We start from the raw sequence: 576,716 nt of genomic DNA, 5'->3' as shown, positions 1-576,716 counted from the left end.
CAGGAGCCGCGGGTTCAGGTTCGATCCCTCCCTGGGTCGGGAAGATCTCTTGCAGGAGGAAAGGGCAGCATACTCCAGTGTTCTTGCCTGGAGAATCCCTCGAACAGAGCCTGGCGGGCTACAGTCCATGAGGTCACAAAGAGACAGAACTGAGCGATGAGCACAGCCCATCAGTTTCCCTGTAATACTGAATCAATAAATACTGTTAAAGACACTTCTTTGCCGGTCGTTGGACAACTGTTGGCCAGTTGTTGGGCCAACTGTCTTTGCTCAGACAGCAGCATCCTGCATATGTCTTTTCCATATTTTACAGATAAAAGGAAGAAAGCATAAGCCTTGATTGCCTTTGCTGCTGCTCTGCTTTTGTTTTGATTCTTTTTTTACGGCAAAAAAATTGTAGCTGCTTTCAACTTAAAGGTTTTTGTAACAAGTATATGGGAAAATAGCATTTCATTCTGTCGTTTATGTTTAGAAATGCATCCAGTTTGGAGATGTGCAAAATATTCCAATAAATTAAAATTGCACTTTTTTGCTAGGTTTTGTGTTTTACTAGTTTTTACTAGTTGCTGTGTGTCTGGAATCACAGTCCTCCCCCCCAACCCCCCCACCCCCCCACCCCCACCAAGAAATACCTTTTTTTGAAGAAAATAAAAGAAATAAGGTGGAAATGGCATTGGTTTATTTTTTTTAAGGCGCATTTCTTGATTGACTTATTTTCAGTTTTGTATATATATGCTAATAAAAAAACCAAAGTAATGGATTTCTGGAATAAGAATAAGAACAATCCCCTGCCCCTCAAATTAGTGAGTTTCTGAAAAACTAACGTAGCCTGTGATTTTACCTGTTAACTAACTAGCTGATCGTTACAACGTATGTTTGTCTTCACTGATTTTTAAGCGCAACTCATTGTACTTAATCATTGTCTAAGATTGTTTGAGCATTTGCTCCTTGACCCAATTTTTTCTCCTCGAGAGAAGATAATTTTTTAGAAGAGAAACCGCATGAACTGCCATCGAGTTAAACAAGTTCTGTGTGCAGTAAGTTGTTATTGGAGCCATCCACCCCAGAAGTGTCTGTTCTGTAAGGGTGTGTGTTTGGAGGCCTCCCTTTGGAGAACAGAGGTTCCTTTGCTGGGACGTAGTTTACAGCTGATGGAGAAGGAGTAAGCAGAGGAGAAATGATGATGAATGCCTGCCTGTTGCCACGGAAACCTCTCTCCAAAGGGCTCACACTAACAGAAACAAAGGCCAGTTGAAAAGGCAGCGGCCTCAGCCTGGACCAGGTGAGCCTGCCGCCCCGCACCACCCTGGCAGGGCCTGCAGAAGCCCAGGCCGTCCCCGCGCTGGCAGCCGGGGTGGTCGTCTGTGTGCAGAACTGAAAGCAAACAAGGGCAAGCTGGAGCCAGATGTGGGGGCTTCCCGGTTCACTGACGGCTCCTGGGGTCCTCGGAGTCAGAGCAACCAACGTGTGTTCCTGCTTTTCACCAGGAAACATGGAGACTGGAGACCCAAGGGCTCTGATGAGCCCCTGGTCCCCAAGATGGTCTCTTTGAGTCAAAGAGACCAGGTTTGCTCTTCTCCAAGACTCATAAGAAAAGGCAAATATCTTTGATGTACAACAGCATCCGTTTGTTAAGTTACTCAGTCGTGTCCAACTCTTCGTGACTCCATGGATTGCAGCCCACCAAGCTCCTCTGTCCGTGGGATTTCCCAGACAAGGATTCTGGCCAGGGGGTTTTTCTGACCCAGGAATCAAACCTGTATCTCCTGCATATAAGCATCTGTTACTTCATCTAAAATTAGTATAAGTGAAGTGAAGTCACTCAGTCATGTCCTGCTCTTTGCGACCCCATGGACTGTAGCCCACCAGGCTCCTCTGTCCATGGGATTTTCCAGGCAAGAATACTGGAGTGGGTTGCCATTACCTTCTGCAAATTAGTATAGTGAAGCTGCTAAGTCAACGGCTGGCTCCACCTTGTGGCCTAAGATCCATTCGTACATTTTCCATGAGATCCTTTCTAAGCCCTAATCCGTGAATGGGTTTCTACAGGTTGTGGCATCAACTCTTTCTACTTAGTGGAGAGAATTTTTGTTATTACTGCTATAGAAAAATAGAAATAGAATTCTTGTTTTCCAAAGCATCTAATTTGATCTTGTCCTCTTCTCCACCCAGCTCTAAAATCAATAGTTTTATTTTATTTTTTTAATTTTTATATTTTGCTCAAACCACTTGGCATGTAGGATCCTAGTTTCCTGATCAGGGAAGGAACCTGTGACTCGATGATTGGAAGCGTGGACTCTTACTCGCTGGATCACCAGGGACGTCCCCCTTTGCTTTTTCTGTTGTTGTTTTTAATTTGACTGAATAACTTCACCTTTATGTCCTCATTTCTAAAAGTATATCCCGGGTTGTATGAAATTCAAAAGTATAATTATTATTGACTATAGAAACAAACTGACGTGTACACATAGTTCACTTTCCAAGTGGGCCCTGATCTTACCTTTGAGCCCTGAACACTTTATTGATGTTCCCAGTCAAAATGAAACCAAATTTTGTTTTCCCTCACCGAGAGTCTGTTGACTGAAGCCACTAAATCACCCTGTTTCTGACCTCTGCTCGAAGTTCAAACCCTTTTTCACAGCCATTAACTTTCTCCGCATCCCACCAAGCACATGTGCTCTCTGTGGCTTAATCTCTTCCATCCTGGATGGCTGAGCCGCCTTCCTTCCATCTGATGTGGGCTTTGCTTCTGCCTGAAAACCTCATCCATGGAACCTTATTGGCTCATTGTGTTTACCTATGAGATAATTCAGAATAATTTTTCCCCCCCAGACTTTCCTGTTTGCGTAGAGATTAAAATAAGAGATAGCAAGATTGCTGGTGGTTCCGTGGCAAAGAATCTGCCTGCAATGCCGGAGGTGCAAGAGACCTGGGTTCGATCCCTGGGTGGGGAAGATCCCCTGGAGAAGGAAATGGCAGCCTACTCCAGTATTCTTGCCTGCGAAATCCCATGGACAGCTGACCCTGGTGGGCTACAGTCCATGGGTTGCAAAGAATCGGACACCACCAAACTATTTAGCACACATGCAAGACTGGAATGATGTGTTTACAGGAACATCCTCTCAAGTAGGCCTTAGTGCACATATACCTCCACCCCATATTTCTTCCTTGGTTCATTGCTTAGTCACTCGTTTACGTCCGACTCTTTGCCACCCCGTGGACTGCAGCACCCCAGGCTCCTCTGTCCTCCACCATCTCCTGGAGTTTGCTCAAATTCATGTCCGCTGAGTGGGTGATGCTATCCAACCGTCTCATCCTCTGTTGTCCCCTTCTGCCATTACCGTCAATCTTTCCCAGCATCAGGGTCTTGTCCTATGAGTCCGCCTTCACATGAGTCAAATTCACATATGAGAGTCACTGACAGTCAGTGGAATCCACATGCCTCTTGATTAACACACATCTTCACTGTTCTGAATCACTGCACTGCGTCAAGGGCCGTGCTTGCAGGTATAAGCTGGAAAGGGGTGAAGAATGAACTAAGAAATTGGAGACATAAGCTAAATCTTTTTTTGCCTATTACAAACTGCATCTTGTAATTCTGATTTGCAATCCTTATTCCGCCTATTTTTGAAAATAAGACTGAAGCTATTGTGTATTGCTTATCGCTAGACCCTAAGTGCTGAGATATTCATCTCCTTGCTTCAGTTCTCACAAATGTGATGAGGGCAACTATTATCCCATTCACCGGATGAGCAAACAGAGGCATGATGTTTCAGGAAAATTAATTACCCTCCCCTCTTGTCTTTTTCGGTCTTTCTGCTGATATAGAAACTACTAGGATATTCAGAAGGCATAGAATATCCATTTTGTGTTTCTTTGGAGAAAATAAAACCTTATTTTAACCATGATTCTTTTAGGTTCAAAATGATTTCTTTCAGTCTCTTAATGCTTTAGTTAGATTATGGGTTGCTACATTTGACCTTGGGCTTCGCAGGAGGTGCTGGTGGTAAAGAATCTGCCTGCAATGGAGGAGATGCGGGCTGGATCCCTGGGTGGGGAAGATTCCCTGGAGGAGGAAATGGCAGCCCACTCCAGTATTCTTGCCTGGAGACTCCCATGCACAGAGGAGCCTGGCGGTATGCAGTCCAGAGGGTCGCAAAGAGTTGGACTCAGCATTCATGCACATTTGACCTTTGCATTTAAAAGGGGACAGCCTGCAGCTTCTCTGCCTCCTTCCTTCCACAGTGTAGCATGTGGGGACTTCTCTGGCGTGCGGTGGTTGAGACTTTCCCTTCCAAAGCAGCAGGTGTGGGTTCAAACCCTGGTCAGGGAACTCAGATCCCACATGCCTGGAGGCCAAAAATCAAAACATAAGACAGAAACAGTGTTGTAACGAATTCAATACAGACTTTTTTAAAATGGTCCATACTAAAAAAAAAAACAAAACCAAAAAACCAAAAAACCTGTAATATGTATAGAAACGTTTAAAAAATGTGTGAAGAGGCAGATGACTTTTGAAATCTCCTTGACTCTATCTGTTCCCCGAGCAAAAATGCAATTGTTATTGATTCTCAGCTGATGCTTGAAAAATTCAATTTCTCCAAATTAATTCTCTTTCTAATTGGAGGTTCCAGCTGCCATTGGACTGAATTTTCCTGTTGTTTACTTGTCCCAAAGTCTCTGTAAAAGGTTTTATTTCTCTAGGCAACCAGCTGGTTTTTCACATAGATAAGGTCAATTAATTTGACCTTTGTTTCAATATGAAATGCATAATAAAAGCTGGTGCCCCACAGACCGGATGTAGCCTTTCAAAAAAAAAAAGCTACTTGCCAGGACAGGGAACAATAATTTATGACCTCATAAACCCCAGTTGCAAGGCTTGTTGCTGAGCACGGCAATGACAAGGGGCCTGTGTGTCTTTATTTATTTATTTTTATTCTGTGTGATAGAAAGCTGGAAACCAGAACCGAGCACCTGCACCTTGAGGGCGGGGAAATGGCAGAGGCAAAACCCAGGACTGTGGTTTCTTTAAGGATCAAGGACGCTGTTTGAATTTTTGTTTCCCTTAGCTTGTTTTCTCCTGACAAAAATTCCTACATACAGGCTCAGAGTGTATTATTGCCTTCTGACTGTTAAGATCTCGTCATCAAAATGTATTGTGATTCTGAGAGATGTGCAAGCTCATTACCAAGCGAAGTTGAAAGCAGAACATTTAAACTGGTATCTACAGTCAATACCAAAATGATTAGTGCTTGTAGTTTGATGGATGGATCTCTCCCAGAAGCTGATTCTAACAAATTTGGGAGGATGTGAGCTTTCTGACTTTTGTCTTCCTTTAACTGTGTTAACCACTATTCTGTATGCCATTAGCGATGTTCATATGGGATATGTTAAGAGTGTTTATTACTTCGTATGAATCTATCATGCTTGGCATTTGTGTCTAATTTTGTTCCACATTTCATACAACCCTGGATGAATCCATTTTGGCTAAATCTTTGATCACATGTCTGATTAAGTCCTAGAAATGGGCTCAGTCGAGACATAAATTAAGAGCTTCCCAGGTGGCTCAGTGGTAAAGAATCTGCCTGCCAAGCAGGAGGTGTGGGTTCAAGCCTTGGGTCAAGAAGATCCCCTGGAGAAAGAAACAGCAACCTACTCCATTATTCTTGCCAGATGGGCTATCCAGTCCATGGGGTCGCAAGAGCTGTACATGACGTTGTGACTGAACAACCACAAGAGAGACAATTTTAATTAAAAAAAATAATAATTTAAATTTTAGTTTAAAAAAAGAGACAATTTTAAATCTGTCAATTAACGCTTTTCTCATTAATTCCTCATCTCCAGTCACGATGTATTTAGTGATCCATTATTTTAATTGTTCTTTTGAATAAGCCCTTTTGGGTACCTTAAATTTTGGTTAAAGGATACTGTAGATAAACATTCACTGCTTGAGATATGTGTGTGCACGGTCAGTCGCTTGGTTGTGTTTGACCCTTTGTGGCCCAATTTCATTCCTTCTTATGGCTGAGTAGTAGCCCATTGTGTATACATACTAATGAGAACTAACTCTACAGCTCAGGGAACTCTGCCTAGAGCTCTGTAGTGACATAAATGGGAGAGAAACTTTAAAAAGAGGGGGTACATGCATACATAGAGCTGATTCACTTTGCTGTGCAGTGGAAAGTAATATAACATTGTAAAGCAACTATTCTTTAATGAAAATTAATTTAAAAAGAAGATATTGTGTCTTGGTGTGAGCAGTTTGAAGCATTTATCCTAGGAAAACCATCCTGGCTATTTTTGCAGAAAATAACATATATGCATATAAAATGAATGTATATTTTCCCAGAGTTTCTCATATATGAATAGCTAATTGGTACCACACGTTCTGTCTGCAACCAATCTTTAATTTTTTTCACCCACAGACTAACAATGATTATTTTTGGTTAATGTTTTTTCTGTGATGCTAAATTTTCTCATTTTTCAAAATTTCAAAAGACAAAAATGGTTCTGTCTTTAAAAGTCATCAACAAATGTTCTATTGCAATATCTACGATGATTCAGTATTTCGTCTTTGTTCGGTCACTAAATTGTGTCCAACTCATTGTGACCCCATGGACTGCGGCACACCAGGCTTCCCTGTCCTTCACTATCTCCTAGAATTTGCTCAGACTCATGTCCATTGAGTCGCTGATGCCATCCAACCACCTCTTCCTCTGTTGCCCCTTCTCTTCCTACCCTCACTCTTTTCCAACATCAGGGTCTTTCCTATGAGTTGGGTTTTTCCATCAATTAGCCAAAGTGTTGGAGCTTCAGCTTTAGCATCAGCCCTTCCAATGATTATTCAGGGCTGATTTCTTTTAGGATTGACTGGTTTGATTTTCTTCCAGCCCAAGGGACTCTCAAGAGTCTTCTTCAGCCACACTTCCAAAGCATCAATTCTTTTTTGCTCAACTTTTTTTATGGTCCAACTCTCATATCTGTACATGACTACTGGGAAAATCATAGCTTTGACTATTTCATCACTAAAGAGGAAGAAGTCGTTTTTTCCATATGTTCCAGGGTTCCCCATAGCCCCTTGCCATCAAGACCTGGACCTAGGATTAATGTTGTTAATATTATATTTCAAATGTGCTATTAGTTAAATAGATGCTTTGTTGACTGTCTTAAGAACCTAACCACAATTTATATCATTGTTTCCATTGGGAAAACCATATTCCAAGTTTCAAAAAGCTGACATAAAAACAAATCCAAAACAGCTTGTTTGTACGTTGAAGATCATCTGTATATATTTTTTTTCTTCTAATTTTTACTACTGAAAACTAGTTGTTGCCCTGAAGTCATTAATTGCCTGACAATATAACACATCCAATACTGGAAACTGTGGTCTGGACCGGTTTTGACCTCTAGCTAAGAAAGGCTTTATCTAGATTTTTGTCCCACATAGAGTATTTTTATTTTCCCTATGGGAATTTCTTTATTAATTTACTTTTAAAGTTGTCAATCGAAACCACAAATTTACTGATGTAGGTTTGAACTGTGTCTGACAGAAATCAGGGAAATCATCTTGAAGACTATTAAATTATCATTCTGATGATTTTTTTCTGTTGGATTGCAACAAAACCTCAGAATAGCTGTCTTCTCTCTCTCCAAAACTCCTATTATATTGATCTCCAGAGAACTAGCTAGCTAAAAAAAAAGAAAGAAAGGCTATTATCAGACTGCCTGAATAGATCCTATTGCAGCAAATCTCACCAAAATATTGTCAAGTGTGTTCCAGGCATAAAGCTCAGGTAATAAGCTGAGTTTCTACCTGTCTGTGTCCAGACTCTCCTCTCTGATTCTCAGTGGTACCTGGGTCAGGTCAAGAAGAAGAGGTTAAGGTATATGGCGCTGAAAGAGAGAGTGAAGCCTATAGAAGCTTTGTGAGCTTCAGGAACATGAGGCTGTCAGTTGTATATGCAGCAAAATTCTCACGACCCCAAAGCTGAACTCTGCAAATAGGCTTGGCATCCAACTCCTGCCTGCAGAAAATAAAGAGAAAAAGAAAGGGGGAAAAAAAAAAAAGACCCTTGCTCTGTTCCAACCCACACACGAATGCATACACATATGACGTGCACGTGCTGCTTAACTAGGTAAGGATGCACGTAACTGGCCTTTTCCATGATGCATAACAGAACCTCGAGCAACCGACCACCGGCTGGAAACAGTCTTCTTTCCTTTGAATTTTGCTTCTCAACAGGGCTTGTAACATCCCGACTACACTGTGCCGGGCTGAGTGATGTAATTCTTTGTGTTGCCGGACCGTCGGCACCTCTGTGTCTATTTCTATGGTCAGTCCTATAAAGTCCCTAATGTGTGAGGACGAAAGGTAACTTACGATGTTACATAGAGCATGTTTATGTATTAGTTGGTCTGAGCCTTAGCCCAGCTAACTTTCTCCTTTGAAATCTAGTTTATTGTTTGTTTGCTTTGCGTTTCTTTCCCTTAAAACTGTCAAAAGAGTGGTACTTGCTTCTGTCCATAGTTGCGTACATCGAAAGGCATGCACACCAAATGACCGTACACATTTGGAAAGCTTAGCTCAATGCCAGACTCCAACCAAGTGTACAATCTACATATTAAATCTAATAATTAGCACAGTTGTTATCATTATTAAGAGGATATAGGGCTTCCCAGGTGGTGCTAGTGGTAAGAACCCGCCTGCCAATGCAGGAGACATAAGAGACGAGAGTTTGATCCTCTGGGTGGCAAGATCCCCTGGAGGAAGCAACCCACTCCAATATTCTTGCCTGAAGAATCCCACGGACAGAGGAGCCTGGTGGGCTACAGTCCACGGGGTTGCAAAAGAGTCAGACATGAATTAATGACTAAATAACAGCTGCCCTCATACATTCCATCATTAGAGATTTTAACCCCTGTCCTTGGGTATTGCAAGAATGGAAGTTTTCATCAAATAGTTTGGAATGTACTTTCAGATATGATTGCTGTCGCATCTTCCATAATTTTTTTATCATATTACATTAAATGCATTTTACTGCTGGTCAGTAAATTATGGGAGAAGGCAATGGCAGCCCACTCCAGTGCTCTTGCCTGGAAAATCCCATGGACAGGGGAGCCTGGTGGGATGCAGTCCATGGGGTCGCGAAGAGTCGGACACACCTGAGCGACTTCACATTCACTTTTCATTTTCATGATTGGAGAAGGAAATGGCAACCCACTCCAGTGTTCTTGCCTGGAGACTCCCAGGGATGGGGGAGCCTGGTGGGCTGCCTGCCGTCTATGGGGCCGCACGGAGTCGGACACGACTGAAGCGACTCAGCAGCAGCAGCAGCAAATTGTATGGTGCTGCGCAATGGTGATGGCACCAAGCGCAAATGAATGACTGAGAAATTCCATACAGGAATGTGAGCCAGTATCTGTCTGGCATTTTATGTGAAGGGTCTTATGCACTTTAAGTGTGAATTATTTTCATTTCATGATGTCTTTCTGTTTTTCATCAATAAAGTGGTTAAAGCCCATGGGTAAACACCTTGGAAATTTCTGTATAACACAATTAATATGCTCTAGCCAGTAACACCGGAGAAGGCAAGGGCACCCCTTTCCATTTCAAGACAATAGATTCGAACCTTGATCAGCCTTTTCCTTCCTCAAATAACTAAACCTCCCATGTGTATCATTTTCTAATATTTTCTGGACTAGAAAGTGGCTTCGTCATTCCTTGGCCCAGTCTATTTGTTGTCTGAATGCTTTCTCTCCTCTCTTGGAACTTCCTTCAAGTTTTTGCTTTCCTTGACTTTGCTTTGTTTCAACCATCTAAATGCCTTTTCTTTCTTTATTTTTTAAAACATTTTTAAAATTCATTTAAAAATTGTTTTTGGCTGCACATCATGGCATGTGGGACCTTCGTTCCCCAACCAGGGGTTGAGCCCACACCCGCTGCACTGGAATCACAGAGTCTTGGCCACCGCTAGACTGCCGGCACGCCTCTGAATGTCTTTTCAAATGTCCTCTGAAGTAGACTCACTTCATGCTAGATTTCAAAATAAGGCTGCAAGCTTCCTGTGCCCGCTTTCCTCACGTGCTGCAAATTGATCTTCAGAAAATTGTCCCTTACAGCCCAGCTTTGAACTTGTGACAAAATATTGTTCTTTCTGTCCACACAGGTCTGCTAATTCCTTACCAAATTTTTGTATGATAGACTTCTGTGTTGTTGATTTCCAGAATCACAAACAAGCCTAATAAAGACATGCAAATATGCGTATTTACCTCCCCTACTTTTTTCTCGTCAGATATTTTTGCAACTTGATAGATAAATCCATTGCCTCCTCTGTTCATTTCATCCCAAAATCTCAAGGACATTTATTAAATTTAGATTTGTAAGGCTTTTCTGCTAGAATTTATTGTTCTCTTTATATCACTACTATTATATTTTTATCTACTGGGTTTTTTTTGTTGTTTGTTTCCCATGAAATACAGACAAACATAGGAGATGCTTATTGAACAAATGAATAAGAATTGATGGCTTCCACCAGTCACTTTATTACAGAAATCAGTTAAAGAGTGTGACACGATAAAGGCGGGTATCTATGAAGAATTATTAAGGGAAATTCTTATTTTTTAATTTTATTGGAGTATAGATGATTTACAATGTTGTGTTAATTTCTGCTATACAGCAAAGTGATTCAAATATACTTTATATATATTCTTTTTAATATTCATTTCCATTGTAATAAGAACAACTAGACAAGTAAGTACAGGAAAATGTGGCTTTTAAAGGATAGCCAATATTAATAGATTATACAATATTCTAGGTGTAGTAATGAACTGATAGAACTTTTCTAAGCTCAAGGACTTAAAGGAAAAGCAATATTAATGAATGAACAGATGAACAATCTCAAGAGGGAAATTCAAACTAAAAAAAGAAAACGGTGGACTTTTGAGCAACAATTTTTAAAAAATCCAACATCTACAATGAAAAAAGATCACTGAGTCACTTAAGAGTAAGTCTAAATATTGATCAACAGAAAATGTCTGTTTTAAAAATCAGAGGGAAAAAGAAAGGAAGAAAATTAACAGAGCCTCTCTGTGCGGTGCTTAGTCACTCAGTGGTGTCTGACTCTGTGACCCACGGACTGTAGCCCACTAGGCTCCTCTCCCCATGGAGATTCTCCAGGCAGGAACACTGGAGTGGGCTGCCATGTCCTCCTCCAGGGGATCTTCCCCAACCAGGGATCAAACCCAGGTCTCCCACACTGCAGGCAGATTCTCCACCATCTGAGCCACCAGGGGAAGTCTAGTGAGCAAAATGGTGCAGAGCCTCAGGGACATGTGTAAAATTACAAAGTGGTTCCAACACACAGGTAAGGACGTTTTTAAAGAAATTTCCCACCCTTCTGGGTAAAAAAAGAAAAAATTGTATATCCAAGGAGTTTAATGTATACTGAGTAGAAAAAAGTACCGAAAGGACTATATTTAAGTATATCCAAATCATAGTACTCAAAAACTAAGACAAAGAGAAACTTTAGAATCGGCCAGAGCAAAAGAGAGAATTCCTTTGGGGATTTGGTTTTATTGTAAGGAGTCAACTGATTTCTCATCAGTGTGCTAGAAGACAATGAAATAACATCTTTAAAATGATGGGGTAAGAAAAGGCTGACCTAGAATTCTATTTCCACTGAAAGTCCCCTTCCAAACTGATGAAGAAATAGAGACAATTCCATCCAAACAAAGGCAGAGAGAATTAATTGCCATCAACATTTTAAGGATGTTGAAAGGGTTTCTTCAGGCTGAAGAAAAATATGGCTGGATGAAAACAATGAGAAATAGCACTGTGCCTCAAAACTCACAGTCTGGTGTAGGGGAATTATCAAAAGCAGGCCTGGGAGCCAAGTCCAGCCTGCTGACTGTGTGTGTGGAGTTTACTGGACCAGCGCCACACCTACTCATTTGCATACTGTCTATGGCTCCTTTTGTGCTAAAATTACAGAGTTGAGTTGTGACAGAGATCTTATCTGGCACTTGAGAGGAACAAACAAAAAACAAAACAAGTCTTATCATAGAGAATGAAAAGCAGAGACCATGATAAAAGCATAGTATGGGCAAAGTCCAAGATCATATAGCCCACGTTTATGCAAAGAGGAAAGCCAGGGTTTAATTAAAAAAATAAAAGCTACATGGAGCTTTTCACCGGTTAACTGAGAGACTGAAAAAGTGAAAATGCATGCATGTTAGTGAGGCCACTGACCAGGGTCCACACGTCCACCAGGACAGGAGAACTGCTAATTGTTCATTGATGCCCTCCAGGACTGGATTCAAGAGATGGTATTAATACAAAAAGCATGGTTCTATTGATTTTATTGGTTTTTCCAATTCACTTCAGGGCAAGTTGGATTTTGAATTTATAATTCCCTTGTCTGCACAAACCCTGTAAATAAATAGAGCGCTTGTGGGTGGTTTATCCTGCGATCAGCTTTTATAAGGCTTATTTCCGTAAAGCATTAATTCCTAAAATTTCCTTCGCAGAGTGGAGGTTTGCTGCCAAATCTGTCTGGCTATTAGACTTATAACGGCACAGGTGGGAGTTTAGGGAAATAAACAGTCCCCATAAGGACCTGTTGATAAATTTGAGCTCTGACTTTTCCATCCTTCATAGTCGCTCTCATTTCTGTATCTTTGCACATCTGTGACACTGGATTTTGGCCCAGAGGAAGAACACACAGTTGAGATGAAGAGAGAGTGCCAAGGATGCTGAATATTCGGAGAAGATGGGATGCAGATGAACATCTGTGCAGAGAAAAGAAAGCCAAGGACGATATTCCTCAACGTGGAAATAACTATACAGAATACTACCCTATAAAAGCTCCCTCTTCTGTTTTGCCACAAGCGTTTCCCTTAAAAAAAAAAAAAAAGTTTCTTTCTGTCTTTTGCATCGAAGTTATTTATTTGCCCACGCCTCTGCAGGTGTGTGTTTTGTTTTGGTTTACCAATTCGAAGTCACAAGCACACTTCCTAGGATGTGTATCCATGTTTAAAGTGGGCTTGACAGTCCGATTTTTGTACTGACAGGCACACAATAAAAATCATGTACTGTTACTAGTTTTCTAGGCAGAATCATTTCATCACAATTATCTTCAAATCTCCAGTGTTCTGTGCCCTCAAAACCAATTGTCTTTCTTTTCATAATTAAGTTGAAGTGACAGTGGATGACAGCTGCAATTGGCTTCATTTGGGAGGCGAGCTCTCCTTTCAGCGTCACCATGGAATCACGCTGGCTGTGTGTCAGAATGCTTAAGCCTTTGAATGTAACCAAATTTGTATAGTCAGACAAGGTGCACGTTTATAGGCAAACACACATTTTGTGTGTGTCTATAACATTGTATGTTTTTCTACAAAGTTCTGATAGCTTAAGCAAGCTTTGTAAAAGACATCTCCAAAATATTGAATAGAGGCAAAGGGGGTTTCCTACGAAGGAGCTTTGTTCCATGTTGGCCGCAGTTTTCTGTAAAGGGCTTGATAATAAGTATTTTTGGTTTTGTGAGCCATATGGTCTCTGTTGCAGCTATTCAACTCCGCCCTTCGAGTGTGAAAGCAGACACAATCCACAAGTGAATAGGCATCGGTCTGGGCCAGTGAAACTATTGCTAAAAACAGGGAGCAGGGAGAATTTGGTGCCTGGGCTGCCCTAAACAGTTATTCAACATATTTTATTTATAGCAGAGTGTGTCCTGGTGGCTCAGACAGTAAAGAATCTGCCTGCAATGCAAGAAACTTGGGTTTGATGCCTGGGTGGAGAAGATCCCCTGGAGAAGGAAATGACAGCCCACTCCAGTGTTCTCACCTGGAGAATCCCTTGAACAGAGGAGCCTCGTGGGCTGCAGTCCCTGGGATCACAGGGTCAGATACGACTAAGCAAGTAACACTTTATGCACCATTTTAATTTAAGTTCTTATTCCCTTTCTGACTATTATAAAGTATCACTAGAAATAGAGAGTGGATGTGGTTTATAAAGAAGAGTTTGGGGGTTATTTATGATATCGAACAACCCAACGTGTATTTTATATAGATATAACAAGTGATGTTTACATGGAGTGTAAGACAAGACTTCCGTGTCATTTACTCATTTGAGTCTCGTAATAATCCCCTGACTTAGAAAGGACGGGTCTCTGTCTTAAGGCCCATAAAGCTTGAAAAGGGGGCTTCCCTGGTGGTCCAGTGGTAAAGAATCCGCTTGCCGGTGCAGAGGACACAGGTTTGATCCCTGATCTGGCATAATCCCACAGGCCAAGGAGCAACTAAGCCCGAGCACCGCAAATATTGAGCCTGTGCTCAAGAGCCCGGGAGCCACAGCCCCTGAGTCCACACGGCCTACAGGTCTCAACAAGAGGGACCACTGCGGTAAGAAGCCCCCAGAGCACAACCGGAGAGGAGCCCTGCTCGCCACAACTAGAGAAAAGCCCACACGGCACTGCCAACAATAAAATAAATAAGTGAAATTTTAAAAGCTTTTTAAAGGCTCAATGGCTCACCCCATATCAGAAATGCAAAGCATAGAATCAGGTTTTGAAAGCTTCCATTTGGGTACTAAAGTTTTTCTTTGGAGCAGCAGGCCGTTTGGGGAGCTGATTTTTGGTGATATTTTGATTGCATGGAAGTGGCCCTAATTCAGCTCTTGATTTGCAATTACTGTTAGCAGTGAAAAAGAAAGTAAATATTTTCTGTATCATCAAATCAATGGAGGCAGCAAGAATGAATCATGCAAGAAAAAAATGGAAACAAGCGTCAAATACTGATGTTTTCCTTAATAACAGTGTTTCTTTGCCTGAATTGTAGACGTAATTGCCTCCATGAGCCACGTGGCTTCCTCTCAGAGACAACACCTTAATAGCCTTTTATGTGAAACTCTGAAACTTCAAAGAGTCTGAAATGATTCACTCCTAGCCAGCTGGCATTAGCACAACCTGTTATGTATGCTTCGGCTTCTGTACAATTTAACTGTTATAACTTTTGTTACAAAAAAAGCTGAAAAAAGAGATAAAGTCCTACATCAGGATTTTTGATACAGACACTGAGCCATCGACGAAGGAAACCGTGTTTGTGGATTATGTCCATAGCTCTCCTGACGGCCTAAGAACTAATCACCTTATAACATTACCATCTAATATAACCATCCATATTGATGGGTTTTCTCCAACACGGGCAAAATGTTTTGGAGAAGCTGTCTGAATATCTTTACCACATTGGTCTAAGATCACAGGGTTTACAATTTCCACTCTTTTTTTTTTTTTTTTTTTAAGGATTCTTTTAGAGAAAACCAAGTTAAACTATTTCACAGTTGTATATATATATAAGATCTGAGACTGCTGGCCATTTATAAAGGCTTTGGTGATGCTAAACCATGTAAATATTACGATGAAAGCTCTTCATTACTCTAAAGTTAGGTGAAAAAGACCTGTATGGGAAAATGTAGGCAGTTGGGGACACAGTTCCTCACACTGCAGAGATGGTACCACTGACATGTAAAATGAAAAGGCGATCTAACAGGTAGAGGTTTTCCTCTGCACACCCATGTCCAGGGTGAGGACTGGGGCTGAATGAAGGGTAGATCTTGTATTTCCATAAATATCAAGGCAAAATCGGTCCCCTTTTGGACATAAAACAGTCATGTTATTCAAGGAAGCAAATTTCATTTCTCAACCTATTTAAGAACAACTGAGGGTGGGAGAGGCTCAAGAGGGAAGGGACGTATGTACACATATGCATACGATTCCTGTGCTGCAGAAGCTAACACAATGGTGTGAAACAATTATGCTCCAATTAAACATAAATTAAAAAACACACATTATGTGTTAGCTCCTTAATTTGAGTCGCTGGCCTTCTCATCTACTGAGATTGATAAAAGTGAAGAAATGGGTTCCTTATCTGAAAAGAGTGTGCATTACTTTATTTCACTCAAAGGTTAATGGAAATAGTTGGAAAGTAGTGCCATCCACATTTCATTTCCCTGCATTCATCTACAATCAATGAAATGCCGAAACTGCTTACAATAATATCATCCCTTCAGAACACTTTTCTGTTTTTAATGATCTCTGAGAGTCTCTAAATTATTTTTAAAAGTGAAGTCTGTAGCTAGGGTAGTCAGGATTAGAGTAAGTCAGTTCTGGCCAGCACCATAAAATCATCACGTGTAAACGTCAAAACAAGGTCCAGTAGTGATGGGTATGGCGTGGGCGTTATGTACTAGGGCCAATACAGACGGACACAGCTGAGAAAGTCCTTTAACAAAAGGCTGTCAGATATGATTTACTGAGCTGGCCTCTGTGGGGCAGGCCTCACTGAGCACTCTGAAAACAAGCTTTCTATAGTGGCAGACTTTTCCGTAATCCAACAAAGACGCAGAATTATAGGCAGTTCATAAAAGTGATGTCTTTTCTTTAGTCCTAACAGGGTCTCTCAACAGGGGAGGCAAAACCAATGAAGTGCAAAATATAATATGAAGTCAATTTCCCTTCTCACACAACCCTGAAAATAAGAAAAGATTCTTGTTTTCCCGGGGCTGCTGAAAATCTGAACGTCTTCTGGGTGGCTGGAGGAGAAGACCAAGAGTGTTTAATAATATTTTTTAGCTTAATTAGTTTAGGCATTTCATTTGCAGAAAGATTTAGGGCACGTTTCATCTGTTTAGAAGATCACAGAAGTCTGGGTAAGATCGTTTTTCCAGATATAGGGTGAGGTAGTTTGAGAGAGGGGTTATGCTTAATGAGATCCACTTTCAAAAAAATTTATATTCGTGGCTGGAGAGAAGAACCAATTCTATGATGCAGGACCAAATCTAAGCACTTAATTTCTGAACACAGTGATGTGAGACTTGAGTGACTCTGCTTCACAGCAGAGATGGGTGATAAATACATTTAACGGAATTTAATTGTTTATAAACTATGCTACTTCTGAATATGTGGCTATACTTGATATTCACATGAAGTGAATATGAATCCAATTTATGTATATAAACACATGTGTATATATACATGTTCATATATGTAACTATGTACATAGCTACAACTCTGGTGATGTTGGAAAACATAAATGTCATTAAAAACTCTGAATATTCTCATTATAAGAATATAGGACACAGACAATGAAGAGTTCCTTGTTAGCAGACTATTGAGGTTTGAAAGGTTTATCTTACTTTGCTATATAATAGGGCGCATTTTACTTCAATTATATGCCCTAGTTCTTATAATGTATGTCCAACTCTGCAACTGCAAATGAAAATTCCTCTATATCTCTTCTGAGAAATTTTATTTACAAGTTGTAAATTAGCTTGCGCCATCCCTTTGTACTTACTTGTGACATTAGATTTTTTCCAGTTTTTTTTAATGTGACAGTTTATTCAGTAATATAGATAATATCACTTGTTTTTACTTGTGTGCAAGTGGATAATTCTGTTTTAAATAGTCAACACGCATTAATTTTTAGCTTTTTATTTTACGTTGATACATAGTCATAGTTCAGCTGGTAAAGAATCTGCCTGCGATACAGGAGACCCTGGTTCAATCCCTGGGTTGGGAAGATCCCCTGCACAAGGGATAGGCTACCCACTCCAGTATTCTTGGGCTTCCCTGGTGGCTCAGATGGTAAAGAATCTGCCTACAGTGTGGGAGACCTGGGTTTGATCCCTGGGTTGGGAAGATCCCCTGGAGGAGGGCATAGCAACCCACTCCAGTATTCTTGCCTGGAGAATCCCCGTGAACAGAGAAGCCTGGCGGCTGCAGTCCATCGGGTTGCAAAGAGTCGGAGACGACTGAGAGGCTGAGCAGGCACACAGCCGATTAACAACGTTGTGGCGGTTTCAGGCGCACAGCAAAGCGACCCAGCCATGTACATGCACCCATTCTCCCCCAAGCCTCCCTCCCATCACGGCTACCACAGCGCATTGTGCTTCACAGGATGTCCTTGATTATTCATTTCAAACAGAGCAGTGTGTACATGCCCATCCCAGACGCCCTACCTACCCCTTCCCTGCCGTGCTTCTCCCCGTAAATTCACTCTCTCTGAGTCTCTTCCTGTTTTGTCAGTAAGTTCATTTGTATGATTTTTTTTATATATTCCACATGTAAGCGGTGTCAGACAATGTTTCTCCTTCTCTGTCTGACTTCACTCGGTGTGACTGTTTCTCAGTCCATCCATGCTGCTGCAAATGGCATTATTTCATTCTTTCTAACCCTGAGTAATAATATTCCATTGCCATCACTTCATGGCAAATAGATGGAGAAACAAGGGAAACAGTGAGAGACGTTATTTTGGGGGGTTTCAAAATCACTGCAGATGGTGACTGCAGCCTTGAAATTAAAAGACGCATGCTCCTTGGAAGAAAAGCTATGACCAAACTAGACAGCATATTAAAAAGCAGAGACATGACTTTGCTGATAAAGGTCCCTCTAGTTACATCTATGGTTTTTCCAGTAGTCATGTATGGATGTGAGAGTTGGACTATAAAGAAAGCTGAGCACTGAAGGACTGATGCTTTTGAACTGTGGTGTTGGAGAAGACTCTTGAGAGTCCCTTGGACTGCAAGGAGATCCAACCAGTCCATCCTAAAGGGAAATCAGTCTTGAATATTCATTGGAAGGACTGATGCTGAAGCTGAAACTCCAATACTCTGGCCACCCGATGTAAAGAACTGACTCATTTGAAAACACCCTGATGCTGGGAAAGATTGAGGGCAGGAAGAGAAGGGTATGACAGAGGATGAGATGGTTGGATGGCATCACCATCTTGACGGACATGAGTTTGAGTAAACTCCAGGAGTTGGTGACGGACAGGGAAGCCAGGTGTGCTGCCATCCACTGGGTCTCAAAGAGTCTGACACGACTGAACGACTGAGCTGGATATTCCACTGTACCCATACCGCATCTTTGTTATTCAGATGGATAACTCGTAAAACTGTATCAACTGAGACCTCCAAGAAACAGACATCAAGATGGAATGAGTAAGAAAACATTTCCTGAAGAAACACTTCTGAAGGATAAGATGGAGAAGAACTAGAGTAAGCAAACCCAGGTCTGGCATCTGTGAAAGAAGAGAGAAGAGGGAGGAAGACCCCAGGCGGCACTGCGCATTGCAGAACGGCTCAGCCAGGCTGGAGGGCGCTCCAGAAGGAAGACCACCTCTAAGAGAGCCCTGTGTTCAACAAGGAGGTCTGAGCTCTGATACCCGGGCTGTACTGAGGCATTTTCTGTGATAAACCCGGACGGGACATGACCTGTATCCCCACGCTGTATTGGCAAGACTACCAGCCACCTATCTGCTTTTTTGCCCACCCATATGATTCTGAGTAAGTTCTCTCTTGAGGTACAATCAGAGCCTTATACTTCTTTGTTTGCCACATACTTGGAAATCTCTTCTGTGAAATATTATGGCGTATTGATGTGGTCAAAATGATGAAGAATTTCTCAAATAATCATACTGCGAGTGTGCTTCCAACACATTCAGTTCTAACAGAGATAAGAGAGCACATTGCTATGCAAGACTTATTCACTGAAAACTCTGACATCAAAAACATCGAAACAATTTTATCCATCGGTGGTTTGTTTTTCTTAACACAGGGAAAGAACGTTAATTCCGCTTTAGCAGCAAGAACCCTTGGATCATCTTGAGGCAGATTGGAGTTCAGTGGGGTCACACTTTTATAAATACTAGTATAGGTTGTCTGTGTGGATGCTCAATCACGTCCAACTTTTTGCAGTCCCATGGACTGCAGCCCACCAGGCTCCTCTGTCCATGGGATTTCCCATGCAAGAACATTGCAGTGGGTTGCCATTTCCTCCTCCAGGGGATCTTTCTGACCCAGGGATCAAACCTGCATCTGCTGAATTGGAAGGCTGGTTCTTTTTTTTTTTAATATAAATTTATTTATTTTAATTGGAGGTTAATTACTTTACAAGGTTCTTTACCACTGAGTCCCTGGGGAAGCCCAGTATAGGTTACAAGTATCCCTTAAAAAATTAAATTCATGATTAAAAAAAATTGATACGTATTATGGTACCTGGGCTGATTGCGTTCTTCCGGGGAGTAATCCGCAACAAAAGTATAAAGAAATGTGTTCTTCCGGGGAGTAATCCGCAACAAAAGTATAAAGAAATGTGTCGTCACCATCTCTTTATTTCTCTTTCTAAACATGCTAAATTTTTTCATTCAACTCCAGTTCTCTGGGGTTGCTTTTTATCTCCTGCTGCTTCCAATCACTCAAAATGGTTTCCTCTACCAGATTCTACAGTCCCATCTTACATTTCACTTATTAAGAGCCTCTCTTCCTTCCACACCTCCCAGCTGAATGTGTTGAAATCATAAGGTGTATTTATTGCTGTTACTCGCTAAGTCACCTTTGATTCTTTGTGGCCCCATGGACTGTAGCACACCAGGCTCCTCTGTCCTCCACTGCCTCCCGAAGTTTGCTCAAACTCACGTCCATTGAGTCGGTGATGCCATCCAACCATCTCATCCTCTGCTGGCTCCTTCTCCTTTTGCCTTCAGTCTTTCCCAGCATTAGGGCTTTCTCCAGTGAGTCAGCTACCTAACATTCCAGGTTCCTATGCAATATTGTTTTTTACAGCATCAGACTTTACTTTCACCCCCAGGCACATCCACAACTCAGCATCCTTTCCACTTTGGCCCCGCCGCTTCATTCTTTCTGGAGCTGTTTCTCCACACTTTTCTAGTGAAATATTACACACCTTCTGACTTGGGGGGCCCATCTTCCAGGGTCATACTTTTTTGCCTTTTTGTACTTTCCCTGGGGTTCTCCAGGCAAAAACACTGGAGTAAGTTGCCATATTCAGTTCAGTTCAGTCGCTCAGTCATGTCCGACTCTTTGCGACCTCATGAATCGCAGCACGCCAGGCCTCCCTGTCCATCACCATCTCCCAGAGTTCACTCAGACTCGCGTCCATCGAGTCAGTGATGCCATCCAGCCATCTCATCCTCGGTCGTCCCCTTCTCCTCCTGCCCCCAATCCCTCCCAGCATCAGAGTCTTTTCTAATGAGTCAACTCTTCGCATGAGGTGGCCAAAGTACTGGAGCTTCAGCTTTAGCATCATTCCTTCCAAAGAAATCCCAGGGTTGATCTCCTTCAGAATGGACTGGTTCGATCTCCTTGCAGTCCAAGGGACCCTCAAGAGTCTTCTCCATAGACCCAAAAGAAAAGACCTCTCCAGCATACCTCCAAGAATGAGAGCTCATGACACGGGTACCCGAGATGTCAGGGTATCGTATACTGTGGTTGCCAGCACTCCAAGCCTGAGACGTGTCAAGTGCTTCATGGAGAACCAGACTCAGAACTTAGATTTATTTAGAATATTAACTGAGACCAAGGACGTCCCCTCCTGAGTATTGTCACCCAGTCCCACTTCTCGTAAGAGAGACTTTGCTTCGATCGGTTTGTCCAAAGCTGGGCAGGGTTTTGGGCTGAGTCACTGCCACGTGGCTGCCCTACTGGATGTCTGACTTCTCCATTGAGAGAACGCCGTGAGCCCCACTTTCTGGACCAGTCAGCAGCAGCTATGCCAGCAGGGTTATTTTCTCATAGCACTCATGGAATGAGAGCTGCTTTCTCCATAGAGAACCTCACGGGGCTGCTTGCTGCAGAAGAAGGCAATTAGAATTTTATGGACTCTCCGGTACAAGTGTTAATGTTTGATAAAACCTAACTTTGTTACTCCTTGCACTTTACTGCATTTCATCGTTGTCTCAAAGCCTGTAACTCAAAGAGCTAGACTTGTCTATAGTCACTGAGCTCTTTTTCACTTTAAACAATGCTGTGAGTTCCTCTTTTGCAAAAGTCCAGACTCGCTCATCAACCACTGGCTACATGCCCTGGACTGATCACTGCACTTTTTTTTTTTTTTGTTTTGTAACTGAAGTGAACTCTGTCTTCTCGTCTTTTCATGGACTTTAACTTCTGTTTCCAGTGCATGATCATCATTTTTTAATGACAACTTGGCTCTCAATTCAGGTCGCTGTGTGATTACTCAGGACACCAGATTCTTTGCAGCTCCTATGTGGCTCAGAACCATGAACCAGGAAGGGTGCAAGACTGCGCCTGCCAATACAGGAGCCCAATAAAGTTAATTGTTTCTCCGTTAGGCACTTCGCTAGTGCGCTGAACACATGGAACCGATTATCTGGCACTGCAATGTTGTTAAATAAAATGTGCAAAAAAGAAAATACAATTATTGCTAAAGTAAAAACATACCACCAGGGGTTATTAAAAGAAAATCAAGATGTTTTACATTTTGAGGATGCTTCGCTGCTACATGTGGCGTTTGGGGAAAAGCGATTCTCTCCAAGATACTGCAGGGCCAGCGTTAAACTTTACTTTCTGCTCCCTTATCTTCCAGTTGCTTGAAATAAATGAACGCAGACTTTTGCATTCTCAAGGAAACATTTTAAAAAATTAAAGGCGTATTTTGCAACGTTGGAATAAAAATCACTCACTTAAAACATTCATCTTTTACAAGATGTAGGATGATTCTTTCAGTTAAGAACAGACTTACTTCTATCAGCCTTCTGGGCAGGTCTGAAGTGCTTTTGAACTCTGTCGATTCACCAGTGGAGATCATCTCCCAAAGTAACTACATTCTGGTATAGAAAATAAATTACTTGGGTAGCATGGAAAAAAAAAAATAACTCTAATCCTGCTTAGGTCTGCTTAGGTGAACCATGGGGACTTAATAAATACAATGTGTTTATAAGATGAAGAGTCATAATCAGCTTCCATTTACCTTCGAGGTTTTCTCATTTCTCACCAACACTTTAAAATAATAACATTATATTGCCTAAATGGAATGCAGTTACAGTTACAAGGAGCATTTTAAAATTGTTTTACTTGTATTGTGATCGTAGCTATTTAGCCAATGTCCCTTAGAGATACGAGAGTGTTTTGTCAGATTTGGATTTTGTTATGAATGGTCTTTAAATAATCAAACCATATACATTTGTGTTGATTTGAATTTTGTGTGTATCAGTCGCTCAGTCATGTCTGACTCTTTGCAACCCCGTGGACTGAAACTGACCAGGCTCCTGTGTCCATGGGATTTTCTAGGCAAGAATACTGGAAAGTTAGTCACTCAGTTGTGCCCGACAGTTTGGGACCTCATGCATGTACTGTAGCCCAACAGGCTCCTCGGTCCATGGGATTCTCCAGGCAAGTATACTGGAGGGGGTTGCCATTTCCTTCTCCAGGGGAATCTTCCCAACCTAGGGGTCAAACCCAGGTCTCCTGCATTGCAGGCAAATGCTTTACCATCTGAGCCACCAGGAAAGCCCTTGAATTTTGTATGAATGGCCTTTAAATAATCAAACTGCACACATTTCAGTTGATTATTTAAGGGCCATTCATACAAAATTCAAAATCTAAAAAAACATTCTTGTATAACAGAAGGCAAACAGAGAAGGGGGCGGCAGAGGATGAGATGGCTGGATGGTATCACCGACTCAATGGACATGAATTTGAGCAAACTCCTGGAGATAGTGGAGGACAGGGGAGCCAGGTGTGCTGCAGTCCATGGTGTCACAAAGAGTCGGACACGACTTAGTGACTGAACAACAATGCATTTCAGGAAAACACTATGTTAACGCATTCGACATTACAGACCAATTCACATATTAGCCTAAAAAACGTGAGGACCCAAAAATTTTCATTTTAAAACTTTGGATTTTGTTTTCTGTGTCTTCAACTAAACAAGACGGTTGTTAAATTTTTTTTCCTCTAAAGTGCCTCAAATCAATTAAAGTATTATTAAAGCAGATCTGAATAAACCCATGTAGCTATGAACTGTCCTATTATAAAATATGGATTTGTCTTCTTTGCTAATCAAAGACCCACACATTTTGGACTTAATATCGATGGTAATAATTGATTTTGCTCGGTTTTCTGATGCTGGGAGGGATTGGGGGCAGGAGGAGAAGGGGACAACAGAGGATGAGATGGCTGGATGGCATCACTGATTCGATGGACGTTAGTCTGAGTGAACTCCGGGAGTTGGACATGGACAGGGAGTCCTGGCGTGCTGCAATTCATGGGGTTGCAAAGAGTCAGACACGACTGAGCAACTCAACTGAACTGAACTGAACTTCTTATGAGTAACTAGAATTGTCAACCTTGAGAGTGACTGGAATTTTCAGGCTAGACCATCTGTCGCTCAAAATGGTCATCGTACTTTCATTGCAAGTGGGCTCTTGCAACTTATACTTTCTAAATGTAACACTTTTCAACTAATTATTAGTTCTATACTTTGGCTATTCTGTAGCTCTCTAACATACTAAAAGAATCCTCAAGTAGGAAAGAGCCTTAGAATGAACAGAAACAGATTATTTTTTCTTTTCTGATGAGCGGAATTGGGAGGTTAAACCATCATAAATCACTAAAGATAATCTTCTTGGAGGCAGAACTATTGACCCAAAGTGCCCTGGCCATGTTTAACTAGAAAAATGTTGTTATTCAGTCGCTAAGTTGTGTCTGACTTTTTGCGACCCCATGGACTGCAGCAGGCCAGGCTTCCCTGTCCTTCACTATCTCCAGGAGCTTGCTCAAACCATGTCCATTACGTCAGTCTGTCCAACCTTCTCATCCTCTGTCACCCACTTCTCCTGCCTGCAATCTCGTCGGCTCTTCGAATCAGGAGGGCAAAGTGTTGGAGCTTCAGCTTTGGCACCAGTCCTTCCAGTGAGTATTCAGGGTTGATTTCCTTTAGGGTTGACTAGTTTGATCTCCTTACTGTCCAAGGGTCTCTCCAGAGTCTTCTCCCGCTGCATGGCATGGTTTAAATGATGTGAAATGCAACGCTGCTGCCTTTCCAAGAGGAAGTAATTTAGGGTAATGGCTTTAACTCCCTTTAGCTAAAAGTGCAGCTAGTGGCCAGCAATTTAAAAAAGACTTTGTTACCATTGAGAGGCAAGTCCATAAATTTCAATGAAATGACTGTCCACTATGGATAACTCTGATTTCTTTGAGACTTTGATGGGTAGAGAGAAAAGATGACTTGGCTACTATTAATAAGCATTTGTAGAATATAGAAACAGTTGTTATGAATCATGAAGCCAGAGGCTATTTGAAGGGAGATCTGAAGATAGTTATAGAATACCACAAGTGACATAACTAGCTTTTGGCAACTTTTTAGAAAACTTTGCAGAGAGATATTATATGTTTAGTAGGTTAACTAAATCATCCAAATTACTCTTTTTATTCGTGTTACAAGTAATATAATATAACTACCCTATATTTTATAGATTTGGCATAATCAACATGATTTAATATACTTACATTCACATGTATGCCCGCTTTTCTACTCATTTCAGGTACATTTAAAAGAAGTTAAATTTTGATGTTTAACATGTAAACAGTTTTTAAATTTAATTTTTCTTTTATATAGGACTATAGTTGATTTACAACATTGTATAACATAAAACATATGAAAACTGTGACATTGAAGATAAGATTTTCTCTTAAAAAACAAAGTCAATCTTTACTGTCCAACATTAAAATTCTTTCTATCAAGCAAAAAATGAATACATTTACTTAAGACATTTTCCTGTGTGGCTGCCATGATTTTCAGATTTTTCCCAGGAAAAAAATATAATTACAGATAATTACTGGAAATCTCAATATATGAACCAATTCTTTTATAAATATATTTAATAAATTTGATGTTTATAACTTGTTCTTATTATTGAATCATTCGTTGGAAGTTGTGAGGTCACTTTGATTAACTGGGACATCTCTGAACTCATGGCTTATAAATGGCAGTGGCAATTTTACTTATACACCAATCTGCTGTGACTCCTGTGTTTTTACTTGGCTTTACACTATCCAGGCAGCTTGGTTTATTAAACCAAATAATATATGGTTGCAGATTTAAATTACTACTCTGCAATTTCAGGAAAACATCACACAATAGATATTTCATTAGAGGATTTTTACCAGGATGCATTCAATCTACAGCACAAGTAATCATGTTTCAAAGAGCAAACATTTTGTATATCACACACCTGTTTTTGACAGTGTTAAAGGTGGTTAGCTTGTAAATCGTGTATATTTTAAAAATGCTGACTCGTGTGTTTGCAAAATCATTGACGCATCTTCTCTGTAAAAACGTCATGGTTCTCTTGAACACAGCATCTTCATAACCACAGTGTCCTTTGGAGAAGAATCTTATTAATTATCACAAGAATAATGCTAGTGTCGTCCTTGACATTTATAATATAGTTAATGAAAGCACACAAGAAAATAATTTAGGAATACATGAATGCATCTGAAGTTTATTTGTGAACAGCAGAAGATCTCTCAGTAATAGTGTGGTAACACATAGGAGCATATGTCTCTTAAAGAAAAAATATCCAGAGTTTGGTGGAGCAGTTCATTCCCAAGTGTGGCTGCTTGTGTTACTAATTTTTCATCGGGTAAGAAGGAGACAGGGGTTTGGAGGGGTCCATGGCTGTTAAGTTTTAAGGACACTTTCTGACATTGTGATTGCTGCACCTACTCACACCCCATTAATCAGAAATAAGTAACATGACCACGCGTAATTGCAGGGCCTCTGGGGACTGTGATCTTTATCTGGGCACTCAGAACTTTCTATTCTTTTTTTTTTTTAATTCATCAGATTCTTTTTTTTTAAAGCTTTATTGAAGTATAGTCGCTGTACAAGGTTGTATCAGTTTCTGCTGTACCGCAAAGTGAATCAGCTGTACCTACATATCCCCTCCTTTTAGGATTTCCTTCCCATTAAGGTCACCACAGAATGTGAGCAGAGTTCTTTGTGCTCTGCAGTAGGGTCTTATCAATTATGTATTATATATAGTATCAGCGGTGTTATATGTTAACCCCTGTCTCCCAGTTCATCCCACAACCCCCTTTCCCGCTTGGTATCCATATACTTGGTCTCTATATATGCGTCTATTTCTGCTTTGCAAATAAGATCATCTATACTGATTTTCTTCTAGATTGCACATATGTGGGTTAATGTACGATATTTGTTTTCTCTTTCTGACTTCACTGTCTATGCCTCTAGGTCCACCCAAGAACTTTCTATTCTTCTAAGGGAAGAAGGAAAGAGCAATATTCCAGGGAGTCAGAACAAGCTAATTATATATTTTTTCGCATGCCACCTGTTGCTCTAAATCATGGCACATTTAGTTTACATTTGGAGTCTGTATTCTTACAAAACCACCCCAACTCTGTCCTTCGGATCTTCGCACCAGAATTGTTACGGGTTTTCTAAGGAAGTTTTAGCCGCCCACTCTCAACCGCAATTCGACCCAGAAAGATCATGTTTTCAGCTGGGAGCAGTGAATTTGGAAGACTTTTAATGCCGTTGATTTGTCTGCCTCACTCATCTTTGTCCTGTTTCGGTCATTCTTCAGTGTCTCCTAGTAATTATTTTTCGCATTTCATCTAGAATTTATCCTTGTCCATGTGAAGTTCGTCCTAGAAAGAAGCTTGTTAATTATGCGTGCATATGTGCTGACTTGCTCAGTATTGGCAGTCCCTTTTGCAACCCTAGGGACTGTAACCCACCAGACTCCTTTGTCTATGGGATTCTCCAGGCAAGCAGAATGCAGTCGGTGGCCACGCCCTCCTCCAGGGGAGCTTCCGACCCAGGGACTGAGTGTGCACTGGGAGGCGGTTTCCTGACTGCTGGTGCACCAGCGAAGTGCCCCTTCACTAGCCACAACTAGACTTGAAACCTCATGGAAGTATTTCTCTTGATGTGCACATGGCTGGTCTCTTCCTGCCATTCAGATTCAACACAAACGTCCCCTCTGTGAGAAGGCTTTTCCTGAATGTAAAGCAGCCTTCAGTCTTACAGAAAAGCAGCTGGAGTGTCAGTGAGACCTTCTCCAACTGTGAAATCTGGAAACACACTGCTGTCTTACTACACACACAGGTACACACACACACATCTACAGTGAGTATTCGTCCCATTTTGCCTGGGATAATCTCAGATTATTATTCTTGGTTTTTCTTTCTTTTTGAAAGTAAACTTTTCTCTAACATTTAATCTGGCTGTGCTGGGTGGCTCGTGGGGATTTGTTGTGGCCTGTGGGATCTAGTTCTCTGACCAGGAATTGAGTTCAGGCCCTCGGCACTGGGAGGGTGGGGGATCTTAGCCACTGGATCACTAGGGAGGTCCCAGATTATTCTCGTCATGACATCAGGACTAGTAATATTTCCTATTGCTGTCAAAATTCTCCAGATTGGTCTAAAAATTATATGGTGAGGTTAAAAATCCCTATTATACTGCTTCGTATTTCTTGCTATCACAAATTTGTTTTTTAGTCACTAAGTCATGTCCAAGTCTTTATGACCCCATTTACTGTAGCCTCCTAGGCTGCTCTGTCCATGGGATTTCCCAGGCAAGAATATGGAATGGGCAGCTGTTGTGCCTATGCATATATATATATATATATATATATATATTTAATATATTATATAAGATATAGTTCTATACATTAAAGCATATGCCTGTCTCCCCATACTAGGATATAATCCTATGAGGGTAGATCTTTTCTGTCTCATTCCCTGTTATATTCAGGACAGTTATAAGCACAAGGAGGAAGCTCAATAAATGTTCAGGAAGGAGCAAACGAACAAATCACTTTCTTTCGTCTACCCTGACAATGTAAGTTACATGATCCTGAGACCTGATACTTACATGTCTCCAATTTATCCCCTCTTCCTGGTTACAGTCGGCCTTCAGTACATTCATTCACTAACCTTACAACATACAGGGCTTCCCAGGCAGTGCAGCGGTAAAGAATCTGCCTGCCAACGCAGGAGACACTGGAGACGTGGTTTCAATCCCTGGGTGGGGAATATCCCCTGGAGGAGGAAATGGCAACCCACTCCAGTATTCCTGCCTGGGAAGTCCCATGGACGGAGGAGCCTGGCGGGCTGCAGTCCCCGGGGTTGCAAAGAGTCAGACACAACGGAGCACACACAGCAACACAACAACTCACAACACAGAGTTAATGCTCTTTCCCCTGAAATTGTCGACCAGAGACAGCAGATTCAAAAGCAGAGCCGTTGCTTTGCCGACTAAGGTCCGTCTAGTCAAGGCTATGGTTTTTCCTGTGGTCATGTATGGATGTGAGAGTTGGACTGTGAAGAAGGCTGAGCACTGAAGAATGGATGCTTTTGAACTGTGGTGTTGGAGAAGATTCTTGAGAGTCCCTTGGACTGCAGGGAGATCCAACCAGTCCATTCTGAAGGAGATCAGCCCTCGGATTTCTTTGGAAGGAATGATGCTAAAGCTGAAACTCCAGTACTTTGGCCGCCTCATGCAAAGAGTTGACTCATTGGAAAAGACTCTGATGCTGGGAGGGATTGGGGGCAGGAGGAGAAGGGGACGACCGAGGATGAGATGGCTGGATGGCATCGCTGACTCGATGGACGTGAGTCTGAGTGAACTCTGGGAGTTGGTGATGGACAGAGAAACCGGTGTCCTGCGATTCATGGGGTCGCAAAGAGTTGGACGTGACTGAGCAACTGAACTGAACTGAACTGATTGTCATTGCTGTAGGATTTGGGGAAGAAAATTAGACAAACACAATGTGTTCAGTCTATCATCCTGACTTAAAAAGTCGTACTGCTTTCCCCCCCCTCCCCCCGCCATATACTTGGTTGCTTTTTGCTCTGCTCATCCCCATGTGTCTCTACTTGTAAAGTAGTGGGGAATTATATAAAGTGGTTTTTTTTTTTTTTTTTTTGGTCACAGTGATCAAAGATTCTTGGGGCAGCCCTCATTATCTGTCAGGCCAGGCATCTGTGATTAAGAACAGGTGCAGCCAACCCCTTGCTTGACCTACCAGCTCTGCTGGCATCAAATGAAAACCAGGAGTCAGTTTTCTGGGGGATCTTCCCCTCCCTCCCAATTCTCTCTTGCTATAGAACTTGCCAACATATCGGCAAGGATATGAGTTTGTGGCTGACCAGTGGTCCCACATCCTGCCTTTGCCCCCACAAACTTTGCAGCTCTGAGATAGGAGATTTTGATGTGGTTCCACTGGAGTCCTATCGTTCATGTAATTTCAATTTAATCAGCTGCCTTACAGTCAGTGAATTATGGGGTCACTGATGTATCCTTTATTATTTTTCTATGATCAAGTAATTCTTTGAAATTGCTCTACAAGGATGGTCTTACCTTCCTTCTAAATTAGACACCAATGCTCCCTTCTCAATTTTTTGCCTCCTCCTTTAGTTATTATACTTGTAGGCTGAGTTAAAGATGGAGCTTAACATTTCTGCCCAAATCACCACCTCACAGAGACGTTCAGATAGATTCACATGATCAATAAGCTTTTTTCATAATCAGCTCAGATATTGCTTTATCCACCATGACTTTGTTTTATAGTTGTATCCTAAATTGCAGTGGAGGGTGAGGGGGTTCAGTGTCTGCCTGCATGATGTTTGGGTGAGTTCTAAGAGATTTTAATGATAGAAGGAAGTCTAGTCTAACAGGCAAAATGTGATTTCTCATTGCTGAAGGCAAGAGACAGTAAGAGATGGTCGGATTCTGCTGTCTGCACCAAAGTCTCAACTCCAAAGTGTGCCCAAAAGGACAAAAGTGAAAAGCGAAAGTGAACGTCGCTCAGTGGTGTCCAGCTCTTTGCGACCCCGTGGACTATGCAGTCCATGGAATTCTCCAGGCCAGAACACTGGAGAGGGTAGCCTCTCCCTTCTCCAGGGGGTCTTCCCAACCCAAAGGGAACTCTCAAGGAGAGAGAAGTCCAGAAATGTTGTATTATTTGGAGAAGGAGACGCAAGCTAGTTTCACGATTGTCAATAGAGAGCAAGGGACAAGTTTCTGAGCTGAATTATTGGAAAGAGAATCGATTGCGAAAGAGGAGATACAGATACCAGGCCGTATGGATGTGGTGGACAAGGAGAAGGAGAGCTGGAAACGACACCAGCTTATCTATCATTTGCTTGTTGCTGTGGTTCAGCCAGTAAGTCGTGTCCGACCTTTTGCCACCCATGGACCCCAGCATGCCAGGCCCCTCTGCCTTCCACTATCTCCCAAAGTGTGCTCAAATCCATGTTCTTTATAACATCAACAAACTGAAATTGTGAAACCACCAACCTTGTGGAAAGCATCATTACAAATACGGCTTTGTTGGTGAAGTATTTAATTAAAATTTATTAACTGGGTTCCGGTATGTTTACACCAAATATGTTTTGACTTCTTTACACCTAGGTTAGTAACGTTCACCTTATTCTGGGTGATCTTTATTATAAAAACTCAAATTCCATTGTCAGATCAATAAAATTCTTTAAAAGTGTAGTTAGGCACTCTACCTAATCACTTTTCATGAGACAAAGTAGAGATTCCCCAACAGACAGAGAGCGAACTGTCCCCAGTTGCATTCCTCTTTTGAAGGAAAGATTCCCAGCAAACATTTGGAAGAAATGCCTGTGCCTTCCTGGGGCAGGCAGCTGGGAAGAGGAAAGGGTAATACAGAAATGATTAAGGGGACCGTCCCGGTCAGTCCTGTTCTTCAGTTGCCTTGATTGAAGGCATGAAGTTTTATTTTCTAACTTCTCCCTTGCCCTTCCAGAGTTGAGGGTGCTCACTCCAGGGCTTGAGCAGAAGTGCCCCGGGGAACCTTGGTGCAAAGGTTTGAAATCACAGCTGGGTTTGATTAGAGGGATTGGGCGAGATCAGTGCCTGATTAACTCTCAGCTGCTCTCGGCTTCCTCAGTTCCTGCAGGAGAATTAATCCGTAGGTTCGAGTAAATGTTGGGTTTTAATGGATACCAGATACATGGAGCCCACCCAGACCACCAAGACCCAGCAGTCCCTTCCCTCACGTTTATATTGTGCAAATGAGCTCATTGCTCCTTAACCCAGTGGCCGAAATAACCCTGTCTCGCTGCGTTTCTCCCACGCTGGTCTCTTTATTATTCCTCCTGTTCTAGGGAAGTGTAGGTCCTTTAGGGTAAGGTGCAGGTCTTAGCTTTTGCATTTTTAGAATGTGAATTTAATTCCGTTAGGAGGAGTTAGTTCCGTTCACTCAGAAGAGTTTGTTGGCTGAATAACGATGCGTTCTACACCCTTTCTCTTACTTCGCGTTCAGGGCACATGAAATTATACCAGCTCTATAGTGAGCACTCTGCACTCTCCACTTCTATTGTAAGATGACTTTATGCCATCCTGCTTAAGGATTCTTGGATTAGAGATGTGTGCTTAGTACCATAAATTGTCATCATCATCTGGATAACATTGAAAGCTCATTAAATATTTTTACAAGAACTCATGTTTTGCGATCCTTACAACCTTGACTTTTGTTGATCAATTTCCTAGCAAAGAGAGGTTCTTTGTCTAACTGCTTCCTTGCTAACTGAATATTCTTATACTTGTGAATCAAGGAATTCACTCAAAAGAGAAAACTCAGCACAAAAGTGACCCACACAGATTTGTTTAAACTTCAAGAGACTTCTATCTTTCTGATAGATTATTATCATAGCACTGACCTGTGAGACCCACCCTGTTAAGATCAGAGACATGTAAATAAAAATAAAGCATTCATCAACATAAATAAATCAAATGGGAATTTCCCTAACTAGCGTGTAACTCGTTTCCTTTTGTAGAGTCTCATTGCAGGAAGTAGCAGGAAAAAAAGCCGAGAGAACTCAAAGTTTCATTTAATGCTTATGTGTTTCTCTGAAATTTTAATTTAACTAAATGAAAGAGGTAAATTTTCTATGGGTGACTTCTTTAATTACTGTGATCAATTTTAGATTTATGTCTGTCAGATTTATATGTTAGTTTATTCTTTTCCAACAATTGCTTTGCTCAACTGATGCGTTGGCAGAGCTAAATATTTCTTCTAAACTGTAAGAAAGTTCTATGTTGCTGGCAGCAGCTTCTGTGTCAGACTTCTCCTTCATCAATATCACATGAACTTAATGCATATATTTATATATCTCTATTTATATCTATACCATGGTTATTTCCCTCTCTCAGGAGCCGTCAGTTCAGTCAGTTCAGTCACTCAGTCATGTCCGACTCTTTGCGATCCCATGAATCGTGGCACACCAGGCCTCCCTGTCCATCACCAACTCCTGGAGTTCACTCAGACTCACATCCATCGAGTCAGTGATGCCATCCAGCCATCTCATCCTCGGTCGTCCCCTTCTCCTCCTGCCCCCAATCCCTCCCAGCATCAGAGTCTTTTCCAATGAGTCAACTCTTTGCATGAGGTGGCCAAAGTACTGGAGTTTCAGCTTTAGGATCATTCCTTCTAAAGAAGCCTTACCTCAGTTGAATTGACCTATTCATTTTCCTCTATTAATGTGGTATTTTTTCACATTTCAGTTCAGTTCAGTCGCTCAGTCATGTCTGACTCTTTGCAACCCCATGGACTGCAGCACGCCAGGCATCCCTGTCCATCACCAACTCCCACAGTTTACTCAAACTCATGGCCATTGAGTTAGTGATGCCATCTAACCATCTCATCCTCTGTCATCCCCTTCTCCTCCTGCCTTCAATCTTTCCGAGCATCAGGGTCTTTTCCAATGAGTCAGTTCTTTGCATCAGGTGGCCAGAGTATTGGAGTTTCAGCTTCAACATCAGTCCTTCCAATGAATATTCAGGACTGATTTCCTTTAGGATGGACTGGTTGGATCTCCTTGCAATCCAAGGGACTCTCAAGAGTCTTCTCCAGCACCACAGTTCAAAAGCATCAGTTCTCCAGTGCTCAGCTTTCTTTATAGTCCAACTCTCACATCCATACATGACTACTGGAAAAACCATAGCTTTCACTAGCGGGACCTTTGTTGGTGAAGTAACGTCTTTGCTTTTTAATATGCTGTCTAGGTTGGTCATAACTTTCCTTCCAAGGAGTAAGCGTCTTTTAATTTCATGGCTGCAGTCACCATCTGCAGTGATTTTGGAGCCCCCCCAAAATAAAGTCTGACACTGTTTCCACTGTTTCCCCATCTATTTCCCATGAAGTGATGGGATGAGATGCCATGATCTCAGTTTTCTGAATGTTGAGTTTTAAGCCAACATTTTCACTCTCCTCTTTCACTTTCATCAAGAGGCTCTTTAGTCCTTCACTTTCTGCCATAAGGATGGTGTCATCTGCATATCAGAGGTTATTGATATTTCTCTCAGCAATCTTAATTTCAGCTTGTGCTTCATTCAGTCCAGCATTTCACAATATGTACTCTAAATATAATTTAAATAAGCAGGGTGACAATATACCTACTTGACGTACTCCTTTCCCGATTTGGAACCAGTCTGTTGTTCCATGTCCGGTTCTGACTATTGCTTCCTGACCTGCATACAGATTTCTCAGGAGGCAGGTCAGGTGGTCTGGTGTTCCCATCTCTTTCACAATTTTCCACAGTCTGTGGTGATCCACACAGTCAAAGGCTTTGGCATAGTCAATAAAACAGAAGTAGATGTTTTTTTGGAACGCTCTTGCTTTTTCAATGATCCACCGGATGTTGGGAATTTGATTTCTCTTTCTTCTGCCTTTTCTAAATCCAGTTTGAACATCTGGAAGTTCACCATTCATGTACTGTTGAAGCCTGACTTGGAGAATTTTGAGCATTACTTTGCTAGTGTCTGAGATGAATGCAGTTGTGCGGTAGTTTGAACATTCTTTGGCATTGCCTTTCTTTGACATTAGGATGAAAACTGACCTTTTCCAGTCCTGTGGCCACTGCTGAGTTTTCCAAACTTGCTGGCATATTGAGTGCAGTGCTTTCACAGCATCATCTTCCAGGATTTGAAATAGCTCCACTGGAATTCCATCACCTCCACTAGCTTTGTTTGTAGAGATGGTTCCTAAGGCCCACTTGACTTCACATTCCTGGTTGTCTGGCTCTAGGTGAGTGATCACACCATCATGGTTATCTGGGTCATGAAGATCTTTTTGGCACAGTTCTTCTGTGTATTCTTTCTACCCCTTCTTAATATCTTCTGCTTCTGTTAGGTCCATAACACTTCTGCCCCTTATTGTGCTCATTTTTGCATGAAATATTCCCTTGGTATCTCTGATTTTCTTGAAGAGAAGAGATCTCTAGTCTTTCCCGCTCCATTGTTTTCCTCTGTTTCTTTGCACTGATCCCTGAGGAAGGCTTTCTTTTATCTCCTTGATAGTCCTTGGAACTCTGCATTCAGGTGGATATATCTTTCCTTTTCTCCTTTGCCTTTCGCTTCTCTTCTTTTCATAGCTATTTGTAAGGCCTCCTCAGACAAACATTTTGCCTTTTTCCATTTCTCTTTCTTGGAAATGGTTTTGATCACTGCCTCCTGTACAATGTCATGAACCTTCGTCCATAGTTCTTCAGGCACTCTGTCTATCAGATCTAATCCCTTGAATCTATTTCTCACTTCCACTGTATAATTGTAAGGGATTTGTTTTAAGGGATATCTGAATGGTCTAGTGGTTTTCTCTACTTTCTTCATTTAAGTCTGAATTTGGTAATAAGGGGTTCATGATCTGAGCCACCAGTCAGCTCCTAGTCTTGTTTTTGCTGACTGTATAGAGCTTCTCCATCTTTGGCTGCAAAGAATATAACCAATCTGATTTCGGTGTTGGCCATATGGTGATGTCCATGTATAGAGTCTTCTCTTGTGTTGTTGGAAGAGGGTGTTTGCTATGACCAGTGCATTCTCTTGGCAAAACTCTGTTAGCCTTTGCCCTGTTTCTTTCTGTACTCCAAGGCTGAATGTTCCTGTTACTCCAGGTGTCTCTTGACTTCCTACTTTGCATCTCATCCCCTGTATTCACCTTTGTCCTTGCTCAAGTCCACCTCCCCCTAACATGCCCCACCCCTGCTACTTGCTACATCCTGGGGGATCCCCTGGCTCTGCATTAAGAACCATATTATTCACAGGATTCTTCTTGATTTTTCACCCGTGGTTTACTCTCTCTCCTTCATTCCTGTATAGCATTTTGTTTTAATCACATATTCAGCACTCAATGGATTCTTGGGTTAATATTTACTATTTTGTGAAGTTAGTCTTGCTGTAAGTACTCGAGGTAGGTGGTATACTTTTAAAAAATTACATCTTTTTCATACAAAATAAGATTTTTTGATTGGCGTATATACTGCTGCTGCTGCTGCTAGCATGTGTAAACGGAGAGCTAGTGGGAAGCTGCTGTGTAGCCCCGGGAGCTCAGCTCAGTGCTCGGTGATGATCTAGAGGGGTGGGTGGGGGGTGAGAGGGAGGTTCAGGAGGGAGGGGATATATGTCTACATGAAGCTGACTCATACTGTTATAGAGCACAACCTCGGACAACATTGTAGAGCAATTATGTTCCAATAAAAACAGTATTTTTACAAATATTTGCAAAGAATGATGCTGGTGGCGCACACAAGAGAAACAGTATAGCGTCATTTACATTTTCTTTGACTCAGAACAATAACTCGCAAAATCTTACATGTTTAGGAAAAACACCGTTTGTTCATATCTGTAAATACTGCTGCCTGGAGTTCCGGAAATGCAATGATAGGTGATAAGTGGAGATTATAAGCTTCCCATCAGATTGCAAGTTCCTTTAAAATGGCCACCATATCTGGTTACTACTGTATTCCAGTGTATGGTGTAATATAAGCACATAGTTGGTGGTCAGTAACTACTTCTGAATGAACCAAATAAATGAACAAGTGAAATAATCTAGATAAAGCATAAAAGCCAACTTTCACGTGTTTCTTAAGATTACTTATGATGAATAGGAACAGTGGTTGCAAGAATGGAATGGCTACCAATATTCTGATACTGAGAATCGTCCAGATAAATGTCTAGAAGTAATTTAACCTTGCTTTTCTCAACAAAGTGAATGTGTGAATATCTTTTAAATACACTGAGAATTAGATAAAAGTGAAAAAAAAAATCTCTAGGTATTAACCTCTTTGCAGCTCAACTTGGCTGACATTTCACCTTTGCTAAGCTTATCAGGATTTCGAACATGTTAGAAAATTAATGTTTCCAAGGCCATTAAATCCACCTCACTTACTCAGTAGTTGAAGCCGATCACTAAGGTTAGTAAGTGAAATTCTCTCTGAGTAGAAGTTTCCCTGTTTTTTTTTTTTCCGATTTTCTTTCCCATCTGTGGCCTTTCACAGACTGAGGGAATCGCTGACAGCGCCTGAAAGACTAAAGCCCAGGACAGACTGAGTGTGTAAGAAACCAAGGACTTGGGCGATTAAGAGGAGCAGTGTGCACTCCTTGCTGCATAAGCCTTTGCTGGTGACGAGACCTTCAGCACAGGGGCTCGCCTGGCGACTAAGCAAGTAAAGAACCCACCTGCAATGCAGGACCCACAAGAGACGCGGGTGACCCCTGAGTCGGGAAGATCCCCTGCAGGAGGCTTGGCAACCCACTCTAGTGTTCTTGCCTGGAGGATTCCCTGGACAGCGGAGCCTGGTGGGCTGTGGTCCATGGCGCAGCAAAGAGTCAAATGTGGCTGGAGCTACACGCAGGCACGCACGAGCCCTTTAGCACAGACGCGCTTTCTCCTCCGATCTAGACTTAGCTTACTTCTGAAACTTGACCTCTATTTCTTTCTCTTATTAAAAATTCTATCTTCCACATGCAACTGATCTCATCTGCTATTGGGAGAACCCACTGAATTCACTCTCATTAAAGCATAGGCGTCTGGTCATACCTTCTAGAAGACAGTGTTTAAAAGTTGTGCTGGCTCAAATATAAATCTATGCACTGGACTTTATTCACGGCTTTCCAAAAAGTTAGAGTAAAAGCAAAATAGCAAGCTCCTTCTAGAAATATTCTATCGCAGTTTTAAAGTGTTGGGCTAATTAAAATGTTTGTCTATACACTGGACTGTCTTCAAGATTTTCCAAAAAACTAGATTAAAAGCAAAACAACAGGCACTCCAGAAATATAACAGACAGTATTTTTTTTAAGAAGCTAATTACTAGGAATTGCTGGAGAATCACAGGGACGGGGGAGCCTGGTGGGCTGCCGTCTATGGGGTCGCACAGAGTCGGACACGACTGAAGCGACTTAGCAGCAGCAACTTAAGTAGGCATCATTTACAAAGTGGCTTCTTTATTTTAAATATTTGTACTTATTTATTTGGCAGGACTGGGGCTTAGTTTGTTGCATGGGATCTTTGGTCTCCACTGCAGCATGTGGGATCTACAGTGGGTGGCTTGTGACCTCTCAGCTGGGACTTGCAAGGTCCAGTCCGCTGACCAGGGGTCAGACCCAGGCCCCCTGCACTGAGAGTGTGGACTCTTCGCCACTGGGCCACCATGAAGGCCCAGTCTCCTCTAATTCCTTCATTGTCCCCCTCGGGGGTCACCTTTTCTACAACGTCTCCCTTTCTGTGTGTCTTGAAACCAGCAGACCAAACCTTATCCTCATAGCGTGCATGCTCCGGGTCCCATCATGATGAGAGGAATGAGACAAAGGGAACTTTTTGACAACAGAAATGATCACTCACTTTGCTTTATGCCCGTGTGTTGGGACAGTGGAGTGTCTGCGCATGAGAAGGTCGGGACAAAGGACAGACAGAAAGGGCAGAGTGATAGGCAGACGCACTACGGATCTTTACTCTCTGGGGGAGCTTCCGGAATACAGGTCCCACACGATCCTCCTGCCGATGCCATCCATCACTCATCATTAAATGAATAAGCTATGACAGAAGGTATATGAATAATATGAACCACAGCCTCCTAGAAAAGCAGTCAGGATTTCTGAGATCTTTCATAGGTGTCACCCCAGAAGTCAAGCAATACAAGCACCACATAAAATTGTTACCCAGAAAATTAACTCTAAAGGAAAGTCACTTTAAGGAGAAAGATACTAAAAAGAAGATGCTTTAAAAGCCAGGAAATGATATTGAGACTCAAGTTTCCAGTTTGGAGAAGGGGGTGTGTGCATGCCCAGTCGCTCAGTCATGTCCCACTCTTGCAACCCCTTTTACTGTAGCCCACCAGGCTCCTCTGCCCATGGGATTTCCCAGGCAAGAATACTGCTGTGGGTTGCCATTTCCTGCTGGAGGAGATCTTCCCGACCTAGGGTTCGAACCCATGCCTCTGGCATCTCCTGCACTGGCAGGTGGGTTCTCTGCGACTGGGAAGACAAGATTCTCTACCCCGGAAGCCTTGGAGAGAAGCAAAGACATGCAGATGAAGCCTTTGCTATTGTCTGAATCTAAAGGTATTTTTCAGAAGCCTTGGAAATAAAAACCAGTTATCAATAAGCCATTTTTGAGAAAAGATGGCGTCTGTCACTACTTTCTAAAGAACTACAGTCTGCTAACAAGATTATGTAAGAAAAGATCAGCTGAATCATCTGAGTCCCATTGGAAGCTGTCAGCTTTGATGATGAGGAAGGACCCCTTTGTCTTGCTGGAAACACTGTATTTACATTCATCATTGACTTGGCCTCACGACTCCCGTTTTATTTATTTCCCCAGGTATGAGCCTTCCGGCTCCTCTGTGTCTTATTCCTCATTAGACACACTCGGGGTAGTGGGCAAGCAGTGATCTTTTTATAGGAATCAGGGTCTGGCATGAATGTGTCCGGGGTTGGAATCCCTTTCTCTTGCCCTAGGATCAGCCAACCAGGCAATCGGCACCCCACTGCCAGAGACGGGCTCTGCTGGAGGCAGCGCCTGGAAGGAAGGGGGCTATCTTTGCACTCGAGTGTGTCCTTGCTGTTCTTCCCTGCTGTTCAGCTCCAGGTTTCAGAGGCTACCGACCTGGGAGCTTTCATCAGCCTGCAGCCCGCTTTTAAGAACAACAAACGCAGGGCATCTGCGGACGTGTTCGCCCACGTCTGGAGCTCTGACAAATGGCTCCTCGCGGTTCTGCCTGGCGAGGTCCACCGGCGCTTCATGGGCCATATCTCCTCCCCTGCAGCCGTCCTGGAGGCAAAACCAAACATCGCCTTCTGGAGGGAAACCGGCAAATAAAAACAAAGGAACCCGCCTCCCTCCAGCCCCATCCCCCACCCCGGGGAGGTCTGCTGGAGCCCAGAGCTCCCTTTAATGTTCTGTTTTACAGCCTTCCGTGCTGGGTTCTTTGGGTAGGCACCAGGCTCACGGTGGGTCAGCTCTTCCGTTCATCATCTCCGAGCGCTCTGTTCCTAGGGTTCCAGCCCATGGACGCCTTTCTCGGCTTGCAGCCTTGCTCGGTGCAACAAACAGACTGCAGACTACTTACCTCACGCGTCAGGTATTGCTAGCCTCGAACCGGGGGCCTCTGGCGTGACTGATTCAGGGAGGCCAGCACCGCCCAACTCCGGGTGCCCTTCTGCCATGGACGTGACTTCAGATCGAGCGCGATCATGGTGGTTTGAACTGATCTGATTGAATCGTCTGTCTAGAGACTGACATGATGGCTGGACTTCAATGGGAGCAGTCAGCGTCCTGAAGGCAATGTTTCCTTCTGGGAGTTTCGTTTCCTTCAGGGAGTTTCTGAGTCAAGATCAAGTGCAGGGAAGGTCTTTGGATGACCTTGCACGCTCACTTTCTGGGGATTCACAAAGCATCTATTTCTATGGCTATTTCTCCTCATCCACCAATATGTGTATTTCTCAAGTTCTCCCTCCTTACCAAAGTGTACTTGGTCACATGGATCTTCTTGAGTCAAATTCTCTCCCTACACTCTTCTTTTGGAATGACTCAAGTCATTTCTCACTTTTCTGGAAGCTCTGCTTCCTACAGAGTCAACACCCAGAAGATCAGCTTTCCACGTCCTCCGCTTATTTCAATGTGTTACTTTCCTCTCACAGGTGAGGCAATATGCTGAGAGCATCCAGTCCAGCAATTTCCCAATGCAAGTTGAGCTGGAGAGAGGGAGAATTTATAAATGTTGTACGTGCTTATCTGATCAAATTTTTGGAATAACTACTGAGGATCCCAGAGAAAAAGAATTCTCAGGTTTGTGTCAGGTAACATTCTGGATATCACGTGAGCCCAGAACAAACAAGCATCAGTGTGAAAGAGTTCCAGAGGTCAAGTTCTCATGACTGAAGACTGAGACAGGGAGAATATTCTCAATTCCTCTAGTCCAGTGACTCAGCCGGGGAGATTTTTGCCCCCCGGGGACATAAAACATCCAGAGACATTTTTAAGGCTTGAAGTTGCTAATGACTCTAGCGTGCAGAGGCCAGGAAAGCTGCTAAACATCTCAGGGTGGATGACTAATAGCACTTCCTCACCCCCCAAACAAAGAACTGTCCGGCCCCAAATATCAACAATGCCAAGTCTGAGAAGCTCTGTTCCAGCCTTTACCAATACTCAGCTCAGTGCTTCAATCATAATAAAAGAGAGTAAATAATAAATGTGCTCCCCTGATAGTTCAGTAGTAAAGAATCTGCCTGACACAACTTATAAACAATGAAAACTTAACAACAAATAATAAATAAATTGCAAGATAGAATTAAGGTTTGGGGAATAAAGACAGGAATGAATTCAGTGTTCTGAATTAGAATGGGTGCTTCATTATGCTCCCTGTAGGTATGTGTTAGTTGCTCAGTGTGTCCAGCTCTTGGTGACCTCATGGACTGTAGCCCGCCAGGCTCTTCTGTCCATGGAATTTTCCAGGCAAGAATACTGGAGTGGGTAGCCACTCCCTCCTACAGGGGATCTTCCCAGCTCAGGGATGGGACCCAGGTCTCCTGAATTCAATCTGCTCACTAGCACTCCCTTATCAATCTCTTTGATGCTCAGCTGTGCCTGTCCGCCTGGACTTATTATTTCTTCCTGCCGGCTCCCACGTCCTGGGACTGGCCTGCTGCAGCCTGGTTCTGCTGGTTCTTCTTGCCCGGGGCCCATGCCTGCTTAGCCCTCAGTCTCCACCTTGACAGCTTGCAGACCCAGAAGACCAGAGAAGCAGGATCCATAGACAGTCTGGAATCAGAAACAGCAAGGGTCACCACCACTTATTCTAAACACTGAAGTCGCTTGATGAATTTCGGCAACTTTCCCATTTTATGCCAGATCCTGTTGATACAAGTGCTATTGCTGTAATGAAGTTAAACTCAATATATTTTTTCCTCTCGTTATAACTGGCAATACTTTTGCAAGTTCCCAGCTACCGTGGAATCCATTTGGAGCAGGCTAAGAAAGCAAACAAGCTCCAGTATGAAATGTAATTGTGGTCACCACATGCCAAAAAGGTTAGCTACTCAGCTTCTCTCGTGAGCTCTACTCCGGTTAACAGACACTCGCTTTTGCTTCAACCAAGTATATTTCACCAATAGGAAATGGAGACAATTATCTGGACATTTTATATAAAGAAAAATGGTTTTTCCTGGAAACACTCAGATTATAGAGACAAAGTGATTCTTAAACGATGTTGCCAGAAGGTGTATCAACATGTTCAGATTATTTATCAGAAGGACATGGAAATCCACTCTACGCCCAGATTTGGAAATGTGACCAGACACAGTTAATGAGTGTTTGCATGCTATAGGCTGATTGTATTTTTGTGTGTGTGTGTCAATAAAAACCTTAGGCATATCAGCACAGATACATTTACATTCAAGTTTTCAAACACTGGTATTTCATTTCAATATAGCTTATGTTAGAGAATTTTCAGATATCAGCATATATATGGGGCATTTGAACTTTTTTATAATTTTAAAAAGAAGTATTTAATTAATTTTTTAAGTTCTTTTAAAAAAATTATTGAAGTATAGTTGATTTACAATGTTGTGTTAATTTCTGCTGTATAGCAAAGTGATTCAGTTATACACACACACAGGTATGTATCTATACATGTATCCCTCTTCCTATTCTTTCTATTATGGTTTATCTCGGGATGTTGAATACAGTTCCCTGTAGGCCTTGTCATTTATCCATCCTGCATATAAGAGTTTGCGTCTTATCCCCAGCTTCCAGTCCTTCCCTCCTCCTCTCCCCTTCCCTCTAGGCAACCCCTGATGAAATTCTTCTTTTTAATCTAGCTACAGATTTTGGTAGTGAGTCTCTTGATAATAGCAGGCACAGCTAATTTGTCCTGGAACTCATGGGGATAATGATGCTGGTTTATGACCTGATTGCACAGATAGGAAAAGAGGCTTCACTTAATATTAGAAAGAACATGAAACCCCGTAAGTTCACTAAGATCATAGAAAAATCTTAAGCAGATGTTAGGAAGTTTGAACACATTTGACGTTGTGAGATAGCCCTAAACCTTTAGCGATAAATGCGGGTTTCTATTTTCACCAGTTTCCACTTACCACCAGTTTAAAATTCTGTGTCTGTCCCTCCAGTTATCCATTCATTTAACCAGCTCCATGAGAGTATAATTTATTTCTAAAATGTATAGTTCTCCCTCAGCCTGACAAAAGCAAATCGTCAACTGGTTTAAGGTCCTCTAAAAATCATACATCGGTAACTGGGTAACGTTCGGGCATCTCACCTAAGTTTAGATGTGTTGGTATAAATACTATGTTGTATCAGTAGATGGACGTCTTTGGTCACTTTATAAAAATATTTAGATGTGACATCCTGAAGAAAATGCTTCCATGGGTAGAGAAAATACTCTGGGGAAAAAAAAAGGAAGCCTTAAGGTCCTTACAGTCACTGCAAGTTTCTTAGTCATACTCCATTCATCTTGCAAGTCAACTATGTTTGTACAAACGAAAGCACACGTTTTATTTAAGTAGGCCAATTTGCAAAAAGCCCTGTAGTACATCCATAACCTACTATAAACATGAACACACAGAGTCCTTTTATACTTATTGTTTTTTTATATTTTTATTTCATATCAAGGATTTCCACTGACATCTTGGCAGTCTGAGAATTGGAATGAGCGGTAAAGATGTAACAGGCAGTAGCTTTTAGCTCATTGGCTGAAGGAAAATCTTGCATAAGTGATCCAACCCAATGAATCCTAATTTAAGAAATTTCATCTACCTCCATTTTTACTAGTGGAATAAACAACATCAATAATAATTGAACAAGGGCTACGGTTTTGGACACTTATGTTTTAGCTGGGTGGAAGCTTGTTAAGAAAAACGGACTTTCTATTCCAGCCCAACACAGCACATTTCCACCTCCAAATGCTCTTTACTAGAATTTCCACAATTATGTGAGGAAACAAAGGATTCTGAGATGCATATAGTGTGGTTGTAAATTCACATTTTTCTTGATACTTAACTATTAGTCTCCATTCAAAGATTCTCCCACCTCAAAACTAGCATCTGTTCCTGTCCTGCTTGCCAACATTTTTTTTTTTCCCAGAAAGTCACTCAGAGCTGTTTAAAGCATCCGCAGGATGGCTGGACCATGAAATCTTTCATCTTACACAGGATCTGTAGCTTATAACTTGCTAACTGATCATATCTTGGTCTCACCTGGTTTACAATGGTCTTTCCCAGGTAATTCTATCTCTGGAAGGAAAAATTAGATTTCGTCTCCCAATGTCTTCAAATTGTGTCTGGGTGTACTTACTGAGACCAGAGATCGGTTTATTGACCTACGGAGACCAGAGCAAGGTCACTGTTAATATTGTACCAGAAGAAAACCTAATGCTGTTTCCTAACCTTCTGCCAGGGAAGAAGCACGCACTTGGAATAGCTAGCCTAAGTTATTTGAAAACCCTGCCTCCTTTTGGAAAAGGAAAGCAAGCAAAGGTTTTTCATGCTCAACCATCATGCAGGCCATCTTCAAATAGGAAATCAGCATTAGGTAGAACCCAGAACTTTCCAGTAATTTTAGTAACACACAGAAAAGGGGATAGTCCCTGGCAATTCAGTGGTTCAGCCTTCACCTTCCCCCACAGGGGGTGTGGGTTTGATTCCTGGTCGGGGACCTAAGACCCCATATGCCTCCCGCCCCAAAAAAACAAAACATAAAAGAAGCAATATTGCAACAAATTCAATAAAGACTTTAAAAAGTGATCTACATTAAAAAACCTCTTTAAAAAACATACTGCAATGATGTGCGGTGGGGGTGGGGGTAAGTAAATTAAAATCAATTTTGTGGGTTTTTTTTACTCCTAAATTCTCTCATCACTGGCTATTCCAGAAGTGGCTGTGAATCATGCTTCTAGAAAGAGGCATTGATAACTCATATCCATGTTATCTTGGGAGGAGAAGAGAAATATCTGGCTTTCAAATGGATAGGGGTCTTGGGGTAAGAAAGCAGATGAATTTCCTTTCTTGGAATCCCAAGTACACACCCTGCTTAAGAGGAAGCCTGCATTTCTCTTTTTCACTTTGTATGAAAAAGTCTTTTCCCTCGAGCCCTGTGGTGAAGTTGAGGCAGTCAGGGTCCCCAGCCTGCATTCCCAAACTCTTCCCCCTTTACCCCGACGCCGCTCCCTTGCTCCCAACGACTCGCACATCCGTTGTTTTACCACACAGCGCATTTGATCCCCTGTGGAAGATGAATGGCTTTGACTAAGAAAATTAAACAATGGCAGAACTAAAGTGCAGCACAGACCAAACCTGAGTGCCCTGCAGAATTTCCTCCCTTTCGTCCCGTTGCCGAAAGCAGCTCTGGCCTCTTCTGCTATCCATGTGTATTTGCTGGAGCTCTGTAAAACCACTGGTGTTACTCTTTAGAAATTCAAAATTATGGCCATTTGTCTGTCGTAGTTTTCTTTTTAGTAAGAAGCAGCCGCCATGTGCGAATAGCCCACAGGATACAGAATGTGTAAATCTGGGGTGGTGCCTTGATTCTGTCGCACGACTGTCTGATCCTAGCTCCCAGATCTGTGACTGCAGAATATTGGTTTCTTACATGCACAGCGGAAGCAATAATTGGCTTGTTTTGACCCTTAGGATAGTTGGAAAGATATAAAAATGTGTTTTATATAAAAGCAATTAGACAAATTTACAATGGACTAAACATAAGAGGAATTAGACTGATAAATCTCAGTGCAAACTTAACTTATTAAGTACATGTGAGTTGAGAACAAGCAGAAAAATATTACCAAAGTCTCTTTCAGTGTTTTCTGGAATATGAATTAATCAGTGCAGAGATAGACGTGCTGTGCTCAGTGGCTCAGCCGTGTCCGATTCTTTGCAAATTTTAACTGGCAAATAACATTTCTGAGTGACTGTTGCTACAATGACATTTCAGATTTCTATCTTGAGATATAACTTGAGTGAGGACCAAATCCTTATTGCATACAAAAATATTTTGTCACCAATTTCCATCATCCAGAAGCTACAATCATTAATATACTCAATGGCTCAACAACTAATAAAGTTTCTGGAAAGCTACTGAGGATTCTCCACTGCTTGGTCTCAGAGGTAGAGGTTAAATCATATTCAGCTAGAATGCCAGGATGAATTGTAGTGCCTGGAGAGGGTATCACAGCTTCCACAGTAGGAAGCTGAGGGTAATGGCAAGTTGACCTGAATGATCCTCTCTGCAGCCCAGCCACGAGCTAGCTCTCTAGGGAAAGCAGCAGGGCTGCTAATCTGCAAATTCCCCAGACATCTGGAGCCTTAGAGCCTCCTGTTTCTCAAGTTAGCATCCCTGAAAATGCAAAGTTGATCTCTTCCAAATCTATCCAATGGCCCTTGTCCCTTCCCACATCCCCTGGACGCTGGCAAGGAGGCAGGGATTTAGTGTCCACACACAACCTAACAACCCATGGTGAGTCCAGGTGCGCCCAGTCTAGACAAATGTCTCATGGAATGAGGAAGGCCTACAGTGGACAATTCGCCCTACTTGCCTGGGGCCTGTACATTTCTGCTTTTAGTTTTACCGTGTGTTTGGGATATTTGCTCTTTTGTTTGTTTGATTGGGAAGGTGCAGTCCATCCTGAGTCCACAACCTTCAAGAAGCAGCCAGAGGGTTCAACCATCCCAGGGATGAGAGAAACACCCTTAGGATTGTCAGTGGGTCATATGGCCTCACTTAAATTGACTTATTTATGTACGTGGATCCTCCTTCCTTGGTGGCTCAGAAGGTAAATAATCTTCCTGCAATGCAGGAGACACAGGATAGGAGGGTTCGATCCCTGAGTCAGGAAGATCCCCTGGAGAAGGAAATGGCAACCCACCCCAGTACTCTTGCCTAGAAAGACCCGTGGACAGAGGAGTCTGGTGAGCTACACAGTCCATGGGGTTGCGAAGAGCTAGACATGACTGAGCGACTAACACTTCCTCACCAGGCCGACCTGGGGAGTGTGAGGTATTCCCAGGGACGTGGGGTAGTAGCCTGACCACATGTGCTGGGTGGGTTTCCGGGGAGTCGGTGTCCTGCTCACATACTGCTGAAGACCTGAGGAGATGCACGCACTGCGAACAAGACCCCTGGGCGGTGGGAGCCCTGGGGAATTTCAGCTACAGCCACTTTCTGCTCCCTGGGCTGGGCTGGGGTTCGGGTAGTGTTGGCACTTGCAGGCTGCTGCCGTAGAAGGGGGACCGCAGAGCTGAGGGAGCTGGAAGGGAGCTGGAAGGGAGTCCAGGTCTGGAAAGATGGGGGAGCGGGTCAAGGATGCAGAATGACACCCGCTCCAGAGTTCTCTCCTGGAGAAGCCCATGGACAGAGGGGCCTGGAGGGCTGCAGTCCATGGGGTCTCAAAGGGTCAGACACGACTGAGCAACTGACTCTACACTTCTTGGCAGAAAGGACTGAAAAGGGGGACGTCGAAGCCATTAAAAGGAAGCAGAACCCTGGGGGAAATGCGCTAACCAACGGCCCTTATGGAGACGAAGAGGAGGACGACGACGGAGAGAGAGAGGAAGACAGTCTGCGAGCGGTCTCAGTGTTTAAGAGATCAGGCTCAAGAGGCTGTCGAGGGGTGTTTCTGGAAGAAAAGGGCTAACTGCTAGATCCCGAGGATTTGACCCGTGATAAACCGCGTTTGCTGCGTTGACTCCAGCTTCCGAGATTAAGGAGCTGAGGTGACTGTGTTCCTTGAAGAGGAAGCTCTTCTGCTTCCTTGTCGAGGTTGTTCATCAAGTGCCAGCTGACCGATGCTGATGGGATGGAGCTGTAGGCGGGGACTAGTGAGGTACCCCCAGGGCCCAGGGAGCCGCAGGACTTAAAAGGTGTGAAACTGGAGAAGCCCGGCACGTGCGGCTTTCTTCCCATCCTCCGTCGAGGGGGACTGGGACCGTGGGAAGCACGGCCACCCTTGTGCTGTTACCATGCGGGCTGTGTGGTTGCGTCTCTCTCTGTTCTCAGAAACTAAATATGAATGTTCTCATTCATTTGGCACTGACTGAAGCCTATGACATCTCCTGGGTCTGATTGCCAATTTGAACCTGGAACTACCGATGATCTGATGGCTCTAACTGAGAATAGTGATGTTAAGGAAAAAAAAAAAAAAGACCTGCAAACTTCTCAAATCAGGCCAGGGGTGATAGGGAAGCAGAACAATATTGAGACTATCTTGGCTGCATCATCATAGAGTCTGCATAGTTCAGATGGGTACACAGATAGAAAATCCAGAGAAAGACAAGTACGTGCTTAACATGAAATGAGTGGTTCAGAGCTTCTGGGATGAAGAATATTTAGCATGTGAATTCCCAGAAACAACGCAACGTACTTTATGTCTCTATATCCTACGGGGAAGGAAGTGAGAACAAGAGTTGCCAACATGAAAGTGTCCCACCTAAATACTGGTGACACGGTGTAAATTTTTCCTAGTGTTTTCCTAGTATCCTGAAGAATCTATATGAATACAAAAATAATAGAAATTCATAACTTACTCAAACACGTGTGGTTTGGTGGTTTGGGGGTTGGATAAAACCTCACTTTCCATAGAAGTAACTTAGGTTAAAAGGGATTTAAATGACTGTGAGCAGCACACTGGGTCCCGTTGCTTTCGGGGTCTCTTGCTAGTTGTTCGTTTATAGCCCATCTCCACAGATATTCTGTAAGCTGTGTTTTGAAAGCAGTCTCCTCTGACCATTGGTTTAAGGGAAATAAAGCATGGTGGTGATTCAGGAGGCTCTTTGATAAATGTCAGTGGAATGACTTAATAAAGCCAAAGATAAGCAACATAGGCAAAATCCAGCATTTCGATAGTGACAGGAAGATGGAGCAGATGACAAGAAGGCTATACAAGTAATTCAGACAGAATCAGGCGGTGAGTATTAACGGGACAATGGCATTCAATCAGGCAATTACACAGCTTGGGTCGGTTCAGTCAGTTCAGTCGCTCAGTCGTGTCTAACTCTTTGTGACCCCATGAATCGCAGCACGCCAGGCCTCCCTGTCCATCACCAGCTCCCAGAGTTTACGCAAATTCACATCCATTGAGTCAGCAATGCCATCCAGCCATCTCATCCTTGGTCGTCCCCTTCTCCTCCTGCCCCCAATCCCTCCCAGCATCAGAGTCTTTTCCAATGAGTCCACTCTTCGCATGAGGTGCCCAAAGTACTGGAGTTTCAGCTTTAGCATCAGTCCTTCCAAAAGAAATCCCAGGGCTGATCTCCTTTAGAATGGACTGGTTGGATCTCCTTGCAGTCCAAGGGACTCTCAAGAGTCTTCTCCAACACCACAGTTCAAAAGCATCAATTCTTTGGTGCTCAGCTTTCTTCACAGTCCAACTCTCACATCCATACATGACCACAGGAAAAACCATAGCCTTGACTAGATGGACCTTTGTTGGCAAAGTAATGTCTTTGCTTTTTACTATGCTATCTAGGTTGGTCATAACTTTCCTTCCAAGGAGTAAGCATCTTTTAATTTCATGGCTGCAATCACCATCTGCAGTGGTTTTGGAGCCCAAAATAATATAGTATGATGCTGTTTCCACTGGTTCCCCATCTATTTCCCATGAAGGGATGGGACCAGATGCCATGATCTTCGTTTTCTGAATGTTGAGCTTTAAGCCAACTTTTTCGCTCTCCTCTTTCACTTTCATCAAGAGGCGTTTTAGTTCCTCTTCGCTTTCTGCCGTAAGGGTGGTGTCATCTGCATATCTGAGGTTACTGATGTTTCTCTGGTAGATTCGAATAAAGAATCGAGTTGGTGTTTTCAGTTTAATTCTCTGTGTTGTAAGATCAACTCATCCGTTTCTGACTTATTTCAGACAGACTCTAGGTCCGTCCACGTCTCTAAAAATGACCCGTTCGCATCCCTTTCTGTGGCTGAGTAGTATTCCACTGTGTATATGCACCACACCCTCCTTATCCGTCCATCTGCTGACGGGCTTCTAGGTCGCCTCCCCGTCTTGCGATCGCAAATAGTACTGCAGTGAGTACTGGGGCGCGTGTGTCTTTTTGAATCGCGTTTTTCTCCGGGTACCCACCCAGCAGTGGGAGGGCTGGGTCATACGCTGGTTCTGTTTTCAGTTACTGTTCTCCATAGCGACTGTGTCAACTTACATTCGCATCAAGAGTACAGGAGAGCTCCCTTTTCTTCACATCCTCTCCAGTATTTACCGTTAGTAGATGTTTTCAGCCACAGCAGTTCTGACTAGTGTGAGGTGATACCTCACCGCAGTTTTGATCTGTGTTTCTCTGATAATGAGTGACGTTGAACCTATTTTCAGGGCAGGAATACCGATGCGGATGTAGAAAGTAGACTTGTGCACATGGGGAGGGGCAGAGTGTCATGAACTTGGAGAGTGGCATTCACGTGCACACGCGGCCGTGCGTAAAACAGCTAGTGCCAAGGTGCTGGAGGGCACAGGGGGCTCAGCCTGGAGCTCTACAGTGACCTGAAGGGCGGGAGGGAAGACACAAAGGGAGGGTGCGTGTGCACACCTATGGCTGACTCGCTTTGTTGTACAACAGAAACTAACACGACATTATAAAGCAATTATACTCCAACTGAAAAAATAAAAATAAAAAGATCAACTCATCTGGAGGAGATGTACTTGGAATCTAATCTGATCTCTAGGATGGCTAATAATGACCTCAGGTTTCCAGGGAAGGCCAGTTGAATAAGTACCTTTCACTCAAAAATCTCTCATCAGAAAGGAGCTTCAGACTCGTGAGAAGAATCTTAAACATTCCTGAAATGATATCCTTTTTTCTACTAACGAACAATCGCTTTTAATTATGAGAAATTTGAGATACGTAAAGGTAACAAGCCCTTGACACCAATTCGTTTTGTGGAGTAATCTGTACTGGTGTTCACAAGTTATGTAATACACAAAAGCAGCTTAGTGTTTCAGATGATTCCATAGACTAGCCTTGGAATTCCAATGTAAAATAAATAATTGTGTGGCTGACCTTAGAACCAGGTTTTGGTTTTTTTTTTTTTAATGGATTCATCTCTCTATTCAAAAGCAAAAACATAAGCAAATGTTTATTTGTGGAAGTCATTTTTCGGTCAGTGACGCCACTGGACGGCAATTACAAGGACTATGTGAAATAAATAATTCACTAATTCCTTGTTTCAGGAGAAGAGACAGGGAAAAGGTCACAATTACCGAGATAGCTGGAATCTGATGTTTGGAGACTATCAACTTAGTAACTTTCTGTTAAAGTTGCAGCCTTGGTATTTCTAAAACTGTCCTGATTCCTAACATTTTCACAGATTCAGGCTTATAGTAGTAGAAAGAAAAACAAACCAAAAAAAACCCAGAAACAAACAAACAAAATCCTTTGTATCTCTTATACTAGAGACGGCGGTCTTGAAAAGATACATGGAGCTGGAAAAAGCCTCCTGGATACTGGAAGAGGAGCAAATAGCTCAGTGAAAATATTTTAAAAAAGAGATTCTGCAGAGAAATGAGGCCAAAAATAGCTAAGGATACCCTCTCAGAGTTTGAGAAAAGGATGGAGGCATGAAAACTGGAAAATAAAGGGGCGGGACAGACATGAGGAGAGCAGATGCAAGAACCTCAATGGCAGAAGCAGAGAGCACGCAAAGCAAGAAGAGTAGCCGAAGCAAAACAGGCAGAACCCCGCGGGAGAAATCACAGGCAGCACAGAAAGCAGACCTCCAAGCTGAGGATGAGCGCGCTCTCCCACAGCAGAGGGCTACAGCAGAGTCTAAGGAGAGGTGATGGAGAGTTGAAGCAGCAAAATTCACGTGTGAATGTATATACAGATTTTAAACTGAAATATAGAGGGGGAAATAGTCTACAAGCATGCAAGCGTATGAGAGATTCAAAACAAAAGACTGCCAATAAATGAAAACACAAAACTAGTTGAAATACGATTTCTTTTCCCAGAACTAAATTTTCGGGGATAATGAAATGCATTCTAAAGATGTTGAAGAGGTAAAGAAAGAAGCCCGATAATTTTTTTATTCAGTTAAATATTGCTTAGGTAGAATGTAAACATTTTAATATTTTAGAAACGCATTTCAGAATTACAAAGGGTCAGAGAATGTATAATACCTAATTACCTTTCTTGAAGGAAACAAACGATCTCGTGATGGGAAATTTATGATAAAGAAATGATGAAAAATGAAACCATTAGAATATAATGTTAATGTCATTACGACACTCTACGAGGGCATAGAACTAATCAAAGAATATGCAAAATCAAGATGTTTTCTGGAAGAAAAAGAAAATTAATGCTTACTAAAGTTCATAGAATTTTTTTTTTCATAACAGAATATAAATAGTTCTATCCTCATGAAACACAGAGAAGGAGACATTCATACCCCATTGGACTAACCTGACTGTTCATGCTCACACGAGAAAATCCAGCTCTGATTAGGTGGACAAGGGATTTATTGCAAGGCTTTTTGTCAGCTGTCATGAATGGCAGGGAAACTGTAGGGCAGGGTTCAGGCAGAGGCAGGCATATCACACTCTGGAAGGATGACTTATATGCTTTCACAAGAACCATCATCCTGGGAAACTTGCCAGCTTGGTTGGAATCAGGGATTCTAATACCCTGACCAATGGAGGGGTCTTACTTATACTGTAGTACCAATGGGAATAAGTCCTCTTGAAACTGCCCCTGGAAGCTTGACCAAATGTGCAAAGATTCCCAGTGGAACTCCTGACTCTCTAAACCTAGGATCTCTGCCCACTCTTAGCTTAAAGAAGATCCTTCTCTTGGCCCCACCTCCTGGTGACGGGGATGCCTGTACTTTGTAAACGATGAAAGGACAAATGTTACCGCAGGAAAAGGCACACACACAAGTGTAAATGGACATCCTCCCATTTTTTGGTGGACTGTGAATTCGAGCTCTGAAAGGAAATCTGAAGAGCCCAGCACTAGGGGCTTCCCGGGTGGCTGCTGCTAAGTCGCTTCAGTCGTGTCCGACTGTGCGACCCCATAGACGGCAGCCCACCAGGCTCCCCCAGCCCTGGGATTCTCCAGGCAGGAACACTGGAGGGGATTGCCATTTCCTTCTCCCAGGTGGCACTAGTGGTAAAGAATCCACCTGCCAGTGCAGGAGACATAATAGACATGTGTTTGATCCTGGGTCTGGAAGATCTCCTGAAGGAGGGTGTGGCAACCCACTCCAGTATTCTTGCCTGGGAAGTCCCATGGGCACAGGAGCCTGGTGGACTATAGCGCATGGGGTCACAAAGAGTTAGACACAGTAGAAGTGACTGAGAACACACCCATTCATGTGGTATCTATCTATCTATCTATCTATAAATATATACGTTTTAACCTCTGAGCCACCAGGGAAGTCCATATATATATATAAAATAGATCAGTTCAGTTCAGTCACTCAGTTGTGTCCGACTCTTTACAACCCTATGGACTGCAGTGCACCAGGCCTCCCTGTCCGTCACCAACTCCTGCAGCTTTGCTCAAACTCATGTCCATTGAGTCAGTGATGTCATCCAGCCATCTCATCTTCTGTCGTTCCCTTCCCCCGGCTTCAATCTATCCCAGCATCAGGATCTTTTCAAATGAGTCAATTCTTTGCATCCGGTATTGGATGCAAGTATTGGAGTTTCAGCTTTAACATCAGTCCTTCCAATGAACATTCAAGACTGATTTCCTTTAGGATTGACTGGTTGGATCTCCTTGCAGTCCAAGGGACTCTCAAGAGTCTTCTCCAACACCACAGTTCAAAAGCATCAATTCTTTGGCACTCAGTTTTCTTTATAGTCCAACTCTCACATCCATACATGACTACTGGAAAAACCATAGCTTTGACTAGACAGACCTTTGCTGGTAAAGTAACGTCTCTGCTTTTTAATATACTGTCTAGGTTGGTCATAGCTTTTCTTCCACAGAGCAAGTGTCTTTTAATTTCACGGCTGCAGTCACCATCTGCAGTGATTTTGGAGCCCCCAAAATAAAGTCTCTTACTCTTTCCCTTGTTTCCGCATCTATTTGCTATGAAGCGATGGGACTGCATGCCATGATCTTCGTTTTTTGAATGTTGAGCTTTAAGCCAACTTTTTCACCCCTCTTCATTTTCTGCCATAAGGGTGTTGTCATCTGCATATCTGAGGTTATTGATATTTCTCCCGGCAATCTTGATTCCAGCTTGTGCTTCATCCAGCCCAGCGTTTCTCATGATATACTCTGAATATAAGTTAAATAAGCAAGGTGACAATATACAGCCTTGACGTACTCCTTTCCCAATTTGGAACCAGTCTGTTGTTCCATGTCCAGTTCTAACTGTTGCTTCTTGACCTGCACACAGATTTCTCAGGAGGCAGGCCAGGTGGTCTGGTATTCCCATCTCTTTCAGAATTTCCCACATTTTTTTGTGATCCACACAGTCAAAGGCTTTGGTGTAGTCAATGAAGTACATGTAGAATATAATGTACATGTTATATATGTGTGTGTGTGTAATAGGAAGTGGACGTAAATCAATAGATTTCTTCACAGAGGTAAATACTGGGGGGAAAACAGTGGTTAACGGAGTGCATTTTAAAGATGTTCAAGGAGAAGAGAAAGAAGTCCAGTGATTTTCTATTCAGTTATACTATTGCTTAGGTATAGTGAAAACATTTAAATAGTTTCAGAAATGCAAAGACCATAACTATATTATATATGTAAATATATAATATGTTCTATGTGCGTATATATATGGTGTATGTTTTAAGCATTTTATACATGTATTTTTTGATGCAAGGCTTCAGAAGAGTGAAAGGTGACCGCTATTCTAGGCGCGACAGTAAGACTAAGGTCTCTTATTCTCTCTGCAGAGTATCCTGCTGCTCTGCCCTAGGACCACAGTCACACGTACATTCGGCTTAAAAACCAAACACAGGGCTGCAAACACGAGCACTTATGTCTCTAATATAATGAGGCTTCAGATTCAGGATAAACTAACATGACTCTCTTCTCAGCGAGTTTCACCTAAATGTCAAAAGTTGTGTGCCAGGACCAGCTCCAAATATTTTCCTTGCCACCCTGATCTGGCCTCCAGACAAGAACATAACTTATAGAGGTTCCAGTCGCAGTGAATTTAAAGTGGATCACTTTTATTTTTATAAGGATTTCCCTGCCAAGTTCTAAACCCTGGCAAGTTCGGTGAGCACGCTTAAGATGGCACGCAGGTAAGGGTTGTTGGAGTCCTCACGGACTTCAGCTTCTCAACACTTTCAGACACTTAAAATGGCCGTGATTTTCTACCTTTTCAGATCATATTTTGATTCCGCTGCTGCATCTTCAACTTTGAGGATATCAAGATAGCATTCCTCTAATTATTTTTCTATTATTCAGAAAACTTTGCAGTCATGCTACACCTTATTTCTTGTTCTTCGATGAGCAATCTCAGAGAATCTGACCTCCAGGATTTATTTATTCTTTTCAAATGTAGATTTTATCCTGATGCCGAAAACTTGAAACAAAGTCAGTGTGGAAAGTTGTAATGCTTTTGATTGTTACTGTGAAAACACATCAATTATATCAACTCGTATGAGGGCTATAGGACCCGACATGCTTATCTAGAGGAATGATGTTTCATTGATGAGGCTGATTATGGTTTGCTGTTTTTGTTGTTCAGATGCTAAGTCATGTCTGACCCTTTGCGACCCCATGGACTGTAGCATGACAGGCTTCCCTGTCCTTCACTGTCTCTTGCAGTTTGCTCAAACTCATGTCCACTTAGTTGGTGATGCCATCCAACCATCTCATCCTTTATCATCCCCTTCTCCTCCTGCTCTCAGTCTTTCCTAGCATCAGGATCTTTTCTCATGAGTCGGCCCTTCACATCATGTGGCCAAAGGATTGGAGCTTCAACATCAGTCCTTCCAGTGAATATTCGGGGTTGATTTCCTTTACAATTGACTGGTTTGATCTCCTTGCCATCCAAGGGAGTCTCAAGAGTCTTCTCCAGCACCAAAGTTCAGCATCAATTTTTTGGTGCTCAGGTTCTTTGATGGTCCGGCTCTCACATCTGTACATGACTAGTAGAAAACCCATAGCTTTGACTATACAGACTACAGAGGAGGTTACCACAGAAAAATTGATATGGAGCGAAACACAAGGAAAGGGGAAACAGGTTTGCAATATTCAATGAGGTGGTTATGAAGGTCTTGCCCTGAACTTAACTTTACCACATGGACCTGAGGAAGGTTCAGCAGGATAACTGCGATGTCTGGTCCGAGGAAATAGGCGTGGAAATATTAGAATGAACAGCCTGTGAGAAGACCATTTCCAAGCATCAGGACTAGGGGGGCAGCGGGATGAACAGAGGAGGGTAAGTGATGATGGTGGGGTTGCGCCTGAAAGAGCACCAACATTCCCTGACTCAGAAGAGGTCATGCGACTCCAAGACCAAGGAACATGGTACAGATGGCTCTTGTGCTCAACTCAGCAGAGAAGGGGCCTCAAGACACAAAGGTATCTATGAGCTGTTATATCCACGTGAATAGAAAGATGCCTTGAGTTCAGCGGTGGTTACTAAACATGCATGGCAATCGTTTCAAGCAAGTCCATGTATGCAAAGATGCAAAGAAGACAGGAAATAGTTTTCCAGATTCTCATAATAGTTTGAATATAGATTCTGAGGCACAAGAAGGGCCGTGCTGGTTGGCTATACCTAACGGAGAACAGTGAGGCTTGAAGAAAATGCCAGAGAGAGACAGCCCTGGTGGTTTCCCCCAGAACGGGAGGAAGTCAAGATTGTACATGAAATTGCAGTTCAGATCTATAAAAAGGGAAGCAGACAGCAGGGTCTCCACTTGCAATTTGGTAGCAACGCTTCCTCTCGGCCAAGAGTGCCAATGTACCAACTCATCTCCCCTGTATAGCCGGTGTCAGTCAATAGCTGTTGAATCAATTAACCTGGTTTTGTCATACCGGGCCAAAGTTCTTCAGGACACTGAGTTCCACACGACATGCAAGCTCATCTCATCTACCCTTCTCTTAACAGCTCTAGACAGAAGTCTTCCATTAAGAAGGAAGACTTTGCCCAGTTGGCAGCACCTAGTAGCTTTCTTTTCAGTTTTATAAGCCCGTGATCCATCTTTATCCTCCTCTGCATGAGGAAGTTGTGATTGACTATAGACTGCTTACCTGACGGAGAAATGTGTTCTTTTTTTTTTAATTTTAATTTTTTTATTTTAATGGTCTGTCAGCTAATCCATGCCAACTTTATGGACTGCAACCATGCCAAGCCTTGCTCTCCTGATAACAAGTCCTGTATAATAAGAAAGGACAGAACTAGTATTTCCTAGATTTAGATGTTTCAATAACAATGCTCTATGATCGTATTTATCACTCATCACTGCTCTTTGAAGCAGGATCTTTACAAGATAATGAGGCTGAAGAAAGCCAAGACTATACTACTTATACTATAGAATGATATCAGCCTGATTTGAAAAATCTGTGCCCTTTTCATCTCATCAGGTTCATATTGTTGCCATGCCCCAAACTGAGTCCCTCTATCTTGACTGAACTGGGATTTTACCCGGTTGCTTCCTTTCATTTTTTGCCTCTATCACTGTAATATCGCAACTTAGAAAACTTCTCCACTTGTTTCATGCAAAGCAGAAGCTGGAGGCAGGAGACAGCTGGACATCAACATACGTCCAACTCCCACTTGGGGGTAGGCTAAGAGAGGCGCCTTTCATGCACCACCTTACATCCCCTTTACAATCCTGTGGGTTAAGTGTCCTTACGACATTGACACATTGTTACGTGAAGATCAGAGACAGAATAACTCCTGTGCATATAATTGTGTTAGGGCTAATGACTGGCAGGTCTGAGCGTGGACAGAAGTCCATCTGCTCTCAAAACCCTTGAAATTAATTTTTTTCTATGTTACCGCCTTGCTTATATGCTTCAGCTTTTCTGCTTGAATTCTCCCCCTTTTCTGAAGACTTCACTACTTAAAAATTTTTTTATATTTTATTGGACTATAGTTTCTTTACCATGATGTGTTAATTTCTGCTGTGCAGTAAAGTGATTCGGTTATACACAGGCACACACACCAGTTAGATTTTATTTGAAAACACCATCTATATTTGCTTTTTATTCCACTAAAGTCTTTGTACGTACCTTCAACTCTTTGGTACACAGAGCAATGTTGGAATTCAAACATTAAAAAAATTATATTTATTTGCTTTTTAAATAGCAATTTTTAAATTCTAATGGCTCACCATCAAGACAGCATTCTCCCAGATTTATATTTTAGAGTGGATAACATCACAAAGTGTTTTTATGAATATGTATTCACATCATACAAATAACTATATAAATGTATATGTTTATACAACTATATATAAAATTATATTTATATATGTCTATATGTACTCATCGTTATATTTTATATTAGGCTTGTGTACATATATGTAAATATAATCTTACCTGTCTTCCAGATATTTTAATTTGCCTTGCACAAATATTTTTTAGCAAAACAGGAACTTTTATAATGTTACAAAAATAAAATAAATTTACATGTAAAATTTCAGTTTTATAATTTTACATTTAATGTAGCCAACTGAAAATTTATGTTAGCTATTCTGTCCAACAAATTTTGATTTTTTTTTAACAAATTTTATTAATAGGTTGGTTTCATGGTCTATTTCAGGAACCAACCTGAAGAAATATAAAGGTAAGATAAATGGACCTAATTAGTTAAAATGATATATTCTGTCCTTTGAAAGAAGAGTTGAATATGCACTTTATCTCATCCCACTTAATAACATAAACAGACATAACCGAACACTTTAGTAAAATAACACCCTTGCCAATTCATTATCCAGAACACAAACTTAAATCTTGTTTATTTTTCAGGTTTATATGCAAATTGATTTTTCAAAGAGTGATTTTTCATTCCTAATAATATTTTAATTTGTTTTCCACAAAATCTGGGGGCTCTGTAATACAAAGGAATAGTTCATCTTATCTTATCCTGAGGAAATTTCAGAAATTTAAATAAAGGAGCCTCAAGCATTTGAGCTAAATTTACCTACTTTCAGAGCAAAAGTTAAAGTCGGAATAACCTCAGAGCATTTTTTTGTTTCCCATAGCTGCTGCTATTGGGCAGACTTATAAAACGAACTATAGAAAAAAGAAATGCCTCCTGAACACTTCATCTAATATGTAGAAATTTATTAAGACTCATTAAGCATTTAGCATCCAAGATGAGTTCTTCAAGGAAAAATGGCAAGGCTCCACTCCAGAGGGGGACAAAAAAGGATTCTTTTCACCCTGCTTAAAAAAACCCCCAAACACCAGTATTTACTCTAATAAAATGCACTCCATAATTTACAGTTTCCTCACAGTCAGATCTTAAATGAATCAACATGTAAAATAGGTGAAAATATTTCTCCACGAATATTTACTTACATAGTTTCTAAGGGTGAGGTCATAAATACCACTTTATGCAGAAAGAAACTGTTAATTTCACTATGTTCTCACAATTTAAAAAGAAAAGTCATATGACAAAGACAATTTGAACATTTTTTAAATTGCTTTTTTTTTTCTTTGTCTTTGCTTGGCTCTGTATTTTAAATTAATCAAAAGAAATAAAAAGAAGAACCAGAGAAAAGCAAGACATTATGACAGGATGATTTTATTTTATGTATGAGTCTAAATGAGATTTTCGAAAACGGAGACGGTATTCTTTAAATGGATCTGTGTGGTCAGAGACCATTAGCCAAGGTTGGAAGATTCCGTAGGGAACCTGAGGCCAGACGTTTCAACCCCACCGGACTGAGTCCACTGTTTGTCTTTCTGCATGGAGAATTAATAAATGTATCAATCTCCTACCGGCGGCCCTGAACTAGGGAACATGAAGGAAACAGTAAGTGGGAAAAAAATTGCACGTGGGCTTTTTCCTCCCCCTGCCTCCTGATGGTCTCTTCTGCGTGTTGAACTTATTTTTCCTTCAGGTTTTTCATAGTCTTCTTTTTTCCCTTGTTATTAGTTATGTCTCAGCATTTCTGACTCCTTTGCACTTTGTCTGCCTGGAAATGATGTCTTGCAACCTGGACAGGGCCGTAATTTAAAGGAACTGGCCACCTTTGCATACCTTCTGTTCAGAAGATCAGTCAGTGGCCTTGATGCGTCAGATTTCATTAAATGACTTTAGTTTCAGGGAAAAGAAAAAAAAAATTAAATGGAAAGTTAAGGAAACTGCAGTCAGGAAACGTGCAGGGTGCCAACAGCCTTAGAGCGTGGGATTCCAAAAGTCATTTCAACATTTCTGAACTGATAAGCGAATTAATTATTAAAACAGAAACGTTCTTAGGATACCGATGACCAAGGTTATAAATACACTTCTTCACAATTCCTCTTTCTTCCCTTTTCTGTTCTGTAACTGCTGAGTGTTGCCTTCAGATTGTACCAAGGTGATTCTAAGGAGCCAGTTACAAAGGTCTTAAATCAGAGGGGCTAATAAGAAATGTAAACTGCATTAAAAATGGTTACGGGAATTTTTTAACATTTAAATGTTCGCTTTAGACCAACTGGTTTAAAACTCTGTTGAAGTGAAATTTAGAAACAGAGGGATAAGGAGTGTCTACATGCTTTTCTTTTTGAATTTCCTTCCCTTCCTTCTGCTTAAAAATACAATAGTTGCTGGTCTACAGCTAATTTTGCAAATGGCTGGTGTGTAAAGATGGTGAAAATACAACAAACCACGCAAAATTAAACAGCTCCGTGAATTGCCTGTTGACAAAACAAGTTTATTTGTGTGGGTTTGTATCCTTCAAGGTGTGAAAGAGTCCTGCCTTAGGGATTCTATGTTTCTTTAGTCAAATGTAATGATTAGTCATCGAGATGTAAAGACATAGGTGTCAGACAGAAACAGGGGAAAGCAGAGCCAATTAGAGAGCTGAGCTTCACTGCAACAGAAAGTACTGTTTCTAAGTTCTGTTCTTACTCTGAAGAGAGGTTACGCAAGCTGAGAATCATAGTTGGAGCCTGGAGTTCACATTTGTTGAAAAGATTAAGGGAGTTTTTTAAAGCACACAGATAGGACTTTTTGTTGTTCAGGCACTAAGTCATATCTGACAGTTTGTGACCCCACGGACAGCAATGTGCCAGGTTCCTCTGTCCTCCACTATCTCCTGGAAATTGCTTACATTCATATCCATTGAGTTGGTGATGCCATCCGCCACCTCATCGCCTGCTGCCCTCTTCCCCTTTTGCCTTCAGTTTTCCCCAGCATCAGGGTCTTTTCCAACGAGGCATCTCTTCGCATCAGGTGGCCAAAGTATTGGAGCTTCAGCTTCAGCATCAGCCTTCCGATGAGCATTCAGGTTGATTTCCTTTAGGATGAACTGGTTTGATCTTGCAGGTCCACGGGACTCTCCAAATCTTCTCTAGCACCACAATTCAAATAGAGAAGACTTTTCAGTTTTATATTCTTAGCATTATTGTGACTTAAACAGGTGTATTTAACCTTCTAATTTCACGTGTCAAATAATTGGAGAGATGCTGGCCCACATGTACTATTGCAAGATAAACTAAAGGTTTAAGACACAAATTAAAAGGAGGGAACGCTTTTTAGCCAATATCTCACTAAAAACACAACGTATGAACCCAAGAGGAGACACATAGTTTGGTTATGCATTAAAATCACCCCAAAAGAAGTAGCGTCTGTTAGGATCTGTTTACTTCCTGTGTGGACACCATTCTCGGCACATGCTCATTCCCAACGATGCGTGGCAACTGTAATTATTTACCTGTTCTTCCTCTACACAGACACTGAAACTAGTTTTTGCCCTTCTCTGCTGTTTTGTGAAATCAAAATTCTAACATACTCTTCCTTCTGTGGCTCAGCCTATACCAATAGAAGAAATGAGAGATTTTGTGTATCAGCCCACTAATTCCGTTCACCCAATTTCAGGAAGCCGTAAAATTTCCCCACTTTTCAGAAATGGTCAAAAGCCCCATTACACCCATTATTTTAGTCAACATCTATTAAGCGTTTGCTATGGGACAAACGTTGCTCTATAAATTGATTATGGCTTGAGTTGTCTCAATAATTAATTTTAAGTTTTAAAAAGTGTATGTATTCTGACTCCAACATCTCTGGTTACTAAGCAAAGATGAATAGACAGTTAAGGAAATTCAAAGAACAATGAGTTTGAAGAGGAAAAGCAGGCTTAGTGCTAGTTTAGGCTTGAGCTAAGCCATTTCGGGTGCCCCGTCTCACCCAGGTTGATGTAAACACATCTGTGTGTCAGGATGCGCGTTGGCACGTTTCTTACTATTAACAAAAGTGAGGAAAGTGGACTTCGGCGTGTTCCTAAGTACATTTCTGTATCCTCAGCCTATGATTGCCTTCTGGAGGCTGAACGTGGAGGTTGTAGCTGACCAGCACCTACAGTCTTTTGCATTTCACTCCAGAGCAGAGAGGACAGTGCATCTGCTGACAACTTTTTCTTCCTTGAGATCTTTAGATTCATGTTTTATTTGACTATATATTTGAGTGTGCCACTGCTTTCTAAATAATCCATGATTAAACAAGCCCCCTTTAATGTAGCTTTTCATGCTTTTTACCTCTTGTTTTTCACTGATCTTGGAACATTGTTTCATCATGCATGGATAAACAATATTTGTAAGAGGTGGTTTTACTGAGATGTTGTCCCAGGCCACTATGTTCTAATCACAGTTTACACAAATCCGCTCATTGAATCCGCACAACATCTAACTACATACGAGGTCACTACTATATCCTGGTTAATTAAGTAAGAGATTTGCTTAAGATCCTACAGTGGATCTGAGGATACCAGACATATTTGATCATTAGATGCTACTGTCTTTAATAGTTAATACATATTGACACATTTCCATGCTAAGCTCTCTATGACGAAAATGAAAGTGTTACTCTCTCAGTCAAGTCCGACTCTTTGCAAAGCTATGGACTGTCGCCCGCCTCTGGAATTCTCCTGGCAAGAATACTGGAGTGGGTAGACATTCCCTTCTCCAGCAGATATTCCCAACCCAGGGATCGAACCCAAGTTTCCTGCATTGCCGGCTGATTCTTTACCAGCTGAGCTACCAGTCAAGCTGAGCTGCATCGACATCAATCTATTTCTCATAAGGTTCCTTTTTGTTAGACGCTGCTATAATCACTCATGAAAATGAGAAAAGTTAGGCAACACAGGTGAGGAAGGTCATTTAGCTAGCAAGCGGTTAAGGCACAACTTGAGCCTGAGTGAACTGCCTCCAGTGTTTGTTGCCTTGCTCCATCTGCTCTGCCAGAATAAACAACAAAGGGAAAATCTAATTGAATTGCTCAGAAATCTTGTTTATGTCATCATTTCTACTTCAGTATTAAAAATGGAAAATCTATTTTTTAGAATGAATAATGCTGTTCTCCATAGAGAGAACCTCCGTGTGATTGTAGGTCAGTTTGTTTCATTTAAGAAACCCCCCATGGGAACACTGGGCAAAGGGGCAAACATAGAAATCCTGCACAGGATTTTAAGATCTGTATTGTGCTTAACAAGGAAACAAGCCTGGTGCTTCTCAGTCAGTGTCTCCTTTCTATCCCTATACTCATCACAAAAGAAAATTTCGAGATGAGATTATCTAACGCATCGGATCGACTGCCAAAGAAACCTAGCACTCGGATGATGAAGGCAAGTCTGCTCTTCACATCCCAGAAAAGAAGCAAGCAAACAAATCAACATCTAAGGAAAGACTGGATGTTTCATAGGAAGGACGAACGAGTTACTCAAAGAAACCAGATGAAGAGATTCTAGAATCGTAATTCACAAGCTCCAGAAAGGGTCTCGGAATTGAACGCCAGTGTCCTGAGAAACCCACTCCGTTCCCCGTGCCGCAACCCTCCCCTCTCACCCTCCTGTCTGCGGGCTTTCTGATACCCAAGGGCAGCCGTGTTTTCTTTCTCTTGGCATCTTGTAGGTTGAACATTCATCTGCTGGGGCACATCGAGGTGATTTGCCAAATAACTCCTTTTGGCCAGAAGAATGTGCTGGGTTATTATTCCTTGGTCCAAATGAGCCAGACTGACTGTCTGCATGGTGGGAACATGCCAGATAATTACTTTAACCATGTCTTTCCCTTTAGCTGTGTATACATGGTCCTCGCAGTCTAGATAAACTTGGTTAAACCTCATACTGAATAATTACTGGCAAGTGGCCATGTGCTCAGAGTAATTTAATGTTTCATCTCTGGTTTCTACAGGGTGCTAGTGACAAAAGCAGGTTTTGTTTATACGTATGGTAGAAAGATTTTCTTTTCATAATTCGAAAGAAAATCTCCCCAGAAAGGAGCAGTCGTTGAAAAAAAAATTGGTTTTGATTTCAGGTTTTCCTCAAGAATCACAAACACAGTACTAAGAAAAAGCTGATGTAGTTTAGCTTTTAGAAATAGAAAGACGCTGAGAAAGGTGACCCCCAACCCTACTGTCCTGCAGGCCAACTGATGTTTACTACATTGAAATTAACATCTGATGTAATATTATTCTTCCTTTTGAAAGTGAGGACCCGTGTTGCTCTTTTATTACAGAAGATAAAGATAAGATTCCCCATGACTTGCTTACTCTTTCGCTCTCAGAGTAGCAGGAAAAGCCCGAGAATGGGAGGTGGAAAAGAAGGGATCCAAGTTCTGACTGTGTTGTGTGTTGGTTTCAGAACCAGATGCAAGAAATGGAACATGTCTCTCCCCTTTTCCTTGTGAAAACGAGTATAATACCAACCTAATCTCGCAAAGTACGGCTTCCCCGGTGGCTCAGCAGTAAAGAGTGCTCCACCTTGCAGTTTAGGAGACAGGGGTTTGATCCCTGGATTGGGAAGATCCCTTGGAGAAGGAAATGGCAACCCACTCCATTATTCTTGCCTGGGAGATCTCATGGACAGAGGAGCCTGTCCGACTATAGTCCACGGGGTCACAAAGAGTCAGACACGAGTGAGCAACTAAACAACAACAAGTCTTGCACAGCACGCTTAGGAGGCTTGAGTTAAGGCTCACGGGACGTGATTTTATAAATTGTAAAGCGCCCTAACTAAGTGACAGGAACTTGGTTTGAGATTTGCAGACACGCACACAAGACAAGAACTAAACCCAAACACGTTGTGTTGGGGTAACGATGGGTTAGGATGGTGAGGAGATGTCCGTGAAGAGACAGGCAACCCTGGGGACAATTAAATCGTGAAGAAAACCACCCTCACGCAGAGCCATCGTTTCCTGTCCTCAACCCCCACAGAAGGAATCCAGGAGTTCTGAAAAGCAGAGGGAGAAACATGACGGGGAAACGAACTCACAGTGTGTTTACCAAGCTTTGAAACTGTTCATGCTCTCGGATCAAGAACTTTCCTTCTAGGACGTCTCCTGAGTACACTATGGTGAACAGTACTTTTTAAATTTAGCAATGTTTGGCATATCATATTTAAGGTGTACGACGTATTTATGCATTGCATTTTTATATTGTGACCCCGTCGTCACTGTAGCCACAGTCATCACCTCTCCCGAATCATGTGATTAGCGTTTCTTTTCTATGTGGTGAGAATAACTGAGAGCTAGTCTCTTAGCAAGTTTCAAGGCTATGACGCAGTGCTCATGTCTATATTCTCTAAGCTGTGTTTCACATCTTTTCATGCTGTTGTTCAGTCACTTAGTTGTGTCCCACTCTTTGCGACCCGACAGACTACAGGCCCCTCTGTCCACAGGATTCTCCAGGCAAGAATACTGGAGTGGGCTGCCACCTCCTCCTCCAGGGGATCTTCCTGACCCAGGGGTCGAACCCGTGTCTCTTATGTCTCCTGCGTTGGCAGGTGGGTTCTTTACCACTAGTACCACTTGGGAAGCCCCCCAAAGTAAAGAATAAGTTTTAGTTAATCTGGTGTTTTGATGGGTGCAATAGTCTCTTACAAACTACTACTTCCTATTGTAAATGGAACTCCAAAAATAAGGAAAGATTTAAAAATTTCTCTCTTCGTTGCTTCCTAGTATGATGAGTTTCCTATGTTCCTCCCCTATTGGATTGCATGTGCCCTGAAACCATACATTCATGCATGCATGCATTTATCCTTCCAGGTGTTCTTTGCCAAATAATCACCCACTGCAAATTGCTAGACTTTATGGGGCTTCCACAGCTGCGGCAAACCTGTGTCCTGCCCTTAGAAATCCGCAGAGTTGTTTGGGCCGGCGATGAGCACTTGATTCAGTCCAAAGCAAAATAAATCTATCCTGAGACACCTACAAATGAAGCTGAAATAGACTCTCTTTGCTTATGCTTTTTGATCGGCTATGCTCCCACTTTCTCTGTGAATATGTCAGCATTGAAGTTGTGAGCAAACATCTCCCACTTTCCAAACAAGATAGAGAAGAAAGATTAAACAGAGAGGATTTCAGTTAAAAGAAGGGTTGACGTTAGCCTTCTGGAACAGGACTCCGGTCCTCCTCAAACAGGAACACAAGCTAGCACCCAGGGGGACCTCACTCAATATCTTGGGACTGAATAGAGGGATTTCATGGAGACATTAGTCCTAAAGGAAATCAACCCTGAATAGTCACTGGGAGGACTGATGCTCAAGTTGAAGCGCCAGTACTTTGGCTACCTGTTGTGAAGCACCAACTCATTGGAAAAGACCCTGATGCTGGGAAACATTGAAAGCAAAAAGAGAATTGGGCAACATAGGATTAGATGGTTGGGTGGCTTCACCGACTCAATGGACGTGAGTTTGAGCAAACTCCAGGAGACGGTGAAGGGCAGGGGAGGCTGGTGTGCTGCAGTCCACTGGGTGGCAAAGAGTCAGACATGACTTAGTGACTGAGCAACAGCGGCATATGGAGAGATAACCAAGCCAAGATATGAAGGCAGGACGAAGGGATTTATCTGAAGATGATGCTTTGTTCTGTTTCTTTTCGGAGCAAAGGCTGAATGAAGGAGAGGAGGAGAGAGAAGAGAGGGAGCATCGGGTCATGAGTGAACACCTTGAGGGCAATGGCAACGTGCCGTCAACATTTGGACGCTGAGTCCCGAGGCCAGGTACGCATTCCTGTTAAAGAAGTTGGAGTGTTCAGCTCTCTAACGGTGTTCTCTGCTGGCTCTCGTTTTCCTGCAACGGATGCTTTTCCTGCTCACCTCGCAGGTATAGGAGATAATGGTTTATGAGATTGTCTTGAAACTTGTCTACAGATCATTTAATACAGTGTAGCATGCACTGGAGGTGGTCTGATTCACTACCTCCAACGGTGATAGGCCATTAGTGTTGAGTTTTCATCCACCCTCTTTTCTTAATAACTAAGCACTCTTAGCTCTGGCAGAATGAGGACCTTACTGAGTAGACTTGGGTAAAATTTTCCATAAACATTAGCAAATTCTTGGCAGCCAGCCACCATAGGGATGTATATATTTGTATTTATTTATATACATGTATATATGTATATGGGGCTTCCCTGGTGGCTCAGTGGTAAAGAACCTGCCTGCCAATGCAGGATATATGGGTTGATCCCTGGTCAGGAAGATCTCCCGGAGGAGGAGATGGCAACTCACTCCAGTATTCTTGTCTGGAGAATTCTATGGACAGAGGAGCCTGGCAGGCTACAGTCCAGGAGGTAGGAAAGAGTTACATACAACTAAGTGACTGACAATTCCACACATATATACATGTATATGTATTCTTCTCTATCATACAAATCCTTGCAAAACATTTAGATTTCTACTCCAAATGTTAATAACAAATCTAAAAAAAAGAAAACAACACAAACTTCTATAACATTTTCTTTTTGCTTGAAATAGAATCTTTAGCACTGATGATCTCCACATAAAACTTCATGGAAAAAAGTTTAATTATTCAGTAATGAATTGGAGATACTTAGAGGGCTTCCCTGGTGGCTCAGATGGTAAAGAATCCACCTGCAATGCAGGAGACCTGGGTTCCATCCCTGGGTTGGGAAGATCCCCTTGAAGAGGGAATGGAACCCACTCCAGTATTCTTGCCTGGAGAATCCCATAGACAGAGGAGCCTGGCGGGCTTCAGTTCATGGGGTTGCAAAGAGTCAGACACAGCTGAGTGAGTAAGCAGACCACAGCACAGTGCAAATCAAAAGGAGAAGAGTGTAGAGGACAGAATCTGTCCCCTCCTTGCAAGCCTGTGGATTTGCTCTATTTTGTTAGGCTTATTTGTAATTCTCCATGTAGCCACACAGAATTTGAATTTCATGGAAATTCCTTATGGATCCTTATAATGGTCCTGCTGTCTGTCTAAATTTTAAAGGATAAGCATTTTCATTTACTTTTTTTATTGTTGTTGGTTTGACTGTTTTCCTAAGTATTTAGTGGGAAATTAGAATCGTTTGCACAAAGTTCTTCTTAGCCTGGCCTCATGTGAGACTAAGAGTGTACTGTTCAGGTCTTAATATCCTTTTTTTCTGTTGTTTGTTTCTCCCCTTTTATCTTTCCATTGGATGCCAACCCAAGATCAGAATGTTTTGCCAACATCTGTTTATTGTTTTATTTAAACATAAGGACCATAGGCCCATACACAGGCGCATTGTTTACAGGTTTACATAGAGCCCGCAGATGACTTCCTCACCTTTATTCTTGATGATTTGGCCTCAAACCCATCTTTTATAATCAATTCTTTTTTTTTTTTTTTTGCCTTCAAAGACAAACATGTTTCTAAGCGGTACTGGCTGGATGAAACAGAATTTCAAACAAGCCAGTGATTTTTTAAATTTATCTTCAGAACTAACAAACAAGTCCCATGGCTTATACGAATGTCTTTACGACAAAGCCAGAAGGGTGCTAGCTAAATTACATCTACCACTGACTCTGAGGAGTGGGAAGGAAATCCTGGCATGCTTCTGGAATCATGTGGGTAATTATAAATACGTCAGGAGGTTTTCGCCCTCTGCCTAATGTGTTGATAAATGAATCCAGTGCCAGGCGTTTTGGTTTGAACTTTTAAGTAGCTCCACAATAGGCGTTTCATGGTGGTGGCAGGTTATGTTTCAAGTGTGAGTAAAATAATTTTAGAGCAAAGTTGCAGAGCTGTCTACATCCCATTCCAAATCAGTGCCATTTATCTGTAAACAGACTCACTTTTCTGGTCTGTTCATTTTATTATGAGTTTCCTGAACTATCCTCAAACCTACATCTTTCATCCATGCTCAGTCAATAACAAATTTGTAGGATGAATCGTTAGATGAGATGAAAGCTAGAATTATCAAGGAAGGCAGGGTCCTTTTCTGTGATACTTGGGTCAAATTAGACATGTACATTTCAACATTATCCAGTAAGGTGGGACTAGCGGTCCTAATTCAGTTAGGCAATTCTGATTCATATAAATTTTCCACATTATTTGAGTAGTAAAGATGGCATAGATTTGTCTTTGCACAAATCAGTTAAAGTAGCACATTAAATTAATTATTTCATTGCACCTCCCACAACACACCACTCTATAACTCAATAGTATGGTTATTATTTTAAAGACAGAAAATATATTAGATGAAACAAAAATTATAAAGAGCTTTAATTTATGTTTATTTTTTCCCTTTTTTTGCAGATAGCTGGATGGTACATATTTGGGGAAAAATCATATGCTACTCAACTTCAGTATCTTTTTTTTTAAATTAAAACAAACCGCTTTCCCTGGAACTTTAAATTATAAAGTTTTAGCTCCTAAGCCACTAATGTGTTATCATAGACATTTAAAATACTCCTATTGCTATGATATTTTGGCTTCTGGAAAATGCAGACAGTCCTGAGTTAACCAAAAATTTACACTGCAAATATTTTTACAAAATTAAGGATAGCCCTTTTGAATAATTTGATGATCGTTATTAAATCTCCCACCCATATTTGTTATGGAATTGGATGTTGTTTATGTATGTGGGTTTTTTAAAGTGTCTTTTACTCTCCATAAACTAAACTATGCTGTTGGATGTTGAAATATATATTTACTTGTGTATCAAGGATCACCATAAACCTTTTGTTTTATAGCAGAAATAACGGCTCTGACTTACTTCTTTCAAGATCATACATCTGATACATGCTAAGTCACTCCAGTCATGTCCAACTCTGTGACCCTATGGATTGTGTAGCCCACCAGGCTCCTCTGTTCATGGGATTCTCCAGGCAAGAATACTGGAGTGGGTTGCTAGGCCCTCCCAGAGAATCTTCCCAACTCTGGGGTCGAACCCTATCGTGTCTCTTACAGCGCCTGCACTGGCAGGCAGGTTCTTTACTGCTAGCGCCACCTGGGAAGACCCTTCAAGGAACTTCATGGAGACTTTGCCAGTCATCTCATCTAAGTGGTGCGTCTCTGCTCAGACAGCTGGTAAGGAGTACAGCTGGTCAATTTTGACTCAAGAACCCAGCAGAGGTAGCTTAATCTAATTTAATCTAAAATTGACAGACTTGGAAAGGAGTAAAGGGGGAAAAAAAAAACACAACCAGCTGCATCCATACCCCAACAATTTCCATTCTTCCAGGTAGTAGAGATTTTAGAGTCAGAAACAACCGAATTCAAACATCAGTTTAGTAGCAGTGTGACCTAGGGCTAGTTCTGAGACCTTGCTGAGAGACTTCACTTAGTCTCTTGAAAAATGGAGCAGATGGTACCAATGAACCTATTTCCAGGGCAGGAATAGACACACAGACAGAAAGTAGGGATCTGTGGCCACAGCAGGGCAAGTAAAGGGTGGGACAAATTGAGAGAGAGCAGTATTGACGGGTATACACTGCCAGGTGTCAGACGGAGCTGAGGGGAGCTGCCGTGCACACAGGGAGGCCAGCATGGTGCTCTGGTGGACCTAGGGGTGGCATGGGGGCGGTGAGCAGCGGGGCTCAAGAGGGAGGGGCTGTGTGCATCCACATGGCTGAGTCTGGTGCACAGCAGACATGCACACAGTATTGTAAAGCAACTACCCTCCAACCAGTGGTGCTCAAACAGTAAAGCGTCTACCTGCAATGCAGGAGACCCAGGTTCAGTCCCTGAGTTGGGAAGATCTCCTGGAGAAGGAAATGGCAACCCACTCCAGTATTCTTGCCTGGAAAATTCCATGGACGGAGGAGCCTGGCAGGCTACAGTCCATGGGTTTGCAAAGAGTTGAACATGACTGAGTGACTTCACTTTCACTTTCACTTTATAGTCCAATTTTAAGAAATCCTATGATAAACCATTATGGAAAAGAATATATATATATATATATATATAAAACAAATCACTTTTTGTGCAACAGGAATTAACAACACTGTAAATCAACTATACTTCAATTTAAAAAAATAAGAAAAGAAAACAAAAAAGTGGGGTGGAAAAAGTCTAATTGTTTAATGATGCAATCTATGTTTGCAAAGCCGCTGGTATAAAGTGAATGTGGAATAAATGATGTATGTTTTTTCTCACACCTAAGCTTCTCATTCTCATGTTATGGGACATTTTTTTGGATTTTGGTCGAAAAGTTTGATATCTGTTGCAGATTGTCACAGGAGAAAGAAATGAAGAGTTACCCTGGGTTCCCATGTGAGGATGGTTTAACCTCTGAGGGGCTGCCTGGCAATGCCTAGAGACGGTAGTATTTAGAATTCAGAGAGGCTCCTAAACATCCTACAATGCACAGGGTGGACCTTACAATAGTGAATTTCCTGGTCCCCAAAATGAATAGAGCTGAGGTTGAGAAGTCCTGGAATACGCTGAAAAAATCCCAAACTTCTTCACCTCAAATACCTGATTATAAAAATGAATTCTCAATGCTCATACGATAAATTCAGTTGAAATTATGATGTGTATTTAATTATATTCAATTAGACTTATATGACTGTTTGCATTAAAAAAGGTTTGGAGGTATACTGTTTAATTTTCTTATATCTTATATCACACTTCTTACCTTTTTTAAAAACTTTCTATTTTGTATTGGAGAAGAGTTGATTAATGGGCTTCACTGTCGGCTCAGATGGTAAAGAATATGCCTGCAATGCTGGAGACCCAGGTTTGATCCCTAGGTTGGGAAGATGCCCTGGAAAAGGGAGTGGTTACCCACTCCAGTAGAACCTGGAAAATCCCATGGACAGAGGAGCCTGGCGCAGTCCACAGGATCACAAAAAGTTGGGTACAACTAGGCGACTAACGCATTCACTTTCTTCATAGTCGATTAACAACACGATAATTTCAGGTGAAAATTGAAGGGACTCAGCCTCACATATGCAAGTATCTCCCAAAGGTCTCCCCCAAATTCCCCTCCCATCCAGGCTGCCGCATAACACTAAGCAGAGCTCCCCATGTTACGCAGTAGGTCCTTGTTAGTGATTCATTTTAAATACAGTGATGTGTATCACCTTTAAAAAATACAGTTACAATATATTACATATAGAAATGTAGAATGGGATTATAAACACCCTAGTCCAAGAAATATTTGTAAAATTTAACTTGTAGACTCTATTAGTTCACCTAGTTATTATTGACTTTATCCACTTGGGAATGTATCTTTATTAGATTATATATCTATATTACATACATTATTGCATTACATATCTATAGACTTATAGATCTATAGATAGATATCAGAATAAGCCAGCAATGCTAACACAATACATTCTCAATATACCTTAACATGATTCTAATGAAAAAAATTCTTGCCACACATATTTGTGCTAGTTTTAAAAATTAAAACAAAAAAAAATCTTTTCAAGTATTTGAAATTCTGCTCTTGAAGGAAATGCCTACAAAACCCATTTTTTGACATTTTCTATATTCTTCTTACACAGGAAACCACGTAGAATTTACAAGATTTACTCCATGTATCTGAAACAAAATACATTTTGTTTCTTAAGATTTCTTTGAAAGATATTTGTTTTCAAGATGTTTGCTATCACTTGTGAGTAAAATAAAATACAGAGGATTTTCATATGCAGACCTTTGGTCCTGCCGGCTCCCAACCGAAGCATTAGATGGTTCAGGAAGAACTTTTCTTTGCAGGCTTATTAAACGTCAATCCAGCCTGGTCTCTTTGAAGGCTACAGAGATTGATGACAAATTTCCTAAACGTGCTGTGGATTTACAGTGTGGAGAATCTTTCTCCATAGTACATGCATGCCTGCATGCTCAGTCCTGTCTGACTCTTTGCGACCCCATGGACCATAGCCCGCAGGCTCCTCTGTCCATGGGAGTCTCCAGGCAAGAATAACGGAGTGCACTGCCATTTTCTCCTCTAGGGGATCTTCCCGACCCAGGGATCAAACCCAGGTCTTCCGCATTGGCAGGCGAGTTATTTACCCCTGAGCCAGCTGGAAAGCGCTTCATAGGACAGACTCAAGAGTTGAGAATATTTTTCTCAAAAAAAAAAGGAAAGAAAAATATCTTTTCCTTTGGTTGAAAGGTTTGAGATTCCAAGCCTACTATTTCAACATTGGCAAAGTATGCTATTAATTAGAGTTAAGATAAAAAGAGTAGATGAATACCTCACCTTTGATCTGAGACTTCAGTGTTGTCCTATTAGGGAATGTTCACAGCCTCCTACAAGGATGCCAAACCTTAGACCTTAAATCTGATCACTTATCAAGACCTACTGATTGATCTTTTAATGACTTCTTAAATTTGTATACCTGTCTCTATCGCTCTGATGACTGTCTTTCTTTTGTAAAATACTGTAAAAAACATTTCAGATGCACCCCTTGCAAATAGTCACGTGATCTTTAAGACCATCATCAAACCACCAACCAGCTAACCGCCCCAAAACATAAATATGGCGGTGTCACCCTTCCATTCCTCCTGGCATAGGTCTTCCAGTGGGACCCTCTCTTCTGCAAGTGCATGCCAACTGCCTTAATGTCACAAAACGATGTCATTGAGTTGTGGCTGTAACTGTTCTTGGTTTCTCTTCCATTGTTCCTTCCTTCTCTCCCTCCTTCTCTTCCTCCTTTCTATCTTTCTTTTCTGTCTCTCTCAGTCTCTCTCATATAGCTCCTCGCTCTAGGACCCTTCCCCGACACCTCCACCTCCAGGTCATCACAGAGCGCCGAGCTGGGCCCCGTGATCTCTACAGCAGCTTCCCACTAGCCGTCTATTTCACACATGATAGTGTGTGTGTGGGAGGAGAAAATGGCAACCCACTCCAGTATTCTTGCCTGGAGAATTCCAGGGACAGAGGAGCCTGGCGGGCTGCCGTCCACGGGGCCGCACAGAGTCGGACACGGCTGAAGCGACTTAGCGTGCGTGCATGCATTGGAAAAGGAAATGGCAACCCACTCCAGTATTCTTGCTTGGAGAATCCCATGGATGGAGGAGCCTGGTGGGCTACACAGTCCACAGGGTCGCACAGAGTCGGACACGGCTGGAGCGACGCAGCAGCAGCAGCAGCAGTGTGGATACGTCAGTGCTCCTTTCTCAAGTCTGCACACACTCCCTCCCCCTGCTCCAGCGTCCACAGGTCCATTCCTATGTCTGTCTGTCTGCCGCCCTCCAAACAGGCTCATCTCTACCATTTCCTGCATTCCACATGCGTGCGTTCGCATATGATATTTGTTTTCCTGGCTGACTTCACTCTGTAAGATAGACTTTAGGTCCATCCGCATCCCTACGAACGACCCAGTTTCGTCCCTTTTTATGGCTAGGTATCATTCCATTGAGTACATGTATCATATCCTCTTTACCCATTCCTCTGTTGATGGGCATTTAGGTGGCTTCCACGTCCTGTTGCGAATCGTGCTGCAGTGAATATTGGGGTGCCTGTATCTTTTTGAATTAGGTTTTTCTCAGGGTATGTGCCCGGGAGTGGATTGCTGAGTCATATGGCAGTTCTGCTGTTAGTTTTTAAAGGAACCTCCGTACTCTTCTCCATACTGGCTCTAGTCTTGAACTCAAAGACAGCGGGGAAGCTGTCCAGTACCTAAGCCTGGAGACTGACTCACAGGGTTTGAATTCTATTACTGCCAGGCATACCTGGCTCTGTTACCAGCAGGTAGCCCAACCTGTGTCTCAGTTTTACAGTTGTAGAAAAGGAGCAATAATAAATTCTAAGAGTTTTACAGGAATGCTTGACATGTGAAAAAAGAAAGAAAAAAAAAAAGGACGCCTTGACGTATAATTCTACTTCCTTTCTTGCTAGAAATATCATCGTCACTCACCCTTGTCCTTTAAAAACATAACACTGCTTTTCAAAGAATGTATAACCGCCAAAGTCGAAAATCCCCATATCACCAGCCGTAAGCTACTGACATTCCAATCCTTCACTTCCAAGGACTTGTTCTTTTTCAGTATTTCAAAGCTAGAAATAAGCCCTACTTTTACGTGCACTCGTGGCCTTTTGGAGACTGGTTCCTTAATCCTTATTTTTCTACCTCAAGTTCTCACACGCCCACACACCAAGACACACATGTCTTTTCTCCTATTCTTTAGGTGTAGCTTCTTATCAAATGCAGCTCAGCACCAAATCACAATTTCCAAGCAAAATGAGATCAAGAAAAGGGACCTTTCGAAAAACATTGGATTGTGTGCTTACAGAAATACCACCTGACATTTCATTATTAATCAAATCCATTTGCATGCCACTAATACTCTGTAGACTCTTAGGAGAACTGGTACTAATTCTGTCTTTCGGAGCTTGTGAATTTCATAAGACCCTGTTGGCCCAAGTGCAGGGACTGAATCTGAAAATGTGCGTGTTTCATGTAGCTTGTATTGTGAGGAAACACTTGCATAGCCTGAAAATCCTTCGAGAAATTAAATATTATCTTAAGAAATCCTAATTAACTTAATCTCCAACTCCATCTTCACTTTCTTTTTCTGTGACTTCACTTGAGCCTGGCCTGCCTGTGACCTGGAGCACACTGACTTCACATTAGATTAAATGTGACTAAACCTCAAAAAAAAATAACCTTTTAATTATCTTTTAAACTCTATAAAGAGAATTCGCTGTTAAGTGTGACATCATCCAATCACACTAATTTTATTTCTGTGCTGCACTAATTTATCTTAGTTTACACGGATAACCGACCAGATGTTGAAGCATTAACATGGGGTTATCTCTGTACATTTCTATTCATACAAAGAGGTTAAAGCCAAAGAACACTTGAAAGTTTCCTGCACAGTTTTGAATTTATTAATCCCGTCTTTATTTTATGGTATGTTGGAAAGAATGCCCAAAGTAACCATCTGGTTGGCATAATAACAAAGATTCTGAGGGAGCAAAAGGTACTTTAGAGACACCATATGAGAGGTCATCTTTAAAGTTACTGACATAAGGCCGAAGCAGTCTCACAGTGACACCCCCGTGTTGCACTACGGCCCCCGTTTCTGTTGTGAAGGACGTTCAGTGTTGCCATTCTTCAGTGGCTCAGGCGTGTCTGACTCTCTGCAGCCCCACGGGCTGTGGCCCGCCAGGCTCCTCTGTCCATGGGGTTCTCCAGGCAAGAACACTGGAGTGGGCGCCATTGCCTTCTGCAGGGGATCTTCCCCACCCAGGGACCGAACCTGCGTCTCTTTCATTGGTAGGTGAATTCTTTCAACACTGAGCCACCAGGAAAGCCCAATATGGTTAATGCTGCATTTCGAAACTTGGTACTCGATTTTTCCCTGGAGATCAAGCATGGATTGAAAATGAAGTTGAGGTGGACCAGCTTCAAAATGGCAAACGTAAGAGTCTCAGCTTTGAGGTTTTCTGTTTTCATCATCCCTACCGTATGTGAAAGCAGAATTCTCACAGATTTCCCTTACTATCAATGAATTGTTCAATCCATGTTCATCGGTTCACATATACATATACACATACACACACACACATACATACACACACATACATACGCACACACATACACACACACATACATACACACACACACATACATGGGCTTCCCTGGTGTCTCAGATGGTAAAAAATCTGCCTGCAATGTAGGAGATCCAGGTTAATTCCTGGGTTGGGAAAATCCCCTGGAGAAGGCAATGGCAACCCACTCCAGTATTTTGGCTGGGAGAATCCCATGGACAGAGGAGCCTGAAGGGCTAAATGGGGTTGCAAAGAGTTGGGCATGACTGAGAAAATCACACACACACACACAGACACACACACATATTACTACAAGAAACATAGCTGAAGTACAATCTTTAAACATATAAAAATCTGTTTGATTTTTTTCAATAATGATTGAAAGATAAATAAAGTGAACAGAGAAAGTTGATTATTTGACTATATGCTTAAATAATATTTTCCAGTCTCTGGACTGGTCATGGAGGGTAAATATAAAAGAATCATATTTAAATTATTCAAAAACTGTCAAGCGAGAAGCTGTGGCTACTTCCTATAGAATAACGTTGACTGCCATGGGGCTAGGAAGTGTAGGGCCATTTATTCTGGCTGCACTGGCCTCAGATGTCTTGCAGGAGAGAACGGCCTCCGACTTGTGCTCTGAGTGTGGTGGGAGGTTGGTTCTCTGGATGAGGAACGCAGCAGGTTCACAAAGGTGGCAAGAGGTTTGGTGTGACGGCTGGTCCAGAGAGGCCAGAGACGAGAGCTGCGTGATCGCACTCCCCATCAACTTGGGAAGCACGTACTCTCGGGCTGGCCAGAAACATCCTTAGGTTTTTCCATCAGAGAATACAAAAACCCCAGACAAATGTTTTGGCCAATCCGATATGAGTGATACTCTCAAAACAACACAGATCTGTGCTTTTAACACATAATTCATATGGGATATTGAACGGAAGAAAGGGGAGAGACCAACTTTCAGAATATCCGAGGCTGAGCTGATGGTCCCAGCTACTGCCCCTAACCTTGTTTGCTGTCACACCCGTGACCAGAGTTAACAATTCGAGCACACGCCCCAGACAGGCCTACTTTTTTGTACTGGACTTCCCTTGTGGCTCACATGTGTCTGTGTGAGTGTGTACACACACAGAGAACACATACATGTGGGTGTCACTCAGTTGTGCCCGACTCTTTGCGACCCCATGGACTATAGCCCGCCTGGCTCTTCTGTCCATAGGACTTTCCAGCAAGAATAATGGAGTGGGTTGTCACTTCCTCCTCCAGGGGATCCTCCCGACTGAGGGATCGACCCTGGGTCTTTCCGCATCTCCTGTACTGGCAGACAGCTTCTCTACCACTGAGTCGCCTGGGAAGCCCTAACACATACATAGACACGCACATATAGACATGCAGATATAGACATGCATATCTATATATATAATTGCTTCAGTACATGATGTAAACCGTAAAACACACATAGACGTAGAAATATAAAGATGAAATCAATTTTAGAGCAAGGCTTCTCGTTGAGCCCCTGAGATGCTTCTGAGCATCCCCTGGGGTATGCACACCATTCCCTGGTCACCCCTGGGCTCAGTAATAAATAACAAAAGTAATGAGGGCTATAAATAAGACAGGGAAAGGGATTGATGCCAAAGTCATTGCAGATGACACGATTACAGTTGCAGATTGTAGATTGATGGCAGATTAAATGCAGGAGCCCAAAATGGATAAATAGGTCAAGATCTCAAAACTGAAGATGGGAGAGGCGGCAGTGAAAAACCAGAGCGAGCACATTCAGAAACTCCCTCCTTCATAAAAGCTGCAAGAACACTGGCAACCGTTGTCAGGATAAACTTTTGCCAAACTCTGGAAATGAACCAGAAGCTTGTAGCTATCAGCTATCTGAAGTTAGCTATCAAAACCAGTCGCTAAATCATGTCCGACTCTTTGAAACCCCAAGGACTGCAGCACGTCAGGCTCCTCTATCCTCCAGTGTCTCCTGGAGTTTGCTCAAATTCACGTCCATTTGCAGAGAATTCATGTCATTCATGCAGAGATCTGGACAATGGTTATTAAAAGATAAGGAGAAAATCTCAGACAGAGTAGTAAGTCTTGTGGCCTTTGAACTCATCATTTGTTGCCAATTCCGACGCCCCCAGTGTGGGAGCTCTTCTCTCCCTGGATTTCCTAGTGACTGACGACACTGGGGGAGCTCTGCTGAGCCACACTTTCCCAAGCGAAGGTGCGAAACTATCTCTGTGACTGCTCTTCTGCTGCTGCGTCTCCGCCTCTTTTTGCACTGGAAATATTGAGATTTCTCAAGATTGTGATTGATCATGCCAGCTTAAACAAACAAAAAGATCAGTAAGACAAAACATGCATTTTTAATTAATGTCCAGTCCAGAGACAGAGGTAGATGATAATATATATTTTTGAAATCTCCGCATCCTTTGAAGCCTTTTTTGTGAATTCATAACATGATTTTCTCCTCCATCCATGGGATTTTCCAGGCAAGAGTACTGGAGTGGGGTGCCATTGCCTTCTCCATCTTTCAAGAATAAAGAATGCTAAAATAATTTAATATGGACTTCCCTGGCAGTCTAATGGCTAAGAAAGCATGCATCCGGTGCAGTGGGCCTGGGTTCGGTCCCTGGTCAGAGAACTAAGATCCTACAGTTCAAGCAGTATAGCCAAACAATAAAAAATATACCCGTGGTGGATTCATGTGGATGTATGGCAAAACCAATACAGCATTGTAAAGTAATTAGCCTCCGATTAAAATAAATACATTTAAATTAAAAATAAATAAATAAATAAAAATTGAGATCAGCTACACTTTTAAAAATTAATTAATTAATAAAAACCACCTACTCCTGAATTTCCAAGACACTTAATTGTATCTTTTTCATGTTCTAAATTGTATTTTATATATGTATCCAAATCTTCTTTTTATGTTTATAGTGTAAATCATTTGAGGGTAAAAGGCACATTAGATTCATATGCTAGCTTCCTATACCCCTCATTTTGAGCATCTATTATATGAAATCAAGTCATTTGTTTGGCACCTGGTTTCTTTGACAAAATATAAACTTTATAAGCTTACGGCTGTGTCTCTTATTGATCCTTGAATCTCCATCAGCTGGAATAGAATACAAATATTAAGTGCCTCAAAGCTATTTTTTAAATAGCTATTTTTTTCAAAGCTATTTTTTCTGTGTGTATACATATTTTTTTCAGACAAAGCCTATTGAAAACCTACAATTTGCCTGGGTCTGAGTCAAGGCTATGATTTTTCCTGTGGTCATGTATGGATGTGAAAGTTGGACTGTGAAGAAGGCTGAGCACCGAAGAATTGATGCTTTTGAACTGTGGTGTTGGAGAAGACTCTTGAGAGTTCCTTGGACTGCAAGGAGATCCAGCCAGTCCATTCTGAAAGAGATCAGCCCTGGGATTTCTTTGGAAGGAATGATGCTAAAGCTGAAACTCCAGTACTTTGGCCACCTCATGTGAAGAGTTGACTCATTGGAAAAGACTGTGATGCTGGGAGGGATTGGGGGCAGGAGGAGAAGGGGACGACAGAGGATGAGATGGCTGGATGGCATCACTGACTCGATGGATGTGAATTTGAGTGAATTCCAGGAGTTGGTGATGGACAGGGAGGCCTGGCGTGCTGCGATTCATGGGGTCACAGAGAGTCGGACACGACTGAGCGACTGAACTGAACTGAACTGAACTGAAGACCGATTATTGTTATCATTTAAAGCACTAAGTGAGGAACCTGACCACTGGCATAACACCCCTCTCACGGGTATCAGAACACCAAAATCCAATAGGAGAAAAACAGATGCACACACCGTGGTCTCCACGGTGCCAAAGACCGTTTCTGGAAGGTAAGCCATCAACCCGAGGTTTTCAATGAAAGATTATTCACTCTGGGAGCTCAGTTCCTGCATTATTCATGCCATTCTGCATGCAGCTAGATTTATGTGTCAGGAAAAACATACAAATGGAATCCGATTTACTTGCACAAGTTCCTGGACCGTTTGATTTATGTTTGAGTAAATAAAGACATATGTCTTATAGGCATTGGCTTCACTTCTCTTTAGAAATGGAAGTGCGGCGCTTCACATTCTTTTCTTGGCATGCAGAGGCTCCTGAAGTTTTGCGAGCAATGTAACCTCAAGTCGTACACTTTCAATTTTCAGCTGCATTCATTTTCCTCTTGGGTCTGCATTCTGCACTTCCAGAAGCAAGACGTGGAAAGTCTGCAATTCGGCAATGTAGGAAAAGGTTCAAGAGTTCCTGATGTAGGTACAAATCATAGGAGCTACTATCCAACAAAGTCCTTGGGTAATCTAAAAAATTCATTATCAGTCTTTCTCAAAGATGTCAAGGTCATGGAAAGCAAAAAAAAAAAAAAAAAGACTGAGAAACCATCAGGGAATAAGCAGACACGGCAACTAAATGCAGCGTGGTGTCATGAAGTGGACCTGGAAACAGAAAAAAATGGAAGCAGTGATGGCATTCAAATAAAGTCTGGTGTTTAGCAAATAGTTATATACCAGTGTTGGTGTTTTAGATTGACAAATACGTGAGGGTATTAAGATATGGTAACATTAGAAGTGGAGAAGGAAATGGCAACCCACTCCTGTATTCCATCCTGGAAAATCCCATGGACAGAGGATCCTGGTGGGCTATGGTCCTTGAAGTTGCAAGGAGCTGGACACAACTGAGCGACTGAATACACACACACACAAGACTAGGGATAACTTTAGGAAGTATATGCCATCCGTGCTTCTGTTTAAAATTAGGCTGAATTCTGTTAAATGAAGTGACGCTTGACAAAACAACCTTGGGTTTTGTAAATCTAGCTGAGAATCTACGGCTGGATGGAGAATAAATAGTGAAATATATATTTTTATTCACTAAATATAATACCAAAGGGCTTCCCTGGTGGCTCAGATGATAAAGAATCCTCCTGCACTGCAGGAGGCCTGGTTTCAATCCTGGGTTGGGAAGATTCCCTGAAGGAGAGCATGGCAACCCACTCCAGTGTTAGTGCCTGGAGAATCCCCATGGACAGAGGAGCCTCGTGGGCCGCAGTCCATGGGGCCACAGAGAATCAGACACGACTGAGAAACTAGCACAAACATAAACAATAATACCAGAACAATCATTTAAAAATCAGAGATCTCTACTAAAGGAATATAAACATACTGCACATTCGGTCAGTAGCTATTTGTCATATTCCCTCAATGTTTAATGAAATCCATGAAATTAGCATGAATACATATCAAGATATTTTGCAAAATGTTTCTAAAATACCAGTTTGGGTTGTACTTGAAAATATTTTTTAAAACCTTGGTCATTCTAAGTCCTGAATGTCTAGCATACGTCACAGAGCGACTAGTGACATGTGTCTGCAAATACCCAAAAAAAGGATAAGTTCAGTCAGATTTGTGTGTAAAATCTGTGATAAAATATAACGAATTTAGTGTTAGAGGCATGTGTTTCTGCCTCATAGCTTATTGGCATGTCAAGAAAGGACTAGGATTTAAACTTTCCAAATTATATCTGAAAAGAAATTGAATCCTACAGTTTAAGTTAGAAAATAGTATAATTTTGGTCTAGACCTTAGTTGCTTTTGTCATCCCAAGTGTTCTTGCAAAATAAGATCTGTGCACCTATTATACAGTTTAACATAAATTTCTCCAGATTTTATAATAAATATTTTGGAAACCAAATATCTGCACATGACAATTAGGTTGTGTTTGCAGGAACTGAAAGCTTTTCCCTGCTCTTTAAAACTCCACTCATGAAATGCTGAAATGCTATCTCTCTTATCTATATATATGTGTGTGTATGTGTGTGTGTGTGTATATATATATACAGTTCAGTCACTCAGTCATGTCCAACTCTTTGCGACCCCATGGACCGCAGCACGCCGGGCTTCCCTGTCCATCACCAACTCCCAGAGCTTACTCAAACTCATATCCATTGAATTGGTGATGCCATCCAACCATTTCATCCTCTGTTGTCCCCTTCTCCTCCTGACTTCAGTTTTTCCCAGCATCAGGGTCTTTTCCAATGAGTCAGTTCTTCGCATCAGGTGGCCAAAGTATTGGAGGTTCCGCTTCAGCATCAGTCCTTCCAATGAATATTCAGGACTGATTTCCTTTAGGATGGACTGGTTGGATCTCTTTGCAGTCCAAGGGACTCTCAAGAGTCTTCTCCAATGTATGTATAAAATTGCTTCAGTCTTGTCCAACTCTTTGCGACCCTATGGACCATAAACCACTTGGCTCCTCTGTCCATGGGATTCTCCAGGAAACAATACTGAAATGGGCTGCCATCTCCGCCTCAGGGGCTAACCCTTGTCTCAGGCATCTCTGCATTACCAACTGGTTTCTTTACCACTAGTGCAGCCTGAGAAGCCGTGGGTCACATTTGAAACCAAACCATAATCAACTGAAAAATACGCTTTGTAATTACACTATACCAAAATACAGTACTGTAAGCTCTGTACAGTTGAAACAATACATTATATCATAGCTTAGGAACATTAATGCAAAGCTATTTAAAATCACCTGAATTCAGAATCATGAGAGTCTTCCTAAAATGGCATATGAGCTTTTGAAATGTTATACTCTTTAGCACTTTTGGGTTCCTTTCCTGCATTTTCTTGGACTGAATGTGCTGAAAATGCTTGGTAGAAAATAATAATACTTGTAGTTGTAACTGCATGATATTTACAATAATAATATAAAAGGAGGACCAAGTTATTAGCCCTCTTTAACAAATGCGATGGAAAGATACACAGAGCATAAGAGACACACTGAAGACAGGCCCCTTACGTAGCTGAAAGATGCAGGGTACATTGCTGATCTAAGTCTCTTAGAGAGTCTTAGAAAGTCTTAGGAGAGCTGAGAAAGTCTGAGCATTTCCATTTCACTTTCTTTAAATTATCATTTGAACATGTTCTCATCCATGAATGTACACCTCATCTGAATTATATCTGGAAAACTAGAGACTATAAAGTTTTGAACATCATGACATAAATGTTTGCTAAAATACGCATGGCATGTGAAGTGAAATTTGCAGCCCTGATTTTTAAACGGATTTCACCATTTTGTGTACACTCTTATTGCTTCGGTTATATAATCCCATGATTTTAATACATGAATGTTCCGTGAAAACATACAGGGTAAGCTTTCTTTCATTTATGTTCCAATTTATTGTACTACCTAAAACTCGCTGGATTCAATCTTCAGGCAAAACTTTAAAACATAGAACTACGAGAAGAAGTTGGAACAGGACCTAATGAAGTATCTTTGGGGGAACTTAAATCCTAGGAGAATACTTTGCTCAAAATCTGGGCTTTCTATTTCTCTCATTAAGCAAGTCACGGCCTCCTTCCAGGAGCTCATTTTAATTCTACGACAGATGCTCGTGTTCACTTTCCTAGGGGAGCGGTACGGCAGCTTCTAATGCTTCCAGTTTTGGAGCTGTTGTTTAGACACTGAGTTGCGTCTGTCTCTTTGTGACCCCATAGACTGTCGCCCACCAGGCTCTTCTGTCCATGGGATTCTCCAGGCAAGAATACTTGCCAACCAAAAGTGCAGTGGGTTACTATTTCCTTCTCCAGGGGATCTTCCAGACCCAGGGATTGACCCTGAGTCTCCTGCCCTGCAGGCAAACTCTTTACAACTGAGGCACCAGGGAATTCCTGCCTTTTGTATTCGTGAGGAATACGTGCCTCCTCACAATGTGGGATATTGCGATTGAAGTCAGTGAAGTGGCAGCCTTCACTTTTTCCTCCTAATTCAGCCACTCACGTTTATGTTCGTGGGTGGAGAGCCCACCAGTGGACTCCCGAATCTTCTGGCAGCTTCACAGCCTTCTCGTGGTTTTGTTTCTTTCCTCAGAGTCCTTCCTTAAAGGAAGCTGGCTGTCCTGAAACCAGGCTTTTGAGAATTTCTTTTCTGACATGCGCTCCCCACCAGACAATGCTGTCTGTGGCGCTTTGTGAATTTCAGGGTCACTCCTGCTCTCTTCTGGCTGTGAAAGGTTGGAGGTGCCTGATGCTCAGGCATGAAGCGTTTGGAATCTATTTCATTCCACTGAACCCACTTTATTCAGATGTGAGGAGTTCCTTCCTTCACTAGAATAAGACTCCCTCCAACAGTGGTCTGAAGAATGTTCCATATGTATTTTCCATCTACTTAGAATTGGCAAAGGAAAAGCAGGAAGTTCTCCTGGCGGGCTCTCAGGAGGTTAGCATACACTTATTAAAATCGGAGTTTTATAAAGCTCAGTGATACCCTTTATGCTTGAAAATACAGGCAGAGAGTATTGGCCTCCTAATCATAAAGGCAATTAAAGTCATAGATGATCGCCAATACAATAGGTAGTTTGCAGTATTTTTTTAAATAAATGCTTCTATTTGGGAACTGTCATGCAATTTCAAATGAAAGCAAGAAATGTCTAATGATCATGTCTAATATCATGTCTAATGATATTCTGTGAATGTGAACTCCTCAAAAATTAGATAATAAATGTGAATGTGTGAATTATGCACTTTTCCCTGACTAGATAAGGTTTTTTATTGGCTCATAAGGCAAGTATTTATGGAGTGCTTCTCATGTGTCGTATTCTTTACTGGATAACGTGGATTTAAAAAGCGTAGAATAATGCAATAATTTTGCTCTTACAGAAAGCATGGAGGAAGACAAAGATTCAAAAGAATTATTATTCTAAATGTTTAAGTGGAATGTGAAGATGTGGATGGACTATTAGAAAAACCACGGGGAAGGACAAAGGGGGTTAGACAGAAATCTAAACAACAGGAGGGTCTTACGGGAGATGTCACTTGGACTGCTTGAAAAAAGTATCGGAATTAGCCAGATGACAGGACAAAGGCATTCCTGCAAAAAAGAAAAAAGCAAAGTCAGGCAAGAAATCAAAACACAGACATGAGAAATCGCATACTGTGTATAAAGAGAGAGAGTGCGCAGCGTTTCTGGAGGACACATCTGAGGCGGGGACTGGCGGGGATTGAGACTAGAGAGCTGGGGAGAAGCCAGTGTTTATCTTTCTTTTTATGGGAACCATATCTGAGGGGAAGCTACTGATGCATTTTAGGTGGTAAACTGTCATTTCAGTCGGTTCACCTTAATGTCTCCATGGAGAATCGATTTAAAGGGAGCAAAGACTTTCGAGGGGAGGAGAAGAAAGTGAGCAGGCTACTACTGTTCACGAAGCCAAGGAAGGCGGGACAGAGCTGGGACCTAAGAGGTCTGAATGGTTTCCACTTGCAGATCCCAGGGAAGCAGGGTGGACGTTTGCAGCTAAGGATCCAACAACTAAAACCCAATCAGCCCGGATTTTCACTTATGCAGGTCTCTCCACACCCCAGGGGTCTGGAGACTCAGGTCTCTGAGCTCCACCTGCCTCCAAACGGAAACCCTTTGCACCTAACATCCCTCCCTAATTCCTAGCACTTTTTAAAATTTATTTTTTAATTGGAGGATAATTGTTTTACAGTGCTGTGGTGGTTTCCTTTTCTGCCATTTTGTAGAAATGGAGTAATCCTGTAGAAATAGGAGTAATCTTTCCTAGGGTCGCCTAAAAAAATGTCACTGAAATAATTCTAGTCACAGATGGCCTCAAGCCACATATTCCACTTCCTTTTAAACATGAAAAATTCCCTTGTGTGTGTGTGTGTGTGTGTGTGTGTGTGTTTGGGAAAAGGGAAAACAGACTGAACTGTGGCTGAAGCTCCTCATATATGTCGCTCATTTAGAATATATGCCTCTTTCTGACGCACATTAAATCTGGGAGGTCTGGAATTCTATGTCTGCGATGATGCCTGCAGTTTCTCTCTCATTCGTCTTTCAGAGTTTGGTTTCCTTCTAGAGTCTGACCTTCATTTGTTCCGCCACCACTGTCTTTTCTGGGGTTTCTCTTCCGTTTCATCTGCAGAATGACTCCCATATCTATAACCGTACTTTGCCTTTGACTTGCCTGTTCTAATCGTGTATCAAACATCTGTCCTTGGTAGCATTTCTAAAACTAAGCAATTCTTTTTCTTTTCAGACCCCTTGTCTTCTCCACCCAAAGCAGGGTTCCAACTGTTATTTGCTGACCTGTCTCCTGGTGGCTTAGATGGTAAAGAATTTTCTTGCAGCGCAGAAGATGTGGGTTTGATCTCTGGGTCAGAAGACAGCCCCTGAAGAGGGGCATGGCCACGTGGCCAGTATTCTTGCCTGGAGAATTCCATGGATGGAAGAGCCCGGTGGGCTTACAGTCCATGGGGTTGCAAAGAGTTGGATATGACTGAGCAACTACCTTTTTGCTGTAACTGGGTCCATAAACTGTCCTTCCATGTCTTTCTGCCTCTCAGAGTAACATCTTTCAGTTGTTGCCTGATGTCCTGAGCATAAAATCTTCATTTTCTGCAGCGGTACGGGCTTATCATGAATTCACCTGAGTGTTCCTCCAGCCCTACTCCTTCACATCCCTTTTCCACCATTGTGTAGTGTTAACTTCGCCAGAGGTGACTGCATCTCAGAGCTGAGGAAGCTTGGGTTCAGGGCCTCTCGTTAACACAGAGACTTGCCTGGTCATATGCTTTTGTAGTTTTCAGAAATAAATTATTTCAGCTGCATTTGCTTATGACACTGGTCTTTCCATTCTCCAGTTTCCACTCTGCCACAGACTCCGTTCCCCTGATGAGTGGCACTGACTGATCAAGGGCATTTGGTGGATCTGGCTAAGGAGGAGGGAAATCTGGGATGAATGCCCACTTAATTTTAGCTTGTTGGGTGTATTGGTAGAGCGCACAGCCACTCACATGTATATTTACAAGGTTCTAGGTGCCAGGCTATACCGATGGCCCCAACAAAGCGTCCGCCAAACATCGTAACTCATCAGGGATCACGATAAAGACACGGGACCAGAGGTCAGATGAAGATCTGAATGAACCCTGTGGCGCCCAAAAATGAGAGAATGTAGGTGTGTGTGTGCTCACTCAGGTCTGAGTCTTCGTGACCCCGTGGACTGTAGCCTGCCAAGCTCCTCTGGTCATGGAATTCTCCAGGCAAGAAAGCTAGAGCAGGTTGCCATTTCCTCCTCCAGGGGATTTTCCCAACCCAGAGACTGATCCCAAGTCTCTTAGGAATGGACCTGCATCTCCTGCATCTCCCATAATGAGAGTAAATACTTCTACTTTCACAGAGACTATATGTGGAAAGTTCTTTCATACTTCATGGCCCTCGTGAAAAAAAAATTGACAGGTGATTTCTACAATTTGACAAATTAGCTAGAAATTACAGGAACCTCTCTGTATAACTGATTCACTTTGCTGTACAGCTGTAACTAACATGGCATTATAAATCAACTATACCTCAATAAAAGCTTTAAAAAAAATTACAGGATGTCAACAATAAGTTGTGAGGCATAAAGAAACTTCTATAACCTGTCTGAAAAAAAATCAACCATAATAAAGGAATGAATGAACTATATTTTAATTCCCCCTTACAGAAACTACTTTTTAGAGGTTTGATATATTATGGATAAGCTATCAAAAATCGGTAGCCAAAAATAGGTAGGGCTTCCCTGGTTTCTTAGTGGTAAAGAATCTGCCTGAAACTCAGGAGACGCAGCTTCGATCCTAGGGATAGGGTTGGGAAGATCCCCTGTTGGAGGGCATGGCAACCCACTCTAGTATTCTTTCCCGAAAAGCCCCATGGGCAGAGGAACCTGGTGGGCTGCAGTCCCTGAGAATGCAAGAGAGCTGGACACAACTGAGTGAGCACGAAAGGCGCTATAGACGTACATTCACGCTGAATATTTTGGGGGTTGTGATATTTTTGAGTCTTTTACAATCTATACTCTGTGTTTCCTTTCTCCTACCTATGTGTTAATATTCAGAGTCTACCTCGGCAGGTTAGTGGAACACTTGGGCTCCCAGTATGGACTCAATACCCACCACACAGCAGTCTGAAAGCACTCACCAGCGATTCGCCCCATAAAATATGGACTAGAAGGTAATTCTAAGAGGGAATGAGAGTTCCCTCTCTATATTTCAAAGGACGGTGTAAAATGACATATATTTTCACATACCACTTCAACTTTCAAACTGTGCATAAAAAATACCAGAGAAAGTATTCACTGAAAATTGTGTAAAAAGGAAAGTGTGTGTGTGCTCAGTCATGTCCTGCTCTTTGCGACCGCATGGACTGTAGCCTGCCAGGCTCCTCTCATCCTGGGATTTCCCACGCAAGAATACTGGAGTGGTTGCAATGTCCTCCTCCAGGGGCTCTTTCTGACCCAGGGATCAAACCTGCGTCTCTTGCACTGCAGGCAGATTCTTTACCACTGAGCCAACGGGGAAGCCTAAACAGGAGTGTAATATATTTCATACCCAAATAATGGCAGAGATATGAGAGGTCTGGTCATATCCCCCACTCCTGAGAGTAATATTGAATCTAGTGCGAAAAGGAGGAGACCCAAGTACCTGATGAAGGCAGAAGAGCAAATAGAAAAAATAGACTGGAACAGCATACGATTATTTGGAAAGTTGATCTTTTCTAAAATAAAACGTGAATGAAATGATAGATACATGCAGTCTCTGATGTGTACATGTACATACATCCGTATCGGGGATTCTCAGGTAGCTCAGTGGTGAAGAACTCATCTGTAAATCCCTGGGTCGCGGAGATGCCCTGGAGAAGGAAATGGCAAAACACTCCAGTGTTCTTGCCTGGAGAGTCCCAGGGACAGAGGAGCCTGGTGGGCTAAGTTCACAGAGTCACAGAGAGCCAGACATGACTGAAGCAACTAACACACACACACACACACACACACACACACACACACACACACAGCCCTCCTTCCTCTGGCGATGTGATATAAAAATTAAGAAAAACTTATTCCTGGGACTTCCCTGGTGGTCCAGTGGTTAAGACTTCACCTTCCAATGCAGGGGATATGGGTTCAATCCCTGGTTAGGGAGTGAAGATCCCACATGCCTCACAGTCAAAATACCAAAACGCACAGTAGAAGCAATTGTGTAACAAAGTCAATAAAAACTTCAAAATGGTCCACAGTAGAAAGCAACAGCAGCAACAACAACAACCCCTCATTCTCGCTGTGTGAGCACCTCCTTTCTTAGTGATTTTCTAAATGCGTAATAGTTTATTACTGGGCTCCGTTTTTCCCATTTGGTCATTAGAATGATCTACTTTACGCTGGTATAGTATTTTGCAGGTATCATTTTTCTTCTCCTCCTCCTGTTTCTTTTTCTGCTTCATCTTCTAAGCTCCATAATAACCTCTGTCCACATTTGTGACTTTTAGAGAGAGCCAAAATGGATAGCAAAGGAAAACATCATAAATTCATTATGAAATTCTACTCTGTGTATTTTTTATGTATTCTCCAGCTTGCAAAGAGTATATTAATGGGGATTTCTAATTTTGTTCTTCAGAATGAAACAGTGTTGAGTACTTGAATTTCTGGACTCCTCATACATTTTTCAAGCTTCACGCTATCCATGTTGTATGTTGAAAGACACCTTTTACTTCAGTAAGTCAACTAATATTGCGGAAAGCAGTGGATCTTTTTTTTTTTTTTTTCCTGTCTTGACAGAAGACACTGATACTTTATTTCCCAGATTTCTCTGATCAGATTGGACCTTTACTTATTGTCCCTCTAATGATTGTCTAGGAAGTTCAGTAACAATCACTGCCTTACGTTGTGTCTGACTTTTTTGTGACCCCGTGGACTGTAGTGCCCTTTTCCTGCTGCCCTCAGTCTTTCCCAGCATCAAAGTCTTTGTCAATGAGTCGGTTCTTCACATCAGGTGGCCAAAGTATTGGAGCTTCAGCTTCAGTCTTTCCAATGAATATTGAGAGTTGATTTCCTTTAAGATTGACTGGTTTGATCTCTTTGCTTCCAAGGGACTGTGAAGGGTCTTCTCCAGCACCACAGTTTGGAGGTATCAATTCTTTGGCGCTCAGCCTTCTTTATGGTCCAACCCTCACATTTGTACCTGACTACTGGGAAAACCATAGCTTTGATTTCACAGACCTTTGTATGAAAAGAATGCAAATGAATAAAAAAAAGCATCAGAAACAGCAACGTCTCATTCCTGAACCCACCAGGGCTCTCTACCAAGTCACGGGCTCTTCTCATTAAAATCTGCCATGAAAATGAAGAAAACAGAACAACAGGGAAACATTATGTCACATGTGACGTTTCTCTTCAAGTCTCTTGTGAGTCTATCTACCAGCAGGCACCGGGCATCACAGAGAAAAGTAGAAGTGCAAGCGTTAATCGCTTAGTCGTGTCCGACTCTTGCGACCCCATGGACTCTAGCACGCCGGGCTCCTCTGTCCGTGGGATTATCCAGGCAAGAATACTGGAGGGGATCTTCCCGACCCAGGGATTGAACCTGGGTCTTCTGTATTGCAGGCAGATTCTTTACCGTTTGAGCCACTAGGGAAACCTATTATATAGAGGTCACTACAATTTCAACTTTTAAAGGAACTGAGTCCTCACTTCACCTTCATGCCAAGACCCCCAAATTTAATTATACCAAGTGCAGCTCATCAAGAACAGTTTTAAAATGCAACCATCAAGCACAAGCAAGTGGAAAAACTAGAGCATTTTTGTTTGTAATTACAGATGACTCTGCAGCCAGATCGGTTGCCCTTCTTAAATGGAAAAAGGGGTTTCATGGAAAACCCGCTTCCATAAGTTTAAAATCAAATTTGTGGAGACTTTATTAGGGAAAACCAAAACAACTTTCCATTTCTGGTTTAAAACCTAGAGCCAAATATCCTACACTAACAAGTTAGGCTAGAGAGAGGGAAGCAGATGGAGCTTTAAGAAATAATGTTTTTGATAAAAAGACAGACGTCAATTGGCTATTTAGTTTTAACTGTTGTGGGTCTTTGATATGACCTCATGGGATACAGCCCATTGAGCGATTCTATGACGACATAAGAAAGTCATCTTATTCCAAGCAGTAGCCGCTCCGAATTTTCATCCCGAGTTAACCACAGTTTTTAATGTTCCATTCGTCCAGGGAAAGGCTCACACTCAGAAACGCATCAGCGAACTCTACAGACGAAGGCCTCATCCATCTTGTTTGACTTCTCATTCTGGGCCGAAGGTCAGACAACTGTATTTTATCAAAACCGACTCTCCATGCTCACTCGATCAGCATAGAGATCATACCTAATGCAATGGGTGCCATGTTTTGCAATAGCCAAGCTCCTTTTCTCATCATCAAAAGCAATCGACTAAAGTTAAACCTCGTTTCTACTTCAACCATTCGACTCCTGCCTAGGCCAGGCTTCAAGACAGGAAGAAAAGCGATTACTAATAGAGGCCAGCTATCTACAGGTTCTGTCTAGTTTAGGTAAATGACAAATACTCTTGGGCCGTATCTGTGTTGCCAACATTGTTTCCATGCTTCATTCTCGCTGAAGGGATGAGTGCTGTGACGTACCAGTCAAAATGCGAGATGATGTATTTATTGAAGACGCTGATTTTCACTGTGGGATATTGGTAAACCTTAAATATCTCAGATCTAATGGAAATCTTCCCAGTACGGTGTCCAACACAATGAAAAAATTAAGGGAGGATGTGAAGAAACCAGTACTGAGCCTGGCTTTACACTAATCGCCAAACCACTTAAGGTAGGAAAAGAGTAATAATCCAACATGCAGATTTATATCTTCCTTAGGAAGCAGGGCAAACATCTCTTCAAGGTTACAGCCCTGATAAATGATACTTTGAATGTATTCACATTTACAGCTGAAAACTGATAAATGCTTAAGAAGATGAAACCTTTCTTCTAAGGAACAGCAGTCTGAATTCCTTCCCCATCAAAGGAAAATATAATAGCTGGAAACTAAGATGTTTTCTATAAAAGCTTATGTCATTTTCACTTTCTTTTTTTCAAAGTTGTTAAACGATATTGACTTTTCCATTCAACAAGAGGAGCCTTGGAGCACATTTTAATACCTTAAGGATGTGGTCAAATTCTCGAGTGCTTTACAGTATAAAATCACACTTGAGGGAGACGTAAGTCCTAAAACTCATGATGGATATAAAGGAAGGACCAGGAAATTTCATAAGCACGTCTCTTACTCATCTCTAGGGACAGCCACTCCCTTCACTTCATTCGAGTGTTTGGTTCAGGTTGCTGACATCATTCTCACAGACGACCACCTCCTGGCTGGCACCCCAGCCTCCAGCAGCACCCCTGAAAAGCCTTCATGCATGCTTGCACCATCAATATCTTGAACCAACTGGAACATGAACATGTCTGTAGTCAGTTGAAAACCCTTCAACAAGTCAGAAAGGCAGCTGAAGCAGAAAGTCCCACCCGGGTGTGAGCATTGTGGACAGTGCCTTGGGTGACTTCCAATTTTATCTTCCACTATTAGCCTTTCCCGTGCCCTGACACACTACCATCGCTTTTTCTTTGCCTGTGTATTTTGGGCTGTGCTGTAGACAGTGACTTCCAATTTTATCTTCCACTGTTAGCCTTTCCCGTGCCCTGACACACTGCCATCGCTTTTGTTTGCCTGTGTATTTTGGGCTGTGCTGGGTCTTTGCCCCGCGTGGACTCTTCTCTAGTTGCAGGGAATGGGGCGGCTCTCTAGCCACGATGCGGGGGTGTCTCCTGCTGCCGAGCACAGCCTCTAGGCACGTGGCCTCCAGGAGTTGTGGCTCGTGGGCTCTAGAGCACAGTCTCAATGGTTGTGGCTCACAGGCTGAGCTGTTCCGAGGCAGGTGGGATCTTCCAGATCAGGGATTGAACGCGTGTCTCCTGAGTTGGCAGGCGGATTCTGTATCACTGAGCCACCAGGGAACCCCATCATCTCTTAACATGCAACGTGTAGGGGCTTAAGGACATCATGTTCATTCATACGTACCTGCCTTCACTACTCTCTCTTCTGCCGGGAAGACGCCCCTCCCCTCCTCCAATCACCAGTCTTCTTCGTATGGTTGAAAATGGTTATTGTTCAGAAGTAAGACAGACAGGGCATCCATGGATTTATGAGCCTTTTTATCTGACCCACTCTTTCTCCTCTAGACCACCTCTATACCTTAACTGTACCTTTATAATATTACTATACGTGTTCATGCTTCAGGCTTTTAATTAGAGTAGCCCGTACCCAGGTGTGAGTTCTACTTATTTTGGTACACGTGTGATGCTCCAACAGTAGGTTGTTCAAAATGGTCCGAATCCTGTACAATTATTGGCTAGTCATTAATTTTTCTACAGATTTTGTCACTCCACCCTTAACAGAGTAACTAAATTCTGATATCCTCCTGGATGACATGTGAGATATCCCTTTGACATGGTTCACTGATACATGTATTCTTGGGTGAGTGTCACACGTTTTAAAACAATATAGGTTAGTGGGACTTCTCTGGTGATCTAGCGGTCCAGATTTCACCTTCTAGTGCACAAGGTGTCGGTTTGATCCCCCGTCAGGGAGTTAAGATCCCGCATGCTTAGGGGCCAGAAAACAAAAACATAAAAAATTATTGTGACAGATTCAATAAAGACTTAAAAAACAATATAAGCCATAGTTTAATAATATGTTGTTATATCTCCTAGGACAGATACTCCTTAACTTGTAGATGTATTGCTATCCGTCCTAAACAGGATACCCTGTTTTCTGACTATTTGGAGCTAGTCTACATTCTTCTAGATCCTTAAGGAGCACCTTGGAGAAAAAGAAGGAAAGTTATTTTTTTCCTTTTCCATGTTCTTTATTAGATATAGCATCTATATAGTAGCTTACAAAACCCAGCTCTTTGAACAAATTAGTATCATTCTAGATTCTAGCATGATGTTACCTTTTGGGTTTAATTTTTTTAGTACTACTGAAAGTTTTCAATATGTCTAAACTATAATTAATTTGTTATGGGTACATGGAGAAAGTTGACCCAGAGAGCCTTATTTAGGTATATCGTTCATTGCAAAGGTTGGTCAAAACCCACAAAGAATTATATGTTAGGAACAAAGTAATTCAGATTGCTTAGAACAGAGCAGGAGAAAGATAAAGCATGTCCGCTTGGGAAAGAAATTGGTTGCAATCTCTTAAGAGTCACGAATTTAGATATTCTCAAGCCAATAAGCTAGCTGTTCATTTTGCTTTTCAAGTGCCTGTGAAATACTATGAAAATCATAAAGTGTTCTATATCAAAACAAATTTTGAAATATAAATTTTGAATCACAGAATTCATGAGGTTCTAATGAGTGCTAGCCATCTGAAATCCTTTTTTCTTTTTTCAGCTTCAGATATTCCCCTTCCCCTTTTTCTTTGATCTGAGTCCGTACATGTCTGATTAGCACTGAAGTTGTGGGTCCATTTCTTCAGGGTCTGATTTCTCATGCTCAATTTGCTGATGTTGAAATGTCTCGTATTCTACTGGGCACAAATATTCCAAACATTACTCACAGAAATTAAAGGAAAGTGGATCATATTGGAATGGAATTATTCATTCAATTCAATGCTGTCTAACATGGCTAATTCCATGCGGGAGTCTTAAGTTTAAATAAACTTTCCACGGCAATCTATTTTCTGAGGACTTTTGCTTTGTTTGAATTCTTTTATAGAAGGACATTTTCTTCCATATGTTTATTCTTACAGACAAATACAGGAAAAAGCCCACTTGCTCTTGTTGACCTTTCTGCTTAGCAGCTATGACTTTCCTTAGCTCAGAGGTAATTCTTTATTCAAGAGGGCCTTATTTAGAACACATGATAGGCATTCAGCGTTTTCCAGTAGCCTCTGAACAGCACAGAGTATTTATTTACATTGTATAAAATTAGAGGAAATGGAGGGGGTATGCATTTGAACTAGAGGCAACAGGCTAATTCTCTTTATGGAGAGATTTCAGTCAATGTCACTTTAGGGGGGACAAAAAAAAAACAGAACTCGCATTACAGACATTTTAAACAATACAGATTTTTGTTACCTAACAACGAAATAGATCATGTTGTCTTCTAAATGAATTCAGGGCCTTTTTTGTGCCTTGTCTAGGGGTACATTTTGATCCCTGTCTTAGCAGACCGTGACCTACGGAGTCATCTTTGCTGGAACAGTGCAAATGAAAACCACTTTTGGGAAAATATTAATTAAAAAGGACTTATATGTAGCTCTTTGTGAGTTTACATATTTACAAACAGATCTTTAATTTTAAAAGATCAGCTGACAAACAACTCACATACCCGATACAAGTGGAATGTGCGCAAGACTGGTTTAGATAAATACAGACTAAAAACTGTTACTCTTTCTATTGCTTAAAAACTGTGAAACTGACTCATTTAACTTGAGTTTAATTGGACTTGAGAGCAAATTTACTAGCAGAGAACAACTAAGCTTGGATCCGGAAAAAATGCTGCAAATAACGTGCTCTTCATATGCAACATGAAAAAGTAATATTTTAACCAAAAGGGCAAAAATACTTTACAGCATCTACTTTGGGGATGTCAATTAAGTTAAAAAATGATAAATACTCCAATACAATATTGTAAAGGAATTAGCCTCCAATTAAAATAAATAAATTTATATTTTAAAAATGATAAATACTAATCAAGGATATAAAAGCAATTATAGAAATAAAAGCAAAATGATTTGGATTTGGTACAGCTACCAAAATGGTTGAATATATCTCCATCCTGAGAAGATCTTAGGGAGAAAAAATATGTAGTCTATTATATTCATGTGGACCCTGCAAGTAGGCTTGAGAGATCATAATATGAAGTCCCATTCAACTTGGTTAATTTCCAAAGTAGTTGCTCAACATAGCCAAATTCTTATTGTATAAGCTCTTCTTAGAAGACATTTTATACATAATTTCGCACAAATCTATATTAAAGATAGTCTATTTAATTTATTAAATTAAGTCTTTATTAAATTAAAGATAGTCTATTTAATTTATTAAATTTATTAATTAAGCTCAAAGAAGAACCATTGTAAGAAAAAATAATACTGAAGCATTGTTATGTTCACCTGTACACACTCCACAACATTAAAATCCAGAAAAACAGCTTTGCTAATATAACTGAGTAAAGATTCCTAATAAAATAATTATTTTAAAATATGTTTAAAAGTCAGAGTGGCTTATATATTAAAATATAATTTTGAAATATCTCCATGAGTCTGTACTCTTTACAAGAATTCCCACTAAATATAAAAAGCAACTCTTACATACACGTTTTTGACAGAAGTTAGATACAGCAATTAATTTGTATGTTACACATTTGTTTATTTTCTAAATTTGTACATTTACACATTTATATAGGCATGTAATAATATGTGTGTACATATACATGTGTGTGTATCAGTACACATTTAGTGGTATTTATCTCTAGATAGCATGCTTATTGATGCTGTTGTTCAGTTGCTAAGTCATGTTTGACTCTTTGCAACCCCATGGACTGCAGCACGCCAGGCTTCCCTGTCCTTCACAATCTCCTGGAGTATGCTCAAACTTATGTCCGTTGAGTCAGTGATGCCATCCAACCATCTCATCCTCTGTTTACCCCTTCTCCTCCTGTCCTCACTCTTTCCCAGCATCAGGGTCTTTTCCAATGAGTCAGCTCTTCGCATCAGGTGGCCAAAGTATTGGAGCTTCAGCTTTAGCATCAGTTCTTCCAATAAATATTCAGGTTTGATTTCCTTTAGAATTGACTTATTTGATCTCCTTGCTGTCCAAGGGACTCTCAAGAGTCTTCTCCAGCACCACAGCTTGAAAGCATCAATTCTTCCATATAATCTTATATATATATATATATATATTATATATATATATAATCTTATATGTATATATACATAATTAGTTGTGGCATGCTGAATTTAGTTTCCTGACCAGGGGTTTAAACTCAGGCCCCCTGCACTGGGAACATAGAGTCTTAACCACTGGACTACCAGAGAAGTCCTGACAATAAAACTATATATATACATCGTTAGCACACACACACACACACACACACACAGACACACACACACACACATATATATACACACACAAATATTAAAGCAAAATCTTCCAAATTTTGAAAAACTGTTGAAGTATTTTTATGTTATAGAAGAAACAGTTGTTTCTCTCCAATAGAAACCCAATGGATGGCTCTTCTTCAAAAGTTATAGGGATCATGGTCAGAAGTCCCAAGAAAAGGCTGAAATCTGTGTAGAGATATAATGTCAAGTTGACATGGCAATGGGTCTGTTGATATTAGCCTGGCTAATCATTTTGCTAATTGGCCAGCCCATCCGGCAGCTTTGCAAAGTCCTATCAGATTTCACTTTAACTACTCACCCAGATGATGTTTGACTCAAATGTATTACTTTATATCAACACACGGAAAGCCTGTAAAAATAACACCACATGTGGTGCTGCTTCTCTTTAATAAGTGTCCTCCTCAATTTTCCCTGTTATAATAGAGATTTTCACACTGAAAAATTACAGGTTATTTAAAGGATATCAGTTGAAAATGCACCCATAAGAGTCTGGAATTAAATGCAGCTACTGGCACGATTCTTAGTATCATTAACCTGTCAGCTGTCTTTAAGAAACTCCATTCACATGGACCTACGCCTGATTTCCTGTTAAAGAAGCCCCGTGGCTTTTCTGTCTGCTCCCTTCATACAAGTAATGTGGCTTCATCTCAAAAACAAATGCGTAGTTTTAAATAAATTCATTCCGTTTCTTCCTTTGTCAGTATTTATAAATCAGATGCTTGTGGATGTTTTCACGGGGCAGATGATAAACAGGATTATTTTGTTTCAGCTGAAACTCTGAGTTATTTTGATGAAGCGATAGATAGGGTCACGTCAAAGAGGCTGCAGAAGTTTTAAGAAGCAGAACCACTTAACTGGCTGATGGCTTCCATCCATTTCTTCCTGTTATTGGTGATTTTCATCTTCAAAGTTAAAAAAACAGATTGCAGAGTCATCATTGTAGATGCGGGTCAGTAATTAAAGCCAGTAGAGTGTCTGCCAGCTGCAGAAGATGCTACCCAAAGCAAGGAATTCTGCAGTAGATTTAAAGAAAATGATAAGAATCAGTGTACATGTTTCCGATCAGTTTGATTATTGTAACACCAAAACAAGTAGGTGTTTTCCTTAAGACAAAGAAGTCTTATAACTAGGAATGAGGTTTTACAAGTGTTCACAAGATTATGAAAAAGAGTGAACCCTTCAAACTTGAGTTGTTTGGAGGTAGTTAATATGAGTTATTGCATTTTTTGGCTAGGTTACTTACTATTTCTTAGGAACAAAGTTACTCTTGAGAGAACATTTTGTTTAAGGATGGCCGAGGATCTCTTGTCTTTTAGTTGGCTGGAATATCTATCAGGTTACTCTCTGATTTAAACTGCTGATCAAAATTCCTGCCATGTGGATCGGTTAAGTCGGAATCAGGAAAAAGATCTGCTCCATTTTCTTTATTTCTCCTGCTTAATCTCTGCTAGGTGTGCAAACAGCCACAGAAATAAATAATGGAAAGACAATCTGGCTGAAGCCGAACATCTTGGAAAAAAGCTTATCCACGTGTAAAAATACATAATCCTAAAGAACGGCTTTCGGTTTTGAATATGTGGATTGGATTGAAGAGAACATGGAAACAGATTGTTCAACTTGTTGCTCAGTCGTGTCTGACTCTCTGTGACCCCATGGACTGTATAGCCCACTAGGCCCCTCTGTCCATGGGATTCTCCCAGGAATACTGGAGCGGGTGGCCATTCCCATCTCCAGAGGATCTTCCCAATCCAGGGATCAAACCTGGGTCTCCTGCCTTGCTGGCAGGTTCTTTACCATCTGAGCCACCAGGGAAGCCTCCTATTATGTCTGTATACATTGGACTGGTCGAGGAGTCTTTTGGGGCTTTCCTTGAGATGCTATGGAAAAGCCCAAAGGAATTGTTTGGCCGGCCTGGTGTGCTCGTAAGCGCTCTGTCATCTCCCCTTTCCGTCCTCGCTTCTGTTGTTTCCTCTGCCTGCATTTCCCTCCTCCTTCCCCATTCACTCTGTTCTCAGCAAGTCCATCCGTGTGACTCTGCATTCTCCATCCAACTCAGCTCAGTCCCCTCCAATGAGACCCCTGCCTGCATCCTTCCCACTTCTGACCCTCGGGCTGGCAGCAGGGCCTTCTCTGCGCTCTTCACGTCAGGAGCCTCACCTGCTTCTCAGAGACTCACACACCCTTACCTTACTAAGAGTATTTGTAACACTGCCTTTGGAGACCCAGGTTGGATGCATGGGTGGGATCCATCCCTGGAGTAGGAGATGGCAGCCCACTCCAGGGTTCTTGCCTGGGAAATCCCATGGGCAGAGGAGCCTGGCGGGCTGCAGTCCGTGGGGTTGCAAAGAGTTGGACACGACTGGGCGACTAGCACTCTCTTCTGAGAGCTGACTTTCTCTCCCCTTTTAAATTCTTAAGAATGACTTTCATCTTAGAATCACTATTGCCCAAAATAGTACATGTCTTCCAAATAATAGGTCATAAATAAATGATCAAAGCATTGAATCAGAACCCGATTATTTGGGACAACTTTTCAAAATTTAAACATTAATTTTGTTGCTGTTCAGCTGCTCAATCGTGTCCAACTCTTTGTGGCCTCCATGGGCTGCAGCACACCAGGCTTCCCTGTCCTTCACTGTCTCCTGGAGTTTACTCATGTGCATTGAGCCGGTGATGCTAACCATCTCATCCTCTACAGTCCCCTTTTCCTCCCGCCTTCAATCTTTCCCAGCATCATGGTCTTTTCCAATGGGTTGGCTGTTTACATCAGGTGGCCAAAGTATCGAGCTTCAGCTTCAGCGTCAGTCCTTCCAATGTATATTCAGAGTTGATCACCTTTAGAATTGACTGGTTTGACCTCCTTGCTAAGGGGACTCTCAAGAGTCTTCTCCAGCACCACAACTGGAAAGCATCAATTCTTCGGCGCTCAGCCTTCTTTATGGTCCAGCTCTACGGCATTTACCAGCAGCCAGCATCAGTAGTTTGTTTTCATTTTCTGGCCCATCGGAATATTTAGGGTGGAAGGTCTGTGACAATGGGGTTCTTATTGATCGTAACTGCTGTCTTCTTACTGCCCAGCGTTACTTATTGAATAAAATGGATCTCTAAATAGATATCACTTCTTTCTTTTTGTTCATGTGCCTAGAACATAAAGGGCTGCTGAAAGCAAAGGTGGTTTCCTTAAATATATGTATAGTCAATGATATAAGTGGACCATATAGTATAGGGTTTTGCTCCAAGCTTTACAGCAAAAATCAATAGCACATCATCAGTGACTCCAGTTAAATATAAGTTGAAAAAGAAGAAAAACTTGTTTTTAGCACCTAATTCAAATTTGGGGGAAAAAAGCACCGTCCTGTGAATACGTATTATAATTTGGTTGAAACTGATCCGGAGTGGATTTGAGGTGCATTAGAGGCGTTCGGAATTGAACAGAAGGGTCTGTAAAGATAATATATGATTCTAGCCTTCCTTGCCTCCCCCAAATTGAGAGTGTGCTCTCCGCTATCCTCCTCTGGGAAAGGAGACTTACTCAGAGGAAGGGGCGGGCCTGCATTTGATTGTTCAGCTGTATATCAACTGGCTTGAGTTCGGCAGAGGTCTCTGCCATTTTGCATTTGATCCTCCAGAAAATCACGACCCAAATATCCTACAACAGGGATCAGGCTTCGATTTAAGTGCTGCGCCCCTAGCATGCTTGTGTTCTAGTCATTTAGAAAAGTGTGATTAAAAACCATTATGTGCCCTAACAGATGTGACCTTAAAGAGTTTAAAAAAAAAAAAAAAAGGTGCAAAGCAATAGTGGTTAGACTAACACCAGGAAAGTATTATAGGAACTGAACCACACTGAATACTTCTCATTGATTACTACCTTCTGTTTCAAGAAAAACACCCTGATGTTTCAGAACAAGCTGGAGCATTCCTAAATCAGCTCCCTGCTCTCCTGGTTCTAATGAGGCAGAAATTAAACGTCAATGGTTTCTGAATGTTAAACGCTCTTCACCGAAGAGCATTATTGGATTGTTACCATCTCCATTTCCTCTTCGCTCTGATAATTTAATCCATGTGCCAGGAAAACACGAAACAAACACGAGAAAACCATGGCAACCATTTAGAAAAGGAGATTCCCTTGTCTGAGAATCTTTCTCTACAAATAGTAAAGTGTGCTTAGCAATCTTGGGGAAATAAGCTGGCTGGTTTTGATGAAACGTAGTGCTCCTCAGAGTGGACCGGGTCTTGCTAAACTCCCTGAGAGTTCACAAAAGCATCTCAAAGTTTTTGTCTTTAATATAATTTACTATGTCTTGTTCACGTACGCTGCCTCTGAGCTACCAGTGGTAGAGCACGTGATATAAGCTGTCAGTACCACAGAGAGCTTTTCTGAAAGCAGTCATCTCTTCTGTTTGTAAAGATTGATAGACTATTCTGCTCTTTGTTCTTGTTTTCATGTCCTACTTATAACCAATGATATAAATTCATAAGAAATCTCCCAAGCAAACGATTGAGTCTGTCAACGTTGGAATTAGACAGAAAGTAATATTAGGCACAAGATATACTTGCCCAAAAAGAGTATTAGCAATACACGTGTTTCACTGATATTGATAGTGAAATTAGATTAAGCTCTTTTTTTTTTTTTTTGGATTATGAGCCTGAAAACAATATTTTAACTTCAACTTTATTGTTTCTTTATAGAGAAAGATAGTTTAGAAGCAATAGTACAACGAAATAGGGCATGTTCGAAATGGCAGCTTTGAGTGCCTGGTATTGTAAAGAATGAAACAGAGCAAATGAATCCTAAATAATTATGGTTTTATAAATTGCCCAACATATTGTTAAATTCTAAGTACTATTGAGATATTATCCAGTGAGAAGATATTTTATTTTTTAAAAAGATTTTTTCGTTGCTGTTGACCAGTTTTAAAGTCTTTATTGAATCGTTACAGCATTGTTTCTGCTTTGTGTTTTGGTTTTTGGCTGCAAGGCCTCTGGGGCTCCCTGACCAGGGATCTAATTTGCACCCTCTATTGAAAGACAATTCTCAACCACTGGACCTCCAGGGAAGTCCTGGGAAGGTATATACACATACACACACACACACACACACACACATGCATATATATATAATGTTTTTTGAAAAATACTGCTATGATCATCTTTTTTAAAACATTATTTTAATTGGAGGATAATTACAGTACTGTGGTGGTTTTTTGCCATACACCAACAAGAAGATATTTTATAATAAAAAAACTTTTTTAGGTTAAAAAATTCTGTTAATGGTCTTCAATAAAGAAGACCTGTGTAAAAAGGGCGGTGAGATATTAGGATGAGCTCTACCCAACTCCTGTAAATTTGAGTTTGCTGTTTGACATCACCCCATGCCCACCCCCCACCCCCAACAAACAAAATTACCTGCCCTTTCAAGTAATGGCCAAATTAAAAATTAAAGTTGGCGTAATGATAGTCTGCCATGATATGTAGATTTAACTATTTAAATGGCATATATTCTGAGGGTGGAAGAGCCTTGCCCCCCAGCTCTGCCTCAGGGGCATCTATCAGAGGCCTGGGGGGCGTCTCCGGGGCTGAAACGCAAGCACTGGATCACTTAGCAACACCCAGTTATCACAGACTGATCAGGGAGCACCAAAGAGCCAAAGATGGTGTCCCAGAAACAGGAAGCTAAAGCACTGACCCCAGATCACCGTGTACAAGAACATGTGCTCAGTTGTGGTCAACTCTTCGGGACCCCATGGACTGTAGCCCGCCGGGACCCCATGGACCGTAGCCTGCCAGGCTCCTCTGTCCATGGGATTTTCCAGACAATAACACTGGAGTGCGTTGCCACTTCCTTCTCCAGGGGATCTTCCCGACCCAGGGATTGAACCCATATCTCCTGCATTGCAGGCAGATTCTTTACCTGTTGAGTCATTAGTATAGCCCACAAGAAAATACTTTCCATTGGATTTCTATGTCCACAACTTCACCACACCTGGGGCTCTAAGAAAAGCTGGCAAAAGTGTATGATTTCATTAGTAGTTATACGTAGCTCGAATAAAAAAATGGAGTGGTCAAACTAACTCACTTACACTCAGTATCCAGAAATGATTCAAGGTGATGCTAAGATTTCTAAGGATGCCAGAGCAATATAGGTGAATATGGCACTCATAAGGAGGGTTTGTTTGTTTGTTTGTTTTTTGAAACAGTAGACTTGTCATGAGTTAAGAAAGATGACAAGGCTCGTGATAACTTCGTTATAATCCAGAGACATTGATGCCAATACATAGGGCTGAATGAGGACATAAATTTGGAAGGCACTCATGTTTAATCTGGCCTAACAAATTTGTTCTTGGAATCCTACATTTAAGAATATGCTCTTTTCCTACCAAATTTGTATTTCGTATCTATATAAGGGGTATAAGCGTTACCTGAAAGGTCTAAAATATCCTCAGTAAAACAATTGACTGAGGCTTTTTGATGGGGAGGGGGAGAAGAGATTTTGATGAGAAAATGGGAAAAATAGAGGAAGATGAGGGCAGTGAAGCGGTTGTGGCGGGAAAAGGCTGTGTCTCAATCCTGCTGTATTTTCCCTGGCAAGTCACCTCCTCTGCTGAACCCTCAGTTTCTTCACGTGTGAAATGGAGCTAATGATAATGACTTGCTGAACTAGTAACAAGATCATATGAGATGATGCTTTCAAGGGCCAAATGCAGTGTCTGGCTTGAAAGAATTGGTTTCAGAAAGTTCCTCTAGAAAAATCATCATCTCTCTTGACTGAAATGAAGGAAGAGCATTTTTAGTATTATGGTCTCATTATCTGGTGGTGGCTTAGTCACTAAGCCATGTCTGATTTTTGCAACTCCAGACTGTAGGCTGCCAGGCTCCTCTGTCTGCGGGATTTCCCAGGCAAGAATACTGGAGTGGGTTGCCATTTCCTTCTTCAGGGGGTCTACCCAACCCAGGGCTTGAACTTGTGTCTTCTACATTGTAGGCAAATTCTTTACTGCTGAGCTATCAGGGAAGCCCTTCTCATTATCTGTTGGGTCCAGTTTTAGTTGGAAACAGCATGCACCTAGACACTAATGTAGTTTCGACACCGAGAATCCATGTGCTCACAAGACCAAGATGGACAAATAGGGCAAGAAAGAAAATGACCTGTATCAGCTTTAGGGACAGCCCAGCACAGAAATTCCCCAGTTTTTACAGGAACTGGTAGCACTCTGCTTTTATATCCTGACTTCCCTGGTGGCTCAGATGGTAAAGCGTCTGTCTACAATGTGGGAGACCTGGGTTCGATCCCTGGGTCAGGAAGATTCTCTGGAGAAGGAAATGGTAACCCACTCCAGTACTCATGCTCAGAAAATCCCATGGATGGAGGAGCCTGATGTCCATGGGGTCGCGAAGAGTCGGACACGACTTTTATATGCTAGAACTCCTGAAAGGAATGGATCAGCAATATGGTAGACAATGAGTTATCATCAAGTACCGTCAGCACATGGGGTGAAGTTTAGGATTATATTTAGACATATCTCTAGAACAGGAGAATGACAAAGTAGGGGGAGAAACTAAAAACTCTTCCATTCTAACCTAGCTCTTCCAAGTCACAGCTTGATCAAAATTTCTTAGAAATTCGCTGCTGCATGAAGCAGTGTTCTATAAGGTAGTGAAAAGTTTCTGCTCCTGCCCAGGCTGTGAAGTCTTGACTATATAGTTAGAATATATCATTATAGTTCATAGATTACTAAGTTAGATGTAGGAGGAAAAAAAAAAAAAACACTTGTGCAAAGACAACTTCTAGGTTAATCATAGAAAAAAGATATGATTTATTTATCTTCTTTCTTTAATAATTATTAGAGATCTTGGAAGCCTTTTATTGGTGGATTTTCTCTTATTCTGTTTTATAACAGACACCAAATAAAATGCTTTCCCATTTGACAACAAGTTGGATTTTTAAACAAATTGATTTAGGTAAATTTCAGTAAAAATATTTTTAGAATATTCATGAATTCTGATCTCACACATTTTTGAACAATAATATTTGTATTTGAATCAATTTTATCAGCTTTGTAGTAACTATCAATCTTTATGTCATAATAAATATTTAAAATTGCACATGAGGTTAGACATTTTTACACTTATAGAATATTATTGACAATGTCTCAATTTACATATCGACCTCATTAACCATATATATGAAAGGCATATGCTTGTAGGGACACACGATAGTCTGTATTATAACTCACAACTTAGGAGTTAGCCTTTTCTTTAAAACTAAATACATCAGTATCTTTTTCCTGTAACAATGACAATACTGGTATATGATATGTCAATTATATTCTTGTATAGCTTCAAGTGTACTAACGACTTACAGGGGTAAATACATTTTTGCTAAATATATTCTCACTCTTTTCTTCTTTGTTGTATTTCAGTTAAATGGGGGAATAAAATAGTTTCACTAGATGTGAAACTAGTTTTTCAGACCAAGATTTCATATTATTGAAAGAGTTTTCAATATTTTAGGAAATTTTACACAAAGAGGCATATAATGACGAAGCTTTTAAAGAAGTCTTTATTATTAAAATGCGTGTCATCATAAACGATTAAACTTATATTGCAATATTTAAGCACTATAAATAAATTCAAACTCTGGTCCCCTTATGTATTTAATATGATAAGTATTGTTTGAAAATACTTTACAGAAAAATGGTTAAAAATAATTTGTTATAAATTAAAATATTTAACAGCCATGATGGGATCAAATATGGGGCTTCAATTATTATTTTGTTCTTTAAATAAATAAATTGAACTGATTACAATATTTCATGTATTTCAATGTGACAGATGACTTCATGGGACACAGCAGGAAACCAAGTTAATTTTCCATCAATTGCACTGCCGAAGAGCGCCCTACTCTAATATTTTGGCTTTAGGACATTAGACTTATTTCTAGCAGAATACTGGAGTGGAACTATTCAGTACTGACACGGTCATTCATTTCTGTCTCAGGACCTAGGTACATTTTAATAGATGGGATGAGAGAGAAAGGGCTGTTTTGTCTCTCCAGGAATGGCTAAACCAGATGTTGAAAAGGGAGGAGAGATTTTCAGATTTTGGCTGAAAAGCACCATCCAACGAATGAAAAGCTGACATCCAATCAGTAACAATACTTCCAGCCAGATAGCTCTGCGCCCTTTCGCGTCCACCTCTGGCCACTTCTTTCCTCCTCTCCGAGGTGACTTTTCCAGGTCACTTCTTGTTGTATATTTGTGGAGGATTTGCACTAGAGGCGTGCAGAACACCATCTGCTGTGCAGATCAAAGGCATTCATCTCCAAAGTTCCTCCATGGAATAAGGGTCAATGTTGGGAAATTTATCACTGAAAGCTACTCAAAAATGAATTGCAGATTTTAATAAATTGTAATTTTTCAAAGAATTCAGTCTCTATGATTGCTAAAAAAAAATTAAAAAAAATACTGTGGTATTAGTTTCCCTAAATTATTATATTTTCCACTTGCCCTATTTCAAAGACGATTTTGAAAAGTGTTTCATTCCTAGTAGGCAAAAGCTTTTCTAAGTACTATTTACTCATAAAAAGATAAAAATCTAAGCTGCTTTCCAAGATATGTTTTTGAATGAAGCTGCCTTTTAGGAAACTCAGTCTTTAACTCCACATATTTTCAAAATATCGTATGGTCAGAAGATTTATATTAAAAGTTGGGAATTCCAAAAACTAAGAAACTGAACCCCAAATTGCTGATCTTAGAAGGCAGTCCAGCTGAACTTTCACAGTAATCCGACAGAGGGCAGTGGAATTCCACAGATCAACGTGATGGCGCTCCTGAAAACTAGATTCCCCAGAATGTAAATCTCCAAAGAGAAATGTGTCTTAGCACAGCTACCTCAGGAAAAGAGGAATTATTGCACTTAATTAAAGTGTATTGCCACCATATGTGGCCCCTCCTCCCACCTCTACTTTTTGGATTCATTAGTGATTAAAAAAAAAAAAAAAAAATCAGAGACCAGTAAGGGCAATATTCCCATAGAGTCTGCAATTTAACCCCTAAACATTAAGCCTATAAAAATTACACTTAAACAAAAAGCAAATAAAAGTCTTTCAAATGAGACAATTTGTATTTATTATCTCTAGAATTCAAAGAAACGTCATTGGATGGTTTTTATCAATATTTTCCAGTGACAGCTGTATGTTTTTATGTCATATTTACACAATTTTTGAAAGCAGAAAACATCTGCTTATTTTTGCCAATGCAGTGAGGGTAAAAATGAAAATATTTTACCTCCCCTAAATAGATAGAGAAATCATAATTTTACATGTGTGAGTCTCCGTATACCTTAAAGTTCTCAATTTTTGAATAAAATATATCCATTAAAGTAGAAAATGAAACCTTTTTGTCATGGCTTGAATACCTATAAAAGAAATTAAGCTCTTTGGGAAAATATCACATCCCGAAGCTTCTGATTTTGAGGAGCATTTTAAGATTTTCCCACTTTACTCCCTTCGTTTGCCAGGATCCTACTTGTGTGGGTCCGTGTCCTTGCTGGTTTCCAACTCGAGTTTTCACTTAAACCCTTCAGAACATGCTTGGAGTAGAAATACATATATATCACTTTCATAGTTCAATCTGTTCTAGAATTAGCACCTCAAATCTTGATATTTTTATGTTCTAACTAAATATTTTTCTTCATTTTTAAGATTATAGCATTTTTTTAAAACATCAATTTATTTTCCCATTGTAAAATAATAAGCATTGATTGCAGACCATTCAGAAAATATGAACACAAATATAAAATAATTTTAAAATGACCCATAATCCTACCTCCCAGATATACGCTGAGTGCTCATTTTTTCCCATATGTGTTCACATGAACCGCATATACATTTCATCTGTGCCAATATATATCTTTCACACATATCAATATCTATATTTTACATATAGTATGTATATAGTATGTACATGTACTATTTCCCTGGTGGTTCAGATGGATACTTCATTAGATCATTCAGAATTATACGTTTAGTAACTAATTTTAAATGCTAGTTACACAAAGCTTGGGCTTCCCAGCTGGGGCAGTGGTAAAGAATCTGCCTGCTAGTGCAGGAGACGTGGGTTTGATCGCTGGACACAACTCAGCAACTAAACAACAACATCTAACAAAAATGTTACCTAGCTGGAATAAGAAATATGAATGTTAAGAAGAGTTTTCTCTTGGAGGGAAAGAGTTAGCTATATATCTCTATAAATACCTATTTCTATGTATTTTACATACCTTGCAGTTTTAAAAGGATTTTTTTAATAATTTGGGGCATAAGTAGAAATTATAAGGGCATTCATATTCTAACATTATATATGAGAAAATTTAGAAGTGGCTGAAGTATTGATAAGTATTTATCACAATATTGATAAAGTTACTAGACCACGTGCCCAGAGCCAGAGGAGGACTGAAACTTGTTTTTTGAGGTACACATTGCCCACTCCACCCCCAGGCGATGTGTGTTCATCCTACTAAAGTCTTTGCATATGTGTTTCTCAGAGATGGCCTAAACTATACTTAATATATAAATATATCCTATATAATATACATGCATATATATACACATGTATGAGAGCATATATATATATATATATAGACACACGCATACACACAGAGAAATACAAAGAGCGTATAGAGAGGGTATACAAGTGAAAACATCCAACTATATATACACTGGACTATTTTCATCTCATAATTAGCCTGAGAAAAATAAATAACAGCTTGCAGAATCTTGCATTTCTTTATACTCTGGCCTATGGATTTCTCTTTGAGACAAAGAAAACATTTTCAGCCTTAATCGCAGCCCCGAGTAAATGGAAGCATTCCTGCATATTTGAATTTCACAGGTTTTGTATTTCACACTGGGAGTCAGGCTTTCACAGTTTTTTAACTACCTTAAAACCTTGTTAACTTTCAGCTGAAATTGCTGTTTAACAATGTTCTGTTCTTGTGGGAATACAGGATCTTTGAGAAAGCAGTTTCAGGGCCTCTAGTCTGAGAGCGAGCTAAACCTAAACTTGGGTAGAAACGGTGCTAGCAGGTAAGAGTGACTTCAGCTTGAAGGGCAAGAGACATACAGAGACAGATGGTGAGATGGAACCAAGATGAGTTTCCCTTCAAATAGGAACTGTCCGTCTCATGCTTCCCTCCCGGAGGAGGCGATGGCACCCACTCCAGTGCTCTTGCCTGGAAAATCCCATGGACAGAGGAGCCTGGTGGGCTGCAGCCCATGGGGTCATGAAGAGTCAGACACGACTGAAGTGACTTAGCAGCAGCTGTAGTCCCGGAGAAGGTGATGGCACCCACTCCAGTGCTCTTGCCTGGAAAATCCCATGGACGGAGGAGCCTGGTGGGCTGCAGTCCATGGGGTCGCTAAGAGTCAGACATGACTGAGTGACTTCACTTTCACTTTTCACTTCCATGCATTGGAGAAGGAAATGGCAACCCACTCCAGTGCTCTTGCCTGGAAAATCCCATGGACGGAGGAGCCTGGTGGGCTGCAGTCCATGGAGTCTTGAAGAGTCAGACACGACTGAGCGTCTTCACTTTCACTTTTCACTTTCATGCATTGGAGAAGGAAATGGCAACCCACTCCAGTGTTCTTGCCTGGAGAATCCCAGGGACAGGGGAGCCTGGTGGGCTGCCGTCTCTGGAGTCACACAGAGTCGGACACGACTGAAGCGACTTAGCAGCAGCAGCAGCTCTTGCTGTAGACTGCAGGGTAGACCAGATGCCTGGAACGGCTTTGTTCTGCTTCCATCCTGTGAGGAAAGGGTAGCAATTTATGGGTGATACCTGGGTAATCCATACTCTCTACCTGCTCCCACCTGGTGCTTCTTCCCTGGACAACAGAGCAGAAGAGAGAGCCTGAGTCTGAGACAGAGTTAGCCCTCAGCTGGGACCTAAGATGGAGCATGCTGTGCTGTGCTGAGTTGCTTCATTTGCACCTGACTTTTTTGCAGTCCGTTGGATGGTAGCCCTCCAGGCTCCTCTGTCCGTGGGATTCTCCAGGCAGGAACACTGGAGTGGGTTGCCATGCCCTCCTCCAGGGCATCTTCCCGACCCAGGAATAGAACCCGCATCTCTTATGTCTCCTGCATTGGTTGGCGGACTGTTTACCACTAGTTTCCCTGAAGATTTGAATAGTCTATAGGCGAAGAAAGGGGTTGAGGCTGTTTCTCTTTGAAGTCCACCAAAGGGGAAAACAAGGGTAGAGGGAAGACTGGTCAGAAACCAGAACAGTTTAGGACTTGTGATCAGGGATCACTTAATAGATCCTGAGAGTAGAATATCCTAGGCTCTAAGGATATTGTTTATAGATTTTTAAAAGAAGTGTGTCATGCTCTTTCCTCCAAACCACTTCTTCTAAACCAACTCCCAAGCGGCAGTTGGCAACGTCTGGAGACATGTTTGATTGCCACAGCTGGGGGAAGGGGTATCTCGGGTCTCTAGTGGGTGGAGGACAAGGATGCTGCAAAGCCTCCTACAATGAACAGGACGACCCTCTTCATGGATCCCAGCCTTGTTGTGAAAAAAGGGCTTTCATAACTCAGTTAAGCTGTGAGTCAGGCTGTGCAGGGCCAGCCAAGTCAGATGGGTCACAGTGAAGGGTTCTGACAAAACGAGGTCCACTGGAGGAGGGAAGGGCACCCCACTGCAGTATTCTTGCCTTGAGAAATCCATGAACAGTACGAAAAGGCAAAGAGTTATGACATCAGAAGATGAGCCCCCCAGGTCAGAAGGTGTCCAGTATGATGCCGGGGAGGAGCGGAGGATAGTCACTGCTAGCTCCAGAAGAGTGAAGCAGTGAGGCCGGAGTGGAACCGACGCTCAGGTGTGGCTGTGTCTGGTGCTGAGAGCAAAGTCTGATGCTGTAAAGAGCAATATTGCATAGGAACCTGGAATGTTAGGTCCACGAATCAAGGCAAATTGGACGTGGTCAAGCAGAAGATGGCAAGATTGAACACTGACATCTTAGGAATCAGTGAACTAAAAGGGACAGGAATGGGTGAATTTAATTCAAATGACCATTTTATTCACTCCTGTGGGCAAGAATCCCTTAGAAGAAATGGCATAGCCCTCACAGTCAACAACAAAGAATTATCCAGGCCCAATTACAGTGCCAAAGCTGAGATCCCTTGCTTTGAGCCCACTTTTCAGATCATATGACAATGTCTGGTAATTAAAGTGCAGAAATTATGTCAAAATGGAATTATCTAACTTCAACCAACAGGATGACCCAACATATAACTTCATAGAATTATAATGTGAGCATCACAAGCCTGAGATTATTTAACCTTGTGAATAGTCTGAGCAAGGAGACCAAACCAGACAGTCCTACAGGAAATCAACCCTGAACATTCATTGGAAGAACTGTTATTGAAGCTGATGCAAAGAGCCGATTCAATGGGAAAGACAGTGATGCTGGGAAAGATTGAGGGCAGGAGGAGAAGGGGACAACAGAGGATGAGAGGGCTGGATGGCATCACTGACTCAATGGACATGAGTTTGAGCAAACTCTGGGAGATGGTGAAGGATAGGGAAGCTTGGCATGCCACAGTCCGTGGGGTCACAGAGAGTTGGACGTGACTTAGCGACTGAACAAAAATAGTCTAAGCAGAGTCATTTTTGCATTTGTTATTTCTGTGTGCATTTCAGGACTTTTATCATTCACAGAGAACACTGTAAATAGGGGTCGAGGTTACCAATTTCCCTAAAAATAAATAAAGCAAAATAATAGACATTTCAAACTAAGGAAAGGGGGAAAAAAGTTGTAGAAATATTGAGGAAAATGTAAGCGTGCCTGGTAATGTAATATAGCTTTTTTTTTTTTTTTTTGTAAGTACGTATTGAACTGTAAAGAAAAAGGCGTCCGGTTGGTCAGAACTGTCCTGCATTCCTCATCAGAGGCTTCCCCTCCTAGAAAGCTTTCTAGACTCCTAAGAAACAGACACGGCGGGGTGTGAAACTGTCAAAGCCAGACAAAGGGCTTCCAAGGGGCCTGGCCTTGCATTAGGAGGCCCTGGCTCTCCATCTCAGAATGGAGCTTGCCGGGGATGAAGTCTGTTTTTTTTCTCCAACTTGGCAGCAGCTGACCAGTAAAATTCGGGCTTTGCCGGAAGTCTTAGCTCCAGCGGTGGCAAGGGTTAATATCCAGCCCACCACCGCATTTTGCACAATCTCCCGGGAGATCTCTCAATGGATTTCCACTGCCACTGGAAATAATGGAGCGCAGCTGTGGCAGCCGTGGTAACACTTGATATTCCCGCCGCAAGCGAGCCAGCGCTTTCAGTGGAAATGAGAAAAATCACTAACGCTGGGCTTAGGGGTACATGGTGCCCCGGGGTCAAAGTTCCTCAGTTGCCACCTCAAAGGACCTCTCACCCCAGGTTGCTTCTGGATGGGGTCCTGGGTCCATCGTCTCATCATTTGAGGGAAAATATACCCAGGCAGGCAGGCAGGGAGGCAAAAGCCTGGGAAGAGCCCCTGGGAAGTGGAGATCCCCGGATGGGTGCATAGGAAATTGATGCCTGGTTTTCACAGAGCAGTTTTCATCTACTTAAAGGGAATCTACGGGTATTCTTTCAAAGTCAAGGAATAAATGCTCAAATGTGTCCTGTGATTTAAATGTAGTTAAAATGTTTCTCCATTCCCTGGGCCTCCAAACCTCTCTTCATCCATCGTGCCTCGGGCCAAGAGTCAATTGTAACAGATACCATTCTCTTGGAATCAAACTCTGAAAGGCAGGAATAGCTGGTGAAAACGCCTCCAGAGAAAGACGGCAGATCATTATTTAGAAAAATTCTGACAAGGGATGCTTCCTAAGATTCAGCAGCTGGGTATCCTCCCTGCTCGGATCGTCTGATAAATCGGCATCGACTCAGACAGGCGCTCATTCACTGATTCAGTGACTTTGCTCAGTCTTTCCTTCACCATTCATTCATTCACTAGGGAGTTTCATTACAGTGAAAAGGGGCAGAGAAAGCTTCTGACGCAGACATCGGAAGGGGGACGGAGAGCGCCCCACTTGCTGGTCTAAGCAAGGGAGTCGCATACTTTAAAAATCAGTTATTACAATGAATCTGAAGAATGTCTCAAGGCTGTAAAGATCTTACCAGACCCACTCCCGTAATTTACATTTTAAGATAACAGGGTCAGCCAGAATGTTTTCAGAAAGGAGAAACTGTCCTCAAGTAGGATGCATTGTTGTTACATAATCCTTAGTACGGAGTTTAAACTGAGTTGTTGGTTGTGTAATCATCAGTTCCCAGCTTAAAGAAAAAAACATTTTATGTGACTAAGACTAAGGAATGTAGGGGGAAAAAAAAAAAAAAGACGTTTGTCCTTTCCTCTTTCTTGAGAATTCCAGACCCCGCTCTCCTCCTCGGGGACCCAGACTTCTTATCAACCTGCCTAGGAAGTGACTCTCTCATTCCCCTGTTTTCTTTTAGGAGAATTATGTGGCCATTAATTTTTAATTTTATATTAGAGCCGATTTACAATGTTGTGTTGGTTTCAAGCGTATAGCAAAGTGATTCAGTTATACATTTCCGTATATCCATTCTTTTTCTTTTTCCATGTGGGTTATTACAGATTATTGAGAGAGTTCCCTGTGCTATGCAGGAGGTCCTTGTTGATGATCTAGTTTATATATAATGGTGTGTAGCTGTTCATCCCAAACTCCTAGCTTATCCTTCGCCCCCACTGCTGGTAACCTTAAAGTTTATTTTCAAAGTCTGTGAGTCTGTTCCTGTTTTGTAAGTTTGTAATGGTGTGATTTTTTTTTAGATTCCCCATGTGAGCAACATGGCCTATTTGTCTTTCTCTGTCTGACTAGCGTCACTAGTGTGATCATCTCCAGGCTCGCCCATGTCGCTGCCAGGCGCACGGTTCTGTTCCTCTTTGTGGCTGAGGAGTCTTCCATTGCGGTTTACGTGCCACCTCTTTGCTGTCTGTTCCCCTGTATGGACATCTGGGTGGTTTCCATCACTTGGATATTGTCAACAGTGCTTCTGTGATGTATCTTCTCAAATCACGGTCGCCTTGTTCCATGCCAGACTTTTGCCAAGCACAGTGCAATGTCGACGGCTTGATGTCGTTTGTAGGGCGCATGCTCACCATTCCCATCAACCACCCTGGAGAAGCAATCTCTCAGGCTTTCCAGACCCTGCAGTGATTTCAAACAAGACCAAAATTCACCCCACTGCACTGCTGCATTGCAAATCTAAATATATATAGAAAACCCAGGCTTCCCTGGTGGCTCAGTGGTAAAGAATCTGCCTGCAATGCAGGAGACCTGGGTTTGATCCCTGGGTTGGGAAGATCCCCCAGAGGAGGAAATGGCAACCCACTCCAATATTCTTGCCCAGAAAAATCCCACAGCCTTTGGAGCTTGGCAGGTTGCAGTCCATGGGGTCGCAAAGAGTCAGATACGACGGAGCGACTATACAGCAATAACAACATAGCAAGTGCGTGCTACTCCATATGACATGTTCTGAACGCTGGGTATTCTGTGCCTATAGAACGTGTATCTAGATGTATGTAGATAAGAGAGCTTTGTGAGACTTTCCCAGGAACCCGCAGTCCTCAGCAACGCTGAAAATGGAGTGGGACAGAATTTTAAAGTATCAGGAAGCACCGGGGCTACTTGATGATGTCATAGAGGTCCCTGGAGAAAATGTGATCATTAAGTGGCTTGCATGTGGTGATAAGAAGCCACTAAAATAAACAGAACTTCTCTGTAATTACTAAATTTCCCAGAAAAACAATTAGAGTGCTTGAGATATTCTGCGTCTGTCTTCCACCGAGTTAAAAGTTTCCGTACTGCCCATTTTTTGAAAAGTGCTTGTTGAAACTGTGCAGCCTAACCCAAAAGAAAAGAATCAGAGGCCTCTCTGGAGGATCTGACAGCAATTTTTGCTGGGTTTAATTTTATTTTAAACAGTTGGGAGTTCTGAAATGAAATGGAATTAATGGACTTATTCTATGTGGAAAACGTGATAGCTTTCAAATCCTTTTGCATGATGTAAGTTCTGAGTTGTAACACTAAAACAGCAACTTTGTATTACAGTCAGTCATATACATGGATGTGAGGTATGCTATGTATACATATTATATAACAGAGTAGTTTATGTGTGTGAGTATAAACATATACACTTATTGTGTGTAAGAGCTTCCAGGGGGCACTGTGGTAAAGAATCTGCTGGGTCAAGAAGATCCTCTGGAGAAGGAAATGGCAACCCACTCCAGTATTCTTGCTGGGAGAATCCCATGGACAGAGGAGCCTGGTGGGCTACAGTCCTTGGGGTCGCAAAGAGTCAGACATGGCTGAGAACACATACACGTATCGTGTATAAACTATCATAACAATTCATTGTCACACTTCCTGCCTTAACAGCCAAGCTCTTAGCAGCTAGAATTCCATGATTAGAAATATGTCCCCATATCATCAAATCCTTATGAAGATATTGGAATGGTAAACCTGAAAGCTTTCCCTGAAGTATATTTTCATGTGAATTAAATATAAAATAAAAAAAATTATATAGATGTAATTTGTATCTTTAAATCAAGACTAAGATGACTGTGGCAAAGAGATGCAGACTTGAGAAGTTAGGAAGGGATAATCGAAGGCATGTAAATCAAAGACACAATCCATGAAATTCACAAGGAAATGGCAACCCACTCCAGTACTCTTGCCTGGAAAAATCCCATAAACAGAGGAGCCTGGCAAGCTACAGGCCAGGGGTTCCCAAAAAGTCGGACACAAGTAAGCATGCACACACACTAGAGCACATCTTTCTGGAAGACAGGTCGAGTTTGTCTTTATCGAAGTAGCATCGAGATTCTCTGACTCGGTGCAGATGCTGAATAAAATTTGTGAGAGGCACAGGCAGAAAGGTGAGTGAAGGGGTCATTTGACTGTGATTTGTGGCATGCCTGACCAGAAAGAAGATGTGCTTATGCTTCCCTAGCATTTCTGGCATCCAAGAGGCCTGCTTATAGCACTTCATACGTCTTGAAGGATCCAGAAGATGGAAGAGATGACCATTCTCCAAGGCTGTCAGGGAGGAATGTCTGGAAAGCTCCCATTTTATAAATAATCTACCAAATTTAAACCTTGTTCAAATGTTTATAACGGAGAACATGTTTTTAGTGGTTGCCAGAGAGCAAGGACTTCTAGCATCTATTAATATTCTGCCAACTTCTGGTTACTAAATTTATCATCAGGGATGGATGCTATTTTCTGCATCATATAGAATTTTCTGTTAAAACTGAAACTAAATTTGGAGAAATAACATACAGAATTATGTGTAGGCTTCACTCATATGTGATAAAAATAAATACTGGCATGCATGTACTCACGTACTTAATGGGGGTCATTTTTTTTTTTTAATGTGGATTGACCTCTATTATTTTCACTACTGGAGGTGGGCAGAAGTGTTGATAATTTTGAAATGATCTATGGTTCTCTTCAGAATGCAGTTTTAACCTTTACATTGTATAAGTTTGTATTGCCTTTAAAGGGGCTTCCCAGGTGGCTCAAGTGGCAAAGAATTCACCTGCCAGGCAAGAGAAGCACCTTTGCTCCCTGGGTCAGGAAGATCCCCTGGAGGAATAAATGGCAACTCACTCCAGTACTCTTGCCTGGAGAATTCCATGGACAAAGGAGCCTGGTGGGCTACGGTCCATGGGGTCGCAAAGGTTCAGACACGACTGAAGCGAGAGAGCACACAGCCATTGCTTTTGAAACCAACTTTAGTCAAAGTGATGAAGTTACTTTTGAAGACCGAATTCCAAGTGAAGCTGATCATTTTAAAGATCCACCTCCTAACTCTTCCCCTAAATACCCGAACCTGTTGCATGTTGAGCATAGGGAACATCTTTTCCCCTCGGAATATTACGCAGCATCCATTTAGGACTCTGATTCTTCTTAAAATTAAGACATTAAAAGGTCTTGGTTTTATGGGAATGCCTTCATATCTTTAGGTAAAATACAGCTAAATGAAATACAAGGGGATGTTGACAAAAACAAGTCCCAGAGAAGGGGCATGATTACATAGTCTCTGTCTTTGCTAATCTCACTGAACTGAGAGCAGCTGCAGACCTCCTGTGGGAACCAGCAAGGCTGCCTGGCAGCTGGGAAGCACCTGTTGGGCTGGTGGTCGCGGCTGTGCCCATTCTGATTGGACAGAGTGTCTGTTGCTGATTGGCTGTTGCCCACGCTCTACCAGTTCTTAAATACTCTCAACACCAATGCTGGGCACAGTAGCCATTCTGTGTTCTTGATACTTGTACATTTCCTCTGTGTCCTGAACAAGCTTCCCTGTATCAGAATTTGATTGAATGAAGGTTATGTTTGGCCAGTTCCGGTATGGAGGGGAGAAGGGTGCAATGCACTATGGAATAGGTTAGATGCTCTAATTTTAGAATACTTTAAAAGAAGGCAGGTGGAACGGCAAATGACTGATGAACATATGTACGTTGTCAGTCAGGCAGGCAATCCATTCATTACGTAGCTCCTTGGCAACTTGATGCTATTGATGGCTTGGAAAAGCGAGGACACCCACAGGGAGTTAATATACTTTATTTAACTACGGATTTTCATTTTTACAAAGCATCCTTTTTTTTATCCTCATCTATATTTGCAAAGAGCCCATGAATGGGATAAGAATGAAGACACTTACTCCTAGCTTCACTTCCTACTCTTGTCAGAAATATTGTCAGGAAAAACAAGGAGGCATGCAGTTGCCTGAGATGGAGTGGTGACACCTCTACGTAGAACTGAATCCACCCCTATCTGACATTGGCCATTCGCTCGAACAAATAAACGGGTAATGGCACTTCACAACTCTTTTATTCTCAAAAGTCAGGCTGTGAAGGTACTCTTCGTGGCTAGACACAGCTGGAAATGATTGGGAAACAGAGTACAGTGCAAAAGAGTTTTAAAAAACCACATGGTCTCAATGATATTTTCGTAGTGCTCCAAGCAATTTTCTTCCACCATCAAATGGTTTCAAGACGCTCCAGCTCAAAATTACCTACAAAACGTAAATGCCAAAAAAAAAAAGAGAGAGAGAGAGAGGGTAAACTGCAATGCATTAGGACAAAACAATCCAGTAACCCCAGAGGAAATTCCTTGTCAAAATTGTGAATGGGACACGCTGTGGTACAGACAGCCACTGCCCAAACTTTCATCCAAATGGGCTGTGACTTGCCCGCCACAGTACAGAGGGTAGTGATTCACACATGATGCTGAGAAAGGCCCTGAGTCACCTGCCTCTGTGTATTTCTGCAGATGGCAATAGGGCGGAGTTCTCAAACGAGTCGAGGAAGGTGTTCCTATAGGTGAACAACGGTTTACTGTGAGAACATTTGTGATACGGAAAGTCTTCGCTTTAGGTATTTCGGAGTTAATAGACATGTTAGTCGAAGAAAGACTCATAACACCTTTCCCCACAGAATGTTCTACCAGGAACCAGCTACCTGCTCATAATCAAAAGTCTTACCACTAATTTGTGTCCCTGATTTTGCTCATGATTCTTCGCGACATGACTTCTATTGAATTTGATTCTCCAGGGGCTTGATGCCATATATTTCTGACTTTATGTTTTTCTAAATACAGAATGAAATGATGTCATGAGATGATATGTCCTTCTTTCTTTAGCTAATTAAATATGTTGGCGGTGGTAGTGGTTTAGTCACTAAGTCGTGTCCAACTCAGGCTTCTCCGTCCATGGGACTCTCCAGGCAAGAATACTGGAGTGGGATGCCATTTCCTTCTCCAGGGGACCTGCCCGACCCAGGGACTGAACCCCTGTTTCCTGCATTGGCAGGTGGATTCTTTACCATCTGAGTCACCAGGGAAGCCCAATTTATTTAACCTACGGCATGCAAATAACTTTTCTAAGCTCTTTACATGAAAAATTCACTTACGTTTCAGAAAAATAATTTATTATTCCCATCTCACAAACGAAAGCATCACATTTCAGACACACTCAGCAGATAGCACAAGATGATAAAATTTGTTGTTAGCTGAACTGGGATTTTTCATTTCCAGTCTCTTTTCAAATACATGAAAAATAGACTTGTCAGAAAAGAGTGAAACTAGCATCAGAGCTAATTATTTCTCATCTTAAGACACCATAAGCATGCACTGTTGGAAACACATCACGACAGCCAAGTATCAAACTATAAATATTTTCCTAAATTAAAGCGTCTTGTTTTGCTATGATGCAAGCAGAATGGGTATTTGCAACAGGACAAAAAATTATATAAGGGGAAATTATTAAGATGTAAGACACCCAGAAACCATCAGGAGATGTGTAGAATGTGTGAGGATGTTGGTGACGCTTCGCAGGAGCCCACATGGATACAGCCGGAAAGCTTTGCTGGATTTTCTTCCTCTGGGCAGGTGCTAATGAAGCGCTTTGTAGACCTCTTCCTAAGAGCTCATAGGCATCTGTACAGTCATAATCTGGGGCTTCCTGGGCCGTGCCAGTGGTAAAGAACCCACCTGCAAGTGCAAGAGACGTAGGAGAGGTGGGTTTAACCCCTGGGTTGGGAAGGTCCTCTGAGAAAGATCTTTGGGAAGACAGAATTTGCAAAAAGAGAAAAGAAGTTGCCAGACTCTGTTAGCTTGAGATAACATTTTATTGACTCCTCACCCTATTACAAGGGAGGGCATAGCAACCCACTCTAGTATTCTTGCCTGGGGAATCTCATGGACAGAGGAGCCTGGCAGGCTATAGTCCATGGGGTTGAAAGAGTCGGATATGACTGAAATGACTGAGCATAGCACATAGTCATATTCTACTTACTTTAGTTTTCAAAGACAGTTAAGAGCAATTTTTAACTCCATGGAAAAGCTAGTTCTCTGTACTCTCAACACTTTGGAGAAGAGTGATGAAGTACCAACAATGGGCAAACTACAGTCTCCAGGTAATTTTGATCCTTTTCCTGTTGTTTTAAATAAAGTTTTATTGAAAAACTGCTCTAGGCTTATTTATTTATGGATTGCCTATGGTGGCTTTCACCCTGCAACAGCAGGGCAAAGCATCTGCTTTGCTCTGGTCCTAAAGGGACCATCTGGCTGCAAAGCCAAAAATATTTACAGTCTGACGCTTTACAGGAAAGTTTTGCCAACTCCTGACCTGGATGATTGCGGCATATGTTTTAAAAAAAAGAAAGAAAGAAAGAAGAAAGGAGATAAAGACTATTGAGCCCTTAGCCTTAGTAGACACAGAGAGACAGAGCTGAAATTTCATGCTCCTTCCCAGACACTGGCCCCAGTGGCATGCCATCTGTCACGGTACCATCATGACATTATTGCAGAGGACATCTATTTGGCCTAATTGCAGTAACGCCACAGACAGAATTTGCAAAAAAGAAAACAGAAGTTGCCAGACTCTGTTAGTTTGAGATAGCATTTTATTGACTCCTCACCCTGTTACAGGATTTCAGCTCCCTTACTTCATCTCTGCCCAGTCAAACTCCGTCAATGTTTTTAATAAGAGGCAATTATTTTTATAGGATTTTAAACAAATCTCTGTGGCATTCAAATATTTTTTTCAAAACTGTCATAGATATTATATTTTAGTACAGAATCAGTGTTGAGTTAGCTCTTTCACAGAAAAGATGTTAAAATAATTGAAATCACGGGGAGGAATCACTAGTAGAGATATACGCCTGATGTGTGTAGGGTAGGCATCAGCTCTTACTGTTTAAATTGTGGCACAGAAAAGTTGACTAATGTGGGCATAGGAGAGGCTTTATGTTTAGCTGTGGATACACATTCTAGAGCACATTCTAGAAGCATTCTAGAACTTGGCTGGGGAACTTTGAAACAAGAATGGCAAGGATGATCCAGAACTTCACAGCCTCTTACTGCTGAATGCCACGAGACAGCTCAACATTCTGATAATTTAGCTACACATCAGCTCAGGGAAATTCCTGGGGAGTGATAAAATTACACTGGCCTGTAATTATTTGTCAAATTTGGTTGCTACATATATCAAAACTTTGTACAGCTCAAATCATAGGTCTTCAAGTATCGGCAAGACAAACATTTGCTATAACGTAGCTTGGTCTATTACTAAGATGTCAGACATGTTTCTGGGCTGCCCAGGTGGCTCAGTGGTAAAGAATCCACCTGCAATGCAGGAGACCTTGGTTCAATCCCTGGGTCTGGAAGATTCCCTGGAGAAGGAAATGGCAACTCACTCCAGTATTCTTGCCTGGAGAATCCCATGGGCAGAGAAGTTTGGCGCGCCACTGTCCGCGGGGTTTCAGAATGAGTCAGACACGGCTGAATGGCGAAGCAAGAAGGACATGTCCCTAAAATAAGTCAAAGCAGAACCTGTAAAGTACTGGGAAATAATGGATTGACATGCTTAACCTATAATTGCTTTCTGCTATCTAACCACTATTTCATGTAACTTGGGGACCCCAGGTATTTTTTTTTAACAAAAGGACTGTTCTAAAAGGCAGTGGGCACATTACTATCACTCAGGAAACCAAGCAGAAAATTAAGTTACTTTAGTTTGTCTTTTTGAGCTATTAACCTCTCATTCACCTATTTAGGCATAAAACTACCCCGATCATCAGTGAGACACACAAATACATGTAATTTTATTCTTTAAATGTAAGTTGTACTGACAGGAGGTTGCATCCTTTTATTTTCTGATGAGATTAAAATTACCTCATATAAGACTATCGAAGCACAAAGGTGAATACACAAAAAATACACATCCCGATAAATGCTTTTATTCAAATACGGTGCTTCTCTTTATTTGTAAATACTGATTAAATAATTGGAGGGGAAAAGATAATATAGAGAGTCTGTCCATGTTTTTGTGTCTTTGAAGACACACTGACAAATTAAGCAACAACATTTGAGACTTTGAATGAGCATCATTTAAAAATCTGTCCATTTTCCAGAAACTAATATGCTGAGTTTTGCCAACCTCTGGTTAGACATTTCATTGACCACCCAGACCAAAGGCAATTTATGTGAGCCTTCTAAGGTACACCCATCCATTAAGAGCCCACAAAACAAAATGCCAAGTAACGCATCCCAGTCCGAGTGGGTGCTGTCATACCCTAGAAATTACTCAATGAGTCGTCTATTTCTGGCTTTGTGAGTGAGCAATTCTCAGCTGCTCTTACTCTTAAAATAGGAAGGAATTTTCCACACCCAGAATCCAGTTGCTCTGCAGGGGATTCTCTCTGTGACTCGACTCCACGCTCTGCCCTCATCTCTCTTCACCTGGACCCGATCTCACAGCGTGGCTTTACCTGAGTTCCTTGGGCCTTTAGCGTCGGGTTGGGTTTGGTCAATAGGCAGCATTGACAGGAGAAGAGTGTAAAGAGAGAGACAGGCGTGTTTATTTCTTGATTGCTCTCGGCTGGGCTGCAATATTGGTGATACATATCTATGTCCCCTACCTATGGCCACAGCTGCTTTGGGATCGCCCCTCTGCTGGGGCTACTGTGCCTGCCAGGTTTCAGGCAATGCCTTGCTCTTGCTTTGCCCTTTCAAGCGCGGAGGTGGGAACCCCTGAGTAGTATTGCTCATCCATAAGTGTTTCAGCACTCCTCAATGGTCCCTGTCCCTCTTCCCACCCCATCTGTAAATAGATGCTCCCTTTTATATCTAGCTTTATTGAAGTATAATGGACAAAGGAAAATTGTATATATCTAAGGTATACAGCAGGCTTCCCAGGCAGCTCAGATGGTAAAGAATCCACCTGCCAATGCAGGAGACATGGGTTAGATCCCTGGGTCAGGAAGATGCCCTGGAGAAGGAAATGGCAACCCACTCCAGCATTCTTGCCTAGGGAATCCCATGGACAGAGGAGCCTGGTGGGCTACAGTCCATGGGGTCACAAAAGAGTTGGACACAGCTCAGTGACTAAGTAACAGCAAAGGTGTACAGCAGGACGGTTTGATGTATGTATATGTTGTGAAATGATCACCACAACGAGGTAATTAACACATTCATCATCTCAGATATTTACCCATCTGTGTGTGGTGAAAACGTATAAGATTGATCCTCTCAGCAAATTTCAAGCATATAATACAGTATTGAGAGCTATAGTCACCATGGTGCGTATTGGATCTCTAGACCTTGTACATTTTTTAAAGATTTTTTTAAGTGTGGACCATTTGAAGACTCTTTGTTGAATTTGTTGCAGTCTTGCTTCTGGTTTTTTTTTGGTGTTTTGGCCAGGAAGCATGTGGGGACTTAGCTCCTGGACTAGGGCTTGAACCCACACCCCCCGCATTGGAAGGTGAAGTCTTAAGGACTGGACCACCAGGAACGTCCCAGAACATACGCATTTTATAACTGCAAGTTTGAACCTTTGACCAACGTTTTCCCTATTTCCTTCACTCCGCCTCCAAGCCCCTGGCAATCATTGTCCAAACATCTAAAAGCTTTGATGATTTTAGATTCTACATGTAAATGAGATCATGTAGTATTTGCCTCTGTCTTTCTCTGTCTGTCCTCCAAGGTAATCATATTTTTGGAAGCGGCATGATTTCCTTGTTTTTAATGACTGAATAATATCTCACTTTCTTATGCAGGTATATGGATAAGATAGCCCACTTTATATACAGCCCACTTTCTTAATGCATTATTCACTGATGAACACAGATTGTTTCTGTATCTTGGCTGGTGTGAATAATGTGGCAGTGAAGATGGGGTGCCGGTGTCTCTTTGAGGCACTGAGGTCATTACTTTCAGAGTCGCACCAAGAAGTGGGAATCCTGGGGTCAGGTGGTAGTATTAACAAGGGCATGAAGAAAAGGGACCTTCACGAACAATGGACGTGAATATAGAGTTGCACAGCCACTGTGGAAAACAGTAAGGAGAGTCCTCAAAAAATTTAAAAACAGAACTGCCCTGTAACCTGACAATAACCCTTCCTCTCCGAATCCTTTGCATGGATCTTCTCTTAAAGTGAGGACGTGTCTGAAACAGGTATGCCCTTCTGACAATATGCTGCTACAGATTATCCACAAAGCTAATTTGCTTTCAACAGTTTATCAGTGAAGATTGAATAGAAAATAGAAAAATAAAGAGAAGAAATATGATAGGTTAATTCTTACAGGAATTTAGTTAAAATGGAAGCTCTTCAGGGTGCTGGCGGGGCTACTTCTGTGGCGTTAATTAGGGATGGCCAAGGGTCCAGGTCCTGTCTCTCAGTATATTTTGGAGTCTTCTGCCAAAGATTTGACCTCAGTTTCTAATGCTGCTGCTGCTAAGTCGCCTCAGTCATGTCCGACTCTGTACGACCCCATAGACGGCAGCCCACCAGGCTCCCCGATCCCTGGGATTCTCCAGGCAAGAACACTGGAGTGGGTTGCCATTTCCTTCTCCAACGCATGAAAGTGAAAAGTGAAAGTGAAGTCGCTCAGTCGTGTCTGACTCTTCGAGACCCCATGGACTGCAGCCTACCAGGCTCCTCCATCCATGGGATTTTCTAGGCAAGAGTCCTGGGGTGGGTCCCCACTGGCTTCTCCAGCAGTATCTAATAAGTCTCTTTAAAGGTCACAAAAGCCAGTAACATAACCACAGGACAACACTATCTTTTGCCCTTGATGTGTGTGGAGTAACTGAAAGACACTTCGCTCTTTCAAGATTCGTTTTCTTGCAAATCATCAGCATCTTCAGCTGGCTGACACTGCTAAAACTGTATTTTGAAATTTAAAGCTGAAAAGCAATTTCTTTATTCTAGGCTATATTTTTCTTTTTCTTGAAACTATTTAAGTCATCATATTAGCAAGCCGTGAGCAACTGTGGACGATTAGGAATTACCTGGAAGAAATGCATTCATTATAAGTATAGATAACTTCTTTACACCTAGATAAGCGAGTGAGCTATCTGTATCTATTTCACAGGTACTCAGACGCTCAGTTGTGTCCAACTCCTCGGGACTGTAGTTCAGCAGGTTCCTCTGTCCATGGGATTCTCCAGGTAGGAATACTGGAGAGGGTGGCCATTCCTTTCTCCCGGGGGTCTTCCTAACCCAGGGATCAAATCCACATCTCTGGCATTGGCAGGCGGGCTCTTTCCCATGACCGCCTTGGGAAGGCCACCTATTTCATGTAGGTCAATGTTTATATTGATAAAACATCCCTGTGTATGGAAGCATGCTCTCCATCTATAACATAGGATATAGCTATGGAATGCTATAAATAATGCTATTTTATTGAGAACAGTGGTATAATAATAACAATGGGGCTTTCCTGGTGGCTAAGTGGCTTAGAATTTGCCTGCCAGTACAGCATATGTGGGTTCGATCCCTGGGTTGAGAAGATCCCCTGGAAGAGGGCATGGCAGCCCACTGCAGTGTTCTTGCTTTGGAGAGTCCCATGGACAGAGGAGCCTGGTGGGCTACAGTCCACGGGATCGCAAAGAGTCAGACACGGCTGAGCTATAAATAACAGCAACAAAGTATAATAATAAAGTTGAGTGGAAGTGGGCCAGATCCATCTGTCTTTTTACCTTGCATGCAGGGATAACCGTGCAGTGATAGATGTCAATATTATAAATAATTGAAAAGTCTCCTATGACAACCACGTAAGTCAGTTTCACTAATAACTGGGTTGATCTGTTACTTTCTCTATAAATGTCTCTCTCCAACTGCAGCATAAAATAGTTATAGCTATTCACTGCGAAACACCATTGTAGATATTTTGCCATCCAGAAACCCACGCTGAATGCGATTCTTCTTGAAAATCAATGGAGATGTGCTGCATGGAAACTGAAAGAGGAAGGGTGGACGGTTTGATAGCAGAGCAGTTGTCACTGTGGTAAGAATGTATGAAAACCAAGCAGAGAATTTGCGCTTATTACATTAGTCACCCATCCACCGCTAAAAGCAAAATGGTTACAAATGGGTTTCATCAAATATTATACCTCCGATTATTCTTCGTCCCAACCTTAAAAAAGGCTGACTTACCCAATCAATTTGCAATGTCTGCGTTATTAGGAACATATTCTCTTCATACCACTGAGAAAAGCATCTGTAGATCAGGTTCTCATGCCAGACCGTTGCCTCTGGCCAAACCTTTCTTCTTAACAACATAAAAAGTAAAAAATGCAGCAAACAGTGAGTCCCAGAAAATTCGGTTTGAATGCCCAGCATTCCTTTAATAGGAATTGCAGGTAGGATTTCATCTGTGTTGGTCAGGGTTTCAGGGTAGCAGGTAGGCTGGAGCGCTAACTGCCAGATTTCTGTGAGTAATTCAATTGGCATGGAATAAATTCGGTTATATTTTCGACTGCTTGGTATTTCAAGGTTTTTAAAACTATTTTTTTTTCCATTGCGGCGGTGGTGGCGGTGACGGAGGGTTAGTCGCTAAATCTTGTCCAACGCTCTGCAGAGATGGACCCAAATATAAAGCGAGGCAGTGTGGCAGTTTTACCCACTAATGGCTCATCCTCCATATCATAATCATTATAATATCTCCCGCTTTGAAAAACTAGCTTATTTTTGGTTACATGTGGGGAGTTGAATCCACGTATTTATAATTTCTTACCCCCAAAGCTGCACAAATAAGAGTAAGGAATAAAAAAGGCATCAGCTGTGGAGTCCAGGCAACAACATACTTTCCTGCGATGATGCCTGCTTCCTGTATGCATAACACGGACAGTCTCCCCACGTTGCTTCAAGGATGGTCTCCGTGACCAATTTGTTGTTCTTGTTCCAATGCTAAGCCCTGTCTGACTCTTTGTGACCCCCGAGGACTGCAGCACGCCCCGCTCCTCTGTCCTCCACTGTCTCCTGGAGTTTGCTCAGATTCATATCCATTGAGTTAGTGATGCTATCTAACCATCTCATTCTCTGCCGCCCCCTTCTCCTTTTGCCTTCAATCCTTCCCAGCATCTGGGTCTTTTCCAATGAGTGGGCTTTTTGCATCAAGTTACCAAAGTATTGGAGCTTCAGCATTTGTCCTTCCGATGAATGTTCAGAGTTGATTTCCTTTAGGATTGACTGGTTTGAACCAGTTTCTTGGGGTCCAAGAAACTCTCAAAAGTCTTCTTCAGCACAACAATTTGAAAGCATCAGTTCTTTGGTGTTCAGCCTTCTTTATGGCAAAAGTGAAGTCTATGACCTGTGACCAGTTTAGTTCAGCTGCTCAGTCGTGTCCAGCTCTGTGATCCGTGGACTGCAGCACACCAGGCTTCCCTGTCCATCACCAGCTACCAGAGCTTGCTCAAACTCTTGTCCATTGACCCAGTGATGTCATATAACCATCTCATTCTCTGTTGTCCCCTTCTCCTCCTGCTTTCAATCTTTCCCAGCATCAGGACCTTTTCCAATGAGGCAGTTCTTTGCACCAGGTGGCCAAAGTATTGAAGTTTCAGCTTCAGCACCAGTCCTTCCAATGAATATTCAGGACTGATCTCCTTTAGGATGGACTGACTGCAGTCCAAGGACTCTCAAGAGTCTTCTTCAGCACCACAGTTTGAAAGCATCAATTCTTCATTGTTCAGCCTTCTTTGTGGCAAAAGTGAAGTGTATGACCTGTGATCAGTTCAGTCCAGTTGCTCAGTCGTGTCCAACTCTTTGTGATCCGTGGACTGCAGCACGCCAGGCTTCCCTGTCCATCACCAACTACCAGAGCTTGCTCAAACTCCTGTCCATTGAGTCGGTGATGCCATCCAACCATCTCATCCTCTGTCATCCCCTTCTCCTCCTGCCCCCAAATCCCTCCCAGCATCAGGGTCTTTTCCAATGAGTCAACTCTTCACATGAGGTGGCCAAAGTATTAGAGTTTCGGCTTCAGCATCAGTCCTTCCAATGAACACCCAAGACTGATCTCCTTTAGGATGGACTGATTGGATCTCCTCACAGTCCAAGGACTCTCAAGACTCTTCTCTAACACCACAGTTTAAAAGCACCAATTATTTGGCACTCAACTTTTTTTATGGTCCAACTCTCACATCCATGCATGACTACTGGAAAAACCAGAGCTTTGACTAGACGGGCCTTTGTTGGCAAAGTCATGTCTCTGCTTTTCAATATGCTGTCCACGTAGGTCACCTGTCATATTAGGTTATAAAAGAACGTTGCTTTCCTCTCTGTCTCTCCATCCTTCTCCCCATCTCCTAGCACTTTCTCTCTCATCTCTCATTCTGATGAACAATCCAATAGAGAGACTTCTGTAACCTTCTGACCAACAGTGAGTATAGCCTCCAGCTACATGAGTGCTCTTGAAATGGATTTTCAACCTGTTTGAGTCTTTAGATTACAGCAGCCCCAGATGAAAGCTTGAGAGCAGTCTCACAGGAGATTCTAAGCTAGCACCACCCAACCAAGCCTCTCCCGGATTCCTGAGCCTCAGAACCTGTGAGATATGACATTTCATCAGCTGAGTTTAAGGTCCTTTGTTACACAGCAATAGATAACTAAAACATACATCTACAATAAACAAGAAATCAGGAGGGCTTTCCACAGACAGTAGATAGGGAAAATAACAGAAATGCAAGTGCTAAATAGAGATGTTTGCAGAAGAAGTTATGAATGAGGGCCCATTTAATTCATGTCAGAGCTCTGCAGAAAGACTCCAAAATTGGAGTCACACAATAGCAAAGAAGATAGAGCAAGAGGGTAAAAATAGGAGAATTACATACAGGTATGTATAACAAATGGGCTTCCCAGGTGGCTCAGTGGTAAAGAACCCCCCTGCCCATGCCGAAGACATGAGACACCAGTTCCATCCGTGGGTCTGGAAGATCCCCTGAAGGAGGGCATGGCAACCCACTCCAGTATTCTTCCCTGGAGAATCCCATGGACAGGGGACCCTGGCAGGCTACAGTCCGTAGAGGTGCAAAGAGTCAGACACAACTGAATTGACTTAGCACCTATGCACATGTATAAGAAACAGCCAGCTACCTAGATGAGAGAGAGACGCTTCATCAGAGACCTGCAGATTGTGGGGACAGCCACAGTGGAAGGTTGGTTCAGGGTGATGACCCTGAAACAGGAAGGTCAAGGGAAAGTTCATGCATCAGGCAATCAGACTGTTGCCCCCTTTCGGACTCTTAACTCCAGCACATGTGATAGAAGACCAGGTACTTGCTGACGCAGGTGGGGAAGTTTTAGATTCTTTCCAGGGAACTGCTCCCCACCCACCGCACCTCCTACCCACACACTCAGAGAGAGGGAGAGACAGAGAGAGAAGGGGAGAGAAGAAGGGAGAGAGAGGAGAGGAAAGAGAAAAAGGGATCAAATCTACTGTTTGCCAACAAAACAGCAGAGGGGCTTCCCTGGTGGGTCAGCTGCAAAGAATTCGCCTGCAATACCGGGGACTAGGTTGGATCCCTGGGTCAGAAAGATCCCCTGGAGGAGGGCATGACAACCCACTCCAGTATTCTAGCCTGAGAATCCCATGGACAGAGGAGCCTGGTGGGCTACAGTCCACGGGGTCGCAAGAGTCGGACAGACCTAGAGAAAGAGCACAACAGTCAGCAGAACCCCTCCAGTCATCTTAAAGGAATACCCACCAGCTGACAAAGCCCCCGTCACAAGCACTGAACTGCCACTCAGCTTTTCAATGCTTTACCCTTTAGCATAAATGAAAAGTACTTTTCACCAGACCCTGGAAGAAAGCCTAAACACCTAAAAACACAGAGATTAAAAAAAAAAAAAGAGGTGAAGAATAACTCAGTGGAAATGGGTACAATTCAGGGATTAGATTAAAACTTTAAACATACACAATTTATAAAGTTAAATTTACAAGAGGATATAAGGTATTGAATCCATGTGCAAGAACAGGGTGGAAGAAATAAGAAAGAGAAAAATAGTTTTCGGAAATAAACATGAATCACACTTCTTGAAAATAAATAGGATGAAAAGATCACTTAGAGGCACGGGTCAGAGAGGAGAAACTTTTTAAATGATCCGCACTCACAGAGGAAAGATACGAAAGTTAGTTGGTACATGAGGTCTTCAGTCCAGCTAATTACAGCCTCAGGAAGGAAAGAAAAAGCAATTTTAGGGAAATAAATGATCAAAGATCTTTTAGTAAAAAAAAAAAAAAAAATAGAATATTTACCATAACAAAACTTAAAATCTTGTGTTGAAAGTAACCATCCACTGATAGGCGAAAAATAAGGGGTACAATAAAAAGCCAGTGTGACTGACAAATACTTTCAAATGGAAATTAAGGTAAAGGGCTCATTGATACCTGATCATATTTCTATTTTATTTTTTTCAAAATGGCAAGCCTATTTATAGCCAATTATCTATTTCCTTACACAATTAGGCCTAATTATTATTTATATGTTTGCCTTGTTTTCAATCATTTTCCGGATTTAGCCCACGCGCCACCTTTCTTTAAAACTCAAGCAGCCACTATTTGTTTTGTTTCTGGTTTTGCCACCCATGCGCTGAGCACAAGTGTTTAGGGTCTGGCCGTGTATACTTAGGTCCAGTTTTTCATCAGCCAAGTGGTAAAAGTTATTTTCATATTGGGAAAAACATTGGAATATGCAACATGGGATGCAAAATATCCCTCCCCACTCATTTACTTATGTATTTTTTTCCTCCCTAAAGTATAGTACATGCCTAATGCCTTCTCACATGTATTAATTTAATGAAATGCCTCTTTACAAGGATTGCTTGCTAATGATAGGATTTGAGTTGTGGCAAAGCAGTATTTAGGGTATTTATTTTTAAACAGGGATAATAGGTGTATTTATGGACAGATGGTCCCATTTCCCTTAGAGACATGGACATTTTTTTGAAGGTTATTTTCTGGCAAGTACAAGCTTCTTCCCGGGTGTAGAACCATTCAAAGTGAAACTAATCGCAACTCACATTTAACATCCCAAATATTTGCATTCACAGTAATGTATTTTTTAAAAAGCAAAGACTAGTAGTCCATGTGGTTAGAAGTCTATAAGCTACGCCTGGAGTGGAAGGGAAAAATATATGTTATATTTACATATGTAACTTTTGATATGTTTATATTAAGTATTTCATAACTGAAAGAGTCAGAGCAGGAGTTTATACTTTTTAAAATAGTATAAAGACCAGTGGCAGAGACAAAGTATCTATTTCTGTCTTGCCTCTAAAGAAAGCAGAATTAATCTTCCAGGAGACATTTATTAACCGAGAGGATGATTTCACAACGTGGATTCCACCTGATGTACTTTTCAGTTTAATCTGTGTTTAATTCTGACCTTGGCGACACTACCTCATAAGGGGTAGACCAACAGCGTGAAAATGAAAAGAGTCTCTGAATATTTTTACTGGGGATGACCGCCTTGGGCAGGGAAAAGCCATAATGCTAAGGTCAGCGGTGAGACATTGACTTGGCCAACTTTCACCAACTTAACCAAGCGTGAAAACAGGTCTGTAGCCAAGTCCGTTGTGGTGGGCAAAGGAAAGCTGGAAGAGGCTTTGAATGAGCAACAGTTGGTTAGCGCATTGTGTTTATGAGAATAAGATCATGGGCTTAATCCCAGCCTCGGCCAGTGAACATCATTTATTTCCATGACCACCTACTGAACCACTTAGCCTTGCCAACAATATCAGAAATGCTCACATTTGGTTACCAGGACAGTTGGGCAAGAAGCCTCTCAGTACAAGTCTACTCAAGGCTGTGGGATAAAAAGACTCCGCTGACACAGTCGGTGTGATTATATTTGCATAATCCACATTGTAAAATTTATTTTTAATTGGAGGATATTTGCTTTGCAATGTTGTGTTGGCTTCTGGTATACAACCGATTGGAATCGATTGGTTATACAGCAACGTGAATCGGCTTTAAGGATATATATCCCCTCCTTCTAGAGCCCCCCCATCCCACTAACCCTAGATCATCACGGAGCTGAGCTCCGCCACACAGCGCCTTCCCTCGAGCTCTCTATTTCGCACGCGAGAGTGAATATGTGTCGGTGCTGCCATCTCCATTCCTCCGCCCTCCCCTTCCTCTGCTGAGTCCGCGAGTCGGTTATTGCGTTCTTGTTAATGTCCGGCTGAATCAGGGTGTGTAGGAGGATCCAATTTTTCAAACTCCTCACACTCATGATGATTTTCAGAAACAACAGGATATGACTCACAGGGGTATACCTTCTCCTCCACTTCCCTGATATTTACATCATAAGATAAAGGGCCAGAGGAGAAGCTTGGCGATATTAGGTTCCTTTCAACCAAATAATAAAAGAGCAATTTGCAAGCCCTGGCATCATTTTCAGAGCCCATGCAGAGACAAACATGAGTTGACGACCACAGCAGTTCCTGGTAGTTTCTTTGCTGAAAAATGGTGGTGATGAAGGTGGTGCAGATGCAGTTGTGGCCGTGATTAGAAATGAAAATAATGGTGGTTTTGGTGCTGGGATGGGTGGTGGAGGTGCAGTGGAGATGAGGATGTGGGGGAGGATGGTGGAGGTCCCTGCGGTGAATCAGAGGCCCGGATGCTGGGTGGAGTGGTGCTGGTGTAGATGGTAGTGAAGAGGTTACGGTGATATAATTATGGGAGATGAAGGTGTTAACGGCGTAGCAGAGATGATGGAAGAGTCTTTGATGTTAGAAGTGATGGTGGAGTGGAGACAGTGCTGGACACGGAAGTGTTTGGGTTGGAAGTGGTGGACCTGATGGGTGGGATGAGTTGCTGCCTTTATCTGAGCATCTCTTTTCCATGAGAAAAAGAGAAAAGGAAAAAAAATCACTGTTCAAACTCAATTTTCTGTTTCTGCTGTAACAGATCACCACAAACTCTGCCTCCTAAAACATTTATCGTCTCACCTTCCATCCTTCAGACGTCCAGACTGACTCTTCTTGGCTCCTCTGTTTCAGGTCTCGAAAGTCCGAAATCAAGGTGTCAGTTATCTCAGCTCTTAGAGGGCTGCTGTTGGAAGAGTCTTGTCGCAGCTCACTCAGGTTCCTTGCAGATGATGGTCCGAGGTCTCCATCCCATTACTGGCTTTCAGTGAGGGCTGGTCTTTGCTCCTGGAGACGGCTCCCCTCCAGCCTTGGTCAATTCCTGCCTACTCTCAATCACTCTGCTCCGCTTCTGCTGTATTTCTCTGCTTGGTTCTTCTGCCATCTTCTTTGGCTGAAAGGGCTCGTCTGATTCCAAGGACAGGGAAGCCTGGTATACTGAGTGCTAAAGTCCATGGGGTCGAAAAGAGCTGGACATGACCTAGCGACTGAACAATCAGAGGCAGTAAGTCGCCTACAAACGGACCTCCAAGTTCCAAGCTCTCAAAGATTCAAACGTGCATTCCGCCGTCAGGCATGGGGGAAGCTGCAGCCTGCCCTCCGTCTCCTGCTGCTGACAATCCTTCAGCTCTGCCATCTCCCACCGCCTCTCCTGCTCCAGCCAGTGGCTCTTCCTGCCTGTTCACGTGATGATACCAGCCGCTCCGTGTTAGCCACTGTGCTCTTCTAGCGCTTTCCAAGGTGCTGTACCGCAAGATTTAAAATGTTTTCTTATGTTGTGTCTTTCATGTATTATTTGTGTGAAAACTATTATAAACCTATTACAATGCAGTTCCATAGAGCCCGAGGTGTTCGTTGAGCACCTAGGCTGACTTCGCTGGACTTATGAGCAAACTGGACTTAGGAACTTGCTCCTGGAATAGAACTCATTCGCATCTGGGGGACTCACTGCAATCTAAGATTGTCACTCCTTTTTAAGATCAGCTGATTATTATCTTTAGCTACACTTGCACATTTCTTCACAGTAGTAACTAACCTGGGTCATTGTTTGGTTGACTAACAAGAGACAAGAGACTTGGGGTTAAATCTTGAGAATTCTGCTGTATACATACAATCTCCAGGACCTCCTCTCAGTTTAATGGGTCTTCCGTTTGCCAAATTGACTGGAAATTAGAAAGTGAAAAAGTGAAGTCACTCAGTCGTGTCTGACTCTTTGCGACCCCATAGACTGTAGCCTACCAGGCTCCTCTGTCCATGGGATTTTCTAGGCAATAGTACTAGAATGGGTTGCCATTTTCTTCTCCAGGGGATCTTCCCAAGCCGGGGCTCGAACCCGGGTCTCCTGCATTGTAGACAGACGACTGGAAATTAGGTGAGCTAAATTTTCATTGAACACTAAAAAATAAAGTCTCCCCAGTTTTGTAATAGTCGAGTTAGCCATCTCGCCCGAATTTTACTTACCTAGTATCTCCCTGACTGATATTATCCCTGATACTGTGCTTGATTTAGAGTTTTCTCTAAAATAGGTCAAGCAGTAATAATTCTGTCATTATTATCTTGGTAAATCTTATGCCAAGCAGGAGATGAGAGTTTGATCGCTGGAGTGGGAGATGGCAACCCACTCCGCTATTCTTGCCTGGGAAATCCCACAGGCAGAGGAGCCCGGGGGAATACGTGTCACAAAGCAGAGGGACAGGATTTAGCAACTAAGCAACAATCTATATACTTGGCATTTGGTTGGCTCATCGAGTTTTCCTCTGGACTGAGCCCCTAGAATCCTTGCTGCACATTGTCACTGCCTTCAACCAACTTGTTATAGTTGCCAAGTTTCAGAAGTACCACCTGCCATCAGAATATTCTCTATGCTGTGGATCTCATGAATTTGATTTCCTTTCACATAATTATTTCACTCAGTAAAGGCGAGCATTTCTAAGCTGCTCACCCACCTTGATTTAATATTCATGATGTTCTAAGATACAGCCTATTGATAAATTCACAATGCATAGACGAGTTTATGGATGGTGTTGGTGTTAAATTGCTGAGTTGTGTCTGCCATGGACTGTAGCCTGCCAGCCTCCTCTTTCAAGGGATTCTGCAGGCAAGAATACTAGAGTGGGTGGCCGTTACCTTCTCCAGGGACTCTTCCAAACCCAGGATCGAACCCGGGTCTTCTGCATTGCAGGCAGATTCTTTACCGTCTGAGCCACCGGGGAACCAGGACCATAAAAATCTCCAGTTTCTCCAGTCTGGGCTTCAGCCGAGAGGAGAGCTCCTGCCACACCAGGTGGGGCACAGGGGCACAGGGGCACAGGAATGCTGCAGGAAGAGCTGAGGGTGAAGCTGATGCTGGTGCCAAGCATATCTGTGTTAGGTTTCTTTCCTTTGGGCAGTCTGGATAATTCTTGTTCTGTACTTGACTTGGGTTATAAGAAGGCTTTCTATATGCTCACACACAAATCCTCACTGCACCCAGAGAGATAAGCGCACCAGGTTCTGGAAGAAGAAAAGCCGTCCCATGCATTTTTCATGAGAAAAATTTCAGTAAAGTGAAATAAGTCGGTGCCCCAAACACTATGCCAACACATGACAAGAAAGCCTGTTTCCATTTGGGTGGTATAAACAGCACAGCTTAGATTCCTACATTCCAAGGCCGCCAGCCAGTCCTTCCAGTTAATCTATTTTCTGAAAATGTTCAATCAACAACAACAACAACAACTGTTTGAAGAACTACCTGGGAAACACATGTCATTGAACATTTTTTATTTAAAAGAATATTTTGAAAAGGACCTACTGTACAGCATAGGAACTCTACTCAATATTTTGGAATAACCTATATGGGAAAAGAATCTGAAAAGGAAGACGTGTGTGTATAGGCGTATAGGATGCAAAGAAGAAGAAATATATATATATATAACTGAATCATTTTGCTGTACATCTGAAACTACTATAACATTGTACATCAATTATACTCCAATAAATTTTTAAACAAAAACATTTTAAAAATGATTTTGAAAAGCAATCACTACCATATATAGAATTTCAGTTTAAAGAGGCAGAGTTCATTGGGACTCTGACCCAAATTATCTCAGTTATTTATATGTCACCAATACCATATATAGCCATAAAGTTGGGGAAAAAATGGTACATCCTTAATTTTTTGGAAGAAGAACCAGCCTTCCGTTCCTACTAAACATTGTATATAATCCTATAATCCTCCAAATGTACTGAGGAGACAAAATTTCAAAACAAGTGAGTAAATAATAATTGGACATGGAAGACAGAACCTACATATAAAACATCTTCTAATGTCAGCTAATGTTCTTCTACAGAAAAGTCGGAATTTTCACAATGTGGTCTCTGGATCAACAATAACCACATCACTTGGGAATCTGTTAGTGCGCAGATTCTAGGTGCCTTTCCCCAGACCTATCGAATTGGAAACTTTAGGTTTGGGGCACAGTAATGTGTATTTTAACAAGGTTTTAAGGTGATTCTGATCCAAGCCAGAGTTGGAGAACCAGACTCAGCAGTCATATTTAGTGACGAAATAATAATCTCGGAATTCAGAACAGTCTGGAGCACAGTGTGCCCCGTGGCAGAGAGACCACGATGCTGCTCATTTTTTGCTTTATGTGAACAGTTTTGTTGTTGTTCAGTCACTCATTCATGTCAGACTCCGCGACTCCATGGACTGCAGAATCCAAGGCTCTTCTGTCCTCCACTATCTCCTGGAGTTTGCTCAGATTCGTGTCCATTGAATCAGTGATGTGATCAACCATCTCATCCTCTGTCACCCTCTTCTCCTCCTGCCCTCAATCTTTCCCAGCCTCAGGGTCTTTTTCAAGAGTTGGCTCTTCACTTCAGGTGGCCAGGGTATTGGAGCTTTAGCATCAGTCCTTCCAGTGAACACCCAGGACTGATTTCCTTTAGGATTGACTGGTTTGATCTCCTTGCTGTCCAAGGGACTCTCAAGGGTCTTCTCCAGTACCACAGTTTGAAAGCATCGGTTCTTCAACATTCAGCCTTCTTTATGGTCCAACTCTTATATCTGTACATGACTACTGGAAACATCATATGCATAAATAGAAAAAGAAAGAAAAGAGAGAGACGGAGGAGACAGAGAAAGAATACAGGCTTTTAACAGTATTACAGGCTATTTGTTTCTGCCATGAGACTTTTAGTTTTTGTCCCCAAGATTTCTCCATTGAAAATGCTTTCAATTGGTCATTAGAACTATGTTTAAAGAGAAAAACGAGAGGTATCCTAGGACATATCACGCGCCATTTAGACACTGTGCCAAGTTCTAGGGAAGCAACAGACAAAGCCGACATCGCCCCGTGTGCACAGATGTGCGTGACTGGCACTGTTCTCTTCACAGTGTGTGGAAGCTGTCATCACGCAGCTTATAACCACATTTTCACCTGCTCTCACCGTAGGTGTTTTTAGCTGCTGGCACACAGCTGACTAAGACTCGGGGAGCCCCTGGCTGAAAGGGATGAGGCCATGGGCCCAGAGTCGGGGGGTACTTTCTTGCTCACGTTCCTTCTGGAAGTCGAGAGCCGCTCTTTTTAAAATTGCAACTGTCCTGGGTCTTGTGGCTGCGCATGGCCTTTCTCTAGTTGCAGTACGGAGCTTCCCAGTGCGGCGGTTTCTCTTCCTGTGGAGCACAGGCTCTGTGGCGTGAGGGCTTCAGCCACTGTGGTATAAGGGCTTAGCTGCTCTGGGCATGTAGGATCTTACCTCCCTGACCAGTGAGTGATGGAACCCACGTCCCCTGCACTGGCAGGCGGATTCTTAACCACTGGACCACCAGGGAAATCCTAGGGTCTCTCTCAGTCTGGTTTGCCGATGGAAATATCTATGGCTTCTTTGTTAGAATATTCAATATTTGACTTTTTAAAAAATCACTGAGATGATGAATGCCTATGTTTCAGGCAGTATCTTGAAACCATCATTGGAGAGTTACAGAAATCAGACAGGTCTTTCTGACTGTGTGACCCGGTTCTACGCTGGAATGGCCAAGGAATTCAGAAGCAAATTCTGTCTTCTGGAGTGTATATGTTGTTTTTTTATCACTGCTGTAACAAAGCGCCAGAAACTTGGTCCCTTAAAAACCACACTAATTGATTCTCTGTGTGTTCTGGAGGTCAGAATTTCCAAATTCAAGGAGCTGGTGAGGCTGCGCTCCTTCTGAAGGCTCCTTGCATTCTCTAAGCTCTTAGACGCCGCTTACTGTCCAGGGTCTGTGGCCTCTCCCAGTTGATCTGACTTCTGTTTCCATTGACAAATCTCCTTTTACTCTCTCCTGCCTCCCTCTTAACCTGTAAGGACCACGGTGACTACACTCTGCCCACTTAATCCAAGAGAATCTCCTCGTCTCAGTGCCTTGAACTTAATCACACATGTGAAGTCCCTTTGCCACGTCAGGCACATACCCACAGGTTGTGGGGGTCCACATAAGCATTTTGGGGGAGTCATTATTCTGCTCATCATACAGAGGAGGGAAGTTTTCACCATGGAGCGAGACTGTCCTTTATCCACGTAGCAAAAGAATATTGAGCTCCTACAGTTCTTGTCACATTTGCAAATGATGGAGAGACAGATTCCAAGGCGTCCATAAATATTACCATCGACAATGACATGGTCCACACAATGTGCTTACCAAGCTTATTTGCCAGTTGTAAGTTGAATTTACAAACCCTTGTGCATTAAAGAAAACAACCCCCATACAGGTGGTGCTAGAGATAAAGAACCCACCTGTCGTTGCAGGAAACAGAAGAGACACGGGTCAGATTCCTGGGTCAGGAAGATCCCCTGGAGAAGGAAATGGCAACCCAATGCAGTATTCTTGCCTGGAGAATCCCATTGACAGAGGAGCCTGGCAGGCTACGGTCCACTGGGTTGCAAACTTGGACACAACTAAAGAGACTTAGCACAGCACAGTTACTTACTATAAAAGTTATGCATAGGAATTAAATATTACCGTAAATATTAAAAACGGAGATCATAAAAGAATGAGTTCCTTGGATACTTGCATGTATTTTCATTTCTGCTTTTGCAAAATCGGACCTTTAGGCACATTGTCATTCCGTTCCTGTGAGGTCTTTTCTGATAATATCACTAATTTACTAAATTCCACACAATCATAAACTATTACACAATTTGTCCAGTATTATTGGGCTTCCCTGGTGGCTCAGAGGTTAAAGCGTCTGCCTCCAATGTGGGAGACCCGGGTTCGATCCCTGGGTCGGGAAAATCCCCTGGAGAAGGAAATGGCAATCCACTCCAATATTCTTGCCTGGAGAATCCCATGGACGGAGAAGCCTGGTAGGTTACAGTCCACGGGGTCGCAAAGAGTTGGACACGACTGAGCGACTTCACCTTACCAGTATTATTGAAAGTGTAGGGTTTCCATGGTGGCTCAGATGGTAAAGAATCTGCCTGAAATGCAGGACAGCTGGGTTCAATTCCTGGGTTGGGAAGATCCCCTGGAGAAAGGCATGGCAACCCACGCCAGTGTGCTTACCCAGGGAAACTTGTGGACAGAGGAGCCTGGCGGGCTACAGTCCATGGGGTCACAAAGACTTGGACACTTTTGAACGGCTAACGTTGAAGATGTAGGTTGCCTGAATCTTCGATTACATAAAAGTTTGTATGTTGAGCATTCTAGCGGGTAATATCCATCTGTACATATTCATGACTATTGCCAGGAAGTGAAATAACTAGGACAGAGAATGGCTGAATATTTTTAAAATACTTACCTTTCTAATTGGCGGCATCAACTGCCTTAAAATCAAGCACAGGTAATAATAGAAATATAATGTTTGGGGCTGCCACAGTTTAAAAACAATTTTCCCCATCATTTCTTTGGAGATAGATAGAAATCTCATCGTCAGATGCATTACTTTTGGAACAGAACAGCTATAGTTTATTTAAAGAGACGGTCATTAAGCATATCTAGGTCATAGGTCTTTAAGAAGCCTTCATTTAAAATGTATGGCATGGCTTAGAAGACAAATTTATGGTTATCAAAGGGGACAGATCGCAGAAAGATAAATTAGAAGTTTGAGATTAACATATACACACTACTATATAAAAAGTAGGTAATCCACAAGGACCTACTGCGTAGCACAGGGAACTCTACTCAATAATCTGCAATAACTTATATGGGAAAAGAATCTAGAAAAGGATGGATATATATGTGTGTATGTACATATACACACACGTAACTGAATCACTTTGCTGACCATCTGAAACTGACACAGCATTGTAAATCAACTAGACTCCAATATAAAATAAAATAACATAAATAATGTACGCCATTATAATGTAATTTCATCTCTATGAATCAAGACTACTATATTTTGCTATGGGTAGAGACAGCTCTCAGTGGTGAATATATCAGACTGGGAAAGGTGGATAATCCGGGAATCACCAACAAAAATCGTGAGCTGCTTAAAGACAGATGAAACCTTATTACAGGAAAATATTTACGGCGGGGGCGGGGGGGGGGGGGGGGGCGGGGGGGGGGGGGGGGGGGGGGGGGGGGTGGCAGATTTGCATGTGTGCCTGCTAAGTTGTCTCAGTTGGGTCTGACTCTGCGCAACCCTATGGACTGTAGCTCACCAGGCTCCTCTGTCCACGGGCTTCTCCAGGGAAGAATACTGGAGTGGGTTGCCATTCCCTCCTTCAGGCATAGGGGAGGTTATAAAGGCGTAAAAATTAAAGTGTGTTCATCGACGTAGTCCAATTGTGATTTGTCCCTACTCCGCTATAGATTTCCATACCTGCAAGAAACGGTGGGGGAAGCTTTTTGTGACCTTGACGCTTATTATCATTGAATGCTGACACCTTGGAAATCATTTGGATGACTTCTGTTGCAAATTACAGATAAAATTAATAACAGCTTACTTTATTACCACATTCCAGATAAAATGCCAAACGCACATATAAAACATTAACAGGGTTCCTGATGGCATTTTTAGGGAGGAGAGATGCCCATTCTGCAAGTGTAAAACTGAGGCTGGAAGTCTTAACAGATTTATAACTTGAAGATGGTCACAGAGTAAATAAACATTTGCTTGTGTCTGAATAGCACCAAAATCTACCATCTTAGCAGGTTCATTTGACTTTAGGAATGTAAACACAGAAGTATGTAGAAAGGAAGATTTTGAAATTAAGTTAATTATGAAATAATTTTTGAAACTATTTGAGTAATGCCATACTCACAAGAGAAACAAACCAATATCTTTTTATGTCACGTGAAATCAACATTTAAAGAAACACGAAATTTTGCAAAAGCTAAGTCTCTGTGTGTGCGTGTGTGAGTATATAGAGTCTTGTACACAGCAGTGGTCTTGAAATGGTAGAGTCGTAAGTGATTTAACTTTACTTCATGATTTTGCTTTTTTTATAATGAAGATAGTCTGTTTTATAAATTTCTTCTGTAATAATAAACAAAATGCATAACCATTTACTTAAAAAAAAACAGAAAATGGGGTAGCTGACTAAAAGTTTTATTGAATTTTCCACAAATTTACACTAGAAAAAGTGATCATTTTTCTTATTAATAGTGCAGATACGGTGTTAGACATAAATACATTTCATGCCGTTTTTAATTTGTGAGGCAAAAGCAATATACAGTATCTAAGGAGAAGTACGATAGTTCAGTCCATGACATCCTTTACCTCTCTCCCGAAACAGGTAGCAAATACTCAAGCGTGGGAATGAAACATAAACTTACGCTGAATTCTTGTTACTGAACTCAATAAGCCTTTTGGATTCTGCCACCAAAGATTTAAATGACTAAATATTTTGCAACAATCAACATACATTGATATCTGATTCTCAGAGACCCCAGGGTATTTTTTAGCACGAGTCACCTGTTCCCTTTGCTTGGCCCAGCAATAAACTTTTCTCTGTTCAGAACGGAAAAAAAAAAAAAAAAAAAAGGCCTGATTCTCTCAACTTTAATCTCACACATATGGCCGTTGCAAATGGATGACAACATGTTATTTTCAGTCAAATCATAAAAGACCTTGGGATCTAGCAGGTTTTTGGAGCAACTAGAAATGGCAACATAAACTGAAGCCCTAGGCTTCCTTGATTGCCCTTGAACATTATAGCGGTCTCAAGCTCGGGACCTGAAAATCGCTTGCAATGAATTCAATTCAATTTATTTAATCCGTGAACTCTCAGAGTTAATACAGGTAATGTTATTCGCTTTCAGTGAGCCGTTTAATATAATGAAGGAGTGCTTTTATAATACCTAATTAATTTTTGCCCTCAGCCCACCAATTGATGAATAACCCAGGGGAATGGACAGTCAGCCTCCTTCTCCTTCCAAATAATTGCTACCCAGGTAGGAATGTCATGTGCAAAGTCAGCATTGTTAAATCGTAACAAATCTGAGTAAATGATGATGACCTTAAAGAGTCAAACAACTTTCAATTCCTATTGATTAATTAGAGAAATGTGTATCAAAGCCACTGCAAATCTCCCTTAAATAAATGTCGGCATGGAGAAGGGAGCTGTGATTTTTATTGAGACTACTTCGACTATCCAAACAAATGTTTCTTTTCTGAGCAAGCAGAATATAATATAGGCTTGTGCAAGATGACTAGCTGCTATATTTAACTCAGACAAACGCATAACAAATCACTATTCTGCCGTGAGAAGGCACACTTCATAGGCTCCTTCTTTTTTTTCTTCTCCTTTCTTTCATTGGGGCTTGGATATAAGACCACAGCCATCTAAATAATCCTCCAGAAATAAACCAATGAAATGGTGAGTCTGACAACAGACACAGTATTATACCTGCAGCTGTGAAATGTTTCCATAGTCCAACCACCTTTCCAGTAAAAATTTTATCCCGGGGGAAAGTCAGCAACTAAGATTTTAACTACTTTTCTGCAATAGAAAAGTTTGGAGCAATTGAGCCTTCATAAATTTCAATATTTATGGCCTTTATTTTTCTTGTGGAATTACCCACCCATCAGGTATATTGTGAAAATACTACTACGGTATTACTATGCTCCCATACAAATTCTTAAAAAAAAAAAAAAATCAGATGATGAACAATGAGACTACCTCCTAAGAAAGCACAGAATTCCAAAGCTATTTTTACTTGTTTTCTATATTACTTGCTATGTTCAGAATTGCTGAATGACTGTTCCAATTATATGAATATTGGAAACTTAAAAAGTTTCTAGATACTTTGGCCAACTACCTGAACTGCGCACAGTCACTAACCAGCCTGCTCTGTTCTGATGGAATTCTAAAAGGTTAGAACACTTGGATTTTGCTTACTTCCTGCTCGCTTTGCAGAAACAGCATTTATTTCTGCACAGCCACTGAATTTATGAACATATTTCCAATGGATACCAAGCTAATATTGGGGTTATGACACGGTGAACTTTGCTTTGTGGCCCAGGAATCTACACAAGTATTGGAAGGAAAGATGATTTGCAATAAATAACAAGCGACCTCTGGAACTTTGGTGAGAATATAGCTACAACTGTCGAAAGGAATATATGCATTATTGATCCATATTTAAGATGTGTGAGCCCCCATCTACTAGTTTCAGTAATCCAATCATATACATGTATGTGTGGCAAAGATATATGTATGATGATGTGCACCACAGCATTATTTGTAACGGCAAAGAGTAACCATATATGAGAGGATTATCAAAAGGAAAACATTTACAATCTTTGCTTATCCTGAGTTCTACCAGAGAACACAGCCTGAGGAAATGGCTTGCCTGCAGATTTATTTGTGGAACTGATTCCAATCAATGGGATTAGAAACATGGAAATGATTTAAAAAAAAAAAAAAAAGGAGACAGATTATTTCTTTTGGTGGGGGCAAGACAAAACCAATTCTTTGTTTTCATCTTTCCTCAAAATTAGTGCATTTTTTAATGGAAAGGCATTTTATTTTTGTGCTCCGTCAGAGTTACTATTTTTTTTTTAACTTACTGGCGTATAGTTGCTTTAGCATGTACAGCAACGTGAATCAGCCATGCTTACACACACCTCCCCTCTTTTTGCATTTCCTTCCAATTTAGATCACCACAGAGAACTGAGTTCCCTGTGCTATTCAGTAGGGTCTCAATAGTTTTCTGTTTTATACATAGTATCAATAGTGTATATACATCAGTCCCCGTCTCTCAATTCATCCAAGACATTTTATTTTCAATACAGAAGTGTGTGCATGTCAATCCCAAACTCCCCATCTATCCCCACTCCCATCCTGCCGGCAACCATAAGTTCATTCTCTAAGTCTGAGTCTCTGCTTTGTAAATAATTTGTATATTATTTTCTTTTTTTAGATTCCACATATAAGTGATATCGTATGATATTTGTCTTTGTCTGACTCACTGTTTCTAAAATATGTTACTGAACTTGCCATTTGCAGGCAACCGTGTATCAACCCTGCCTGGGTACCCTCTGAAGAAAGGGGTACAATTAGCCTTGGCATTATTTCCTGGGGGTTGGAGTCTGGTATTTGTGGCCTCCAATATTTATGAGTTTCTCTCTGGGGTCTCAGGTTCCTTGCACCTTTACGTTTTTGTGTAAGAATTTCAGAGCAGTTGCCAAAAAATCAAAGGGCAGAAAGGGAAAATCATACAGGGCAGCCAAGCTAAGGTGAAGCCAGGCTCAACCTGGGAACCACAGAAGCCGGTCCAGCCCTGTTACCACTGCCACCCACGGATGGCCTGTGTTCCCTTTCATCTTCATTCAGTTGACGGTTCAGCGGCCTTTTGATTTTCCTTTGACCTATCCATTCTTTAGGTGCGTTATTTAACTCCCTGTTTTGGGATTTCCCAGATATCTTTCTGCTTACTGATTTTTAGTTGGATTGCATTATGGGGAGAAATCATGCTTTGTATGATTTCAACACTTTCAAAAAATCATTTCATATGAGGATATAGTTGATTTACAATGCTGTGTTAGTTTCAGGCGTAGCTGAGTATTTCAGTTATGCGTACACGTGAGGGGATGCGTGCATGCTCAGTCGTGGGCGACTCTTTCCAAAACTCTGGACTGTAGCCCTCCAGACTCCTCTGTCCATGGGGTTCTCCAGGCAATATCCTGGAGTGGGTTGCCATGCTCTTCTCCAGGGGATCTTCCCTACCGTGGGATCAAACCCACGTCTCTTGCTTCTGCCGCATCGGCAGGTGGGTTCTTCACCGCTTTCACCACTTGGGCTGACCTGCATGTCCAAACATCCATTCTTTTCCAGATTCTTCTCTCATGGGAGTTATTGCGGAGTATTGACTAGGACTCCCCGTCTGGTAGGCCTTGTGCGTTATCTGTTTTTTGTATAGTAGTGGGTATCCCTTTAAACCGCTGAGTTTGTTTGTTGGTGAGGGCTGTAGCCTATCATGGTGAGTCATCCTTGGGCATTTGAATGTGTATTCTGTGTACCAGGTGGAATGGTCTCTAGATGCCAATTCAGGTCAAGTTGGATGATGACGCTGCTCAGGTCTTGATGTCCTTTTGGGTAATCTGTTTAATTCATTATTAAATCCTGAGAGAGGAATGGGTAAGTCTGCAGTTATAATCATAGCTCTCTCTCTTTCTCCTATCAGGATTTGCTTCATGTATTTGGAAATGTGTGTGTGTGTGTGTGTGTGTGTGTGTGTGTGTGTGTGTGTGTGTGTACACACAGTGATTTTATGCCTATTCTTTCCACCTCTGCTTCCATGCAGTTCCTGGTTACATGTTCGTTGATGTCATTCATTCTCAACGTTCTTTCTTTTAATAAATTAAATATCACCAGTCTGATGGTTATTATTTTGGAGTAAACTAAAAGCCCACTTATTATGAACACACTTGATTTATTATAGCTTGAGAAACAATTATGATAAAAGATGGCTTTCCTTACCTTAATTCTCACCATTAGCAGCTTCAGATACATTTTGGTGAACAAAACAAGGAGTAAATAAATAGTAGGGTAACTTTCCTTCGGATTTAGGGAAAAGATGAGCTTTCTTTCAGTTCACATTTCACACTTTGCCATGTTTCTTCTTATACCTGTTTATATATTTGTGAGCTGGCAGACTGGGGCTTCAGGGTGAAATATTTTGCTATGGAAAATTTTCCTCTGTGCAAATCCATATGGCTTAGTTAACATAGTTATTGAGTTAAATTTGCATACTGACTGGGACATTGAAGACTTTTTCTAAAAATTCCATTGGCAAGTGTGTTTGGGTGTCCTGCAGACACATAAAAAAGAATCTGGAGTGTCACCAAGCCTAATGAATAGCTCTGCCAGGTGTCACCGTAGCATGGAAGCCATGTGCTCCAAGCCAAGGAGGGAGTGTGCCTGGCCTCTGAGCTCAGTTGGCACCCTCTTAAGAGACTTAAGAATTTGACGGATATAGAAAGATGTAAACGGACCTTCTGAGTTATTCCAGAAGATAGTGAAAATGATCCAAGGAAGGCATTCTTATCATGTTGATGTAAAATATTCATGGCCTTAGAGGTCGTGTAAGAACACACTGGAACAACTGCCATTTACAGATATGAACAACTGCTTTTTACAGATATAAGAGGAGAAAGGTCCAATGTAAAAACATAATAAGCTTTTTGGACACCACGGTGCGGCTTTGGAACATCCAATTGTCAAGTCTTTAGAAAGAGGGTGGCGTCAGGTACAGAGTTTAGGGTTAAGAACCACCTCCTCTGGACTTCCCAGGTGGCACTGTGGGAGTCGGCCTGCCAATGCAGGAGACACAAGAGAGGCAGGTTCGATCCCCGGGTCGGGAAGATCCCCCAGAGTGGGAAATGACAACCCACTCCAGTGCGCTTGCCTGGGAAATCCCACGGGCAGAGTAGCCTGGCGGGCTACAATCCACAGGGTCACCAGAGCCTGACACCACTGACTCGTTGACACCACTTCACCCCACATCTGAGGAACGGAAGACGGTTCACGTCCTAATTTTTTTCTGGATCAAGGCGAGATCTGCTCCTTAGAAAAAAATTCAGAGAAAGAGAGAATGGGGAATTTTCTGGAAACTAATGAGCCCTGGAGACACAGCTCTCCTCGTTCAACTGACTTTGCCACACAAGATCAGACTGGCAGAACATTAATATAAACTTTATTTGCTAGGACTGACTCTGCACACACTGCATATTTCCTGCTGGAGTGTGTGTAAGTGTAGGTATAAATGGATGTACTTTTCCCTAACACTTCGCATTCAGAGGCTTAAAAATGCCTGGATAAAATGCAGTCTTTCTTTCTAAAGAAACTGATTTATGTGGATGCTGCTTTACAACTCCCAACCGTATTCATAAAGTAAAATATGTTCTAAATCTTGCAGCAATGACTGTGCAGCCCATACTGCCATTCTTTAGTCTACAGGAGTTAGGTGGTAATTAAGTATTTGACTCTGCACTAATAAGGTGTGGACATTATCCTGTTTGTGTGGAAAGAGGTCTATGATATTTCCTTTAGAAGATACTCTTAATGTTACATTTAGATTATTTTAGATCATATAAACAGATAACAAATATAGTCTTTAAACAAACACTTTTTGTTTCTTCTTTTTATTATGACAAATAACTGCCTTAACAATTTTTCTCTTCCCTGAAGAGATGTGATGTTTTCATTTTTAAAGACATGGTCATTCTGGGAAATTCCTGGAATGATGTGGAGGCTGAGAACGTGTTCAGGCATGGGTCTTGAGTGATGTGAAGACACGTGAAGTGAAAGTCGCTCAGTCGTGTCCCACACTGTGAGACCCCATGCACCGTAGCCCGCCAGGCTCCATGGGCTTCTCCAGGCAAGAATACTGGAGTGGGGAGCCACTCCCTTCTCCAAGGGATCTTCCCGACCCAGGGACCGACCCCGGGTTTTCTGCAGCGGCAGGTGGGTTCTTTACTGTCTGAGCCATCAGGGAAGCCTGGCAGCCTCAGGGATTCCCAGGTGGTACCAGTGATAAAGAGTCTGCCAGTCACTGCAGGAGAGATGCGAGACAAGGGTTTCATCCCTGGAGAAGGAAATGGCAACACACTCCAGTAGTCTTGCTTGGAAACTTCCATGGGCAGAGGAGCCCAAGCCACAGGGCTGCAAGGAGTCAGATAAGCCAGAGCATGCACAGTCAGTGTGGATATATGAAGGCCACAGTTTAATCATTTTGAAGTAGATTTTTGAGTATTTTTCAATGAAAACTTCTCCTTATAATTGGAAATTGCAAGGTTAGTGATGAGCAAGGATATGAAATAAACAAGAAAAAAGAAAAAAACAGCCAAACCATCTAATGAAATGTCAAGTTGGTCCTGTAGCTAGTTTTGCACAATTTAATTGAAGATTTGTTGTTACAGTTAATAAATGTTATTTGTATCCCTTTAGGAGGTAAGTGAATAGGTTTTTTTATTTTGAAAAAAAGTAAAAGATTGAGTAAAACTGAAGCAAGAATGACTATCTTTCCTGGGAGCATTCCATAGACAGATTAACTCTTGGAGAGTATGAACCGCTACACACACCGAAATACATGGATGATCAAAAAGCAACATCATACTAGGAGCATTCCATAGACAGCATTAACTCTTGGAGAGTATGAACCACTATTCACACCAAAATACATGGACGATCAAAAAGCAACGTCATACTAGGAGCATTCCATAGACAGCATTAACTCTTGGAGAGTATGAACCGCTATACACACCAAAATACATGGACGATCAAAAAGCAACGTCATACTATAGTAACACTTTAGAATTGAGTCTTCTAATCCCCTTTTCTAGAAATGGACACTTCCTGTCCCCCATGACCATCACAGGCACTACTGCCATGAAAGGACCTGCGGTCGTGCCTTTCAGCAGCAGCTGGTGGTCCTGGGGTGGTCGTGCCGCCCAAGCCTGGCCAATGGGATGCTTTCTTTGTCAGCAGAAAATAGCCATCAGTTATCCTCCAGGTGAACAAAGTTCCAAAAGAACAGGATATTGTACTGATCTTGAGTCTTCAGAAAAGCAGCGCCATTAGCATAGATAGTTATATAGACAAACAGATGGACAGACAGATAAAGTGAGAATTATCAGAAGGAGTTGTTGATTCACATGACTGTGGAGGCTGAGAAGTCCTAAGAGCTTCAGTCAGGAAGATGCAGACCCGCAGGAGCTGATGCTAAAGTTCCAACCTGAACCTAAGTCTGGAGACCGGAGCGGACTGATGTACGAGCACCAAGACGGTCAAGCAGAGAGAGTGAATTTTCCTTTGTTCAGCCTTTTCTGTTCTGTTCAGACTTTTGAAGGAGTGGATGAGGACATCCATGCTGGGGAGGGTTACCTACTCTATTCAGTCTATCTATTCAAATGTGAATTTCATCTAGAACTATCCCCATAGACACACTCAGAAATGCTGTTTAAACAAATATCTGAGCTTGAAACTAACACAGCTTTGTAAAGTAACTATTTGTTGTTGTTGTCTTATCGATAATTCATGTTTGATTCTTTGTGACCCCATGGACTGTAGCCCAACAGGCTCCTCTGTCCATGGAATTTCCCAGACAAGAATACTGGAGTGGGTAGCCATTTCCTTCTCCAAGGGATCTGCCTGACCCTGGGATTGAATCTACATCTCCTGCACTGGCAGGCATGCTCCTTACCACTGAGCCACCAGGGAAGCCTTATACATTAACTATACCTCAATAAAAAAGAAAGAAAGAGGGAAGGAGGAAGATGCAAAAACAAAAGAAATTCTGAAAAAAAAAAAAAAAAGACACCTGAAGTCTTCAATTAAATAAATTAAAAAATCTGAGCATCTCATAGCCCAGGCAGGTTGACACATAAAATTCACTCTCACAAGTACTATGGGATGAGGTAATATAAGTGATCCTTTCCCCTGAAAGGAGACAGGTAATCCCTCTGCAGGTGGAAGGGTGAAGCTGTCACAAGGAGAAAAGCAGGCAACTAAGGGAGCAAAAGGGGTCGAGAGACACACAAACCCTGATCTCAGATGCTCCTGAGACACTCTTTCCCAGGGTGTAAGTGCCCTAAGAAAGAACATCTCAGGGGCCATTGATTTTAATTCACATCTTTTATTTAGTAACTTGAGTTTGCTTTCAACTGCTTGGGCACCAACGTACAAAGTCATACTAACGGCTGAGTCTGATGGAAAGAATGTTCAGTCGGGAGGTGGCACGCTGGTTTTATCCCTTCGGGTACCACAAATTGTCTGAACTTGGGGAAGGCAATTCCCTCCTGGACTTCAGAGATCTTATCTCCAGGGTACTCACTGACTCATTTTTTTAAACAAACAGTGACCTCAAGCTACGTGCTAGGCACCTGTGGAGACACACATCTTACGGTGGTAAACAGAGAGGAAAACATGATTATACAATTTACATGAACTTCAGGGCAGAGTTTGATGCTGGTCTCTCTGACTCACACTTTTCAACACCCCAGTACAATACTCACACGAACTGATAGTAATTTAAGGCCCCATATTTTCCCCATTATAGCTGGTCTTTTTATCCATAGCAAAATAGGGTATTCCCGCCAATAATTATTCAAACGTAAGAAGATATCTGAGGGCCATATTTATACACAGAAATATAAATTATATCCACCCATAGGTCATTTAAAATATGCTTTCACTTTAACATTACATCTGGAGGTCACTTTGTGAAAATAAAATAACTGTTGATTTATGGGTCTTAATAAGAGTCTGGTCCTTTCTTATAATAGAAGCGTTATTTATGTTGTTCCTGTTAAGACAGGAAAGTTTCTCCATGGGGGAGGAAGCCACTGATTTCCCTTTGGGGGTCTTAAAAGTGATTTTCTATTTCACAAGCTAGAAAGAAAACCCCATGTGTCCTCTGCTTTATGGATCCAAGGCTGATCTTCCCCACTAAGCCCACTCATTCCCGCTCTGATTTGTGCCCATGAATCTTCCCTTGACCCCTTCAACCCTGAGATCTCACGCTGCTCTGAGCTCACCGCGTCAACTTGCCTTTCAACAGTGGAACTGGGAGGGAGCCCAGGATGAAAGCAGATAACAGGGTTTCAGGAACAGAGAAACTGAGGCTCACCTGAGCGGAGGGATTGAGGAAGCCTTGAAGGTGAAGGTCAGGGGGTCAGAAAAACAGAAGCTTTCTGAAAAGGAGGAGAAGATGGAGTCAAGCACAGGGTGCTGATTCGTGTGTCATTTGCTCAGTCGCGTCCAACCCTCTGTGACCCTGTGGACGACATAGTCAGCCAGGCTCCATTGTCCATGGAATTTTCCAGGCAAGTGGAGTTGCCATTTCTTTCTCCAGGGGATCTTCTCGATCCAGGGATTGAACCTGCGTCTCCCACATTGCAGGCAGATTCTTTACTCGATTCCAGCCTTCTGGAAGCTGGTGATGAACAGACTGCTCACACTGAGTCACTTGTGCTTACTCCTGCGCAGAGAAAAATACTTGCTGGTTTTGCCATCTTGAAGCAAGCGGGTAGTAGAGAGGGAGAGATGGCAGGGTATGGAATCCTTACTTTCCCACGGAGTTCTTTTTTGTTATTACTATTATTTTAATTAGTTTAGAATTTGCTTTTATAATATACTCATTGTAAATTAATGCCATACCATAATGGCTTCCGTGGTGGCTCAGATGGTAAATAATCTGCCTGCAATGGAGGAGACCAGCATTCCATCCCTAGGTTGGGAAGATCCCCTAGAGAAGGGAACGGCTACCCACTCTAGTATTCTTGACTGGAAAATCCCATGAACAGAGGAGCCTGGTGGGCTATATTCCATGGGGTTGCAAAGAGTTAGACATGACTGAGCGACTAACACTTTCATAAGTGTAGAGTATTCATTAATGTTTGATTAGTCAATCAGCTTCAAAGGTCTCAGTGGCTTACCCCACTAATCCCATCTCTCAGTGGCTTATAACCGCTACCAGTCAGGACTTGCTCACAGGTGGGCTCTGGATGCACAGGGAGCCAGCGGGGTCTGGCTCTGTACGGCCAGATGGGTTCACCTTGGCCCCACAGGTCTGCTCATTCTCTTCCTACCAGCACGTTCCCCTTCGACTCTTGGTGGATCTTAGAGGCACACCTGGGCAGGCCAGACCATAAGCGTGTGTGTTAAGCCTTGGTATACGTTGCACATTTGCCATCATTCCATTGGCGAAAGCAAGCCACAGGGTCACATGTCCAGGCCCCCCAGGAGCGGGTGAGGAGAGTTCCTCTTTCATAAGAAGGCTCCGCAGTTATATGATGATATTGTTGTGATGAAGGGGTAAGGAAATGACAAGAATCTAATCAATCACATAGAGCTAACGTAGCACCAAATGCTTATAAGAAAAATCAGCATTTCCCCCTAGAATCTTGCTCCCAAGAGGCAAATATTTTCTATTTTTTTGACGTTTGCCTTCACCTACCTATCAGTTAACGTCTATCTGTAATACTATTTTATAATTCATATAAATTGGTATTAATACACATCTATCAATTTCGCATGCATTCTTGGTAGCTCAGTGATGTCCACCTCTTCGTAACTCCGTGGACTGCAGCCCACCAGGCTCCCCTGTCCGAGGAATTTTCCAGGCAAGAACACTGGAGTGGATTGCCATTTTATCAATGTGAGGCATGATCAAGCTCCTGTAACAATAGATGAGAATTTGGCTTTGTTGCATATTTACCCATGTTTTTCCTTCTCACATCATATCAATATAATGTTACCACAATTTGGGGGTTTAATCTGTTTATCATCAGCGTTTGCATTATGTTATAGATGTAATTCAGTACTTATGTAATATTTTTAATTTCCTACAGTTAACAATTTTATCTCTGCTTCAATCTCTTCATCCTGCTACTGCTGCTGCTAAGTCGCTTCAGTCGTGTCTGACTCTGTGCGACCCGTAGACGGCAGCCCACCAGGCTCCCCGTTCCTAGGATTCTCCAGGCAAGAACACTGGAGTGGGTTGCCATCTCCTTCTCCAATCCATGAAAGTGAAAAGTGAAAGTGAAATCGCTCAGTCGTGCGCAACTCTTAGCGACCCCACGGACTGCAACCTACCAGGCTCCTCCATCCATGGGATTTTCCGGGCAAGAGTACTGGAGTGGGGTGCCATTGCCTTCTCTGTCAATCTCTTCATACCTATTAATATTTCTATTTGCCAGTGTTCCTAAAGACCTGCTAGATACCTGTCACTAGTTGTTTTTTCAGCAGTCAAGCACAGATCCTAACACCGTGCTATTACACCCCCTGCCCCCGGCGCATGCACCCTGACCCTTCCCCCATCTGCTTTTCGGGTCCTTCTCTCGTCTGCGCCAATCCCCTCTACACCTGATGCAAGCTGTCATTCTTCGGCTTTCTTTACTTCTCTGCTTGAGATGTGCTGATTATTCTTTTAAACCATTTTATTCGTTTTGGGCTGGACTGGGTCTTCGTTGCAGCATGGACTTTTGTCTGGTCGTCTAGCCCTGATACGCGGCTCCCGTTGCGGTGGGGTCTCTCGCTGCGGAGCACCGGCTCCAGAGTGCGCGGTCCTGGGTGCCCGGCGCACCCCCTCGCGGAGAGCAGACGCCCTGAGCGACGCACCGGAGCGCGTAACGGAGCTGAGCCGTCCAATGTTTGGCTCTGGAGGGAGAGTTCGAGCCACGTACCCGAAGATCTAAACTAGAAGTTAAAATGTTACAAAAGCTAAAAATAAAAATGCAGTAGAAAGGCCTTTGAACAACGTGCATTTATTTCCAACTAACCCTTCTTCTTTGTCTGAGACACAATCTTAATTTAAAAAAACATGGTTACTCCATACTGTCAAGGGTCAAGAGTTTTTAGTAAGTCAGTAATTTGAGCAAAGTGTCTAAATGATGCCAATTACAAATCTTAGACTGAACCATCAATGAAATTAGATATGTATACATAATATGTTAATATACATTAGTATTATATATATGCGTATATACATTACACTATATATGTAATATTAATTAGAGCAGGAATAACATGCTTTATCGTTGTTATTTACTATGTAATGATTTTAAAGCAGAGAAACCCTGCTTTATGGTGAGAGAGAGAAAATAAGATTCTATCCATATGCTAAAAATTTCTCAAGTTTTTTTCTTTTTTTTTTTTTTGAATAAAGTCATGATGAGATTGAAGCCAGACACTACTGCTTCCTTCTAATAAATAACTTAGGAGAAATTAAATGGAAGACTGTCTTGGTATAAAAAAAATCCAAACATACAAAAGGCAGGGAGGATGGATCTGAGACTTCGGGCCAAGATAAGACTCGGGATTGATACCGAGTGCGCCAAGCCAGCTTTCCTTTTGTGTCCACAACAGAAACACTTGGGAGAATCTGCGAACGAGATACAGCAGGCGGGGCATCCAGTGGACAATGGAGCCGCTTCTCCGTCAGGCAGAGCTTGTCAGCGATATTTCAGGCAGCGGCTCGGGAGAGGGTATCAGCCGCAGACACGCTGTGTGGGGAGTGAAGGCAAGCAGAGGAGAAGGCGGCCGATTGATAGCCTCCCCAGCGAGGCCGCTTCCCCCAGCGCGCAGATAAACGCCGCTGCTGGAAACGCTAACTTGTCGTACACTTTCTGTTGCTGAAGTGGTATTGACAATGTACATCTACTCCATCCATTCCTACGCGGTTTGGCTGCCCTGGCAGAAAATCCACGTAAGAATGGCTTAAATGCGCTGCATTAAGTAAGCGTCATAGAGAGGAGAGAGGGGAGATAGAAGGAGAGGTGATCTGAGTCCTACGACTGCCACCAAGTCACTTCAGTCGTGTCTGACTCTGCGACCCCATAGATGGCAGCCCACCAAGCAGAGGAAGAGAAATCTACCAGCAAGTATCAAATAGGGAATAAGATATACTCCTTGAGTGAAAGGCCTGGGTCTGAAGATGTGTGAGTGTGATTCACCGGGAAAAATTAATTAAAATAGACCAATATATGCCACTTGACCCTAAAAGATGGGAAAGGAGTCCAAAAGTATCAAGTAAACAATATAAATAAATGTTCTTATTAGAAAAGAAGAGGGCTTCCCTGGTGGGTCAGATGTTAAATAATCGGCCTGCAATGAAGTCGACCTGGGTTCTACCCCTGGGTCAGGAAGATCCCCTGGAGAAGGAAATGGTAACCCACTCCAGTATTCTTGCCTGGAGAACTCCATGGACAGAGGAGCCCGGCAGGCTAGAGTCCATGAGGTCAGAAAGACTGGTAAGGACACGACTGAGTGACTAATACCACTCCTATTACCTGTATCACTTACTTATGTTTTTTAGAAGCAAGAGTGAACACAATAAATTTTTTAAAATAGACATCAGACTCATATTTTAAAACTACATTAAGCCAATTATTTTGCCACTAGCTCTGGGAAAGTGAGATGAAAGAAAGAGAACAGAGCCTGCAAACAGACTGATCGGTTGTGTTCAGTTTGCTAACTCGTGTCTGACTCTTTGTGACCCCATGGACTGCAGCACACCAGGCTTCCCTGTCCTTCACAACTCCTGGAGTTTGCTCAAACTCACGTCCATTGAGTTGGTGGTGTTATCTAACCATCTCATCCCCTGCCACCTCCTTCTCTTTTTGCCTTCAATCTTTCCCAGGATCAGGGTCTTTTCCCGTGAGTTGGCTACAAGTAATTGACTGATGTATAATAATGAGTTTTAGCCATGATTGAAGCTTTATAGGTGCCTTCCTTCAGCAGGCCTGTGATTCCAAGGCAGTCTGACTTGAGGATTCTTAACGAAAATCTTCTCAGTGCTTTTGACACACAAAGACCCCACCTCTATTTGTCAAATGCTTTAATTTTGGTGCAAAAGTAAGATATCTAAATGGTCAGCCTGCTGATTTGTTGATAATTTTACATCCTTGATGTCAGGTTTTACGATCTGACCATCCGGAGTTCAGGGCACAATCTGAAGACGTCAAAACAGTGGAGGCACCGGACGCCGGCAGTCACCTGATATATTTCTTCTCTTCTTTTTTGCTTTTTGTTCAGGTTGATGGAAAAATGTAAATATAGGTTTGGGTATCAGGATGTTAGTACAACCCCAGGGGGAAAGGAGAGTTTTCTTTGTAACGTGGCAGGCCTGCGATGGCCGCTTCTGACATCATGGGTATTTTTAATGAAATATTAATGACTCTTGATTTTAATAGGAATTTCAGCACAACCTAAATTAAGCCGTTGGAAAAGGGATATGGTCCCGTTAAGAACAGTAAAACCGTAAGCCCCCTTCCTGAAGAGTAGCTGTGGGCAGTTAAAGTGACAATCAATTTAACCAGGCCATGTTGCTTTGTAAGTCTCTGAAGTGTGAAGTCCCAGCATGCCTGATGTATTTCATTTTAATTTCCTTTTGGACAGAGCTGTGGGTAGTGGGGAACCTCACATACAAAAAGAAAAAAAAAAATTGTCCAGAAGAGGAGGAAATTATTTAACCCTTTCCAAAAAGCTATGTGATGTATTTAGCTAAAGCGAAGAAAAAATAAGCAAGATTAGATTTCTCCTTTGGTTGTTAAAGAAAAATCAAAGTGGAGTAAGTGTTATAAATAATGATGACTGATCTTCTAGGTAATTTCCAAAGGAAACCCTAATATGCTCTCTCGGCACTTATGCTGAGTGTTTTTTTAGAGAGAAACTGGATGGTTCAAAAATAAATCTTCTTTTGCCCTTTCTATATAGGAAGATTTAAATCATCTAATTTCATATGATTTTCATCTGTCATTGGGATTAGATCTCTAAATGGTGATCTTCTGACCATGTTACATTCGAGAAGTCAGGCCTCAAGATCTGGCCTTTGGAGACAGCTCAGCTTAGATGTTTATAAGATGATGTGGCCTTGTCAACTTTTATCAAAGTTGGGTGCATAAAATGCCAGATAAATCAGAAGGATTCTTCTTAAATTACAGACATTTCTTACTCACTGGATGCTCACCACTTACAGAAGTTTCTTTGAGTCTGTTTTTGTTCCACAGCAGCGGGAGGGAAGACAGCAATTGTGCAGTGGAATGCGAAAGGCTGACTTGGGACTCGGGAGTCTGGAGAGCTAAATTTGACTTCTATTGGTTTTGACATACATTTATAATTTGATATTGTTAAATCATTTGCTGTTCCTAGGTTTCATTTCTGGTACTCTTCATGAAATACTGGGATGCACCTTGAACTCACGGCACCCTTTGCGATTTTTCATGTGTTCTAATACCAATGTGAATTTAAGTATAATACTGTCTATTCAAAAAAAGCAACTATTGCTAGATGTGTCATCTTTTTATCTCAATATAAGTTTAAAGGTGGCTACCTATATCGACAGGAATAGATTCAGCGAAGGGTTATTTGAATACCCAGGATAAAGACGGACACTGTTTTGTGTCCTTTGTAAAGAATGACAAGCATGGCCACTTTCTTTCAATAAGAAAAGCATGGACTGACACATGATTTAATAAAATGCTATGAAATTAATGCTCCTGAAGCACAGAGTTCTGACACTATTCCTCACCCTGGTCAAAAATATCTGATGAGTCCCAAGTATGGTCAGACTCAAGATCAGGTTTCTTTCTTAGGCTGACCTTCACAGCCTCCCAAGATTTGCATTTGACCTGCCTTCCCAAATTCCTATCCCAATGCTGCCAAACTGGACCCCCCTCTCTAGTCTTGCTCCTGCTCTTTCCTCTTTCTGGGTTTCTCTATCCCTAATAGTGACCATCAGAAGTTACCCAACTCTGAAGGTCTAAAGCAAAGGTCATCCCCCAAGCCGGCCTGTTGATGGCACTTAATCTTTTCCTCCTGGGTTCTCATAGTAGCTGAGTTTAGTGACCATTAAGGCAGACTTCAAGCACTACCTTTACTAATTTCAAGTGAGTGACTGCACTTATTCCCCTGAATTGTGACTTATCATAAAGGTAAGAAGCGTGTCTTCCATGGAGATTTTTGAGATTTAAGTTTAAATGATAGGACATGTTGCAGACTTTGGCCACAGTAGGTATACGGTTCCTTCTATTTCTCCTGTTGTCTCAATTATATCATTTACTGCCTTTTGATTTACAAATATATAAAGCAGATCATCATTACATATAAGCTGAGCACTGAAGAATCGATGCTTTTGAACTGTGGTGTTGGAGAAGACTCTTGAGAGTCCCTTGGACTGCAAGGAGATCCAACCAGTCCATTCTGAAGGAGATCAGTCCTGGGTGTTCTTTGGAAGGAATGATGCTAAAGCTGAAACTCCAGTACTTTGGCCACCTCATGCAAAGAGTTGACTCACTGGAAAAGACTGTGATGCTGGGAGGGATTGGGGGCAGGAGGAGAAGAGGACAGCAGAGGATGAGATGGCTGGATGGCATCACCAACTCGATGGACGTGAGTTTGAGTGAACTCCACGAGTTGGTGATGGACAAGGAGGCCTGGCGTGCTGTGATTCCTGGGGTCGCAAAGAGTCAGACACGACTGAGTGACTGAACTGAGCTGAGAGTGTGTTTAAAGTGTTAGTTGCTCAGTCATGTCCCATTCGTTGCAACCCCATGGACTGCAGCCTGCCAGGCTCCTCTGTCCATGGAGATTTGCCAGCCAGGAATACTGGAGTGAGTTGCTATTTCCTCCTCCAGGGGATCCTCCTGACTCAGGGATTGAACCCAGGTCTCCCACAGTGCAAGTAAGTTCTGTACCATCTATAGATATTTCCTTACTAAACTGAGCGGTAAACAGACACACTAACTTTTCGGTATGCCAGGCATCGTCTTCCCCATTTTACAGAATCAGTAGGGACCAGAGCCTCCCTGGGAGCAGCATGTGAACCCCGGATCTCAAGGTTTAATCAATCCGGCTCTCTTGTCCAGGATCTAAATCTTGAGCAAAGAAGACAAAGTAGAGGAAAAGGTTAAAATTCACATGCAGAAGTATCGGGGTTGCTGTCCTTTTGCCACAGCATTCCTGCCAGAATGTCTCTCCTAAAAGATCGTTGGACAGCTTCCTGCTTCTTGAATGCCTGACGTAGCGTCCTTCTGGTCTGTTTTCCAAGCCTGTTTCTCTAACTTCCCATCAATTTCTCAACCTCTAATCTTCTACCCTCTGTGCTTAAGAAAGCCAGCGCAGGTTTTGTTTCTTGCAAGAGAAAGTACTTTACTCTATTTGTAGACCTCAGAGTTATTGAAGGTGGTAACAAGGGAGTGATTTGATTTCCTGGTTTCATTTTTTTTAATGAGCTGGATTACTTCTATAATAGTAATTCAACAACAGTGGTCAGATTTTTATACTTTTATAGAAAAATCTGCCCACGATTCAGTTGCCCCAAGGACCGCTATTATTATTATTTTTTTAATGTGTAGTTTTGAATGTGCTGGGTCTTCTTTGCTGAGAGAGCTTTTCTCTAGTTGCAGTGAATGGAGATACTTACTCTGACGTGTGGGTTTTTCACTGCAGTGGTTTGTCTTGCGGTGCATGAGGTCTAGGGGGTGCAGGCTTTAGCAGCTGCAGCTCCTGGGCTCCAGAGCACAGGCTCAGAAGCTGTGGTGCACAGCTTAGCTGCTCCGCAGCGTGTGGGATCTTCCCAGCTCAGAAACTGAACCTGTGTCTCCTGCATTGGCAGGCCGATTCTTTACCAATTGAGCCACATGGGAAGTCCTAAGTGATGGTCTTTTGAGAGGTCTTTCACAGTCAGCTAGTCTGGCTACATACCTTCTCCAATACATAGATCTCTACAGGTGTCACCTTCAAATTAAGAAATCCTATCTCAGAAGTCTCCTAAAAAATCCCCCTAAGAACCTGATGTCTCCTTGGCCACCTGCCCACTCCTAAACCATTGCAGTGAAACAAGACGGAGAGTATTATGACGATTCGCATGAATTCTTGGAATTATCCAGACCTGTGAACTTGAGTTAGGGAGAGGATAGCTTTCCAAGCACAGGCCTTTGATTTGAAAGCCATGAATCCCTTTCAATACTCTCCTTGAATGCCTAAGGCTGCAGGTAGGTCTCCTGACCCTCGGTCTGGTCTCCTTGCTCATGGAACAGAATAATTCTCAGGAATGCAGGGTGTCTCTCCATTTCCTGCCTTGGGTTTACCATCAGCCCCAAACTCTTCAGTCTGCCCAGCCTTCCCAGGCGGGCCCTTCCCTGTGCTGAAGTCGTCCTTTGGTTCATCTTGCTGTCCGCAGTTGAAGGTTTTCTCTGATTGACAGCATGTCACATCCTCAGGAGACGTTAGGATCCTCTGAGCAGAAACTATATGGATTGTCTTTATCACTGAACCCCCACATTCCGCCTAGAGTCTGACTCATGGTGGGTGCTAAGGAGGGGAAAGAATTTGACCAACTGGATCTTTTCAAAAGATTCACACCAAGTGCCTTAGTTTCTGAGAAGACTTCTCGTACCTAACCATGCATCTAAGGCTGTCATGGGAGACGGCGATGGCACTCACTCCAGTCCTCCTGCCTGGAGAATCCCATGGGCAGAGGAGCCTGGGGGGCTGCAGTCCATGGGGTCGCGACTGAGCGACTTCACTTTCACTTTCCACTTTGATGCATTGGAGAAGGAAATGGCAACCCACCCCAGTGTTCTTGCCTGGAGAATCCCAGGGACAGCGGAGCCTGGTGGGCTGCCGTCTACGGGGTCGCACAGAGTCTGACACGACTGAAGTGACTTAGCAGCAGCAGCAGCAAGGCTGTCATAATAATACATGCAGAAGCCTATTCTTCTAGCAATCACTTTCCCAACTATATTGAGAATTACTTGAGGCAAACTTTTTCCTTTGGTGGCAAATCTTATTCTTTGTAACCTTAAGAATAAACACCATGCCTGATGCATAGGTAGTAACTGCCGACCACCCCCCCTGTAATAAATTATATTATTACATTATATAAAATGCATTATTAATAAAATATAATGTATTAGTACATTATATTACATTATAATAAAATATACCATGTTATCACATTATATATCATATATTAATGACAAAATATATTATTATACTATATGTAATGTATTAATAAAATATGATGTTTGTTCCATTACTACATTGTACACATTGTAATATACATTGTATACATTGTATGTAATGTGTTAATAAAATATGTTTGTTCCATTGTTACATTGTATACATTGTAATATACAGAATATGCCTTGTAATATACATTGTATGTCATGTGTTAATGATACAATATAATGTAGTATTACATTATCACATATATGCTGTATACACACAGAGAGTGTAAGCCAGTTGACTAGCCCTGACTTTCTGGCAGCTTTCATATTTCCAGATGCCTGAAAAAATTCCTGGCAAATCAGAGCCCCCAGAACCATCCTGTCCTGAGGCTTAGGCATTCTGCTCGTGGTTAAGGCATTCGGGGCACTGCCAGTCAGAACCACCGAGCTACACTTTACTCTCCTAGAGGACCTGTCTCCTCCTGCCCGTGGTCTGCACCTCCGGCTGGCACAGACCATGAGTGATAAGGGAAAAGCATCCGGATGCTTGACCCTTACCCGTCGCCCTTTGCATTTCCAGGACAACATGTATATTGCAGCTGCTCACACACAAAGCTTCTTTTTCATTTTAGAGGGGTTGGGCTTCCCCAGTGGCTCAGCCAGTAAAGGATCCATCTGCAGTGCAGGAAACACAGGAAGACATGGGTTTGATTCCTGGGTCTGGAAGATCCCTGGGAGGAGGGCATGGTAACCCACTCCAGTTTTCTTGCCTGGAAAATTCCATGGCTAGAGAAGCCTGGAGGGCTACAGTCCGTGGGGTCACAAAAGTTGAACATAACCTAGCAACTAAACAAGGACAAGAGTGGAAAAAGGGTGTTTTCAGCACTTCGTTTCTTTGGGGAAAGGTTTCAGTATATCGTAAAAGAATCTTACATTTAACTTTACCCTGAATATGTCAATCTAGAATATTTATGAAAAACAGTCTAATGCATTTGAAATGGAATATACAATTAGAAGCTAATTTTTTAGTCTGTTTTACCTTGTGGCTTTAAACAAATAATCGTGAAGTAAATGATTCTTCATAATGGCCACACAATCGCATGCTATGCATTTTGCTTCTTTGTTAACCCTGGACCCCTGTTCTTGAAATGGAAAGTTAAGCTGACATTTTTGCAAGAGTTTTTTTTTTTTTTTTTTTTGCTTTTTTATAGTCTAAAGGTTAATGAGCTGTGGTGTGGTTTAGTGCAGCGTGTGCTAAGCTAGCACCTAATATGTTAAGTTGGGTGTGATTCAAGCCTTCCAAGGAGCGCCGTCTCTGACACTGCAGGTGGGGGAGGGGAGGACAGAAGGAAGAAGCCGGCACCGTGGTGCCCTGGTCCTGCTCCAGGAAGGTGTCCTGGTGGGTGTGCACGCTCCTGGGGACTTTCTATACATGCTGTTCTCAGGGGGCGCATAAAACATCCCACATTCCATTTCGAGAGGCGCTGGGTTATAGGTTATTGACCAGTTTAGGGATTTATAGCTGTAGTCAGTCATTGTTAAGGAAAAATGGCTTGACGATTTTATTATAGCAGAGGCCTGCTGGAAAAGTTAAATATAGATTTACCTAAGAACTGACTTGATCTTAGCAATAATAGGTATGTCTCTGTGTGTGTATAATTATGTGTAGATATTTTAGTACAGTCCATGCTTTCTTTTTCCTAGAGGAGAATTATAACATGAATTCTTACATACACATCGCATGAATAAACATACAGTATACTGTTTCATAAGAATATACAGATTACTGGAACTAAAACGCCGACAAATAAGTCCTTTCCAAACAGTGAGAATTAGTTCATTTGTTTTCAGATTTCAGAGCAGCAGCAGGAGAAAAGGAAAGGAACAGCCTAGGGGTGTGAGCTGCTATTTACTGTGAAAGTGTTAGTCATTCAATCATGTCTGACACTTTGCGACCCCATGGACCCTGCCGGGCTCCTCTGTCCACGCGATTCTCCAGCAAGAATACTGGAGTGGGTAGCCATGCCCTCCTCCCAACCCAGGGATCGAACCCAGGTCTCCTGGGTTGCAGGTGGATTCTTTACTGTCTGAGCCACCAGGGAAGCCCAATTTATGTGACTATTTACTAATGGATTTCAAATCCCATAACTTCCCTGCCCTCCACCACTGAGAACACAGACACCCACAACAGTTAGTAGTTAAGATCTGAGCAAATTAATCACCTACTTTTTTAATCCATGGGTTTCTTAAAAAGACAGAGATTTAATGATCACTCTGATTCTTTCTGATGCCTCATCCCAGAAGAACTCATAGATCGAGATTTAGTATGAAGATTCAGTTTGACGCTTTTATGGAATGATACAGAATATAGCTTGTCTTCATGCTTTGCATTTCTGCTCAGCAGTCACTTTCTCAAAAGGATCTCTCTGAATCTCTTCACTTGACCTCTTTCAGTCACTTCTGATTTCATCATCATCTTAGGTTCTTCCTTTCATTTCTGACTTTAGGAAACAACTGCAACCATTTGTCACTTGCCTGCTGTTGGTCTTCCCCAGAAGGGCCGTGGTTCTGCTTGTGCTGTTCACCTATATACCCACAAAATAAAGCTGGTCTCACAGGAGGGACTCGGGACACTTTCTGGCAGTGAAATTCAGCACAGCGTACTTTACAATGGGAGGCATGTATCTTTCTTTGCTTGGCAAAGCTATCTGTTAGATACAAAGCGCCACTGATTCTCACTCTTCCCAGACATGTGTGTTTGCTCTCGGCCGCGCTGGCCCTTCACCGCTGTGCGGGCTTTCTGCAGCTGCAGCCAGCGGGAGGGGTTCTCCAGCCGCGGTGGGCAGGCTCCTTGCTGCGGCGACTTCTCCTGTGGAGCGCAGGCTCACGGTGCGGGGCCTTCAGTACTTGCTGCTCTGTGGCTTGGTCCTTGTGGTGCCCTGGGCCGAGTTGCCCTGTGACACGTGGAATCTTCCTGGACCACGGATGGAACGCCTGTCCCCTGCATGGGCAGGAGGATTCTTAACCACCTGAACACCAGGGAAAACTCTCCCCAGGCTTTTTTTATAGCCACGTGGTTCCTGATGGTCTGTCTCACTTTTACTGCTTCCAGTTTTCGCTCCGTCTGGGGGATGAGGATGAGCAGTGGGCTAGTCAGGGTTCTGTATCTGAATGATTTGATGCTGCACATCAAATCAACATAATCAAAATAAAATATTCGCTCTATGGGCTCAGTGGCAGGATGGGGATGGCAGACCAAAGAGTAAATGAACCTAAGGTCGATTAATAGTTATTATTTAATATGAAAAAAGACAAAAGTTATCAACAAAGAAAAGCATCAACAGAGGCTTAGGGACCTGTAGGGGGCTTCCCTGGTGGCTCAGTGGTAAAGAATCTGCCTGCTAATGAAGGAGACACAGTTTCGATCTCTGGGTTGGAAAGATCCCCTGGAGAAGGAAATGGCAACCCACTCCAGTATTCTTGCCTGGAGAATCCCATGGACAGAGGAGCCTGGCTGGGTGCGGTCCACAGGGTCACAAAGAATAGGACATGACTTAGCAACTGAACAGCTAAGCAACAAGGGACCTGTAGGACAGTATCAGAAATATTCATATTTCTCTTTGGTGAGTACACATATGGAAAACAGTAGAATAGTACTATATGGTTTAAAAACCTGAATGGATATTGAAAGATATGTCATTACTTATGTTATTAACTTAACTGAACTGATTGTCTGTGAAAACAATCCATAGGGTTTCTAGAAGTTCCAGAAGCTCATATTGTAATATTTAAAAAGTTAAAGATGCAATCCACAGTAACATTATTGTGAAGAACCAGGAAGATATCAATGACCTGCAGGGGAATAAACGGAGGATGCTAATGTTGGAATTATCAGACAGTTCATAACAACTAGCATAATAAAGGCTCTAGGAAGTAAGACAAAATGCCCTTGAAATGAAAAGTCTCAGCAGGGATACAGAAGATATTAAAAAGAGCCACATAAAAAAATTAGAATCTAAAAGTAAAGTTATTAAAAATTTTTTTAATCTATAGCAAAATGGAAATAACAGTGGAAAGATCACGTGAATATACATCAATAGAGAATTTCCATTCTGAACAACAGACAAAGAAATTGGAAAAAAGAAAAATGAACAGAGTCTCAGATATCTGGGGAATAATTCCAAAAGTCTGAGTCATGATGTCAGCGTTCTAGAAAGAATGTGGCACAGAAAAATGAAAAAGCAATGGCTGAATACTTTGCAAATTTTGAAAAAGATGTAAATTTTCTGAATCAAGAAGCTCAGGAAATCTTAAACAGAATTAGCTAAAAAAAAAAAAAAAAGCCCTCACCTTGACACACACACATCATAATCAAACTGATAAACATCACCAAAAATTTTGACAGAAGCCAGAGAGGGTAAAATGAAAAGGAAAATTACGTTTAGGGAAATAACCATTTAAAAGACTATAGGTTTCTCATCAGAAAAATAAAACTAGAGAAACTGTATTTTATTCATGTTTCCTAAAATAAGGGATTGATACATAGTATTATAATGAAAGTATATTTTGGGAAAGACAAAGCAAAGGAAAATCCCCTCTGTGATAGGAAATATAACCAAAGCATCATATTTTTAGTATTCTTTGAGATCAGGGGTTATAAGGAAACGAACATAGAAAACGTGAAACTTCTGGTTTTTCTTTTTTTCCCTAATTAAGGTAAAATTTAATCTCTATGTGAAATCTGTAGACTTTTCTTTTTCTCATCTAAAACTGCATGGACCAGCATTACATGTACTAGTCTAATATTCTCAATGCCCACCGTTTACGTCAAAATTGGAGACTTTATTGAGGAGGAACACTTTGCTATACGGTCGTATCCCATAATAGTTTCTAATCAACAAGCAGTTACTGTTTGTAGAGATTGACTAAACAACAGAAAGGACAAAATGCCTAATGAAAAATTTATGATACAGATTATAGGGCCTTTCAATATTCTCTGCATTTTCTGTGTTGAAAGTAAACACAGAAGGGGGGGGCGGTGGTCAGAGATAATGGAACTATAGAATTCATATTTCTCTTCCCATATGTATATATAGCTTCAGATTGGCCCCAGGAATAAAAATCTCCTAATCACGCCATGAGGCTGGCAGAAACTGCCTTCAATATTCCCCCTGCAGGAATATATTGAATATACTGAGGGCTTAGCTGATGGGTTCTGACACTAAGTCCAGGGAGACGGCATCAGAACTGAATCCAAACGCTAGACCCCAGCCGCTGCTGGGGAACCGCTGGAGTGTGGAAAACCAGATCGAGTCCGAAGAACTATGGTGGGAGAGGAAAGAAACCACTGACGGGGCTTCCCTTGTGGTCCAGGGGTTAATTTCCTCATTATTGTCCAGATTGATATTTTTGTCTAATGAAATAAAAGAAATAATTGAAATAATTGTATCATAATAAAGTTTTTTTTAATGTGTAAAAAGAGACAGTTCAATGCTATTTAAAAAAAAAAGTCTGTATCTTTCATTATTTCCTTGCAAAAACAAACTAAGAGTATTGTGAGGCAGTAACGGAGGAAGGAGCGTGTTTTCCAGCCTCCCGGCCGAGCGGCTGCCGCCCTGTGTCTTCTGTCTCACCGATTTCCTGAACGTGGGTGGAAAATCCTACTCGCCAAGTATCACTCGAGCCTTCTGCCTTCCCGGCCTACTCTCAGGTTGGTCATTGGGGGAATTGCCAGATGGGGAGGACCCTTTCAAGTCCATCACCCCTTTCCGAGCCCTTCAACACCTTCCCATGGCTGGTGGGGGTTTCACAGGTTCTGACATGATTGCAATGATTCAGCAAGCTCTTTGAATTGCGTTCAGGAAGGGAATACTATTCTTTTCCTAATTCTCCTAGGAATTCACCTTTCCTTCCTGAAATACAGACCGAAAAAAAAAAAAAAAAGCCAAAATATTGCTTGCAGTAAATTCTATAAAATAATCTTCATGGAGTTAAAATGCCAATATTTTCGAAGTCTGATTTCGTAGCCATAAAACAGAAGTAGGCCAGCGGGTCATCAGCCAGTCCAGAGTGAAAAGCGTTTGCTGCACAACCACAGAAACGTGGAGGAAACGAAAAATAATCGGTGAAAATGATTCGGATTCTGACAGTAGTCTGAAGTGGGGGTGGCTTGGCGGACTGAGGGCTTAGCCGATGGGTTCTGACGCTAAGTCCAGGGAGACAGAGTCAGAGCTGAATCCAAACGCAAGACCCCAGCCGCTGCTGGGGAACCGCTGGAGTGTGGAAAACCAGATCGAGTCCAAAGAACTGTGGTGGGAGAGGAAAGAAAACACTGACGGGGCTTCCCTTGTGGTCCAGGGGTTAAGGATCTGCCTGCCAATACAGGGGACACGGGTTCTGATCCCCGATCAGCAGGCTAAGATCCCACCGGCAGCTAAACCTGTGCTGAGCCCGTGTGTCTAGAGCGCATGCTCCGCAGCATAGAAGACTCTGCAATGGGCCACAGCTGGAGAGCAGCTCTCGCTTCATGCAACTAGAGAAGAGCCCGCAGCAACAAAGACCCAGCACAGCCAAAGATAGACAAATGCATAACAATTATTTTTAAAAAGAAAACGATTACGCTTTCAACTGCCAATCAAGCTTGAGTGTTAGATGTGAAAGATAAAATCCAAAGTCTTTAAGAAGGGTAATTTTTCTTGTATTTTTATTTATGTCACACACACACACTCTCTCTCATATCCTTATATGATCTACAGATGAGGCAACATAAGACAGATTTGAATTCTTAGATGTTTTGCTTAGGGTTTGGCTGCACAAGTGTGTGTAAAAAAAGTTTGAATATAATAATAGTCTGTTATTAAGGGAATCAGCCAAAGGTGCAGAAGCTTCGTGGCCTGTGCCTGGTTTCATAATCACTGTTTAGTCTATGAAGTTTCAAGTTAAAATTAGCGTCATTTTCTTTTTCATATACAGACATGACATTATTGTGTACAAACACAGCATCATCATTTCACAAGTAAAAATAACTCAGTAAATAGATAAATGCAAATTTGAAAAACATATTGAAGAATAAGCAAAGGACACACCAATAATATCAAAAGAAATCAGTCTGGCTACATAAGAAATTTTCCAATATGGGCCACATTTATACCAGACAGGTTTTAAAGCTCTCATAGCTGTAAGACGGTTAGGAAGGTATTTATGTGAGGAGCATAATGACTAAATAAGCTCGACATTTTCTTGTAAGGAAAATAGAAAGCTTGTAAAGCCATGCGTGCTCCATGGAGCTTGGTCTCAAAGCTGTGTCACGACGGCTCCGTCCAAGCCACCAAAAGCAATTTCAAAATATATAAATTTCACAGAACAACCTGTAAATCACCAGTAATTGGGACCATGCATGATTTTGAGTTTTAAGTCCTATGTTGTAACACGTATTGTTGACTGTTTAATGCATGCAGTGGCATACGTGTGAAATATAAATAGCACAAGGAAGAATTTGATTTTACTTTATTTAAAATTGTACAAGAGAGACGGGAGAAAATAATTCCATGCCTATGCAGCTTGACTCCCTTCAAATTTGATAAGTGTGTTCTTTGAAGCTAGTAAAATTCAAATCCTTCACCGCTGGTTTTTAAGAGAATGAAATGAACAGATAATCCTTGGGAAAACGGCCTACCATCAAATTCTGCGTCCATAACGCACTTCCCTTTCCCGGTACAGCCGACATTCCGCTTTTCCACTCCACTGAAATGAGACCTCCAGCCATCACACCTGCAGGGCTCTCTGTTTTCATCCTCCCCCACTTCCCTCCAAAGGAGTCCTGAATCTCCTCTGGAGGAAAGAGTGGTTCAGGACAGTGTGCTCTGTCCTCAGAAGGGGGTAAAAATCCACCCAGGGACCCTCGTGAACCCAGAGACTGTCATACAGAGAGACGGACTTCATAAAGAGGAAAACAAGGTGTACGAAAGCCTGTATGCTGAATATAGAGGAGCGGTAGGCATGGACCCATTTGCAGGGCAGGAACTGCAGACATAGAGAATGGGCTCATGGACGGGAAGTGGGGAGGAGAGGCTGGGGGGACGGAGAGAGCAGCCAATACACCGCCGTGTATTCACCACCACGTGTAAGATAGACGGCTAGTGGGAAGCTGCTGTGAGACACGGGGAGCTCGGCCCGGGGCTCCGTGATGACCTAAGGGGTGGGCTGGGGGGAGGGAGGTCCCCGAGGGAGGGGGTGTCTGTGTCCACACGGCGCAGTCCCTTCGTTGTACACCGGAAACGAACACAATATTGCAAAGCAACTGTATGCCGACTCCTTTAGAAATGAATGTATTTTATCCTATAACGTTAACTGAGAACAACAGAAAGAATCAAATAAGGAAGAAAGAAACTCACGTTCCATGCGTACTCGGTGTGCTTCTTGTTTCAGACCACACAGATGGCCATTTTCATTAGTCAGAAATGACTGACTATTGGGTCTCTCCTGCAGCTCAGCCTGACACAGTGAGGTCCACAGAGGAGCGAGAGGCTCTGCACACCTTTGGTCGTCTACAGAAAGAAAGGAGAAACACGGGCTAAAGGCACCATCATAGAATCCAGTTTTCTTAGTCCATCGGTCTATAATTCTCACCCTTTGCTTGCGCACTGTGAAATGTTGATGCTATTCATCTCCACCGTGAGATAATTTCTTATGACCCAGAGACTCTCCACATGAGGTTGAGGCCACGTTTGTTGCCTGTCCTAATCAAGAAATCTCATCAAAACCTTGCCCAATACTCTGTAATAACCTATATGGGAAAAGAATCTGAAAAAGAGTATACATGGATGAATCACTGTGCTATACACCCAAAACTAACACAGTGCTGCAAAAACAGCTCAGAAAGTGAAAGTGTGAGCCGCTCAGTCTGGTCTGACTCTTCAGGACCCCATGGACTGTAGCCCCCAGGCTCCTCTGTCCATGGGCTTCTCCAGGCAGGAACATTGCAGTGGGTTGCCATTTCCTTCTCCAGGGGATCTTCCCGACCCAGGTACTGAAGCCCTGTCTCTTATGCTTCCTGCATTGGCAGCTGGGTTCTTTACTCTCTGAGTACCAAGGAAGCCTGAAACAACTATATTTTCATACAAAATAAAAATTAAATTAAAAAAAAAAGAAAGCCAATCAACTGATGGTTTTGAGACCCACATTCATCAGCAACAACCTACACAGACCTCCCTGCTCTAACCCATACTCGTAACATTTTCCACTGCACACTCTGGAACCTTTATTTTTCTTATTTCTTTCCTTTCATCATTTTAACAGGAGCTGCGCATGCTTGGCTATCTAAGCCGAATAGTGGCTTGTTTTCTGTAGTGTTTTTATTTCATTTATACCATAGAAAACATCGTGATCATGCCTTAATGCCAGTGCAATGATGTCAAAGGCTAAGCTGAGAAAAGAAACCAAGAGACGTCATGAACTTTATCACCTGGAAAAAGACAGGCTGATTGTTGTTTGCAGCTTAACATTGGTTATTAATAACAAGGGGAGTCCTTAGAAATGTGTGTAAAACTCCTTTCACACATGCCTAATAATTATAGAGATTATTCCAAAAGGGGGAAAAATTACCTTCACCGCCGGGCTTCCAAAAAAATAAGCAGAAGTGGATTAATGTAATTGCTTTAATCAACAACATCCAGCCCAGAGCTTCCAAGTGTGCAGAATTAATCATCTTATTGTAAGATTCATTAGAAAGTAATGGGCATGGTGAGAATGTTGCACAGCTGGGAATAATTTCATTCCATTAAAAATAAAAATAAATACACCTCGGAAAAGCCTATTTTGACAATATTTTGCTCCATGCCTTGTCTTAAAAACAAGGATTTGTTCACTCATGTACTGCCTAACACCAGCATTGGTTTTCCAGTAGAGTATGAGGATGACAAGATTCAGCAGCACAGTCTATTTCAGCAACATCCCTTCCCCTTAAAGAGCCTCTCAGTCCTGGTTGCTGGTCAGTAAAAGCATGAACACCTTTATTATTCTTCACTCCATAAGGATGATGCTTTCAATAAACTAGTTTATCATTTTTCGAACCTAAAATCCAGTTAGCAGTGTATGGATTGAAAGCTTGAAAATTATGTTTTGAACATATTTTCCAAGTACAATTAAATGGTTAAAAACGAAGTACTATTCACTGCGGGTGGGGGGACGGGAAGGAAGGAAATTAGCAATAGTAGAAGGGGGTCAGTTGTATCATTTAAATAATCCTTATTAAACAACCATTAACTCTAGCTTCCTGAAGACAATCAAGTATGAAATCATTCCTTATGGAATGTCTTTAGGCGTTTCCAAAAATGCATCATCGTCTGGGCGTACGTTGGAGAGTTGCGATTCAACGTGAAATTGAAAACGACATGCGACGGCTCCAGCACATTATCTCGGGGGAAGGCTTCTGTTTTATTCTGTCTTGGTCAGTGGTCACGAAGTCCGAGGATCCCTGGGCCTTGCTAGTCATTAGATTTGATCCCCTGAGGACTCTAGTTTTAAAGAAGAGAGCTGATATTTTTAAAAATAATTTTTGTTTACTCTTGGCTGTGAGGGGTCTTCGTCGCTGCGGCGACTTCCCTAGTTGCCCTGAGCCAGGGCTGCCCTCGAGCTGCGGTGCCCCGGCCTCTCCTATTGCAGAGCTTGGGCGCCAGGCCCCTGGGCTGCAATAGCTGCCTCACGCGGGGTCAGCACGTGCTCAGTTGCTCAGAGGCAGAGAGTTGATATTAATGTAACCTTTGATGATGACTTCCCAACTAGATCTTTCGACTCTAATATACATTATTATACGTGACATATATTATCATTATAATTACATATAATATTGATATATTATTATCATGTGACAGTCTTTGGTTATCTACGTGTGGTATCAGAGATGATGATGGATGTAATTAATAAACACAAGTAGTAAAACTTTAGGCAGCAGGTTCTGAACTAGGTGACCCGAGAACCCTTTGCCTTTGCCTTTGTTTCCTTGCCATCTGCAGATGCACGTATGCTGATTAGCTTCAGTCGCGTCTGACTCCGTTGTGACCCAGTAGACTGTAGCCCTCCAGGCTCCTCTGTCCATGGCATTCTCTAGACAAGAATCCTGGAGGGGGTTGCCATGCCCTCCTCCAGGGGATCTTCCACCATTCAGAAATTCTCTTTTTGTGTGTGTAACATACCCCATCCGGTGAGATGAAAGTTTGAAATAAAGCTAAAAGTCATCTTTTGTACCTTAGACATCTCCCTTGAGCATTTCCCGACCTTGCCCACTGGTTTATCAAATATTCTTCCAACCTAAAGGAGGGAAAAAAAATTCTCTCGCTGAGAAAATGACATTTTTCAGCACTGTTACATGATGAATGAGTCTAGAAATTTCATTTGAATGGTACGGTGGCGGTCTCCAGCTCTGATTAGAATCACCTGAGATGCTTTCAAAACACATTCCCCTGGGACTCTCCTGAATTTCAGGATCTCCAAGGGCATATTAGCAACTCGGAGTGTGTTTCATCTGCCCCAGGTGAATCTGAGGAGGCGCAAATATGGAAACTACTAATCTATGGAAAAGCCTGTACTATATTCTCATGACCTGCCATTTACCAATATTTTACCAAAATAGTCCAGCAAGAACCAGAAGCTGGCCACATGGAGAAGGTATTGATGATACTGTTGGGGCTTCCCTGGTGTCTCAGAAGGTAAAGCGTCTGCCTGCAATGCAGGAGACCTGGGTTCGATTTCTGAGTTGGTAAGATCCCCTGGAGAAGGAAATGGCAATCCACTCCAGCACTCTTGCCTGGAAAATCCCATGGATGGAGGAGCCTGATAGGCTACAGTCCAGGGGGTCGCAAAGAGTCGGACACGACTGAGTGACTTCACTTTCACTTTCTTCCTCTTACACTTCCAATAATTTCTGCTGTTGTTCAGTTGCTTGGTCGTGTCTGACGCTTTGCAACCCCGTTAACTGCAGCACTCCAGGCTTCCCTGCCCTTCACCATCTCCTGGAGTTTGCTCAAACTCATGTCCACTGAGTCAATGACGCCATCCAACCATCTCATCCTCTGTCGTCCCCTTCTCCTCCTGCCTTCAGTCTTTCCCAGCGTCAGGGTCTTTTCCAGTGAACTGGCTCTTTGCATCAGGTGGCCCAAGTACTGCAACTTCAGCATCAGCCCTTCCAATGAGTATTCAGGGTTGATTTCCTTTAGGATTGACTGGTTTGATCTCCTTGCTGTCCGTGGGATTCTCAAAAGCCTTCTCCAGCATGATTTCTGTATATACCTTAAGACGACAGACACAAAACTTAAAACAAGCATCTTTCAGCAGAAGCAGAAGCAGTTAAGGAAATACTTATCTAGGGTTCCCTGTCCCAAACCCACGTGTCTTCTTGGTAGGGTATGCTAAGTACTGCAGGAGCTTGAGCTGATTCTCAAGCTACTGATAAGGAAGACATTTTATCAAGTTTTGTCATAACAGTGAAAATGAAGGATCAGCCAGTATAAACGTCTTTCTTTGATTCCTGGTAAATTTGCTAATAATAGAAAATTTTAATAACTCTCAATAAAATCTGTTAAGGAATTCACAACATTTATGTGAATCTTGGGTCATACAAATATGGGGAAACAATTCATTTTATCTAGAGCTAAACTGCTAAAACTCTATAATTTTTTCAAAATAAAAATCAACATTTCTGCCAATCACGCTGTGTCATTTGATATCTCCCCTTGAAACTGAATATTTGGAAACAAACGCTGAATTTGTAAACATAAATTGTGTGCTTACCAGTAACAGGGATCAAATATTACAGCACAAATTCTATAATTTATTCAAAAAAATATATGTGTTTATTGGAGTGGAATGGAATCAGATTAAAGTTTTCAGGATTTATTTGTTAAATTGATGTTTTTTGTGTGTTCAAATGAAATACAATTTGGCAGGGATTTCTATTCCATTAATTTAATTTTTAGTATATGTGAATTCAAGTTCCATCTGTGTAGTTGAAGACTTTATGTTAATTCAAAGTTATTGCCTTTATAACAAGCAAGGTGTTAGTTCCATATCATTAATATTTTAATTAGAATCCAACTCAGTGTATGTTTCCAGCACTTGGTGGTTAACAAAATGTTTTCATATCTACACTATTTCTTTGATAGCAATTTTATTCACATTTTAGTATTTCTCAAATAATAGGATTAATCTCAAAATCAGTACGCTTACTTAGTGTGCAAAAGGATGCTCTTTATTCAAAAGATTTCTACATGCCTTATTATAATCCATGGCGTGTTACAGTCAAGCAAGTAGGGTGTGAAGGGCTTCCCTGGCGGCTCAAAAGGTAAAGAATCTGCCTGCAATGCAGGAGACCTGGGTTCGATCCCTCCATCATGAAGATCCCCTGGACAAGGAAATGGCAACCTACTCCAGTATCCTTGCCTGGAAAATCCTATGGACAGAGGAGCCTGGTAGGCAAGAGTCCATGGGGTTGCAAAGAGTCAAACATGACTGGGCAACTAACACACACACGTAAGTAGGGTATGATTTCAGTTGACCTTTCTTTTCCAAAGTTTGAGATGTATTTTATTTTTGCCTGTGTTGGGTCTCTGTTGCTGCGCGTGGGCACTCCCCAGCGGTGGAGAGATTGGGGGCTTCTGGTTGTTGCCGGGCACAGGCTTCTATCCTTGCGGGGGCTCTCTTGCGGTGGAGCACAGACTCTAGAACACAGGTTCAAGTAGCTGTAGGACACGGCTTAGTTGCTCCTTGGTGCATGGGGTCTTCCTGGACCAGGAATCCAACCCACGTTCCCTGCACTGGCAAGTGAATTCTCAACCACGAGCCAACAGGGAAGTCCTCAGCCGATTCTGAAGACAGTGCACCAGGGAAGCCCGTAGAACGTTGACAGGGTTTCTATTCTCCTCATCTAAGCGACAAGGAAACCACTCCGTAAGTGAATTTGTTAAGATTCACCTCCCCGTGGACTGTTTTGCTGCTGAAGTTATTATACGCCAACATGTACACTTCTAGCAACAAAAACGTATTCAGTCTGTCTCAGGACAAGAGCATACAGACAAAAGGACAGGGTGGCCTGCAGTACAGTTCTCTAGCAAAACTTTCCAAGAGGAGATAGAACATGCTCAGTTTCAAGGATTCGAGGCGAGCCACGCGGTAGGCTCCCTGCCAGGCAAAGCCAACTCCGGTCCTCTCCCTGTCTTTGTTTGCTAAGAACACTACCTGCCTAATACCCCGTGATAATCTCTGGCCCGTGAAACCTGCCAGGCTCTGCCTGTTTCCCTCATCCTGGTGATGACAGCTTCCAGCTGGACACCTGATCAATCATACCTGTCATTGGCCTCCACGTCCAGGGCATGATGGCTTTTGTTTGTTTGTTTTCCTCGCTTGCTCCGAGGCTTTATTGGCAGGCTTCCTTGCTTGTCCATTAAAAGCCAAATGTGAGGGTAGTGAACTCCACCATCTGGGAAGGAGGGAGAGGGTCTGGCACATCTCAGGAGCCCTTGTTGTATGGAGGCTCCCGGGGGCTGCAGAAGTGTTTGAGCTGCATTTGGTAGTAATGGGGGTAGGGTGGGGGGGTGGCTTTTGGGGGTTTAGGGTTTTTTTTTGTTTGTTTGTTTCCTGATCTCTTTATAAAGTTAACCTGGCTCAAATGCTAAGAAAAAATAGGATATCTCTGAGAAGACTCCTTCTGTAATAAAATTTTTGTCGACTTTGATCATTTGAATGGGTACTTCTATCAAGGCTTTTTTCAAAATGCAAGGAGCTTTCTTTGGCTCCTGGGAGGAAAGTATTACAGTATGTATTTATTTATTCAGTGACATAAAACACGTCTCCATTTAGCCTTTTCTTTTTTAAGCTTCGAAATGAGAGTTTTAACAGCAAGCAGGAACTAGAAGTCTTTATCAGTTGGTACTTGGCGAACACTACATGTAAACACAGCTATCTGTTCGCTTAAAGGCATAGATTTTTACCTTTTTAGAGCATCTTGAACAAGAGATCCCGAAGAAGTCATTCCCACCCAATTTCTTTGATACACTTTTCTTGTCTGTTTATTTGCCAAACCAAGTTACCACTTACAGGGTATGTTTCATTTCTCCAGTGCGTCTCCAGCACCCTACACGGTATACTTTCTGCAGGAGCACAGGGGAAAAATCAGGATCCATGCAGTACTCATTGCAATTTGAAGGCCAACATTGGTATTGCTGTGAGTGGGAAATCAGGACATTAGAAAACAGCGTTTATCCCATTGTGAGCACAGGGGTGTCCAAATGTTTTGCGACCCCACGGACTGTAGCCCGCCAGGCTCCTCTGCCCATGGGATTTCCCAGGCGAGAACACTGGAGTGGGTTGCCATTTCCTTCTCCAGGGGATCTTCCTGACCCAGGGATTGAATCCGCATCTCCTTCGTCTCTGCATTGGCAGGTCAATACTTTACTACTGGGCCATCAGGTTGCATGAGTTTACAAATCATTGCAGAACAGACATGCATGGCAAGGGCCCAGTCCGTATGGAATCACGCAGAAGGAACAATCTTCCCCTTCCAGAAAATGATGTTTTAAAATGTAAGAAGGGCAATTACAAACACAAAACCTGTGCTCCAGAGTGACGAACAGAACATCCCAGGAAATACGTACCTTGGGATTGCTTCTGGTGGTAAACATGATAGTTGTGTTTTGGAGAGGGGCCCTGCTGAGGATGAAACCAGCTCAGAGTGTGTCCTTTCTCCCGTAATTGAAAAAAAAAAAAAAGAATACTGAATCATAAGCATATGCTCAATTCCCCTGGAAGCCGGGTCAGCCTTTAAAAAGAAAAAAAGCATCAGGAGAAGCTGCTAGAATGTCCGCACTCTCCCTCCCCAGTCACCACCGCTGTGTAAAAAACGTGCTTCTCTTTCAGACTTCATTGTAGAACTGAAGTGTAACACTGCTATTACTTACATAGCCGTGTATATGCCTGTGTGGGGGGGACGCAGGTGGGTAGGTGATGAACTACCAAAATTATTAAACTGCTCGATTATTTGACAAAAGCAGGTGGGCAGTATGTTATGGCTGGAGTCCATTATAGTTATACAAGGAGATGGGTCGTGTTGTAGTAAAACTTGGACATTTCTGAACCCATTATTGTCTATGATTGAGGCTTCCTTCACCTAAGTATAAGAGGTATATTTTCATCATTACTACAGGAAATGGCATGCTTTTTTTCCATGCGTTTCTAATGCTACCACAATCTTCATCTAATAGGACCCGGAAATGAGATTTAAAATAAAACAAGATTGTATTTTCTTAGTATAAAATTTGTACTCCTGTGGGTGGCAACAAAAGTCAATAATTTTGAGCATGATAGTAACGTGATCAGAGGCTGGCACAGTAGACAGACAGGAAGCATGGTCGGCACGAGTCTATAGAGGTTTGTGAATAGCACTAATTTTTCTTTTCTTTTTTTTTTTTTTTAAGGAACAAAGTTGCAATGACCCATGCAAGAGATTTGCTCTGTGGCCGTGATAATATAATGGGGTTTATCTTCCAAAAATAGCTGAGACTTTAGGATAAAACTCCTCCAGGTTCTTAGAGAAAGGATATACGAGTTTGTGGTGTCTTTCTCTGGACACATTTAGATTTGATTTTTGTTTTAAACATGACTTTCTCCCTGATGTTCTCGGCCAGCCAGCCAAATCTGGGCTTTATCTTCTTGTTCTGCTAAAATGCTTGGACCAGGCCTCTCAAAATAACTTCCTGTCTGGCTTGTTTAAAACATACCTCTTCACTGTCTCTGAGCTGAGCTGAAGGGCGGATGTGAAGTCAACAAGTATAAGGTGAAAATAAATAACCATCCAGTTCAAACAAGCCAGTTGCTCAGTCCATCGTTTCTGGCCCCCATTCAAGCTGTACCCAACCGAGTTCCTGAGACATCTTATTATCACACGTCTTTACAGTTATCCCTTCAAAGGAGATCTTGTTTTGAAGTCCAAAACATCGGGCATACTAAAATGACTCAGGTATTAGCATGTATCGATAGTCCACGGTGTCCTTCTGAAAGATGTAAACTCAGGTATCTAATCAATAAAATAATTTTGAGTCTTTGAACTGGTTCCAGGTCAATTTTTCTTGGCAGTTTTTTGGCTTCCTGAATTATCCTGACCCAAGCCATGAATAATGATCTAAAATTGCACAATATACAGAAACCATCTGTTCGATGGGAACAAAAGGGTGATGTCATGGGGCCATTACTAACCTCGATTTCATGTCCTGCCAGTGCTGACGTCACTGACTTGGTAACACGCTGGCAGACTCCAGTCTGTTCAGGATGCGTAGGTTCAAGGAGGAAACTGCACCACTGAAGGGAAACGGACTTCTCAGTTTTCCCTGAACTGGGGCTGGGCTAGCAAGAAATTGTAAGAGCTGACCCTGGAATGACTGGAATGAACTCCATCGTAGCGACATGTGTATTAGAGTTCCTGAATGTGCCCCGTCTTATATGCATTTGTCAAACAAAGTCTCTGATCTTCTAAAAAGGAAGATATTGCCTAAATTTTCATGGGAATTAAATACAACAACTGCATGGAAAAAAGATGATAAGTAGTCTTGCCGCAAGTTTCCAGAAGAAAACCTGGGAATCAAACTGAATGAGCTTGTGAGATAGATTAACAATGTACAAACTACAAGTTATACATATTTAACCACCCCTATTTCATCTTTGTGTGTTAGTTGCGAAGTCCTGTCTGACTCTTTGCGACTCCATGGACTGTATGTAGCCCACCACGCTCCTCTTTCCGTGGGATTTCCCGGGCAAGAATACTGGAGTGGATAGCTATTTCCTTCTCCAGAGGATCTTCCCGACCCAGGGATGGAACCAGGGTTTCCCTCACTGCAGGCAGGTTCTTTACCATCTGAGTCACCAGGGAATCCCAGCTAACCCCTAGTTCGTATATATATATATATGAACCATAGGTGATCATTCACCTGCACTCAATTGTGAGTCCTTAGGTAAATCTCAGAAGTGCACAAAAGCATTATGCGTGTGTGCTCAGGTATGTCTGACTCTAGGCGGCCCCATGGACTGCAGCCCACCGGGCTCCACTGCCCTCGGGATTCTCCAGGCAAGAATACTGGAGTGGGTTGCCATTTCCTCCTCCAGGGGATCTTCCTGACCCAGGAACTGAACCCTCCTATCTTCCATCTCCTTCAGCACCAGGCAGATTCGTTACCACCCGTGAAGCCTGCACAAATCATTACTAACTTAGAATTACCTACGGCATTGTATATTTCCTTTTAAAGCATCATGTAAATATTTTTAATTTCAATTTTCCCTTGATTTTTAAGTACAAAAAGTTCACACTTGTATAATTACATAAATGACATACAATGTTCTTTTAAGATAATATTGCTTTCCACTAGAATCCAGGGAAGAGAAGGAATCTGCAGGTCTGAGCAGACAAAGAAACAGATGCTATCCCCCCATTTCAAACATTTGGGGAGAAAATGTTAAATTTTATTAGTAATTATAGAATTTTCCCCAAATAAATCACTTTCATATAAACTTTGGAGAGTAGAGATTGAAGGGCTTACATTTTTATTATGAAACCGTAGAACAAAAACATATCTGGAGGGTGCACTTTATGAGATTAAGGGGAATTGGTAAACAATTGTAAACTAATACCAAGACCCAGAGGGGACACTCAAGGAAGTTTTCTTGATTGCAGCCCACTTAATTAGAGTGGCTGCTCTTAAAATAAGTGCAATTTTGCCAATGGGAAGTGTGTTTTCTGGTGACCGATAGAAACCCTGATGAGTCCCAGCCAGGACACCATGACAAAGACACAAGATAACCGGGCTCTCCTTTCAGCAAGCACGTGTTTTCAATTGGATGTCTCCGGGACCATGAGCTTTCTTGCCGCTAGTCCCCGGCGAAAGGCATTGTGGGAAATGTAGTCTTCGGCCATCCGTCTCCCCTGTCTTTGAAGACCTGAGTGGACCGGGAGCACGGTGGCCGTTTTGGGGGTGATGATGACATCGGGGGAAGCAGAGAGTTAGGGAGGGATGCATACGAAATGTCCCTTTCCCATCCCAAGGCACACACGGACGTTTAAATGCTACACTTATCTCATTTCGTAAACTCCAACTGGAGGAGAAATATTCACCAGACAGGTCGTAAATCATGCCCACAGACAGGTGCAATAAATACCAATGTCAAAAAGTTACAAAGTAAAGTTATATTGTTTTGACAAGGTTTCCAGATGCGCTGACAACTGGGCACATAAATGGCTTCTTTTCTGAGAGTCCATATTGCTGGTCCACGGGTTGGGAGAAAGAGCCCAGGCAATCCCAAGAAGAACAGTATCCCAGAATTTTAGCGCTTGTCATCCTTACAGTATGCAAGGGGGTGAGGAATAAAGATTCCTCATCTGTAGAGAGAAGTCATCATATGTTGAAATGTTATCTGCGGAAAAAGCACTTAACTGGGGAATTCCCTGGTGGTCCAGGGGGGGAAAAAAAACATCGAACACAAAGGCAAATACCACAGGGAAGATATTGGATAAGTTTATAATGCTCTCTGTGGAAGAATTACTTGTAAATCAAATTATTATGTTACTTATATGAATACACACATTTATGCATATTTAAATATATTAAGTATTTATGGTTTAATGAAATAACCAGTGACCCTTTCATAAATGATTTATTTAGTTCTTTTTTATCACTTGTGTAAATTTAGATTTTTACATTCTTAATTGAAAATCATTTAATTTGAATTGTATTCTTTCTTCTAAAAAGCAGTTTGATTAATCAAATTTGACTTCAAGTAAGTTTTTGCATTCTAGTATTCTTAACAGATGTATTGGCTGTAACAGAGATTTTATTAAAATGACAGACATTACATAGTTTTACATGTTAACATCTACCTGAAATTCAAGATACCTAGGTTTGATCCCTGGGTCAGGAAGATCCCTGGAGAAGGGGATGGATAACCACTCCAGTATTCTTGCCTTAGAAATCCTATGGACAGAGGAGCCCAGTGGGCTACAGTCCATGGGGTCACAAAGAGTCAGACAGGACTGAGAGACTGAACCTCTACCAGCCCCACCACACATGAGCACAGAAGGATCCCACTCTCTCTTCTTTTAAATTTGCTTCTTTCTCGGGCATATTTGCAATGGAAAAGAAAACTGTTAATCATTTAGCAAGCAACTGAAATTTTTACTTAGGGTCACTATAGACATATCCAGCTACTGGAAATGGATTAAAGGTCATAAGTAATTAACCAACAAGTTCACCTTCCTTAAATACTTTCATTCAAGATAAATAAAGAATTGGGGTAAAGTTACCAGAACTTCCAGTGACAATAATAATCGTTTAAAGTATACATCCCTGTGCATGGACGTGCTGAGTTTGCTCCTAAATGATTCAGTTGCAGAGTTAGTTCTGTTTTAATGAGCGCTCGGGCATGCCTGACTCTTTGTGACCCCGTGGACTGTAGTCCGCCAGGCTCCTCTGTCCACGGGATTCCCCAGGCAAGAATATTGCAGCGGGTTACCATTTCCTCCTTCAGGGGGCCTTCCCGACACAGGGGTCTAGCGTGCCTCTCTTGCATCTCCTGAACTGGCAGGAGGATTTTTTAACCCTAGCGCCACCTGGGAAGCCCCCAGTGATTTTTACTTGTTAGGTCAATTTGTGTAAATCAAGCCTACTGTTCACATACTGTAAATCAGGTGGGGATGAGTCCATGATTGGCCAAATGCATGATAACTGAGTTCCAGCTTTGTATTAGACCCGAATAAAACGAAGGGCAAGTGCAACCTCATCTTAAAAATGTTTCCTTGGATGAATTTAGATTGACAGGGGATCTTACATCTATCTTTTGATTCCTCGCCAGTTTCTAATCACGCAAGACTGAGCCTGGAAGTTTCAAAACCTTTTATAAACTTCCAACTTCCAACTGCTTAAAAAAGCCAACTCAAAATCGTGTATGTGATCCCTCAAGAAATGACTCCACAATGGCAATTTAGCTCTTTATTCCTAGGTTAAAATGCTTCTTTCTCCTCACTCTCTTATAGAAAAGAAACACGACATGAATGTATTTCTGAATATGCTTGATATTTCAAAGGGAGGTGTCAGTTATATAATTTTGTATTTATTCCTTGGGATTCCAGGGAATTATGTATCTCTGTTGAAACACGAATGCTTTTGCTGGGCTGTGTTGGTGAGTTGGGCTCCTGACCTGGGGGAGCAGAAGTGGGGAGGGGAGGGCCTGGTAGCAGCATCCTGTAAACCAGACCCTGAGCTGCCCTGGAAAGGAATGCGCGGCCATAAATGAAGGCACTTGGAGGGCAGAGGTCACGGTGTGTAATTAGCACAGGCCATTTAAGGAAGAATAAGAAAATAATGTTTTACAAGCTGGTAGAAAGAGAAGCAAATAATCATTTAAATGTTCCAATTGTGAGTTCCGTCTGTGTGTGTGGTTTATTTTATAAGCAGCTCTCTTTACTGGTAATGGAGAGGCAGGCCGTGCTGGAAAACAGTCTTGTTGGGACCTTGCGATACTACCCGGCACTCTCCTTGAGCTTGCTTGTATGATTTGTTTCCAGCGCTCTGCTTTCTTTATATATTTTTTTATCTTACTCTAAAACTCATTCTGGCCGTGGAGAAATGATAAGTGGAATGAAAATAAAATATGGACGCTTCTTTAGACAATGGGAGATCTTTTGGACCAGTTTCTAGAACGGAAGGCATGTTGGATTCTGGTTTATAAAAATGAGGCATTCAGAAAGGAAGATGAAAAGCTTTTCCTCTGGACAACCCAGCCACCTAATGCTTAAGTGACTCATTGATGTCACTTGAGGGTATATCTAGTTGCCCATTTCATTAAAAACAAATGAAATGAATTTTAATATTGCAACTGACTTATGGTTTCATATAGGAAGTGACTTCTGTGTACAAGCAGAGGTGATGTAAAGGGCATGAGAAGTGAATGTTTTAAGTGCAGGGGTTTAATTGCACAGAAAAATAGAAACATAAAGCCAACCCTTTCCCTTTTCTTCTTGTCATTAAGATCGGAGTAGTGAAACTTCCCTACATAAATGTAAACTGAAAGCAAATCTGGCAGCTAAGGTAATAAAGACACTGATCTACTTACAGCAGATGGCTGAGTATGAGTATTATCACTCCCTTTGAAATCTGATGCAAAATAACAGTGTGATGTCTTATCCTGAACTTGTCGTAAGACAATGACTCTCCATTGTACTCCAGCTGTAGGACTGGTCAACCCATGGTTACTTCTATGTCAAGTGCAAGGTACGTGTTAACATCATTGGATTTTTGAAACATTCTTTCCCCATTATTACCAGGGATGATGCAATCTTTGATCAAAAAAAAAAATTGATGATGTTAGAATATCTTACTGGTAAAGATGCCAGGAGTTTATCAAGATGTGAATCTGGGAACTGGTTTTCATTCTTTGTTTCCAATAGTGGGCAGTAAAAAAGAACAAGTTAATGGAGTGAAACGTGATCTCTTGCCTGCTAAATTCCAAGGAAACAACGTGATATTTAATTACTAACAGATATTGAGCCTTTTGTCACTGATTTTTATTTTGTCTCTATTTTTTTCCATTTTTCAGTTTTTTTTTGTTTTTTATTTTTGTCTCGTTTCATTTTTAAGTTAGAACTTGCATGAAGACAACATACAATCATAGGACCCGAGGGCATAACACAGAAGAGTCACTTAGAAAGGCCATTCTTTGCACTGGGGCAATAGTCCCCATATTCCTATCATGGATACAAATAAATCGCCAAACACTGGACAGCGGGTTATGCTTAAATTGCCTCTGGTATGAGACTGGATTCTTATTTAATTTAGCATTTTATTTTCATTGGAATTCATAAATTTGTGTTAAATGATGTATTCGGATGTTTTTAATTCCCTAACATTTAAAAACAAATAAAGGATGCACGGATTTCACGTGCATGTTTTAAAGAACTTAATTTGAGCTGCACTCAATCCGAAGTAATAAACTTAATTGTGGCTTCACTGTATATGCTCTTGTTATTAATTCCACAAGATCCCTGCCACTCTCTTAAGCTTTAACTTCATCTGAGAAGAGGAAAAATTCAGGAAATTGACCACACAGTTGATTGGGACCACACAAATTGTCCATTAATTATTCTGTAAATACTTCAAATAGTTAGTTAAGTCTGTTTTCCCCAGCAAGATAGTAAACTCCTCGAGGACAAGAATTATTAACTTCTAAAATTTCCTAGCCATATCTATAGTCAAAGCTGAAGATATCATAGGTATTTATTAGTAGTTTTTAACAGTTAAGGTTTTCTCTCTCAGGAGTGAGGAATTCCAAAAAAGGAGAAACAAAAGAGTAAGGAATCCGTTGTTGTGCGCTTCTTTGGACATAATAAAACATGGAGGATCTTGATAAATTCAACAGGTGTTCCTTTTGTGTCTGGAAAAAAATATAAACAGCTGAGCTCCAGTTTTAACAACTATTGTTTCATTATACGAAGAAAGCAATGGCAGCCCACTCCAGTACTCTTGCCTGGAAAATCCCAAGGGTGGAGGAGCCTGGTAGGCTGCAGTCCATGGGGTTGCTAAGAGTCGGACACGACTGAGCGACTTCACTTTCACTTTTCACCTTCATGCATTGGAGAAGGCAATGGCAACCCACTCCAGTGTTCTTGCCTGGAGAATCCCAGGGACAGGGGAGCCTCGTGGGCTGGCGTCTATGGGGTCGCACAGAATCGGACACGACTGAAGCAATTTAGTAGCAGTAGCAGCAGCAGCTTCATTATAAAAGCAACATATATTCTTTGAGAAAACATTAAAATAAAAACATATAGCAAGATAAATGAAAATTATCTGTACATGCAACACCAGATAAATAGGCCAATTAATTCATACATATACATTTACATGTAATTTGTAGATTTTATAAATGGCCAGTCACACTGGATATATAGTTTTAGCAGCTTGCTCTGTTCACATACATGAAATTTATTGGCAATTTTCTCAGTGAATGAAATATCCTATAAAATACTTTAAATGGATTTATTTTCTATAATAAATTAATATGATCATTATTCATTTAGTTTCCAATTATAATTTTTTTTTTACTTTTCATACTGGTATTTCAGTAAGGAATAGAGAGTCATAATCAGAAAAGACATTATCTGTATTTACTTTTTTGATGACTTCACTTTGGTAAATTTTAAGAAGTAGAATAACTCAAAAGGATGATCATTTTTATTACTTTGGGTGTATTATACCAATTGTTGTGAATGGTACCCTTTTCTGAAGACCTTAATAAGTAAAGCATGTCTTTTGTGGTCTCACCCCTTTTCTGTTCCACATATTCACAGAGCCTGGTCATTATCTTCTGCTATTTAATACCAAAGGAATTCCTGCAAGGCATCTGCCTTTCTCAGTTAATTCTTGCCCTTTGCAGCTTTTTTCTTTTCTTTTCCTTTTTTTTTTTTTTAGGATTTAATCACCTAGAACACCAGGTCCCTACAGAGAACTTGAACATTTGCTTTTAATCAAAAGACAAAGTTTATGTTAAACTCGGTAAACAAAATCAGGGACTTGTATAAATAACAATTTGTGCATATCATTTTCATTTTTGCTAACACTGTGACTCTGGTGTTGACCTTCCGCCAGGTTGTGAAACTCACAGGGCAAAGTGCAGAGTTCAGAAGTGGCTATTTGCCTCCAGGTTTATTGAAAATAAAACATCAGCGGAAGTCCGCTGAAGTAATTTGAGGAAACATTTTTTTTTCCCTTTTAGGAAGGATATCATTATTTGGTCTCTAAGGTTAAATCTGCTTAGAGGAAAAAAAGAGTGAAAACAGGCTTGAAACACTAGAAAGCTGACAGAAAACATCTATAGAATGATGTGACTTAATGCGGGCATGCAAAATTTCCAAGGAACTACTTTTCTGGTTCTATTTTGAACATCCCTTTATCCGCTCATCATCCAAATATTGAAGCTTTAACTCGTGTTGCCAATCACGCAGCATGTGGGCAGAAAGCAGTTGTCAACTGCATGGATGAAGGAAGGAAACATGCTTAAAATGATATTTGAAATACATTTGAAAAGACAGTTTTTTAAAAAATCAGCACAGTTGATAGAGTATCATTATGTGGTAAACACAAAACCGATTTTTCTTTTGCACTTCCCAAATTTTTGCTTTCACGCAAGCTCTTGTTGAGACGGCTTTCACACTCAAACAAAACAAGTGCACTACAGGCAGAGCTGTTTTTAATTTTGAAAGGTAACTGAAAACATTCCGAAAAGTTCTCCAGTGTTGGAGACTTGAAACTGTTGTACCTTAAGATCTGCAAGGCATTTATTAGAAAGTGTCCACCCGACTTATGAGAACTTTAACAGTCTCCCTCAGGTCAGACTGCAAATTAAGCCAGGAGTCAAGAACTTCAGTAATCTTTTACCAGCGTCAGGCAGTAGATCCTGGTTATTTTCAACCAAATTAGACATCATTTTGGATGTTTATTCTCCCAATTAGCTGCTTTTCCCCCCCTAATCCTTCTAAGTTTCTTTATGATTTTATTTTAAAATTCCCTTAGTTTCTGATTACTACGGTGACTTAAGCATGGTCTATTGGAAACCTTCAAATGCATAAAAGAAGAACACAAAATCATTTATGTAATAAGATTCCAGTGAACACACAGCCCCAAGCAATCTGAATGCTTATGGAAGAGCATGAAAATAGATCCAGAAAATTAAGCTAAAAGGTGGAGAATATACAAACGACGTTAAGCTGTGCTTTCGCAAACCTCGTCTAAGTGTTTAAGGTCTTGGCTTTTCTGGAGCTTACAGTCTAATGATGGAAAGCGTAAAACAAATAAGTAATCAAATAACTAGAAAAAATTTCAGATACCATTAAGAGTCTTGAGCCAATAAAACAAGGCAACGAGAGGTGATGAGGTGTCCTTTAGAAAGGAGGGTCAGGAAAGACCTCACTTAGGAGCTGGTAGCTGAAGGCCCTGGGACTTCCCAGGTGGTGCTAGAGGTAAAGAATCTTCCTCTTGATGCAAGAGACATAAGAGATGTGGGTTCCATCCGGGTTGGGAAGATCCCGGGCCTGGCACCCCACTCCAGTATTCTTTCCTGGAGAATCCCGTGGATTCTGGAGCATGGCAGGCTACAGTCCACGGTGTTGCAAAGAGACACGATTGAGCATCTGAGCAGAAGCGCAAGCTGAGGGTCCAGAAGGTGACTGCACGACAAATAGGAAGCTCCGAGTCCTGATGTTAGGACAGGATTTTGACGGTTGCTTTGTTTCTCCCTTTGGGAAACAGAAGGAAGTTTGGGATTTCTGGGATGGGGCATGTAGAATGGAATGCAGGCAGGGGCTAGAAGGTGCATCAGTGCAATGGAAGCTGTGGCTGCCTTGGAGGGAGAGCACCATGGTGGCCCTCCAACCCTCCCTCCAGCTGCGGCGTCGAGTGTCGGTTACGGGAAACTGACAAGGAGCTGGTCATTACAGTATCGACTGCGAAGCAAGTAGAAGAGGATGAAAGGAGTAGTTGCTTAAATGAGATTTTTAAAAGTCTAATTTTCTTGTATGTAATAGCAAGCAATTTAGTGTCAAAATGGTATACCCTTGCATATGGGACCCAGGCTGCTCCCAGATTTCCACTCTGCCATCATTAATGAGTGCAAAGATGGAAGAAAACAGAAAGAGAGGTCCCCTCTGAAAGCGCATAGGTCACTATCTTCTACCCTTGATCAGAAATGAGTCGCGAGTCTAAGCTGTCTGTGAGGGGGGTCGTGATTGACAGGCACGCATTACCATGTGTAAAACAGCTAGTGGGAAGTTTCTGAGTAGCACAGGGAACTCAGCTCACCTGGGTGCTCTGTGATGACCGAGAGGGGTGGGCTGGGGTAGGAGGGAGGCCTGAGAGGGAAGGGGTATATGTGCACTTAGAGCTGATCCATGTCGTTGTGCAGCAGAAACTAGCACAGCATCGTAAAGCAGTTATATCCCAATTAAAAAAAAAAAAATCAGTCTGATGTTCCCGCCATCATTATACCGTATGGAGAAGACAAGGCTGGGATTAAAGGCAAATATGCTAAGAAGGGACACCCCAGGCCTCAGTGGTAGAGAATCCACCTGCCCATGCAGGAGACATGGGTTTGATCCCGGGTCAGGAAGATGCCCTGGAGAAGGAAATCACAACCCACTCCAGTATTCTTGCCTCAAGAAATCTCATGGACGGAGGGGCCTGGAGGGTATTGTCCGTGGTGGGATCCTAGAGTCAGACATGACTTCGTGACTAAACAGCAGCATCGTGCTAAGAGCAGTGGAGCTAAAGCAAGGAAATCCTTGAGTTCCTGAGCTGCCCCTCCAGAGGACACATCCTATCTTGGGAATTCTTGTCACATGAGATAACAAGCCCTCTATAGCTCATCCACTGTGAGCTGGGTCTTCGATAACTTGCAGGCAGTAGACTCCTCTGTGATAAGTCTCTGGAGAAGCAGAGTTAGTCTGTCCGTGAGATGAGCTTTTCTTTTACTATCAGGGAACCTAGAGCAGTAAAGCTGGCCCATTTCTTCCTCAAAGCATGAGATGATAACAGCAGTTGTGCCTTCATGGAACCAGTAGAAAGTTGAGAAAAATCTGTAGAATCAGGCTCAGGTCTGCAAATTCAGAGATTGGTGTCTGGCTTATCTACGTCACCCAGACATACACAGAAATCACTGTGATGCTCCTGGGTTGGCGGGGTCGCGCTTTGATTTTGCCCTGAAAGCTCTTCTGTACGGTGTCATTCTCAGTGACTGGAGTTCTCCAGACAGGGACTTCAGTTCTGAGCAGTGGTTCACGTATGGCTTAATCTCACTGAGATTCAGCTTTTCTTGTGAAACATGAGGATTGCTTAATGAGACTGCCTATCTTGTTGCTTTATAATAAGATTGTTGTTAAAGTTGCAAAGTCGTGTCCAACTCTTTCTGACTGCATGGACTGCAACAGGCTGGGCCTCCTTGTCCTTCACCATCTCCCAAAGTTTGCTCAAACTCATGTCCCTTGATCCGGTGATACCATCCAACCATCTCATCCTCTGTCACCCACTTCTCCTGCCCTCAGTCTCTCCCAGCATCAGGGTCTTTTCCAGTGAGTCAGCTTTTCACATCAGGTGGCCAAACTATTGGAGCTTCAGCATCAGTCCTTCCGATGAATATTCAGGGTTGATTTCCTTTAGGATCGACTGGTTTGATTTCCTTCCGGTTTAAGGGACTTTCAAGAGTCTTCTATAGCACCACAATTCAAAAGCTTCAATTCTTGGACACTCAGCCTTCTTAATGATACAGCTCTCACATCTGTACATGACTACTGGAAAAATCATAGCTTTGACTATACAGACCTTTATCTGCAAAGTGGTTAATAATATGATTAAGAGTTTACATTTATGGAGGTTGGTGCAAACACTGTTCCAAGAGGTTTACCAACGTCGCCTCCTAAAGAGGGAAGTGTACATATCACCCCCCACTGCATAGATGAAAACTCAGAAAAGGCTGAATAGAGGAAGCTGCTTCAGTCTCCTCAGCCAGCAAGAGCCAGAGCTCAGCTCCGACTGACTCCACGTCTCCTGGCTCTGTGGCGTTTGTTTTCTGCCCCTTCTCCGTTTAAATGAAATATTGCCTGCAGAGTGTTTGGCACAGACATACGCAATACATGTCACTTATTATTTTTATTTTGCATTTTCCCATCACTTTATTTTGACTTCAGTGTGGGAGAAGTGATTATCCAAAGATGTGAGCTATCCAAGGATTGTGATTGTCAGAAGCAGAGGATATATTAGATTTTTCCGAGTGGGAGTAGGGTTAGAGTCCCAGCCCTTGAACCGGTCCAAAGCAAGAAACAAATGTCCCAAAGCCTTCCCGGTGCCACATCTGTTTTTATTTTTCAGTTTATCAGCCTGCAGTTTCATGACAGGATTTCACAATATTCGGCTCCCCTGGTGACTTGTAGGATATCAAGAAGGGAGAGAAGAAAGCGATGCTTTCAGCCAACTTCAGCTTTTCCTTCCTTAAGGCTGAAGATAAGCCCTGGCTGGACACCGTGCGGGTGGTTGAGAAGGCCGATTCTTGCGTCTCCCTGTTATCAGCAGGAAGGGGAAGCTGGCTTTCCCAGTGCCCGGTGCTGTCGATGGTCCTCGTCTTGCAGGCTCTGGATGGTGGGTGTGAAGATAAGACCAGCGCGCGGCTGAGCATCACCCGGATAGAGCACCCTTCTCCCCTGGGGAGCAGGTGTGGGCATCCTTGGGAAGCAATATCTAGGTCAAAACGAGCTGCTCTTTCATAAACGAGTAGGGAATAGCTTCTGGCCTACGATTCCTTATAAACCATATTCCATTTCTACAAACTGTAGCAAACACCACGCCAGTGCCTCTAGGAGTCAACAAGCTCTCATCAGGGAGAAGCATTTTCAGGGAAGGGAGAGGGGGTCAAGGATACACTGAGACCTTGGGATTGACATATATGCATTGCTATATTTCACACTGATAACCAACGAGGACTTACTATAAAAATTTTTTTAATTAAAAGAGAAGAAGCCTAACAAGCATTTTTATCCTTGTTGTTAGTCTCGAAGTCCTGTTAGACTCTTTGAAACCCCATGGACTGTATGTAGCCTGCCAGGCTCCTCTGTCCACTGGATTTATCAGGCAAGAATAGTGGAGTGTGTTGCCATTTCCTCCTCCAGGGGATCTTCCCTATGCAGGGGTCAAACCTGTGTCTCCTGAATTGGCAGGAGGAGTCTTAATTGTTGAGCCACCGGGGACACCTGCACTTTGGTCCTAGCAAGGGACAGTTTCAATCACTGCTGTGATCTCTGTGGGACAAAGGCACAGTAAGGGATAATCTCAGTGTTGCAAATGGTGATCAGCACATAAGCATGGATTTGTTCTCAGTTTGTCTCCATGACCGAATAACTTTTTTCTACTTACCGAGCGAAAGAAATGTATATTTAATAAAAAGCCTATTTGTGTTTCTATCTAGACCTCTCATGGGCTTCCCTGGTGGCTCAGACGATAAAGAATCTGCCTGCAATGCAGGAGACATGGGTTGGATCCCTGGGTTGGGAAGATCCGCTGGAGAATGGACTGGAAACTCACTCCAGTGTTCTGGCCTGGAAAATCGCATGGACAGAGGGGTCTTATGGGCTAGTGTCCACTGGACTGCAAAGAGTTAGACACGATTGAGCGACTAACACACACACAGAACTCTTTATAGCCCTCTTCATATATATGTATGTATGTATGTACGCATGGATGTGTGTATGTATGTGGTTGTGAACATATGTGTGTGTATACAAAAAAAAAAAAAAAAAACCTTTCAGCAAACTTGAGAGGTGAAGCTCATCCCCCTTTGCACTCTCACGAGTGCCTGCCAACTGCTGACGGCAGTTCTTTCCTAAACTGGGAAAGATCAAGTCCAGATGTTTGCCTTCGTCGGCAGGAGACCGCAGCACCGTCTCTCTTCCCAGGAAAGCCACCGGACCAAATAAGAAGTGACTCTAGCAACCGTTCTCCCAAGTTGCCTCTGGAGTTCAAAAGTACAGGGGTTCATTGAGCTGGTCCTCCCAGGAGGGACACGCAGAGATCTGGAGATTTTGCAGAACGGCCAGCAATCAGGTGTTCAACAGCCACCCATGCCGGGATGGTAGTCTGTGATTACTTGAAACACTGTCAAGATGCAAGCCAGGTTTAGGTGTGTCTTGTGCTGTGATGTAGAGGCAATGACCTGGTCGACTCTACGCAGGGTTACCCAAATAGCCTGGATGTTTGAGATGCATGAGGTCAATTTGGATACAAGATGGTCAACAGGCTTGCATGGCTCTCTTCATTTAGTGGGCTTCCCTGATGGTTCAGACAGTAAAGCGACTGCCTGCAATGCAGGAGACCAGGGTTCGATTCCTGGGTCAGGAAGATCCCCTGGAGAAGGAAATGGCAATCCACTCCAGCACTCTTGCCTGGAAAATCCCATGGACGGAGGAGCCTGATAGGCTACAGTCCATGGGGCCGCATAGAGTCAGACATGACTGAGCGACTTCATTCACTCCACTTCATTTAGTATGTAAACAGGAAGATGAATTGCCTAGTGGGGTTGGCGATCAATGGGGAAACTTGACTGTGAACTTTACTCTGAGCTAGCCTGCCTGACTGCTAAAATGGCTTTTGGCTTCTCCTTGCTCTAGCACGGACCTCTGCCTCTGGCAGGCATAGTCCTGTACCAGCACGCACCTAGTCATGGCCAGCGGCCCTAGGAAGGAAGCAACTTTTGATAACTGCTCACGTAGGATGGAGGAGGAAATGGCACCCCACTCCACTATGCTTGCCTGGAAAATCCCATGGGCATAGGAGCCTGGTAGGCTGCAGTCCACGGGATCAGAGTCGGACACAACTGAGCGACTTCTATCTCTCTGTCATCTAGGACGGGAGCTCTCTTTGAGACTGCTTCTTTATGATTCTGTGCATTTACAGATAGACGCCTGCAGTTTCTCTTCTCTATAGTTTATAGGCAGAAGACATCTGCTGTTTGTAATTTTGAAGGACTGGTTGTCGTGGCAGGTATACGTCATTCGTGATCGTCCATCCCACCAGCTGGCAAACTCCAGTCCAACGCGGGGCCATGTCTGGCCCATAGCATATTTTTGGGGGGGGCTTCCAAGTGTCACAGTGGTAAAGAACCCACCCGCCTGCCAGTGCAGAAAGCACCAGAGACGCGGGTGTGATCCCTGGGTCAGGAAGATGCCCTGGAGTAGGAAATGGCAACCTGCCTCAGTACTGCCTGGAGAATCCCATGCACAGAGGAGCCTGGCACAGTCCATGGGGTCACAAGAGGTTCAGACATGACTTAGTGACCTTCTGCTCTCATCGGAAGAACTCCTTTCGCTCCAGTTCCAGGTCTGGCAGGGGGATTTCTGTGCTACACATGAGGTTGCTTCATAGATTTTCTGATATCTAATTAGAATTCAGCTTTTTCGATCTTGCTAAGTCAGTTATCATGACCCTATCTTATTTTTATACCATTGTATATTTTTATAACATTGTAACACTGTTCTCTCAGGACACAGTCTGCTTATTTTTGTGAGATTTGAGTTTTTTTTCTCTTCTATTCCCTTAAATTATTTTACAGGGGCTTTTGGAAAGGAATATAGTATATGTATGCATTCTTCCCTCCATATTTAAGCAGATTTAGCCTCCACTTGTAATGGTTTTCATGCAGAGGAAACTTACAGGGGCAGAAACATTTGAAATCTGAACCAGGGAGCAGACAGAGGCCATGGCAGAGCCTTAAGAGCCGTGTTTCTTATGCAGATATTGCTGCAGGCAGCCTTAAGTGAAATAAGAAATCTATAAACAAAATGCACACTGCCAAAACAGTAATGCAAACCACATTTTCATTATAATAAAATGACAATGGTAATTATACATTCCTTTGCTATGTGGATTTTATCCCAAATTGTAGATGATAGCTAAAATGAAGTAGAATTAAATTCTGGCATTCACTCAGAAGTTTCCTATAAAGAAACACAGGTTTACTGTTTCGGGACTCACTTCCCCTCCATGATAGTGGGAGAGACACTTAATGAAAATGATTAAACTTTCTGATTTCGTACCTTCAGTGACAACCCCCAGCTTTGCAAATCTGTCGTTTGTGGAAAGAAAATATGAGCTCGTTTCAGTGTGTCAGTATAAAAAAAAATCATCTGTCTGCTTTGGTTGGTAGAATTATTGCCAAGTTTCACGTCTAAGTGTTTAAAATGTTCTGCGCATACACACGTCTTCTATATACAGTGAGGTAAAAAAGAAATGTTAGTCAATTACATCAATTCAGGCAGGTCTCCAAACTAAATCAACAAGTATCGAAGGAATTTAAGATCTCACTAATCCTCACCTTGCAAATCCTCTGATGGTAGAATGACCAAGTTTTTACTTTTCTTTAAATAACTGTTGTAGTTGCAGCCATTGGCTAATCCTAGCAAACAAAACCACACATCTCACTGAAGGAGTTTTTTGTACACAGTTCTGGATAAGAAATGCCGGATTAAATTTTCTCTGACAGAGCTAAGTTGATTGATTGTAGATTTGCTAGTTTCTGAAATAAGAGAATAGAGAGAGGAAGGAAGTAATTTAAGGACATGATTTCTAATTTGTAAAGTCCATTTATAATATTCTTAGGGGTAATTTGCTGATGACAGTAAAGCTTAAGGAGATAGATCAAGCTAATTCATTAGCTGCTCTATCTTCTTGGAAGGGATTAGAGATGGGGGAGAAATTGGTCTGTAGAATTTCAAGCACCAGGGGATTTTGCAGACGTGGTCTGTGGACAGAACTAACAAACCAAATTGATACATCATTTGGCTGAATCATGTATTTCAGTCTCAATAGGATAATCAAAGTCACTGTTCCAGGAACAATTTTTTTCCCCCAAATAATACTAATAATAACCACTGACTTGCATTAATCACTTGCCATGTGTTAGGTTATTTTATAGGCATTTTAGAAGTTTATCTCTTTTTATCTTTACTACAAAAGAGGAAAATTTTACTATTTCCCTGCCTCTTATGAGAAAATTGAAAGATTAAGAAACTTGGTCACGTGTCAGAAGGCAAAGCCATGATTCAAATCTAACCAGCCTGACCTCAGAACCAAATTTCATTTTCATTTATAAGCACACGGACTTAATTAAATGTTGTGTTTCCTCATTCCTATTCTGTCAAGAAATTAAAAATATTTTTCAGTGTATAAAGACAACAGAGTTATTTTGTCATGTAAAATAGCACAAAAATAAATAGAGAGTGGGAGAATAAATTTAAAATATGTTAAGAGGCAGGGACTGTTATTATAATAATTATATTCAAAACCACTTTTTCATTTTTGTCAGTTTGGCCCAAAGCAAGTTATTTAACCCCTTTATTTTATTATTTTAATCTTTTTAAACTCCAGTTTGCTCATCTCTACTTTCATAAGAATTGTAAGGATCGATGCCATAAGGTAGCTGAAGTGAAGAAGTGAGAGTGTTAGCTGCTCAGTTGTGTCCGACTCTTTGTGACCCCACGGACTGTAGCCTGCTGGGCGTCTCTGTCCAGGGATTTCCCAGGAGAAAACACTGGAGGGGTTGCCATTTCTTCCTCCAGGGGATCTTCTCGACCCAGCGATCGAATCCTGGTCTCCTGCATTGCAGGCAGGGTTTTACCATCTGAGCCACCAGGGAAGACTGTCATCAGTTAAGTACATGAGTCTAACATAGAGCCTGCTCGGGGATCAACACAAGGCAGTGACTGAATTATTAATGTTAGGGTTAGACTGGCCTCTCCAATCAGATGAAATTGATTGGCTGTAAACTATGATAAACAAACAAATTGATTGGATATAAACTGTGAAGAACTAAAGAGCCCCTTGATGAAGATGGAAGAGAAGTGAAAAAGCCGGCTTAAAACTCAACATTAAGAAAACTAAGATCATGGCATCCAGTCCCATCACTTCATGGCAAATAGATGGGGAAACAGTAGAAACAGTGACAGACTTTATTTTGGGGGGGCTCCAAAATTACTGCAGATGGTGACTGCAGCCATGAAATTAAAAGATGCTTACTCTTTGGAAGAAAAGTTCTGACTAACCTAGATAGCATATTAAAAAGCAGAGACATGACTTTGCCAGCAAAGGTCCATCTAGTCAAGGCGATGGTTTTTCCAGTAGTCATGTATGGAGGTGAGAGTTATGAAGAAAGCTGAGCACCGAAGAATTGATGCTTTGGAACTGTGGTGTTGGAGAAGACTCTCCAGAGTCCCTTGGACTGCAAGGAGATCCAACGAGTCCTGCTGCTGCTGCTAAGTCGCTTCAGTTGTGTCCGACTCTGTGCGACCCCATAGATAGCAGCCCACCAGGCTCCCCCTTCCCTGGGATTCTCCAGGCAAGAATACTGGAGTGGCTTGCCGTTTCCTTCTCCAATGCATGAAAATGAAAATTCAAAGTGAAGTCGCTCAGTCGTGTCTGACTCTTAGTGACCTCATGGACTTCAGCCTACCAGGCTCCTCCATCCATGGGATTTTCCAGCAAGAGTACTGGAATGGGGTGCCATCATTGCCTTCTCTGCCAACCAGTCCATCCTAAAGGAAATCAGTCCCAAATATTGATTGGAAGGACTGATGCTGAAGCTGCAACCCCAATACTTTGGCCACCTGATGGGAAGAACTGACTCATTTGAAAAGACCCTGATGCTGGGAAAGATTGAAGGCGGGAGGAGAAGGGGTCGACAGATGAGATGGTTGGATGGCACCACTGACTCAGCGGACATGAGTCTGAGTAAACTCTAGGAGTTAGTGATGGACAGGGAGGCCTGGCATGTTGCAGTCCATGGGGTTGCAAAAGAGTTGGACACAACTGAGCGACTGAACTGAACTGAACTGAATGAAAAACAATCTTTTTTTTTTTTTTAATTTGCTTTTGCGATCTCAAGGAGGACTTTGGAGACCCCGTAGCCCTGCCTCAGGAAGGGTGGCCCACGCGCAGCAGTGGCAGTGGCCCTGGGGGCCCCTTAGAGGGGCAGACAGACCATCCACACCTCCGACCACAGGAGGGTTTCTGCTTCTGAGCACAGTCCCCTGTTGGGTCATAACCACTTTGAGAAGTACTGGTTTGTACAACTGGATAATTAATTGAAGGTATGGATTAAAAGAACAGAGGAATGGGGTAAGAATGCTAGATTTTGAATCAGATTATTGCAGACCAGAGAGTCAGAGAAATTTTGTTTCACCATGTGCTTTGTTGTTTGATTTATTTAGAAGCCAAGAGAGGCAGAAGGGCCAAGGGAGAGGAGAGGCTGTTGGGGAATGGGGTATTCCTGGGATGGAGCCTGGCCCCTGAGGTCTGCAACTCAGGAGGAAGGGGCTGAAGAGTAAGGAGGGGGGCAGCCGTCTGATGCAGCAGGAGGGCTCCCCTTCAAGGGATTGGAGAAGGGACATGGGTGCCGTTCACCCTGGGGCATCAGGGCAGGAAGCTGAAGTTCCCGAGCCAGAGGCAGGACACCTAGTGAGACGGAGGGAGAGAGCAAGCTTGTGGAAGACGGGACAGTTTAGGGGAGCTGGGACGCAGGGGCAGGGGTGACCGCAGGAACACAGGCAGCCTGGTGACCAGCGAGGACTAAGATACTGGCCACAGAGATGCTCAGCCCCACGGCCTGCGAGGCCTGAGAGAAAGGTGGGCCTAAGAGAGATACTTTGCCAGGCTTCTATGTAAGGAAAACCGGAATCTCTCTCTCCCAACGCTTGAAGATCCAGGGCGAAGGGGATGCACGGGCCGCGGGTTCCGAGCTGTGTGGTGCGGGGGTAGGATGCGAGGTGGTGAGTGGTGGCGTTGAAGGGGACCTGATAGGGATAGACGGAGTCGCGCGCATCGAAACAGGGACATGAGTATAGGAGGGAAGAGGTAACCCAAGGCTCATGGCTCGCGACAGGAGCCATACACGTCTCCCGGCTGAACACTGGGCGTGCTGGAGATTCTGCCACGTGTGTTTGGCAAAAACCAACTTTGAAACAAAAGGAAGCGGAAGAAGAGAGGAGGCCTAACTGCTTTCTGTGTTAGAAGGTCAGGTTCTACAGTTGAGAGAGCACACCCTCCAGGTCCCCTGTGGTTTTATACCAGGTAGGAGTCCGTGTCCTAGCGAAGGCGCGACGCATTCAGTGGACTCCAGCCAGCCGTCTGGGGTGTGTGCCCCTGTGATGGGCAGGGATGTGTGTGGGTGGCGGCCCCCCTCTTTTCACAATTCTATTTGCCCCCTTTTTATAATGAAACCATAGTATAAGGCTCACTGCATCAAAGCAGAAACTGATAGAATGGGAGAAGCAGATCAGTGGCCAAATAATCTTTCTGAAAAGGAAAAGGGCTAGGGGGAAGGAAAAAAAAAATCAAAATCAATACAAAAACAAAAAAACAAAGCCTGTTTACCAGAGGGTTTTCAAAGATGAGGCAGAATATATCAAGCTCAGAAACTCCCACCATGAAAACAAACTGTCTCCTCTAGCTTAAGTTTCTATCAATTAAACATATATATATGTATATATATACACACACATATTATTAAATGGGGCTTCCCAGGTGGCCCCAGCAGTAAAGAACCCACCTCCCTGTGCAGGAGACACAAGAGACAGGGATTCAATCCCTGGGTCGGGAAGGGCCCCTCGAGGAGGGCACGGCACCCCACTCCAGGGTTCTTACCTGGAGAATCCCATGGACAGAGGCGCCTGATGAGCTGGACATGACTGAAGTGACTTAGCACACATCCGCACACATAAATATTCTCTTAACAAGTCTTTCCAGAATGTTCAAAGACAAACCGAAGCAGGCACAACATAGAGAGAGATTTACAGCTGTTACCAGATGGGGGCATTGTAGGGGGTCTGCTTCAGGGTGTCTCACGTTACGAGTCCATTCTAAGCCCAAGCGGATGCCATGGTTTTAAAGCCAGCACATCTCAGTTATGGGAGATCCATCCTCTTACACACTCATCTGACATAGGATCTGTGTGTGTACACACACACACACACACACACACACACACGAGCATATACACACATGTGTTGCTTAAGTCCTCATCCAACTCAAGTGCCAAAGAACAGAGACTTTCAGCACATTTTTCTCCAAGCAGGGTTTCTAAGTACACTTGGCTGAAGCACCTTATACAATATGGAACACATCACTGATCATGAAAATGTGACCTGGGATGAAAGCAGAGGGGATGGAAATGAAGGAATTCATTTAAGGGGACATATTTATAAACGGGCAAACGCAGAAGGGGTGGCAGAGTATAAGATGGTTAGATAGCATCATCAACTCAGTGGGCATCAGCTTGAGAAAAATGGGAGTCAGTGGAGGATAGAGAGCCTGGCAGGCTACAGTCCATGAGGTTGCAAAGCATTGGACACGACTAAACAACAACTATTTGTAAGTAACTGTCCGTGTTCAGGGGTGGGCAGGTGAGGCGCAGGCAATAGAGAGTGGAGGGGTCCCCGGAGGGCGCCAGCCTGGCGGTGCCCCGCACTGCAGGGCAGGGCTCTGTCTTGTAGAAGGATGGAGGTCACAGTGAGAGAGGCAGGAGCAAACGCTTCACATAAAATCCCATTTATGCTTAATTATGTGCTCACTTGTGCACACACGTGCCTTAAGTCACATATTAAAACACTGACTAAGGAAAATAAACCTTTTAGGAGACCACTTGGCCAGAACTACAGGGACGCATTATTCTGCCACAAGTCAGAGTAGCCGTGTTTCAACAGTGTTTCGAACCCTGATCTAATTGGATCAGTTTAGGAGGCTGAGTGATGCTGCTCTGATGACCTGAAAGCCAGATACCGACCAGCCGCCTCAGCCAAGTCGTTTGCACCAGATGTGGTGAGCCGGAAGGGCAGCGCTCGAAGAGCCTTCTGTGTTGCCAACTTCTCAGAGTTGTCACTGGCTTGGACCCTTTATTTCTACAGAATTGTTCTGTGGCTTAGCAAGTCTCTGCGAAGCCCTTGTTGTTGGGAGAGTTGCCAGAGAAGAAATGGAAATGCAAGAACAGCAGTCTGGAGGCTCTGCCTTTTAGGATTTGGGCCAATGTATTTCTGAAGGTAGTATGCTGAGTTAGAACACGCAGCAAGCCACCTAGCGCTGAGCCTGGACCTGGGAACCCAGTGAGTAACCAGTGGGAATGAACACGTGAGGAGAAGAGAGGGCGATATCTCCACGGTGTGATGTGGCTAACGAGTCAGCATTCGAGAAGTTTCCAGGATGGAAACCTCGAGGTTTTGTGGGCGTACAGGTTGCCCAGCCCCTAATTCACTATTTTAATAGGAAATGTTACAGGGGCTGGGGCTTCCCTGATGGTTTAGTGGGTAAAGAATCCACCTGCAATGCAGGAGACCTGGGTTCAATCCCTGGGCCGAGAAGCTCCCCTGGAGGAGGAAATGGCAACCCATCCCAGTGCTCCTGCCTGGAGAATTCCATGGACAGAGGAGCCTGGAGGGCTACGCAGTCCACAGGGTTGTGAAGAATCAGACACGACCGAGTGAACAAACACACACACACACATCACACAGCCTGTGCACACGCTGTCAACTTATTAGATTCTCAAATGGCCATCCGTCTCTGCAGTGAAAGTGGGAAAGAAGTGAACGTGAAATTCACTCAGTCCTGTCCGACTCTTTGCGGCCCTATGGACTGTAGTCCATGGAATTCTCCCGGCCAGAATCATGGAGTGGTCTCTGCAGTGGATGAATATAATACTTTGTGTATTGTGGGAACAAACCTATCCGCCAGCAAGAGTGCGACAGTGAATGAGTGTGTTGGAATCTATTTGAAAACCTATGTATCAGACAGCCAGTCATCTATCTATGATGATTTATGTTGGAAGTCCAGTGGTTAAGAGTCTGCCTTGGAATGCACAGGGCATGGGTTCGATCCCTGGTCAGGAAGCTAAGATCCTACATGCTTCGGGTCAGTTAAGCCCATGAGCCACAACCACTGAGCCCACGTGTCACAACTAGAGAGAGGCCTGCACGGCCCGACAAAAGGTCTGCGTGCTGCACCTGAGGCCCAGCACAACCAAGGTGAGTGACTGACGAATGGTAAACAAACGTTTGTTTCAGTTATCCGAGTTATAACTCTGAAGTCAGTCCATGCATATCTTTTTTTTTTTTTTTAATTCATCCATTTTATGGCCTTCAGTGATGCTGTAGACAATTTCTCAGTTCAGAAAGAGGAGGTGAACCTCTTGTTGGTCTGATTGTTTGCTCCTCGGTCACGGTTTCTCTACTTAATTTTAACCTGAAGGCATTTCACAAAATTATCTAGTTACCCGTTGCATCTGACATGATGCCTGGAGCTATATGTGATTAAATTAGAAGTGAGCTTAGAGTCAGAACTGTAAAAAACAGGGGTAATATTCCAGGTTGAACTCCTCTCCCCGAGGTCCCCACGGCCGCAGGACATCCAGTAGAATTCCCATTTTACCCTGAGTGTCAGGCTCCATTAATCCCTGGATCTCAGAGTGTATCTGACAAGGGTGATGTGGCACATTATAAGATAAAATTTCTCAAGCTCTGCCCATATGTTAGTGATACAGGCAATCGAAGTGTCTGATATATAGAGCATACGTACATTTCCTGCATTGCATATTCTTCCAAATATTTGCTCTTGGCATTGGAAGGTGTCCTCTTGACACAGGCAAGTCATTCATTAAGCTGTCAGCACCTTGCTGCCCTGCTCCCACGGAGAGCCCATTTCTCTGTGTTTCTATTTCTTCCCGGATGACCTGCTCACTCATCAGGAGCCGAGTGGTTGCTCTCATAACGGGTGCAACTGAGTTGTTCGCGTCAGCATATGTAAACCAAAGCTCCGCTTCCTCATTTCCAGCGCTCCAACACTTGCCTGGTGGAGGGTACTAATGGGCTGGAAAACCATCGTAGATTCATGAGAGTTACGTCCCTGTCAATAAGATGCAGTTCTTGGCTGAGACATCTAAGGAAAGAGCATTAAAAGCAAAGGAGCGGAGCAAACAAGGAACAGAAAAAAAAAATGTGATGAATTATAAACACTGTTTGAAAATCTGAAAAGGAATTAAGGAAGGCAGTAAGATACCCAGACCTATACATCATAACTATTTGGAACAGGTTATATGGGAAATTACAAAAACACATTTAACCTAAAACAAAAGCATCTAATATGGCATAGACATGGAACATAAAAAGTGATGGAAATAAATTCCTGAAAAATTACAGCTAAGCTCTATTGACTTCTATCTCTAATTTTACTGTTTCTATTTTAAGAGGGCTTCTGTTTATGATACATTTACTAGTCACTCAAGAATTAAGAAGAGGAAAAAAAAAGAATTACAATGATAATTTGTTTGCTGTTCAAAATCTTAGACACTATTTTCTAAAATATCCAAGTCCTTTCTCTATTTTCCTTCTTGATCTGTTGCCTAATTCATGATTATTTTTATTCTAGAGAACAGAAAATGGGGGAAAGGAAAAGAGGGGAAACAATTTGGCCAACTTAACTCGAAATTAACAACTTTGATTTAAGCATCGCAGAAAGTAAATGAAAATCACTAACTTCAATGAGTTCCATAAATAATCTGCACTTTTCAGTTAACTTTGCACTCTGCATGATAAGCTCTAATAGAAATTAAAATATTTGTGATAAAATATGAGACGAACACGGTCTCACACCATCGTTCTTGGCCTGGCTTTATTATTATGGGACGGAGCTGTTAAAACATTGTTATACAGGATTTAATATTCTGAGCTTATTCTGACATAGAACTGAAAAAGACTACCTCACTCATCAATTAAGTCACTGCATATTTTGTGATTTATACTTCACCCTACTTGAACGGTAGTCCTCACTTAGGTGAAATATTCTCCTCCCCAGGATTATAGAAGAGGCACGTGGGGAAAAAAAACTAATTACCCCTAACGTCCATGACAAAAGCACCAGACAGAGCCGTCTTGAGCCTAGAAACACAAATGAAAACAGTGAGACTCAAATGTAATTGCTGTACTAATTTATCTAGCTAGCGCTGGTTTCCTATAGAATAACATTGGCATTGCTAAACTATTATGGGCCACATAAAATTTCCATTCCCCTCCCCCCACTGTTTTACAAGAGAAACGATTTCACTTTTTGGATCAAGGTACTATAAAAATCACTGTTCCATTGTGTTATTATGTATGGATGGTCCCCAACTTAGAGTTGCTTGACTTACAATTTTCTGACATTATAATGATGGTAAAGCAACACGCATTCTATAGAAACCATATTTCGATTTTGAATTTTGATCTGCCTTCTTTAGGTAAAGAATGGTGTCTGGTTTTATCCATCACCAAACTTCTGGTACTTAGCTAATTACGTAAAACATGGTAGAGACACGGTAACATTCTCATCAGATGTATTATTTAAAAAAGAAAGAGCAAGAGTTTTAGGTATTTCTACAGCTCAAAAATTGTTTACAAAATTGATTTTTGCTCTAACATTGAATCTGCCTTAAACAATAGTTCTTCCAGGAGCTATAAGTTTGATCGCCAGATTCTAAGCAGAAACCAGTGCAAGTAACGTGATAGTTAAGGAGTCTGTCGGTCAGTTAATTGCTCTGGTCTCTCTGACCAACCCTGTAATTATGGTCAGTACACGGTATAGACTTCCCAACAAATTCCAGTTTCAGAATCCTTCCTATTGTTCCCCAAAATACAGTTGACAAATATGTCAACTGTATATGCCTTTTTTTTTTTTACTTTGGGAAATATGACCATTGTCCGCACCCCCCCCCCCAGAAAAAAAGTTTGCAGGCTAAAATGTCATCTAAAAACATTTACAAAGCTGTGCCTTATCTCATGGAAATTAGGATAAGTCCAAGAAGATATGATAATACCAAGGGATGAGAATTTAAATAGTTTAGTCAAGGTATTTGTGTGTGCATGTGCTCAGCTGTGTCCGACTCTTTGAGATCCCACGACTGACTGGAGCCCGCCAGGCTCCTCTGTCCATGGGACTCTCCAGGCAAGAACACTGCAGTGGGCTGCCATTTCCTCCTCCAGGGGATCTCCCCAACCCAGGGACTGATCCCAAGTCTCCAGCAATGCAGGCATATTCTTTACTGTCTGAGCCACCAGGGAAGCCCAGTGATGATGGTTTCAGTCAACTTTATACGTGGTTGATTTTTTGGGGGGGGAGTCGGGGCGGGGGGCAGGCCATGCAGCTTGCAGGATTGTAGTTCCTGGACCCAGGATTGAACCAAGGCCCTCGACAGTGAAAGCGCAGAGTCCTAACCACTGGACTGGGAGGAAATCCCCAGCTGTTCTTCATATATACATCGAAACTACTCTCTGACTTTGGTTGGACTCACAAATCCATCAGCTTTGTCTACCTGAAAATGGCTGAGGTTCCGAGCGTCAGGGTTAGCAAATAATAAATCTATTTTCTCAGGTTTATCAGTCTGCAGCTGGGGAAATACTGGCAGCCAGAACCACCGAGCAGTCTGCTCAAGAGACAGGAATCTACATGCGACCGTTTATTTCAATGGCAGCTGTTGGAATAATTGGGCTTCCCAGGCAGCAGTAGCGGTGAAGAACCCGCCTGCCAGTGCAGGAGACAGAAGAGACTCGGGTTCGATTGCTGGGTCAAGAAGAATCCCTGGAGGTGGGCATGGCCATGCACTCCAGCGTTCTTGCCTGGAGAAACCATGGAAAAAAAGAGCCTGGTGGGTTTCAGGCCATTGGGTTGCAAAGAGTCGGACACAACTGAAGCAACTTAGCACGCATGCACATTGGAATTTTCTGGGGGTCTGCTTTTCTTTAAGGGTTAACTGACTTATGAGTGTTTTTCACAAACACGTGCTTTTTTTCTCTATAAGCTGCCTGGGTAGCTTGGTAAGTAGAGGGTCAATATAAACAGCATTCCAAAGAAACCTGTCAAATAACACTCAGCAAAGTAAAAATGTCACAAAATATAACTTCTTCATAAACAACAGCCAGCCACACACAAAAATGAGTCCCTGACTCGTGACAGATTCAGAAACTAAAAATTATACAAGTTCAGAATATCTGTTTTGGAGTTTTTTTTATGATTCAGTCAGGGAGATATATCTTTCTGTCTATAGACCCACTCCCTTCCTCATTAAAAAAAAAAAGGAAAGAAAAAAATATATAATCATAGATGTGCAAATATTTAATAATATCCCTTGTGTTACAAGAGTCATCTAGCTATAACATTCAAAATTCTTAAACAAAAATAATACCCAAGTATCACCTTTGACATCTTAGAGTTTGTTTTCACTTGGGGGGTGGTCACAAATCACTTACCCCCCCAAAAAAAGAAAACTCTATGAGAGGGTAACCGGGTTCTGGAAACCTTAGAATTCTTAGTTTAAAATTCTATGTGCTTCTTATGCAATAACACACCATATTTACTTAAGGAGGAGTTATTCCTGGAGAATGTTCACATCCAAATTTTTAGGTTGAATGAAAGCAGGAGCCAAACAAAGTTGGCAATTCGGTGAACAAAGTCTCTGGTTTAAAAGTGGCCTCTGTCTAGAAGGCCTGGACGAAGCTTCTCCCAACCCCCCACTAAAAGGACCGGTGTAAAGACAGGAAAGATTGAAATGCCTGACCGCATAAGCTGAGACTGACGGACAACAGAGGCCTGAGCCCAGAAGGAGTTTTCAGTGAGTGTGAGTCAGACGGACCTGAGCGCATCGGCCAGTTGTGTCCTCTGAGGGGACGGACCGTGGGACAGAAGGAGAGGCCGTGGGAAATGCAAACAGGGTTCACACCCCCTCCCCCAGCCTCAGGCGGAGAAGCCGGGTCTACGCTGCTGACCGGGAGTCTCTTTCAATTGTTCTGGCTTTCTCGCTTCGCTCCCTCCTCAGCCCATTCATTCTGTATGTTCTTCTGGAAACTGAAGCTCCAAAACCAGGCGCATAATAAGAGACAGCAGAGCAAGAGAAGAAGGGGCTGGTGGTGCAACGCTGAGTCCTTGGCCACGTAGAGCCACAAATAGAACACAGCCCACGGTGGACTGCAATTGTCCATAAAAAGATGCTAGGAGCTCTGTCCATCCCCAGCACTTTGGCTGCGGAACTGAAGACAAGTTTTGCTCAGCAAACAAACGAGGAGTGAAAGGTCTTATATCTGGCCATTGAGCGCTGCACTCTGAACACCGCTTCTCAATACATGCTTGTTCACTGGGTGATTAAGAAAAGAACACTGATGCTAGTCACAACAGCGGTTGCTAAACACTTCCTGTGCTTAGAAACTTTTAATCATTCAATCCTCAAAAATCCCTAGGAGGTGCTTTAAATGATTATCCCCATTTCTCTGATGAGACAACCAATTCTGGCTGAAATCAATTTGTGCAAAGTTATACAGTAGTAGGCTTCCCAGGTGGCTCAGTGGTAAAGAGCCTGTCTGCCAATGCAGGAGAGGCAGATTTGATCCCTGGGTGGGGATGATCCCCTGGAGGAAGAAATGGCAACCCATTCCAGTATTTTTGCCTGGGAAATCCCAAGGACAGAGGAGCCTGGAGGGCTACAGTGCATAGAGTCACAAAGAGTTGGGCAGGACGGAAGTGGCTTAGTACACACACCCACATACAGAGGGGAGTGATGAAGCTACCGTTTCAATCCAGGGATGTCTTCCTCTTCAATAGAGTTAAAGTCGTCTCACAGGGAACCACAGAATGGACATGGAGATGGAATTCATGTTATTTCCTAATGTTCTTTGCATGGATATTTTCCGCCGTGGTATAAGGTGTTAAGTGCTTTCCAGATGGTGCAGTGGTGAAGAATCTGCCTGCTGACGCAGGAGACGCAGGTTCCATCCCCGTGTCTGGAAAATCCCTTGGAGAAGGGAATGGCTACCCACTCCAGTATTCCTGCCTGGAGAATTCCACGGACAGAAGGGCAAAGAGTCAGACACGACTGAGTGAGGAGCACGTTCACTTTCACAGTTAAGACACAAACTATCCAGATCTACCCGGACGGCAGCATAAAGTCCCTGCTGTAGAACAGCAAGCGAGTCTACAGTAAGGCAACGGAGAGGACAGAGGCGTTGTGGAAAACTTCACAGAAGACCAGGCGATTGAGCTGGACTCGGAGAACAGGCGGGACGGCCGTAGGCGGAAGGGGGAGCTGATGAATGCTGCAGCTGTGGCCCGTCCTGAGAGACAGCTCGGAGGTGAAAAAGCACAGCGGAGGTCCTGGAAGGGCGACAGGTGTGTGCCGGGCAGGAGCAGAGGTAGATTCCGAGGAGCAGGACCCCGGGCCAGAGGCAGAAGGCCAGGTCTGGAGGCCAGGCCAGCAGATCTGACTTCAGGCAGGAAGCAAAAGTTAGAAGAGCCCCAGGAGATGAGTCAACCAGATTTTATCAACAACCCTTAAGGGGCTAGATCCCCCGAGAGTTCTGAAGCTTGTATGTATAATTTCCCTGATTGCTTTTGGAGTCAAGAAACTTTTGATGTTATATGTACTTCTGCTTATACCATTTCATAAAACAAGATATTCTGAAAAGAGCATTTGTTATTCTCGAAAAGAACACCTCAGTTCTGTTTAGTCTCTCAGTCGTGTCCAACTCTTTGTGACCCCATGGACTGCAGCACGCCAGGCTTCCCTGTCCAGACTCATGTCCATTGAGTCAGTGATGCCATCCAACCATCTCATCGTCTGTTGTCCCCTTCTCCTCCTGCCTTCAGTCTTTCCCAGCATCAGGGTCTTTTCCAATGAGTCAGTTCTTCGCATCAGGTGGCCAAAGTATTGGAGTTTCAGCTTTAGCATCAGTCCTTCCAAAGAAGGATTGATCTCCTTCAGAATGGACTGGTTGGATCTCCTTGCAGCCCAAGGGACTCTCAAGAGTCTTCTCCAACACCACAGTTCAAAAGCATCAATTCTTCGGTGCTCAGCTTTCTTCACAGTCCAACTCTCACATCCATACATGACCACTGGAAAAACCATAGCCTTGACTAGAGAGACCTTTGTTGGCAAAGCAATGTCTCTGCTTTTTAATATGCTGTCTAGGTTGGTCATAACTAAACAATATAAATAATGCTACAGGCTCAGAGAACTATAGGATGTTTTTACACTTGTGCATATTTATTCTCTCTCCCAAATTAAGGAGCTCTTTGCATGAAGTGAAAAAAAAAATGGAAAAACCAAGGCAATGCTTTGTAACGTTAATGATATCAATACAATTCTCTGACATAACGATCTGATTTTTCTTTGAGTTGGGCTTCCCTGATGGCTCCGTGTTAAAGAATCCACCTGCCAATGCAGGAGACGCCATGGGTTCGCTCCCTGGGTTGGGAAGATCCCGTGGAGGAAGAAATCGCAACCTACTTCAGCATTCTTGCCTGGGAAATCTCATGGACAGAGGAGCCTTGTGGGCTGCAGTCCATGGGTCTGCAAAGAGTCGGACACAACTGAGGGACTAAACAGCAGCAACGGCAAAATCTACTCGCTGCTCAGAGAGAAGCACCCTGATTTCCTAATTGAAATTGACCAAATGTAATCTGATGCTCTGCGTTTAGTCTTGCCCCTCACTCCTATCATCAGATGCGATCCTCTGTGTGTGTGCTTCCACCGACAAAGTATGTATTCAAAAATAAACAAACTAGAACAAAAGGCTTGATTGCCTCACTTCAACTGAGACATTAGGAAACCAAATACACATAAAGGGTTAGATTCCCCAATGAGAGGGCAAACAGTCTCACTGAGTCTTCCCCTCGTGATTTCACCAAACGCCAGGCTGACCTTAGAAATCAACACAATCACAATGAAAGACAGCACGTATTCCCTGTGTAATCAGTGGTTTATTAGCTAATAAATGATTTAATCTAACTTCTACGTTCAGACGCCACCAGGAACAGGCCTCCCATTGTCCCGCAGGACATTGTGTGCTAAGATGCACTATTCCTTTAAAACTTCCAAAATAAAAGAGGCAAACGCCAGCTTTCAGGCCAGACAAGAAGCCTGTGAAACTTCAGACAGTTTTCATCACAGCTGGCCAGGCCTGGGCAGTTTCAGACAAAGGACTTCCGCCTTTATCTGGCCCTTATTTTGATGTCTCATTCAGCTGAAGATAAAAGGAAAGATGTCCTTTGAAATTTAACCATTAGGGGAGCAAAGAAATCCACACGCAAATGTCACCCATACACGATTTCGAGATGAAATCCACATTTGTCATTGCGAACTTAGAGCTTGTTGACATTTTTTTTCCTCCCAGAGTAGTCGGATACAAAACTCTGGATGAAATATGACTGCTGGATTCAGTCCAATCGGAGATTTTTAACTTGTACATCTTATTTACAAAAAGCAAAGACAGAGGGGGGTTAAAAAAAAATATATATATATATATATATACGCACACACACATATACACACACAGAAAGACTAGTAAACAAGATAAAATACAAAATGAAGAATGGGATATTATGAAACACTTTAGGTTTCAACAGTCTAGAAGGCTAGGGAGACTTCGTATCTGTATTTTCAAAAATCTTATCAATTTGTCTTAAGCAAATGAGCTGGCTCCTTAGAAAGAGCGACAGACGGTTCTAAAGAAGCTTGCATGTATATAGGTGACTGGCTTGAGAGAAGATGGACACGGTGAGGAATTGCTCTCTATAGAGAGGGCTTCCCTGGGAGTTCAGATGGTAAAGAGCTCACCTGCAATGCAAGAGACCTGGATTTGATCCCTGGGTCGGGAAGATCCCCTGGAGGAGGAAATGGCAACCCACTCCAGTATTTTTGCCTGGGGGATCCCATGGACAGAGGAGACTGGCGGGCTACAGTCCATGGGGTCACAAAGAGTTGAACACGACTGAGAGGCTAACACTTTCACCTCTGTGCATAGAGAAAATTTTGCAACCTGCAAAGTATTAATTGGATACATTTTCAAACTTAGAATAACTGTGTATGTGTCTTCCATGTGTCTCCTCATGATCCTGATTCAGGGATAGTTTCCCAAAGTCGTGATTTCAAATAGTTTGTGTGATTTTCGGGGAATGTTACGTGTGTTAAGGAAATGACTTCTCACTGCCCCAACCCCCAGGTTTTCAATGTACAAATCCATCTCTGAAGGAAAAGGGTGATTAGGGACCTGGCGGGGCTTCCCAGGCAGCCCTGCGCTGTGCTGTGCGTAGTTGCTCAGTCCTGCCCGACTCTTTGCGACCTAATGGCCTGCAGCCCGCCAGGCTCCTCTGTCCATGGGATTCTCCAGGCAAGAAGACTGGAGTGGGGTGCCCTGCCCTTTGAACCTGCCTGCCAATGCAGGAGACATAAGCTACACGGGCTCGATCCCTGGGTTGGGAAGACCCCCTGGAGAAGGGCAGGGCAACTCACTCCAGTATTCTTAGTTGCTCAGTTGTGTCTATTTGCAGCTCCATGGACTGTAGCCCACCAGGCTACAGGCCCTCTGTCTACGGCATTTCCCAGGCAAGAATACTGGAGTGGGTAGCCATTTCCTTCCCCACGGCATCTTCCCGACCCAGGGATGGAACTTGGGTCTCCTACATTGCAGGCGGATTCTTTATCAACTCAGCCATCAGGAAAACCCAGGAATGTGGGAATACCAGGATACAATTTGTGCTTGAAGGATTAACAGTTTCTTGGAGCAAAGTGAACAAAAAGTATCATCAATTATGGTGACTAGAGCAGAAAAGCTCAGAAATGAGTCATTTAAGACCACTTGAGATAAGTATATGTTGAGGAGGAAGGCGTCTTGGAATTCTTCCAGAGTGGAACACTTCAGTGGAATTTTGAAGGAAACGTAGGAGATAGGCCAGCCTGAAAAAATATTCTATGATTATTTTAAAAGGAATTTAATGATTAGTTCAAATATTACACCAAATGATATTTAAATCCAATGGTGAATTAAGTGATTTCAGATGTCAATTTAAATTCATGGTTTAAAAGTTCTGACCTTAAACCAGGTATAAAAGTCAAAATGAATCGAAGACTTAAGTGTACGATCAAAAATTATATGGTATCCGTAGTATGCATGAGATGTGTGCGTGTGTATCTGTGTGTGTCTGTGTCTGTGTGTGTGTGTGTGCGTGTGTATCTGTGTGTGTGTGTGCGTGTGTATCTGTGTGTGTGTGTGCGTGTGTATCTGTGTGTGTGTGTGTGTGTGTGTCTGTGTGTGTGTGTGTGTGTATAGTGCAGCGGCTATAGAAAATAGCAGTGGAAATTCATCTGCAAATTAAAACAGAATTACCCTGTGATCCAGCCATTCCACTTCCGGGTATATACACAAAAGAATTAAAATTGAAAACAGGATCTTGACTAGCTATTTGTACACCCTTTTTCTTTAGCAGCATTATTGACAATAGCTGAAAGATGAAAACAACTCACCTCCATTAATGAATAAATGTACGAATAAAACGTGATCTATGCGTACAATGGAGTACCATTCAGCCTTAACGAGGAAGTGAATTCAGACATGCTACATACAAGATAAATAAACCTGGAGGACATTACGCTAAGTGAAATTAATAAATCCGTCCACAACACGATGAATCCTATAGTTTTCCAGTCATACGAGGTACTTAGCAGTCAATTCATAGAGAAAGAGAGTAAGAGCGGTGTTGTGAGGAGGCGGAGTGAAGGAGGTGGGGAGTTAGGGTCCGGTGGGAGCCAGGTCTCAGTTAAGAGATCCCGGGATGGATGGTGGTGATGGCTGAACGACGTTGTGGCTGAACTTAGTGCCGCTGAGCTGCACAGTTTTAAACGGCTAATACGGTAAATGTATGGTGCACGTGGGCCTGCTAAGTTGCTTCAGTCTGGTCTGACACTTTGCGACCCTGTGGACTGTAGCCCGCCAGGTTCCTCTGCTCATGGGATTCTCCAGGCAAGAACACGGGAGTGGGCTGCCAGGCCCTCCTCCAGGGGGTCTTCCTGACCCGGAGAGTGAACCCGCGTCTCTTGCATCTCGGCAAGGGCAGGCGGGTTCCTTACCGATAGCGCCACCTGGAAGCCCAAATGGATGTTGCTTCACCGCAGTTTCCCATTCTACAAGATAATCTATGGCTAAAAGCTATGTTGGAAGGTTTCACATGACTGTTTTGTTTTGTTTTCCCACTTAGTTTGCCTCCAAAGCTACATTTTGTGGCAAGAAATTCACAGTGGTTAATGACAGATTTGTCCACATAGGACCTTTCCTGTATATCCTTAAATCCTCACAGAACTGCAGTGTGATCTGGGGAAGATAAAGGGCTTACCTATATATATATACGCTCCCGAGGCTTCAGAATCCAAGAAGAGGGTCCAGTCCAGTTAGGATGTATCATAACAGATTTAGTCTGTTGAGCCCTGCCCGAATGTCAATAACTCCGCCAAGAGCTTTCCATGCATTACCGCATTTGGTTACTACTGTCTTTTTCCTGTGTGTGCTACAAAGAGTATCTTTAAAAATATTGTACAGCTTCAATACCCTTTGGGCTTCCCAGGTGGCTCAAGTGGTAAAGAATCTGCCTACCAGAGCAAGAGTGGCAGGAGACGCGGGTTTGATCCCTGGGTCGGGAAGATCCCCTGGAGGAAGAAATGGCAACCCACTCCAGTATTCTTTCCTGGGAAATCTCATGGACAGAGGAGCCTGGCAGGCTGCAGTCCATGGGGTCACCAAGAGTCAGATACGACTTAGTAACTGAGCACTCACACACTCACACAGCACTTTTTTGTTTGGAAAAAAAAAAAAAAGTTAAATGTATGTGTCTTTCCAATGAGTTAATAGAAACTCTAAATTTCTCATTCGTCTGGAAGACCACACTAGGACTACATCATAGCGTAATAAAGTGGAAGCTCTTTTTAAGGAAATGGATTGTGATTTATCTGAATTCAGATGCTTTAGGAATTGATAGGAAAATCTGACTGTGGTTGACAAAGGCAGTGAAACAAAGAATACCAGGCATATTTCAGTTCTTCCGTCATGGAAGCCTCGTTACAGAAAGCTTAGCATATGCGAACCCTCAAGCCTGAGACCACAGAAAAATGAATTAAAATCAAAATGTCTATTTGAGTTTGGTCATGTAAGCAATCAAGCTTCTTTAGTTATCCTTCGGAGAACCACAGTTTTGTATTGACTATGGGCTACTCACACTTTAACTAATGTCCAAGTATATTATTATATAGGGATAACAAAGGAGAACTTGTTAGTCAGCAGTTAGCTGGTTATGATTGGATGAAATTACACTATTTATTTTCAAGTAATATAAGACAGAGGGGACAATGGACAAATTATATTGAGGTTGAAATATAATGGACAAATGGTACCTGTAATCCTGGTGGCAAGAGGTGAAGTCTAATTCGCCTGGTAAAATGATGGAAAATCGCTCAGTGAATGAGTATGACGGCTTAGGATTTATACAATAGATTCCAGGCGTCCCTGGTGGCTCAGTGGTAAAGAATCCGCCTGTCAATGCAGGAGACACAAGTTCGATCCCTGGCTCGGGAAGATCCCCTGGGGGAGGAAATGGCAACCCATGCCAGTATCTTGCCTGGAAAATCCCATGGACAGAGGAGCCCAGCGGGCTATAGTCCATGGGGTTGCAAAGAGTTGGACAGGACTCAGTGACTTAACAACAACCATAAAACAACTGCAACAATACGTGAGTACATTGAGTAGTCTAAGGATTTTGACTGTACAACAGCGCAACTTCCCATTCTGAGCCCTGAGCCTTACTCTTTCAGTTTTCCTAGAACACTTTTTTTTTTAATTGGAGGAAAATTGCTTTGCAGTGTTGTGTTGGTTTTTGCCAGACAACAAGGCAAATCAGCCATAGGGATGCATATGTCCCCTCCCTCCTGCGTGCCCCAGTGCGCTTTTCTAGAGCACTCTCAATCCCAGTGTCCAGGTTGCCTCTGACACAAATCACATCTGTCACCTGAGCATTATGCAACTTTAGTTACGGGCGTAACTGAACTGAAATCAAAAGCTCTCTCCTTGATTTTTTTTTTTTAAACATACTCCTCAAAGATGAAACGGTATTTCTTCACTCATTGTGAAAGACATGGCTCCTGATCCCAGTTCTCAACATGGAATCTTACTGATCAGTTCAGTTCAGTTGCTCAGTCGTGTCCGACTCTTTGCGACCCCATGAATCGCAGCACGCCAGGCCTCCCTGTCCATCACCATCTCCCGGAGTTCACTCAGACTCACGTCCATCGAGTCCGTGATGCCATCCAGCCATCTCATCCTGGGTCGTCCCCTTTTCCTCCTGCCCTCAATCCCTCCCAGCATCAGAGTCTGTTCCAGTGAGTCAACTCTCCGCATGAGGTGGCCAAAGTACTAGAGCTTCAGCTTTAGCATCATTCCTTCCAAAGAAATCCCAGGGTTGATCTCCTTCAGAATGGACTGGTTGGATCTCCTTGCAGTCCAAGGGACCCTCAAGAGTCTTCTCCAACACCACAGTTCAAGCGCACCAATTCTTCGGTGCTCAGCCTTCTTCACAGTCCAACTCTCACATCCATATATGACTACTAGAAAAACCATAGCCTTGACTAGATGGACCTTAGTCGGCAAAGTAATGTCTCTGCTTTTGAATATACTATCTAGGTTGGTCATACTTTTCTTCCAAGGAGTAAGCGTCTTTTAATTTCATGGCTGCAGTCACCATCTGCAGTGATTTTGGAGCCCCCCCCCCAAATAAAAGTCTGACACTGTTTCCACTGTTTCCCATATATTTCCCATGAAGTGATGGGACCGGATGCCATAACCTTCGTTTTCTGAATGTTGAGCTTTAAGCCAACTTTTTCACTCTCCTCTTTCACTTTCATCAAGAGGCTTTTTAGCTCCTCTTCACTTTCTGCCATAAGGGTGGTGTCATCTGCATATCTGAGGTTATTGATATTTCTCCCGGCAATCTTGATTCCAGCTTGTGTTTCTTCCAGTCCAGCGTTTCTCATGAAGTACTCTGCATATAAGTTAAATAAGCAGGGTGACAATATGCAGCCTTGACATACTCCTTTTCCTATTTGGAACCAGTCTGTTGTTCCATGTCCAGTTCTAACTCTTGCTTCCTGACCTGCATACAGATTTCTCAAGAGGCAGGTCAGGTGGTCTGGTATTCCCATCTCTTTCAGAATTTTCCACAGTTTATTGTGATCCACACAGGCAAAGGCTTTGGCATAGTCAATAAAGCAGAAATAGATGTTTTTCTGGAACTCTCTTGCTTTTTCCATGATCCAGCAGATGTTGGCAATTTGATCTCTGGTTCCTCTGCCTTTTCTAAAACTAGCTTGAATATCAGGAGTTCACGGTTCACGTATTGCTGAAGTCTGGCTTGGAGAATTTTAAGCATTACTTTGCTAGCATGTGAGATGAGTGCAATTGTGCGGTAGTTTGAGCATTCTTTGGCATTGCCTTTCTTTGGGATTGGAATGAAAACTGACCTTTTCCAGTCCTGTGGCCACTGCTGAGTTTTCTAAATCTGCTGGCATATTGAGTGCAGCACTTTCACAGCATCATCTTTCAGGATTTGAAACAGCTCAACTGGAATTCCATCACCTCCACTAGCTTTGTTTGTAGTGATGCTTTCTAAGGCCCACTTGACTTCACATTCTAAGATGTCTGGCTCTAGATTAGTGATCACATCATCATGATTATCTGGGTCGTGAGGTAAGGAGATACCCCTTGTCCAAGTTAAGGAACAGCAGCTGTGCTTTGCTGGAACAGCTGTGAAGAGATACCCCATGCCAAGGTAAGAGAAACCCAAGTAAGATGGTAGGTGTTGCAAGAGGGCATCAGAGGGCAGACACACTGAAACCATACTCACAGAAAACTAGTCAATCTAATCACACTAGGACCACAGCCTTGTCTAACTCAATGAAACCAAGCCATGCCTGTGGGGCAACCCAAGACAGGCGTGTCATGGTGGAGAGGCCTGACAGAATGTGGTCCACTGGAGAAGGGAATGGCAAGCCACTTCAGTATTCTTGCCTTGAGAACCCCATGAACAGTATGAAAAGGCAAAATGATAGGATACCAAAAGAGGAACTCCCCAGGTCATTAGGTGCCCAATATGCTACTGGAAATCAGTGGAGAAATAACTCCAGAAAGAATGAAGGGATGGAGCCAAAGCAAAAACAATACCCAGTTCTGGATGTGACTGGTGATAGAAGCAATATCCGATGCTATAAAGAGCAATACTGCATAGGAACCTGGAATGTCAGGTCCATGAATCAAGGCAAATTGGAAGTGGTCAAACAAGAGATGGCAAGGGTGAGTGTCGACATTCTAGGAATCAGCGAACTAAAATGGACTGGAATGGGTGAATTTAACTCAGATGACCATTATATCTACTACTGTGGGCAGGAATCCCTCAGAAGAAATGGAGTAGCCATCGTGGTCAACAAAAGAGTCCGAAATGCAGTACTTGGATGCAATCTCAAAAATGACAGAATGATCTCTGTTCATCTCCAAGGCAAACTGTTCAGTATCACAGTTATCCAAGTCTATCACCCAACCAGTAACGCTGAATAAACTGAAGTTGAATGGTTTTATGAAGACCTACAAGATCTTTTAGAACTAACACCCAAAAAAAGATGTCCTTTTCATTATAGGGGACTGGAATGCAAAAGTAGGAAGTCAAGAAACACCTGGAGTAACAGGCAAACTTGGCCTTGGAATGCGGAATGAAGCAGGGCAAAGACTAATAGAGTTTTGCCAAGAAAATGCACTGGTCATAGCAAACACCCTCTTCCAACAACACAAGAGAAGACTCTACACATGGACATCACCAGATGGTCAACACTGAAATCAGATTGATTATATTGTTTGCAGCCAAAGATGGAGAAGCTCTATACAATCAACAAAAACAAGACCGGGAGCTGACTGTGGCTCAGATCATGAACTCCTTATTGCCAAATTCAGACTTAAATTGAAGAAAGTAGGGAAAACCACTAGACCATTTAGGTATGACCTAAATCAAATCCCTTATGATTATACAGTGGAAGTGAGAAATAGATTTAAGGGTCTAGATCTGATAGATAGAGTGCCTGATGAACTCTGGAATGAGGTTCATGACATTGTACAGGAGACAGGGATCAAGACCATCCCCATGGAAAAGAAATGCAAAAAAGCAACATGGCTGTCTGGGGAGGCCTTACAAATAGCTGTGAAACGAAGAGAGGCGAAAAGCAAAGGAGAAAAGGAATAATATAAGCATCTGAATGCAGAGTTCCAAAGAATAGCAAGAAGGGATAAGAAAGCCTTCTTCAGTGATCAATGCAAAGAAATAGAGGAAAAGAACAGAATGGGAAAGACCAGAGTTCTCTTCAAGAAAATTAGAGATACCAAGGGAACATCCTACTGATAACAATTATAAAACCCCATATATTCTACTAGGGAAGACTCTTTAAATCATCACTTGGAGAAATATCACCCTCATTTACTTATTGTTGAAAAATCTCAGAGGCTTTAATCCAAAAGGCTATGTTAATTCTCCTTTTGAAGAGGATACCAAAAGCCTCTTTTGGAGGTAAGGAACTGACAAGCACCAGGGTTTGCCTTGTGGCTCAGATGGTAAAGAACCCGCCTGCCATGCAAGAGACCTGGATTCTATTCAAGGGTCAGGAAGACCCCCTGGAGAAAGCAATGGCAACCCACTCCAGTATTCTTGCCTGGAGAATTCCATAGACAGAAGAGCCTGGCAGGCTGCAGTCCATGGGGTTGCAAAGAGTTGGACACAACTAAGTGACTATCACTTCACTTCAGGGAAATGTAAAGTTTTTTTTTTTTTAATCAAGGAACTTCCTTAATTGTGAAGTTAACTTTCATGATCACTTCTTGGCTGGTTTTGTCTCAAAACCATGATCCAGATCCTACCCATTAAAGATGGTAACAATTTAATTAAAACCAAGTTCTACGCTCTGTGGGGTCCAGTGTGCAAGAGAGAGGGCTGTCTACCATTTTGCTATGAATTCTGATAATCTATGCCAGATATACATATATAGTCCTGGGATAACCCCATTATAAAACTTCTCGTCTACAAAACCAGCAGAAAGCTTGTCAAAATAAATCTTAACTTCTGACCGTGGTAGAAGACCTACTACGGGGTATTAACAGAGTCAGAACTGTCAGTCATCCCTGGTCTTGACGTGTGTGTTATGAATTCCAACTCCGGTGGCATGAACTGGGGATAAAAACCATTGTAAGCTGTGCGAGTCCAAAACACACAAACGCAGAGTGAAATCTATTTGGGGCTGAAATGACGTTACCTCTGTCTCAGATGGGTTTTCTTTCCTCCCCTCCCCCTCACCACCCCTTTTGAAAGGTGATGCTTTTATTAGATTGTTTCTGCTGCCAAAAGACACAGCTACTGTCTGCCTGGATTTGCTGCTTTCCTCTCGAAATAAAATAAATAGAGGAAAAAAGCCTAAATCTTTTAAACCAAGCAAATGGGAATCTTTTTTATTTGCCCCCCTGTCAAGTCTGGGTCACATAACAGATGATATATACTGCATTCATGCATACAATGGGCATATAAGGACAGGAGGGGCATCTTAAAACCAGCAAGTGTTGCCTATGGGTGTATGGATGAAAGGGAAATGGTACTTAACAAGCCTGGACAATGTATTAAAAAGCAGAGACGTCGCTTTGCCAACAAAGGTCCCTATCGTCAAAGCTCTGGTTTTTCCAGTCATCAGGTATGGATGTGAGAGCTGGACCATCAGGAAGGCTGAGCTCCTTTTGCCTGGCTTTCTGAGCACTGGGCATTGAGCTGGGCTGACCAACTAAGCAGCAACAGCTTTTCACACTAACACCACTCTCTGCTTTGCCTGCTTCTGCCCTTGACTTTTCACCAATGAACAGCAACTTTGCACTGAACTTCAGTTCACGGTGCATTATGAATTCTTTATTGTCTGCGTGAAAATTACTTAGGATTTTGGACCTGCCGTGTGCCGGGTACATTCAGAGGCCATGAATTTTATCTGATCTTTAAAATATGGCATTGTGGTGAGGTGACTGCTCGGATGGCAGAGCTGAAGAATAAACCTGGGTTTCATGGATTCCAAACACTCTCTCGACTAAGCAGTGCTGCTTCCCACGTGACTTGTTTTTTGAAGGGCTCTTCCTCATGAAACAGAAATTAGTGTCATTAACCTGCCCAGTTAAGCACACTCTTCCAGTTGTGGGATTCATTGCCACTAGCGTTCCTCCCTCTTATGACCCAGGAGAATGGTCTGCCCAGGTTCAAGGTGCCCTCTGTGTATCCTGGAATAGATTCTTTTCTGTGAGGAAAGAGAATTCTCTCCAAAGAGCTGAAAAGTGGAGCTTTATCCTCACAGGCGTTTAGGTGTTTTTGTCACCGACATTATGCCAAGTGTCTCCCCAAAACTTCTTTCAAAGCACTTAGTTACCCTACCAGTAAGACTGAGACAGGGCTTCCCTGGTGGCCCAGTGATAAAGAACCCACTTGCCAGTGCAGAGGACACAGGTTCGAGCCCTGGTCTGGGAAGGTCCCACATGCTGCCGGGCAAATAAGAGCCGGAGGCGCAGCCCCTGAGGACCTAGGGCCCTCGAGCCCGTGCTCTGAGTTAAGAGGAGTCACTGCAGTGAGGGCCCGAGCTCCAGGACTGCAGAGCCAAGGGCTCGCCACAGACAGAGAAGGCCTGTGCCAAGCGCCGGAGACCCCGCACAGCCGAGGATAAGCATCGTCTTTAAGCATTTTTTAGAGAGACCGAGATCAAGCTTAATGCATTCGGACAGTTGTGCTGGACTTGGAGCTGCTTGGCCTGAGAACAGGCTTATTCAGTTTCTCACCCCATCTCAGCTCTTCCGGTGCTTTTTCAAAAAAGAGCTGCCCCGTGTGGAAACAGCAGGAACGGTGGGCTCTATCACAACGAGAGACACACAGGATAGGAGAGGTTCGATCTGAGACAGAGCACAGAGGAAAACCTAGAGCGACGGTCATTTGGCAACCCTCAATTCCTTGAGAGGACGGGCTTAGCGTTCCTGATGATCCACACCCCAGACCGGAAGCCTTGCAGATTTCCTTTCCTCCTTCCCCTTCCCTTCCTCCCTGGGGCCTCTCTCTCCATCTCTGCACCTCCCTCTTTCCTCCTCTGTCTCTCTCTAACACACACACACACACACACACACACACACACACACACACAGCCTCATGACAGTCTTCAATATATTCCAGTTGGCTCCAGGCTCCTATGAATTACATGTTTATTTTGTCTTCTTGACTGATATTTCCTCATGTCTGAGTATTGTGCCTCTAGGAAGGAAAACTCTTTTTAAAGGAGAGCTTTTCTAAACTTCTTGCCAAAAATAAAGTGGCTTAAAAGGAAGGTACATAGGGCTCTTCCTTTGAAAAGCGAGTAATTTCGAACAATTTTGTTTATAACAATTGCTATTTTCAAGCAAATTTTCTAAGGGATTGAATCAGATCAGAAAAGACAAACGGAAGTGACCGTGCCCGCGGAGTGTCTAGTCAGGTGAAGGCTGTGGTCCCACTGGGCTCCCGGGCATCACTGCTCTCCCAGGCATTCCTCATCAATTCTGCACCCCTGCGGAAAGCTAGAATATGGATTTCAAGTCATCAGCGTGGATGGCTGTCTCCTGCACCCCTCCCCACCTTTCTGCCAGCAGGGTTATGAGCTGGTGACCTCTTTACCTGCCTCACGTGCCAGGGTCACCTGCCTGGGATGCCGGTCCCTGCCGTCACGCCCTCCTCCAGACCAGCTCACGTCACTTCAGCTCTGAAACCTGACCCCATCCCCTCCTCGCAGGAAGAAATCACTCCCTGCTCCCGGAACACGTCCTGATGACATTCTATCTGTCAGTGTGGTGTAATTCTTTGCTTATTGATCTGTCTGCTTTCCTCGGTGTGAGCAAGTGCCGACTCCTCATTCACGCTGTGTCTCCGGCACCACACACGCTGCCTGGCCGACGCAGGGGCTCTGTGAACACCTGTGCTGTGCCCAGCAAAATTCATGACCTTAAACGTGTCTTTAAATGATATAAATGTGGCACGGGGACTTTTGGCTGGAACTGCGATTGACAGGTCCGATCACAGAGCCCACAGGTACTTCCTATAGATGTTTGCAGAAATTTTTTCTCCTCTGCTTAATGGAAAACCACCGTAAAATATGTATTATATAAAACTGGATAAAAATTTTTGTTGTATAAAATTTTAAGCTCATACTTCAGAGTGCAGTAGTTTGCAAAGTATGAGCGTCAGGTGAATGAAACAAATATTACAATAAATATTACCTCATTTGCTCTAGATTCTTTGCCTTGGGAAAAACAATAATTAAGTCCTTAAGGCCTTTAGCTGTGGTAGGTGCAGCTAGTGATAAAGAACCCGCCTGCCAATACAGGAGAGGAAAGAGACACTGGTTTGATCCCTGGGTTGGGAAGATCCCCTGGAGGAGGGCATGGCAACCCACTCAGTTTTCTTGCCTGGAGAATCCCATGGACAGAGGAGCCCGGTGGGCTACAGTCCATAGGGTTGCAGAGTTGGACACGACTGAAACGAGCAAGCACACATACATTGTTCTAAGTACTTTAATGCAAGATCTCATTTGATCCGCAGAACTTTAAAAAAATTTACTATTGTTATCTCCCATTTATAAACAAGCTGCTGATGCTGCTAAATCACTTCAGTCCTGTCCATCTGTGTGCGACCCCATAGACAGCAGCCCACCAGGCTCCCCCGTCCCTGGGATTCTCCAGGCAAGAATACTGGAGTGGGTTGCCATTGCCTTCTCCAATGCATGAAAGTGAAAAGTGAAAGTGAAGTTGCTCAGTCGGGTCCAACTCTTAGCGATCCTGTAGGTTGCAGCCTACCAGGCTCCTCCGTCCATGGGATTTTCCAGGCAAGAGTACTGGAGTGGGGTGCCATCCCCTTTTCCGTTATAAACAAGCATAGACTATTAAACACGAGTAAAGACCCTGCAGGGAGCTTTACGTCACTGGCGATTAACACCCGCGGTGGGAAAAACAAGAGGCAAGGAGAGAGGAATCATGAAAATTACATCTTACGTGTCCGTAGCCCAAGGGTCAATTGAGTGCTTCTTCTGCTCCTATTTGATCCCTAAATGGTACTTGCTTTATTCACATTTATCTTTCAAAATATGTGTGTGCCCACTGAATACTGCTCATAATAATATTGCTCTCTTTTTTTGAACAAAAATATAAGTATGGTGAAAGTTTACTAATGTTTTTAACTCGTGTGGAATTCAGTATTATGCAAATGGATTGGATTGGGTTTTGGGTCATCTTGAAACCAGATATGTTTATGGGATAAAAAGTTTAGATAATTAAAAGGACAACTGAAGTATTCTTAAAATATAATTTACTCGTGTATAACTGATATGTTCTAGTTTATTTAAGAGGATGTTTTATCTGTTTAAGCATACCTGGTGGTACTGCTGCATGAGGGGTAAATGACTAATGTCTGTTCCTGAAATTGCATATTCCTAAAAGTAATACATCATCCATTTGAAAATATGATTTATGATTGAAATTTCCAGTTATTTCTCCCTCTTTAATTTCCCTGTAATTATGTGGATTTTTTTTTTTTACCTAGTTTATTTTCAGAGTTCCATCTGATTTGTAGTTCAGTTCTTTTTTGAAAAAACAATTGAATCCAAGGGAAACTACTTTCAGAGGTTTTAGAGGCAGGCTATTTAGGGAGCCCTGACAGATGAGTAATCATAAATATCAGTGAAATTTTGTTGGAGTCTGTCTTCTCTGAACATTTGGAAAATGTCAGTTTTTCTTCTACATTTTTGCTAGATTAGGCATTGCGGCTCCAAGCAATTGGGCTATTAAATGGCATGGGAAATAGATCTCTTGAAAAGAGAGGTGTCAGAAATTTGGGTCCAGAAAAACTGTCATGGATTACATGGACCATGAATTCAAACTATAAATTTGTGACCAAAAGTAGGGTCTGACTGCTTGCCACTAAAAAGCCAGTAAGGAGACCAGGTTGGTGGAGAGGAAAGTTGGCTTTATTTCGGATGCCTGCAACTGGGAGTGGGGTGGGCATTGGACTCCTGTCCAAAGGCCAGTTCCCCCCACCCCGACTCCCCAGACGCACACACAAACTGACAATCAGTGGGCAGTAGCTGGTATACACCCAGGGATGGGGCTGAATGCAGAAACAGCGCACTCAGGTCTGACGGTCATCTTGAAATTGGCCATCGGTGGTCTGACCAGCATCATCTTGATTGTTTCAAGAATGGTTAATTTTCAGTTCCAGGATCGGTTTGCTCCCACTTCCTTGAGGCCAGTTCTCAGAACTGTGGCAGCTGATGTCATGGCTAAGTCTGGGCATCACGCAGTTAACTTCTTCCACCTGGCGTGGTTTCCAATAATAGAAAACAGCTCGCAAGATATGGCTCAGAATATTATCTACAGCCCTCAAGGAGGGACCAAGGACCTTGACTTTGCTTAATGACTAAACTATTATTTGGTCTCGTTTGACTGTTTCCCCTTGTCTCTGCATGTTCTCACTTCTCTGATTAAATTTACTCTTCAGCTGAAGCTTTTCCATCAACAAAAGGCAGGTGGGGGACGCGGGGTGGGTTCAGGGACCACGGGGTCCTGCTCTGCTTCAGATTCGCCTGACCTGCACCTGCCGCATCTCTTTGGTGATGTAGCTTCATCCTCTGTGATTTCCTTTTGGCTTTTGGTAGAGCAATTGCAATTCCAAAATGCATAAATGCTGTTCTTAGCAGATCAATACCTCTTTAATTGGAGAAGGAAATGGCAACCCACTCCAGTGTTCTTGCCTGGAGAATCCCAGGGACAGAGGAGCCTGGTGGGCTGCCATCTATGGGGTCGCACAGAGTCAGACATGACTGAAGTGACTTAGCAGCAGCAGCCTCTTTAATATGAGTCTTTTCTGAAATTCTTTGAGGTAGATCCAGTTCTATATATTTTTTTCAAAGTACCTTTATCTTTAAGCAGGGTAACAATTTCTGAGGAATTGAATTCTGTTTTATCAGTCTTAATAGGTGGCACTAGTGGTAAAGAACTGGCTGCAGGAGACGTAAGAGTCGCGGCTTTGATCCCTGGGTCGGGAAGATCCCCTGGAGGAAGGCATGGCAACCCACTGCAGTATTCTTGCCTGGAGAATCCCATGGACAGAGGAGCCTGGTGGGCTACAGTCCATAGAGAAGCAAAGAATTGGACACAAATGAAGTGCCTTAGCATGCACATTCAACTTTATCAGCATCCTTCACCCTTTTTAAAAATGGAGAATACAGCTAACTGGAAGGGACTTCCTCGCTGCCTTCAGGCATGGTGAGTGACACAGACCTCTGCTTCAAGCTGTAGCAATGCCATTTAATAGTAAGTACAAGCCTCCTGGTCAGAGTTGAGTGCAGAACATTTCATGAATAAGTCAAAGAATCTAGTTTAGACTGATGGCTAGAGCCTCACAGTTCCCAAAGCAATCAGGAAAAAAAAAAAAAGAAAGAAACCAACCTACGTCAGAGTCTAATATTTATTGGGAACATGACACCCATGTGGTCACTTCTGCTTGTTTACTGTTGAAACACAGTTTACTAAAATGCAAAATTGCTAAATTTCTTTTACGTGGCTAGTCACAAAGCTGAAAGGGAAAAGAGAGACAGGAATGAAAAGGCAGCAGAAACTTGGAGAAAATAAATTAAAAAACCAAAAGTATATAAACAACAGTGCTTAGAATTTATTTTTATAGAGGTACACTGGTTTGTAACATTCTGTATGTTTCCTGCGTACGACATTACGTTTCTACTTCTGTGTTGCCCTACAGCAGTGAAAGCCTTTCAGTCGTGTCCGACTCTTTGAGACCCCAGCGACTACACAGTCCATGGAATTCTCCAGGCCAGAATACTGGAGTGGGTTCTCTTTCCCACCTCCAGGGGATCTTTCCAAACCAGGGATCGAACCCAGGTCCCCTACCATTGCAGGCAGATTTTTACCAGCTGAGCCACCAAGGAAGCCCAAGAATACTGGGGTGGGTAGCCTATCCCTTCTCCAGGGGGTCTTCTCAAATCAGGGATTGAACCCAGATCTCCTGCATTGCAGGCAGATTCTTTACCAGCTGAGCCACAAGAGAAGCTCTACAGCAGGCTCACCACCAAAAGTTTGGTTCCTGTCTGCCGCCACAGAGTAAATCCACTTGACCCACTTTGCCTGACCCTCACCCTTGCCCTCTGGCCACCACCGCCGTCCTCTCTGTTATGTGTGTGCTCATTTGCATCCGACTCACTGCGACCCCATGGACTGCAGCCCACCAGGCCCCTCTGTCCATGGGATTCTCCAGGCAAGAACACTGGAGTGGGTTGTCATGCCCTCCTCCAGAGGATCTTCCTGACCCAGGGATCGAGCCCGCATCTCCTGTGTCTCTGGCACGGCAGGCGGATCTTTATCTGCCCAGCCATGGGGGAAGCCATTTCAAAAGCTAATGTGACCAAAACCAAAACAAAACAAAAAAGCTGCTGTGACTTAGACTATCCTTCCAGTCCAGTTCCATTCAGCCGCTCAGTCATGTCTGACTCTGCCACCCCATGAATCCCAGCACGCCAGGGCTCCCTGTCCATCACCAACTCCCGGAGTTCACTCAAACTCAGGTCCATCGAGTCGGTGATGCCATCCAGCCATCTCATCCTCTGTCGTCCCCTTCTCCTCCTGCCCTCAATCCATCCCAGCATCAGGGTCTTTTCCAATGAGTCAGCTCAGCTCTTTGCATCAGGTGGCCAAAGTTTTGGAGTTTCAGCTTCAACATCAGTCCTTCCAATGAACACCCAGAACTGATCTCCTTTAGGATGGACTGGTTGGATCTCCTTGCAGTTCAAGGGACTCTCAAGAGCCTTCTCCAACACCACAGTTCAAAAGCATCAATTCTTTAGCACTCAGCTTTCTTTATAGTAGAAGAATAATATCTAGGGGCTAGAGAGATAACCCTTGAGATTTATGCTATATTGGTCTAATCACACCAAATTTGTTTCAAAACTCCCTCCCTTACATGGAAAAATACTCTCTCAGAGAGAGAGAGACACCACTGAGTTCCCTATAAGTAATGAGAAAATTGATATTTAACCTGGATAAGAAAAAGCAGCAAAACCTTGAGAATGTAAGCCAGTATGGACATGCTCCTATGCAAAATTTTAGATTTTTTTTAGTATTATTTAATAGGAAAAGGAGTACGTCAAGGCTGTATATTATTACCCTGCTTATTTAACTTATATGCAGAGTACATCATGAGAAACGCTGGGCTGGAAGAAGCACAAGCTGGAATCAAGATTGCTGGGAGAAATATCAATAACCTCAGATATGCAGATGACACCACCCTTATGGCAGAAAGTGACTGCTACTGCTGCTGCTAAGTCACTTCAGTCGTGTCCGACTCTGTGTGACCCCATAGATGGCAGCCCATCAGGCTCCCCCGTCCCTGAGATTCTCCAGGCAAGAACACTGGAGTGGGTTGCTGTTTCCTTCTCCAATGCATGAAAGTGAAAAGTGAAAGTGAAGTCACTCAGTCATGTCCAACTCTTAGCAACCCCATGGACTGCAGCCTACCAGGCTCCTCCATCCATGGGATTTCCCAGGCAGGAGTACTGGAGTGGGGTGCCATTGTCTTCTCTGGGCAGAAAGTGAAGAGGAGTTAAAAAGCCTCTTGATGACAGTGAAAGAGGAGAGTGAAAAAGTTGGCTTAAAGCTCAACATTCAGAAAACTAAGATCGTGGCATCTGGTCCCATCACTTCATGGGAAATAGATGGGGAAACAGTGGAAACAGGGTCAGACTTTATTTTGGGGGGCTCCAAAACCACTGCAGATGGTGATTGCAGCCATGAAATTAAAATACGCTTACTCCTTGGAAGGAAAGTTATGACCAACCTAGATAGCATATTAAAAAGCAGAGATATTTCTTTGCCAACTAAGGTCCATCTAGTCAAGGCTATGGTTTTTCCAGTGGTCATGTATGGATGTGAGAGTTGGACTGTGAAGAAAGCTGAGTGCCGAAGAACTGATGCTTTTGAACTGTGGTGTTGGAGAAGACTCCTGAGAGTCCCTTGGACTGCAAGGAGATCCAACCAGTTCATCCTAAAGGAGATCAGTCCTGGGTGTTCTGTGGATGGAATGATGCTAAAGCTGAAACTTCAGTACTTTGGCCACCTCATGCGAAGAGTTGACTCACTGGAAAAGACTCTGATGCTGGGAGGGATTGGGGGCAGGAGGAGAAGGGGACGACAGAGGATGAGATGGCTGGATGGCATCACTGACTCGATGGACGTGAGTCTGAGTGAACTCTGGGAGTTGGTGATGGACAGGGAGGCCTGGTGTGCTGCAATTCATGGGGTCGCAAAGAGTCGGACACGACTGAGCGACTGAACTGAACCTGCTGACTTATTAATGACTAAACAAAACCAATGTAGGAAAGTTACCGGATGAAGATATTTTCATTTAGCAGAAAAAATTTAATAGGTAGATTGGGCTCTTCTAGTGGTAAAAACAATGTCTATTACTATTCAATTCTAATTACTATCAATGAATATTCCAATTACTATTGAAGCATTAATTATTAGTACAATGTAAATTCCCCCGGCAAATGTGTGTATGATGCCTGGAGGATTCTGGCACTGAATAAAAACTGGACTAAATGATAACAATGAAAGGGAGAGTGTTAGTTTCTCAGTAGTGTCCTATTCTTTGTGACCCACGTAGCCCCCAGGCTCCTCTGGAACAGCCATTGTTTAATAAGAACAAATGCTGTTGTCATTGGTACACCTCAGAAGTATTTCACCAAAGTTTGTGGTATTAATCCTATCCCACAGCTGAAAAATAGAAGGTCAAGAATGTTACATGGCTTCCAAATTCCTGGGGAAAGTATTAGCAGATGACGAATCCAGTATTCCATGGAAACCTTCATGCCTGCAAAGTCTCTGTTTTACCCCATGCTCTGATGCGACCTGATGGTCTGATACAATCTGACCTATGGACAGTATCTTTTTCACCAACTAAACTGTTTCCCTCCTGTTTGTGCTGTGCCTGAAAGCCTGTCCTTATCCTCTCCATGGATTCTCCAGGCAAGGATACTGGACCACTCCATTTGATAGGCTCTTTTCCAGGGGATCTTCCCGAGGATCTGGGATTCTTCACCGCTGAGACAGCTGGGAAGCGCTTAGACACGCTAAAGACCCTTCTTAATTAAGCTTCTGAAGGGCTGCGTGAGGAGCCTCTGCCTCGGTCACCGTCTTAGTCCCCTCCTCAGCCCCGCCTTCCCTGCCATCCGCCTTGCTGGCTGGGCATATCTGCATCATTTCGTTTTCAGCTCAAGCATCGTCCTCCTTCTCCACGACAGTCATACTTCATTTGCTCTCTGTTAACAGTCGTTTTTTTTTTTCTCCTTGACTTTTTTCTCCTTGCTTCCTGGAGCAGCCCTTCCCTTGATTCAGATCTGGAGGAACTGAAGACTGCAGAAGCTTCTGTTCTTTCCCCTGCATCTCTGCCCTTTTCCTGGTATTCCAATGCATTTTAATTTACGTTTCTATTATTACGAGTGAAATTACACAGCTTTTATTCGTGTATGCATCATTTGATTAGCTTTCCTCTGTGAACTGCCTGTCTGTATATTTTTGTCCTTTTCCTTTTGGATTACTTAAAATTTAATTTATTTTTAATTGGAGGATAATTGCCTTACAATTTTATATCGGCTTCTGCCGTAGGTCCGTGTGAGTCAGCCATAGGTATACACACGTCCCCTCCGAGTGAAGTAAGTCAGAGAGAGAAAATCAAATATTGTGTATTAACGAGTATATATGGAATCTAGAAAGATGGTACTGATGAACCTATTTATTTGCAAGGGGGCAATGGAAATATAGAAATAGAGAGCAGACTTGTGGACACAGTGTGGGAAGGAGAGGGTGGGATGAATCGAGATACTAGCATGGAGACATATACATCACCACATGTCACATAGACAGCCGGTGGGGATGTGCTATGGATCTAGGGAGCTCAGCCTGGCACTTTGTGGCCACCCAGAGGGGTGGGGTGTGATGGGAGGTGGGAGAGAGGGTCTCTGTATTTCTGTAGTCAGGAATACAGCTGATCCACGAATTACAGATTCCCTTGTTCATTCTTTCTCTCAGTTTCCCTATGGTCTCAATAAAAGAATAAATTCTTTAGAGAAAGGGTTATATCTGTAAATGTATTATTCAAAAATTGGGCTTACAATGGAACTTAAAATATTATTTCTTTCCTCGTCTTATGTATTTGTGGGTGCTTATATTTGATGCGAATAACCTCACAGGTCTATTAAATGTTGCTCTCAATTCTTATGGAACTATCATCAACTGACTGCTTTTCTCCTAAATAGTATCCAATATAGATTTATATTTACATAACTGGCTAAATGAAAGGAATTGACTAATTCCAGATTTTCTTCTAAATTTTATCTGTAAGTGGGAGAGTCTTCTTTATTTAAGTCTTTTGTTACCCCAAATCAGCAAACACACAGTAAAACTGAAAAAGAACAAAACAAAAATCACTGACTATTTAACACTGGCAAAAATGATAGACACAATTTATTGAGGAATTATTATGTGTAGATTTCAACCACTCAGGGCACGTATCTCTAAAGAGTGTCTTTCTAACACGTCTGCGCAAACCTTTAGTCAGCACACATTAGTTCAAGATGTTTACCACGATGACAAAACTTCCCAACTTTTAGGAACATTTCGGCTCGTAGCCTTATGTCACGTTCTCCCTACAGGGTTGAAAAAAAGGTATCCAAACGCTAACCTTACTTTTATGGAATCTCGCTTTTCTCTGGTCGATACAGATACTTGCAGGAGTACAAACGTGTGTAGCTGCCTAACAAACAGTAAAAGTGGACACTTTTTTTTTTTTTTTACATTTACGTATTCAGCATTTTGCTCATAACCTAGGGTCGGTAGAGGTCACGCAACCTCTCTGTGAAATGCGGCTTCATTTTGGGTGCAGGGCACTTTTCCTGATGCTGGAGGACAGTGTCACTGGGTTGCATGCTGCCTGCAGAACGTGCAGGCTCCAAGTGAACGTGGAAAGAACCGTGGTACCAACAGCCACCATGAATTTACCCTTGACTTCAGATCGCCGGCGTGCCCTTCAAAAGAGAAATACTGCTGAGAGTTTGCCAAATGCACAAAACGCTGCTTGCTTTCACCATTTTGCAAGCAAAGCAAACAGAGCTTGAACCTCCTTTGAAACCTCTTTTTTTTTTTCACGTTAAGAGGCGCCACACGAACAGAACGTGCCATAAATAATGCGTGCTAACATTTTCCAAAAAAACTGGACATCAATTAATGCTAATTTATGAGGAAACTTCTTTGGAAGAGCGTAGTCCAGACTCATAACTACTGAAAAGACTCATTAATATAAATGTTGAGCGAGTTTTCTTAAGGGGAGGGGGGCAAGGTAAATGCATATCATTACTTTGAAAGCTCGTAATTTATTGAAAATTCAGTGCAAAGGAAACTTTACACTGTATGTTTCCAAAAGTAATGTCATTAATCAAGAAAATAAAACAAGGGTGAGGATGTGATCTAAAGACATGCGATGAAAATCCAGCTGAAGAACACCTAACATGTCCTGCTACATGTCAGGCATTCGAGATACACTTTTGGCTTAATTTTTTCCGAACAGTACTACTGGACAGATCACATTATTTTTTCCATTTTACAGTTGAGAAATCTAAAAAAACAAGCAGTTTGTGTTACTTGCTACAAGCCACAAAACTGACAACCAGTAAAAGTTAGATTCAGAACCTCATCGCTTAAACTAAATGCCGCACTTCATTACACCGCCTTTGACGACTATCAGATAAATGTACGGGAAAATTTAAGTAGACTTGAGAAGTGCTTCATCCTATAGGACCTTTGGAAATAAAATCAAGTTATTTTTTCCATAAGTCAAACTATATATATATCTATACCCAGATTATTTGTGTGTACTAAATTGACCAATTTTACATTTGAGAAAATGAGGGGTTTTTTTCTACTTTTTGATCTTAACCATGGTGACAAAATAATTAGCAGCCCCTACCTTTTCCTGAATTTGTCTCTAACATTTTAAGAGGTTCTGGTAGTATTTATGAGTTGGCTGGAAATTGAACATTCTACTCTTGAGGTACTTGATTCTCTTATCTTTGCCGAAGATAAGTGGAAAATAAGTGGTCATATCTTTACTGAAATGAAAGTGAGAAAATTGTCATCTTTATTTGGTTTCCAGGAAGTGTGTGTTTATATGCACATGGGCATGTATAGATATATATCTTCATGTCAGTAGCCAAGGCAATGTATGGATCCTTTTAGAACAGCAGTTTTCAAACTTGACCTGCTTCAGAATCATCTCGAAGGCTTGCTAAGGCACAGACCAATGGGCTCTCGGGTTTTATTTCATCAGGTCCGGAGAAGCACCTGTGTGTTTGCATTTCTGACAAGTTTCCAAGAGCTGCTTCTGGTGCTGGTCGAGGGACCCCACTTTGAGAACCGCTGCACAGAGGACATGGTATTACTGAAATGTACGTAGGCCTGTGATGCACTTTGGTGATGGCAGTTCATAATCAAATAATAAGGTTATGTGTTGTTTGATCAATGAATAAACCATATTAAGTATTTTCTAAGTGATCCATTAATAATTGTTATATTCAGCTCATAAACTAAAAGATTAACATTGAAAAATGATTTTTCACCAACTGTTGAATAGCTTCGGACTTTCTAAATCTTTCTGTATCTACCAGGCACTTTTTGAGTTAAACAGGGAGAGAAGAACTAACCCTCAGGGCTATTCATTCCTGAATATTTCCGTAGGAATTGAGAAGCTTCCAACTTGTTTAAACTGAAACAGGGGATCTCATTAAAAACCTACCACACTCAGCATACAATATTAAAGGAGTTCGATTTGAATGATTAAATATTTATAGCTTATCAGTGAGAAAATACTGCTGTGATTCAAGGCAAGCAAAGTAAGTACCTACTCACCGAGGAAACAGAAGGGAGAAAGAGAGACAAAGTTGAAAAAAAGATGTCATTTTAAATTGTGAAAGAAGAAATCTTATCTGTGTTTTCCCAATACTTCACTTTCAGAAAAAGCCCTCTTCACCTATTCAGTGATAGGCTGTAGGCAAAATTAGGTCTGAAATAACGCCAAAGTTTACCTAAAATTGGTTTCTAAAAAGAAACACTGTTTATCATATCCTCCCAGTTCTAAGGGAAACATGTGTGTGTCAGTCCATAAGGTCCTCTAAAGCTAAAGAAATGAGCAGGAGTTCAACATGCAAAATTCAGGGCATGAAACTGTGTGAAATGTTTCTCAATTATTTCCAGAATAACATTTAACGTGTTCTAGAGCTAGCGCATTAAACGCACAGCCAAGAAACCTTCCGAGCCTACGCTGTTTTTCATTTGGTTGTATTATAAGTGTATGAGACACATGTTGGGAATATATTTCATATTCTGCATTTGTAAAATATCAAATTTATATCAGCAGAAACCGCAAAGGCAGCCCAGGAGCTGCTCCCAGAGCAAGGTCGTTTTGCAATCAAGCTTTTAACACCATATTATCATTGTAAAGAACAAATCCCCTGGTTGAAATGAGGAAAATGACTTTCACAAATCGTGGCAATTTTCTCTGTATTTATTACACCGGACTCAAAACATATACTCAACAAGAGTTTGTCTCAAGTTTCTACTTGGTGGAATATGCACCGTGCTGAAAGTGTATATTACAAATAAAATTAATTCAATTTGGTTATTTTATCCCACTTCATAGCAGAGATATATTTTTGTGAGAGTCTTGAAGTTGATTCCAACGTATCGGCGTGTGGCGATTCTTCACGCTGTGCGTGTGCTACATTGGGTCAGGTGTGTCTGACTCTTTGTCACCCCGTGGACTGTGGCCCCCCAGGCTCCTCTTTCCATGGGATTTCCCAGGCAAGAACACTGGAGTGGGTTGCTGTGCCTTCCTCTGGGGATTGTCCCAACTCCGGGATCGAACCTGCATCTCCTTACGTCTGCTGCAATGGCAGGCAGGTTCTTTATCACTAGCGCCACCTGGGAAGCCCAATAGGTAAGAACAGAAATTCTGCAATGTATATAGGTTTCTCAGAAAATACTTTATTGACATTTCATCTAGGACTTAGCATAGAATAGCTAAAGAGCTACCGAGGAAGGAAATTATTCTTCTCGTGAACTAAATAAATGTATTTGCAAACATCATTCTTCAGTCCCAGATGAAATATTGATAAAATATTTTCTGAGAAAATTATATATGTTACAGATTTTTTTTAATCTATTTTATTTTGACTGTACCGGGTCTCAGTCGCCACATGTGGGGTCTCGTTTCCTGACCAGGGACCGAAGCCGAGCTGCCTGCACTGGGAGGGCAGCATCTAAGCCCCTGGGCCATGAGGGAGGTCCTGAGTGTTATAGAATTCACCTTGTATCCCTAAACTAGGAAGCCTTTCCTTCGATGTCTTATTATATAAATGTGTGTGTGTTAATCGCTCAGTCGTGTTAGACTCTTAGCATCCCTGTGGACTGCGGCCCACCAGGCTCCTCTGTCCATGGAAGTCTCCAGGCAACCACACTCGAGTGGGTTGCCATTTCTCCTCCAGGGGCTCTTCCCAACCAAGCAACTGAACCCAGGTTTTCTGCACTGCAGGCAGATTTTTTGCCACCTGAGCCATCAGGGAAGCCCGTTCCATAAGTATACTTGGCAGTATACTAACAATTGAGTCTTACTATAGCTATACATGGGATGGATTTGTGTTACACCAACATGATTTGTCTTACATTGAATTCTTCTCTAATACTAAGTACTTTTAAGTAAGAGGAGCTGGGTTCTACTATTTTACGGTCACATTTACAAATCCTTGATTATGTAGTCGCGTCCCTGAGCTGACAGAACTGCCCAGTTTAGAACACTTTTCATTTGCGTTGATTTCACAGTTACACCTAAAATGTCCATCTAAGCTCACTCCGCACTGGTCCACGTACAACTGTCTGTAGGCATGCGCCTTCCCTTGGGATTAAGCTTCAAAAAAGGAATCTATCTGATGAGTATGTCTCTGTGCTTCCTATGCAGAGCCAGTCAGTTACTGAGCTTCTCTTTTCCTGCATTTTCTCATGTGGCAAATAGGGGTGGTAGTAATATGTACCTCCTCATTTTGTGTGAGGGCTTAATGAATTACTCTATGTGATGTGCTGACAATAACAGTCATTGTAACCCTAGCGATCACCTATGTATTGGGACCCTGCATAGGCGATCCCTGGTATCATCACTCCTGGATGCTTCCTCTGTGCCTGCCTGAATACATTATGTACTTACGACGTATAGAGGACGTCCCTGGTGGCACAGTGGATAGGGATCCACCTACCAATGCAGGGAACACGGGTTCGGTCCCTGGTCGGGGAAGATCCCACATGCTGTGGAACAAGGGCTCTAGGGCCCGTGAGCAGCAATTACCAAGCCCATGTGCCATAACTATGGATGCCCGTGTGCCTAAAGCCCGTGCTCTGTGACAGAGAGGCCACCGCGGTGAGGAGCCCCCACGTGCCACAACCAGAGAAAGCCCTTGAGCAGCAACTCAGAAGATAAATAAATAAACTTGTTTGTTCAAAAAGACGTGTAGCGTAAATTAATAGACAAAATAACAAAGTGTCTCCTTTGAGTCCCTCATAGCTTTTGTTTGGACCTTTCTAATCGAAAAAGCAAGAGAGTTCCAGAAAAACATCTATTTCTGCTTTATTGACTATGCCAAAGCCTTTGACTGTGTGGAGCACAATAAACTGTGGAAAATTCTGAAAGAGATGGGAATACAGACCACCTGACCTGCCTCTTGAGAAATCTGTATGCAGGTCAGGAAGCAAGAGTTAGAACTGGACATGGAACAACAGACTGGTTCCAAATAGGAAAAGGAGTACGTCAAGTGTGTGTATTGTCACCCTGCTTATTCAACTTCTGTGCAGAACGTGTCATGAGAAACGCTGGGCTGGAAGAAGCACAAGCTGGAATCAAGATTGCCGGAAGAAATATCAATAACCTCAGATATGCAGATGACACCACCCTTATGGCAGAAAGTGAAGAGGAACTAAAAGCCTCTTGATGAAAGTGAAAGAGAAGAGTGAAAAAGCTGGCTTAAAGCTCAACATTCAGAAAACGAAGATCATGGCATCTGATCCCACCACTTCATAGGAAATATATGGGGAAACAGTGGAAACAGTGTCAGACTTTATTTTGGGGGGCTCCAAAATCACTGGAGATGGTGACTGCAGCCATGAAATTAAAAGATGCTTACTCCTTGGAAGGAAAGTTATGACCAACCTAGATAGCACATTAAAAAGCAGAGATATTACTTTGCCAACAAAGGTCCATCTAGTCAAGGCTATGGTTTTTCCAGTGGTCATGTATGGATGTGAGAGTTGGACTGTGAAGAAAGCTGAGTGCCGAAGAACTGATGCTTTTGAACTGTGGTGTTGGAGAAGACTCTTGAGAGTCCATTGGACTGCAAGGAGATCCAACCAGTCTATCCTAAAGGAGACCAGTCCTGGGTGTACATTGGAAGGACTGATGCTGAGGCTGAAACTCCAATACGTTGGCCACCTCATGCAAAGAGTTGACTCATTGGAAAAGACTCTGATGCTGGGAGGGATTGGGGGCAGGAGGAGAAGGGGATGACAGAGGATGGGATGGTTGGATGGCATCACCAACTCTGTGCACATGAGTTTGGGTGAACTCCGGGAGTTGGTGATGGACAGGTTCATGGGGTTGCAAAGAGTTGGACACGACTGAGCGACTGAACTGAACTGAATTGAACTGAACTGAACAGGGTACATTAATACTGTATTCTGTATATTCTGTATTGTATTAAAACACCCGCTCTCACAGTAGGTTTCCCCTACACTACTCGGGGGCAGGGAGTATGTCTTACCGCATTTGTGTTCCCTCAGTGACAGAGACCATGCCTGAAACACAGGATGTATCTATTCTGAGCATGTGTGGAGTGAATGAATAGCAACAGTGGCGCCCAGATAAATTGAGATGCTTGGCCTATCAGTTACTGATTTTTAAAATTTATTTGTTACGTATTTCTGGAGGAGCTAGTCTGTGGATGACATTTTGCTGAATGTAATACAAGAATGCATCGCAGTCCCTTACTTCCAAAAAATTATAAATTGATAGGGAAGGCAAAATAACCCAAAGTACTTATACATGGGTAACAGCTGACTCACCAGACAGTATTATCAGAAAGGCTGGGAGATTCCAGTGGAGGAAGACATTGCTCCCGGGTCTGGGGGAGCCAAAGAGGCATCACACGTCTCTATAGTAACCGCCCCGTTGAGCCGCGTTTCAGAAAACAGCACTTACCACTAGATTTTCTCCACTGGCTCTGTTAAATGGGCATTTATGGTGTTTCATCATGAATTCAACTTGTGGCTGTCTCCACCCAGCCCCACTAAACCACCTATGAATTCAATCAAACTGGTGAAATGAATTAAACAAAATTCATGGGCTTTGGCGGGGGGGATTCTTGCAGGCTGGTTGGGCTGCTAGTAGCTGTTGGATGGCTTTGGGGCTACATATTAGGAAGCCAAGGATTTAACGAAACTGTTTAATCTCATCAGCACATCAACACTGAAAAAAGCATTCCCAGCTCTCAGTAGGCAAGTTGTTGTGTTCCATGGCAAACACTAACCACAGGGAAAGCATATCTGATGAAGAGCCAGGAGCAAATACCACTAACTGCTGTATCTCCCATGAAGAAGGGATTGATCATTTTGAATGTCCTGATCTGTCAAAAACAAAACAAAACAAAAAACGCTAATCAGATAGGCATGTGTAGACTCAGCATTGGCTACGGGAAGCTACTTTGGGTGTGTGTGTGTTTCCATTTTATTTCTAGCAAGTAAACTTGGTAGAAATGGCTTGACCCGATTGTGACTGTACCTGGCAGGATGTGTTAGAGTTCACAAATTTCTAATCAGAGTGGAGGATCCAGGGACCCATGCCAGCTGGGGCCTGAGGCATCCTGCAATTAACGTTGTCAAGCGTTCCCGCCTGTAAACAGTTACCTCACCTCACCTCCGAGCTCGGGGACGTGTTTGCACAGGACAGCCAGCCGGCGGCCGCAGCCTGACAGCTTAGCCAGAATCCTGACTCCTGGTCTGGAAGTCATTTTCTACCACGTGCATGTTTCAATAAATCTGCAAAATAACTTAACCAGGGAGACCCAGGGTGATTTTTTCTCCTTTGGTTTTTCTCCCCACCCCCGCCCAGCTAAGCTGTAAAACTAAGTCCCCTTTATCACAAAAGTCTCCACTGTGTAATCCAATTGACTCTCAGATTCTGCTTGCACAGGAGTCCATCTCTTCCTGCACCGCTAAATCGGCTCAGCTGCTCCGGGTTTGGGTCTGGTGGGGGAGAGTGGCTTCATCTGTCGGCGACTTTGTCACGAAATGTGGGGACTGGGGCAACAGTTTAGGGCATTAGCAGAGTTTACTAGCTACAGAAGTTATCTCAGTAGTTTTTCTTTTTTTTAATTTGGTCTCTAGTCAGCTTTTCCAGGAAAAATCTATTGAGACCTAGATTTATTGCATCTTTTGTATTATATGTAAAAATATAAATTATAGATAAACACTTATATATACAGGGTATAATGGTATTAGCAGAAATAGTGGCTCACTGGAAGGACTGATGTTGAAGCTGAAATTCCAATACTTTGGCCACCTGATGCAAAGAGCTGACTCATTTGAAAAGACCCTGATGCTGGGAAAGATTGAAGGCAGGAAGAGAAGGGGACGACAGAGGATGAGATGGCTGGATGGCATCACCGACTCAGTGGACATGGGTTTGGGTGGACTCCGGGAGTTGGTGATGGACAGGGAGGCCTGGCGTGCTGTGGTTCATGGGGTAGCAGAGTGGGACATGACTGAGCGACTGAACTGAACTAAAGTGGCTCAGATGGCAGAGTCTTCCCACAATGCAGACCTGGGTTTGATCCCTGGTCTAGGAAGATCCCCTAGAGAAGGGAATGGCAACCCACTTCACTATTCTTGCCTGGAAAATCCCATGGACAGAGGAGCCTGGCAGGCCTCAATCCATGGGGTCACAAAGAGTCAGACATGACTGAGCAACTAACACACTCATAATGGTACATATAATACTATATTTATATAATACAAATTATATATAAAATATGTATACATTATATATAATGAATAATATATAATAGGTGTTATACTAATGTATAAAATAATATTTATGTCATACAATAAATATTTCTATAATATGATATGTAATCTATATTTTATATACTATTTCAATAATGAATTGCTCTTTAACCTATGTTGTAGTTCGGTTGCCCATTCGTATCGGACTCTCTGCGACCCCATGGACTGCAGCATACCGAGATTCCCTGTCCTTCACCATCTCCCAAAGCTCGCTCAAACTCATGTCGATTGAGACGGTGCTGCCATGTAACCATCTTATCCTCTGTTGTCCCCTCCTGCCTTCAATCTTTCCCAGCATCAGTGTCTTTTCCAATAAGTCAGTTCTGTGCATCAGGTGGCCAAAGCTTCAGAATTAGTGCTTCCAATGAATATTCAGGACTGATTTCCTTTAGGATTGACTTATTTGATCTCCTTGCCATCCAAGGGACTCTCAAGAGTCTTCTCCAATACCACAGTTCAAAAGCATCAATTCTTCGGCACTCAGCTTTCTTTACGGTCCAACTCACATCCATACATGACTACTGGAAAAACCATAGCCTTGACTAGATGGAACTTTGTCGGCAAAGTAATATCTCTGCTTTTATATACACTCTCCAAGTTTGTCATAACTTTTCTTCCAAGAATCAAGCATCTTTTAATTTTATGGCTGCAGTCACCATCTGCAGTGATTTCTGAGCCCCAAAATAAACTCTGTCACTGTTTCCATTGTTTCCCCATCTATTTGCTATGAAGTAATGGAACTGGATGCCATGATTTTAGTTTACTGAATGTTAACTTTTAAGCCAGCTTTTTCCCTCTCCTCTTTCACCTTCATCAAGAGGCTCTTTAGTTCCTATTCACTTACTGCCCTAAGGGTCGTGTCATCTGCATATCTGAGGTTATTGATATTTCTCCCAGCAATCTTGATTCTAGCTTGTGCTTCATCCAGCCCAGCATTTCTCATGACACACTCTGCATATAAGTTAAATAAGCAGGGTGACAAGATACAGCCTTGACATACTCCTTTCCCAATTTGGAACCAATCCATTGTTCCATGCCTGGTTCTAACTGTTGCTTCTAGACCTGCGTACAGATTTCTCAGGAGGCAGGTCAGGTGGTCTGGTATTCCCATCTCTTGAAGAACTTTCTACAGTTTGTGGTGATCCACACAGTCAAAGGCTTTAGCGTCATCAATGAAAAAGTAGATGTTTTTTTCTGAAATTCTCTTACTTTTTGTATGAAACAATGGATATTGGCAATTTGATTTCTGGTTCCTCTGCTTTTTCTAAATCCATCTTGAACATTTGAAACTTCTCAGTTCACATACTGTAGAAGCCTAGTTTGGAGAATTTGGAGCATTACTTTACTAGCGTGTGAGATGAGTGCAATTGTGCAGCAGTTTGAGCATTCTTTGGCATTGCCTTTCTTAGGGATTGGAATGAAAATTGACCTTTTACAGTCCTGTGGTCACTGCTGAGTTTTCCAAATTTGCTGGCATATTGAGTGCAGCACTTTCACAGCATCGTATTTTAGGATTTGAAATAGCTCAACCAGAATTCTATCACCTCCACTAGCTTTGTTTGTAGTGACGCTTCCTAAGGCCCACTTGACTTCTTATTCCAGGACGTTTAGCTCTAGGTGAGTGATCTCACCATCACGATTATTTGGGTTCATTAAGATCTTTTTGGTATAGTTCTTCTTCTTTCTATAGTCTCAAATTTTCCTGAAGAGATTTCTAATCTTTCCCATTCTATTGTTTTCCTCTATTTCTTTGCACTGATCACTGAGGAAAGCTTTCTTATCTCTCCTTGCTTTTCTTTGGAACTCTGCATTCGGATGGATATATCTTTCCTTTCTCCTTTGCCTTTAGCTACTCTTCTTTTCTCAGCTATTTGTAAGGCCTCCTCAGACAACCATTTTGCCTTTTTGCGTTTGTTTTTCTTGGGGATAGTCTTGATCACTGCCTCCTGTACCATGTCATGAACCTACATCCATAGTTCTTCAGGCACTCTATCTATCAGATCTAGGCCCTTAAATCTATTTCTCACTTCCACTGTATAATCATAAGGGATTTGATTTAGGTCATACCTGAATGGTCTAGTGGTTTTCCCTATTTTCTTCAATTTAAGTCTGAATTTGGCAATAAGGAGTTCATGATCTGAGCCACAGTCAGCTCCAGGTCTTGTTTTGTCGACTGTATAGAGCGTCTCCATCTTTGGCTGCAAAGAATATAATCAATCTGATTTCGGTGTTGACCATTTGGTGATGTCCATGTGTAGAGTTGTCTCTTATGTTGTAGGTGGAGGGTGTTTGCTATCACCAGTGTGTTCTCTTGGCAAAATTCTGTTAGCATTTGCCCTGCTTTATTTGGTACTCCAAGGCCAAAAAATTGCCTGATAATCCAGGTATCTCTTGAATTCTTGATTTTGCTTTCTGGTCCCCAATGATGAAAAGGACTTTTTTTTAAAAAATGTTAATTCTAGAAGGTTTTATAGATCTTCATAAAACCATTTAACTTCAGCTTTTTTTGGCATTAGTGGTTGAGACATGGGTTTGGATTACTATAATATTGAATGGTTTGCCGTAGAAACAGAGCATTCTGTTGTTTTTGAGACTGTACTCAAGTACTGAATTTTGGACTCTTGTTGACTGTGAGGGCTACTCTATTTATTGCCCATGGTAATAGAATTAAATTAAATTTGCCCATTCCTGTCCATTTTAGTTCACTGATTCCTAAAATGTCGATATTCACCTTGTCATCCCCTGTTTGACCACTTCCAATTTGCCTTGATTCATGGACTGAACATTTCCGTTTTCTATGCTTCGTATTGTCCTTTACAGCATCAGACTTGATTTTAACCAAAAAATGTATTTGATATATATAATATGTGATCTTATAATATATATATGTAGAATATACTATTTTAATAATGAGGTTACTGAGTAGTTAGGTTAAAATGGAAACAGTATTGTTTAAAAAGTCTGTGTGTATGTTTTTGGAGGATGGTAAATCTTCTAAAGTCAATGAATATTGCATGCATGTTTATGGGTGTGTGTGTCTCTGAGGGTCTGTGCCACTTTTAACAGAGCAACACACAAAGTAAGATAGCCCACCAGCAGTCTCTTACATGGATTCAGGTGGAAGAGTTACAGTTTGTCTTTAAGGAGAACTTCGATTTACCTTTTCCCAAATGATCCTTCCCTTCAACTAGCCTTTTCTTTGGTTGCCTATAGTACAAGCTGGGGGTGCTAGGATAAATTTTAAGGAACCTAGATTTTAATCCTCACCATATGACTAACTAGCTGTGTGACTGGGTAAGACATTGAATCTTTGTGGGTCTATGTTTCAATAACATGGCAAATGTCATAATTGTCTTACTTCCTCATGGTTTTTTTTTTTTGGCTTGAGTAAATAAAAGTATGTGTGCTGTATGTTGGTTCCATCCCTGGGTCAGGAGGCTCCCCTGGAGGAGGACATGGCAGCTCATTTCAGTGTTCTGGCCTAGAGAACTCCAAGGACAGAGGAGCCTGGCGGGGCGCAGTCCATGGGTCGCAAGGAATCGGACGGGACTGACACGACTTAGGAAACGTGCATTTGGACCTATTGCGATACTGCTAAAGTGACTGTGATCATCGCAACTACAATCTCGTGGTCATTATCATTTTCCTTTTTATGTCCCTTGTCTTGGTTGTCCTTTTTGTTTTTTAACACTTTATTAATCTATCTCTGACTATTCATACTCTTTCCTTAAAGCTAGAGGTTGGTAAGTTTTTCTATAATAAGTTAGACAGTAAATATTCTGACCTTTGAAAGCGATAGTCTCTGTTGTAAGCACTCAATTACTGCATGAAAGCAGCTAGAGATAATAGTATAAAAAGAAAAAAAAAGTGTGCTTGTTCCAATAAAACTATATCTGGACACTGCAAATTTAATTTTATGTACATTTCATGTTACGGAATCTTGTTCTTTCAATGTATTTTCAACCATTTAAAAACATAGAGGAATGGCGTGGAATTAAGAGATAAAAACCAAAGTATTTATAAACAAAGGAGCAGCTGGTCTGAGTGCAGTGGTGTTTAAAATTAATTGATCACAGCCAGTTACAGAGTCTTTGTTCCTTCTCCATTCCGTCTGTTTCACCTGACTAGAAAAAATAAATAAAATAAACAAACGAGCAAAAAGGAGACATTGTACAACACAGGCAAATATAGCTGTTGTTTTGTAGTAACTTTAAATGGAGTATAATCTATAAAAATATTGAGTCATTACGCTGCACGCCTAATACTAATAGAACACTGTTAATTCAAGTGAAAATGAAAGTGAAGTCGCTCAGTCATGTCCGACTCTTTGCGACCCCATGGACTGTAGCCTACCAGGCTCCTCGGTCCATGGAATTTTCCAGGCAAGAGTACTGGAGTGGGTTGCCATTTCCTTCTCCAGGGGATCTTCCCAACCCAGGGCTCAAACCCGGGTGTCCCGCATTGTAGACAGATGCTTTACCATCAGAGCCACCAGGGAAGACACTGTTAATTAACTATACTTTAATTAAAATATAAAAATTAATACCAAAGCATCAAAAATATTTGAAAAACAAGAGCATAAAGGAAGGCATTCTTAGCATTTGCTAAGAATCTGCCAAGGCTTCTCCTGCAGGCCAGTTTGCTGACTTTTGCTGTAAGCAGAGACCTAAGCTCACCCCCATTCTCCAGGTGAGAAGGCTGATTCTTGGCTTAGAGGAAGGGTACTAGCAGTCAGAGATACATTAGGAAAGAGGTCACCCTAACCCCAAGTTTCACTAATTTGAGTGCCAGGGAGAAAAAATAAATTGGTGTTTTAGAAACATATTCAATAACGTGTATTTCTTTTGAACTGGGACAGTAAGAGCGCAAACTGCTGGCTTTCCACCCCTTTCCATTCACCTCACTGTTAACAGCCGACTCTGGCACCACTGATGCTATACTGTTTTAGAGGGAAAAGCTAAGCCGGAAGTCACTTAAATCCTCACTCTCTCTCGTTTCACATACAGGCCGGCTGCTGCTCCCCTGAGTAGAATAATTTGCTCAAAATGAGCGCAGAGCCAAATTAGAACTCATAAGACCCAAGAAGGAGCTCTTTTCACTAAAATCATGGTTTTACTATAATTGTTCCTAAAAGTTCAACCAAAACCAAAACAGAACCAAAGAAACAGGCTCTGGGACTCTTCAATCATTCTCGTTTACGATTCATGACTGAGTTAGCGCTCCCTCGTGTTAGTGGTACATGACCATCGTGTTATGTGGTTGATGCTTTTGAACTGTGGGTTGGAGAAGACTCTTGAGAGTCCCTTGGACTGCAAGGAGATCAAAAATCAATCCTAAAGGAAATCAGTCCTGAATATTCATTGGGAGGACTGATGCTGAAGCTCCAATACTTTGGCCACCTGTTGCAAAAAGCCAACTCATTGGAAAAGACCCTGATGCTGGGAAAGCGGGAGGGCAGGGGGAGAAGGGGGCGACAGAGGACGAGATGGTTGGATGACATCACCGACTCAATGGACATGAATCTGAGTAAACTCCGGGAGAGAGTGGAGGACAGAGGAGCCTGGTGTGCTGCGGTCCATGGGGTCGCAGAGAGTCAGACACAAGTTAGTGACTGAACAACAACAACAAAAAGAGCTATGTGAGTAAGTGCACAGGGCACACTGAGCACCGCCAGGTTCCAGGTAAAGCTTTAGGACAAGCCCGTGCTGACTAGTAGCTGGATTTGACCGCTCTTTCTGTTTATATCATAGGCATTGTTCAACGACTGCTAATAATCTTTAGGTTATTATCTTCAGAACATTTGCACCAGCAGACAGGGCAACATGGGAGTTTGTTTCTTGATTTGGCCAAAGGGATCCATCCACAGTCGACTTTCCAATCAAGCCTGGGACCAGGTCTCACCAAGAGCTCACAGTTTCACCATCGCCTAGGGCCACATTGAAAAATCCTGCAGTTTCTCATTCTCACGCAAACAGACACCGGAATGGAAGGGTGGCGCATACATTATCCACAGCTGTCTGCTACAAACGCTGCTCAGTTTCATGCTTTTAGGACAAATTCCAGGCAAAGGGCCACTGGGAGAGGCCCCGTTCCTCAGTAGCCTATGCCCAACTCTGTCAGTTAGGCGGCAGAATAATTTCTTTCATAAGGGCTGTCCCAGCCAAAGAAAATACACCCATGCCCTGAGGCATGGGATCTCTGAAGGGAAGGGACTGTGTTCTGCATTATACTCCAAGGGGAGCTGACCTGGGATCAGATGCCTTAAGACCTGGAAAGCAGCGAGACAGGAGTATATCAAAGATGGACTTTATCATTCGGTACGGTCGGAAAATCAGTTTTCTATGTATGGAACCGTGGCGTGGATAGAGTCCGCCTCACTCACTCCAGTTCTCTTTTCCCCGTGGTGTAAATTAGAAGGACTGGGTTTGCGTTTGGGTATCAACGCTAAAGAAACAAGCACCCCAGAGTTGGAGCCAATCAGTGAAGAGGATGGAAAAACAAGCCTCCTTTAGAGAAGAAATGGAAAGATGTCATTTATATGCACAGATTAAATTAGCAAAAAAATATAGGCTCATGCAAGATCCCTGCTGTGTTTCCTTATGCATCTAATGGAAAAATTGTTACTGGTCCAGGATTTTATTATTATTATTATTATTTGAAATGCCACCTTAGGAAAAAAAGGAAAAAAAAATCTTTCCATTTGATACCCACCTTACTAGGAGAGGCTCGGTACAAAAATAAATAGTTGAAAATGTGCTGTGACTGAAATAGTGTTAGCCAAATTAATGCTAAATTTCCATCTGGACCTCAGCATGCTACCACCCAGAAATATTTTCTGGATCTCATTTCTATCCAGCTTTTTTTATTTTTTTGTCTTTTTTTCTTTCTTTCTTTCTATTTTTTGGTTAAGATTCTCTCCCTTTGGTAATCCCCTGCTGCAAGACTGGTTGGTTGGTTTTGCCATTGTTATAAGACAAAAGGCTCCTTCCGTAGCCTTAGGTAGACCTCTGTGCTGTGCTTAGTCGCTCAGTCGTGTCCGACTCTTTGCAACCCCACGGACTGTAGCCCACCAGGCCCCCTGGTCCATGGGGATTCTCCAGGCAAGCATACTGGCGTGGGTTGCCATGCCCTCCTCCAGGGGACTCTTCTCAACCCAGGGACTGAACCCAAGTCTCCTACATCACAGGCAGATTCTTTACCAGCTGAGCCACCAGGGAAGCCCATTCGTTCACCTCTAGGAGGCAGGTACATTATCATATGATTCCACTTGAAGGGCACACCTCAGTAGGTGGTCTTTCCCCCAGGAGGTTTCCGGGCATTTCAGCTGATTCATTCCTGGCTAGGACTTAAGGAAGCAGAGCCTTGGAGGCACAGCACATTTTCCTCTGCGTTTTCTCATCACAGCCTTCCCTTGTGGCTCAGCTCGTGAAGAATCCGCCTGCAATTCGGGAGACCTGGGTTTGATCCCTGGGTTGGGAAGATCCCCTGGAGAAGGGAAAGGCTACCCACTTCAGTGTTCCGGCCTGGAGAATTCCATGGACTCTATAGTCCATAGGGTCTCAAAGAGTTGGAGTGACTTTCACATGCTTATCATCCTTTACACATTGTCTTAATTCTGATTTTAATGCAGAAACACATGTGGAACCAAATACTGCCCCACATAGAAAGGCTGGACAAATTAAGCAGCGAAAGTGTACAATATTTTCATGTTTTGAAATATTCTTGTTTCTGACAGTTCCCAAAGCCTTGGTACGTTGAAGAATTCGTGTCAATTATCCAAGCTTCTTTGGAATGAATTAAATCCTTACTGTTTCAAGGGGTGGGAATAAAAACAGAGGAGAATTCCGAAAGTCTAGGCCCTCTTCCAATTTTAATTATGAATCCATTCTATGAGTTTTAATTATGAAACCATTCTACAAGTCATACAACTCTCTGGGTCTTTAGTTCTTTGTTTAAAAAAAAAATGCAAGTAATAATAGCTATCCTGCCAATGTCCTGGTTATACTGAAGCAGATTCTTGACTAGCTGCAAATAACCTTTGGGAGCATTAAAAATGATCTATAATCACAGAACTTCTTTTTGTCAGGAAGCTCAGCACAAATTATTTTATAGCTTACAAAACTGTCATTAGAAAATTCAAACTAAAACACATTGGGCATCTCTTCTATGTTAGGCACCGTGCTTGGCAATTTATAAATCTCATCTCAAACCCTCATAAAGTCCTTGAAGTTATGCATTTTATCCTTTATTCCCTTCTTTCCAGAAGGGAATCTCAGAGAGCTGAAGCGACTTCTCTATAACTGTGTTCCTGAGAAATAGTGAAGTTGTATCTGACCCCAGTGCTGGCTGGTCCCAAACCCTGGGTCCTAAGCACCACCTAGTATAGGCACATATTGCTGGAACAAGACCTTGTTTCATTCACTTTATGTCAGTTTTAAAGTGTCAAACAAAACTCAAAAGATGGAGAGGCCTCTTTTCTATTGGACCTGAAGTAAGGTAGGATCTGGAACTGGGGGGCTCAGGACCTGTCCACTGTGGTTCTTAGCTGCATAGTCCAGAGTAGGGGTCCACAAGCGTTCTGGCATCAGGGACCGGTTTCACGGTAGACAATTTTTCCATGGACCAGGGTTGCAGTGGGGGCGGGGGGAAGATTCTGGAATGATTCAAGCACGTTCCATTTCTTGGGCAGTTTCTTCCTATGCTTATTACATCAGCTCCACCTCAGGTCATCGGGCATCAGATTTCAGAGGCTGGGGACCCCTGGTCAAGAATAAGTGCTCATGGGCAATGTGTGTGTGTGTGTGTGTGTGTGTGTGTGTGTGTGTGTGTGTGTGGTGTTAGTAGATAATGAAAATAAAATGCTAGAAGTATATTTATCTGCTCTACTTACAATTTTTTAATGCTCGGGCATACCTATTGCTACTTTCATTTTTCTTACTAAGTGCTGAGTTTTATGCTAGGCTCTGCAGAGCGAACCAACCTTGGTCTCTCTTCTCACAGATCTGAGAGTCCAGGTGAAGGGCAGGTGACAGGGTTTTTTTGCTCAGTCAGAACACAGGATTGTAGCATAGTCTAGGATGATAATGAGGGATCAAGGAAGAAGCGGGTTCCCATAAAAGATATTTAGAAGGCAAAGCCCATTGATTATGGTTTCAATACAGAAGGGCAGGGACAAGGGAAGGGAGGGGTATCCAAGATGACTGACAAATTTTAAGGCTTGTAACTCAGAAAAAGGCCTCCAGAGGACGGTGGCAATTTCTCTGTCAGAGAATCGCAGTGAGGATTATGGTAACGAAATGGGAGATTTATCCCAATCTGGTGACACCTATGGAAATTCCATAAATGGGTTCAATAAGTGCTAGATTACTTCTCCCATAGACCATGTATTATCAACAAACGAGCAAGTCTTCCTATTTACTCCAGGGAAGCCTGGCGTGCTGCAGTCTGTGGGGTCACAGAGAGTTGGACACGACTCAGCAGCTGAACAACAACACAAATCACACGTGTATGTCCTTATTAGAAGTTTCCCCACCAGCACCCTGCCCTCCATACTACCTTAGCAGGAGCAGAAATAGGTGAGCTGACTTCATTCTCTGACCCCTTGCACTGGGTAAGGGTTCAGTCAAAGGCGCTAACGAGTTAGAGAAATGGCCTGGAAGCAACAGATGGAAGGAGAAGGACAAGAGAGGGAGCAGAAATCAAAGACTCTGTGTCCTACTCCTTACTTGGGATTCGCATTTTGCTTATATTTGTAAAGATTTAAAACAACATTTTAAAGAGACAGTGGAAAAAATAAATAATAAAAGAAGGTCGCTACCACTGCACAATGTATAAAGAATTCCTACTGAATCTCTATCCACTTATCTTCCAGCCTGTCCCTTGCAATATCATTTTTTACTAACATTGCCTTGCTCATGTTTATTATTAGACAAGGATCTTAGTGGTTGATGGTTGGAGATGTGGCAATTTGTGGAAGGGGGTATCATTTTAGGAATTAGGATTTCATTGGAAAATATGCCATAAAGCTCTTGACTTCCAGAACAAACAGGACAGTGGAGGAAAAGGCCCGGGTCCTATGAGAAACGAGCGCTACAGCTGAGTTGAATATGGAGACTAAATAAATGGCAACTGAAGGGACGAGTTAAACCATTTAGCTCTGAAAATTTGTTAACGTCTCATAAGACTTCCCAGTGAAAGGTCACAGAACATCAAATTAAAATAGATTTCATCCGTTTGAATTCCCATAACAAAAACATTAGTCATAGGCTAAGATGTCAGTATCTGGAAGTGAACAACCAGGGGCTTCCGGATGGCCCAGTGGTTAAGACTGTCTGCTTCCCCTGCAAGGGCACAGGATTGATCCCTGGTCAGAGAACTAAGATCCCACCTGCCGCACAGCCAGAACGATGATAATAAAGAGAAACCAAACTTGAATTTGAGGTTCACAGCAATTTTCTACCGATCATACTCCTTCCCTTCCCACTCTTCACTATCTTATTTTTAAATCTTACTTATGTTATTTATTACTGTTATCTATCTTCAGTCAAGGTGATGGTTTTTCCTGTGGTCATGTATGGATGTGAGAGTTGGACTGTGAAGAAGGCTGAGCACCGAAGAATTGATGCTTTTGAACTGTGGTGTTGGAGAAGACTCCTGAGAGTCCTTTGGGCTGCAAGGAGATCCAACCAGTCCATTCTGAAGGAGATCAGCCCTGGGATTTCTTTGGAAGGAATGATGCTAAAGCTGAAGCTCCAGTACTTTGGACACCTCATGCGAAGAGTTGACTCATTGGAAAAGACTCTGATGCTGGGAGGGATTGGGGGCAAGAGGAGAAGGGGATGACCAAGGATGAGATGGCTGGATGGCATCACGGACTCGATGGATGTGAGTCTGAGTGAACTCCGGGAGATGGTGATGGACAGGGAGGCCTGGTGTGCTGCGATTCATGGGGTAGCAAAGAGTCAGACACAACTGAGTGACTGAACTGAACTGAACTGATCTTCAGTTACTAGCTTAGTTTCTGTCTTTTTTATTTTATCAGTTCTCATAACTGAAAAAGCAAAAGTTAATAACTGAAAATTAAATCTGGATTATTTCTCATTTCAACCTGTATTTACTTTTTGACACACGTTTGTGAGGCTTTGAAGTTCAAGTTAGGACTACATATTTCATGTTTCCAGGGTGGGTCAAGAGTAATTTAGATGAATGATCGAGCTGAGAAGGAGACGTGATTTTTCTTCACAGAATTTAAATTAAATAAGAAAGCTCCTCTTCGGGTAGGATGTGCACACGGCGCGTTCAGGTACCGGTGCTGAGAGAGGCTGAAGGCACAGGGAAGAAGCCCTTTCTGACCTAGGCTGGTGGGTCGACCAGAGCCACGGGGTGGAGATCTGAGTCTGCAGATAAGCTCCCTTGTTGCCTGAACACCCACAAAGCAACATTCAATGGTCTCACTAATAGATCCTGAAACCACAAAGCTGGGGAGTTAATCAAAAGGCCCTTCAGCAAGTTTAAACTGAGGGAGGGGCCGGGTCTGTGCGCTGCCTTTTCACACATTCCTCAGGTTACAAGCTGACGCAAAACTGACATTTATGTTTCTCTAAAGAGGTCTTATTATCACTAGCTTGGTATCAGCCAACTGACAGAAAAGCGAAATTCACCTTCTGAATTACCTAGCAGCTACTTTTCAACACTTAATCTTTTGCATTTCCTTTGGCCCCAGTGAAATGAGCAAAAACTGACTCGTTGGGCGAGCTGGCTTCTGCATCAGTGTATCTATTGCTCAGGGAATAGAAGTGAAAGACACAAAACAGTTAAAAGGCTGAGACTTCTGTCTTCTTTAGCAATGATGACTAAGCAATACGGCCAACCTGGGTCAGCTGGACCAATGTTTCAGTGACCCACCCTGATTTGCAGTTTTTAAAATGCATTGGAATATACTCAAGATCTTTTTTTGCAACAAACTACTGATGCTTAGGGGAAAAAATACATAGATTTTTATAAGGTTTTAGAAGCTTCATCTTAACATTCAATGGCAACATAGAACTTGATATTTTTATGTGATTTTGGTTCTTCTTGGTTCCAAGTGAGGGTACTGGCTCTCTCTTAACATTTCAAAATGAGTACTAGGCCAAGAAGGTTATTTACAGCCAAGCTCTGACTATGTTTACACTCAGACTTCTATCAGAGGAAATTTTCTAGAAATTTCCATGTCTCACTTTCTCTGGACCATGGGGATAAGAGAGAAGGTTTTAATGGTAAATTTGAACATATCATGATTTGAAGGAGAATTCTATATATGATGATCAAATATTGCATTCTTTACACACACACACACAGATAAACACACACATGATTTACCCTGGCAACAAGTCTAGTATCAACGTGGGTATAGTATAGTGGCATAACTTATTTTTGAAGTTGTAAACAATAGGAAAATCATCATAATAATTATTATTCTTTGAGTAAATAGTCGCACCCTTCTTCTGCCATGAGCACATTTTTAATCCTTTCCGGTCACTGTCCTTCTTTGAGTTCTTTTCAGCTTGTTCGAAGAGTTCCCCCATTCTCTAATGAAGGCTGAATGACATACACCCGGCCACCTTGCTTTGGACACTGGGAGAAAATGACTGAGATGCACAGTGGGCATGCAATTATTAAGTGTGATTGTGTCCACATGTCAGCGTTTTGAAATGATGTAATCATTTCAAGTCCCGGACAGTGTATTAAAATTTAGACATATTCAGACAACCAGATGACTGGTTATGTTAATTTTGTACCTGTCCTTTTGGTACCTCATGGGGAAACTTCTGCCTCAAGTGTGATGTATCCTAGGGCTGCCGAAACGCACTGATGTGTGATCACTCAAGAATGATAGGGATGATTCTCGGACATCAAAGAAGTCCTTAAAAATGTTTTAAGACCTAGGTCATACGGAAATCAAAATCTAAAATCAGCAAATTTTAGAGTAAAATTCAAGAAGTAAGAACTCCCACATTATAATTCCAGCAATAATAAATTCCATAATAAAAATAAACCCAATTTTATAAAAATATATTTTGAGGGTAATATTTATGCAGTGTTGGCTTTGGGTGACTTCTTTTCGGCATTTAGTTTCTCTGTAACTTAGTCTAGATGATAGGAATGCTGAAGGAAAATAGTGTATTTCTTTAATGACACGATTTAAATACACAATGCCACATGAGTCGTGCTGACATATATTCTTGCGCTGATTCCATGAAATCTGAAAGTGAAACGAGCATAGTTGATTTACAGGTAGACTCTATCTTTCATTGCTGTTTGGTTGCTGCGTTATGTCCGACTCTTTGCAATCCTATGGACTGTAGCCCGCCAGGCTCCTCTGTCCATGGGATTTCCCAGGCAAGAACACTGGAGTGGGTTGCCTTTTCCAAGACTCTGTCTTTAAGGGCAGGGGGAGAAAAGGGAAGCTGCTGACCTCGGCAGCCTTTGTGGCATCTCTTCTGAGTGTCTTCTACTTTGCTACAACAGAGCGTTCCAGTTCCTGTTCCATCAATGATGTTCTTGCTCTAAAGCTTTACTCTGTGTTGTTTTTCTCTCCACGTACGACCTCCACCTCTCTGCTTTAACTGGTCACTTTTGGAGGAGATGGAGGTTAGAAGATGTTTTTAATTGGACGGGGGAAAGGTGGTTTCAATTTAATGAGTAAGCTTCATTTTTACACGCTTTTTCCTTCTCAAAATTGACATTCAAAATGAGTTTGGTTTTAGCCACACAGTTGTCTTCTCACCCTTTCCTCACACCTGCCAGGGAGCAGATAAAGGTGTGAGAAATGCGAGTCCGCCCTGGTCATGCAGTTTTAACACATGGTTTCGGTAATAGGTGTCGAACAGTGTCGTGATTGTAAGAAAGAAAACCAGGCCTGCTTCATCTTCGTGTCTGAGCGCTCGCACTGTCTTTGGCTTGTCATACATGTCTCTTGCCAGCATTTCCTTTGTAGCGTTTAGTTCTGTGAAGAAGACAATACATTCCTACTAGCAGCTAAGGTTTTAAGAGTCATTATTGTTTTATGTGTAATGCTTGGGGCAAAAACTACAAAATAGTTCATAGTTCAAACCGAGTCATTTGTGCAGGCTTAGTAGCTCAGTCGTGTCTGACTCTGCAACTCAGAGGACTGCAGCCTGTCAAGTTCCTTTGTCCATGGAATTCTCCAGGCAAGCATGCTGGAGAGAGTCGCCCTTCCCTTCTGCAGGGGATCTTCGCCACACAGGGACTGAACCCAGGTCTCTCGCACTGCAGGTGGACTCTTTAACATCTGAGCCGCCCTGGAAGCCGTCGTCATTACTATGATGCTAGCATGACCAGAGTCTGCTGGCCCTGTCAAAGCTTTTAATTTGAAGATGATCTTTAAAATGACTTCCAAAGTAATTTAGACAGGTTTATTAACACGTTTAGAAAGCAACCCAATATTTATTCTATTTTCTTGGGTGAAGTACACAGTGAAAAATAACCCGCCATGCCAATTACCCTCCTGCAATAACCTTAAGAGCTTGAGAGGCGAGTGTCACAGCCCCAGTCTCGGATCCAATTCCGATCCCAAGTTCATGTGTTTTTGTGAGAGGCGTGTGGAAAGAACAAACAGATGTTGCACCGTGGAGCGGTCCTGAGTTCCTAGCAGTCTGTGAACTTTCTTTTGAGCTTGTAGCTCAAAATTGTTATGCTACTATGGCAGCTCAGAAATCGTGTATCCGGGAGAAGGCCACTGTGTGTACACACATTCAGCCACAGCCATCTATCCGGCTGTAACTGTTCCACATTCTGTTCACTGTTTCATCTCAGTCTGTTGAACTGAATCCTGCCGTGGTAACTTTCACACTTTTTCTATCTTTCAGAGCCAGTCTCTAAGGTTAGGAAGCAAGGGGAGCTACCTGCGGGGGTGGAGGGGCAGAGCGTTTGTAGAAACGCGGGTTTGAGAGAGGAACTTGGCATCTCTGAGGGGACTTGTGTGTCGAAGGGGGGATCTCCAAAGTGGAGAACAGCGGTGAGCAGTGTGATGCTCGGGAGAACAGGAAGAAGACAGAATGCGTGCTCAGGCTCCTCTCATTTATAAATGAATAAGTGAATGTTTGTTCATATTGAATACACGACTGAATACGAATGTCTTCCCGTATCACGTGTCACTGTTGCTTATAATATATAGATTGCATGAGGGCAGGGGGCTTTCCTGGTGGCTCAGTGGTAAGAAATCTGCCTGCAGTACAGGATACTTGGGTTCGATCCCTGGGTCGGGAAGATCCCCTGGAGGAGGGAATGGCAGCCCACTCCAGTGTTCTTGCCTGGAGAGCCCCATGGACAGAGGCGCCTGGCGGGTTACAGTCCCTGGCGTCTCCAAGAGTCGGCCACGACTGAGCAACTAAGCAGCAACAGCATGAAGGCAGAGCAGACAATCCCAGGTCCTGTGCAAAGCACGTCCTAAGGCAAGAGCCTGGGTTCCCCAGAGCAGAAGCCTTATCAGCCACTTTCTGAGGACACAGCAGTCAGCAAAGCGGTCAGAGTCCCAGGGACGTGGGAGATCTGTTCTGCAGTAGACAAATGGCTTATGAATACATACGTGTGCAAACATTAGTTGGCCAGTGACGACATGCCGAGTATGTGGAATAAGGAATGCTGTGGAAGGGAGGGTGTGGACCGTCAGTACAGCCCTGTGCAAAATTTAAGTACGACCTGTGTAGACAAAATGGGTTGTAGCACCCCTAGAAAAGAATGGGGCAAAGAACACGTGTTCTCTGCATGTTCAAGGGTGTGCAAGGGGGGGGAGGGGGGTTGAGCTGAGAAGAGACCTGATCTGCCTTAAAATGCAACTAACTCCTATTATGGTGTGACCAGCAGACGCTAGGGGGACAGCGAGGAGACTGACTGCCTAGCTGGCTATCGCTGTAAGACAAGAGGGTTGACTGGGAGGAGGGCCAGAGAGACTGCTGTGATGGTGAGGGGATTGCTCAGATTGTAGAAATAGGATGTCTTGAAGGTTGAGTAAAATAAAAGATTTATCGGTGGATAGGATATGGCTTGTGAAATTAAAAAAAGAAGAAACAGTCTCCATGGATTTCAGAACAAAGGGATGGTTACAGGTGCATTTACAGATGCGGTCACAAGTGAGGGAGGAGCTATGGGAAGAGGAGATGCCTAATAGAGAGGCGGGGATCAAGCCAGTGTTTGTCTAGAATTATTTGAGGGAACTAGGCTTGAGATGGAAATGTTTAAGTCGTCAGTGTGTGGATGGAAAACCACGAGCATGGACGCGATCAATCAAGGCACAGCTCAGAGACACTCATGTGTCGTCCCAGACAGTCTCCATGAAGAGAATACTGCAATACGGTGAGCCCCAGGAACTTTTCTGGTTTCTTAGTGCATAGAAAAGTTATGTCTAAAGTCTATTAAATACGCAACAGCTTATGTCTAAAAATACAATGTACCTATCTTAATTAAAAAGTACTTTAGGGAGTCCCTGGTGGTCCAGTGGTTAAGAATCTGCCTGCCAATGTTGGGGACACTGGTTTGATCCCTGGTCCAGGAGGATCCCACGTGCCGTGAGGCGACTGAGCCTGAGAACGGCAACTCCTGAAGCCCAGGGGCCCTAGAGCCTGAGCTCCACAACCGGAGAAGCTGCTGGAATGAGAAGCCCGTCTCCTCACCTGGAGAGCGGCCCCCGCTTGCTGCAACTAGAGGAGGCCTGCGCGCAGCAGTGAAGGCTCAGTGCGGCCAACAAGAAACGCGCACATCCTTCTTTTTTTAAGGAAAGTTTTACTGAAAACTGCTAACCGTCATCTAACCATGCAAGGTCGCCACAAACTCTCAGTTTGCAAAAAGCTGCAATAAAGCAAGGTGTGATAAAATGAGGACTACCTGGGGAGAAACAGTCAGGCACATCTGACTGGGTGATGGTCTGCTCTGTCATGAAGAGGCTGAGAGGACCTGCCCATTCAGAGACGCGCCGAGTCCTCTTCTTATTAGCAGGGCCCCTGCAGAGCACCTGTGCTCAGATGCAGAGAACTTTTCACAGGTGGCGATAGACACCATCACTTTGCTCTCATTAAACACATTATTTGCAGTCTAGCTCATATTAACATATTAGAGAGAACAAAAAGATTTTTATGTGTGAGCTGTTAATACTTAAAGTATAAACTTTTTAGAGATTTCGCTCATATTCTGTGTTTATATATCTTTTTTCATTTTGAGTGTATTTAATACAGTCTTTGCAAATAAATGGGACTTCCCAGGTGGCACTAGTGGTAAGGTACCCGCCTGCCAACGCAGGAGACATAAGAGACCCGGGTTTGATCCCTGGGTGGGGAAGATCCCCTGGAGGAGGAATACTCCAGTATTCTTGCCTGGAGAATCCCGTGGACAGAGGAACCTGGCGGGCTACAGTCCACAGGGTTGCAAACAGCCGGACACAACTGAAGCAAAAAAATACAGATATGTTAATATTTTAATTAGCAAAAATGTGGGCTTCCCTGGTGACTCAGTTATAAAGAATCTGCCTGTCAATGCAGAAGACATGGGTTCAGTCCCTGGGTTGGGAAGATCCCCTGGAGCAGGAAATGGCAACCCACTCCAGTATCCTGGCATGGAGAATCCCATGGACAGAGGAGCCTGGTGGGCGACAGTCCATTGGGCTGCGAAGAGTTGAACAAGAATTAGTCAGTAAACAACAACAAACAGAAATGTATTGAAAATAATCTTAAAACTGTTATTGACAGAGGTGCGTCGCTGGGGTATGGAGATCACAAATATAGAAAATAAACGATGTGGGGGAGATGGGGAGGCAGTGTGTGAAGTTCAATTAAAAAAAAATTAAAAGCTAAGAATTTAACTCTTGAAAGTAAAGGAAACCAATTCAAATAAGTCTTTTAAGACCTGCTAGAGACTTTAGATTTAATCTCATCCAGAATGGGGAGACAGTGGAGGTTTGAAGAAATGGCTGATAGAAACTCATTTTGGTTTTGACAGCATTGCTCTCCTGGAGAAAAGTTTTGAGGCTTTTATGGCCGTAGAGGAGAGAGAGAAAACAGAGGAAAGAGAGTCAGAGAGAGAGAATGGCGATGAGAAGGACCAGAATTTGGAAGGTAAATCATATTTGGGGAAAAAAAAAAAAGGTGGATTAAAGAAGACTTTAGATGATGGAGGTGATATTTCTTAGGATAAATACTATCAAGAAAGAGAATAATTTGACAGGAAGCTGTGGAAGAGGTAGGGAAGAGGGAAATGACTCATTCATTTTGGATCCATGCAGTTCAGAATTCCTGAGGCCAAGCCCAGTCATTTTATAACCAGCACTCTGTTTTTGGAGGGTACGTCTACAGCCCCAGAGAGAGTTCTAATATAGAGATGTTGGATTCATTCATTTAATCCAAAAGATTGCATTCAGATCCTATCCTGAAAGTTGGCATATGTCTTTCCTGTTCATGTTTCATATCTCTCCGCACACCTATTCCATAAAGAGCAATAGCAAGGCTTTGATTTTTAAAACAGTTTACATAAACGGCACCATGCACATGTATACTTCCTGCAGCAAGATGCTTGTTTATACTTGATACCATGCTGACATATTGATCGAACTCTGATTTGGCAAACCATGGCTCAATACTGATCGAACTCAATACTGGTCGAACTCAATACTGATCGAACTCAGACTTGGCAAACCATGGCTTAATGGACCCAAATGTGGCCCATTCCCATTTTGAGCAACTCTGGTGGCTCAGACAGTACAGAATCTGCCTGCAAAGCTGGAGACCCGGGTTTGATCTCTGGGTCAGGAAGATCCCCTAGAGAAGAAAATGGCAACCCACTCCAGTATTCGTGCCTGGGAAATCTTATGGACAGAGGAGCCTGGTGGGCTGCAGTTCATGCGGTTGCAGAGAGTCGGATACAACTGAGCAACTCACACTTTAAGGGTTTGTTGTTTTTTTTTTTTCCACCTGTGACAATTTGTAATCAGTTTGATGCTATACAACACTTTCAGTTAGGTGAAATTTTATCCCCATAAAGGGAATCCTATTCTTCTTGTTAATATACCTATGTTACAAAAAAAATACACTCAATTTTTATTACTATGTTTTGAATTTCAACAATAAAGAACAGGTGAAAATGTCTATTTTCCCTTGCTATATAAATATGGCATAATATTCTCAACTTACACCATGGCTTGCAAAGTTCAAAAGAGTAAACTTGATTTAGCTAATTTATTAATTTTGACAATTACTATTTTGTTCATTTTATAAGTACACTACAATTTACATATTAATTTATAACTTAAATCCCATTGTTTTATATTTTTGTTATTAGGAGCAATACTTAAAATCTATCTTTGTGAGAGTGTCTTCATAAACATGGATGAAATTTTCTCTGTGTGTGAACCTAAATGTGGTATTATTAGCTTAGAGTTTGAGTCTATCTTCTCCTTTATTACATATTGCCTACAAAGAGGTTTAGTGAAAGTCACTCAGTCGTGTCTGACTCTTGCAACCCCATGGACTGTAGCCCGCAAGGTTCCTCTGTCCATGGGATTCTCCAGGCAAGAATACTGGAGTAGGTTGCCATTTCCTTTCTCCAGGGGATCTTCCCGATCCAGGAATCGAACCCATGTCTTCTGCATTGCAGGTAGATTCTTTACTGACTGAGCTAGGAGGGAAGCCCCTACAAAGAGGTTTGGCCAAACCTAATCAGCAGTATGAGAAGTTTTAGTCAGTACGCTAAGCAATATCCTTAAGTTTTCTTAAATTTTCTCCAGTGTATTTATTTTACCAGTGTATATTTTTATCTGAACCATGGATGACTTAGAAACACGTCTTCTAGTTTCTAAAACCTGCTGTCAAACCTATCATTCTCTTTCTAGTGGGCCGACACTTTGATTAAACATCTATCTAAATGAGACTGATGTATAGATGCCTAGGGCACAGTAAGCAGTCCAGTTTTACAAACGTCCCATCTATAAAGCATTTGCATTTCATAAATGCATTGTGTCTTGTGCTACAAGCGATTGCATCAGTCTTTCGAATGATTTGTTATTGCTGCACAAAGGCATACCTGTTTGCACATTAAGTTTCTCCTTGGTCTTCCTTCAGCAACTGCTTTAAACATTTGAGCCTATATTTTTACACATGTATAAAGTTAGTATTTCTTTAACTTCATGGTAAATTGCTCTGTTATCATTAAATCATGACTCTCTTTTTACCCCAAAAACTACTTGTTGATGGTGACCTACCAGCTTTCTTTTGGTTGTTAATTTCCAGTTATATTTAAACCTGCATCTTTATTTCTATCCCGTGTTTTCTATCTTCCTGTGACAGGATGCTTGATGCTTGCCTCTCAGAGAGTGCATAATGAGGAGGTCGCTTGATTATTCCAGTTAAAAATCAGTTCTTTTGCAGAAGAGTGAATTTTGTTTGTAGGTAAAATGTTTGCTGACATGCTTGAAGATACTTAAATCATCATACAATGCATTGTCTATTTACCATAATTATTTTGCTTCTCTCTTTTTTTTTTTTCTCTTTCTTGGCTTTTGAAAGTAAGCCCATTTTACTCCCCTAATTCTCTTGAATGTATTCTTTTAATTTTCATTCTTAGGTGCCTGCTTTTAAGTTTTAAAAATAATGAATAGGCTGTATATACGGAATATAGATTTATAAAATAATTGAGCAGTTAAGACAAAGAGTTCCACATACCTACTTTAACCTCCAACCCCATCATGCAGTTTCCTTCATTTTAAAAAATCTGCCCTAATATGTCATCTCCATTACAGCTAATGAACAGACATTGTTACACTGTTATTTGCTGAAGCCCACAGTTTGTGTGAAGGTTCACTCTTTGTGTTCTAGTGCTGTGGGCTTTGGCAAACGCACAGTGAAGCCACCTCTGCATTTTCATCAGGAGAGTTTCATCGGAGCTGCACATATTGATCCCTATTAACAGGAGGTGACATAACCACAGGGCGGGCTACACAGTCATCAGAAAAGAGCGGACTATTGATAGGTGCAGCGATGAATCTCAAATGCATGCAGTGTGTGGCATAAAGGCTACGCACTACACAATTAATCTGAACGGCATTCTGGAAAAAGCAAAACTATACCAAATAGGGACGGTATCAACAACTGCAATAACTGAGGGTGAGGAAATGAGCTGAGTACTAAGGTACAGAGCAAAGGAACTCTTTACACCACGGAAGCACTGTACTTACTGTTTTTATTTATTTTTGGTGATAGTTATATGAGTCTTTTGGAGAAGGGAAAGGCTACCCACTCCAGTATTCTGGCCTGGAGAATTCCATGGACACAGTCCATGGGGTCGTAAAGGGTCAGACATGACTGAGCGATTTTCACTTTCACTTTCATATGGGTCTTTACTTTTGTCAAATTTTGTACAATTGTATAACCAACGCAGTGAATTTTACTGCATATAAATTTAAAAATAAAATAACACCATGCTTCTTTATTATCACGTGATATTGCCAGTCTCCTATCCTTTTATCATTAAAAATGAATGCTGCCTCCATGGGCGGCTGGATTTTGTAGTTTGCGGTCCTGTTTTTCCACAGAGCATCAGATACTAGTCACCCAATGAGTCAAGCATTAGAGAGACGGTCTGGTCTGCAATCATCCTTTTCTGTTCTAAACAGATTTTATGTTCCTCAAATCCTTCCCTAAGATGGATGACTCCAATAATTCTTTGCCTCCCTTGTCTTCCCATTTCCAGTAACACTGACAAGTTGGGTTTTCCTATGCCTGCCCCACCCTCTGGCAAAGACAACGTCCTGGTGGGAGTTGGGAGGTGGGAGTCAGCTCCTTGGTCTGAGGATGGGATGCTCCCACCCACCACTGTATATTGACACTTGATGTGCTCTGGCCATAAATCACTTGATGACATCACATTGTTGCTATAAATCTGTGAACAAATAAGCTATCCTTCCATTAGGGGACATAAAACGGTCCATTTTCAGACTCGGTCTACGTACTGTTTATGGGTTGCTTGCTGCTTTCAGGGTTTTTACAAGAGAACATCCACTGTTTCTTTCTGGCCCTACTCCAGAGAACGATGTTAACACTGCCCATTTTCCAAGAGCTTTGGTGGGACGGCTGCAGAACACAGCCACAGTTTCCATCAGGGACCTGCGCGACGTTTTAGTCTCCATTTCCCAGACAAATTAAACCCACTGTTTTATGAGTTTCTTCAAAGGGGCTACACAGTAGCTCATTTTGCTGAATATGGATACTGCCCCTCAGAAAACAAATCATATGATAACAGAGCCTAGAGCTTACAGATTCTAGAGCATGTTAATTACTACCTCAGGGGCCGGCCCTAAATTACTTGACTTCCTTAGGGAAAGTTGGCCGGTGGGCTAGGCTATGACATTGGAAACCATCACAAGCTCAAAGGGTTTACCTGTCTGGAGGGTGGGGAGGGAAGGAGTATTGAATCTCCAAGCACTAAGGAGCTGCTGCTGCTGCTGCTGCTGCTAAGTCGCTTTGGGAACACATTTTTATGTCATTTATTTCTTCATTTCTTTATTTGAACCAGAAAATGATACTCGAGGGTCAACAGCCTTAACACTCAGGTCTGTAATGTTCCTTCATGTTTTTAAAGTCAGGAATTTGGTTTAGGATTCTAATCAGAAATAAGTTGGGGTGACAATGAAAAACGGTTCAATTTTGCTCTAACAAACGGATATAGAGATAGATCAGCATATATGTATCTGCCTGTATGTGCTCCATCACTTCAGTTGTGTCCAACTCTTTGCAACCCCATGGATTATAGCCCTCCAGGCTCCTCTGTCCATGGGATTTTCCCAGCAAGAACACTGGAGTGGGTTGTCCTATCCTCCTCCAGGGTAAATCTTCCTAGCCCAGGGATCAAACCTGAACCTCCTATATCTCCAGAACTGCAGGCAAATTCGTTACCTGCTGAACCATCAGGGAAGCCCTGGGCTAAAAAGAAGTGATTCAAAACTTTGTTTGCATATTTTTGTTTCTCCACATGTATATACTTATATTTATGACCTGTGTGTATATGTAGATGTAGGTATCGGTTCTTATTAGCCCATTGGGTTATTACTGACGGGTCATCCAAGCCTGTCTCTGGCTTTTCTCTGTTTCGTTCTCCTTGTTACCCAAATTGCATTATTTTAGGTGCAACAGGTTTTGCATGGTGGTTTGCGTATTTCTATAACTCAAGTTTCAACTTTTGTTTAACAAAAAGCAATTATATAAACACTAATTTGCCAAATTCATTTATGACATGACAGGCATTGCCTTAAGTGTGGGGCATATGTTTTCTCATTTTAAACCACAGCTACTCTGTGGCGCGTGGCCCATCATTATTATTATTCTCAGTTCACATGTTAGGAAAATGAGCTTCAGAAAACTGGATCCCAGTTTTTTTATAAGAAAGGATCCTGATTGTCAGTCAATGCAGCCTGACTCCAGGGAAGTTGCTCAGTCGTGTCTGACTCTTTGCGACCCCATGGACTATACAGTCCATGGCATTCTCCAGGCCAGAAGACTGGAGTGGGTAGCTTACCGCTTCTTCAGAGGATCTTCCCGATCCAGAAATCGAACTGGAGTCTCCTGCATTCCAGGCGGATTCTTAGCCAACTGAGCTATCAGGGAAGCCCATGACTCCAGGGAATCTACTTTCAAAATCAACTCAATACTGACCTTGCTTACTAGCAATATAAACAAGAGGAGTGGGAATGTTGCTACGGATAAGAAAAGATCCTTACTGTGTTTAGAAAAGAGAATATGTAAGACTTTACCTTCGACAGTTTTTTTTCCTTAATTAAAGGTCAATAACATAAGATACTTTGCTTGGTATTTGATAAATCAAATCACAGAGTTCAAGATCAATGCACTGTATACTGGTGAGTGATGGATGAATGGGCTATTTGAGACTCAGTGGAAATTCCACCTACTATTCAAAGGATGATGAAATTATGTAGGTTTCGAAATTATAATGCCACAATCCTGTAAAAATATCACCCCGGGGCTGACCTGACTAGGTGATGATTAGGTAAAGCTTTTTGGGGGGTTTACCTTAACTTTAATTACTAGTCCTAGGATATTTTAGGAATTTCTGACCCACAGATTATCTGAGGCCATACTTGTTTATTATTAAGAAAATTAACTCAGTGGGCAGTCACACAGGGAGCAAGACACTGCGCATTAAGCTCTGAACATCAGAGGCAACCCATGTACACTGATTTCAGGGAAAGATATTCACCAGCAAACACTCAGGACTGATAAAGAAATCAGGGGCTTGTGCCAAATGGGAGTCAGAGCTATGGAAGTCAAGTTTATTCCAAAGTTGCGTGTGTGCTAAGTAGCGTCAGTCATGTCTGAGTCTTGCAACCCCATGCACTGGAGCTCGTCAAGCTCCTCTATCCATGGAATTCTCCAGGCAAGAATCCTGGAGTGGGGTGACTTTTCCTCCTCCAGGGGATCTTCCCAACCCAGGGATAGAAGCCATGTCTCTTGCATCTCCTGCACTGGTAGGCAAGCTATTTACCACTAGCATCACCTAGGAAGCTCTTATTCCGAGGCTGAAAGATACTAAATCATTAATTAATGAATACACTATTAGGTCAAGTGTGACTGTCAGATTCTGAGGGCAGAGAGTTTCCAGGTCTCCAAGAAGAATAAAGACAATGATTAAAATCTTCTTTCAATGCTGTAAAATTTGATGCCCAAGGTGAGGAAAAAGAAAACTAGATCCAAATTAAAGAGTTCCGCTCATGTCTGTAAACCTCCAGGGACATGACATATATCTTGAAATTTCACTATGATCTGTGATCAGAGGAGCATTCAGGCTTTATGAAAAGAGAGTGAGGTGCAGTTACGCCCAGAAACAAGAGTCCCCCTCTTCCTAGAAAAAGTGTGAGTCTAAAACTTGAGGATGCAAATCTGAGTATCTGTGCAACATCTAGGCATTTAAGTGTAAAGAATATATATATATATATATATATATATATATATATATATGTTTAAAGATATATTTCTTTAATGAACAGAAAGCATCAATGACATCATTATATATATTCTATATGAAAAGTAATTGGTGCTTTTTGTTCACAGTGATACATAGTGAGAAAGCTCTCGTGGACTTCCCTGGTGGTCCAGTGGGCAGAATCCACCTGCCTGTGAGAGGGGCATGAGTTCGATCCCTGATCCGAGAAAATTCCACATGCCGTGGAGCGACTGAGTTCATGTGCCACAGCTACCGAACCTGCGCTCTAGAGCCCACACTCCTCAAGGGGAGCCACCGCGATGAGAAGCCCGCAGCAACAGAGGCCCAGCACAGAAATAAACAAACAAACAAACAAACATCATGAACCACCCGGAGAATCTGACAAGAGTTACTGACCATCTCCTCAGAAAAGGGATTCACAAACATACTTCTTACACAATTCTCTTTCATTGATTGGAGATATTCAAGAAGAATCCTGCAATAGGCCCATTTAAAATCTCTATTTGGCTCTTTCTTTTCTTGCAAATGATCCCTCTGTATTAGTCAGGGTTCTCCAGGGAAACCAAACCAGTAGGAAATTGATTGATTAATCTATTTATTAAGGACGAGATTAGCTCACAGGATTATGGAGGCTGAGAAGCCCAGTAATCTGCTATCTGCAAGCTGAATACTCTGAAAAGCCAGCGGTGTGGCTCCTGTCTGAGTCCAAAAGCCCGAGGGTTCGAGTCCTAGTCAGAGGGCAGGAGACTGGCGTCTCACCCTAAGAAGGCAGGCACGGAGAAGTAGAGGTAACTACCTCCTCCCTCCACCTTTGACCCCATTCAGGTCCCCAGTGGACTGACTGATACCCACCCACACTGGGGAGGGCCACCTGCTTTACTGAATCCACATGCTAATCTTATCCGGAAACACCCTGTCAGACACTCCCAGAAATAATGATTAACCAGCCATCCAAGCATCCCCTGACCCAGTCAAGTTGACCCAGTAAAGTGAACTAACACACCCCGCTGCTCAAATAATTTTGTATTTTTTGTTGATTTTATTTGTTTCTAGCAATAAAACTGCTTTTTATAGGTTCAAGGCCAGCATGGCTTATGCGAAGAAGTAAAAATTGGTAAAAGGGCTTCCGAGGTGGCTCAGTGGTAAAAAAAAAAAAAAAAAAGTCCACATCCCATCCCAATTCAGGAGACGGGTTTGATCCCTGGGTCGGGAAGATCCCCTGGAGGAGAAACTGGCCACCCATTCTGGTATTCCTGCCTGGAAAATCCAGTGGGACAGAGGAGCCTGTCGGGCTACAGTCTATGGGGTCTCAAAGGAGTCGAACAAGACTTAGCGACTAAATATCAGCAGCAACAAAAATCGGTCAGTACATAATCCAGTTAAGGTCCTTCATCATCTAAGCCCATCGAGCTCATCTTCCGGATGCAGGAATGTGAGCCGATTATTTGAATTTCCAACTCTCAGTCTCCTTGTTCATAAAGGGAGGATTAACTTCCTCACGGGTTTCAGTTAAGTCTGCGTGATATAAATCTGATACGGAGCAAATTTCCTTGGTACGTCCTAGGTACTGAATACATAGAGTCCAAACTTCAGTGCCAGTGTGTATGTGTGTGCATACCCATTGGAAAGCCTATCCGCCTCGTGAGGATATTAAAAATAATTATTTAAAATTCCATCAAACACAATCTCCTTGCAAATCTGCACTAGAGAATCCCTGAGACATTTGACTGCCCCTTGGGAAGAGACGATGGCGATGGTGGTAGTTCTACGGGTGGGGGCATATTCCCTCTGCAAATAATTGAGGTAGAAACGCCCTCTTTGTTCAACACACATAGTCCGCTACCAGCAGCCAAAACAAAAAACAGACCGAGGAGTTTCTAAGTAAGAGGGACTCCTAACGGGCGAGTTGGCCCAGACGTGCAAGCACACGTGTGTTTGTTGATGAATGAAAAGTTAAAGAAAAGAAAAAGCGTGTGAAAGGAACGTTTGAGAAAGTATGCGAGCGAAACTGCCCTATTTTCAGTATCAAGTGATCCATTAAGCTAACAACAAACATAGCAACAGAAAAGATGCCCAGAGATCAACGGGCTGAAAGCGCTCGGCTGTGACGGTCCCTGCAAACGGACTGGAGGTCAGGACGCTTCCCGGTGGATACAGCCATGAGCAGCTGATCCCAGGACTTGCCCTCTGTGGGGACCCCATCACAGGATTTCCAACTCAAATTGATGAAGGGGGAAAAAAGTTATCACCCTGTTTTACTTGTGTGCTTTCCACGTGGACGGCATTCTAAAGTCACACCATAGCAATGATGTCGTGGGTGCCTGTACTCAAAGGGAAGCATCTATCGGCAAAAACCACTCCATACTCTATTACTACAATTATCTCTGCATGCTCAGCCGCTCAGCTGTGTCCTACTTTTTGTGACCCCATGGACTGTAGCCTCCCCATGCTCCTCTATCCGTGGGATTTCCCAGGCAAGAATACTGGAGTGGGTTGCCATTTCCTTCTCCAGAGGATCTTCCCAACCCAGGGACCCAACCTGTGTCTTCTGTGTTGGCAGGTGGATTCTTTACCACCGAGCCACCTGGGGAACCCATAGTTATCTGTGTGTGTGTGTATGTGTGTTAAGTCATTCAGTTGTGTCTGACTCTTTGTGACCTCATGGACCGTAGCCAGGCTCCTCTGTCCATGGGATTTTCCAGGCAAGAATGCTGGAGTGGGTTGCCATTTCCTTCTCCAGGGGATCTTCCTGACCCAGGGATCAAATCTGGTCTCCCACATTGCAGGCAGGCTCTTTACAGCCTGAACCACTAGGGAAGCCTAATTATCTCTAAGTAGGTACATTTCTGGGGACCCAGAAGAATTGTCTTTTGTTGAGCTTTAAATTCAGATTCCATTCTGACAGGTCCCTTGTGTTGGGTGTCCATCTTTAAATTAAGATTGAAGTTAGCCCTTTGGGAGAGGCGTTTGCAATATTTGTGGAAAAAGGTTGGAATGCTAGAGAAATTACAATGGCTGTTCAGTAGCTCATCAAATACCTGCCAGCCTAAATATGCGATAGTTTTGCATATTTAATTTTGCCAGCCTAAATAGCCAAATAGCTTTTTTTTTTCTTCCTGAGGCTTCATTTGGCTTCAATCTCATTCCAAGACCACAGTCTGTCGACAGAGAAGCTCTCTATACCAAGCATCAGTGAGGGAACATAATTACTACTAAAACTGAAGCAGGCACCATGAAATCTTTTCATTTCAATGTGGAAATACAAGATGAAGAGTTTAATATTAACTCAATCAGTCAGCTTCAATTAGGGCGCTGTGTGTTATAGTTAATGGAATTAAGATCACTAATACAGCTCCTTGAAACACAAGTGAAGTATTATAGTTACTCCTGAGTAGACATATTCTCAACGACTTGATTATATTTATGTGTTTTCTTGCAAACTCTGGTGGTATTTCTCAAGATTTTTAGGTGTCAACATATGGTTTCAATTTCTCTGAAATATATAGCATAGCTTGTTCTCAGAGAAAACGCTGCCAAACAGTACTTGTAAATGGATCTTTAGGTAAAACTTAACATCTCCATCTTTCCTATAAGGCTTCTTGGCTACCACCAGTGTGACCACCTCATATGGAAAAATCCTACCCAAATGAAACTTTCTCAACTGAAACAGGAAACACCTTTCCCTTTCTTATGGACATGAACGCATACTACAAAGAGGCTTCTCAGACACATCCAGTGGTAAAGAAGCCGCCTGTCAGTACAGGATTCATAAGAGATTCAGGTTCGATCCTTGGGTCAGGAAGATCTCTCTCCTGGAGTAGGAAATGGAAACCTGCTCCAGGATTCTTGCCTGAAAAATTCTCTTTTCAGAGGAGTCTGGCAGGCTATGGTCCACGGGGTTGCAAAGAGTCAGGCATGACTGAGTATCTGAACACACTACAACAGAATTTTTGCCCATCAGGAAGATAAAAATATAGACATGCTAAGCTACTGGAAGTTGCTGCCATTTGTGATCAATTTCATAACAATTCAAAGTAAAGGAATCCGGCCGCCAAAATTAACAAAACAGAATAGTTTCAGTAGAAGAAAATGTTTAGTCATTCTAAAATCTCTGTGGAATGCCGCTGCTTCAAACACACACAAAAAAAAAACTGGAAGAAAAAAAAAAAAAGAAGTTGCATTCTATTTCTAATAAAATATTGCCAGAAATTGTGATAACGCTGTATTTCCCGCCGGACTAAATATTTATACAGAATTGTTTATCTTTAAGGTACATTTCAAATTCACTCTGTGCATTTACTTAATACACATTCAAAGCTTTCTGTTTATCTTCAGTGTGTGTATGTGTGCATGCCTGTGTGTGTACACAAATATACATAACATGAGTATTTATCTGTTTTCAAAAGAATAAAACTCTGGAATGTAAATTTAAAAATTTAGTTTGACATTTGTATGTTTTGTCTGTGTTATAACCCAAATCCAAATGGTGTATGGGTCCATTTTTATACCTAATAGCATGCTGTAGATATTTTCCTGTGTTATAAATTCTCACGGAATATGGAGCCGGCTCGCTTCACTGGTTTTGGATGGCATGTCTCAGTATAATCTGTGCATGCCCATTGCTGATGAAGACGCACCATGGTCCGTATAGAGAAAGATTTTTAACTTCTGCTTCTTACATGAATGAGAAGATGAAGTTGGGGAGTAAAGGGGTGGGGGAGGCTGTTTGTGAAAATTTCCCTAGGTTCCGAATGACGATCTTGAAGCTATAAACAATGCAGCAGTCCGTTAAACCGTATCCCTGAATTATTCGGGATTCACATGCTCGGCCGCCTTCACACTGTTATCATTTTGTCTCAGACCAATGGCGTTTATAAAATACGTAAGTAGAGACAGACTAAATAGAAGTGGACAGCGCTGTGCTTCAGTGAGAACAGTATGCGTTCGGTGCATTTCCAGCCCCAAGATCAGGACCATGTTGGGGAAAACTAACTCCACTAACTTCAACTAGTTTAGCAAGTTCTTTCGTCCGATTATCAACATAAATGCGAGAATAGGGAGAAAAACGTGGCAAAACACAGAGAAGCAAAGATGATCAAATTAAGACTTCCGTAAGTCACTGCCCAGAAATATGAGACTATTCATATATGATTTTATCTTTTTTTAAAGAAAACACTGAACAGATACTGTACATAGTTTGCTGAAAGACAAAGATGGCTCAAGATCATCTTTCCAGTACATATTTTTCAAATCTCTCTCTCTTTACAGCATCTTGTTGAAATAAATTACAGCTGCTACATTTCTGGAACACACCAAATTGTAGATGCAAAAACTGTTGAACTTTTAACTTATTTCCAGTCTAATAGTCCTTGTTCTGATTTTTAAGTACTTGCAGTAGAGAAGACAACTAGGTATTGAATGCTTCCTACGGATCCAACACAGAGCTAGCTGCCCTGCATGGAAAATCTGGTCCAGAGTTTGGCAAACTATATTTTGCAGTCAGCCCCAGCCCACTGCCCGTTCTTGTATATAAAGTTTTATTGGGACACAGTCATGCCCATTTGATTCCATACGCTTTCAGACACTTTCCCCCTGTGATGGCAGAGTTGAGTAGTTGCAGCAAACACAACATGGGCTACGGAGCCTAAATTTTTATGTGTTTTAACCTCTGATACGAGCCTAGTAGATGATGGAGAAGTCTTATAACTGCTGTTTCCAAACTGGTAGCTATATTCCACATGAGATGACTGAGAACCTGAAGTCTGGTAGTGTGACTGAGGAGCAGACTCTCTAATCGTGTTTAAATTTGATTAGTTTAAAATTTAACAGAAACGGCTATCTGTGACTAGTGGCTATTGCACTGGATAGCAGCCCTCTACAAGGCCTGGTCTGCAATAACCCAAAGCCTTTACTTCTGATGTGCAATTTGTGATAATTTCTGGAAGGCTGAAGACTTAGCACCTCAAAAGTTAGTAGCTCTATCTTTTCTGGTTGCATTAAAAATGTTGTACTTTAGCAATATATGGAAAGTTATCAAAGCACTTCTTATTTTCATAAAGAAAGCTACTTCCGATAATCCCATGAAAGCTAGACAGATCTAAAATCTTTCCCTCTGAACAAAATCAGAAAGTTATATTTTGCAACAGACGAATAGACTGTTCTTCCGTTGTTACTGTTATCCCAATTTAGTTATTTAATAGTATAACTGAGACACAAAGAGAGCAATAAACCATCCAAATCTCTGGGTTTCCTGTGAAATAACAAGCATAAAAACATGAGAATCCTTATCCATTCTCTCTACAAAACCACGGTGATCATCTTATAAGAAAAAAGCTTGAGTTTACACCATGTTGCAAAAATGATGTGCATTTAGAAACGATATGTTTAGTATTGAATGGTGGTCTTTTCCCAGCTTAGTTATATGCCATCAACTATCTCTAGAGACGCCAGCCAGGGGTAGCAGCTGCCACTCCCAGTCTTGAACTAGAAATATAGTTTGTTCTAACCATTTAAAACACTTTTGTGAACTCCTAAAATTGCTCCAGGTCCTGGTATCTTGGCTCTTCTCCCCTCATAAGTCATGGGTCACGAGAAGTAGGAACTGCCTTTTGGTGAGAACTTTAGGTGTCTTGGCCCTCCAACATTCTTTCCTGTCATTAGTAATCAATTCCTGATTGTAATTCCTGACAGTAATCAATTTTAAAAAAGCTGTAAGGTACAATTTATGTCTACACACTAGCGTTAGTGCTCAGGTGCTCAGTCGTTACCGGGTCTTTGGGACCCTGTGGACTGTAGTTATATTTTGCAACAGACAGAGACTGATTTAACTTAATCATACATAAATCTGTAGAGTTCCTTGGCCTTGGATATATCTGCACATGTGTGTACATCTCAGTTTAAAATTTAACTGATCCTTTAAAGAGAAAACATTTCAAAAGGTTAGGTAACCAATGGAAATTAATTAATTATGATGAATGGTAATTAATGTGCAATTGATGCTGTTGCTTCCAGAGAACAAGAGTGATGGCTAGAAAGGCATTAAACGGAGACTGGGGTGGGTTGGACAATGAGGAACCATTAGAAGCATGTGGTTATTAAGATTAAACTTGACAAAATTTAATTAGAATAGAATTGCTTTACAGAGAAGGAAATGGCAACTCACTCCAGTATTCTTGCCTGGAAAATTCCATGGACAGAGGAGGCTTCCAGGCTACAGTCCATGGGGTCACAAGAGTCAGACATGACTAATCACACACACACACATAATTGCTTTACAATGTTGGGTAGTCTCTGCTGTACAACAACATGAATCAGCTATAAGTATACATATTCTCTCCCTCTTAAGCCTCTCTCGTATCCCCCATCCCACCCCTCTAGGTCATCACAGAGCACAGAGCTGAGCTCCCAGCAGCTTCCCATTAGCTGTCCATTTCACACATGAGTGAGGCCTTCCCGATGGCTCAGTGGGTAAAAATCTCCCTGAAAAGCGGGAGACACAGGAAATGCAGGCGGCGTGGGTTCTCCTCCCTGGGCTGGGAAGATCCCCTGGAGGAGGGCAGGACAACCCACTCCAGTGTTCTTGCCTGGAGAATCCCATGGACAGAGGAGCCTGGTGGGCTACAGTCCACAGGGTCCCAAAGACCCGGTAACGACTGAGCACCTGAGCACTAACGCTAGTGTGTAGGCATAGAGACATTGATCCGCGTATCAGTGCGGCTCAACTTTCTGTAGGGCTTCCCAGCTGGCAGTGGCGGTAGAGAGCCACCTGCCAATGCTCGGTGCGTCCTCCCACCACTAGGGAAGCATCTTCAGAGCTCTTGTCTGTCTTTCAACACTGAAGAATCAACTACCAGATGCTGGGGAGGTGCTATGCAAGCCAGGAGGGAGCTGCCCAGCTGCGGAAGCCAGGCTGGGATTCAGGTCTGAGCTCTGGTTCTGACTGCGTGGCGATGTGCCTTGGGCACAGTAACTACACTTACAGGGCCCGTGTTTTCATCTGTGAAATTCCCACAGTTAATTCATGACAGCTTTCAGAAAATATCTTGGTGGATGGTAAGAACGGCTTTAGCGTTAGCTCTTGCTAACAGGAACCCATCCAGGGGCAGATGGATGATGGGGGAGGCCCTGTCCTGGGGGAGTTGGCGGGACACTCAGGCTTCCCTTCTGTCCTGTCTGTGATAACTTCAGCGGAAGGTAGTAGCTCTTTGGGCTGTTGTTGAGAATTCTAGTTTTTATCCAAAAGAGATTCCCAAACGTAGAGGGGGCACACTGTCCTATGTATCAAGCATTTTCATCCCTGGCCTAATAAGATAAGGAAACAGCAAAATCAGCATATTAATGAGTTAATTTTGCAGACTAGTGATCTCTCTTACAACATAGCTGCATAGCTGAGTGTAACTTAATATCTTTCATTCACAGGGTTTATCTCTTGAGTTATTTGCAAAGACCACTTGGACTACCACTTATTCCATTTCTTGATATATTTTCCTCCCAGCCAAAACACTGTGCTTTTCAATTTCACAAAACAGAATTCAGAAATTGTAAAGGAGACTTACAGCACGATAATTGGGAAGGGTGAGTGTATTTTGGAAGAAGGATCATCTTTCGTTAGGACCATCTATTCTTAGTTGGCTCTCCAAAGTTCTGTTCGTCATGTATTTCGTTGTAAATATACCTGGCTTTCTAATGACTTGAAAGCCTGTTTCTATTTGCTTCAAGGCAAACAAATGTTTTGTAAATGAAGAACGACCAAAATGGCCTAATCCATCACCCTAGCCAATAACAAATGTCCTCTCTGGATAGCCATTTACAAAATTACTGACAATACAAATCTTGATCCGACCAAAAAAAAGAAAAATCTGTAAGGTACAATTCTTTTAACTTAAATTAATCATACATAAATCTGTAGAGTCCCTTGGCCTTGAATATATGCACATGTGTGTGCATCTTTGTCCATCGTGGGCACACCTCTGTATTTCATTGTCATACAGCTAAATGTATGTTGGAGCTATATCGTTCTGAGTTTACTTGAATTATAGCAAGGAAATAAATTAAGCTAAATAGCTTAGAGCAAGGGGCTTAACTTTCATTTTTTTCTATCCTTTTCCATTTTAAAAAAACCAGTAGAATTGGAAAATTCTTACCATAAAGTTAGTATTTATATAAGTGGATTGTCTCCATAGATAACTAAACAGTTAAATAAATCACTTGAAACCTCAGATGCGTTCTTTAACTTCAAAAACAGCATTTAACTTACAGTTTGCAGCTAATTCATTAGTGTTGCCTTTCCCAGTTTAGCAAAATAACTGTGAGCTGTCAACATTCACTTTACCCATGAGGTACAGATATGCTTGAATTAGACTGTACTTTGATTTTTATTAAATGCAGCTTAATGATAAGTTATTTTCACAAAAAAATATGTGTTATATGAATTTTTAGAGGCAGAGTTAACTTGATATGGTTTTCGGAGCCAATATTTACAGATGATAAAAACGTAAGTTCCGGTTTATCTAATATACCAGTACCAAAGTGTAGAAATAATCGAACAGATTGTCACACAAATCAATTTCATTTGAGAGAGTTTTCATTCTTTTCTGTTGATTTTCTAGCTTATAGTCATCCCCTCAAAGCATGGAGAGGTGGGGGTGGGGCAGACAGAACTGTGCAATTTTAATCTAAAGTCAAGTGCTGTTAACATCGACGCATATCTCTTTATAGTAACTGACTCACTGCGCTTTTACATAATCAGTGTGAGACTGGATATAATTTCCTGTGGTGTTTTTATTTCCTTAACTCTGTGTTAGAGCAAGTGACAACCGAGTTTGTAAAGAGGACTCTGATGACTCTGCGTGATCTCACTGGCCCACAGCGGGGCCACGCGGCTTTCTGCATCAGGGGCCACTTTATCGGTATGCTCTGTATGGGGCCCTCTGGTCTCCTTCCTGACTGTGCAGCTCCAACGTCATGGGGCCGAAGCGGTCTGACTACCTATAGACAAGTGGGCTTCCCTGCTGGCTCAGACCTAAAGATTCGCCTGCCGCACGGGAGGCCCGGGTTCAATCCCTGGGTCAACAAGATCCCCTGGAGGAGGAAATGGCAGCCCATTCCAGGATTCTTGGCCTGGGGAAACCCCATGGACAGAGGAGCCTGCCTGGCTACAGTCCATGGAGTTGCAAAGAGTCAGATATGATTGAGCAACTTTCACTCACCTACAAACAAATAGATAGGGTTTGAGGGGCTGGACTGATGTTGAAACTCTAATACTTTGGCCATCTGATACAAAGAGCTGCCTCATTTGAAAATACCCTGATGATGGGAAAGATTGAGGGCAGGAGGAGAAGGGGACGACAGAGAATGAGATGGTTGGATGGCATCACCAACTCAACGGACATGGGTCTGGATGGACTTCGGGAGTTGGTGATGGACAGGGAGGCCTGGTGTGCTGCGGTTCATGGGGTCACAAGGAGTCAGACACGACTGAGCGACTGAACTGAGCTGAACTGGTGGTCCAGTGGCCAAGACTCTGTGTTTCCAAGGCAGGGGGCCTGGGGTTCGATCCCTGGTCAGAGCACCAGATGCTCTATGCCACAACTACAGATCCTGCTGCTGCAGCAAAGATCTCACAGGCTACAGCCAAGACCTTGAGCAGCCAAATAAATGCATAATTAATACTTTAAAAAACTAATGTGGTTGTGTCCTAATAAAACCTTATTCATAAATACTGAATTTTGAATTTTGCGTATTAGTCATGTGTTACAAAAGAGGAGTCATCTTTTTATGTTTCCCCCAACCATTTAAAAATGTAAAAACCAGTCTAGACTCACAGGCCGTACAAAAGACAGAGGCCAGCTGGATCTGGCGTCTGGACCTTTGTTTGATGATTCTGGGTCTACAGCCTTCTCTCACCTGCAGTATTTCTGTGTCTCCCCTAGGATGAGCGCTCCTAGGACAGCTGGGCCTTTGTTTATCTATTCTGATTCTGCATGGAACCTTCTTATAGTATCTGAGATGAGTGTCAAGAGTGTTGGTGGCTACTTTGGGGGTGAAAGGGTTAGCCCCTCAGTCATGTCTGACTCTTTGTGACACCATGGACTGTAGCCCACCAGGCTCCTCTGTCCATAGAGAATCTCCAGGCAAGAACTGGAGTCAGTTGCCATGCCCTCCTCCAAAGTATCTTCCCAACTCAGGGATCAAACCCAGATCTCTGGCACTGCAGGCAGATTCTTTACCAGCTGAGCCAGCAGGGAAGCCCTGGTCAGATACTTGATGCAGAAAGTGTGCCACTAAAAACTCCCCAATACGACTCAGCATATGCAATATTCAATTAACTACTTATTTTTCCAAAGCAATAAAATAGCAATGGCAATTATCTTCTTAGAAAGAATGATGACCACGTGGCAGGAATATTATCCCATGCTAGTCTGGCAATAGCACTGCGACCTAGGTCTGAGAATATTGATTTTAGAGATGAGGAAACTGAAACTTAAGAGATTTTAAGTAACTTAGATCACATCGTCAATGCATCGTCAATGCATGTAAAAATCTGAACTTGGGCCAGCCTGACCCACTTTGTATTCTTACACCATTAGGTCAAAGAGATCAGACTTGAGCATTTATCACAGCCGCTTAAAGATCAGATGAGCAGGATTCCGTTCGTGGCAACATTTCATTTTCTAGCAAAATACATGGCAAACACATAAATGATGAAGTCAGTTTCCCAATATGTGCAAAGATTCCTGTTTAGTGGTCGTACGCTGTTTTCACTGGTTCCCGCAATATTTTCAAAGTGTTAACATTCAACCTCATTGCAAAGATCTGTCCTGAAGAGGCGATTCAGCGGGAGAACCTGAATCACTCTTCCTTTCCCCTCTGGTGTTAAGAGCCAAACTCGAACATTCTCTTTTAGATTTGCTAAGAGGAAGGGGAAAAAAAAAACTCCCCATGAGAGCACGCTGAGACAACGTGATTTGCATATCTTAACAGCCTCCAAGAGTGGCCTGCAAGCGGAGAACAGTTGAAGGCTATTGAGTTCCTTTGACACAGGATAACCAGCGGAAATCACCGCCCATGTTAATTTGAAACAGAATGAGATGGCAACACTGAGGTGCCTTGAGGAAGGGCACAAAGAGGGCCTTCTCCGGTCCTCGAGGTGCTGACAGTGTGGGTGAGGGTCCATCCTGTGCAGCTGAGGGGGGCAGCCGCACATCCTGAGTCTCCACACCTGGATGGGGTGGGGGGGGGACCCGGCGAGAAGTCTCCCCCAGCCGCGTTCTCACAGGGACGCTGCAAACCCCCCAGGGCATCTGCAGCCGGCGCTCAGGAGCCCAGTGCAAGAAGAGAAAATCCCTTTTCAGAAGGCTCGTTTATCAACGCAAATAAAAGTTAAGCTATTTAATAAATCCTCTCCACGGTCCCGTGTTGGAGAGATCTATTTTTGCATCATAGCTCTTTCTAGGGACTTGGAAGCTATTTTCTTTTTTGCCGTCAACCTGCTTGGAATTCCAAGTACAATCTGAGAACAGACAGGCATCAGTTCCTATGTAAACTATTTGACCATTCCTCGTGGAAATTCATTTTCTATTTGCTTCCCCATTGCAAATATCATCTCGGCTGGATCCATAGGTAATTCCAGACGGAATTCATGGAGAACTCTACAGAGCGGCGCTAGTGGTAAAGAATCTGCCTGACAATGCAAGAGACGAAAGACATGCTTGGGGTTCGACCTCTGGCTCGGGAAGATCCCCTAGAGAAGGGCAGGGCAACCCACTCCAGTAGCCTTGCCTGGAGATTCCCATGACAGAGGATCCTGGTGGGCTACAGTTCATGTGGTCGCAGAGAGCCGGACGTGATTGATTGCACACACACACACATACACACATTAACATTTGATAAAACATAGGATCTATCTACTTTTCTCAGATAGTGACCTGTGACTGCCCTCCAACATAATCCGATTCAGTGTATCCATTAAACTGGAGATCAAGGTAGCAAAGATGTATGATTAAAGTACTGACTCAGGGAAGAGAAAAGAATTCTTTCCAAGTGATGAGAGGCATCCTGGGGAGAAAGTACAGGAAAGAAAACTATTTCAGAGCAGGGTTTGTTATCCTGTAACCTGTGACATACAGCCTCTTAACACATAGGACCAGCAGGAGGTTAAACAGAATAAAAATGGCATCCAGCATTGTGGAGGTGTGCGGTGCAAAGCCATGTGTAACAAAATAATATATTACTCAGGTTCAGATGCACTGCCTTGGAAGCTACCTTAAAACCTTTTTTAGTCAAAGGTGAAAGAAAAGAAATAAAGAGAAAAAGGAAAGAAACACATGTAAATTAAAAAAAAAAACTTTTTAGAAAAATGTGAGATAAGAATAATGAAGGGAAACTAGTTCCCTCTGGTTGTATCATGAATTCCTAGCCTATACAATTGATATAGATTAAAAGACTAAAGAAAAAAAAAGAAAAGAAAAAATCCTGGCTCTCACCCTGGAAGCACTTTTAACTTGTTTCAGGATCGAGTGATATGAACTGATAATCCGACATGGAAGAGCATCTCTAACTGGAAGAAACATCCGGGACTTTCCTGGTGGTCCAGAGGCTAAGATGCAATGCAGGGGACTCGGGATAGATCCCTGGTCAGGGAACTAGATCCCAGGTGTGGCGACTAAGAGTTCACGTGCTGCAACTAAAGATCCCGCCTGCCGCAAGAAAGACGGAAGGTCCCTAGTGCCGAAACCAAGGCCTGGTGCAGAATAAATCGAAAATAATAAGAGAAGGTAGCATCAGCTTCAGGGGCCATGATATTAAACACTCTTCAGAGAAAGGAAACTTCTCTACCCGGGACCTGATAACTCTAGAGGACTGACCCGAGCCTCAGTGGTAGGATGGAACTTGTGTCGACAGACAGGAATTGGGGAGAAGTCCAGAAAAGGAATCCTCCTAAGATAAGATTTCCAGAAGGAGAGGAATAAAACACCTGTCTGAGTCTGGCTACTGCAGGAGGCAGAAGGGGATCAGGTCCTGTAGCTTGATGAGGAAGGAGCTGGAGCTTTGTAAACCCCAAGAACGGAGGAGACGCACTGAAAGGCTGCTGTTGGTGCTTGCATTTTCCTCTCAAAGTGCTCAGCTTCAAGGAAAAGTTTAAGACAGGTTAATGCATGCTGAAGAAAGATAAATCCCCCCATCCACTGAATCTTCCCAGAGATCTCACGTGGCAGGCATGTTCAGAGACTGACAGTGACCTTCCCTTGCTTCTACCATCAGTCACATCCACAACTGGGTGTTGTTTTGGCTTTATTTTGGGGGGCTCCCAAATCACTGCAAATGGTGATTGCAGCCATGAAATTAAAAGACGCTTACTCCTTGGAAGGAAAGCTATGACCAACCTAGACAGCATATTAAAAAGCAGAGACATTACTTTGTCAACAAAAGTCCATCTAGTCAAGAATATGGTTTTTCCAGTGGTCATGTATGGATGTGAGAGTTGGACTGTGAAGAAAGATGAGCCCCGAAGAATTGATGCTTTTGAACTGTGGTGTTGGAGAAGGCTCTTAAAAGCCCCTTGGACTGCAAGGAGATCCAACCAGTCCATCCTAAAGGAGATCAGTCCTGGGTGTTCATTGAAAGGACTGATGTTGAAGCTGAAACTCCAATACTTTGGCCACCTGATGTGAAGAGTTGACTCATTGGAAAAGCCCCTGATGCTGGGGAAAGATTGAAGGCGGGAGGAGAAGGGGTTGACAGAGGATGAAATGATTGGATGGCATCACCGACTCAATGGACATGAGCTTGGGTAAACTCCAGGAGTTGCTGATGGACAGGCAGGCCTGGCGTGCTGCAGTCCATGGGGTCGTAAAGAGTCGGACACGACTGAGGACTGAACTGAACGGAGTGACCTTCCCAACGATGGAGCTTAAGGTGGCACTTCTAGACAAAGGAGAAACCCCAGGATTTGACCCCAGGTCTCATTCCCAAACTATTCTGAGGTGTGGAGAACAATGGAAAATACGCTTAGATAACCCATGCTGCTGTTATTCCTCCCCAGTCTTTTTATCATTGACACATCACGCTCTGTACGCATGGGCTGTGTGCATGTCGACTTCATATACTTACATACCGCAAAACAATGACAGCCTTGTGGTGAGCTGACACCACCGTCTCACAAAATCCCCACTTCCTTCTGCGGTGAGGACATTTAAGATCTGCCCTGAAAGGAGTCATTTTTGAAGCATTTGATAAACATGAACATGTTTTTAAAATTCAGTGAAAACTCTGCATGTTCATATATGGTGCAACACCATAGCTTTGATTCTGCAGACAATTTGGCTGCCTGATGCGAAGAGCTGACTCATCGGGAAAAAAAAAAAAACACCTGATACTGGGAAAGATTGAGGGCAGGTAGAGAAGGGAGAAACAGAGGATGAGATGGTTGGGTGGCATCACCCACTCAATGGACATGAATCTGAGCAAACCTTGGGAGACAGTGAAGGACAGGAAAGCCTGTCAGGATACAGTCCATGTAATCCAAAAGGATTGGACATGAGTTAGTCACTAAAACAACAATCACCTAATACTTTTGGGTTTCTCAATTACCACAAAATCGTTTTGGGGACTGAAATAGAAAAAAAAATAATTAAAGGAAAAAAAAGAAAGTGTTGCCGGGCTTTGTACTGAACGGAATTATGCCACCCCATCTGTCCAGCTGAAATCTAAACTCAGAATTACTGTTGTGCATAAAATGAAAACATTAACTTTTAATTAGTTGGCTAAAAGAAAATGCCACAGCATGGGAAAATGAAACTTCGCAAAAATAAGGATTAGATTAGAAGTGTGGGTTAGCACCCATGGCTTCAGTGGTTCCTGTGAGCTCCGACAGCTCTCAAATTGCTTAAGTAGTTAGTAAGGTGACTGTAACATTGACCAGCAAATGACATAAATCCAGAATTAATTATAAAGACTTAAATAAGTGAAAAGAAAGGGGTTCCCTGGACCCGGCTTTATTGTGAGATGTTGACATAATGAAATTTTAATCAATGTGTTTCGTTAAGGAAGAATTAATTGCATATCATATTGCAAAAAATGGAGGACAATCGTAAAGTCTTCTGACTTCAGACTACTATTAAACTGGATCACTTGTATCTCGATTTTCTGAGAAAATGTATTTAGTTTGGGGTTTTATCAAGCCTGTTTTCAAGGTGTGATGTTGACTAAAACTAAGCAATCCTTACGAGCTCTCCCAAACGACCTCTTTCTTTTTGGGAGGGAACTGTCCATCTTCCCATCTCTACAACTCCTGAAACACTGTTCTCCCGTCTAATTTGGAGAAAGTTGGTATTTATGGATTATTTTTAATTTATAAAGTGAGGAGGGGTGCTCTGGGCTTTCTTGATGACTCAGAGGTAAAGAATCCGCCTGCCAGTGCACGAGACTCAGGTTCAGCCCCTGGGTCGGGAAGATCCCCTGGAGAAGGGAATGACAGCGCCTCCACTATTCTTGCCTGGAGAATCCCAAGGACAGAGGAGCTTAGCGGCTGCCGTACACGCGGCCACAGAGTCGGGCGTGACTTAGCGACTAGAAAACAACAACAAGAAAAAGGCCAGAGACAGCACAACTTGGCGCCAGCCCCTTTGCCCTGAGCCTGCCAGCCTTTGTCAAAGGATCCAAGTCTAAGTCTGCTCAGCTGCTTACCTGCCTCACCCCTTTCTGCTACAGTGACAATAAAGGCTCTGGTCCAAGCTTTCCCCAAACTCTACCTGCCTCCCGATGGACCTCCTTGCTTTCCCATATGGTGTGAACCACGGCATCTGCGCCCTCCTGTTGAGAGCTGTGGGTAACCAACTATCTCTGCAGCAACAATCTTCTCCTATGTATTGGACTCACCACACCTGAATATAGACCAAATCCTAGGAACGTTACAAGACGGGTATCCAGGGTGGACCCAAAGTCCTCTGGTTGCATGAATTTCCCCTGACCCCTTTTTTAAATCCAAAGGGCATTTTCTTCCCCTTTACTTTTAATTTTAAAAAACACTAAAAGCTTCATAGGAAATTACAAAGAAAATGTACAGGGAAGTCTCAAACAACTTTCTCCCAGCCTCCTCCAATATCTGTACCTCCTAAAATTAGAATTCAGTATCACAAAGTAGGAAATTGACATTGGTACAACCTACAGAACCTTACACTTAACTGTTTATATATTTAATTGTGTGTGTGTGTGTGTGTGTGTGTGTGTGTGTGTGTAGCTCTGTTCAATTTTATCACATCTGCAGCATGGTGGGCAGGTTGATGATTGTTGGAACTCTGATACTAATATATCTGTGTCAGCCAGCCAGTTTGTTGTCCTCCTTGTTACTGTTGAATAGTATTCACAAGTATAGATGCACTATAGTTTGTTTAGCCATTTATCTACTGACAAACATCTGGGTCATCTCCTGGGTAGGGTCACTAGGAGTAAAACTGTGAACATTTGTGGACGGGTTTCTGAGTGATACACTGCTGGCTCCCATGAAACACACCTCCTGATATTCACACCCTTATGCAGTCCCTCCCCTTAAATGTGGGTGAGATCTGAGGATGACAGCAATCAGTACAAAGTGGCAGACGTAACACGATTAGCCCTGAGCCTAACCTTTAGGAAGCGTTTGCTCTGGAAGAGCCTGAGAACTCAGTGCTACAAGGAGACCCAAGCTAGTCACACAGAGAGCATTTAGGGGAGAAGAACCAAGAAATTGATTCAGACGTGAACCAACTGGCTGGCGGACACAGATATATTAATATCAGAGTTCCAACAATCATCAACCTGCCTACTATGCAAGTGAGCCGGCTTGGAAGTGCATGCATAAATCTCACTTCAGTTCAGTCGTTCAGTCATGTCCGACTCTTTGCAACCCCATGAATTGCAGCACGCCAGGCCTCCCTGTCCATCACCAACTCCCGGAGTTCACTCAAACTCATGTCCATCGAGTCGGTGATGCCATCCAGCCATCTCAGCCTCTGTCGTCCCCTTGTCCTCCTGCCTCCAATCCTTCCCAGCATCAGAGTCTTTTCCAATGAGTCGACTCCTCGCATGAGGTGGCGAAAGTATTGAAGTTTAAGCTTTAGCATTATTCCTTCCAAAGAACGCCCAGGACTGATCTCCTTTAGAATGGACTGGTTGGATCTCCTTGCAGTCCAAGGGACTCTCAAGAGTCTTCTCCAACACCACAATTCAAAAGCATCAATTCTTCGGGGCATAAACCTCAGTGATGCCATTGAAGCTGATGAGCTGTGGTTGAAAGCTTTGGCCAAATGGCAGAATCATGACCACATAAAGAAAATGGCTATTGTTTTAAGCTGGTAAGTTTTCGGTGAGTTTGTCCTTCCAAGACTACGTGTGGTTGTCGTGGCAGTGGCCCCACGCACGGCAGCCCACCAGGCTCCTCTGTCCGTGGGATTCTCCAGGCAAGAATAGTGGCATGGGTGGCCATTTCCTTCTCCAGGGGATCTTCCTGATTCTGGAACTGAACCCAGGTCTCCTGCATTGCAGGCAGATACTTTACTGACTGAAAGTGAAGTTGCTCAGTCGTGTCCGACTCTTTGCGACCCTGTGGACTGTAGGGAATCCTTAAATAAGTCTGTATAGCAATATATAATTGGAGCAGAAATATGCATCCTGGTATAAGTAGGTCCTGAATACACATTAGGTTTTTTTTTTTATTAATTTGCTAAAATACAGCTCTCAACTATCTGCATTTAAATAGGCAAAGTAGAACTGTATATATACATATATATATATATATATTTTAGCTAGTCATTTATTTGAGATGCTTCTTTAAAAAAAAAAATTGGCTGTGGGATCCTAGTTGCCCTACTAGGGATTGAACCCATGCCCCCCTGCAGTGGAAGCGTGGAATCTCAGCCGATGGACCTCCAGGGAAGTCCCCTAACGCCTTTATACAGCGTGTGTATATTGGATTCAGATATTCTAGAAATGCTCTGAACCTGGAATCAGAATATCCAAGACCAATAGTGTTTTGAAACATCACATGGACGATGGTTAGAACAAAAAAGAAAAACTGCTATAAAATTATTTTGCCTGCTGTAAAGCATTAAACAATTATAAGGTATTTTTGCAGTGGCTCACAAGCAATGTAGCTGTCTATTGATAAATAGGTACAAAGAAAATATAGATGTTAACTACATCTTTAAGGAACACTGAATTTATCCCACTGTTGTCTTTAGTATCAAACTCACATAGTATGTTCAGATAGGATAGAGTCTACTGTAGTTTCACTAACCTGCGTAGAGACCCTGGTTTTAGTAAGTTGAACATGTAATAAACTTCATACGAAAATGCCATTGACTAGAATACTGCTGACAATTTGGATTCAGTAAAGCATCACCTTCCAATTCATAATGTCATTTCATTTCATTATACAATTTTGCTTAGCAACTACAGCGCCAAACAGGAGAAAAGAAAAATGAAGCTTGATTGCCCAAACACTGTCAGCAACTGGTTCTAGTCATCTGCCTTTCTCTCTCTCTCTTTTTTTTTTTTTTGACCTACAAATGAGAAGTTGTGACTTGACAACATCTGATGTGGCCGCAGACACACACTTCCAAATTTGTTTGTTTCTGAGCTATTTTTGGCCTTCTTTCGTCATGGAGTCCAAATTAAGTGTTGGTTAATGTGGTTACATTTTACTGGAGCTACTAAAATAAGGTTACATAAAGCAGAAAATGGAAATTAAAGTTTACAACAAGCTTCATTCTGCTTTCTTTCTTTGAAGCCCAGTGGAAAGTATGACAGCCTTGTACATTCAAGTCTTTGCATACTATTAAGCTAAAAAAAATAAAATTATAAAGAACATGACAGGCTGAGAGGAAAAAGTACAAACCAGAACAAATTCTAGCTGTAGATTATTTCCCAAAGATGTTCTCCATCAAGGCCCATGGAGAAAAGCATCACAAATTCTGCCCAAAATCATACTTCCCTAAGGTCCCCAAACCTGGAAAATTAAAAAAAAATAAAGAAAGAAAGAATTTCTTTGGGTTTAATGCACACTAGATAATCAATTTATGGCTGATTTTTTTTTCTTACTTAATTGTCCAGTTGTTTTACTTACCCATCACCTGTGTTTACTAAGTCCTCAGAGCAGATTAAAAGCAAGTCAGTTACAAAACACAAATGGAAATGTTTGATCCCACTGGATCTGAAATCCATTTCAGAGAAACACAGGCTACCACATACATATTATTTGGACTATTCCTTAATCTAAGGTTCATGACTAGGACCATTTCTATACAGCACTCTCCTGAAAATCACACAGCTGAAAGGTTATTTTTGTTGTTGCTGTTTTTTTTTTTTTTTTTTTTTTACTTAGCTTTGGTCCTATAATTTAACGTGTCTCCTAGAGGACTTCAAGCTAGAAACTGTTTTTACTCTGATTTACATTGACTATAAAAACGAGACTGTTATAGGGAAGAGGTTGAAAAATTATTTGAATTAGAAAAAAAAGTTCTAACTCAGTGCACATTTGAGACCATCTTGCAAAGCCTCCAGTGATGAAAGTGCTTGCTAACATGAAAGTGTTAGTCACTCAGTCATGCCCAATTCTGCAACCCCATGGACGATAGGTGCCGCCCCCCACCTCCGGCTCCTCTGTCCATGGGATTCCCCAGGCAAGAATACGCGAGAGAGCTGCCATTTTCTCCTCCAGGAGATATTCCCGACCCAGGGATAGAACTTGGGTCTCCCACATTTTGAGCAGTGTCTTTGCCATCTCTGGGAAGCCCCATATTTAAGCTACCCTCTGTTAATCAACCCACTTTCTGAACATATGAATTGTATCACCATCAAGGCTAAGTAGAGAAATAGTTAGATATATTTATAACTTAGAGAAAAAAGGTTTTGATGGCACATGCTTAAGCATGTGGGATAGAGAGGGTGGTGATGATAAAAATTATTCAACTAATTGTCTAATTTCTTCATTTTATAATTCTCCAAAAATAAAATAATTTCTGCATATGTGGGTAGCACCACTAAACCACAGTTTCTCCAACTCTGACCAAAAAAAGATACATCTCAAATTACCATATTAAAACTATAAATAGCAGTGAAATTAAGACAGGAAATCTTTGCATCTACATCCCTCATAGATTAGGAGTATAAATGGGACTTTCATCCTAAAAAAATGTGTCTAGATCTAAGCTATATATTAAAAGATAGTTTAGATTCTCTCTTTGATCAAAAGTTTTTCAGTGACCAAGTGCTGCACACAGAATGTTACAGGCAGTATGTTAGTACAGAGAGTGGGTTTGAGTACTTGGCAACTAAATAGTCAAAATTCAGATACGTTTATTTAATTTAATAAAACTGTTTAGTTGGAGGGGGAGAAAAAAGCCAACTTTTGAAGAGCAAAACCTATTTTGGCTTAACTTTAAAAAACAACTGTAAAAAATTAGTTGTAATACTTTCATCCATGGTTTTCAGCCTTAAATATTGCGGCTCCATCCCTAAGACGGTTAAAAACCAGAAACTAAAACAAACAAAGAGAAACGACTCACCTGAATTTTCTTCTAATCCTTTAGTAATTTTATTTTCTACCATTTACCTTATTATACCTGGAACTTCACCTTAGGAAACTTCAGTTTTATTCATCTTTTAAGCAGTTTTCCTAACACTATAATCAAATAAAACACTATTTCCTCGGTGTTTTTGAAGGGCCACTTTTCCTACAAACCACTTCACTGTATCTAATGCCTCTCTTGCATCAGCACGTCTTTCAGCCCATCTTATACTCTGCTCACTGCTGCAGCCACCAGCGGACGACGATCGGACTGTAGCAGGCTTCCTCTGAAACAACCCCCGCCCTTTCAGCCCTGGGACTTTCTCAGCCACAGTTGCATAGAATGTTCAGGGAAACCACTCAGCCACTGCAACACAGCTCACATCTGGGCCACCAAGTGAACAGTACCCTTGACCGAGGGTAACCCCTGACCAGTGCCTGGGACGGGAGACTGTATGAACACACAGCTCTTCTGTCCCTCCGTGAAGACTCTGTATTCTCTGTGGCTCCTTGGAGCGTCCCCAGTGGGACCGCGTCCCAGGCTCCTACCTGTGGCGTTGCCTGGACAGAGCATCTCTCGATCGGCTCACCCCTGCCCTGCTTTCAGCCTTCCCAGTGGTCTGCCCCACCCTCAGAACTGTACCAGATGCAACAAGCTATCCGGATCAGGACATGCATCTCAGATTCTGGTTTTAAAGCAACAAGCTAAGACGATCATCATTTATTCTTGATCCTATTTCTTGAAGGTACTCTGTACCATTAATCTACCTTTCATGTTTTTATATTTTAATACCTGGAGAGACGAGTGTACATATGCTGTTCTTTGCTTGAAAAGTACCCTTGACTGTTCTCGTGGATTTATCTTTTCCAGGTCAACTTTGAACCATCTTGGCAGTTTCAAAGTCCTCTTGCCTGGAGAATCCCACGGATAGAGGTGCCTGGTGGGCTACAGTCTGTTGGGTTGTAAAGAGTCAGACACAACTGAGTGACTAACACTTTCACAAGGCCCTGTTAATTTTTCAAATTAGAAATAAATTGTACACTTTTATTCAATTTCATATTCCTCCAAGTATCAGCTGTACAGATTTGTGCTTTTTCCTTCTTTAAGATGCAAAATCTTTTATAAACTAAGCAATATAATTCTTCCTTCACTGAGTTGATATAAATGTAATTGAGATACAGACACACACTAAGCATTATAGAGAAGCAGACACACAGGAAACCCTAGTCAATCGATGGATTGTATCTAAGCTGATATCACTGTAATATTAAGCCTCCTGATTTATAAAGGTAGCATATTTATTAGTCAAAGTCCATCTGATACCCCATGGCAAAGTCTAGTAGTTTTCTTATCAGTCCTACATTTTTTTCCCTGCAATTGTTCTAAGAACTTTTTGACATTTTAATGGCAATTTTGGATGGAATCACTTTAATTTCATGTTTAACCTATTAAAACTAACAGGTTATATTTATTAGTCAAGTCTATAGGAGCCTTGATGCTGAATGTTTTAGAGATACTCTTCACTTATTCTTAAAATAGTTACTTGAAATGGGAACTATTACTGGTTGCATTTTAGAGATAAATAAAAAGACACAGAAAGGGTGAACATATTCACTTAGCTAGTAAGTGACTAATCTCAAATTTAATGTGAGGCCAGTTTTGATTTTTAGGAAAGCAACTCGTCTCTCTGTATTAATTTTATAGCTAGCTGCCAACAACATACACCCATTACTTCTAATTATGTTTGTGGGTTTTCTTGCTTTCTTTTATAGACAACTATATTAATTCCAGCTAGTGATAAACCTGCTTTTGCTTTCCTAATATTTGTCTTGCTGATGTCCCTTTTGAACGAATAGAGCTTTGATGCATTAAACATAGTTGTTTTTAAACTCATTTCATGTTAACAGAAATAAAAGACAAATGTCCTGGGGACAGGCTGTCCTCTACATTTCCAAATCAAAAATATTTTGGTAAATTTGTTTGCCAAACCCTCAAGGCCTAGGAATCCCCCATCTTTTCTTTTAAAAATAGGATACCGCTACCCCTGCATAAGTGTCCCAACCTCACTGGGGAGACGCATTCTGATGTTTGGCTTGTAAGGGCGAGCACTGGTCTGCTCAGGAGCGTACAGCAGCGGGAGGTGTTTGGGGTTCAGGCTAACCACCTTTCTCACCCAGGACACCACATTTCCCTCAGGGCTTCCCTCCAGACGCCTCACACAAACCAAAAGACTCAGAAGCCCGGAGGCCAGGTTCTGAGCGAAAAGTTTGTCTCCAGGGGCACAGGACTAAAAGGTGACTTAAATTTTCCTATTCGTATTTCAGCTTCTTTTCCCTTCAAGTTCATAGACTGGGGCACTGAAATCAAGTCTCTGCACGGTGGGAGCTCCTTTGAATGAGACTTGGTGATTCATAAGACCCGGGGCCTGGAGCCAACGGGCCAGCCCTTGGGTAGTCATCAGTTTGCCTCCTAGGAGCCGGGAAGAGGGGAAAAGAGCCCGCACACGTCAGGAAGGGGCAGCTCTGTCCTCAGAGGCCGGTCAGATGGGAGAAAGAAACCGCACCGGCCAGAGGTGACTCCAGCAGCCCATCAAGGGCATGCTACGGCTGTCTGATTAAACGGTTTCCCCAGGGATCATGTGTGTGTGTGTGCTGGATTAGACTGAGATCCCAGCGTCTCTGTCACTCATTTCCGCAGTATTCTAGTGTATTTCCTTGAAGACCTTTCTCAAACCTGTATAGTGAGTGTTTCTACACGAGCAAGAAGGTGAAAGAGTTTATGCAGTTTTAAAACAAGACTTTTTTTTCCTCATTAAACGTTATTGAGAGAAATAGGACAGGGAGTGTATTATGTAAACCTCTCCCAATTAAGAAAAAGAATTCCCACTATGTACTGGGCATCTGTTCAAAGATAGGAGATATATATTATGGCATTATATATATATATATATATATATATGCACACACACATATAGTTATGGTTATTGTTATATATGTACCTTACTGTGCTTCCTTTTTGTCCACGTCCACATCTGTAAGATGCATGCATTTCTTATCAGGTTAATGGATTGCTGTAAATATTAGGAACATATTTTGTATGTTTGTGTACATATGTACACACATTGTTGCTGTTGTTCAGTCACTAAGTCACGCGTGGCTCTTTGCGACTCCGAGAACTGTAGCTCGCCAGGCTCCTCAGTCTATAGCGTTTCCAGGCAAGAATATTGGAGTGGGTTTCCATTTCCTTCTCCTATATACATATATGTGTGTGTGTGTGTGTGTACACTTATATGTATATATACGAGACAGCATATGTGTGGGTGTGTATGTATGTGTATATATATATGAGAGACAGCCTATTATAGTACTAGGGTTTTATATATATATGTGAAGAATATTATTACTATTATTATTAAAAAGCTAATGAAATGCTCTCTAATTCGAGCTTTTATTCTTTAAACTAAGACAAGCTGCTTCTACTTTTTATATATATAGAACATTCTTCCTATATATATAAAACCCTAACACCATAACAGCCTCTGATTTATCAGTCTTGAAATAAACACTGTATACAGTGTCCGAACTGGCCCGGGGCCGGCACTCTCCCTAAGACAGGAGAAACTCGGATCTGTAAACACACACGTGTGGCAACAGAGCATTTTCATCACGTGTAACAAAAAAGACACTCACGAAACCACTCAACTCTTGGACTGAAAGTCCCGAGACCCGGAGCAGTGCTTGCTTCTCTGAAAGTAGGCTATCCGACCGCTCTCTCTGGGAGGTCAGAAAAGACAAGGAAGGCTTCAGAATGAACCAGGGAGACCAAGGGGAAAAGCAAACGGGCGAGGGGAGCTAGAAGGCTCCATGAAGAGTCTAAGGGACGTGAGTGCCCGGGTGAGCCACGACGCAGAGGCAGCCATGCGGCTTTTATAGGGGAAACGATGTTTCAAAGAAATTAAATATAGAAGCGGCTCGTCTCGGTTTAGAGAATAACAGCCCAAATTAAAGAGCGTTTCATTAGCTTTTTAAGTGGAGTGACTCAATAAATGACTTGTTTTAAAAACACAGACGTCCAATTAACCTGGCTCCTGAGACTGACAGGCAAGGAGCCACGCCTCTTAGGAGGGCCGCTTCCCTCCAGGATCCTGGAACGGATCCTCGGCGGGTCCTGCGAGCACACACCCGTGTTTCGGGTGGTGCGCGCGCGCGCGCACACACACACACACACACACACACGCTCAGACGCACACCTAGAATATTCAACTGCCCCGCCTTCAACAGTGGGGTACTGATTAGAAGTCCCCCGAGGGTGGTGGGTGGAAGTGAGCTGGTCGTGGAGGACGAGGGCACGGCCGTGGGGGAGAGACGCCCAGTGTCCACACCGCCTGCCTCCGGCCCCCCTCCACCTGCGGTTTCTGTCTCCCCGCAGCGCCCGGTTACCTGCGGAAATGGCCTGGCTCCGCCGTGAGCACCGGGCCGCCTCCCGGAGCCCCTGCCTAGCGGAGTGGAGCCGGAGGGTTGATCCTCCAGCCCCCATACACAGCTCTCCTTTCACCACCTTCCGTTTATACAAAGACTGGCTTATCCCAATTTTTTTTTTTTCTGTTGCCTTTGCAATGAAAAGCTCTCCACGCGCAGCCTAATAAAGTTCTGTGCCCACCCCACCCCCATCCCCCAGACCTCTGCCAAAAAAAAGAAAGAAGGGAGACTTAAACCTGGAACTCATTTAGCTAAAGAGACTTTAGTTAACAAGAAAGTTACCCATCACGAACTGCAGCTAACACCTCCCGTGATCCTAAATCCATTACCTGGAGACTTAGCCCAGGCTGAGCTTGATTTTATGAACTGTGAGATTGCAATGTTGAAAGTCTGCAAATTGGACATAAATTGGACGCAAAAGGCTAGGGGAGCCAAGTGATTTTCTTTCTAATGGAGCAGCAGGCTTCAGTTCTCAGCAGAGATGCCTGAGATCTGGACCAAGGACAAGGATGCCAGCCTGAGTCTCTACCTGTCAATCCAGGATTTCCCTCCTGGCAGAAAGGGTTTTCTCTGACTTAAGCCAGCTCCATCTAGAACTGCCTCTATACTGCCGTCTGAATTGCTCTTAATCGCAGTCAAGTATGTGACCAAGGAGTATTTGCACACACAAACACACACACAAGCTCTGAGATCACTAACAGAAAATGCCTTTTCTTACGCACCTTGCTGCTGACTGCCAGCAGTGTCCTGGGATGCTGGTGACTGATCCGTTAGGATCCAGTCGGAAATAGGAACCCACTCCAGTATTGTTGTCTGGAGAATCCCGTGGACAGAGGAGCCTGGCAGGCTACATACAGTCCATGGAGTTTCAAAGAGTCAGACATGACTGAACACACACACACACACTTGGCATCCTGCTACAATCGAGGGAGGACAGTTGGTGTCATGAATAGTGAAATCATTGGCTTTGGCCTAAGGAACACAGAGACCAACTTCAGAGTCACTGTGATCACCTCCAGTCAATTTAAGCATTTCCAAATGCTGTGTGTTTTTCTCTATTTTCATGTATTAATTCAATTATTTTTAGACTGTAAAAGGACCCAAGGATGGTCCAGAGATCAAGTCTGGGAAAGCACACAGGTGTCATCACAGAAGAGGACGGCCAGGTATAACAACCCTACGTCGAGATGAAACATGAAAACCCAGGGACAAAAGAGTAACTCAACTGTGGATTGAAAACTAAGTGAAAATCTGGGCTTCAGAACCGACTCGTGACGCTCTGAATGGATGGTGGTGTTGGCCTGAGGCAGGTACCCCAGATAGGAGAAAGGGTTTTAGAATAAGCAGTAGCAGAAAACTTTGCGAAATGTCCATTTGAATGGCATGGGCAGGAGCTGCTCTGCTTCGGGGAAGAGAGGGAGGAGAAATTGTGTCTGAAAGTGGCCAAACCCAGACGACAGCCTGGGTATGGTTTAGAAGCGTCCACGTCCGTATGGTTCAGGATTAAACCATAAGGAATGGCTTATTCCACATAGAGCCATAGAACTTTCTGGAATATTCTGAACACGGGAAGTGCACCATGAACTAGTGTGCAGAAAATGTGCTCTAAACAACAATAGCATACACCTCAGGGTCTCAAGTGCATCAGTTAATTATAGTTCCCTCAAGCGATGGCGTACAGTACAATGTTATAGACAAAAGAACTACATCGAGAATTTTTTAAATGTAGATGTTTTGAAAATTTTGAAATTTGTGTATAACATACTATTATTAAAATTCAAAGACAAAAACAAAAGCAAGAATGGGTTCACATATATCAACTTCCTGATGATAATTCCCTGCTGCTGCTGCTGCTAAGTCGCTTCAGTCGTGTCTGACTGTGTGTGACCCCAGAGACGGCAGCCCACCAGGCTCCCCCGTCCCTGGGATTCTCCAGGCAAGAATACTGGCGTGGGTTGCCATTTCCTTCTCCAATGCATGAAAGTGAAAAGTGAAAGTGAAGTCACTCAGTCGTGTCCGACTCTTAGCGACCCTATGGACTGCAGCCTACCAGGCTCCTCGGTCCAAAAGATTTTCCAGGCAAGAGTACTGGAGTAGGGTGCCATTGCCTGCTCCAGATAATTCCCTACGGGGAAATAAGAGGAGCAGAGATGTACTATGCTATATAATGATTTATATCGTTTTATTTTTAAAATAGAAGAAGTGTAAAATGGGGATCTCAAGCAAATATGGCAAAGTATTAACATATCTTTTATCTGGGTCAGAGATGCTTAGATGTCAGCATTTTCTGAATTTTCCACAGTATTTAAATATTTTGCAATTTTTAAAGGGCCAGTTCCCCTATCTCTTTCCCTCCACACACGCACTCAATCCTTCAGCTCCGGGCTTCCCTGCTGGTCCAGTGGTTAAGAGTCCGCCTTGCAGTACAGGGGACATCGGTTCGATTCCTGGTTCAGGAAGATCCCACATGCCACGGGGCAACTAAGCACTGCAACGAAGACCCAGCACAGCCACCAAAATAAAGAAATAAATCTTAAAACTTCAGCTCCTTCGAAAGCTGAGTCAAGTATTTCTCACAGTCTCGGGGAGCAGGTCACACTTGGCCACAAATAAACGCGGGTGTATCCCAGCCCAACAGCAGGGCCCCAGGTCCTCCCCCAGTCACCGTGTGCCACTAACCGCCATCACAGAGCAAGGTGTCTCCTGATCTCTGACAGCACTTTCTTTTAGAGAAAAGCTACCCTGCAGCACACTTGGAGTTCCATGGAAAGAAACCACCCTCTGAGTCCTGTGGGCTGCAGAGAACCGGGGACAAGTAGCCTTTCCCCTGTCGGGCTCCCCACAGTTTGCAGCGTATCAATCGATGCTTGTTTGGCTCCGAAGACGGACGGGAACTTCCATATAAAGTTTCTCCTCACTTTAGCCCAACAGCTTTCCTCTGGATGAACACTCGAAAGCCAGGAGAATATTCATAGTTTCCCAGGTGAACTCAGAACCATCCCTCCCCTCTGACACCTCAGGATTTAGTACCCGACGGAGCATTCCTTTTCAATTCTCTTTTTCGCCCTCAAGATGACTTTCTCCCAAAGGCTTCCCGAGCCCTCGTACAGATAAACATCTTGTCGTAACTGTCCATCAGTTTGAACGCCCAGCCCAGACAGGGTTTAGGCTCAAACTGGGTTCTCCGCTACCCCGGGAAGTTTATTCTGGCAGGAGAATGTGGGCCAGGCTGGAACAGGAAGAAGCTGGAGTCAGGGAGACCGGGGAAGAGGCAGCTGCTGCTGGGAGCATGCGGGCTGACGTCTATTTTCACATGTCATCATTTACAGCAGGCATCGTTCGTGATGGGTTGGGGACGCGCTGCGAAAACTGTCTTATGAAGTTATACACAGCAATGGGGTTTATCTCCAACTCTTCAAATCTGAAAAATCAGCATGTTGGAAAACTGAGTCTTCTTGTAAATATCACATTAGGTCACCTGACGTTTCCTAATTTACAACTGTGGCCCTAAACTGAATCTCTCAGGAAGATCAGGGAGGGATGAGGAAAGAAAAGGGGAAATAATTAGTCCTGCAGACATTTGATGAGTACTGCCTTTAAATATGCCTTTGTATGTCTGTGTGAGTGCTCATTCACGTCCGACTCTCTGCGACCCCGTGGACTGTAGCCCGCCAGGCTCCTCTGTCCATGGGATTCTCCAGGCCAGAATACTAGAGTGCGTTCCCATTTCCTCCTCCAGGGGATCTTCCTGACCCAGGGATTGAACCTGTGTCTTCTGCTTTGGCAGGCAGAATCTCTATCATGGAGCCACCTGGGAAACCCCATGCCTTTGTATATTTAATGCACTTACCTCTTTATCCTGCCCAGAATTGCTACGTATAAAATTCTGTGTGTCAGCACATGAACAGAAACAGCTATGGGACATATTTTTAGAATTACTGTCCAGGCTGCCTTCTCTTTATCAGTTATGAAAATTTTGAGTTCTAAAAGCAAACTGCCTACAGGCCATACAGTGGAGCCTTGTTGATCATGAATGGTTCTGGACCAGCTACCAAGAAGGTGAAGACAAGATCAGAAATGAGTAGCATTTCAATATTGCCTTGAAGTATATAAATAGATCTATTCGATTAGCTCCCATTATTCAAAAGCTAATGTTTTAAATGAGAGGCATTTTTTTTCCTCAGTACCACCTGTAGATGTGTTCTGTTTCTATAGCTTTGGATATTTGCAGAATTTGCCTGCAAATTTGTGTCACCAGAGTATGTCAAGGAAAAATAAATCAGACACCGAATAGAATCCAGCACAGCATCTCTCTGAAATTACTCTGCTTGTTGTTAGGTGACTGGTAAAAATTCAGTCTTAGCAGGACGGGATCAGAAGAATAACCTTTTATCTAGAATATAAGTTCTCAAACAACCACAGTGGGAAAGGCTGAGACGGACAAGACAGGACCATGTAGTTGATTTCAGTCTTAGCCTTATTACTGCAGAGAACACAGGCCAAACAACGCTAGGCCCTCATTCGGCTAATTCCTGCGGAGCAGAATACGAGAGAAGACCTTTTTTTTTTTTTTTTCACAGTTTTCAATTACTGTCACTATGACCACTAAAAAAATAAGACGACACTTCAAAATGGTCTTGCCATGCCATTTGGATCATACCATTTTTGGGAAGGCCCAGGTTTCTAATAAGATGTGTTTTCTTTTTAACCCTTAGAGAAATGGAAGAACTTCAGTCTCGTGGAAAGAGAATAACCCTCAGTCACTTCTCCCTTTGATGCCGACTTAGGCAGGTCAATCTGGAAGGACAAATGCCTGCTGACATCTTCATGGGAAGGCAAGAGAAATCCTTGTTGATGACAGCGTGATTCATCTGAATTTCTTTGTCTTTCAAACCCAGTTGGAAGCAAAAGCAGAACCAGGAGCATGGGATTCTTCAGTCCATTTATAACCTAATCAGAAAACTGCTCAGCTCATCTCTCCCCTATTTACAAGGTAAAATAGTATCCCATCCTTACATAGGGAATTTTAAGGAATTAACTGTTGCGGGAGGTCAATGTCATAAATAATTTAATTAAGTTTCTTAACAAGCACTGGATAATTACCTAAACGACTGCCAGCTACAATAATGATAAAAGGGAAACCCAGTCCTTTGCTCCAGGGTGTAAGCTGAGCAGCAGTGGGGACATGAGCAGGCACTTCCCTCTGTGTATTTATTTATCATATTTACTGGACCCTCCCACTGCAGAGAAGCCTGAGGGCTGAGTTAGGAATGGCCAAATGGGGTGGAATGGAAGGCATATTTTTAATCTACCGATTTATTTTTCTTTCTGCATCTGACAAGGACACGTAATTACAGGAAAGGCTGCCAGTCAGCAGCAGTCCTGTCGCTTAAGCCACATTGCGGGCTGCTGTGTATGTATATATGGGTTTTTCATTGCCCTAAAAGCCCTCGGGACGAACCTCCATGAGCAAGATGTGTACCTGACTGGGGTGTTACTGGCTTTTTGTTGTCACACTATGAGCTGTACTTTCTGGCTAAAGGAAGAGAACTTAAAAAGTCAAACATGAACGTGTATAAAAAGGGAAAAATAAGCTGTTTTTCTGACCCTATCCTCTGTTTTCCAGCCATATATTTTGAGGGCTTTAGGTAATATGATGGTGTTGCGTGATTGTTCACTTTGCAGCTGAAATTCAGAAAACATGAGCAGGGACTGCGTGCCCTCCTAGGAGAGGAGGAGACAATACCCAGGTGCAGAAACGCATTTTCTGAGGTTAGATAATTTTGCAAGAAGGGTTTATTATATTCTCTGGACTCCAGAATGCAGGGATGTCTTACTGTCAGGGGAGAAGCCAGCGTGGGGTACAGGTGGTCCAGGGTGTCATCTGAGCTACACTGGGGTGCGTGTCGAGTTTGAAAGGGAGGTCCCCACAAGGATGCCTTAGAGCACTGACCTCTTGGGACTGCAGGAATGTATTAAGAAAAAAAAAAAAGTCAATCAGAGAAGTTTCCTGGGGCCAAAGCCGCAGAGTTTAAACTAGAGCTCAGAATTCTGAAGGCCACCACGCTTTGGAACTTTATCAGGTATCTGTGATGACATGAGTGCAAACACCCAAGTCTAAGATAAGTCACCCGAATTTCTCCTTATGATTTTCTACTGCCCTGACTTGATTCTCATTTCTACAAAGGGAATCACCAAATAACACCGCCAATCCCTATACAGCATTTTTTTAATTTTAAATTTTTATCATTTGTTTAAAAAATGTTGACCATGTTGTGTGGAATGTGGGATCTTAGTTCCCCGAACAGGGTTTGGACTTGTGCCCCTTGCATTGGAAGTATAATTGCCCCCAATAGAACCTGCATTTTTTTTAAATTAAAGAGTATTTGCATGCATGCTTAGTCTCTAAGTCAGGTCCAACTCTTTGCAATTTATGGACTCTACCCTACCAGGCTCCTCTGTCCATGGGATTCTCCAGGCAAGAATACTGGAGTGGGTTGCCATTTCCTTCTGTAGAGGATCTTCCCAACCCAGAGAGCAAACACATCTCCTGCGTATCCTGAACAGGTAAGCAGATTCTTTATCACTGGGCCTATAATTTGGGGGAAAATTACTTAAAAATAATATTTTCAAATATCAATGCTAAGAGTGGTGGGAAACGCACTTGAGTCTCATGGTGAATTGCAGACTCGGTGTTCCTTAAAAACAGGTCAAACTATATCATCTGTTTCAAAATATCTTTCAAATTAATTACATATTCTGAGCATTTCAGCATATCATGTTTTTTTCTGTAACATAGATTTTACTGTGAATATTACTTTAGTTTACCAGGTATACTTTTTGTTTAGGATGACATGTCGGTTTTCTGAATGTGACTGTATGCATTGCTATTGTTATGTTCTAGAAAGATAAAATCTAGAATGCAGATTACAGAATCAAGTGAGCATCTATAAGACCTTTGATGAATACTTAAAAATTACCCACTAGACTTGGACTGCAAGGAGATCCAATCAGTCCATCTTAAGGGAAACCAGTCCTGAATATTCATTGGAAGGACTGATGTTGAAGCTGAAACTCCAACACTTTGGCCACCTGATGCTTTGACCCTGATGCTGGGAAAGAGTGAAGGTGGGAGGAGAAGGGGACGACAGAGGATGAGATGGTTGGATGGCATCAGCGACTCAATGGACATGAGTCTGAGTAAACTCCGAGAGTTGGTGATGGTCAGGGAAGCCTGCTGTGCTGCAGCCCAGGGGGTCGCAGAGAGTCAGACACAGCACAATGAGGCCTACGTATCAGTACCAGGCCGGTGACCCATTCCTTAACTAAGCATTCGGAAGGAATTACGAATGATCTGGAACTAAACTACTGGTGTTAAAGATTATTCATGAGCATTTTGTTTTTAAATTCACAGTTACATTTTCATTCATTCAGCTAATTATGCACTATGTGGAAACAAACAGGATATTCACTTAAGGCCAGACTTGCGTGTAGAAAAATCTTCAAAAGCCAAAGTAAGTACCTCTTGTAGGGAAATCATGAAGGAGCCAGGTTTGCAAGAGACTGCTTTTCTTCAGGTCGGTGTTTTGAAACACTCAGTTTTGAAAGTGACATAAATAGTTCCTTCCATGGAAATAAGGAGAGATGAGAGTTAAGCACGAAGGTGAAATGAGAAAGATGGCTTCTCCTCGTCAAACTTCATGATACAGGGCATTCGTTGTGGCCCAGTGGCTTAGACTCACACTCCCAACACAGGAAGCCCAGGGTTTGATCCCTGGTCAGGGAGCTAGATCCCACACGCTGCATCAAAGACCCAGTGCAGCCAAATAAACAAAGCTAAAAAGAAAAGCTTCATGGTATGGCTTATAGACGAGGACCTGAGGCATTCTACCTGCTCCATTGCTGTGGCCATGTTACAAAAGACCCTCCAGAGACGAGATGGAAACAGTCCGAGGAGTATCCTCTGTCTAGACTCACTCCAGCATCTTCTGCCCTCTCCTTTTTATAACCCGTTCGTGTGAATCGCTGTTAACTGATCGTGCACGGTCAAGTGGGGGCTAGTTCAAGACGATCCCTCCCCTCGGAGCAAACGTGCGTATATTCAAAGGACGAAGAAGACAAGACATTCCTCCTTTCCCGTCTGCGGCGGAGGGGACCTCCCACAGGGAGGACGGCTCTGCCACTTCAGCTGTCCTCTTGGAAGTGGGGTCTTGTCCCCTCAGATACTAGCTCGGTACTCTGAATGCTAGTGCCTTACTTGCAGAGTAATTTATTTTGTGGATTATTGAATCTGGTGCATTTTCTATTCGCAGTACTGCTTTAGGAGAGATCAAACAGAGGAGGGAAAGAGAAAAAAAAACAACCTCCTTTGAGTGAGTAACAGAATTAACACACACTGGATCCTTTGAGAAGTGGGGGTGCAATTTGTTCAGAGCGTAGTCCCCCAGAATTTTGAAAAGGAGAAGAGAAACACTAAGATATTTTCCGTGAGGGAGCATGTTAATTTTTGGTTTGTAATTAATTTAGGATCACTAACATTACATGTAGGGGGAAAAAGGCAAGATCACCCCACAGCACCTCAGTACTCCCGTGGAGGCATATCCAAAATAAATGCTGTCCCATGATGCTGTACCATGAAATACATTTCTAAGAAACTCTTGGCTCCCTTTCCCTGAGTTTCCGACAACGTCTGCTCAAGAAACTCTTCAATGAAACCACACAGGTACAGCCTCGGGGCCGGGGCGGAGGGGGGGACAACTTTACAGCCCCAAAGAGTATTTTCCAGTCAGTTAGCTGGATGTATCCACATTTTTCATATTAGCCAAGAAATGTCTGGAAAAGCATAGGGATTCCTTCCAATACGTGGACATATTTGTCTGAGATTGTATCCTGATTTCACTTTGTCTCTTTCTGTATTTCTCTTTGTCTGTCTTTCTCCTCTGTCCCCTCCCTCTTTTAAATCAGTGTCTCCTATACCTCTTGAAGGGAAACATTCCTTTGAAGCAGGCAACGGACTCACCCATATTTCAGGATCCTAGAGCATTTATCTTAGTTCTGTATCAAGTCATTTAAATAAATTATTTAACAACTCTGAGTCTATTGTTATTATGAATTTTTTACATAGATTATACTTTGGCCACCTGATGCAAAGAGCGGGCTCACTGAAAAATTCCCTGATGCTGGGAAAGATTGAAGGCAAAAGGAGAAGGGGGGTGGCAGAGGATGAGATGGTTGGATGGCACCACTGACTTATTGGACATAAATTTGAGAAAACTCCAGGAGATAGTGGAGGACAGAGGAGCTTAGAATGCTATAGTCCATGGGGTACAAAGAGTCAGACATGACTTAGTAACTCAACAACAACATCATTTAATAGAAGCGATTATGCAGGGAAAGGGCATAAAACATATATTAGAAATACAGATATTTCCCTCCTCGGAAGGAAAAACAAGCAGATCTTCCTTAGCAAGAAAGAATTATTTCTCAGATATTTTTAGTTCGACTGGTCAGGAGAAAAACAAAAGAACACAAATCAAACGTGTTCAAGTAATTATATTTTAAAAATTAAAAAAATCATGTACAGAACCATTTTCATAAAAATGAATCACAAAAGAAATAATACTGGCAACACTATGCTGTGACCTCACTCTATATACCGTAGTACTGCCCTGGCTCTGGGCTTCGGGGTCTCCACCCTTCGGAATAGTTTGTAAGCAGCACCCAGCCATGATATACCAGGTGGCGGACCATCTGATACCCTGTTCCTGCTTCCCATTTTGAGGTATTTTCTAGCTCCTAGTCAGGTGTGGGGTTGACCAGAAACCCCTAAGGAGTCATGCAGGGGTTTGGGTGTGGGTCACAATGAATCTAGAAGAACAGCCAAGAGGGTCTTTGTATCTGGATCACTATCTTTTTTCTTTTTTGACTGCTCCATGCAGCTCATGCGATCTTAGTTTCCCGACCAGGGATTGAACCTGGGCCTTCGGCAGTGAGAATGAGGAGTGCTAACCACTGGACAACCAAGAATTCCCAGAAATCACTTTTATTAATTTCTGCACCTGTTATCATTCTTCACAACTTTGCTATCCATATAGATGGATAACCAACGGTCTATCAGTTCTTTTATCTCAATAGAGTCTACAGTGTCTCTTCATTCATCTGACTTAAGTGATTGTTTGTTTCCAAGGCAGACCAAAGTCTCTGTCATTATCAGGAACTGCACCAATTCTAACATCTTAATTTCCAACGCTGCTGTCTTTGACCATCCATTAACAACTACAACCACATCTACCAGTCTACCCGCATCCACACCACATGTGATTCATCTCTCTTTAAAATATACAAATTGTTCTTGTTCTTTTTTGAAGGCCATTTATATACTCTGAGTCTATTCTCCCCTGGGGCTTCCGTGGTGTCTAAGTGTTAAGGAACCCACCTGCTAATGCAGGAGACTCAGGTTTGATCCCTGGGTTGGGAAGATTCCCCAGAGATGGAAATGGTACCCACTTCAGTATTCCTGTCTGAGAAACCCCATGGACAGAGGAGCCTGATGGTCTATAGTCCATGGAGTTGAAAAAGAGTTGGATATGAATTAGTGACTAAACAACAACAGTTCCCCTCTGACTCCTGAAATTTCTTCCTTTCTCCCTTGCTTTACCTGCTGATCAGTGTGACGAATCATTCCCATCAGTGCGCAAATGAGCCTCAATCTCACCTGCAGTTAGTTTCATTTCTCCATCCACCGTCTGCATCCGTACTTTCTCAGCTACTACTCTGTCTTGGATCATTCCACCTGGAACCTCCATCCCCATCGCTGAACAAGTGTTTCTCATACTAATGTTAAAACAACGTCAGTCTTTTGAAGGATGATGCCTGAATTCTTGGTCTTCATTTTAAGCCACCTTTCGGCATCAGTGGACACAGCAAACCCACTTTCTTTCCTGAAATTTTTGTTCTCTAGATTTCTTCAAAATGCAGCACTCACTTAGTTTTATTTTCAACTTTTCTTATCACCTTTTCTTCCTCTTTCTACTTGTTCCTTCTCTCCTATTTGGGCTTCCCTGGTAGCTCAGCTGGCAAAGAATCTGACTGCAATGCAGGAGACCCCAGTTCGGTTCCTGGGTCAGGAAGATCCCCTGGAGAAGGGATAGGCTACCCACTCCATTGTTCTTGAGCTTCCCTGGTGGCTCAGATGGTAAGGAATCCACCCAAAATGCAGAAGGTAGGGTTTGATCCCTGGGTTGGGAAGATCCCCTGGGGGAGGGCATGGCCACCCACTCCAGTATTCTTGCCTGGAGAATTCCATGGACAGAGGAGCCTGGCAGGCAACAGTCCATGGGGTCACAGAGTCAGACATGACTGAGGACTTCCACTTTCTGACCTCAAAATATCAGAAATCCCTACAACTCTGTCCTCAAATTTCCCTTCTTTTTCAGCTTTACCTATTTCTTAGGAGATTCCACTACTATCCTGGTTTTAAATACTTGTTGTTGTTTAACTGCTAAGTTGTGTCCAACTCTTTGCTACCCCATGGACTGTAGCCCACAAGGCTCCTCTGTCTAAGGGATTTTCCAGGCAAGAGTACTAGAGTGGATCATCACTTCCTGTGGCCTGAACTCTAAAGAGTATCCAAGTTTCATCACTACACCTGCCTCCTGAGCTCAAGAAGTACTTTTTCAGATTGCCTACTGGACAGCTACACTGGAATACCGACTGTTACATCAACAGAACGTGGCCAAGGAACAACAGTTTTGATTTCCCCACATGCTCTTATTCCAAAGTTTTATACTTTTCAGAAAATAATGTCACTTATACCATGTCATTTAGAAATAAGACCTAAGAATTTTCCTGGTTCTGCTTTCTTCTTTGTGCAAACCATCTCCTCCTCTAGGAAGGCATGTCAACTCTGCCTTCAAAGTACTTTATACATCCAAACACTCCTTACCATCACGGCGCTAAAACTGCAAGGTCAGAGCAGCCTGAACGACCCTGGTAACTTTCTCACTGGTCCCTCCTGTTACCTGGTCTTGTCTTCTATGCAGTGATCACCATCCTCTCTGGGGTGAGGGAGAATGATGAATTCTTTCCAAACTGAGAGCTTTATCATCCCTTCCCCAGCTTGAAACTTTCTAATTGTTGGCAACAAGACTGTCCAAACATCTCAGCATGGATTACAAGTCCCTGGATGGTCTGAAATTTGCCTACCTACCTGACTTCTGCGATCTCAGTTCTTTCCATCTTCCCATTGTAGCCTATGTTACCCCGCTTTCCTTCTGTCTCAATGTGGACATTACTTATTACTGTCTCAGGACTTCCGGTCGCTATTTCTCTGCTCAGGGCATTCTATTCTCTGAGATTTCCTGGACTTTTCACCTTTGAGCTCTCAGATCCTAAGAAACCTCCTGGGTGATTCCCTTCCTGACACCTCAGATAAATGGATGTCTTATCTGTATCTCACCATCCTGATTTTTCACTCCTCCTTCTTCTTAATAGTACATATCAACATGGGAGTTATCTTACTCATTTTGTGTTCATTTTTAGCATTTCCCCTTAAACCCAACTAGAATGCAAGCTATTAGAATGCTTTGTTCACTGTGGCATCCCGAAACCTAGTATGGAAATTATTTTAACTTAAAAAAAAAAAAGAACTTGTTAAATTTGTTCACTGGACTAGCAACACCCACCTCCACTGAGATGCAAACTGCCAAGCACGCTTAACAAATTCTAGCAAATGTCAATTCATGCTCAGCTGATGACAGATGAATGATGAATAACCAAACAGGCCACTGCTTCGGACCGTTTTCCATAGATTAGTGCAGGACATCTCTACGGCAGAGGGCAGACTGTGCCGGGCCAGACACTGGGACAGTCTGGTCAAGTCCAGCTGAGGTCCCTGGGTTTCCTTCCCACCCTGGGCCGCGCTGATGGCAGTAGTGCCTGTTTGTGGGGACCACAGTGCCTCTGGGGTCCTTGGAAAGCCACTGGGTCATATGAAAGGCTCCTCTGTCCCTCCTCTCCCGAGGGTCCATCTTTAATTTAGAAGAAAAGAAAATGACAGCTCTCTTCCTTGGCTGTATGAAAATTTATGGGGCCGTTGGTTTCCAGGCTGCAGCTCCGGCCGGGCACTGCTCTGATGATGTACGGCTGCGACGTGCCGCCAGGGCAGCTGGGCCCGGGTGATGCATGGCGGCAACGGGCCATCCGTCAGACGTCAGGGCCCCGCAGCTGCCCCACCCGGCTCGCCTGTCCACTCCGGCGGGGAGTCCTGGCTCCAAACATGCCCCGAGCTCCCGCTGCACTCCCACGATCACCGCGTCCACCACCTATGTCTTATGGCTGGAGGCAGGGAAGAAAGAGATGTTAGTAGCAGACTCGAGTGGAAGAGCATCTGAAGGCTCCATCTGTTCTGATGCCACAAGCTGCGGCAGAAGGCGAAGGTGTTCTGCGTGCCGCGGCAAGGTAGGCATTGTGGGAATGCGTTAGGCTGCCCAGGTGGCACTGTGGTCAAAAACCCGCCTGGCAACGCAAGAATAGCAAGAGACGTGGGTTTGATTCCTGGGTCAGGAAGATCCCCTGGAGGAGGGCATGAAAACCCACCCAGTATTCTTGCCTGGAGATTCCCACGGACAGAGGAGTCTGACGGGCTATAGTCCACAGGGCCGCAAAGACTCAGACACGACTTAAGCGACTTAGCATGCACGCACTGTTCATACATGTTGATGCTACTTTCTGTTTGCGCCACTCTCTCCTTCCCCCACTGCGTCCACCAACACAACGCTGCAAAGCAATTTTCCTCCAGCTAAAGAATACATCAAAGAAAAAGAATTTGGTACTATTCATTCGGATAGCCATTCTTTGAAGGATTGCACAGGCATTGACCACTTTCATCTCTGACATGCTGATAAGGGGGATGGTGCTATTCTCACTCATTTCACAGATAAGGAAGCTGCGGTGCACTAAGATGAATTTGCCCACGGTCACCCAGCTCCGCAGAGGAGACAGGACCTGGGCCAAGTCTACGTCTGAGACCCTCGCTCTCAAACACTCTGTCACGCTGTATACACTCTCACATATGATGCTAGTGGTTCTTCATAGAGGTTATACGCACCGCTGGCTTCTAGGACCAAAGAAATACATAGACACAGTCAGGAATTTCACTCCATTGTTGTAATTTGCTTGTCAGTAAGACCCCGATGCTGGGAAAGATTGAGCGCAAGAGGAGAAGGGGGTGACGGAGGGTGAGATGGTTGGATGGCATCACGGACTCAGTGGACCCGAGTCTGAGCAAACTGGGAGATAGTGAAGGACAAGGAAGCCTGGCGTGCCGTAGCCCATGGGGTCGCAGAGTCTGACAGGACTGAGCAACTGAACAACAGCAGCAAAGAGCTGCTGCCATTGATGATGACGCCATTTAAGGACTGCTTGTTAGCTTCCGGGGTATGCATTGCTTATATTAGATAGGTCTCCCCACCTTGCAATATAGTGTATTTCTTTTTGGTTTTGACCAAATGGGTAGAAAGGTACATTAAAAACTTTAAAGATTTTTTCAAAGGAGGCCTTTGACAGGGGAATAAACAGGGAAGACCAGATCAGGGACAGCTCTAAATTGAAAAAGTGAATGAGTGACTGCAAACAATTTCAGTAGAATAGTTGAAATGCCACAATTTAAAGAAATCAACTTAGTTACAATCAATTCAGATGTCACAAAAACAATCTATAGCATCTGTCTAATTTTTTTTGTTCCTACTGAAAATTGAAGTTTTATGGGAGAGAAAAAACCCCTTGCAGATTCATATTCTTTATAATTCTTAGCATCCAATTAAAACAGGTTTGTTCAAGGAAGAAACAAATGGTATTTTGTACTTCCCCAAGAATAAAAACTTCTGGTTTGTGAACTATACTGTGAAGAGAATGAAGATAAACCACAGACAAGCTTATATTTGTAAGGTACATATTTGATTAAAAATGTGTACGCAAAATGTGTAAAGAACTCTTAACCTCAACAATAAGAAAACAATCCAATTTTAAAAATGGGCCAAAGATCTGAACAGACACCTTACTGAAGAGATATACAGTTGGAAGAGAGCTATGAAAATATACTCAGCATCATCTGTTTTAACAGAAATGCAAATGAAGATACAAGATACACTGCACTCATATTGTTATTGTTGCTAAATATGTCCACCTCTTTTGCAACCCCATAGACTGTAGCCCCCCCAGGCTCCTCTGTCTATGGGATTTCCTAGGCAAGAATAGTGGAGTGGGTTGCTATTTCTCTCTCCAGGAGATCTTTCAAACCCAGGGCTCGAACCCGAGTCTCTCGCATTAGCAGGTGGATTCTTTACCATCTGAGCCCCCTGGGCCCAATACACACCAACGAGAGTGGTTAAAATTCAACAACCACCACCACCACATTCTGATAATGCCAGTGCTGGCAAGGGTAAAGAACAATAGAAGCTCTCATGCTCAGTGAGATACAAAGCGATACAGCCACTCGGGAATATAATTTGGCAATTTCTTATACAACTAAATAAAACCTTAACCTACGGTGCACGAATCACGCGCCTATGTAATTGCCCAACTGACTTAAAGCTTGTATCTATACAAAGCACGCACAAGCATGGGAACAGCAGACGTCTTCACTGAGCAGAATATCCATACTGTGTAGTGTAAGGAAAGTGTTAGTTGCTAAGTTGTGCCAGACTCTTTGCGACCCCATGGACTGTAGCCCACCAGGCTCCTCTGTCCATGGAACTCTCCAGGCAAGAATACTGGAGTGGGTAGCCATGCCCTCCTCCAGGGGATCTTCCCCACCCAGGGACTGAACCCCGGCCCCCCGCATAGATTCCTCACCATCTGAGCCATATCCATATAAGGGAACACTATTCACTAAAGAAAAAGAAGGCGCAATCAAACCACGGGACGACAGAAATGACTTTTAAATGCCAATTGCTAAGTGAAGAAACCCAGTCTGTAAAGCTTACACACTCTATTTCCATTTATATGATGTTCCAGAAATGACAAAGCTAAAAAGACACTGAGCTAATGTCAGACAGAGAAAGAAAAATATACGATATTGCTTATAGGGGGAATTAAAAAAACAATGATACAAATCTGTGTGTTCTGTTGCTTGGCCCATGGAATCCTCAGATGGTTTCTGGGTCCCCAGGGAACAGTGTCACCCCAAGAAGACCAGCTCTGCATTTGAAAAATATTTAAACAACTCTGCCTGAAACCGTGCCCACTGCTGGTGCTAGTACCATGTGGTGGAAAAGATGAAAATTCAGCCTCAGTTTCCTCAAGCAGGGCTTTTCCCAAGGAAGCAGGGCTAGCCGGCTTCTCACCTCTGGGATGTTGTGGGCTCCCAGGCTGAACATCCCCCTCCCTGCCTGCAGGCCAGGCCTTTTATTCCGGGCCCAATACGAGGGAGGCCGGCAATCAATAAGCTGGCTCTCCGTCTGCCTTTGACAGAGGAGACACCAGGCTGACACCAGCCAGTCTGGAATCAGCTGTTTCCCGGCCTTTGATCTCCTGTCTGAGCCCCCTGAGTGTCTGCTCGGGCTCAGATACGGCCCTGTGCTGGTGTGTCCCCCGAGGCCCATTGTAGCCATTGTGTCTGAGGAGGGGGTCACCTGTCAAGGACGGGTTACAACCCCTCCTGGACTTCGGGAAGTCTTTTTGATGCGGGCAGATGATAATGAGAGTCTAATTGAGTGATTAACTACCTTCACGGACTCAGAGGCTTTAATGACACCTCCACATTGGGGTCTGGGCTTCCCAGCAGGCCCCCGGTTTGTAACTGTAGGGCCATGATATTGCAATTATAAGCCTTTCCTTTAACCAGCAGGGATTTAACAAATGGACTTGGTTAATCACAGCTAGATGGCCCTGGCATCTGACTTTGTGGCGCAAAACATGTTACAAATTCCAGCACAGGCTCGAATCAGGACTGTGGACCGTCTCAGGTCCATCCATGGTTCCATACATAACGTGAAAACTGAGTTTTGGAAGAACTGGGCAATTTAACCAAAGTCAGCTTCCATAGAGTAAAATCATCTGAAAAATAAGAACTGGTTTTTAAGAGTGGCCATGCCTATCTGCCTAGATATACTGTCTTTAATTAACTGGGTCTGCAGCGCTTATTAATGCCATGTTAAAAGGAACCAGTCTCAGCGGGTTCTCACAGTGGGAGAGATAGCCAGGGCTTTCAATTTACAAGGTCTTATTACAAAAGTGCCCTGCTGTTTTGGTCCGTGGTCTTTCTGCCTGGGAGCAATTTAATGATCTGCTCTAGAGCAGAGAAATGGTCGGAGAGAAAATGTGCGGCGTTGTGCGTTAGTGATCAAATACCCAACAGAGTTCACAATAGTAACCAGACACTTCCTTTCCATATCAGAGTAGAACAGGGACAATGACACCAATGCATTTGATTTGGAAAAGCCTAATTGAACAAATAGGTAGTCCTCCGTGAATGTTTGTTGATAACATGAGGCTAGTATCAGCACGAGGCCAACACAAATGTAACAGGTGATGGGGACAATGAAAAAGAAAAAAGAAGCAAGAGAGAAAGTAGCAACGGATAAGACTGTGACTCGGACGTGGAGGTCCCTTAGGAACGTACTCTCCGTGGATGCAGTATCATTTGAGAAGCATTTGTAATGCTTATGATGGGTTCTACTGTCTCCGCTGGGAGACAGCTCTCCACACAGCTCTTGGTGCTAGTGAGGCATTCACTCATTTCCCTTCCTTGATTCATTCAAGAAACTGTGACTAATCGGTCATAACTTAGCAGGCATGGTTGTACTTTGTTGATCACAGTTTGCAAGCGTTAGTCACTGAGCCCATGTTCAGCTCTTCGCAGCGCCATTGACTGTAGACCATCAGGCCCCTCTGTCCGTGGGATTCTCTAGGGATGAAGCTTGTTTCTCCTGCATTGCAGGCGGATTCCTCACCCGGTGAGCCACCAGGGAAGCCCTTATCACATTTTTGTGACCTCGATTTCCCCGACCTAAGATGTAAAAGGCCTGAAAAAAATCCCTGGTGAATGAACAAAGAACTTATGGACTGAAAGACGCCTAATGTGGTTCCCATGGGAAGCACAGACATAAAACAAATATCTGTGGTACAAAGGGATTAAAAAAATATAATGGAAATGTGTACACAGTGTTGGGGGGCCATGGAAGAAAGGCTTCACAGCTCTGTTTAATTGAGGTGAAGTAAGAAAACCTAGAAGGTGTGAGATTTCAGCGGAATGTGCTTTGGTGAGGGCATTGTCAGAGTGGGGAAAGTTGGAATTTGGGAGGAGCTTTGAGAATCTGCTCTTTTAAAATGCAGGTACTAAAACCAATACAATTAAAATAAGTACATTTATATTAAAAAAAAAACAAACAAACATGGGAAGCTTCCATTTTACAGATCAGGAAAAGGCCTTAATTTCCAAAGGAATTAAGATAAACTAAATGGCATGAGAACAGTTTCAGAATCTTACGTTTTCGGTCCTCACACTGTGGGTATCCCTTCACTCTAAAGCTTTGTCTTATCTTAGAATAACAGGAAGATAGGTAACCCAAGCGGCTGTTTACACTTGGAAATTTAAGGAAACACTGAAAATTTAACTCTCTTCTCTTATCTGGGCTACACTTTCATCACTAGAATTCTTCTTTCTTCCAATAAAAGTGAAAATGTTGTCAGGCATGTTCCTACAACAGTTCAGAATGACTTTGAAGTTTCCTCTGGGTGGGTCCTAATATCACAGCCTGCCTTCTCAGATTAACCTCTTCTGACCTTTGAACACAGCCTTGAGCCCTAAAATGTCAAGCTTCTCTTTAGACCAATGGCTTCAGGCTGCATCAACTAGAAACTTCCCTCATGCTCAATTCAAGAATTCTGCTTTATTACACTCATACTATATTTTAAACCCTGAGTACTCGTTGGAAGGACTGATGCTGAAGCTCCAGTAGTTTGGCCACCTGCACGGAGAAGATTTTGGTAAGAGTCCCAAAGCCAGACCACCTTCAAATCATAGACCTGCTGAATAAATGCACGTATAAAACTTCACTCCTGGCTAGAACTCATTATTATTCCTTGGTCAATTACCTGCAGCTGACTCACTGGAAAAGACTCTGATACTAGGACAGATTGAAGGCAAAAGGAGAAGGGGTTGGCAGGGGATGAGATGGTTAGATAGCATCACCGACTGAAAGGCTATGAATCTGAGCAAACTCTGGGAGACAGTGAAGGACAGAGAAGCCTGGAATGCCGCAGCCCATGGGGTCACAAAGAGCCAGACATGACGTAGTGACTGGACAACAACAAAGGGCAGATTCTGGACACTGAGATGTCAAACTTCCTGAGTTCATTGAACTCTGCATTGTCAGACCTTTGTCCGAAATGATTAAAAAGCATTACACACTACGTAAGACAGAAAATATGGAGAAAAAACACTTCTTCTCCACAAGAATAGACATTGCACACTTCTGGCTGGAGAATGAGTATCTCTAACATGTTTGGATGAACTAGACCACTTGATATTTCAGCCCATGAAAATACAGCAAGGCACTACACACTGGCGGGTCACTCACCACGAAGTGCAAGCATTTCTCCTGGAATAAAGAAGCTGAAGTCCACCAGCAAGGTTGCCACTAATCTGGGTCAGGTCCGATCGCAATATGGCGGAATGTGGTTTGCTTTATTTGGCTGGGAGCATTTCTCTGTAACCTGAGGATTCATTAGTTTGAAATGCTGGCCTTATGCCTCTTTCCAAGGCCATTTTAGATGCAAATTGTACCCCAGACATCATTTTTAAGTGACAGGGAAAATCTCTGGAGATAACAAGAATCAGTCTGAGAAATTTATGGACACGTTGCATTTTCTAATCCTTCTTGATGAATAACTCAGTTTCCAGCCAGGGTTTGAACTTGAGAGTTGATAAAGCATCAGTTTAAGCTGCTGGCTACTAAATCAACCTAAGCGATGGCTTAATCAGCCTTTCTACTCCCTCCACTACCTTCCCACAGAATTCCATCAGATTTCTCCTGCGCCAGGGCAGCGAGAGGCAGACACCGTGCAGGCCACGTGTAGCCGTTGTTTAGCATGGGGAGAGAGTTGGCCACCGGGGTGCTTCAGTACTACCATCAAGGGCAGTGGTGCACTTCAGAGCAAGACTGAAACCTTGACCTGGAGACTGCCGCAGTTTAGAGAGGAGGAGAGTCGTGACAAAATGGGGAGGAGACAGCTAAGGACTTGGATCATTTATGGAGAAGGTGCCTTTGGTGATACTGTGTCCTTATCTGGCCTTCTAACCCATAATGGGAATAAATGCCTAGGCTAAAAGCAATGCAGATTGGAGGGGCAGTATATAGACCCTTTGGAGAGGGGGAAAAACAGGAGGGTAGGGTGGGTCCTCTTTAGTTACCCTCTCCAGAATTATCACCTTCCTCTCCAGAATTATCTTCTTCTCCTGGGCAAATTGAGAAACGGTTCCACTTTTCTGAAGTCAAAATTTTGGCATGTAGATTTAAGTGTAGGTTTGGCTTCCCAAGTGGCTCAGTGATAAAGAATCCACTTCCCAATACAGGAGACACAGGAGGTGTGCATTTGACCCCTGGTTCTGGAGGATCCCCTGGAGAGGGAAATGGCAACCCACTCCAGTATTCTTGCCTGAAAAGCTCCACAGACAAGAGGAGGCTGGCAGGCTCCAGTCATCAGGTCACAAAGAGTCAAACATGCCTGAGCAGGCTCACATGATGTGTTTTATTGAGAAATCTCTCTCGCCACTGACTGATGACTCCGTGTGGCAGTTTGTCTTATTAAAACTGTTGTCTATAAACATGTTCAGTTGCTCATCAAGTCACACTCTTTTGCAACCCCATGGACTGTAGCCCACCAGACTCCTCTTGTCCATAGAATTTTTCAGGCAAGGATATTGCACTGGAGTGCCATTTCCTTCTCCAGGGTCTTCCTGACTCAGGGATTGAACTAGCGTCTCTTGAGTCTCCTGCACTGGCCACCTGGGAATAAGCATGTATTTTAAATATAATTTTTTTTTAAAAGAAAAAGAGTGCATGCAGCGTTTAACTGAGTAGGTGTCTTTTTGCACCTATAGTCATGAAGAAGCATGGATCTACTCTGGCTCTTCTGAAGCTATGTGTGGATAAATTGACATTAATGAGTCTGCACTCACTTTCTAAGCCAGATTCTAGAAGAATGTGGAGATGAAGGCTGTCTGAGCTGAGAGATGGGTCACTGTGATGAGATCCACATCTTAGGGTTCGAGGTGTGAGTTTCTCAATGTTGTTTCTTAGGGTATGAGTGGTTGTCAGGAAAAGTCTGTCAGTGAAGAGAAGGCATGGTTAACTACTTGACTAGGCAGAGATCCACCACAAGGGGAGAGGAAATCTGCTTTTGTAGTGAGGATCAGTGCTTCCACACATCCTCTATCATGCTCCAGCTCAGTCGTGTCTGACTCTTCGTGACCCCATGGACTGTAGCCCGCCAAGCTCCTCTGTCTGTGGGATTTTCCGGGCAAGAATACTGGAATGGGCTGTCCTTTCCTACTCCAGGGATCTTCCAGACCCAGGGGCCGAACCCTCATCTCTTGTGTCTCCTGCATTGGCAGGCAGGTTCTTTACTGCTGTGCCAGTTGGGAAGCCCCTCTACGTCCTCTATAAGAGGTATTTTGGGTTTCCTAAGCCTTACTACCAAAGTGTGGTCCCCGGGCCAGTGGGACCAGGACCCTCTGGGAGCTTTCCCAAAATGCACAGTCTTAGGTCTCTTCTTACTACAGAAAAACCTGCAGCTTAACAAGGTTTTCAAGCAACCCATTTGGGTCTTACAGCGTGAGAAGCACTCTTCTGCAAGAAAGCTCCACCTAAAGGTAATGCTTTTCTTCCTCAGGGGTCAGCCCCAGGTCTTTGGCCAAATCTGCCTCCGTGGAAGATAAACAAACTATATATTGTCATTTAAATTTTGCAAACGTCTTCTCCTGTACCTGAGGCAGACATTGTGTTTCTAAATGATTCAGAAGAACTGAGGCCATTTTCCCTCTTTCCCTGCTCTGTCCCTTCCTCTTGCCCCCTTTCTTCTCCATGAATGTTTCCCTTTCTCTCTCTTCCTCTCCCTCCCCTCTCTTCTCTTCCTCCTCTTTGTTCTTCCCTCCCGATCCCTTGAATCCATCAGTCCACAGACCTTCAGTATTTCAGTGTGAAGACATCACTGTGTTCTCTCACAGGTTTAAGAGCCTCTATGGAAGTCCAGGGCTGGGAATCTGTGTCGCCAGGCAGGAGTGTGATGTTTCACTGGCAGACTGAGTAACAAAATGCCAGCGCTGACCCTTCGCTGGACAGTGTCCTCAAGTCTCCACCAACCAAAACTAAAGCAACGGGTCTGTCATAGAAAAGTATGTACTTTTTCACCATTGAAAATTTAACATTTCTGTTTAGGTTGTATTAAGGTTTCCCTCAGTGGACTTACAAAAGCAAAACTTACTTTTCATCATTTTTGGGGGAATATACTTAACTAGATACAAGGAACTTTGTGGCCAGGTGTGAGTTTGTTTAATAAACCAAAAACTTGCTCTAAACCCAAGTTCCTTTTTTTAGCAGATTTAAAATAAATTACTGAATAAAGACATGTTTACTTTTAGCCAACTGCTATACTAAGAGAGAGATATATAATAGGTTTTTCTAGTAACAATTTTTTGCATTTTCAGGTATACATTTAGATCAGTACTGTTTCATTTCAAACTCAGGGAAAAATCTGTGATTATAGATATGAAGTGGTTTCTCTGAAGCTTTAAAAAATATTTTCTTCCAAACTATTTTACACATCTAAATTTAGAGCGTAAATGATCAAAACTTTCCTTTTGATGCCAAAGGGGAAACACTTGGTGTAAAGCAAGGCAAATTAGAGATACTCAGAGTCAAACTGAATTTCCAAATAACAGTAAACAACAATCTTATGATAAATAAAATGTTGTAATCTGAGTTCTGCTAGTATTATGTTCTATAGGGTGAGAATAACAACAGTATTCTTGGATGTAAAATAATCCTATAGGTTCTAGAGATAACTGAATTAAAAAAAATCTAGAAGGAATAAGAAGCCCATCTCTGTTTCTGATATATATATATATACACACACATATATATATGTTGCCATTTCAATGGCACCCCTCTCCAGTACTCTTGCCTGGAAAATCCCATGGACGGAGGAGCCTGGAAGGCTGCAATCCATGGGGCCGCTAGGAATAGGACACGACTGAGCGACTTCACTTTCGTGCATTGGAGAAGGAAATGGCGACCCACTCCAGTGTTCTTGCCCGCAGAATCCCAGGGACAGGGGAGCCTGGTGGGCTGCCGTCTCTGGGGCCGCACAGAGTCGGACACGACTGAAGTGACTTGGCAGCAGCAGCGGCAGCTATGATAAACGGCACAGGAACAGATCTAGAATGAGAAATGCCCATGTGGTGAAACGGCAATTCGTATAAGCTTTGTCCATGTCATGTCTCTATCTCTATCTATCTATCTGTCTATCTATCTCGTATCTATTTATTTCTAGGAGCCACAATTAGGTTATCTTAGTCACCTGGAAATAAAATTGACTGTATGTTCTTTGTGTGTACAAATATATTGCCACAAAAGAAACTTTCTTTTGATCGGTGTTATGTGCTTAAATAAACTAAACTTGGAGAAAATGGGCTTCCCCGGTGGGCTTCCCAGTATTCTTGCCTGGAAAATCTCAGGGACAGAGGATTCTGGTGGGCTACAGTTCACTGTGTCGCAAAGAGTCAAACACAGCTGAGCGCGTACACCACACACACACACACACACACACACACACACACACACACACACACACACGAGAAAATAGCTACTGAAGACACATTTATGATTATTGGGCTAGTTCTTCTACATACGGTATTAATTTTAAAATTATTGTTTACGTTACATTACACAATCAATAACGCTCACTGGAGAGCATTCTACAGTATGGAAGTGCCGGACTCTCTAGATTCGGAAGTATGGCTATAAAAATAAAGTACTGACTTTAGAAAGTTACTTTGAGAAACGGAGACAGAAAGAAAGAGAGGGAAGGGAGAGACATGGATTTGAGTGGAACAGAGCTCCACAGATTCAGTGTGATCAAATATCATCTAAGCGTTCATGTTCCCTCCTTATCCCCAAACGCCCCTGCCACTCCAAAGCTTCACCAAGCCCAATCTTTAAACTTCTAACCAACAGGATAATTAGGCTGCTTTTCTCCAAGAAATGTTAATAAGGAAACAGATATTAATACCCCAAACTGACAGAAGTTCTTCCACAAATTAAAGCAATGGGAGCAATCCATCAGCAGAGGAAAAGCTGTGAAAATAAACAGAAGTGGAATATTCAGATTTCAGTTTGTTGGAGTGAGGAGCAAGGACTTTGGAAAATTCTAGAATACTGAATTTTACTAGGACTTGTGAATTCAGCTAGAAATCCAGAATTAGAGACCCAGGGCTAACGGGAAGGTTTGGAAGCTTCTCCATATTGGGAAGCAGGGCACGCCGGAGGCTGGGTTGCCTCATCCAGGACCGTGCTGTTGATTCTGTGTCAGGAACACACGGGAGGAAAAGAGAAGTTGATGAAATGGTTGTGGAACAAACTGGCTCATAGCTTTTTGAAATAGAGGATTCATGCGCCACCTTTTAGTCATTTCTGGCTTTTCAGTTTCTGGGCAAATATGAATAATCCCATAGAGAGTACACAAAGTAATAAATGTTATGAAGGCCTGCCTGGAGATTGTGGTTGGTCTGCGGGATGCTGGCAGCCCTGTGGCCCCACCTGGAAGTGCTTCCTGAGCAGCTACTCCTCCCTCGGCTGCCGCCCACGCCGGGGCGCCTCCTGCCTGCTGCCCGCGGCTCAGAAGCACTTCCGGGGCACCAGAGATCGCAGGAAGCACTTCTTGCTCCGGAGATGCTCTGCGCTGGTCTGGCAGCTTCAGGAGGGTTGGCCCAAGACACAGTGGTCTTCTTTGTATCTTGACCCCTCTTCAGCGTCTCTTCTTCGTTGAAGGGTGACTATCTTGCTTGAGAAAGTATATCCCAGAGGCAAAGGGTGTAACAGGAGTAAATTTCATGGGTTTTGTTTGCTTGCTTCTTATTGCTTTCTTTTGTTTTAATGGGATAGTTGCAGTATAAAGTTGAACCCTGCAGTGGAGAGTTCTGTACTAGGTCACGGGATAAAAGAGTTCATGAGGAATAGCGGGTCAGTGGTGTCGGACTCCTTGCACCTCCATGCACTGTAGCCCACCAGGCTCCTCTGTCCGTGGGATTTCCCAGGCAAGAATACTGGAGTGGGTTGCCATTTCCTTCTCCAGGGGATCTTCCTGACCCAGGGGTAGAACCCAAGTCCCCTGCATTGGCAGGTGAATTTTTTTACCACCGAGCCACCGGGGAAGCATTAGATGCATTAGGATTAGTCCTCCAAACTCTTCCTTTCATCATCTGTCGAGTTTATTCGAGTTTATGTGTATGTGTGTCTTGCTTGACTTTTTCCTCTGGGTTTATTCTTAAAATGACACCTTCCTTCGTCACTTACTCGTTTGCCCCTGACAGTGAAGTGGATACATGTGTCACGGATAAATTGGAATCAGGGGATAGCCTGGGTTGGTATTAAGAATAAACGCACAGTTTAACAAACTGACCCAGAAACAGCTGGCTGATTGGCACTACAAAGACACGGATGAAGTAATACCATCAAAATACCTGCCATCTTCGTGAGCCCTCCTCGCACTGAAGATGTGGTATCAAGTCTCTGGTCCATCGCTTTGCCCCCAGACCATGGGTAGCTTCAGAAAAGAACATATTGAAGTGACTTGTCTCTTTCTAAATATATCTTAAAAAATAAACTCTGGTCCAGATATTCTGTTTAAGCTTGAGGACCATTTTGTCAGGAAATGTATAGTCCGTGTTACACTTAACAGGAGAGTGTTTATCCAAAGAGTCAATACGGATGAGTAATCTCACACTCAAATGCCAGTTCTCTGGAGGTGGGTGTCCCATAAACAGCCAGACACTTTGAACTTATGGTTTTTACTTTAGGTCACCCCACAACCACTAAATCAACACACCGCTGTGGCGTTCTTCACTGCTAAACCCAAACACACCCACCTCATGGAAACTTACCATGGAAAAATGAGAAAGGAAAGCATAATATCTTCCTAGAGAAAACTCATCTCCATCTCCTGCATATTGATTAATCTTTTCCTGCAAAATGGGAAATTGCACCAGCACACTGGTCCTAGGCAGGGCCACCAGTTCTGGAGAGTCAGTGAGTTGCTCTGCAAATGGCATCTGCACCTACAAGCTCTGGAATCCGCCTGCCAGTGCAAGAGATACAGGAGACGCAGGTTCAATTCCTGGGTTGGGAAGATGCCCTGGAGGAGGAAATGGCGATCCAATCCAGTCTTCTTGTCTGGAAGAGTCCATGGACAGAGCAGCCTGGCAGGTTATACAGTCCATAGGATTGCAGAAAGAGCGGGCCCAACTGAGGGACTAGGCAGCCACAAAGTTTTCTGAGAGTGACCTGCTCGGGAGACATGACAACGTTGACGCTTGCTGAAAAAGATGATTATTTGAAAGAAAAGATTTCAAAACTTCTGCTCACTTTTCTCGCTTCTCATATATATACCTCCGTTGTGCATGCGTGCTCAGTTGCTTCTGACTTTTTGCAACTCCATGGACTGTAGCCCACCAGGCTCCTCTGTCCATGGCATTTTCAGGGCAGGAATACTGGAGTATGTTGCCATTTTCTTCTCCAGAGGATCTTCCCGACCCAGGGATCGAACCTGCATCTCCTGCATTGGCAAGTGGATTCCTAACCACTGGGCCACCAGGGAAAACCATATATCGGTTACAATACATTAATTCTTCTCTCATCAACTTTCTCTACTAGACCATATGCAGCTTGAAGGCCAGGGTCTTAGTTTTTCAGTCCTGACTCCTAACACCAGACTCTTACCACACGGTTAGCACTCAACAAGTGTTTTATTGAATAAAAGAATGACTATTGTTTCATCATTTCAACCTCTTTAACACACAATAACGGCAGTGGTTTTATATTTGAGGACAGCTGATCTTCAGTTTAAGGCTTCCCCTTAATACTTGTGTACCGTAGAGCAATTTATATAAACTCTGGTCTCACAGTCTGGCTTTTTGTGGTACGTTTTGGGTATGTTTTTTTGCCTCTAGAGCACTGGTAATAAAATATTGTAAGAAATATTGGAGGAATGAGAAGAGGGTGACAGAGGATGAAATGATTAGACAGCATGACTGATTCAATGGACATGAATGTGGGCAAAGTCCGGGAGACAGGGAAGGACAGGAAAGCCTGGCCTGTTACAGCTCATGGGGTCGCAAAGTTGGACACGACTTAGTGACTGAACAACAACGTCTTTACTCAGAACATAGTACTCTGGAAGCATTTACTAAAATGCGGCTATTCCTTTAAAATTGTTTTATTGCCATGAGTATTTGGCTTTAGGTTATTCAGAGTGCCAACTCTATGCATCAAATATAGAAAGCAAATCTCCATGAAAATAGTTTGGTAAATGTGGCAAGTTTTCATATCCCGAGGAGATAGTGTTAAAATCTGAAGTAATGTTTGGTCTAAGTAAGATGAGCGATGGGAATATTGGAGTAGAGCGCAGAATTTAACCCCTGCCCTTAGCATGGGAAAACTTGGGCATAGCTGAGAAAGTGAAAAGTGAAAATGAAGTCGCTCAGTCAGGTCCCACTCTTTGCGACCCCATGGACGGTAGCCGGCCAGGCTCCTCTATCCCTGGGATTCTCCAGGCAAGAATACTGGAGTGGGTTGCCATTTCCTTCTCCAGGGGAACTTCCCGACCCAGGGATCGAACCCTGGTCTCCCACAGGCAGACTCTTTACTGTCTGAGCCACCAGGGAAGCCCACAGAGCTGATATTGCATTTTATTTGTATGCAATGATTTTATCTGTACATTCCACATGATGAGTTAAAGCAGTTAATTGGATTTTTTAGAACTTAAGCTGAACTAAGAGAAAGATAAAGAGAAGAGAGATAGAGAAGGATTTTAAAGCTTGAATTATTGCGATTTATTGCTTCTCAACTGCCACGTCCCTGATCTGTTTAAAGTAAACTGTTATGAGTAATAAAGAAGTTTGTGAAGGATTTATTGTGGAAATATATGACTTAAGTAATCTTAAAAAGTTCTACTGAAGCATGTCTAAAAAGTGTTTCCCTGCATCACTTTTTATAGATACCTAAAATAAACTCCTTTTTAAAATTAATTAATTTAATTTCACTAGTCCTTCTCCATAGGCTGTATTCCAAAGCCCTGATTCCAGATGATAAGACCGATGTTTGGTTTTGGTAGTCAACTTTTTCTACCTTGTTTTATCTGTTGATTTAGTTGAAGGAACTCTAAGACACAGACCAGGCTTTCCAGGTGGTTCAGTGGTGAAGAATCTGCCTACCAAAGCAGGAGACTCAGATTCATTCCCTGGGTCAGGAAGATCCCCTGGAGAAGGGAATGGCAACCCACTCCAGTACTCTTGCCTGGGAAATCCAATGGACAGAGGAGCCTGGCGGGCTACAGTCCATGGGGTCGCGAAGAGTCTGACGAGACTTAGCAGTTGAGAACACACACAAGACACACACAAGCTGCCACACTTCCTAGCTTGGATGAGATTCAAGGCTAAACAGGGATAAAACAGGGGTAATCATGTAGAACACGGGGATCATGTGTCAAACAGGGGTAATCATGCCTCGTCATGAGGTTGTTAGGAGAATAAACTATTTACAGACCAAACTTACCCAGCTGCTTCTAAGGAAGTTGCCATCGATATTAATAAAAAGTGAATGGCTTGTAATACAGATCTTCTCAGGAAATGAACTCTAATCTGTTCTTGACCAGGTCTCTCATTATGGCCCTGGAACATTTCTTATCCATCATCAATGGATGACTGGATAAAAGAGATGCGGAATAAATACTGGAATCTTATTCAGTTCCATAAAAGAAGGAAATCCTGCCATTTATAACAGCATGAATGGACCTTCGGGGCATTGTTCTAAGTGAGAGAAGTCATACAGAGACTAACCTAAGCATTCATATCACTTATGAATGGAAAAGGGACAGTTGCTCAGTTGTGTCCGACTCTTTGCGACCCCCACGGACAGTCCACGGAATTCTCCAGGCCAGAATAATGTCACTTTGCGTGGAACTGTTAGGGGAAGCACGCTGATTGAAACCGCCCACCCTGGCCAGGCACCATAGTGACCATTTGCATGAGCTGTTTTATGACAGGAGATCCTGATAAGGAATACGGAACTAATGAGCCACCACCAACCTGAAGAGTTCGGGAAAGGTCGAAAGGAGACACTGCATGTCTGTCCACTTCCCGGAATCCCTCTCGCTAGCATCCATCTCGGCTGAGAGACACATGCACCACCAGGAAAGACTGAATTAGAATGATTGGCCAAAGACCACTCGGAAACTAATCCCATCACCATAAAACCCAAGACTGTGAGCCACGCGGCAGAGCAGTTCTCCTGGGTTTCCTCACCCTACTGCTCTCCACCCGGGTGCCCCTTCCCAGTAAAATCTCTTGCTTTGTCAGCACATGTGTCTCCTAGGACAATTCATTTCTGAGTGTTAGACAAGAGCCCAGTTTTGGGCCCTGGAAGGGGTCCCTCTTCCTGCAAATAGAACTAAATAAGCCGAATTCATAAAACAGAAAGTGGGTTGTTACCAGCTGGTGGATGGGAGAATTTGGGAGTTTGGGCCAAATGGAAGAAACTTTCAGTTAGAAGGTCAAAGCATTATGATTATAGTCAGCAATACTGCATCATATATTTTAAATATGCTAACAGACTAGATCTTAAATGCTGTCACCATAAAAGAGAAATAATCATTGTGTGACTAGACAGAGGTAATAGGTAATGCTATGATGGTAGTCGTATTGCAATATATATATATATAAATGTCAAACCTATTTGTACACCTTAAGCTAACACAGAGCTAAATGTTAATTATGTCTCAATTTTTTAAGGAAAGTCTTTATATGGAAACTGAATTCTCTCTAGATACAAATGTTCAAGTTCAAAGATTTTTCTTCTAGACATTTTCCCATCACTCATTTTTAAAAAGGTTTTTTTTTATGTGGATCATTTGCAATCTTTATTAATTTAGTTATAATATTGCTTCTGTGTTATGTTTCAGTTTTTTGGCCACAAGGCATGTGGGATCTTAGCACCCAGACCAAGGATCAAACCTGCACCCCCTGCACTGGAAGAAAATCTCTCAACCACTGGACCGCCAGGGAAGTCTCCCATCACTCGTTTTTAGAGATACTTAAAATAACCTGCATATCTCTTCTTTCTAGAAACAACTTCATCCTCTAAGAATAACCATTCTTTGAAACTTCTCTCCCCTCATTCATTCATGTGTTCACAGACAGAAAGGCTCTGTTCAGGACTGAATCACATTAAAGAAGGGGCCAAGAGCAACAGTTATTTGCATTGTATTTGCAAACAAAGATACCTGGGAATTTTTAGCTCCCTTCGATTACCATGCTTATTTAGTCAACAAGGAAACTAAGGAGCATTTTGTTTTCAAGTGTTCAATAAATACTTGACCACTGGTTACCAGAGGTTCAGTCACGGTGCAAAAAAAGAGATCGATGTTGTAACATGGCCAGTGAACGAAGACTTGGGTGGACGTTTATTGACATAGCGCTCTTTTGGTTTAGAAGGGACTTGAGATGATTGCGTGTACTCTTTTAACAAGCAGGCTGGTGTTCTGTACTACTTCAATGAAACACATATTTTTCTAGCTGAAAATAATTTAGTATCCCTATTTAAATCCATATTGCTAGTTATGTATATATAACGTGTTCTCAGTTGCTCAGTAGTGTCTGACTCTTTGCAGCCCCATGGATTGCATCCTGCCAGCCTGCTCTGTCCATGGAATTTTCCAGGCAAAAATACTGGAGTGGGTTGCCATTTCCTACTTTAGGTGATCTTCCTGACCCAGGGATCAAATCAGTATCTCTTGTGCCTCTTGCATTGCAGGCAGATTCTATACCACTGTGCCAATTGGGAAGCTATATATATATATATATATATAGTTACAATATAGTTATAATATATAGTTATATAGATATAATAAAGTTATATATAACATATAAAAATATATAGTATAGTTATATATAATATATATAAACTATAATATTATTATATTATAACTATATTGCTATTATATAATTATATATATTATATATATAACTGTCAATTTTAATCAGATGGTGCTACATATGCCTGACCAAAGATGATTAGAAATAATTTAATCTTAAATAACATTTTCATAGAGTTCATGATTTCCCATGTTATGCCCAAGGTCCCAATCCCCAGAACTGAGAGAATAAGACATCCACAGCAATGCAAACGCAAAAAGGGAATTTTATTGCTATCTCGAGCCAGGACCCAAGTTTCATCCAATGCAATGGAGTGGAACAAGGGCCCTGAGCCCTGAATTACAGCAGTATTTATAAGGTTAAGGCAAAGACAGGGAGTTGACAGGGGCGGATTGGTTGCAAGGGTTCCTTAGCATCTGCTAATTGGCTAGATTTTTGCGTGTGGGCTTTCTCAGGGGGGTTTTCATCCTCGTCCTGATAGGCCTGGATCTGGCTACAGGGAGTATACTGATTGGTCAAGTTCTGGTGCCGGCGGAGGATGATCTCAGCTCCTCCTTGGCAATAAACTCAGCCCCTCTGTAAAGGAGATTTAGGCCTACCTTGGCCCCCCTGAAGCCTGTTGTGGCGCCTGCTTGGTCCTAATACCCACACCTCAGGTCTAATTATAAACTCTGAGATAAATTAATTAATTAGGTAAATTAGATGAAATGGACAATTTCTTTGAGATCACAAACTGTTTAACTGATTGAAGAAGAGAATCTGAATATACCTACAAAGTAAAGAGATTTAATAAAAAATCTTCCCTCAGTTAAATGTCCAGGTCCAGAGAACTTCACAGGTGAGTTCTACCAAACATGGAAAGAAGAATTCACACCATACTGCACAAACTCTTCTAAAAAAAGAAAAATGAAGAGAACAATTCTAAACTTGTTACTCCAGGCTGATTTTACCCTTACACCGAACCCAGACAAACCACGACAAGAAAACTACAGACCAACACTTTTCACGAATCCCAATATGAAAATCCTCAACAACGTGCTAGCAAACTGAATCTAGTACTGTATTAAAAAAAAAAAAAAACCTATATATACAGTGAACTTGACAGATTTACCCAGGAATGTAAGGTTGGGTCAACACAAGACTGTCAATCAATTAAATACCCTATACTAATAGAATGAAGGAAAAAGAACACATAATCGCCTCAGTAAATACAGAGAGAATAATTGACTAAATCCTCATCCTTTAATGAGAAAAGTATGCTACAAACACCAGGATTTTGAGGAAACTCTTTCAAACCAGTAATCTGTAAAATGATCACAGCTAGCATCATATTTAATGGTGAAAGAATGAAACCCTTTCTCGTAAGATCAGGAATAAGCTGAGGACATTTGCTCTCACCACTTCTATTCAACATTACACTGGAATTTCTAGCCAGGGTAATTAGGCAAGTAATTGAAATAAAGACCATTCAGATCAGAAAGAAAGAAGCAAAACTTCCTCTATTTGCAGATAATGTGAGCTTGGATATAGAAAATCCCAAAGAATAAGTGGAAATATTCTTAACACTAATAAAAGAGCTCAGTAAGTTGCAAGGTATACAGATCAATATTTAAAAATCAATTTTATTTTTCAACTCTAGCAATAAAAGTCTGAAATTAAATTTTAAAAATTTCATGTACAAAAACATCCAAAAGAATAAAATACACAGGGATAAATTTAGCAAAGAAGTCTTTGTATTGCTAAAACTGAAAAAAAAAACTTATACTGTGAAAACTAAAATAAAAATATTGCTGAAAGAAATTAAAGAAAATATAAATAAAAGGGAAACAACCCAAATTCATGAATCAGAACACTTATTATGGTTATTTTGTTAAAACGAAAATATGTTCCACAGTGTTCTACAGGTTCAATACAATCCTCATCAAAATCCCAGAATTTTTTTTTTGGCCAAAAATGATAAGCCATTTCGTATGGAAATTCAATGATAGCCAAACACAACTAGGAAAAAAACCAAAGTTGGTGGATTCCCGTTTAGATTCATGCTAAACTTAATTCAGAGCTGGAGTAATGAAGACTGCGGTGCTTTCTCCAGGAAGGACGCGTAGATCAGTGCAAGAGCACGAAGGGTCCAGTGATACGCTCCCATTTACAGTCACTTGATTTTTAACAAGGGTGCCAAGACAATCCAATATGGAAAGAATAGTCTTTTCAACAAAGAGTGCTGGGACAATTAGGTAGTCTCATGAAAAACTGAAATTGAACACTTTCCTCACTTACATGTAAATTAACTACTGGAATTATTTAAACTTAAATGCAAGAGCTAAAACTATAAAAGTGTTATTAGAGAGCACAGGAGTAAATCTTTATGACTTGGGTTTCACAAAGCTTTCTTAGATATGATTACAAAACCACAGTGATGAAAGGAAAAAAAAAAAAGATAAATTGCACTTCACCAAAAATGAAACTTGAACATTCCCTGATTCTGGGAATGATTGAAGGCAAAAGGAGAAGAAAGTGGCAGAGGATGAGACGGCTACGTTGCATCAGTGACTCAGTGGACAAGAATCTGAGCAAACTCCAGGAGATACTGAAGGACAGGGAAGCCAGGCATGCTGCAATCCATGGGCTTGCAAAGAGTTGGAGACAACTTAGAGGTTGAACAATAACAATGTTCCAAAGATATCACTGAGAAATTAAAACACAAGTCATAGAATTACATTTGCAAACCGTATCTCTGAAAAGGAAATTAAATCTAGAAGCCAACACAATATTGTAAATCAATCTTCCCCCAATTTTTAAAAAATAATACAAAAAATCGACTTTATAAAAAATCTTACAACCCAACAATAAAAAATATTCACTTCAGTTCATTCCCTCAGCTGTTTCTGACTCCTTGTGACCCCATGGACTACAGCATGTGAGGCCTCCCTGTCCATCACCAACATCTGGAGCATGCTCAGATTCACGTCCATCCAGTCGGTGATGCCATCCAACCATCTCATCCTCTGTCATCCCCTTCTCCTCCCACCTTCAGTCTTTCCCAGCATCAGGGTCTAGTCCAATGAGTCAGTTCTTCACATCAGGTGGCCAAAGTATAGGAGATTCAGCTTTAGCATCAGTCCTTCCAATGAATATTCAGGACTGATTTCCTTTAGGATGGAGCAGTTTATCTCCTTGCAGTCCAAGGGACTCTCAAGAGTCTTCTCCAGCACCACAGTTCAAAAGCATCAATCCTTTGGTGCTCAGCTTTCTTTATAGTCCAACTCTCACATCCATACATGACTACTGGAAAAACCATAGCTTTGCCTAGATGGACCTTTGTTGGCAAAGTACTGTCTCTGCTTTTTAATATGCTGTCTAGGTTTGTCATAGCTTTTCTTCCAAGGAGCAAGCGTCTTCTAATTTTATGGCTGCAGTCACCATCTGCAGTTATTTTGGAGCCCAAGAAAATAAAGTCTCTCACTGTTTCCATGGTTTTCCCATCTATTTGCCAAGAAGTGATGGGACTGGATGCCATGATCTTAGTTTTTTGAATGTTGAGTTTTAAGCTAGCTTTTTCACTCTCCTCTTTCACTTTCATCAAGAGGCTCTTTAGTTCTTATATTCTGCCATAAGGGTGGTCTCATCTGCATATCCGAGGTTATAGATATTTTTCCCATCAATCTTGATTCCAGCTTGTGCTTCATCCAGCCCAGTATTTTGCATGATAAGTTAAATAAATAGGGTGACAATATACAGCCTTGACATACTCTTTTCCCAATTTGGAACCAGACTCTTGTTCCATGTCCAGTTCTAACTGTTGCTTCCTGACCTGCATACAGATTTCTCAGGAGGCAGGTCAGGTGGTCTTGTATTCCCATCTCTTTCAGAATTTTCCACAGTTTGTGGTGATCCACACAGTCAAAGGCTTTGGAGTAGTCAATAAAGCAGGAACAGATGTTTTCCTGGAACTATTATGCTTCTTCGATGATCTAGCGGATGTTGACAATTTGATCTCTGGTTCCTCTGCCTTTTCTAAATGCAGCTTGAACTTCTGGAATTTTGCAGTTCACGTACTGTTGAAGCCTGGCTTGGAGAATTTTGAGCATTACTTCGCTAGCATGTGAGATGAGTGCTGAGTTTCCCAAATTTGCTGGCATATTGAGTGCAACACTTTCACAGCATTATCTTTTAGGATTTGAAAGAGCACTACTGGAATTTTATGACCTCCACTAGCTTTGTTTGTAGCGATGCTTCCTAAGGCCCACTTACTTTGCATTCCAGGACGTCTGGCTCTGGGTGAGTGATCACACTATCATGGTTATCTGGGTCATGAAGATCTTTTTTGCATAGTTCTGTGTATTCTTGCCACCTCTTCTGAATATCTTCTGCTTCTGTTAGTTCCATACAGTTTATTTTCCTTATTGTGCCCATCTTTGCATGAAATGCTCCCTTGGTATCTCAAGTTTCCCTTGTAGCTCAGCTAGCAAAGAAACCACCTGCAGTGCAGGAGACCTGGGTTTGATCCCTGAGTTGGGAAGATCCCCTGGAGAAGGGAAAGGCTCCCCACTGTAGTATTCTGGCCTAGAGCATTCTATGGACTCTTTAGTTCATGGGGTCGCAAAGAGTCAGACATGACTGAGCAACTTTCAGTCACACACACACACACACACACACACACACACACACACAAACATATATAAGTATATTATATATATATATATATATATATATACACATATATATAAGTCCAATAAGCACATGAAGGTGTTAGTTGCTCAGTTGTGTCCAACTCTTCGTGATCCCACGGATTGTAGCCCACCAGGCTCCTCTGTCCATGGGATTCTTCAATCAAGAATACTGGAGTGGGTAGCTATTCCATTATCCAGGGGATCTTCCCAATACAGGGATTGAACCTGGGTCTCCTGCATTGAAGGCAGATTCTTTCCATCTGAGCCACCAGGAAGCACATTAAAAGATGCTCAATATCACTGTAGGTAATGGATGTGGACAGATATTGCCCTAAGATATGTGAAAGTCACTCAGTCGTGTCAGGCTCTTGAGACCCCATCAACTGTAGCCTGCCAGGTACCTCTGTCCATGGAATTTTCCAGGCAAGAATACTGAAGTGGGTTGCCATTCCCTATTCTAAGATATGCAAGATGTGCAAATGGAAAATAATCCCATGGAGAGATTCTCAGTGTCATTCACGTCAGTCCAGTTCAGTTGCTCAGTCATGTCAGACTCTTTGCGACCCCATGAATCCTAGCATGACAGGCCTCCCTGTCCATCACCAACTCCCAGAGTTCACCCAAACTCATGTGCATCGAGTCAGTGATGCCATCCAGCCATCTCATCCTCTGTCGTCCCCTTCTCCTCCTGCCCCCAATCCCTCCCAGCATCAGGGTCTTTTCCAATGAGTCAACTCTTCGCATGAGGTGGCCAAAGTGTTGGAGTTTCAGCCTCAGCATCAGTTCTTCCAATGAACACCCAGGACTGGTGTCCTTTAGGATGGACTGGTTGGATCTCCTTGCAGTCCAAGGGACTCATTAACCATTAGCAAAATGCAAATCAAAACCACAATTATATATCACAATTTAATAACATTTTACACACATCAGGATGGTTATAATGAAAAACAACAACAATAAAAAAAAAAAAACAGTGCTTGTGAAAATGTGGAAAAATCAGAACGCTTATACACTGCTAGAGAGAATGCAAAATGGTAATATCACTTTGTAAAACATTTGACAGATTTTCCAAACTGTAAATACAGAGTTACCACATGACCCAGAAATTCCATTCCTAGATACAGACTCTGGAGAAATGAAACCTTATGCCCACAGAAAAACTTGTATACAAATTTTTATAGCAGCTGTATTTATAATAGCTAGAAAGTGAAAACAACTCAAATATCCATCAACTGATGAGTGAATAAATAAAAGGCAACACATGGACGCCATGGGATATTATTTGGCAATATAAACCTATGAAGAACCTACATATACTTAACATATATAAATATAAAAAACCCCTATGCTAAGCTAAATAAGCCAGTCACAAAAGACCACAAATTGTATGATTCCATTTACTTTTAAAAGAAAAGCAATGATAAACTTCAGTTTGACCTATGCTGGATTTATCATGCATTCTGATATTTGAATGTATAGCATTTCACTGTATGTACCTCTGAGAAACAGAATTAAAGATGTACTAAATTCTATTGCCACAGTTTCAGTGATTAAATGAATGTGTCCTTTTAGAGTAATAATTTTCACTTAAGGAAGATGCAAAATTAGGGTTAATCTAGTATTCTAAGTGGTAAAATTAAAGCCTGCACTTTGTTAGATTTTGTAGAGTGGTACCATTCTTTAAAAATTCTGAGCATCTGGTATAAAACCCAAATACATCCCTTTCTTGAAATCCACGAAAATCTTATTTCTTCTGGGAGGAGCTCACAGCATTTACCAGGGTGAATGACGAAAGTGCTCCTTACTTTGGGTTGTAAATTCTTCCCAGATCTTATTCCTCTTTGACTAGAGAAACCAGTCCGGACATAATTCACTGAACAGTTTATTTCCTTCACCAGCATTTGGAAACATATACTATGAGTCACTGTCGGAACTTGGTGCTACAGATGAAATATTTGGTAGACAGAGAGCTAAAAGAATTAACAGTGGGGTAGGGGAACTAGATGAGTATAGACTGAAGATTACTCTGCTTTCAAACTGTGATGGAGAAGACTCTGAAGAATCCCTTGGACTGTAAGAAGATCAAGTCAAAAAGCACATGCTAGAATTTGGCAAGAGCCATTTCATGGAGGTTCCGGAATGAGGCTGGGTGGCTGGGTGTGGAGTGAGTGGGTTGGTAGGAGAATCTATGTAGACAGTGAAGAAGCATCATTCAGAAAGATTCACGAGAAATAAGGTGGTAGGCTTATTTCTCTAGTGTTCAACTGCTTCCCTGATGGGTCAGTTGGTAAAGAATCCACCCGCAACGTGGGAAACCTGGGTTTGATCCCTGGGTTGGGAAGATCCCCTGGAGAAGGGAACGGCTACACCTGGAGAATTCCACGGACTGTGTAGTCCATGGGGTCACAAAGAGTTGGACACAAATAAATGACTTTGACTTTCACTTCAAGGTGGTCAGAGGAAGTAGTTGCAGACAATTTCCTTCCTTTTTTAAAAGAATTTCAGGGAATTCCCTGGTGATCTGGTGGTTAGGACTGTGCTCTCAGTGCCAGGGGCCCAGGTTCAATCCCTGGTCCGGGAACTAAGATTCTGCACGCCATGCGGTAAGGCCAAAAACTAAAAAGAAAAAAAGGATTTTATGGACAATTGGTAAGAAGTTGCTGTCTAACACAGGAAGCCCAGGCTGGTGCTCTGTGATGACCTAGAAGGGTAGGATAGGGAGGAGGGAGGGAGGCTCACAGGGGAGCGTGTAGATAGTATAATTATGGCTGATTCTTGGTGTGTGTGGCAGAAACCAACACACCCTTGCAAAATTTAAAAAAAAAAAAAACCATTGAAAAAAAAGGGAAGACTCTTAATGGGATATTTAGATTGTTTTCTGGTCTAGAGGAAGGAAATTGTCTGGGGAATGAGCACTGTGGTTTCAAAACATGGAAGAAACAGCGGAGAGTGGTCAAGAAATGTCACAGTACCCAGGAAGAAGAATTGGATTCGGGCAGAAGAGGGACTCGTCTTTCCTGGAGGAGGAGGATGGATGGAAAGAGAGATAACTGACGGAGACTGCTCCTGCTTTCCTCTGGAAATCCCGAACAGCTAAGAGACAACTTTGCCGGCCAATAATTGATGGTGCCATGTCGACGTGCCTGCATCTGGCAGGAACAGCACATGATTTAGGACAGGGGGCCTGCCTCCCCGTCTGCTTTGGGGCCATTAGTTGGGGAAAAAAATAGGCTTGGCGAGTCAAGGAGGGAGCGGGGGCAGATGGACTCGCCCTGGGTCCAATCTCACTGCATTTTTATTCTCTGTGGAAAAGAACAGATGTTCCTTTTTCGTTGAGAGAGGCCATGCTTCCTCCTCAACTTCATTTTTAACAGGAGGTTTCGAGAGAGGCCACCCACGGCTCTGAGCTTTCCCACTGAGAGGAAAAATAAATGCCAAGCCCATGTGCACTGAGCAAAGAGGAGCAGCTAAAAAAAAAAAAAAAAAAATCCAGGTCTATAGCCAGTCCTGCTTGGCTGGGCGACTGGCAAAGATTCAGTTTACCAAGCCTTCATATTATTATTTTTTTAACCATTAATAGTTCATTACCACTGATAGTAGGCATCCTAAAAACTAGTTAATAATAGTCCAGTTTACTAAGCCCAGAACATCTGAAAAGTTCTTAGAAAAATATACCATTGATATCAAAACAGATGATGTTGAACATGTGATATATAGTGTATATATATATATATGTATATACATACTTATATATAGTGAGTATATGTTGCAAGCATATGTTATAAATAAGATTTATAAATAAGATATATAGTATATAAGTTATAAATGAGATTATAACACTCAGGTCAGATTTATATGATGATGGAGATGGTGTAGAAACAGTCAAAAATTGTGAGTACTATCAGTTGGGGACCACAGGTTTGTCTCATAAGGAAGGAGGTCCCAAGAACCTCTGGAGTGAGAAAAAATAATTAGGTTGTAACACAGGTGGCTGACTTCTCCAAATATAGTGTTGTGTGACTTTTCAAAGCTATTTAACATTTCTGTGTATCATTTGCTTTGACCCTAGAATGCTTTGTCTAAAAGCACATTCTTTATAGGGTTAAATACATATATACATACCTTGAGCATGTTTGTATACTATGTTTAATATTATTTTATTATTATCTGTTTTACACTATCTTTATTTATTGTTTATGTTTTAATCCATCAAGGCCCTGACAGGAAAGGGAATTTCCATATGATTCAGATACAGACACTTTAAAGAAAGTGTTACTTAGATAAAGGTGAGTTAAGGACCCATAAGGGCTTTCCAGGTGGCTTGGTGGTAAAGAATCCGCCAGCCAATGCAGGAAACTCGGGTTAGATCCCTGGGTCGGGAAGAGCCCCTGCAGGAGGAAATGGCAACCCACTCCAGTGTTCTTGCCTGGGAAATCCCGTGGACAGAGGAGCCTGGCGGGAAACAGTCCGTGGGGTCACAAAAGAGTCCGACATGACCTAGTGTCTAAACAACAACAGTAAGGACACCTAAAGGGATGGTAAAGTGTGAAGAGACTTCGTAACTGTGGGAAGCCAAGACCACCCAAGGGGCAGAGGAAGAAAATAGTGCTATCAGAGGCAGGAGTGATCTGCAACTACTGGGACCCTGGGAAAGGGAATCCCCGAGTGAAAAGGAACACCCGGGGGCCGGGGGGCGGGTCACTGGTCATGAAGGCACGCAGCCCCTGCTAGGGACTGGACATCCAGACAGGAAGGAAACAGAGAAGTCTCTGATCTTTTCTTTCACCCCGAATCCATTTTAGATGCCTGCCGTTGGCCGAAATTGACAGAGTCCAACCGACAAAGGGAATGCTGATACTTTCTGCGAAGGTCCAAACTCCAGGGCACAGAGCAGGACAAAGGAGAGGCTGGAAGGGACCGCAATCAAAATGACACTGCGTAAAAACACTAAAGATGGTTCCTAGAAAACGCTTCAGGCCTAACTGGGGTGGGGGCAGAACTCAGTCATGTTCCAAGCTTCATGACCCCATGGAGTGTAGCCCTCCAAGCTGCTCTGTCCGTGGCATTTTCCAGGCAAGAATACTGGAGTAGGCTGCTATTTGCTACTCCAGGGGATCTTCCTGACCCAGGGATCGAACCCTAATCTCTTGCACCTTCTGCGTTGGCAGACAGATGCTTTTTCACTGAGCCACCTGGGAAGCCCAAGCTTAATAGTATTAGCTAAAATCATTGTGTGATATGTATATAGGCTTTTCTGATAGCTCAGTTGGTAACGAATCCACCTGCAGTGCAGGAGACCCCAGTTCAATTCCTGGGTTGGGAAGATCCACTGGAGAAGGGAGAGACTACCCACTTTTATATATATATATATATATAGGTTAGCACATATATATATATGCTTCTCAAGTAGCACTAGATGTAAAGAACTCTGCTATCAATGCAGCAGATGCAAGAGACAGCAGCCCCTGGGTGGGGAAGACCCCTCGGAGGAGGAAATGGCAATCCACTCCAGTGTTCTTGCCTGGGAAATCCCATGGACAGAGGAATCTGGTGGGCTACAGTCCCTAGGATTTCACAGAGATGGACACAACTGAAGTGCCTTAGCACATACATGTATATGTATATTTTTTCACATGGAGAATCTACGTTATGTATGTGTCTAGCGCTTATCTTCAAGGTTTATTCAGAGTTGATGGAAGAGACAGATTTTAAATACTTGTGATACAAAGGGATATATTATATTTGGGAAGGCATATATCCAGCCCTTTAGGATATTCAAAAATCACCTAGTTAATTATCGAGAATTTACTAAGAAGAGTTGGAGAAGATTTTACGTAAGGCAGTTTGCCACAGCAGCCTGCGATCAATGTTCCGACCTATCGATTTAATAACTGATGAACTGGGTGCAGTTTCCAACAGAGATTCCAATAGAACGCACATTACGAAAATACTGGAAATAATAGAATAAAAAGACTACTGAATGTAGAGTGAGAAAAGCTATCCTCTTTATGTGTTGACTTAAACTCTTACATTTTGCTTAACTTAAAATCAGCGCTATCTAAATGGCTATTTTTCAAATTCCTTGGGCTACTGATTGTTTTCCTGTGTACTACTGATCATCAATAGACAAAAAAAGGTTTCTTTACCCCTGCTTAAGCTAGAATGATTGCAAAATACAGACAGCAGATAACTACTCAAATAATATTCAGTGTGTAACTTTTATGCTTATCACTAGACCCAATTTCACTGACATAAAAAACTGCTAGAACTTATATTTAAAGATGTCTGAGATTTAAATAATAGAGAGTAAAGATAACCAGAGGTAAATTCATACAAGTTCTTTTAGTGACAGAGAAAATGGGACCCTAGGAAGCCAAAGATTCAGTGACATGTAAATATTTAGAGGCGTATCTTGAAGCCAGGTTTCATCATTCTTACATCAACGGTGAAATACAGATGAATAATTTTCCTCTGATGCATCTCCAACTTTCTTATCCATTATTTCTCAATGTTTTCTTGTTGGAAAGCACAGGCTTATCCTTTCAGTTCCTGAAAGTCTCACTGCATCTACATCGTCAGTTAACTCCAGCCCTGAATCTTCTGGATTTCTGTACTCTGCTCCTTCAAGGCTACACCGCGTCCAGTTTGCACGGAGACGCAGAGCGGATATGAATGGCCAACATAGTCTATGCATGCTTGCAGGGGAGTTAGTGGAGGGTTAAAAAGTCAGTGTGGCACTCAAGTTAAAACATGTGTTAGGTTTGGATGGAAGATGAGACCCTGAAAGGAGTCTTAGTGTATTAGACCACCCTTTGGCAGTTTCTGGAGAGTAGAGAGAAGTGTTTGGGATATCAGTTTAATCTTGAGATTCTGATTAGTGCTGTACCAGGAGTTCCAAAGGAGAACGGACGACAAAGGCCAAGCCCTTACATCTCAGGGCACATCCTGTTGCATATCTGATATTAGCATGTCTGCTGGGGACTTCCCTGGTGGCTCAGTGGTCAAGAACCCGCCTGCCAGTGCAGGAGACACGGGTTTGATCCCTGATCCGGGAAGACCCCCACATGCAGAGAAGCGAAGAAGCCCGTACGCCGTAACCATTAGGTTTGAAGATCTGCAGCTTCTAACAGTGTCCGGTTCTTTGTACTCCTTTGCACTGTAGCTTGCCAGGCCCCTCTGCCCATGGGCTTTTTTGGGCAAGAACACTGGAGTGGGTTGCCATTTCTTCCTCCAGGGGATCTTCCCAACCCAGTGATCAAACCCTTGTCTCCTATGCCTCCTGCCCTGCAGCCCGATTCTTGACCCGCCGAGCCGTCAGGTAAGCCCATGGCTCTCATAGCTACTTCCTCCTCTGCATCAGTCTTTTATTTCAGGTCTTCACTATTTCTTCCCCAAAATAAGGAAATCGTCTCCTGTCTTTAATTTAAATTTTAGGAAGGTATTCTCTGGTGGCTCAGACCGTAAAGAATCTGCCTTCAATGCAGGAGACTTGGGTTTGATCCCTGGGCTGGGCAGATCCCCTGGAGAAGGAAATGGAACCCACTCCAGCATTCGTGTCTGGGAAATCCCATGGACAGAGGAGCCTGGGGGACGACTATCCAAGGAGCCACAACGGGTCAGACCCCACTGAGCGACTAACACTTTCACTTCACTCAGCATTTTGTGCCTGCAATGCCTCTTTCTGAAAGCTCCTGCTGTTTTTTCTGCTTCATTTCTACAAACGTACTGGGGAAGCATCTTCTCCAGAATGCCTCCCTGCGACTCCCATGCCGAATTCGATTCTTCTTTTCTGCTTTTTTCCTTACTATTTCTTGCCTCGCTATCACTTACAGCACTGCATTTCAACGACTGGATTAATCCTTTGCCTTTTCCACTAAAAGGTGAAATCCTCCAAGTCCTTGCCTACAGTTGTCACGTCTGCATGTTAAACACTGAGCGGAGGAGAGTCTGGCATCAAGCAGATGGTCTGTGTACATTTACTGACTAAACCAGACTACTGTAATCCCAGATAAGAAGTACAGAATGTATCATAATCGCAGGTTATTATTCTGAGGTTCAAGTCAGCAGCTGGAGAAAGCAAGCTGATTTGCTAACAAGGTCTTATTTATTATTATGCTGCCAAGGTTAATTTTATATGTTTGCTTACATCCAAGTTATTGTGCTTCGGATAGAATGGTGACCTGCCGTTTGGATTTCACATATTTTGCTTTTCACAGCAGGGAATGGTACTAAGTCAGCATTTTTATGTCCTAGACTACCTTCGAGGCATAAGGTCTTACTTAAAATAATAAATGATCAGCCTTCAAGAGTCAATTAGAATCAGAATCATAACAATTTCTTTCTGGAAAGGACAGTCTTAAGAGACGTGTATTTCAACTGCAGTTGAACTGACTCATGAATTTGATAATTGTTCCTCCTGCTGTGAAAGTTCGCTTCCATTCTGCTCTCAGCCCAACATGCACAGTCTTCTGCAACTGTAGAATCCGTTGAAATCTCCACAACTGTTATATAAAAACACGTCTTTGTTTAGCAACTTTCGCAGTCATTCAGAAACAGTCTGGAAACTATAAAATTTCGTCAAATGAACATTTCAAGGATGGAAGTCATGTTATTGTTTTTCTTCAAACATATTGTTTTTAGCCTAGAGCAAAAGTAAACTTTCAGGGGTCCCTGCAGGGTTGTCTGACGCGAGGTGTTCCTTGAGCTGAAGGTGTGTCTGCCAAGTGGGAAAGGGCCAGGGGGGCTTCTTCACAGATATGTGTGCAGTGCCTTTCCAGACCGGTTGCTATCTCGGGGGATGTTAGTGCTGGGTCCTGGGAAATGGCTGCCCTTTGAAAAGATTCCTGTGTGAGATTTATACATCTCACATCTATACATGTGTAGATGTAGAAACACATGTACCCCTTCACGGATCACAGCCTTGTCATGCCAAAGGGGCTGCAGTAACTCAGCGACGCCAGGAGCCTTGCCGTGCAGGGCCACCCAAGAAGGATGGGCCACAGTGGAGAGTTCTGACAACACGAGGTCCCCTGGAGGAGGGCAGGGCAACCCACTCCAGTGTTCTGGCCTCGAGAACCCCATAAACAGTACAGAAAGGCAAAGAGATATGATACTGGAAGTTGAGCCCCCCAGGTCAGAAGGTGTCCAGTATGATACTAGGGGAAGAGCAGAGGGTACTTACTGCTGGCTCCAGAAAGAAGGAAGCGGCAGGCCAGAGTGGAAGCGACGCGCAATTGTGGCTGTGTCTGGTGCTGAGAGTAAAGTCCGTTGTAGCTCAGTCATGCATATATATATACATACACATATTATGTGGAGCTTCCCAGGTGGCGCTAGTGGTAAAGAACGCGTCTGCCAATGCAGGAAACGTAAGAGATGCGGGTTCAATCCGTGGGTGGGGAAGATCCCTGGAGGAGGGCACACACACCCACTCCATTACTCTTGCCTGAAGAACCCCATGGACACAGGAGCCTGACGGGCTATAGCCCATGGGGTCGCAAAGTAAGACACGATTTAGTGACTATACAACAAACGGCAACAATAATAATCTACGGCATTTATCTGACGTGAAATACATTAAAATGATTTCTTTCACTCCAAACCCAATGCTATCATCATGCATGCTTTTACAGGGGCCTGACTCCTCTAGTGCTTCCCCCCTGCCAGGCATGTACGCGCGCACACACACACACACACACACACACACTGGGAGAATATTCTTTATAACCCTCTGCTCAAAGGGTGCAGGGCTGCTCAGAATCACATCACAGATGAAGCAGAGAAATTCAGTTTAAGGCCTACCTCTCATGAAGAGCACCTCAATTTGGGAAGTTTAAAAAAAAAATGTTGGAACCAAGATGGGAGAGGGGAAATTCATCAGGACGCTGCCGTATCCTGGATTCTTCACTCCACTTTGAAAGCAGATCCACTGGCCTGGAGCTTAGGCTGCACAGGAAGTAGTGGGCAATTACTTGGGCCGCGTGACCGAGGTGGACAGTGAATCCGGACGATGCCCCAGCTCTCCTCCTACGCGCCCCTCCGCCCACAAGGGCCCCGTGTTTTGTCTACACTGACTCTTGCAAATTTAGCCCAGGTATGCTGTTTCAGGAGCTGCGCAGCTACTACAGTTTGAGGCCTGTCTTTTGGCTTTGCAGAGCGCAGTGTCTCGGTAAATTAAAAAACGCTTAAGTGTCTCCTGGAGGCTGTCAGACGCCAGAGGGAGTTAAGGCTCTCCTTCAGCAGTGATGATCCGTGTGTTTGGTTTTTAAAAGGCTCTCATGAAACACTAAAGTGGGGAAAGAAATACTTTTTTTTAAGGTACATGGTGAATATATAGACTATTTATTTGGTAGCATTTTTTATGACATTTCACCGCCCTTGCTTTCTTTTTGCATTACTTTGTGAACGTGAACAACGTAGTTGATGTAAAAATGATGGAAATTTCCAACGTGCAGAAGTCCTGACTTTCTTACTGCAAGTGAGTTTGTTTTCAGATTTAGGCAGAAAGAAGAAATTCCTCTCTTCTTTCTTAAATTTAAGCAGACTGTTCCTAAGTGCGTTTCTAAAAAGCCTACAGAGGTGAAACTAGGCCACAGTAGGGACATTGGCTCCAGGAAAAACAGTCTGATTTACACTTGGATGCAGTTATTTCAACTTTGCAAGTAATGTAATCTTAGGGAGACCTCGGTTCCAAAAATATGACAATGTATTAAGTAGAAAATCAAACTTCACAGGATCATTTTATTTCCATTAAATTCCACTATGAATGTCACAGAAGGCAATTTTTGGGTTTTATTATTGTTAATTCCAAATATAATAAATATTCGTCTCAATCTGAGTTGATTTATTATCATTTAAAATAGTAGACTATTTGAACCTTTCGCTATATAGAAGGTACCATAGGATTTGGTCCAAACTACTGTGTGTGTGTGTGTTTTTTAATTTCTCTTTTGCTAAACGTGGCATGGACTAAATTCTTAGAAAGCAGACATTATAGACATAACATTTTTTGAGGAAACAATAATAATTCAACTTGCAGTTATTAAAGACGATATCAGAAATTTCAGTTTTGCGAAAAACAATAATAATACATGTACAGCTATTAGGGAATCCCATTAGTATGTACTATGCGTGCTTACCATTTTCTATTTTGTTCATGTTCTGTTGAACTGTTCTTTTTCAAGCTTATAATTTCCCCACGATTAGGCCTTTTTAAACGTGATATAACATTTTCCAATCAACTACTGACTGAAATGTGCTATCATAACTAAATTTAAATAGACTTTTGAGTCTAAACAGCCTAATGCCTGTCAATTTCCTACAAGAATGCAGTGGTGATTATCTTTAACATACTCAGAAAAGGCTAACAAGACACCTGAACTCTGTTATCACCAGGAGGGAGGCAGAACCTAATGTTAGGATCACAGATGGTGGAGACCAGGGGTCGTGCATCCTCCTTGAAGTAGGATTCAAGTTACTGGCCTCCTACTTATTATCTCTTTGACTTTGGCCGACCTATTACACAGGTTCACATCTCATCATCTGTATCAAATTACCTCGACTTCTCATTTTTATCAGCCGTTCACAACAGAGTGAGACCATAGACATGCGAGGATTATCAGAATTCATGACAGTTAATTCTCCGATCTGTGTCTGGCCTATAATGTTGTAAAGGTTGCCATTATTATTTTTAGATATTGGCTAATTCATTTCACTGTGGGCAGGAGAGGAAAAAGGGGTGTAGGAGGCAGGAAGCTGAGACAGTGGTGTTTATTAGCGGAGCAGTATCTAACATAGAAAAGGTCAGGGCTTCCCTGCTGGTCCAGTGGCTAAGAATCCACCTGCCAGTGCAGGGGATATGGGGTCAATCCCTGGTCTGGGAAGATCCTACATGTCGCAGAGCAAGGAAGCCCATGCGCCCCCGCACTGAAGTTCGTGCCCTGAAGTTCGTGCCCTAGAGCCCGTGCCCTGCAACAAGAGAGGCCACCGAAATGAGAAACCACCGCAACTAGAGAGTAGGCCCCTGCTCTCCACAACTAGGGTTTCAGGTCGCTCTAGTGGTAAAGAACCCGCCTGCCAGTGCAGGAGACATAGGCGGTGAGGGTTTGGTGCCTGGGTGGGGAAGATCCCCTGGAGGAGGGCAGCAACCACTCCAGTATCCTTGTCTGGAGAATCCCCATGGACAGAGGAGCCTGGGGGCTGCAGTTCATGGGGTCACACAGAGCAGGACACGACTGAAGTGACTTAGCACACACACACACACCACAACTAGAGAGAGCCCACAGGCATCAGTGAAGACCCAGCACAGCCAAAAATAAATAAATTTAAAAATAAGATTAAAAGGTCAACGTCAGCCTCATTTTAATTAGGTTATCTTAACTTGGTTGACGTGTGGAGCTGGGGATAAGAAACAAACACCCAATCCAAACCCTACCAAGAAGGTAGTGAGCCCTTCTCATGATATAGGCTGAATGTGAAGGTGAATCAGTGAAGCCTCCTGAAAGTTAAAAATAGGTCTCAACACAAAGAAACATCTTAGGGTTTAAAATAATCCCCGGGCTCAGATCAGTACTTATGCATCATGTTAAGTATCTGCACTGTTGCTCTCAACACCTTTCTAAGTTTGTTATAATTTACATTCAGGAAACTTCTTTGCATTCAGATTCAGCATCCTTTCAACACACGCACAAAAAGAGAAAGGAACACAGAATGCGAGCTTAAATGAAATGTGTCACCGTTCTTGCTAATGTTGACGGAAGAACCGTTTGCAGAAAGTGCTTTATAATAACTTCAGTGTTTCAGCTGTGGTAACCTCAGTTCATATAAGAGTCCGTTATAGCCATGATTTAAAGCATCAGTGCTCCTTACCGTGGTGGAGGCGGGGGGAGCATCTTTGCCAAAGCAAGTCTTAAGGGCTAGTATGTGCTAAGTTGCTTCAGTTACGTCTGACTCTCTGCAATCCCAAGGACTGTTACCCACCAGGCTCCTCTGTCCATGGGATTCTCCAGGCAAGATCACTAGAGTGGGCTGCCATGCCCTCCTCCAGGGAATCTTCCCAACCGAGGGGTCGAACCCGTGTCTCTTACATCGCCTGCTTTAGCAGGTGGGTTCTTTGCCACTGGCACCACCTGGGAAGCCCTTAAGGGTTAGTGAGTCTGCCATTTAATTGTCCTCAATCTGCTTTATCAATCGCCTATAAGTCTCTTTCTCTTGGCCGGATATGATTAATGTCAGCATGCATCAGCACCAGGGACTCTGCCTTCTCTACTGAGCTTCCCTTAAGAGGATCACCTACCATGGGGAACAATAAAAGATAGCTGGGGCTTTTAGAAAAATAGGTAGAGGTGGGGAGAAAATCCATCTACTTCATTACTAAACCCCAAATAAATAGATGGCCTTCCTAGCGGCGCCCTTGGAGCCCTAATGTGATACAAATTGATCGACATAGGTTTTCCCCGTAGAGAACCGTGAACGATTCAGCTCGCAAGAGCCAAAGACGGAGTTAAACCTCTTAAAATATCACACCCTTGGTGCTTCAACCATTTTCCTTTGTTGCTCTTTAATTTGAGACATTTGTCAAGGAAAGAAAATATATGTCTTCTGGGAATTCCCTTGTGGAGTTACAGAGGACGCAAATCTGGCCTGAGATACGGTGAGCTTTCCAAGAATGTCAAAACTCACACGGTTGCTTTTCTCATTTATTGCCCAGTTTTTCAGCTGGAGCTGCAATATGGTCCCTGCCTCCATCTGACAATGGATGTGTACCGACTGTGAGGAAAACTTGGCCCATGTGCTTTAGACACCTTAGGGCTGCTGCTGAAACCAAAAGGCTAAATTTTAATTCCCCCAAGGGTTTAAAAAGGACATGGAGAAAACAACAGCAAAAAAAAAAAAAAAAAAAGAGCTTGGACTTGTCATCAGGAAGAAGGAAATTAATGAATCTTGTGGCTTGTTTTGCTTGCTTATCCAGAAGAATGAGATCCTTCGCTGGGATTTCTTATTCAGCTTTATGTTGTTTGGAGCAAACCCATTTCTATTCCAGAACCTCAGTATCCTCCTCTGTTATGTGAAAAGATCAGAGTATACAACTTCTAAGGTCTTTTTCTGAGTCTGTGGTTTTTATTATTTAATGTAGTTTGGAGACACTTCAGTCCTGAAAATTAGCAAACAGAAAATGCCAAACAAGAAAACCTATGAAACATTTAACTTTCTTAGCGACTTATAAGAAAACCAAAATGGCAGGCATAGAAGATGCCAAAACTTCGTTATGTTTTTAGTGATGCATTTTAACTAAATTTCTTCGTTCCAGCAGTCTTTACCTAAAGAAATCTGTGCCTAGGTCACAGTATCTCAAGTTACAAATGGATCGTTTGGCCCTACTTCTTTATTTCACAGAAGAGGAAGATGCCGGCTAAATTTCAGAGCTCCCACACTACAGGAGATACTGAGAGGTGAAGAATAATGGTAAAGATGGGGTTAGAGTGCTTCCGGAGCATGTGTGTTCACACACAGACTCTACGCAAACCGTAATTATCAAAATGCTTCTGAGCAAAAGTACAAAGCTGAAAAGCATTTATACCCTTTCCTTTCAAGGGACTTCGATATGAGGGCTATGATATATACATGCACGCATATTCAGCCATCTCCAGCTCTTTGTGGCCCCATGGACTGTAGCCCCCCAGGCTCCTCTGTCCATGGGATTTTCTAGGCAAGCATACTGGAATGGGTTGCCATTTCCTACTTCAGGGGAATCTTCCTGACTCAGGGATTGAACCTATATCTCTTGTGTCTCCTGCAATGCAGGTGGTCCTTAACCACTGCTGATATACACGTGTATTCAATACACGGAGTTACGTCATGAGAACAAACAATGTCGAAAACAGGAAATGCCACTTCCCAAGGCGAGAGTCCAGGAGGCTTCTGCAGAGGCTGCCATTTGAGACGGGTCGTAATACACAGGGCGTGTTCATGTTTTAAAGTCATTTTGGGAGGAGAAAACAGAGTCCATCCACGTACTCATCCATTCATTTATTTACTCTTTCATCGAACAGGTACTACGCAATGATGATAGAGGAGGCACTGAGTTTGATCCCAGACCACAAGATCAAATAAGATAAGATCTTTGTCATGGACAGAGGAGCCTGGTAGGCTACAGTTCACTGGGTTGCAAAGAGTCGGACACGACTGAGAGACTTCACTTTCACTTTCTTCTGTCCTGAGGAGATGGTACTTACTTGAGAACCAGCTGGGCAACCAGTTCATCTCTGTCGTAGAATATGTGAATGGGAAGAGGACATTAGATGAGAAGGCGGGTTGGGATTTGATCATGGGAGGGCTTGAACCCCAGCCTGACAAACAGGTTGTCCGAGGTTTCTGAGCACATCTGGGATGTAACCTGATCACAAGGCGGCTTAAAGAAAAGAGAGCATGTGGCTATAAGCAGCGCTGACAGAGGAAAGTAAAGCAGAGAGAACTCACAAGGGAAAAAGAAAAACCAACAAACGCAGGTTAGCTGGAAAAGACACACATACCCCAGTGCCCACGGCGGTACCATTCACAATAGCTAGGACATGGAAGCAACTTGGATGTCTCTCCACAGACGGATGGATAACGAAGATGTGGTACAAAGGAGTATTACTCACCATAAAAAGAACGAATTTGAGTTACTTCTATTGAGATGGATGAACCTAGAGCCTGTTATAGAGAGTGAAGCAAGTCAGAAGTGCAAGTATCGTACATTAACGCATATATATGGAATCCAGCAAAATGGTGCTGATGAACCTATTTGCGGGGAAGGACTGGAGATTCAGATATAGAGAGATGGACTTGTGGGCACAGTGGGGGAAGGAAAGAGCGGGACAAATGGAGAAAGCAGCATCCAGATACACACACTAGGTGTGTCAGTAACTCAGTCACGTCCGACTCTCTGCGACCCCACGGACTGCAGCCTGCCAGGCTCCCCTGTCCACGACCATGTGTGAACTAGATAGCTGATGGGAAGCTGCTGTATAACACAAGGAGCTTAGCTTGGTGCTCTGTGATGACCTAGAGGGCTGGGGTGATGGGAGGGGAGGGAGGGGATATGTGTATAATTATGGCTGATTCGCGTTGTTGCCAGGCAGCAGCCGACACAGCATTGTAAAGCAATTGTCTCAGTTAAAAAATAGATTAAAAAAATAAAATCCACTACCACATACACAAAAAGAGGCTGACTTCAGTGCCTCTGTTTGCAAAGCCCGACTCAGATCATTTCCCTGAATTCCACAACCGGCATTTCTTCCGAAACGCTTTTCCTGGAGGGTTTAATCACTTTAAAAAGGCAAATGCTTGAAATCTCAGGGAGACCTGGAAGGACCAGGTCGGGGAGGGGGACAGGGAGGCCCGGAGCAGTACAGGGACTTGTCCCAAAAAGCCGTGAGGTGAGTCAGAGGGGAGTCAGGGAGGTTCGGTGAGTCACCGCGCCCAGCTCCCGCTGACCAGGGCTAAAGCTCCTCCCTAGCAACAGAGGCGAGACTTACCCACTCCCAACTGGCTCTCTCTGCGTCCCTGGCCTCCACTAACGCAGGACTCTGTCCTTCCGTGCTTTAGTTCCACAGCCCAGGATAAGCTCTGATGGACAATTCTGGGCAAGGTGGAGAAGGGGTAGCAGTGGTTCGCCCTGGAATACTGCGTCCGGCCGCCCAGAGCAGGTAGCAGGGCCAGAGCTGGGAACGGGGTCCGCGGGTTCCCAGGAGTTAGAAGTGGGGGCCACTCTTCACACAGCCAAGAGAAGAAGACCGGATCCCAGGGGTCAAGCGAGAGGCTGGGAGTGTCTCTCTCTGCCTTAATAACCCCTTCCGCTCAGGGACAGTAAACCAGGGTGGACAGCAGCTAGATTAAGCTCCAGATGGTCCGAGGAGCCTGTTGACGTTGTCATGGACGCTCATTTGTTTGTTTGTAAAAATACACATGCTCCCTACCAACTCCCCATCTCTGAGACTAATTTACCCTCTCTGGTGAAGAGGATGCTATTTACTGGGTTTATTTGAAATCCCCAAAATCAACCGATACTCGCCCTGGAGGGAAACCACTGTTTGAAAATGCCAAATTTGTGGTAGTGGCTGAAGCAGTAAATATTCATTCTTCCTTAAATTGACTTGTTCTTGTCATCTTTTTTCCCTCAGGTCTTAGAATCTTCTTTTCCTGTTAGTCACGTAGGCCTTGTGGAAATTATTGTCAGAATCATATTTTAGTATGCTTTTGAGCACATGATATTAAAAACAGACTTTGGTCATTAATTGTGTAGTGATATAAGTACTCCTTGTACAGATTCTGTGGGCATTCCATGGAGTTTCAAGGTAAAGGTATATTTACAAGCGTCTGGGAGAAATGAGTAATAATACATTTTTTTCTTATGAAAATACCAACGTGGGGAAGCCGATGGGCTCAGTAACTCTTCATAGTGGAAGGTGCATTAATCCAGTTTTTACACTTGCATGGGCAAAATATTGCATTTCAAAATTTAAATTTCATTTAAGGGCTTCCCTGGTGGCTCAGAGTCAAAATCGTGAGACGCTATTCTGTGGAGGGATGTGAGCATAAGTGAAAAAAATGTAAATCAATGCAAAATATATGATCACGAAAGTCAGGACAGCGTTGCCTGTCATGGTGGATCGGGAGTGGATTTTGCTCAGAGAGAGCACACAGGCGTCGGGGGTCCTGTTATTGTTCAGGGGCTCAGTTGTGTCTGACTCTCTGTGACCCCAAGGACTGCAGCACGCCAGGCTCCTCCGTCCTCCACTCTCTCCCTGACTTTGCTTCAGTTCATGGCCACTGAGTCGGTGATGCCATCCAACCATCGCTCATCCTCTGTCACCACCCGTCTCCCTTTGCCTTCAACCTTCCCCAGCATCAGGGTCCTTTCTAGTGAGTCCACTCTTCGCATCAGGTGGCCGAAGGCCTAGGAACTGGCAATGTTCTAATTTTTGACCTAGGTGGTGGTTACACAGATGTCTGCTGTATTATATTGTTAAAATCTCCAAGTATGTTTTATGCAGTTTTCTGTATGTATATTATAGCTCACACACACAAAAAAGAAACACTTTAAAAACTTGAATGGTACTAGATGACTTCATAATGAAAACCAGCTGTCTGCCACTCCACGGGTCCTCATCTTTAACTCCTGGCTCAATAGTTAAAGCCACTCTAGCTGTTTCTGATGGTATTGATCTTCGTATGTCTAAGGCAGATGCTTACATATCTATAATGAATAATTTTTAAAATCTTGCCCATTTTTCTTTTCATTTTTCTCTACAGCTGATGGAGAATTAACTCAGGTACTTATCACTCAACACACGGGGGATGGGTGGAGCCCCTCCACCCTCCTTTCCACTCCCCCAGTTTTTCGGTTAAATTAGTATTCAGTGCACATCTTTCTGTGACTAAGCATTTTTGTTTATATTATAGCTGAGCCACACAGTGCTTTAAGACTGCCTGCCATTCCGTCCTGTGCATTTTTATGTTTTCACGATAGCTGTTGTTCAGTCAGTCAGTCGTGTCTGACTCTTTGCGACCCCATGGACGGAAGCCCGCTGTCCATCACCAACTCCCAGAGCTTACTCAGACTCATGTCTCCTCCACTATCTCCTGGAGTTTGCTCAAACTCCTGTCCATCGAGTCGGTGATGCCGTCCAACCATCTCATCCTCTGTCGTCCCCTTCTCCTTCTGCCCTCAATCTTTCCCAGCATCAGGGTCTTTTCCAATGAGTCAGCTCTTCGCATCAGGTGGCCCAAGTATTGGAGTTTCAGCTTTGGCATGAGTCCCTCCAGTGACTATTCAGGACTGATTTCCTTAAGGGTGGACTGGTTGGATCTCCTTGCAGTCCAAGGGGCTCTCAAGACTTCTCACGATAGTTGCCACTGTTGTCTTTTTCTTTGCACTTTGTCTCATGAAACTTTGACTTATTTGGCTTCAGAGGTTTCCAGAAAAAGAAATAACAGTACAGCTTCTCTCAGTATATGGCTCTCGTATCAGATAGCTGATCAGGTCCACGTCTGTGTATGCTTGTGTGTTTGTGTATTCGCGGCATCTTTTCCTTTCTGCCTCAGTCTGTGTGAGGTGCTGCTTATGTCTGAGACACCAGCTGTCTTCCTAAGACTTCTCTTTACCATCGTCCTGGGAGTTGTCCTCCCTTCTTTCTTATTTAATAAATCCTACAAATTCCTCTCTTATGGAATACTGCCTCGCCTCAAAGAATGATGCCAGGAGCTTCCTGAAATCAAACAAACAAACAAAGATGTACGGCAGGTAATTTATTTTTTGCGAGTTGGCAGGTTCTGAAATATACTGATTCCACCATTACACCTCCTGATGGCTTGGCTAGGATCATGTTGTTTTGGATTTTTTTTTCCAGGATTTTGAAGACATGTTTCTTCTGTATTCTTGTTCCCAGTAATCCCATTCATTCTGTTTTTATTGTGCTTTATTTCTGTTATTTTTTTTCCCTAAAACTTTTTTAAGATATCTTCGTTTTCTGTGTGTGCATGTGTCCTAAGAGTTTATTATGAGCCGCCTTGATGTGGATCTGTTTTCTTCCAGTGAGTGTTGGACACACGTAGCAGTTTTGAAAAGGCAAATTGAGTCAGGAAAACTTTGAGACAGCAAGATAAATGGAAAGACTACAGAAAATTGTCACTCCAGAGCTGACGGTCAATCTGTGAATTGAATAAATGGAAAGAAACAGATCGGAGAGCTACTACGAAGTCAAAATGAATAAGAGAAGAGCAGGCTGAATGATTTACGGGAGGCCACGGAATTTTTTATTAGAGCTGCTTAAGTTTAGACCTGTGGTTCCAGCTCTGCAAGTCCTTGCTTTCAACCCTCAACCAAGACTCCCTGTGATGCAAAGGAACATCCTTCCAGGGACATGCTGCCTAAATTGCGGGGCCCCTGAAAAAGGAAAATGTAGCTTTCTTGCTCGGAAATTATTATGAATTTCAAGATGGCCACAGCAGAACATTAAACTCAGCAGGGTACCCTTCTAAGTACAGGGTCCTGCACTTGGTCCAATCAGTAAAGGGATTATAATTGCTTCATATACTGAGTGCTTACAATATTCCATGGACTATTTTAACTTCCCTGAAGGTATCACTCACATAACCGTCACAAAACGCTGAAGCGTTTGCTCCTACTGTTGTTTCTTTTTCAAAAGCCTGGAAAATTGAGGTTAAGTGGAATTAAGTGATGCCTACTGATCTGAAACGTGACGTTCTGGTTTTCCGGACCCTTCACCTGTAACCCCTCAGAATGAATACATGAATGAGTGTAGGCGATGAAACATTTATCCAACCTTTCAGAGAGGTCTAGTAATTCTCAGATTATTATACAAGATTAATTCCCTTTTCCAGAACGAATGCCCACATTTCTGTGTCACTGTCCATTCTGTTCTGTGTCTAGAATGCTCTTTTCTGATGCATCTGCAGATTGCAATTCTAGCTTATTGCACCAGATAGGGGTCTTTTAGTTATAGATGAAAAACAAACAAAAAATCAACCCAACCTTGCTGAAGAGGAAAGGTGGAAATTATTCCCCTGTAATAATGAAAAGTCCACAGACAGAACCTTGGTTCAAGTATGGCTGAATTCAGGACACACAGGGTTCCTTGCACCCAAATATCAGCACCTAATAGCATCGTGCTTTGGCCACTTGATTCAAAGAGCTGACTCACTGGAAAAGACCCTGATGTTGGGAAAGACGGAGGGCAGGAGAAGAAGGGGGCAACAGAGTATGTGATGGTTGGATGGCATCATCAACTCAATGGACATGAGCTTGAGCAGACTCCTAGAGACAGTGGAGCACAGGGTAGCCTGGTGTGCAGCAGTTCATGGGGTCACAGAGTCGGACACGACTTAGCGACTGAACAACAACATATTGTAGAAGGGAAAAAACCGAGTATGAACAGATAATCGGAAGTCTAAGAAGCTAATCACTCCACTGTCTTTGACATCATAGGAGAAGGAGCTTAGGAAGGAAAATAATCCTTCAAGGAAAGTAAGGCGGGTGATTGGAACCATAAACCGTCTCCCCAAAATAAGAGAAGGAAAGATCTTTATTTTATACTCCAGATGGATGATGGGGGGCCGTCTAGAAACCATGACTTTTATTCTGAAGGAAAAAGTCTCTCTTCTAAACTCTTTTCCGTACCTCTATCCAATGTGGGTGTTTTTCTTTCTGCTTGATCTCAACCACATATGGCACAAGAAATACAAGCAGGAATTGTAATGTTCAAACTTCTAACTCCTCTGAGAAATACTTGCCCTGCTCTTCTCCAAACTCTTAAAACATTTACAGTTTATACAAAGAAGTACAATTATTTCATTGAACAAATAACTACCAACATCTGCTATATGTAGAACATTCTTCTCAGAACTGGCAAAATGTTAGTAAACAAAAGAGATACTTTTCATCAAGTATAAAAAGCTGAAATTGAACAAGTAATTAATAGTGTGTGTTATCTTCTGCAGTCTGGTGGCTCAGACACTAAAGAATCTGCCTGCAATGGGGGAGACCTGGGTTCAGTCTCTAGGTTGGAAAGATCCTCTGGAGAAGGGAATGGCAACCCACTCTGGTATTCTTGCCTAGAGAAGTTCATGGAAGGGGAGGCTGGCAGGCTACAGTCCATGGAATCTCAAAGGGTCAGACATGATTGAATACTAACACACACACTCAGTGTATGCTATGGGCTTCCCAGGCGGCGCTAGAGGTAAAGAACCTGCCTGCATACGCAGGCTAAACATAAGAGATGCAGGTTCCATCCCTGGGTCGGGAAGATCCCCTGCAGGAGGGCATGGCAACCCACTCCAGTATTATTGCCTGGAGAACCCTATGGACAGAGGAGACTGTCAGGCTACAGTCTATGGGGCTGCACAGAGTCAGACATGAAATGATCGCTAAAACCAAAAATTGATTTTTTAAAAAAGGTATCTTTTTAAAAAGTTTTACGATTCTTGGTTTAAATGTTTTTAAACTTTATTGGGAAATGTGTTACATGTGGAAAAATGAATAAAATGTCTGTGCAGTAACATACATCACACCTAATTAAATACGAATGATGTTTCTTGCAACTTTAATAAAGAAAAGGAACATCATCTTCAACTCAGGGGTGTCACGTTCTTCATCCGAACATCGTATCGTCCTAGGTAACTGCTATCCTCGTTTGCGTTAACAATCACTTCCTTTCTTCCTTCATTGGTTTATCACCTATATACGTATCTTTAAGTCACAGGATTTAGCTTCATCTGTCTGGGACCGGATATGAACAGTCACGCTGTTATCCTTTTGTGTGTATTTCTATGTGGTGTGTGTGTCCATGCTAAAAGCGTTAACAGTTATAGAACCTGGGTGAAGGATACTTGGCAAAATACTGAATAGTTCAGTATTTCTGGAGTTGAAAATAAAAATGAAAAATAAAGAATAATAATATAATTAATAACAGGCAAAGTACTTAAAATGTGCACTTCCTATCCTAATTGGGCTGTATTACAGTCTCCTGGAGGAGAAAGTGGCAACGCACGGCAGTTTCTTGCCTGGGAAACTCCACGGACAGACGAGCCTGGTGCGCTGCAGCCTATGGGGTTATAGTGTCGGACGCGACTGAGAGGCTGAGCATGCAAGCACCTCGCTCATGTATTGTGTACGTGTGTACACACACACACACACACATATATATATAGTCTTTTGTTGAGCTATCAAATACTTTTGCATTTATCTATGTTTATCTGTGTGTAAATTTCACATTGATTAATTACTAAATTACTACATCTTTGTAATCAGGCCTGGTATCAGGAAGAGGAATTTCTCCCACATTGTCTTTTACTAGAATTCTTGCCTGTTTATGATTTGCGCACGTTCATGTGAATTCTAAAATCTCTTTGTCGTGGTCTGTCAAAAGGAAAAACTCTGAATTGTTACTGGGATTACACTAAATGCAGAGACCAGTGTGAAGAGTTGAAGCCTTTACAATATTAAGCTTTTAATCCGTGAATATTATCTATCACTATGTCTGTTTATTTAGGTTTTCTTAAAATTCCTCTGTAACATTTTGTATTTTTTCCTCAGAGATATTGTCCCCTTTTTTAGATTTACTCCTTAGTGTTTCCAATTTTGAGACAATTGTAAGCCAGCTTTCAATAACGTATGCATTGAATGTATGAAAGTGAAAGTGTTAGTTGCTCAGTCGTGTCCTACTCTTTGTAACCCCATGGACTGTAGCCCGCCAGGCTCCTCTGTCCATGGAATTTCCTAGGCAAGAAGACTGGAGTGCGTTGCCATGTCCTTCTCCAGGGGAGCTTACCAACCCGGGGATCAAGCCCGTGTCTCCTGCCTGGCAGGTGGATCTTCTACCATCTGAGTTACTAAGGAAGACTTCAATGTATGCTTTGATGTATATAGAAAAATAAACCGAAATGCGTATCATGATGCGTTTGCACAAACTGAATAAACACAGGAGACCGGGACTCAAAAAACAAGAACATTATTCATTCTCTAGACGTTTCCCTCTTTCTGCCAGTCGCCACCTGACAAAAAGCATCACCAATCCAACAGTGTTATCTGCTGAAGAGAAATTATTTCAGTATAGTCCTACCAACTTCAAGGTAATATCTTTTAGTCAGTACTTATGCTTGATTCAGTGCTCAAAAATAATAAGACTTCTCCGGTTAGTGACTGAAGCGGTCTTACATGTGTTTAGCTAGTCAGATTTGTATATTAAATTTTTCATATCTAACCTATTTTTTCTGCTATTATTGTCTTCATGAGGTAGCAACTAAAGAATAAGCTCCCGTTATAACTATGAATTTGTCCATTTCTCTTTCAGTCAGTTTTATTTTGGCTTAGTGTATCTTTACACCATGTCATTTAATGCACATAAATTTATTTATTTTAAAAAATTTATATATTATTAAATATATATTTTATATATTAAATATATATTAATGGCATATGCATTAAACATATATCATTTACTATTACATATTAAATAAACAAATATTTACTATGCTACCAAATACCTAAGGCCTGTTGCAGGCGCTAGTTGTAGCGCACAGGATCTCCGATGTTCATTGCAGCATGCAGGGTCTTTAGTTGATATTTATTACTAGCTGTGGCATGTAGGATCTAGCTCCCTGATCAGGGATGGAACCTGGGCCCCCTGGATTGGGAGGACAGAGTCTAAGCCACTGGACCGCGAGGGGAGTCCCAGTTCATACACATTTGGAACTGTTAGATTTTTTCCTGGTAAACCAACATTTTTATGGCTATCAGGTGATTCCCTTTAACCTAGAACATGTTACAAGTATAAACCAATTTATTCTGTGTCTGCTCTCCACAAGCGCTTTGGACTCAATCACTCAGCCTGTCGTTCCCAGAAATTCGCAGTCTACACTGAGACCCTTCACCTTCTGGAATTCCTTTTTATATGCTGCGTAAAGCAGGGACATCGCGTCATTCTCTCCCGACGGCAAACCAACTGCTTAGTGCTCTTTATTGCTCATTCTTCCTTCTCCCAGCAACCGCCCAGGGCACCTGGTCACAGATCAGGAGCCCGGATACGGGTGGGCACGTCTCTGCGCTGTGCTTGCCTCACTTCAGGAACATATGTCGGTGTGTACTAAGGAGCAAAGACTTATGGGAAAGTTGAAACCGAGGTACCTGTAAGCCCAGCACCGTGATTATAGTGTTGACAGCATTCACCGCTACAGGCAAACCTGGTCTCTAACTGGCAACCACAAGGCGGCAGGCAAGGGTGTTAAATGGGTCCGTAGTCAACTCCCAGAGCCTTCCCAGGGAGCAAGTAAAATAAGAGAAGCTTCCACATCACAGAGGATTGCAAAAGGCTTCAAAACAGTAACATCGTATGAAGCAAGAAGATGATGTCCAAACAGAGACGAGATTATAGGCTCATTTGCATGTGGCTAAGGTAGAGTCAAGACATGCTTTTTCTATTTTATAAACACTTTCACCTGATCAATGTTTAAATATTTTATCCATGTCATTTTTACCAATCAGAAAGCATACCCTCTTTCCCACCAAGCAATTGTGCACTTCATATATACATACAAACAAAATACATAATTTCTTGAAAGGAGGCTAAAACACTGTACTGATTATATCAACCTCAAAACAAAATTTTGATAAAAGTCACTGTCATATCCATACTAGAAACTCTCAAAGCTGCAGTTGTCTCCACTGATATACCATAGAACACACTTTAAAAAGATCATAGATATTTCTGGTTGTATATGAGATTAAACTTGGAATTGCTTTTCTACCCAAACATTCATTGAAAACTACATTCTAGAGCTAAACTTTTAGGAGAGAAACAACAAATTTGAAGACCAAATCAAGTCATTGATCCAGTGACCGTGAGTGTGAAATGGCATTTTTCTTTCTCCACATTACAGGCAAGAGTTGTTGTTGTTGTTGTTGTTGTTGCCTAGCTGGACCTATTTTCTTCATAATTTTCCCTTTGTTCCTTTTCAGTCGGAATGCAATGTTTCATTGCCTTTATGCCTTTTTTGTTCTTCTTTATTTGCTTACAACGTTCTGCTAGCGCTGAAGGAGAGTGAAAATGATTCCGGGAGGCTCTAATCACAAGGCTATGACTTAAACCATACTTTCAAACATCCTGAAATTCTACATTTCCCAGCCTAGTCCCTTATTATTTTCAACAAATATTTCCCGCTTTTTATGATTCTCAACGTGAACAGCATCTGCATGAGCGCTTCTGTTCATAATACTTCCATATATTTTGTCATATAAATTATACATTGTGTAGATAAGTGGGTATTTTGTTCTTGTTTAAATATTTTCACGTAGTAGTTTTCATGAAATAAAACAAAAAGGAAATCGATCCTAAACTTGGCTCGTTGCCTGATTTATTTTATTACCACCTTATTTCACACCCAGACACACACAGTTTGTTTCCACGACTGAGATAAGAAACTGGACAAGCAGCTCGCGTCTGTGGGAATTGGGTTTCACGTATGTGACAGCAGATTCTGTCCACCCCTTCCTGACCACCACTAGACTCACCCAAAGTGAGCTAAAATATTTATTGGGTTATGAGAGTAAGGATTTTTTCCCTAGAATTTCACATAAAATAATGGTGCAGCATTGGTCTTCACCAAAGAGTCTAAGGCTCCTTTGTAACCACTAAACGTAGGAAAAACCACAAATTACTGTTGGAGAGGGGTTGGCCTTGGGTTCTGGCTTCAATGACCCCCCTCCCCTTAAATTCCAATACCCTGCATCTGTGTAAATAAACATCTCTAGGTGTATGGTAAGGGAATATTTAGCACGAATATGTTTCATACAAAATTAGCAGCAAAGAAAAACTTTAGACTTGTAATTACATGAAAAAAAAAATGTAAGCCATTAGTGTGATTAAGGTGTTTCTTCCTTTTCCCTTAAACAGATAGAATACGATCCATGTCTTGTGCGTGGAGACTCACATTCACTGAGTTTCCACAGCCCTTTGCTTTTTTTTAGTTCCTCCCGTGAACATTTATAACGATGCTTTTATTCCATCACGTCTAGCGTTACAAGTTTACCGGTTATAAGTTTAGAGTAGTGTTTCTACCAAAGAAACCTAGGGAGCTAATAGATAAGCTTCTTACGTGGGAGATATTGGCTGCAAGTCTCAGAGTTAATTCATACGTAGAGAGGAAATGAATTCAGACAAGATAAAAGGCTGAGTGATTATATTTGGCTGTAGAGCGTGTGTCTATAGCTTCCCCCTCATTTTCCCTCTACTGGCTGTTCTTTCCCTGTTTCTACTCTTTTTTGGTGTGAAAACCCGTTTTTTGAAAGAAACACTGAAAATTCACTTGAAGTCTCATTTAGCAAAGCTGTAACTCATAGAAGTGTGTCTTCAAGACTCTTTATCCTCTGCTAGGAGTAGTTCAAGGCTGTATATTGTCACCCTGCTTATTTAACTTCTCTGCAGAGTACATCATGAGAAACGCTGGGCTGGAGGAAGCACAAGCTGGAATCAAGATTGCCAGGAGAAATATCAATAACCTCAGATATGCAGATGACACCACCCTTATGGCAGAAAGTGAAGAGGAACTAAAAAGCCCCTTGATGAAATTGAAAGCGGAGAGTGAAAAAGTTGGCTTAAAGCTCAACATTCAGAAAACGAAGATCATGGCATCTGGTCCCATCACTTCACGGGAAATAGATGGGAAACAGAGGAAACAGTGTCAGACTTTATTTTTGGGGGCTCCAAAATCACTGCAGATGGTGATTGCAGCCATGAAATGAAGAGACGCTTACTCTTTGGAAGAAAAGTTATGACCAACCTAGATAGCATATTCAAAAGCAGAGACATTACTTTGCCAACAAAGGTCCATCTAGTCAAGGCTATGGTTTTTCCAGTGGTCATGTATGGATGTGAGAGTTGGACTGTGAAGAAGGCTGAGCGCCGAAGAATTGATGCTTTTGAACTGTGGTGTTGGAGAAGACTCTTGAGAGTCCTTTGGACTGCAAGGAGATCCAACCAGTCCATTCTGAAGGAAATCAGCCCTGGGATTTCTTTGGAAGGAATGATGCTAAATCTGAAACTCCAGTACTTTAGCCACCTCATGCGAAGAGTTGACTCATTGGAAAAGACTCTGATGCTGGGAGGGATTGGGGGCAGGAGAAGAAGGGGACGACAGAGGATGAGATGGCTGGATGGCATCATGGACTCCATGGACGTGAGTCTGAGTGAACTCCGGGAGCTGGTGATGGACAGGGAGGCCTGGCGTGCTGCAATTCATGGGGTCGCAAAGAGTCGGACACAACTGAGCGACTGAACTGAACTGAACTGAACTGAGAATGACAAAGCAGCCCAGTTCGCCCCAGTTTTAGCCTGGAGTGTCCTGCCTCCTGGGGACCACCTCAGTTCCAAGCAAATCGACTCAGTTGGTTACTCCATCACACACACTACTGGGCATCGGTGCCTCATCTTCCTACCTGCAATGTTCTTCCCATGTCTAGAGCTGAGGTTCGTGATGGTGAAAGCAAGGTCAAATCCCATTTCCTTCAGACTGTCTTCAGTCCTCATTCTCCAATTTTCTAGGGCTCTTAAATTGTGATTCACACTCGCTTTACATTAAAGGCTGTCTTGCCTTGCTTGAGGATTCTTTAGGACATATATTCTATCTTTCACCAAGCAGACCACAGCACACTATGGAATAGAGTCAAGGAGGTTAAAAAGAGTTCTTCTCTGAGCTGCTGCTGTGAATTAGACATCACATTATGGATGTCAGAGTTGGACCATAAAGAAGGCTGAGCACTGAAGAATTGATGCTTTTGAACTGTGGGGCTAGAGAAGACTTTAGAGAGTCCCTTGGACTGCAAGGAGATCAAACCTGTCAATCTTGAAGGAAATCAACCCTGAATATTCATTAGAGGGACTGATGCTGAAGCTGAAGGTCTAATATTTGGCTATTTGATGCGAAGAGCTGACTCGCTGGAAAAAGACTCTGATGCTGGGGAAGACTGTGGGCAGGAGAAGTGGGTGACAGAGGATGAGAGGGTTGGATGGCATCATCAACTCAATGGACATGAGTTTGAACAAGCTCTGGGAGATGGTGAAGGACAGGGAAGCCTGGCGTGCTGCAGTCCATTGGGGTCACAAAGAGCTGGACACAACTGAGTAACTGAACAGCTGAGTGACCACAACGAGGACCTGGTCTCATCAGATCAGCTCAACCTGTGAGGGTGGGGTCACTGCATCTAGTTCACAGAAATCAGTGAGGTTCAGACAAGGAATTCACTGACCGTGCAAACTGATATCCAGACCTAACTGGCTCATTCCAATACACCAAAATTACTGTCCAGCAAAGAAGTCTAATGTTTTTGAATTTCTCACAACTCTGAAAAAACTGTGGAAGTTAAAGCATGTTCTCATGAAATACCTGCCACTGTGTCTACATTGCTCTTCTGGTTAGATCTGCAAACCCACGTTAATGATGGCAGGGGAGACAATTCTTTTAAAAAACAGTACATCATAGAAAAGTTGCCTTTTATCCAATTTAAGCAAAGTTGTATTTCATAGGTTAGTGTTCTAATAACATAAATGTATTCATTCTGTGTCTTGTCCTGTTAGACTTAAAAATAAGGTCATAAATATGTCACATATCCATCCCTCTCTATCTACATTACTTAAGTCTTACCATCATTTGAATTTTCTCCTGGATTTCTTAATTTTTCCTTTAAAAATTTCTTTAGATCATTACCACCCAATACAGTAAGTAGCCATCAGCCAAGCATGGCCAATGGGGACCTGAAATTCAGTGAGTCAGAAGTGAGACATTCTACAAAATATACTCCAGATTTTTAAGACATAATAAAAAAAGAAAGTATAATAATATTGTTCACTAATAATTTTTATGTTGATTACATATTTAAATAAATTTTGAATACACTGGGTTAAATAATCTTGCCTGTTTCTTTTTATTTCTTTTGAAGTGTGGCTACTAGACCCCTTAAACACCGAACACATGGCTCAGATCTGTGCTGTCGCCCAGCACTGCTTTGGGTACTTTCTAGAGACGTCAGGGGATGAGCACTTCTCGTTCATTTCCCTTTGAGGTACTCCCATACTTTCATATGTGTGTGCTTAGTTGCTCAGTCGCATCTGACTCTTTGTGACCCCAGGGGCTGCAGCCCACCAGGCTCCTCTGTCCATGGGATTCTCCAGGCAAGAATACTAGAGTGGGTTGCCACGCCCTCCTCCAGGGGATCTTCCTCACCCAGGGACCCAACCCAGGTCTCCTGCATTGCAGGTGGGTCCTTTACCGTCTGACCCACCAGGGAAGCCCATATAGTCTTACAAAATTTTCCCCAATAAAATTATTATGTTAGGTATTTAAATAAATAACAGCATATGTCCCTACACAGTGATCAGACAATGATTTGGTTTTCTTGATAAAATAACTTATCATAAAAGAAATGTTATGTAGGCCATATGAACACAAGGGTTACCCTGAAATTCCAGTACTGTCCTTGGGACATGGATGATGATATTCAAAGAAACACGCTGAGTAAGCCTCTTCTTGTTTTGAACTCTCCCATGTTTACCATGGAATGCAACTTTAACCAAATTGATGGTCTAGAAAAATAAAACAGAACAAAACAGTTACTAGGGAAACACAAACCCTTGGGGGGGTGGGAGAATACTGTACAGCTTGACTATTCAAAAAACTTACAAAGTCATATAATCTATAAAATATACTCTTATCAAAGGATGGCAGTAAGTCGCCTTGTTAAAGCTCTTACAGAAAGCAAAGTGCTCCACTGTCTTGCAGCAGGTGTGAAACATTAGAAATTATGAGCAAACGTATTAGGTGCTTTTATGTGATTGAGCTTTCTACGGTTCCATTGCCAAAGCCTAGCCAACAGGCTGATAAAAGAGCTGAGCAGAGGAAGGAGGTGGGTAGAGGCTAGGTTGCGTGTGTGTGTGTGTGTGTGTGTTTGTGTGTGTGTGTGCTGAGAAGTTGTAGAATCCCCTTTGGTCACTGAATAAGCTCCCCGAGATAGTCGGGGATTTCCCACTCCAGGGAGCCCCACAGGCTGTCTGTTTTAACAGCTGAGGTGGCCCGGAGTTCAACAAGGAGGTAGTCACCTTTTTAAAAAAAACTCTCCATTTTTATTGTTCTAATTTCTTACTTAGGAGCCTCTGAGGAAAGGAAAGTTTCCAGATTGAAAAAGAGGAAGAAAAAAAACAAAACCCGGGCATGACAGGTGTAGACTTCAGTCGCTAAAGAAACAATGACTATTAGGGTCATAAAATCATTCTCAGACGCTCTGCAGTGCTTCTTGCCCGCAGAGCGCTGGAGCAGGCACTCAGAGGGGAGCTCGGGTGCGAGGCACCTGCAGCTGCCTTATCAGCAAGGGGGCCTCTGGCACTGTCTCCAGGGATGTGGTCACGTCCCTCAGGCTCTTTGATCTCAGGACCTTCGTCTTTGAACAGTGGAGAAGCATTCATATTTACTTTTCTCTTGCTCCACACCTAAAAATGACTCTCTGTACACTCGTAAAACCATTGATGATGATAACTTCCTGGGGATCAAACGCTCTATGAGTATTTCAACAAATAAAAGTAATATTCATTATAGAGTCATATTTTATCTCCTTCAGGAAATGGCTGATACAGCAACCACGTTTTACAATGAGAATTAATAGCATAGAATTTCTGACTGAAGTGTGGACGTGCATTTGGTAGCTGCAGCTAATAGGAAATTAGCCTCTCTGGCAGGAATTTATTCAGCAATGACTGTGTAACAATCATGTTGCTTGGCCCTTTGTATGCACTATTTTAGTCAATCCTCATATAGATCTATGATAAGGTACTATTATCATCTCTGTTTTTAGTGCTGAGAGAACTGGCTTCACGGCTTAAGAGATTAGAAGTGACATGTACCCACTACTGCGCTTCCCAGATGGCACAGGGGCAGAGAACTCGCCTGCCGATGCAGGAGATGTGAGAGATGAGGGTTCAGTCCTGGGTCAGGAAGATCCCCTGCAGAAGGGAGAGGCTACCCACACTAGTATTCCTGCCTGGAGAATTCCATGTGCAGAGGAGCTTGGCGGGCCTCAGTCCATGGGGTCGCAGAGTCAGACACAACTGGACACACACGGACACATACACACTCTCATGTGTAAAACAGCTAGCTAGTGGGAACCTGTTATAAGACACAGGGAGCTCAGCTGAGCGCGGGGTGGCGGGGGTGGGGGGGGGGGGGGGGGGGGGGGAGGGCGGTCCCGTAGGGAGGGGATACATGTCCACATAAAGCAGGTCCACGTCACTGAACAGCAGAGCTAACACAATGCTGCAAAGCAATTACCCTCCAGTAACAAGAACACATTAGCTGAAGGTCACCATTTAGTAACTGGAGAAGGCGCATGAGCCAGAAAGGACCACTACGTGTTTTTCTCCCCACCGTGGGCGTGCGTCAGATCATCTGGGGCAGTTAAATTAAGTCACAAATCTGCGGTGCGGCATCCGAAGTTCCGATAAAGCGTTTGAGACAGGGTCTGATGCTCTGACAAGCCTAGAAGGTCCTTGAAGGATTCTCATGTGAACGGGAACATCGGAGCCCCTGATCTCTCTGCCGCTGTCATTCTGCCGGAGCTTGATGGCTCTCGGGTCTGATTCAGCTTTCTGAAAGCTTCAGTGATTAGAGTGGAAGTCTCCCCTTTTGGCATCGGATTCAGCAGTTGCCTGCTTTATGGGCTTCCTCTTGGCAGGGCTCAGTGTCTGCATTGTTTACCAGCCTCCTGCTTGGAGAGAGCAGTTATTTATTTCTGAGCCTCGGCTTCAGCGATTCTGCTGATAGGCATTGTGCCAGAGAAAGCCTGCGGACCTTCGTTCTCAAACGAGAGGCTTGGGCAGCTCGATCCACACAATACTCTGGCTCAGCCTTCAGAGTCCATTGAAAGCCGTTTCAACAGTTTACGTACACCTAATTCCAGCCCCCGCTTCCTCTTCCAGTCCAAAGAAAGGATGAAATTCTTAAATCACCTAGCAGGGTGGGGAAGATTAGACACGGGGGCACAACCCAGGAGGAGGAGTAAAGTGGGTCCCTCTGGCCTCTCTCCAGCTTCGTCTGCTCTCTGGTCTTTGAGATTTAGAAGTGGGATGGGTTCAGAGTAATGTATGCTGGGGGCTGTTTCCTGCCTCAAAGAAAAAGGAGGGGTGTCAGTGGTGTCTGATAGCAAATAATTTAACCAGAAGGGTAGGGAAGCTGAAGCAAAGAAAGGTCTAGGCTTATTTTTCAGCAGGCTAAAAGGAGGCAAAGGAAAGCTTCAGATATCACATTTTCATCCAAGGCTTGTTGACCAAACAGCGACTAATTACCTTGAGACCTACTTCCTATATTGTGGGCTGGAAATAGATGGGTATTGAATGCATGTATTACCAAAGGTGCTCGTTTGTACACGGATGTGAATGTAATCTGCTGCCTGTCTTTCAGAGTTTTAATCAGTTGTGGGCGGAAGGCAAGAATTGTGTGCAACCAGCTTCAATGAAGGTAGAGTGTGATAAGTGTCACGGGCAGCGTGCGAGTCGCTCAGTCATGTCCAACTCTGTGACCTCAAGGACTGCAGTCTGCCAGGCTCCTCTGTCCGTGGGGATTCTCCAGGAAAGAATACTGGAGTGGGTGGCCATGTCCTTCTCCAAGGGATCTTCCTGAGCCAGGGATCGAACCTGGGTCTCTCGAGTTGCAGGCAGTTTTTTTAGCATCTGAGCCATCAGGCAGAGGAGGCTCTAAAGTTGCAATAGGCAGGAGCGTGTGTTCTGACCAGAGGCACTGGGTGACCAAGGAGTGGGAGTCTGACGTCCTGACTGACTCTCTCAGAAGCTGCAGATACAGTTCCCCTGGACGAGCTTAGGGATAACGCTGACAGAGGAGAGACAAGGCCTGTGCGGGGGAGGGGGGTCTGGTGGGGAGCGGGGTGGGAAAGCTAACTCAGGAAAACCTCCAAAAGTCTGTCCCTCTCCCAAAAAGATGCAGAGGTGACTTTCTGGGGTGTGTCGGGGACTATTTTTTAAAAAAGGAATCCCCCCCAAAGTGCAGGAAATGTGATGTGACCTAAGCTGGGTGGCAGTTTTCTGAGCCCAGGGTTGACTGAACCGACTGGCCACCTGGGGCTGCTGGAACAGAACCCTGCAAACTGGGAAGGGAATGCCTGAAGACAGTAGCAACGGATTCCCTGGAGTTCTGATGGCTAGAGGTCCGGCATCAAGTGGTCAGCAGGAAGAGCCTATTCCACACCTCTGCCTGGCTTTCTCTTGTCAGCTCTCAACACTCCTTGGCTTCTAGACTTTTCACTCGAGCCTCTGCCTCCACATGTGTCTGTGTCCCATGGGGCCTTCTCCCGAGGATGCCAGCCATGGACTTAGGGCCCTCCTTAATCCAGCGTGACCTCATCTTAAGTAATCACATCACAAGAACTCATGTTCACGCAAGATCACATTCTATAGTTGCAGGTGGGCCTGAGTTTTGAGAGACAAGGCTGTTCACCCCAGGCCATTGGGTCAAGCTGTTTTTTAAGTCCTTGTGGCATGTAGGATCTTAGTTTCCCTGACCAGGGACGGAACCTGCACCTCCTGCATCGAGAGGTGGAGCCTCTGGACCACCAGGGAAGAGACTGGATCACCAGGGAGACCCCCACTGGGTCAAGTTTCTGAGACAGCTGTTTAAGGACCAAAACATTCCTGTTTGGGGTAATTCCCAGGATTCTATAAAACCTAGGTGGAGGGGATCAGAGATGCAAGCATTGACAGTTGTTTGGAATCAAAGAGATGAAAGTTCTTGTCAGAGGCCTGGGCAATCGGGAAGTCTACTGACAATCATGAGTCCTTTACATGAAGATTGAGAAATGGACGTTTCACAAAACCTGGCAAAGAGGAGACGATCGCTTTTGGGTGAGTAAGTGCCCCAGTCTTCTGAATGGACATTCTTGTCCTTTCTACCCTCAAACAAGTTATATGTGCTGATTTCAAAACTGCAATGGTCCTGAGGCACATTGATATTTCTAGAATACATTTTCTATCTATGAGAGAAGGGCCAGGCAGCCCTCAGTTTCCTGGTTATTTTTAGCAGTGTAGAAGTTAGAACTAGTATAGAAACCAGTACATAGTGTCTGGATGAGATGGCTGGATGGCATCACCGACTCAATGGACGTGAGTTTGAGCAAATTCTGGGAGATGGTGGAAGACAGGGCAGCCTAGTGTGTTTCAGTTCACAGGGTCGCAAAGAGTCAGACGCAACTGAGTGACTGAACAACAGCTTAGTGGGTGGGGGTGGTTATAAGCGGAGATGAGAGGATCCCCCCTGACGCCTCAGCAGAGTTCCAGAAGGGAGAAAGCAGATGTGTTTGTCTAGCACGTGATTTGCCCAATTTGGCGAAAATGTGCTCACATAGTGAGATCTAGTGGGACATAAGTTTAAAAAGTTCTGCTGGGGTCAGATAGGGGGTGGCTTGGAATGACAGGTTAGGAAAGGAATGTGACCTTGTGTCTGTAAATCATAGATAGTGTCCGAGGTCTTTACACAGAGGGGTGACAGGACCAGGTCATGTGATAGATTCCTCTGGGATGGAAAGGGATGAATGCAAAGCCGTTTCCAGGGAGGATTTGAATCATCTGTTCGAGAAATCACACGCATCTGCGCCAGGATGGCGGGCGTGTGCGGGGAAGCAAGACTTTCCAGGGAAAGTTCTGAATTGGAAGTCGTCGGTTTCTGAGAGAAAAGGAAAATTCAAAATTATTTGGACTTCTGGCTGGATGCTGACGCTGAAGCTCCAATACTTTGGCCACCTGATGTGAAGAACCAACTCATTGGGAAAGACGCTGATGCTGGGAAAGATGGAAGGCAGGAGAAGGGGATGAAAGAGGATGAGATGGTTGGATGGCATCACCGACTCCAGGGACATGAACTTGAGCAAATTCCGGGAGATGGTGGAGGACAAGGAAGCCTGGAGCTGCAGTCCATGGGGTCACACAGTTGGACACGACTTAGGGCCTGAACAATGAGAACTAGTTAGGCGGACTGAGTGATTAAATGATAGAGATGACCAAGAAAAAGGAACCGTAGGGAACACTTTGTTAGTTTCCTTTGTTTGTAGGTGAGATCATGCATTTGATCACAGATATACTGAATTCATGGTGCCAGCAAAAATCATCCATAGAGAGATGCTTAGGTGGAGGCTAAAATACAAAATCTGGACCTTGGTGGAAACGAGCAGGCTCAGAATGTAATTTGGGAGAGAGCCACAGGCAATGTGGATACATATGTTCCCCAGGAAGTGATGTGAAGGGAAGAGGAAAGAGAACCAGACTGAAACTTCAGCAGAAACCTTCGTAGAAAGGTGAACTGAAGGAGCGGCCGACTAACGGAATAGTTACAGACAGTGACCCACAGAGGATGAGCCAGAAGCATCACGCCATAGGAAACACAAGGGCAATTTCCAGTTGCTTTAAATGTCCATGGTGTCAAAAGAACTGGACTTGACATGAGTTTTGTAAAGCTTATGGTACTTGTGCAAATCAGTTTATATAGCTTCTTGGTTTATAAAATGGAAAGTGAAAGTCGCTCAGTTGTGTCCAACTCTCTGCGACCTCATAGACTAGTCCATGGAACTCTCCAGGCCAGAACACTGGAGTGGGCAGCCCTTCCCTTCTCCAGGGGACCTTTCCAACCCAGGGATTGAATCCAGGTCTCCCACACTGCAGGCAGATTCTTTACCAGCTGAGCCACAAGTGGCGGTTGCTGGTGGTTTAGTTGCTAAGTCATGTCTGACTTTTTGAGAGTCCATGGACTGTAGCCCACCAGGCTCCTCTGCCCATGGGCTTCTCCAGGGAAGAATACTGGAGCGGGTTGCCATTTCCTTCTCCAGGGGATCTTCCCGAGCCAAGGATCAAACCTGAGTTTCCCGCATTGCAGGCGGCTTCTTTACCAGCTGAGCCACATGGGAAGCCCTTATAAAATGGAAGCAATACCAACGTGAGAATTAAATGCAGCAGTGGATTTGAGAAGAGAAGGCCCTGCGGTGCATTAAATGTTACTGCCGTAGAATGTTCGAACTGCTTGGAAACTGATAAGAGAGCACTGAGATCTTCGCACACCGGATGTCTTTGTGTCGGCTTGGAGAACACTTTCTCCAAAGTGGTCACAACAGGTTAGAGCAGGCTAAGGTCAAGGATAACTTGTGAAAAGAGCAGAGGTAGTGAGTGTGGGCTACACTTCTTAGACCTTCAGCAGTGGAAGGAGGGAAGAGCGTGAGACTGTAGTTTGAGGAGGAAGCAAGACTGGAGGAGGATTCGTTTGCTTTTCCTCTTGAGGATTTGACTAGATGAGAACGCGTGTGTAGAAGAGCAGAAGTCTGGAGACGAATTGTAAACCAAAAGGGACAAGAATGTGGAGACTAAGAGGAAAGAAATTCTGAGATGCAGAGGTGAAATACAGAAAGATTTTCTAACAGAGGGGTTCTCTTTTGTTAGCAAGTTGAAATCGGAGAATTGAGGAAGTGAGGGATAAAACAAATGGAGGCTTCTGGTGATAGTGTGTTTGAAAGGACTGTCACTGGTTCGGGGCTGGGAGCACAGCCAAGAGAAGCTCAGGGAGGTCAGAAGGCCTGGTGGGAGGAGGATAAAGTTAAATACCGAGACGCTTCCACTGAGATGACGAATAGGTTCAGTTAGAGTGGGAGAGATTTAAAATATGATCAGGCACACAGAACATTTAGATCAGTGCCTGTTTTTTTTTTTTTTAAAATGTGTATGCTTTATGGAAATGGTATCAGGTCTCCTATTTTTCAATTGGACGGGACTGGCGACTGGCCATACCAGGAAAATAGCCATCTGGCCTCAGGAAAGCCTAGGAGACACCCTGGCTGCGCAGGAGAGCTGACCAAATGAAGCAGGTTAAACAGAGAGCAGGCAACTTTGCCTCTTCTGTGATTTGCTGGAAGAAACGGAAGTGACCAGCCAGTTGTTATTAAGGAGAACAGGGAACAGGCCCACCAACGGGGACTGAGATACGAGAAAGAGGGGTCACCCAGCCATGAGAAGAGATGGCCAAGCACTTCTGGGGCATGTGTGCCCTTCAAGCCAACCCTGCATTTTAGGAAGCCTGATGAAGCCACCAACCCTCCATACAGGGTTAAAAATAAATACACAAAGAGCAGGGACCACACCAGTCTGATAGTTCTGCGAACAGAGGCTCCTTAAGCTGAACTGCGAACCTAATGCTCCATGTGGGTTCACGCCCCGGGGGAACCTGGCCCGTCTCTCATCACCTTAGCAGCAGTCTGCTGCAACATCCAGGCGCTAGGTAAACCTAACGCAGTTGACCTGAGTTTTGAAGACACAGAAACAGGGAGGCAGTATCTGCTTAAAATATTAATAAGTGTTTCCAATTTCTGAAGAGTAAGTAGCAAGCTGGTGAGAATGCATCGTCTTTAACATCAGAAGCAAGAAATATCTGGGAAACAGCATCAGCGAGGTGGCCCCAGTGGTAAAGAATCTGCCTGCCAATGCAGAAGTCCCAGGAGACGCGAGTTCAGTCCCTGGGTCGGGAAGATCCCCTGGAGTAGGAAATGGCAGCCACTCCAGTATTCCTGCCTGGAAAATTCCAAGGACAGAGGAGACTGGCAAGCTATAGTCCATGGGGTCGTAATGAGTTGGGCACAACCAAGCACATATGCACACACACACACACACACACCACTGAAAAGCCCACCCTTCACACACACACACCCCCCCACTGAAAAGCCCACCCTTCACACACACACACACACACACACCACTGAAAAGCCCACCCTTCCTTCTGCACAACACAGACCTGGGCTCTTGTTAGCTAAGCTCTGGTGTGAGTGTGCCTGACCCACTGAGACGGCACTGGCAAAGCTGAGAGGGCCCTGGGGCCCTGGGGTTTTGCCTGCAAAGTGATACATCTGTAGTTTTGCAGAGCGAGGTGAGGAAACGGAGAGGCAGGCGCTCAGGTTTCTTTCTTCTTTGTTCCTTTTTCCTTCCTGCTGGATGTTGGGAGGGATTGACCTGCCCCCGGGGATTAAGACATTCAAAGTGGCCGGTAATTTCCATAATCGGATTCAGTGATCAGATTCAACTCAAAGAACGACTAATCGGAAAGGATCAGAAGGACGAATGACTGTTCCTGAGCGGCTCGAGGGGCTGGGGAGGAGTTTTCTGAAGAGAGCCCTTGGTGACTCCTTAAGACAGACCAAGTGCTAGGAGATGGTTTAAAGGTGAGGCAGTTTTGACGGCTCAACGCCTTAGTGGATTCATTTCTATACCAACAGAGGGCTTCCAAGGCGGCACTGGTGGTAGAGGACTCGCCTGCTAATGCAGGAGACATGAGACTGGGGTTGATCCCTGGGTGGGGAAGATGCCCTGGAGAAGGAAATGGCAACCCACTCCAGTCTTCTTGCCCATAAAACCCCACAGACAGAGGAGCCTGGCGGGCTACAGTCCACGGGTCGCCAAGAGTCAGACACGACTGAGCTACTAAACAACAGCAAGTAATAACACCCATGCTTCCAGTGTGTGGGCTAGAAACAGGTTATGGTGTCACACCAGCCTGGTTTCAGCTCTCCATCTGTCAACCTCTGTTAAGTCACTTAAACTTTTGAGCCGGGGCTCTTTTCACTGTTGGGTTTACAACAGAATTAAGAAGACAGTACAGAGATTTTCCACACACCCTGCCCCACACCCACTCAGCCTCCCATCCTATCAATATCATTCATCAGAATGGTGCCTTTGGTACCCAGGATGAACCCGCATTGACACCCTATAATCACCCAAAGCCCATAGCTTACGTTAGCCTCCACGCTTGATGGTTACATTCTATAGGTGTGAGCAAAAGTACCACGACATATACTCACCCTACAGCCATACAGAATCAGGTCTCAGGACTAAAAGGCCCCGGGGCTCGGTCTATTCATCTCCCCTGCCCTGGCACCTGGTAACCACCAGTCTTCTTGTCTGCGCAATTCTGCCTTCCCCAGACATCATTCAGGCTGGAAACATACCGTATGGAGCCTTTTCCCTAGGCTTCAGGACCACTGGCTTCGTTCACCAGGTAGCGCACATCCAAGGCTCCTCCTCGTCTCTCTCGGCTGGATTCCTCGTTTCTTTTCGGTCCTGGATGACCCTCTGCTGTCTGGGCAGACTTCACTCACCCTTTTACCTGCTGAAGGACTTCTTGGTTGCTCCCGAGTTTGGGTAATTATGAATAGAGCCACTGTAGACATCTTGGTGTGGACGTTGCTTAGGAAGTTACAATAATATAACAGACACATGTACACAGATTCATACATATATGCACACTCACACATACAGGCATATATACATGTACACGCATATACACTCAAATGTGTGTGTGGCGTAGCATGTGTGTGTGTGTGTGTGTGTGTGTGTGTGTGTGTGTGTGTGAGTGGGGTATATAGGTCAGAAATAGTATAGATGAAGTGAAGCAGAAAAACAGAATTTTTTTTTTAATCGAAAAAGTGTCATAGGCATTCTAACGTGATCTTAGGTATATATTTTAAAGAAAAGCTAAAAACAAAAACAAAAAAGAGAAATGACAGAAATAATATGATCCACTAACTTGCACCCAAATCTCATTACTCAGATTTAGAATATGTTTCTTCCCCCCTCCTAAATTGGCTTGAGATTTAAAATGTGTGTGTATGCATGCATCAATACTAGAAATATAACATTTAAAAATAGTGGACATTAGTAACGGCACCCTAAATGATTGCTAGGAGATTAGAAGCAGATAGCAAATAAAGGTAACTATTAACTATTAATGGCGTTAACAACCTGAATTTTTCTCCTGTGTCTCATTTCTCTTTCCCTCTCTAGAAGCAATTGCTGTGGTGAATTCGGTTTATAACCTTGCAATCCACATGGAAGTTACTAATCTAGGTGCATTTGATCATATCTTGGTGTGTGCAGGCACTGTGCCTTAACATCCACAAAAATAATAAAATAACATCAATTCCCTTCTGTGTCTAATTTTTTTCACTCAATTTAGCTTTTGAAAATTATTCATTCGGACACATACAGGTCTTGCTCATTTCTTTTAAGTACATTTTTCTGTCATACAAAAAATCCCATATTTCATTTGTTCTGACTCGGAGCAATTATAAGCACGGTTATCACACGTATATCCTTTTGCACATAGCTGGTCATTTGTTTTAGTAAGTTACACAGCCATAGGTGCCCTCTCAGTTGCTGGCACGCACATTTGAACATTCCTTCCAAAGTGGTTGCACCAATTTATACTCCAGTAGTTTACAAGAGCTCCTGTTTATCTGCCTTTCTGATTATGACTGGTACTAACAAATGTCTTAGTTTTTGAAAGTTTATAAAATGGCATTTTGTTTTTGTTTGGATTTGTAGTTCCCTGACTACCAGTTAAACTGAACATCGTTTCATACTTTTTTTTGAACATTGGAGTTTATTGCTTTGAAAGGCTTTTAAAAATATTTTGCCTAATTTTTCTCCCGAGTTTCACGCCTTTTTAAAATGTGACTTATCAGTCTTTAAACTGAGTACTAATCTCTAACTGGTTTTAGGTTATGGTTTAACATTGGTTGCGGTGTCCGTTAAACAATTTCTTGTTTGTTTTGAAATAGTCACATTTAGTAGGCTTTTATTTTGTGCTTTAGAAGCCTTCAACTGCAATTATGTTTGGTATGCTTGCGTGCATGCTAGGTCGCTTGTGTGTCTGACTTTTGTTGTGTCTGACATTTTGCGACCCCATGATCTGTAGGCCACTAGGCTCCTGTGCCCAGGATTCTCCAGGCAAGAATATTGGAGTGGGTTGTCATGCCCTCCTCCAGGGGATCTTCTCAACCCAGGGATCAAGCTTGTGTCTACTGCAGCTCCTGACTTGCAGGCAGATTCTTCACTGCTGGGCCACCGGGGAAGGCCAGGTTTGGTATAGGTCCATGTTTTAACGGGTGTCAAACTTTAGCATTCATTCACTTGGGGAATTACTTAAAAGTAGATTTCCTGACCTTACTTTCTTAAAGATGAAGGAGTTCTGCAGTAGGACTTGAGCAAATTAAAATTAGAAAAAAAAAGATTCTCGTGCAAGGGGACTGTCAAATACACTCTGGGAACACTCAGGGGCTCCGTATAGGAATAACTCTTGATTAGAAGCCTAAAGACTGCCTTCCACTGAATCTCCATTTTTTATTCTTTTGGATAATCTTGTCGAAGCGGCTGTGAATCTGGGAAAAGCATGCAGGTAAGTGTGCAGAATCGCTCTGATAATGGTGAGGGAATACTGTCTATTTTTTTCAGTCCTTCCAAATATTTTTGGAAGAAGGAGATTTTTGAAGTTTCACCAGGCTAATACCCTTAGTGGTGATAAATTCACGCTGGAGCAAAGAGTGTTGGCAATTAAAGAAACTCCCGCTGAGGAAGATTTCCATTATTTTGTCCATGATTTCCAGTGATTTAAAAGAATTCCTCCAAACTCCTATCGAGAAATGAAAAGTGAGTAGCGCATGGAGTGTTTAAGATGTAGGTTTTTTAAATGAAAATTAGGTGAGGGACAGAGTAAAGCTGAAGACAACATTGTGAAAATTTGAGGTATCAGGAAAGATTTCATTTTTTTTTTTTCTAACTTTAAGGGATTTAAGAGAGATTGGACCCAGGCATTTTTCTTGTTCTCAGCCAGATTTATTTCCCTTTTGTATTTATGAGCGATATCAAATGTTTTAATGTTGTGGATTTGTCCTGAATCCATTAATAAAGTGGCTTCCTGTCTTAGCTTAGGTAAGCTATTCACCTAATTTAGGAAATAACTGATCCATGTTTGGAGACAAAGCTCTTTTGTTTAAAGGACCTTAAGATTAGAATGACAACCGAGGGACATTTGACCCAAGGCGCAGAAAGTCCTGACAGTGGATTTTCTCTGTTTAGCACACAGCTGCAGCTGAAAACATTGAACCAAAAGAGAAACGTCCAGTGGAGAACAGACTTGCGGGCCCAGTGGGGAAGGAGAGGGCGGGAGGGATTGGGAGAGCAGCGCTGAAAGGCGGCACATCGCACATCCCGAGTGAAAAACGGACGAGCGTGGGGAGCTGCTGTGCAACAGGGGGTGCGGTTCCCGGCTCTGCGACGACCTAGACTGGCGGGAGGGAGGTCCAGCAGGGAGGGGACATTCGGATCCCTGTGGCTGATTCATGCTGATGTATGGCAGAGACCAACACAGTATTGTAAAGCAATTATCCTTCAATTAAAAATAAATTTAAAAAAGGAATTAAGACCATCAATAAATAAAGAAGAGGAAGGTCCAGTGGAAACACACTTATGGACCCAGCAGAAGGAGCAGAGCTACCAGAATCTTTCCAACAGCTTTTGTTGATACTCGGCAGAGGAATAGATAGACTCCCGTTGGGTGTTTTGGTCAGTTTTATTAGGAAGTTGACTCAGGCCTGAACTCCTCGCAGAAGCCAGACAGAGGGTAGGAGACCTACTCACAAACCTTTAGGCAGTGTTGAAAGCTGAGTCACTTCAGACGTGTAGATCCTGTTGCAACCAACAGAATGTGCTTGCTTCTTATGGACAGATACAGGGGCTTCCCGGATGCAGAGAGAAAAACTGAGATGGGAACTGAATAGCAAAGTGGAGGCTGAATGCGATGGATGAATAGCTGTGTGCAGGACAGGGCAAACACCTCTTCCCGCCCCTCAGTTATCCACCCCAATTCCCTATTCTCCCCCCGCCGCCACCCTCCCCCCCCCCACCACCACCCAGCCTCACTCTCCTGTGCCAGGAGGAATCAACAGGACATGTCAGGACCACATTGCTGCTGTTGCTTAGTTGCTCGGTCCTGTCTGATTCTTTGTGACCCCATGGACTGTACCCGCCCGCCCCACCCACCAGGCTCCACTGCCCCTGAGATTTCCCAGACAAGAATACTAGAGTGGGTTGCCATTTCCTCCTCCAGGGGATCTTCCCAACCCAGGGATCCAACCAGTGTCTCCTGCATTCATAGGGGATTGTTTTTTTTATCATTCGAGCCCGCAGAGAAACCCCTCAGGACCATAACCAAACTCAAAGGGCAAATTATACACACTTTTTGGAGAAGGGGGCACCCTAAACTCTAGAACAAGCATTGCCTTTGTACTGAGAATGATTAAAATGGTCTAAAAACTGACAGTGTTGAAAGATATATCGCCTATCTCTGCTGAATTTCAAGCTGATGTTAAAGATCGTGCGTGTGTTTTACAACGTCGGTGTGATCCGACTAAGCAGCAAAAGTCCATCCAAGTGAACAACATCAGAGAATCTCAAAGCCCTCAAAACCACATGCAGACGTTTGTCACCGCCTCCATAAAGTACATGAAGAAGAAACGTGAAAGTCTTAGTCGCTCAGTTGAGTTCAGATCTTTGCGACCCTGTGGTCTGTAGCCCGCCAAGTTCCTCTGTCCATGGGATTCTCCAGGCCAAGAATACTGGAGTGGGTTGCCATGCCCTCCCCCAAGGAATCTTCCCGACCCAGGGATCGAACCCTCATCTCCTGCATTGCAGGCAGATTCTTGACCATCTGAGCCATATAATTTCTATTTAATAACTCACCGGTTGGCAGAAAATATTTCAGTGATTTTTTTTTCTTCCAGGAACACAGAGAGCCAGGGTGGTTCAATGAAGACTGAAACTTAGGGGCTCTGACTCCATTCTGGCCAGCATGTATCATAGCATCACATATGGCCACCTGTCTCTCCTTGCCCCTGAACTTTGGCAGTAAATATTTGACTGATTTGACTGGTGAGGAGGACCTGAACAGTAAATATTTTACAAGGGGAAATGGGAACTCCGTGTTGCTCTGTCCTTCTCTCACATTAAACATATTCGTTTATATTAACTGGGAACCAGGTAATTCTCTGTTTGCCCCATCAATAATTAGTCATCGTTTTGAATCCTAAATCCTGCTTATATCGAAAATAGGACATACTTTTCTTTCTTCCTTCCTCCCTTTCTTTCTTTCTCCAGCTTGGGATAAATCTGCAAATCCACTCCTGGGACACTGGAAGCCTCAGAAAATGCACAGTGCCCGTGGATAATTCATCCTCTGATAACGAGGGCATCAACCGTCATCCTTTTCCTCTCCTCCTGCCATCTTTCTTTAAGTGACTTATCAAGTGAGAGCCTGGGCTGGGCGGCTGGCGTTGAGAGCGTTTGTGGACCCTTCCCTCGTGGCCTCTGGGGGCCGACAGCTGGCTTTCATTATGCGTCAGACTGCGACGCACACCAAAAAGAAAGTGGTCGAGATGAATAAGAAGGGAGCTCGGGTGAGGCTGCGGTTTGTTCCTGGGGGTGTCAAGGTGAAGAATCCATCCTGCTCTTCAGACCACTGTAAACTTAATCCATTTCATCATACACACGAGTGAAATTCAGCAGTGTTTTCTTAAGAATCTGTGTCGCTTTTATTTACTGTGGGAGAGGCCCCGGGTCTTTCTTCTTGCTTTCCTAGAACACTAATGCACTTTATATGTCCTTTAATCTCAGTTCCAGTTCTGTCAATATTTGAGCTTATCTTAAAACGAAGAACTCCAAAGGAGGTCAAAGAAAGTCAATTCTCACTCCGGAAGGCAAATACCAATTATTTCATTAAACGTCCAGATCACAAAGCGCCCCGTGGACCAGACTTTCATCCAAACAAGAGGGTGCAGGCTGCCCCAAATCCTTCCTTTTGTGATGAACGCTTAAAAACTCCCAAGTTCTCTAATATGGGGCTCATGAAATTCAGTGACAAGAAACGGTACCATCTCTGTGCGTGTTTCTGGAGTGTCTACTCCTGATGGAGAGAGATGGGAAGCCGGGGCCTTGCACTGAGCCCAGGTTGGTCTGCTCTGTATCCCTGATAAACACCCCTGGGAAGAGTCGTGCACCATCTCCCATCTCCCATGAGCCACGCAATCCGCATCCCCCGCGATCCTTCGCACCGTGATGCAGACAGACGTGCAGGCTCAGGGGCAGTTCACGGCTAGGAGCTCTGCCAGACTCATCAGCCTTGTCCGTGCATCTGAACAGCTATATAGTTTCCCACAAGCTTCTGTTAGGGGAACCACACTGCCAGAAACTGCCCACCCGGGCCAGACACCACCGTAACCATGTGCACGAGTTATTTCACGACAGGAGGTCCTCTAAAGGAACATGGGACTGACAAGCCACCACCAACCAGAAAAGCTCCAGAAGGGTCAAAAGGGGACTCCGCGTATCCTACCACCTCCCAGAGTCCTTCTCGATGGCATCCATCTCGGCGGCGCAAGGCGTGCACCCCCAGGAAGGACTTTCAGTCATAACGATTGGGCAAAGACAACCCGGAATCCACACCCATCACCACAAACCCTGAGACTGCGAGCCACGTGGGGAGCCTCCTCCTGGGCTCCCTCGCCCTCCTGTTTCCTTCTGGGAGCCCCTTCCCAGTAAAGGCTCTCCTTTGTCAGTGCGTGTGTCTCCTCGGACAATCCGTTTCCAAATGCTGGACAAGGGCCCTTTGTGCAGCACTTCCAATTTCATAAACTCTGGAGATACTGTTCCCTTAATGACGGCGAACTCAGCCTCAACCAAAGCCTGGATAAAGACATCCTTTTGATTCACCTACTGTAGCTCTTCAGACAATAGGCGGGTGGCCAGGTGTGGCAAGTGGGTGTTCGCTGTGAAGGGGACTTCCACACTCTATGGGACAAGAAAATACACATCTACACAGATAAGCCCAGTGGCGCTGGTGGTAAAGAACCCTTGTGCCAGTGCAGGAGACATAAGAGACACAGGTTCAATCCCTGGGTCGGGAAGATCCCCCGAAGGAGGGCGTGGCATCCCACTCCAGTATTCCTGCCTGGAGAATCCCATGGACAGAGGAGCCTGGCGGGCTGCAGTTACAGAATAGCATAGAGCGCACATGACTGAAGTGACTTAGCACGCGGCACAGGGGGCAGGAAAATACACGCCTGCACAGACAAGCATTTACACAAACACATCCTGCTCAAAGTGGAGGCGCCCAGAGGTTTCTCACAGGCCCCCGTCTTCTAGTTCTTGCCAGGAGGGTGAAGAGACGCAAACATTCTTTCAGCCTAATAACCCAGGGGGCTGCTCCGATGGCTTCTGTGAACATGCAGTTAGCCTGCAGATTCTACACTCTCGGGGCAGATTCCACACACTGTCTCTCTTCTTTTCTCCTCCTTTGGACTCGGAGAGACTGGCTCCATCCTGCTGGGAAGCAATTAGCGCTGAAGATGTGACAAGCACAGGAGTGGCAGGGGCCACAGGGTGGGGAGCAAAAAGGGAAAAAAAAAAAAAGGAGGAAAGGGCCGCAGGGGAACTTAATCTAGGAGTCTGGAGGGGGGCAGCTTCCTCTGGGTGATGCTAATAGAACAGCTCTAAGGGGATGCCAAAGGTCAAGTACTGAGAAGCTGGATTTGCATAGAAACCTAAGCAGTCAAATCTAGAGGCAGGAGAGCGAGTGAACTGCCCCGCAGATGTTTCTGCAATGAGGCAACATCCTGTAACCCACTGTGCAAAGCCACTGGCCATTAGGCACCCGTGGCTGGTGAGCACAGTCAATGTGACTGCGATTCTGAGAGGAAACTGGATTTTTTCATTTAACTCATTTCGTGTAACTTGAGTAGCCATATATGTGGCCTGTGACCACCGAACTGGACAGTGCAGAATAGGATAATCACTCAGGGGCCCCACCTCTTTTGAGAAAATTCTAGCAAGTTGATGCCAAGACATGAATCCCAAGGGGTTCCCTGGTGTCTTAGATGCTAAAGGATTATTATCAGAACTCCCCCAGCAGAGGGCATGGTGAGCAAAGGGTATGGAAGCAGATGCACTTGACCCTCCATTTTTCTTCTGTGACCTTGGGCGACACACTGAATCAGTATCATCCTTTGTTTCCGAATTTGCCGAGAAGGTATTAACACACTCCTTTCCTCTGAGCGTCCTGATGATTAAATTAAGCGAGTTTACCAAACATTATAATAGTGATTCTCCCCCTTTGGCTATTTCCGGTGTTTTCTTGCTGTTGTTTAGTCTCTAAGTCTTACCCAACTCTTTTGGGACCCCATGGACTGTAGCCCACCAGGCTCCTCTTGGCAGTGGATTTCCCAGCAAGAATACTGAAGTGGGTTGTCGTTTCTTTCCCCGGGGGATCTTCCCGACCCAGGGATTGAACGTGCATCTCTTGCATCAAAGGTGGATTCTTTGCCGCTGAGTCACTGCGGAAGCCCCACTTCTGGTGTTTAATCACATAGCCAATTTATCCCAGGGTCAGTAGAGACTCAGTATAATACAAATAAAGAGAATTATCACAGTAGAACAGCAACAACAGTAAGATCAGCTAGCAATTCATTTTATAGTGTCTGTACCAGCTAATTAGCTTTGCTATAACAAAGAACCCAAAATGTAATGGCTTAAAGGAGAAAGGTGTTTATTTCTGTCCCGTATTCCTGCCCCGAGCTGAGCGATCCAGGGTGACGAGGTCATTCAGCTGCAGGACACCCATGTCTCCCCTGTCGGGCTCCCCCAGGACCACCTAGGGCAGAGAAACTGCAGCTCTCGCCCAGCCTGCTGCCTGAGTCTGCGTACAGAAGCTCACAGGGACGCAACCACACCCCAGTGTATACATGTTATCTAGGGCTGCTTTGAGGCTGCAAGCACAGAGATGGGAACTGCAGAGACTTCAGGGCCACGAAGTGTGAAATATTTGCTATCTGATCCTTTAGAGATGATGCTGGCAAGCCCTGCCCTAGAGTGCTCTGGTCACGGGCACCCTCAAGGCTGGGGCACAGGTTCGCCCTTGTGCCAGGGTGGGTACAGGTCAGTGGTCTTTCAGGAGAAAGTGAAAGTGAAAGTGAAGTCGCTCAGTCGTGTCTGACTCTTTGTGACCCCGTGGACTGTAGCCCACCAGGCTCCTCCGCCCATGGGATTCTCCAGGCAAGAATACTGGAGTGGGTTGCCATTTCTTTCTCCAGGGGATCTTCCCGACCCAGGGATTGAACCCAGGTCTCCTGCATTGCAGGCAGACGCTTTAACCTCTGAGCCACCAGGGAAACCCAACTCCTTTTAGGAGAGGTCAGCCACAACTCCACCTGCTTGAAAACAGCATTGGTGAACATTGGGTCACATGACAACCTCCAACCACTAGGAGACTAAAAACAAAAAAAGGAAAAAAACATAAACTCCAGGTGAGTCTGCGTGGCCCACCTAAGTTCATTATTATTAGCTGACCACTTGTAACTACAAAGTGTTACCTGGCAACGAGATCATGTGATCAAGGAAAAAACAGGGAAGAGCTAGCCCTGGAGAAGAACCAGGATGGAAAGCAAGATAGTCAAAAAGAATATTTCTTATGATTCAGTTCAGTCCAGTTCAGTTCAGTCACTTAATTGTGTCTGACTCTTTGCGACCCCATGGACCACAGCACGTCAGGCCTCCCTGTCCATCACCAACTCCCAGACTTTACCCAAACTCATATCCATCAAGTCGGTGATGCCATCCAACCGCCTCATCCTCTGTTGTCCCCTTCTCCTCCCACCATCAGTCTTTCCCAGCATCAGGGTCTTTTCCAGTGAGTCAGCTCTTCACATCAGGTGGCCAAAGTATTGGAGCTTCAGCTTCAACATGAATCCTTCCAATGAATATTCAGGACTGATTTGATTTAGGATGGAATTGTTGGATCTCCTTGCAGTCCAAGGGACTCTCAAGAGTCTTCTCCAACACCACAGTTCAAAAGCACCAATGCTATAATAGAAGACTGGGTTTCTTAACTAATAAATGTTTATCAGATTTCTGCTGTATGCCCTGCTTTGGAAAAACAGTGGTGAAAAAGCCAGGTGGTCTCTATGAGTTTTGAAATACAGCAACCTAATTAACATCTGAGAAGACAGCGTGTAATGTCCAAGTTCTAAGACTTACTTTATACAGAGAAGAGCACCTACAGTTCTGGAGCAATACGTTTCCTCCTGAGTGAGAAATCAACTTTATATTTACACAAACTTACATTTGCTACATCGGTTTCTTTTCTCTTAAGTCTGAACTGGCACATTTATTCTTTTAAAGGCAAGAAATAAATTTCCAAACACAGAGTCTACATGTGATAGTTCTTTCCCATAAAGAACTTATAATCTAATTAATGTTTTAGAAACAGTATATCCTATCTACTGTTTCAGAGAAGCATGCCACTAAATTTATAATTTTGTAAGGATTTGGTCCCAACTGCCTAAGTCACTTCAGTTGTGTTCAGCTCTTTGAGACCTTATGAACTACAGTCTGCCAGGCTTCTCTGTCCGTTGGATTTTCCGGACAAAAATAGATTGACTAGTTTGTGACTGTGTGTGTGTGTCATGTCCGACACTTTGTGACCCAGTGAACTGTAGCCTGCCAGGCTCCTCTGTCCAAGGGATTCTCCAGGCAAGAATGCTGGAGTGGGTTGCCATTCCTTTCTCCAGGGGACCTTCCCGACCCAGGGATCAAACCCACATCTCTTGCATCTCCTGCATTGGCAGCTGGGTTCTTTACCAGTTGAGCCACCAGGGAAGCCCAGTCTGTGACTACTATTACTATAATTACAGTAGAAACAGAATCTAAATCAACAATCTAATTGACACAAAGCAAGTGTTTTCATTTACAAGTGAATTTCTTAAAAAGTGTTCCATTTGATCCTCATGGGAACCCCATGATCTGTATACGATTTAATAGATTAGGGAGATGGAAAATAAAGATGGGAAACAAAAATCTGATCTCTCAATTCTGCTCCTGACGTGCATCTCATTTGTCTGAAAAAACGAAACTGACGAGGATGAAAGAATAAGAGGGGAATTGTTTATAAAATGGGATCTGGCTACAGCGGAATTTGTTACAGTTTGTCTCCTCTGCCTCCTGCATTGCAGGCAGACTCTTGACCTGCCGGTGCTGCCCCATCAGCAAAGCAGAGTCAAATTGGAGTGCTAACATGCAAGAGGTTTCTGGAGTCCTGCGATAAAGCAAAAAGGATATGGCATGGATCTTGGCACTTGGAATGGAAAAAAGAAAGATTTGTGAACATCATTCCATTTATTTACAGACAAATATTTATTAGACATGTATGATACGCTAAGCCCTGTAGCAGCAGGGAGACAATGATGAGCAGAGCAAAGCTTTTCTACTCATGAAGTTTATCCTCAAGACAAACATTTCAGAAGAGACAAAGAGAGCCTGTGGTGACGCACTGGATGAGAACAATAACACAGAGTGGCCAGTTTTGAATTGCTCTAATGTGTCTAATACCGACTATTAGAAAGTGTGCTTGACTCTAAAAAGGGGAATTGAGAAACATGATGATTGTGTTAAGAAATACGGTCCTTTCAATTTTGTCCAGAGTGGGTTTCAGCTGATAGAAGGAGATGTTGGACTTAGGATAATCTGAAAAAGCAGGAAAGTGAGGAACGTGCACGTCGGGTCCAGGCCTGGGGAGGCAGATGCTCTGAAGACGAGCTGAAGCCACGCAAGTGGGTGGACAGATCTAGAAAGTGAGGCTGTGGAAAGGAGACTGACTATAACATTGTTAGCTTTCACACTCGCAGAGAAGAAGCGAGGAGAAGAAGGGAAGAAGAAGGAAAGGAAAAAGAAGGGGGAAAGGACCGAAAGGGCAGTGATCCTAGGCAAAGACCGAAACAAGGATGATGGCGGAACGAGAGCACAGAGGGCAAGAGGAAGCCTCATGGCTGGGAACCGAGAAGGAAGAACTTCAAGGGCGAAGCTGAAGTCACAGGGACGCCCCCAAGCATAAGGGCAGGGAGAACCATTTGAGTAAGCCAAACATAGCATACCTGATTGCAGATCTGGGAGTGTGATGGGAGGTGGAACGGAGATTTCAGAGGGCATGATGGCCAACAGGGAGATAAAGTTCAGGGGCAGCAGACACAGGCTGATGAAGACTCAACGTTGCAAGGTGCTCGAAGACGTATTCGCGTAAAGTGAAGAGGCGATAGAACACCTAAGTATTACTGGAAACTAGAAACAGACAAACGAATACATGTATAGGAACAGAAAATTACAGAAAGAGAGGATGAGCCTACAAATGGGGAAGAAATGGGTCCATTGGAGCTTTAACAATTACGAAAAACATGGCATTTCAAGCCATTTTATTCTAAACATAGATCACCCGAATCTGGTCAAACATAACGTTAATAGTTTTTACTTGCGTTTATTTGTTTTAGGTTCTGAGTAAGGAAATGGGTCAGTTCTCAGAGCACTAGGCATCGCAGTCACGTTACCAAGGCGACGTTTTCCAGTCCACGTGTAAACAAGCTTATCGGTGTCCTCCGCAGGTGACCATTTAACCCCCTCAATATTTTTTCCACCAGGTGGCAATGCCCCCTTACTATTGAAGAACTGAAAACTCAGCATGATGAGAACTGTGAATAATCGGGATTTCTGAAAGGATATTCTGACAACTGTCTTTGTTTAGAAAGTTGACATTTCCATCAGAGGTGCCTCCTGGAAAATCCATTACAGATTCCCAAACTGCTGATTACACACGACCTGAGCCGAATTCTAAGGGTGGGTGACAGAGTGCTTTAGGTCAAAAGAAGGTCATACCTAATGTCTAGAGCTAAAGTGAATTCATCCAGAAAGAAGGGAAAAAAAATGTCATAATCTGGAATTTGAGGAGTACTGGGCAAAATGATAGAATTTCTGAGATAGTCTCAAGAAAGAAAGGATGGCTGAAATAAGAAAGCACACAGAATGAAGGAGGAAGGGAAAGATTACGGGTGGATTAATATCTCTATCTACGCGTGTGTGATCAGTCGCTTCCGTCACGTCCGACACTCTGAGACCCTGTGGACTGCAGCCCGCCAGGCTCCAGTCCATGGGATTCTCCAGGCAAGAACACTGGAGGGGTTTGCCATTCCCCACTCCAGGGGATCTTCCCAACCCAGGGATCGAACCACACCTCCTAAATCTCCTGCTTTGCAGGTGGATTCTTTACTTCAGAGCCACCAGGGAAGAAAATATCTCTGTCAGTCATCAATACATTACATTTGATAAATGGATGGAAGGAGGGTAAACAGAGACGCTTATAAAATGCTCTTAGTACCCAGTCCTCCAGAAGTTGTTGAAAGCATGAAAGGAAACATTAAAAAAAAAAATCAAGTTTAGAGTACAGAGCATGACAAGGGTCAGCAAACCGTGATGCCCAGCCCACGTCTGGCCTCTGGCTCGGTTTTGCAAACAAAGTTTCATCCAAACGCCACTCTTGCGCGTTTGCGAATCGTCTCTAGCTGCTTCCACACCTTATAACAGCAGACGGACGTCTTTCCGGCAGAGATGTTCTAACTGGCCAGCCCTGAAATTTGGCTCCCTACAGTAAAGTCTGCTGATCCCAGAGCAGTGTTTAAAAGCAGGAGTTTTGGAACCAGGTAAATCTCAGTCCCAGTTCTAATCCTTAATAGCTGTTGGACTCTGAACAAATTTTAAGGATTAAAGCAAGTTCTGAAAATGCTTTGCTCTCTGCTTGTACATAGACATTATGTTCCCATCCCTGTCTTTCTCTCACTAAGTAAATGAGAAGTTGAGACAACTTCATCGACCCCCACCAGCCCCTAAACGCCAGAACCTAACTCCTTTGCCGTTAGAACGAGGAAGCGAATTATGTCCGCTTTATTCTCGTGCGGCTCTTTTCTCCAAGTGACCCCTCTCCGCGTCTTTCTCTTCTCAGCACACACTTATAACGGCATTGGGGTTGTTTCATCGCACAGTCGTGTCTGACTCTTTGTGACCCCGTGGACTGTAGCCCACCAGGCCCCTCCATCCATGGGATTCTCCAGGCAAGAGCACTGGAGTGGGCTGCCATTTCCTTCTCCAGGGGATCTTCCCGAGCCAGGGATGTAACCCGTGTCTCCTGTTTGGCAGGCAGATTCTTTACCACTGAGCCACCAGGGAAGCCCTCTGATGATGGTAAAAAGCAAATAAAATGTGTGTCATATCCCTGTGGGCATCCAGGTCTCCTCACAGCCCCCACCAAAGGCCTGGGTCCCTACTCTTCAAAAGGCAACGGTAAGGAAAGTGGAGAGGACGCCGGGCATGTGTTCGGAGGTGACCCCGAGTGCTCTGACACAGGATATCTCGAGTCCAAATCTGGCTCACAGAACCTGTAAAGGTGATTTGGATGGTTTTCATTCTAGTTGCTAACGAATCCAGGGCTCAGCGGGCCAGTTAAGTCCTTTGGCAAACGCCTATAGGAGAAATGTCTAAATGTAAACTGTGAATCACTGGAAATGGGAACTCTGTCAAAATAAGGGAATTAAGTTCATTAAAGGTGTGGTAGCTTAATTTTCTGTGCCAACCCATAATGATCAGGGTTGGCACTAAATGCTCAACTAGGGCAAACCCACCCACACTTGGCAGGAGAAATGACCCCAGCCAACCCAGCCGCCTGGCTTTCCCTTTGGGTTAAATGTGCTCAAATCAGTAAAAAGTGGGGTTGGAGTCTGCACCTTTTCTCTTTTCTGGATTGGAGCTGTGCCGTGCCAACACCAGGAGGACAAAACGCCAAGGAGACTCCGCGCATGGGGCAGTGTAGCTGACATCTTCAGGTGGGGAAAGCGGTCTCTAACCCAGGCAGCACATTCAAAAGCAGAGACATTACCTTGCCAACAAAGGTCCGTCTAGTCAAAGCTATGGTTTTTCCAGTAGTCACATACAGATGTGAGAGCTGGACCATAAAGAAGGCTGAAGGCCAAAGAACTGATGCTTTTGAACTGTGGTGTTGGAGAAGAATCTTGAGAGTCCCTTGGACTGCAAGGAGATCCAACCAGTCCATCCTAAAGGAGATCAGTCCTGGGTGTTCATTGGAAGGACTGATGCTGAGGCTGAAACTCCAATACTTTGGCCACCTGATGGGAAGAGCTGACTCACTGGAAAAGACCCTGTTGCTGGGAGGGATTGGGGGCAGGAGGAGAAGGGGACGGCAGAGGATGAGACGGCTGGATGGCATCACCGACTTGATGGACGTGAGTCTGAGTGAACTCCGGGAGTTGGTGATGGAAAGGGAGGCCTGGCGTGCTGCGGTTCATGGGGTCACAAAGAGGTGGACACGACTGAGCAGCTGAACTGAACTGAAGATTTCTAAAACAGATCCTGCTATTTTCTTGTTCTCCTTGACCTAGCATACTCATAAACCATAAATAAAATAAAAATCTTAACCTTATTTTCTCAGGGAACCTTTAAAGTCTTCAGTGAGAGAATCATTGAGTGTGGCTGAAAAGAATACAACAAAGAGCTATACTATTGAGCATGTGCAAGATCTTGTTCTAAGAACTTTCTCTAGGGGAGCCCGAGCTTCAGGAACCTCATGAGGTAATGCTTCCTGATGGTCTCTATAAACAGAAGAAGAAACTACGACAAGAAACAGTTAAATAAGGTGGTCCCAGTGCCCAGCTGCTTAATGCTGGACCCCACATCCCAGCCCAGGCAGTTTCACTCAGTGCCTTGAGGCAGAGCAACGTGCCATAGAAACACGTCAATACACACTTGAGAGTGATCTCATGACCTGGGATACTGGGCTTCCCCCACCGCCCACTTTTTTTCCTTAGTAGAAGAGTAAAATAACGCTCAGCGCAAAACCCCCAGAAAAGCTGGGAAAATCGCAGGGGTGTGCATGGACACCACCTAAACGACTAGTGATTTTACAACCCAGACATCTCTTAACATATTAGACCGATGTGTGTCATTTACTACAATGTGATCATTGTATTGTCGCCTGCCTTTTTATTTGTCAACAGAATCCCAACCCAGCCTCATGGCTGTAAACGTTCTAAATTAGACGTGCAGTCTCTGGCTCACCGGTAAACGCAGCCGCCATCTTTACTGTAAAGAAGGCTTCACCGAAGCACGGCCATGTGTCTGTTTAGTTGCTTAGTCATGTCGGACTCTTTGCAACTCCATGGACCATTGCCCACCAGCCTCCTCCGTCCATGGGATTTCCCAGGCAAGAATACCAGGGTGTCATTTCCTTCTCCAGAGGATCTTCCAGACCCGAGAATTGACGCTGCCTCTCTAGCCTTTCCTGCATTGGCAAATGAATTCTTTACCACTAGCGCCACCTGGGAAGACCACCTCCGTCTCTGTTTATGTATGGCCTATGGCTGCTCTCACGTACTATGTTGGCAGAGTTCATAACTGGAACAGAGGCTCTGACCCACAGATACCAAACATTTCCCATCTTGCCAACTCCTGATCCAGAGAAGGCAATGGCACCCTACTCCAATACTCTTGCCTGGAAAAAACTCATGGACAGAGGAGCCTGGTGGGCTGCAGTCCATGGGGTCACTAAGAGTCGGACACGACTGAGTGACTTCACTTTCACTTTTCACTTTCATGCATTGTAGAAGGAAGTGGCAACCCACTCCAGTATTCTTGCCTGGAGGATCCCAGGGACGGGAGAGCCTGGTGGGCTGCCGTCTGTGGGGTCGCACAGAGTCAGACACGACTGAAGTGACTTAGCAGCAGCAGCAGCAGCAGCAACTCCTGATTGTCCTGTTTATTTCCAATAACTGTTCTAATATGGCTGTAAATAAAACCCTACAGTTGTATTTAAGTAAATAGGGGTGTGGCATACTTTTAAGGTCCTTCTAGTCAAAGGTATGGTGCTCCACTGGTCATGCATAGATATGAGAGCTGGACTATAAAGAAAGCTGAGAGCCGAAGAACTGATACTTTTGAACTGTGGGTTGGAGAAGACTCTTGAGAGTCCTTTGGACTGCAAGGAGATCCAACCAGTCAATCCTAAAGGAAATCAGCCTTGAACATTCATTGGAAGGACTGATGCTGAAGCTCCAATACTTTGGCCACCTGATGTGAGGAACTGACTCATTGGAAAAGATCCTGATGCTGGCAAAGATTGAGGGCAGGAGAAGGGGACGACAGAGGATGAGATGGTTGGATGGCGTCAGTGACTCAAAGGACATGAGTTTGAACAAGCTCCAGGAGTTGGTGATGGACAGGGAATCCTGGCATCCTGTAGTCCATGGGGTTGCAAAGAGCTGGACATGACTGCCCAACTGAACTGAACTGATACTTTTAATCTCTTCATGGAATAACAAAACTTCCCGACGTTTGAGAAAAAAAAAATTGGGCTAATATTTCCTATAATTTAATTAAAAATGCATTCATTAAAGCAGTTCACTTATCATGGGCTTCTTGAATAAAAAATGTATAGGGTAAACATGTGATTTATCATCTGAATTATAAACTGTATAGGACAACAGTAATTATACCTGGGCCATCCATAGTAAACTGAATTCCGTGTTCACCTCCTAATGTTTGACAATCCAATCATTATTGAATGTTTGTTAATGTGAAAGTGTTAGTCCCTCAGTCATGTCCAACTTTTTGCCACCCCAGGGACTGTAGCCCACCAAGCTCCTCTGTCTATGGGATTTTCCAGGCAAGAATACTGCAACAGGTTGCCATTTCCTTCTCCAGGGGATCTTCCCAATCCAGGGATCCAACCTAGTCTCCTGGACTGCAGGCAGATTCTTTAGTCTGAACCCCCAGGGAAGCCCAATCATTATTTTCTCACGTCAAACGAGTCTCTCACTTCACGGTGTTCTAGCAACTGCCTTCTGATCTCTTTTTTCTCTACTGGCTTTTCTTCTCTCTCTGACTATCCCTCCAGAAGGAAGGAGCCCTCACCCTGGGTAACTGGGCGCCCAGCCTCCCTCTGCCCTTTCTTCCAACAGTCTCCCTGTGTCTCAAATAGAGAAATCCCGTGTGTTTTTACAGCTAATTCCTAAGATCTTCGTGCCTCCTGATTCCTGACAACGTTCTCTGCACAGTTTGCCCACTGGTGGGTACATGAGTTTTATGTGGTGCTAGAGCCGTTAAAGCGAACCTTGCAAGGGAGAAGGAGGCCGTGGAAAGTTAAAGAAACAAGGAGTTTCTTTCCAAAAAACGTTCCATGGCGGCTCCAGAAGGGCCCCTGGTCGGAAATGCTGAATCTTGTGTATGAAGCCTTCAATGGCAAAGAAAAACAGGCCACCCTTATTAGACATTTGCTACAGCGAGAGATGTAACATCATAGCTAAATTCAGTCGGCGACAGGTCGAGCAACAAAAACCAGGAGCCAAGGCAGTCTAGTCGGCTCTGAAATCTGATTCAGGCACCAGATTATGAATAGATTTAACTAGTTCGCCAAATGAAAATGTAGATTTTGGCACCGTCTGAATTTTTTTTTGTGGGGGAGGGGGTATTCTATATGTGGAGTCCCAGTACATGCTGAAGGGATATGAAAAAGAGCTTTTTATATTCTATAACTACTCAGTGTATGTTAACGGAGGCGGGGGGAACCAATTAACCCAATAAATGCCAAGAAGAAAAAGTCAGCCTCTTTTCTCTACCTAGAGCATCCAGCTTCTTCTATTCACCTTAGATTTTTCATTCTTCGAAATGACACAGCACCAACCAGGAAGACCCAAGTAGTCAGTCACCCAGGTAAACTTATGATTCAATTGCTCACATCTGGCCCAGTCCCTTTCTGGAGGAACTGTGATATGGCAAGGGGCTGAAATCCCACAGCAGGTAAGTAGCACATTGTCAGTGAAGGATATGGAAATCAAATTGTAATTGTCCTGAGATTTCTCAGATTCCCCTTCCTTTCCTGGCAAGGCTGGCGGTGTGTGCCCCGGACACAATGAACCTCAATTTCCTTCTGTTTCTTTAGCATCGGCCCTCGGAGCACTATTATTCTAAGCTTTGTGATGAGAGACAAAGATTAAAACAAATGAAAATAAACGACGGGGCGTGGGGATCTCTTTCTGTCTCCACGCTGCAGCCTGCTTCTCTTCACTCTCCGTCTTGTACCACTTTGTTTTAATAAAAGTTCCCCAATCTTCGTCCCTTAAAACATGCTGTTCTAACACCAAAGAGCCAAATGCATTGAAAAACCTGTCCTGAGGCCATTCGATGCACACAAAAGAGAATTCAATAAAAACACATTTGATTAAAAAGGCACCTATTACTGGAAAGATGCATGAGTGGCTTCTGATTGTTACACCTCTTTTAGCTATAGCTGAGCGCTTTTGGATAGACGGAAAGGCTGATATCCAAGCAAATTTGCTTCTGTTCCGAATGTGTGTTGAGTGAGTCTTACCCTGAAGTCCTGGTAATTTCAGCGAAAGAGTGTCATTTAGCCTATGCATAATTATCAGAGAGGGCTGTCAGACCCAGAATTCCTGAAGGCTGTGGAGTGAGGTGTCGAGGACCCAAGTTCAAGGGTCAGAATCTGGTGGTATCACTTTACAGCTGCAAGACCTGCATCAGAGGCGACAATCTTTCTGAGACATAGGACCTTCATCAAAAGCACAGTAGATGCTACAGAAAATGTTCCATTTAAAACACATCTGATGGGTGTCGTCTACATAGGGTCACCGACGGGGAAGTGATAAAAGGAAAAGTTTCTGCTCAAGACCCTCCAGAGCCAACGTAAAACTACAGGTGTTTCTGAACTTAGGAGAGACGAGTCAGGTTCAAGGAAACAGAATGGAAGAAAAGTGAGTTTCCCAGGTGCCATGTGGGAAGAGTGCAAATAAAAATACACAAAATAGTACCAAGAAAAAGCTGCTTTGCCTTTTGATTCAGCATTTCTCTTAGGGTAGGAATTTCACCCAACAGATGGTACAAGAGATTTGACTAACACCCACTTTCAAACATAACCAGGTTATGCTGGTACATTCACATACATTATAAAAATCTAGTTGTTTAATATGTTGTGATGGGCTCATTGTGTTTCTAAAGCCAGAGATTAAACCAGTTTACATCAGCATTTACTATGTCACTTGGCTAAGCAGTATCTACAGTATTATATATGGACTGAAAGTCAGTTACAGTATCATAGAGTCTTAGTGTTGGAAAAGTCTGCATATTTATCTCGTCTTAAGGCAATGGCAGCCCACTCCAGTAGTCTGGCCTGGGAAAATTCCACGGATGGAGGAGCCTGGTGGGCTGCAGTCCATGGGGTCGCGAAGAGTCGGACACGACTGAGCGACTTCCCTTTCACTTTTTCACTTTCATGCATTGGAGAGGGAAATGGCAACCCACTCCAGTGTTCTTGCCTGGAGAATCCCAGGAACAGCGGAGCCTGGTGGGCTGCTGTCTATGGGGTCGCACAGAGTCGGACACGACTGAAGCAATTTAGCAGCAGCAGCAGCAGCAGCAGCACTCTCTATTTTGTCAAGAGAGAAATTGTAAACATGTAACATGGCTATAAAGAGTTGCGGGCAAAGTAACAAACTCGAGTAACAAGGAAAAATCCTATTCTCAGACTTCTGTCTAACTGCTCGGCTAGCTCGTGCCTTAATTCCAAATTCCTTCAGATTTCTACTTATATCATCAAATGCTTCAATAGGGTACTTACTCTATAGAAATTCAGCAATATTTTCGATCTCTCTTCAAGTTGTGTTTCGCATTTTTAAGTTTAGTTTGTATAATAACCTCTCAAATCCTCCTTTTCTTTGGTTACTTTAGGTTTTCTGGGTTAAACAAGTCATTTTTTAAAAAATCAAAAAGTGACTCTAAATCTCCAGTTCCTAAGGAAATATGTGTAAACAAAGTCATGGGAGCAATTGGCTCCTGGAAGAGACGGCCTGAGCAAAGAGGGCGGCAAGAGGAAAATGCCGTTAGCCTTTTCTTAACGCGTCTTGGCAGCTACCCTCGGTGACGTGCATCGTGTTTGCCTGCCTCGATGAAAATAAAGGCAAATAACAGTTTCAAAGACACACATTTCAATGGTAAAGAAGCTGGGCAGACTTAAAACTGGAGAATAATGGTAACTATTTTTCAGAATGAAGGTCTCCTGTTTGGTGAAATGAGAATGCCAGCAAAATCACATGAAATCTTGAACACGTACATACACATGATTCTCCCATGATCGGTGTGTGTGTGTGCGTGAATCATGAGTGAGCTGGAGAGAGGGCTGGGAAAGAGAATACAGGAAGTCTCAGGTACAGGTGTGTGTCTCTGTGTGTGTGTGGTGTGTGTGTGTGTGTGTGTGTGAGAATCATGAATAAGCTGGAGAGAGGGCTGGGAAAGAGAATACAGGAAGTCTCAGGTAGAGTAGTGTCTGTGTGTGTGTGTGTGTGTGTGTGTGTAAATCATGAATAAACTGGAGACAGGGCTAGGAAATAGAATACAGAAAGTCCCAGGTGGAGTACTGTGTGTGTGTGTGTGTGTGTGTGTGTGTGTGTGTGTGTGTGTGTGTGTGTGAATCATGAGTGAGCTGGAGAGAGGGCTGGGAAAGTGAATACAGAGTCTCAGGTGAATACCAAATGCCTTCCTGGATAAAGAATGTGAGCTGCTGGAGCATCTCAGAGAGGTAGAGTAGTGTGTGTGTGTGTGTGTGTGTGTGTGTGTGTGTGTGTTAAAGGATGCTCCTATACATAACCCTGGATGGGAAGTCTTTCAAATAAATTAGAAATTTTAAAAAAAAACTGGCTTAACCTCCACCAAATATGTCAATGGATATTTCAGTAGACTTGAAATTTAAAGCTTTACTATAATGGAAGTTTAGCCAAGGGATTCTTTCCTTATATAACCACTTAGAAGGAACCAGGGGCTTGTCTTTCACAAAGTGAGTGTTTAGCTCTAACTAGTATTAGATGAACAAAAATAGAACATTAGGGACTTCCCTGGAGGTGCAGTGGTAAAGAATCTGCCTGCTAAGGACGTGGGTTCAATCCCGGATCTGGGAAGATCCCACATGCCTGGACAATTAAGCCCCTGCACCACGGCTCCTAACCTCTGTATTCCAGAGCCCGCGTTCCTCAACGAGAGAAGCTACGGCACCCAGAAGCCCGCGCATCACCCCTGGAGAGCAGCCCTCGCGTGCACAGCTAGAGAAAAGCCCGCACAGCCACGTAGAAAGAACGCAGCAAAGCCAATAAACAGACAGGGAAGGGGAGAACAGGGCATTTCACACACAGTGCAACCTGCTAAATACAGCATCCAGTTTATCGTCTTAGGGAGACCACTTTTCTTTTCATCCTTCCCATTTTAAAAGAAGACTTACGGGAACATTTTTTCCCCCTAAGCCAAAGAGACATGTGGATATCGATTATGTTAACTCTTTAAACAAGTGACCTACATCTTATTTTCTCCCTAAGATAGAAGCATATGGACCTTACTCAAACCGTCACAGTGTGCTGTGGCTGGGGGAAATACCAGCTGTCTTCATTAGAATGCACGTTTCTTGTTCCTAAACACTCTGTAAGGACCCGGCAGGGAGAGAACTGGGAGGGACGGATTTACTCACTTCCTGTGACTCAGTTAATAACCGGGCCTGACTCCTATCTAAGATGCTGCCTCTTGTTCTCGACTTTGCTGAGGTTTCAGAACATGTGGATAAGAAAAAGTCATTTGTGCTACGAACCTGACCCATGTGTGCAATTCAGCATGTTCTGCAGCATAAAGGGGTGTTTTTGCAAAAGATGCGGAGGTGGGTATTTCACGCATACATGTTTTTAAACACCGCAAGTCTATAGACCACATGCGTACAGACAGAAAAACAAAGTGAAACCTCTAGAGGTATATTTTGATTACAGACGCCAGTTACTTGTGGTTGGATTTTGCTCTGATTCCGTTCAGGTATGTGATCTAGGAAGTAATAAAAGGTGGATGTTTAAAAAGTAAAACACAATAAAGACGAAAACGTGGAGGAACAGCCGATCACACGCATATTTTCGGTGCATTAGTGGTGACGTGTTGTGATGAAAAGGGTCGAAGGATTTAGGTTATTTCATTAGCAGAGAAAATACACACGTCCTTTTATTTGCTTTTACTTGTGACACCACCGAGATTTCAGCCCAAATATCATAGCCACGTAATGGCCCCTAGGATGTTGTCAGCAGGGCGATAGCTAGGAAGGGGATGTTACAGTGGCATTTGGATGGTCTCATTTCCTACAAGGAGCAGGCATTGCTTTCACAGGAATAAATGCAAAGTGAAAAGAAAGTCAACCCAGAAATGAAAGATGCATATGGCTATGTCTTCCTCTAACCCCTTAAGTCCCCACGTTCCTATAACAGATCGACAAAGCCCAAGTGAAAAATGAAAGTATTCATTGCCTCCTCTTATTGGTTAATCTGAGTTCAGAACTGGATATGAACTCGTTTGCTGGAACAAGCTGTATGCTGTGTTTAACAAGAATGCTGCGTGATGCTGACACAGATGGACGTGTGGATCCAGATTCGATAGGACACACTTTGTTAAGGAGTGAGGGTGGATACGTGTGCATATGTGCACTCATACAAATACACACTCATACAAATACAAATGTATTCATACAGACATTTTTGTTTCCTATAACTTGGAAGAAGGAATCACGTAATTGTTCATTCTGTGCTTTGCTATGGCCATTTTGCTCATAGTAAATGTGGGCCCAACTTCCCCCAAGAAAAGTCTAATCAAAACAGAACAAAAGAAAGTGAATCCAAAGTCACTAAACTGATGTAATTTTAATTGATAAATAATATAATGCAATTAAGATGAAGCAGTTATTTAAAAGGAAATTATAAGCATAATACATTTTATGATGTCCATGAATATATTTGCAAGATGATAAAAGGTCTCATTGGATGAATTTTACATTGTTATTTTTAAAAATGCAGAATGAGAAATATATATTTCTTTACTATGATAAAGAGCATCTTTCTCAAAACTAAGAAATCAAAATCAGTAGAGGCACTTGCCCTAGAATCAGCGGAGTAAATTTGGAGAAAAGTACCACCATTATTATTATTAAAAGTTACAGTGTATACACATAAAGATTTGAAAATGGCTTATAACATACAAAATATGTTCAATCTCTTTCATGATTTATACAATACATACAAAAATCACTAAGATATAATTTTTCTCTTCGATTTGTGAAAAGTAAAAAATTCTGCTTAGTGAGGATGAGGGAAAATAGACTCTCTCGTACTTTGCACATACATAATCTCCCACACATTTTCCAGAGGGAAACTCAGCAATATCTGTCAAAACTATCCATATACTTCCTTTTTTGACCCAGCAAACCCACTTGTAGAAATCTGTACAAAAATATATGAGCATAAAATTATTCATGCATCATTATTCATAACTGCAAAGCACTGAAAACAAGGAAATGACTCTAAGCAAGCAGCTACATCAAGGATGGCACATTCGCACGGCAGAATATTACGCAACTGTAAAACGTGATAAGGAAGAGCCCTACTATGAACTGAGATGGAGTGCTTTCTGGGATTTACTATTGCTTGAAAATATGAATAAATTTTTCTATAGTATCCTTCATAAAAGAAAGATGGGACACAAGAAAATACATATGCATTTTCTCATTTAACAAGATGAAATCCAGAACAAATAAGCCAGAAACTAACAGTAGTGATTATTTGAAAAAAGATGATTCCAAACAGGGTAGGGATCCTGAGGACTGAGAAGACAGCTTTCATGAGATATAACGAAAACAACGATGTTTTTGAATTTGCTTTTTTTGTGTGTATAATAGACAACAAATCAACAAAATCAACCAGCTTTTAAAGAAAAAACCCCAAATAGAGTACAAACACTAATAATACCCAACCATATTACTAATGAACAACATAATCAAATTGAGTGGGTTGGGAAAGATAAATATTAAGTAAAAAGGTAACAAGTATTTGACTATCCTAGGAGGTAAAATACTTATACTATATGGCTATAGCCTAAAGAAGTCTACACAAATATGGCACTTTAGTTAGGAAACAGTTTACAACACTAAAGCCATCCTGTGTGTATCCTGGGATGGAGCAAATAAGTAAAAATATACTGTGTGAAATGAGAGCCAGCTTTCACGTTGCTGGAGATAGAAGTTACAAGTAAGGAAAGTGGGAAGGCTAGACTGAGCCCTGTGGGTGAGACTGAAATCAGAGGCAGATGACCTCTTAGTTTAATGAGCACAGACGGCCGATTATGCATCACATACAAATATTTCTCAGCTCCATCCTTGAGAGGGTCTTGAAACAAGCTTCCCTCATAGCTCAGTCGGTAAAGGATCTGCCTGCCATGCAGGAGACCTGGGTTTGATTCCTGGGTCAGGAAGATCCCCTGGAGAAGGAAAAGGCAACCCACTCCAGTATTCTTGCCTGGAGAACTCCATGGAAATAGGAGCCTGGTGGGCTGCAGTCCATGGGGTCGCAAGAGTTGGACACAGCTTAGTGACTTACTACTAGCAACCATCACACCAAGGTCACAGATCTTGGTTTCTTAAATATCATTTTCAAATAAGATGAACCAAGATTCCTCGGGCAAGGAGTGGGGGCAAGGAAAATATGAGTCTGAGAAAACGAGATTGTTTTGCCCATTAAAAAAAAAAAGAAAAGAAATGTTAAAAAATTGTTGGAAGTATGTCAAAGGAAGAAGCTCCCAATGATCACATGTGGAACAATTTGAAGAGTAAAATGAAGAGTAATAATGATGGGCTGTAACTCATGAAATCAGCGTTGATAAATCCCAGTTAATGTAAATGATTAAAAGCATAGACAAATGAAGGAAAAGGAAAAGCTCTTGAATCACACAGAATTTCAGTTAATAAGCACAGAAGGAAAGGCAGACACATAAAACCCGCCAGAACTGCTCCTGCCAACATGGACTAACAATTGTCACAAGCAAAGGTCACCAATGGATGCTAAAATCAGCAGGCAAAAAGCATCATGAAACATAGGCTATCTGGACAGTCTCGAATTATCTGTCCACAGTAGACTTATTCGTTTTAAAAGGGAATGTAGTAATGACAGCGGAGAAGGCTGACACGATCAGAGTGAGCATCGCCTGTAATAACACGTGTAGGCACCCTGTATGTCCTCACGTGCTACACTAAGAAGCATACGTCACTTCTGAGATACTCCGGCCAAAAAACTGCATGCTGCTGCTAAGTCGCTTCAGTCGTGTCCTACTCTGTGCGACCCCACAGACGGCAGCCCACCAGGCTCCGCCATCGCTGGGATTCTCCAGGCAAGAACACTGGAGTGGGTTGCCATTTCCTTCTCCAATGCATGAAAGTGAAAAGTGAAAGTGAAGTCGCTCAGTCGTGTCCGACTCTGTGTGACCCCATGGACTGCAGCCCACCAGGCTCCTCCATCCATGGAGTTTTCCAGCCAGAGTACTGGAGTGGGGTGCCTTCTCCAATTGCCTTCTCCAATAATTTCATTCTAATTATTATCACATGGACCTAAAGAAAAACATTCTACCTCAGATCAAGCCACTATGCTTCGAAAGCATCAAGGTCATGAAAAGCAAAGAAAGACTGAGAAACTTTCCCCAATGAAAGGACTAAGGAAATGAAACAGTTAAATGCAACATATGACCTTAAATTGCACCTTGGCCCTAAAAGGGGGCAATGGAGGGAAGGCATTTGAAGAAAGCTGGTAGATGACTTGGTAGAAGTGCACTTCTTTTCCTGGTTTTCATCATATTGTGGGTATGTAAAATAACAGCGGGGGAAGCTAAGTGAAGGGCATATGGGACGTTGGGGAGAAATTATTTCTACTTTTTTTTTTCTAAATTATTTCAAACTTTTTCAAAATTAAAACAGAAAAACCAAACACAAATCAGGACAATTGACATTTTTTAAATGTGGACATTTTAATCAATACAATAACCCCTAAAACACAAATGTGCGGATATTTATAATTACCTGATGTTTTTGTGACTACCTTCTGGAGGGAAAAAAGAACTGATCTAGTAATGGAGCTCAAAATAAACAGGGTGTAATTTAATAATCAAAACTAGGTAGGTTCGTAATATATCTGCAAAAATCAGAAAATATAAAAACATATGTTTCCATGAGAAAAGCTCATACTCTCCTAAGAGTGACCTTAACAAACTTATTAAAACTACACTAAAAATTCAATAAAGTACAATGAAAGACCAGAAAAAGATACTGAATTACAAGATAGTACTCTTCTCCTCAACGGAAAAACTCAGTATACAAAAGATGAAATCTTTACAAGTTATTTTGCAAATTAAGTAAAGTTTCTATTCAGTGATAATGATAGGTTGCCAAAGTTAATATAAAAATATATAAACATTTAGACCATTTGGAACAAGAAGCATAATTATGAGGAAATTGTCCAAAAATTATTATAATATTTTAAACAATATAACTTCTCTAACAATTCATATTCACCAGAACGTCACACTTACTCAGTAAACAGTACTCGGTCAGTTGGTAATAAACACTTTGACAACAAAATTAGACACGCTGTCACATTATACCACAGAACATATTATAATTACAATAGAGAATTTACTTAAAATAAATCATAAAAGGAGACAAAAGTATTCAACTACTTTTATTTTTATGATTTATATAAATTTACATATTAAATTTATGTTTATGTTTTATGTGGTTGACATTAATTTGTCTGCATTCCTTTCTTCATATATATATTATACTTCAATCACTTTCTAATGTCTATATAATTTCATAATATATCACTTTAAGATTTCACCATAGAAATGGCTCATCAAATCATATTGATTTAATAAAATTCAGTCAGCCTTTCCTTTAAGGTTAAATACCGGCTTGCTCCCCATCTTTGCTTTTAGAATGAGCTTTGGTAGGGACATCTTAATGTGGCGTTTTATTACTTCTGTTAAATACCTTTTTGAGAATCAGTTTAAAGTAGCAGAATTATTGAGTGTGAATATATTTATGTTTTTGCTATTTCCTGTGATAATGGATAATGCCTTCCAAATTGCATACATACGCACATACATAGATATATAAAATAACATTTTCATAACATAACTAATGTAATATATATGTGTATATATGCATATGTATATATACAAAGTTTTATAAATATAAAACAAAATTATAAATATTATTGTCAATATATCAATATATATTATATATGTGTATTTGGATTTTGGTTCTCATCTTAATAAATGTGACCTAACAGTCTTAGGCAATGGCACCCCACTCCAGTACTCTTGCCTGGAAAATCCCATGGATGGAGGAGCCTGGTAGGCTGCAGTCCATGGGGTCTCGAAGAGTCGGACATGACTGAGCAACTTCCCTTTCACTTTTCACTTTTATGTATTGAAGAAGGAAATGGTAACCCACTCCAGTGTTCTTGCCTGGAGAATCCCAGGGACTGGGGAGCCTAGTGGGCTGCCATCTATGAGGTCGCAAGGAGTCAGACACGACTGAAGCGACTTAGCAGCAACAGTCTTATGAAGGTTAATTTCATTTGCATTTTTATATTTTACCTTTGGACATTTATTGGTTGCAAAGAAGAAAATTAGAGAATTTCTGCTTTTAAGCAAGTGGAAAGAGGGGTATTTGTAGATCTCCAGTTCTTACTGAAGCCCAGAGTAGAGTATTTGTTAGAAAATCAGTCTCTCAGGTTCTAGCTCTTTGATCCCCCACTTTTTACTCTGGGTCAAATTGGTTCATTTAAAAAAAAATGAAATAATCTCCTTCTGTTTTGTCCTAAAAACAAATAACAGGAATAAAAACAAATACCGTCGACTCTGGCTTCCATCTGTTATGAAGTGAGGAGCATACGCTATCCTGCAATCAAACGCAATTCAGCGGTTGGAAACATTTTTCCTGCATGCTTCTGAAGTCCACAGCAGCATGATTTGATCCAGAAATTATCTCACTGACTTGGAGGCCAGTGGCTTTCACACTGGGTGAGACTTCAGCACAGAGAATCCACACGCTGTTTTTGATATTCATTAATCATCTGGCTAATTTGTTTTAACATAGGAGCGCTGACAGCAAACGCATGTTATTATAGCAACGGTGACTGCATAATCCAGACTCTTCTGGCATTAACATTTGCGAAGCTGGCAGGCCCCTGCCCAGATACGGTCAGTGCTGTCTTTTAGTCTAATTGCAAATATACCTACATTTAATTCACATCTGCTATAATCATTGGCTGGACTAGATGGGGCCAGTGGGATAAATGGATTACAACTCTGTTTCTTTTTCTTATGTTGGAGCATTATACCAATAAATACATTGCAGTCTTTGGTAATATGTTTCAATAAATGTATGGATTTTATTTTAATGTTCTGCATTAAAAATTTATTGTACAATATGCTAAGTATTGAGAGTATGAATTTAGGCACCTTGCAGCTAGTGGTAGCACAATCAACCCACTTTGGAAAAAGCTTTGTCTCAACTTTAGAAGAAAATGAGAGAAGCAAAACATTTTATGGATTTTTCCCCAATTATGCAAATATAGTTTATTTGAAAACTATATACTCATGTAACAAAAGGGTTACTAACTGGAGAGTTCCGATAAAGTTTTAATTTTTCAAAAGATATTTCTATTTGCTGTTTATTTTGCTATACTGTTTTCCCTCCATCTCTGAAAGAGGTCACTTTTATTCTGTTGTTAGTAATGATGCTTAAATAGATTAAACAACTCATTAAAAATGTTTAGCTTGTTAGTGCTTGACCTGGACTCTAATAAATGTCTGCTAATTCCCTGATTTAGGGACCACCCATTAACCAAGACAACATTGCTGCTTTAAGGTTTCCATGGCTTCTTGGTTTTAATAAAATTATAAGCTGAATCTGGTATCCCGAACTCAAAGATCAAAGACCTCTTCCTTCTTCTTTCAAACATGTAATGTGGACATCCCCTTCTTCCTCTTGTCAGTGACATTTCAAAAATTTACTCCCAACAAAGAAGATATTCCCCTTTTTGAGTCGGGATTTTCTAAGGATCATTATCAGAAAGTATTTGACGATGCATTTCTTCCTTCACTTTATTCTCTGAAAAAAAAAAAAAATACAGCAAATGCCTCAAATAGGTTGAGAGAATTGAAATATAAGGAAAAATCGCACTGTGTGAAAGGACTCTTGTTCACGGCACCAAACAATTAATACAACTTTCACCCACTAGGATAACAGAGGAAGTAAATGGTTCTTTCCCTGAGATGTTTACACTGTTATCTGGGGTCTTTTAAACAGTAGCAGAGCCGTGGTCCTCTTGATTTGCTCACTCATTCTGTTATTAGAGAAATTCTTAACTTCTTCCACGGGGAGCTATTTTTCTGTCTTCACTCTTTTCCTAGGGCCCGTTCCCAGGTCACCAGGACATTGTCAGAACGTGGACAGTGTGTCGAGGCTTCTTCCTTCCCATGTGGGGCAGAGTCGCTCAGTTATCTCTTACACCAAATAAGCTCCAAGGCTTCACGCAAGACAAAAAGGCACATTGGTATTTAGTTACTTTGTTTGTGGAGTGCTGCCATTCAAATCCTGGACACGTGGGGAAAAAAAAAAAAAACACAAGAAACGAATGCTGGACACGTGTGTCCATAAAGCTGAAAAAATATGCAGCGAGGACATGGAGATTATTTTCATAGTCAACAAAATGTATCTTTTATTTACCACTCAGAATGAAATATGTTGATAAAGCTATAAATTAAAATGGTAATTGTTCTCTTCTATTTGAGTTGTAACTAAAAATGATTATAAGCAAATAACACACAGGCAGATGCAGCCTATGAATTAATTTCTAAAGAAAGCTTTCATTCAGTGAAGCCACACTGGGACTCTGAGCTGTGTCTTTTAGGGCAAGAACAAGGAATGCCGCAGGACCACAGTATTCAAAGGAACAGGGGTGGCCTTAACAGATAGACTGTTTTAGATACAATGTTATTTCGGACCCTAAATACAAACATTAGGTCCTTGTATCTAGCTTTTATGCAAATATTTTCTTACTTCAATTCAGTGTTTGTGGTTTACTTATTAGTCCTATCGTTGTTCAGTTGCTCAGTCGTGTCCAGCTCTTTGTGACTCCCAGGGACTGCAGCACGCCAGGCCGCCCTGTCCATCACCGACTCCCAGAGCTTGCTCAAACATATGCCCATCAAGTCAGTGATGCCATCCAACCATCTCATCCTCTATATCCCCTTCTCCTCCTGCCCCCAACCTTTCCCAGCATCAGGGGCTTTTCTAATGAGTCGGCTCTGCATCAGGTGGCCAAAGTATTGCAACTTCAGTTTCAGTAGCAGGCCTTCTAATGAATATTCAGGACTGATCTCCTTTAGGATGGACTGGTTGGATCTCCTTGCAGTCCAAGGGACTCTCAAGAGTCTTCTCCAACATCACAGTTAGTGTTTACCAAATTGCAATGACTATAAATGCAAACTATTACATTAAGGACTTTAAAGAGAGTTCATAATTTTCTTGGAGATGATTAGAAAGTAAACCTGGAGCTCATAAAAACAACATTTGAATTTGCATCAGTTTAAGGGACAACTATCAGAATGAAAATGCTTTTGTGTTATAAACTTGAAGGGCTGTTTGGATCTGAGCTTTTTTTTTTTTTTTCCTTTTTGCTTTGCTTAATCATCTCTAAGTTTTACTTTTCCTGTTATATGAGGTAGAGTATGCACCAGGTAATTTGATAATAATTATTAGATAGAGAAAATAATTATTTTAAAGTATATTTTGAAAGCTGCAATTAGCATCTTAACTTGGAATTTGAGTATTATTATTATTTAATTTACTATGTAAACATGTAATTCGGTACATTTATATAATTTGTTGAAGCAAATTGCTCTTAAGAAAATAAAGAGAATATGTGCTTTTTGTCTGGAACCAGACAAGGACATCCTCAGGGTGGCTGCCTGGTGGTTCTGCTTCCTTTCTTTCATCTCAGGCCAAACACGGAGGCAAATCTAAGACCTGCTCACTCATCCTTCAAGACTGGACACCAGTCAAGGGCAGAGGGGCAGGTCCTTGTTTTAATATGTGAAGACGAGTTGATCTGAAAACCATTCTGCCCGGGTGATATCTGGTGTGAGTAACTGAAGTCAAGACAAGAAGGGACTTTTTAATGTAAGACTTCATTTGTTTGTTTCTTTGTTTATTCATTTAGGGAAATTGAATTATTTCTATATATTGAAAGGGTGTTTTTCTGATGGATTTTTTTTTTCATCTCCTACCACCTCATTCGAAGACTTGACTCATTGGAAAAGACTTTGATGCTGGGAGGGATTGAGGGCAGGAGGAGAAGGGGACGACCAAGGATGAGATGGCTGGATGGCATCACTGACTCGATGGACGTGAGTCTGAGTGAACTCCAGGAGTTGGTGATGGACAGGGAGGCCTGGCATGCTGCGATTCATGGGGTCGCAAAGAGTCGGACACGACTGAGCGACTGAACTGAACTGAACTGAGATCTATTTTAACTATAATCAGAATATCAGAACCGACATTGTAGCACTATTTTTAATCAAAATATATATATTAGAGATTGCCTTTGGAAGCTGTATCGGCATTTAATGTCTAACATGACAATGCTCAAGCTTCACTTCTGCAGAGCCATGGTGCATTTCTGCTCGCTCCTGTAGTCTTGATTCTTCTCTAGGGAGAAGGATCACTCCCCAATTTAATACTCTAAGGGTGGAGAGTTTTTCTGAAAAACCATCAGCCAGATTCTTGTTATCAGTTAAAAGATAAGAAAGCAAAAGCGAAAAATAAGTCAAATGACCCATCTCAGTTCTAAACAATAGCTGGCTGGGATTCTCAGGGGAAATGAGTCCTGATGCTTATAGACCAATGCATCAGTCATCAAAGCACCTGCAGTAACTTTGGTCTGACTTCTTGGGATGCGGGCTGGAGCAGAATGTACACTGAATCAAGGTCTTGAAAACTTAGTGCAATCATGACTGGGCCTTCTGAGTGCATTTCATAAGCTCATTGGTTATTTAGGAATAAGGGTCTTTGTCGATAACCTAAATTTATGCATTTATATCTCAAAAAAAGGTAAAGCCCAATACTTTCCTATCACATTTTAACTAACTTTAATTTCATTTATATCAATATAATTTCATACTGTATATAATTTCTTAATAATTTCCCAAACATTATGTCATTTTAGTACTATAGTAAATGATAAAGAAGTGATATTTCTACATATTCTAGATTTAAGTAAAATTAAAGAAGTAAAGCTGTATGATAAAATATTTTGATTTCAAATCTACCTTACTGGTCATACTTTAGAATACAAGCATATCTGTTTAAAAATGATTTACTTTAATCTTTATTGCTAATATCAGCTTCTCATCAAAAATGAAAGTTGCTCAGTTGCGTACGACTCTTTGTGACCTCATGGATCATACAGTCTGTGGAATTCTCCAGGCCAGAGTACTGAGGTGGGTAGCCTTTCCCTTCTCTAGGGGATCTTCCCAACCCAGGAATCGGACCCAGGTCTCCTGCATTGCAGGCGGATTCTTCACCAGCTGAGCCGCAAGGGAAGCCCTTAAGGTAGCGTAAAAGACATACTGAATATATTTATCATGCTGTATATGCAAATTTGTATACATATAAATAACATATTTTTTAAAACTACAATAATAAATGGAAAACCCAAAGGAGACATACATTTTCGTAAAGAAATGTTTCGGATTATTGGGATTGGGACAGTTGACAGAGCAAGAACCACTTAGTACAAAATCCAAAGAAACATGCCAGTCAGCGCAATTCAAGCATTGGGGAAGCTTAAGGACGTGATTTACTTTGGAAATACGATAATGTGTCTTTCCTGTAAATGTAAACGTGGGCTGGTTGTCTTGAGTTTATGATAAATGGAAGTCAGAGTCCGTGCATGCTCAGTTCAGAGACGATTTGCCTGTTTCCATCAATTATCTCTTTTCCTGTGACTTACGCGATATACATATGACCAAAAAAAAAAAAAAAGTCAGATCTGAAATGATTCTCAAGGTCGGTATCTGACAGCGTTTAGAGACCTCTAACAGCAGCAGCAACACATTTATAATCAAGTTAAAATTTTAAACAATAGTCACTGCAGAATGATAGCTCCAATAAAACAAAGAAAAGAGAAATAAGAGAGCATTTTTTTTGCAGTTTGTTTCCAGCTGGCCTGAAAAGAGAGAGAGAGAAAGATTGATTCAGAGAAATCTCCCATGAGGACATGGTCTCATGGCATCTCTAACCTGATTTCCAGGCCAGAGAAACTCTGATGGATATTCAAACTTTGAATGGCTATGCAAATCAAACTTATGAACCTTCGGAGAGCCATCCTTCATTAGGCTTGACTTCAGTGAGGGGTAAGCAGCAAGAACAGATGGGCTGCTCGGGCCCGCGGTCTCCATGCTAATCATGGCAAGAAACAAGAAAACCGAGGCAGAGGCATCCCGGTAGATTCACGACCACCTCAGCCTCCACGGCAGAAGGCTTCCTGGTCGTTCATGGAAGATGCCGGCTGCATTCTAAAGATGCACTCAGAATCGCCCCATACTTCTGTACACGAAAGGACACAGTCCCCAGGGAAAGAGCGAGGTATGCCCTTCAGTGATACAAGCCAAGGGTCAGTTTGGAGAATCCTTATGGCAAATGCAATTTTCATACCATGGGGCCAGAAGTTCAGGAAATGAAAGTTGAAAGTCAACTTCAGAGAAGAACCAGAAATGAGAGTCAGAGGAAAGGTACCCCCAACACGCACGTGTAAGACTGCGGGTGAGGAAACGTTAAAGCTCACGTGGAAGCGCAGGCTCCCCGTTCTGTTGCCAAGTTTCTGAGTCGTGAAGCGAGTGAGGAAGACGCCTCCTTCCATGAGTAGTTTACAGGAGGCCTGAGGGCAAACAGACTTTATTGCCACCGAGCATTGTAAGACACACTGATCCATCAGCAGAAAGTTCGACCCAAAAGTCCAGATAAAAATGGAAGAAAAAGAATCAGGAAAGAGCAATTCCCCTGGTAGAATAAGCAGGTTAAAACCTCGTCTTTCGTCTCCCAAACTTTATTGGCTGGACCCCAAAGGACCCAAAATACTTACTGACGGCACAGCCAGCTCAGTCAGTGCTCAGTTGAGTGTATTCTTTTCTTCTCTATTTTACTAACTAGTCATTTGACAGAGATGGCTTGTTCTCTATTCTACGTGAAGGAAAGAAGAATGCTTTTTCAGACTTGTCCTTGTAACTCACAGAGCATCAGAGTGAAAGAGGAAAATCAACAACAATCACACAAAAGAAAAAATGGTGAATTTAGAAGCAGTATCGCTGCTGTTTCATTTTCCACATTTGCTTCACTGGGCTCTTTTCGGGCTTTCTTCCTCCCTCTCTTCTATTTCTTTCTTCTCCCTCTCTCTTTCCCTCTTTCTTTCTTCCTTCCTTCCTTTTCCTCCTCCTTCCCCAACCCTGTCTTTGTTTCAATTTCTTTCTTTTGAAAGAAAAGTTATTTAAAAAAAGAAAAATCAGCACTAAAATAAAATCGCTGACCTGAACACTGGAGTTCTGTCTCCCTCCTTAGGCTCCCTGCCATGGAGAAAACGATTTATTTATTTACTAGGACAGAAAAAAAGAAATGGGAAGTGCCTTTTTCTTTCAAACATTGTCAATGTGAAGACTTGACCTTTGAGACAGGCTAAGGAAAGAAAGCAAGAATTCTTTCTAAAGCTTTACTTCTTGGTGCCTGACACCGAGTGTAGCTAATTGTCAGCAGTATTATGAAATTCTAAACTCATTCCATGAGCCTTTACTTAGAAGTGACTTTGGCTGAAAAAACTCAGGCAGACTTCCCTGCTGCCCTCCTCCCCTTCCCTTCCCCTGGTTCAGCTTGTTTTCCCTCCATCCATTGTACCACATCCAAAACTGCACATGGAAACAGCCCATGGCTTGTTTTTCATTGCAGGTTAAAATCAACTTCAATTTTGTTATTTTTTTCCCCCTAAGATGTCGCCCATCTCATTAAAATGATTAGGCTTTTTCTTTTGAAGAGTTACCTGAGGTAAAGTCTAATTGGTACACTGGCCCCCAAAAAGTGATGTCACGGGCAAGAGTGAAAGCAGGCAAGCTGACCCACAGCAAGCGGTGGCTTGATTTCACGCTGAGATTTAAGGTACCACGGTCTCGGCTCTGATGCTAAAGTGTCTGTGGTGGTTAAGCATTTGAAAATAGAACGGTGTTTCCTCCACAGAGAGGAACCAAGCAACATTAAATGTCACGTTTTTGGGTGAAACAGCCATAGATCCAATGACAGAAAGTAACAACGGATCCTGCTGGAGAGACGGTTATTGCCTGGCTTAGCTGAGCTCGAAGTTCTGTGCTGACTTTTGTTGGTTAGCAGAGGCTCCGGCGTTGCCAGCGTGAGTTACGAAATCGTCCATTTAATGGTTTCAATGAAATTGTGTTGCACAGACCGGGTTCTCTACGTGGTAATGTGATGCTTCCAGCAGTGCTTAAGGAGAGGACATCGGAAAGGATTTACAGAGCAGCCTCACAGGTTTCCTTAGCAAAACAGAGCGACACTTTACACTCAAGTGATACAGTGTGAATCTGATCTGTGATCAACAAATGATTTTTAGCCAGATTGGAGTAAATTTCTGTACTGTTAAAAAAAAAAAAAAAACTTTCTTAATAAAACACTGTATTCAACCCTGGTGAGGATGCAGGGAGCTTATAAAGATCAAATTAGATATACTTCCTTATACTTTTTCACCCTTTACAAAACTCCGTATCAGATGACAACAGAGGTAATTCTGGAAAAATCTCCCTTTGCGGTGGCAACTCCTAGGTATCAAAGCCCATGATCTCAGTATTTCTCGAGGTGGGAATTCACAAAGGTGTTAGCGAGAACATGGGGCATCTAAAGCAAGCCTGATTCTAAGGGCTGTGACCTCAGGGGGATTTACACTTTTGTCTTTGCAGCATATAGCCCATCTGCGCTTGATTCTTTTCCCTTGGACTCCCACCACTGCTTGTCACTTTGCCATTCAAAGACTTGCCATCGAGTAAGACTGGAAAAGGATGTGATTGCTGGCCCATTGGTTCTGTAAGTTTAAGAAATGAAACACACAAGCAACTTCCGGTAAATACAGACTTATCGTCGTCCCAGTAAAAAGGTATTCGCGCGCCAATGCCGCGCATAACGCGGACTATTCGGTTTGCAAAGTTTGGAAGAAGCAGCGTCTGCCAGTGTTGCGTGTTTTGTAACGTTAGACGTGTCTTCCTTCAGTCTTTTCATCTTTCTGGGGCAGAAGGAAAGCAACACATCTTTGGAGCAACCCATACACATTTGAACTTCAGTCCCTCCCCTTACTCATCATGTCAGGCAGGGAACTGACACGCATCTCCTGTCTGAGCCGTGTTTAGTTTTCTCATCCATAAATCAAGGTAATTTGATGAGAAGCATGAAAATGGATGTAAATCGCCCAGCAGAGTCCTTGGCACATTAACAGAAGCAACGTTCACAATAAAAATGTCAGTATCTACAATGACCACTTTTAGCCTACTGGAGGTTCTGTCTTGAGGATCTTGGCAAACTGCTTTTATCACTGTAACATTAGCTGTCAGAATAACCTACAAACTTGCCGTCTGGTTTTATCACTCACATACTGAACTAACTTGGTAAGTTTGCTAAAAATTATGTCTTAAGTGCAGCCCTTGTGCTGAGCTTAGTTGCTGTCATGTCCGACTCTTTGTGACCCCATGGACTGTAGTTCAGCAGGCTCCTCTGTCCGTGGGGACTCTCCAGGCAAGAATCCTGGAGTGGGTTGCCATGCTCTCCTCCAGGGGATCTTCCCAACTTGGGGATCGAACCAAGGTCTCCCACGCTGCAGGTGGATTCTTTACCGTCTGAGCCACCAGGGAAGGGCAAGTAAAGCATTTACCACTAAATTCTATAAGGTTGGCTTCAAACTGGATTCAGAGTCTCAAACCCAGTTCTTCTATTTGCTCAGTGCCCCTAGAACTCTCAGAAGAGTCTTGAATAGGCTGTACGAGAAAATGAGTCACAAGAAATTTCCAGACATTGGCAGTACCCATGATACTTTGCCATGAGCTAAGACTGGCAACTTCTTTAGTTTTCGCTACACGCTGGACTATAATAAGCATTTTCGGTTTCTTGGAAATGTATATTCTGAGAAGCCTCCACCCATAGACAAAATCTGGGGTAAGGTTTGCTGGCCGCTGCGGTGAACAATTTTTGCTTCAGCAGCTTAACATGCTCTTCTTTAAACAAGCTCTTTAATTTAATATCATGTTGACCGGCTGCCATTGCTGATTTTCCAAAACAATTCTATCCCAAATGCCCATCCACTGATGAACAGATAAGCCAAATGCGGTATTACAACACAGTGCTCTCTATTAATAAAAATAGAATGGGGTTCTGGTCCCCACTGCAGAGGCTGACCCCCAAATCGTTAGGCTGAGTCTGAGGAGTCAGTACAAAAGACCGTAGAGGCTATGACTCCTTTTCTATGAAATATCCAGAAACACAACTCTACAGAAAGAAAATAGATGACTAGTTGTTGGCGACTGGCCTTGGGGAGGGGGCATGATTTCAGACAGGCACCAGGGATTGTAAGCAAATAAGAGAAGTTCTCAAATCAGATGGTAGTGATGCTTCCGCTCCTTGGTAAATGTACTAAAAGCATTGAATTGTACCCTTACAACGAGTGAATTTCACAGCAGGTAATTATGCCTTACTAAAGCTATTTTTGTTTAGTTGCTCAGTGTCTGACTCTCTGGCACCCCCCTGGACTGGAGCCCGCCAGATCCCACTGTCCATAGGACTTTCCAGGCAAGAATACTGAATGGGTTACCATTTCCTTCTCCAAGGGCTCTTCCCAAACCAGGAATCGAGCTGGCATCTCCAGTCTTGGTAGGAGGATTCTTTACTGCTGAGCCACCAGGGAAGCTGGTGGCTTCCCCACTAAAGCTCTTTCAACAACACAAATTGCACATTTGCACCTCTCAGAACCGTGTTTCCTATTCTTGTCATGAACACCTTCGCTGTAGCAAACCCAGGGCAGTTCGAAAAGCACCAGTGGTTAGAGCCTTGTCCGAGACGTGAGACCGGTGGACAGGCGGCTGGTGAAGGCTGCACGCATGACCTCATAGCTCTCAGCTTGCTGCCATGGAACCAGTGATGGCAATGTGGAGAAGACAGGTTCGCAAAGCTTCAGGCCTCAACCCTGGGACTTGTGTGTAAATTACCATTACTTCTTAGCCTTAACTGTCTGTCTAAAATGTTGACCCAACAAGAAAACCTTAAGGGCAGAGTCGTGGAGAAGTATTTATTTATTTGTGTTTGCAGGGCCCTCTCTGTCAGATGTTTTACAGATTAAGGAGAAAGTGGAGGAAAGTTTTGCACAAGGGAAAACAAACCCAAGGCCAAGTTTTCTTTCTGTCATTACTCCCCTGCCCCCTCCCTCTTCTTCTTCTTTTTTTTTTTTTTCCAAGTCCCATATTGCGACTTTGACAAATGACAATGCAAGAAGAGAATTTATGTCGGGTCCCGGAGATTAGCACATTATCACAAGCAAAACAGAGCCCTCGGCCTCCGCCACCGGGGAGCAATTGAAAAAGTCTTTGGATGTGATGCATGGGTCAAGACCCATTTCTGAAGAAGTGGGAATGCTGTTGTGCTGGGACAAGCCTGCAGAGCTGCCCTTGGAGAGCCAGGTGAAGACACTGTGGGCTGGATGAGGAGCGTTTAGCCAGAAAGCTCATTCTGGAAAGGAAAGAGGAACCCGGTGGCTCCCTGAAGACCTCCGTGCTGAATGATTTAAGGCTACCTGTAGGAAATGCCTTTGGCTTTATTGCTTTAGTCTCCCTTCATTTCAGGGAAACAACGAGAAGGGAAAGAAAAAAAAAAAAAAGAAGAAGCGCAGCACAAACCTTCCCTTTCTTCGGCTCCTCAGAAAGTTTTAGAAGGAACTCTGTCCCATCTTTTGTATAAGCCTCTCACATAAAAACAAGACGGTTTGCAGGTGGGATCCCAGACTAAGCCTCAATGGGCAATCAAGGGCTTCAGTTTTGAGAACTGTTCACTTATACGCACACTGCATTTTAAAGGTCTGTGGGCTCAGCTTACAACACTGGCCTCAAACATCTGAGAACATTGGTCACAAAACCATTTCAGGAAAAATAACAAACATGAGTTGTTGGCCTGATACACACTCTGGGAATACACAGTGTTAATCCATTCCTTAAATTCTCAATCGACTGGACAAAATAACTTTAAGAAAGGATTCAAAAGAAAAGCTGTTTCTGAAGGTCATAAGTAGTCAAGCATGATTGAGCGTCTAGCTGGCAACTTGCTATTCACAGCTCACTGTGAATGGAAGTAAATGAGGGTGACAAGGGCTTCTCTGGTGGCTCAGTGGGAAAGAATCCGTCTGCAGTGCAGGAGATGCAGGAGACCCAGGTTGGATCCCTGAATCGGGAAGATCCCCTGGAGGAGGAAATGGCAAGCCACTCCAGTATTCTTTCCTGGAGAATCCCATGGACAGAGGAGCCTGGCGGAATGTAGTCCAGGGGGTCACAAACAGTTGGACCCGACTGAAGCGACTGGGCATGCAAACACAAGGATGGCAAACATCCAAAGACACGTGATGAGGCTGTATTCATCATACGCCTTCCTGAAGACCATTTATTAGTGCTGGGGAATTTACATTCACAGACCAAGCTTCTCAGGTCAGAACTGCTCACATTTGGGGTCTGATCATTCCTTGCTGTGGAGATGTCGTGTACACTTAAAAATGTTTAGGGGAGGGCTTCCCCGATGACTCAGTGGTAAAGAATCGGCCTGCCGATGCAGGAGACAGGGTTCGATCCCTGGTCTGGGACTATCCCACGTGCCACAGAGCAGCTAAGCCTGTGCGCCCCAAGTACTGATCCTGTGCTCGAGTCTGGGGGCGGTAACTACTGAAGCCTGAGCACCCTGGAGCCGGTGCCTGGCAACAAGAGAAGGCTCTGCGATGAGAAGCCTGCGCACCACAGCTAGAGAGTAGGCCCTGCTCGCTGCAGCTAGAGAAAGCCCACGTGCGGCAACAAAGACCCCGCACAGCCAAAAGTAAATACATGAATAATGCTTAGTGGAGTCTGTGGCTTCTACCCACAGATACTAGTAGCATCTCTGCCCTATGCCCAACAGTTGCATCAACCTTGAAATATCCTCAGACAATGCTACCTATCCTGGAAGGCGCTCAGTGGTGGGATGGGCGGGGGGGGGTGGGGGGGGGGGGGGGGGGGGGTGGCAGGAGCAAGAGTGAACTTGACTGAGAACCTCTGACTTAGAATGGGTATACATGCTGAGGTTGACATCACTTTTGCATAGGTCAACCTTCCTGGTAAAAGCAGGACACGGCAGCGTAGGTGATGTCTTTCTGGGGAAGTCCTCGGCTTAGAAGTAAAACCTAAATGTGTCTCTTTGCCAAAACTCATGCGGCTACTGTGTGTTGGCTGCTGCAGTTATTCTTAAAGAGCTTGACGTCCAATCACCACAGTGAGGTCCTTTGGACGCACGTGTGTGGGTGGTTATCTACACACTGGAAGGAACATTCACTCGTGACTAATAACAATAACACTGTGATGTGTTTTATACTAAAGGTCTTAACCTTTATCTACCCAGTAGACTGGGCGGGTGAACAAAGTATGTAAATGCATTTTTAAATTTTCTAGTTCCCTTTCGGGGTCCTTGGAAAGAAACTGCTAAAACTGTCAGTCTCCGCCGTTTTCCCATTGCCGCCCAGTACTCACCTGCCTCCGCCCCTTCTTCCCCGCGCTCCATCGCTATAGCTGTATCTACGTCTGTATCCGCAGTCATCGCTCGGGATCTGCAGGGCAGTGGTCCAGCATTGCCTGAGGACTCCCAACCTGAGGATGTGGCAAGTCCCTTAAACAAAGTGGTGGAGTAAGAGTCAGCCTCCGCATCCCTGGAGCATGCTCCACATGTATGGATTGGGAGGACTGTCTCTGTCCATGTCTGTATCCTGGCCCCGTTAGCTACTGGACTTGGAGGCTTCATCCAACTGTGCAATCAGCAGTTCCCAAATCAGAGTTTCTTTTTCCAAGGCTAAGTTTTTATATTACGGCAGTGTTCTTTTTTCCTTCAATTTAACTAATCAGAATAAGCTATCCAACCAGGGATTTTATCAACTATTCCTCCTCAGCTTTGTGTGACAAAGCCTTACCTCAAAAGGACAGGGCAAAAGAAACAGAAATTTGGGGAACTTTTGCAGGATGAGAGGAGGAAGATATATTTTGGGTAGGACGTACCTTTAAGTCTATATTTTGCTCCAAAGGGGGAACACTTTTTTTTTTTTACTTTTTTAAACTGTTGATTGAGTTCTTTTTATTATATATATATATATATATATATATATATATATATATATATTTTACTTTTAGACTGTGCCCCACAGCATGTAGGATCCTAGTTCCCCAACCAGGGGTCAAATCCAAGTCCCCTGTAGTGGAAGCACAGGGTCTAAACCACCTAATCACCAGGGAAGGTCCCCAAAGGTGACTCTTCACAGAGATATATCATCAGAACCCTGGTTCCCTAACTTTCCAAGACCAACAATTTAATTTCAGAGACACAGAAAATAAAAGACAAAGGGACCCTGGACAGCAGTTTTAAAACTGTACTTTGTTTAGTTTGTCAATCAGGGAGAGTATTGGTTGAGTCTGTGAATATGCAGGCTGGGTAAAGGTTTAATGATCTGATAAAAATGCATGTCATTTTCATAAACACAGGAGTGGCTGTCAAGGCCGAGTATGTTATCCATAGATGTTTATGTCTCACAACACAAATTCAAATTCCTTGTTAAAGGAGAGGAGACGTAGGTCCCTTTCAAACTTGATATTCTAAACTTTATGACTGTGTATTCTTTTGATTGTAACTGTCTACATATTTGCCCTTATCTTTTAAACTCTCTGTCCTTGCTTTTGTTTTTCTCTGTGTGTGATTTTGAAGAGGTACAAAGGTTTATGGGTAGAATGGTATATATTCAGGTAGATATCAGTAGGTGACCATCTATGCTATCTTTGCTTTTACTGAAACAAAACAGTATCATATTGAATTTTTATTTTGAAAACATTCTCCCCACTGTAAGATTTCAAAAATAGCAATATTTCACACTGTGAGCTTTCCTGTGTGCAAGTTTCAGTCTTTAAAGAGATCACTGACTCATCTAATGTGTCATAAGCTTTGCAGAAGTAAATCGATGTTTTGAGAAAGCACATGTGTGATTGTGAACTGTTACATTAAGGGGAAAAATAACGTGGTTTGTCATCAATCTCTCCGTGTGGCAAACAAGGGCTGACTTGTTGAAATTTTGTAGGCTTTTATTTACAGAGAAAACACAGACCCCGTGCTGCTCAGAGTCCTATCGGCCCACACATTCAAAGGGATCGCATTTGAGAAAGAGACTGCTTAAATCATAACCTTTATGGATAATCTAATCCATAAGGAGACCAAAATGACTCTGCTCCCGTGAATAAGAACAAAACCTGAAGGACTTAAATTATTTGCAAATTATTCATGAATATTTCAATCCTGGCTCAAGGTTGGAGTTAAAAAGGAGAGACAGTTACTGGCTGTTGCCAATCAGAGTTTCATGGAAGAAAATAACGAATATTTCAGCCTCAGGATAACACCCCGTATTTCCAGGTTTCATTAAAAAAAAAAAAGAGGTGTTGCCAGAGACAAGTGATCCTTGGGTGGAAACAGGAATAAAAGCAGACCCTGTGAGAAAGAAACGGGATATGAACTGTTGCTGGGAAGCAATTATTGCAATGGTGTGTTGTTTAGTTATGATGCTCAGATTATGTTACATTTGGTGAGAAACATGTGGCCACGTGCTAAACATCCACACGCCATAGTTAATAAACGCAAGCTTACTCAGTGGTTGGAAAGTTCATGTACACACACACACAGATGCGCTGATAAATCTGGTGTGTGTGTGTGCTAAGTCACTGCAGTTGTGTCTGGCTCTTTGTGATCCTATGGACGGCTATGGACTGTAGCCTGTCAGGCTTCTCTGTCCGTTGGATTCTCCAGGTGAGAATACCAGGCTGGCCTGCTACACCCTTCTCCAGGGGATCTTTTATCAAACCTGTCTCTCTTTCTTCTCCTGAATTGGCAGGCAGATTTATTTTACCACTGCACTACCTGGAAAACCCAAGTGGAGAGCATCTTGCATCTTCCCCAGAAATTATCTACCTGGGCTTCCTGTTTAGTGCCATCAGATCAGTTCAGTGGCTCAGTCGTGTCCGAATCTTTGCAACCCCATGGACTGCAGCACGCTAGGTCTCCCTGTCCATCACCAAATCACGGAGTTTAACCAAACTCATGTCCACTGAGTCGGTGGTGCCATCCAACCATCTCATCCTCTGTCATCCCTTTCCCCTTCCACATTCAATCTTTCCCAGCATCAGGGTCTTTTCAAATGAGTCAGTTCTTCTCATCAAGTGGCCAGAGTATTGGAGTTTCAGCTTCAGAATCAGTGCTTCCAATGGATATTCAGTATTGATTTCCTTTAGGAAGGCCTGGTTGGATCTCCTTGCAGTCCAAAGGACTCTCAAGAGTCTTCTCCAACACCAAAGTTCAAAAGCATCAGTTCTTCAGTGCTCAGCTTTCTTTATAGCCAACTCACATCTATACATGATTACTGGAAAACCATAGCCTTGACTAGATGGACCTTTGTTGGCAAAGTAGTGTCTCTGGTTTTTAATATGCTGTCTTGGTTGGTCATAGCTTTTCTTCCAAGGAGCAAGCATCTTTTAATTCCATGGCTGCAGTCACCATATGCAGTGATTTTGAAGCCCCTCTAAAATAAATTATCTCACTGTTTCCATTGTTTCCCCATCTATTTGCCATGAAGTGATGGGACTAGGTGGCATGATCTTAGTTTTCTGAATGTTGAGTTTTAAGCCAGCTTTTTCACTCTCCTCTTTCACTTTCATCAAGAGATTCTTTAGTTCTTCTTTGCTTTCTGCCATAAAGTGGTATCATCTGCATATCTGAGGTTATTAATATAATTTTGAGCATTACTTTGCTAGTGTGTGTGATAGTGTAATTGTGTGGTAGTTTGAGCATTGTTTGGCATTGCCTTTCTTTGGGATTGAGATGAAAGCTGACCTTTTCCAGTCCTGTGGCCACTGTTGAGTTTTCCAAATTTGCTGGCATATTGAGTGCAGCACTTCCACAGCATCATCTTTGAGGACTTGAAATAGCTTAACTGGAATTCCATCACCTCCACTAGCTTTGCTCGTAGTGATGTTTCCTAAGCCCCACTTGACTTCACATTCCAGAATGTCTGGCTCTAGGTGAGTGATCACACCATTGTGGTTATCTGGGTCATGAAGATCTTTGTTGTACAGTTCTTCTGTGTATTATTGCCACCTCTTCTTAATATTTTCTGCTTCTGTTAGGTCCGTACCATTCCTGTCCTTTATTGTGCCCATCTTTGCATGAAATGTTCCCTTGGTGTCGCTAATTTTCTTGACAAGGTCTCTAGTCTTTCCCATTCTGTTGTTTTCCTTTATTTCTTTGTGTTGATTGCTGAAGAAGGCTTTCTTATCTCTCCTTGCTATTCTTTGGAACTCTGCATTCAAATGGGTATATCTTTCCTTTTCTCCTTTGCCTTCCGCTTCTCTTCTTTTCTCAGCTATTTGTAAACCTTCCTCAGATAACCATTTTGACCTTTACGCGTTTCTTTTTCTTGAGGATGGTCTTGATCCCTGCTTCCTGGACAGTGTCATGAACCTCCATCCACAGTTCTTCAGGCACTCTATCAGATCTAATCCCTTGAATCTATTTGTCACTACCACTGTATAATCGTAAGGGATTTGATTTAGGCCATACCTAAATGGTCTAGTGTTTTCCCTACTTTCTTCAATATACACTTACCAGGACGAGGTAATTCCACTCTTAGGATTATATCTAACAGAGATGCCAATATTCTGTGGCAGTTATTTTGATTCACGTAACACTTACTGAGTACTTGTGTGTTCATTTTCAGTTGCTTCAGTCATGTCCAACTCTCTGTGACCCCATGGACCATAGCCCGCCAGGCTCCTCTGCCCATGGGATTCTCCAGGCAAGAACACTGGGGTGGGTTGCCTTGTCCTTCTCCAGGGGATCTTCCCCCACCCCCAACTCCCCACCCCCTCCCCGCGGATCAGATCTGCTTCTCCTCCATCTCTAACATTATAGGCAGATTCTTTACCACTGAGCCACCAGGGAGGCCGCTATTGAGTACTTAGTAGGCACCAGGTAGGATGCTGTCTTGGTCAAGGAGTTTCAGAAAGACAGAGACAATAGAGAAGAATATTGATTATGAGGAATGCGTGACTATGGAGGCTGAGAACTCTGGACCCAGGAGATCCAAGCATACGGCTCCTATTCGAGTCCCTTGTCCTGAGAAACAGGTAAACGGATGGTGTAAGTTCCTGTTTAGGCTCAAGTCAAGTCCAAGGGCAGATGAAGATCAGAATTCCAGTTTAAAGTCAGACAGGAAAAGGGAGAGGGTTCTTTCTTACTTAGCCTTTTATTCCGTTTATAGCAGAACAACAAAGGTACACGTAGTCAAAACTATAGTTTTTCCAGTAGCCATGCATGGATGTGAGAGCTGAACCATAAAGAAGGCTGATGCTTTTGAACTGTGATGCTGTAGAAAACTCTTGCGAGTCTCTTGGATTGCAAGGAGACCAAACCAGTCAATCATACAGAAAATCAACCCTGAAGACTCATTGGGAGGACTGATGCTAAAGTGGAAGTTTCAAATCCTTTGGCCATCTGAGCAGAGAGCTGACTCACTGGAAAAGACGCTGATGCTGGGAAAGATTGAGAGCAGGAGGAGAAGGGGGCAACAGAGGATGAGATTGTTGGATCATCACGGACTCAGTGGACATGGGTTTGAACAGACTCCTAGAGATGGTGAAGGACGGGGAAGCCTGGAGTGCCACAGTCCACGGGTCACAAAGAGTTGGACACAAGTAAGCGGCTGAACGACCGCAGCAAAAGAAGTGCATGGATTGGACGAGCCCCACCCATCACAGGAGAGCAGCCTGCCCCACCCAGTCCACCGACTCCTGCATCCACCTCGTCAGGAAACACCCTTGCAGACAGACACCCAAGGACAGTGTCCAGCCAAACATCTGGGCATGTGGAATGGGCCATCACGCACGTTAAGCAGCTGAGCAACGGTATTTCACTGGAGACACTGCGAAGAGCTCCCACGAGGAGCATTATGTAGCACAGTGTGTCTGGCAATATCATTAACTGGTGGGCCTTCTCACTTTCAAGGGTTCAGTGTGAACAGTCAGTTAGTTAGTGACCCAAACTCTAATCCATGCCCTTCTTTCTATAAGTACGTTATCCATCAGGCTATAATCTGACACTAAAATGTTACACTGTCCCTGGTCCTCCCTCTGCTGAGCAATAGAGTAAGGCTGAAGATTCAAATGCAATCAGCTGCTTTGCACATTACGTAGGAACCAACTATCTGTATTCGAGTGAGAAAGGCCATGTGTACATGTTTTCATATCAAAACACTCTTTTCAAATGTGACATTTGCTCCCCAGCCAGCTCTTAATCATCAGAATATTTTTCTCTCATTCACCACATGACAGTCTCCCTGTATAAAATGTCCTGTAACTTTTCCCCTTGTGTTTTGGTAGTGTGTGTGATTTAAAACAATTTTTTGTATATGTCATCTCATATGATTCTTCAAAGAACCTCTTAATAGAAAGAGAATGGATACCATCTCACCAGGTCTCTAGGCCAGGAGACTCCCTGTTCTCTCCCATCTAAGCAGGACCATGAAATCATATCTAACAGGGGCCTCCTCATCATTCCTACATGTGGACACTTCCTTCCTTCCCCACATCCATTCCGTTAGCTGATTGTTATCACCGTCCAGGCTCTCCCGGATGGGTTTCCTAAAAACCCCTCTCTGTTTCTCATGCTGCTAGAATCTTCTTCCTTCAAATCAGTCTTTGTTGATTAACCTACAAAAGAAAAATCTGATAAAATCTGATCATGTCTTTCCCCTACTTAACAGAGTCATTGGGTCTGGTCCCCTCAGCTTGGCATCAAAGGACATTCCACTACTGGGATCATTGTCAAATTTATTATCATTCTTTCCTACACTCCGTGACAGCCACTGGAAACTGACTGAAAGGGTCCCAGGAGACCGTTTAGGTCTGAGGCTTTAGAACTGCTGTTCCCTCTATCTGAGAGTCTTTCCCCAAATCCTATCTGAGGAAATGTTAATTGCGTTTCATGTTTCTGTTTAGATATCAGATTCTCCTTTAAGCTTTTACTGATCTTCAAGGACTGCAGGACCGCTTAACATTTTGCAGACACTGGGCACGTACGTGTGTGTGTGCTCAGCCGTGTCCAACTCTCTGCAACCCCATGGACTGCAGCCACCCAGGCTCCTCTGTCCACGGGATTTTCTAGGCAAGAATGCTGGTATGCGTTGCCATTTCCTACCCCAGGGGATCTTCCAAATCCAGGTATCGAACCCCTGTCTCTTGCATCTCCTGCATTGGCAGGGAGATTCTTTACCACTGCACCACTTGAGAAGCGCCTAAGCCCCAGCACTTACTAAACCATATTACTATTGCCTCAGTCACGTTCTGGATTACCTTCACAAACTCTTCCAGAGTTTTCCATCTTCAAAAATGGACAATTTGATGGTAAGAGGTTATAGTCACTTTATTCATCACCACATTCCAGGAACCTCTTGCACTGCCATATATACAATTAGGACTCTGAATATTCCTTAAATAATATAATCAATAAATCACCCTCTATTTCACACAAGTACTGAAGGAAAAAGATCAGCTATCCAATTTAAAAAAAATCATTGTATAAGTACATAAATAAAAGACTAAAATGATATAAACGTAAGAAAGCAGATTATATGAATAGATGGGGGGTGGGGGGTGGATTGAAAGTGTGGTTCTTTAGGTAGATCAGCCATAAAGGTCTTTTTTCTTTTAAGGTCTGAGCTCAAGTCTAAGTCATAAGATCTAAAACCAAACTATAATAAAGTGAGAATGTATGTCTCCCATTTGCTCTGCAGGAAGCATAAATGTCGTAAGGCAATGTGGCCTTAGGCAAATAGGCCCGAAAGAGGAAAATGTCAGGTGACGGAGATGCTCCTCCTATAGACTCACTCTTGTGGGAGGATATGAGGGCATGGGACGCACCATGAAATAGCGAAAGCGAAAAAATTCAAAGATGCCAACAGAAGCAGACGGAAATGAAGACAGAGAACTGCTGAAGAGCCCGTTCTATCAACACTGACTTTTATCTGTAACGCAGAAGAGCCAGGCAGCATTTATTTTGTGAAGAAAATGGGGCTCACTCTTTTCCAAGAGAAATCACTGGCTGTGTCTTCTCAAAGAAGAGACCAAAACTGCCAAAGATATATATTCATATGTGTGCACTGCTAAGTAACTTCAGTCATGCCTGACTCTCTGTGGCCCTATAGACTGTAGCCCACCAGGCTCCTCAGTCCATGGGGTTCTCCAGGCAAGAATCCTGGAGTGGGTGGCCATGCCCTCCTCCAGGGGATCTTCCCGATCCAGGGATCAAATTCATGTCTTTTATGTCCTTGTACAGGCAGGCAGACTTTATCACTAGCCCCACTGGGAAGCCCCATATATTCATACACTTTCTATAAATAAAGGTGAAAACCAATTAAACTCTGTAAAACCTTGTCTATTATCTATATACTTCTGCTTTCCAAAGTGAGTGTATCCTTTGCATAAAGACTCTGGGTTCTTATTCCAACAAATTTGGTCTTTTAGCTGAAGTAAATGATTCCATTTATTATTTTGTTAAACATCAAGAAGGCAGTGAGCTCATTTATTGTTGCTAACCCTCAATGGAGTCTAAATAAGGGGTCAGTATATTTTTTTCTTGTTTGTTGTTTTTTCCGCTCCTGTTGGACCAGGAGCAGCCTCCAAATGACATGATGCTAAATCAGACTTCTTTTTTTTTTTTTTCAATTTGAAAGGAAAAAAAAAAAAAAAGCAACCTTCATCTCAGCATCAAATGAGGCAATTCTTGCTGGTTTTGTAAAAGGAATTAGCTCCAGAGAGAAAAATAACACACTCAGTCTTGAGGTCTTTCCTATATATTGAAACGGCCAGTTTGGAAAGGAAATGCGGAAAAAGAAACACAAGGTGCCCGGGTTTCTTTATCATACCTGGAGAAGGATCTGCTGAAATCGCCCCAGCTCTGCCCTGGCGCCAAGTCTTCATTCATTTCTCTCTTTTAAAATGGCACCCCTTGCCCTATAAAATGATCTATTGGGACTTCAAAGCTGGCCAATTGCATGGGGCACAGGATGTGCGCAATTCATTATGTGATGCCTAAATGACAGGGTGCAGGAAAAAGAGGGGAGAAGAAAAAGTTTTTTTTAAAGGAAAAAAAAAAAAAAAAGACCCAAAGTAAACTGAAAGACCTAGTTGTCTGCCTGCCAAGAAGCAGTAGCCGATAAGGCCTCCAGTTGCTGTGGAAACTCGGGTCTCCAGGAGCCAGAATCCAATTTCAGAAACCACAAAATCAACATAAACGTGTGCAAAAATAAAAAGGTTTGTTTGGCAAGTAATAAGGAGAAGGCTACCAATGTATTAGGCACATGAACCAAGGCGACCTCGGCCGATCGAAGCCGTAACGACGGTGGTGTCCTCAGCTGATCTGGCATCTCTGAAATGAGCGGTAACGGCACGCAGCCCGTCCCGCTTTCTGTTATCAGGTAATTGCTACCTTTCTGAAATATTAACTGGCCGCCACCTCTCCCCCGGCCTCACCTCAAAAAAAATAACATAACACCACCCTTCGGGAAAGCAGTGTTAGAGACCTTGATTTTAACCCCAAAGGCCAGAAAACAGGCAGCTAGATTTTTCACTTGTTCCTGAGATCACGGATTACAGGCTCAATCACCCAGGAAAAGAAAAAAAAATAGATTATATACAGACTTCTATTAATATGCCTGTTCTGCAATATTTTGCAAGGAACAATCACATTTGAAAGTGAGAAGCAGGCTTCACATGTGAACTCTTGATAACTGCAAACCGTAATGCTATCCCAAAGTCTTTATTGAATTCATTGAGATTTGGAATAAAAGAGGATCATCTGAAATAAAAGTCTGTTAATGGGTAGACAGCTTCTAATGCTTCTTTAAACTCCCAGAAATTATTCACAGATGTAACATTATTTTTTTTTTTTGGTCTTTCTTTCATTTCTATTATTCTATGTTCTCCTAGAAACATAATCAATAGGTTGGTTAATCCTTTGCTTATTAGAGAAAACCAACTTCATATTCTACCTAATACAAATATATCTTTCAATATAAATATTTTAATATTATATTTCAGTATATATTTCAGACTGTCAATATACATTTCAGAGTATCCAGAAACATGGGATCACATAGAAAAGGCACACACATATTTGGTTCTGAGAATGTGACCTCAAACTCTTTTCCAGAAAGGAAAATCATTAAAGAAAAAAAAAAAAAAAAGAATTCCAGACAGATAAATATATGAAGAAAAAACCAAACCCAAACCATAAAAATGTCAAGTATGCATAAATTCACTATAGAGGCATCCCCAACTCTGTTTCCATCTTGATCCTAGGTTCTTACTCCTTAAATAGAAAATTAGATTGAAAGATATAATTCTACGTGGTCTTTGCTTCCAGAGAAAACTCCGCCCCTACAGCAGAGATTTGGCTAATGTATATCACCTCACTGCCTTTGTTTGATGGGTCCCCAGCTAAGCCAGATCCTCAGAACAGAAGAACACCACTCTCAAGACTGGCCCTACTAAGCCTCTCTTATCATCTTCCACTATCACTATAGGCGACTATTAGGTACAGAAGACCCGGCGGAAGCCCTCACACTCTGAGAAGATGGCCTCTCTCATCATGGAGGGGTTTGGGCTGCTTGGCTTACCAGCTGGAGAAAAACCTATCCAGGAGGGCCACCCACTCAAGACCATCATGCCAGACTTGGCAGGAACAACAAGCAAGCTTCTAATAGGCTGGCCTCGAGGGCTTGCAGTGTTGGTTAGCACACTGCGTGCCCTGGATGACGTGAAGACAGCACCAGTCAACAAGCCGCCTGAGCATCGCCCATGACTGTGAAGCCGCCTGAGCATCGCCCAAGACTGTGAAGCAGCCTTTGGCATCTGAAGGCATCTCCCACGCACTTCTCTGCCTGTTGTCTCTGCTCTGTCAGAGCCGTGATCACAGATGGTTGTCCGATATCACTTCCTGTAGTAAGCACACTGGAATGATGCTGTTCTATCAACATTTTACAGCACAGCACTAAAATGCATGCTGACGTCTGGAGTCTAGGAAACAGGTTACTAAATCTGTATCTACCTAGTAAGGATGAGGATAAGAAGCCAGAGATACCCAGAAGAGATATGTCCTTGTTCCTCCTGTCCAAAGCCACTTCGGTAGCTCTTTCGAAAGATCACTGGGGAATGTGGACCGCTAAGTGAGCACTCGAAATGCTGAGCCTGTACCCTGAAGAATAAAGCAGTGAGAAATAGCTTTTTTCTGGGTAAGAGACAGAGGGAACGCTCGGGGCCTTCAGCTTTCTAGCACTGTGCTACATTCTGACCTTCAAATGTCTGTAACTGAGCAAGAGAATTATACGTGACCTTTAATGTCTTTTAAGGGCTTCCCTGGTAGCTCAGAGGGTAAACCGTCTGCCTGCAGTGCAAAAGACTAGGGTTCAATCCCTGGGTTGGGAATATCCCCTGGAGAAGGAAATGGCAACCCACTCCGGTACTCTTGCCTGAAAAATCGCATGGACAGAGGAGCCTGATAGGCTACAGTCCATGGGGTTGCAAAGAGTTGGACATGACTGAGTGACTTCACTTTCACTTTCTTTACTGTCTTTTGTATGATTTTCCGTAATTCCAAATTTTATCTACTAAATATACATTGCCATTGCATTGTTAGAGTAGATGAATACCTGTTAGTTGTTGAAATAATGCAGGTAATCAGCATGCAGAATAAGTTTAAGACAGCCTACAATAGGAAAGTATGTTTAAATATGCATTAAAAAAAAGGAGAGACCCTGAAAAAAATCAACAAAATAAAATTTGAAGATAATATAATCTTATAGTCATGTTCATCTTACAGGGATGTTCTTTTCAGGGCACAGCTGCTCAGTCATATCTGACTCTTTGTGACCCCATGGAGCGTGGAGTCTGCCAGGCTCTGCCGTCCACCGACTTTTCCAGGCAGGAACCCCGGAGCAGGTTGCCATTCCCTTCTCCAGGAGATCTTTCTAACCCAGGGATCGACCTTGTGCTTCCTGTGTCTCCTGCGGGTTGGTGGGCAGGTTCTTCACCACTAGTGCTGCCTGGGAAGCCCATTATAAACACACACACACACACACACACACACACACACACACACACACAAGCCCATTTGTCTGGATACAGAGATGCTTCCTAGGCCAAAACTTAAAGAGGAATTGATTATTAAAGTTACTGAGCGTGAAAGCAGGCAAGATTTCCAAACTGTATTATTATAGAATATATAGAAATCAGATCCAATCGAGAAAACAAAAGGAAGCAAGGAATTCTTACTTGAGCTCATGAGGCATGGTTTTTCAGAGTTTTCATTTTTTTTGTGGGCCAGGGCGGATGAAAATGCTTCATTCCTAAGAACAGGGGTTGTTGCTGGAGATACCCTCGCTTTTTCCCTGTTTTCCTCTTAATGATCAAAAAATGACTCCTTAGGTCAGAGAGGAGGAGAGGAGCAGAGTTAAGCAAAATCTCTTTGGCAAAATCACATCTCCATTGGGACTTGATTAATCTAATAATGTTGCCCATTAAATCAATTTGCACCAAGAAAATGAAAGCCACACAGGGTGATATACAGCCGTGGGAGCTCCCCAAAGAACCCCAAGCCCAGCCCGTGTTTCAGTCTTTTGCTACTTCTTTTATTTTACACAGAAAATTAAATTTTAGCAGTTGAGTTCTATTTTCGTTTAGAACCTCCATTAAAAGTCTGGCTGTAATATTTATGAAAACCAAAACAAGACCACCAGGGCACGTATCTGCTAAAAGGCGTGTCTCAGTTACGGGTTCACACTAAACAGCTCCTCAGACGCTGGCGATGATGATGATGGTAAACACACACACACACACACACACATATCTATACAGACACATATACACACACAGAATTCATGATCTAAAACAAACAAAATATAACAAAGAAGTACAAGCTGAAAGAACAGATAAAAGAAAAAGAAAATACACTTTTTAAAATACTACAACAGAACTCCTTTTTGTGATCCAGAAGCCCTTTCCTTGCTATTGCTTCAGTCCTGGGTTTGGAAGATGGAGAGTCAAGCTCAAAGAAATGCTCATCAGATTTTAACATAAAACCTTCAGGAAGGTATTTTAGAGGAAATGCTCAAGTATGTAATTGAGAGCATGCTAAACTCTAAATGGCAAGCATGTTAACCAAATACTTTTCCACCTCAAAGTGTCTTTTTTAGCCAAACATTTTCCTGAATTCCAAGTGTGTGTGTGTGTGTGTGTGTGTGTGTGTGTGTGTGTGTGTTTTAAGTATATGTAAGGTTGGTTTCTAGATTGACTTGGGACAGAATGTGTAGAAAGAAATGTTTCACTATGAGGTTGTCAGTGGCCAATGCTCTGAATGGAGACAAATGATGATCTGTGTGCTTAGTTGCCCAGCCATGTCTGACTCTTTCTGACCCTGTGGACTGTAGCCTGCCAGGCTCCTCTGTCCATGAGATTTCCCAAGCAAGAAGACTGGAGTGGGCTGTCACTTCCTTCTCCAGAGAATCTTCCTGACCCAGGGATCGAACCTGCATCTCTTGCGTTGACAGGCAGATTCTTCACCACTGTACCACCCAGGAAGCCCATAAATAATGATAAAACCCACTAAAGATAAACCAGGTCATAAATAATTATGCGAGCTAATGGAGAAACAGGATTTACTTTGTAAAAAAAAAAAATGTTAGTTTTCTATACTATTTTCCAATAACACTTCATCGTCTATAATTCACCTATCACTCAATGTTAAAAATGAAGACCATCCTTGATGCTTAAAAATACAAGTATGTTTTTACAACATGAATTAACCTGATTTTTTCAGTTAAAAAAATTAATCACTCATTTCAGGTTCAGCTTCGACTGTGTGCTGACCGTCGTCTTTTTTCCTGGATAAATGTCATAAAAATATATTTTCTGAGCAACAACTTTCCAGAAGATAGCATCGACATCATTAGTTACCTGGTCTCCCCTCAACCCAATGCAATGGAAAAAGACAAATAAGCCAGGAAGACGGCGTAGGGGAAACGCAGTCTTTCTTCACATTTTCCCAGAACTCAAAACTCCATCCACTCTCTCCTGGTACACTCTCAGAAGCAAACCTACTCTCATCCCTTCTCGCCATCTCGCTGCGAAACCCCAGGGAGCACTCTGCTTCATTTATTTCCCCCAGGCTGCACTCTCCCAGAAGTTTCTGTTCTTTTATACATTTCGTTTCTGGGCACAAGAATAAGGTAATGCAAAGACTGGCCTAGGGATTATACAAATCTTGATGGTTCTTGACAGCAAACTACCTTTTTCTTAAACATATGCCCCTCTTATTTATACACACACACACATACATAGAGAGAGAGCTAGAGAGAGAGAGAAAGCAAGCTTCTCATTTAAACTGCAGGAATACGGAGAAAAATGGAGAGGGTAGGGATACAGAACAAGTTAAAGGGGAAAAAAAAAATGCATCAGAGTTCCTAAAGGTTTTGCTCCTCATCTGAGTTCAGCTTAATGGATTTTCTGGGTCTTAATCACAGCATTTTCTGTATTTAATCAGACAGGATTCATGTGCAGCATCACCCTATAATTCACAGTGCGTGTGTGAGTACAGGCGCATGTGTGTGTCTGTAAACATGTGACTTTCACACTGTAGGGAACTGCTAGGCTAAAGATCATTCTGCAGTGAACAGAGGGCACGCGCTTTGTCCAGTCGACTTTCAAAGGAAGTATGTTATCATCTGGACCCAGAGCCCAGGTGGCCCACCTAGACTCTGCAGGGCAGACCTACCGGGGGGCCGTTTCTCGCTCTCCCACCAGGATGGCAACCTGCCAGACACTCTCCAGGAGATTGCGTGCAGCTTTCAGCTTTCTCTGTCATTTACCCCTGCAGATCTTGTGAAGTGACTTATTCTGGCTTTGCTCACTTCCCTGCCATTCTCCAGAACGCCTTTGCATGGTACTCAGACTATAAAGGAAGGTCTGATTGGAAAATCAAAACCTTGGGAACAAAGTCACAAGTCTGACCACTGCAGAGAACCAGAGTTTGAGGGTGCTTTTTCCTCTGATATTTTCTTTGCCATGAATGTACATTGTTCCTTAAAACAGAAGTACCACTGTGGAGGATTACAGTGGAATTCAGCCTTCAGGTGCTGCCTTTTCTTTGATAGGGGAAGAGCTAAGACACGCACACAGATCCAGGTAGCTTAATTCTGAACTTGATTGGGTTCATGGGGGGACCTCAGTAATGCAGGTTCAGTTGAGTTCAGTTGAGTTCAGTCACTCAGTCATGTCCAACTCTTTGTGACCCCATGAACTGCAGCATGCCAGGCCTCCCTGTCCATCACCAACTCCCGGAGTTCCCTCAAACTCACATCCATTGAGTCGGTGATGCCATCCAGCCATCTCATCCTCTGTCGTCCCCTTCTCCTCCTGCCCCCAATCTTTCCCAGCATCAGGGTCTTTTCTAATGAGTCAGTTCTTCACAGCAGGTGGCCAAAATATTAGAGCTTCAGCTTTAGCATCAGTCTTTCCAATGAATATTCATGACTGATTTCCTTTAGGATGGCCTGGTTGGATCTCCTTCCAGTCCAAGGGACTCTCAAGAGTCTTTTCCAACACCACAGTTCAAAAGCATCAATTCTTTGGTGCTCAGCCTTCTTTATTGTCCAACTTTCACATCCATGCAAGACCACTGGAAAAACCACAGCTTTGACGAGATGGACCTTTGTTGGCAAAGTAGTGTCTCTGCTTTTTAATATGCTGTCTAGGTTGGGCATAGCTTTTCTTCCAAGGAGCAAGCATCTCTTAATTTCATGGCTGCAATCACCATCTGCAGTGATTTTTGAGCCCCCAAAATAAAATCTCTCACTGTTTCTCCATCTATTTGCCATGAAGTAATGGGACCAGATGTCATGATCTTAGTTTTCTGAATGTTGAGTTTTAAGCCAACTTTCTCACTCTCCTCTTTCACTTTCATCAAGAGGCTTTTTAGCTCCTCTTCACTTTCTGCCGTAAGGGTGGTATCATCTGCTTATCTGAGGTTATTGATATTTCTCCTGGCAATCTTGATTCCAGCTTGTGCTTCTTCCAGCCCAGCATTTCTCATGATGTACTCTGCATAGAAGTCAAATTAAGTAGGGTGACAATATACAGCCTTGAGGTACTCCTTTCCCAATTTGGAACCAATCTGCTGTTCCATGTCTAGTTCTAACTGTTGCTTCTTGACCTGCATAAAGATTTCTCAGAAGGCAGGTCAGATGGTCTGGTATTCCCATCTATTTCAGAATTTTCCACAGTTTATTATGATCCACACAGTCAAAGACTTTGGTGTAGTCAATAAAGCAGTAGATGTCTTTATGGAGCTCTCTTTCTCTTTTGATGATCAAATGGATTTGATCTCTGGTTCCTCTGCCTTTTCTAAATCCAGTTTGAAAATCTGGAAGTTCACGGTTCACATATTGCTGTAGCCTGGCTTGGAGAATTTTGAGCATTACTTTGCTATCATGTGAGATGAGTGCAGTTATGTGGTAGGTGGAACATTCTTTGCAACTGCCTTTTTTGGGGATTGGAATGAAAACTGACCTTCTCCAGTCCTGTGGCCACTGCTGAGTTTTCCAAATTTGCTGGCATGTTGAGCGCAGCACTTTCACAGCATCATCTTTCAGGATTTGAAACAGCTCAACTGGAATTCCATCACCTCCACTAGCTTTGTTCGTAGTGATGCTTTCTAAGGCCCACTTGACTTCACATTCTAGGATATCTGGCTCTAGGTGAGTGATCACACCATCGTGATTATCTGGGTCGTGAAGATCTTTTTTGTACAGTTCCCCTGTGTATTTTTGCAACCTCTTCTTAATATCTTCTGCTTCTATTAGGTCCATACAATTTCTGTCCTTTATTGTGCCCATTTTTGCATGAAATGTTCCCTTGGTATCTCTAATTTTCTTGAAGAGATCTCTAGTCTTTCCCATTTGCTTGTTTTCCTCTGTTTATTTGCACTGATCACTGAGGAAGGCTTTTTTATCTCTTCTTGCTACTCTTTGGAACTCTGCATTCAGATGCTTATATCTTTCCTTTTCTCCTTTGCCTTTGGCTTCTCTTCTCAGCTGTTTGTAAGGCCTCCTCAGACAGCCATTTTGCTTTTTTGCATTTCTTTTCCATGGGATGGTCTTGATCCCTGTCTCTTGTGCAATGTCACGAACCTCCATCCATAGTTCATCAGGCACTCTGTCTATCAGATCTAGGCCCTTGAATCTATTTCTTACTTCCACTGTATAATCATAAGGGATTTGATTTAGGTCATACCTGAATGGTCTAGTGGTTTCCCCTACTTTCTTCAGTTTAAGTCTGAATTTGGCAATAAGGAGTTCATGATATGAGCCACAGTCAGCTCCCGGTCTTGTTTTTGCTGACTGTATAGAGCTTCTCCATCTTTGGCTGCAAAGAATAATAATCAATCTGATTTTGGTATTGACCATCTGATGATGTCCAAGTGTAGAGTCTTGTGTTGTTGGAAGAGGGTGCTTGCTATGACCAGTGCATTCTCTTGGCAAAACTCTGTTAGCCTTTTATCTGTTCCGTTTTGTATTCCAAGGTCAAATTTGCCTGTCACTCCAGGTATCTTTTGACTTCCTACTTTTGCATTCCAGTCCCCTATAATGAAAAGGGTATCTTTTGGGGGCGTTAGTTCTAGAAGGTCTTGTAGGTCTTCATAGAACTGTTCAGCTTCTTTAGCATTACTGGCTGGGGCAGAGTTGGATTACTGTGATATTGACTGGTTTGCCTTGGAGATGAACAGAGATCATTCTGTCATTTTGAGATTGCATCCAAGTACTGTATTTCGGACTCTTTTGTTGACTATGAGGGCTACTCCATTTCTTCTGAGGGATTCTTGCCCACAGTAGTAGATATAATGATCACCTGAGTTAAATTCACCCACTTCAGTCCATCTTAGTTTACTGATTCCTAAAATGTTGATGTTCACTCCTGCCATCTCCTGTTTGACCACTTCCAATTTGCCTTGATTCATGGACCTGACATTCCAGGTTCCTACGCAATATTGCTGGGCCTTGCTTCCATCACCAGTCACATCCATGACTGGGTGTTGTTTTTGCTTTGGCTCCGTCTCTTCATTCTTTCTGGAGTTATTTCTCCACTGATCTCCAGTAGCATACTGGGCACCTACCGACCCGGGGAGTTCATCTTTCAGTGTCCTATCTTTCTGCCTTTTCATACTGTTCATGGGGTTCTCAAGGCAAGAATACTGAAGTGGTTTGTCATCCCCTTCTCCAGTGGACCACATTCTGTCAGACCTCTCCACCATGACCTGTCCGTCTTGGGTGGCCCTACACGGCATGGCTCATGGTTCCACTGAGTTACACAAAGCTGTGCCCCATGTGGTCAGATTGGTTAGTTTTCTGTGATTGTGGTTTTCATTCTGTGTGTCCACCGATGGATAAGAGTAGCAGCTTATGGAGCTTCCTGATGGCAGAGACTGCTGGCATGTCCTCCTGCTCCACCATCTTGGACATATAGTAATGCAGGTTAACTGAAATACAGAACGTGGCCCATCTGAGTTCATGTGGCAGGTTTTACCGCAGCAGCTTTTAGAACAGACTGGTATTTTTAATTCAGGGATGTGAAAACTTTAAATCCACGCGAGTTTTTAGAAGGGCTAGAGGATGTAGATTTACCTTGAAAGAAAAGAGGTTGTGGAGGCATTGGACAGAAGTCTGGCGCCTCAGATGATGAATTCAGGGACTTTAGGTCTGAGCCTCAGGCCAAAGGAGGAGTGGAGGAAACAGCAGACGCCAGGTTAAAAGCCTAGTTAAGCAGGGAAGCCCCTCCGTGTGGAGAAATGCTGGAGAGTTGAAGTTGCTGCTTGGTTGGACTCTGAAGGCTCTGGTCCTTGCAGACCTATCGGATAGATGCCAGCCCTCTAGCTCCATTTAGCTGGGCTCTCTTTCATGATTTTGTACAAAACTGAGCCACTACTTTGAGCTGAGTGTTCTTGTTGCAGTGGGGAAGAGGGAAGGGAGAGAGAGTCCAGAAAATGCAATATGCAAGGTCTCCAACTTGTAAATGTTGGAAGAACACAGACCTGAAGAGCTGGGAAAAGGGAGGAGATGGCAGGGTGGAAAAGAGTGTTTAGAAGAATAACAGTCATCTGATTTTGTTTTGATTGAAGCATCTGCATTTAAATACCCTATCATCAAGGAACCTAGAAAGACACCTCCTCCCTCTTCAATAAAAAGGGCATGTTAATTTTTTCAGATTACTCACAATTATCTGTATATTTCATGTAGTTGATTTATTTGAAAGTCTGAATATGACCGAGTAGTTAGGAAATATTGTCCTGTCTTTGCTGCTCGATCGACGTGTCACCTTTGATGATGCAGAGGCAGTGACTGGTATCAGCTCAGATCTGTGAATGGTCCAGTTTGGTAAACATATTATTCAAGGTCATTCATTACCACTGAGTCACCAGGGACGCCTTCAGTTTCAGACAAAAGTTTGCATGTGAAAAGCAACAACTGATTCTGTACCTGGAATAAGGTGGGGGTGACTGCAAGCAGCAAATAGAAGCTCTCGACTAACTGGAGAGAATGATGTTAGTCTGGAGGATGCAGCCGAGTCTTACCCTGAAACACATTTTATAATCCCCTTCCTTACAGCATTCTCTGAAACGGTGCTTCATCATCTGAGATAGGTAAGCTGTAGGCTGAGCAGCCTACAGGAACGTGAACTTGAAGCCCCGTGAGACCTTTCACAGTCGTGCGAGTCTGGGAAACACAGCCGTTCATGCTGCGCTCTCGCGTCACACACAGAACTCAGTGTGTTTCCTGGCTCCCTTCCCTCTTTCTGTCAATGGCGCCACCATTCTTACAGCCACCCAGGCTTGAAATTGCGGAATTAGCTTTCATTCTGTTGGCTTTCTCCCCCTGAACCCAGTCACTTACCAGATTTATTCAGTTCTTTTATGTCTCTTTCCTCTCCGTGTCTACCTTGCTTGTCCCATTGCAAGGCTTTAATTCAAATTCCTACTATTTCACACCTGTTCAGTTGTGGACCCTTTTCTCATCCAACTAGCCCGGCACTAGGTTAGTCTTCTTTAATCATCAGTTTGATCACGTTATTCCCCTTCAGTGTCTCACGCTGTTTATTGTTCGGTTGCTAAGTGGTGTCTGACTCTGCAACCTCATGGGCTGCAGCACACCAGGCTTCCCTGTCCTTCACTACCTCTTGGACTTTGTTCAAATTCATGTCTGTTGAGTCACTGATGTTATCTAACCATTTCATCCTCTGCTGCCCTCCTCTCCTTCTCCATGTCTCTATCTTGTGTTTATCTGTGTAGCACAGCTGCTCATTTGTTTGGTGACAAATAGGTGGTTAAATCCATCCAAGAAGGACTGCCTGTGGTGTCCTCTTAGTAAATTTACAATATTCCTTAGCAGGTCAGTGAGGTGAAGGAATTGCTCAATGGAAAACTTGGCTTATTTTACTTAGCATTCCTCATTTTCAAATTTAATTGAACATGGAAACATTTTTTTTTCCCACGCCGGTAAAAGTTACTAACATTTCTGAGATTGAATATTTTAAAGAACAAACTTTGGGAAACATTTGATTTAACTCCTCATTGTAACTGTTGTTACTCAGCCACTAAGTCATGTCCGACTCTTTGAGACCTCATGTATCGCAGCACACTAGCCTCCCCTGTCCTTCACTGTCTCCAAGAGTTTCTTCAAATTCATGTCCACTGAGTTGGTGATGCCATCTAACCATCTCATCCTCTGTCACCCTCTTTTCCTTTTGCCTTCTATCTTTTCCAGTATCAGGGTATTTTCCAGTGAGTCGGCACTTTGAATCAGGTGGCCAAGATATTGGAGCTTCAGCTTTAGCATCAGCTATTCCAGTAAATATTCAGGGTTGATTTCCTTTAGGATTGACTAGTTTGATTGCCCTACAGTCCAAGGGACTCTCAAGAGTCGTCTTCAGCACCACAGTTAGAAAGGCTCAATGCTTCAGCACTCAGTTTGACTTATTTCTTCCCAATCTCCTTTATGTCTAGTCTTGTATTCCTCAAGATCCAATTCAATACCACCTCTTTTATGAAGACTTTAGATCAGTATTCCTTGATATGTGAGACTAGTAACAGTCACAGGTTCCCAATCCATTCAACTCAAGTTCATCCAGTTCAGTCACTCAGTCATGTCCAACATTTCGCAACCCCATGAACTGCAGCACGCCAGGCCTCACTGTCCATCACCACTCCCAGAGATTACTCAAGCTCACGTCCATCGAGTCAGTGATGCCATCCAGCCATCTCATCCTCTGTCGTCCCCTTCTCCTCCTGCCCCCAATCCCTCCCAGCATCAGAGACTTTTCCAATGAGTCAACTCTTCGTAGGAGGTGCAAAAATCCAAAGTATTGGAGTTTCAGCTTCAGCACCAGTCCTTCCAAAAAACACCCAGGACTGATTTCCTTTAGAATGGACTGGTAGGATCTCCTTGCAGTCCAAGGGACTCTCAAGAGTCTTCTCCAACACCACAGTTGAAAACCATCAATTCTTTGGTGCTCAGCCTTCTTCGTAGTCCAACTCTCACATCCATACATGACCACTGGAAAACCATAGCCTTGACTAGGTGGACCTTAGTCGGCAAAGTAATGTCTCTGCTTTTGAATATACTATCTAGGTTGGTCATAACTTTTCTTCCAAGGAGTAAGCATCTTTTAATTTCATGGCTGCAGTCACCATCTGCAGTGATTTTGGAGCCCCCAAAATAAAGTCTGACACTATTTCCATTGTTTCCCCATCTATTTCCCATGAAGTGATGGGACCGGATGCCACGATCTTAGTTTTCTGAATGTTCAGCTTTAAGCCAACTTTTTCACTCTCCTCTTTCACTTTCATCAAGAGGCTTTTTAGTTCCTTCTCACTTTTTGCCATGAGGGTGGTGTCATCTGCATATCTAAGGTTACTGATATTTCTCCCAGCAATCTTGATTCCAGCTTGTGCTTCTTCCAGCCCAGCGTTTCTCATGATGTACTCTGCATATAAGTTAAATAAGCAGGGTGACAATATACAGCCTTGACGTACCCCTTTTCCTATTTGGAACCAGTCTGTTGTTTCATGTCCAGTTCTAACTTGCTTCCTGACCTACATATAGGTTTCTCAAGAGGCAGGTCAGGTGGTCTGGTATTCCCATCTCTTTCAGAATTTTCCAGTTTATTGTGATTCACACAGTTAAAGGCTTTGGCATAGTCAATAAAGCAGAAATAGATGTTTTTCTGGAACTCTCTTCCTTTTCCATGATCCAGCGGATGTTGGCAATTTGATCTCTGGTTCCTCTGCCTTTTCTAAAACCAGCTTGAACATCTGGAAGTTCATGGTTCACATATTGCTGAAGCCTGACTTGGAGAATTTTGAGCATTACTTTACTAGCGTGTGAGATGAGTGCAATTGTGCGGTAGTTTGAGCATTCCTTGGCATTGCCTTTCTTTGGAATTGGAATGAAAACTGACCTTCTCCAGTCCTGTGGCCACTGCTGAGTTTTCCAAATTTGCTGGCATATTGACTGCAGCACTTTCACAGCATCATCTTTCAGGATTTGAAACAGCTCAACTGGAATTCCATCACCTCCACTAGCTTTGTTTGTAGTGATGTTTTCTAAGGCCCACTTGACTTCACGTTCCAGGATGTCTGGCTCTAGGTGAGTGATCACACCATCATGATTATCTCGGTCATGAAGATCTGTTTTGTACAGTTCTTCTGTGTATTCTTGCCACCTCTTCTTAATATCTTCTGCTTCTGTTAGGTCCATACATTTTCTGTCCTTTATTGAGCCCATGTTTGCATGAAATGTTCCCTTGGTATCTCTAATTTTCTTGAAGAGATCTCTAGTCTTTCCCATTCTCTTGTTTTCTGCTATTTCTTTGCAGTGATCACTGAGGGAGGCTTTCTTATCTCTCTTTGCTATTCTTTGGAACTCTGCATTCAGATGCTTATATCTTTTCCTTTCTCCTTTGCTTTTGACTTCTCTCCTTTTCACAGCTATTTGTGAGGCCTCCTCAGACAGCCATTTTGCTTGTTTGCATTTCTTTTCCATGGGGATGGTCTTGATCCTTGTCTCCTGTACATGAACCTCCGTCCATAGTTCATCAGGCACTCTATCAGATCTAGTCCCTTAAATCTATTTCTCACTTCCACTGTATAATCATAAGGGATTTGATTTAGGTCATACCTGAATGGTCTAGTGGTTTTCCCTACTTTCTTCAATTTAAGTCTGAATTTGGCAATAAGGAGTTCATGATCTGAGCCACAGTCAGCTCCTGGTCTTGTTTTTGTTGACTGTATAGAGGTTCTCCATCTTTGGCTGCAAAGAATATAATCAGTCTGATTTCGGTGTTGACCATCTGATGATGTCCATGTGTAGAATCTTCTCTTGTGTTGTTGGAAGAGGGTGTTTGCTATGACCAGTGCATTTTCTTGGCAAAACTCTATTAGCCTTTGCCCTGCTTCATTCTGCATTCCAAGGCCAAATTTGCCTGTTCCTCCAGGTGTTTCCTGACTTCCTACTTTTGCATTCCAGTCCCCTATAATGAAAAGGACATCTTTTTGGGTGTTACTTCTAAAAGGTCTTGTAGGTCTTCATAGAACCATTCAACTTCAGCTTCTTCAGCATTACTGGTTGGGGCATAGACTTGGATTACTGTGATATTGAATGGTTTGCCTTGGAAACGAACAGAGATCATTCTGTTGTTTTTGAGATTGCATCCAAGTACTGCATTTCAGACTCTTTTGTTGACTATGATGGGTACTCCATTTCTTCATTGGGATTCTTCACTGGGCAGGGATTCCTGCCCACAGTAGTAGATATAATGGTTATCTGAGTTAAATTCACCCATTCCAGTCCATTTTAGTTCACTGATTCCTAGAATGTCGACGTTCACTCCTGCCATCTCCTGTTTCACAACTTCCAATTTGCCTTGATTCATGGACCTGACATTCCAGGTTCCTATGCAATATTGCTCTTTACAGCATCGGACCTTGCTTCTATCACCAGTCACATCCACAGCTCGGTATTGTTTTTGCTTTGGCTCCATCCCTTCATTCTTTCTGGAGTTATTTCTCCACTGATCTCCAGTAACATATTGGGCACCTACCAACCTGGGGAGTTTCTCTTTCAGTATCCTATCATTTTGCCTTTTCATACTGTTCATGGGGTTCTCAAGGCAAAAATACTGAAGTGGTTCACCATTCCCTTCTCCAGTGGACCACATTCTGTCAGACCTCTCCACCATGACCTGCCCATCTTGGGTTGCCCGGTGGGCATGGCTTAGTTTCATTGAGTTAGACAGGGCTGTGGTCCTAGTGTGATTAGATTGACTAGTTTTCTGTGAGTATGGTTTCAGTGTGTCTGCCCTCTGATGCCCTCTCGCCACACCTACCATCTTACTTGGGTTTCTTTTACCTTGGACGTGGGGTATCTCTTCACGGCTGCTCCAGCAAAGTGCAGCCACTGCTCCTTACGTTGGACGAGAGGCATCTCCTCACCACTGCCCCTCCTGACCTTGAACATGGAGTAGCTCCTCTCGGCCCTCCTGCACCTGAGCAGCCACTGCTGCTTGGGTGTGGGGTTATCCACAGTCTATTATGAAGCACCACCTTGCTTCCAGACACCAGTGTTAGGAAGTTAATTATGTGATGCCTTACGTGAAGGTGCTGTGATAGTGACATGCGAAGTATTGTGAAAATCTGGTTGATTTGAGTTGGGAATTGGGGATGGGGGCCTCATATAAAGCTAGAGAGAGAGAAAGATGGGCTCTGAGCTTCTCAATAGAACTGAAACCTTTAGACAACGAACTGTGGTTAATCTCTATTCCCATATTGAACGCAAATGAATTTCCTCAGTCATGTCTGACTCTTTGTGACCCCATGGACGCCAGGCTCCTCTGTCCATGGGATTTTCTAGGCAAGAGTACTGGAGTGGGTTGCCTTTTCCTTCTCCAGGGAACTTCCCGACTCAGGGATCGAACCCAGGTCTCCCCCACTGTAGACAGACACTTTACCATCTGAGCCACCAGGGAAGTCTCTTTGAATGCAGAAGTTACCTTATATCCCAGCTGTGCTTCATTAGATAAGACCCTGGATCACCATCACCTGTTAAAGAGTTCGTCATCAGGTTGAAAACTATTATTAAATAACTCTTCAGTTACTTATTCGTCAGACTGCAAAAACCCAGTTCTTTTCTTTTTTCAAAGCTCTGATTTTCTGAGACCTGAATCATCATTCTGCTTCTGTGAACCCCCTCCAGAGTCTCATGTCCTTCTGGACTTGTCACTTCCACAGTTGGTTCCCATACTGTGTACACAGTGGAGGAATGTCACAGACAACAGTTCAACATGGTAAGGTCTGATTCAGTTAAGAACCCAACTCACAAATACTTATTCAGAATCTCCCAACCCTGTAGTACAAAACTTGGCTGTGGATCAGATGTGTTTTAATGGCCTGTTCATAAAGCATTACATGGGGGTGATGATTTTTTAAAAATTCTTCTGGGTGTAATATTAAACTACAGAAACCCCCAAATAAGTACATCTACACAGCACCAGATATTTAAGAGTAATTTATGATTTCTACTATTTATTTGCTTAAGTAAATATGACATAATAAAAATATTTAAGGTATATACTTGTATATATAAATGTGTGTTTGTGTCTAACACATATATACTATACTAAATATGTATTAATTATCTAATTAAATAAAATTAAATGAAGCATGTAATAGTTGTTCTTTCTTCACCCTGGTTTAACTTTGGGGGCTATTTTTTCAGGTTCTATAATGGCATATTTCCTATAAGCAGAGAAGGACAGCTGGATACATCCTTAACAGGGTAAACATCTGTAAACCAGTTGAATTTTTAATTTACGAATTTGTAGCACAAGAGGAAGAGAAGCTCTCACTGACAGAGAAAAAAGAATCAGACTAAAAACAGATTTCTTAAAAGTCACAACAAAAGTCAGAAATCAGTGAAATGTTCAGATAATAGTGCTTTGAGAAACTGTCAAATTAGGATAATGTACTAAGCTAGTTGATCTTCAAGAAATAAGGATGAAGCAAAAAATTTTATATATAAAGAAAAGGTTCCACTAATACACCAAATTTGAAAATAAACTTCAAGGAGAAGAAAATATGTCCAGGAGGAAATTCAATATGTAAAATCAAACAGCAAGGGGAAAAGTGGTGAACATATATTAAGTTGAAATAAGCAATAATGTTTAACAGTATATTAACCAAAATAGTGACTTTTCTGTGTAAAATCTAAAAGAATAAAACAAACGAATGGATATTACAAAACAGAAGCAGGCTCGGAGATTCAGAGAACAAACCAGCAGGAAGAGTGAAGGGGGAGAGGAGCACAGGATTAAGAGACAAACCACCACGTATAAAACAAACAAGCTACAAGGACACACTGCACAGCCGGGGAGACGCAGCCTTGCTTTGTAGCAACTTTAATGGAGTGTAATCTACAAAGATATTCAGTCCCTATGTCATAAGCCTGAAATACAATACGGGAAACCAACTGTACTTCAGCAAAACAAATAACCAAAACAAAACAAAATAAGTGATTTTTAAAGGACACTACTGCCATGCAGGAAATTGATAGCATCTAAATTGAAGGAAGGTGGTTAAAAACAGGTTTAAGACAGCACTAATCAAACTTTGTATTTGAATAATCAAACACATATGATAAAATTTCAGGAGTAATCTCTGAAAGAGTTGCAAATATAAAGCTTAATTCTAAATCGGTTTAAAATTTTTTAATGTTGTACGTTAGACCTATTTAAATATTCATGATATAATTTCCAGAATAACCTCCATGAAGGGAGAAATAGGTTTTTTTTCAAACCCAGGGCCTCTAGGCACTCTGTGATGACTTAGAGGGGTGGGGTGGGGGGAGATGAGAGGGGCTCAAGACAGAGGGACGGATGTATCATTACATTACGGCTGACTCACATTGTTGTAGGGCAGAAACCAGTACGACACGGAAAGGCAATTTTCCTGCAATTAAAAACAAAAGCAAAAACATGGTGGATTTTTTTTTTTTTAATCTGGAGAAACAAGAAGAAAAATAAACCTCAACAACTCAAAAAACTTTTAGTCAATCCTAAAGAATACAAGAAAGGAGATTTTCAAAAAGGATAGATAGGAATTATAAAGCTATACAACCATAAACGAGCCCAATGACATTGACATTGGAACAAACTCGCCATTTAAAAAACCGTATCTAATTGTACTTTAAAACAACCGCAGTTTATAGATATATATTTAGAGAATACCAATCCTAACCCTTACGCTGCTCCTAAGATGCTCTTCCATAGCGTAAAGACACTGCATTTTATTTTTTTACATATAAAGGAATTGTAAAAAAGATATTTTCAAGGTATACTAACCAAAAGGTAGCTGATATCTCAATGTAGATATCATGCAAAAGATAAAGGAAAGCAAAAACATTACCAAAAAAATAGTTACTATATACGAATAACAATAAGAGAAAAATAAATTAAACTTGTATTCATCTACTAATTTAGCCCTAGGATGTATAAACAAAAAATAGATAGAACTGCAAAAAGGAAAGACAAAATTCATAATCACAATGGGAGGTTTCAACACACATATCTCATGGGTAAGTCACAAATAGAAAAAAAATTTAGATCTATGGATTATTTACCAACACAACTAACAAACTTGATTTAACAGAAATACATGAATTATATATCTAACCGTTGGAGAATGCAACTTTTTCCTGAGTGTATATCTAAACTTTAGGAAGTGTGAATATATGCTAGGAGGCCAGCATTCAAGGCTCGGTCAACTTCATAAAATATAATAAGTACCACACTGGCCATGTTTTTGTTAAATACAAAATTATGTAAAAAGTCAAGAAAATGTAAATTTACATATTTACTATTTAAAAATAAACTTCTAAGAAAGTGTATTTTATTTATTTTTTTTGGGGGGGGGGATGGTGCTCCAAAATCACTGCAGATGGTGACTGCAGCCATGAAATGAAAAGATGCTTGCTCCTTGGAAGAAAAGCTATGACCAAGCTAGACAGCATATGAGAAACCAGAGGCATTACTTTGCCAACAAATGTCCATCTAGTCAAAGTGATGGTTTTTCCAGTAGTCATGCATGGATGCAAGAGTTGGACTATAAAGGCTGAGTGCTGAAGAAGTGATGCTTTCTAACTATGGTATTGGAGAAGACTCTTGAGAGTCCCTTGGACTGCCAGGAGATTCAACCAGTCCTTCCTAAATCAAATCAGTCCTGAATATTCACTGGAAGGGCTGATGCTGAAGCTGAAACTCCGATACTTTGGCCACCTGATGTGAAGAACTGACTCATTTAAAAAGACCCTGATGCTGGGAAAGATTGAAGGTGGGAGGAAAAGGGGATGACAGAGGATGAGATGGTTGGATGGCATCACCAACTCGATGGACATGAGTTTGAGCAAACTCTGGGAGTTGGTGATGGACATGGAAGCCTGGTGTGCTGCCATCCATGGGGTCACAAAGAGTTGGACATGACTGTGTGTCTGAACTGAAGAAAATGTAATGGAAATTTGAAATATAATTACTGAATAAAAAATTCTATATATCAACAATTATGAGATGTATAAGATAATGGAGCTTCATGGGAGATTTACACTTTTCAATAAAAGAAAGGAGATAATTATGAGCTAAGCATTCATCATTACAAGATAGAAAAATAATAATAATGTAATCTTTAAAATATAACACAAAGGAAATAATAAAGTTAAGAGCTTTAAATTAGCATAATGAAAATAAAAATTAAATAAGGAAATCAGCAAAGCCAAAAATTGATTCTTTAGGAAAACTGGCAAATAAACTTCTCTCAAGATCAAAAATAATGACTAGGAATAGAAATGGCACATTAATATAGGTACAACAGAGACTTTTTAAAAGGTCATTTAAAGAAATTTTAATCAATTGATTTGAGAATTCGAATAGATAATTTTACAGATTTAAGTACTCAAAAAGAATATCCTGAAAATCCCTATTAGTATGCTTTAGAAAAGAGAAATGCATACATTTAAAATACTCCCACAAAGAAACTATCAGGGCATCGGGGTTTTATAAGACAATTCTTCCAAAATTTTAAGTGCAAGATTATTCCAATCTCATTCAAAATTTGCAGAGAATGGCAGAGTCTATGTCTCAACTCATCCCTTGAAGCCAGTATAATTTTGGTATGAAACCCACATAAAAAGAGCAGAAGGGGGAAGAAAAGGAAAAGCTCATTTATTCATGAACATGGATGCAAAAATTCCAAAGACGATACCATCAAGCTAAACTGAATTCTGTGCTGTATACAGTGGATTTCACGATGAGCAAACTGATTTGATTCAGGAATTCAAGGCCTGTTTAACAATCTGAAATCCGTAGACTCACCACATTGCACATCACTTACGCAAAGAACTGAGACAGAAACCAAAGCAGCTGCATAGAAACTTGCATCTATTCCCTGAACTGAAACGTACGTGGGAAAAATTAAACAGGAACTGTCCCTCATTTAAAAAGAAAAGACATAGTAAATGAGATAAAGCACTTGCAGGGCAGCGACTGACAGCTGGAGAATTGTCTATGGAGAGGAAAACATAGTATTCTTTTAACTACTTTATGTTTGGTCCAGCGCTTCTCTCCTCCCCACTGTTCACCAAGGCTCTTGGGTGCGTGGAACCAGGGATGTGGAAAAATAGAATATTTTTTAAGCGGTCTACAGTTTAGATAATTCAGATGCTCTGTTTAATCATCTTTATTATGAGGCTTTGAGAGGGACAGGGCAGACAGATAAAACAAACTGGGAAGTTATTGCCAAATGAGATGGTGAATCAGGGATGCTAAATTTTGATACCTGGAATCATCCAAAACAGTGAAACAAACAAGTCACTCAAATAAACTGAGCCGTATGTTACAACTGAATTGTTCCAGACCAGAGTGATGGAATCAGAAAGAGTTTTGAGCCCTGAGTTTAAATGCACATTGCTTTTTTTTTTTTACTGTACTGTATATAAATCATAGCAACACTTCTCAATGTCACTTCATATTTCTGAATATTTTCTCTAGGCCCCTCTGCTAATTCCTGGAATCTCTCCATTCAGAGCTGGAGTCATAATCAGATTTGGCCGGTCGATACCAAGGCAACTGTCTGTATGTTTTCTTTCCACTGTATCCCAGGATGCCAGCACACAGCTTAGGAAACAGTCAGGAAAATGAAGCCTGTTTCTTGAGGGGCTGATTAAGCAAGACAAAGTCAATTAACATCTGATTCCTCACAGGTTTCTGCAAGCAAATTGTTCCAATTACCAGAAACCAGTGAGCAAATTGTGAGATAATTAAACGGGGCAGTCATGAGTCCGCTGACATGGCCCTGCCACTGTGCTGTCAGAAACTCCGGGCAAGACTGATTAAAGAGCAGCTCGAAACACGCTAACTGTGCTGCAGGAAAGCTCTCGTCTGTAATAACAGCGTTTATATTAAGAGACAACTCCCTGGCATTTTATTTAATTTTAAGTACCTTTCCAGTGTAATGTGTTTATCTTCAGTTTACACTGGTTTTTTTTCAAAACAGCTTATTGCTTTCATTTACATATAAAATAAATGCAACATCTTTACACAGTGTGTTCAGCCTATACGTTGTCACAGCCAGGACATTTTACAGCTCTGTGGAATAAAAGATAGACTTCACTGTTACTGTTTATAGCCTGTAATAGGCAACATAAAAACAAGCCCACATTAGTTATGTAGACAGCATACCTTTACGAGCCTGTTAAACTTTGTTTTCACAGGCTACTTACTCATTTCAAAATACAGCCTAAATACACTACCCATCTATTTACTCTGTTTGTCACCAAGAATTAAGATGTGATCTCATTACGTAGGTGGTCATTAATGCAGAGTTGCAGAAAGTCATCATATTTATGGAAGAAGCTACCAGACACCGGCACGGAATGGACCAGCAGATACAATGAGATAAGACTCTTTCTTAAAGTGGTTAAAGTGGCAATTTTAATGCTGACAATATCAGCTTCCAGAGCAGATAGAAATCAGGCTTTTCTAGCTAACATGGTTTGGACAAAAAAAATTGTAGGATAGTAATTATAAGAACTTGTAAGAAATTCTATCTCTGTCTTGAAAGGGGAGGGTGTTATAACTTGTTCGTGTGATCTTAGATTTCGGCACTTTCAGGATAATTTAAATGAAGTTCACGGGCCCTGGCTTTTGTTGTTACTGTTCAGTTGCCCAGCCGTGCCAGACTCTTTTGTGACCCCATGGACTCCAGCCAGGCTCCTCTGTCCATGGGATTCTACAGGCAAGAATTCTGGAGTGGGTTGCCATTCCCTTACTCCAGGGGATCTTCCCAGCCTAGGGACTGAACTCTCAGCTCAGGCGCTAGCAGGCCGGTTCTTACCACTGAGCCAGCTGGGAAGCCTCTCCCTAGTTTTCATGCTTATAAGCGTTCGATAGTGAGAATGGTGCACAACCAGAACGCTGTATCATACAGAGAACAGCTTCACAGTGATGTGATCATTTAGGGTTGAGGAAACAGTCAGTTGGCTTCAAATGTCTGAAGAATGATGTACGGTCTCTTACACTTTATTCTATTGCTCTCCTGCCTCAAGGGATCTTGCCTCACGATCGTGTGTGCATTACAGGACTACATTCTCATTTATGACATCTTTTATTTAATTTTTGTGCTACGATTTTTATAAGTATGCGTCTTAAATGATTAAACATAACTTGATTGTACATTGAATAAAAAGTAATTAGTATTTGTTTTGTGTGTACTGAGAACAAGACATGCTAGTGGATGTTTGACATTCACTTAACTTACTCGATGTATAAGGGTGTCCTAAGTGGGCACAGTAGTTACTTATATCCTTTTCATTAGCAAAATGAGGTGTGTCATATTTAACTAATTTCCCCAAAGGCACATGGTTAGTAAATGATGGAAAGCAAGATTCAAACTAGTTTTCCATTGGCATATCTTTGTTTTTCATTATACTGCCATGTGCCAATCAATGTTTATAATATATAGATTTTAAAAATTATTTGCTAAATAAATATTTATCAACTACCTATTGTACATCAGTTATGGGGAATATGTCAACGACACAAAGTCAGAGAGCGAGCAAACAGAATCTAGGAAGCAAACGGTGGCTCAGACGGTAAAGCGTCTGCCTGCAACGCGGGAGACCCAGGTTCGATCCCTGGGTCAGGAAGATCCCCTGGAGAAGGAAATGGCAATCCACTCCAGTACTATTGCCTGGAAGCTCGCATGGACAGGGGAGCCTGGTAGGCTACAGTCCATGGGGTTGCAAAGAGTCAGACAGACTGAGCGACTGCACTTTCACTTTCAGACATGGGGCAATAGTGGTAAAGAATCTGCCTGCCAATGCAGGACACCAAGAGACTCGGGTTCAATCCCTGGGTCAGGAAGATTTCCCTGGAAGAGGAAATGACAACGCACTCCAGTATTCTTGTGTGGAAAATTCCATGGACACAGGAGCCCGGCGGGCCCCGGTCCATGGGGCCGCAAAGAGTCTGATGCAGCTGAGTGACGGAGGACAAGCACACAGCTGTGAAGGAGGAGCGCGTTCCAGGCAGAGGGGAGAGGGGACAGAGGCCACGGCGACAGTGGCCAAACTTAAAAGAACCATTTATTCAGGTGCACCACAGCTGAGCTGGGGCACGTGGGATCCGGTTCCTTGACCAGGGATTGAACCCTGGCGGCCTGTAATGGGAGCACGCAGCGTTAGCCACCGGACCACCAGGGAAGCCCCCGAGCTAAACATTTAAGAGAAACAACTGGGAGGCCAAAATCATAGAGCATTTGACTTTGAAAATGGAAATCTATGTGGCTGAAATACAACCTATGAGGACATTCTTTATGAGAATTGTACATCTTTCTTATAAGAGACACTATTGTATCCACTTAAGAACTGACACTTTGATTGCACACCTACTATGAGCTACTGCATGAGACGAATTAGTGGAAACTCCTTGTATTTTCATGTAATTTACCAATAACCATAACCGAGCCAAGTGTATCCCGAATCTATATATATATGGATGTTAGGAGTTCTGTCGGAGAAGGCAATGGCAGCCCACTCCAGTGCTCTTGCCTGGAGAATCCCATGCATGGAGGAGCTGGGTAGGCTGCAGTCCATGGGGTCGCTAAGAGTTGGACATGACTGAGCGAATTCACTTTCACTTTTCACTTTCATGCATTGGAGAAGGAAATGGCAACCCACTCCAGTGTTCTTGCCTGGAGAATCCCAGGGACGGGGGAGCCTGGTGGGCTGCCGTCTATGGGGTGGCACAGAATCGGACACGACTGAAGTGACTTAGCAGCAGCAGCAGCAGCAGCAGCAGCAGCAGGAGCTCTATGTATATAACAATTACACGAATATGTCAAAAGAGAACATCTCTCCTTATATGTCTAAAATAATCAGAAATTTTAAAACCCACTTAACGTGTAATAAATGTGATAAAAATCAGTGGATGATTGGAACTTCCCTGGGGGTCCAATGCTTAAGAATCTGCCTGGCAATGCAGGCGACTTGGGTTTGATTCCTGTTTGGGGAACTAAGACCCCACAGGGCAGCTAAGCCTGAGCGCCAAAACTACTGAGCATCCTGCCACAACTGAGGCCTGATGCAGACAAAAAAAGAGTAATTAATGATATATTTTTTTAAAATCAAGAGATGATAAAACTCTTAACTGTAAATGGAAGAATTCCCATAGTCAGAAAAGAGGAATATCATTCCATCATTCGAGCAATTATTCCAGAAGTTCCAGTCAATGCAGTAAGACAACCAACTGAAAAAGGAGACCACCTACCACTATTTGAAACCAAAATATTCAATGTCTAGAAAAACACATGCCAAAGAAGTGAATAATTATTAGGAATCGAGAGGGAGCTGTATAGGGAGTGCCCCACCCCAATACACACAGACGCCAAGCAATTATCTTCTACACGGCAGGGATGATCAGCTCTAGAAATATGATAGCTATAGTCTAAACGCTACAAATATTTATGGGAAGTTAAGCAAGGAGTCAAATAAGGGCATACTCTTAAATGAGAACACTCCACAATGCATCTTCCAAAAGTAGATTTATAAACATTTGTTAGGTATGATTGAAATCCAATGTGGTATTGTTTTAATTGGTAAAATGGTTCTGGAGTTCATCGAGAAACGGTAACAATTTGAGTACAGATAACAAACGAATGGAAATGGGGCAAGGGTGATAAACAGCAAAACTGCAAAACTAAAACCACGTGGTGGACCCGCCTCCCAGAGCAGGGGAAACAAAAGCAAGCAAACGGGACCTAATTCAACTTAAAGCTTGCGCACAATGAAGGAAGCTATAAGCAAGGTGGAAAGACAGCCTTCAGAATGGGAGAAAATAATAGCAAATCAACCAACTGACAAAGAATTAATCTCAAAAATATAAAAGCAGCTCACGCAGCTCAATACCAGAAAAATAAACAACCCAATCAGAAAATGGGCCAAAGAACTAAAGTGACATTTCTTCAAAGAAGACATACAGATGGCTAACAAACACATGAAAAGATGCTCAACACCACTCATTACCAGAGAAACGCAAATCAAAACCACAGTGAGGTACCATCCCACACCAGTCAGAGTGGCTGCTGTCAAAAAGTCTACAAGCAAGAAATGCTAGAGAGGGTGTGGAGAAAAGGGAACCCTCTAACACTGTTGGTGGGAATGCAAACTAGTGCAGCCACTATGGAGATCAGTGTGGAGATTCCTTAAAAAAACTGAAATAGAACTGCCTTATGACCCAGCAATCCCACTGCTGGGCATACACGCCGAGGAAACCAGAACTGAAAGAGACACGTGTACCCCAATGTTCATCGCAGCACTGTTGCTTCCAGGACATGGAAGCAACCTAGATGTCCATCACAGATGAATGGATAAGAAAGCTGTGGTACATATACACAATGGAGTATTACTCAGCCATTAAAAACAATACATTTGAGTCAGTTCTAATGAGGTGGATGAAACTGGAGCCGATTATACAGAGTGAAGTAAATCAGAAAGAAAAACATCAATATAGTATATTAACGCATATATATGGACTTTAGAAAGATGGTAACGATGACCCTATATTGGAGACAGCAAAAGAGACACAGATGTAAAGAATAGACTTTCAGACTCTGTGGGAGAAGGCGAGGGTGGGATGATTTGAGAGAATAGCGTCGAAACATGTATATTACCATATGTGAAATGGATCGCCAGTCCAGGTTTGATGCATGAGGCAGGGTGCTCAGGGCCGGTGCAGTGGGATGACCCTGAGGGATGGGGTGGGGCGGGAGGTGGGAGGGGGGCTCAGGATGAGGAACACATATACACCCATGGGTGGTTCATGTCAGTGTATGGCAAAAACCACCACAATATTGTAAATTAGCCTCCAATTAAAATAAATAAATTATTTAAAAATGTGGTATAACCAAAGAAGAGGAAAAGACGACCAACAGAAAACCTGGAAGCAGACAGATGCATGTATTTCACTGAAGAGTAAAGTCAAAACGTCTGGTCCTCCTTGAAGGAACAGACTCATCCACAAAAGCCTCCTGTCCTTTCCGGCTCGCCAGACTGCTGGCCCCCGAGCTCCGAGCTCGCCGGCAGAATCACAGGGCACCACTGCTGAGGGTCTAACCCTCCCGCTGAGGCCAGGGAGGGTGAATTCAAACAACGGGTCACCTCACAGGAAAAAATAGAAGCAGCATGGAACATAGTCAGAGAGAGAAAAACAACCCCAAGTTAGCGGTGGTTGCGAAACGTTGCTTGAACAGTGCTGTCTGATTAACTACTGGAGGTTATGGCTTTCCAAATGCCGCCCTGGACCCACCAGATCCACTGGAGACCTAAGGTCTTCCTCGCAGTAAGGACTGCTGTATCACAGAAGCGCTCGGGAAGCCCTAATTCAGGAAGCAGATGAGCCAGACCGTTGCGCCTTCACGTGGGTCGTGGTCGCCGGAGGCGTCCACAGACCAGCTAGCGCAGCGCCCCGCCTGCTCCCCCATCGCGGGGACTCTGCCCGCCTTCTCCCGCCACAGGGGCTACCTAACACCGCGGCCCCCAGACGCTGCGCGATTCTATTTGCATCGAGAGAGATCCCGAAGCTGGCATCTTTGTCTTGTTTAAACATAGTATTCCTACAAAATACAAAAAAAAAAAAAAAAAAAAGGGAAGCGCACACACAGCGCACACCTTCTGATGTTTAGACGCTCAGTCATGCCCGCCTCTTTGCGACCGCGTGGACTGTAGCCCGCCAGGCTCCTCTCTCTGCGGGTTTCTCCAGGCAGGAATACTGGAGTGGGTTGCCATTTCCTTCTCCAGGGGTCTTCCTGCCCCAGGGACTGAACCCAGGTCTTTTGCATTGTATGTAGATTACCTGCAACCTCAGTTACCACTGAGCCCCCAGGGAAGCCCCAAAATACATGTGTGTGTATACGTGTGTATGTATGTATACATGCATGCAGACCCACAAACACACGTGTAAACATATATGCACTATATACATATGCCTAATGCATGTACCCACACATACAAACACACAGATATGCATACAATATATGCACACATATTACACATGGCGTTTCTACATGTATGTACACACGCTATAAATATACGTGTGCATATATAGCGCACACACATGACACACACATATATATGCATATATTTTTTTCTTTTAAGATAATTCTCTGAAATCTATTTGTCTTGAGTCAAAAGTTTCACATAGTATTTAGAGCTTTAAAAACGAAATTTCCAGTTTTTCTTCAGAAAGTTGATGCCACATGTCCATTAGGTTTGGAGGTTGGAGAATAGAGAGAAAAATGTCCTTTTCTAAGAAAACTGTCCCTTCCTTAGTTAGCTGATAAAATACTCAAGCTGGATGTGGGGATGGAATAAAATGCAGTGTAATCAATGGACCTGATCTGTTTTAAAATGTTCCTCTGAAAGGTGAATTGTAAGCCCAAAGTACATCTAACCGTAAGTGTAGTAAATTCTCAACTAGTAAACAGACACAATTTCTAGAACACAAAATACAAACCGAGACTAGCTTTGGTTCTCAAGCTGCCTGAGTGCTACATTTCTTTCTTATAAAGATCTTTTCCATTTTAAAAAATTGTACAATAATGACTAGATGCACAACTCGGAAGGAGGTTGGAAGAATGGGACTTCAAGCAAAGCCTCATGAGAGGGTGTCCTGGTTTCCGCTACCCTTTGCGTTCAGCCTAGATAGCCAATCATTTTGTTAAAAACGCACGTTGATGGAGGTCAGGACAGGATGAACTGGCTGACCCAAAGAATACAGGATTTAATGATCTGTTCACTGATATTGAACAGAGCTGTCAATAAAAGTCCCCTCCGGCTAAGAGCCACCCCCCCGCCCCCCCGCCCCCCGCCCCGCTCCTGGAATTCCCTCCGTGACCAGCACACGGATCTGCCGTGTGGCTGACCGAGAAGGAAGCAAGGTGCCTGCCTGCTATTTCCATTACTGCTCGGCTGGGTCTGCCCCACTGGTTCTGGGCACAGCCTCACGTTCCCCCTTTCTGTATTTCTAAACCGCTTTGCCTCTGAGTATGTTTCACCCTAATGCTCTGGCCATCTCCATAGAATGCATAAGCTCTATCAAGGTGATCCAAGAAGGTGGCCTCCCCAAGATCCTCTCCTCCGGGGCCTCTAGCAAAACTGCCTTGTCACCGAGCAGACGGATGAAACCAGCGTGTTACTAAGAAGGAAAGAAACCCGTCCAACTTCTAATAACCTTATGATTCATCCTCTGACAGCTCACAGGCCTTTCTGGACAACAGTGATCGGCCATCTGGTCTCACTGGGGATGATAAATTCAGCCATAAACATGACTCCTGGTCCTCTGTCCCTCTAAATCCCAGTCACAAATATCGTGAGTCAGACGTCCCCACCTACCAACACAAGGGGCACTGAGCTCAGACGGTCCTTTGACGAAGCCCATGCCACCCAACTTCAATTATGCCTGGGCTACATTTCTTCTGGAGGCACTACAGGATTTTTTTTTTTTTCTTTAGCACACCACACACACACACACACACACACACACACACACACACACACAATTTTTTTTTTTTAGAAGCCAGAGGAATCCAGCCAAATAGACTACGTTAAGCAGTGGGTTCCATTTTAAGTGTTGACAGTGTCTAATAAATCCAGGCCTACCTAACATTTACAGGAACGTTATAAAGTGAGTGAAATGGCATGAGCTGGTTGCCGGGCCAACCAGACAAGCACAATAAATAGGGGGCAGTGACAGGAGTAAGTTACACCATCTCTCCGGCCTGAAATATATCACTTTACATTAGTCTCTGACCACTTTGAAAGCTCTTTGTTTTATATTTTTCAAAATGCTCTTTTACAGCATAGATTACTATTAAATCTTTTCAGATGAGGAAATTTCTTTTTTTTTTTTTCCCTTCCCCAAACTTGCCTAGCTCTAGAAAGTGAACATTTATTTTTATTTTAACTCTAATTAAAAAATAAATACAAGTCTTAAGAACAATGTTAAGGCTCAAATCCTTAAGGTCCCTTCTGGCAGATTAAAAAGAAAAAAAAATTTTCTCTAGACTAGAAAGAAAATAAACAATAACAGTAGTTAGTATACTTGGTTGGTTTAAAGTGTTCTGTTAAAATGGCAGCACTTTGCAGGGCTATTTAACTCTTTAAAAGTCAGTTTGCACTCTGAAGTACTTTCTTTCCTAATGTTTCCTAATATGCTTTATTATAAGCATAGAGTTTTAAAACATCATAGTTTATCATCATAGCTGGTAGGATCCTAGAAGTCATCAGACAACTCCTTTATTTGACAGAAAAAAGAAGCAATGGATTAAGGCTTTTGTATAATTATTTAAAATAATGACATTTCTGATACTTATACCACACAAAAGTATTTATATTCTTTTAGCCAATTTCACATAAGGAAAGCAGCTCTATCTCACTTTTTTTTTTCTCTTTCATTAGAGGCTTTGAGCAGCAAATGAAACTTGAATAATTTGGAATTTGCCATATAACATGAAATAAAACTACTATACATGAAAAATGTATATAAATACCTTTTGCGTGAAAGTCGCTCAGTCGTCTCCTGTTCTTTGCGACCCCACTGAAATTCAGTGCATGGAATTCTCCAGGCCAGAATACTGATGTGGGTAGCCGGTCCCTTCTCTAGGGGATCTTCCCAAGCCAGGAATAGAACCCAGGTCTCCCATACTGCAGGCAGATTCTTTACCAGCTGAGCCACCAGGGAAGCTCAAGAATACTGGAGTGGGTAGCCTATCTCTTCTCCCAGGGGATCTGCCTGACCCAGGAGTGGAACTGGGGTCTCTTGCATTGCAAGCAGATTCCTTACCAGCTGAGCTACCAGGGAAGCCCATATACATACTTTAATATTCAGTTTAACCCAATTTGCTAGAACCATATACAACATCGCCAGATTATCAACTCTCCTTACAAAAGGCACAGTTAGGAGCAGGGCGGCCGACTCCGCACAGGCTTCCTGACGCCTTGCACGTCTGAGCCCTGAAAGTCCGGGTCTCGGGAACCCCTCAGGTCTGGGTGAATGCGGTTACCTGCTCGTGATGGCAACTGATTTTACTTTCATTGTTGTCTAGTATATTTAACAAAAACCTATTTGTAAATGACTCTGAGGATAATTTTACCCTTACCTAAAAACATTAAAAGTAAGATAATGTCCTGATAATGGCTTATTTGTTTCCAGTTGATTCCAAACAGTCCATGTTTGAAATGTATTTCTACAGCTGCGACAGTGGGCTTGGCAGGAAAGACTGGATTCAGGTAACTCACATCATGTCAAGTTTTACACTGTAGCTCCTTCACAGGAGCTGCTGACGGTGAAGGGAAAACCAGCCCAGGTTCCTGTTAACTGGCTCATCATTCCTTTCCTAGTACTACCAGGACCTGGTTTTAAAGAAAACAGTGTAGCTGCTTAGGAAAACTAGAGGTTGGCAGAGGAAGATAAGGTTAGACCCCAGAACTTGGTCACCAAGTAGCCTACAGTCTAAAGTTGCAATGTTTCTTAGAACTGGTACCATGTAATGCTTTGGCATTTCCAAAATGGACTGATATAGTTTTTATAAATAGCACAATTTATTCTATTGACTGAAGAAAAAGGCACAGTTCTTGCTTTCTGTGGGCAGACCAGTAAGGTCAATTCTATAGATACCTCTTTAATAACGTCCCCTTTTCTAATTCTATACTATTTGTGTCTCTTCACAGCTTGACATTTAATAAACTTGAGAAAATTAAAATTTTCTGTTCAAAACCTTTCTGTTAAGTAACAAATGCATGTAGATTAGCTGTGTTAACAGTCCAAGTCCTCATCCCTGGCTGTTCCCCTCACATTCTTTGCCATATGATTCTGAAGTTCTCTTCTCTAAATAGGTAGGGTCCTGGTCCTCAACCTCTGATGCTGGGATGTGCTTCGGTCTACAGAACGGGAATGAAGATACACCAGCTCCCAGCCAGGCACAAGCATCACGGGCATTTCCCTTCCTCTTTCCTGACTGTCTCCTTGGGCCTTGGAAACTCACTAGGACTTCGGCTGCTCGGGAGTGAGAAGCAGGCTCCGCTGCCATCTCAGTCCCAGCACAGCCATCAGACCCCAGAGAGCTGAGTGGTCCCCTCTGAGCACAGCCTGAATCAGCAGCTAGCTCCGAGTCATGAGTTTTAAAATGCTTACTGCTTTAATCTATCTGTGACGTAGTTTGTTATGTAGTATTATTGTGACAACAGAAATAACCAGTAGAAAACAGGAAGCAAAGGCCCTCTATTACCTCCTACCCCCATCGAAATACATGGACTGTAAAATATATATATATATATATTTAAAAACAGCAAAAAGGGTTTTGGGGTCAGTATCTCCTCTAACTGCCATGTTAGGGTTTGAAATGCAGTCTTACTGAATCTCATACTCCAAGCCATTCTATGAAATAAATAAATGAATTAATAAAATTTTAAAATGATAAAAATAATTTTAAAAATCACACATACGTACACCCGCAAAAATATAAAGGCCTAACACCCTTTGAGATATTTCCATTTCAATAGCATATACTTCTATCATACTGTGTTGGTAAAACACAGTGGTGAACCTCTGGAGTTAAAAAATATGGGAAGAGTTTGAAGATGCAATTGGCACATTTGGGGAGATTTTAGAACATGGCAACTTTCTGCCAGAGCTAGACCTACTTGGTTCCTCCAGATCTTAATCCTGGAGCTCTGCCCACACACAGCGTGGGGTCTGTGTCTGGAGATGCTGACATATTTAAGCACCGGTATTAGAGACCTGGGCTTCCCTTGTGGCTCAGCTGGTAAAAAATCCGCCTGCAATGTGGGAGACCTGGGTTTGATCCCTGGGTTGGGAAGATCCCCTGGAGAAGGGAAAGGCTACCCACTCCAGTATTCTATCCTGGAGAATCCCATGGACTATAGAGCCCACGGGTTCGTAAAGAGTCAGACATGACCAAGCGTCTTGTGCACACTGGAGACCTGCTCCAAGAGGCGGAACCTGCACCCTTGGGAGACTGTAATTTCTAACTTATCACTAACTGTCAGCTCTCTCGTCTGATCGTGTTCCACGTCCGGTACCCACTGAATAACGATTTAGAACTTAAGTTTCCTGACCTTCATTATTATCTGAAATTGGGCACACATTAAATGTTTATTAAGAGAATACAATAATTATAGAAAGACAGAAAGAGAGGGTCAAATGCTCCATGAGAAGAGATCACTTGATGTATTATAACAATTAAGATAATGATAATAATAAAACATAGAAATAATGCTAAAAATACAGTTCAGAAGGAAGACACAATGTTTTCTATCTTAAACAAGCCTGAAGAGAAACCTGACAATATATAAGAAATGGGCTCTCCTTGGGTCCAAGAAGCAAGGCTGCCTCTTGTTACCGCGACCCCTCTGACATCATTCTTGCCACATCTTATGGCCGTTTACACTGCACAGCTTCAAATTCTCTCAAATTATGTAAAACAGACCTTCTGTTGACCAACCACAGTCACGCCCATTCTTGAAACCTACCCTCAGAAAATAAACAGTAACGAATGGGAATTAGAAGTGGTAAGAAAGGAGAAAGTGGAAAGAAGGCAATATTGAATGTCACGGACTGCTCTGAAACACCAGAAGCCTCATTTTCTGATGCCCACGTTTGACAGTACTGTGCTTAAATGTTAAAAGACACAAATGGTGAGCTTTCTAAAATGTTTAGCTATAGAAGTTGCTAAATTATCCGTCTTTGGGTGGATGGCTGCTGCTGAGTAGTGCTGTCTTCACGCAGGAACCCATCCTTGGCCTTGCTCAGGTTCACAGCAACGTGTTGCTCCCCTCAGCTGCCCTTCCCAGCCCTCGCTCCCCGTGCTGTCTGGAAGTCTCTGAGGAAGGGTGGAGTGGGTCCCATAACCCCTGCTCTCTTGCCATGTTTAGCCGCCTGCAACCGTTCCTGGCTGCCACAGTTTATAGACTTGGGTTCAGTGGCCTTGCCAAATAACGAGCGTCTGGCTCATGAACCCTGAGGTGGACTCCTATTAAATGGAAACGTGTCCACTCCACCATATGAAAGCAAAGAAGGGGCTCAAAATGGCAATGTGTGAAAAGTCAAGGTTAATGGAGTGCAAGGTTTTTACAAGGGAACCGCCACCCTGCAATGACTAATTAAACTGAGTGAGGTCCAGATGGCAAGCATCTTTAAAGATGCCAATTATAGATTCACATGTTTTTGCGTGACACTGTTTTCCTAGAAAGATTAGGTAGGAATGACGGCTGGCTTTTAGTGTGAGACACCATTTTCTTCCGTCAGCGACCTGGCCTATGTCTGCCCTTGGCTGACTATATGTGTATGATGGATGTAACCTCACAATATACCGCGGGCAGAGAATAGACACCATGCAGATCCAAATATTTGTGGCCAACCCGGAAAAAGAGAGTGGACCTCTGGTGAGGAATCAAGTTTCCCACCTCTGTGTTACCACACTTGGGTGTAGTTAGGACAGGCTTGGCTTCCAACGATTTAATTTAAAAATACTTGTTGGATGTGCCTGAGTCCTGGTAAGTTCCATCATGAAAGCCACCTCCTGCAAGAAGGGTCCTGAACTGGTCCAAGGACACAAAAGATAAGGAGGAAAAGAAAACTCGTGACAAGAGGAACCAGGCTGAACAAGGATAACGGTTTAAGCTTATGAGGTACCGGACAAGTTAGAATGAGCTGGACTCGAATTCTTCCACTGTGGAATTTAGAAAAGACTAAATCTGTGTTGATCCTACTTTATCCATCTCTCCCACTCTCTGCCTCCCCTGACTGTGTCCACAACAACAGTGTAAAAATTTAAAAGCAAACGTAATAAAATGAAAAACAAAAAATAATAAAAATGATAATAAAATTTTAAAAAGAGAAGACAAATGTAACTTTTTCTCCTATTGAGGTTTGTATTTATACGGTATTTCTCAATCTGAAAGTGTTAGTCACTCAGTCCTGTCTGACTCTTTGCAATCCCATGGACTATAGCCTGCCAGGCTCCTTTGTCCAAAGGATTCCCAGGCAAGAATATTGGAATGGGGAGCCATTCACTTCTCCATGGGATCTTTCCAAGTCCAGGGATCGAACCTGGGTCTGCTTTGCAGGCAGATTCTTTACCATCTCAGCTACCAAATCTATTCTTTGCTTAACAGTCCTGCACAGGCTGATTCTACGCACATTATTAAAGTAGTCTATGTTCAAAACACCTTAACAAACTCCAGATTAAGCTGAATTAAGATTTCTTTGCTCCAACATTTATTAGTTCCTTTCATGCACCATGATGCATTATGGAATTCAGGAAAGAGATGAGATTCTGTATACTTGCCCCACCACAAATACACATGTCTATACATCAAGGGGCTTCCAGAATTTAAACTTTTAGGGTTTTTAAATTCTTGTCACTGTGCACCGAGTGTGGTACTAAATAATTAAGGCCTCCAGGAGCAGGGAAAATGAGAAAACCTGACATTTGGGAGTGTTAATCTGGCAAGGGACTTAGGACATCCTGGAACAAAGGGATAGATGAAGGAAATCGGTTCAATGTCTGCTTTGTTCCTGGACATAATCCTTATGCAAGATCAAGAGAGGGAGGCTCGGATACGAGTCACTCCAGTGCAAACCGAGTGGGTCTGTGAAAACATCTAATGTGCTCAGCGTCAAGAAACAGGTCAAAGATAATTTTGAGGTTTCAAGATCGAAGAAAAAATATATTAACAGAACAGGGGCAGGCAGCCCGGAGAGAAACTCAGTTTTGTATTTGTGGAATTTGCAAGAACCAAAGATTCGTTCGGTGTTGTGTTGATAAAACGGAGGGCGAGCCTGGCAACACCAATGTGTGATTCTCAGAGGTAATTTGTTCCAGATCTTAAAGGAAGAAATTGTAAGGCTTTTGATGTCCGTGATCAACTTACAGAGCTATACTGTATGATAAGAAATCAGGTAATAAAATGACAGCTGAAAAAGTCTTGAAGGGGCTTAGGGAAGAGTATCTTAGTTGGTATTGTGTCACCTGGCAGAATCAGACACAGAAGTTAAGGGGTGTGTGTCTGAGTGTGTGTGAATAACTGCTGGAGAGATAAAGGAAACTTGGAACTGAGCTGACTTTCATGGAAGTTAATTATAACAATTTGGGTTGATATTAATGAGCATGTATTAAATCCAAGAAATGTAGAAGAAAACCAAATGTCTTCAAAAGAATCTTATTAAGCAGACACCACCCTCCCCTTGACTAAACAATCTTATTGAGGCATAATATGTGTACCTTTACATATATGTACTATTTACAGGTTTTAAAGATAAAATTCAATGACTTTAGCAAATTTCCTATGCTATGCAACCATCAGCACAACCTCTTTTAAAGCATTTCCTCACCTCAGTAAAATCCTTTGTGCTCAGCTCTAAGCAACCAGTAATCTACTTTATTTTGCTAGACATTTTCTGCAGGCACTATTTTAGCTTCATTTTAATTCTGAGGAAAATCTTATTTTATCTCTTTTTTAGTTCTAAATAAAACTCTCCTAATTGGTATGCCATATAAGAAATAGGATGTCTTTGGAAATCATTAGTAAACACCACCACCAAAGAAATAGAGGTTGCTAGAAACACACTATCAGCATCTCCAGTGTGGGAGACATTTCTTGCAATAAGTTACTATTTTCCACCTTCAAAAAAAGCAGAGAACTAAAGTGATGTTTCAGCATAAGAAGCAAGACGTGACAAGAAACCCGGTATGGGGAAGAAGATAAATGTTTCCCTCCGAGTGGAATTTTCAACCACCAGCAGCCTGGCTGGCTAGGTGAGTCTGCAGAAGACAGGATTTGGCATTCGTGGGGAGAAACGCCGCGAGGTGGCTGCAGTGCACAGCCAGCCGCTGCGGTCAGCCAGGTATGTGGGTCCGGCCCACCGCTGGGGAAGGGGGCAAAAATGGACCACGTGGAAACTGGCACTCAGAGCAACTGCATCTGGAAGGCAAACTTTCCAGACTGCCGCCGGCTCGAAATGTCAAATTGTTTGAAAAAGCAAACACGGTGACAAAACAGAGGCACACAGCGAAGTTTTCGAGATGTTCCCAACGTAACAGTGAGCAGTGGCTGCCGCGCTCTCCCTCTCCCCCACCCCAGATCCTGCCCCGATATCCAAAACAGAGAGGCGAAAGAAAAGGAAACTCTGAGACTTAAGCAAAGCTGTTGAAAAACCAACTCCACTGACTGGGTTTTTTCCCTGCTCTTCCATTCACACAGTAATAACTGAATATTCTCTGTTAAACTCGACCCTTTTACAATGTCCCAGTCTCCTGCATTTGGTAAGTGGTGCATTCCTAAACTCTGAAAAAAAATATTCTAAATAGTTTATGCGTATTGAGAGATTAAACCTCATGAATATTACAAAGATAGTGCTCAGACAAAAGCAGAGAAATCTGTCCTAAATTATCTTATGAATGGAACATTCCTTGAATCATTGATAACTGAGGCCATAAAGTAGCAACTGGACATTTGAGATAAAGAGAAAGTTCGTAAGAAGAAAGACATGGTAAACCTTTCAGGGATTTTTAAAATAGTGTGATTATACAAAGCATAAACTGAAAGTGGTGGTTGCTCAGTCGTGTCAGACTCTGTGTGATCCTATGGACTGCAGCCCACCAGGCTCCTCTGTCCATGGGATTCTCCAAGCAAGAATACTGGGATGGTTAGCCATTCCCTTCTCCAGGGGGGTCTTCTCAACCCAGGGATGGAACCTAGGTCTCCTGCATTGTAGGTGGATTCTTTACCATCTGAGCCACCAGGGACGCCCACAACAAATAAAGGTGAGCTCTTATTCTCTCAGAAGACACTGTATTTGTGGTTCACTGGAAGGTTGCTTGGAGTTTCAGATGTGGTTTCTTTATTCTCACTCATCCTTAAAATAATGTGATGAGTGTAATAAGCTCGTAGGCACACGCTTCTGAGGCCCAGTGCAATAGGATGTCTCTCCCGTTCCTATCTGGCAAACGCCTTCCAGCTTCTGAAAGTCCCCTTCATCATCCAGCTCAATGCCTGGCGCTCCACGTCTTTCTGAAGCATGGTATCACCACTCTGGTATCAAGGCTATCACGCCATGAGGCATTTCTCCTTTTCACACCTTCCCACTTTTCTTCTGCGTTTATATGAATGATTGATAAAACTAAAGTCTGAGCAGTACGAGCATGGGCCCCTTAAAAATGCCATTGGTGTTAGGCATTTCCATTTTCCAATCTTCTCACTGATGTAAAGAAGGCGGTTGCTGCTTTGCTGTCATTCAGTCACTAAATTGTGTCCAACTCATTTGCGACCCCCATGGACTGTGGCGCGCCAGGCCCCATAGGATTCTCCAGGCAAGAACACTGGAGTGGGTTGCCTCTTCCTCGTCCAGGGGATCTTTCCTCGTCCAGGGATCCAACCCGCATCCCCTGCGTTTCCTGCACTGGCACACAGATTCTTTACCCCGAGCTACCAGGGAGCCCCAAAAAAATGCAGAGACCTAGACATAGCAAGGAACTTAAACGGAATCTCTCTCTGCTCTGTACTCATCTTTCCCGTGCTTTTTGGAGGCATTTTAAAAACTGAGACGTTCAGAAAAGCTGTCTCAGATTCACTGCAGGATTCAAGGGAAGATTCAGAGGTTCCATACGTTCCTACCCACTATACGCACGGCCTCTCCTGCCAGCAACATCTCCAACCAGAGAGGGGCTGACGAGCCTACACTAACGCATCATGATCGCTCACAGCCCATCGTTTGCATCGTGGTTCATGCTTAGCCTTGCATATTCTGTTTCTGGCCAAAGTTGGAAGGCTGGTTCCCATCATTATGGTATCATACAGAGCATTTTCACTGCCCTCTTTATAGGTGGGGAAACAATGGAAACCATGAGAGGCTTTATTCTCTTGACCTCCAAAATCACTGCAGATGGTGACTGCAGCCATGAAATTAAGATACTTGCTCCTTGGAAGAAAAGCTATGACAAACCTAGACAGCATATGAAAAAGCAGAGACATGACTTTGCCAACAAAGGTCCATCTAGTCAAAGCTATGGTTTTTCCTATAGTCACGTATGGACATGGGAGTTGGACTATAAAGAAGCTGAGCACCAGCGAATTGATGCTTTTGAACTGCGGTGTCGGAGAAGACTCTTGAGAGTCCCTTGGCCTGCAAGGAGATCCAACCAGTCCATCCTAAAGGAAATCAGTCCTGAATATTCATTGGAAGGACTGATGCTGAAGGTGAAGCTCCAATGCTTTGGCCACCTGATGCGAAGAACTGACTCATTTGAAAAGCCCCTGATGCTGGGAAAAATTGAAGGTGGGAGGAGAAGGGGATGACAGAGGATGAGATGGTTGGATGGCATCACTGACTTGATGGACATGAGTTTGAGCAAGCTCTGGGAGTTGGTGATGGACAGGGAGGCCTGGTGTGCTGCTGTCTATGGGGTCACAAAGAGTCGGACATGACTGAACGACTGAAGCGAAAGATCCTCTGAACAACTGCCTATTTACCACTCTTCTCCCCCAAGCAGTTCACCCATAATCCCACATCCCAAGGTAGGACAAAACACTCCTAACATTTTGGTTTATATTCATCTGAAACAAGCTTGCACACACACAGCTCTTGCTACCTAACAAACTATCCCAAAATTCATGGCTTAATATAACAGCCATCTATTTAGTTTACATTTCTCTGCTCAGCTGGACGGTCCTCATGCCGTTAGGAAGTTAGGTGGCTCCATTCCTGGGGATTGTTCAGAGGTGACCGTGGCATCAGCGGTCACACTGTTCATCCTTGTTCTAATGGCAGCGGTAGGAAGGTTGCTAGGAGAAGCGAGCATGGAGGTCCCGAGGTACAAGCTGCTTCGGAGTCTCTAACTGTTTCCTATATGCCAATTGCTACTGAGGAAGCAATTCACATGGGCAATCCCCGGAGTCCAGAGGCGGGGTCATGGACTCCATTGTCTGATGGGAGGGTTAGCACGGGGGCGGGGGGGAGGGGACGGTACTTAAAGGCCACTTCTGCAATCAGTCATCATCCTGCCAGCCAGGGGTAGCAGGCTACTGACATTTTGGTTTGAATTTTATCAAAGCCACACAAAACCACGCTAAATTAAAATGCTGAAAACATATCCCCAATATCAATATGTATTGTTCTCTCTAATTGTTTTAAAAAGCGGCAGCGTTAGCCTGTTGAGCTGAATCATAACTTACCCGACCTGTCTCCTGCGGTTCCACTTCAGAGTATTCCCAGTTTCTCAGTGTCTGTCATAAACATCTTTGTCGATCCATCTTCCCGCCTATCCACCATTATTTTCTTACACTGCCCTTCAGCCAGCTTCTGATATTCAACCTTTCCAAGGCTTTCAAAAATCCAGCCTCTGTTCGTTAGAAAACATTGAAAAAGGACACTGCAGAAGACGGAAGGCCAGGCTAAAACCTTGATTGTTTATCACTACCTGTTACCGATAACTAAGAAAACGAAGATGAAAAAGACAAATGAAAATAAGGATAACTATAAAGCGATCGTAGAACCCCACTTGTTAACAAAGAATGATGTGCACGTATGTTCTCAGTGTCCGTTTCCGGGCATCGAACACACTGCTTCCTAACAGTGCCTGCGGGACTCTTCTTACGGCGGACGGCCTCAGCCTGGGTGGCTGGGCCTCTCCTTCACGTTGGCCTCTCCATCGCGTTGTTGGAACAGAGGCGCGCCCTGGTCTGCACAGCCTGAACCCGCGGCCTCCAGGTTTGCTCGGTCTGCACAGGACTCTCCCGCCTGCACGCCCTCCCCATAGACTCAGGGCACAGAGAGCGCGGTTCCCTCCGCGTGGTCTCACCGAGGGGATAATCCTGGCGCTGCGGCTCAGTTTCCCCACCGGCTTCCGGTCCTCCCCTGATCCACTAAGCACTTCCTCATCGCTTTCTTCCGTTTCAAGAACAAGGGAAAACTATAGCGCTTGAAGCGCACCTCCGTGTTGTGGGCGCCCAACAGGCCAAACCGGGGAAGAAATAAACACCTTATTGTAGTCAAACTGGACGCGGTCCCAGAAGATGTCTAAAAGCTTTTGTCTGCAGAAAACTGAACTCTCGGGGCTGATAACAGTGACTGGATGTCAAAGGCATAATAAGAAATGAAGCCCTTTAAAAACAAACTGCAAACCCCATAAAATCGTATTGTTTCCAACTTCCCTGTGCGGCGGCTTTGTTAGGCGTGTCCATGCCAGCGGACGTCCAACGGAAGACAGGAATCTGCTAAGCTCGTCTCGTGTTTATACATGACTTCCGGAGTTAAGGTTGCACACGTGACTTTTTTATTCACCCAGCAAAACAGAACAGGTAACTCTGGGAGACGACAAAGTGGAAGGTTTGAAAGTATGCTTCATTTGGTTGTTTTTCTTCATCTTAAGATAGCTGCATTTTCAGAAAAACAAGTCTACGCTTTTCACCTTGTGTGTAGAATTTTCCTATGGCTATTTTTCAAGCTCTTAACTCATTACTTTGCTTTCTTTGTGTTATTATTTTTTACTAGAGACACATGGCAAGACAGTGCGATATCAGAGAATTCAATTTGTTTTCTTTTAGATAAAGGGTTCATGTATGGAAATGCTAAAGCATAACTAGGAGGGAAGACCTAAAATCTGTATGTGACCGAGGGTCATGAGATTACCATGACCGTCATAATTTAGTTTACTCCAAGCAGATTATAGGATGGAAATCATAAAATCGTTACACAGTTTACTTATCATTTCTTATTCAAATTGATAATAAAGATTTAAAAAGCAAGTTTACTATTTGAATTTTCATTTACCGGTTACTCAAAATCTTGTCCAGAATAAAATGAAAAGTATCAGAGTGTCTGGTCAGGTCCCTGATTATTAGCACTCAGCATCTATGGGATCTCATTTTCTCTAAGGAAACAAGAAATGCTTCCATTCATAGAGAAAGACCAGTTTCACTCTAAGCATGACTATTGATGTCCACGGCAAGTCTGCTGACTGAAAAGAAAGTGTTTATTGATTCAACCTTTCCATAACCCTCTACTAAAGTAAGCATGTCTGAGACAGCTAAGCAAAACATCAGAGTTCACTCAACTGCCATGTGGCCCTCTTTGCTTAAAGAACTTGGCGTGGGCCACTGGTCTAGCCAAGGTCCCAGCAGCCCCAATGAGCTACATTTTGTGCGGTAGTTAATCCTCCCTACCTTCAGCTGTTTCACCCATCACCATGGGCACCTTTTCTAGAATACTCCCCGGGTCCTGTCTCTCTTCAGGTAACTGCTGGTGGCTACAAGTTTAGTAGCATCCTTACTACCATAAACATTGTTGCAGGGAGTATAATTTTCATCTTATTATAAACTGATATAAGCAGCGTCTGAGGAGCTAGGGGAGCAAGTCTGCACACTTTCGTCCACTTCGGGAAACTCCGCCTTGTTTACAATGGAGTAATCCTGCGCCATTCATGACTTTCAGGTCTCATTCAAACAAGAGTTTTGTATTTTCAGCATCCCAAACCCCCAACTGAACATCATCTCAATCTTTACTGAGCTTCAGATTTTACTCGATGTGCATAAATGAGCGAAATATCTTGATGTTCTGTGATACAACTGTCATAGTACAAGCATCACTAAGGCAAAAGCAATTAAAGATATGCACATTTGAGAAATATTATATTTGCATTTATATTTCATTTACTTGTACAACAAACATTACTGTTCATCTTCTCTGTGTGAAGTACCATACCAGGTGCAAAAAAAATACCATGATAAATAAACATATGCTCAAAAACTCATGGGCAAGCTCCCCAGGAGAGAACAGTAAAGATGGTATCATGCTGATTACATATGAAAATAGCAATTAGGAAAAAAAAAATTGGGTAATTTTTTGATGTGTGTGTATTTTGTTAAAGAAAGACATGGTTTTGAGTTTTTCTTTCTTATGGTGATGTTTAGTTCCCATCGCTTCCAAAAGCCACTCTAAAGTACAGCTCTAAGGTTATGCCACCCTTACAGAATATAGTCTCTGTCTCTCTTCTATAGCAGTGAAACAAAATACTCAATTAAAGCTATATAAAGCTACAAAGATAATCTTGGGACATTAAAGAAAGTCTTAGGACATACTCTCTGTATATCATTTAAGATTATACTCTTTGAGGAGCCAGAATCCATTTATCACATTCTGCTCCTCATGATGGTATTATAATAAATAATCTGAATGAGATTTAAACAACTTGGATCAGAAATAACATCTGATAGCATGACTTATAGAGTGTCTGAGTATAAAAGTATACATTGGTAACACTGGATGAAGAAACACTGTAATTTTAATATCAGCCTCATTTCTCAGTCACGTGTGGCAGAAAGTATCACTCACTGGTCATGATAGGGCGGCTGTCCCACCAGCTTAGGTGCTTCTATTGTAGAATTTGATAAAGAAGCTCAGACCTGAAGTCACTGGAGAAAATATACTATGTAGTTTCAAGACATCATTCAAATCTCCAATCTAAGGGGAAGGCGGATGAAGGTTTACTCTTTTGGTTTTATTCTAAGAAGGTAGATTCTCCTCAGAGCCTGCATTAAGTGAAGTCTAGAGGAGTTAGAGCGTGCAAGGAAAGTAGCCTACCACTAGCAAGAAAATTTAAATAGCTTCAATATTTTGTAAGCATCTTTGGGAATTTTTTCGAGAGATTACAAAACACGTGGTTAACATGATTAGGCGGGTGCCACTAAGCTCGCTAGTACCAGATGCAGAGATTTCTCTCCCCGAGGTCGGATCCCCTGGAGAGCAAAGCATGGCATCCCATCCCCTCATCACCACTGCATCTGTGAGTGAATCACTGAACTTTCAACCTTAAATGGTCCAGACCAACAGCCAAACTATCAAAAGTGGTATTTAAGGATGGATTTTCTGAAATGTGTCTGCTTCAGTTAGAAATCCAGTTCTTGCTCTGTTTAAGAGGACAAGTTATTCAATTTCCATGTCTGCATGTCCTAATCTTAAAATTTCATGATAATAGAAGCGATGGGTTGTTGTTGCGGTTAGGTGAGAGAACATATTTTAAGTTTAGAAATGAGCGTGAACTATGCTACGCAACACTAATTACTGCTCTAGGAGCTGAGTTCTGTTGGCGCCTGAACTGCTAAGATGCAGAGGAGTGAGGGATACTCTCTCCCGTGTGAGGTGGAGGGGAGAGAAAGGGAGACACAGAGAGGCGACCACAGAGATAGACAGTAGACCCATCCGAGAGATGCAGAGGTCACATCCATTAAGAAGGAAACAGACACCGCACTCAAATGCAGGTAATCTGAGGAGGATTTAATTAACAGGACTTGATAACTCTCCTAGGCTTAGCGAAGGGAGGGAGAGAGAGTCATCCCTTGCACTGGAAATGAGAGATTCCAGTAACTTCTCACATAGGTCTGCCCGTTGCAGGAAGACATGGCCTTTGGTTGAGAGACGTAGTCAGCTGAGTTGTATGTACAAAGAGTGCCAAGCGCCCCAGGCTCACCCTCCTCACATCCGGTCTCCTACCAACACCATCCACTGGCTGAATCCAACCGGGACCCAGAGGGCATAGAATCATGTGATGACATCACACAGATCATTCTCCAGGGACAGAGAACTGCTTGGAAAGATGGAAGTTCAACAACTGCATGACCGCACACTCATATTAGCGTTTAATTCTCCGAGGAAAATCCCACTTCCCCCAAATCCAAATTATCTGGGGTTCCTCACAGTGCCGACTAAACACCACTGCTGATGCAAGGGTTTCAGGGCAAAGCTCCGGTCATGACCTTGAGCCCCAGGGTCCCCTGTTGTCACAGTCACAGACTCAGAGCGCTCAGGGCTCCCCTGGGAGCGGCTGAGAGCGGCACCTCCCCGAGAAGGCCGTCCAGCCACGTCCAGGAAGAGCTGCCGCTGCTCCAGTCTGGAGGCAGGGGAGAGCGGACGGAGTGGGAGGGGAGTGCCATGGGGTGGGCTATTGCTGCCAAATGCTGAGAGCCCGCAGTTGCTGCTACATATCATATAACTATCCCCCAACGACACAGAGTGATCCGGACCCCAAGTCCAAAGATGCTGAGGCTGTGAAATCCTGCCTCAGTCGCTCTCTCAGTTTGAAAATGACGCTCATGAGTCCCTGTTTGCATATCCCAGCATCAATGGTCACACTATGGTCTTGAGGACCATAAGTTTTATGCTTCTTAACATATAGAAACATGGTTTTCTGCAGAAAACATGCTTTTTTTCTTTGTTTGTTGAATGTGCCTTAAATGGTTATATAGGTTATTTTTTTTTTAACCAATATCAGGGATGTTAGGGTTTTTTTTTTTTCCTTCTAAGATAAAATGGTCACAGGATGCTGAAAAACCAGTGCCCATATAAATCAAAATGTTTTCAGAAAGAAAAAAGAAATATCCCCTGTAACTGATGCTACTAAAACATATGGAAGAAAATATGTCTTTTATTTCTAAGCATCACTATCTTTATGCTTTTTTTCATCAATATATTTAAATAAAGAGTCTGATAAGTCCCCCTCCCTCTGAAGACCTGGGTGAAAGAAGGTGTATTAGACAGTGTTCCCAGTGGTGTAGAATGGGAATTGGGAGAAGTCATTATTTTTGCCTTCTGACAGAGTCAAGTCATGCAGAGGTTTCACAGTACGAGGATCACAATCCAAAACAGCACTTAGAACAACATCCATTTCCCAGTATCAGCAATCAAGCCATGATCACTATGACTTTAACGCTCCGTTTTTATTCCATGTCTCTAGAAAAACTGGAGATGATCCGATTACTGGCGACTGAGCAGTTCACGCGATTAAAATACTGTCACACATATACACACAAAAACAATGCTATCACAATCTGCAGTTAGCTGACTTCTCTCCGTGTTAAAGTTATAGGGAGACTCATTAACCAATATCAGAGAAGGCAATGGCACCCCACTCCAGGACTCTTGCCTAGAAAATCCCATAGATGGAGGAGCCTGGTAGGCTGCAGTCCATGGGGTCGCTAGGAGTCAGACACCGTTGAGCAACTTCACTTTCACTTTTCACTTTCATTCATTGGAGAAGGAACTGGCAACCCACTCCAGTGTTCTTGCCTAGAGAATCCCAGGGACAGGGGAGCCTGGTGGGCTGCCATCTATGGGGTCGCACAGAGTCGGACACGACTGAAGCGACTTAGCAGCAGCAGCATTAACCAATAGCAACAACCAAGCCATGATCACTATGGCTTAAAGACTCCACTTTTATTCTGTGCCTCTAGAAAAACTGGAAATGACCCGATTATCCACATCTGAGAAGTTCACGTGATTAAAAACGCCGTCGCACACACACCAAAAGGACGCTATCACAATCTCCAGTTAACTGGCATCGCTCCAGGTTCACTACTATCTAAATACGGCTTTTAGACTTTACTTTCCAAATCTGAAGTTACCTTGTCTCGTCTCAGAGCCTTCTCCAGACTTCACCACCTCTGTTCAATTTGCAAGACCAAAAGGAAGAAAAGCTCAATAAACTCAACACAGCAAAAGTCGTCTCCCCGCCCTGTTGCCAGAAAACTCTCTGAAGCTTCATAAAGACGTGCACAGTTACATTAACATGCTCACATGGCACCCACACGCACACTATCTTGGTTTTTTCACATTGACGCTTTCTTGGGTAAGAACCATACTTGACTAACTATACTCCGTGCCCCATTCGCCGCAGCAGAAAATTTCCAAAGAAAAACAGTTGAAATCTTACCGTGGCTGGTGTCTGGATGAAGCTGTCTTGAGACTCAAAGAATAAGCAGCTCGCTCTGTTGGGGGTCAGGGGGAGAAAATGATTATGTCGTATGCAAGGCCTTTAGATTGAGAAGAGAATTAACTCAGCTTATAATAAATCACTGTTGACATCCTCACTAAAGACTTCATGTGCTCCCAAGCCAGGGGGAATTTTTAGCAGGCCAGGAGGGAAAGTCCACAAATGCTGGCTATTATTTGTATGTGCAGCCTTCATAGGGGAGACCCTGACGGGTTTTCCCTACACGGTCTGAGCAAACTCCATGGAGAATAGTTACCCTACTAAAACAAACAGAGGTTGATTAATAACTTATTATCATATTTTACAATTGAGACTTTGGAAAATGTGTAGCAGCAGGAGGCCCTGTCTTCACCTCACTTGTTTTTAACTTATGTATTGGTCTTTCACCAGAGGGGGAAAAAAAATCAACGTGAAAAAAATAGAGGAGAGCAATCCTCCTTCCATGGTCTGAAGAAGAAAGATATTTCTTTTTCTTCGTACTCTGCAAGTAACAATTACCTGTCAACCAACTTTTATGAAGTTGAATGGACTTCATCGCATATGACTTACTGTTTCGTGTATGGTGTCTTTGGTTCCCTGCTAAGCCCCTGGAGAAATGAAAGCCCTTTCTGTGGGAATTCTTTCTTTTGGGTAAAGGAACGTTTTAGTCTGAGAGGTGAAGGGACGTGTGGGGAAGACCTTTATCTGGACTGCAGACCACAGACCCCATTCTCTCCCACACAGGAACACTTCATAAACAGGTTGTATTTCCTAGCTGATAGAACCAAATTTTATAGTAATGATATTTACTGGAAACATAGAAAAGTCTCAGAGGGCTTCCCTGGTGGCTCAGACGGTAAGGAATCTGCCTGCAATGCAACAGACATGTCAGGAAGATCTCTTGGAGAAGGGAATGGTCACTCACTCCAGTCTTCTCGCCTGGAGGATTAAGAACGTACAGAGGAGCCTGGCAGGCTATAGTCCATACGCTCTCAAAGAGTCGGACACGACCGAGTGACTAACACTTTTACTTTCACAGTATTTTCTCTGCCATATCTGTTATACAATCTTTGCATAACTATACAAAGGGATTCAGTGGAAGCTGGATTCATGAGGATTAATCTCTCTATACCCCAAAGAGTTTTAGCACATGTCTGGATGAAGCTAGCACATTTTAAGTGCTTTTTTAGAGAGAGGCCATGGAACAACTCAGAATTAGGTATAAATGAAGTATATATGAATAAGATTTGAATGATAGCCCCAGATGAGTAAAATGTACTTCAGTTAATAGGTTACTCCAGAGAAGGGCTCGTCCCTCCTGAAACAAGCTCCATTGGGTCCACTCTGCTTAGCGCCCTGAGAGGCTGACCCATGAGTGTCTCAAGAGGGACACTTTTGCCTTTTTGCTTCCATTTGGGGTCAACCAATGGGAGGCCCTGGCAAGAGACTGGAAAGAGAGAAGGAAGGAAGGCTGAGCTACTTGTGCACGGAGTTGCCCCCTTGCTGACGATGCTCAGCTGGTCCTTAGGCTCATGTGAAGGGTCTCTCCAGAGAACCGCTCTCTCTCGTCTCCAGGAAGCACTCCTTTCCTCAGTCAGTCCCACCCAGTGGAACTGCGCTTCCCGGACAGTTTCTCTAACTGCCCCCGTCAGCAGAGCCGGGTGCTGGGAGACTTTTCTCAGATGCCCTAGACTGGATTTGGAGAGGGCCCTGGGGCATTCGGGAGAGGGCTGGACATTCAGGCTGGGTTTCTGGCTTGCCAATGGCTCTCGCAACTATGAGTCCGGGACTCTACACGTGTCTAAGATGCTGACAGGATTACTCTATAGAGACGGACTTCCAAAACGATAAAGAACAGGCTAGCAAAGTGATCCTGCTCAGTAGAGGTTTTTTTTTTTTTTTCTTTTTCTGAAGAGGAAGGATTCAAAATGAGAGCTGAATGAAATGCACATGAATAAGGTTTGAATGATGTTTTCAAGTTAGTAAAGCTTTATTTCAATCCAGTGAGTATATAATAAAAGAGCAATGAGGAGATACTAGGAGGGTTAGTGGTGGGCCTTTATTAATTGTGTAAACCTATCTATTTTTACCTAGTGCAAAATTACCTTGAACTAAATATCATGGCATAACTTAAGTTATGTGATCTTGCATTAATTTTTATTGAAAGTCCATATTGGGTAAATTAAGCTGCATGATCAGATGTGTATTTGTGTGTTTGTGTATTTGTGTGTTTGTGTATTTGTGTGTTTGTGTGTATACACAGGCACACGCATTCAGTCACTCAGTCACATCTGACTCTTTGCAACCTTGAGACCTGTAGCCCACCAGGCTCCTCTGTCCACGGGCTTTTCCAGGCAAGAAGGCTGGAGCAGGTTGCCATTTCCTCCAGAGGGGATCTTTTCCATGCAGGGATTGAGCTTGCCTCTCCTGCACTGGCAGTGAGATGCTTTACCACTGAGCCACCTGGGAAGCTCCCTATACACACACAGGCATGCATATATATGACGTATATGGGCGTTTCACTGTTCGCTTACCTAATAGTTTGCACTCTACAACTTACAAACACAAATACTACGTATCATTCAAACTCCGATTTTATGCTGCTAATAAGCAAACCAATAAATTAATAAACAGGTTTTTGAAAGCTGTTCAGATGCTAAAAATATATATTTATATGTGATGTTAAATAATATATATATTTCCAGTTAAATGTAGGACTTATGTGGCTCACTAAGTACTAATTATTATTTTCTCTTGCAACATGCTGTGGCATTTTGGTGAACTATTTTGGCATTAGGACATTCCTAAGTATACTCAGTAGGTTCCTATTAATATGGTATGGTATTTTTAGCTTAGGCTTTCACTTTTTTAAACCACACTGCTTAAAGTTACCCCTTACAGGAAAAAAAATGCTATATTCAAGGATAACCCTATCTGTATATATGTCTATCCAAGTCCTTTAGCCTATGAGATGAGTAGTCAACTGATATAAGGATTGATATATATTTAATTTTGCTAAGATTCCCCACAACAAATGAATTTTATAAAACGGAAAGGTTTTCATCTGTTAGAATTATTTTCACCTCTTCCAGAGAGTCTAGAATCACTGGCAACAGCACAAATGTGAGATGAGTGTTTAAAGAAAAATGAAATCGCCAACAATTAAGATGTACACTGTAATTTCAAGCTCTGAATAGTCACGTGATAGAACCTGATGTGGCTACAAAGTCTCAACAGTGACTCCCAAATGGGATTTGATTGGTTGACACTTGTGTGTGTGTGTGTGTGTGTGTGTGTGTTTCTTGTCTCTTTTTCTGCAAAGTCTTCTACTCAGACAGCCAGGGTAACAGGTCAGACAAGTTCTCCCACAAACAAACTCCACACTGTTCATCAATCACTCTTTGCACTTCAAGAATTGACTTCCTCCTGAAAACCACTGGTGAAATGAACCATTTTTCCTCTTCTTCAGATGAGGGAATTGGAACGGGAGGAATCAACACACTCGTGGTTATAGATCAACACTTTGAGACAAGTGAAATTAAAGGCAGCAATTCCTGCTGATAGGTATTCCGTTCTGCCAAGCGCAGATAACACAAGTAATACAAGAGCCATTATTCACCCACTGGTACTTACTTGGTTTTCACTTTCTAGCTTGTATAATAAAATTGACAGCTAAATACTATACGGATCACAAAACCTGAGGCTAATCCCATTGGGCCATCTCAATGACCCTAAGCAAATCCAAGACATGGGGATCAAAAATGACTCTGCGCAATGAATTTCATGCACGTTAGTCAACATGGAGCCACCAAGTCCTTCCTTCCAATGCTATTTATTTACCCATGACGCCGGTTTATCTCCAAGTGTATGTTAACAGATGTTCCTTGACAAAGAATCCTTTCGGGAAAAATACGCACACAACGTGAGACATGGAACACAATTGGAACAGCTTTGTTTGCCTCCTCATTTCTCTTCCCACGTTACATCCCTTGCCCCACTCTGAAATTTTGAGAGCACAAGTAGATATTTCAGAATTCATGTAAACCTCCCCTTCAGCCTCTGACGTCTTATTAAACAGGGCTTCAGGTGCCACTGTGTACACACATCAGAGAAAACCCATGACTATAAATAGCGCCCTGCACTGCCCACTGTATTTGCATGCCATTGTCAACTGTCATAAGCCTGCCTGGTGAACATCTAATAGCTTTGAGGACCTCAGAACCTTCATCTGATTGGAAAGGACAGTTTCCATCACAGGGCAATCAGAAAAACAGCCTGCAGTTATTTAACCTTTGATATTTCGTCTTTTGTGGACTCTTGTATGAATTCTGATTCTTTCATTGTACTAAAATATTAGTTGTTTCGACTGCTCAGTTTTCGATACTGCTTTAATTTTTGCACTGATGTTTTAACCTTTGTTTTACCCACTGAATCTAGTCCTGGCTCTAACACTCTGGCTCTTGAGAGATGGCCTCAGTTGTGAAGGGCTGCCCCACCAAGGTCATTTCTAATAACTGATCCGTGTGGAAGGAGCCTGGCCATCCAGGCTTATCTGGACCAATGCTAAATGGTCATTCTTGCTGCAGAACTCCGGCCAGAGTTGATTTGGGGACTCAGTTATAACTGGACTTCCCCTCGGCCCAGTCCTCCCTCCACAGGTGCTGACCTCAAGGGTGCATTGTAAAACACACGCTGGACACTGAGGTCTACCCGTGAGGGCATTTCCTTCCCAGGGAGCACAATCTGTAACAAATACCAGGTTATATCAGCTAATATTTACTGAGCGCATACCAGGTTCAACGCATGTTTATATGGATTATTTCATTACCCTCACAATAAACCAGTAAGGTTTACAAGCAACACAGATTTTTTTCTCACGGTATTAAAATCAATTATACACGATGTAATATCTTTTCAACGGATAAAGTCACAAGTCTAAGTGACATGAAACCAACATGCTGTGTTGTAACACAACATAAAGTCAATGGTTTCCCTTTCCTCACTGGGCTGATGGTTATAAACGTGCTTAACCCCAGGGTGAAGCTCATAGATGTAGTCCAGAGCACATGCCTTAAAGAAACCAGAGGAGGATGTAATACAGCTTAAGGGTTTGATTCAAATATGTCAAGCTAAAAATGCTATTCACGCTTCACCTATTTAGGCAGTTCATTATTTTCTTTTCGTTTTGTCGTGATACTACAGATAAATGAGGCTTTTATTATTGGTTTATTTTAAATTATTATCATTCATTTATTTCGCTGCCCTGGGAAATAGCTGCAGCACGTGGGATATTCTTTGTGTCACGTGGGGTCTCCTTGGGGTGTGTGGGCTCAGCTGCCCCATGGCATACTGGATCTAGTTCCCTGACCAGGGACTGAACCCATGTCCCCTGCACGGGAAGGCAGATTCTTAACCACCGCACTGCCAGGGAAGCCCCTAAATGAGGGTTTTAATCTCATGTAGTAAATGTTAGTGATAGTGGTTCCAAATTGAAATGTTTAATAATCTCAAAATTTTTGCTTATTCTGAAACAGAAATCCACTAAAGGCTATAATATTATATAAACACAATTTATTATTTCTGTATATTAAGATGATGATACATTTGCAAAACATAATAAAAAAATACCCTCACTTGAATCGGCAGGTTTACTTTGTCTGGTTCAGCGTGGAGCACTTCAGAAAGGCAGATCACCCATTAGAAACGGCTGCATTTGAGCAGAGTTCTCTTTTTAAAATGGGTTTTGGTCTGGATCATTTGCTAAACCATATTTCTCCACTCACTGTGGCACGTCTTTTCTCTCCACAGTTATGGTCCCCATATTTCTGAGCATGCATACTGTATTTTTACGCTCAGGTCTCTTGGTGTCCTGGTTCATATGAAACGGTGCTATTTATTTATTACAAGATCTCACATTTGTTTTATCCATCACAAGCTAATGTTTGCATGAATTAGGCCCTAGAGATGTAATATCATCTTTAAAAAACTGCCCCAAAGACAAAGAATTGAGAATCAGAAGCAGAGTAGGAACCAAGGTGCACAGCCTGAGTTTCCAAGTCCATATTTCTTGTATGAGACTATGTGAAAAGCTCAGACCCGCGATCCGCTTTTTTCCCCTCTCTCTCTTTTGGTCAGAAACAGCTATTAGCGTGCCAGGAGGATGTGCAAACCACAGTGCTGACTGAGTCGAGATGTCTGTCCGACGACAGCTCTTCTGGTGTGGAGAAGGAAAAGGACAGTGATTCTGTGAAGCTGCTCATTTGCCTCTCGATTGTTTGGTTGCTTAGTCGTGTCTGACTCTTTGCAAACATGTGGACTGTAGCCCGCCAGGCTCCTCTGTCTGTGGGATTTCCCAGGCAACAATACTGACGTGGGTGGCCGTTTCCTTCTCCAATTCTATCTTTACCTGCTCTTCATTTCTCATCTCTCGGTCTTTTCCAAAACAACAATATTTGAAGACTGCATCATTTTAAGCTGGTTGATTTTTGAACGGCAAATGCCTGCTCCTAGCTACGACTCTTCAACAGAATAATCTAAGAATATGAAATTGCTGAAGGTGGTTAGCAATTAAATCTGATTTATTCAAACATTAAAATGACCCAGGTAATACTCAACTTTGCAAACTAAAACAGTTAGCAACCTGCAACCACCTGGTTTTATTGAAAGCCTGGCATCATGTCAAGATAAATCCATTTAAAGAAGCATTTACTGAGCATTATTTTATATGCCTGGCACCGTACTAAACACGAAGTATTCAAAGACTGTAAATTGTGCATGATCTTGAAGCACTTAATACTCATTGAGGCTTTCTACAAAATGTAAGCATTAGATTATTAGTGTGGCAAACAGTTTTTCAAGTAATTAATTTCAATTGGAGGATAATTACTTAACAATATTGTGATGGTGTTTATCATGCATCAACTTGAACTGGGGCCACAGGCACACATATGTCTCCTCCATCCTGAACCTTCCCCCCACTTCCCTCCCCACCCTATCCCCTGGGTTGTTCCAGAGCACCAACTTTGGGTGCCCTGTTTCACGCATGGAATTTACAAACAATTTTAAAAGATGGCAGACTAAATGCTTATTTCACTGAAGTATCTGGGCTGTATCCATGAGCCACATTTCAGGATATATCCATTTAGTTCATTATTGGATGCCATCTGGAATGTGTTCAATGGAAACAAATTTTGAGGAGATGTCTAAAGGAAGAAACTTTACTCTTGAAACTCCAAGACACTTCAGCCAGACTTTAAGGTAGAACTTTAAGGTCAACTGATGTCAACTGGCACAGAACAATACTTAGTGGCAGAGATAAATCAAGATTTGAAAAATGTTAATTACCACTCAATATCACAAGATTTTATCATTACTCTTAGAAGACAATTCTGGATATCTTTAGACACTTTGGTAACTTGATGGCAGTGGATAGGACTGTAGAAAAAACTCTGTGTTGGAAACCCACCACCATCGCCACAATAGCAATGCAAAAAAATGCTTTATTTCACATCTTCCTCTAACAATTGCGTCTGCTTTGCTTCCAGACGGTTTGGACCATTGTTTCCATTTCAAAGTGACTCCTTTCAGTGCCTCTGCAGGAGTTTTAGCAAGTAGCTGACTTAAAGTGACATCAGAAGCGGCTCTAAGAAGCCTCGGACTTCCCTGGGGGAACAGTGGATGGGAGTCCATCTGCCAGTCCAGAGGAACATGGGTTTGATCCCTGGTCTGGGAAGATCCCACATGCCTCAGAGCAACTAAGCGCTTGAGTCACAACACTGACCCTGGGCACCCTAGAGCCCGTGCTCCACCACCAGAGAATCCACCACAGTAAGAAGCCTGGGCACCGCAGCTGGAAAAAGCCCACACACGGCAGTGAAGACAGCCCAGTCAAAAACAAACAAATACAAAAAAAAAAAAAAAAGACATCTCTAGGAAGCTAACGGATCTGCAATATAGTCACCACTGCCTGTCTGCACCTAAATACAGCTCATGAGGTGTGTGCCCCTGCTCAAACATGGTCAGCATGCCAGAGGATGTTGAGATGATGTCCGGTTGGCGCAGGCTCTGTTTACCACGCCACCCTGACTTGATGAGTCGGGGCACATTCTATCTGGGTTCTGTAAGCCAAGGTCATCGTTTCGTATGGCACCAGCCCACAGACTGCTGGCTCTTAGCTGACCTGATGGTCTCTGCTCACAGCGAAGGGCTGAGTGAGAGTCACCCTGGGTTTCCTTAGGACGTGGCAAAGCAAAGTTATTCAGAGTTCCCTGGCTGGATCCAGGAAAAAGAGTCGAGTCTAAGATGAGTCAGAGTTGAGCAAAAGCCTTGTCTGTAACTCTCTTTAGAGGTCATGTGCTCTGCTCAAATGCCACGTTTGGACTGATACATTAACGTGGCTGTGTTGTGGTTGCCTGGAGACAACTCGGAAGCCGCGGAGTTGGACGGTGATGCTCTCTGTCAATGATGACATCATCTGAGGCGTGGTGCTTACTCACCTTTCACAAACAGAAACACAGTTGCCCTTTCTACCTTGAGGGGAGAGACGTTTCCCACAGTGCCTTCCTCAGCCGCATTAGGGGACATTTAAAGTCAAGGGCACGTTATCCACTGGATAATATCCTAAAGTTTCCTATATTTGTAAGTCATTTGGGCTGAATATTATCATTTAGGAGAGTTCAGAGAGACAGACAATGAAGAAACCAAGAAAACCTCAAGATAGGTTTAGCTTCAAATCATTTTTGTTTTTGACAAGTTTTTACTGTTGTTGCTTAGTTGCTAAGCCTTGTCTGACTCTTTGTGACCCCATGGACTGCAGCACGCCAGGCTTCCCTGTCCTTCACTATCACCTGTTAATAGCTGAGACATGTCCAACTCTTTGTTACCCCCTTGACTGTAGCCTGTGAGGACCCTCTGTCACGGGATTTCCCAGGCAAGAATACTGGAGTGGATAACCATTCCCTTCTTCCGGAGATCCTCCCAATCCAGGAATCAAACCTAGGTCTCCTGCATTGCAGGCAAATTCTTTAGTGTCTGAGCCATAGGGAAGCCTACTGCCTCTTGGAGTTTGCGGAAACTGCGTTCACTGAGTCAGTTATGCTATCTAACCATCTGAGCTTCTACCGCTCCCTTCTCCTTTTGCCTTCAATCCTTTCCAGCCAAAACAACCTTTACAACTACGGTGTGTGACATTTGTGGTGAGACTTGTAGGAAGGAAATAGAGATAAAAAGATGCTTGCTTTGATCTCAATGAGATGTTATAGGAGAGATGCCACGGACTATAGCCCACCAGGCTCCTCTGTCCATGGCATTCTCCAGGCCAGAACACTGGAGTGGGTTGCCATGCCCTCCTCCAGGGGATCTTCCCAACCCTGGGACTGAAGCCATGTCTCCTGCATTGCAGGCAGATTCTTTATCATCTGAGCCACTAGGGAAGCCCTGTAGGGGCTATTATGCCACCTATGAAACAGAAGGGATGGGAAATCACTGACAAAGTGAGTATGTGGAGCATTTGCCGATGGCAGAAGGGACCAAGGAAGACTTTTCAGAATTTCTTTGGTCTCTTTCTCAAAAAAGCATAACTATCGAATATTTGAGATAAAAAGAATGCTTCTTTATGCTTCATGAGCCATAGCACAGAGGTGGGGGATGGGTAAACTGGTAACTAAAGTATCACTTGGCTCCAAGAAGGCAGATATGTTATAAAAGAGATTTTATCCAAACGGGACAGAACACGAAGAAAAAATACTTCTGTAGTTAAACTAGGGATCTTGGCTAATGTGACGCCATTAGAAGTTAAAAGCAACACGTATTTGTGAAGGAGAATGCAAGAGGAGGTTAACAGAAGATTAAATATGAAGACAATTTTTGAAAAATATACCTGGTCATGTTTGGCACAACCTTGTAGGGTGACCAACCATCCCAGTTTACCTAGGACGGCAGAATTTCCTAGAACATGGGACTTCTAGTCCTAAAACTGAGAAAGTTCTAAAAAAACTGGGGTGAACTGGTCACTAGAGTACCTAGACCGCTTTTCTCCGTCCATTGGCTAGAAAGTGTCTGTTCTCTTACCAACTTATCAAGGCTCCTTGTTTCCAGGAAAACCCAACTCAAGCTTCACAAAACCTCTGGAGTCTCCGCCACCTTCCACAACGTCTGCTCCCTTACGTTCATTAGCCATTCTTGTTGACTGTTCTAGCACATATTAAAGTTTAAATGTACCTGTTGTTCACATATATATGTATGTATGTATAAACACACATACACGTATACACACACATATATGTACATGTGTATGTATTTTATGTCTCTCTGATCAAATATGTCCCTAGAGAGCAGGAACCATATCTCGTTTTCACATATGTTTAATCATCTTATTGCTCAGAGGTAAAGAATCTGCCTGCCAAAGCAGGATGGGGGTTGGATCTCTGAGATGAGAAGATTCCCAGGAAAAGAAAATGGCAACCCACTCCAGGATTCTTAGCTGGGAAATCCCATGGACAGAGGAGGCTGGCAGGCTACAGTCCTTGGGGTTGCAAAGAGTTGGATACAACTGAGCAATTAAACCACAACTATCTTCCATAGTGCTTGAAATATAATAGATATTCGACAACCGTTCTTATGGATGGACACATTCTGCCTTTTGAAAGCTCCCTACCCCGTATGGGTACGTCATTGCCTGATAGGCTGCTTGAGGACAGTGTAGGTAGTTAAAAAACCCGGGATGCATGGTTTTGGCAGAACAGGGGATGATTTTAGTTTAAAATAAAAGGAATAGAAAAAGTACAGACTTGGATTGAGACGTCTTCTTTGACAAGATATTTGATATTCCTTCTTTGGTTCCATGCCGAATATGACAAACTCATGAAATGTCTTTATAGATGAAGTTTAAATTGGCATCTACACAATGCCAAAATATGTAGTAAAGGCGGAGAAAACATAATGAAATAGCTTAACGACTTAGAATACACCATGTTCTAATCTTTGGCAGCATCCTAATGAGCAACTGAAGTTTTTACTTTTCAGCTCACTATTTCAGTGCTGTGTAGACCACAGTCCAAGAACTCAAACAAGTAGGAAAACTGCCACAGTAATGCTGAATTTCACTGGCTTAGCAGTGAGGGGAAACTCACATAAAGCTTGCCAGAAAAATAACTGGCTTTAGTCGGTGCTATTAGTCTTGCACGTTTTAGGAGCACTTAATTTAAAACAAAATTGTGGGCTTAACTCCCACCCTGATGTTTTGAGACGGCGGTAATAAGCAAAGATTCAAAGTGTTCTTTATCCAAGCAAGTGGGTACGTTTCTGGTTCAAGCTCCATCTACAACAAGAAGATTTTCATTCGGTGAGTGGCGATCCCTGATTTAGCACAAGCAAACACACCGAGATGCATTCAGGCTCACAGCGCAGTAATCTGTGAGCAGTAAGGTTTACCCTGACAAAATAATCGCTATGGAAAAACAACTTACGAATCACACGCGCCACCGAAATAGAAGTCTGGTTTTCTAACTGGCTTGTGAATGAAGCCTTGAAACGGTATGAGAGGCTGTTAATAGCAGTTTCGAGTTACTATCTCAAGCCTGCCCCTTTAACATCAATGCTGGCCCATTGCTATAGAGCGGGTGACCCTTCGGTATTTGAGGGATTAATCCCTCCCACACTTAGAATATCTTGAAGATGATATTATATTTCAATGAATATGAACCTTTGTCTTTTCAGGCATGATGTTCTGGCTTTCATCTTTGTTTCAACTCCATCAGAAACATGGTTTACTTGGATAAGAACACATTGGAAAAAAACACAGGAAAGAAAATGCCTTTTAAACAGAATGAAATAATACTTGCGAGTCCCCCTTTCGCCCCCAAACAGTGCCATGGCTTCCTTCATCCAGGTGAAATCTGGACTCTTCACAGAAACATACAAGGTAATGTGTAATACTCCTACCTCTACTGGTCATTAATTTTCCTATTAACACAGCATCTGTAATACGCAAATGTCCTACGCATCCTGCACGTGGACTTGCCACATGGCACTAGTGGTGAAGAACCTGCCTCCCAAAGCAGGAGACATAAGAGACACAGATCTGATCCCTGGCTGGGAAGATCCTTGGAGGAGGGCATGGCAGTGCACTCCAGTACTCTTGCCTGGAGAATTCGATGGACAGAGGGAGCCTGGCGGGCTACTGTCTATGGGGTCGCACAGGGCTAGACGAGACTGAAGGGACTTAGCGCAGCACAGCACACGCTGCATGTTCTCACACTGGTGGTGCCAGTTAAGGGCCCACTGTGCCCTCATCTTCATAGGGTTGATGATAAAGGAAAATAACACAAATAAAACATCATTATCTGAAGGCCTCTATACGCCAGCCATCCTACTGCATATTCTGAAATAGTGTTTCTAATCCTAGTGAAAACCTTGTAAAAGTATTGTTTCTACCACTTTACAAGGGAGGAAGATCTGTTTTTGCATATTGCTTGAAATTTCTGATCCCCAAATCACTAGTAAGCTGTTGTTGTTGTTCAGTCAGTAAATCTTGTCCGACTCTTCTCAACCTCTTGGACTTCAGCACGCCAGGCTTCCCTGTCCTTGACGATCTCCCAGAGTTTGCTCAAATTCATGTCGGTTGAGTCAGTGATGCCATCCAACCATCTCATCCTCTGCTGTCCCCTTCTCCTGCCTTCAGTCTTTTCCAACGCCAGGATCTTTTCCAATGAGTCAGCTCTACACAGTTAGGCGGCCAAAGGATTGGAGCTTCAGCTTTAGCATCAGTTCTTCCAGTGAATACTCAGGGTTGGTTTTCTTTAGGATTGACTGGTTGGGTCTCCTTGATGCCCAAAGTACTCTCAAGAGTCTTCTAGTAAGTTGCAGACAAAGTCAAGCCATATTTAAGTGGCGCTGAACGTGCATTTCTTTCCTCTGTGCATTCAGAGAAGGTGGGGGGTATTGGCATTAGTATAAGATCCTGTTCTCTGTGGTATTATTTAGGGGCAAGTCAGCTTTTGTTTTTTTCTTCTTTATGATAATCAGCACATCTAACCTGACAATCAACCCTTATAATGCATTTGAACTGAGCAATCTAGTATCGCACAGGCAAGAGGTTGCAGGCATGTCCCTAGAGTCCATTCAGCTCACACAACTGACAGATCACGTGACACCCCACGCATAGCAGCTTCCTGTTTCAGTTCACGCAACGGACAGGTCACGTGACACCCCACACATAGCAGCTTCCTGTTTCCTCTTCCGGTGGGCGCCCGGCAGCTCCCCTCTATCCTTTCCTGTGGTGAGTATGGCTCAGAGAGAGACCTCACGCATGTGGAACCTTACAGTACCTGTCGTTCGGTCACTGGCTTATTTCACTTGGAATAACGTCCCCCAGGCTCATCTAAATGAGACCATAGACATCCACCTCTGCTGAGAACATCATGGGGCAGAAATTTACTAAATGGACAATCCTTTAAAGTACACTCTGTGTGGTTATCACGGGGAAGGAATGAGGGGGAGGGATGGAGCGGGGAAACGGGATGGCATATACACACTGTATACTATACGTAAAAGCGCTGGTCGCTCAGTCGGGTCCGACTCGTTACAATCCCTCGGACTGTAGCCCGCTAGGCTCCTCGGTCCTTGGCATTCTCCAGGCAAGAAAACTGGCAGAGGTAGCCATTCCCTTCTCCCGGGGATCTTCCCAACACAGGGATCAAACCTGGGTCTCCCTCATAGACAGATTCTTTCCCATCTGAGGCACCAGGGAACCACCTGCTACCCATAAAACGGATAACTAAGAAGGACCTGTTGCATAGCATAGGGAATTCCACTCATACTCTGGAGTGACCTGCAAGGGAAAGTAAGTTTTTAAAAGAGTAGATATGTGTATGTGTATAACCGATTCACTTTGTTGTAGAGCAGAAATTATTATGACGTTGTAAATCAACTATGCTCCAATAAAAATTAAATAGATAAATACCCTCTGTGTCAAAGGAGCAAAAGCAAAGCCAAACCGAGGGACGGATTTTCCGCTGAATCTCATCAAGCAAGGGAACCAAGTTTGAATAAAGGGCTCGGATGCGGCCTTTTATGGTGTCAGAGAGCCTTCTTTGTGAAGCTTGTGGTTCTTGTTTTATCATATACTGTAATTTGGTTTAAAAAATGCATAGCCAGGGTTTTTTGTAATTGAATGAAAGCTATTGACTGAAATGATTGGAATGTCTGAGTGGCCACTAGTAAAATCTTACTTATTTTCATTTCCCGCTTGTCAGATAGAGGGTAGACGGCGCGAGATTATAGGATGGGAGTGAGTCAGCTCTCTGTACAGTCCCTTCCTTTCTACAAGGTCGGCCTCATAAATAACATTCCGAGAAGTGAAACAAACTCACATGTAATTAATGATAGGGGTAAATGTGTTTCCAACAGTTACTGTATCATTTGGAGCAAAAATAATTTGAGAAACAAAGATATACTATATTCTAAGTCAGAAAGGCAAGCAAGGGTACAAAGCTATTGCTTTCCCTAAAGAGACCAGAAAACTAGTATCAGAATCTACAGATGTTCTTTGAAATGTAGGTTTGGAAAAATCTCTCTTCAACAATCTCTACCTTCTATTAATGAAGCAGTAAAGAAATACTTGGTACACCTTCAGTGTAAAAATTCTAATATCACCGAAGCCAGCTGTTAGAAAATTTGAGACTCAAGGTTACCATAAGAGGTGGGTGGGTTTAGGTGGTGAACCCTAGATGTCTCTTGTGTCTGTCTTACTGTCTATCTCCACCAATTATAAACCCAGAGGATAACTTTGAGCAAGACTGTCCACCTTGCCATGAATTCACTTTCAAATATGTAAAATGGCAACAACAAGAACTATTTCATAGGGATTTTGCAAAGAGCAAATGAGCGAATGGATGTAAATTACTTAGTATCGAGCTAGCACATAGTAAGTTAGTAAGAGTGTAATACGAAGGGCTTGATACACTTACTCATGTGTAACTTACTCATTTCAAAAGGAAAAGTATCAATGAGAAATGTTTGTTTTTTAAAAACATCAGATCTAAGCCCATGGGGTAAATAAACTGTAAGTCAAATAAGGGAGCAATTTAGAAGAAGGGGAGGTGGTGAGGAGGGGGAACTTGAGTAGCTTAGGAACATCACATGCATAACAGATACTCTGAAGGAAGAGCAGTGTCTTGGACAAACAGCATCCTTTGCTCTTTTAGTGAATCAGAGCCTGCTGCCTGCAGTCAACCCAAGTTACCCCACACCAGACCTCGAATTTCTAAGGTTCCATCCCTGTTTAAAAAAGAAAAAAAAAATCAGCTGCAAAATGTAGAGACACTTCACAAGTCTCAAAGATCACATCTGTCTGGGGGTCTGCCCGCACAGATGATCCTGGTGGAGGACCCCGTGGTGGAGCATCATTAATCAGCAGCCATGGCCAGGGAGGTGGGTGGCTGCTGATAGTTTTGGCCTATTGGAAATGGCTTTGGATGACTGCCAGGTTGTGTGTAAAATCTTGAAATGTTTGAAACAATACAGTCTTTACAATGTTATAAAATACTAGGGTGGCTGGAGCGGCTGCAGACTGGCGCATGGCCAATCAAACCTCAGATCCCAGTGAGCTGTAACCTGGAGTTTCATGTTGTCTGAGGGGCTTAAGGTCATCTGTCCCCAGCGGCTTGTAGGTCAGCTTGGTCTTTATAAGCTGCCTCACTGAGCTACTGCTCTTAGTCACCCCTGTTCAAAAATTCTTCAGTTTGTTTCTCTAATCTTCACCACCCCCCCAAAAAAATCATTTTGTGAGTTAACCTTAAGTTTTACTTTGGAACATTTTTCTGAAAGTTGAACTTGCTTTTTGCTTTTCCCTGTTTGACTATTAATAGAATGTGCTTGCTATAGATGTGTGGCTAAATTTGCAAAATAGAAGAGATCGCCTCTAATTCCATCACCCTAAGGCACCCAAACTAAACTGTTGGGTGTTTTTCGCACTAGTATTTCTTCTAGTTTGTATTTTACATATTTATGATCATATTGAATTTATAATTTGTAATCATCTCTCAAATTTTATATCAAAATTCTGTCCTGTCTGCATATAATTTCTAAATTATAATATTAGTGGCAGAATGATATTTTATTCTATATTCAATCATTCTCATATTATTGAATATTTATGTTGGTTGCTTCCTCATAGAGGGTGCTATGTTGAATAGCGTTACTATTTACACAAAGCGTTTCTGTATTTAGTATTATTTCCTTAGGATACATTCCCAGAAGTGAAATTAAAGGGTCAAGGGAGACAGTCGTTTTCAGTCTTGACGAATGTTGTGAAATGACTTTGCAAGAGGATTGTTTTCCGATCGACAGCCCATCAGCGGATCACGAGAGGTTTGTTTCATTTCATTCCTTGATCGTCAGCAATAAGCAATAGCAGGCATTCTTCTTTAAAAAAAAAAAAACAACACCAAATATGCTAATATTAAAAATGATGAAAAGTTGTCCTGTTCCCAAAATCGGTTGCACAGGGGGAACTGCTCGGCCATGCTACACAGAGAGGCTCGAGGAACCGATTCAGGAATGTTGTTGTTGCTGTTGTTGTTGTGATCTTCAAGCAAGAGGTAGTTGTTCTAAACAGAAAGGTATTTAATTCCAGGGTGTCACTAGAGTAGATGTAACACTGGAGACAGAGAGAGCACATCAGATACAATGCTCTGGAGAGAGAGAGAAGGCTGTACGACTTCATGCAGGTGAGTCACGAGCCAGCTTCGTGAACCCATCGCTAAGTGCAGAGCGCTAGCACAGCAGAATCTGAGCAAGCGTACAAGCGAAAAGGGAAGCGCGTTCCATTGATACAATTGCTGCAGAGGCTTTGAACCAAGAAAAGGGCGAGCCAGTGCTGACAGCAAAGCAGAGAAGGATGCAAAGTGAGGAAAAGGCTCTCAGAAAAAAGAACTCAGACCTGAGATATTTGTGCACTCTTCCGGGCAACTTAGATACTGTGGCTGGCTTCAAGAGAACGGATAGGAGAACCCCAGGGAATATTAGAGTTTATTGTCGGTGTCTACCCAAGTAACCGTGTCACAGAACTTACACGGCTGCCATTCCATTCCAGAACGTCCTCTGGCCAAGTCCCACGTTAATAAGCCCCTGTTAAAGGGTCTTTATATATCCCGGTTAGCGGGGAAACGCCTTACTGACACAGTCGACGTTTTGCACCTTAAAAGAATAAGAGATAAAGTTTACCCCTCTTAAGGAATGCCGGCTCACTTCTGTCTACACGTACCACAGATCATGCTTGCGTCCCTGGACGTGGTATCCCGCTTTTTGCCATTATTAGAGACTTAACCTCTAGGAGACTCGAGAGAGTGGTACTGACATACGCTGCTGCTGCTGCTGCTGCTGCTGCTAAGTCGCTTCAGTCGTGTCTGACCCTGTGCAACCCCATAGACGGCAGCCCACCCGGCTCCCCGTCCCTGGGATTCTCCAGGCAAGAACACTGGAGTGGGTTGCCATTTCCTTCTCCAATGCAGGAAAGTGAAAAGTGAAAGTGAAGTCGCTCAGTCGTGTCCGACTCTTCTCGACCCCATGGACTGCAGCCCGCCAGGCTCCTCCATCCAAGGGATTTTACAGGCAAGAGTCCTGGAGTGGGGTGCCACTGTGTGTAAAATGGGCTTCCCTGGCGGTGCTAGTGGTACAGAACCCGCCTGCCAACGCAGGAGACTTAAGAGAGCAGGTTTGATCCCTGGGTCGGGAAGATCCCCTGGAGTAGGGCAGGGCAACTCACTCCAGTATCCTTGCCTGGAGAATCCCATGGACAGAGGAGCCTCATGGGCTACAGTCCATGGGGTCGCAAAGAATGGGACACGACTGAAGCAACTTAGCACTCAGCACGCACGTGTGTGAAATAGATAGCTTGTTGGAAGCTGCTGTACAGTCAGGGAGCTCAGCTCTGTGATGACCCAGACGGCTGGGAGCAGGGAGAGGATGGAGGCTCAAGAGGCAGGGGATGCATGTGCACACCTGGAGGACTCCGTAGAGCGGGAACTAACGCAACATTGTAAAGCAATTATATTCTAATTAAAAACAAACAAAGCTATCCATAAAGGGAAAAGGTGGAATTTCTTATGCTTCCCCTTCCCCTTTGCTTTTCTTCTGAAGGGAGTCTTTTGTAGGAAATACCATATCAATTTCTGAGTTGGATTGCTTTTAAAAAATGATCGTGAAAACGCTCGTACATTTTAGTGTTTGTGTTTAACCCACTTTCTTAAGGTTTAGAGTTCCTGCCTGATTACACCCAGTGTTACCTTTCTTCATTATCTAGGCTCTGGGTGACACACGGGTGCGTGCGCCCACACACACACACACACACACACACACACAGAGTTTCTCTCTCTGGTTCCATGACGCTCCATCATCTATGAGATTTTTTTTTTTAACTCTTGCTGATAAAAATGAAGTACAACAGCTCCCACCCATGATTCCTTCATTTTAAGCAAAATATAATCTACAAGGAAAATCAAGACTATATCAGATGTTCTGGTTTTAGCAAAACCAGACATTTTCCAGATGTTGGGCACTTGAAATCTTCCATCTGTAACATGGTGTGTCTTGATTTCAGGTCTGACGTCTGTTTCTCAGCTGAGTATGTAAGCTCTCTGTACTGCAGTCAGCTCATCTCCAAGAGACAAAATAACCCCCAAGCCCTACAAGATTTGTTGCTGTTGTTTAGTTGCTAAGCCATTTCTGACTCTTTGTGACCCCGTGGACTGTAGCCCAGCAGGCTTCTCGGTCCATGGGATTTTGCAAGAATACTGGAGTGGGTTGCCATTTCCTCCAGGGGATCTTCCCAATCCAGGGATTGAACCCATGTTTCTTGTGTCTCTTGTAGGCAGATTGTTTACCACTGAGCCACCAGGGAAGCCCCCTGTAGTATTAGAGTGAAGAAAATGAATTAATAGGTGACGTGCTTGGGGCGATGCTGGCCCTAAGGAGAAGCACGCATTAAATGTGAGTTACTATGGGCTGTTATAAATAAAGCCCCAGATCACTCTCTCACTAGATCACAGTGCTTTTTCTTCGCTTCGAATCTCCTTCAGATGTCCCCCTTTGTGCAAACATCCTCAGCCTATGAATTTCCAAAAAGCTTCAGGAGAAGCTTTGTTTCTTACCAGCAATAATTTTCCCTGTCCCTCCAGTGGATTGTTCCAATTTGGACTATGTATACCATTCTATTCTAAACATAAATCCCAGCTCACAGAGTCTCTTGACATTTGTGAGGCTATATATAATTTCATGAGCTAAAATATCAAGTTTATTTTATGACCTAAATGCACCCATATAAATAAGAGGAATCCAGTGTAAAATCAGTAACTAATGAAATCAATACTAAATTAAGTATCCCTTAATGAGTCTCTAAATTCCTGTTTTCAGTGAGGTTAAACTTATATTTTGAAATGCCTTTATTATGACACGGTGCTGGGCAATCTGAGCTAATGCAAGTGATGTTTCCAAGTCTTCTTCCTTATTTACGAGTATCTCTCTGTATCCTAGATTATATATGTTATTACTGAAGGGAGTAAAAGTGCTTCCTTTAATTCAAATCCATTAACATTCCAACATTTTAATGACTCTGTCCACGTTTTAAATCTCTTAAAAAACCATTCTACTGTAATTAAGCTAAACAGGAGATTGATGACCGATTGCGAAGCAGCTCTGCCAAAAATAAACAGAGCTTTGAATTCAACAAGCTTTCCTTTTTCCCAAACTTTGCTGTGTACATAAACACACCCCGTGTCCCCACGTCCTCTCCATATTTCACACACATCAAATTACGCCCGACTAGGTGTTTCTCCAGTCGCCTATTTTTCTCACTAAAATCAGCCCAGAGCCGAACCATCTTCATTCACGGATCTGTCTGAAAGTCTCTCCTGCCAAGCCTGTGCCCTTGAAGGCTTCACATTTGTGGCAGACTGACTCAGTGAGTACCCTTTGAAAAGTCCGGGGAACGCAGCACTGGCCTTGAGGCCTGGCCAAAGGGCTCAAACAGCAGGCACGAAAGCTGAATCTGTATCTCCACGCCGCTATGAGGTTGCCAAGTGACGTTTCCTGATATGGTACCTACAGTATATCCATCTCCCGGTGTTTCAGACTCACTTCATTAAGTTTGTGACATCAGCCTCTGATGTTATGAACTCCGCTTCGCTAAAATAAATGAGACTGTACCACACAGAAATTGAAGAGGTTGTAACACTAGACATCTCTTCAAGACTCCTGTAACAGTTAAAGAAGGAGGAACCAAAATTCCCAGAACTGATCCTCGCTGGGAAGTGATTCCTTATAGATAATCTCAGAGCTCCTCTCCCTCCCCGCCCGGCTTCTGCTTCTGATTCTCACTGATGTTGCAAGCAGGCTTTAATCATAGAAGCGGGAGATATACTGTGGTTTCACACGTTCAAGGGATTTACGGTCACTTATTCCTAAGCAGGAGATAGAGACACACAGCAGAAAAGTTTTATTTGCTTTAAATATAAACTAAGTTTAGTATATTATGCTCTTTGTGTTTGGGGTAAATTTAAGAAGTGGCACTATTAGAAGATCAAGAATGTTTTTTTTTAAGCGGCAAGCCTCTATTATCAGTAAGGATGGATTTACAACTTACCCCTGGTGGCTCAGCAGCAAAGAATTCACCTGCGAATGCAGGAGATGAGGGGTCAATCGCTGGATTGGAAAGATCCCCTGGAGGAGGAACTGGCAACCCACTCCAGTATGCTTGCCTGGGAAATCACATGGACAGAGGAGCCTGGGGGTCCTGTCCACAGGGTCGCAAAAGAGTCTGACATGACTTAGCAACTCAACAACAGCAACAAGCTAGCCGACTAGAGTAACCTGATGGTCTAACTTGAAAACTCCAGTTTGCCACCATCAATCTAAGTGACACACCAGGAGGAATATGGGAACGGGGCACTATTGGCCCCGAGAAGTGATGGAGATTTGCCCAGCATCAGTTTCGCCAGACAAAAGGCAGCTTGTCTCAAAAAGACAAAGGTAAGGAGCTCTGCTTATAAGATTCAGATCTCTCTCCACATCTCCTCTTTTTGCGTTTAACAGTTCAACAGCGTTTAACAGCGTTAACTATTGCGTTTAGCAGCAATGGTGCTATTAATATATGTTGGTTAATGTTTACATAATGAAGGAGTTCAGGCAGGGCTGGGAAGAAGTTAAGACAATCAGCCTGGATGCAGTTCCTGACTTTATCATTATTTGATGCATGGTTTTGAACAAATTATCTAACAACTCAGCCTCAAATTCCTCTCTGTAAAATGGAAGGAAATTCCTATACAGCTGTCATCGATGCAGAGTACACGGTACAGCACATGCGAAGAAATGACAGCAGTTCCCGAAGCTTAGCAAAGGCGGATAGACGACAGATGAAAAGATAGATAGGGATACGAATTCACTATTAAGTCATCTTCATCATTTAACATTTACTGCATCAAAGCACTGAAGACACCACTGTCCTGGAGCACCTCTAATGCTGACACTGTGAAGTGTTAGTTGCTCAGTCGTGTCTGTTTGTGACCCCCATGGACTGCAGCCCGCCAGGTTCCTCTGTCCATGGGATTTTCCAGGCAAAAACACTGGAGTGGGTTGCCATTTCCTTCTCCAGGGGATCTTCCCGACCCAGGGATTGAACCCAGGTCTCTTGCATTGCAGGCAGATTCTGTACCATCTGAGCCACCAGCAAAGTCCCTGGGAGTGCTAGCACTGATCCTGATTTAAACTGATTTCTCTCGTACCCCACCTTCTAAATCCCAAGCATACCCATCCTCTGGAATATGAGTGTGATATATATAGCCTTTGTTGTCAATCTAAGTGTCAGAACGTGGGTTGAGAAGAGACGATGGCAGGGATTATTGTCAACACGGGCATTCAAATGACCCATGTGCTCTTAGAAAACGCACATTCATTTTTAATATGAGGTTTTCTTTTTGTTTCTGTGTGTGTTTTTTAATTTGCTTTTTCTGTCTCGCTGGATTTTTTGCATCCAGCCCACTCTCTCATGAGGGGAAAAGGCTGCAGTTGCTTTTGTGTTATAACTGAAGTGCTTCACTGAGACCTCCAAACAAGATCCGTCATTAATGCATATATGCTGTTCACAGCCTCCAGAGAGTAAGCAACTCAAGAACCAGGTCCACCTTTTGTCTGCACCAGGGTCTAGTACAGAGTTCCCAGGAAAAGGTTCTGTAGACACTTGCTAAATTAAGTTAAACAGTCAAGCTGAAAGGAGCACACTATAACTGTATGGAATGGTGGTCAAGACCAGGACTAGTCTGGTGGTCTAGAGGCTAAGACTCTGGGCTCCCAATTCAGGGGGCCCCGGTTATGCAGATGATACCACCCTTATGGCAGAAAGCGAAGAGGAACTAACAAGACTCCTGATAAAAGTGAAAGAGGAGAGTGAAAAACCTGGCTTAAAACTCAACCTTCAAAAAACTAAGATCATGGAATCTGGTCCCATCACTTCATGGCAAATAGACTGGAAAACAGTGGAAACAGTGAGAGACTTTATTTTCTTGGGCTCCACAATCACTGCCAATGGTGGCTGCAGCCATGAAATTAAGACGCTCTCTCCTTGGAAGAAAAGCTCTGACAAACCTAGAGAGCACAGCAAAAACATTGCTTGGCCAACAAAGGTACGTATAGTCAAAGCATGGTTTTTTCAGTAGTCAGGTATGCATGTGACGGTTGGACCATAAAGAATGCTGAGTGGTGAAGAACATGCTTTTGAACTGAGGTGCTCAAGAAGACTCTTGAGAGTCCCTTGGACTGCAAGGAGATCAAACCAGTCCATCTTAAAGAAAATCAACCCCATATATTCATTGGAAGGACAGATTTTGAAGCTGAAATTCCAATACTTTGGCCACCTGATGCGAAGAGCTGACTCATTTGAAAAAATCCCTGATGCTGGGAAAAACCGAGGGCAAGGAGAGAAGGGGACGACAGAGGAGGAGATGGTTGGATGGCATCACTGACGCAATGGACATGAATTTGTGTAGACTCCAGGAGATGGTGATGGACAGGGAAGCCTGTCATGCTGCAGTCCATGGGGTCACAGAGTCGGACAGGACTGAGTGAACAACAACAGGGAACTCAATCCCACAAGCCACAGCTTGAAAAAGAAAAAAATCCCTTGTGCTGCAACTAAGACCAACACCTGTTGCAGCCAAATAAATACATTTATTTAAAATAGAAAACTAGGTTGTTGGATAAGTATTTTAGTGGAGCAAAAATTTCTCTTTCGGTAAAGATGCCAAACTCCCCCTTGCCGATACAAATATTTGGCCATCATCACCGACATATCCCAGGTATTTTCCTATTCTCTTACTTTGTTGTTGACTTTGTGCTGAGATGCAAATAGCATCAATAGACTAGCACTGTGTTTAACCCAAAGATGGTCAATCAAAAACTTCAGCTTTTAAAGCTGCAGTAGGGTAAAAGGATGTAACACACCGCGGCAGAAGTAAATTTGTCCATCTCATGACAGCTATCACATGGCCTCTTGTTCTGCTCTTCCAAATAATGGCAAGGAAACATTACGAGAACCATGGACACTGGGCTTACGAGGCTTGAATTAAGTAGACTAGATAGACTCAAACATCAGCAGGATTAATGCAGCAGATCCCTGAAATGAATGAAGCATAATCTTTTCTCAGACAGATTTCACTTGAGTCCCAAGATCCAGGACGAGAATTTATTTCTAATGCAGCTAAATGGGAGAATTTCAAGGAGAAAAAAAAAAACACCACCACAGTGGCAGGTATTCTGCTACTGGCAGGCCTCTAATTCTATTTCCCGTTTGACATATCATTTTATTTCCATTTTCCCTAAATGTAATATGGGAACTTTCCATAATAAACGGCCCTCTAATTGGCCACTTCTTTGACTGGCATTTTTTATTTTTATTTTATTTTCCGAGGAATCTATCCGTCGTCCCCTTCACAAATTGCAAAAATAAACAAAAAAAAAAAAAAAAAAAAACCCAAAAAACCTGAACCGCATGCCATTGTTGGGCAGAATTTTCTGAATCTGTCGTGAAGCCAAGAGAATTTATTTGACTGTCTGGGGAATATCGACGAGGCCGATCTCTTATTCTCAGGCAGATACCGAAGCTGCTTGAACAAATGGTCCGTGTTAGCTGGAGAAAGACAGCGAGTGTAAGCCATGTGCCTCTGGGCCTTGCGGTTTCGTGCTGAACCACAGGCGGCGCGAGGAGCTGTCAGTCTGTCGTCTTGATTTCAGCCGAGCTCAGGGGCAGAGAGCGACTGTCAGTACCACCCCTGGCGCTGTCTGCATAGGGAGACCCGGGAGCTGGGGCAGGAACGCTGAGCCCGCAGCCGTGTGCAGATCAGGAGGGGGCGTCCGGACAGTGCCCGGGGGGCCTCATGAAGAGGCACGGTTCTTCCCCCTGGGCACCCCACCTGCTGAAGGTGGCAAGTGGACGCCTGTCTGAGGAGCAGAAACGACCCGGAGAGGCAGAGGAACATAAAAGCCTGGCGTCTTCTTCCAGCTATCGTAAAGCTGAAGAAAAACATCCTAGAAGAATTAGTTTAGAGACCCAAGGCAGTTTAAGGTTACTAGACCAGAAAAATAAGAAAGACAAATTTCTAAGTGGTACCATTTATCAAACTTCAAAAGCAATGTGGGGATGTTATAAAGGAATATTAAGTGCTATTTTATAATCACAGAGGTGAGAGAATCAGTTAACCACATATAAGGGCTGCTTCCTCAGTGAATACAGGCATGCCTTAGCCAAGCCGTGCAGATCACAAAATAAGGTTCTGAAAAATGGAGTGAGGTTTACTTCTCAGTTATCTAGCAACTACAAGGGATAGGAAAAACGATTGCTTCTTCTCCTCCCGTGCCTTCTGTTAAAAGAGCCTCTTCATCAGAGGGGTTTAGTTTAAGCAGCCAGAGTGTTCATGAGTTTAGGGAAGCAAGGAGAACACAGCCAAGAGAAGAGCACAATCATCACGACTCATGTTAAATGTTCAGGCAGCCGATTATGGCTGATGCTGAGAAGGAAAGGATGGGCTCTAACACCTTTACCAAAGGGATGGCAGAGATCAAAGGGAACCACCAATATTCCGTACACACTCATAGGGCTTCCCAGGTGGCTCAGATGGGAAAGAATCCACCTGCAGTCCAGGAGATCTGGGTTCGATCCCTGGACCTGGAAGATCCCCTGGGGAAGGGAATGGCAACCCACTCCAGTATTCTTGCCTGGAGAATCCCACGGACAGAGGAGCCTGGCAGCTACAGTCCACAGGATCACAAAGAGTCTGACACGACTGAGCAACTCACACGTTCCCTTTTCTGTTTTTCTCAACACCTCTGCCAAAGAGACGACAGAAATCAAATGGTACCACCGACCTTCCATCCACAGTAGCAGGAACAAAATTAGCAGGAACTTTGTGTCAAGTTAGACGTGCTAAATTCATTGATTGTAATACAGGGAAGTAAAATCAAGTACAGTTAGGAAGTGGACTAGGAGGAGGATGGTGGAGACTAGTAAAAGATACACTGAACACCCAGACTCAGACAGCCTCTTGGGACTCTGACGTTTGACAGCACAGAAGGGATACATTTAAATGACTTAAATGACTGGATGTTTTATCCTGGTCTCCTAAGAAATCTGTTACCTGAGGAAATACAAAAGTATCTGTGAGATACACACAAGTCACCTTTCCCCTCTGCCTTCTGTTGTTTTCAAGAGATTGGCTCATTGAAGAAAAGACTGTCCTGTCAAAAACACTGAAAAAAATCATTTAAGGTGAAAAATAGGAAAACAACATTTTTCCGAGGTTCTTTCTCAGCTCACTGTCTTGAGCAATGATTCTTAAACCTGCCTGCAAATTGAGTCATTAGAAATTAATATATATATAGATAGATACCTTTGAAATTAATATTTATATAGATGGATACCTATACCACAACACAAGCAAAATTACAATCTTGGATGGGCCCAGCTATCAGTATAAATATTTCCTGGGTGAAAAAAAAAATTACTAAAATCACAGCGTTAAATTATGCTATTAATATGAGTAGAATCATTATATCTGACTCTATATAACTCCATGATTTGCAGGCATACCTTCACATAAGCACAGCTATTCACTAGATTGTCATGACATGCTTGCTACTTATGCGCCAATCAATAAGGTAACTCACACAGGTAGATTGCCTGCCATTTTGCACACTGAAAGAATTAAAATAATCTCTAGTAGTTCAGATTAGCGGAAGAGAAGAATTAGATAAGTCGTTATTCTAAAGCACATTCCAAAGCACAACCTTGTTAAAATGAAACTCCAACAATACACATAGGAGGCTCCCAAAGAGACCCATAAGCTTGAAACTAAATTTGAGCCCACATGTCAGTCAGTATTTAGTAACCACCTACTCTGTGTCAGGCATATGTGGAATTTGTCAGTCTATATCCCCATGCAATGGAATGTTCTTAGAATTGCTCGCTCATTCCAAGACCCATGGTGCCTATAATGCAGATCACAGTTAAAGTCCTGCAGATCTGTATGTTACAGTCCCCAGCCCGGTATACGGCGAAACATTCCCAAACACTGTCATCCCTTATTCCTACTTAATCAACCAAACCATAAACATTATGTAATTCTGGATGTCTCAGCTGTGCTCAATGCCAGCTGAACACTACTATTGCGATAACCTCATTTTCTTTCAATATTTTCTACTTTAACATTTCTGAAGTTGAGATGTAGCAAACTATGCCTTGGGTTTGGGCTTGTTCGCTCTCTCCTGAGTCTCCCCAATCCTACAAAGGGACCATTAGATCAAATTTAGATCTTAAAACAGAAGCTTGTAGACTTCCCTGTGGTCCAGTAGTTGAGAATCTGCTTGCTGACGCAGAGGACACGGGTTCAATCCCTGGTTGGGGAGGATACCACACGCCTCGGGGCAACTAAGCCTGTGTGCCAGGAATGCCGAACCTGAGCGCCAAGAGCCTGCACTCTGCAGCCGGAGAGGCCCTGCTCCCCACAACCAGAAAAAGCCTGCGTGCAACGACAAAGATCCCCCACAGCCAAAAATAATGGTGATAACTAGTTTTATTAATAAGAGTAACACGAAGAATACTAACGATAAATTAAATTCCTTAAAATGATAAACAATAAATTATTTATTAATAATAATAAAAATGGAAGCTTGTTTAGAACAGAGTGAAGCAGAGGTTTTCCTAACTAATGCAACAGCCCAGTGCATATACCAGTCACATAGGGTAGAAAAGGAAGGATGAAGGGCAAAGAACATCAATTTAATAATTCAGTGGCTGGACACAGGTCAAGCCTTGTTGCAGGATAGTCCATATTACCAGTTTCCAGCAGGTGGCATCTCACACTCCTAAGTTAGTCCTTAAAGAGCCTAGAGGAAAAGGGTACCCCCCGCCCAGGGAGCACGTGGAACCCGCAACGATGCTCGTGTCTCATGAACCGGCTTTCACCAGCACAGTCACCAGAATGGGAATTTCTGCAACTCGCCTCAGCATGTGGTCACCGGCACTGCCCACAAGCATTTGGCGTTTTCAGCAGGACCAAAGCACGGCGCACATTTTAATGACAGTACTGCCTGTCTTAGAACTGTCTGCACGACATAATTGTAGAGTAAGGTGGGGATTAGGAGTCTTCAACAAGTACTGTAGGTGGGGGTGACATGTGTATTAACATAACCAAAACCACTGGCTCTGTTTTTCTACAGATAAGCCTCCCAGCTGTGAGTCACAGTACTGCAAATCTTTCTGGAGAGACTCCTGCAGTGCTTACCTGTGCTTTCTGCTGGGAGATTCCTTGTGTTTACCTTTGTTTAAAATGTGATGACAACAATGTTTCTACTTGGCACTTTAAGGAATAAAAAGACACACTTTAACATATAATCTTTCTATCCTAGGTGTCTGTTCTTGTCTAATAGCTGCTTGAAGAAGAAAGAGAGTAACTCTGCATCTTTTTTTAAATAGCATTTTATTAGACTTTGTAGAAGCCTCTTCCCCTCCCTGTTTCTTAAATTATTCAATATGACTTTTTGCTCAGCAATCTATTTGCACTTGATATGCAGTTAGTGATGTTAGTGAGCAGGAGGATCACAGAGAGTAAATAAACACCTCTTTTTGTTCAATCATCAAGCCTGAAAGTTAGAAACAGAGATCAGCATGCAAGGACTGCATTTTGAGCTACACTGGGTCATCGGTTTGATGGAAGGGGACACAAAACCATGCTTTACGGTCATACAATTATGCTGCTGCTGCTTTTTTTTTTTTAATTTTAGGAGACATCATGAAAGACAGTGTGTAACAAACTGCCAAGTGACCCAAAAAGTAGAAACAACAACAGGTAATATGAGAAAGTGTTTTTGGCAAAAGAACTGTTAAAAGGTTAACGTGGTTTTGATGCTATAATGGGGATAAAAAAGGTGCCTCAGGTGGTGCCGAGGTAAAGAAGCCACTAGGCAATACAGGAGATGCAGGGAGACATGTGTTTTGTCCCTGGGTCGGGAAGATCCTCTGAAGTAGGAAATGACAACCCACTCCAGTATTCTTGTCTGGGAAATCCCATGGACAGAGGAGTCTGATGGGCTACAGTCCATGGGGTCACAAAGAGTCAGACAGGACTGAGCAGGCACACACCCAAACACACGGGGAGAAAAATTCCAGTGTAGTAACTGCTAATATTTGGAAGGAGGTCATAACAGAATATGTCAACTGAATAAATGCAGGGGTTCAGTTGAAATTAGTAGTTGAATCCATGCTGGCAGGATGCTGACTTCAAAAATCTGCAGAGGAGAACCACCTTTAGAGAACAGATTTAAAATGCTGGATGAGGGTTTGCTTGAGTTGAAAGGACTTTTCAATAGGAATGTCTAGAGATTATTTGCAAATAGAATTCAAGAGAAATTGAGGCTGAAGCTTGCAGTTTAAGAATCTTCCCTGCAGAGATAATAGCTGAAAACTCAACGATGGGCAGAAACTCTACTCTGACATGGAGACTCTAACAAGACGAAGGAAGTGCCATGGAGACCTCAGAGATAAGGCAATTGTGGACAGACTGTTCTTCTATATGTAAGACTCAAAATTCTATACTGTGAGGTCAATTTTACTACAATAGTATTTAACAGTGAGCTAAGAAGAAAGTGTTCCATCACTGTGTTCATGTCATGTGAGTCTATATGACTTAGAATCACACTTACTTCCGTACTTACTTATGTAAGTATGTAAGTACACACTTACTTCCATAGCACTCCTTAAAAAAAAAAAAAAACAGAAAGAGAACCTAATTAAAATATATTTATTTGGATCAACTGTTAAACATTTCCCCCAAATGCATGATTTCTACTCTTCCTTCTCAACCAACGACCAACTCCTTTAAAAGAGAAAAGAAAGATCATTTAAAGAGGAAAGAAAGGTTCCTTTACTTTTTTACATTAAAGGATGGCTTGGGTGATTCTGCCTAATCAAACGGCCACTGTCTCATCATTCCTGGATAGTTTGAGCAGAAACAAAGATTTAGAGCAGCGACCGGCTGAGCTGTCCCCATATGTTACCATTAGTCCTGTCTCAGTTGCTAGCTGGTGAAAAATGTATGCTCTGGATGATCTGAAGGGGTCGTATCTGTCTTTTACAGAAATATATTTTTAGGATCATCTGGGACAAAAGATGGACGTTACTCTCAGGCAGAAAAAAAAGCCTCAGTTCTTCTTTTTCTTTAATCCCCAGATGGAGTCCAAAATGACCACTTGGACAAACACAGGATTTGGGTCGCTCTCCTCATCCTGTCACAGGCTCTCTCCTCGACTCCACACCCTCAAAACCCTGCTCCTGCGTGTGAAATTCATGCTGCAGGATAAATGAAACAACTCCACACAGAATTTACCTGGGGGACTGGGGGGCTGGGGGCCCTGGGGAGACATAGAATTGAATTTTGCCTTGGAGTGACTCAAAAGACCGGACTTTGTAAAACACTGGTGGGTAAATTTCCAGCAGTGACCCGGTGATTGGAAGTTGTGGGGTGGAGAACAAGTTCAAGAAAACCTTTCACAGCAATGTCTTAGGGGATGTCTACTACACACACGGCGGTGTGTGCCTGTCAACACCACTCTCTCCATCCGCCCCACCCTCTCCCCCGACACTGTGTCCACAAGCCCTCCTCTCCATCGCGTCTCCACTCCTCCCCTGCAAACCGGTTCGTCTGTAGCACCTTTCCAGACTCCATACATACGTGTTAATATATGATACTTTCTCTTTCTGACTTACTTCATTCTAAGGTGCTCAATCACACAGGGAGCCCAGTCTGGGGCCCTGTGATGACCTAGAGGGGTGGGATGGAGGGAGGAGAGGGAGGCTCAAGAGGGAGGGGATATGTGTACGATGATGGCTGATTCGCATTGCTGTAAGGCAGAAACCAACACAACACTCTAAAGCACAATTTTCCTCCAACTAAAAAAAAAAAAAAAACTAGAAAAAGTTATCTTTAAAATACTAGCAAATTCTCAGATACAATGGTAATATTAATAAAACAATGTTTACGGTAAAAAAAAAAACTTTTTGGAGTTTCACTGACTTAAACTGGGCAAAAGGAGGAAGATGGAGGTGTTGTGGCAGAGAGTTAGGAAGCGGAAGGAACTGGGAGTCTCAGAATTTCACAAATCATTTTGGGAAGAGCTCACCTTGAACCAAAGTTAAAGTGAAAAAAAAAAAAAAAAAACAAAGTTAAAGTGAAGTGAGTCTGCACCACCCCCCCACCCCCCATGGCATTTCTTCCCTCATTTTATAATCTGTCCAGATGAGTAAACGGCTGTCCTGCACCAGACACATTTTAAAGGTTTACCCTTTACAGATCATGGTGCTGTCCTTAATCTACAGTTTCGATGATTCTATCATAATTTCTGCAAAACTGACAAAAGCTAAGGAGGTTTTTCAGAAAGCCACTGGAAACCGTGAACAGCATAAACTCCCGAGGTGCCAGGGGCGAACTCTGTGATCTTACTGCCAACATGCTATATTGACTCTGTTTGGACGATCTTATGGGAGGAGACACACTTTATTTTTCCATAGAAGAAAGTAAACACTGGCGCTTGAATAGGCTGCAGGCAGGAGTTCAATGCCTGCACTGTGCTTCCACCGCACATTAATGCGCGATTCCACTCTCCGAGCAGCCGGGACTGCCGGCAGAGATTTCTTCCTCTACGGTCAAGCATCCCCTACCTGGGGCACCAGGATCTTGTTCAGCACTCGAGTCCAGAAACAGCAAATTCAATCTAGCCGCGGCAGGCCGGGGGCGAACTGGAACGGCAGCTCCAGACTGGGGCTCCAAACCACGAGTCCCTGGAAATGAAGCCTGAGCTTGGACAAACGACACTAACCTCAGGCCGAGAAATCTCACCCAATTTTCTGAAACTCTCCAGTGCACAGCGAGTACAGATAGCCATTGACAATCACTACTCTTTTTGTTGAAAGCGGATCAAACTAAGTATTTCCTGCTGGTGGAGGTGGTGTCCGGTCGCTCAGCCCCGTCTGACTCTTGGCGACCCCAGGAACTTCACGCAGCTTGCCAGACCTCCCTGTCCTCCACTCTCTCAAGTTCATGTCCACTGGGTGGTCATGCTATCCAACCATCACAACCTCTGCCACCGTTTTCTCCTTTTGCCTTCAGTCTTTTGCCAGCATCAGGGTCTTCCCCAGTGAGTAAGCTCATCTGAATCCTTCGGTCATACTTCGGCCACCTGATGGGAAGACCTGAAGCCAAGTGTTGAATGGTGGGTACCACGATAAAGAAGGTGGCGTGCTCTTCTCTGGACCCTCAGTCTGTGAGCTGTTTTGATCGTCAACTAGACTGCAAAATGTAGCAGCGGCCTTTTGGGATCTGGTGTCCCCTTGGCCCACGTGTCTTGTCCGTTACTAGCGGGCAGGGGAATGGATTTTCTCTTTGCCTGGGTTCCATGTGAGCAGCATGCAGACGTACCTTGAGATGTCTTGTTGGGACAAAAGTCCTATCTAAGCTCGGAGGAATGCATTTGAATAAAGATGGTAGTAAAGATGGTATTGATGGCGAAGATGATGAAACCTATTTGTTGAGTGTTTAAACTGTGCCAAGAACCACGCTGAGCTTTGGAATACATTATTCTAATTAATTGAACATTTTGAAAGTTGATCTTACATGCTCTTTTCTTCCCTCTATTAATGCAACACTCAACTTCCGAAGCCAAAGAGGGTATCCTATCAAATCCTCATCTGTTCTCTCTCACACACACCTTAAATGAATGATTTACCTTCACTCAACTGGTAGACGCAAGTTACAACCAGTGGCAGCGCTAATTAATTTGCAGAATCACCAGGCCAATGAAAGAATTAGCAGTTACAATGGTAAATATTTCCCACTCAACAAGCAAGGTCATGAATTACCCACTCATGTCTTTGTTAGCTACTCTGTGGAAGCTTGCCAGGGAGTGATAAAGTTCATAAATCATCTTTTATTTTGACATTTAATATTCTTGACTGCTTGTTTAAGTGAATAATATTGCCCGAAGTTAGGAGATAGAGTATGCCATCACTGAATAAATTCTTGCTTAATCTTTTAGAGTTGTTGCTATATTTTCAATTCATGATTATTGTTTATTTCTATTCCATTCACATTCTTGATTAATAATATTTACATTTATTGAATGTTTAATTTATGCTTGCCACTGTGCGCTTCATGCATGCTTCTATTTGGACCCCACAGGATCCCTCTCCTGTGGGTATTAACACATATTCCTCTCCACTTGACAGATGACAAAAGGAGATTTAATCACTTGCTAGGATTTGTCCAGCAACCAAGAGGGCTGCGATGGGAACTCAGGCTCTCCCTGCCCTGATGGCTCCAGTCCGGATCTGGAGGCCCCTCACCTGCCTCACTCAGCTACTCCATCAGCCTAAGGTGTTTCTATGCACACAGTAGGTCAGCGTGTCTGAGATTTCATATTTTCCTTTTCCTAAGCACAAGAACTCAGAGTTGTGAGAAGGAAGAGAGGAAAGACAGGAACAGGCGTCACACAGCCAAGGAAGCGCAAGCTTCACGAGCCTGTGACCAGCGCCACCGGCATCAGCTCTGCATCCTCAGCAGGGTACCTGCCATCCTTCCCTCCCCGGTTCCAGCAGTGGATGGGGGTTCGGTAGCCCCAGGCTGCCCTACACGCCACCCCCTCATTCTTACCTCAGCCTGAGAGACTCACTGTTTAAGTAGTACAGGTTCAAGCAAGACATCATTTTGTAGGCGATGGGTGGAGGAGAGACAGTGGGGAAACGAGCCCTTTATTTATAAGAAACAAAAGCAGTTTTAAAACTCCTGGTGTTGAGAATGATACAGCAGCTCATCTGAGCACCTCCTCATTCCAAAGAAATGTTCTTGTGGTGGTGGTAAAGCTCTCTCACATTTTCCAATCACCCCCCAAAAGTCTTCACAGAAGGGAGCTCAAGCCAGCCATTCTTCCTAAGTGCATTCATTTTGATAAGCTCATTTTGTTCACCTTACAAGGTGAACATTTCCGGAATGCCACAGTGAAGCTACTATAAAGTGATCTTCCTTCCTGGATCACAGCTTTGTCATCACCAAGGGGCTCTCAAGACTCAACGAAGCTGTGAGCTAAGCCGTGCAGAGCCACCCCAGATGGATGGGTCACAGCGGAGAGTTCTGACAAAACGTGGTCCCCCGGAGGAGAGGATGGCAACCCACTACAGTATTCTTGCCTCGAGGATCACATGAACAGTATGAGAATACTACCAAGTGCGATCTGCTCCATAAATGCCAGGTCATCTCACTGCACTGGTGAATCTCTCTGCCACGTTGACTAAGCGTGTATGCTCACACTGCTTTGGAAGTGCTCTTTCCCAGGCTTACAATGAAATGTTAATGAATTCCGAAATTACACACACCATATATTTAAATTCTGACACCTGTCTGACAATGTGCCATATTTTGTATGTACCAAAGTGATGTTTTGAACTCATCATCATTAGGTTAGATACTTGGAATTATTCTTTTTATTCTGCAGAGTGTGGAATGGTTGGCAGTATTTACCTAAACTTCCTTACTCACTTGTGATGAACAGACGGCATTAGCAAGATGGGGTTTCAAGGTAATGCTTATTTACTGTGTCAATGTAATAGTTTCAATCAATTGCTTCATGGGAAGGTTGACCCAAGGACTTGTTCCCATTGGCATATGGCTCTAACTCCCTAAGCTAAACTGGGCACTGGGGTATCAGTGGCACTAGAGGTGAAGAACCCGCCTGCCCATGCGGGAGATGTAAGAGGCGCAGGTGTGATCCCTGGGTTGGGAAGATCCCTGAGGAAGGGAACAGCAGCCCACTCCAGTACCCGTGCCTGGAGAATCCCATGGACGCGGGGCGCTGGCAGGCTATGGTCCACGGGGTTGCAGAGAGTTGGACGTGACTGAAACGACTTGGCATGCATGCTTTTGCTTTCTTTTGTCTGGGCTTTTAAACCGAGTGGCCAACTCACTCTATCACACGCTTTTTAAGAATTCATTTGTTTTAATTGCAGGCTAATTGCTTTACAATATTGTAGTGGTTTTGCCATATATTGACATGAACCACCCATGGGTGTACATGTGTTCCTCATCCTGAGCCCCCCGCCCACCTCCCTCTCCACCCCATCCCTCGGGGTCATCCCAGTGCACCAGCCCTGAGCACCCTGTCTCATGCATCAAACCTGGACTGGCGATCCATTTCACATATGGTAATATACATGTTTCAGTGCTATTCTCTCAAACCATCCCACCCTCTCCCTCTCCCACAGAGTCCAAAAGACTGTTCTTTACATCTGTGTCTCTTTTGCTGTCTCGCATACAGGGTCATCATTACCATCTTTCTAAATTCCATATTTCTGTTATTATACTGTGTTGGTGTTTTCCTTTCTGACTTAACTTCACTCTGTATAATAGGCTCCAGTTTCATCCACCTCATTAGAACTGATTCAAATATATTCTTTTTAAAGGCTGAGTAATATTCTATTGTGTATATGTACCACAGCTTTCTTATCCATTCGTCTGCCGATGGACATCTAGGCTGCTTCCATGTCCTGGCTATTATAAACAGTGCTGCGATGAACACTGGGGTACACATATCACATGCTTTAAACTAAGACATTTCGTACCTACGTTCTTAAACACGGACCAGTTTTGCTAAAGGCGGAAACTAATCAGCCATCTATAGCAGAGTACCATTCTCTCAGCTACCACAACGGTAAGAAAAAGACACTCATGGATCACCTATGGGAAACACCCACGGCAGTGCTTCAGGAACTCATTTTCTCTCTGACTCCTCTCTGCGGGGCTGAAAAGTGTCCTGCAAGGCCGAGGGCTGCTGCAGTCAATCCTCTGTATTGCCAGCCACTCCCAATGTTGGCGTGGTCCTCAAGACGGGAAGACACCAGAAAAAGGCAAATAGTTCCTCTGAAGGATGCAAACAGCTGTGAGTATTTCTATAGCTGCATGCATTAATTCTCATTTACATGTTTCACGAAAAAGGCAGTCCCAGTGAGACAGAGCCTCGCTTCCACTGAACCCACTCATGGGGTAACTAGATGGGTATGACTTGAAGTTAGTGGACATTGGTGAGACGGGAGAGGGAGGTGAATGAAATTGGAGATTAGGAAGTAACAAAAGGGGAGGAATGGAAACCAGGCTCCTGCGACTTTTGATCACCCTTCAGTGCAGCAGAATTCACAGCGGTGGAGGAAGCAAACCCGGTGGAAACGTGAGCGTGACACGTCTGGACTCCACACTGAGTAATTTCCCGCAGAACAAAAAGAGGGGAGGGTTTATTTTACTATGAAATAATGCACTCCACTTGGCTGGCTTGCCGGCACAGCAATAGAAAAACTGCAAAAATCCCACTTGCCTTGGGAATCAGATACGGGGGGCATTTCCGAAGCAGCAAAGGCATCTGGGTCTAGGGGCCCTTCAGAAACCACCTCCGAGTGGTACAAAGGGGTCTGACCCAGTGAGCTCAGAGCCAAGTTATTAACATGTTTCCCTCAAAGCCTCACCCTCAAGTACTTTGCTGAAGCCACATTAAGAAGGCAAACATACTTGTGAGTAGAATCTGCTTCATGAATAGTAGTGAGAGACGAGACGTCATTCCTCCATAGTGAGATTTAAGGGCTCCAAGAAGAAGACTGCGCTTCGCTGGGGGCTCAGCTGTAAAGAACCCACCTGCCAATGGAGGAGACGTGAGTTTGATCCCTGGGTCAGGGAGATCCCCTGGAGGAGAGCATGGCAACCCACTCCAGCATTCCTGCCTGGGAAATCCCAGGGACAGAAGAGCCTGGTGGGCTACAGTCCATGGGGTCACAGAGTCAGACACGGCTGAGTGACCAAGCAGGAGAAAGCTTCCCCACCTTCAGTGTGTTTCCTCTAAGTCAGCAGCTTCAGGGTCTACACTCCCACCCCCTGATGACTGGCTGCTCTGAGAGAAATCAATCCTTCATTTTCTCTAGAAGCGTCAGTTTGAACAGCAACACACAGGAGGCGAGCACTGTGATGAGGCCTTCAGTTCCATTACTTGACAAGACTGTCTTCCAACATGAAAGCTGGCTGAATGTGGCCCCGTGAGAAGCTGTGATCCTAGAAGTGCTGCCAAGATGGAGAGCAGGATGCATCAAAGCAGAAGCAAGGCTCCGACTGGAGAACCTGCCGTGGGGTCGAAGTCCGCAGCTGCTGGAAGAGGGAGCGGATGGGGAAAGGGCCAGCTTTCCGCTCGTGGCGGGACTCCGCGCATCTCGCTCTGACTCCCTTCACGTTTCACGGCCTCAGCAGTCATCTTTCTATCAGACGCTTGCACGGCTTCCTCCCCTGACCCTTCATCACAGGCTGGCTGTAAACGTGTTATTTGACCACCCCACCCTCTCCCAGTTGCATTTCTTGACCACAGCACAGGACATGCCTGGAAGGACTGGGCATCTGAAAAATGTTTGGAATTCCCTGCGGGCCACAAGCAGTGTGAAGACTCCATGCCCTTGGAAATGAGGAGACTTACAGGATGCGAACCAAATATGAGGCTCATAAGACAGTCCGGGGCATGTGGGCCCCAGAGACCTAAGTGATGCCTTTTTTTTTTTTTTTTTCTCTTGAAAGCTTCAGTGCTCAGTCTTAACACGGCTTTGTCTTGACAGTGAGGACTGCTGGAGCTGAGTCTAAAAACAGTGTGTGTGTGTGTGTGTGTGTGTGTGTGTGTTACTCATTCAGTATGTCTGACTCTTTGCAATCCCATGGACTGTAGCCTGCCAGGCTCCTCTGCCCATGGGATTTTTCCAGGCAAGAATACTCGAGTGGGTCACCATTCCCTTCTCCAGGGGATCTTCCTAACCCAGAGATTGAACCCAGGTCTCTCGAATTGCAGGGAGATTCTTTATCATCCGAGCCACCAGGAGTAGCCCCAGACAACTCCTGAATAGACTTGTGTTTACAGCTACTTCTTTACTGAGCAGTGAGGAACAGCCTTAAGAGACACAGGAAGATGTACTGAGTGGACAAAGCAAAGGGATAAAGTTTTATTAACCAAAGATGGAAGCTGACTAATTTTCACTGGTTGCTGTAGTGACGTTGTTATTTCAGATTCATGGATTTTAGAATAAAGGCTTTGAATTACTTTCTTCGTGGTCAGAGTGGGTTTTCTATGACTCATCCATACTCTGATTATAAAGGGAACTGAGCAAAAGTTTATTCTTTGCAAGTCCATTGTCTGGGGCTGGAAACAAAGAAAGAGACTTTGTAAATGTGATGCTAGAGATACCATTGAGGGGTCAAGCCAGTGACCTTGGCCTCATTAGCACGGCGGTGCTTTAACCAACTGAGTTGACTGGCTTCCTGCAAAGAAGAAGGAAATTAAATTCAGGGGTACATTCCTTTCTTCAGCGTTAATGAAAGTCTGTGCACGCTGGAATGAGGGAGTCCAGCATTTCCTCTACCAACAGTGTGACCCTGGGCCCACGTCCCAACACCTCTGGTTCTGTTTCAGCACCAGCAACACACGGATAGAACCGTTTAGTGTCTCCTGAGATGTAGAGAGGCAGAGAAGAGGAGAGGGAGAAAAAGGGACAGATCTTAAAACAGATACCTTACATTTTTGGGAGAATATATTAGGTAAATTCCATTTCTAACACCATCATTTTACCTGTTATCACCTGCGATTCACCCAATTGGTAAACGTTCTGAAATCTTTCTGTAAAACTGAAAATATCCCCACATTCCTGAAACTCACAGGAATAAAAACAAATTGGTTAGCAAATTTCCCACTTAAAAATACTGAAGGGAAAATTGCAAAAAAAGGATGGTTTGAGTTTGTTTTCTTCTTGAGCTGTGTAGCAAATAGTTCCCCCAGTGAAACCCTGGAATTTCCTCCAGTCTGTTCCCTATTACCTCTGTGGGAAAATTGTGAAAAATCAATCTGTTTTCTGCATAACCGTATTACATCCCATTATTTGAGGAATGCCAAATGCAAACCCCAACGACCGACAATATCAATCTTTTCCCTCTCTTTTCCAGCTTTAATTTCAGCAGTAGTTATGAAAAAGAAAGGAAAGACATGCAGAATATCATTACAGCCCAGGCAACTGCAGATTTTAATAAGAGTTTATATAAAGCAGGAGGGTGTGTCCTCGCCCCAGTTTATTCTGCCCTTGACCTTGGGAATCATATGAGCTTCCCGCAACCCTGATATGTTTCAGAAGTCAGTGAAGAATGGAGACTGCGGCGAGCAGAATCGAGAGCCTTCCTTCTAATTGACAATACAAATTTAGATGATGCCAAGCCAAGGCTGGAATTTTTGGAAAGAAAATAAAAAAAGATTCCAGAGAATGTTTTGTGTCCAATTTTGATGATATTTGGCGTGATTCCATAAAATAGGGTTAAGAATTAATCATGCCTTATTTTTTTTAATATCTCTGTATGCTTATTTCATATATCAATGCATTTCAAATAGATCACCTTGGAGCAAAACAAAAATCGAGATTTCTGTTTAATTTAAACAGAGGTGATTAAATGCTTTCTAACACAGCCTACCAGCATGGAAAGTGACTTCTCTTAGAAAGAAACGTTTATTGCAACAGTGGAGCTCTCTTTTTTTTCTGGTAGTTTTTTTTTTTTTAAGATAAAGATTTAGAAGAAAATCTAATTTTTACAAATTTTATGTAACTGATTCAATATCACTTATTTACACATATTTCATTAGTTTCTTATATTTTTCTAAGAAAATAGAAAAGCTGAAAATATAAGCATGTTTAGGGAGCCCAGGACAAGAAGAAAAGCGAAAGGATCTCCCTTTCTCTCAATCACGTGACATCCATCTCACTCCCTTTTCCCCTTGACGTTTTGCCTAATTATTTTCTCTGTCAGCATCCCTCATCCCATTCTTAACTGTTTCTACAAAAGAGCCGAAGCTTGTTGGGACTACTGTGATTTTCCACATCAGCCTGGAATCACTTCATCCATTCTTTGACAGTGTGAATGAGGGAAGATGGCTGTAACTCCCAAAAGAGTGAAAAGGGCTTGGTGGTTGACTCTCAGAGGCAGGAAGTCTATATTCAGACGCGGTCCTGCTTCCTTCTATATTGAGACAATGACTGTGAGATTCTTGTGAGATGAGGCATACAAAAATTATCTTCAAAATATAGGTCTTCACACCACTGGTGGTGCTAGCGGTGAAGCGCCTGCTGGCCAGTGCAGAAGAGAAGAGACGTGGGCTTGATTACTGGGTTGGGATGATCCCCCGGAGGAGCGCGTGGCAGCCCACTCCAGTATTCATGCCTGGGGAATCCCATGGACAGAGGAGCCTGGCAGCCTACAGTCCATAGGCTCGCAAAGAGCTGGACACGACTAAAGCAATTTCATGCATTGGAGAAGGAAATGGCAACCCACTCCAGTGTTCTTGCCTGGAGAATCCCAGGGACGGTGGAGCCTGGTGGGCTGCCGTCTGTGATGTCGCACAGAGTCGGACACGCCTGAGGCGACTCAGCCACAGCAAAGCAACTGAGCACACACACAGCACACACAGCTCCTAGTGAAGGGACCTGGGTGGTGCTGAACTAGGTGTCAGGATGTCTGGGGCTGCGTCCGAGATCACCAGCAAGCTCGTCACACCCTCGGACGACTCACTGTCACTCTGACACCTTTCACCTATTTCTATAAAATGGTGGTGACGATCAGACTTCACAAAGAGCGTCATCATGAGCATCAGACGGGATCATGCATTTGTAAGAACTTAGCGTTTGGCCACATGGAAAGAGTTCAATAAATATTTAATGAAAAATAATTACAGTCTTGCACCAAGAGTGGTTTAGGAGAGTTATAAGGCTGAGTCTTGACTTCCTTCCACTAATGCTCTGAATTTCAGTGTCAGGAGAGGAATGCATTAGAGGAAATCATTCGGAATAGAACGCAAAGTCCACTATTGACCATCAACCATTTACCAAACTTGGTTGTGATAATAACCATGGGAAGCAACACCTCGACTCAATGACTGAGCAAGACCCTGAGATTCTGTGCAGAGTAAGACTGTCTGCACTCTACTGTCATTAGAGAAAAAATACCTTCCTCAATCCATGGTATTTTCTTTCCATTAAAGAGAATTCCTTCAGATAACATGAGAAAGGTCTTCAGCAAGATGGATGTCAGTAACTAGATTGGGGGAAAAACTGCCTTTGCCTTGCCCCTTCAGGCCTTCCCACCCCACAACCTGAAGAAGAACAGAGACCTTTCCAGCTGCGGCGGGGATGGTGGTTTTGGTGGTTGATGGGTGGAATCTGAGACCTGTCGTAAGACTCTCTCGTCAGGCGGCCATGGGAGGCCTCGCCCCACTCCCAAGAAGCGCATGGGCTTTCTAAATAATCTTTCCACCAGCCTGAGGCCTGAGCACAAAGGGAGCTTTTCTTCACCTCGTCTAAGGGAGTCACTGTTCTTGGGTTGGAGTGTTGGACCAGATTAACCAGCAGGATCCCCAGGTGCCAAGCCATGCAGAAGCATAATGAATGGGCAACAGGAGAAAGCTTGACTCTCTATTTCTATAAACACCCTTTCTTTCTGGCATCCACGCCTATAAATCACACTGCGTATGAGCCTCTCTGCTGAGACCTAACTGTGGAGTGTGTGCACCGGACAGTCCACGCGTGGCTCGCGATGCGTCCTCTGCGTCTGCACTTGGCCACGAGGTTAAGCCTTTGACTCCTTCACTTTCCTCCTGTTTCGTTTTTCTTTCCCGTGCAGCGCTGCCCCGTCACGTTTTTTCTTCCCCCTCTCCCTCTCCTTCCCTTTTTTCCCCCCTAGATCATGTAAAACTGTAAAAATAAAACAAAAGAAAAACACGTTTGCCTCTGTTTTCAAGTAGGAAGGAGACTAGCCTCAAGACAGGGAGACTCCCTTACGGCCAGGACGACTGACAAATTCTTGCGGCTTTCTCCAAAAGTCAAACCTAAATCGAACCAGCAGCCAGGCTGAGCCCTGGCAACCCGGCTTTGCCTGGAAATGAGCGCAATCATATCCTAATAGCTATTTGGATAATTGTTCATGTGAGCGATCTGCCAACTAATGCTGGAAACAAGTCCTTATTACAAATATAGCATGGAGTCTAATCTGGAATATATTAAAATGTTATTTCTGTAGCTGCCTACTTCCAAACTGAAATAATAACGAAACCATTTATCACATTTGTTTTTAAGGAGGAGAACTTTTATAGCACAATAGCAATATATAAATATGGGAATATACAGTTACATTTGAAATTACATTTGAAATTAAAAATATTTTGTCTAAACTTGATATTTTACTCGAGTCCTGTCTTCTGAATATCAGTCTAAAGGAGAATTCTATTTAATTGTTTTCAATGCATGACTGTAATTTAAATGATTACATATGATCAGTGATTCATTCTGACCTCTCACGCTGGAAATAAACTAAAAGATCGCGTGGGTTCCAGATACTTGTGGATGCAAATGCCTGATCCAGTCAATGAGAAGGAGATAAATAAGCCGCTTCTCAAAAATCTAAAACTGGAAGGCAAATCGGAAGTGAAATCCCCCCAAATTAAAATGAGTCCCTCGTTGGGAGGCTGCAGGCTGTGAGCTTAGCTGCTGCCATGGGCCTCTGTAGTTTCCGTAAGTTCTAGTAGGAAGCTTCATGCTTCCATAACAAGACATTTGGCGCAGAGAGAGAACAGAGGCTTTGGATCTGAAGGCCTGGGTTTGAATTCTAACTTGCTTCTTAGAAACTGGAGAATCATGGGTGACGCAGACCCTTTTCCTGAGGCTCCATGTCCTCGTCCCTGAAACATTCATTGCAAAACCACCTCATGAGATAGTTACAATGATTAAATAAAAAGGCATAGGTACAGTGAGACGGACAACCTGGGCATCCGATGGCCGACGGGTTTGCTTTGCAGAGGGGTACCATAGGTGGTGCTGAGCACAGGCGGTGGCCCCATGATGCCTGGTTTCATCCACCGCAGCCTGAGAACTTCCTGGCGGTGTCGTTGTGGACAAGCCACTGACTCCTCCTGCTCAGTGTCTTTACCTGTCACACTGGGAAAGTCATATCACTGACCTCAAAGGCCTGCTGTTAGACCAAGTGAGTGAGCCGCGTATGCTCTTGGCACAATACACACTCAATAAAGCTGTTACCGTTAGCTCTGGCATTGCTCCGCTTGGGACAGAAGAAGCTGGTTCCCGGATGCCTTCCCCACTTCCCTCTCCAGCCCATCATCTTTTTTTGCTGCTGTTTGTCCTTTACTTTCATCGCCCCCCCGGCCGATTTCTTACTAGGAATACAGAGCATACACCCATTTGTAGGGGGTAAACAAACTTCCAGTGTTTGTGGGTCTACCCTGCGTGAGGCAGAAAGAAGGAAAACGGGAAGTGTGGGTAAGGACTGCGGTGCCAGGAGAAGCTGATCTGTTTCCAGAAGATATGTAAACCTGTCTCCATTTGCCAGTGTTAATCAGTTCCATAAGCAGATCCATTTTGCCCTTAATAACAGCTATCGGGACCATGCCCCTGGTAAGGCACTGTTCTAGGTGCAATAACAATGAAATGGTGAGGGCGATCGTAGGAAAGGTTTCGGAAGCGAAGCTATTACAGGGAGGCGACGCATGGGTGTTAAGAGGAAGAAGTGGTTATTTCCCCTGCTTTTTGGAATAATCAGGGAGATAGGTACTCCTGATTCCTGTCATTTTAGGAGGACAAACGATAAATAAGCAGCAGCTAATAAAATGATGAGGAAAGACACTTTGGTAAACAGAGCCAGGAGGAAAACGAACCCCATGGCTCTATGCTAGCGAAGAAACGGCGTCTGTTCTACAGCCTGCGAGCACCAGAAATGACTTTTGTGATTCCCCCTCTCTAAACCACAGCTCCTCTTGACAGGATGAACGGAAATGGTATCCATCGCCATCTGTGGATGTAGCTACGATTCCAGAATAACGGCAGAACCACAGAGCCAGGTGTTCTACAGAGAGCTCTGGGAAAGCACCGGCAGTGTGAGGCCGTGTCAAGAATCTTAGAGAGGAAACTCTGGAGCCCGTGGTTCTTGGGCTCTGAAGAGTGACCCCTGCACGCGTGAATGATGCCATCAGAACTCCCAGCACCCCCAAAACGCTTCAGAGACGGTGTGAGGTGTCCACGTCCCTGTCAGCTGCAGAGTCGGCTGTCCTGCCCTTCGGCCTCCGGGGGGCGCACTTCGCAGGTACAGACACAGCCAGCAACAGCCTCTTGCTGGCTCTTCCGGTCACACAGGCTCACCAAAGTGAAGTGGCAGTCGCTCAGTCGTGTCCAACTCTTTGCGACCCCGTGTACTATGCAGTCCCGAATTCTCCAGGCAGAATACAGGAGTGGGAGCCTTTCCCTCCTGCCGGGGATCTTCCCAACCCAGGGATCCAACCCAGGTCTCCTGCATTGCGGGAGGATTCTTTACCAGCTGAGCCACCAGGGAAGCCCAAGAATACTGGAGTGGGTAGCCTATCCCTTCTCCAGCGGATCTTCCGGAACCCAGGAATCGAACCAGGATCTCCAGCATTGCAGGCAGATTCTTTACCAACTGAGCTATCAGGGAAGCCCTTAACTCACCCTGGTCCAGCTCATTTATCCCAGACTCTAAATAAAATCCTAGCCTGAAGATGTGCTCCAGGTACCTGTTAACTTTTCCTTAAAAAAAAAAAAAAAAACCAACCCACAAAGTTGTTAAAAATCCCCTTGAGTGAGTCGGGCTACTCAAGCAGGAATATAAAGCTAACGATCTGGATCCACAAGGGAGGAGAAAGAGAAAAACGCTGCCGTTTCTATTCATCCAAATCTACTACCGCAAAAGAGAAAGAAATGTAATTTCATATTTCAAAAGCAAATCTGGTGACACTTTGGAAAATCTACCAAAACGTATCTGACAACCCACATAAACTTCCGATCCGATCCTGGGCCTATGTTTCTTTTCTGGAAACCGAGCATAGTTTCTGCCCATTGACATCAGGAGGAGGGAGCCGTGTCTGGATACCGAACCACTAGCCAGTCACCCTACTGAATGTCAGGGTTCCACTCGACGACATTTGACGTGTAAAAGTTTACATCAACCCCACACTACACAGTGGCATAGACCAGCTTAGTAAATTATTTCTCGTCGGACTTTTCTTTTTAGTCCGGACTTTTCTTTTTAGCGCTCTCAGCATCTGCTGCTGCTGCTGTTGTCTACTCGCCAAGTCGTGTCCAAGTCTTTGTGACCCCGTTCGATTCAAGGCAGCACGCCAGTTCCTCTGTCCTTCACTGTCTCCCAGAGTTTGCTCGAATCCATGCCCAGTCAGTCGGTGACGCCATCCAGCCATCTCATCCTCTGTCGTCCCCTTCTCCTTCTGCCCCCAATCTTTCCCAGCATCAGGGTCTTTCCCAGTGAGTCAGCTCTTTGCGTCCGGTGGCCAAAGTATTGGAGTTCCAGCTTCAGCATAATGAGTGAGGTAAAATTTATTCAAATAATATGCACGCATAACTACAGTCTGTGAGAACAAACTCAAACACTTGCCCAGTTTCTGAGAGTGTGGATTTAACTCAACTGAATGAATGTGTTTTAAACACTTTCTGTGCAGAAGTCACTGGGCAAGGATCGTGTTCAGTTCAGTTGAGTTGCTCAGTCGTGTCCGACTCTTTGCAACCCCATGAGTCGCAGCACGTCAGGCCTCCCTGTCCATCACCAACTCCCAGAGCTTACTCAAACTCACGTCCATCGAGTTGGTGATGCCATCCAGCCGTCTCATCCTCTGTCGTCCCCTTCTCCTCCTGTCCCCAATCCCTCCCAGCATCAGGGTCTTTTCCATTGAGTCAACTCTTCCCATGAGGTGGCCAAAGTATTGGAGCTTCAGCTTCAGCATCAGTCCTTCCAGTGAATACCCAGGACTGATCTCCTTTAGAATGGACTGGTTGGAGCCCCTTTCAGTCCAAGGGGCTCTCAAGTGTCTTCTCCAACACCGTAGTACAAAAGCATCAATTCTTCGATGCTCAGCTTTCTTCACAGCCCAACTCTCACGTCCATACATGACCACTGGAAAAACCACAGCCAAGATGAACCAGGCTTGGTCCCTGTCCTTGGTTCCTTCATTGCACAGATGGAGATAGATACAGATTTTGAACTACTACTTAGGCTCAGCCTCATGGCTGGTCAGCCCCGCATTTTAACTCAGTTGCTCGCAGTTGTCCTGACTCCTACTTCAGGGGGCCTCAGCTTCTCCCCCAGGACCTCCCTGTGCACTGATGGATGACTATGAACTTTATCTGTCAGTGTAACTCATGTGCAAACCAAAGCGTGCAAAGCAAATGGCGACTCTTAACAATGGGAGATAAAGACAGTCCATGCGGTCACGACTGAAGTGACTTAGCATGTACACACACAAGCATAATAAAGATAAGCAAAGAGATATGAATAAAAGGATTGTGGTCTAGTTGGAAAGTCTTTCCAGAGGCTCCCTAAGCAGCTCTAAAAACCTCATGGTTCCCACCTGCAGCGTGAGTGGCCTGTACGCTTTCCTGTACTAACCCTGAGCAGTACCCCCGCTTTGGTTAGAGCCAGTGACGGTGCAGGCAGCATTTGTCTCGTCTCAAGAATTCTGGATGTCATGTTCATGAAGTTTAGAGCATGTGATGAGATACTCAGGAACTTAATGAGCCTTTCTCCCCACTAGCAGATTAATTTGTATCCCTCCTTTCTTTAAACTCTCCAGGTCCCCGAATTAGCAACAGTCTCAACAGAAGGAGAGAAAGAAAGGAAGAAAGAAAAAGAGGAAACCGTGAATGAACAAAGGAAAGGGGAGAGGAAGGAGGAAGGGAGGAAAGAAAAGGAAAGGACGGGAAAGAACACTGCTTTCACTTCACATTTCTTCTTCACGTGCTTAGTCACTTAGCCGTGCCCGACTCTTTGCGACCCCATGGACCGAAGCCCACCAGGCTCCTCTGTCCGTGGGATTCTCCAGGAAAGAATACTGGAGCAGGTTGCCATTTCCTACTCCATTCTTCTTCATAGATTTTAGTTTATTTTTGTGTGAAATCTGAGCCTAGATCTTAACCAGAACACTAAAGGAAGTTCTTTATTAAGTGAGGTGATCATCTAAAAAGTAGTTGCTGATTATTCAAATCCTAAATAATTCAAAAAGTTACATAGCCTATCTATCTTGAATATCCATGTATCTTCACGTATAACACCGGGAAGACTGTCCACTTTCCTTCCTTTGAGTTGGCACAGTCCACCTGTGTTCACTCTAAGCAGGTGTGTGACAGCCTGTTCGTGCATGGATACAGCAGAAACCAGAACAAGAAGCTACAGCCGGGGTTCCAGACTCCGTGGAGTCAGGCAAGGTGAGTGTCCCCACTGCCAGCTAATTGGCCTGGTGCCCCTTGGTGCATCTGGAGTCTCCCTCCTGGAGGCTCTACTTCCGACGCCCATTAATTTCACAGCCCAATCACTCCTTTCAGGAGGAATACACACAGCACACGTGTCCCCGCCATTGCAAAATAGGAACCCACACCTGTTTTCAGAACCCTTCATTGGGAGGCTCCTGGCTTTCATTAGCATCTGCTCACATCCTGATTCTCTTCAGGCATGTGCCATCCTGCCGCTCCCTTTCGTGGTACAATTTATGTCTAAAAGGGATGCTGCGTGCCCCTCACCTCCCTACCCCAACTCCATGATCCGAAATGATGACTTACACTTAGCAATGGCAATAGTTACAGAACAGATGAATAAAGCAACCAATGAAGGAATTCCCTGGTGGCCCAGAGGCTGAGAGTTTGCCTTCCAATGCAGGGAAAGTGGGTTCAGTCTCTTTTTGGGAACTAAGATGCCTCGGGGCAACTAAGCTCACAGCGGCAACTACTGAGCTGGTGCTCTAGAGTCCATTTGCTGCAACTAGAAAAAGCCCATGCAATGCAATGAACACCCAGCACGTCCGAAACAAAAGCAGCCGCTGAGTGAGCAAGTCAGTGACATCTTGAATAGGAAAACGGGGGATCCGGAGTTTTCTATGAAAGCCCAGTGTCACTGGGCTACGACCACTTAGCAGCCTCGCCCCCACGGACATCCTTACTGTCCACACGCTCCCGGTGAGGTGCTGTCTCCCAGTTTAAGCACGCTCTGTGTTCCACAGACATGCAGAGGCGGCCTTATTTCAACCCTCTGCCTTCGCACCTCCTGCCGGTGTCAACCTCTTCTCCCCATGATTTATGCCTTTTTTTTTATTGTTCTGCCTGGAGCCCTGCCAGACCCTCGGTTCAACCTCCCCAATCTCACCAAACCCTTAGGTGACGGGACGGAAATCAGAGTTGGTGGAAAGGCCTGTGCTCATAATGTAGGAGAGGAAATGGCTTACCCGTCTCTATGGAAACGTGCACACTTTCCAGTGGCTGCCACCTAAATGAACGTTGTGTTCTTAACTCAGGGATCTCAAACTCAAGCAAGTCTAGCAGAGTTCTCAGGGTCGATGCATTGAGAGAGAAATTGCTAAAATCATGAGTTTGTGGTGCGTGATTGTCGTAGGAGAGAGAATAGGAGGGAGTGGAATTTGATATTTTATTTCTCGTCTATTTCTCCTTCCCACCCTCCAATCACATCACTCAGCAATAATGCCCTCTGGACGGTATCTGCAAATAACCAGGAAGCACTGTCTTCCTACAAGTATGAAATTATTGATTACGACTGCTTTCAGGCTTAGTTAATCCCTTTACAAATTATTAGAAAACTTCATCAAACACAACATTGAGAACCGAGGCATTCAGGATGTAATATATACTTCACCAAAGATACAGCCAGATACAAAGGGTTTTTGTCTCAATGACCATGCTTAAATCCTCAAGAAAGGTTCTGGAAGGATGGCTTATTTAAAATAAATCAATATTTATTCCCTACTGGTGCATTTTGAAGGAAGTTGACGATGGTATCATGTAGACTGTGAGCTTCCAGCTCCCCATCTTTCTAGGGGAGGCTCATTCTTCATTCGACATTTAAAGGATATATTCTGCAGCTGCCTATGTGAGCTCTGTTTTCAGACCTTGATGCAACCTTCTTGCAATTCCCTTGACCACTGGTGATTCAGAACAAAGCTGATCCTCACTTTTATCTAGTAAAGCTTGGACAGAGCTGGGAGTTAAGTCTGCTCCGAGTTTTCTTCCCCTCAGCTATTGAGGCATTAGTGATAACAGGAAAGTGACGTGAAGCCAGTTCGGGGGACGTCTGCCTTCTTTTCAGTGTATGTAGGGCTGGGCGAGCATTAACCATGGACTGGAATGAAACAGAACTCGTTAAGCTGAGGATCTCCCAGACAATCTCCTGAATCACTTTCTCCTTGGGTGTCGGTCTCTTGAAACTGTCTTCTAAACCATGGCTAATACAATAAAGGGTTTACAGAAGCAACTGCCTTAACTCAAGCACAGGTCAGGCCAGACCCCGGCCACCTCCGCGCCTCCAGCACGGCTCAGACGTCACGTGGCCGTGTTGACCCCAGGCCCGCTGTGTCACTCATCCCAGCACTGTGGCCCAGCGGCACCGATTGTCCCACCTGACCAGTCATGGGTGTTGGTACCAAGAGATGTCAGCCCATGTTAGTATGTGGACAGATACCCACTGACATTAGCTCAAGACCTTGTAAAGCCATTTTTTTCTTAAGACTTAAAATGTTTTTAACTTGAGTTTTCTGAGATAAATTGTCCTGACTGAAACTCATTTAATGTCCACACTCATCAGCAGCTAGATTTGAACCTAGGAAAAAATGATAAATGGTATAGAAAAAGGTAAAGCACCAATATTTTGTGGCTCTTAAACCAGGTGGGTCAATTATGCCCTCTCTCCAAATCCAGTATGCCCCCCGCCATTTTTATAAGGCCTGCAATGCTAAGAAAAGCTTCTACATTTTAAAAAGGGTTACATTGTAAATGGTTACAGAAGCACCAACATAATACCTTGATTTTTCCTGTTACAGAAAAATTTGTTGATCCTGGCCTTAAACTATAAAGAGTTTGCTTTTTTGCTGTTCTAAGTCAATTGGTTTGCATTTTGTTCTAGGCTTTATTTTTAAGATTAGAATTAGTGGTATTACATGTAATAAATTTTATTCTTCAAAAGTTTCAGGTGACAAAAATTGCAGTTAATTTGAAGGAACTGAATTATACATAATCTGAAAAATCGACACCATGAGAACCACTGACTTATGAAAAAAAAAACCCAAAAGCTCTGAGTATGAACCTTTAAACATACGGGAGAAATAACGCATCTTATATTATCTTTCCGTATACAGTGACCTGGTACTAGGACCAAAGCACTGGCATTTAGCGTTAAAGTTCTCTTATTAATTTCTCTGCATTCTCTATACGCTGCATCCACACGTCTGTTTTGCGTTTCAGGAGGTAGCATACTCGATGAGTTTTACTCTTTTAATATTTTTGGCCATGGAAACAATAGCTTTAAAATGGTTTCTACAGAGGTGAATTGTCCCTGGCTTCAGGATATAGGTGTTTGAAAATTTCTAATGCAACAATGAAGCAAGACCAAAGACCCAATACCAAACAGCTGAGTGGATAAATAACCCCTGTGTTTTCAGTCCATGCTTATTTAAACTGGTGGATGGAAAAAAAAGCCTCTCTATTTATATCTGGAACTTAATGAAGTGAAATTATCACAGCCGACAGGCGCTGGTGTTGTAATTCAGAGACAGGTCTTGGCTTACAGGGATTTGCAAGCTGTTTTTATTCCAATTTTTAATTTTTTTTTTTTTTAGTGAAACTTAATCCTCTAATCAGTTCCAATTTACATATTTGCTAGTCTTTTTTTTTTTTTTTTTCCATCTCAGTTCTTAAGGGAGTGGTGTTGGAGGCATGGAGCAATTATTTGATTAAATAATTATTCATCCTAACATGCCCTGTGTCCTGGTCTATTCTGAGCAAGTAGATCAGGGGCCAAAAAACCAGACAAACTTCTAAGCGTAGACCTGGGCACTTCTGTAGCCATTCAAAGCCGTTTCCTTCCACGTGTGCGTGCACAGGCGTGCGTATGTATATGGGCGTGTGCTCGTTTGTCACTTGATTGGCCCTGTGAAACTTTGTTCACACTGGCTCCGCTTTCCAAGCTCAGGGGATTAATATTCTGCTAAATGAAGTGTTGCAAAATTTGAATTTTATTTTGGGGCTGAATAGAATACCAAATGTTGATGCTTATAATCATGGTAGAATTGGGTTCCACCATGGAATATCTTCATTCTCTGAATGAGTAAGCATGTGAGTGAAATTTTCTTCCTGGTGAGAAATTACCAAGCCTTTAGTTTATTTTTTTTTCCCTTTGATTTTCATTTAAAATTGGGAATTTCCAAAAGATCAATATCCTTCTTTTTCAGGGTTCTTTTCTTTTCCTTATTTAGAGGTCATAGCCATTACTGGGAAAATCAGAAGTAGAGGCTGAAAGAAAGTGAAGAAAAGTATGCAATAAATAAGTATTAAGGGGTCATTTTCAACAGGCTTTCAGAAGAATTATTAGTTATCTTGAATCCCTGAGGATATTCATGAATCTCAAATAGGTTCATTTAAAACAATTGGGAATGTATAAATAATTCTGATGCAAACATTCTTTTCTAACTGGACCACCAGCTTATGTGACTAGCAATCTGAAGAGCTGCAGTTTAGTAATGAGGAAGTAGCAGTATTGTAATCACAAAATTCATCATAGATTTTTGATCTTGTTCTGGTCAGCTTTTACTGAGTTGTTCTGAGTTATTCTGGTCAGTATTTATGAGAACCTACTAACTACAGCCAGTGTACTAAATTATCTGGGAAATGAAACATAAAAAGTTATCAGATATGAACACCACCCCAAAAAAGCATGTCCTATTAGAAGACTGCGCATACAGAAATCTAAGGAAATCTGATACCATTATATCTCAGTTTTTCACTACTTTTCAGTGGAAGTCACTGAAGTTTTTTTTTTTCCCCTTTTAACAATAATATATCAAGTTAAGGATTATCTTCTATATGATAATTCTTTATGGAATACATTGGTATACTGACTAGCAAGAGATTGAAGATGGTCAGACCAGTTAGTATGCTGCTATAACATTTAAGCAAGAGAAAGAAATCTGAAAAAAAATAAAATAAAATAAGCAGTGGAAACAAGAAGAAAACAAAAAAACAGCAAGGGATAAATGAACGATGTCAGGGCTTGATTGATAGAAAATAATTGGTGAGAAGTCTCCTGCGGAAGAGCTCTTGCGCTCAGGCAGTCTTGGTTTCCCCTCCTGGCCTTTGACAAAAGAGCAGATAGGAGTCGGGGGTGACTTTCCTTTCCCTTGCTCATCCACTTTAAGCCTTACCATTCAACCTCAGTTTAAACCCAGTGCAGGGCTTCCCTGGAGCTCAGTGGTAAAGAATCCGCCTGCCAAGGCAGGAGACACGGGTCCAGTCCCTGGTCCAGGAATATCCCACATGCTGCAGCGCAACTAGAGCCCATGAGACGCAACTGCTGACACCCACGTGCCCAGACACCGTGCCCCACAGCAAGGGAGGAACCCCACCCGCCACCGCTGGAGAAAGCCCGCACGCCGCAAAGACCCAGCACAGCCAGAAAAAAGTCAGTAAGTCTTAAAGAAACACACCTAGCACAGTTGTTTCTCGATTATCTTTTATTTTACCTTTCTCATCCTCAATTTCCTTATTTAAAAGAAAAAGGGAAAAATTACTGTATATATCACATATGTGGATTAAATGAGATGATAAATTTCAAACTGCTGGACACCATGTCCAGAATATAGTTGATACCCCAGACAGTGATTGGTTATGATCATCATTTTAGTTGCTTAGACTGAGGGGAATCAAACAATGACCCTTAAATACCATATCCCGTAAAGATATTCAGAGATTTTTTTTTTTTTTTAGCATTTTGACTTGCAAGAAAACTCCAAGTCAGAAGGGTTAACCTTCAAAACAGGTTTCTTACAAATTTCCATAAGAAAGTTTCAAACATTTGATATGAATTATATACTATTTTCTAAATTGTTTTCCCTGGATGCTAATTCAATTAAAACCAAAAAGTATTTCTTGATCATTTGCTGTATGCCCAGAAGCATGGCAGGCACCATGGGAGATATAAAAATATTTTTATAAGCTCTCTCCTGTAGTTAAGAATATTATAGTTTAGTTAGAAAGATAAAAATTATACCCATGAAACAAGGAAGAAATGTTAAGAGAGATTATGAGCAAACAGTTGGAATACTGCTTCAAACCTCGGTTTCTATAGAATTCAAAACAGAACTGGAGTAGTTCTGGTTGATCAACAGAGTCTTTGGTTTGCGAAGGTGAAACTGATTTCTTAAGGAAGGAGGAACTGATTCTTGAATTAAGGATGAATCTGGGCTTCCTGGGGAGAGATAGGGAGCAGCTCCTAACCTGGAGAAAATGCGGAGGAAAGGAGTGAGGACCGTGGGCAGAGAGTATAAACACATATTTGATTTCCCTTGTTGTTGCTGCTATTGTTTTCCAATTAGGGATCAAAGGATCGTCCTCGACAGAGGAAGCAGAGTCCTAACCGCTGGACTGCCAGGTAATTCCCAAGACATGCCTGATCATGGAAGAAGAGAGATGTCGGAACGCGGTGAGAACACACATTGGATAAGCCAAATGAAATTGACCGACGTCTTCAAGAGGAGGCTGGGATGTCTAGATTTCACCCGCAGATTAGGAAGGGCGACAAACTTTGAAGCAGGTAAAAATTCACTTTTTTTTTTTAAGTTTCTAAGGGCAGGGAATTCTAACGTGGACCAAGCAGTAACAGAGAGCTAATCATCACAATAGGCAACTTGGCAGATCGTGAACAACTGCCAAAATATCACCAGTATCACGTACAGGTGCAGATGCGGGCCTAGGAGGGTACGGGGAGGCTGTTCATACAAGGAAAAAACCTGAGAGAGACGGCGCGCAGTTAGAACAGGAGATGAGCGAAGGTGCTTTTCTGTAGAGGTATGCATTTTTCTCCTTCAAATGTAAATCTATCTGCAGGGCTTTCAAGCACCTTTGTTATCTGGTTCACTCTCTATAATCAGGCATATTCACGTGACACCCTCCTTGAAAGTCTGAGCCATCTCAAATTTCTACAAGCAAACCATGGCTTCTCCTGTTTCTGTATCTTGAGGTCCTTATTTCTGTCATTTTTGAACAATTTCTACATTGATTGTTGTTGTTCAATCATGTCCAGCTCTTTGCAACTCCATGCGTTGCAGCACACCAGGCCTCCCTGTTCTTCACTATTTCCCTCAGTTTGCTCAGACTCATGTCCATTGAGTCGATGATGCCATCCAACAGCATCAGCCTCTGTCACAGCCTTCTCCTCCTGCATCAGGGTCTTTTCCAGTGAGCCAGCCCTGCACATCAGATGGCCAAAGTATTAGAATGTGAGCTTCTGCATCAGTCCTGCCAGTGAATATTCAGGGTTGACTTTCTTTAGGGTTGACTGGTTTGAGCTTCTTCTCCAACACCAAGATCTGAAAGCGATGCTTCAGCGCTCAGTCTTTTTTTAGAGTCCACTGCGCACATCCATACGTGACCACTGGAAAAACCATAACGTTGACTACACGGACCTTTGTTGGCAAAGTGATGTCTCTGCTTTTTAATACATTGATAGGAATGTCAAATAAAATACAAGTTGCTCAGTTATGTCTGAGTTTCAGATAGTGGTAGTGGTAGTGTCAGGCACTCAGTCACGTCCAACTCTTTGCGACCCCACGGGCTGCAGCCCACCAGGCTCCTCTGTTCATATAATTCTTCAGGCAAGAATACTGGAGTGAGTTTCCATTCCCTTCTCCAGGGGGTCTTCCTGACCCAGGGCTCAAAGCAAAGTCTCCTGTATTGCAGGCAGATTCTTTACCCCTGAGCTAAGAAAGCCTTTCCTGAGTTTCAGATAAACAATGAGTAATTTTAATATAATAAATACTGTCCTAATATTGCATGAGTCATGCTAATAAAAGTATTTGCTTCTTATCTGAATTTCACATGTACCTGGGCATCCTACACGGCTGAATCTGTCCGCTTTACTGACAGCATCTATCTTACTCTGATTCTCACTTACATATGGTCATTGTTTTATTGTTATTGTTTAGCTGCTCACTCATGACTAAATGACCCCATGGACTGTAGCCTGACCAGCTCCTCTATCCATGGGATTTCCCAGGCAAGAATACTGGAGTGGGGTATCATTTCCGTCTTCAGGGGGATCTTTCAGACCCAGGAATCGAACCTGCATCTCCTGCACGGCAGGCAGGTTCTTTACCACTGAACCACCTGGGAAGCCCACGTGATTGGGTATGGCTACAAAAATCATAGATCTTTCCAGATCATTTAGAGTTTTAACTTCCCAAAGGATAAGGTCTTGTGCTTATCTTTGCCTTAAAGCAGAAATGCTGAAACCGTGCAGGGCCCAGTGGGGTCTCCAGGTACAAAGGCCTTTCTGTGGCCCCCATTTCTTGCTCGTAGGAACAATGTTTCAGCCCCTGTGCTTTCACTGAGCTCCAAAGGTGCTGAGTAAGTGCTTCGTGGAGTGAGGTAGCGCAGAAGGAAACAACAGTGCCGAGAGGCGGCCTGGCTCTGGCTGCTCCCTGGGGACGTTGTGAAGATCTGGCCCCCAGCCAGTCGAGGATGGTGACTCCAGGCTGAGCACAAGCCTGCGGACCCCAGACTGGTTGGAAGCAGACGGCTGATGGCTGAGATTCCTGGACTACCACCCTGTTACCTCACCACCAACCAATCAGAGGAGGGCCACGCACGCACACTGCAGCCCACCTCCACCCCCATTTTTGCCTATAAATGCTTCTTCCCCGAAACCCATCAAGGAGGTCAGGCATTAGCTGTCTTTGTTATTCGGGGGTCACTGTTTATGTCATGGAGACCAGCGGATGGGCACTAAGGCTGAGGTCACCTTGGGCCTGGAATTGTGGTGGACACTGAATGTGAGCTTCCCTGGTGGCTCAAGGTAAAGAATCCGCCTGCGATGAGGGAGACCTGGGTTCGATCCCTGGGCTGGGAAGATCCGCTGGAGGAGGACATGGCAACCCACTCTGGCACTCTTGCCTGGAGAATCCTACGGACAGGTCCATGGGGTCGCAAAGAGTTGGACAGGACTGAGTGACTAAGCACAGCACACAGCACTGACTGTGAAGCTATGAGACTCTGGACTTTAAAGCAGCGCAGCTAAGAATGCTGATGGGGAATTTGGGGGAGCAGGACCAGCAGGTGGCAAAGATAAGTCCGTTAGGAAATTTTAGTTTATGTTGAAGAAGGTTTGGAAAAGTCACTGAGATTTTTTTCTTCAATGGGGCCAGGCTTCCAAAACAAAATGAAGCAAGATTCAGTGGTTTAGTTGTCTGGACTATGATTCTAAGTGGAACAGGTTACTTCTCCTGATGCTTCATCCTCCTTGGGATTGACGCTCTGGCCCCCATGTGGTAACGTTTCTTTCTTTCTTTTTTTTTTTCCTCTTTTTTGGATAACATCACAACCTTGTTAGCTGGCAGCTTTAAGCCTCCCTCTTGATCCTGCGGTAAAGTCACAAGAGTCTCGTTTTCATCTTGGGCAGATCTACTGAATTTTACATGCTGAACCAGACTCAGAAAATGGGATACAGGAACATGCTGGATAAATGGAGACCCGATCTTAAAGTCTGTGGTTCAGAGTTTGGAATCAAACCCACATATTTTGGTATCAGGGCTTACTCCTTCTCGGCAAACATGGCCTTCTGTTTTAAAGGGGTGGGGGTGGGGAGGCTTTAAAAAGCTTATTAAAAAGTCTCAAAATGCTTCTTCAACATCAAATAGCTCCTAGAAAAATATTTTGATGAGTTAAGTGTAAATGAATCAGAAACATATGGATTACATTTCCTTTAGATTACACATGGGTTTCAGAATTAAGGGAGGAAAGTGCTCAGGGCGAAATGCATTTTGGATTTTATTGAACCCAAAATATTTGAGAAATAACTCAAGATACACGAAGAACCCAAAATCCTGCCATGCTGCCCAATCCCTTGTGTAAAGCAAATTAGATTTTAAAATTCTTTCTGCTTTCATGATCTACGGTGTTACGTGAAATGTGGATGAAACACTCCTTTTCTATATATGGTTTTTATCCTGGATATTTTCACTTACAACTTTGGCAAAAATAGAGACTTTGAGAATACTGTATGTTGGCTAAGTTGGCTGGATGTCTCTCACTTTCTCTTTGCCCAGCCAGGTGACAAGAACACTTGACTTGTCTCAGGTATAATCATGGAATGAGGGGATTAACCAAAGAGCTTCAGACCATTTTACAGTAAATGCTAACAGATAGTATTCATGATTTGCCATTTGACAATTAGTTTTCCACTTATTTGTTGGCCATTAATAAAACTTCTATATTATTTCTCATTCTCCTCATATTTTAAGAGAGCCTGTTTCTAGAGTCTATACAGTTACACACGTCTATTTATTAACTTTGTGCTAAGTGCTAAGTCACTTCAGTCGTGTCCAGCTCTTTGCAATCCCAAGGACTGTACCTTGCCAGGCTCTTCTGTCCGTGGGATTCTCCAGGCAAGAATACAGGAGTGGATTGCCATGTCCTCTCCAGGGGATTTTCCCGACCCAGGGATCAAACCTGCATCTCCTGTGATTCCTGCGTTGCACGTGGATTCTTCACCGCTGAAGCACTGAGGAAGCCCCGTTCATTAGCTCACTCTTTCACTTATTCCAACGGCAAGGCCCAAGTGTGGATACAGAAGGACCTCAGAGCCTGCCTCTTCCAGTCTTCCAAAGCTACAGTCTACGGAAAACCAGCAAACCTGTTAAGCAAGAGGTTTCAGGACAACTGCCCCCTCACCCTTGCCAGCCCTATTTACAGTTGGTTTGCTGTTCCTAAGCCCCTGTTATCAGCCATCACACCAACTCTTTTGTTCTTTCATTGACCAGATTATTCCTTAGCACCTGCTATAATGGGTGCACAGCCTCGGGTTTGAGGGACACAAAATCAAATGAGGCACAGACCCATTTCCAAGGGTATTCACACATGCAACTCTCTAGGACACGAGGACCATAAGCAGGTCGTCTTCAAGAGTGCACTGTGGTGAAGGGGATGCCAAAAAGGAAGTAGCTTCTCGAATGATGACTACATAATGCACGTTGCTTAAATCGAATCCATGTGATTCTGTTTAGAGCGTTTTATAGCAAAGCAAGCTGCCTCTTCCGGGTGTCTAATATATTCAGCTCCTTCACTCCTCTGGCAGGCTCTCACTTGTAACTCAAGACCCAACTCAATGCCTCTCTATTGTGAGGTTTTCCATTTCCTCCATGGTTGAGAGAAATATTTCTCTGGATTCACATCACACACTGGACATGTATTTAACAGCGTCGTTATTAGCACTGCGTTTTTATTTGCATCTCACAGTCTCTGACTAACCACTGGCTTTTTTGAGGAAAGCGACTGCATCTGAGTCTCAGTTTTATTCCCGGGACACAGCACATTGCCTGGGGCATACTGAGCACTCAAGTGTCATTGAATGAATGGGGCACTGGGTAAATGATGCTATTAATTAAAAAGGAAATGGAGAAAGACAAATGTACATAACAGTCTTACGTCAGTTTACCTCACCACAAGTGACTTTAAGAATCTCTTGCTAACTGTCCTCGTTATAGTCTATGTAGAACAAATGATTCTTATCAAGTAAATCTGATTACTAACGACATGGACAGCACAAGTCAGAAGAATAGTCTGATGTTATTAATGTTTGGATTCATTCAGAGAAATGCTTACCTTCACACAGCAAATCATTCACCCAGCCTTCCCTCCAGGCTGGACCGTAATTTCTTGAGGCTGTTCCTCACTATCTATAGTTCAAGAACTCTGGGGAGAACACTGTAAGTTCTAACTGTAGGGTACTAGCAATCCAAAGTATATCCCAAATGCAAAAGGCTGATTGCATTAGATGAGAAATGTACCCAAGTTTCCTGGTTCAGTGAAAATGTCTACCAAATAAATTCCTTGCATTGTCAAATGACCTTTTTTCAACAGCTGGTCATAACTTTTAAATTCTCTTCAGTTTCTGTGCTGCTTCTTGGATGACAGACAATATTATAAATGACATTGGTATCCGTAGTTATCTCTACGCGGACAGGGACATTATACTGGGAGACCTTCTTTGTAAGAGAAGAAATCTTAGAGATGCCTGTGTAACTGGAAGAAAACCAAAGAAGAGCGCAGTGATTGTAAAAACCCAAGATCCCCCTATATAGAGATTTTAAAATTATTCTTTTTTTAATTTGAAACACATAATTCATATTGCGTGGAACCATCAGCCTCTCAAATACACGCGTTAAAAAAAAAAAAATGTAACAGGACTCATGGCCTAGTCTCCGTGTCTCTAAGTTTCTCAAACCTTTGGTCTTTCCTGATTTTATTTAAAGCCTCTATTAGTTTATTAGTTTGACAGAAGCCCAGGTAATTATGTCGGCTTCTGAGTCCTACTGTAAGTCACGTCTGCCTCTCCCTGAACGCACACAAACCTTACTGCACTACAGCACTTCTCAAAACAAATAAAGATTTGTGAACTAGTCACCCAGCTTCCGACGCAATCAAACTGCATTTGTTTCTTTTCTGGTCTTCTTACACAATCGAGGCCTTGTGAGAGGTGGGCACTCCTCAGATCAGACTGTGTTTTCTTTAGAGGAGAGGGCGCCAAAATCCCCGTTCCCTACGTAACCAAAGTCTCAGTGAGCAAGAGGCAGACACTTAACAACACACACACACACACACACACACACACACACACACACTCCTCCTCCACCACCACTATTAATACCATAATATACACATGAAGAAAAAGCTCAAACCCATAACTATAAAAATATCAGTGTGGGGAACAGGGATAAACCTTGCTAGAAATGAACTTCTGCTGCCCACAGCCTCAATAAGATAAAACAAACGCAATTCATTGAAAACCAGAGAAAAGAAAACAGAACTGTTTTGGAAAAAAAAAAAAAAAGATACTTGATTTTTTAACTTTTTGAGACAAGTCAAAATAGAGCTTACCTTGAGGAACCCAGTCATGGACAGCTTTAAATTGCCAACTACAAGCTGTCACACTTTGGATTTGGGGTGGGTTTTTTTTGTTTTTGTTTTAAGGCAGAGTCTTTTAAATCCGGCTAATTAGAAGTGACTACCATTAACTCTTTGATTGATTCAGCATCCTGTTGTGCTGACTCATGCTCAGAGGTTTCCCACTGGTTTCTCTGGGCTGCTCACCTAAAACGGTGTGGGTCCCCGGTATGGACTTGGGGACACACAACAGTTCTCATTATAAAGATTTCTCAGGGAAGAGTCAAATAAGGTATTCATGCGATCCAAGCAGATCTGCGGTACCTGCATGCTCACTCACTTCAGTCATGTCCAACTCTTTGCCACCTTTATGGACTAGCCCACCAGGCTCCTCTGTCCATGGGATTCTCCAGGCAAAAATACTTGAGTGGGTTGCCATGCCCTCCTCCAGGGGCCCTTCCTGACCCAGGCATTGAATCTGCGTCTCTTATGTCTCCCGCATTAGCAGGTAGATTCTTTAGCACTAGCAGCACCTGGGAAGCCCCCACAAGCAGATCTAGGTGGTTGCACACTGTAACTCTGTGTGGCCCAATCCCCTGAACTTTTCCACGGTTCTGTTTCCTTGTCTGCATTCTGCAACAGGGCTCTGGGGGGGAGATCGATTCCCTGTGCACGAACATCATCTACTGAGCATTATAAATAGATGTCACATGTTTCAGTAAACCTTTTCCATACATTGTCATATAATCCTATAAAGTGGGTCATGTCATCTTTAAATTAAGGATGATAAACCTGAGGATTAGCAAGCATTAATTAACAGGAATCGAGTAAGAATCTGAGTTTTAATTTAAGTCTGTTTTTGTCTAATTCCAAAACCCAGCTTTCCCCTTATCCTCAGCTACTTTTGTCTGCCAAGTTCTTTCTGGTCTAATGTTTGAGAGTCACAGCTCTTGCTCCATTATTGTGTAGGGAGGGAAAAAAGGGGGAAAGAATCCTTAACTAAAAAACTAAAGGAAACAATAAAAGCTCCCGCCTCTCCCCAAACAACTACTGTCTTTGGAAGTACAGCAACTTTTTCTCTTTATGCTCATTGGCTAAAATATCCTTAATAGGGCTTGAAAGAACGACAGCATTTCTTAGGGTGTTGTGAATACTTATTTGTCTTATCACTTGTGGAACGACAAATAAGTTATATAGTTATCAAAAACAATGTTATTGGGACCTCCCCGGTGGTCCAGGAGTTAAGAATCCACCTGCCAATTCAGGGGAGATGGGTTTAGCCCCAGTCCGGGAAGATCCCACATGCCAAGCGACAGCTAAGCCTGTGCATCACAACAGCTGAGCTGTGTGTCCTGGAGGCCACAGCAGGAGAAGCCCGCACTCAACTAGAGAGAAGCACCCTCTTGCTGCAAGGACAGAAAGCCGATGCCCAGCAAGTAAACACTTGAAAAGATGATAGCAATAGTACTGGTGCACATTGGGAAGCCGCTCTCATAGCTCTTCCTGTCTGAGTAGCAGGAGCACTGACTGCTCTTGGTTCTGAGCCATCCTCTCAGGGATGTTTGTACAGAGAACAACCTTGGGACACAAAGATCACGTTGTCCTCTGGACACTGTGCAGCCGTGACAGTCTCCGGTGTGACAAATATAATGTCTCCGTCTGTAGCCAAAGGCAGGCATGCTTTTGCCCAGTATAGAAGATTCAGATTTCTTAAGCTCGGAGCACTTGACCGGTGATACAATCTACTGTGTCTGGTGGGAGGGGCAGGGGGCATTATGTGACCTCCCCTACTTTGTGCAGCCTTGTGGGAACTGGAGCTCAGGCAACCAGGGCAAACAAGAATCCTGCATCTCCCACCAGAAGCCTCCGGTCTTCCACCAGCACTCAGGGAACTGGCAAGCTGACTTACCAGTCTGCAGGTCTGGTGAAATCCCTGATCTCCACAGTTCACCATAATATAATAGTATCAGTTCATCAGTGTTTCCCAGAGAGCGCTAGTGGTAAAGAGTCCGCCTGCCAATCAGGAGACAGAAGAGACGTGGGTTCGATCCCTGGGTCGGGAAGATCCCTTGGAGGAGGAAATGGCAACCCACTCCAGTATTCTTGCCTGGAGAATCCCATGGACAGAGGAGCCTGGTGGGCTACAGCCTATGGGGTCACAAAGAGTCAAACATGACCAAGCATACGAGCACATCAGTTCGTTAAAATCAGCTTTGCTAGCCTTAAATATTCATGGTAGAGTTAAAAGCTTAGTTTTACTCTTAATAGCCTCATCGTCTTACATTATTAACGGAATACTAGAGACTATAAATAATTAAGTCCCTGGCTAAGGTCCACTGAAATTTTCACCTTCATGTATCATCCTTCGTATCAAGTATTCTAATATATTTTCTAAAGGAATAATAAATATTCTTAAGGAATCTTGGCAGTAGCTTTTTAAGTAGTTTGTGGCTTCCAAGTAGGATAGTTCTCTTTTCCATTAAAAAATCAGGATAATGAATCATTTAATAATCTAGATACATACTATCCTGAAAGTATTGGTTTCCCACATGAGCCACATGTAAAGGTTAGCTTATATTTGAGTGGAATCCCCAGAAAATTAAATATATTCTCTGTGTGGCATTTTCATTCTAAAATTGCTTCGTATTATGTTTTGCTTTCCTGTGCTACCATTAGATGACTATCTTTAAAGATTATATCAGAATCAACATGCGTTTTTGATAAAAAGTAAGAACTGAGGTCCCCTCCCATTCCGTATTGATTCAGGATTCCTGGGATAGTTGCCAGGTTAAAAAAAAAAAAAAAAAAAAGTTAAATTAAAACCTCCAAGTGATTCCGATGCAGTAATTTTGCAAAACATATATGCCCTCTATCAGCCCAATGTGTATTGGACCCTTTCTGTCCTATGGGGTGTGCTAAAATTACAGTTATAGTTGAAGTGAGTTTCCCTCTCATCTCCAATATCCAGTGGCAAAGCTATCAGCGTTTCAAATCCATCAGAATCACCTTGACCTCCGCAGGCAGAGTATGTCAATGATATCGGTCTTACTGTGAAAACTGAGATAAGGCGCTTTAAAAAAAGGGTGGAGTAGATGTGCTATAACAATAATGGTAAATAAATACAGTCATAAAAATAACAAGATCCAGTTATCATTCATTCTACTGAGTGTCTATTATCTTCACTTTCTATGAAAAATACTACAAAAATAATAGTTAATTAAACAAAGCAGATGCCATCTCATGGAACCAAAAAGAAGATGTTGCAGTAGAAGTCATTCAGACACAGAGCTGGATTATTTTTATGAGAAGAGAATAAACAAGAGAAAATAAACTAAGAAATAATCATGAAAGGTAAGTCCCAAAACAACCTTTTAATTCAATGTAAGAACACGGGCATATAATTAATGAGGTTATTCTTGATAAATAAAAGCTAATGCACCTTCTCAAATTGAGATAATTCTGTGCAGAAAGTCCATGAATAGCGCAGATTCCCCAAGAAAATTAAACTTACAAATGTGCTAGGAGTATTCTGTAAAGAAATAACTGTTTAAACATGCAATCCCATAATTAGCTTGGATCTCTCATTCAAGTACTGCAGGTCAAAACCACCAGCTTTTCCAAGTCAAGGGGGGAAAACCTTCCATTTCTCTCTTGTGTATTTGGATGTGTGTAATTAGACTTCTCCTATGCCAACAAAAACCCATGAAGGCTTTCTCTATACAAGTTTAGATTGTTCCGGCTCCAGAAATGGGATCAGAACGTGCTGGTACACCAGCAACACCGCTGGATGGGAAAAAACACCGTGCCATTTCTGCACAGAGGTTACTGCTTTCTGCTAAGATAAACAGTGGAGGTAAAAAAAGAAATGGAATCGATGGCGCAAAGGAGAAGGCTATTAGCCTAATGATTGCAGTAGATTTGATGCTGAATTGTGCCTGCTAATGTACCCCAGTTCCCTGGGTAGTAGACGTTTAAGCTGATGTTAGTCACAGATAAGCTACTGGCGTGGTAAAACCTGAGGTCGCTGACCACCACCGTATCAGTTAGCATTGGGTTGAATAGCATATTACATAAAATCAAAATAACAATGTTTTAGACAGGATGAAAGTTTATTTCTCTCTAACATACGCCGATAAATAAATAAATAAAAGCCTGTGAGTTGTCAGTCGAGGACAGTTACAGTGACTCTACAGGATTACTGGGGACCATCAGTTTGTCCCATCCTGGTGGCAGGCTGTAATTTTGAAGGAAGATCACATCTTGTGATCTCATTACCACATATTGTGATGCAGTGTGATCTTGCTAATCTCCGATGAAGAGATGGGAGAGAAGTCATCTCTCGCCTTGAATCTGAGCTGTACTGTGAGAACAGGACGGGGCTGAAGGGATGCCATATGAATTCCAAAGATAGGTAAGCAAAGACCATGCAGCTCTGCCTGGATTTCTTGGAATGTCTGCCCCCCACCCCAGAATCGAACTCCCAGGTTGTGAGAAGTCCAAGCACACCGAGAGGCCGTGTGTGGGTGTTCCGGTGACTGCGCCAGCTGAGACTGGCCTTCACATCCCCTGGAGCACTGGACATTTGATGGAAGAATCCGCCAGGTCATCCCAGTGCTCAGCCACTGAAGCCTCATGGCCGAGGTTTCAGCCGTCCCGAGGCTCAGAGAGCTGACACAGACTCCTCAACTGTGCTCCGTCTAGATTGCTAACTCCCAGAATTGCCAAGCATTCTGAAATTGCTGGCATTCTGCATCCCCTTTGGAGAGGTTTTTGAAATAGTAATAAGTCACTGGGGGCCTTCCCTGGTGGCTCAGTGGTAAAGAACCCGCCTGCCAATACAGGAGACGCAGGTTCGGTCCCTGGGTTGGGAAGATCCCTGGAGAAGGAAACAGCAACCCACTCCAATATTCTTGCCTGGAGAATTCCATGGACAGAGGAGCCTGGTGAGCTACAGTCCAGGGGTTGCAAAGAGTCAGACATGACTGAGTGACTCACACACACATAATGGTAACTAATGTTTACTAGTGATAACAGATATTTTCAGCACAAATTTGCTTTAGGTACTTCTGGAGAATTTTGCAAGTATTTCCTCATTTAGTTTCCACCACAATGCTATAAAATTGGTTTGATTATTATCCCCATTCAACCAGGGAAGAGGGCTTCCCGGATGGCTCAGTGGTAAAAAAAAATATCTGCCTGCCAATGCAGGAGACAGGGGTTTGGTCCCCGAGTCAGGAGGATCCCCTGGAGGAAGAAATGGAAACCCACTCCAGCATTCTTGCCTGGAGAACCCCATGGACACAGGAGGCTGGCGGGCTACAGTCCATGGGGCCACAAAGAGTCGGACACGACTGAGTGAGCACGCACGAACCAAGGAGGAGGTGGAAAATGAACAGCGCAGCTGGCGTCAAGCAGCAGAAAGACTTAAACTGAGAACACCAGGAGCTGAGAAAGCAGAGGAGCATTGTGTGAGCTCTGTCTGTCTGTTGGTCCCCGTTTCTGTCTCTTTGGACTGCACGACGTCTGAGGTTTCGCCGTGGACTGAAGCCACTGGCCAAGATGCGAACGTGGGAAACACAGGCACCCAGTGCGGGTCGAGCTAGGAGATGAGCAGGACGGGAGGGCAGCCGCGACGCCATCAGGATGTAGGTGACTGTGTCACCGGGAGGGAGCCCCCTTCCTTCCGTCCTCTTTTTTTCCCCCTTCTTGCAGGACACAGTGCCCTCACAGAGGCGTGTGGCTTAGAGGTGGCCCCACTTGGGAGAGAGCCTAATACCTCATATTTTTAAATAAGAAAAAAAAAAATACACACACACACACACGCACACACACGTACATCCCAGCCAAAAACATCAAGCCATCCATGGCTGTGCAAACGCCAGGAGGGCTGAGTCGCGCCCTTCACTGTTTTTCTTTCAAATGCATTGACCACCCTCTCTTCACAACATCTTATTTATTGAAGCCCGGGACTAAACCTTTTGCAGCTTTGAAATCTGGATACTGCTCGAAGTCCTCTCTCATTATGAAACGGTCTCTCTTTCTCAATCTCCATCTCTCGTCTCTCTCTTTTTCTCTCAGTTCTCAGGATCACAGTAGGAATCTCTTGTGGAGATCTGGGGGCAAAGGGGTTAATCTGAGAGGCTCTGAGCCAGGCCTCTCTTAACTGGGGAATTGGCAGCTAGCAGTTTGGAACGCTGCCTTGAATGTCTGACTGAACGTTTTTATTATCCTTTTTGCCCAAAGGTGGCTTTTAGACACCCACAGCCGCACAGGGCCTTCTGATGGGGATTCGACAGCCGGGAGCCAGAAATCTGTCTGCCCCTTCTGTGATGACGGGGGAACCCCATGGAGGAAACCGCCACCTCTCCCCACACTGAGGCTGGACTTGCCCTTCCTCACCCGTCAATAAACTGCAGACCCACCAGGGGACTCATAAAAACCGGTAGGGAGTTCTGAGGAGGGCGGGGGCCTGAGACACAGAGGGGAGAGAGGCAGGCCCAGAGGCTTACAGCAGGTTGTAGGGAAGCCAGGGCAGAAAGGCGAGCTGAAAACAGGGACTGACTGATTCCAAGAAGGCAGTGAGGTGGAAGGCTAAGAGAGAGGCACGGAGAGCAAGGAAGGTGGATGGGAAGACAGTGAATAAAAGCAAGGGAAACAAGAAGGGCTGAAAGCATTTTCACCGAGAACCTCTCCAATCTGCCTTTATCAACTGTGAGCCTGCGACCAAGGGTCTGAGTGGCCGCTTCTGTGGAGCTGGTTTCATTACTTCCTCCTGACCTGCTCATACAATGGACTGGTTTTCATCAGAGTAAAACCCTGTGGCTCCTTGGAAGCCTCAGATTGGAAGTGTCCTGGGCGCCCCAGCAGTGGTCTGCTGGTCAGTCTCATTTCTCTGCTACCCAACAGGAAGTAGAATGTTTCCAGGAAGCTGGAGTCAAACAATAACATGAGGCTCTTGTTCAAAAACAAGGAAGCTGCGAGCGTCCTAAGAGATGGTGTATGTGGAGGAGGCCAGCCTCAGATCCCATGGCAAGGAGATGCTCTTTCGGGGTGCCACTGGGAAGCCCCTGAGAGCCATCTGAGCACAAATCCATCAGCTCACACATTTTGCTTCGAGGCATGCTTAAGCCTCCTTACTTAGAGGTAGAGACTCATCCTGATTGAGTAAAACTGCACTCACTGGGGTCGGGGTGGGGGCTTCCTCAGGGGTCCAGTGGTTAAGAATCTGCCTGCCAACGCGCGGAGCATGGGTTTAATCCCTGATCTGGGACGATTCCACATGCCACAGAGCAACCAAGGCCAAACGCCACAACTATTGAGCCAGTGCTGCAGAGCCTGGCCGCCATAGCTGCCGAGCCCGCGCGCCCTAAAGCCCACGCCCTGCAACGAGGGAAGCCACTGCAGCGAGGCGCGTGCCCGCCGCGACCGGAGAGGAGCCCCCACCGCAATTGGAGAGGAGCCCGCGCCGCAACTGGAGAAAGCCCACTCATAGCGCCGGAGACTCGGCAGAGCCAAAGATCAATCAATCAATCAATTATTTTTAAAAGTGACTTGGGGTAGATAGGGAAGTTCTGCAGTGTTGCGGGGTTATTTAAAAAGAAAAGTAATCAACGTTTCTAGGGTTCTCCTACACACAGCACGTCTGCCTCACCCGTTCTGTCTGGGTGCCCAGGACACCAGGGCACAAGCAGAAGGGTGGGGGTTCTTCATGGGCCTGATGAACAGAAAAGACCAAGGCAGAGTGGCTCATAGTGTGGTCCACAGACCACAGTCTCATTGCCCTGTTAAAAATGCAGATTTCCTGACCTCCATGATGCAGACAGACGGAACCAGACTCCCTGATGAAAGCTAGGTTTTAACCCTGCACCTTGAGAACTCCCAGGCCACGGAGTTTCAGAAGCATAGGACTAGCAGATTGGAGACGTGTGACCTGGAGATCTCAGGGGAGTTTTTCCAACAGGCTACTTATTTCATGTTTAAGGAAGATGAAATTGAGGTGCAAAGACTTTAAGGGACTTGTCCAGAGTCACATCAACATCAGCAGCAAGTTGGTAAAGAGCTGTAAGAAGGAATAAGTAACAAACTAGAAATCATGTACAATTAAAAATGATTAGAAGCGAAAGCTAGCTGTTGTGCCTTCTATTGAGCTCTGTTCTTACAGCTTCCCAGCTGGCACTAGGGATAAAGAACTGGCCTCCCAATGCACGTGACTTGAGAGACACAGGTTCGATCCCTGGGTCAGGACAAGCCCCTAGAGGAGGTCATGGCAACCCACTCCAGTATTCTTGCCTGGAGAATCCCATGGACAGAGGAGCTTGGTGGGCTACAGTCCATGGGGCCACAAAAGAGTCAGACATCAGTGAAGTGACTCAGCACACATGCCATGAAACATTAAAATGCTTTGTTTTAGTAAATTAAGGGGTTTCCCTGGTGACTCAAATGATTAAGAATCTACCTGCAATGCAGAAGACCTAGGTTCGATCCTTGCTGGGTCAGAAAGATCTCCTGGAGAAGAGAGGCACAAGCCACTCCAGTATTTTTGCCTGGAGAATTCAGTTGTTTTTTTTTTTTTTTTTTTAAGATGGAGGTCTATTTTTTAATATGGAATGAATGTTGTTAAATGCTTAAAATATCTCTCTCAAGAAGGTAAAATTCAAATGTCAGTTTAAAAAAAAATTGCAGCTGTTATTCCTGGTAAAGACCAAACCTATTTTCACGTTTTCTCCCGCTAACTGGACTAATTCCATAACTCGCCATCCTCTAATTATCGCTTTCCAAGTCTCTGGAGAAGAGTTGTTTAAAAGCACACATGTACTCACACACCCTCAGCAGCATGCAAGCACCCGCAATAGCAAGAAAACAGAAAAACAAACTACAAGCCAAAAAAAAAAAAAAGGCAAAAGCCAAATAAAAGCAACTCGTCTAATACAAATTTTAAAAATCTGCTAATAAAAGTATCTCACATATTACACTAAAGTACAACTACAAAATAAAATATAAACATAAATATCAAATGGCTTCATTTGAGTTGGCTTCAGGAAACAGAATATATAGTGCTTTAGGGTCTGTTTTGTCTTTTGTTTACTTTTTAGATAAAACTGTTGTAAATTAAGATTCAAATTGTACTTTCACAATGGGTCTCTTGCCAGGCCATTCTGAGGGGCTAATTGTTTAAAATTGAGGTTATATGATAGTATTCTCGAAAAGAAAAGACCATTTTAAACATTTAAAGCGAAATACAACATTCAAATTCAAAAATTTCAAACAGGTTTTGCCAAAACACCCTGCTAACCAGACAAGCGCCCCCTCCCCCTCTTTTGATACTGTACTGATAGGTTGTACCTTTTTGGATGCCTATAGGTTGCTTTAACTGAAGATCTTTGATTTGTTAGAGGAGGCAAGTTTTCTTAATTCTGGGGGCAATAGTAACTGCATTTTCATGTAAGCAGTCAGATTTATAAAATTAGTAAAGATTCAATAAAAGAAACAAGCCAGAGGTTGACAGACTAGATAAGGTCTGGAGTTTTCTTTCCTAAATCCAGTGGCATACAAGGTGAGATGAGTGAAGTCGCTCAGTCGCGTCCGACTCTTTGCGGCCCCGTGGACTGTAACCTACTAGGCTTCTCCGTCCATGGGATTCTCCAGGCAAGAATACTGGAGTGGGTTGCCATTTCCTTCTCCAGGGGATCTTCCCGACCCAGGGATCGAACCCGGGTCTCCCACATTGGAGGCAGACGCTTTAACCTCTGAGCCACCTCCTAATGAATCTTTCAGTCTTGAGGGACCTGTCCATTTGCTTTTAAGAAGTTTAACGATCAATCTCCAGTCACTACTTATCAACAACTGTTTGACTTGCTGACATCATGGGAAGTATATCTGTTCTCTCCAGTGATGGATTTTCCTTTGTTGGTTGGCAAAGTTAGGAGTTCCCCTGGTGAAATCTGAAACTAACTCTGTACACAGAAGGCAAGGAGATCAAAGAAAGAGGTAGGTCACTACAGAGAGGTCGGTGGCAGGTTTAAGAAGCAGAGGAGCTTAAGATGAGGCTAGTCTGCAATAAAAGCAAGACGAGATCTCCACACCCATCTGCTAAATCTTAAAAGGTTTTTTAATACCCTTTTGCTTCCCTGGTAGCTCAGCTGGTAAAGAATCTGCCTGTAATGTAGGAGACCCCAGTTCGATTTCTGGGTCAGGAAGTTCTCCTGGAGAAGGGGTAGGCTACCCATCCCAGTTATTCTTGGGCTTCCCTGGTAGCTCAGATGGTAAAGAATTTGCCTGGAATGTGGGAGACCTGGGTTTGATCCCTGGGTTGGGAAGATCCCCTGGAGGAGGGCGTGGCAACCCACTCAGTTACTCTTGCCTGGAGAATCCCCATGGACAGAGGAGCCTGGGAGGATAGAGTCCATAGGATCACACAGAGTTGGATCCAGCTGAGTGACCAGCACATAAAACCTTTAACTGGGTTCAGTCCTGTGTTCAGTCCACATGGTCTCAACTAAGCATTCTTGTGAGAGGCCGGATCTGAGACCACCCTTGGTTCTTCTTCCCAAACTCAGAGGTGACCTTAAAGGGCTTCCGTTTCCCCTGACACACTGTTAGGTGTGGTCACGGGAAAGGGCACACAAAAGATGAGGAAGATAGAGAAGGGATGTGAGATGTTTATAATCCTGCTTCTCACCCCGTAGAGGGTCACTTAGGATGGCTGTGCTCCTGAAGGTTGGAGGACTCGTTCCTCCCCACGAAGCATCTTGTCCCGCAGAGCTGCCTCTCTTCTGACCCCAGTAACGTCCCCCCTAGTCTCCTTTGGCAGTGCTCTTCCACTGCTGGCCCTGGGGGGTTTGTCTTGGGGGCCCCCTCCTTGCAGCCGCAGCATCAGAATTAGTTCCTTTGTAAGTAAACCCCATGTGTATGTGCTAAGTTGCTTCAATCATGCACGATTCTTTGAAACCCCATGGACTGTAGCCACGAGGCTCCTCTGTCCATGGGATTCTCCAGGAAGGAATACTAGAGTGGGCTGCCATTTCCTCCTCCAGGGGATATTCCCGACCCAGGGATTGAACCTGAGTCTCTGTGCTTTCTGATTCCTGCCAGGACCCTTGGTTAATATTCAATACAAGGATCAAAATGCATGAAATATTTTAGGCAGTGATGACTTTTCTGTACTGTAATTAGTTATTGCATTGTCCCAAATTTTACAATAAAACCTTTAATATGTTTGCCAGTGAGAAAACCTTACTATCTTGAAAAAAGTAGGGACACTTTCAGACAGCCAGCAGTTTTATTCTCAGACACTCTAATCCCCAAATGAGCCCTCTCTTGGTTTGACCAGCTCTCTGTATGAGAACAGTAATCCCCTAACCCTTCTGTGTCACAATGAACACCCTGATTTCCTTTAGGATGGACTGGTTGGATCTCCTTGCAGGCCAAAGGACTCTCAAGAGTCTTCTCCAACACCACAGTTCAAAAGCATCAATTCTTCAGCACTCAGTTTTCTTTATGGTCCAACTCTCACATCCATACATGACCACTGGAAAACCCATAGCCTTGACTAGATGGACTTTTGCTAGTAAAATAATGTCTCTGCTTTTTAATATGCTGTCTAGGTTGATCATAGATTTTCTTCCAAGGAGCAAGTGTCTTTTAATTTCATGGCTGCAGTCACCATCTGCAGTGACTTTGGAGCCCCCAAATAAAGTCTTTCACTGTTTTCATTGTTTCCCCATCGATTAGTCAGGAAGTGATGGAATCAGATGCCATGATCCTCGTTTTTAAATGTTGAGTTTTTAGCCAAATTTTTCACTCCCCTTTTTCACTTTGGTCAAGAGGCTTTTTAGTTTCCCTTTGCTTTCTGCCATAAGGGTGGTGTCATCTGCAAATCTGAGGTTACTGATACTTCTTCAGACCACCTGACTTACCTCCTGAGAAATCTGTGTGCAGGTCAAACAGCAACAGTTAGAACTGGACATGAAACAATAAACTGGCTCCAATTCAGGAAAGGAGTATGTCAAGGCTTTAGAGTGTCACCCTGCATATTTAACTTCTATGCAGAGTACATCATAAGAAATGCTGGGCTGGATGAAGCACAACCTGGAATCAAGACTGGCGGGAGAAATATAAATAACCTCAGATATGCAGATGACACCACCCTTATGGCAGAAAGCAAAGAGGAACTAAAGAGCCTCTTGATGAAGGTGAAAGAGGAGAGTCAAAAAGTCAGTTTAAAACTCAACATTCAGAAATCTAAGATCATGGCATCTGGTCCTATCACTTCATGGCAAATAGATGGGGAAACAATGGAAACAGTGAGAGACTTTATTTTTCTGGGCTCCACAATCACTGTAGATGGTGACTGTAGCCATGAAATTAAGATGCTTGCTCCTTAAAAGAAAAGCTATGACCAACCTAGACGGCATATTAAAAAGCAGAGACGTTACTTTGCCAAAAAGGTCCATCTAGTCAAAGCTATGGTTTTTCCAGTAGTCACGTATGCATGTGAGAGTTGGTCTATAAAGAAAGCTGAGCACCGAAGAATTGATGCTTTTGAACTGTGGTGTTGGAGAAGACTCTTGAGAGTCCCTTGGACTGCAAGAAGATCCAACCAGTCCGTCATTAAGGAAATCAGTCCTGAATATTCATTGGAAGGACTGATGCTGAAGCTGAAACTCCAATACTTCGGCCACCTGATTTGAAGAACGAATTCATTTGAAAAGACCCTGATGCTGGGAAAGATTGAAGGCAGGAGGAGAAGGGGACGACAGAGGATGAGATAGTTGGATGGCATCACTGATGTGATGGACATGAGTTTGTGTAGGCTCAAGAAGTTGGTGATGGACAGGGAAGCCTGGCATGTTGCAGTCCATGGGGTCACAAAGAGTCAGACATGACTGAGTGACTGACCTGACCGACTGATAGTTTTCCTGGCAATCTTGATTCCATCTTGTGATTCATCCAGCCTGGCATTTCACAAAATGTACTCTGCAAATAAGTTAAATAGGCGGGGTGATGATACATAGCATTGATGTACTCCTTTCCCAATTTTGAACCAGTCCGTTGCTCCAGATTCAGTTCAGTTCAGTTCAGTTCAGTTTAGTCGCTCAGTCGTGTCCGACTCTTTGCGACCCCGTGATTCGCAGCATGCTAGGCCTCCCTGTCCATCACCAACTCCCGGAGTTCACTCAGACTCATGTCCATTGAGTCAGTGATGCCATCCAGCCATTTCATCCTCTGTCATCCCCTTCTCCTCCTGCCCCCAATCCCTCCCAGCATCAGAGTCTTTTCCAATGAGTCAACTCTTCACATGAGGTGGCCAAAGTACTGGAGTTTCAGCTTCAGCACCATTCCTTCCAAAGTAATCCCAGGACTGATCTCCTTCAGAATGGCCTGGTTGGATCTCCTTGCAGTCCAAGGGACTCTCAAGAGTCTTCTCCAACACCACAGCTCAAAAGCATCAATTCTTCGGTGCTCAGCTCTCTTCACAGTCCAATTCTCACATCCATACATGACCACAGGAAAAACCATAGCCTTGACTAGATGGACCTTTGTTGGCCAAGTAATATTTCTGCTTTTCAATATGCTATCTAGGTTGGTCATAACTTTCCTTCCAAGAAGTAAGTGTCTTTTTTTAATATAAATTTATTTATTTTAATTGGAGGCTAATTACTTTACAATATTGTATTGGTTTTGCCATACATCAACATGAATCCACCAGAGGTATACACGTGTTCCCCATTCTAAACCCCTCTCCCACCTCCCTCCCCATATCATCCCTCTGGGTGGGTTGTCTCAGTGCACCAGCCCCAAGCATCCAGTATCATGCATCAAACCTGGACTGGCGATTCGTTTCATATATGATATTATACATGTTTCAATGCCATTCTCCCAAATCATCCTACCCTCTCCCTCTCCCGCAAAGTCCAAAAGACTGTTCTATACAACTGTGTCTCTTTTGCTGTCTTGCATACAGGGTTATAATTACCATCTTTCTAAATTCCATACATATGCATTCAGTTCAGTTCAGTCACTCAGTCATGTCTGATTGTTTGCAACCCCATGAATCGCAGCACGCCAGGCCTCCCTGTCCATCACCATCTCCTGGAGTTCACTCAGACTCACGTCCATCGAGTCAGTGATGCCATCCAGCCATCTCATCCACGGTCGTCCCCTTCTCCTCCTGCCCCCAATCCCTCCCAGCATCAGGGTCTTTTCCAGTGAGTCAACACTTCGTATGAGGTGGCCAAAGTACTGGAGTTTCAGCTTTAGCATCATTCCTTCCAAAGACATCCCAGGGCTGATCTCCTTCAGAATGGACTGGGTGGATCTCCTTGCAGTCCAAGGGACTCTCAAGAGTCCTCTCCAACACCACAGTTCAAAAGCATCAATTCTTCGGTGCTCAGCCTTCTTCACAGTCCAACTCTCACATCCATACATGACCACAGGAAAACCATAGCCTTGACTAGACGGACCTTAGTCAGCAAACTGATGTCTCTGCTTTTGAATATATTATCTAGGTTGGTCATAACTTTTCTTCCAAGGAGTAAGCGTCTTTTAATTTCATGGCTGCAGTCACCATCTGCAGTGATTTTGGAGCCCCCCCAAATAAAGTCTGACATTGTTTCCACTGTTTCCCCATCTACTTCCCATGAAGTGATGGGACCGGATGCCATGATCTTTGTTTTCTGAATGTTGAGCTTTAAGCCAACTTTTCGCTCTCCTCTTTCACTTTCATCAAGAGGCTTTTTAGCTCCTCTTCACTTTCTGCCATAGGGTGGTGTCATCGGCATATCTGAGGTTATTGATATTTCTCCCAGCAATCTTGATTCCAGCTTGTGTTTCTTCCAGTCCAGCATTTCTCATGATGTACTCTGCATAGAAGTTAAATAAGCAGGGTGACAATATACAGCCTTGACGTACTCCTTTTCCTATTTGGAACCAGTCTGTTGTTCCATGTCCAGTTCTAACTTGCTTCCTGACCTACATATAGGTTTCTCAAGGGGCAGGTCAGGTGGTCTGCTATTCCCATCTCTTTCAGAACTTTCCACAGTTTATTGTGATCCACACAGTCAAAGGCTTTGGCATAGTCAATAAAGCATCCAGAAATAGATGTTTTTCTGGAACTCTCTTCCTTTTCCATGATCCAGCGGATGTTGGCAATATGATCTCTGATTCCTCTGCCTTTTCTAAAACCAGCTGGAACATCAGGAAGTTCACAGTTCATGTATTGCTGAAGCCTGGCTTGGAGAATTTTGAGCATTACTTTACTAGCATGTGAGATGAGTGCAATTGTGGGGTAGTTTGAGCATTCTTTGGCATTGCCTTTCTTTGGGATTGGAATGAAAACTGACCTTTTCCAGTCCTGTGGCCACTGCTGAGTTTTCCAAATTTGCTGGCATACTGAGTGCAGCACTTTCACAGCATCATCTTTCAGGATTTGAAACAGCTCCACTGGAATTCCATCACCTCCACTAGCTTTGTTCATAGTGATGCATTCTAAGGCCCGCTTGACTTCACTTTCCAAGATGTCTGCTTCTAGATTAGTGATCACATCATCATGATTATCTGGGTCTTGAAGATCTTTTTTGTACAGTTCTTCCGTGTATTCTTGCCACCTCTTCTTAATATCTTCTGCTTCTGTTAGGTCCAGACCATTTCTGTCCTTTGTCAAGCCCATCTTTGCATGAAATGTTCCCTTGGTATCTCTAATTTTCTTGAAGAGATCTCTAGTCTTTCCCATTCTGTTGTTTTCCTCTATTTCTTTGCATTGATTACTGAAGAAGGCTTTCTTATCTCTTCTTGCTATTCTTTGGAACTCTGCATTCAGATGCTTGTATCTTTCCTTTTCTCCTTTGCTTTTCACCTCTCTTCTTTTCACAGCTATTTGTAAGGCCTCCCCAGACAGCCATTTTGCTTTTTTGCATTTCTTTTTTTTTGCATTAGTATACTGTATTGGTGTTTTTCTTTCTGGCTTACTTCACTCTGTATAATAGGCTCCAGTTTCATCCACCTCATTACAACTGATTCAAATGTATTCTTTTTAATGGCTGAGTAATACTCCACTGTGTATATGTACCACAGCTTTCTTATCCATTCATCTGCTGATGGACATCTAGGTTGCTTCCATGTCCTGGCTATTATAAACAGTGCTGCGATGAACATTGGGGTACATGTGTCTCTCTCAATTCTGCTTTCCTCGGTATGGCTGCAATTACCATCTGCAGTGATTTTGGAGCCCCTCCGAAAATAAAGTCTGACACTGTTTCCACTGTTTCCCCGTCTATTTCCCATGAAGTAATGGGACCAGATGCCATGATCTTAGTTTCCTGAATGTTGAGCTTTAAGCCAACTTTTTCACTCTCCTCTTTTACTTTCATCAAGAGGCTTTTTAGTTCCTCTTCAGTTTCTGCCATAAGGGTGGTGTCATCTGTATATTACACCCAATTTATCTGAAGTTACCAGTTAAAATGGAAGTTTGTGAATATTACTTAATATTTAATACTTAATATCTCATAGAATTAAAAGAGACTTAAATACTTTGTATAGTACTTTTCATGGTGGTGGTTTAGTTACTAAGTCGTGTCCAAGTCTTTCGATCCCTTGGACTATAGCCCACCAGGCTCCTATGTCCATGGGATTTCCCAGGGAAGAATACTGGAGTGGGTTGCCATTTTCTTCTCCAGGGGATCTTCCCAACCCAGGGATTAAACCCAGGTCTCCTGGATTGTAGGTGGTCTCTTGCATTGCTGGTGGAATCTTTACTGATTGAGCTACCAGGGAACTTTTTCATAAGGGGACCTTATAGCAGGGAATCGTGATAGGATTAGTGCTTTGGATAAAGTTAGGGGTGAGTGGGGAGCAAGGAATTGAACTTCAATACTTACAAATGCTATGCACTGTAATTCATGCTTTACATATAGTGCCTTATTTAACAGTATTTCGAAAGGTAAATATTAGTTCCATTTTATGGATATTTGTCCAGTGTTTATAGCTGGTAACTCTAATTCAAGACTTTACACATTTTAGTATAGCACACTGCTGTACTAATAGCGTCAATTTATCTAGTGAACATCTTTTTATTTTTTTAAAATTCAAGCATGGTAACTTTTGTCAAATAAACAAATTTTGTTAATTTATATTGAGGAATGATGATACCAACTAGCAGAATTTTCAGACATGGTGAAAAGAGGCTGATTCATGTAAGAAGCCCAAAATATTAGGAGAATAAACTATTGCAGAAAGTCAGAGTTCTACAGCTCAAAGAAGGGTCTGAGTAGCAAACCTTCCAAGGATGAGCTAGTCATGTTTCCAAGCTTTGCTATGCTTTCTGGGTTACTCTCCGTAGCCCACAGCAGAAGCTCTAAACACCACTGGCACCCAAGCTCACTTGTCACCCTGAAACAGATCCCCAGGTTTAAGAAATAGAGAGAGAGAAGTGTGACTCTCTCTGGGCAAGCTCAGGTCTGGGTTCACGACTCGGAACTGCATGAACCAGTCACGTTGCTCTCTGGACCCGGTCAGTGTTCAGTGTGTTTAACGGATGTGCCTTTGGCCCTCCTGGGCAAGGCAGAGATGACCTCCCCAGGGCTCTCACTCAGACAGATATTTTTCTGAGCCCCTCAATGGCCTCTGGATTGGGAGGTTGTTCTCTCAGCCCCTTCAAACCACTGGATCATCAGCCTGCTCGATTTTGACCCACACTGCTGCACACCGGCAGACAGACACAGGAGACAAGAGATTCATTCTGGAGGAAACGGAACTGCTGAGTCTCTAGAAGAGTCTGGAGCCACACAGACGTCCCCTGCAGGCGCTCCCCATGTTCCAGGGGGCCATCTTCACTATCGTGAACTCCTAGCCGGAGAGTCAGCTCTGTGCACGAAGGAGCGTCCAGGCGTTGCAGCCCTAACCATCTAATGCTGCTCTCAGACGCTTCCCAGCTGAAGCCTTAGGTGCCGTAGATCTTCAGGGAAAAAAAGACATGCCATCCCGCTGTGTCCTGTTCAAACTGCTGACCTGCACAATCATCTAGTTGATAAAATGGCTATTTTATACCACTAAGGCTGGGGGCTTTTGTTTTAGAGTGACAGTCGTTGGAACAGCGAGGAGCAGGTTTTAGGGCCCTGCCACTTCAACCGAAATACCAGGACTGGCTATGCCAGCATCATCAGGAGTTAGTTAATAATGTGGAAACTCCAGCCTGTTTCTTGCCACTAAAACAGAACCTGCATTTTAACAAGCTCCCCTAAGAAATCTGAATGCACATCAAAGTGTCTTTCTCACCCTGTTTTAATTTATTAAGCTAAGATGAACACACAGGAAGGCATACACATCTTAACTGACTATTTACACATGCCCGGATGAATATCTAGAACCTGTCTATCATACCCGGAAAATTTCCACATTTTTCCTGAGACAAAAACTCTCTCCACCCCTGCTAGAAATAACAACTTTCCTGACGTCTATCATCATATGTTAATTTAGCTTCTTCTTAAATTTCATAAAATTGGAATTATTCAGTATGAATAATTCATGTTGACTTGCTAATTTATGTTTGTTTCTGACTTCTTTTGGTCCAATAATATTTCTGAAATTCACTTATATTGTTGTGTGTATCAAGTAGCTTATATATTTTTTTAAACTGCAGTGTAGTGATTCATCTAAATTTACTATGGTTTTAATTGCATTCTTCTGTTGATGGATATTTGGTATTTCCTAGTTTGGGGCTTTTATGAATAAAGCACGCTGTGTGCTTGTGGGTATATATGTGTGGACACACATGCTCATCTCTCTGAGAAAGAAGCGTCGAGGAGTGGAACTGCTGGGTCATGGGTAGGTGTATGTTTAACTTTATTAGAAATTGCCAGAGTGTTTTTCAGTGTGGTTGGACCACAATAAGGAGGCTTTCATTCACTCGAATGTCCTTGACAATAGTTGGTACTGTCAGCCGCTTAAACATAGCCTTTCAGATGGGTGTGTGGTAGAATCTCTTTGTAATTTTAATTTGAATTTTCAGATGACTAATGAGGAGGAGCCCTTTTTCACATATGTACTGGAAAGCAGATACTTTCTTTTGAGAAGTGCCTACCCAAGTCTTTTCCCCATATATCTTTATTATTATTATTGAGTTACAAGAGTTCGTTGACACTTTGGATACAACTTCTTTGTTAGGCATGTGCAGGACAGGTGACTCCTGAGACAGTCCCTGATAATCTGCACCTTGAGGCTTTCACAATTGCTTGGTTATCTAATTACTCTGGCTAAGACTTTCCAGGCCGTGTTAAAAGAAGCAGCACAGACTCCCCTGGGGGTCAAGTGGATAAGAATCTGTTTGCCAATGCAAGGAATACGGGTTAACCCTCGGTCCAGGAAGATTGCACAGGCCACAGTGCAACCAGGCCCGTAACCACAGCTACTGAAGGGCACATCCCAGAGCTTGTGCCCTGCAGCAGAAGAGACAGGCGCAGTGGGAAGCCTGTGCTCCACAGCCAGGGGGAGCCCCACTCACACCCAGAGAGGCGCCCACTCACACCTAGGAGCCCTACTCACACCCAGAGAGGAGCCCACTCACACCCAGAGAGGAGCCCCACTCACAACTAGGAGCCCTACTCACACCCAGAGAGGAGCCCACTCACACCCAGAGAGGAGCCCACTCACACCTAGAGAGAAGCCTCACTCACACCCAGAGAGGAGCCCCACTCACACCTAGGAGCCCTACTCACACCCAGAGAGGAGCCCCACTCACACCCAGAGAGGAGCCCCACTCACAACTAGGAGCCCTACTCACACCCAGAGAGGAGCCCACTCACACCTAGAGAGGAGCCCTACTCACACCTAGGAGCCCTACTCACACCCAGAGAGAAGCCCACTCACACCCAGAGAGGAGCCCACTCACACCCAGAGAGGAGCCCACTCACACCCAGAGAGAAGCCCACTCACACCCAGAGAGAAGCCCACTCACACCCAGAGAGGAGCCCACTCACACCCAGAGAGGAGCCCCACTCACACCTAGGAGCCCATCTCACACCTAGGAGCCCTACTCACACCCAGAGAGGAGCCCACTCACACCCAGAGAGGAGCCCTACTCACACCTAGGAGCCCCACTCACACCCAGAGAGGAGCCCACTCACACCCAGAGAGGAGCCCACTCACACCTAGAGAGAAGCCTCACTCACACCCAGAGAGGAGCCCACTCACACCCAGAGAGGAGCCCCACTCACACCTAGGAGCCCATCTCACACCTAGGAGCCCTACTCACACCCAGAGAGGAGCCCCACTCACACCCAGAGAGGAGCCCCACTCACACCCAGAGAGGAGCCCACTCACACCCAGAGAGGAGCCTACTCACACCCAGAGAGAAGCCTCACTCACACCCAGAGAGGAGCCCCGCTCACACCTAGGAGCCCTACTCACACCCAGAGAGGAGCCCCACTCACACCCAGAGAGGAGCCCACTCACACCTAGGAGCCCCACTCACACCCAGAGAGGAGCCCACTCACACCCAGAGAGAAGCCCACTCACACCTAGGAGCCCCACTCACACCCAGAGAGGAGCCCACTCACACCTAGGAGCCCCACTCACACCCAGAGAGGAGCCCACTCACACCTAGGAGCCCCACTCACACCCAGAGAGGAGCCCACTCACACCCAGAGAGGAGCCCACTCACACCCAGAGAGGAGCCCACTCACACCTAGGAGCCCCACTCACACCCAGAGAGGAGCCCACTCACACCCAGAGAGGAGCCCACTCACACCCAGAGAGGAGCCCACTCACACCTAGGAGCCCCACTCACACCCAGAGAGGAGCCCACTCACACCCAGAGAGGAGCCCACTCACACCCAGAGAGGAGCCCACTCACACCCAGAGAGAAGCCCACTCACACCTAGAGAGAAGCCTCACTCACACCCAGAGAGGAGCCCACTCACACCCAGAGAGGAGCCCACTCACACCCAGAGAGGAGCCCACTCACACCTAGAGAGGAGCCCCACTCACACCTAGGAACCCATCTCACACCTAGGAGCCCTACTCACACCCAGAGAGGAGCCCACTCACACCCAGAGAGGAGCCCACTCACACCTAGAGAGGAGCCCCACTCACACCCAGAGAGGAGCCCACTCACACCCAGAGAGGAGCCCACTCACACCTAGAGAGAAGCCTCACTCACACCCAGAGAGGAGCCCTACTCACACCCAGAGAGGAGCCCCACTCACACCCAGAGAGGAGCCCACTCACACCCAGAGAGGAGCCCACTCACACCCAGAGAGGAGCCCACTCACACCCAGAGAGGGGCCCACTCACACCTAGAGAGAAGCCTCACTCACACCCAGAGAGGAGCCCCACTCACACCCAGAGAGGAGCCCCACTCACAACTAGGAGCCCTACTCACACCCAGAGAGGAGCCCACTCACACCTAGAGAGGAGCCCTACTCACACCTAGGAGCCCCACTCACACCCAGAGAGAAGCCCACTCACACCCAGAGAGGAGCCCACTCACACCCAGAGAGGAGCCCACTCACACCCAGAGAGGAGCCCACTCACACCTAGAGAGGAGCCCTACTCACACCCAGAGAGGAGCCCCACTCACAACTAGGAGCCCTACTCACACCCAGAGAGGAGCCCACTCACACCCAGAGAGGAGCCCCACTCACACCTAGGAGCCCCACTCACACCCAGAGAGGAGCCCACTCACACCCAGAGAGGAGCCCTACTCACACCCAGAGAGGAGCCCCACTCACAACTAGGAGCCCTACTCACACCCAGAGAGGAGCCCACTCACACTCAGAGAGGAGCCCCACTCACAACTAAGAGCCCTACTCATACCCAGAGAGGAGCCCACTCACACCCAGAGAGGAGCCCACTCACACCCAGAGAGAAGCCCACTCACACCTAGAGAGGAGCCCCACTCACACCTAGGAGCCCCACTCACACCCAGAGAGGGGCCCACTAACACCTAGGAGCCCCACCCACCACCACTAGAGGAAGTGTGAGCTCAGCAACAAAGACCCAGCACAGCCAAAAATAAATAAATTTAAATTTTTTTAAAGGCAGCAAGAGCAGCTACCTTTATTTTATTCCTGATTTTAGAGGTTTTTCACATTTTACACAGTGATTTTGGGGTTCGTCCATGTTGTTGGCATGTATCAATAGTGTGTTCCTTTTCTAAAAAAGTTATTTTTAATTGTATTAAAAGTTCCTTCTTATTGTTGAATAGTATCCCACCACATGGCTATTTCAGCAGCTGATGAACTCTTAGACTGTTTCTAGTTTGGGGCTATTTTCAATAATGGCACTACGACCTTCTGTGTACAAGTCTTTATGTAGACATGTGTTTCCATTTCTCTTTAGTATATACCTAAGTGTGGAACTATTTGATCATAGAGTATATTTGTGAATTTCTATTTAACGTTTTAAGAAACTGCCAAACTATTTTCCAAATAGGTCATCTTTTAATTTAAAAAATTTTCCAGGAGCCTTCAAATCTTCCAAAACTTTTGACTTTTTCACTATATTTACAAAGCAAAGAAAAATATTTTGATAGACAGTTAAAATTTGTTATTGCTACACTTATATAAGTGTATATCTTTAATATTAACAGCCAAACCAGTATTTTTTCATTACTTTCCAATAACTGTAGACTAAATCTTTAAGCTGATTTGGAGAAACCCCACATAAATCTAATCTATTTCCATTTAATAATGATAAAGAATTCTAATACAAAGAACAAATACCATAGAACAAAAATAGATTGACTTTGAAAGCTAATTGGGAAATTCCAAGAGACTCATGAAGGGAAGTATCACAATCTCACTTTACAGTAATTATTGACCTGAGTTCCTGGTGCCCACTTTGAGAATTCTCTCAAAGTATAAGATGCTTTCTCCTTTAAGATAAAGCAGAACTATCACAGTCAACATTACTTATATTTTTAAATGTCTAAAGTTTTTTTTATGCTTCTTTAAAAAAAAGAAAAGAACAAGATTGTACAGGAATTAAGCAATGTTGTTGGGTCTAGCTGGATGAATATGAAAATTGTCATGCAGTCAGATGCGGTCTGGACAAAACATCTTTTGTTTTTTCTAGGAAGTGCCCTATGCATTTCAATTATATCCTGGTGCACACGAGTGTGATGGATGATTTCAAAATATTATGTTGTCGAATCACTGGGAATTAACGATACACTAAATATCATGAGAACAAAAGGACTGGGGAAACCCGTTCCAGTAAATTAAGGTCTACCTTAGCGGTTACTCCCATGAGCAACCTTCACTTGAACTTGACTAAAGTGATTATAAGGTTTTGTTCAATTTTACGCTAATAATAGAAAGAGCAACAAATATTGTTTTTAAAAACAGTATATATTTTTCTGATATCAATATAATTTCTGAAATAAATCAAAGAAAGGCTATGCAAAATTTAATTCTTGAATTTTACCGAATATGTTGCTTTGGACAATAAATAACTCTATTTAAATCCAACCAAGAAATCACATTGGAATGAAGTGTTTGAGAGGATCAGTCAGACTTCAAACCTGAAGCAGAAAAAGACTGCAGTTTTGCTGATGTGTGCTCATTTAATTTTGTAGCGAAAAAACCTCCCCTTACAGCACTGTTGAAGAGTTAACACACTTCTGAACATTCGTAAGAGAAACGTAAGTACTGGAAAAATTGGGCTTATTGTTCCTTGAATATTTACCATTTTCTCAGAAATATGTGGCAGCATAATGCTATCATTTTTAAAGTGCTACCAATGGCAATGTGGATATCACTGCCATCTCTGAGATGTTTTGCAAATATTTCTCTCCTTGGCCAAGCCACAGATTCAATTTGTGCTCAGTTAAGCCCTCATAAAATAGTCTCTTTGACAAATGATTGTTTTTTTCCTTCTCAACCCAGAGAAATGCCAGACTAGGCTATTTTCACTTTTGGTGGGAAATGTTCCATTTAGACTGACGCACAAATACGTGGCAAGCATCCTGATGTTCTTTTCTTGTCATAGGACTGCACTTCAGGGAGGTGTGAAAGTGACCTGATAATTATGATAAAAATAGCTAACTTAGCATGTTCCACACCTGGGTCCTGAATTATCTTGTGGACTTGCTACACCAAGCTGAGTTAACTGCTATTATTATTCCCATTTTACATAAGAAGAGAGTGAGACTAATGAAGACCCTATAATCAGTAAATGGCAGCCTGATTTTCACCATCTTTCATCATTCTTCATGAGTACTGAATGATAAGACTGTGGCTCAAAGACTTTGGTTTACCCATTTAAAAAATACTAAATACATAGTTAAATATCTCTTTGGCTTATAAGCACAAAACTGAGCACCTCTAGTATCTACACAATTTTCCTATGAAATCGCACAGACTTTGTGGAAAAACACAAATTGTGCAGATGATTACTATAAGAGGGACTGAATACCTAAACTACATTAATAAAGCAAAAACAGACTGCTATTAACCATATTCTTTCTATGGATACATACACGGCTTCCCTGGTAGCTCAGCTGGTAAAGATCTGGGTTTGATCCCTGGGTCAGGAAGATCCCCTGGAGAAGGGAATGGCAATCCATTCCAGGATTCTTGCCTGGAGAATCCCATGGACAGAGGAGCCTGGCGGGCTACAGCCCATGGGATCACAAGAGTCAGACACGACTTAATGAGGAAACCACCATAGATACATACATACACACGTGCACTGCCAGAAAGGACCCTAGACTGTTAAGTAAAATCTCAGGCAGTCCCTAAGTGGTGAAATTATAAAGACAAAATGCCTGTGATACAAGCAGCTGAGAATTAGATTGGCTTTGAGAAGCAAATCGACTTATTTCTGTGGTAACAGAGACAAATCCTGACTGCTTGGCGAACAGTCACTGTCCAGGAGCAAAAGAGGAGGCAAAAGGGGTGGACAGAAGCACCTTGAGCTCACTAGCACTAATCACTTAAAACCTTCTCTCTTCTCTCACAGTTCATGTGCGGCACACCAACCACCTTAGCCTCTTTGTTGACCCCTATACGCAATAGAAGCGGTCTGCAGCACAAGCTTTGGAGTCCCCTGGAGTAACTGGCACCATCTCCAATTGGTCCTTCCCATTTTAATGAATTTTGAAAGGCTTCCTCACTCCACTGCCTGTGAGCTTCTAAGTTTTTTCTTTTTTTTCCTCCCATAACCGGGAAACTATGACTCAGTGACCTGAGAACACAGCCTGAGAGACTGCCTGCTCTTGGTTTAGAACAGAGATCAATGATATTTTTTTTTTCTTTAAAGGTCCAGGTAAAAAATATTTTTGACCTTAAGGGGCAGGCAATTTCTCTTATAACTACTCAACTTTGCATTGCAGTGCAAAACAGCCTCAGACAACACGTGAATGGATGAGGGTGGTGGTGTTTGTAATAAAATTTTACTTATAAACATGGGCAGTGGGCCAGACTTTGCCCACAGGCACACCAGTTTGCCATCCCCTGTTTGGACTAATGCGCCACGTCATGCAGTGGTGGGTTCTTTGTGGATCTCTGATTGGCCCTTTACAGTCATGCAAAGATAGGAAGGATGAGATCCCAGGAAGCAGGTCCTCACTGTAGCCCCAGATCTGTGGCTTCTCCTAAGTCCTATTTAGGTATTGCATCCTTGGATAATTTCACCCAACAGTGCCAGGAGAATACATATCAATACCATTGTTAGCACTCTCTCTGGATTTTTTTTTTTAACTGTGGGAAAATATCTTCTCTCTGGCTAATAACTGCTGATGTCATGAAAAAGTGACTAATGCGAAATTTTCCAAAGCAGACAGCTCTGGGTCATTTCTCAGGGGACGTGGTCCTAGTTGCATGGAGTGGCTGGGCAGGGCGGCACGCCACACGCGGGTTTCTCTGCATAAGGACAAAGAAGCAGTCTGTGGCTACTTGGTTTATGTGTTTAATAGGTGGGTGGACTCTGCCACACAGTTCGAATTTTTAAAAATTAAAGGCTTGCAGCTGGTAGTTTCAGAGGGTTTGTGTCACGGAAAGAGAGAATGGAGGATTCCAATAGGGAACATACCCATCCTTTCAGCAGGCCCTTATTGGCAGAGTATTTGATGGCAGCCTTCTTGGAGGGATCTGAGTTTCATGGGCCATCTGAGCTCCAAGTGACCGATGGGAAAACATGGAAACCAGTGCATCTGAGGGCTCACTCAGCAGTCGTGGTGAGTGTGAGAGCGGCTGGGGAAGGGCTCTTGGCAAAGCTGTGCGACTAAGCTTTTAGTCCAGCTCCCTTTTCTAATCCTAAATCAAACCACTACACTCAGTCCCTCCCTTTAATAAGCACTAAATCCACATGCTAGGTTTCAAAAGAAAGAAAAAACCTACTTTAACTGTTAAAACTTCCCTGAAACCTACTCATGGGAGCAGGCAACATATGGTGTTGTAATTTTTTTTTTTTAAGCAAGACATCTGTAGGATTCAAGAAATCGCTAAAATCTGTTGGATTCCAGAAACTCTTATAAGCTGAACTCCAACACAGATAAATTATTTTTATTAGGTTCAGCAATGGACAATTCATGAAGGAAAGTCTACTGGAAAATGACTTTTCCAAAGGGGAACTTTAGTAAAGTGCAAGTCGACATCTTGATTTCAAAGAGAGAGTGCTAAGAAAATTATTTTAATTGTCAACGCATGCGTGATTGAGCATGGCTACAGAGCTCCTGAGCAGAAATAACGGGAAACAATGGTGGGCGGATGAGTTCCCTTACCACGGCTTCTCTAGGAAGCATCTCTGAGTGCCTGGTGCTGTCTAGTCATATAGGAAATATCCGTGACCATCTATAATATACCAGGCATCTTGCAAGCCATTTAGAATGCAGTGCTATGTAAAATAGCAGAAAACCAACCTGCCACAAATTTAAACCTGAAAATATATATTAAAAATGGCAGACAATTAATGGACTATCATGGGGCCTGTGGGAAATTTTTTAAGATGTTGATTTTTACCCAAAGACTGAACACTGAACAAGTGTTAGTCAATACTATGGCTGGCTGGAGAGGCCTCCGTGCCTTGAGGAGAAGTGAGCTGTGTTTGAGGAAAGCAAAGTACAACAACTTCCCTGGTGACTCAGTGGTAAAGAATCCACCTGCCAATGAAGGAGACTCAGGTTCGATCCCTGGTCTGGGAAGATCGCCTGGAGAAGGGAGTGGCAACCCACTCCAGGATTCTTGCCTGGAGAGTCCCATGGACAGAGGAGCCTGGCGGGCTACAGTCCATGGGGTCACAAAGGGTCAGACACAACTGAGCATGCTCACATGCATTACAGATATTTCAAAGTTTTCACAGCGATGGATTCTTTGTAAACCATAAAATGACTAGAACTACTTTCTAATGAAAACGAAACCAACCAAGTGCAGGAGAACAAGACATTGCATTGAAAAAAAAATGACTATAAAAGTTCAACACAACAAGGTTCTGTTGGAAAAAATCCTTTCCACTCCAATACCAATGTCACTTACTTACTTTTTGCAAACTATTGTACACTTTGGTCCATCTTTACAGTGACAACCATGCCTTTATTTTCTTTGTTTTCACTTACTGTTACTTTCTACATTACAAAAGATTCTACATCATCATCTACATCCATCTTCATAGTGACTGCCAACACTCCACCTCTAAGTAACTGACTGTGACAACTCTAATTATGTGTCAGCGTTGAGTGATTGAGAAACTTATTTAAAAAAGGGAAAAAAATTCTGTACCAAGGCTTAAGGTATTCTCAAATCACTACATTTAAGTAAAAAGAAACAAATCATTCTATTAAAATTGTTGGAATAGGGCATATAGTCCATTCATCTATAAAATTTGGCAACAGCAACATGAATGGAATTAAATCTCAGAAACCTGAATATCTGCTAAAACCACTTATTATTTAAATATTACTAATTATTTTTATTAGACTTTTTTTTTTAAGAACAGTTTTAGGCCCACAGCAAAATTGAACTTTCTTATGTAGCGTATTTTATCAAGAGCACAAATGAAAATAGAGGGAGAAAGAAAACCCTGGAATCAACTCAGAGCACACTGTTAGCTCCCCTTCCTCTTCTTCTCTGTCTCTGTCTCTCTCCATCTCTTTAGGCCACGCCCACCGTTGTACTGCAATGAAACTACTCTGGTCAAGATCACCAAACAGCTACTTTTTGCCAAGTCCTAGTAACTAATCACATGGCTTCTTCCTCCTAGACTGGCAGCTCCCACCTGCCACACTTTCCCATAACTCTGTGCATCCCATTGATCACATCTTCTCCTTCTGTGTCTTTCATACTCCAGCTCCTACCAAACTCTAAACTCAACAACCAAAAGGACTCAGCCAGACAACATTTACTCTGCACTACAGACACTTTCCCCCCCTTAAATAACTGCATCCAATCCCATGGATTTAAAATCTTCTATCTGCTGATGAGTTCACAATTTATGGCTTCGGTCCTGAACCCTCCCTGAACTCCAGGCTCATAAATCCAACTCTAAAACTTAAAATACACAGAACAATCCATTCATAAATCTTCCTTTTCACACCCTGCTATCCACATCAATAGTCTGCGTCCTCATGCTTCTCAGAAAACTGCACCCCTCTCTGTTCACTGGCTTGAACCAAAAGTTCAAAGTCTACCTTCCTTTCTCACCACCTGCAACAGCCAAATCAATATTAAGTTCTTGCAGTTTTATCTTCAAAACATCCTAATCCTTCTCCTTATCACCGCCTTCCTTCCAAGGAGCCACTGTGTCTCACCTGGACAGCTCCTGTTGCCCGCCTAGACCCACTGCTTCCTCTCCTGTTTTGAAACAGGGCATTCTTCACTCAGTGGCTGGGGTCACGCGACTTGATGTAAGGAACGGACTCTTGCCCCAGTTCTACTAAAACATTAACACTAGGTGTCAAAGCAGGTGTCAGACAAAGCCTCGTGTGCAAGTTTTTTCAAAAGAAATCCAGGACAACTTGTTCCAAGCATGGTGACTCTCTCCCCTCTATTTTGAACAAGAAAGAGTCCGACAGAAAGAGGACTTAGGAAGGCTCTGGGTGAAGCCATGTCTTCACCTCCTGCCCAATAGAGCAGCCAGCAGGACAGGGCTCTTTCAACAGAAAGGACCTGGACATGTACTTCTGGGGGCTCAGGAGCCCACCAAGAGTGCTTGGTGGTCGGCAGCGTAAACCTTAACAATGTTAACAGCCAACTGATTTACCAGCAAAGGCCAGTTTATTCAGGGAAAGCTGGAGGAGCTGTAACTTAGGATCCCGGAGCTACACCTGCTGCTGCTGCTGAGTCGCTTCAGTCGTGTCCGACTCTGTGCGACCCCACAGACGGCAGCCCACCAGGCTCCCCCGTCCCTGGGATTCTCCAGGCAAGAACACTGGAGCGGGTTGCCATTTCCTTCTCCAACGCATGAAAGTGAAAAGTGAAAGGGAAGTCGCTCCAGTTGTGTCCAACTCCTAGTGACCCCATGGACTGCAGCCCACCAGGCTCCTCCGTCCATGGGATTTTCCAGGCAAGAGTACTGAAGTGGGGTGCCATCGCCTTCTCCAGGGCTATAGCTAACCATTGGCAAATCCAGAGAACAAGAAAGGGGAACTTGCTTATAGGGAAAAGGGGAAAGTTAGGAGGGATTGTTCTAACAAAACAGTCCATTGGAGGAGGCTGGGGTCCAAAGTATGGAGGCTTCCCATTGGCTGGGCTGCGACAGTCTCTGATTGGTGGGGCTATGGTGCAGGCAGAGGCTAGTTTTCTTCTTCCTGCTGGTGGGCTGCTGTCTATGGGGTCGCACAGAGTCGGACATGACTGCAACTTAGCAGCAGCAGCAGCAGCTAGACTGTAAGGGAGGCAGCGCCTTCTCATGGGAGATGCAGCCAGGTTTTCCTGGCCTTCACCGTCTCCTGGAGTTCGCTCAGATTTATGTCCATTGAGTCAGGGATGCTATCTAACCATCCCGTCCTATCCTCTGCGGCCCCTACTCTTACTGCCCCCAATCCTTCCCAACATCAGGGTCTTTTCCAACGAGCCCTTGCTTTCAGGTCTGCTGAAATGTCACTCCTTTAGAGCAATCTTCCTGGATTATTTTACCACCCTTCCACCAGCCCCCTACAAGGCACAACCCTCCATGGCGTCAGACACTTACCGCTACATAGAATGGTATTTTTATTCATGGTCCGTTCATCGACTGTATGTTCCTGCCTTCCTACGCAGCCACAGATCTTGCCTTGTTCATCACTGTGGTTCCAGCATCTAGATGAACATCTGTGACATCATGAGACACTCAATAACTCTTTTTAAAAAACTAAATGAGGCAATGTACAGAAGTGAATAATTAGATTTATGTCTCAAGCACACGTTATAGTGAAAGTGAAGTCACTCAGTCGTGTCCGACTCTTTGCAACCCTATGGACTGTAGCCCGCCAGGCTCCTCAGGCCGTGGGATTTCCCAGGCAGGAATACTGGAGTGGGTTACCATGTCTGTTTGTTTGTCTTCCCTCTGTTATTGGCTGACCTGTGTCCCATGTGTCAAAATTCATAGCTGAAGCCTTAAACCGTACTACTTAAGAATGTGACTGTATCAGGAGACAGAACCCGTAAAGAGGTGATTCGGTAAAAATGAGGTCATTAAAGTGGGTTCTACTCAGATCTGGCTGGTGTCCTTATGAAAAGAGCTTAGGGCACCCAGCAAACATGCCAGACTCGTGTGCTCACGAGGGTCAAGCCTCTGAAGAGGGAGCAGGAGGGGCCATCTGCCACCAAAGACAGAAGCCCGATACATCACCTTGCCCTATGGCCCTCAGAAGACACTGACCTTGACCTTATACTGCCAACCTCCAGAACTGGGAGAAAATTAGCTTTTGGTATTCAAACCACCCAGATGTTGGTATTTGGGTATGGAAGCCCTACCCAGCTAATACACTGTCCCTCCCCACCCTTGCAACCAACAACAGATTTCTATAGTTTTACAAAAGAGAGATCAAAAGGAATTAATAGTTAATATTAATAGTTAATAATTAATAGTTAACCATTTCATCATCACAGCTAGGGTACTGAAGGACCTATCTTAGGTTGGAAGAATAAACTTCATTTTGCTAGAAATGAGTCACAAATTAACTATTTATTTAAAAAAAAACTGATACACACACACACACAGGCACACACTGGGCTTTGCAGATGGCTCTAGTAGTAAAGAACCCACCTGTCAATGCAAGAGATATAAGAGACACAGTTCAATCCCTGGATCAGAAAGATCCCTGGAGGAGGGCATAGCAACCCACTCCAGTATTCTTGCCTGGAGAATCCCATGGACAGAGGAGCCTGACGGGCTATGGTCCATGGGGTCCCAAAGAGTCAGACATGACTGCGCATGAGCAAAAATTTCACCTAGCAAACGGTCTTTAGATTCATTCACATCATGGCGTATGCCAGAGTTCCATCCCCTTCAAGACTAAATGTTACACTGTATGCATAGACCACATTATATCTGCTCAAATGTTGATGGACATTTGGGTTTTTTGTACTTTCTGGTTATTGTGAAACACGCTGCTACAGACATGAGTCTCTGCCAGCAACTATTTTTGAAATAGTTTTGAAACCCATCTGGAGGTGAAATTCCCAGATTATTCGATAATTCTGTAGTTCTGTTTCCTTCTTTTCTTCTTTTGGAGGAATCACCATCCTGCTATGCACAGAGGTGCACTGCGGGGTCTTGAATATACGATGACAATTATAACACGGGTGGTCTATCGTCTCTGTGTCAGATCCTTTCCTTAAGCGCCTTAACCTATAACATGTCTTTCAATTTTCATACGAGACAAGTTATTTTACTATCTTCTATTCAGAGATGAGGAGAGTTGCCCAGATAGATACATCAATATATTGCAAAGCTTGGACATGAGCTCAGGTGAGCTTGACACTACAGCCCAGGCTCTAGTCCACTCACGGGGCTTTCTTACTGCCTGGACCCACTGCGACGGGTTGTCCAGGGATGAGAAATGTGCCCAAGCTGTCAGTGTTGCAAACAGTAATCCTGTAAGCAGGTGGCATGATAATATGGCACATTATCATCTCTAGACCCCAAAGAGACTCTTGAACTCAGGAAAGGTCAAGTGCAGAGAAACAGAATATGTGTAGTCCACATCTTTCCTGTAGGAAAGAAAATAATGCAGTTCTGTTGTTGATATGGTAGACTATTCTGGGTTCAACTCTGGGAGCACCTAGGCCTTTTCTTGGAAAGCAGCTGTGACAAACCTAGACAGCATATTAAAAAGCAGAGGCATCCCTTTGCTGACAAAGGTCTGTAAAGTCAAAGCTATGGTTTTTCCAGTAGTCATGTACAGATGTGGGAGCTGGACCATGAAAATGGTTGAGCACTGAAGAATTATGCTTCAGAGTTGTGGTGCTGGAGAAAACTCTCGAGAATTGTTTGGACTGCAAGGAGATCAAATCAGTCAATCCTTAAGGAAATCAACCCTGAATACTCATTGAACCACTGATGCTGAAGCTCCAATACTTTGGCCACTTGTTGTGAAGAGCCGACTCACTGGAAATGACCTGATGCTGGAAAGACTGAAGGCAGGAGGAGAAGGGGGCAACAGAGGATAAGATGGTTGAAAGGCATCATCAACTCAATGGACATGAGTCTGAGCAAACTCCAGGAGATAGCAAAGGACAGGGAAGCTTGGCGTGTTGCCGTCCATGGTGTTGCAAAGAGGTGGGTGTGACTTAGTGACTGAGCAACAACAAGGCCTTTTCTAATTGAAGGTTGCTTTCTGACACTCCTTCTGATTTAGATGGTCAGTGTATGAGAAAATGCAGACAAATAATTACGTCTCAGAAGAATCGCCTATGAGGCTGTATGTGGACACACAGACGGGGAGAAACAGCAAATCAAGCGTGTCTACTGGGTAACACGGATGAGACAGCTTACTCCTACAAATGCAACCAAAGAAAACGCCACAGCAAGATCAAGACAAACAGAGGTCTCCCGTTAACCTGAGCAAGGTTTTCTCGAGGCAAGGAATATGGTCTCAAATTATACAGACTTGGACAATATACCAGTAATAAGTGGCCAAAATAGGGAATCCTGGCTTTTGTGATCGTTTTCAGCAAACATTAACACAGGCTAGGCAAGACTGCTCTTGGTATCACTTTTCCAGATCACCAAAATTTATATGATACTTCAACGTAGCCAATACAGGGAGAATGCACCAGATAAACTCCTTGGGTCACTGATTTCATTACCAACAGCTTCAGTCAACTTATTTAGCATTTCTCTGAAACAGAAGAATAAATATATATTTTCCAGGCATTGTAGTAGACTAGACCTACTCTGAGAAGTGCTGAGTTCAGACAGGATCCAGAAGGCATTTGCTCATTTCAACCAGTTTAAAATCAGCTCAGTTTGTGTATCACCAGGAATCTCCCAGAAAACAAGCTCTGCAAATGTCACGGGGCTTCTTTAGAAGCTTTGCACCAACACACAAGGTCATGGTAACAAATCTCCAGCAGTGACGAATGTAACTGATGTACATTTCTCTGCAGAAATGGGCAAATTCACATCTGGGGGAGGAACTACAAAATGATAATGACAGCATTATTCAGGAAATTAATGTCCGTGTGCAAAACGGTCATCTGACCTAAAATGAAAGAGTCAGAATAGATGTGGTAAGCTATAAGCAAAGCTTTTCCTAGACCGAAATCTTTATGGTTCTTTACCTTCCATGATGGAGAAGGCGATGGCACCCCATTCCAGTACTCTTGCCTGGAAAGTCCCATGGACAGAGGAGCCTGGATGAAAGCCAAATTCATATTTTATTTCCATACTCTCATATAAAGATATAAGGTTTGTTGTTTTTTAGTCACTAAGTCATGTCTGACTCTGTGTGACCCCATGGACCGTAGCCCGCCAGGCTCCTCTGTTCGTGGGATCCTCCAGGCAAGAATACTGGAGTGGGTTGCCATTTTGTCCTCCACGGGAACTTCCTGACCCAGGGATTGAACCTGTGTCTCCTGCATTGGCAGGCAGATTCTTTGCAGCTGAGCCAGCGAGGTAAGTTGCTCCTTTTACCTCTGATCTCAGTGTAAAATGTGCAGACATTTTCTGAGTGAGGCAGTGGATAAGGGGATGTATTGAAGCAGCTCATGGATAAGGACATGGACTGATTTTCCCCACAGGATACAGATGACTGCATATCTCCAGCATTTCCATCTTTTTTTTTTTATTTGTCCAATACTTTCAGGAATTCCAGTGGGTCATGAATGTTTCAAAAACATTATGCTTGAAGAACCTTGCATTGGCTGTGGTATAAGAAAGCATACATGAACACTCATATTGTCAGAACACAGGCTTTGTGGGGAGCATAGAAAGAATTGTGTAAGGAACACTGGATGGCAGAAAAGAAAGGGAACTTCTTGCTTGGAGCACACACATGAGTTAGAAACGCTGGAAAGACATTAAGCAAAATGAACTCTCAAAGGCACAGCACACGAGAGCCAGAGTGATGAGAAAAAAAAGTATGAGTGCATAGGATAGCATAGAGGCTGACATGCACTCCCATCTGTGCAGGTGTGTGCAGTGGTTCCAGGTACAGGCATTCAATACAGGTATTCTGGAAGACGTAATTTCTAAAATGAAGTCAATGGCAGTGCAACGGTTAAGAGTTCACCTTCCGAAGCACAGGATACAGATTTGATCTCTGGTCGGGGCCTGAGACCCCACACGTGTGTGTGTCTGTGTGCTCAGTTGTGTCCGATTCTTTGTGACCCTGTGGAGTGTAGCCCACCAGGTTCTCTGTCCATGGGATTTTCCAAGCAAGAATACTGGAGTGTCATTCCCTTCTCCAGGGGATCTTTCTGACCCAAGGATCGAACCCATGTCTCCTGCATTGCAGGCAGATTATTTTACCATTGAGCCACCTGGGAAATCCTAAAGGAAGTCAGTCCTTAATATTCATTACAAGGACTAATGCTGAAGCTGAAGCTCCAGTACTTTGGCTACTTGATGCAAAGAACTGACTCATTGGAAAAGACCCTGACGCTGGGCAAGATTGAAGGTGGGAGGAGAAGGGGACGACAGAGGATGAGATAGTTGGGTGGCATCACTGACTCAATGGACATGGGTTTGGGTGGACTCCGGGAGTTGGTGATGGACGGGGAAGCCTGGCGTGCTGCAGTCCATGGGGTCACAAAGACTGAGCAACTGACCGAACACCCGGGGAGTCCCCAAGATCCCATGTGCCTCGTCGCAAAAAAAAAAAAAAAAAACAACCCACACATAAAACAGAAACAGTTTTGGAATAAATTCAATAAAGACTTTAAAAATGATTCACATGTCAACACTGAGGAGAGGAAGGGAGAAGGCAGAGGGAAAAAGCGAAAGATTAGGGTTAGGTCATAGTTTGACTTTGCTTAGTCGATCACGGACCCCCTTAACCTAGATTCCTCTTCTGAGACTATCGATTTACCTTTGATTCTGAACCCTCTCTTGGATGCCACTTGCTTCAGAAAGGAAAAAAGGAAAACACCAAAACACAAAACAGAAAACGGCCATTGATTTTCTCATGGTCAGTCTGCTCCCGGCGCCCACACGGCTAATCAGTTACCACCTCCTCCTCTTATCTTATCGGGGCTTTCTAATTTCCGCCATTAAGAGATGTCTGACTCTGTAGTTGCTGAAATCGCTCAGTCTGGGTACATAAGGAGATTAAACTGAGTCACTGAGTCCCCTTGATCTTCTCCACTTCCCCTTGTTGAAGGCGTGTCTCTGTTTACCACGCAAGATAAAGGGGTGCAGACAAGGCAGAATGGGGCCTTAGAAGATGCAAGGGATTGAGCTATTGGTGTTGTGTATATGGTGGGTGACAAGAAAGTCCCACACAGGGGGAGACTGTAAAGGGCTCTTCAACTGTAGTTCATTATCCTCAGCTTACGAGAAACCAGAGGCATGATGATGTCTGGGGGGTGTAACCAGATCCCAGCCCTTTTAAAGAGTAGTGATTAGTTGAAGTGTTTCTGACAGCTAAATAAATATTTTCTAAATAAAAATATACTGTATGCTTTAAATGGAATATCAGAACCATTTTTAGCAGGAGGATTGCTACTCTGGGATTCCCTAGCTGCCAGGCTCTGTTCTCAGTAAAAACTGCTATTTTTTGACCGTCGCCAGCAGGAGGCAGGGCTGTGCCCAGTGAGATGACATCTGGGGTAAACAATACAAGGTCTGGAGTTGCAAGAGGCGTGCAGACCTGAACGGGTGAGGCAGGCTTCAGAAAAGTCAATTTTAAAAGCTTTGTGAAAAATAGGGGTAGAATCCAGATTCAGAGTCTGAGTCATGAGCAATAACTGAAGAGACACACAGACAAAGAGAGAAAAAACCACTAATCACACAGTCACCGAACGTGATGGTGGTTGGCGACGTGGGAACCAAAGAGATCAACGCGGAGCGCTCAGCAGGCTCAGTAACTCAGAGCCCAGAGTTACTCTCAGCCGCTCGCACAGGTCACAGAGAAGAAGAAATCATGAAATCAGTGGGGGGAGCAGATGCCATCGAGGACAACTAGGAAACTTTACAGAAATGTGGAAGCATGCCATCGGGCTTCGTAAAAGCCAGAATAACTGGAGAGTGTATGTTATAAATGTGTTAACGAGCATATTAAAACCCTATAAATCATCTAAAATCTTCCAATATCATAAGTTACTCTTTGTCCCCTCTTCCATTCCAGAAAGCAGTCTCTTGGTTTCGAATCTCATTTTCCAGAAACGCTTTACGTGTACACAAGCGTAATGCAATGCAGGAGACCTGGGTTTGATCCCTGGGTCGGGAAGATCCCCTGGAGAAGGGAAAGGCTCCCCACTCCAGTACTCTGGCCTGGAGAATTCCACGGACTGTATAGTCCGTGGGGTCTCAAAGAGTCGGACACGACTGAGCCACTTTCACTTCACTTCACACAAGCATAATGTACACCAGCGCTTCTCAAGCAGAGCAGTTTTGCTCCTACTGGAGCCCACAGTCAAGCAGAAAAGTAGAAACGGAGTCACTCTGTGCATAAATGACTTCTCGCATTTCTGGAACAAGATTAACTGCAGCACACCAAGAACTGACCTTGACGCCAGCCAGAAATGTTTAGAGTCACAAAGAGCAGGAAACATAAGTAAAATGTTAACTTGACTTCAAAGAGAAAGATTGGAATAATTTCTGACAAATGCATTCTAGAGTCCGAGCATCTCTCCTATGAAAAGTTCTAGAATATATTGTCCAACAAACAGCTCAGAGACAGAAAATTTGCAGTCTACACTAAAAGGTCAGACGGGTCCTAAAGATTAAAAAAAAAAAAAAAGCACATGAAGTAACTTCGTTTTACATTTTAATGGAATAAAAATGTAGGCCTGGTAAAATATATAGAGTGATTTTATTCAACAAATTATTTGGCAATTTTCCATGTTAGAATAGTTATTAAGGTGAAGACAGTTAAATAGGATAATATTTAAGTAGATATTGTCTTGGCTCGAATCAGGGCCCATAGACCATTAAAACTGTTGTTATCAAGGTTTTATTTTTATTTTTTGGTCATGGAGGATTCCAAACATACTTCACTATTATAGTTCGGTTGTGTATGAAAAATAATTGCAGTAATAATAGAAGTCAGAGTCACGAGGAAGCGCTCTTTGGCTTCTAATAACCCCACTGTCCGCCGAGATCTGATGTCATGGTCTAATGAGTGGTTGTTATTTTTCCCCTGAGAAAATGAGTAATGTCTCTTCTGTTAGAAAGTACTTTTCTGCAACTACTATTTACAGAAAAGGTAAAAGCATTCATGAATTTTTAATGGATCAAGGGACTTGTAGCAATAAAAAAAAAAGAATGAGAGAAAGTGAGATAATTAGAAGGTAAAGAGCACCTTCCTTCTGCAGGAACTGGGGACAGACATCCTCCAGATAACCGACCACGTTCCCCTCTTAAAGTGACTTCTCTTTCTCATCAGAACATTCCACGAAATGCTTCATTTTGAGGCCAAGATATGATAAACCTCCACAAATGTCCAGGACTTTCTTGTTGACGGTGGAACAAACCAATGGATATTACTTTACCATTGACTCCATTGTTCAAATTCAAGGCTGCCCCATTTTCCAGACGAGGTGGATGGTGAGAAGCGATGAGGGTTTAAAACTTGGTGAAACTGAATTATTTCATAAACTGTTTTCTCGGCCAGTTACTGAGTTATAACCTTGGGAATTTTAAGGAAAACAACTTTCAAAATATTTTTTTTAATAAGAAAAAATTCAGTGAAGAACCAGCATCCCTATACGAGGTGAAAAGCATTAAACATTCTATATGCCTTTGTAGCAAAGAAACTCAGGGAAGTTGAAAACAACAATTACAATTAACAATAAAAGAGGCTTGTAATTATCACTTAAAATGCAGCTGTCCTGTTTCACAATACAATTAATACCAGAAACTGAGGTATTCCTTGTCCCTCAGGCTTCTTTCAGAAGGTTCAGAAGTTTCAGAATTCAAGGAACATTAAGACCACTTCCATTATTTTTTATGGAATACAGCAAACCCAAATATCTCTCTCCTCTCCATAACTTTATTTTATTTCTTCATTTGAGACTGTCGGCATTCATACGTTTATTTCTTTAGCATATTTGTTCCTCTGATTTATAAGTCATAAAAATGTTTCCATTTAGAAATGGAAATTAAAATCTAAGACTTCTGTCCAGAGTCTGTTCTTTTCTTCTATTATTTCCTCAGAGTCTATTTTTAGTTCCATCTTTGCCAGGCTAACTGCAGACTGACTTACTTCTCTAAAGATCTCTCAAGACCATTTTTGTGTTGGAGATGTGTCTTGAAGGAGGAATGGTGGAGAAAGGAAAGGAAAATTACTTCAGGTGAGAAATTATACTTGCAAGACCTCACACTAACTCTTAATAGCCATGATTTTCATGGATGGAAATACTACTCTGATTTTTGCATCAAGGCTGGCTACAAGCTTTGATTATCTATGAATTCCAAAGACACTAACAGGTAAGCAACCTTAAAGTCAATGATCACGGAGGCTGAACTGTTGCACGGAATTATTACTCAAACCATGATCCTCTGGTGACTTGGGACCCTTCTCTGTATCCTATTGGCACAATGCACTTCAGTCTGGGCTTGTTGGGGGTGTTGCTCAGTTGCTCAGTCGTGTCCAGCTCTTTGCCTCCCCATGGACTGTAGCCCACCAGGCTCCTCTGTCCATGGAATTTTCCAGGCACAAACTTTGGAGTGGGTTGCCCTTTACTCCCCCGGGGCATCTTCTCAGCCCAGGGATCAAACTGTCATCTCTTGCATCTCCTGCACTGGAAGGCAGGTTCTTTATCACTATGCCACCTGGGAAGCCCTATCCAGCTACAGTTTAACATATATGAATCAAATTACTGGTATTTTCCCAATGATTCTATTCTCTCACAGATTTTTTTTCACCCTACCAGAAGGGCTTCTCAGGTGGTGCTAGTGGTAAAGAACGCACCTGCCAATGCAGGAGACATTGGGTTTGATCCCTGGATCAGGAAGATCCCCTGGGGGGGGGCGGATATGGCGACCCACTCCAGTATCCGTACCTGGAGAGTCCCATGGACAGAGGAGCCTGTTGGGCTACAGTCAACATGGCGGCAGAGGCAGACGCGACTTAAGTGACTTAGTGTGCACCAGACTGAACCACAGCACCAACCACTCTATTGCTGAAGCCAAATATCTAGAGCTCACTGTTGGTTTATCTCTTTTCCTCACTCTCCATCCAACCCATCGTCTGACTTCAGAAGACAGACCAAGGACTTCACATCCTTCTCTGCATCTTCACTACCACACCCCTAGCCAATGTCTCCATCAGCTTTCACCTGGAACTCTAAATAGTCTCAGACACAGTTTCCTTCCTGTCTCTCCTGCTTTTCAGCAACTGAACCCCTGCCCAAGAAATGGGAGTGGCACTCAGGTCACAAACCGGGTTGGCTCGGTCCTCCTCTTAAAGCTCTACAGTGCTCCTGCAACAATAAGAATCGGCCAGAGGGACGCCTTGGCCTTTGCAGAGCCCCGAAGAGCTGTGCCTGCATCTCACTCTGCACCGGGCTCCTCTGTTGCCACTAAACTGCTGCATGCCAGCCTTCTAGCTGGGCCTCAAACACATCACGTGGCTTTGTATTTTAGGAGGACTGACCCAGCTGTTCCTAGAATCTTTACATTGACATCTTCTGCACGTTCAGCTACAATGTCATCTTGAAGGAACTTCTCGCAAACATCCAAATTTTCAGTACCTACCCAGTCTCTGTCTCTAAGAAATCACCAACAGGTCTCTCAGCATGACTTTAGACTTCATTTCTGGTATTTCCCGTGGAGAAGAAGAACTTCTCCAGCTACTTAGCTGCCATATTTCCAGCACCTAGATTAGGGCCTGACATTTAGTAGGTACTCAGTTATATACAGGTGGCACTAGTGGTAAAAAATCCACCTGCCAATCCACCTACGAGAGATGTAGGTTCCCTGGGTTGGGAAGATGCCCTGGAGAGGCGATGGCACCCCACTCCAGTACTCTTCCTTGGGAAATCCCATGGACGGAGGAGCCTGGGGGGCTACAGTCCATGGGGTCACAGAGAGTCAGATGCACCTGAGCACACAGCCATGCATTTATATGTATTTTTCACTAAATGAGACTCGATTTTAAATAAGAAGATAAGATGAACGGCAAGTTCCATAGAAATCTGCTTATAGCTGATAGTTACAAGCTTACAGCTAATTAGAACACATTAGAATAGATGGGGAAACAGTGACAGACTTTATTTTTTTGTGCTCCAAAATCACTGCGGATGGTGACTGCAGCCATGAAATTAAAAGACGCTTACTCCTTGGAAGGAAAGTTATGCCCAACCTAGATAGCACACTAAAAAGCAGAGACATTACTTTGCCAACAAAGGTCCATCTAGTCAAGGCTATGGTTTTTCCAGTGGTCACGTATGGATGTGAGAGTTGGACTGTGAAGAAAGCTGAGTGCCGAAGAATTGATGCTTTTGAACTGTGGTGTTGGAGAAGACTCTTGAGAGTCCCTTGGACTGCAAGGAGATCCAACCAGTCCATCCTAAAGATCAGTCCTGGGTGTTCTTTGGAAAGACTGATGCTGAGGCTGAAACTCCAATACTCTGGCCACCTCATGCGAAGGGTTAGCTCATTGGAAAAGACACTGATGCTGGGAGGAATTGGGGGAGAAGGGGACAACAGAGGATGAGATGGCTGGATGGCATCACCGACTTGATGGATGTGAGTTTGAGTAAATTCCGGGAGTTGGTGATGGACAGGGAGGCCTGGGGTGCTGCGATTCATGGAGTCGCAAAGAGTCGGACACGACTGAGCGACTGAACTGAACTGAACTGAACTGAAAGCCCAGACGCAAGGGCTCAGCATTTTACTTAATTCATTTGCACGATGATCTGCTTCAGGCAGGTCTTCTTCATGGCTTTCTTTCAAAATTGCAGGAAATGTTTACAGTAGAGAAAAGAGTTCAAGCTTATATCATTTAGGAGAAAAAGAGAAAAGAAAGATGGGAAGGAAGGAAAGTCGAAAAACGAAAGGAAGGAAGGAAGAAACTAAGAAAGGAAAGAAAATATGAAGAGAGGTATGTATTAATGCTGCAAGTGACTGCACCAGAAAACATGGGAAAAGTTCTGGAAACTGAACCTGCCACAAGCCTGGCATGCTGCAGTCCATGGGGTCGCAAAGAGTCGGACACGTCTGAGCAACTGAACTCAACTGAATGTATCAATACTTACGAGTGAAGGAATGATTTTGTGTATTTTAATTTTGTTTTCGGAACTATGCAATCTATGACTTACACTCTTCTCTCATTAGCTTATTTCTGCCCTGGAGTGTCTTCTGCATTCTTTTCTGGGAGAAGGGCAAGGCTAGTTCTCAGGCCCCCAGGTATTTCAGAGGCTACCACAGAGGGGAGGCTGTCGGAGGCAGACCAGGACTTTTTGACCCGGTGGACACCCAGAACCTTCAAAGGCTGTCTACCGTGCACAGATTTCCTCAAACCTCTCTGTCCCAGGGTCATCAAGTACTTCCTGGAAGCTTTCCAGGTTTCTGAGCTCCACAGTAAAATGCTAAAAACCTCTGTAGTAATACCTCTGGGAGCAAGAATGCTTTAAGCCATTATCACAAACACCTAAAGGGAAGTACTTGAAAAATGAGAGCTAGATTAAAACCTGATGGAGTGAGGAATGAAATGCCCAGGGAGGGGAAGGAAAAGCATTGAAAGAAGGGGTGGGGGGGGTGCCAAGACAAACCCTGCCCTCCCCGCCAAGGGCCTCAGAGGCACTAACTGAAGTGAGAGCTGCTTCTGCTTAGATCAAGCAATTCTGAAAGCAAGACCTTCCGTGGGAATACAGAAGAGAGGATATGTTGCTGCAGTTGATGTATACATTCAGATACACGCTCACTGAAATCTAATCGGAACCTCCTCATCCCAGTTTGGAAATGGCTCAGTTTTCCCCAGTTGCTCGCGGCCACTCCTGCCTCACTGCAGCTTGTTTGTGCTTGCAGACTCCCTGGTGACACAGCAGAGTCTTCTGAAGTCATGTTGCAGGGTCAGTTTCTAGAACTCTTCCCATATTTTCTGATGCAACCACATGTAACATTGTTGTCTCCTAGTAAACATGGAAATGGGTCAGGGAAAACATTAGCCTACGTCTGAAAAAAAGAATAATAGACTGGCTTGGGACTTTGGTTTGAATTCAGAAACCTTCTTGAAGGTTTTGTTTTATACCAAGTCTTACTCTGTTGACCTATAGATGAAGAAATTAGCAAGAAGAAAGGGAGCCAGTTATGCAAAACCCACTATGTATTCAGCTGATTTCAGAATGGACAGGCGCCAAAACAGGCTGAAAACATCTGATCTTCAGTCATTCTAACCGCCCTGTCTATGGAGGGAAGGCTGAATCTGATCTCCCACAAATGTCTTTCCTTTTCATGCGGATCTTTCTGGCTGGGTGGCAGAGGGGAAAGACCCTCTTCTTGTTACTGACTCACTCACCAGTCTCTGACCTTCAGGAAGCCTCTAATAATTCTGGAAGTCTAGTTATTCATTCTAGATAATTTGTTAGATGATGGCTCAATTCTTATGAAAATGAAACTTTTAAGAAATAAGGACTTTTGAGCCTTATTTGTAATTTTTAAAAAAATTTTGCACTTATGTACAAAGTCATTTTAACAGAACACTGAGATTTCTCCATCTGAGTACTTGTGCTCAGTCCTGCCTCACTCTTCGTGGCCCCATGGATTGTAACCCACCAGGCTCCTCTGTCCGTGGGATTTCCAGGTGAGAGTACTGGAGCGGGTTGCCATTCCCTTCTCCAAGGGATCTTCCCGACCCAGGGATCGAACCTGGGTCTCTTACGTCCCCTGTGTTGGCAGGAGCGGTCTTTACAGCTAGTGTCACCCGGGACTTCACACAAGTGTAATCACGCAGCATTTGCTCCCCTGCCACTGGCTTCCTTCACTGAGCATAAAATCCTCAACTTTCATCTATGTTGTCACTTATTCCAGGATTCCCTTCCTTTTTTAAGCTTCAATAATATCCCACTGTATGCGAACACTGGGTCTCTTTATCCAGTCTTCCGTGGATGGATACATAAATGGTTTCCACATCTAAGCTATTGTGGAAAGTACTTCAATGAACACAGTGGTACTTAAATCCTTTTGATATCCTGATTTCAATTCTTCTGGAGAAACAGATTCAGGAGAAGTATGGGTATTTGTTTAGGGTGTTATACATCAACAATAATTAAATCCTAGGTAGCAGGAGGTGGCTCCAACGGTAGAGTCTGCCTGCCAATGCAGGAGACCCAGGTTCAATTGCTGGGTAAGGAAGATCCCCTGGAGAAGGAAATGGCAACCCACTCCAGTATTCTTGCCTGGAGAACCCCCTGGACAAGAAGAGCCTGGCAGGCTACAGTCCATGGAGTCACAAAGAGTGGGGCAGGACTGAGTGACTAACACACATACACGACAAGGCTCATAAGTTTAGCCTTTTGAGAAAATAAAACGAAATCAAAGGTAGTGCAATAGAGAGAGAATGATTGAGAATATTGCTCAGGCAATAGAGAGAGAATGATTTAGAGAATTGTTCTCCTACTGTGTCAAAAGTTGAGCTAAGTGACTCATATCTACTGTACCCTCTAATCTTTGCCACAACAAAGGGTCGGGAAAGAGAAACCAAGATTCAGAAGCTGAGGACCTTGTCCCAGGGCTCACAGAGTTTAGGCAACAAAGACATCCTTCAGGCCCTGGGCAAGCGCACGCTAAGTGCCACATCGCTCCCACCAGCTGGTTTCATCACCAAACATTCCTAGTCATGCTGCCGTGCTGTTACTGACACAGAACACATTGCCAGAATGTGCAAAACATTTCCACTCTTGTTTACTCTTTTTAATTTTTGGGCTGTGCTGCTTAGCAGGCAGGATCTTAATCCCCCAACCGGGGATTGAACCCTCGCCCCCTGCATTGGGAGCATGGAGTCCTAACCCCTGGACCGCCAGCGAAGTCCCCATTTACATTATTAGTTTTAAAAACCTCTATTAACAAGTAATCTACAAAAAGTAACAACAGACGCCCACGGGACAAAATAATTCACTTTAGTTTTTAAAATATTTGCAACTTCCCTGGTGGCTCAGACAGTAAAGCATCAGTCTACAATGCGGGAGACCTGGGTTCGATCCCTGGGTCGGGAAGATCCCCTGGAGAAGGAAATAGCAACCCACTCCAGTACTGTTGCCTGGAAAATCCCATGGACGGAGGAGCCTGGTAGGCTACAGTCCATGGGGTGCAAAGAGTTGGACATGACTGAGCGACTTCACTAGAATAGGAAAAAGGAGTCCAGAATGGTGGTGGCTAAAAGACAAGGAATGGAAAAGCCTGCGAAAATAGAACAAAGGGAGGTCTGAGGACCGGAGTGAGGACCTCAGGTAGGACAAACAGCTCTCCTGGCTGACCCAGTTTCCATAGGGCAGGCTCGGGGGAGGACAAAACATAAAGAGAGGAGCCAAGGGCCGGGGGTCTCTCCCTCCCATGCACGCACGCGCTCTGTCTCTCTTTCTCTCTCTTTCTTCTCTTCGCATCTTTTGGGTGGGCATGCCCTCACCCCTCGAGGATGTATTTTCCTTTCGTTTCCTAAATAAAACTGAACTGTAACACGGATCTGTCGGAGAGCTATAACACGGCCTGTCCGAGAGCTGTGACATGCTGAGGGGCTTAATGTCCGTCACTTCAAATTTTTGTTGTGATGAGACAGAACCGAGGGTATTACACTCCCCTGACACTTCTGAAATGATATTTAATAATAAAACATCAGATTAAAAGACTTTTGTGGAGTTGAATTACATTTTGTTGACTTAAAAATAGGGCCTAACATAAGAGTTGTGAGTTAAGTTTTATTTGGGGCAAAATCAGATAGCTCTAAAAGACCGCTCCAAAGAGGCAGGGGAGGAACTTTTGCATATATGCGATTTTGGTAAAGGGGGGAACATGTGCGATCGAGCACGTATTTTTTCCAACAGGTATCTATTAGTCTCAAGAAGCTTTTGTTAGTCATGAGAAACTATTGTCACCATGATAGATTTTAGTGCTTTTCTAGATATGAGGAGACACAAGAATTGGGCTCATAAAATCAGCTCCTAAGAATATCTAACTAATACCTGAAGACCTGTCCTGCCAATTTTCTCAGAGCACAGAATACCTCATTTTTGCTCTGAATCTCAAATTCCTTCCAGGGGCGTTGAAGGTAAGCAGCTGCAGGGGCACGTGATTTAATCCTCGCGGAGGTAGATGGCAAGCACTCACCACAATTGCCAATTTGTGGCTGACAATTTCAAAAACACCTGATACATTGAAACATGCACGTTATCTATTGCTTGTTCAGTACAGCTTGGAAAACTTTCGAGTGGAGATGGAGTGGAGGCCTTTGAATGTCAGAGGTAAGGATTGCCACCTGCAAACTTGATTTTCTCAGCCAAATATGTTACTCAGTCTAGACCTGCGCTTAAGGCAGAATTTTTGAACTAAAGCCTTTTCCAAAGAGCACTGTGAGACTAAAGTCAATAGATGATGATTAAATGCCTAGGTGTTTTTTAGGTATTTCACGAAACAGGGGAGATTAAGAAAACCAAGCATCATAAATCTCCTTGTCCTTGGCCTACATACAGTCTAATAACTGAATAAGGAATCTTAAACATCTTAATCCTTTTGATGGAGGAAGATGAACTCATGTCATTGGGCCACATTCTTCTTAAGTCAGACTGTACGGTTGCCCACTCTCACTAACTGAAATAAAGACATTTTAAGGCAGCTCTAACCTGATCCAGGGTGGCCAAAGCTGAAGCACTAATATTTTGACCACCTGGTGAGAAGAGCTGACTCACTGGAAAAGACCCTGATGCTGAGAAAGATTGAGGGCAGGAGAAGAAGAAGAGGGCGACAGAGGATGAGATGGTTAGATCGCATCAACGACTCAAAGGACATGAATTTGAGCAAACTCCAGGAGATAGTGAAGGACAAGGAAGCCTGGCGTGTGGCAGTCCATGGGGCAGCAAAGAGCCGGACTTGACTTAGCAACTGAACAACAAGCAGAACCAGGTATTTGACTAGGCTTTCTCCTGTGATACCAGGGGATGGAGGGAAAGCTTCCTTTTATTAACCGTCTCATGCCGTTGCTTCTTCTTCAAAGCTATGATGGGCAAAGAAGCCGACAGAGAGTTTGTGGACTTGATTTTGTACAGATGGTAGCTATGTACCACTCAGCATTACATGATTAGGCAAAGTGCTACTGATCAGCTTCTTAATGTCTACGATTTGCTCTTTTTATTCCTGTTTGATGAAATTGTTCTCAGCAGAACTCGATAGCAACAGACCTGGCATGAAATGATAGGGAAAACGAAAACTAATGACTTGTTCTTGAAGAAAGTCTCTTTCAAGGGCAACATCATTACATTTTGGAAAATTACAAGCCTGAAGCAGTAACTCAGACAGAAGGGATTGTCCTTGTTGGGTCTAATTGTTTCATAAAGGGCTCCCTGTGGTCCTCTATCGTTCCAAGTGTCTGATTAGTATCTGTGTATTTGCCTAAAGCTGAGTGGGTGTGAGGGAGAAAGGGATGGCCCTCATCTATAAGAATCCAACCCCCCAGGGCAGCCCACTGTCAAATCGCACCTTGTAAGCTCCTCCTCATTCTTCAGCTGCTACAGGAGTAAGCCACTGTGCCCACTTCAGCACGGGTCACCCTTCTTCCCATTCTCAGCATCAGAAACTGCCTTTACTCCACGGCACAAAAACCAAGACTTGTGTTCTAGACTCCCTGCTTGCATAATATATTGCTAAAAATCTAGGTTAAAAAAAAAAGATTGATGATTGCCAATTATCATTTCCTTTGTTTTGATAAGTCAAGGGTGAAATGCAAAACATCATTTGCATCATCAGAATCAAAAAAAAAAAAAAAACCTGCATGGAAGGCAGATGGACTGGGATGGGGTGGGGAATGGGGGTGAAATACCATAGGGGGAAGTGATGACTAAATTAATTCATTAAAGGTATTTATCAAGTTATAATTTTAGTTAAATGCATAGCTAGTAACCCATATTCCTTACACTTACCCTTCTATACTTCCCATGAAGAGACTGACGCCAAACCTTTCTGGTCTGGACCGTTTCTTTTAACCATCAAATATAGCCCTAGAGAGTCTGCCTCTGGAAGCAACAAAAATAGCCCTGCCATCCCACCACAAAATAGAGTGTTCCTGCTGCTTGTCTGGTCCTCTTCTGACTGAGCTGACGTGCTGGAGAAACATTCAAAGTGGGACCTAAAAGGTGGAAAGAAGGATGGAAGATGCCTTTTCCCCTCTAAGCCCCCCTCCACCAAAAAATATATTTCTTCCCTACTCCTGTGAAATACAGCTGAAGAGACAGTCGGCTGGCCCGCAGGATTGCAAGCTGTCCTAAGTAAATCTGTTTTGACTTCCCAACTGTCATGGGTCCCTTACAATACCTTGCCTTAGAAACTCCCCAGAGCTCTATTAGAAGACAGGAAGGTACAGATTAAGATGGATAAATAAATAAAAGAAGGCAAGAAAGGAAAGGCGGAGAGACTGCAGCCCCACATTTCCTTATTGGTGATGTATTACAGAATCACAGCTCAGTGCCAGGACGGTGCTCGGGGCAAAGGGAAGCTTTGTCAGGACAAGACTCTTCCTCTGACTGAGGCATTCTTCTGTACTGCAGAGGAGCCTCCTCTAGTTTTAACGACTTTGACAAGAGGTGGGGAAGAGGTGCTCGTAGTCATTTTTAACAAAGGTCTCATTGACTAAAGTTTATGATTTTTGTTCGAAATCACTTCCTACCAAAGAATAAGACTTTGAAGTTTATTCTTTGTTCAGTCATGCTTGTTCTGATTTCTTTAAAAAGAAATAAAAGACCAAAAAAGAAAAAAAAAAAAAAAAAAGAAAGAAACCTCTAAAACAAAACCCCCGCTGCCTTTAAGACTAATTGTCTGTACCTGAAAAGCTTAAAACTACTTTTGCTTAGAGGACCACAAGTCAAACATCTAATGTTCCCTCAAGGCTGTTTATGTCACACCTTGGATTGCTAAAACAGAAAGTTAAGTAGCTGATAAATTTCTCCTCTGTATATGGTTTATTCCATTTCATGTGAGTATGTGTGCGATGTGTAAGTGTGTATGAATTGGAGCCATTCAGTGTGGAAATGCGAGCACATTTCTGGAACTGCAGCCATTTCATTTTCTAGATTTTTTGTGATCCTTTTGTGACAGTTTCCGTATACACACACATACACACACACACATATATACATCACTTTTTATACTACAGTAGTTTTCCAACTCAAATGTAAGTTAAGCTTAATGAAGGCAGCCGTGTCACTGTAAATTACTGATTTCTGGGAAAGTTTATTCTTTCTTTTTTTTTTTGAGGGGGGCGTCGTTGCGGGCAGGGTACATATGGCTGATGAGTGTTTGCCCTGGGTCTAGGCCTGGTTACTCTTGTGGGTGTGTTGCTTTCTTTTTGTTGTTAAGTCATGCTGGCCTAACAATTGTTTGCGTTGTTCCGTTCACCTGGCCCCCAGCTGTCCATCCGTCCTATAAAACCATGTTGAAAGCTCACAGTGTAGAATACAAACACCAGTCTAGGAATCAAACTGTGTGGGAAGAAATGCAAACGCACGTGTCCTGTTGGAGGTGGAGGGGAAGGTGGGCCTGCAGGAGACACTTCATGAGCAGTTTTACTCCAGACCACAGACATTATAAAAGCGCTGCAAAAGACTTCCTGTAGCCTGACACTCTGCTGCTTCAGCCAAGTGTACTCAATGTATTTTACTTCTTATTAACTTTCCTTTCATACTGAACTTTATATTGTAAACCACCTCCTTTTATTGTTATCCACTGAGGAGTGGTTTCTTGGCAAAGAGTGAGGGTGAAACGGTGCCAGAAACCTTTTTTGGCACAGGCTATCAATTAAAAGTGATATACCAACCTAGTGGGGAGAGATTAGAGCATTTCCCAGCACGGAGTTCTTGATGATTTCAGAACAGGGCAAGAGAGTTCTCCATGCTGTTTCCTCAGAGGAGATGTCATGTCCAAAATGATTCTTTGGAATGTAGCATTAGCAACTTGTCATCTGAGAAGCCATGTTTAAATTAGTTTGTTTTCTTCACCTCGTGCTTTTGTTTCTTTCTTTTCCTTGTAGCTATTTTTTAAATTTGAAATGTGGATGAATCCCATACTTTTTAAGTGGGTTGCAGTAAGAATACAAGATAAACGAGAGAAACGGGACACAGTCAAGGACATTTCACGTTAATAATAGGCTTGCTGCTGAAAAATGACCTCAGATTTCAAATACCAAAATAAACCCCCTGGGGAAGTGCCAGGAGCAGTGGATACAGGGTTAGCCTGAACTCTCTACAGAAGTTCAAATATTAGGCTAAATGCATGAAAAGTGGAAGTGTTAGTCACTCAGTTGTGTCCGACTCATTGTGATCCTAAGGACTGTAGCCCACCAGGCTCCTCTGTCCATGTAATTCTCCAGGCAAGAATACTGGAGTGGGTAGACATTCATTTCTCCAGGAGAACTTCCTGGCCCAGGGATCAAACCCAGGTCTCCCACACTACGGGCAGATTCTTTACCATCTGAGCCACCAGGGTAGCCTGCTTAAATGCAGAGCATAATAATATCCCCTTCAGTCAAGAATATTACGGCTCTGGTGTCTTTCCCAGAACATCTGTTCAGGTACTAATGCTGTGGAAACGAGGGTGGCGCAGTGGCTTGGCCTGGGCTCCGAAGTCAGGATATCTGAGATTAAAGCCTGGGTTTATGTTTACGATTTTCTAGCTGTGTGATATTTAGCCAGCTATGTAAGGTCCCTGTGTCCCCATTTTCTCATCTGAAGTCAGGGCAGGCGACAGCAGTTACTTCATGGGGGTTTTGTTAGGATTAAATGAGAAAATGTACAGAAAGCATACAGTGCGAACGAGCAGTACACTGGGGCAGAGAAATCAGTGACTGTCTCAGACATTAGAATCTGTTATTTCTGTTCATAAAAAAAACCCTCCCTTCTATCAAAGGTCACTGATGCTCTAGAAATTCAAATTCACTCCTTCTCTCATGGTAGGGAGGGTTTTCTGAGGGATCCTCACGCTGTAAAACAGTGTGGACTGGAGCACTGCCCTGGAACCAATCACAGAAAGGAAGAAAGCGAATCTAGAACTCGTAATGGGCTGTGCTCCTGGACGCCAACCAGAGCAAGTCTCCTCTGAAGAAAACCCATCCGATTCAGGCCTTCCGGTGCCTCACGGATTCAGATCTACCAATGAGCCCACAGTCTATATCGCCCAGCTCATAAAAAGACAACTCTCTGTGAATGAAACCACAGCCCTAAACAAGAGCACAAGGACCGGCTGAGTATGTAGGTGCCAGCACCAGGGACCACCGTCCTGCTCGGGGGAGGCCCTGTAGGATGTCCTCTGAAGGTGACCCCACAGCAGTGAAGGGAAAGGCCCCCCCAGTGGGCAGCACTCTGGCCAGTGCCCCTGGTTACCCACTGTTCATGCACAGGAAAAAGCAGCCTCCAGAAAGAAGACACATTGGGTTGTGGGCAATGGAAATGTCTTGGCTGGCTGGAGGGGGCCCCGGAGGACCAAGGTCAGCAGTGCCGGGGAAGAGGCATGAATGGGGATGCGCGCAAAGAGTGAGAACCTTTGTAGCTCATATTCACGATGAGCAAAGAACAATGTCCACTTCAGGGAAGACAGAACCAGGGTACCGGAACGGTCCAGCCGGCGGACGCCAGCCGGCCTCGCTGCCCTGAGACAACCAGTGCTCCAGCCACAGGCTCGAGTACAGAGTCACTCTGATGGCAAAGCTGCAGGCCAGGCACAGGCTCAACAACCAGGGGCGCCCCCACCACGGTTGCCGCTGGTGGATGCCTAACCTGCTGGTCACAGAGACCAAGGCTATTGTCCACCCTCCCCGCCTGAATCAAATTCCTCCTGTGTATCAGCCAGCCATCCGGCGGCATCTGGGAAAGAGGGCGTGTATTTTGGACACGTCCTGAACCAGTTCGGAGCTGGTGCTGTCCTCGTGGGTTTGGGAATCAAAGGCAGCGGTAGGGGTGTATCCGTTCCTACTCACACCTGGTGACTCATGTGGATGGTGCTTGTCTCCCTCCCCTGCAACTTCAGGCTCTGTGATCTAGACATCCTGGTTTTCAGAGCAGCTATTCTCAGCAGGAAACCCAGTAAACATTCCACTAAAGTTAAGCTAAAGCTGTCACATATAATTTGGGGATCTTCACAGCAGTAAACTGCAGGCCCAGAGACTCATTCCCAGGAGGAGACTGAACTATTGCTATGAGACAGTCAGGGAAGAATATATTTACCACTGGACCTCTCATGGTATTCTCATGTCTAGTTTTAACTATAAATGGCGAAGCGTCTACAAACAAGGGGCTTCCCTGGTGGCACAGTGGTAAAGAATCTGCCTGTCAATGCAGGAGATGTGGGTTCAATCCATGGGTCAGGAAGATCCCCTGGAGAAGAGGAAATAGCAACCCACTCCAGTATTCGTGCCTGGAAAATCCCAAGGACAGTGGAGCCTGGTGAGCTATAGTCCATGGGGTCACAAAGAGCCAGACATGAGTGAGCACACACAAACACACCCACAAACTCCAGGCTCAGAGGATGAGATTCTGCATCACCCCACAATGCAAGCTTCCCCCCAGACCAGCAGAAATGCAAGAAAAGGGGAGAGACGCCTAGAGGAGGTAATGGAGGAAAGAGACGATGGGTATCAGTTACTGCTGTGGGACGCGCGGCAGCAGCAGGGACTAGTTAATCTCACTAACACTCCTTTTTCCAGGGTTGCTAAAGCTCTAATGGGGCATGGGGATCTGGGGGATGAGATGAATTTAAGCCTGATTCATTCCCTCGCGTGTGCCAAGTACTCCATAATCAAGGTAACACACATATTATATGACCCAACTTTTCCAGATATCTCCAGTTTTCAAAGATCACACACCGTTTCAGTGACTTTTTTTTTTTTCCAATCTGGATTTTCTTTTTGCTCAAGCACAGGAATTTGTCTTTTCCTGAGTGGCCCTCCCCGAAAGTTCTTGATAATCTCTCTGAGAAACGCGTATGCAGCCCACAGATCTGCCGTCCGGCTCCCTGGAGTCAGGCGGCTGGTGGGCACTATTTCGGTTGCCTCTTAGAATCTCAAGCATGGCCTCAGTCATGGTAATGCCACTCCTGCTATAAAACTGTATCTCTTAAGCCTCCTCGTGCTGCAAGTCACAGGAAATTCATCTCAAACAGCAAAGGGGATTTACTGGCTTCCGTAACAGGAAGTCCATCGCGAGGAGGGCTTCAGGACTGATGCACCAGAATCAAGTTGATATTTCTTCCATCTTCCTCTGTCCTCAGGGCGTCAGATTCCTCCTAAGTCCGACTCTCCTCCCTGCCCGCTCCCTTTGACACCGCAGACATGCAAGTCAGCCAGTAACAGTAATACCACGTGTCTCCTCATTCTTTTTAAAAAGGAAAAAGAGTGTGTGACCCAGCATTGCAAAGAACAGTGCAAAGGTTTGACCTGATGGCTTGGCTTAGTCACATGCCTGCTACAGAATTAATGCACATGTCCCCACGGAACTCGTATGTGGAAACCTAATCCCCACTGTAACGGTATTTGGAGGTGGTGCCTTTGGGGGCGATGAGGTCATGAGAGTGGGCCCCTCATGAGTGGGGTTAGTGCCCTTACAGAAGACACCCTGGAGAGCTCCCCTCAACTTCTGCAGTGTGAAGACACAGCGAGAAGGCTATCGCTGGACCAGAAAGTGCGCCCTCACCAGATCTCAAACACGCTGCTGTCTTGATCTCAGACTTTCTGCCCTCTGGGACTGTGATAAATTAACTTCTGTTGTTTTTTTTAGGCCACCTGGTCTATGGCATTCTGTTATAGAAGCCCAGACCAACTAAGATAATACCCAACTTTGAACCAATAGACATGGTGAAGTAGTAATATATCCTGATAGGCTGAGCCAATGAGCCCCCCACCCCTAAAGCTGGGATGGGCTCAGTTTCATCCAGAATGCATTAACTATGTTGAGAAGTAAACAAAGACGAGTCTGGGAACTGTTAGAAAGTACAAATGGATGTTACAGCAGAACCAACAATGTTCACTAAAAGCACCTTTTTTTTTTTTTTTTCAATCATGGACAACCCCTCGACCCCAACCCACTTGCCCAGCCCTTAACTCCCCACTGAGCTGAAGGCATAAGAAGTATCAGAACATGGAAAATATATAAACAAAGTAAAATCAAAAGAAAAAAAATCTTAACATGATCCTAGGTAAGACAGTTGCTGGACTCCATAGACCAGTCTCTACCACACAGAAGATCCTCTGTGCAAATCTTCTGAAACTCCACTGTGAGTGCTCATCCTTGGATGTCTGAAAATGCTGAACTGAGGCCCAAGATCCTGAGATTCTAACAAGTTTCCAGGCGATGTAAAGATGCTGCTCTGAGGCCCCCACTTTGACAGCTGCTCTTCTGAACCAGAGCCCTGTCAAAAGGTCCACCTCAAAAGGAGGCACCCTCCACCTTGCCTCTTCTCTGGGAAAGAAACAGAAGTTCCTAAAACGACCTGCCTGCAGAGTTTTAAGTTCGCCTCCAAGAAAGACAAACTTGATAGTATCAGAGAAAGTTTAACTTCGAGTTACTTCCAGTCTCTCCCTCCGAGCATAACCATTGCTTTTCCAGGACTTATTAAAAAATGTCTTTATAGCGTCTTTTCTCAACACCAAGGTGTCTATTTCCTCAATGATGAATTTAAACTTCTACAAATAAAAGAATATCAACAAAAAATGCATAACAAAGGAACTATTTGAGGTGATGGACATATTAACTATTTTGATCTTTGTAATCTTTCCACGATGTGAATCAGACTGTCACCCTGTACACTTTAAATATATACAGTGATATTTGTTAATTATTTCTCAATAAAAAATTTTAAGAAAAAGAATGCTATCAACTTTAAAAACTGCACAAATAAAAGCTTTAAAACATAATTTTCCAGACTTGCAGCTTTCAAACTTCTGTACAGGATCTAATGAGAGTAAGGATGCATAACTATGCCTGCGTGCCTACATGCGTGTCTTTGCGTGTGACCCCGACAGACACGCGTGCTTACGATCACGCGCACGTTTCACGGCCTGTTTCCTTCTTCCACTCTTTTGTGTCTCTGGGTGGCCTGAGAATCTAAAGAGAATTTACAGCAGCATTTCTATTGAGTATACATTTCAATTCAAAAGCAACCAACTTTTCAACATTTCAAGGGAAATTCACCAGTCCAGAGGAGACAGCACCGAAGGAAACTCCAGTCGAGGCAGAAGAGCCGCTCTCCTGAGCCAGGGGCTCGCAGGACCGCCACTGAGGCCCAGTAAGCGGGAGCGTGACCAGACTCCCCCAGTGAAGTGGGTCTGTGACCTATGCAAGAACGAAGCAATATTAGTTCTTGGTTATTCTACTCATGAGCTCCCCGGTGGCTCAGTGGTAAAGAATTGGCCTGCCAATGCAGGAGACTAAGGTTTGACCCCTGGGTTGGGAAGGTCCCCCAGAGAAGGAAATGGCACCCCACTCCAGTGTTCTTGCCTGGGAAATCCCAAGGACAGAGGAGCCTGGCGGGCTGCAGTCCATGAGGTCGCAGAGAGTCGGACACGACTCAGAGACTGAGCATAGCGTGATTCTGCTTATATTGCTTATTTAATGCGACTCTTTTGATGTCTGATTCTCTTGAATTCATGATGATCATATTTAGTTGGCAACAGAGAAAAATACTTCTTAAAGAAGCACATGTTGGGGAGGGAATGGAATGGGCTTCAAATGGGGGAACTTTCCACTGAATCTGGAGCCTGCAGAAATGCCTTTCCAGGTGTGGATGGCACTTATGCATGAGTCTCTCCCAGCAGTCTGCCTTTGTCTGTAATTAAAGGGCCAGAAGCTAGTTTTATATATAACTCAAGGCAATTGTAAAATATAAGTATATTTCCCCTCTGTTTAAATAAATGAAATAATTTGTCCCATAATCACATTGGTCTCTGTGAGCTCTTGAAGTTTTATGAAGGTGTAACTCATG

Source organism: Ovis aries, chromosome 11 (genome assembly GCF_016772045.2).
Source record: "Ovis aries strain OAR_USU_Benz2616 breed Rambouillet chromosome 11, ARS-UI_Ramb_v3.0, whole genome shotgun sequence".
In the NCBI taxonomy this organism is placed as follows: domain Eukaryota; kingdom Metazoa; phylum Chordata; class Mammalia; order Artiodactyla; family Bovidae; genus Ovis; species Ovis aries.
Note: the sequence above shows the minus strand (reverse complement) of the source record.